The 565659-nt window shown below is 40.6% G+C and overlaps 11 protein-coding genes across 20 annotated transcripts; 7 read left to right on the top strand and 4 right to left on the bottom strand.

The window, feature by feature from the left end:
* The first annotated feature begins 23675 nt into the window (after positions 1 to 23675).
* Positions 23676 to 111747, top strand: PRKAR2B (protein kinase cAMP-dependent type II regulatory subunit beta). Of its 2 annotated transcripts, none has more exons than XM_061989056.1 (11): positions 23676 to 24340; positions 55653 to 55688; positions 88989 to 89041; positions 90168 to 90251; positions 102691 to 102797; positions 104916 to 105069; positions 106334 to 106435; positions 106994 to 107068; positions 107803 to 107868; positions 108024 to 108162; positions 109618 to 111747. In XM_061989056.1, exons 1-11 carry the CDS (start codon positions 23971 to 23973, stop codon positions 109749 to 109751), a joined length of 1320 nt encoding a protein of 439 aa, XP_061845040.1. In that variant the 5' UTR covers positions 23676 to 23970; the 3' UTR covers positions 109752 to 111747. The 2 variants fall into 2 exon arrangements, with proteins under 2 accessions (XP_061845040.1, XP_061845033.1); XM_061989049.1 differs by having other exon boundaries at positions 23676 to 24388.
* Positions 111748 to 120404: 8657 nt separating this feature from the next.
* Positions 120405 to 138396, top strand: HBP1 (HMG-box transcription factor 1). Of its 2 annotated transcripts, none has more exons than XM_062018838.1 (11): positions 120405 to 120484; positions 124332 to 124524; positions 125612 to 125846; positions 126723 to 126855; positions 127641 to 127752; positions 127877 to 127989; positions 128338 to 128494; positions 129042 to 129186; positions 131443 to 131778; positions 135479 to 135620; positions 137256 to 138396. In XM_062018838.1, exons 1-11 carry the CDS (start codon positions 120470 to 120472, stop codon positions 137271 to 137273), a joined length of 1599 nt encoding a protein of 532 aa, XP_061874822.1. In that variant the 5' UTR covers positions 120405 to 120469; the 3' UTR covers positions 137274 to 138396. The 2 variants fall into 2 exon arrangements, with proteins under 2 accessions (XP_061874822.1, XP_061874829.1); XM_062018845.1 differs by having other exon boundaries at positions 120458 to 120484; positions 124336 to 124524.
* Positions 137567 to 345596, bottom strand: COG5 (component of oligomeric golgi complex 5). Of its 2 annotated transcripts, XM_062018827.1 has the most exons (22): positions 329481 to 329571; positions 328497 to 328636; positions 327446 to 327503; positions 325295 to 325349; positions 325125 to 325194; positions 319812 to 319932; positions 252317 to 252447; positions 207336 to 207501; positions 206153 to 206265; positions 205981 to 206058; positions 191701 to 191782; positions 185708 to 185912; positions 184409 to 184570; positions 182050 to 182149; positions 163495 to 163605; positions 162092 to 162154; positions 161241 to 161344; positions 159674 to 159911; positions 150246 to 150322; positions 149625 to 149751; positions 148987 to 149066; positions 137567 to 139207 (listed from the first exon to the last, which is right to left on the bottom strand). In XM_062018827.1, the coding sequence occupies exons 1-22, from the start codon at positions 329545 to 329547 to the stop codon at positions 139093 to 139095; spliced, it is 2463 nt and encodes an 820-aa protein (XP_061874811.1). In that variant the 5' UTR covers positions 329548 to 329571; the 3' UTR covers positions 137567 to 139092. The 2 variants fall into 2 exon arrangements, with proteins under 2 accessions (XP_061874811.1, XP_061874815.1); XM_062018831.1 differs by lacking the exons at positions 328497 to 328636; positions 329481 to 329571 and adding an exon at positions 345410 to 345596.
* GPR22 (G protein-coupled receptor 22) lies at positions 298679 to 300001 on the top strand. The gene has a single exon (XM_010198356.2). It carries the CDS (start codon positions 298700 to 298702, stop codon positions 299999 to 300001), a length of 1302 nt encoding a protein of 433 aa, XP_010196658.2. The 5' UTR covers positions 298679 to 298699.
* Positions 329605 to 367476, top strand: DUS4L (dihydrouridine synthase 4 like). 3 transcript variants are annotated; one of them, XM_062018868.1, is made up of 13 exons: positions 329844 to 330181; positions 330305 to 330439; positions 331601 to 331722; positions 335580 to 335697; positions 337086 to 337208; positions 338023 to 338262; positions 346387 to 346479; positions 349923 to 350023; positions 352473 to 352623; positions 355520 to 355655; positions 358345 to 358456; positions 365777 to 365877; positions 367233 to 367476. In XM_062018868.1, the coding sequence occupies exons 2-13, from the start codon at positions 330330 to 330332 to the stop codon at positions 367269 to 367271; spliced, it is 1446 nt and encodes a 481-aa protein (XP_061874852.1). In that variant the 5' UTR covers positions 329844 to 330181; positions 330305 to 330329; the 3' UTR covers positions 367272 to 367476. The 3 variants fall into 3 exon arrangements, with proteins under 3 accessions (XP_061874845.1, XP_061874837.1, XP_061874852.1); XM_062018861.1 differs by lacking the exons at positions 329844 to 330181; positions 346387 to 346479; positions 349923 to 350023; ... (3 more) ...; positions 365777 to 365877; positions 367233 to 367476 and adding exons at positions 329605 to 329681; positions 339805 to 341054 and having other exon boundaries at positions 338023 to 338249; XM_062018853.1 differs by lacking the exons at positions 346387 to 346479; positions 349923 to 350023; positions 352473 to 352623; ... (2 more) ...; positions 365777 to 365877; positions 367233 to 367476 and adding an exon at positions 339805 to 341054 and having other exon boundaries at positions 329776 to 330181; positions 338023 to 338249.
* A 7236-nt stretch (positions 367477 to 374712) lies between these two features.
* SLC26A4 (solute carrier family 26 member 4) lies at positions 374713 to 397948 on the top strand. The gene is made up of 20 exons (XM_061989017.1): positions 374713 to 374867; positions 375180 to 375319; positions 377680 to 377790; positions 379373 to 379563; positions 379956 to 380120; positions 382391 to 382543; positions 382657 to 382739; positions 383699 to 383846; positions 386431 to 386544; positions 387323 to 387400; positions 387604 to 387699; positions 388961 to 389067; positions 389975 to 390044; positions 390367 to 390459; positions 390560 to 390655; positions 392475 to 392705; positions 394123 to 394177; positions 394492 to 394637; positions 395823 to 395906; positions 397498 to 397948. The coding sequence occupies exons 1-20, from the start codon at positions 374713 to 374715 to the stop codon at positions 397519 to 397521; spliced, it is 2340 nt and encodes a 779-aa protein (XP_061845001.1). The 3' UTR covers positions 397522 to 397948.
* Positions 397949 to 400743: 2795 nt separating this feature from the next.
* On the top strand, positions 400744 to 407022 carry CBLL1 (Cbl proto-oncogene like 1). Of its 5 annotated transcripts, none has more exons than XM_062018811.1 (8): positions 401120 to 401374; positions 401477 to 401582; positions 401682 to 401838; positions 403185 to 403352; positions 403681 to 403781; positions 404017 to 404100; positions 404902 to 404975; positions 405550 to 407022. In XM_062018811.1, exons 4-8 carry the CDS (start codon positions 403313 to 403315, stop codon positions 406589 to 406591), a joined length of 1341 nt encoding a protein of 446 aa, XP_061874795.1. In that variant the 5' UTR covers positions 401120 to 401374; positions 401477 to 401582; positions 401682 to 401838; positions 403185 to 403312; the 3' UTR covers positions 406592 to 407022. The 5 variants fall into 5 exon arrangements, with proteins under 5 accessions (XP_061874791.1, XP_061874784.1, XP_061874795.1 ...); XM_062018815.1 differs by having other exon boundaries at positions 401460 to 401582; XM_062018807.1 differs by lacking the exons at positions 401120 to 401374; positions 401477 to 401582; positions 401682 to 401838 and adding an exon at positions 400744 to 400811 and having other exon boundaries at positions 403684 to 403781.
* Positions 407023 to 415245: 8223 nt separating this feature from the next.
* On the bottom strand, positions 415246 to 429437 carry SLC26A3 (solute carrier family 26 member 3). Its single transcript, XM_010196876.2, has 19 exons — positions 429307 to 429437; positions 428370 to 428509; positions 428151 to 428261; positions 427903 to 428060; positions 426873 to 427037; positions 425335 to 425487; positions 424468 to 424550; positions 423274 to 423421; positions 423051 to 423164; positions 422864 to 422941; positions 422349 to 422444; positions 421267 to 421373; positions 420948 to 421017; positions 420767 to 420859; positions 418946 to 419041; positions 418102 to 418335; positions 416793 to 416847; positions 416156 to 416301; positions 415246 to 415386 (listed from the first exon to the last, which is right to left on the bottom strand). The coding sequence occupies exons 1-19, from the start codon at positions 429435 to 429437 to the stop codon at positions 415246 to 415248; spliced, it is 2319 nt and encodes a 772-aa protein (XP_010195178.2).
* Positions 429438 to 457596: 28159 nt separating this feature from the next.
* DLD (dihydrolipoamide dehydrogenase) lies at positions 457597 to 471628 on the top strand. The gene is made up of 14 exons (XM_062018792.1): positions 457597 to 457696; positions 458694 to 458769; positions 459519 to 459598; positions 461149 to 461217; positions 463588 to 463657; positions 464017 to 464117; positions 464449 to 464592; positions 464757 to 464858; positions 465779 to 465969; positions 467783 to 467953; positions 468362 to 468551; positions 468936 to 469073; positions 470417 to 470506; positions 470614 to 471628. The coding sequence occupies exons 1-14, from the start codon at positions 457658 to 457660 to the stop codon at positions 470677 to 470679; spliced, it is 1527 nt and encodes a 508-aa protein (XP_061874776.1). The 5' UTR covers positions 457597 to 457657; the 3' UTR covers positions 470680 to 471628.
* Positions 471629 to 473725: 2097 nt separating this feature from the next.
* LAMB1 (laminin subunit beta 1) lies at positions 473726 to 517180 on the bottom strand. Its single transcript, XM_062018777.1, has 33 exons — positions 517033 to 517180; positions 516717 to 516886; positions 513991 to 514126; positions 511817 to 511890; positions 509798 to 509986; positions 509628 to 509691; positions 507951 to 508153; positions 506545 to 506665; positions 506208 to 506396; positions 505661 to 505840; positions 505140 to 505252; positions 504113 to 504192; positions 501527 to 501662; positions 499431 to 499589; positions 498572 to 498699; positions 498024 to 498147; positions 497325 to 497529; positions 497022 to 497165; positions 496695 to 496926; positions 496072 to 496235; positions 495368 to 495592; positions 494380 to 494597; positions 494196 to 494292; positions 485098 to 485467; positions 483296 to 483480; positions 481870 to 482111; positions 479721 to 479924; positions 479196 to 479340; positions 478002 to 478209; positions 477662 to 477803; positions 476762 to 476938; positions 474888 to 475047; positions 473726 to 474039 (listed from the first exon to the last, which is right to left on the bottom strand). Exons 1-33 carry the CDS (start codon positions 517067 to 517069, stop codon positions 473903 to 473905), a joined length of 5358 nt encoding a protein of 1785 aa, XP_061874761.1. The 5' UTR covers positions 517070 to 517180; the 3' UTR covers positions 473726 to 473902.
* A 4261-nt stretch (positions 517181 to 521441) lies between these two features.
* On the bottom strand, positions 521442 to 564883 carry LAMB4 (laminin subunit beta 4). Its single transcript, XM_061989005.1, has 34 exons — positions 564850 to 564883; positions 563487 to 563644; positions 559722 to 559857; positions 558140 to 558213; positions 557301 to 557489; positions 556663 to 556726; positions 555891 to 556105; positions 554969 to 555089; positions 553388 to 553576; positions 552142 to 552321; positions 551280 to 551389; positions 550722 to 550801; positions 549546 to 549696; positions 548513 to 548644; positions 547568 to 547753; positions 546292 to 546413; positions 545417 to 545537; positions 544281 to 544458; positions 542814 to 542957; positions 541796 to 542027; positions 540070 to 540227; positions 538323 to 538547; positions 537034 to 537254; positions 535078 to 535174; positions 534348 to 534723; positions 533530 to 533690; positions 530275 to 530480; positions 529216 to 529419; positions 527635 to 527779; positions 525180 to 525387; positions 524479 to 524617; positions 524051 to 524227; positions 522953 to 523106; positions 521442 to 521581 (listed from the first exon to the last, which is right to left on the bottom strand). The coding sequence occupies exons 1-34, from the start codon at positions 564881 to 564883 to the stop codon at positions 521442 to 521444; spliced, it is 5427 nt and encodes a 1808-aa protein (XP_061844989.1).
* Between the last annotated feature and the right edge of the window lie 776 nt (positions 564884 to 565659).

Here is a 565659-nt window from a genome sequence, read left to right as displayed (position 1 = left end):
CCTACTCAGAGGGATCGGTTTAGTATTAACAGCTCCCTATGATGTCAGATAGCTTAAATTTTAATAGCCTGTACTATTAGAATTGCAATTATTGTAATTGTAAAATGTGACTAGAATATTGCCACTTTCTCAGAGGGCTTTATTCAGTCCTGGTTTGTGCTAGGAAGAAAAACCTGAAGATTTTAATAAGCTCCTAGTTTAAAAAAGCAAACAAATCTACCGCTAAATTTAACTCCAGCATGGGGAAATAAATGGGAAATTGAAGGGAAATGCCACTCTGCTTCATGAAGCCCGTGCTCAGAAAAAGGTCTGCAAGAGATCTGCACCTGGAGAACAGTTTAGCCCTGCACTAAACTCAACAGCTGAGGATTTTTGTCAGCAGCTGATGATGTGATAGATTGAACTGTGTATGGTGTTGATTACACCTGGAACACCTCTGTGCTGAGCTTGTGAGCACCTTTTCGTTGCTCTCATTCTCCGCAAAGCCTATGGTTGGGCTGCCAGGGCAGCACTAAGTTGCCTTCTCTCTTCCTTCCAGCACCCCCTCTGCACTGGGTGATTGTCAACCTGACTTCTGGGAGATCAAAAGTAGCTGCCAACTCTCCTTTTTAACCTACAGAACAAGCTATTAGACAGCTTACTGACACTTTATTTATAAATAGCTGTGCCTTCATACAGATAATTGTGTGTTGGCTTTCATGTGCCTCTGGAAACCTCCACCTGCGACTGACTTTGTTTTCTGGCAAGGCCTGACAGAGATGTGGTTTGAGGCAGTCCAGCTTCAAGGGGGAATGGAATTGCTTCAGGTGAGGAGGTGGGCACGAGTACAGGTGCTAGTACAGGACACAACCATCACAAGGCAAGGCCTGGGAAGCTGGAACTTTAGCAGAACCACCACTGCCGGAGCAGGAAGCCCAGCCACAGTTTCCTGAGCTTGGGCCTGATGTCTTCCAGTGTGTAAACAACCCAGCCATTGAGAACAGCAGCTTAATAAGGCCTATAGAACAGAAACTTACATTAGTCACTACCCACATTTTTCACAGGCTCTGACACAGTGTGCAGAGGGAGAAGATCACTAAATTTTCTGAGTAGGCCTCAATTTCCATTCTTGTCTCCTGCTAGCCTTATTTGTTCAAAACTATTTTTAAGGGCTGCTTTTTTTTTATGATGTTCTTGGTAGTCTAAATTCAACGTTACTACTGCAGCAGGAGATTCTTAGAGTAGGTGCCTCAGACTCAGCTGTGACTTGACATATACTTGGACTCCAGCAAACTCACCAAGCAGTGAGTGTGTCCCCAGGGCTCCAGCCTCCTCATATTCCAGGACAAGGAGAGAAGTTGAAAGGCAGCTAAGGTGTACAGTGTGATTGTATTTAGATCTTCATTGAATACATTGGTTCCACTTGGTAGACATATTTAATCTGTCATTAGCAGAATCTTTAGCCTTACTTAACACCTGTTTAGCAGTCTTTCCTCTAAAACGTGACCAGTGATACAGAAATGCATATATGAACAACAGGAAAATATCAATAGAAATTACAGCTCTTCTAGAGTATCTTCCATGAGAAATCTTTTTTACTGTCCATTAGCAGCATTCTGCAACTCCACGTGAGTAGTCCCAAGGACTATGTAGATTACAGACACTGTGCTGATGGCTTGCTAAGGCAGTTTGTGCAAAGTAGTCTTGGAAATAAGACATTAGTAAAATTGAAATCTGGAATGCTGCTACCAAACTGTATCTGCAGGGCCTGGTGGGCCCTTGTGAGTGTCCAAGTAACACTGAAGGATCTGAAAAACACTGATGTGCTCTCCTGAGTCTTCAAATTGCAACTTACACAATGTATGTTGGAAATAACACGCCAGAAATTGTCTGTTCTCCTGGACAGAAGTCTGCAGGGAGAGGCTCTTGGCACACTCACCCCACTCCACCTTTTGGAGGCAGAATTGGCCAGAAAAAGCACTAAGGCATTTTTAAAGTCTGTTGCACGTTTACAGAAAATGAGATTCATGCTGGAGAAGAGAAAGCAGTTTGCCTGCAGTTAGGCTGTTAATAGTAGCAACTAAACAAAGGTACAAATGACATAACCATCAGCAGGGTGTTAGAATGGAGGCAGTGGTGACGGGTCTCAGTAGGACAGAGAGAGATGGTCAGAAGGACATGGCTTTTCCTGGCTTTGTGAGCATCAATGCATCTCTTACACCGAGAGGAGGGAGGCTGGTGTCCTACCTGTTGATAAGGAGCAAGTGGGCACTTGACAGGAAAAATCTTTCCCTTCCTACCCTTGGCATTGAGGAGGTTGTCATTTCAGAGGGTGCACGGCAGCACTTGACATGGCAAGAGCCCTCCACAGCCTGGGGGAGGTAAGCAGGCAGCGTTTAGGAAAAGATGTACCATTTCTCAGGTGATCTCCTGGGGGTGCAAAAGAAGAGGCTGTCACTTTGGAAACAGCAGCAGCACGGTGCCAGAAACACATGCCAGTTAATTTTAGCTAACAAAAGAGACCTGTGCATGGCAGAAGTTCTATATTGAGTAAGTGCAAGCACATCCCACGCTTCAGTGCAATCGCTCTGCTGTTCAGCGTTAGGAGTCACAGTTTGCAAGGGCCGGTCGTGCTCTGGAAGCTGGAACATCAGTGGTCAGAGTTAACCACCCATCCATTTATTAAGTGCCTGAAGAAACAAATGGAAAATAATAATCTGTAGATAGCAGCATTTCTTGAAAAGACAAACATTGAGTAGATATACAAAGAAAGGTCAAATCTAATGTCATGAAAAATAACCAGGCAAGATCCCTGAAAGGAGAAAGAAAACAGAAATGTTAGTGGCCCATAGTTCAGAGCAGTTTTAAGGCTATAGCTCAGACTTTGTGGCAAATCCTCCTTTGCCTATATTCATAGGCCATCTTCCTTTATCAAGCATAATTATTCTCTAAAAGACTGTGAGGGCTGTGGCTGTTTAATAACCCAAGAAATCTGCTGCCACAGTGCAGTTCCATGATAAAGAGTTCATTAATAATTCGAGATACAGCCAGAGCTGAATTTTGCTCAGAATATTTACTGTTAAATTACCTGAGATGGAAAAAATAAAAACCAAGCTATTTCCCCACATCAACCAGCAAGTGTCTGGGATTGGCCAGAACCTCATCACATGGGAAGTTATTTCCCATCATGGTGGAAATGCATTTTCCTCTGAAGCATTTGGAGCAGCCCCTGTCAGAGACAGGACACCAGCCCAGACAGGCCCCAGCTCTGATGCAGAATGGCAGCTCCTCCGCTCAGCTGTCAAGTGTCTGTGCACAGAAGAGTCTGAGATAAACAGGTCTCCTCAGGAAATGCTCTCCCTCCAGACAAAGTTGTCCTTCACTTTGACGTTCACACCACCATCCCTGTTTTACAAACCTGCTTCTTTCCCACAGAATATGACATGTTTTGCAAACCTTATAAATCACTTATTTCACCTGCCTGGAGATGAAAATACCCAGACATCTCAGCAACTTTAAAGCTTTAAAACTTAAAACACTGTGGGCAGGGCCCTTTCTATTCAGGGTGGTACCTCCTGCAAAGGCAGGCAATTATCCTTCATACCACTGCAGACCAAGTGTTTTAGGGAGAAGCTAATTAGCTAAACATGTTTATTTTTCAGAGGACCATCCTTGAGAATCTGCCATTGCAACCACACACCAAAGCGTGGGTGAAGGGTGGCTTCTAACAAGACCAGAGACTTGAAGATCCCATCGAGACTGATACCAGCTTCGTGAAAACAGGTGGCCTTTGGGTGCAGCTGCATCTTTACTAGGGCAGCAGCGACCCAGCAGTAGCAGCAGCCCTGGCAAAAACAAGTGTAGAAGTCAGGGTGTAAGTACCAAGATAAGCTGCATGTTCTGGGGCTTTGAGGCAAGGCTAAGCATGTTGCACTGAAGGCCAGACCAAAACCACTTGATGGCAGATTCTGCCCCGACTCAGCTTTTCTGCAGGAGGCCAGGCAGCCCCCTGACCCTCTGCCTGAGGAGGGGCCAGCCAGCCCTGCTCACCGCCCTCAAGAGCTCTGAGTGTGGCCAGAACCACTCGCGGGGTTTAGGCCTCAGGAAATGAGGGACAGGAACCAAAAGGGCACTTTCTCGGGATTCTCACAACTGCTGTGCACAACTGGAGTTTGTTAACTCCGTGTTAATTAAGCATCCCTCTCAAAAATTCAAGGAATGCATCTCTTGGAAGACTTTTTCCTACAGTCTCATTTATTCCCACTATTCTCCTTATTCTCCCCCTGCTTTTTTCTGTAAATGCTAACATGAGCTCTTCAGAAATTATCATGGGCTTAAAAATCCTTATTTATCCTTTTGTAAAAGCTTGTTTAGTTTACCCTGTCCTCTGGAGTTCTGTATTCCCACAGGCCATCTAAACACAGACAACAACGTACAGCATTAGGATTTCAAAACAAAAGCAAGAGGACTGTTTTCACAGTATTGTTAGCACCAGGAGAAAGAAAACAACTATCTTCAAGGGGGCTGAAACACAAGACCCTCACTCCAAATTGGAGACTAAAAAACCCAAGCCCTAACTTGTGCAGTATATTTTTGAGTGTTGACTTTTTAAACTCCCTTCTCTCCCTCTGTCCCTGTGTACACGCAATCGTCTTGTTCTGAAAAGCCAGCCGTGGGTGCCCACATTAACATACACCTCTTCATGGCTGCGCTGATGGTGTCTCCTCTAACTCTCTCCATCACCCCTTCAAGAAGCTGACCACCATTCCTTCCCTCCTCTCTCTAAATTCTCTGTTGGACTCCTTTCCCTCAGGGCCCTATGTTCCTTTTCTACACCAGGCCTACAAAGTGCATCTGCAAAAGGAACAATGAACGTCCAAGAAAAATAAAGCATTCTTCTTCTACTGCATGTTTCCACTTAAGATTTACGTGAGCTGCAGAGATCTGTTTGTGGAGAAATATTGTTATTACATCAGCCACACGTAAGTGCTGGGAAAATCCCAACCTATGCAGAGTGGTCTTTGGTTAATTCCAAACTTACCCTCACAGCACTGGCAAGATCAGGACTATTCAGTGAGAATAAATACAGCATATGAAGTACAAACTTACCTTTTTTTTTTTTAATTGGTAGGTAAAGCCATTCACCCATAATGTGAATGGTTATTCCCTGCTGCTGCTCAGGACCTTTGCCCAAATTCCTCAGTTCTTGTTGCTGTTGCTTGGACCTCAAAATCTAAAGCGGAAATAGAAGCAAAAGAACCAAGTATCAAATATGCAGGTAACTAGAGATGCTGTCAACACTTGCAGTAGGAGAAACTTGCTAAAAATTCTCCTGACTCTGAATCCCTTTAGAAAAGGAATTTAACAGTAAAAGAAAGCAGGAAAATCTGTGCATATATCCTTCAAGGTGCAAAGCAGTGGACAACCAAGCTTTCCCTGGTTTAATGCTCTGTATTCACCCTTCTCACTTATCAATGGGGTTGAGGTGGAAAAGGAACCTTCTAATGAATACAGATTTGATTGGAAAAGTGGAGTTAGTGCAACCACAACAGAAGCACAGCCCATCTCTGGGATGACCAAGACTTAAAAAAGCAATCATGTGGGGCCACCACAGCCTGGTTACCCCATCTGCTATCATGAATGCGTCCTATCCAAAGCTGTGATCAATGTAGCTAGTGGCATCAGCAGCTGCACCTGCTGAGAAGCAAGTTAGCTCCTTAAAGTACTCCTTGTAAAGCAATATGTCAGAGAATGTCCTTTAGTACTTCATCTTCACAGGGGATAGGTCAATAAAAAAGATACACTGAAGAGTCTTCATCATAATTGCAGTATCCTAATTATAACAGCATCAAAGGTAAAGCACAAGAAATACCTATTAGTGTTAATGCAAGATGAAGAGAGTATAAGCTGAAACTGGATTACAGGAAGGCAATTAAAACCATCATTTTATCAAAAAGATGCAGAAGCCATAGTACAGATGGTAACAACCTGCCAGGATTTGTTTAAATACAGTATGATCACATTGAGGCCTTCCAAAAGCTCAAAGGTTACCACAACCCTTGAAACACAATTTAAACACCACTAGAAGTACACAACTCGCTGGCACCAGTGAGACCAACACTGTTACAGGGAGAAGCTCCAAGACTGCAGGTGAGGGCAGAAACATCCATATAGCAATGTTTCCCTGCAAACAGGGAAAAGCAGTATCTGTAGATGTCAGAAATTTCACAAATGCACAGAAGGAATGATTTGAAAGACATGAAATTATGGCTTGAAAACATACAGGAGTCCATAAGAGAAAAATACCATGAAAAAAACCCCAACATATGGATAAAACCAAAGAGGTGATTCCCCCAAACTGCTCAATGCCTGCCAGAAAAGAAGATAAAATGAGACAATGGATCTTTTTAGGACAATCAGTCATTTAGGAAATCTGATTAACTTACAGAACGGCCAAGTATTCTTGGCTACTGAAGACTTTTGGAAGGAAGAAACAAAGTCAGCTCTAGAGTATTGACTGCAGAAACAGTGCTTAGTCATTGCAACTGAAATACCTCAATGGCTGTAGAAGAGGTACCCAGGAGACCTCTCAGAGTGGCACATGTGGGCAAAGAGGGGCTGTGCACTTCCCCAGCAAGACTCATAAAAATAGTGCTTCTGTCATTCAAAACACCAAACCCAGACCTCAGGGAGTTTGACAGCAATGCCCAATGCAGCTGGCAGAGCACAGCGGGAGCTGGCGGCTGCTCCTCTCAACTCAGAGGAAACCATTACCTGCTGGTAGTTGATTACTATGGTAATTTTTTAAACTCAGTCAAACGTGGGAGCTGACAATGCAGCAAATCAGACTGTGACAGATCCCTTCAAAGCTTCCAGGCTGTGAGGGGAGAGGTGTGCAACGCAAGAAGCTTCAGTCTTCATTTTCACCTCTATGTATCGCATTTAGTCTCTACAAATTACTGGGAGCAAGATGTTTCTTGTTAATTTGCTGTTTACTTTTTCCTAAAATCTACTGTTTCCAAAGCCTTTTACTGAGCTAAAGTGACCGTCTGGAGTAGAATGAGTGAGTGTAAGAATCTCAGTGTTAGTACCAAGCCCAGCGGAAGAATTCAGCCCCTGCACACAGGCTGTACTGGCATCACTCATGCCCTGGCTGCCTGACCGAGAAAACAACCTGCAAAAAGCTTTTCTAGCACTTTTACCAACACCTAACGTTAGCACAGTGACTTGTTGAACTGAGTATGAGTAAGTGCAAGAAATAAAAGGAAGGTGCTATCTGCCACTAGTCTCAAAATTTCTTGCTGGAGTCTGCTTCAGTCCAAATGACAGCAAGCCCCTGACAGCTGAGAGCTCCAGCTCCCTTGCTGGAGCCTAGTTTCTTGACCGTTTTTCCCAAATAAAAGCATCTTTTCCTTAATGCTGACCAAAAATTCTGTAAGGAAAACATCAGAACTGTTCCTATAAAAGTAGGGGTGTGCATTATCTTACCCTTTTGTTCCTACCCTCCAGCAACTAGTTTGTGGCTTGTGTTTTTCTTAATGCTACTTTGTTAACAGAAAAAGAGCTCTGTTGGAAGATGCAAACACCTTCCTGGAAGCTAAGTAGACTAGAGATGGTTCAAGACTTTGAGAATGTTGGTACCCATGAGTCACGATGTGACAATGTTTGCTAGATAATGAATTTATTCAAGCAATAGTTGACATGAACATCTGATGGAATTGACAGATCTGTACAGGATGGATGTTTCAGACACACACAACCCTCTCTCCACATTATTCTTGGCCCAATGGACAGAAAACTGAGAAAGATACAAAAATAGTCAATCAGCTACTTATAAAAGCAAACAAAGGTTGCCAAGACTTTCCCTTAGTTTACTGAATTGCTGAAAAAAAGCAAAAGCTGTGAGTTATTTCTAATGCCAAGAGTTATTAATCAACATTTGTTCACAGGAAGATGAGCTAGAAATTGAACTGTGGTAAAAAGTGTCAAATTGCTTAAAAGTTCCACAAGAAATGTCAGTTATGTGATAAGAAACCCAAGAAGATGATCCGTCCTCATGGTAATTTTTATGATTTTTATGCACACAGAAGGGACATACAGGGAGAGGGGAAACTCTTTGCTCTTCTTTGTGCAACATGCCAACAGCAATACGGAAATAGCAGATGAAGAGAAAATACATGCAACATTAGCAAGCCCTGGGAACGCCCTGCTTAGCATATGGGAGAGAAATCTCCACAGCCAACCCAAGCACATGTTTTAGCTGTAGCTCCAAGAGCCAAAAGCAACACTTGCTTCAGATGGAGGAGATTTAAATGACCAAGCAAAGGATTATGGTACATTTTGACAATGTTTTTAAGAATACCTCCAAAATTCCTTTGCTTATGAGAACGAATGGCAAGAAATAAACAAACATGCTTACGGCTTTTTTTAAGCAGCAAAGAGGAAGAGCTCTCTGTAATCTTTTTTTCATATGCCTTGAGCTGAGTTGTTGTGTGCAGAGCATGTATTTGAAAGGTGTTGTTAATAAAAAGCCTGTTTAGTTTAGGTCATTCCATACAGGTCTCCATTCCTTCCCTAAATAAAGCCAATAAAATCATGTTTACATTGGGATATTTGCCCTTTTTTTCTCAAGAGGTAATTTCTTTCACACTGTTACTAACACTGCTATAAACACAAAGCTTAAGTATACAGTAAATTTCCAGTTACATGGGATCACACAGTTGAAAATGTATCTCAACATCTTAGCAGATAACCAAGACCCTCATTCCCATAGGCATGGCCTTCTGGGAGAAGGAACTTTGGATGCTCTTGTTGAATAGTGGATGTCCCTGTGGCCAATTTGGGTGGAACTAAGATAGATAAGAAATAAGAAAACCCCATGGTATTGCTCTACTTCTGTGAGAGATTCCTGATGTTACAGTGTCACAGGAGGAAAGAACAGAGGAGGGGAAATTCCCACAGTGAGCATCAGGGCCTATATTGCCTTCAATCTCAGGAGCTTTTGAATGGTACGTAGGCCACGTGCCCATTGCAGATGACAAGCAAGGAAGGTTTTGATGAGAACTATTACTGCTGCTCTCTGGATCTCTGCGCTTGGCACATACGTGCTTCAGGCAGCCAGGACAGTACCAAGCTGGCAGAAAGGGAGGCAGCTGCAGCCAGGGTTCAACAAAAGAAGGAGAGCAAATTTTGAGTACTCAGCTGTATATCAAAAAGGTCAGCTTTGTAAGAATCCCACCACTGCCAAATCACAGCAAATGAGCTCTAGTGCAAGCTGCAACACCACAGGCCTGGACTTGAGAGCAGAATGTACTGTACTCACAGGAAGTAGGAACAAGATTCAGAGCTGGAAATTCAAAGCCCACTTCAACCAAGTCTTCTTCAGCTGTTGGAAAACTGCCCTTCCAAATCTCTCATTGCATCATCACGACAATTTCCCCCAGCTTGTTGGCTAAACAGTACCAAGCACTAAATATAGGCCTCTTTGGCATGCCAGCAAGAGCTTGCCAAACATGAAGGAGAGCAATTTGTCCTTCCTGAGAAGACACATGCCACCATCAGGCAGATGGTACCAAGCCAGAAATGATTTGCCCCAGAATGGCAAACAGCCTACTACTGGCCTCAGCCCAGTGTGTTCCCACATGGCCATGTTACCATTCTCAATGTGGAGCAAAATCAGGCCATTTCAAGGAAGTCAGAGGTTTTTTTCAGGTAAGAGTCACTCTTGTAAGAGATCTCACTGAAGTGCAAAGTTAAAAAGTAATGTCATCATTTAGAATACCAGAGAGCAATCTAGTGAATCTTCACATCATGTTTTAAGGTCCTAAACCCACAAAATGAGACTGCTCCAGCTCCAGCTCCTTTTAATACGTGAGTTGATGTGTACTAAGGTCTGTGACAAACAGATTGTCACAGCTGTCAGAGTGGGTCACAGAGAAATGAGCTGCATTTGAGAGGGAAATGGCTTATCCTTTAAACAACAGGCCTGCAAATAAACAATTAACTGTGGAAGAGCTATTTAATATAATAGATGGGTTTACTTTGCTCAGAAAATGAGTTAGTCCTGGGAAAATAATTTCTTTAAATCCCACAGCTTTTTTTATGAATGTGAACATCTTTCTGATGGATTATATCCTTGTAAACTCAGACTGGTCCAGTTTTCAGTAGCTTAGTCATCAACAAGGTCTAAGAACAGAATTTAAACCAATACCAAAAATATTACATTTACATCCCTCAGGACCCCCGATCTTTCCCCCAAGAAAATGGATCAGGTTTAGTCTCAAGCTAGAAATGTGTAGGTGTTTCCAAAAATACTTCTAAGAAACAAAATAGTAGACTGTGGTTCAGTAGTGAAAGCTGGTCAGGCACAAAGGTCCATAGGCACACATCTGCTTACAAGATCGTGACCTGGAACAGCAGAGGAAAACTTGTCTCTGTGGGGGAACGTGTTAAGCAAAGAGCTTTGCACTGGAGAATTTTTTCATTTCCAACCTACAGCTAGAGAGTGTCTGCCACTACCAACAGATAAGCAGTGGGTTAGGAAGTCAGTTAATTATTCATGAGATCATCATCATTCAGAGGGAAAATCAGAATTGTCACAAAAGGAGCAAAGAGCAATAGGAGCAGCAATTCAAATGTTTAGACACCCTTCTGCAGGCCAAGAACTACTAGTTGCAATGTGCATTAGCTGTCACATTTTGAAGGATTCAGATACCTTCCTCTAGGGTAAATGCCTTTTGCTGTGAATGGCTCTGAAACTTGCCAGGTGTAGCAGAGTCCTCATGCAGGGTCCGGTCACACTACCCGGGCTGTCCCCAACTCCTGGAAGCAGGGTGCTGCCTCTTCCAGCAAGCAAAATGAAGATCAGCACAGCAATCCTTAGAACTGGAGAAGGTGGTGTTCCAGGTAGAAAAGGGATGGAGAAAAGAAGCTTTATGGGTTTAGGGGATTTTTTTTTACCTCTTTCACTTGGAGTAGTGAAAGGAGAGAGTTCTGTGGCCTGTTTCAATATTCTTTAATCACTGTTGGGCTGTGAGTAATGTTCCCCTTTAAAATCTCCCTGACACACTAGCTGAGTGCTCTTTGTCTGGAAAACATCTATTAGACACTCACCTTTATCTTGAGAGTCAGACAGTCAGTATTGTGGTGTCAGGAAGTGTTCATTCTCTCTGTTTTTTTTAATGTCCAAGCTGGATTGCTTGGAATAAAAGTAGCTTTTTCTGTCCTACTGTGTTGGGAAATAAAGACATTTCTGTCATATAATATTTTTTTTCAAGGATAAGGTCATCTTACTGTGCCAAGGAAACTCTTTTTAAGGGCACAGAATGAAGCAATTTTAAAAATGCACTGATTTTTATTTACGTTAATACATAGTTTTCAAGCTTTCTGTCTAGCCCAAGGCATTGTTAATATTGACATGAATAGATCCTTGGCATCCAAACAGGCCTGTAATCACTGCAGCTCATCTATATTAAATTTTTTGACTCCCAAAAAACCCCTCTCAATTGTTAAGACATTGCTGCAGTGATGTCTCCTCACTTAGCAGGAGGTTCTCGTCTGCTTTCAAAACAGATTTCCTGTGGGTCAGACATCCCACATTGGTACACTCCTGCTTGTCCTGTTTCATCAGAGAGTGAATAATCTTTTCCATATTTGAGTTATTACCATTTTAGTGGAGGAGTTTAGCTTCATTTTGTAATCTCTCCTCAGTAATTCCTGCTCACCCAGTGGTCCCATTCAATTTCCATTTGAGCAAGAACTTGCAAGATCAGGACCTTTCACCCTCAGCACTGCCCTTTGTTAGAGTGCAACTATTTTTATTCTCCAGCTTCTAGGCACAGAACTGTTGACATCTAAACTGAGGAATGCCAATGGTTGAGACACAAACAGAAAATAAAACCCCTCGACTAAATTATGTTGAATTTGTTCAAGACCTTGTACTTTTAAGCAAGGATTTGTTTACACAATGGAGTAAAAGATCTGTTTTAAAAGTAAAAACATGTTTAAAATTAAACATTGTTTAATGCCTTACTGAGCAGTGGATATTTTTAAATAGTAAATATTTTGGTAGAAGATATTTCAAAATAAATTCTAGCATTTATTAGTCTGTCTCCAAGAAAATACGCTCTTCCACAGGCACTTCAAAGAACTCTTCCTACATTTCCATAAGTTTAGAAGCAGAAATTAAATCTTTCCAGGGACAAAATCCATACCTGCTCCCTGAAACCACTTGGACAGATGCTAATCTGTACTCATCTATAGTGAAAGTACAGAGGCTAGTCACTAGTGATGGCTGCAGGGCCACCCTGTCCTGGGTACATCCATGTTAATGGCCTGGATGGTGGGACGGAGTCACCCTCATCAAGTTTGCAGCAGATGCCCAATCAGGAGAAGCAGCTGATACACCAAGTGGCTGTGCTGCCATTCAGTGGGGCCTCGACAGGATGAAGACTCTCCAGTGCTTGTATTGGGGCACACAAGTATGAGAGAGAGATGGAGATACCACAGTGGTCACTACCACTGATTAAGGGCTTGTTGCATCTAGCATGCAAGGAGAGGCCAAGGGAGCTGGGTATGCTCAGCCTGCAGCTGGGGACAGACTACTCAGCAGTGCTCAGTAACAGGGCAAGAGGCAACAGGCAGGACCTGAATCTAGACCATCTCCAGAGGTCCCTGCCAGCCTCAGCTGCTCTGTGATTCTGTGGTTTTTCTCTGTACTTTAAAGGCACTGTTCTTATAAGCCACTGTTCTCATCTCTTTTTCATCTCTAATTAAGTTACCATTTCACATAATGAGTTTGGTAGGACCTGACCTCAACAGGTTCTATAGCAAGCAACAGCTTTCAAGCAACATCAGTGAGCTGTGTATCTGTTCTGCACACGATGCACTGAAATGCTGACAGGACATGAAAGGTTTTCACTGCTTGTAAAATGTAGCCATCATCAAAGCCTGCTGTTTTCTCTGCATGCAAATTGATTTCACTACGACACAGCCAACACTGGGTCCACACTACCCTCTCTCATTCTGGAGTGTTGAGCCATTTCTGTGGCACAAAGAAGCATGCCCAGCTCAGTACCAGAGCTTCTCCTCACACAGGGAGTGCTGCCTGGGGAGGCAGAAGCCTGCAGTGCTGCACTCCCCTTGCTTGCCAGTTGTCCCTGGGAGCATCTCCACTGCACAAAGTTCACTGCTTTTACTTTGGCCATCAGACCATCAAAATCTCAGTTGCTAAAAGAACCACAGATTTACTTGGCAAGTGGGCGTTAAAGCCCAGGACATGATTAGTTTCAGCTCTCCAGGATGGCCCCCTGTCAGGATACAATGCCTTCGAGTCCCAGGAGAGCCAGTGCCCTGCTGTCTACCTGCCTTGGCCTGTCCTACATCCTCATTCCTTTCCTCTTGTTTTGCCATTCAGCTGGGCCAATGTCAAGCAGGAACAGTGCTGCCCACACTAGATACATAACAACAGAGATGCAGGTGGAGAAAAGGTCTGTAAGAACTTGGCCCTTTCTTCTCAACTGTTCTAGTACTCCCTTCCCTCTGCTTTTGTGTTGAAAGGGTAAGAGGGGCAAGAAAATGGTAGAGACTCAGAGAGAGCTGTTTCACTTCTGGAAGTACACACCAAATCTGCAGATGTGCCTGATCTGGAACTTCCCAGGACATCTGAGGAGACCAGTGCAATCCCTGACCATGTTTCTTCCCTCCAACCCCAGATGCAGTCATGACTGATCTTCTCCATGTATCTTAACCCATGCAAAATCAATTCCATGGGAAGGACTATAAAACTAGGTTAGCAATTCTGGATTAAGAAGAAGATCCCAGCCTTGTGAGTACCACATTGGAAGCTGGCCAAGGCAGCAGTATGGCACTGATCACACACTGAGAATCTCTCTGTACTCTCCATAGTCACTATCCTATTCTACAATAAGGATAAGACCAGTTGGATCTTGCTGCCAGCTCCCACGGTACAATCTAGCTGGTTAATATTAGTTAAAAAAGGATATCCACTGCTGACATCTTCCTCATATTGCAGTCTTTCCAGTAACACCTTGACATCTTTGAGAGGGATAAAAACCTGAGGACTTTGAAAAATGACTGGTCCTGCCAGGGCTATGGTTGGTCAAGGGGAATTTCTCACCCAAAGATCCTCACACTTCTGTGCCTGCATTCCTGCAGCATTCCTTCTTCATCACCAAAAAAAGAACATCAAAACAAGCATGTAATTATGGCAGACCACCAGAGAGATGCTCCATGAGTGATTCCTAACTTTCAGATTGACTGTTTTGGGGCACTTTCACTCCTCTTTCTTACAGAGAAGGCAAACAGGCTATGTTTTGAAGTCCCTGCTAGTGTTTCCACCTCCATGGCCTGTCCCAGGACCCTTTAGGGTGGGGCTACCAGAAGAGGTTTGGCTCTTTCAAACACATACACTTAGGAGAAGAGGATGTGTTTTGAGCAGCACACAGATCCATACAGACTTTGGAAGCTGTGCTGTCTGCACAGACCCATTTGAGCTCAGAAGTCCTAAGATGCCTTAGCTGATTGTCCATGACAGTCTATACAAACTGAGTGAAAAAAGACCTGTTCTGTTCTCAGAGCCAAGTGCTTTACTAGGCACCATCCTTTGGGGTGTTCAGAGTCCAAAACTTAGAAATATCTGACAGTCCAGAGATGTTACCAGGGATGACCCTACAGCCCTTGCAGCTATTGATGATACTGGTTTTTTCCTTTTGTTTCCTTTCTTTTTGTCTTGGTTTCAGAGGAAGGAAGCATTCTGCAGTGCATGCCTAATGTACATTTTTCTTAGTCAACTGACTTGGTTACTTTGAAGGCTGCCTGGAAGGACAGCAATGGACATATCCTTAGCAGAAGTTCTTGTTTTTTCAGGGAAAGATACTTCTGGTTCAATGAATTTTGTGGAAGGACCTGGCCTGGGAGGCTCCTTGTGACATTGCCAGTTTGAGAGGCTCCACTTTCAACCTATTTCATGGAGATAAACTATTTATCTTCCTTCCTTCATGAGTTATATGACTTTGGAAGACAATGAGGTTGTCAGATCTTGAGAGAGCTACATTTTGCCTGGTGTCTGTGTGAGTTAAAAGGCCTAGACAATGGGATCAGTTGAGGGGATTTCCTAAGGAAAAAGTGTGTGTCACTTGCAACCTTGCCATCTTGCTTCCTGGCTCATTGCCACAGCAATGGACTGCAGTTTTGAGGTATAGTCATTAACTAAGACCCAAGGAGAACCTTCTTGCTTTCCCACATCTCAGTAGCCCATCTGCCTTGTCAGCTGCTACCAAACCCATCTGCTTCTGATCCAACTCTCTACAGGACAAGGGAACTGTGGCATCACCTGGATGGCAGAAGGATGACGGAGAAATCCGCAGTGCAAGGGGAGTACCCTTACCCTGGGTCCTTGCCATACGAGATGTTGTGAGGGGAAGGGTATAACTCTCTCTGTAAGCATTCAGGCCAAACATCCGGGAATAAGCTCACATATGAGCTCCCAGGCATAAACCAAAGCAGATAGAAGTGGTAGGAAGGATTACTGACCTAAATATGTGGCCTCAAGACCATTTTTTCCCTTTCCCTATTTGTTTGAAGTCTTTGGTGGATAATGCTGTGAGATAAGGGTACAGTATTAATGCAGGGCATCATGGTGAAGGTTCTGTGGTGCATGTACTGCAGCTGAGCGAGGGCTGGGGCAAGTATTCAAATATCTTTTGCACAGCACACTGCAAGGTAGTTTAGGAGAGGTCTTCTCCAGTGTTGTCCCATTTATATGCAGGCTGGGCATGTCTGAGGCACTTTGTAGAGGACTATATTGGAACTGGAACTGTGTCTGAACACAAGAGACCTCGAATAGGTCTGATAGTAATGTATCAGAAATAGTGTGGCCAGCAGGGCCAGGGCAGTGATTGTCCCCCTGTACTCAGCACTGGTGAGGCTGCACCTCAAATACTGTGTTCAATTCTGGGCCCCACACTGCAAGAAGGACATTGAGGTGCTGGAGCGTGTCCAGAGATGGTGAAAGGTCTAGGGAACAGGTCTCTACAGCTACCTGAAGGGGAATTATAGTGAGGTGGGAGTTGACCTCTTCTTCCTAGTAATGAATGATAAGACACAAAGAAATGGGCTCGGGTTGCAGCAGGGGAGGTTTAGACTGGACATCAGGAAGAACTTTTAAGAACTTTTAAGGGTTAATAAACATTGGAAGGGGCTGCCCAAGGAGGTGGTGGTTAATATCCCTAGAGATATTCAAAAGATGCATAGATGAGGTGCTGAGGGATATGGTTTAGTTTAGTGTTGGGCCTGGCAGTGTGAGGTGAGTGGCTGGACTCAATCACCTTAAAAAGTCTTTTTCAATCATAATGACTCTATGATTCCCTGATCTGACAGGATGGTTTGCATGGATGTAAAGATGTTGTCAAATTGATTTTAACATAAAAACTGATTTTATCACACAAATTAAAGTAAATGAGAGAAAAAAATACCATCAAGTGAAAGTGGTCTTAGGGAAGAAAGTTATGCTTACTTGGAAAGCACCATGCAAATCTGAGTAGATATGTTGACTAAGAGCCATATCCTTATTTAGGTAAGTTGTCCTGTTGGGGCAGGTTCCACAGTCAAATCTGCTCTCTTGTGCAACAGACGTGTTATCAGCTTGAACCTTTCCACAGCTTCTTATGCAACTGTTACATTGTAAATCAGTCTTAAGCCTGATGTGCTCTGGCTAGCCCCAGCTCATGGGTGGTTCCTATGGATTAATCTGCTATGAATTTGGGCAGTCTCCAAATTGTCCTGCAATGTAGGCCCAGAGAGAGGGATTTCAGCAAAACATCACCATCTCCCCAACCACTGCTGGACTCCGTTACACTTAGCAGAATCTGAACAAAGCAAAGATTCTGCCTCATCGGCTTCAGACACAGCTATGTGCACACAGCCTTTAGGTAGAGCAAGCATCAATAAGGGCAGACCCTGAAAAAGGAAGAACTCACTGTTACTGACAATGTGGGATACCTTCAGTAACTTACACAGCCACTCCACTGCAGCTCCATGTATGTAACTTGCCCTGGGCAAAGGGGTTCAGCATAAGCAAGGATTACCTACCTGATAAAGCATGAAAAAGTGCTCTTGCAAAAGTACTTGAATCTGTAAAAAGCTCTGTTGGAAACAGAGAGCACTGGGAGATCACATTCTGGCAACTGCACAAAGTGTGTGCATTTCCCATAGAATTGAGCAAAAATAGATTGTGCCAAAAACAACGATAAAAATCTCATGGGAATGCATGTCTGGCACTGTTTGTATTCCACTCCTGGGGCTAAAGTTGGGATACTGAAAGGGTGGTGAAATTATGAATTTTACTTGAAAAACAGTAAATACTCCTGTTTCTTATAAAAGTATATAAAAAAAAGTCACTTATTTTCTTCAACGATCCACAAGCCTACGTTAAAGAGCTGGTCCTAACTCACTGCAAGGCAACTAAGTTAGGATACTCACATTGCATTTGTAGAGTGATTAATATGATGGTGTATTTAGGTTCTGCCAAAATAGAAACAGTAATGTCATGTACAGACATGTATGTATGTGCAAATATTTATTTACACAGGCACACACATATACTCGTGTGAGAGAGTACAGCATAAAGATGGTCGTTCTGTTCCAGGATCTCCAAAGGTCATTACATTTAGATTCTTTTTTAATCAAATGCACATTTAGGAGTTCTTATAAACAAACCATCCTGAGACAAACTGGAGACTTGGCACTCCAGTGCACAGCTCTGAAGCATCCACATTTGTCCTTTAGGGTCTGCTGGTTTGAATTAAGGTTCTTCTCTCAAATGTAGCTCTTCCAACTACAGGCACACGTCTTTCTTCACAGACTAGGTGATATCTGAACCTCTCATGTCTGATGATGACTATCATACAGACTGTCATACAGAGTGTGTACCTACCCAAAACAAGCTGCCTGTAGGTGCACAGAGACACTCAAACTGAGAAAGAAACTCATCAGAATGGTGTTTTTATTCACTAATGCGATTCTTGGTGTCCACGAGGACAAAAGTCTGCAGGAACATTACCACCGCATTAAGCTTCAAACCCAGCAAAATATTTCAGCTGGTGCTTGTATCTCCTCTTTAACCAATACTTATGCCAAGAATAAATACTGATTTCTTCAAGAAAATAATGAGTAACATTTAAATCTATCTGAAAAAAACACAACCCAATGCACCCAACCCAAAAACCTGGCAGTTAACATCCCCTGAAAAAGCTGTCTCTTCCCTAAAAGAAGACACCACTTACAACCATAGACTCCACAGCTCTGAGCCTCTCTTGGAAATTAGCTCCCAAGAAACCTAAGATAATTCTCATAATAAATTTGTTTGGAGGAACACTGGCAATTAATTAACAATGCAAGGCATGGAATTGCAGGGTTGTTCTCCATCCCATACATATTTCTACTCCTTTGCTCCCTATTTCTGCCACACAACAGATGGTCTGAAGATTTCAGACCTTGGCTCAGGACTAGTAGAGGAGAATAGGGTTTGCAGGGAGAAAGTTCATTTTTAGAAATCATCAGATTTCCCAATTCCATCAATGAAAATGAAAAGCAAAACTACTCATTCACCATAATTATTTTGCATGGAAACCACACCACAGTGGTGATTTTTTTGTAAAGCACATTTGTGATTTTCTCACTATTACTTCACATTTCATAAGATCTAAGAACTACCGCATCTTTGGGGATATTTGTGTGTTCCCCTAGAGACATGAAAGACTGACTTCCCAAGAGAAGCTGTTGAGCCATTTCTGACAAGCAAAACCAATACTATTCTTTACCTCAAAGGGGCTGGAAGGAACTGCTACACTTTCTAGACTGATATCCTTCATCACTTGTATCATTCAGTATAAGCCTCTTCTCCTGAGTGTAATAACAACTGCTTAGGTAAAGGCTGTGAACTCTCAGAGTCTTTTCACCTCCAGGCATTTATTTCAGCTTATGAATAATTATTGTGTCTCTCTTCTGTACATGCTCTGTATTTTCCATATTCTTGTGAACATCTGGATACCAAAACAGTAGGCCATACACTTTCATTGGTCTCGGGAGTGCTTTACAAAGAGAAGATCCTCCATTTCTATTTTGATCTCCCTCTTGAGACAACCAAGAACCTCATTAGCCTCTTTCACTACAGAATTACACTGGGAATTCAAATGGAGCCGTTTCACCATTTGATTCCTAAACCCTTGTAGAAGAACTGCTTTCCAAGGTAAAGCCCTCCCATTCTGTAGAAATGTCTTGTACTCTCCCTTCCAAAGTCAAAGACTTGATATGTAAAGAAAGACTTTATTTAAATGTTCAAAATATCCATATCACTCCATGCTCCCCTGAGCTGACATCACCATTCTGACTGGGTCTTCTGGCATCTGGAAATTACATCAGGAACGTTCATACTTGCTCCCAAGTGACTGCAGGAGGTGTTGAATAGAAGCAGCTTACTGTCAGTCCCTGGGGAACTTCTCCATCTGATCATGATTTTTTTCTTGTCAACGACTTGTAAAGGAGTCTCTGTTAGCCATTTAACAGGTTGTGTTGACAGTGTACAGTGCCATTTTTATAAACAGAGTAGGACATTGTATGAAATAAGATCCTGAAAATAGCCAGTCTACTACATATTTACTGTCATTTTAACTCATTACTTTTAAAATGAGAAGGTTTCGTTTAAATGGCAAATTCAGCACTCACTACATTAACTTTAAAAATCCTACTCAATTTTTTCTGAAATTACAGGTGACTGTGTGTGCCCCAATTGAGGCACACAAAGAGAGCTGATTTTCTAAGGGAGAGTATCCAGTAGTTTCTGAATATCAAGGACCGCAAACAACAGATTTCAATGGAAATCTGCAGCTGTTCATTCCCTGAGTAATAACAGTTGTATTCAGTGTACATTGCGAAGTATGTTGTGAAGTACATTGTTACTTCCAGGAGAGTCCAGTTTTAGGTTAACAATAACTATGGTGTGTGTGAAAAAGTAAGGGTCTGGAGGTCAGAAGGTGTGGTGCTCTGCAATTCTTCTGACTATTATCTCATTAGATTAAGCTGTTTGAAGACTTGGGTTCATGACCATCATAAGCCAACCTAAATTTGAATTGCTGATGAAAGGATAGTCTGATACTACTCCTCCTGGGCCATGATTTTTGCTCTCTTCCCACTGTCAGCACGATTCATCATGTCAGCCCTGTCAGGCGTTTAATTTCACTGACTGCACTGCCTTACAAGCACTAAAAGGTGATAGAAGGGAGAGGAAAGTAACATTTGTTCAAGGGTTAGCAGGGTGCCATTTTGGTGAAACTCCTCCAACCTTTTATCAGGTAAAATTGATTGTGAATTGCTACTGAAAATAGCAGAGGCTATTTAATTTGCAACTAGAGTTTAATTTTTGCTTCGCTGCTACTCTGTTTCCTGAGGTGGATTCCTTCCAGACCAAAATTTCAACTTTGTCTTTCTGCTTGCTCAGGGCAATCTCTCATTGGCATAAATAAGAATTTTCTTTGAGTATGTAAATAGCTACTTGGTTCTTGCCATTCTAGATGACATTAAGCAAGGGAAGAGTTGTGTTTTGAACCCATAGAAGAACAAACACGGGCAGAGAAAAGTGTATAAGACAGAGGGAGAATCAAGTAAAGGAAGAGTGATGAGAATGTAATTGAATTTGATTCATGAATTACAGGCACTATGTTCTCACACTGATGATAGAACCGAACATCATTTCCGTGGAATAGATTTGGGTTTGGTAATGGATTTGGTAAAATAAGAATAGTAACATATCTTTCTAATGAGAAGAATAGAAAAGCAAGAAACTATGAATCTGCACAGCTGCAAGATTTGTTATTGTTGAAAAAAAATCTATGGCTGAATGACTGCCATCAGAAAGAGCTAGTAAGGAAATTGCGTGAGTAAGATTTGCCTAGTAGGCCAGCATGAGCTGAGAAAAGAGAAAAGGTCAATAATGTGACATTTTGAAGGTTTTTTGGAAACTCAGAAATGGGTATGTGATAAGTCCTATGAACTGTGGTGGTTCAAAACTTACAAAACAGCTACTGCTTGATTGAGAGCCATTGAGGAAAAATATTGCCACTTAGCTAAAGAGATTTTAAAGTACCTATACCATATGAATAGGTTTGCAGGTTGCTTCTCAGCAGCAGCTTTTAATCACAGAATCGTTATGGTTAGGAAAAGACGTTTAAGATCATCTAGACCAACCACTAACTTAATACTGCCAGGCCCAATACTAAACTAAACCATATCCCTCAGCACCTCATCTGCACATCTTTTGAATATCTCTGGGGATCTCCATCACCTTCCTGGGCAGCCCATTCCAATGCTTAATAACCCTCTTGGTAAAAAAGTTATTGCCAATGTCCAATCTAAACCTCCCCTGGTGCAACTTGAGCCCATTTCCTTGTGTCTTATCATTCATTACTGGGGAGAAGAGATAAATGCCCAACTCCCTACATCTACCTTTCATGTAGTTGGAGAGAGCGATCATGTCTCCTCTTAGCCTTCTCCAGGCTAAACATCCCTAGATCCCTCAGCCGCTCCTCTTAAGACCTGTCCTCTAGACCCTTCACCAGCTTTGTTGCCTGTCTCTGGACACACTCCAGCACCTCAGTGTCCTTCTTGTAGTGAGGGGCCCAAAACTGAATACAGCACTTGAGGTGCAGCCTCACCAGTGCCGAGTACAGGGTGACAATCGCCTCATTGGTCCTGCTGATCACACTATTTCTGATACAAGTCAGGATGCCATTGGCCTTTTTGGACACCTGGGCACACTGCTGGCTCATGCTGAGAGAGCTCTTGATTAACACTCCCCGGCCCTTTTCTGCAAGACACCTCTCAAGCCACTCTGCCCCAAGCCTGTATCATTGCACAGAGTTGTTGTGGTCCAAGTGCAGGACCCAGCACTTGGCCTTGTTGAACCTCATGCAATTGGACTCAGCTCATCACTCCAGCCTGTCAAGGTCCCTCTGAAGAGCCGTCCTGCTCTCAAGCTCTACACACCCAGCCAGCTTGGTGTTATCCGTAAATTTACTGAGGGTGCACTCAATCCCCTCATCCAGATCATTGATAAAGATGTTAAAACAGGCCCCAGCACTGAGTCCTCGGGAACACCACTGGTGACTGACCACCAACTGGGTTTAACTCCATTCACTACGACTCTCTGGGCCCAGCCATCCAGTCAGTTTTCCACCAGTTTTCTATCACAGTAGGTCGTCCTAAGCCATGGGTTGCCAGTTTCTCCAGAAGGATGCTGTGGGGGACTGTGTCAAAGGCCTTACTGAATTCCAGGAAGACCACATCCACAGCTTCCATGCAGCATGCAAAGTGTGTCTGCATTTAAAATTTCAAAGCCAGGACATAAGATTCAAGACAAATCAAAACTCTTTAAAAAAAGACCTAAAATGTAGAGAGTAGCATCTCCCACATCCAAATGTCATCCTTTTCTTATTACTCAGCAATAGGTATAGGGGTAGTTCTATGTATTCTCCAGTACAACATGAGCTCTCATTGACAGCCACCACTGGAAGCTGCTAGCTTGCCAACTAAGGAGAGAGACTATAGATGACAAGATCAGGGTCTCTTCTTTCTGGGCTAGCTGTGCAGCTGGTCCAAGCAGATGATAATAATAGTCTGTCTTGCTTCCAAGAATTTGTTTGATGCACAGAAATATATCTCAGATATTTCTGCAACCTCCAAAAGTTGGCCAAATGTTCAGAGGTGATTATGAATCAGGGGCGATGCAGTTTTCATGCATTCCAAACATCTCACTTTCAAGAAGCATTTAGCAGAGCCTCATGAAAAACATGGCACCCGTAACTGCTATTTACTTAAAACATTAAAGCTTCCTGGTGATGACAAGCAGCACATACTTACACTGTGCTAAGTAGTCTCTGCAGCATGACTTGGAAGAGCATCTGTGCTGAGCATTGGCACTCGGCAACGTTTAAATTGGACTTTTTCCCCTCCCTCCCTTTTTTTTTTAAACGATTGGTTCTTTCGCCAGACCTTAGACAACCAGCTGACAAACAGGGTGTGTTTTCTGGCACCACATCACCCCTCTCATCCTAAATAAACAACAGATAGCATACCTATGTATATGAATGATGTGGAGAACGTCTTTAAGGCGTGAAATAGCACAGTGGTAACACTACATCCACTGTCGTCCTTCATGGAGCGGCGCTTTGTCCGCCCACGAGGAATCCCCGCCGATCACCAGCGCGGGCGCCGGGATCCTCCACGGGCGAAGGCACCCAAAACCTGGGTGCTCAGAGGCGGCGGCCCGGCGGGGCAGCGCACGGCAGGGAGGCAGCCGTGAGGACAGCCCGGCGGGAGACCTTGGCGGGGCTGCCGGCGGCCCGGCCAGCTGCGACGGCTACCTGCGCGCCCGTCCCGCCGGGCGTCCGCGGCAGGGCAGCGCCGGGCAGGGCAGCGCAGGGCAGGGCAGTGCATGGCAGGGCAGGGCAGGGCAGCGCCGGGCAGGCACGTCGCCCTCCCCCCCTTGTCTCCCCTCCTCGCTCCGGCGGCGCGGGCGTGCTGCGGGCCGCAGTCCCCGGCGGGAGGTTGTCATGGTTTCCCGGGTCACATGTGTGCGAGGCTTCCCCCGGCGCGGGGGGAGGAGGCGGCGGGGGCGGGGAAGCTTCAGTCACGGACGGGGCTGCCGCCGCCGCGCCAAGTGTGGGGCGAAACGGAGCGAGAGGCTGCGGCGGCCGAGGCTGCCAGCTAGCCGCTTCCCCCCGCCCACTCCCACCTGCGCCGCCGCCCGCCCCTTTCTCGTTACCCACGGGCGATCCGCCGGGCGCGCCTCGTCCCCCCGGGCTGCGGACCCCCGGCCCCGGCCGCCGCCCGACAGCTCTCTCCCCTCCTCCTCCTCCGCTCCCCTTCCCCTCTCCGCCCCCCTTCTAACCAGGCTGCGCCCCCCCGGCCGGCCCCGGCATGAGCATCTCCATCCCGGCGGGGCTGACGGAGCTGCTGCAGGGCTTCACGGTGGAGGTGCTGCGGAGCCAGCCTGGGGACCTGCTGGAGTTCGCTCTCCAGTACTTCGGGCGCCTGAAGGAGGAGGCGGCGGCGGCCAAGGCGGCGGCAGCGGCGGAGAAAGGGGCGAGCGGCCGCAAGGCAGGCACCCCCGCGCCCGGCCATGACAGGGGCGGCCAGCCGCCGCGCCGGGTTCCCCTCGACGCCCGCGGGGTCAACTTCGCCGAGGAGCCCATGCAAACCGACTCCGAGAGCGGCGAGGATGAAGAGCAGTTCCCGGGTAAGGGCCCCCCGCCTCGCCCGGCTCTGGAGGGAAGGAGCGACGCGTCCGGTAAGGACAGGCACGGCGGAGGCGGCTCCCTCAGCTACCCGGGCTCAGGTGGGCAGCTGGGGAGGGGAAGGAGGGAAGGGGAGGGGAGAGGGCTGCCGCTTCACCGGCTTCACGGCTGCGTGAAGGGCGGCCCGCGGGTGGCGGGGGGGAGGCGTGGGCTGCGCACAGGCCGCGGCCCCAGCCCCGGCCGGCGCGGGTTGTGCACGGGAGACCGTGGGGCCGGCGAGCGGCGGGGCGCGGGGGCCGTGCGGAACACGTTGGCCTCGGCTGTGTGCGAGTGGGAAACGGCTGCCTCCGGGGCTGCGGCGTGGGCAGCTCCCGCGTTGGCGCCGAGCAGTGGAACCCACGGGAGGTTTCCCGTCTCCCGCGGCAAACTTTAGCCCCCAGGGCTTACCTCTTTTGTTCAGCACTGCTGGATGCTGGGCACTGAGGTGTCGCCAGCGTCTGCTGCCGTATGGCTTACAGTGTATAGGCCTGTACTGTTCCTAACAGAAGATCCATAGATTTCCTCTTTACAAGAGCACAAAAGAGCAAATCTGCATGTTATAATTAGTCCAACGGTACGTCTATGTTAGGAGACACCTCTTGTGGGCATGTTACTGTGATTCTGCACTTGATTAAGCATTTTATGTAGATGGTCTTGTATGTATTTCAAAAAGTAGAGCACAATTTTAAACATAATTTCTTCCTGAGAGCCAGGGTGAAATTTTCTACCTGCTAGAAGGGCCAAGGGAGCAAGTGTAGCTGTGAAGACAGCAAAGAACTATGCAGTATCTTTGTGTTTGAGGGTAACACGTATCTGCATGCAGCTAATGACACCTTATCTTTGTGTGGCTGGCAGGCTTATGCAGAGACGATATCAATCCATTAGCTGGTCTGATCAATTGGACAAGTAGTTGCTGTCTCTGATGGATGTGTAGCGCTTGGTCTTTGTGTTGTGAGCAGGCTACACCAAGGGTCGGTCAGCACAGTTAGATGCTCAAAGGTCAGTCAGTAAGGTTAGATGGAGAGGCAAAAGTGTCCAAGCATCTTTATCGTTAGCTTATTCCTTTGAGAACAGCTTGAAATTGAAGTGTATCTCATCAGATCATTGAAGCATTCATCCTTTCAGGTCATGCTGGAGGTACATTTGCTTAGCAGAGTACAAAAAGCCAGCTGTTTGCTGGATGTGTTTCAGCACGGTTTTAAAAATAATGTCTTGGGTGCATTTTATCAGGAAAAAAATCAGATGTATAAGAACTGGGTAAGTTTTCTGAATGCTTTATGCTACACTGTAAGACAGTCGCCATTCTTTTCATCTGTTCTTTGCAGCTATACCACGTGTATTTCATCAGAATTTGAATGTCAGTCAGGTTCTGCAGATCTCTGTAGTCATTTTGAACTCTTAACATTGATTATATGAGATTAGTAAAAACCCAGAAATTTGCCATTTGTGAAAAGTGAAATGATAATGCAGGAACAGAATTCTTACCTTAATTCCCTAACACTAGATATGGTTTTAAAACATGAATTACTGTAACATTAAACAGCCTCATTGGTGAATGGAGAAATGGAATGCTGTAGAGAGAGAAGTGCTGAAATGTAGCTTGATTTGTTAGCATGTTTGTATAACAAATGTAAAACTTTACAAGGTGTTTTAAGAAGCGTTCTTAGCTTTGCTAATGCGTACCTGTGATCAAGGTTCTCTTGGTACTCTTTTTTTATTGTGATTGCAAAGCAGGAAAGCTATTATCATCAATATTTTCATTAAGGGACATGGTAGAGTGACTTAGTTTAACTAATTGATTTGACAAAAATCATATTTTTAAGCCTGATATGTTTTGAAAGTTTTATTGTATTATGGCTTGTAATTTCTAGCAGTTGGAGTAATTACCAATTAAAAGTAATGAAACTGGAAATAATTGTGAAAACAAAAAGAAGGGGGATAGTAAGTTATAGTAAATGATTACTAATGGTATGCTTGTGTATGTGTGCACTGTGCAGGAGTGTATATTTAAAATTCAAATTTTACCTCTGCCTTGAATATGTGTTCTTTTAAGGTAACATAACAATACATCCACTCAGCCTTTTGTTAACAACTGGAGGCAGAAAGGCTTGTATTCAAATCGTTGCTTAATGGGTTTAAATACCAATTTAAAGAGTGTTACTTTTTTGCTTTTGCTTCTCTAAGTAGCAGTTTTTGAACTTGAGGGGATTTCTTTTTCTTTCATTTTTCTTTCTTTTGCATTTATGAATAATCAAACTGCTTCTGTAGAGTCCGTTTGTCTTGTTTGTATACTGCTGTCATACAGGAGACAAAAACATTTGGAAAGTTCATAAGCAAATGTAAAATAAAAACCTCTGGGAAGGCACACAGACCTGGTTGGTGGTGGTATCTTTTCTTTGTTAAAGCAGCACACTTAAGTGTCAAGCTGACAGTATTCCTTAATTCAAACAGGACGTTGTTGAGGTTGAGAGTTCCTTGTAAATACTACTGTCTGCAACCTCTCTCCCCCTGCATCCCCCACTACATGTTTCTAAATACCTAAAAACATTGCAGTTGAACTCCATCAGTATTACTTTGTCCTTGAAATGCATTACCCTGTTTCATTATGATGAGCTGAGGCATAAGCAGTGTTTAAATGAAAAAAAACCCAAACCCTTGTTTTCAGAATTAAGAGTCATATGTGAACCATGAATTAAATTCTATTCAGGTCCTTTGCATTACGTCAATTGCAAAAATCAAATAAAGGTAGAAAGAGTTACTTTATCTGGAGGGAGAACTTTGTCATATTGGTGTCATAGTTCTGAATTGGCATCTGGAGTTAAGGTGACCTTTGAAATGATGTTCTCTAGGTTCGGTGCATTTAGATTATCCTCTTCTGAACACACTGCTTAATTTGGGAATGATTTTTAGGCCTTCTAGTTTGGCTAATTGGGGTTTTTAAAAAAATTATTTAGATATGAAGTTGTCCTATGTGGGTGTATTAGCGTTAATCACAACTAATGCCTAGTAATACTAATAACAATTACTAAACTGAATAGGACATATACATGGAAATGAGCCTCTATTTAGCAAATTCTTCTTACTTTTTGGAGGTTCAAAGTTCATAGTAAACTTATTATACTATGTCTGCAAAAATTGAAAAGATTCATAAAGTTAATTATTTACAAATGACTACACTTTTCTCCTTACTGACATGTCAGTGTGCAACTTATTTTGAAGGAGAATAACCCGTGTAATTTATAAAAACCGTTTAAAAATATTTGCCATAGCAAAAAATATGGATTTTTTTTCTAGCCTTAACATGTATTAGAACAGATATTTTTAGAGGTAAGATCAGTGTTCATTAAACTCTGAAATTACAACGCGGTATTTGGTGCAATTTAGCTTCTATTTACTTTGTTTTGCTTTGTTTTGGTGGGTTTTTTTCTCAATGATATATTTTAACAGGAAAATACTACAGCTGTCCCTCTCCTCCCCCGTGTGCTTCTGTTGGTGTGTTGGTTGCTTTGAGTTCCATCCTTGAAAACTTGAGCTAGAAAATGAATGTATATATCCCAACTTACCCAGTCTCATATGCTCAAATAATACAGGATCACTGCTTAGGTAAAACACGCATCTTCTAGCTTACAGTGTCAATGTTGAAGGCCTGTCTTTATTTTAGTTCTTGTATTCAGTCTGAATTGCTTTACATACATGCTGTCCATAGAAATTTTGAAATAATAGGTAAACTATAGGAACCAGAGAATCAGAGCAAACTTTGCACACAACCATATCTGTGGCAGCCTGGTGATGATAAATGGTGCTGGTGACTGACCTTACGGTTTTCTTCCTGAAATGAAGCAAAACCCAGAAAGCAGTGAATGGTTTATAACCTTCTTGTGATGATAATGGGGAGGTTAGAGGAGTGGAAGAGATGAATAAGAGCAAGGGGGCAATATAAAAAATATATGTAGGCTGTAGCAGCATATGATTAAGTCAGGGACCGCAGAGGAAAACATGTATATTAAAATCTAGGTTATGATGGATGGTGACTGAAAGCACTGCTATTTCATGTGTGCTTAGCTGACTTTAGGAATCAAGTATTAATAATTTCTACACTCAGATGAAATATGAGTGTATTATTGCTATTAAAAGAAATAATTCAGAATAATAGAGCTTTCTGAAATAATGGTTTCCAGTGTTTTTTGGCAGGAGCAAACAAAAATATTTTCTTTCTGCTAACAGTTATTTCAGAAAGTAAATCTGAGCAAGTTGGCAGTTTAGTCTTTTCCTTTTTTTTTTTCCCCTGCACTCATTCAGCTGACATCTAGAAAGAAATAATACATTATTTGTGTGGTTATAAGGACAAAGCTCCTCAAACCCAGGCTGGAGCAGCCTTACTGTGGATGCAGTTTAGAAAAGAGAAGTTTCCAGTTCCAGGCAAGGTCCCTTGAGAGCACATGGATGTGGGGCTGTTGGTGCACTCCTTGGCAAGGCTTTGGGCTGTATCTGCTTGCACTTTTCTGAATGGTGTCTGCTGTGGTCTGGGATGGATGTCTGGGAAGAAGACAAGTTCTGAAAAGAATTTTGGCCATGTGGATGAGTACCTTGCTGGTTTGGCAGGGCCTTGGTGGGCAGGGGATGGCTGCTGGCCGCTCCTACCTAGTAGTATATGCAGTCACAAACCCAAAAAGCTTTCAGTTCCTCCTGTAGATCTTCAGAACAATAAAGCTTTTTGAAATAATTGTTTCCAATATTTTTGACAGGTGTGAACTGAAATGTGTTCTTTCTCCAAAGTTATTTCAGAAGGCAAATCTGAGCAAGTTTGCATGTCCCCTTCTCAGACATGCACATATTTGTGTTTGTAGATGAAATGCATACTTTTGCTATAACTACTTTTTTTTTAAAGCATATTTGCATTTAGAATTTAGTTGAAATGATTGTAGCCTCCACACAAACGTGTGTATGTATCCTTTGTCAAAACAAAAGCATGTGTGAGTGAAAGTGTCTCTACTGGCTATTGTTTTGTTCAAGTTTGTGTCTGTGCATTTAAGAGAATCAGAATAACATTCCAAAGATCTAAGGACAGAAAAGTGTAACTACACCAAAACCATTTGAATTTATCTACAGCTCCTTTTCCTCTAAATATACAACTTGAAACTGATTTTTGGCTGACTGCTCAGCTCAGAAAAGTGAACAACATCAATTCAGCAAGTATAGGAAGACTTAAAATTTTGTTGGCATAAGTTTGCATTATGAATGATAAGGTATAAACAGTGTCAGTACTAACACTTGCACATCACCACTCTGTTTCTTGCACGTATTATGTCTGTTTTAAGGGAAAACTGGCTTCCTCAAGAATGCTCTAGGAGTTTTGTGTCATCTGTTGACTAATTCATTTTTCCAAAGGAACTTTACATTTTTTTTGTTCCCTGTGTTTACTCCTGTTTATGCATTTATGTGAATGGAAAAACAATTTAATCTTTTATAGTGAACAGAATAAAAAGGTATCCATGGACGCTGAGAAAGTGCCTAGTTTTAGGATATGTTCCTACTGAAGGTATAAAACCCAACATAATGGTGTTTACAACCTGCACAGAGGTGCTTCATACACCTGTTAGTCAGTTAAGCTTGGTTTAATATGTATATATCTCAGGGCTTATCCCCAATCTCTTATGCAAAAGTATTGCATTCTGTTCTCTAGTGAGAACTCTCAGTCTGAGGGAAATCTACCTTAAATAGTCAAATCTCTGTGGACTTATTGGCCTTAGCTGCTCCTGGAAATCTGGAACATATGGTGTGGAAATCACACATTTAGGTCACGAGGTACAGATTAATCAAGGTACAGGCTGCTGCCCTGGTTCTGGTTTTCAGGTATCAGAGATGACTCTAGATTGGGAAATTTTCATTTGTTGGGACAGTGCTGAAAGAAACAAGAAGGCAAGGTGAAAGGCAGGACAAAGACGCAGAAAGGGAGTCAGCGTGTGATAAGGAAAATGCAAAGGTAAAAGCAAGAGGAAGGAGGAGGGAGAGAACCAAAGTAAGGGAAGGAGGTAAAAGAATATAGCACATGTGAGAGAGAGCGAACATACATTACATTCTCTGCTTTTCTCTACCCAGATATAGCCCTGCTCTCCTCATGTATACACACCAAATTTATATCCTTATTTTTCTATTGAAATTCTTTTTGGCTTATAAATGTATTTCATAGAGTCATAGAGTGGTAGGGGTTGGAAGGGACCTTTAGAGATCATCTAGTCCAATCTCCCTGCTCAAGCAGGTTCACCTAGATCAGGTCACATAGGAACATGTTCAGGTGGGTCTTGAAGGCCTCCAAGGAAGGAGACTCCACAACCCCTCTGGGCAGCCTGTGCCAGGGCTCCGTCACCCTCACGGTGAAATAGTTTTTTCTTATGTTTAAGTGGAACTTTTTTTGTTCTATCTTCATCCCATTACGCCTTGTCCTGTTGCTAGCTACTATAGAAAAAAGGGATGTCCCAACCTCCTGACACCCACCCTTTAGATATTGGTAAATGTTAATAAGATCTCCCTCCAATCTTCTCTTCTCCAGACTAAACAGCCTTTCCTCTTATGAAAGATGTTCCAGTCCCCTGATCATCTTGGTGGCCCTGCGTGGACTCTCTTCAGAAGTTCTCTGTCCCTCTTGAGATTAAATACCCACTTAAACTAAAACCAGTGCTAATGATTTATATGAATGTGAGGTTGGTCATCTAATGCTAAGAAATCTTTTAAATATTTTGATATGGTCATATGTCATCGTACCATGTCTGGATACTCGTAACACTTATATGCTAATGAGAGCATAGTCTTCAACTTGTAATTTTCATAGCTAATCTGGATTGTTCTCAGACGATTTCTGTTTTGAAACATGACAGTAGTGGTCATCATCAAGAAGGTCAATAGGCACCTGGATACAGCTGCAGTCTTCATAGAGAGTTATGATGGTTTTGGTGTAGATGTAAAGATGATCTGTTGAATAGTACATAAAAAACACTTTGTGAAATGTCCTTCTTTAATGCTTAATAAAAATCACAGCACTTATTTCACCAGCTGTTTCTGTCATGGGAATACCTTCAAATCATCTTGTAGAAAAACAGTTCTCACTCCAGGTTTGAGCTTCAAATGAGTGTAATTATGGAGAAGTTCTGTGCTTTAGAAAGGTGAGTGTTTTTTAAAAAGATAATGAAGGAGGGAGAAGGCTTTGAGAAAAAGAGCCATTTAAAATGGCTCAGTATTCTCTGATGCCGGGTTAGGTCTTGATGTACATGAATTGGAAGAAAAAGAGGTGATCTTACTAGGGGTGGTACATATATCACATAGTCTTTTTTATACTGTAAGTTGTTATATGGATGTGGGTGCATAAAGATTAAGTCCACATGTGCATGAGTTACTATGTGATAGTTAAAAACAAATATGCACTTCTATAAGTTCCATAAACATCCTTCAATTATGGTATTGTTTGAAAGCAGTCTTATGAGAATTCTTAATGAGGATTCTTTTCCTTTTCTGTGGGACAGTAGATGAGGACACAGATAACTCTAGATAGCTTTATATGGAGATTTTATACTGAAAACCTCTGTCATTTCAGGGGACACTTTCAGGTTAACTCTTTCACTTACTAGATAGGAATGGTTAACTGTTTATTTCATGAAACTGAACAGGATGTTCTTACTGTGAATTTCCATTGTGACAAGTAGTTGCAAACTTTGTTTTTCAATTAATATCTTTCTTCATAGAATGCATTTTTGTTCTGTAGATAAGTTTAGCCATAGTACTAAACAAGATGTTGAAAAGTGTGAAGTTCGAATTTGACAGACCTTTGTTTTCTCTTCATTTTTTACTCTGACTGGTGTTTTTACACTTTTCCTTGAATAAAAGCTTAATTTCTGTTTTTTCTTTAAAAATTCAAAGAGAACTATTTCAATTGTTTGTGCATTTGGTGATAAAAATGGCAGAAGCACTCGGACAGAATTTCTATTTGCAGTCTCTAGGCAGCATAATACCTGAACCCAGATTTAAATTGATACAGCAAGTAACCTAGAAGACATACAATTTTGAGATTACATAAAAAAATGTTAATCAAATGTCCAGTGTCTCATTCAGCATTATGAAATGATACCATGTCACACAAAAAAGTGTGAGATCTGAAATGAATGAGAGTGTAGACAGGCAAGGGTGTCTGAAGTGCATGAGAGTAAAACGCAGGTTGTAGGCACAAGATATCCACAGAGTGAACTCAAGGAGTACCTGCCATACTTTCCATAAAAGGCACCCTTCCAGCATTGCTGCTCAGAAGAGTAATTTACGGTCCACAGATAAAATGAGGAAATGATAAGGAATGAAACAATCAAAAAAAAAATCCCAATTTTAATTCAGTCAGCCTTGCTGTACTGTACTATGACACTCTGGGTAATGGAAGGTAGAGTGGTTAAAACCATGCTGTAACAACATAAAGTGTTTTTTAACTTGTAAGTATGTCTCTTCAATTGCTCTGCTTAATGATATTAATATTGAGAAAAAATCATCAGAGCAAGAATTTGAAGCTGAGAGCTTGAGCAGGTAAAAGCTGATAATGAGAATAGCTTTCTTACGTATACTGTTCCAGTTATTTGACTAAAGTTGTTTTTGTAAAGCTGGGCTAAAAGGGCCAATTAGTAAATATTACAAAGATTTCCTTAATGGAGGGACTAGAAAATTGCTGTATAAAATAGATTTTGAAGGAGGGGAAGTAACATGATCTTTCCTGCTTAGAGTTGTTCCAGATACCATCCTGCTTGTATAAAGGTCTTTATAGCATCATCAACCCCTGCTGAATCCCTGTGATGCAGATGTAAAATGTGTTTTTATAAATAGTGATGGTCTCTCATAGAATAATTTTTTTAGCTGACATGTCTATTGTAAAACACACCAGACAGGAAGAAAAGAAATCCATGCTCAACACTGGAAAAAAACATTCCTTGCAAAGCCTCAGTATAGACCATAAATAAAAGATGTACAGAATCCTTGGTGTTGGGATGAATACAAGCTGGAACCTCTTGTAAGCATTCAGATTTGCTAGCCTGAGAGTACAGGCTGAAAAGTTTGCTGTGTTTTCCCATTTTGATTGTAATGGTAAATTTGTCATGCTAGTGTGTAAAATAAAATCCATTGGCAAGAGTCATAAGGCATTTGCAACTGTTGAAGGGTACACATTAAGTTGAACTCAAGCGACCTAAACTCCATGACAGCCTTGTTGTGATCTTTATTTGGATGACACCATAAATGAGTATATATTGTGGCTACACTGATCCAGTCCTTCTGATTTGTTTCCCATTACTTCCTCCACTGATCCCTTTTGGATCTTCTCTCTGAAGCTGTAACACTTCTTTTCACTGATGCTTAAATAACTCCATTGTTAGGCCAGTAACTGCCTTTTGTAAAAAGTGCAGAATAATGTCACAAGTTCTTAAAATAGATGTTGATCAAGAATTGGTTTTAAGTTTCATTTTTTAGGTTTTTGCAAATGAAAGTCGACAAACTAATAAGTGTTTTTAAATGTTAATAATGGTTAAGAGCTTTATTGACAAAAGCTTTATCTAATGGAGAGCTGTGGTTGTCCTGAGATTTCTTGCTCTCTTCCAAAACAATGTTTGTGATACACAGTCAGAAACAATTAAGATGTGCACTACAGATATATATTAAAATTTTCTTAAGGCTTTGAACACAATGTTTTCTACTGTTCTAATAAAACTGATTTTTTTATCACAAGTGAGTTTTAAAAAAAAATGTGTTCTCAGTAATAGACACTATTAAACATTAGAGGGACAGAATTTTTATGTTGGTTTTTGTTTTTTTTTTTTTTCCCCAGTTATGCTTAATTTCTACTGAAACAGAGGACTTAGGATCTGGTACATTTTTAGATCTGCTTCTTCATGAGTCTTTTTAGTACGGGACTCAGCCATCATTTTCTCTTTAGTTCTGGGTGTTGTGGGTTTTTTTCCCCATTTTTAATGCGTAGTGTTTTTCCAGTCATTTCCTTTAATAACTTTGAGTTACGTTCAGGCATCTTTCTCTAAAAGCCATCTTTTAGCTGATATTTACCTGTCTCTCTTGGTTTTTAATAGGTACTCAAAACATGAGAAACTCTGATCTAGCCTTTGCCACTACATTATTTAAGTGCAGAGTTCTATGATTCTATGATTTCTGAGGTAATTTAAATATAAAGATCACAGCCTTCCTTCTTTCCTTCCTGTTATTTCCATCTACAGGAAATATTATTCAATGGCTAATGCATGTATAAAAAAAAATGGTCTGAAAGAAGACAGATGATTGTTTATTCTTAGATGCTACTAACTTAAATTCTTGGTGAAAATTTATCTGCAGTATTTATCTACATGTCTCCCATGCTAATCTGACAGTTTTGTCCTTGTACTGGAATGTAGGTGCTGCTGGCAGTTGGGGTGGGAGTAGATGTAGATTCATTTCCATTATCCACCATACAAAAAAACCCCTAATTTGTTTTTCTGGTTTTCCTGTCTTAGGAACCATAATAAAATGGAGTTGTCGTTTTAAGTGTGCCTTCATTTGCTGTCTATCTGGAATATATTGTCATAAGAACATGGCCAGTCTGTAATTATTTCAAATTGTGGCCTCAAAAAATTGAAAAAAGAAGAAAAACAATGTGATGCTTTCTCTACATGCATCCCTCAAATACTTGCATTCAGCCCAGATACAGGTTTTGATTGTATAAGAATCTTGGGAAGTCTTGGGATCTTGGGAAGTTTCAAAGAACAGTATGAGCTTGTGAGAGTAAGGTGTGCTTTCCAGGCAACCATGGAGGCATTTGCTTTCTTCTCTGCCTTTGTTTCTGTGGAGTTTTGGGAGTGTAGCACAGCCTCTAGAGTAAAGTTCCTTAATGTGAACTTCTGTAAATACTGCTAGAAAGAACTGACTTTCATGTGACTGCCAAATGGATGTTATTGATCCATTTCCACTAGAAAGGTTTTCCTGGGGAGAGTGCATGGAAAACAAGAGTAAAGCTGGGTTGAAACTTACTTCTTCCATCTCTGATTTTTTTTTTTTTTCCCCCTAAAAGATGTTTCTTATTCACTGGATTTAAAAAACAACAACCACCCAAAACAAACCAAAGCAAAAAATGGTAGTAAGAGACAGTAAAAGACAGTAGTAACAGCATTTCTGGTTTTCATCTTTTGTTGCTAAGAGTATACCAATTGTTTTGTTGTTCTTCTTTTGCTTTTTGCAATATGTGCAATTAAGAAGGTTACTTGACCTGCTATTTAAACGGAAACCCAATCAGTGGCTAACATCCATTTCCCTTGTTTTGAGAGAAAGGCTTATTTTCAGTTCAGCTTGACAGTAATGGAAGATAAATCACAGAAATGTGTGCGATCACACTTCTCAGTTGAAAGGAGGCAGCTTGATATTTACAATTCTATCATGACACTCAGTCTTCATAGCTGTAACACCAAATAATGGAAGACAATCTGGGAGTGAGTTGAAGTAAGGTGCATGTTTAGGCCTTTCAGAAGAAGCGGCAAGTTCTCTTGGATCCAGATCATTGTTTTGACCTTGGTATTAGCCTGTACCTTATTGCATACTTACTGGAACGTACTTTTTATGTTAGAAAAATGTTTTTATGCCTATCTCTGGAAGAATTCTGCCACTATAGCATCTGAATCCTTGACAGAATCAAAACAAAGTATGCCAATGAGCTTCAAGAAGAAATGTCCATAGATCTTACAGGTCTTTTAGCACTTCTCCTTAATAAAGCAGTACGTTTGTCACATCCACTGGCTCAGAGGTGACAAACCCAGGATCCCTGTCTTGGTAGCTGGTCTATGGTCACTCCTCTCGTGTGTGAGTAGTCCAGGTGGGCTGTGGTAGAACCTGGGCACCAGCAGGACCTTGTGCCACTGGAATGGGGAAATTAAACAGTTGAGCAAAATGTTGGTTTTGGTTTTGTTTGTTTTTTCTTCTCACATGCTTAGAGTTTCCTGTACTTTCTAAGATGTGTTTTACTTCTGAGGAATGAATTCTCACTTGTGGCTGTGGTAGAAATTGGTGCATATCAATCGGTTGTCTTGCCTTCAACATCTATTACAAGTTCCTCTTCAATGGAAGTTCTGGTTTTTTTTGAAGCTTTGATGTTTTATTTGCTGAAGCTGTTATGCGGTTGCCCGTGAAGAGCTAATAAAACTGACTAGACAACACAGAACATAGGTTTATGAAGGCAGCAGGTCCTGTTTAACAAACCCGATCTTCTATGACAGGGTGACTTGTCATCCAACAAGCATTGGATGAAGGAAAGGCTATGGATGTTGCCTGCCATGACTTTAGTAAGGCATTTGACACTGTTTCCCACAGCGTTCTCTTAGAGAAATTGTCCTTCTTGGCTTGGATGGGCATACATTTTCCTGGGTGAAAGACTGGTTAGATGGCCAGGTCCAAAGAGTTGTTGTCAATGGTGTTAAATCCAGTTGGTGACTGGTCGTGAGTGGTGTACCCCAGGGCTCAATACTGGGGGCACTCCTGTTTAACATCTTTATTAATGATCTGGATGAGGGGATAGAGTGCACCCATAGTAAGTTTGCAGAGGGCACCAAACTGGGTGGAAATGTCAATCTATTTGAGGATAGGGAAGCTTTACAGAGGGATCTAGATAGGCTATGTAGAAGGCCCATGCCATGAGTTTCAATCGGGCCAAGTTCTGGGTCCTACACTTGGGCCACAACAACAACCCCCAGCAGTGCTACAGGCTTGGGGAGGAGTGGCTGGAAAGCTGCCAGGCAGAGAGAGACCTGGGAGTGATGATTGACAGCAGCTGAACATGAGCCAACAGAGTGCCCAGGTGGCCAAGAAGGCCAATGGCATCCTGGCCTGGATCAGGAACAGTGCTGTCAGCTGGAGGAGGGAGGTGATCATTTCCCTGTACTTGGCTTTGGTGAGGTCTCACCTTGAATACTGTGTCCAGTTTTGGGCCCCTCTCTACAAGAAGGACACTGAAGTGCTGGAGAGGATACAGAGGTGGGCTATCAAGGATTTGGAACATGTCTTATATGAGGAACGGCTGAGGGATCTGGGGCTGTTGAGACTGGAGAAAAGAAGGCTCAGGGGAGACCTTATCACTCTCTACAACTACCTGAAGGGAAGTTGTAGCGAGGCGAGGGTCGGTCTGTTCTCCCTAGTGACAAGCAATAGAAATGGAGGAAAAGAGGAAAGACAAAAGAGGAAATGGCCTCAAGTTGCACCAGGGGAGGTTCAGGCTGGGTATGAGGAGGAATTTCTTTCCTGCAAGGGTTGTCAGGCATTGGAACGGGCTGCCCAGGGAGGTGCTGGAGTCCCCGTCCCTGGAGGTGTTTAAGAGATGGGTGGATGTTGCACTTAGGGAAATGGTCTAGTGGCTGAAAGAACCAGCTGATGTACAATACAGAGTGTGTATCATACTCTTGCAATATTTAGTTTTATTCAGGAAGGGCATTAATACAGGTACCTTACAGTGTTCATATTAGGACAGCACCCAAGTTCCTGCTTCAGAGCCATCTAGTACTGATGTTCTGAGCTGTCTAGTACTGATTAGCTGCCTACCAGGCCAAATGAAGCAGACCAACACTGCATTTATGTGACCTTTCCTTGCTAGATACTAATTTGGTATCTAATTTTCCCAAATTAGTAGGAATATCTTTCCTTTGAGGCTTTTTTTATTGTTAAATTGAATTGCAATTGTTCAGCAAGTTCAGGAGCCAATAACAACAAGGAGATGGTTAATGTAGCAGTGTAAACTTTTATATGAACCAAGACAAAAGAAATCAAGCAAGAAGCAGTTTTCTCGAGGTGGTTGTTACTGACAGCAATTAATAGCAACAGGGCATGCAATAGTCTTTATTAATTGGATTTTTTTTTAGGAATTGGTATATCACTTGCAAAATGAAATTACTCTTGCTTTTTTTTCCCCCAGTATTTGAATGGTTTCTGTTGAATTTAATTAAAAATTATCAGGTCAGGTTCTGTGGAAGCACATTCTTTCTTCCTAAATAGTAAGGATTGAACATAATTGTTGTTACACTTATGGCGGTTATGTGTTACTTGAGCTAACACTTGGAAAGTAATAGGAGTCTGGTTATTGCCAAAAAGTATTTCTTTGTGATTTTTTTTTTGTTTTGTTTTCTTTTGGAAAATGTACAAAGGTCAGAATATAAACACATGCACTAGTTTAAAAATGTAAAGGCAAAGCCAAGAAGATTTGCACATTCATTCCGGAAACACTACTTTATATTAACTTCTGGCTAGGAACTGACATTGTTTAACTTGTGTTCTGCGTTCCACGACAAAACAGTTTATTGAGCTGAAGAACTAACCTTTTTTTTAGGTGAAGGGATTAATTTAGGTTTCCTCTCAATGTTAGAGTTTTTGTGGAGTACATCTTAGGTAGTAAAGTTTGTTTCCATTATAAAACTAACCTTATACTTTTTCTTGCACAAACTATATATTAGAGATTCAATAGTTATAATGTTTTCTAAAGATGTCTCATGTTATTAATGTTTGGCATTGGTTTCTGTGTTCATAAAGTGAGGAATAGAATGCGTAAAACTGATTGTACTTTAGAAAGTGAAAGAAGATTGAAGTTTTGTAGTCTGTAATTGGAAAGTCACACAAATTCCAGTTAGATTGTGAGATGAAACTCACCACTGGATATAAAACTGTCACTTTTTTCTGTTTGTAATGAAAGGTCATTTAATCATAGGTCTTAGTCCTTAAAAACAGAGCCTATCTCTGTGGACATTTGAACATCCAGACCACTAGGTCAGAGTCAGGTGTCTTACCTGCTTTTTTGCATGGTTGCTTGCATGTTGACCTGGCTTCAAGACAAGAACTTTCAGAGGAGACTGTACCTTGGTGCATGAGAATAGGGGTGGACAAGCTTAATGTCCATAAATCTATGGGACCTGATGGGGATGTACCCACAAGTGCTGAGGGAGCTGGCTGGTGTTATTGCTAAGCCACTCTCCATCATTTTTGAATGATTGTGGAGGACAAGTGAGGTGCCTGAGAACTGGAGGAAGGCCAATGTCACTCCAGTCTTCAAAAAAGGCAAGACAGTGGACCCAGGAAACTACAGGCGGGTCAACCTCACCTCTAACCCTGGAAAGGTGATGGAACAACTCAGCCTCAATGCCACTTCAAAACACGTGAAGGAAAAGACAGTTATCAGAGGGACTCAACCCAGGGGAAATCCTGCTTGACCAACCCGATAGCCTTCTATGAGAGTATAACTGGCTGACTAGATGAGGGGAGAGCAGTGGATGTCACCTACCTTGACTTCAGCAAGATTTTTCACACTATCTCCCATTCTGCTCCCCTTCTACTCTGCCCTATTGAGGCCTTATCTGGAGTCCTGTGTCCAGTTTTGGGCTCCCCAGCTCAAGAGGGACAGAGAACTTCTGGAGAGAGTCCAGTGCAGGGCCACCAACATGATCAGGGGACTGGAGCATCTTCCTTAGGAGGAAAGGCTGTGGGATCTGAGACTGTTAAGCCTTGAGGAGACTGAGGGGGGAACCTCAATAATACTTAAAAGTATTTAAAAGGTGTCTGTCAAGAGGGTGAGGCATCCCTTTTTTCTGTAGTGTCCAGTGATAGGACAAGGGGTAATGGACAAAAGCTGGAATAAAAAAAAGTTCCACTTAAATTTAAGGAAAAACTTCTTTACTGTTCAGATGAGGGAGCCCTGGCACAGGCTGCTCAGGGAGGATGTAGAGTCTCCTTCTCTGGAGGTTTTCAAAACCCTCTTGGACATGTTCCTCTGTGACTTATCTAGATGTTTTTGTCGGGAGGCTGGATTAGATGATCTTTAGAGGTCCTTTGTAACCCCTACCCTTCTATGATTTGGTGTGATTTTGTGATTCAGTGATTCTTGCTCTTTCAATGTGGCATGGCCTGAGGAATAGGACATTTTTTCTGACGTTGTATGTCGGTAGTCTGATATGTAACGTGTCAAGCAGACTCATCCCTTAGGGTTTTTTCCTCCCTTTTTGATGCAGTCTTGAGCTTTCCTTTTTTTTTCCTGCTGTAAAAGGAGTAAAATTTCTTGAAAGGCAGTGAAGGTTGTAGGTTGACACAAGACAGGACAAGTATCACTTCAGCAGACAGAGTAGAGTTTCTGCTGTCTTCCCAGAGCAGAGTCTTAGCAAGACTCCAGATCTCCTGCTGCATCTGTTCGTATAGCTTTGTTCTGGCTCTCTATGCTTCTCTGTTCAGTGCCCAAATCTCAAATTATCTGTCCAGCTAGGTAAGCAGGCAGCACAAAAAAATGTGTATCAGACTTCTTGGATGGGTCTAGAGGGAAGGGATATTTGGGTCATGACCACACATGTTCTGCTGTATTTGATTTTTACTGTATTTCAGGTAATGATGTAATTATGAATGTAACTTTGCTAGGAAATCCAAACTCGAAGCACAGTAGTTCTTGGGCTTTTTTTTTTTTTTTCTAAAAAAAAAAAGCCTTCTGGTGGAAGACCACTATTTTATGCCAAGAGCTATTACATTGCCTGTTGACTAATCAGCCCGTTGGAGAGTTTTGTTATCAAGACTCATGGAAAGTTGGCGCTGGGTAGGAATCTCACAGATAGTTATGGAAGTCAGGGGAGCCTTCTCTAGCTCTGCTAGCCAGGAGCAGAACAAATGAGAGTGAAAGTGACTGTGATGCCGAAGGTTACTTATAACAGATGCAACTTTTTAAATGCTTCCCAAACTGTTGAGCAAAATGGAGTAGCACTGAAAAATCCACTGCTCACCATTGCATGTGATCCACAAGTAATGGAGTTGGAAGACATTACAGAGTCACAGAATGGTAGAGGTTGGAAGGGACCTCTAGAGATCATCTAGTCCAACTCCCCTGCAGAAGCAGGTTCACCTAGATCAGGTCACATAGGAACATGTTCAGGTGGGTCTTGAAGGCCTCCAAGAAAGGAGACTCCATAACCCCTCTGGGCAGCCTGTGCCAGGGCTCCCTCACCTGAACAGTGAAACAGTTTTTTCTTACATTCAAGTGGAACTTTTTGTGTTCTTCTTTTTGTGACCCCTTGTCCTGTTGCTAGCTACAATAGAAAACAAGGATGCCCCAACCTCCTGACACCTACCATTTAGATATCTGTAAATGTTAATAAGTTCTCAAGATCTTATTATGTCAATAAGACATAGTGGCATTTATCCTCATCAGAAAGGTCAGACAGTGTGGATTGGATGAGTGGACAGTAAGGTGGATTGAGAGCTTCATGACTGAAGACAGATCTTTGTGCTTTGTCCACCCCTTTTTGGGGGGTGTTTTTCAGGTGCTACCAGTAATCAGTAAACCACTAAAAAGTTAAGTATCACGCTTAGACAACAGAAGGTACTGAAGTAAATTGGTATCTGCATCTTCCTTTTACACCCCTAACCTCTCTTGCATAAGTAGATAGGATCTGGACAAAAAAGACATATCCTATTACCCTTCTCTAAGGTCTGTCCACACTGTGGGATCTCTCTGAACGCTTCATTCTCTTGAGAAATGAGTTATTTAGTCTCAAAGGCTTCATAATCAAGGCACAGGTACTGACTTGGTAAGAGGCAGTTTGAGAATAAAGACTAGATTTATAAAGGGGATACAAGTTGACAATATTTGGTGTCATTATGCACAAATTTTACCTTTGGGGCACAAAAATCTCCACACCAAGTTAGGCAAAAGAGTGCTCTATTCATTCTCTACATGTTGTCTGGACTATAATCCTGGAATGTTCTGGAGAAGTTCTGAATTGTTACCATGGAAGAGAAAACCAGTTTGAGATGAGTGCAGGACTGGAAAAAGAACCTAAATAAAGACATACCATATATATACTATGTTATTTTCTGTTGTTTGTGTCTTGGCACTGAGACAGTAACATAGAGCAAGCTTGAGTTTATGTTTGGTCATGGTCATACAAATGCTGGCACAGTTCTGTTGAGACTGAGTACAAGACAGAAACTGTGCTCTGCTGTGTATTATGCTGTTGATAAATATTATGTAGGTGCAACAATTCTGCATGCCTACATTTGTGAGGAGAGGGATAGCTGACAATGGGGTATCATGTTCCAAACATGAGAGTTAGCCATTCAAGGGAGAATTTCAGAATCAGGATGGTGATGATCATGGAGATGAGGTTCATCTTCTGTTTGCCCTTTGCTTGTTCAGTAGTTAGCCCTCATGAGGCAATGGGTGCAAGGGAGAATGCTGCCTGTCATTTGGAAAGTGGTTGTTCTTAATTGTCACTGTTCTTTACCTGTTGAATTCAGCAAATGACAGCCAGCTGTGCATTTTGGGAGATGTCATTTGTAAGATCCTCGGTTGATATCTTTCTGGGTAGCAGAAACATTATATAATGGACTTCGTTTGCATAAGTTTCTGCAGCTCTTCTGGCATTGTTGACAGGATGATGCGTCTATGCAGTGCTCATGTGGTTATCAACATGGAGAACAATAATCTGTTTTATTGCAAGCCATGGGAGCTCATTGTTGATAGATTTTTGCCGTTATGTGCAGACCTTCAGTTTGTCTGGCAGATTTCAAGATGGCTTCAGTAGCACTGGTGCCATGTCGACAGGCCAGTGTGTAGCTAACTCAAGATTAAGCCTGTGAAGATTTGTGGAGTCACTTATGTATTACTGTCACAAGGGATTCTTTGGTTGCCTTCTCTATCCTCTTCCTTGTCTCATAAAGCCATTCATGAAGGTCAACTGTGGATGTGGATAGTGGTTTTGACTGTCTGAAAGTGAGGTAAAGACTTGTATTATTAATGGTGAATCTGTATCTCACCTTTTCCCTGGAGTTATGTTTGCATGTTGTCTTGCATGTTTGCAAGAGTAAATGAGAGCAAGTATTGCAAGGTACCTAAGGCCCTGTGTTGAAGTGAGTGTAGTGACCAGCACCAGCTGTGCTTCATTCACTTGACCCTGAGAAATGGAAAGGCCAAATCATAGAAGGTACTTTGACTAACAGCTTCACCATAGGCCCTGACAGCTGCTTGCAGTAATTTAGCATTGCACATACATGGGAAGGGAAGTAATTTCTTTTTCCTTTTCTCTCCTCCTCCCTCTCCCTCTCCTATCTTTGGCTCAACCTCACAAATCTCAACATTGTAGTTTTTGGTAGCCTAGGCTTACGTGTTGCTGGTGTTATCCAGGCTTACAGCCTAAGATCATGGTGATTTACTAGACACAGAAAAATAAAACCTCAAACTATTCAAAACCCATTCTCAGAGACTACACTGACCTGTAAGGCATGAACTTGCAGAAGGTGTCAGCCACCAAGTGAAGTGACTCCAGTGGATGTGTTCCTAGCTGGAGGGAGGAAACAGGGCCTTTTTCATTTTGTTATTGTTTCAGTAGCTGTCGTTCTTGGCTGCCAGACAATAGACAGTTTATCTAATAGTGGGAAGTATATTATTTGTAGGCTGTTAAACCAATGAAACATGTGACCAGAAAATGGGTGATGTGCTCTGCCTGTGGACTGTGTTAGATGTTTTATCAGTCAGCATGCTGGAGTCAGGAAGCACCATCCTGTTTGACAGTAGTGTAGTTATGAAGCTGCTTCTGTGTGGCAGGAGTGAGGATGGAATAATGCTCAAGTGCTTCTCTTTTTGACCGTCACTGTTCTAATTAGATACTTATATATATTTGGGGTTTTTTTAAATTTTTTCTTTTTCTGAAACAGTCTCAATGCCAGTTTTTCTCGTCATATTAAGGCAATTACGCTTTTTTTTTCCCTTCAGAGTCTCTGTACACTCTGATGAGGTACACCTCTCAGCCTTTCTCCAAAACCAAGTGGGAAAATATGTTTCGCCTCATGATCTGAAAGCTAACAAAATTGTCTATTTTAGTTCGACTAGCTGAGAATTAATTATCATGGATGCAGGAGAAACTCCTGTTAAGTACGTAATGTTCTTAAAATATGCAAACTTTAAAATACACTTCAAAATCTTAAATTTCACCAAGCAATGAATGAACAGGCAGTACAAATTGCAGATTGTACGTGTTCATCTATTCCTTCATCAAGGTGCTTTCTACCACACCTTTCTGCCAAGGTAGTCCTAGGAAGCAGGCAGAGACTTTGTATAAAATCTTAACTTCAGAAAGTTGGAATGGTGTTTGCCCGTGTGGGATTTGTTGTAATAACCTAATGGCAAAGTGACAAGAACATGAATAATAGTAGGAAAGCCTGAGTCTTAAAAGGTTTGAGGCTTTGGGCTAAACATGGGTAGTGTGAACGTGTATGGGAGAAAGCAGTTATGTTCACAGTTGTTAAACCATATAAGATACATGAGATAATTATAAACTCTACACAAAGGTGTACTCCCTCGGAGAAGAATACTGACAGCCATGACATCTTCTCCAACCCACTGCCATCAGTGAGATTGCAACATTGTTCCTTTGTAAAAAATATATCTTGCGGGTACTGTCAGGAGACAAGAGATGTAGGCCAAAATTTTGTAAAGAAGAGAGCCTAAAGGACTGTTATGTAATGGTTAAAGATAAGGAACTCAGGAGGATAGGTCACTCTTGTAAAATCTGGGGTGGTCTAGTTTGCAGTTTGACAGAAGTATTGATTCAAGGACGAGTACAGATTATTCTTTGTCATATGAGGTGGTGATCCTGAAGCCTAATGTCATATAAAATGTCGATTTGATAGTTGTACAGATGAGCAGCACCAGCCAACTGATTTGGGCATTGCTGGTAAAGCTTTAGCAGAATGACCAGTTTTTCTCCTGATCTGATAGGGAACATGCATGCATTAGTAAATAGGCTTCAGGCAGCAAAATTAGACAGCAGAAAAAAACATGAAATTGGATCTAAATGCCTATGCTGCAGTGTTAGAAAGCAAATAACCATAATGTTCTTAAAATAGCTTATGAAATTTCAAGTGGAAAGAAGCCATTTACAGATGATAAGAAGATAAAAGCATTACTGACGTTTTGTATCAGATGGGGTTTACTAGCAGTTGTAAACTACGCTATGGCTATATTAGAATATTTATTGGAGATGGTAAGAAATTGCTTACCAAAGAGGAATGTTCCTACAGGTGATGTTGGAGTATAGTGATCATGTTAGAAAAACAAACTAAAAAACTCCCTCCTACTTTGCTAGACAGAAATAGGCAATTTGGTAAATGGTACAAAATGGAGAGAAAGAAAAATGGGATCTATAGGTGGTGACCAAGTTAAAGCAACACTGCAGGTCTTGGCTTTTGTCTGTGTGGGAAGGCTTGAGGCTTTGTAGTCCCAGGAAGGCTGACCTCCCTCATACATGTATTCTGTTGGTATTTTTAGTCTCAATTTCATATTCCCTTTTTGATTTAAAAATATATTTTTAATAGATTCAAAATGGTGGGTAGAAACCTTTTCATATAGACACCACTCATTTTCATCAGATGTATGGAGTAACCTGAGGTTATGGCAGGACCTCTGCAGGACGAGAGGTGAATCTCTTCAGCTTGTGCCTAGACAAATTCTAGCACAAATTTGTTGCAGCCTGTAGTATTAACTGAGGATTAGAAATATGGCTGGGAATGATTTGCATTTGGGGTTTTTTTTGTCCCTCTTATCTAGATGACGTTACTTTTAGTGAGATAATGCCTAAGTGTAGTGGTGACAATCAATGATGAATTTCAAAGGGGAAACATGCTCAATGTGGTGTGCAGCAGTGTCTAACAATGCACATTTGTGTTACAAAAACTCAGTGCAGCAATGTCTTCACTTAACACTTATGTTCTAACATTAATCTGAAAAAGTGATAGATTTAAAAATAAAGTTTAAAAAACTCCAGATTTTGTATGAGCTACTTGGGTGGGCAAAGTCAATATTGTCTCTAAGAGCAGTGTATCATATCCATTAACGGGCTGTGATGGCCCATTTCACTGTGTTGGGTCACTGCTCTAACACATCAGACAGGAATCTTATCTTTTTCTTTTCAATGTTAGTTAGTATGTACGGGATCAATTAGCCATAAGAGCTAAAATCTCTTAACGGATCAAGTGAGGAAGATTACTTTGACTCTCTTTCAAGATTTGTGTTATGGCAGGTTAAATAGCCAGCCAACTTGTGGCATAATGACTGGCTATATGTACACATCAAAACGTGACCATGATAGTGTACTGCTCCATGGTAGCTTTTTAAAAACAAATATATTTAACATCAATGCTAGTTACAACCTGGAAATAGTGTAAAAATCCTGAAAGAATATTTTAGATTCCATGTTTGTTTTCAGGGACCTAATTTATACACTGCTGTTTTCCTGATACTGTAGTGATACATTGAACGTAGAGTTTCCATCTTCAGCACAGCAAAATCTAAGGTATTTATCCACATATGCATGTTTTTGGATAATGACATCTTAATAATCAATGAATTAATTTGCCAAAAATTTTACTGAGCTTTTTTGATGTGAATGATCAAATCAAGCTTTTGGGGTTTTGAAGAAATAATGTGTGTCTTGTTACTGTACAGTCATCAGAGAGAGGTGAGGTGGGAGATCTTGCTGTTTGGTTTTAGTGTGAAGTCGCAACTTGTGTGTATCACCTGGGAGATTCATGTTAGTATGTGGAACGAAATAATAAAAGAAGAGCAGCTTACTTCCTGGCTGGTGTTGGCAACTTTTTTTTTTTCAAGGATAGTTTATGTGTTTGTAAGAATAAGTTACTGGAATTCTTCATTATGGCTTCCTTTGAGGGTTATCCTAAAAGACCACAGAATTCTGTGCAGCTCTTGGAAGTGTGTGATGTTGAGTTCGAAAAGGGGCAATCCTCGTGTACTATCACGCAACTCCAGAGGAGCTCCAGAGCCAAATCACAAGGAGCACAAAGCAATTAACTGGTCTGGTTTTCAAGTGATTGTAAGTGTCAGACTTTCCCAGCTTTCTTGAAAAACTGATTTTCCAAACAGAAAAAAAGGAAAAGTTAATCTGTAGAGCCAATAAAAATCTCAACATTTGGCTGTAACTGTAGTTTATTTTGTTGCATATTATAAAAATAGGGATAGCAGGATATTCTGGTTTCTGTATATTTTTATTCTTTTACAGATGTGTTGATGTCTTTAGAAACAGGAATAGTTATATATATATTTGTTGTGGTACAGAGGGTTTTGTAATCTGTAGATGTAATTTTGAATTTCAAAAATAATTTTAGAGCATCCCATCTGATGTAGCTATTTTCTGTCCCCAGCATCTCCTTTCCTTGCAACAGCCAAATTATTCTCTCTCGCTTTTTCTCCCAGTAGCACATAAATACTATGGTAGTTAGTACTGCCACCGTACCATTGTTTCTTCCTCATCCTGGGCTTTCTCAGTCAATGGAACTCTGTCAAAGTGTGCATTCACTCCATGCCTCACTGCCTGCATTCTGCCTGTGTATATATGAGAGTGTGTACATGGCTGCATTCTGCCTCCCCAGGTACATACAGCTGTGACTCCTTAGGGAGCACTCTTCCTAAGAACACATACTTGCAACCCTTCCAGCAACGCACTCTTTTTTTGGATGGAGCCAGATACCTCTCTCTGCAGATCCTACACTTTGAGGTGCTGTGGGTTTTCCTTACTAAGGAAGATTAGTGTTTTGGAGTTGACTTTAGGTTCTCATGAGATGTTAAGGTTTGTTTATTGGAAAATTTGGTGGCAGCGTTGCTGTCTGAACTTTTGGGATCTTTGTCCAAGTGTTACAGGATGCACCAGTGTGGCCATAATTTACCCTTTCTCCTTGTGTAAAGGCCCAGCCCATGTACTGGTCCTGAATTTTGGTTTTGATAAAAAGTTGAGTTTTGAGACTGACTTGTTTGGTGAGTGAAACAATAAAATATCTTGCATATTTCATCATTAAAACATTACTGTTGCTGCTAAATGTCTAGAAATTGAAGCATACTAGCTTTCTAAATAAGCTATGCTCAGTCTAACTGCTGTATTGCAAGGGCTGTTTGTTTGTTTTCTGAATAATAGTTGTTTATTCCCTGGGCACATCCCCTCTCCTCATTCCTCAGTCATCACAGCTTTTCACAGAAAAAAGACAAGATCTGTTCTCCATAGACCTGACAACTCTCTCCTTTGTCAGTCATTTCTTCAAAGTGTCAATGAATGTACCAATCAAAGTCTGGTAACTAGAAGGAAGTTCTTCAGAGTGAAGTGAACCATTTCTAAAGTTATTCCAACTGTAACAAATTTTTAAAGGAAATAGAGGTCTATATTGCACAGTTTTGTTACATAAGTTACGTAATTTCATTTAACTTTACTAGCTTGATTCCTTGATTTTATCATCTTCCTAAATCTGTGTTCTAGTACTATTTAATATTTGCAGATTCTAAGCAAGATAACACCATGTACCTTGACCTTGGGTATGATACTGACTGTAAATACAATCAGCTGTTAACCATTCACAAGTAAATTACCTGTTGTGGACAGTCTGTGCCATTGTGGTTGCGGATTATCTGTGCCACTGCTGCCCGTGCTGGTAGTGCTGCACAAGCATAGCTGAGTTGCTTTGAGAGCCAGCTCCAGCACAGCCCTATAGCTGCCCCTGTCAGAGGGCAACTTGAGTGCCTCCATGATATACCTTCAGAACTCAGCACAGAGGCATCAGGCTGGAGTTAGTTTTGGGAAGGTGGTTTTGTCAGCCTGGGCTTGGCACCAGCTGTGCTGAACCTCCCAGCAGTGCTGGGAGAGGTGGGCATGCTGCTGCTGTGCCAGATGAGGGTGAGGGCGCACAAGGTGGTGGCAGTGCTAGTGCTTCTCCTGCTCTCCTTGAGATTTTGTGGGGCCTAACCAGTGTGAAGGTACATAACATCATTGTATTATATCTGTCTCAACCTGTGAGTGCTCTGAAATAATCTTTCTACCTGGCATAACCCTGAACTAAAGTGAAAGTTTCCTGTGATGGACAGAAATTAGAGGGGCTCCAAATTATTGCTGCTATTATTATTCATGATGTTCCTGTCTGTCATTGTCCAGGATAATGGGGAGTTAACAGTATTTCATCCACTTGGGACATAAAGATATAAGTCTAAGCATGTATTTTAGAGAGGCATTCATTTAAACTTGATTTTTTGCTTGTTCAGATTAGTTCAGTCTAATTAATAATCTGTTTATGAAAGAAGGCAAGTGAATGTTGACCTCTGAGAAGTAGGTGAGCTTGGAACTGAAAAGGTGGAGTCCATAACGCCTGTGATGCTGGATTGAGAGACCAAAGCCAATTGTATGAGGTTCAACAAGGCTGAGCGCCAGGTCCTGTACTTGGGCCACAGAAACCCCATGCGACACTACAGGCTTGGGGATGTGTGACTGGAGAGTTGTCACAAAGAAAAGGACATAGGGGTGTTAATTGACAAACAGCTGAATAGGAGCCAGCACAGTGTGCCCATGAAGGCCAATGGCATCCTGGCTTGTGTCAGAAATAGTTTAATCAGCCAGACCAGGGCAGTGACTGTCTGTCTGCACTAGGTGCTGGTGAGGCTGCATCTCAAATACTGTGTTCAGTTCTGGCCCCTTCACTACAAGAAGGACATGTTGGTGCTGGAAACTGTCCAGAGATGGGTAACAAAGTTGGTGAAGGTTCTGGAGAAAAGTCTTATCAGGAGCAACTGAGGGAGCTGGGGATGTTTAGCTTTGAGAAGAGGAGGCTGAGAGGAGACATGATCACTCTCTACAGCTACTTGAAATGGAGCTGAAACAAGGTGGGGATCGATCTCTCCAGTAATGAATGATAGCACATGAGGAAATGGGCTCAAGATGTGCCAGAGGAGATTTAGATTGGAGACTAGGAAGAACTTTTTTGCTGAGAGGGTTATTAAGCATTGGAACAGGCTGCCCAGGAAGGTGATGGAGTCACCATCCCTAGAGATATTCAAAAGATGCAGAGATGAGGTGCTGAAGGAACATGGTTTAGTTTAATGATGGGCTTATCAGTGTGAGGTTATTGGTTGGACTTGATCTTAAAGTTTTTTTCCAACTGTAATGAATCTATGATGCTCATTGCTTGAAACTTGGCCTGATATATGATTGAAAAAAATACATAAACCAGGAATAACTCATCTGAAGTCACTAAAGTTAAACTGTATAAAATCATGTGGTGTAATGAGAACAGGTTCTTAATCTCTTGTTGAAATCTGGGCTATGTTTAACCCATTGATCTCAGTGAGGTCCTTGACAGTTCTATCCTATTGAGGGTATTTGTCTGACTTCAGTTTCATAACCACATTTGAGGCATTTGCGTCTTCCATGCAAGCATGACACACTGTGGTGCAGATATACCTTAAAGGGTAGACACAGATATGTTAGTAGTATTCCTAGGTGGACATGCTTCTGCAGGGGTATTGGACTAGATGATCTCTAGAGATCTCTTCCAACCTCTACCAGTCTATGATTCCTGCTTTGTAAACAGAGATGTTTTTCTGGGCACTGTGAGCTGGCAAATTCTAGGGCTTTAGACATGTAATGACTGAATTAATTAGTGTTTGGTTGATTGGGGGTTTTTTTTTGTTTTTTTTTTTTTTTAAGAGAGTTTAGCCATTTGCCCTATGAAGAAATGACAGTGGCTAATTGAAAGTGAGACTTCTGGAAAGTGTCCCGATTTTTCCTAATACGGAAGATTAACCACTAATCTCCTGCCAACCCTTGTCACTCATCGCAGACATTTTGACTTTGTGTATTTTGGTCTAAAAGAACATTGCCTTGAATTGCCATCAATGTGACCTGAGCAGTCTCCTGATGGTCTCTGTCCATCGGAGTGGCTGCAGGTTGCTGTATGTGCTCAGCCTGGTTCTGGCACACGTGGGGTCCCACACTCTGCAACACAGCCCAGGGCTGTGTATTTGTCTTGGTTTGCAGGTCTGCAGAAGGCACCAGTTTACTGGTCTGGTTGTCAGAGTGTGCTTGATTACCTCCTTAGAAGTCCCAGTAAGCAGAGCCTCTTGTTAAATCTCAGACAGTCCCTGACTTCTTAGGAAGGCTGCGTATATAACGTCTGTGACATGTACCGCTTCTTATATTAGTGGCACAAGAATCTCTGACGTTTTGGAAGCAGACTTGACTTTGAGACTTAAATTTGTACCTTACAATAAAGGACAGCTAAAGCTGTCAGAACAAGTTAGAGGATGCCCAGCTATGGATCCTTAGTATTACCTTCTTAGCCTTGGTGCTCTGCAAACAAACCCATAGACTCGCATTTCCACCTCTGCTTACAAAATTATGCAGCTTTTATGGTCTATTTCCAGATGACTTTTTAATGCTCATAAAGAACAGTATGAGAGATAAAGTATAGTGGGGAAAGGAGCAATGGTAAGTTGTTGAACAATGGAAAACTTTTTAATCCACGTTTCCTGTAGTTTGCTGTTGTTTTTACACCCTATATTCTTGATCAATATATACATTAAAACACTTCTACCTCTTTTGATCATTTAATGGTTATTTCTATTTGTTTATTTGATCTGTATTGACAAAATACTTTAAAAACTCTACTTTTGTACAGTCCTCTGAGCAAGGATTTGCAAACATGAATTTTCAGTCACCAGCAGGTAACATTTTAGATGGTGGAATTCTCTTTTGTGTAACGTTACCAACAAAACAATTGTAGGATGTCACATAAGAATTGATGACTCACATGGTCTCAAATGTAAATTTAATCGAAACCTCTTCAGGATACAGACCGTTGTAATGTCTCTTCCCTCCACCCCCCTCCCCCTTTATTTATTTTCCCCTATGTAATTTTGTAATAGATTTTGTTTGAGACAAACTAGAACATGAAGAGTCATGCTTTAATATTATAGTGATACAGTCCACTTGAACAAGGTCATCTGCACACATCAGTACCTTACTCAGTTGTGGTGCAATACTCTTCCTCTTACTCTAGAAAAAGATCAAATGTCACTTGACATGTTCTGAATGTGTCTACTGCCAGTTTACCCTTTACTATGAAAAAATCCTGGATTTTGCAATGACCAGCTTTTGCAATCCATGTGTTTTGCTCCTTTTACATTTTGGACAAGTCTGGGAGGGGTGGGTGTGTGTGTAGCTGTAAGTTACTGTAAGCAGGTCTTCTTCTAGCAAGTTGTTTTTACTGGATCATCCTGAGCAACCAAACCTCTGTACAATGTCACTATAAACTTTAAGATAACGTGTGCTTTTGCTATAGGGTTAACTTCAATAGCCACATAGATATTGCCTCAAACCCATTCCCCTCCTGAGTTTACTCTCGTGTGTGGAGTTGTGAACTTATGTGTGTCAGCAGTGTTGCGCGGGGGATGTTGTCAGGAATGGGGTAGTCCTCTGAGAAGGCTACCTGGGATTCTGATGGTAGGGAGCAGTCCCTGGGCAGCCTACAGAGCCCACCAGCTGCTTGCAGGCACAGCTGGGAGGAGAGTGGGGGTGTTGGTGAGCAGCTGCAGCAGTGGGTGGGATGCACAGAACCCATGCACTGCTTCTTGTGCATAGGGCTTGAACTCATAGGTGCGAGTGCAATGTCCCTGTGGCCTGTGAGCAGGATTTCAAAGCAGCCCTCATAGTTTAGACTGTTGGTGTGATACTCTGAGTGCCACTTTCACTTGAACCCTGTGAATCAGGAGAGTCATTTCAGTCCAAACTGAAGAGTCAGCCTACCCCAGAACTCACTAAGGACAGTGGCTAATAAAAGATATCCAGGGAAGATGATAAGCACAGACAGAGCAAGTAGTATGTCTTCCCTGGAATTGCCTTGCTGCTCCTGATAGTCTGTGGCTCCAGGAGGAGTGTTTAATATCCTTCATTGAATATTTCTGCCATTGATTTGTCCATTTGTTTCTGAGCCAAGACTTTCACCTCTGGATGTGTTTGAAAGAGATTTTTTTAATTTTTTTTTTTTTTTTAATGGCCTCAGCAAAATGCTTCTTAGACTTTCTTTTGCCCACCTTACAATGTTTATCTTGCCAACCATTTGGTTGATAATGCATCTGCTTTGTAACGAAAGTACCAGCTAGGTTTCTGTAAGGCTGATTCTATGAGACCTTCTAGTAAGCTAATGCCTTCATCCTGGGCACCAAAAGTACACTGCATTTTCTATAAGAGAAATAGAGTAGTACAGCTTGCTCCATAGCAAAGAACCATAGCTGCTGCTTCTGAATCTCCCTGTAACACATTTGGATGACCTTCACAAAATCCCAGTCTGGGGAGGAAGGATTTTGCCTGGTTGCAGCTCAAACAGTGATTATTGACATAAGCTCAAAAATAGTTGCTTATCAAGGTTCTGACATTTCTTGCAATGTTTTTTCCTTTTTGTTCCCTAACAGTAAATAATTTTTAAAGTTTATTACAAAATAGATTAAGCTCCTTGTAGCCAAATAAAAGAGTGAATTTAGAAGTACACAGCTGGAACTAGATGGAAAATGACTTCTCTTTGATAGTCCAGGTAACTTGTATCAGAGAGAAGTAGTCTCTGAATTATGTTAGTTTCATATTAGATATTGATTTTTAATGTTGTTTAATTGTTTGTGTTGGTAAAATGTGCAGAGGTAGCTGTCTGGAGGAGTTAAGTCTTTTTATCTTCAGATAATGTACAGAACTGACAGGCAAAGCCAAATACCCTCCCTGAGTCTGGGGAAGCCTTTAGAATCAGAGCAGAGCACTATTTTATGGAGTTTTTTTGTTAAAAAAAGTCAGATTCTGATTTATATTTTTAAATGAGCACATCTGCTGAGAGTTGCTGTTAATTTACACATTGGAGGTAGCAGCTCAGCTGTCTGATGGGGACAGTCATGACTAGCGTTCTGAAATTAATTTCTCCTGTAACCCTAGTGAAAAAATGAACAGTTTTGAGGAGCGAAACAGCTCCTTTTATTACAAAACAGTAGTTCAATAAAATATGGCGTCTGCTCTGATAAAAATGTGCCTAAATGTCTGGTCTTTCAAAAGGAAAAAAATGCTGGGAAGAATTAGAATTCACGTTTAAAATAACTTTGCTGGTTTTGTTACTATCTTGTTTATTTATATGTATGTTTAGGAGCTGGGGTAGCTTGTTCACCAGAGCTTTTCTTGCTCATCACTAGCACTATGAACCACTGCAGCCGAGTTTCCCAGTGTATTTCTTGCCACTTGGACCTGTCATTGCTGTATGCACTTGCACAAACCATCTACAACTGTGGTTTATAAATTGTAGCTTTGCTCTCTTTTGGTTTTTGTTTTGTTTTTTTTTTTTTTTCCTCCCCAAAGTAATAAAAAGTCACTTTGTGTCTCAAGCTATCACTGTCTCTCTTGTTTTCTCAGCATTTTTTAAAATCTTGACTTAGATGTTCAAGAAATGACATACAATCCCCAGGTAAAATTAAGTGGGGTAAAAAGTTTAATTTTTTTCATTTTTCAATTCTATGTAAACATTAAAAGCAATTTTTAAGGTTGAATGTTAATAAGCACTGTAGGGGCATACATTTTTTATGAGGCCGCTGCCCATGTTTTAAATTAGGTCATTCAGATTTTCTTCTTAGTGTTTATTCCAGCACTTAATGTATCACATGAAAGTAGAGTTCAAGACCAGTGTTTTACACTAATTAGAAGCAGACTGAAGGTTGCATTTGGAAGGCAAAACAGAAAACTGTATTTATCTATTTTATCTCTAGTAGCTCTTGAAGGAAACTAGTAAACCTGGAAATGAAATAGAGGCATAACTGTGTGCTCTAACATGTGTGTTGCAATCTCTCCCAGTTGGAAACAAAACAGGAGTCTGATTCCAAATGTTTGCAATATGCAGTTGGAGATTTCCCAAGGTGGCACTATAAGTCATTTGCACTGCAAAACTGGATTTTGGGAGGGGATTGGCATGATTGTTGACTTACCCAAGCAGTTCTAAAGGTTAGTCAAAGCAAAAGTTGATCTTTCAGATGGGATTGCAGAATAGTCTTCTTTTTCTATAGGAGCATCTTTGGTGCCAGATTTCTAGTAGGTACATTTTGTAGAAATAAAATTACATTTATTTTATGTCTTGTGGTTTGTTTGTTTTTTTTTTAATCCATATATCTGCTTCATTATTTGCAAGATGCCAATTTTTGTGCGGATCTAAGTGTCTCAGTCAGTGATGAACAACAATGAGTAACAGTAACTCTTAAGAAGCTGAAAATAGTCCTGAAAGTTTACTGGTTACTATCTACCCTGTCTCTTGCAAAGCTGTTTTAAAGTTTAAGTGTGTAGCAGGTTTCTATAAAGATACAAAAATAGTGGTCAACAGGTATTTATGGTTGTAGCACCTTGAATAGAGTGCATCATTGTTATGTTTAAAGTAGCTTAGATTATTCCAAAAAGAATCTAACCAAACTGTGTTTTCTTTCAGCTCCAGCAATAAACCGATTCACCAGACGGGCATCAGGTAAGTTGGATGAAGTTGCATGTTTTATTGGTCTACATAACAGTGGAAACGTAACACTGACAGTGATTGTGATGTAAAATATAATGTGCTCTTTGTCAGGTTTCTTTAAAGATGACTGACTTAGGTTAACCTTAAATTTGTTACCTGTTTTACTGAAAAATGTACCCAAGGTTTCAGGTCACAGAACTTGCATGAAGCCTTCTTGTTGCTGTGGAATTTATGAAAAACCTGAGCTTTTATTTTTTTCCCTTTAAAGCAAATAATTTTAGTCCTAACAGTATGTCGTGGTACACAGTACTGAGCTTTGAAAGCAAGAACTGAATGTAATCTGATGCAGGGCTGTCTCACTTCACAAACTGCCTGGAATAGCAATTTGGCGATCATCTATGCATGCAAAAATCTACCACCGTGCTAGAAATCTGTGTTTTTCAAAACTGAGCTGATTTGTGTATGTAGTGTGTTGCTCTGCTGTGCTGAGCTGGCAGATGGGGTCCTAGAAGCAGCGTTGCTGTGGTGGTGGTGGGGGGGGATGTTGTGTGCCTGCATACCTTGGTGATGACTTCTTTAATCTAACTTAATTAATTCTGGCTCAAAGGACCACTTACCTTATTCCATTACAGGTAACAGATCCCTCCAAATTACGTATGATTAAAAATTAATTACAAATTAATTTATTCTTGGCTCCTCCTTATTGTTCCACTGCATTGTAGCTTTTAGGCTTAATTTTTGAAGACTTTTTCTCCTAAAGTATGAGGTCCAGAACCTAAGTTTTACTTGTTTGAAATACTATGAATCTGAAAGTGGGGTGTAAGAGCCACCTCTAAATGTAATGAGATTCATGATTGACTCGTAACAGTCAGCAGAGCAGGAGATGTGAGCTGTTTCTAGGCATTTTAGTATGCTAAGTTTAAAATATAACTCTAAAACATTTTGTGTTTTCAACTGCAGATCATTTTTTAGTAAATGCAATGAAGTTTGTATTCCATAATGCAGTAAGTCTGTCCAGACTTGTAATTTTGCTAGTGATGACCTCAGTCAGATAATTTCTTGTCAACATAACAATATTAGTGGAGATCCTGGGGGTTTCTGTATAGAAAAATGGAGTTTTGCATTTGCAGGATTGGTGCATAGCATATGTGGCACAAAGTAAGAAAATGTAATGAATTCCAAATATTCTCATATTTTAAGTAATGATAATACTTCATGAGGTACCGTAGCATGAAGTGAAAGGAATGATTCATTAACTAGCTCTCAGTAACAGTGAGCAGGGCTTTATGCAAATTACATTGGGTGTTTTAAGGAAACTTTTACTGTGACTGATTGATAGCTGACTTTAATGAATGCAGTCTTTATAACAGATGTGTGATAAGTTTTGAATTTCAATAGAAGATTTTGATTGTTTGAGAAGCTAATACTTGTTCAGGAAAAAAGTCAGTTATTTTTAATGTTCTTTAAAAGGAAATGGAAAACATGTTAGAAGCTTGATTTTTTTGCACAATTAATGGGGAAATAATTTGTGTGGGCAATTAATATTTCATGTGTTTTGGTCTGGTTGTGGAGACATAACCCAGAGTTATGTTAGGTAGTGTAATATATGGTACGGTCCAGATGTAAATTATGTGAATACATTTCAAGCTGGAACAAGATAATGCTGCAGTCTTACTGTGTGTACTGTTTTATTAGGTTTCTGGCAGCTTTAATAGTCAAAATAATTATTTTCCAAACAAGAAGGCCCATGAAGGGTGATAGTTCATACTTCCTAAATACTAAATGACTACTGGAGAGGTATAGTACATTTAGGAAACCTGACTGATAAAATAAAAAAATGAGAATACAGATTATGTTGATAATACAAATATTTTACAGGAATGTTTGCAGTCCTAACTGTATTTTTACATTTTTGGGGTTTTTTTTAAATTAAGCAATTGTTTGGGTTCATTAAGGTAGTCGAGGGACCTTGCAAGTGGCAAAGCCAGATATTAGTTTTGTGCTTGGTAGCTTAATAGCATTCTGTATTTGCAGTTGAATCTATTATTTAGGAAATGAGAGGCTGTCCAAATGAAATGTGGGTGTGTTTTCTCAAATATGGATTTATCTTCATTTTAGGCTGTTTAGCTAAGAGCTATTTAAAATTTTGCAGTGTGCAAGATTGTTCGTTCTTGAGTGGTTTTGAAAATATGCTTCTGACAAACATTACTCCAAGTGAATTCAAAGAGTTACTACACCACATGATTCATGTTGCATTTGATCTAGTGATACTGTAGGCTGATTCTGAGAGTGATTTTAGGGTTCCTATATTTGTCTCTCCTCTGCCCATAGGCTATCTTAGCTTCCCTTGCATAGACCTTGGAATTGTGCTGCCTCAGGGTGCATTGATTTAAGGAAAAGAGAAATGCAGGGTTTTTCAGTGTATTGATTTTCATTTGGTCTCCAACTGACCTGTGCTGTGGCTCTGAAAGAAGTGTATCTGAGAGTTAGTAACGGCTGCCTTTAGCCAGTGGTGGGATGGAGAAAGCTCTGAACTACTGTCATCAGAGGTAAAGCATCCAATGATATCTGCAGCAAAGGCTCCTAGACTCTTCTGGTAACAGCTGTTTCTTGAGCTCTTGCAATGATAAGCAGGATGAAGGCAGAAATTTCTTTGCAAAGAACAATAATTTTCTACAGTGGATATCTTGATTTTGATGGTTCTTTGGATAATGCCTAGTATTTTACTTGTTGGCATAAGATACAGTTATTTTTCCTAACTGAACTAGAAATTAAGCAGCCAGAGTTTAATTGCTGAAAACAATGTAGTGAGGCATTTATTATTTAACAGCTGTTCCTGTCAACATGCTGTGAATGTATTAATATACTGTCATTGGTATGTAGAAGAGAAATGCGTAAGTAAGCTAGGAGCCATTAATTGTACTTGAATATCAATTCTTAAAATGTATTGAGCTCCCTAATTTCGTATCTCTTCTGTGTGGTTATGGTTCTGTATATATGCAATGTGTGCTCTATATGTGAAATACACACACACTGTAGTGCTGATGACGTAGCTACTTATGGGCTAGTTAAGAATGCACTCCATTGTTCTAGGCTATGCACAAAGAATAATAGATATCATAGACTTAAATTAAAAAGTCTAGCAAGAAAAGGAGAGATTAAAAACACTTTATAAAGTTAGTATGAACAATGAGACAGCTGTAAGTAGTTAATCCTTAATTTTTTCTTTAAAATCTAGTGGGACTGAGATGAAGAGAAAGGAGGAAAACTGTTGAGGCAATCAATAGACTTGGATGAGAAGAAAAGGGGTCATGGAGGTAGAAGCAGCATGAAGTGGAAGAGAAAGCTGTATGTTCAGGAGGCGAAAAATGAATGGAAATTCCCGATCAAGCTGAGATAGCCAAGAGGTGCGTCTTCCAAGTACAGATAGATACTTTCTTGCTATGGATAGGATTAGTTTTCACTTATTCAAGTGTGAGATGCCTAGAGATGGAAAGCTAATATAGTTCTATCTGTTAGCAGAAGCATTGGGTTTCTGCTTTTCAGCATCTTGAGATAGATAAACAAGTAAATTACCTCATTAAATTCTGGCAGGAGTTTAGAATAATGCAACGAAATCAGCATGGGTTTGCTACAAAATGAGCTTAAATTTATACTTGATAGATACCATTTGTGGAGGCTGTTTATACCCATTTACCAGTATTATCTACAAATGTATAATATTTTCTTAATTAAGAAATAGATAACAATCTATGAAGTCACTTCAGTTGTGTATCTGCTTAAGCTTCTGAAAGCATGAAGAGAACTTAATTGAGGTTGCTGTGAGATAGCCTTCTTAAGCGAAGAAGAACTGGTAGGTAGGCTTCAGGGTGTCTGAGGCTTCTCTTATTAACAAAAGAGATCTTCCTCTCCCCTAAACGATATCTGACTTCAAAGTCCGACTTTTGTCCAGTGGAAAGAAAATAAATGAAGTTTTAAACATTATCCTTCTAATGAAATGGGAAAGAGAAGTAGTTTTACCTATTTGCTAGCTTCTCCACAAAGCTCTAACTAAAGCTAATTTAAACATAGTCAACAGGCAGAGTACATCAGCACTGAAGCTCTAGGGAGAAACTGGTTTAGGTATATCTGGAATAAACTTGCTATCAAGGAGATACCAACATCCATGCTAGAAAAGCTGAAAGTTTCTGCCTCCTTTGCTTCCTTCCGTTCTTTCCACAATAGTGGTAAGGGCCTCTCCAAAGAAGAGAGAGAAACACATTTTAAGTAAATTGATGCCTATGTGATACACGTGCTACACCAGCTATCAACTTTAAGTGAAGGAGAATCTCACATGACTGTAGAGCAGATCTCTGTGCAACATTTTTAAAAGGTTTAATACTTTTTTTTCCTTAAATTTAAAGTTATTATAGGTATTTTTTTGCCTTTACACACATGGGTAAGAACTGTCCCTTGTAACCGTATGACTGATTCCCTGAAAAAGAAAGGCAGAGAAAGAAGGAAACTGTTTTTATGCCCTGTGGAAAAGATGTGGTTTTTTAATATTGGCAGGCATTCTAATTCAAATTGGTTTTGTATGTATGTTTAGGTATGTGGTAAATGCTGATAAAGATGGGGCTGCATTTAGCTGCCTCTTCCCCACCCCCCCCTTTACAGAAGTACAGAAGTTTCTCTAAGAATCAAAACTCATTTTACAAAACCTTACAGATTTTAGACTTAAAAATGTCAACAGTTTGAAGAGGAAAGAGGAGATGCGACCTCTTTGTTCCTAAATGCATGAGTTGCCCAAAAGCCATTATAATGGAATGCTCTTTGTTTTTATTGCAATACTACATACACACGATGAAACACCTCACAAACTAGCCGGTGAGTACTTTACAGCATTGCTATGACATCATTGGTGGGTTGCTTGTCAGACCACCTAGCCCTGTGAGTGCACAGCTGGGAGCAGGGCAGTGCCATGACACCAGAGCCTGGGCACACATATGCAGACCTTGTCACATGCAGGTCACATCACAAGGCTGTCCTGACAGCATGCCCAGCCTGCAGCCCTTCATGCCCTCAGCTTGCACCCTCCTCAGCTCTCCCTGTCTGGTGTACAGGGTTCATACCTCTGCCTGTCATTATGATCAATGGCTGCATTTTGGCTTGTGTTCGGATAGAAAGAGGAAGGTTCCACGCAGCCCTCATAAAAGGGAAAATTTGAGAGCAAGTTTGCCAGAATGATTTTACCTATTCTTGATCTCATTCTTTATCTTTGTGTAAGGTGCCATTAGGAGAAAAGGGACAAGATAAAAGTTTTGGCTGTCACTGTTCTGAACAGATGTGTGGACTGTGGATTAGTCATGCCCACAGTAGCATTTTACACATACCACTGCTAGTTTTTAGTTTAATGATTTCTACAGAAAATGGGACTACCTGCTTGAGAAATACTGAGGAATTTTACTGACTTCAGACCTTGGGAGTCCTGTTAGTGAAAGAATGGCTAATTGCTTTCTGAAATGATAAATATGGAAGAACATAGGTGATATTACATTCAATTGTTAAATGTAAACTCGCATTTAGGAAGAGCAATTCCATACTGTTAGCCAAGAGTAGTATATGCCCTTAGGAACAGTATTTCATTTGTAATTTCAATCAGCTTGAATTCTATGAAGATTTTCTAAGAGATTTGCAGTCACTTTCTTATGGCTTGTTAAAAATTGTCAGAGAAATGCAGCTGGCTGAAATGAAGTGCTGTTCCCTTTAATCAGAAAGGCAGAAGCTGGAGTTCTACCAAAAATAGTGGTGAGGAATGAGGTAGTTTTAAACTGCCCTTTGTAATGCTCAGGCAGGAAGCTGTGTCCTTGTAGGAGCATATCAAGTCACAGGGACAGAGGGAAGAATAATTAACAACTTTATTGATAAACCAGTAATTCCAATGTACTTCTTCAAGCAGAGTTACTGGTTCTGCTTGTCCTGCATGATGAATAACCCCCAAACCGAATTCAAATGACTTTGGATTCATCTTTGTTCTTTACGGGCATGTGGTCAAGTCATAAATTAAAATGCCCAGTTCTTTGTTGTTTTGGGCTTTTTTTTTTTTCATAAACAGGGATATAGTCAGCTAGATACAGTGGTATCTAATGCTAAAACTTAGTTAAGCACTAAGAGTTTTCCCAAGAGTATCCTCTGATATCAGGCACCACAAGAGCCAACAGGACTTGCCTCTGGACTGAGCTTAGGCTGCTGGATCACATTATGGGCATGGTGCACTGTGCAGTAGGTACCATATGGCCTTTGGATCAGGGAGAATGATGTACTTCAGTCTGATCCTGCTGAAAGCACTGCCCTACAACACTTTTGGGTTTGTGGAAAGTTAGTAATAGAAGCTATTACCCACTCAATCCATAACTAAGTGATCCAGCTTCCTTTCTTTAGTTTTTCTTGCATAGCTTACTTGCTGTGCATTTCCCAAGTTCTGTTGTAAATGAGGCAGTCAAGACAAACAAGAGTTTATTTGACCATGTCTACTCTCCTCTTACATTTTCTGGGAATTTGAGAAAAGTTTCTGTAGAAACATGGTGCAATAACATCGGCTTAGGGATGCTAGAGAGCATGCACATTTCCTTTCCAGTGCTAGCCACTGTTTTTGTTCAGAATGTCTAATAAAATAACATCATGACCTTAAACTTGGAGTACTTGTTCCTGACTTCTTGTTACCTTGTCATTTGTTGCTTTTGATGCAGGTCTGAAGAAGAGCTTGTGTACTCTGAAGCTCATCTGCTTCCTTCCTGGTTCAATTTTAACTGTTCGAGTAAAAGATTCTGACTGTGAAACTTCTTTAGATTGTGCTGCGTCTATACCGTAGCTCTTCTATACTACAGTGGGTGGGTGGACAGCAGTATACTTACTCAAAAGAAACAAAAATTTGGACTATCTGTGTATTACTTCTGGAACTTTTTAAGTGATTCCCTTCCAACAGTCATTTGTTCTTTTATTAAACCTCCAAAAATCTGAAATGCAACAGGTTGTGTCTAAGTGTTACCTTGTCCAGACCATGAGCAGAGGTTGAGCTTTTACAAAGCCCATTTCTGGAGCTGAGTTACAGAAATACACTAACTGTTGCAAATTAACGTCCTGCCAGATTTTAGTGTGACTGCATTTAAACTGTTTTGTCATAACACTTTAAGCTTAATCAAAGAAGATGAGATTTAATAGTTGCATACTGTAAGGCAAAGTCTGAGGTGTTAGAGGAAGGGAGGAAAGAAGGGAAGGGAGGGGCAATGGTAGGAATAAATACACGAGTCTTGTGCTGTGCTGCTGTAGGTTACTATAGAGAGAGGCTGTTAATACTTGTCACAAGGAGATAACAGGGAGAGAAGGAAATAAATGAATAGTGCTTGGCCTAATTTTTACACACACAAATATTTAGGCTATACTTTGAGGGAAACTCTCTAACTAAACATTTAGTGTAGCAATAGACTAAACTAGTCAGGAATGTTGTATTATCTCAGAAATGTTAAGGAAAGGTGAGATGTTTTTCTGCAGGGACAGAGGTGTAATTCATACCACAGCAGTGCACAGGGATGATTTAGATGATTTGTTGAGGTTTCATCTGTATTTCTCTGTGGTGTCCTGCATTTTGTAAACTAAAGTGTACAGAGTAATTATTTTTTAAATTGTTGAAACTAGATTGCAACCTCTCTAGGGAGTTATAAATGTGTTTTGAGTGTGCAAATTACTGCATATACCCCTTTATGGGAAATTGGGATTTTTTTTTTCCTGCTGTTTTCGTATTTATTCTGCATATAGTTTTGTATCAATAGAATTAATCACTGTAATTTTTTTTTATCTATTTGGGATGATCTTGTTTCAGGTATATGAAACATAAACCAGAGGTTAGTGTTGAAATATGAATCAAATTTGTCTTAGTGGGCTGTTGCTCAGTCAGTTTAAACATTTTGTGTATCCTAGCAAGCTGTGAAGCCATAAACAGGAGGAAACTCACTATGCAAACAGGAGATCTTCTTGCTGTGTAACTGAGTAGTAGTGAATAAATTCCAGAGAAAACAAATTTTTTCAGATAAAACAGACTTTCTATCAAAAGAAATATAGAGATGAAGCCAAATGTTCACACTAATAACAATAAATATGGCTGTTATTTATCTGCAAGCACTGTGAGGGTGACAGAGCACTGGAACAGGCTGCCCAGATGGGTTGTTGAGTCTCCTTCTCTGGAGACATTGAAAACACACTTAGACAAGTTCCTGTGTGACCTACTTTAGGTGGTCCTGCTCTGGCAGGGGGGTTGGACTGGATGATCCTTCGAGGTCCCTTCCAGCCTTTGAGATTCTATGATTATTGAATACACATACTAAGATTTATTAATCGATACTCTCAGATTGCAGTGAGTGATATATAGTTTGTATAGAATACAGATGATTCTCTGCTATATTTTAATTTATCTTCATTTTATAGTGTCTGTCTTGTTTCTAGTTAACATTTAACATATAACAAATTCTTCCTATGTCTGACAACCTATAGGTCGTACTGCATTTTCTGTTTTGACCTGCTTCCAAGTTTGCATTCACTGTTGGTAATCTCAGTAGTCCAAACAGCATCTCAAAAGCTAAACATCATCAGAGAAGCTAATAATCTTCCAGTGCTTTTATCAGAGTGCTCATAACTCATGATTTTGAAGGAAACAAAGTAATTGCTTGTTTTTAAATGAGTATATACATTATTGAAAGAAGTAGGAAGGATTTAAAAAAATACTTTTGGAGCAGATGGATCCTGATGGTCGTTTCATAAATCAGATTTTTTTCTTCTCTGAAATATTTCAATATCTGTGTCTGTGATAAGCTCAACTTCAGTTGCTGTGCTATTTTGTTCTTCAATGTTTGTGTTCAGATTAGGGAGGTGTGCTACCTTCATTACAGGTGATAGAGCATGAGTCTATAGGCTATAGTATCTGCTTACTAGTTCTCCAGAACAATTTAATTCCATCTGTGATTTCATGTGGTTTCACTTTCATGCTAGAGAAGATTTGTTCTGCAGGATGAGATGAGTAAGAGAAGGCCTGTTTTACATAATGAGTAGTTAAAAATGGAGTAACTATTTATGCAACATTTTGTCCAGCAAGTTTTCTTGTAGAACACCATAATACAAATGGCTTGGCCTTTGACCTTTAAGTTTGGCTTAATGTTTGGCGAGTACTGCTTCTTTTAAATGCTGTGAAGTTAAAGAAAGAGGAAAACTATATATTTAAATGTCTTTGCTAGCTACCGTTTTGCTTAAAACACCAGATGCCATTTATGCACATTGTATAGAGTGAATGGCAGCCTGATGTTTTGGCTTCCTAAAGGCTCCATGTCAGTTCCATATGTTTTGTAGGAAGCACGATGCCCTGAGCTGCAGGTTGTACTTTCTCAGTTGTTTAAACAAAACATCCTTTGTCAAAGCAGAAGCCCAAGGCTCTCTTGCCATCAAATGCTCTCTGTTTCCTGCACCCACCCCACTGCTGCCACATAATCCTGTTCCACAGCATCTTTGCTTTATGTGTATTTATTGTGTATCTGCTTCTCCAATGTCTAGTTTGGAGGATATAGACAAATTCAAAGCATGGGTGGAAATATAGACAGGAAAGATAGCATCTCTGAAATCGGTATTTATTTTCCTCTTGCTGAGTCCTACAAGTACTCCTAAAGCCATTTGTACTTCTATGTTGGACATACATATAGATTTACCAGCCAAGCAAAGTGGTACATCCCAGTAATAGTTTTGTTGCTGACTTAAAATATTAGCTTTCTTTAACATTAGGCAATGTCCTTTTCTTACTTCAGATCTTGCTTTCTCTTCTCGATAAAGTTAAGTGTCCTCTCTTAAAAATTAATTGAAGACCTAATTTTAATATCTAGTGTGTCTATATGCTCTTTGAAATGGGGTTGCTTAGAACTGTGCCACACAAGGCATTATTGTTGTTGTTATTACAATATATGGTGTTTTAACAGTTGCTGATCCTAACTCATCTCTTTATGCAGTGGATTTATTTGGTTTACTATTGTGTACAGAAACTAATGGAATTGGTTGTGTGACTGTTGCATACAGACAGTTGGGGTAGAGCAAATCATGAATAGCTAGTTTCTGTACTGCACATAGTTGTGTTTTAGCAGCATGAAATGACCATGCAGCGTTGCAAGGCATATTGTAGTAAGGGACCAAAGACATCCTTCTGCATGCACTATTTTTACTCCTACGTCTGCCTCATTGGGATATGTCAAAGCCTAGTGTCAAAGCTTCTGTCAGCCTCTGAAAACATCTTTCATGCTGAACATCAGCTACATGCTGCAGCACAACTGGGAGTTTATACCCTTTTAAAATTCTTGTGCATGGATTCTAGTAAGTGATGAGTGCATCTCTAAGGAACAATGCCTGCTTACCAGCCTTCATATTTCCTGTTATCACAGCATGTGTTTTGGAAATACAGCTTTAAAGTGGAGCAGAATTGTAGCAAAAGTGTACTGTGTGAGCTGGGGACTTTAAACACTGAAAGGGGGACATACTAAACAAGAATTACTGTCTGCTCACTCATATTCTTGCCAGTGAGCAACAGGAAGAGACATATTTCTTCTTTTTCTTCTGTTAGCATTAGTTTGGGAACTATTTTCGCACCTATTCTGAGTGGATCTACATTAGTCTATACCTCCTTTTTTCTTCGTTTATTTGTCTATCCCATCATAATGATATATGTTGTCATTCTGCAAAGATAGTCATGCAGGACAGTTTTTTCAGGCATTTTCTTTACTGAAAAGGTAGACATGAATCCTATGCTTCATTTTAAAAGAACTGCCTAATTTATGCCAGCCATTTGGGAATGCATTCCAGGGGAACATCAGCCACTACCATTTTGAAGGTTAGACTCTAATAGACTAAGTCAAAGAAACAGCCACCATCAGACAAAAATGTGCATGTATTCGTATAAAAAACAGCCAAAATGGCTCCCTATATAAGGCTTACCTGCTGTTCTGTAGGAATTTTAGGCATATCACAAAGAGTCAATCACACTTTCTCATGGTCAGTATGTAGGAATGCTTCAGATGCAAGGCAACAAAAAAAGAAGAAAAATACTTAAGATGTGTGAAATAATTACACTGAAAAAGATGATATCCTAATCTAAAAGGTCCTCTTGAGGTATGCTCCTGGGATCGGTTTGTTGGTGAGTAATTACAGAGGAGAATCTAAGTTGTCATCATGGCTCAGAAGTAGCCAACGACACTGATATGTCATTGCATGTTGGCACAGAATGTACATTTTGCTAATTAAATTTCTTCCTTGCACAAGTCAAACCATGTAGGAAAGGCAAATACAGAGTGCCCTATCCATCTTGATAAGCTCCATATGTATGGGGCTCATTAAACCAACCCAGTTGGATTCTTTCATATGCCATACAAGAAACTGGTCTGCTGCAGGCTTGATGAAAGGGATATGGTACAACTGTCATGGATCAGCTCAAGAAATGCAATCCACATGTAAAAGGATGGTGTGGAAAACTACTAAAAGAGCTGCTGGGGAACAGTGGTCAGGCAGCTGTCACAGCAGCAAAACAGAGACAGAGACACAGTGTGGCAGTAGTTGATACACCAGGATAGTAAGGGTCCAGGAGAGGAGAGCAGGAAGCTCGCTCTTGGTAGGAGTCAAGAAGAAAGAGTTAAGTAGGGTTTCAAATCCTTTGTGGCACACCTACCACTGACTGGCGAGCAGCAGTGCTTGCTGGTAGAGAGAGATCCTCATTTCCTGCACTCTGTACCTTCCTGTCTCAGCAGAGAACCTGGTCTCAAAGGACAGGAAGGTTAAAACACGTGGCCACATAAAAGCTGCTCTGCATAAAGGAGACAAAGGCTGTGTGCTATTAGAGAGGTTTGTTGCAATTTTACAGGGAGTGTTAACTGTGTGCATTGCTATGGTAATACTCTGCTTGCTGGTGCAGTTGTGCAGCTTGCGGTGTCCTAACTCTGGATGCCAGTTGCTTAAAACCTCCTGAACACCACTTTACTGTAGAATGCTCAAGAAACTGTGTAGATGTAAAGTTGAAAGTAATGGGAATAAATTCATTATTGTAAGATGATCTGGCCCCCACAAAGCTGCAGTATTGCTGTCACCTGACATAGAACAAAATTCTGTCCTGACAAATTTACAGGAGAAGCAGTAATTGAATTCACAAGTGCATTTAGCTGGTCATGACACACTGGAGATCGTAAGGAAATGTACATGGACCTGTATCCTAGATTACTGGGAATTACAGCTCAGACTCTTGCAATGTTTCCGAGAAGCAGTGTCAATAGTGCCTTGAATAAAAAGTTAGAAATGAAATAATCTGTGTAATTGTACTCTAGACCGTTGTGAATTATGTGCCTGGAAGGAACTGCAAAAGTGGCCTCTAAGGGACAAGAAAATAAAAATACTCTTTTTTTTTTATTATTATTAGATTTGCAGAATAGGGGCCTCCTGCCCTTCTAGTGTAACGAGAATGCATGGAACAGAGAGGTCTTAGTCTGGGTTGATGATCAGCCCATGGCAGTCTCAATATACACCAGTGTGTCAGTGGATGGAGGATAGTATATGAAGTAGAGACAAAACTAATGCATATGCGCACGCTCAGACATGTGTGCTCATGCACACGCATTGCTATATGGCTGCTTCTTTTCTGTGTAATAGTATGTCATACAGATTTTGTGGCCATTTATGCACACATACAGTCATGGCACACAACCTTCTATTTTATGTTTTATATTTTCTAGCTTTTTAAGTTGGGTGAATCTAGTGGAATATTTAAAGCATGTAACTATTAGTATAGAGAGATGCTTTAGGTGGAAAGTGAGACAATGTGGCTTGAATGAGTGGACAGTGAGGTGGATCGAGAGCTGGCTGAATGACAGAGCCCAGAGGGTGGTGATCAATGGCACAGAGTCGAGTTGGAGGCCTGTGGCCAGTGGAGTTCCACAGGGATTGGTTTTGGGGCCAGTCTTGTTCAACATCTTCAACAACCGGGATGAGGGGACAGAGTGTACTCTCAGCAAGTTGGCTGATGACACCAAACTGAGAGGACTGGCTGATTCTCCAGAAGGCTGTGCTGCCATTCAGCAGGATCTCAACCGGCCTGAGAGTTGGGCAGAGAGGAACCTCATGAGGTTCAACAAGGACAAGTGCAGAGTCCTGCATCTAAGAAGGAACAACCTCATGCACCAGTACAGGCTGGGGGTCGAACTGCTGAAGAGCAGCTCTGCAGAGAGAGACCTGGGAGTCCTGATTGATAATAAGCTAAACATGATCCAGCAATGTGCCCTCATGGCCAAGAAGGCCAATGGCATCCTGGGATGCATCAAGACGAGTGTGGTCAAGGGAGGTTCTCCTACCCCTCTACTGTGCCCTGGTGAGGCCTCATCTGGAGTCCTGTGTCCAGTTCTGGGCTCCCTAGCTCTAGAGGGACAGAGAACTTCTGCAGAGTCCAGCACAGGGTCACCAAGATGATCAGGGGACTAGAACATCTTTCATATGAGGAAAGGATATGGGAACTGGGGCTGGAGAAGAGGAGACTGAGAGAAGATCTTATTAACATTTATAAATATCTAAAGGATGGGTGTCAGGAGATTGAGACATCCCTTTTTTCCATAGTAGCCAGCAACAGGACAAGGGGTAATGGGATGAAGCTGGAACACAAAAAGTTCCACTTAAGTATAAGAAAAACCTATTTCACTGTGAGGGTGAGGAAGCCCTGGCACAGGCTGCCCAGAGGGGTTGTGGAGTCTCCTTCCTTGGAGGTCTTCAAGACCCGCCTGGACATGTTCCTATGCGACCTGATCTAGGTGAACCTGCTTGAGCAGGGAGATTGGACTAGATGATCTCTAAGCGTCCCTTCCAACCCTTACCATTCTGTGGTTCTATGAGGTTCAAATGTTTTTATTAAGCAGCTCTTCAGGTAACTGAACTAGTTTAACTGTCATTACTAAAAAGTGCCAATGATACCCATAATTCTGACATGTAAATTTCTGGCAGGTAATTTTTAGAATGTAGTACTTTGTGGTTCATCTCTGACTGTAATGTAACTCTTGTTTGCAGTTTGAGTGAAGTTCTCTCAAGACTGAAGGAGAATCAGTTTCAATGTTATGTGATTTTAGTTAAATCACTAGATATATGAAAAAATAGCTTTAAAAATTATAGTTAAAAGCTCAGCATTAAAGTTGAATTTTTAAGTGGAAAGAACTCTTTTTCTGTCATGAACTTATTAAGCCTATGTATTCAGGACTAGACCTTATATTTTAAAAGTGTGAAGTATTTGCCACCAATTTGACTGAGAATGAAGGTGCTCAGTTGGATGGGGATTGACGTGGAAAGTGGTTGTATTGTGCAAGAGAGGAAGCAAATTTCAGAGGCATTTCTGTTCAGTTCACACTTTTCATGCAGAGCTCCTTAATCAGAACAACACGACTGATGGATCATTTTCAAAGGCATTATTTGTATGAGCAATTGGAATTGTGTCTATTTATAGGCTGGTTGCAATCACATCTGACTACTGGGTTTCTTGGCGCATTTAGCATACAAGTGGTACCAGCAGGAGCTCTGCATTTACATCCCTATGTTGCCATTTTTAATGAATACTCCTTTTTAGTGAAACTTCTCCATTTTGCTTCCTTGCATTGGTTTCATGACTGCAAAGTTAAAGCTACTACTGTCCTTCCTTTTGAAGATAAAATCAACACATTTTAATGATTAGGTTATGAAATTGCACATTGATGCAAGTGGGTAGATCATACGTAAGTGGTTTAACAGAAGGAAATATTGTAACCCTGGGCTGGCTGGATTAATGGAAGCTCTTTGTTCCTAGCCATGTGGGATACGCATTCTCACTTCTTTCTCTATGAAAGAAATGTTTAGAATCAGAACTTTGGGAGTTTTTAAGCTATGGTTTTATTTTGTATTCCACACAAAGGAAACTGGGAGTGACATGGCTGCTTGTTCATATTGTCCTCCTTTTTTTTTGTTTTTGGTGGAGGATCATGTCTGATACAAACTTACAATTCTCTTTTTCAGTTGAATTGTTGATTCTTTAGTTGATACAGCCACAAAACACGTTTGGGGAACTGTATGCTGTTTCCCTTTACCTCTGATATAGATATTGGAGTATATAAGTTATACTTTTAGTTTCTTATTGCAGGCAACAAAAATAGTGACCAGAAAACTGTCATTTTTTAGCTTTTTGAGGGTTCTTTTTACTTTCAAGTCCTTCAATCTTTGCTTCCTTAAGAAATCAAATTTTATTCATGCTCTCTTTTGTGCTTATCACAATGTATAATTACTGTGAGGAACATAACAGATAGAAACAAGAGGCTGTGACTGTAATCCATTCAACAGTGGTCCCCTGCCTTCTAAAAACTGTATGAAACATAAACTTTTGTGCCCTGCCCTTATGGCCATTAAACTTGGACATTTGTTCTTCATGATGGAGAACAGAAGACTGAGAGTTGTTGGGTAGGACCTGGGTGAGGGAGTACCCTAAACCGTGTGGTCCTGTCTTCTCTCAGGACTTGAAGCACCCGTTATGCCTTTTCTTTCTATTATATTCTTGCAGATATAAGGAATGGCTGGGGACTACGGGGGACAGATGCACCAGTATGAGGGAATGGAGGCTCTGTATGTGGTGTATCTGCCATTCTCTGGATCCCACAGGCTACTCATGCTGTATGTACAGTGCTTTTACGTGATGTCTCTAATTCTTCTATAGACCTATAGTTATTACCTGGCTTCATCCTTACAGGTGTATTATGTTAATATTTAACTTCAGAAAGGCCTAAAATATTCTGAAGGCCATGCCCACTGAAAACAGTGGTAATAGGTAACTGAGTGTTTTCACTGAGTTTTGACTGATTTCTTTTTTTATTTAGAATTTTCAAAGGTCTCTGTAGTATGCTGATGAGTTATGAATGAGTTTATATGATCTGGAAGGTCTTAAAATTCCTTTTCATTACCAGCTCACTGAAGTTTTTTTTTCTTCCCTCTTGTATTGTGTCTTTTATAAGTCATTAGATTTTCACTGGTGACAGCATAATAGCAAACACATTATTCTGAACTGTTCTCAAGAAGAAATAACAGAAAATATGAAAGGCCTTTTTCTTACTGTGTGTAACAGTAGGAATTCATACCTATTTTAAATAGTTTTGTTATCATCAATAAATAATTGTGTCTTTCTGTGTGTGATACTCTAAGTGAACATTGACAGTGTCAGTATACGTGCTCCTCCTCACTGCAGATCACAGAATCACAGAATGGTAGGGGTTGGAAGGGACCTCTAAAGATCATCTAGTCCAACCTCCCTGCTCAAGCAGGTCCACCTAGACCAGGCCACTCAGGAATGTGTCCAGGTGAGTTTGAAAACCTCCAGAGGAGACTCCACACCCTCCCTGAGCAGCCTGTGCCAGGGCTCTGTCATCCTTACAGTAGAGAAGTTTTTCTTTAAGTTGAACTTTTTGTGATCCAGTTTTTGTCCATTACCCCCTGTCCTATCACTGGACACCACAGAAAAAAAATATTTCCCCATACTCTTGACATACACCTTTTAAATACTTGTAAGTATTAATGAGGTTCCCCCCTCAGTCTCCCCTTCTCCACGCTGAACAGTTCCAGATCCCGTAGCTTTTTCTCATATGAAAGATGTTCCAGTCCCCTGACCATCTTGGTGGCCCTGCACTGGACTCTCTGCAGAAGTTCTCTGTCCCTCTAGAGCTGAGGAGCCCAGAACTGGACACAGGACTCCAGATGAGGCCTCACCAGGGCAGAGTAGAGGGGTAGGAGAACCTCCCTTGACCTGCTGGCCGCACTCTTCTTGATGCATCCCAGGATGCCATTGGCCTTCTTGGCCATGAGGGCACATTGCTGGATCATGTTCAGTTTAGCATCAAACAGAACTCCCAGGTCTCTCTCTGCAGAGCTGCTCTTCAGCAGTTTGACCCCCAGCCTGTACTGGTGCATGGGGTTGTTCCTTCTTAGATGCAGGACTCTGCACTTGTCCTTGTTGAACCTCATGAGGTTCCTCTGCCCAACTCTCAAGCCAACTGAGATCCCGCTGAATGGCAGCACAGCCTTCTGGGGAATCAGCCAGTCCTCCCAGTTTGGTGTCATCAGCCAACTTGCTGAGGGTACACTCTGTTCTCTCATCCCGGTTGTTGATGAAGATGTTGAACAAGACTGGCCCCAGAATCAATCCCTGTGGAACTCCACTGGCCACAGGCCTCCAACTCGATTCTGTGCCATTGATCACCACCCTCTGGGCTCTGTCATTCAGCCAGCTCTCGATCCACCTCACTGTCCACTCATTCAAGCCACACTGTCTGAGCTTTCTGATGAGGATGTTGTGGGAGACAGTATCAAAAGCCTTGCTGAAGTCAAGGTAGATGACATCCACTGCTCTCCCCTCATGTAGCCAGACAGTTATATTGTCATAGAAGGCTATCAGATTGGTCAGGCAGGATTTCCCTGACCTCACTACAGATCAAATCACTGTTTTCCCTTGGCTATAGATACTCAATACCTGTCCCTCCCTCATCCTTGGCGGGATAAGTGATCCATAACATGCCCAGGGACAAGTCTACTCCTCCAGCCACACTGCAGAGATGAACCACTCTCTGCTTAGGCAGATTGTCTTCCGCATGGTGGATTATTCTGTTGTTCTGTGGTATTATTATGATGGATTATTCTGTATCCTACTCTTTCTGTTCAGAGAGATAATGTCTTTATAATTTAGATCTATTGCTGTGAGGCTTGAGAGGTTTGAATTCCATCTTTGATCCACGTGTGAAGTATTTTTATTACTTATGAAATGGTACATTCCTTATAAGTGCTGTATTTGCTGTTCTTCTAAATTTAACAAGTGAAGGGATTGGACACCTGTATTGCATAGGTCCGGAGCTGAGAAAAACACAAAGGCCACGTCTGGTTCTGGTGTCTGATACTCTTGGCCTTTACAGGGAGCAACAAAACTCTGTGCACCCCTGGGACCAAGTTGATTCGGACACCTGTCCTGAGATGGCTCCCAAGGAGATACCTGTCTCTTTCTCCAGATTTGTTGTGATAAAGGCAAGACCAGTGGGGCCTGTGGAGTTACCACAGAGTCTTGGGACATAGATGCAGCTTGTGTGTAGACACTGATTCTGTAGCACTGGCTTACCAAATATACACCGAGACATGAAGTATACAGCAACATTCTTATGTTCAACAACTGTGTGGTTTAGAGCTCTGTCAGATCCTCTGGCACTAACAAGGGATATCTTTGTATAATTCAACCAGCCACTAGTATTAGATGCCTCAGTTCAGCTGCATAATTGCAAAGTAGATAGACATATGTATCACATTTCAAGATGTGGACTCAGCTTTTATCTCCCTTACATTCTCTTGAGACTCTGGCTGGATATTAACCATCTCAAGCTGGAGAGGATGATGTTTAATGTATTCCAGTGGCCAGTGTTCTTGTCAGGTTATGTTCGGGGGAGTGGAAGGTTAGCTTAAGATTTCTATAATTAAAACATATGGAGACCTCAAGAGTATTTTGCATCAGTTGTCTGCACTTCTGGTGTTGATCCCCAGTGACAAGGTCATTCTGAAATCGGTCAACTTTCTTAGCAGAAATGCTGTCTTTGCCATTTTATTGCCTGTAGAATTGCTGAGGAAACGTCGTATATTTATTAATGTGGACTTTTGTGCTCTGACACAGTTTGTTCATTCCTGGTGATGTTAAATGCCTGTCTGGAAAAAAAATAGCACGTGTTTTTCATCATTGTGATTCTGGCTTGCGATGTATCAGATTGTTTGTTCTGAATGCTGGCAGCTTATGAAGATCTTCTGTTGTCTTTATTCAGCTTTCTCTGACCAACAGGACTCCTTGCTGAAGCATAAATTGCTTCCAGAATATCTCTTTGAGGTGTGTAGATATGGCCTCAAGGTTCATGTCAGCTGATGTTTTCACTAGAACATTGTGATTTCACAGTTCTGGCCTGTATAGAAACATACAGACATTTGTTAAGAATCTGTCACATGATGTCTCCTCCTTTTTTTTTTCAGTCATCAGGACAATGTCCTGGTTTCCTTCAAAAATTTATAGGCTGTAATTTGGTATGTTGAACTCTTTCTTCTTTTGCTTCATTCTGTGTTTTTATCAGACCGAGGAGCCTCAGGTGAGGCCTCAGATAGTTAAAGTCAATATCTGCAAAATAATAATTTCAAATGAACTACACAGAAGCAGAAACTTCTTTACTATAAAACAGTAGTGAACTTTGGTCCCTCTAATCTATTAGGAGTGTTGGGACATAAATACCAATAATTTGCTCAGGGCTACAATCGATGGCAATTTTGTGTTTTATGGATTTGGCTGTCTGCAGTTCCTGCAGTCTTTAGCAGCACGCTGAAGGTAGATGCCGCTCATGTTAAGCGTTTGGATTTTTTTTTCCCCACATTTTGATGATAATTTTCTGTATATCCCATTATTTATTAGACTTTTCACTTTCTCCATATTATCAATTTCTCTTTGTGCATCTGGTTCTCTAGATCAGCATTTTAAAGTAAAATCTCTTGTCTTCACAGACTATAATGTTCACTTGACCAGTTGTTGACTTCGGAGCAATAAGTTCTAGTTTATACTAATGGTGAATCAATTGTTTACCTTCTGGTTAGTTGCTCAGCATCAATGTCTCCCGTGACAAGCAGTGTGCTGAACTTCGCACTAGATTTCACACTATTTCACACTAGATTTTACTTCCAGTTCTGGTTTCGTTATAGTCTTCTTTGATAAATCTACACAGCAAACTCATCACTATTCTTCAGGTTCTGCAACACTTTCCTTGTGACAGGACCAGGCTAACATCTGTAAGGGAGCGTCTCTGGTTTTTATATCCATCTTCAAGAACAATGACATCAGATGTGTTCCATACTGAGTGATGATAGGAAAGCAGGAAATCTCTAGGCCACTCTCAAGCTCAAAGGAGACCAGTTTTTGGATCAGACCAGGTTGCTGAGAGTTCCTGAAAGCCTCCAAGATCTGAGAGAGATGACGTAACCTCTCTGAGCAACCAGCTCCACCACCTAACTGGCCTCATTAAGTTTTCCTTATATCCAGTCTGAGACTTTCTCGTTTCAGCTCATGGCTTTGCCTATCATATACCCACCTCGGACTAGTGACCTCTCCATAGGTACTGCCAGGCTGCTGTCAGGTCCCCCAAAGCTGTTCCTTCTCGAGGCCGAGCAAACGTAGCACTCAGCTTCTGCTTGCAGGGCAAGTGCTTGACCATCCTAGTTACTGTCTGCTGATCTCATTCCAATTTATCAATGTCTTTCCTGTACTTTGAGGTCCCAGTACTATAGATGAATGAGTGAACCCAGTATTCTAGATGTAGTGTAATGAGTGTGGAGTAGAAGGGGATGTTTGCTCTTCCTGTTCATACAGCCCAGGAGTCAGTTGGCCCTCCTTGCTGCTGCGGCACTGCTGGCTTGTGGTCAGCAGCTGCTTACCAAGAACTCCAGGGTTGTTCTAGGGGAGCAACTCCTTGAGGATGGAGTGCCCAGCCTGTGCTGTTACAGGGTTGAGGATAAGGAAAAGAGGTGTTTGGGTGCATGGGCCTCTGATGTGGGTAGTCGAAGATGAAAAGCATTCACCAGATTTGAATGATCTATCCACTGGCTTGTGTGTACTGTGCAACTTTGAGAGCTTCAACTGGTTGTAACTTTACCTTTGTTTTACAGATCAGCACATTGAAAGACCCCTGAGAATGTAAAAATCCAGGCTTGATATATAAGTGGTTACACTAAATGTAGCACCTACAAGTTAATTTGTTACAGTGTTCCAAGCCTGACAGTGTTTGTTTTTAATGCTTCTAGCTTTTAATTTATATTGTTTATTATTTCTTTAGAATGAGAATAGTTTAATATCTTAGGAGTGGGTACCTCAGTCACAAAATCATAGACTCAGTTGTAGAATGGTTGGGGTTGGAAGAGATCTTAAAGATCACCTAGTTCCATCCTCTTTGCCATGAGCAGGGACACCTTCCACTAGACCAGAAGCCCCATCCAACCTGGCCTCAAACACTTCCAGGGATGGGGCATCCACAGCCTCTCTGGGCAACCTGTGCCAGTGTCTCACCACCCTCATAGTCAAGAATTTCTTCATAATGATCTGGTTCATTCAACTAGAGTGTTTTTGTTATCTCCCAGCTGTGCTGCTGTCGTGGTAACTTTTACGCTAAATGGTTATTTAATCGTTAAATCTGAAATTCCTAGAAATGTCAAGGGAACTGTGTACAAATTAAATCAATAAGTTCTTTAGTGCTGTTGCTTTAAACACAGCTTTCTCTGTGGCCTTGATTATTTCCTCTAAGTTTAAAGTTAAAAAATAAACTTTAATCTAAAGTCTCTAAAAGAACGTTCTCTTAAAAATTACTTTTTTGACTGAACAAGCTAGGTGCCACTCTGTCTTACTTTAAATATTCATTTATTCTGCTTTGATACTTTACAGGTGTTGCTGTAGGTACTTCTTTTTCTAGGAGAAAAAGACTGAACTGTAAACCTGAATTCTAGCACCTTGCAAAGCAAGGTGTTAGTTCTTTGTTTACTTGACTGTAATCCTTTGAGCTTTTCTGAAAAGTAGTTGCCTGGAATACACGATTTTCTAGGATAAATAATTATTCCTAGGATAAATTTAAGTAAATGGAAGGTTTCTGTCTCAGGTGCTGATCTTCCCACCCACCCTCCAAATTTAAAGAAATTGTAGTTTACAGAGAGAGTGTGTATAACCTTCTCTTCTCACAGAAAGGAGAAATAGAAATAAAAATCTTTCCTCCCTTCCATTCAGTAAGAATAACTCACGTGTATGTTATTTCCCTGAAAGTATGGGTCTGTTTTGTGTGTAGCTGACCAAGCAGAAACAGAGTTAGAAGTATGAATTTTCTGTTTCATTTGCAAAATGACAAGTCTACTTTTATTCTGAGGCTTTCTGGTGTGGATTCAGCTGTTGAGAAATTTGCTGTGTTACCACTCGTGACCTTTCTCCTGTTGCTTGATTGTTTCATTTTCTGATGAAGCAGTGTGAGGTGGTGGTTGTGCAAGGAAATGCAAGAGCCAGTCCCAGTGGAGATCTGGCATTTTAAGACAAGAAACTATGAGTTGAGGTTTGTGAAAATTAAGAACTCTGCAGAAAATGGAGAATATTGGAACAGAGAGAGGAATATAGGAGCAAAATATTTGTGGAGATGAGGTCTACTTTTTCCAAGATACAGTGATGTAATTATTAGAGATTTGTTGCAGAAGTATGGAGGCCATTCACACATGGATCGCTTTGGTCCCTTCTTCATTAAATGGAAAGAGGACAGTCTTTCTTGGCTGGTTGCAGGTGGATGAGCGTGCTTTTTGTCAATCACAGCAATGTCAATCATTTGGGTATAGAGTAGATTGGGAAGTCCAAAACAACTGTCTTGGCAGTCTGGTACTGTTTGAGCTGTCATTTCCAGGTGTACATCTCTTGCATACATTATGTCAGTTTTCCTGAATTAATCTTTAGCCAGCTTCTCTTCAAGTGCAATGTGATTTTGAGTAGGTACTGAGAAAACAGAGTTAAGTAGTGGTGACCAACATAAGTGTCATACAACCTGGAATGTCCTACATATGTTAATGACACCTCATCCAGCCTTTCTGCATCTTCTTGTAATAGTACGAAACAACACTGTAGATACCTGCAAGATCCACAGATTAAAAAGGAAATAAAACTGGTTTTATAGTATGGAGGAAAACACTAGATTCACATCAGTTTGTGTGTTCATGTGTTTAGTCTCTTAAATACAGTAGTATTTAGTTCATAACGGTACCAAATGTGTATGTGTAGGAGGAGTGAAGGGTGTTTAGAAAGCTGGGAAATAAAGATGTGGCTATTTTCAGTCAAAGTACACTGTATATACCTTTGGCTATGGACTTTCTGAGAAATATTAGTTCCAGTTGGTGACAGCTCATTATCTAAATGAGTGAAGGTTTGGGGCTTTTTCCCCCCTTTTGGAAAAAGATTAAGTAGTTCTGTGAGACCTTGGTGTTTTCTTTCTGGGTGGTAAGTGGTCACACAGTTATGGGCAACTTCTGTTATTAGGGAATAAAAGTATGTTAATCTGTATTCTCAGGATGATTACAGTCTTAGTCCTTGGAACGATAATGTTTGTAGTCCATTTTTTGGCTTATTACATTTGCCTGCACCATTACAGATGTAGGTGAGCACGTAGGGATCGCTATGTTGGGTGCTTGCTTTCTTACTTTAGTATGTAGTATCAGTGTTATTTCATAACAATGGCTTGTATTTTGACTATGAAAAAGTAAACCAACATATATTATTTTATAGTTATGACTCGTCTTTTAACTTCCTTTGGCTATCTGAAGAGAATCCGGTCAGCAGAAAAAATAGTTTTTCTGGAATTGTTGAGAAACCAGATGTTCAAAATCAAACTTTTCAAAACTTGGCAGAAATATTTTCCGTAATGTTTTTTGTCTGTTTGTCTTCATGTTTTATCTGGAACCTGTTTAGCAAATTAGTTTATCATATTTCTTATATAGAGGATTATGTGAGCATGATTTACCCATTTGACCAAAGCCAGCATACCTAACGTCAGCATGCTTAAATTCCAGGAGAAGAGCTCCCTTAGCTTATTACTGTGTTTCAATTAGCCTAATAGCCTGGACCCAGGAGAAATGAAGAGCATCTCATTACACAGAGTATTTTGTGTTGTAGAATGTAGGGCACTTCTGGAAAATGGGGAAGGATGCGTTTGAGCTTCCTTCCTTTTCTCTCATAGCTGTGAAAAGCAGAAGTAAATTTGCTATAGCAACCGTGCTTTTCAAAGGATGATTGCCTCTTTCTTAGGTGCCTATCCTCAGCTTGCTATTTTGAATCTCATATGGATACAGGGTTTTCTGTGAAGCCAGTTAAGATTGGATTTTGCACTCCTTTCATTGCCCGACCCAAATCTACTGTGTACGTGGGAACACTGATTTTGACATATCTCTGAGCAACTCTTGTAATTATGACTTAATTAGATGTAATTCCAAAGGTTCCTAGGAGTATTGTAGATCTAGTGTTATCTATACCTTCCTCACTTTGCTGGATGATCAGTCATACTGCTATTGGCAGATTTTTCACCTTGTCTTGGTCACATCAGTCCACTGGCAGGACACTGAAGAGCAGCTTGTAAGATGGAGGTTGCAATCAGTTCATCATTGTCTCTGCTGTTCCTTTCTCACACTCTATACTGTGAAGTCCCTGCCACAGGAGACTGCTCCACAAACTTCTCCAAAGTGGGTCCTTCCTATTGGCTACAGTTCTTCACAAGTTGCTGCAGTGTGGGTCCTTCCCACATGTTCTTTCTACGTCCTTCAGGAACAGAATGCTCCAGCATGGGCTTCTCTTTCCATGGGTCTACAGGTCTTGCCAGGATTCTGCTCTAGCATGAGATTGACGCAGAGTCACAGCCTCCTTTGGGCATCTGCCTGCTGTGTCACTGATGGACTCAGCCTTGGCCAGAAGTGGGTCCCTCTTTGGAGCCGGCTGGCGTTGGCTCAATCAGACATGAGGGAAGCTTCTACCAGCTTCTGACAGAAGCCACCCCTGTAGCACTCCTGCTGCTAAAACCTTGCCATGCAAAAACTGATACACTTTTTCTTTCTACCCACCCTGTCCTATGTCTGGCTGCTGCTTATATCTCACCTTCAATGTCTTCTCCTAAGTCCAAAATTTGAGTAATTCCTTTACTAGCATTTTTTTCTACTTATATTTTGCTCCTATTTTCTTTTTTTTTCTTTGTTGTGTAGTAGCTTCATGTTTTGCTCTGCTAGGTTTGTAAATTCAGTGGTATCTTTCTTCACACCTTTCATATTTACCTAATCATTAAAAATAATTAATTTTAAGAAATAAGCCCCAAATACACATTTCATTTAACAACCAAAACTAATGCCTTCTTTCCAGATATTTTGTAAGACTGAGGGCAAGACATGAATGGAAAAAACAGAGGAGAGATTAAGAGAGATTAATTGGGTAATGCATTGATGTCAATGTCTATTTATTTTTCTTCTTTAAGGTATTCAATATATATAATTTTGTCATGAAGTTTGAATATTTTGGCTATTGGCTATTTAGTTTTTAAGGAAGTGGCTAAGTGTGCTATTAACCCATTTAGTGTGTCTTCAGATGCATTAGAACTCATCTAATAAGTTTATTGTTGAAGTTTGTATAGTTTAGTAAAAATCATCAGCAAGTATTTTGTCATTTTTGTCTCTATTATATGAAACCGTATGACATGTACAGTATAAATTACGAACACTTTCAGATTAGACAAAATTCATTTTGGGTGAAAACAAGCTGCTATTGTGGTTGACTGCATTGTGGACAGTTTCCTTAAGCTGTACTGCTATGTTACTAGTTTAAAAATGCAGTTATGGACATATCAGGATGCAGGCTCTGGTGATAAAGAGCTGTAGCTTCAATTTTTCAAATGTCTGTAGCAAATCAGGTTTCAAAGCTGGTTAGTATTTGAAATGTATTTAGAATCCTGAAAAATATTTTTTACATAAAATAATATTAGATTTGATCCTATAAAGCAGATTAAAGTAGATAAAAAGATTAGGTTGCACTGTTCAGAATATGTTTTCTTAATAACTACCATTTATATGTGCTCACTTTCTATGTAAGGCATGAGTATTCTAGAGGGAAAATAATGTGCACTCTCTGAGGTCCTGATGCGGACTTTTCAGTGAGAAAAAAATCCATAGTTGATGGCCATGGAATACTGAACATGGGAGGAAGGTCTGTGTGCAGGTCTGTTTTTATCGTAATAGTATTAGCAAACGTAAAGTTGAAATGTATGCAAAGAGCTCAGTGTCTGCTTAGACTTTGTCAAATATTTATGCATATTTCAGATATGTCCCAAATAACACACTGTAGCATTCTGAACTGCTTATACTTGTATGAGTAGGAACAGAAGGTTATAAAAGTCAACAGCAGACTACAGTATGTTGCTACATGTGATGCTACTCTGTCTCTTATATTAGGAAAGCTTATAGACTAAGTAGTATAGTACATACCATATTCTGGAAAAATCATCTGGTGGAAGTGCATCTTACTTTTGTAATCTTTTATTGTTAAATAACTACTGCAGTGTTCTGGGCACTGTAATGTGTGTTTGTGCTGTTTTTTACTAGCCAGACTGATAAGTCATACACTTCCTGAGAAGCAAAACAAAACTATCTTCTACCATCACCCAAAAGCCTGGTGTTTTTTTTAGCTCCATCTTGACTAGTTAGACAATTATGGAAAGAATTGAAATAGAAAGAGGACTAAGTACTATGACATTCCTCAGGGAAAGTCCATTAAAGCCTCTTTCTGGTTCCCTATTTAAAAATAGACAAGTTTTTTCAACTGCTTGTGGTGAAGTTCAGATATACTTTTCCTGGGGAAAAGCCTATTTAGTGATTGAAATCCCTTTGATTTCAGGGAGGAGTGTACATCTTTGACCTAGTGGTGGCTGTACTAGCTGTGCTGCAGAGTGCTTTGGACTCAGGGGTGCAGGAAGGTGCTTCAATCTAAGTGTTGCCATTTTTACTGTTGTATACCAAGTAATACTAAGGACCTTGTGCAAAGGGACCTGCACATGAATAACTCTATTGAGATAAAGTTATACAAAACTGTCTTGTGTGGGCCAATATGCTTCTTCAAATGAGCTTTTATATATAAATATATATTGTTCAGTACAATCTGGACAAAATCTCTGCTTCAATCTGAGGATTAGTGAAAAATGAATAACCCATGTGGACTTTGCAACAGAGAATCCTTGGGAAGTTCTATGGCTCAGTGTTAGCATAGACCTTACCCAAGGTGTGAGATGATACATGTTATATTAGGCACTTGGTGCTATTTAGATATACTGGAGGAAATATCTTCAAGTTTGACTAATTAGAAATAGCATTGGTAGCAGATGTACAAGAGAAAATACTGTAGAAAAGGTGATTGTGTGAGTGATTACATGCAAACATGTAGTGCAGGCTGAGCAAGGTATTCCAAATCTGCCAAAAGGTTTTCCTGTTTTTACTACTGAGCTATGTAGCAGAGCACAAACCCACTGTTTCGTATTTGTTCGGAATTATCAGGCGGTCTTTGGAGAATTTTAGTCTGTATGATGAAAGCAAAAGTAGTAACTGTCCATGAAAGGCTGATCTTGAAACAGACTGTCTTGGTAATGCTTCCAAGGCTTCGATTCATTCACTCTCTGCCTAATGAACTGAAAGCCACCTTCCTGATAACTAAGAGGAAGCAAACTGCCTGGATTTATCCAGCTTTGAATTTTTAGGCTCGCATCCTGCGTGCTTAGTGACTTGTGTCAGGTCGTAGACTACTCAAAAGTCGTTACACCGTAAATCTGGAAGATTGGAGAGGAATCTCTTTGGGGTTTTTTTGTTTGTGTATGAGGAAATCTCAAGAATATTCATGTGTCTGATTGCCACACCTTTTTTCAGAGCATGTATCCTTATGTTCCAATTTGGATAGCATTTGTAATCTAAATGTTCTGTGTCTAAAGTAGTGGTAACATAGATTTGCAAGGTATCAGGCATTCTGTGTATTAATTCCCCTAATTGAGCCTTGATACATTTTGAGTTTAGTGACTGTATCAGGTGTAGGCGTTTCACAGATGCCTTCTTTTTGACAGTGTCGTGGGAAATGATAACCCCAGTGATCATGCTTTATTCGAAATCAGCTTGTATTTAAAGTAAACTTACCTCCTTGAAATATTTTCAGGGTTTTGCACAAATAGTGGATGTCAGCAGCAGAGCCAGTTGATGTTGCCTTATTATATCATATGTAGAATCACATAAATTTCATCTCATCTTAATTGCATACTCAGAAGAGAAAGCTGATCTCCTTTCTGTGCGTTGTTCTTCAGTCCTTATGTTTGTTTACAGCTCTTCAATCTCATCTTTTATGTGTTCCAATCAAAACCAGGTCTAGAAATAATCTGAGACTTGATGAGCAATTACTTCTTGTTGCTGCCATCATACAGGGTTACTTGTGTTTAAATAAAAACAAATTATGAAATTGGGATTTTTGGGGTGCATGACTCTCTTGCTAGTTCCTCTTGCATTGGTAGGAACTGGTGAGATGTTAAAAAATGGGTTTCTGTGTCAGAAACTTTGGAGATCTGGTAGTATTTGGGGTCTAGTTTGGAACTACTCTCTGTCGTTCAAGGAGTTTCTGTGCATCATGCTTCTAATTTGTGTCTAGTAGATGAAGAGAAGTGTGTCCTGACAAAATGGGAAAAAAATCTCACTCTGTCATTAAGTCACCTCAGCAATTTTCATATGGCTAAACCAGGGAAGTGACATACTTGCTGTATGATGGAATGGGCATAGCTGTCATAGTTAGAGATGCTTGTAGGGATGGACAGCATGCTGTCGTAGCTACAGTGGCTGGAGGTGATCTGTTTTCATGCTCCAGCCTGACAGCCATGCTGGCAAAACTGCAAGCTTCATTTGTGATGAATGGAACACAGCTCTTTTTCTCTTGTAAAATTCTTTACAATATCTTTTATGACTAGGAGATTCTGTGCTTCAGACCTGCTGTGTTTTAAGTGTAATATGGTATTTTATGCTTACATATCAGTTTTCATTCATTTCATTATTGATAGCTTGTTATTTCCTGATACATCAAGGGAAGGAATAACTAGAGCATGACTAATATTTTTTGTGATGTTAGAATTACTAACTGCATGGTTATTCTAATTTTAGAATTCATTCATATCTAAAATGAATGTATTTCTGATTTTGAATATTAAACATATTTACTAGCTGAACACCAGAAAATGCACTTTACTTGAGGTGATGAGTTAGAAATTTTGAAAGCTTACCTCTTCTTGCTGATGAAGCAAACCATCTGGAGTTGTGTGTAGCTTTCAGTGCGTACGTATAATGTGCCGCCTTTTGACAGTTCACATTTTTCCTACAAATAGTTTGGTTTTATGTATTTGGGCTTATTTATGTCCATCTTGGGCATATATGCAAAACATAACCCTCAGATGGAAAACCAAAATAAAAATAGTTTAACTTAGTTGAGCTTAGCAGCCAATGGAGAAACATGTACAGTGTTTGTATCTATTTTTTTAATGCCAAAATTATGCATGGGATGAAATAGGTCCCTAAGGATGGCATGGGGACTGCTTTTTGAGCAACAATGTGAGTATTGCATACAGCAGTGACAGATAGTAAAATGTGTCAGGGCATTTGAGCATGATAAAGTCACCATGTAGTGTGTACCATCCAGAATGGGGAATGAGCTCAAGAGGCAGAAAAGTAAAACACTGAATTTTGAGTCTTGCAGCCACCATCAGTGGAATGGTTCAGAATAATTAACGTCTGTGATATCAGTCAAGCCTTAGACAAATGACATGGGGAGCACAGACCATCTCTCTGGAATATCCAAAATTAATAAAGTAGGTGTGCTATTGCATGAGCAGCCTGTCATCGTCATCAGATGATGAATTTCTTTGTTTTCCATGAAATAAGGACTAAAAGGAGAAGTGGGGGAACCATTCTTGCAGCTTGTTATGACTAACAAGACTCATCTCAAGAGAAGTAGGATTTATCTCAGTCAATTAGTCACATTTTTAATTAACCTCATCTTAGTCTGGAAGTGTAATACAGGTCAGATGAATCACTTTGTAAATGTGCTGGTTTCTGTCCATTAACTGTAATTGGAATCCAGATGACTTCTGCAGTTGTGAGTGTCTACATAAGAGGCATCTCATTTAGTTCAGATGTTTTATGTCATTGGGATTCTCATGTGCCAAACCCATGTGTTCATGTCCTGAAACTGTGTACTGTAGTAACTTCAGAGACCAGACAGAAGTAAAATGTATCAAGTTTTTCCATAAGACGGGTATGGGTACGCACTTATGAATTAATATGTTACTAGACTATAAAGTCTGTAAGACAGGCTACTGAAATAAGCAATGAAGGAAAGGAAATACAGAAACACAAAGCCACAACACTGGTAAAATGTTTAAGTTGTGACCCAAATGAGAGATGCATCCTTGAATATGGCAAAATGATAAGGCAAAATAAGTTCTTCATGCAGAAGAGTTTCTCATCACAGATTATAAGAATAATTTTAAAATTTGGCCCGGGGGCACTAGCCAGGAGACACCACAGATCTTAAATATATTGTCTGTAGTCAGTGATAATGAAGAAATATTTAATGAAAACACCTGCTGATGACTGTTAGTGAGACTGACTGAAATGGGCTTCTAGCAGAGAAGAGTGAAGTTACAGCAAAGACACTAGGTGACACAAAAGACCTCAGGAACATACTCTCTTTTTGGACTGACCTTGCTTCCGACTATGTGAAATGAACAGATGAGATGACTCATGATGGGAACGAATGAGGCTCAATTCAGTTTCTTTTGCATGGTCTGGAAGACTCTTAAATATTTAGCCAGACTCTCTGAGAACTGTCAATTCTGGGATAACAACATCAAAGCTACTCAATTCCTGATTTGTATAATTTTTTTTCCAGTAGAGGTTTTATTGGAGGTAAAGTCAGGATGTAACTGTACCTCAGGTTGAGGTGTTACTGCTACACCCAGCAGCACATTGTACTGTAATACAGATTTGTTGACACATTTATGGACACATACATGCACTAAGGCACAGAGACTGATGACAACTGAAAAAAAAGTAGTGATTTACATTATGATGGGTTATGGTGCTTATTTGGCATGTTTATTTCAGACAAGATTGAAATAACTGCAGTACCATAAACCAGTCAGCAGGAACGTGTTGTTTATATGGAAGTGAAAATATTACACTTGTTCAACAGATTGCAGACTTCCTTTTGTGGACATATGTAATTATTTGGGACCAAATCCAGTTCCTAGTAAATTTGGTACAAATCTTTCAGTCATTTCCAGAGGACTTGTACCAAATTTCTTTAAGTTTTTGAAGATGCCAAGTTTTATAAAGTGGACATTTTAGTGCTTACTAGGTGCCTATTATAGTGAGGACCAAGACTTCCTTTGGGACTCTGCATAGGATGTGCAATGATACACTTCATGATCCAATCATATTAATTGGATGGGGTAGTGAGGAGGTTACAGGGTCTACCTGGTCACTGCTACAGAAGGTGTTTGTGTAATAATGTAGGAAATAGAGAGGATAAACTAGAGGAGCTAGAATCTTAATTTGTGAGTGACTGAACACAGCATAAACAGGGTGGTAGGACAGAGAGGAGGAAGAGGTGGTGTTGTCTGGGTTCAGGCACTTGTGCTGTGACACAGCTGTAGGGGGAGCTGGACAAGGGTCATGCAGGCATTGCACAGACAACCACACAGATCAAGTAGGAAGGGATTTTTGTTGTCAAAGTACAGGGGATGGTGATAATGGGAGATTGTAACTAATTAGTCATCTGTTGGAAACCAATAAAGGAGAATATCAGCTGCCCAACATGTTTTGTAATGCACTTAAAACCAAATTTTTGAGATGATGGGAAAAGCCTTCTATTGTTTTTTATACCAACTTTAAGGGAGACACTGTTCAAGAATAGGGAGGTAAAAAAAAAGGCAGTTTGAGTGAAAATTACCCTGGGATTACAGAGCTCACAGATTTCATGAAAGGAAAGAGTCTGGAAAAAAGAAGTTGAAAGAATTGGTTGTTCCTCAAAGAAAAAAAGAGAAAGAAAAAATGCAAATAGAGACAGAAGAAAGACAAACAGTAAAATTAAAGTTTGTTTTATAAGCCTTTATTTAAATCAAGCACAAGAAGAAACCATGTAGAAAATTAAAACCAGTCTGCATTATTCAGGACAAATGGAAAAGAGTAGCAAGAAATGGGGGAGGACAGAAATCAAAGCTGAGGTCAAAAATGTGAACAAGAAAAGACTGTGTACAAGAAAGAACATGAGGAGTAACATAAATTATTCTGGAAGTATATTTCTGCTAAGAGCATGTTCCAGGAAAATGTTCCTCTACTGCTAAAAAGAAGCATGCCAGTCTTCGGTAGTGGTATTAAGAATATAGAGAAAACTGAGCCTAGAATAGAGAAAGAACAAATCAGAGAGTATTTAGTGCATTAGGTGTTCCCAGATTAGCAATGCCTGAGACACCCTATGCTTGGAGACTGGCAGAATTGGCTAATCGGTCTCAGTCAGCCCTGTTAGCAGTTACCATTGAGAACCTGAAGAAGAGAAACAAAAGACTGGGGGGAAAAAACCCAAAACAGAACAGAAAAATAGATAAACTGATCTTTAAAAAGGGTAGGGAAGCTACTGAGGGAAGAGACTTGTCACAGATTTAAAGATCATTTTGGTTCCTAGAGAAATTGCAGACAAATATTCAAACAGAATACAACAACAAACAACAATCAGCATGGATCTGTTGGAACTATCTTATACCCTATAATGAGAGAGTAAAACTTGAATAAAAGGAGCAGATATCCTATATTTTTATTTTAAGAAACTTCTGGATGCTGTCTCACAAGACTGCCCTATAAACAAGTTAAGGAATATCAAGCAGTGTCGTTAATATAAGTTACATGGGACCCAGCTGCAAAACTGGTTGGATAAGGTAATCACCAAGCAACTGCTACTGTTTCAGTGCCAGGTGTTCATTCCACAAGAGTTATTTTACTTACTTGTCTGTTTTTTCAGTAATAATCTGGATTATGTGTTAGACTATGCTTACTAAATTTACCAAAGAATAGGATTAGAAATGAAGATTATCATGGCACATTGGCAAAATGGCTTGAGGAGATAGGTAGTATTTAATAGGTGTAAATGCATGGTGGTAGACTCGGTCATAACAGCTGTGTACAAGACAGATAGTTAAACAGTGTGGTTTAAAAACTATGCATTTTCAAATCACCTTGAACTTCCAAAGATGAAGGGATTGATGTGATCTCTGCATCCAGTATTATAACAAGAAACAATTAGTTTCGATATCACAAAAAAAAAAAAAAAATGATGGTGAGATTAAGATCTCTTGGAAGAGGTTAGGTGAGAAATTTATTTTAGAGGTCTTTTAAAACACAGAACACCTATCCAAAAATGATACAAGTGTAACTTTGTTTCACCAGCAGTGGGAAATGACCTACTATGGACTGTGGTTCTGAGTCAAATGCATTACATTGCTCCAGAGTATTACTGTGCCACACAATGTATTTTATGTTCTGTACATCTTGTGCAATATTATCGTACTTTGAATTGAAATGATACTTTTTTTTTTATTCTAGTATGTGCAGAAGCTTACAATCCTGATGAGGAAGAGGATGATGCAGAATCCAGGGTATTTTATGCTTTGAGTCAAATACTTTCAGTTCTCAGGCAATAAATTTAGGAAGAAAATGTAACTGATTATATGTTATGTAACCAGCATTATCATTCCTTTCCAAAAGCATCCTTATTATAACATACTTTACTAATCTTTGGGGTTTTCATGTTAAAAGAACATTTAAAAATCCTCTGTAATAGTCACTCATGTAGGACCTGATGTATTGCTCTAAATTACCTGACCTTTGATACATGGTCTGTTAAGGAAGCATTTTTGCTCAATTATGTTTTCCCAGAGAGCATCCGCTCCTAAAAGTATTTATCAGATACCCTCATAATGTTGCAGTAGTTTTCTCTTAAGTATTTTTCATAAGACAGAAGTGGGTAAATTATAAAACCAATAAGATTTTCAAATGTACAATGCAATAGCTATGAACCGTATCTATTTGTTTTACTTATGTCACTCTCATAAAGACATTTACTTAGCTTTTAATATGAAATAGTATGACTTCGAAGACAAGTTTCAATGTTTGTATTCTATTTAGTTTCGAGCTTGTAAAACTGTCAGAAAGTTATGGTGTCACAGCTTTGAATGCTAGCACATCTTTTAAGTATGAGTTAAATGAACAGCTAGATCGATATTCACATTAACTAGGCATCAGTAATTTAGTAAGTCTCTGGCTCATTCAGATAATGCCAAGTGTCTTGTTTATGAAACTTCTGATTTAAATGTAAACCATACTATTTCACAAAATATTGTTTGTGAAGTAGTCATGGTAAACAGCTGAATGTAACAGTGGTGCTTTGTATCAAGCATGCGTGCTCCAAAAATGGTTGGATAGTAGTAATGTTTGTGCAGAAATAGTTGAGATAAAGGTATCCATAATGGCTTACAGCAAGGAACTGTATGCTACAAATGTGAAGGTCTTACTAGCTTAAATACAGCAATGCTTAATCTGCTAACACTATGGTGATGTAATGTTATCACTGTTTATTCAAATCCTGAAGGTTTAGAAATGAAAGTGTTATGAAGCATGGCCAAAATATTGTGTAAAATGCTTAGCGAACTTAGCTCAGTCCTTCAAGCTAGTGCTGCTATATGGTAACCACTTTAAAGGCTTTTTTTCTGTTATATCCCTCAGATTATTCACCCTAAAACAGATGATCAAAGGAACAGACTGCAGGAGGCATGCAAAGACATTCTTCTATTTAAGAACCTAGATCCGGTAAGAGATTCTTTGTAATGAACAACGTTTAACAGTGCTGCTAAGAAGTAATCCTCTTGAACTTTTGAACAGAAGTTTACAAATTTGACTTTTGTAACCTCATATGTGTGCTTTCTTGACCATTTTATAAACCCCAGAAGTGTCATTTTTAGAACTGATACATCATCCTTCTGTTCACCACACCTTCTTATTTTATATCTTCTTGCTGCACATTGGTGTATATAAATGTATGAGTTAGCTGGAATGTTTAAGTTGTTTCTACTAGTTACCATTTATCATCCAAGTATGTTGAGTGCTCCATCAAAACCTAGTATTACCCCCAAAGCCTACAGTTTAGTTATACATGTAATTGAACAAGCAAGTTATGAAATAGTGGGAAAGAGAAAGGCAGTAGTGAGGTGTTCACATTATTCTTGCACTTAATACAGATACCATACATATCACTTTCTTCTGTGCAGGTAATACCCTTCTATTGCCTAGAAAAACAAATATAGGCTCTTAAGAAAGCTTAAATGGAGCGAATGAGTGATCTAGATCAGACAAAGGTGATAATGCTACAAAAAAGCACAGGGTTGTTGAAGGGAAGAGGTGAGTGTATCAATTAAGACATGCATACTGAGGTTGAGATGACTCACAGCACACCAAGTGCTTTCTCAAGATAATTGATTCAGTGGTGTCAGGGGAGAGAGCATGGGGGAAAAGGAAATAATTATGTAGAGTTTAAAGCGTGAGAACAAAAAGTTATACATTTGATTCAAGACAGAGTTACTGGAAAGACCAATCTGCAGCTCTTCTGGAAGACAGGTTCCTTTACAGAGGATGCAGATTAATTTGTGCTGCAGGATTCCAACTCCTGCTTCTGCCTGCACAAAGGCTGACCCCTGACCTTGGATACCTATTTCCAGAGAGGCCTTGAGGAGCAGTGAACCACAGACCCCAGCTTTGCAGAACCCTGCAGTTAGAACTATAGGAGGAAATCAGAATCTCTATGTAGGTGCTAAATTGTGTGCATTCTTGAGACACTGTGGATCTTGACACAAATACTTTTCCAACTCCCTCCCTCATACTGTCTATTTAATGAGTACTTACCTGGCAGGGTAGACACCATGATCAGGCAGGTGGTTTTCCCAGGGTCATCCCCTGCACTATAATTTGTGACCTGATCTAGGTTGACCTGCTTCTACGGGGCGGGTTGGACTAGATGATCTCTAAAGGTCCCTTCCAACCCCTACCATTCTATGATTCTATGATACTTAGCTCTTCCACTATGCTAGTTCAAGTTACCTAAACATTCACTCCTTCCACTCCTGAATCATTTTTCTGCATAACTTCAGGGATACAAAGTGGTTTGTGGGCATGTCCTCTGGATGTGAAATTGCTTTACTATGTGTATTCCTTATTGTTGTGTCCTGGCTTCCACTTGACTCGAACATCGTTACCTTAGCCTGCCAATAGCATTTTGACAGATCCTTCTTGGTTAGTCTCTGAGCTTTTCTCTCTTAAGAGCCCTGTGACCCAATAGGTTATTGTGCACTTCTAAAATCTGCCATGATATTAACTCTGATTCTGGCTTTACACAGTTTCTTGGTAGCATCTGCTTATAGTATCACTCCTCTAGATGAGATCTGCTTTCCCCTCCAGTGAGAACTAAATTTTCTGCCTTCTGTCTCATTAATATTTACAAATACCTAAATGGTGGATGTCAGGAGGTTGAGACATCCCTTTTTTCTGTTATATCTAGTGACAGGACAAGGGCTAACGGGATGAAGCTGGAACACAAAGTTCCATTCAAACATAAGGAAAAGCTATTTTACTGTAAGGGTGAGGGAGCCCTGGCACAGACTGCCCAGGGAGGGTGTGGAGTGTCCTTCTCTGGAGGTTTCCAAACCCACCTGGACGTGTTCCTGTGTGACCTGATCTAGATGAACCTACTTGAGCAGGGGGTTGGGCTAGATGATCTCTAAAGGTCCTTTCCAACCCCTACCATTCTATGATTCTAAGTTGCCATCAGCTACTTAGTATGAAGGACAGGGCTTTATTGGCTTTGTGTCAGCCATTTTGTAATATTGTATAGGCACAGAGCATCAAACTGTTCCAGTTTTTAGTTCTACTTGATGACTGTTACAAGGAATATTAAGGGATTACTTCCCCAGTTTGTGGTAGACTTCTCAGGATGGTGCTGGTGTCTTGATACTGTATCCACTTGATGTTATTTGCTTATGGATCAGTTATTTGTATTTGCTAATAGTTCCCACAGTCTGTTCCAGGTGTTCAGCAGAAGACGTCTTAGCTGAGTCCTCTCCTTGTGAAGCTCTGCAATCCTAAGCCTTGAAATCCCTTCCTGGCACCTCCCAAGTCTTCTTTACTCCCCTTTGCTCAGATTGTCCAGTAGATTAAAAACACTTCATTCTGCTTCAAATCCTTCACAGACAGCATTCTGGAATTGAATAATTCTTGTGACATAGTTTTTCATTATAATAACTTTATGCATAAAAGGCATTGGAAAACTACTGAGCTCTGAAGACAGCAAGGGTATTAAAATGTAGCCTTCTTCAGTCTGGCTTGCTCCTTCTGTGGAGCCAAGATCTGTAGTCCCCCCGGGACTTCTCCCACTCCTCCTTTTTGTTCTGCTGCTAGGCAGTGACTCAAAAGCTGTGCCGCTGTAGTTGCAGCAATTTAAATGTTGCTATCCCAGCTCTCTTCCTCACTTCTGCTTCTCCACCCTGCAGCACAAGTGCACATGATTCCAGCTACTTCAGTTTGCTCTCTGGTGTATTAGCAAAAAAAAAAGTCCTTCATCTTGGAGAGAGGTATCTTCAGCTGCTATAGTTAAATTCTCTAGAACAAAAGTCAGGATGTCTATTGATACATCTCACACTCCTACTGTTATTTTTTTCTTGCCCTGAACTTCAGTCTCTTCCTGCTGCAGTTCTGTGTATGAAAAACATTGTTTCAGAGGTCAGTGAGTTACAGGGGAAGAGTGCTTAAAATCTTTTCACTGATGGCCTTTTACCAAGGTGTCAAACACTATTCCTAGGTAGGACACCACTCTGAAATACAGTATAACAACGTGTCTTACAGCATGAACTGCATTTAGTACATGACACTAAATGGAGTTCATGTTTTCTTAAAACTTTATCCTACTCTAACACACTGTGTTTTCATTTGAATGGAAGGATAAGATAAGGATATCATTAAAGCAGAAGGAGTTGCAGTAGATAGGAGGTGACTTACAGTACCACTCAGCATTTTAGACTTCATCTGAAAAGACAAGAGCCTTCACATAAAAGTAAACAGCAGAACCATTTGAATATTAGACTAAATGAGAGAAAGGAGAAAAAGACTTTGAGACAACTTAGGACCCTCTAAACACACACACCATTGAGCCTGCAGTTACTTGATAGCAGTGTTTGAATCTCAGGTAAACTTATGGAGAAGTACTTACAAATTTCAATATTTCACATATTGGCTCTGACTGAAAATACAGCATAGTAAAAAGGAACACCAGCTCTCTCCAGTATAAAGGAACACAGTTCCCTGAGCAGCATTCTATGTTTAAAGGCCAACTCTTATAAATTCCTTATTTCTTGAATTTTCTTGAAGCTTTAACTTTGTGAATTGATAAAGATGTGACTGGTCAACTAATGTCAGTTCAGCAAGGCACTCCTGAGCTTAACTCCCTTAAATTAAAAAGTACTTTCAAAAAATTGATATGCTAGCATTCTTTTCACCTTTCTGGAGACTTAATGACTTCCCATCTGATTGCTGTCACTCAGTGTCAGTTTTAGCTACTGTGTAACAGCATTTAAAAAAATTACTTGAAGAGAAGAATATGGATTGAACATGCACGTGCCACAAGATGAGGGAGAGAGGTTTTTGTCTGCTTTTTAGAGAACCAGATCAGGAAAGAATCAAGAGAAATTCCACAATCAGTACCGTGTGGATGATTGAATTTGAGCAGAGAAAAGTACATTTAGATGTTAGGTTTCTTCTCCCCACACTATTGGTCTAACATAGGTTAGATTAACTCATTCCTTTTCTAAAGCACCTCTTCCTGTTGTTCTTCCCAGAAAACCTCTCCCTGTTAGACCACAGTATTGTTTGTTGTTCTCGATGGCCTGTCATGCCATTGCCAGAAACCCTAATGTTACTTTTGTTCTCCAAGGATTGCCACGGTGTGCCAGTCTGCTTGTTCTCCATGTGCACACAAAGCATATTACTTTCTCCTTCGTGCTCCAGATGCTGGAAGTTACTGGCAGTGGAATCAGAAACTGTATGCCCTCTTTCCCCTTCACTTTCACTTTGTGTAAGCAACAAAGAGAAAACAAGATGATGACCAGATGCCTTTGGCCATTACTAAGGATAAGCCCCAAGCCTCTGTTACTGGAATTTATCTCTGTTCATTCAGCCCAAGGACTGTTTTATCACTTGGAGGAGTAGCAGCAGCAGTAGTGGCCAACCCAGCCTTCTACACTTCCTTTTTGCAATGCAATTCAGAGAAATTATTCTTTTGGTTTCATGTTTTAGAGGAGACTTAAAAGGAGCTGATTAACAACAGATTCTTTGGTTTGACTGTTATGGCCCATAGGCCAGCAGTTAAAAAAGATGAGTAACAGGGTGGCTCAAGAGACTGGTATTACCAAAGTTGTGAAGCACCTTTAAGCTTTGAATCCTTTCTTTTGCACAAATTCACAAGCAGCATTAGATAATTTCTCCTCTTTCAGGGAAATTGTATTTCGGAGAGCTTTGTCCTGCTAATACTTGTAGAGAATATTTCAAATAGGCTTTGACCCTTTTCTGAAGGGTAATAAATTATACATATTCTTCACAAACATGCAAGAGCAATTTCTGGGCATATTGCCGCCTGTGTACCTGGGGAGTTGTTATAAGAGAGCACAAATATTGAATAATCAATTAGAATTGATTAACTCAAAGGAAGATGAAAGAAAGCATATGCAACTATTTTATGGATGGTGGACTCTTAAGGCCGAAGCATTCCTTGAAAAGTGCTGCTAAGAGAAGTTTCTCATAATTAATACTCCTATGTTCTTAAAAATTTGAGTGAAGAATTGGGACTACAGATGCTGCAGCAACTAATGGGAATACATTTGTGTATATATGCATCTAGAATGCCTGAACGTGCTAACGCTGCCTTCTTAGATGGCACAAAACTCTTTTCAAACTAATGGGTTCCCAAAGAAATAGAACAGTATTTAATCCTCTGGTTTTTTTCCTAAGCCAAAATGAATACTTACATCAGATGTAGCAAATAGGAATTCTGTCCACCTTGCCTATTGTATCAGAAATAGTGTGGCCAGCAGCACTAGGGAAGTGATTGTTCCCCTATACTCAGCACTGATGAGGCTGCAGCTCGAGTGCTGTGTTCAGTTTTGCACCTTTTGCTATAAGAGGGACATTGAGGTGTTGGAGCACATCCAGAGATTGTCAACAAAGCTGGGGAAGGAACTGGAGAACAAGTCTGATGACGACTGGCTGAAGGAACTGTTTAGTCTGGAGAAAGGGAAGCTAAGGAGGAGACCTTATAGCTCTCTTCAACTCTGTGAAAGGAGGTTGGGGTGAGGTGGGAGTCGGTCTCTTCTCCCAAGTAATGAACAACAGCAGAAGATTAGGAAAAATATCTTCACCAAAAAGGTTGCCAAGCATTGGAACAGGCTGCCCAAGGAAATGAAGTCACCGCCCCTGAAGGTATTTAAAAGACATGTAGGTGTGAGGCTGAGTGACATGGTGGTGGATGTGGCAGTCCTGGGTTAATGGTTGGACCTGATAATCTTAAAGGCCTCTTCCAACCTAGATTATTCTATGAATCTATAACCAGTTATTAAAGATGTTCTGCAAAAGAACTTTCCAATATTGAGGTACTTTAATTTTTGAAGGATTTTTGGAAACTATATGCAACTGAATTATTTCTGATCTTTTTTAGCAAACTGCATGATATTTGTGAGGCAGAATGGTAACTCTGTGGAGAAAGGTTAAGGTATTCTCTCAAGGAAAATATTATGCTTGATAATATTGATTATACATCAAGATACTAATGAGATTCTCTGATACTGAACAAATAAATATCATTTGATTAGTTTATGAGTGGATATTACACAAGGGAGCTAAACATTTTTAATTCAATCAATAGTGCTGCTAACATTTATATCAGAATTCCAGGGGAGGTATGTGTACGTGGTTTTGTTCTGAAAAACAAAAGCAGAGAGCTGTAGACATGAATTCTGTAATTTACTCTTCCTCTCCAAGGTACTGACTTGTTGATTAAAAACTCCTTTTCTTCCCATGTTTTCCCTGACTATGTTTTGCTAAGTTTTTCTCCACTTTATTCCTGCTGGCATTCTCTTTGCTTCATTACCTTCTTAATATAATGCTGAGCATTAATTGGTTGATATTTCATATTGCTCAAAATGAAGATAAGGTGGCAAACCGAATGCCATTTTAACTTGAGCTCATTTTAGTAACATTGGAGGAGCAAAGAGTAGAATGGTTTATGAACTCAGGGACAACAGAACAACTGTGGATTCACTTTGTTCATATGATGGTCTTATGGTTGTGTCTCAGAACATTATCATTTTTACAAGTCATATGAGAGAGGCAAGTCTTGTTACTTCTATTGTGCTGAAGTGCAAGGCAATCTCCTCTGCCTCCTTAAATTCTGCTGAATGCCATTGATCTAAAAGGGAATTACCAGGGTGCACTCCAGCAGCACACTCATCCTTCTCTTAGGGAACTCCCAAAGCATATGTAATCCAAACATACCATCCAATACTTTTGGGATTTACTTAATAGTTGGAGTTTACTAGTTCCTATCAAATGTCAGATTCATAAGGTCTCCATTTGCTGTCTGAAGCCACTTCATTTTAACTGTAGAAGTGTAGCTGTGCCTTCTGTCCCCTGAATACCTTACCTTAAATAGTGGTGAAGGATACTTCTCAGAAGCTGCTTTTTACATTTGTCATTGTCTTGATTTCTGTTGAAAATCATGCCTGGCTTCTTATTTTATCTACAGTGACTTCATTGATTCAGAGTGGGTTGCATGTTTTCAAACAACAAATATTTGTATCAGCGATTTAAACGTTGATGCTTATTGGAAGCCCCAATGTTTTTGTGGCAGAGTTTAGTATGGAGAACTTTGTTCTGTTTCCTATATAAAATATCTTGCAGTAAATTAATAAATTCATATTTAGAAGACACATACCCGACACAACACTAGCAAATCATTTAGTAGCCTGGCAGTTCAGAGTCAGTGGCATTTGGGAAGGATATGTCATGGTCTGCCAGCTCTTCTGAGTGAATCAAAAGCTGTCTTACAGGGACATACAAATGACTATATTTTTAATCTATGTGAAAGATATGCTAACTAAAATAGAGTTTTAATTATACTCAATGTCCATTATCTTACTGATTCTTTTTTCCCCAAGCAGTTGTCCTGAGGTGGAATTGACATGTTTGTTTTGTTGACTTGCAAGAAATTGAGGCTAACACACAGTGTTCAAATAATGCAGCATGTATCTGGAGAACAGTACTTTGTGTGATACAAAGTCCAGATTAGGACAATTGTGAGTGATTATTTGCAGTTTTTTCATTTGACCTGGCAAGAAGGATGGAATCAGACACTGTTCCAGGGGAGTGTTCTTGGTAAACCAGTTATCATCCCTGTCTGGGGCTTTGTTCTTCCAAATCTCTGTCCTGTCTTTTGTAACTGATTGTAAACATGCATAAAATTTTGTACACTACAGATATGAAACAGCAATATGTCAGACTTGCACACATTTTACTTATGCACGGGTATCACCCATGGCCAAGATTCACAGAGGTACCTGGTATCTGAGTTTCACTTTAAGAACAGTAAAATGCTCACTAACTTCTAAGAGAATGATTCATAAAACCTCTGCTCAGATGTGCTGTTCATACAGACCATGATAACTACCAGAGGTATATTTTGACATTGAAGTTCTGCTTCTGTGCTAGAGGTTCACATGGCTACCTACCATGGGATAAGGAGGAAGAAAGGACAACTACTTTTTGACACAATGTTTTGAATACTTAGCACATGAAGACTGTCAGGCTCCTTAGTAAAATGTTGACAAAGAGCATCTGTGTAACTGCTGTTGAGGGGAGTTCCCAGGAGCACAGTGAAGAGGACAAAGTAGCAGAGACTTGGCAGTTGACATAGTTTGTGCAGATGGAAGTTTGTAGGGAAACTGGAAACTACACCAGACAATGTGGGACTGAAGTTGGTGCAATGACAGTGATGATGGGCCCCAGGGAGTGCTCCCCAGCACCAGCTGGACCAGCCAATCATGGCATATCTAGAGGTTTCAACTCCAGAGGTAGGATGTGAGGATCTTGGTCTCAGGTTGCTGGGAGTGGCAAGTGTCTCTCCTGAAGGCTGGGGGCAATGGTGGCTTCACCTGTGGGAGATGTGCTGTGGTCAAAATGCTGTGCTACCAGGTGAAGGCACTGCAGAAGGACATGAGAAGGGTTGTGTGGGATCGGGTGGGATGAACAGGAGCTTGATGTAATTTTTCAAGGATCCACTGAAGAGACAAGAGTGCCTTTCTACAGCAGATGGAGGCACCATTCTGTTGATCAGACTTGCTCTCAAGTGATGCCGTGTGAAGATAAGACACAACATGCACAAACTGAAATACAAAAAAAGTTAAGAAAAGCCTTTTTTTTACTATGAGGGTGGTCAAATGCTGGAACAGATTGTCCAGAAAGGCTGTGGAAAGGATTTACATGTTTTGTGACTAAGGAGCTATGACTACCTGATAACTGCTTTTTACTGATTATTAGTCATAGTCACATGCTCTTCACATTAAATATTTCCTTAGTTCAGTATTTTGAAGGCTTTAATTACAGGGAAAAATGTAATTTGATTGACTAGAAATACTGATTTTGTTTGTCAGGGAATTGAGAAAGATGCCCAAAGGCCAAGTTTGACTGACTGCAGTAATTATTTTGAATTTTTCCATTCCTGTCAACTTTTCTCAGTTCAGTAATTAGTAACAACAAACTAGATCAGAGGACATTCTCTGTCCCTAAGGCTATGCAGTGCAGTATGACATACATATGTGTAGCTAAACTGTCTTGCACCTTCCTCTACTCCTAACCCCACTAAAACAAGCAACTAACCAGGGTAGTTTTACCTCTACTGGGAAGAAGACCTGGCTCAAGCATTCCTCCAAGCCATGACCAGAGTTTGGCAGGACAAGTTAAAATTTGTACTAGCTCTCCTGACAACTGTACCAAGATCAAACCACCCCAGACTGAACCATGTCAGTGTTTGAGTCTATTCTGAGTCCTACTGAGTTTGTACTTTATAAATTGTACTTCATAGTCTCTGATTCTGGCTGATCTGAATATACAAAAGAACATTTCTGGCACAGTTCAAGTTGTTGGAAAACTAAGATCATGGTCTAAGTAAGAGAGGGAAGAAATCCACATCATCTCTGTTTTAGGCGATGTGAGAGGATACCTCATGCTGACTCATGCTGATAAGGGAGATAATGCCCTTCTGCAGTTAAATCCACACTTGAAAGCAAGGGTGATTGGGACAGTCAATGGTGACTGCAACTGTGACATGTTTTTTCACTTCTCTAGTAGGTTACTCTGTCGCTGAATTCCAAATGTTAGACTTTTTCAGAGAAATACAGTTAACTACATTTACTCTAAAGTAAATACAGAAAGAAAATCCTGATATATTCATTTTATTTGTATTGTGAATATGTCAGAGAATCTGATTTCCCATTCAGCCTCCTAAACTTTAAGGAGATTAAAATATTTTCCCTATCACAAAGGATGGTGATCAAAGTGTGTTTTCATGGCAATGTGGTCCCTATAATTGTCTCAAAAATATTCCTTTTTTGAAGCATTTACATGCTTCACAGTTTAAAATGGAAAAAAGAATCCGTAACATGTATTAATCAGAGTATGTCAATAAACATTATGCAAACAATAAAATTTAAAATCACTTAAACTTTAGTTTGGGTTCCTTGTAATTTCAGACTACATTAAGAAAAATAGAAGCTTTATTATATTTGAAAATACTTTATTAGGATAATAAAATGTTAGCAGATTTGCCAACACTGATATAAAAACTCTCTTCCTGTTTTCATTTTGTATGTATTTTTAAAGCCAGAACTGCTTTAAGGCAGAGAAGCTTTCAGACTGCACCATTTAAAAAAAATACCAGAATGAATTTTCTGTGTGATAACAGATCACTGTTTCTGAAATTACCCATCTTTATCCTTTCAAAGTAACTATGGAGGATGCCAGTAAATTGAGCTTCAGTCTGGCAGAGAATCAAGAGGATTCACACAGAGCAAGCTGGGCAAGCAAGTTTTGTAATTCTCACAGTAAAAGCAAAAAACACATGGTTTGGTGATTGCAGTCTGCTCTACTATAATTTTGCATAGAGAATTTTGGGAAAGTGACCAGTTGTCTTTAAGTGAGCTGCAGTTTGTTTAGAAAGTTAAAATACATGTGCAGTACTTCAGAAGATAATAGCTCTTAAATATACTAAATACTTCCCAGTCTTGTAAACATTTTTAGAAGGGAATTGTATTTATAAAATTCTACCCTGTTCTCAGAAAGTCACAGAGGTACCCACCAGAAGAGTTGTGTTTTGGTGAGCTTGATTTATGAGATAGAAAATGTTCTAACCTGAGGTCTGAGATGAAGCACACTGAATAAAGAGTATACATACAGTGTGGAGCATTCTTCATGTTCTTACTTGACTTCAAACAGCAGCTGAGGATTGCTGTTTGGGAAGCTGTTTTGCCAATTGAGATGTAAAGCAAGGAGAAGGGAATGGACTTTTTCAAATACTTTATATGTATAACTAACATTAGGTCAGTTTTAGATATTCTGTAGGAGTTCCTTTTCCTTTACATAGGGAGAACTGAAAAGACTGGAGTAATATTACCTATTAATCATGAAAGTTTGTAAAAGGCAACTCCTGTACCTGATTTTCAGCCTCTTCCAATGGCACAGTCACACACTTTTCTTGTTGTCCAAAATTGACTATAACTCATTTGCTGATAGTAAAATGATCCTTCCTTTGCAAATACAGACCTGTCTATACTAAAAAGGGTACTAAACAGAGATATAGTTAAAGGATTCCTTCCTGGCCTGGGGAGGCTGCATGATGTGTGACTGTGTTTTACCATGATCAGTTGTACAGAGGATGGATGCTGCCATTCTGTTGTTTTTTGGGCCCACACACAATGAACTCCGAAATAAAATTGTATTTAACTTCCATTTTTTAAAATGACTTGGATAACATGGCACTGCTGATATGTTTAAAAGCTTTGAGTAAGTGAAGAAATTCAACAGTGTAAGGATTCACTCCATCTAATCTTAGCTGTCTAAAAATTGTCAACTGTGAGTTATGGTCTCTATCATCAGAGGAAAGAAAGAGGAATCTCTATGGAATGATTCTGGGCTATCTAGTGTGGTTATCTTTGCCCATGGGCTGCAGAAGAGCTCTAGAGGGCTGGCTTAGGCTGATCTTTGAACCACTGTAAAAATATGTGGGGATCTAATTCAACAGGCTTTTCTTTACTGTGGTTTTCTCTACAACCTACTTGTTCCAGTATGATACATACTTTGTAAGTTTTGAAAAGTATAGGATAATTTTGTGTTTGTTGTCAGAATTTTAGGCATGTTGCTAGATAAACTGAAAATAGAATTGAAATGATTGAGATATCTATTTAGGATAATAATCCCCAATGAGCTGTTTGGGTTTTTTAGATGTGACTAGTTCAGTTTTAGTAGATTTACACAAAACAAGACAAATGGTATAATGAATGATTTGGTTTTTTTACTAGACGGTCATAATTCAGGTGATGACATTTTATTAGTCCGTTAACATTTATCTCCGAACCATTCATATTCTATTCAAAGTATCAAAATAGTTTCATAGTCATATGTGAATTCCTACTTCCCAATGAGTCCAGAATTTATTCCTCAACCAAAGTACTGCAAACCCTTATAGTTACATCTATCCCACCATTGAGCAGGCACTGCATAAGATCTAGGTTTTCAAAATACTTTACAGTCATTTTGAAATGGGTAAGTGTATTGTTTGCAATAAGGGATACAGTGTTTTATTTTTACTGGGTAATGTTATGCAGTTGTAAAGGGTGAAATTCTATCCTTGGATGCTCATGAGCAATTTATATTGCAGACAGGATCTATGTTACCATTGTCAGGGACAAGAAGGAAAGCTGGACAAAAGCTAACACTGAATACTAAATGAAACTGTCTTTCTGATTGACCTAAGCGTTTCTGTAATGTGCATGTTTTCCATCCATGAATATTTTTATCTGCATTTTGGGAGACTGGACAGTTAGTTAGTCTGAAAATTTTAAAAGCAGATGATAATATCTTGTCTTTGTGTTGTTCTTTTAAACAGGAGCAGATGTCTCAGGTCTTAGACGCGATGTTTGAAAAGCTGGTTGAAGGAGGGGAACACGTCATTGATCAAGGGGATGATGGTGACAACTTCTACGTCATTGATAGGTGAATTGCTGTGCCTTATTATAGCAAAAAGTATTATGCCAATGTCCACTGGAAAAAACGTGTTTCTCTACATAATTGTATTTTACCCTTACACGTGTTTGCATGGGAGAAAGGAGAAAAGAATGCTCGCCAACGAGTACAGCTCGCTCTGAGCCATGGAGAGTGGTTTCTGAAAGGAGGCAGATTTGTCATATGAAAATATGTCCCTGTCCTCTTTATGTACTGCTAGGTCTCAAAGGCTGATTGGTTTTTTTTCTGGTTTGGCTTTTTGGATGGAAAGAGATCTATCACAAAAGACAATGGGAAAAGTTTTACAGCTCACTATTTGAAACCTTACTGCTTTCCAGTACTATCTGTAGAGTTTCTTTTTCACGTGACTATTACTAGACCTTGAGTAACTAAGTCATTACTCTTCATTTGGAGATCTGTACCAGAAAAGGCAGGTAACTAAGTAAAATCCTAGATATTAATTATTGTTTAATCTAGTGAGTTAGGAGGAGGGTTTACTTTGGTATCCTTTAGTAGCTGACACTGTCAACTGTCCTAAAACACCTTTTCTGGTTTGTACCTTTTGTTTAAGGTTAGCACACTGATTTCTGAGAGTGCTTGAAAGGAATATTATGCTAGAACTCAAATGCAGAGGTTCTTGGTCAGTATAGAGTAGTATAATCAGCTTATCAAAACAGTTGACTATTTCGCTGTATTTAGCATTGGTGCAGCCTCATTGTGAGTGCTGTGTGGTAGTTCTGCACACCACAATTTAAGAAGGATATTAAGTTACTTGAGTGTTTCCAGAGGAAGGCAACAAATCTGGTGAAAGAGCTGGAAGGAATGTCCTATGAGGAGCAACTAAGGACTTCAGGCTTGTTTGTTTTGAAGGGGCAACCTCATTGCTCTCCATGTCTCCCTAAGAGTAGGAAATGAGAGTGAGAGGTGCTGAGCTCTTCTTTCTGGGATCCAGTGATAGGACACATGGAAATGGTTCAAGGCTGCCTCAGAGAAGGCTTAAACTGGACATTAGAAAGTATTTGTTTACCAAAAAGTTTGTCAAACACTGGAACAGGCTTCCTAGAGAGGTGGCTGATGCCCCGAGCCTGTCGGTGTTTAAAAAGCATTTAGGCAATGCTTTTAATATTGTTTTAACCTTTGGTCTGCCCTGAAGTGGTCAGGCTAGATGATTGCTGCAGGCCCCTTCCAACTGAAGTATTCAATCAGAAGATTATTAGAAGTGTGTCAGGACTCTTTTCTGAAGAGTCAGTGTTTTTCAGCTTTGTGAGGTTACAGTTTCTCTCTTATCCAAAAAGCTTCAGAGACTTCATAGTATTTAGTCAGCCTTGAAGTTTTTAGGTGCAGTGAATTACCTCTTCAGTCCCTTACTGATGAAATAATTCTGCAGATTTTTGCATTACATTCACATGATTTATCAACATGTACCATCCAAATGTTAAGTGCTGAACAAAATGATAGCTCAGCATCAATGGGGATGGCTAAGTCATGTTTTACAAGATACCAGAATTTACTGCATTCCCAAAGTAAAAAAAAAAAAAAAATCACTAATTGAATTATGGGGAGAAGAAATCCACAATATGTTAGATACATATCTTTATTTCATATCTTATGTTTCTTTTCATATACAGTCCTTGTTTCCCGTATCTCCTCTATGTATTGCATTTTAAATTAGTACTGTAAAATATTTAAAATGTTAAGAAACTTGTGTTGCTATCTCAGTATTCCTATGGTGGCAGTTTTTGCACATTTGTTACCTTTGTTTGAAGTGTGTTTAAAACAAAAATCAGAAACAGATATTAAGTTGGATCTTAATTTGTATTAAGTTCTGGTAAATCCATAGAATCAATAGATCATTGTTCATCAGTCTCATCTTTAAACTGAGTTAATGTAAAAACTAATAACCCTATCCTTCCCTTCAAAAAGAAACTACTTCTTTTATTTACAGAAGTGAATGAGATGTCTTTTAGAAGTTTAATGCTATTTAAGCAAAGAAATGGATATTTCAAATGCTTTCTCTTTGGAATTCATGGTACAAAAATATAGTGAGAAGTTGCTTAGGAAAGACCAGGACTGGAGTGTGCTCACTGTTTTTATATGTTCTATTAACAGAGGTACATATGATATTTATGTAAAATGCGATGGTGTTGGGAGGTGTGTTGGAACCTATGATAACCGAGGAAGTTTTGGTGAGTTGGCCTTAATGTACAATACACCCAGAGCAGCTACAATTATAGCTACTTCTCCTGGTGCCATCTGGGGTTTGGTAAGTGAAATGCTTTTAAAAAGATAAACAATACTTAAAATAAATAATATTAATTGCACTGCAATGCTGTATCAGCATAAAAAACCCCCATAATTTCAGAAAGTTTGATTTTAAAATACTGAGGACTCCCAACACAATATTCTTCCCAGAATCTTCAGAAGCAAACTTCAGGCTTAAGAAAACACTGAGTTTTAAAAAAGCATTTTGTTTTATTCTGTTTTAATGATAATTTCCTAAACTGCAAACCACCTGACAATTACTTGGACACATACATAAAATGTTTTCCCACATCTTGACAGGAAATGCCTTTGGTCCCAGAGTAAATTTCAAATATGAAGTTATTTATCAGAGTTACACTATGTAGATTTTGGACAACAGTAATAGAATTTACCAAAGGAGTAAAAATGGCATAGGCATCTTCTTCAAAGCATATATAACAATCTAATGACTGATCCCAAGATAACAGTTTCTTCTTGAAAATGTTTTTTCACCAACTTAAACCATAGGAGTTTTGGGACCATGGCCAAGTATAGGATGCTATAAGAATGGCTTTAAACTGGACTGTATTGTATTGGCCAGCAAGTCCCACCTGTAGCAGTGAAGACTTGCAAAGCATTCCATCTCTGTCACCAGGATAAAGTCCTATGAAGTTAAGAGAAGAAAACAGCACACGTAGTTTTTCCATCTGTCTGCTTCACTTGAATTGCCAGATACTAAGGAATGTCCAGTTGACTGTTCAGGGCAGCAATGAGTCTTGGTCTGCTAAAACAATACAAAGCTGACTGTGGCCTACAACCCAGATCTGTGTCTTGTTTTGTTTGTATAATAATATAAGAACCTCTTTGAGTACCTATCGATATGTATGAAACCTCAGGATAATGAATACATATTTTTAATTAAATATTACATATAGAGGAGTTATTTAATATCTTAAACTACCCACTCAGCATTCACTGCGTAGCCAACCTGTTTAACGCAAGCTGTCTACTTTCTATGTGTAAACTCTGTATGTATTCTCTGCCGAAGCGCAGAGAAGCTTTTCACCACGCGAGTGAGAGCAGGAGCTGAACTTTTTAGAAGCTCTTGACTGACCTCTAGAGGAATCTTTCTCAACTGACTGTGTGGGGAGACTACCCAGCCAGTTGAAGGCTACATTGAGTGACTAAAATTGAGTCATTTAAATGTATTCAGCCATTTCTGAAGTATCTTCTACCTCACATGTATCTTCAGTGAATAAGCTCTCTTTCTCTCTTTGTGTTTACAGGACAGGGTAACGTTCCGAAGAATCATTGTAAAAAATAATGCCAAAAAGAGAAGAATGTATGAAAACTTTATTGAGTCATTGCCATTCCTTAAATCTTTAGAAGTAAGTTTTCTGTTGCATTATTTTAATGGCTGTATCAGAGATACCTGATAAGATTCTGCTTTTTCAGATTTTAAATTTGGAATTTAGATTTTCTCCCGAATAAGATCTTGTCTGCTTTTGAAGAAACACCATATGTTTGATATTTCTAAGCTTCCAGGACAAAGAACTGTTTTTAATATAGGGTTTTTTTTTTACACCTTTGTCTTCATTTTCTTAAGCTTAATTTTACTATATGTTAGCCAATAAAAGTAAACAGTGACTTAGGTGATTTCAAAAGATTTTCCTTTAACAGATACATTTTTTCATGCTTGCTTTTCTAAAAATAACTTTTGAAGACTTGGGATATATAAACTTACAACAATGGAAGCTCTATCAAAACATCTAAGCTGTTAAGCTGTTAACACTATTCATCAGTTCTTTCTTTTTTAATGATTATCTAAACAAGAAAATAAAGATACACTCTTCTGTGCAAAGATTCTTGAGAAGAAATATGAAAGGGCTTTCTAAATACCATAATGTTAACCAAATAATTCTTCCTTTTTCTCTTTTTAAATGGAGGTATCTGAGCGTTTAAAAGTGGTCGATGTGATTGGCACCAAAGTGTACAAAGATGGAGAACAAATCATTGCTCAGGTACAGTTTATTTCTAGTTTCAATGTTTCAAAGATGGAGAACAAATCATTGCTCAGGTACAGTTTATTTCTAGTTTCAATATTTCTTTTGCAATAGGTAACAATTACCATATCTATAGACATGTTTTTTCCTCAGATGAAACAAAAACAATGACACATCTAAGAGAGGCGATTATTTTGTTTCAGAAGCTAAATTTTCACTTAGGGTACTCTGAAAAACATCTCTCTGTTGAAATGAAGAGTCAACATTTTTAGTACACTTAGAAATTCTAACTATATAAAAGAACAATTGCATCCAATAAGGAGCACTAAAGACTCATGTTGGTTTTATTGTTAAAATATGATAAGCTTTTGAAGAAGGATACAGAGGTAACTCTTCAGAGTAGGCTACTGAGATTGTCTGGCCTTAAAATAATTACTGAATATCAGAGAGCTCTGTAAGGGAAATAATTTGGAAGGAATACAAAGGCAGAGAAACAGGAGTATCTTCTTTTCCCTACTTTTTGTATAAAGCTCAGCCAGCTATGTCATTTCATGAAGAGGCCTTGCTGTCAGTTCTGTATAGATATTTTGGTTATTATGTGCCTATAATATGATTTCCACATTAAAAGTGATTTTTTTTTTTTGCAACAGAAGATGAGCTTCAAGGCTCTTGTTGCAAATACTTTAATGTTGCCATGAAACTGAAAAGGACGTTTCACATTTCTTTTAGTCACTTCATTTTCACTTCTGCAGGGTGACTTGGCTGATTCTTTCTTCATTGTGGAGTCTGGAGAAGTGAGGATTATAATGACAAGAAAGGTAAACATCCCTAAACCACAGAAATATTCTTTTTTAAAACCTTGTTTACATTCTGAGTGTTAAAAAGTAATGCCTTTGTTTCTGATTTTGCTCATGCAATCCTGAGTTCAGCAGATCTCTCTCTTCTTCTCTTTTTTTTTTACCTGATATTTCAGGGTAAAGAAGATGTAGAAGAGAACGGAGCAGTTGAAATAGCTCGATGCTCGAGAGGACAGTATTTTGGAGAACTTGCTCTTGTAACTAACAAACCGCGAGCTGCTTCTGCATTTGCTCTTGGCACTGTCAAGTGTTTAGGTATTGTTAATATTTTATATCTAAAAAAAGGATGCATAATCTGTCTCCCTCTAGAATATAAGATTTAGTTACATTTAGCCAAGTAAGACTGTAGATCACAGTAAGTCATCTATTACTGCAAATTCCTATTATTTATCTGCAAAAACTGTTTGCAACTGAGAACTGGTATTAATCACAATTTCTCCAATGTTTTCCTGATTGTATGGAGGTAAAAATTGTTTCAGGACAGTATAGAGAGTATCGTTGTAAACCATTTATAGCTATTAGATAAATGTCTAACGTTCCGCAGAAAGGGGAAGTATTTCTTTCCTCAGTAAACTTGACACTCATCACACAAATAACTGTGGTAAAAATCCTGTCAGGTTTTACCACTGTAACTTAAGCTTTAACAAATTGTTTGTCTTCACCAGCTGTTAGTTTGATCATTCTGTCACACAGGGATGCCTCAGGGACATGAAAAGCAAAGACCGTAGGAGTCAAGCTCATGGACACCCCATCGCATCCTCTGCTTCCTGTGGTCTGATGTTTAGCTCCTAAATATTTGTATCTAGTTATGGGAAAACTGTAAATTGCAGAGACAGATGAGGCATTCCTGAATGACAGTTTCATTACCAGGCCAGTAAGCAAAGTTTCTCACTTTCTTATAAAGCTATTATTTTTTTTAAATCCTCATCTCCAAACGCACCCAGATGATCAGACAATAAAGATCAAAAAGGATAGAGAGGAAAGAATAAGGAGCGATCAGGAAAAGCCTCATTACACAGTATGGGACGGTCACTATGGTCTCTGGCACTTCCCAAATACCAAAGATCTTTAACTTTTCTCAGGAGCCAGAAGACAACAGGCCACCATGTTGGAACCTCGTTGAAGTGTGAAGTTTCTTTCCTAGCCTACTGGCTGGAATTATAGAGGATAATATTATGTGAATAAGTAAAGAAAATATTCTGGTCAGCTACACATTGACACTACATGTGAATTACTGTCTCCAGTTTTTTGTACATTTACTGGGAAATAAGTATCTATAACAACTTCCATGGTGGGTAGAAGCAGGTAAAAATAGCAAGGAAATATGCTAAGTTAGACCCCAAATACAGCCAACAAATGGAGGTTTTTTGAGATCTCAAGGGTCTTTAAAAAACTCCATTCTGTGGAGGAATTGAGACCCCTTCGTGCTGCTTCAGCAGCTCCTGAGTGATGTAGATCTTAGTATGAAAATATTTTAAACTAAGAAACACAACAAATTCTGAATTTATTGATGAAGTTTCGAGATAGCAATGTGTTGGTTGACCTTGGTTTTGCTGCAGTAGGTGGTTCTCTTTTGTGCAAAGTATATGCCTCAGTAGTATCTTTCCTGTCATTTAAAGTTTTATATTGCAGTGGCATAAACACCAAGATTGATGTCTGCAACTGACCAGCATATGATATTCTTTCTCTTTCTCTCCCCTTTTATCTTAGTTATGGATGTGCAGGCATTTGAAAGGCTTTTGGGACCTTGTATGGAAATTCTGAAAAGAAACATTGCAAACTATGAGGAGCAGCTAGTTGCTCTGTTTGGATCAAACATGGACATTGCCGATCCCAGTGCATGAACTAAACATTGGAGCGACAAGATCTGTTATGAGAATATAGCACAGTAGTGGTTAGTCCACTGAGAAATTGTCTCTCTTCCTATAGATGCCAAGCATTTTCTGTGATTTTAAGAGTGGGGTTGGGGGGTATTTTTTTGACTTATTACAGTGGAAGTACTAATAAACAAACCAGGAATTTAATAAATTGTGGGCTTGATTTTTTTAAAGTGCTTAGCATTGCTGGTCTTGTCTGCCATTAAGACGATCCATAGTAGCACAGCACCTTTCAAAATCAAGTCCTTTAACAAAGCATTTCCTTAAAGAGTAGATGTCAGAAGGCCCTCATATGATGAACTTCTTAAATGAGCTTCTGTTCTTCAAAAAGGTTACAACTTTTCTGGAAAGACTGTTAGTTTGAATGTGATATGTTGAAAGTATTAGTGCACACAAAGTGTTTATATGTATTAATACAGAAGATATACAGTAGATATTACTTTCTATTACAGTTGTCATGATTTTATGTTGCATTTATCACAGATGTAGTGAATCACAAGACTAATCGTAAGATAAAGCATGACAATGCATTTTGTGTAATGCTCATGACCCGAAATCTGATTTTTAACATTTTGTAATTTGTTTTAAAGTCCTCTTTGTTTAATATGTCATGTTTCAGCACGACATTGTAATATCTTATGCAATTTAGAGGACTCGTATATTTTTGCAATAAACTGCATTTTTTATTAGTTACATGTATTCTGTACAGTCTAGAGTGAGGACAGCTGACAAAGTAACCTTAATGCTTTACAAGCAAAGGCATAGGTCATTGTCGTGTTCTGCCCAGTCATATATAACCTATATTGTTTTCCTTCTCCCTTGTTTTATATTTATGCATTTTGTCTTCTCCCTCTATGCTTGTTCTGTAGTTATTTTTTTTTTAGATCTCACCTTTTTTATCTGTTAAATCTTTTACCTATTTCAAATTAAATGATCTCCCTGTACCTCTCTTTTTGCAGTCTAATCCTGGGTGTCAAAGACCAGATTCAATTAGTGAAGTGATTGATATCAAAGCTTGTTCTTGACAAATCCTTAGGAGGAAGTAAAAAAAACCCAATAATAATTGAAAAAGATAATACTGCAAAAGCTCTGCACACATCTGCAAAGTGTGTTGTTGTTAAAGCTAACGTGTCCTGCATTCAAAAACCTGTAGGTCATCATCAAATAGTATCTGTTTAGCCATTAATGCATGGGACACCGGCTAAGACCGAGGAGAGAGAATATCATTTTAATTAAGAGCACAGGGCTCATTGCTTACAAGGGTCTGTGACTGGAAATTTCAGGCACAGTCCAATTTCAGTACTGCTTACTGACCTGTTGGTTGATATACATGGAAAGCTAGTGCAGAGAGTGACGACTGGCAGTAACTCTGCCAAAGTGATACTACAAAATGATGGGAAGGCTGCTTGTGCCCTGTTTCAGTCACTTGAATTACAACATCTTTCCTTCTTAGGTTATGACTTTTCTAATGCCATATATTTGTGTATGTTGCTGTAATTCTTATCCTATAGTTAGTGATACATTCTGACAATTTATATAATCATACCTGTCTATGAAATTATGATTATATGATAATATATAATTTATATCATACAGTATGATATAAATTATAAGTCAGTTTCCTGACAAAATACAACCTGAGCAAAATTTACAAATCTCATGGGTTTTTTTTACCTAGAAACCTGGAAATGAATAATTGCACATATGATAATTTGCCTTTGAACTTCTGATTTATGGAAAAAGAGAAGCCTGTTATACTAGAAGGAAAAATCAGGTAACCAAAAGCTACATTCCTGTCATTCTGTATGCTCAGTCTCTGAAAGCTACCTATATTTTGCACTAGCTTGATGTGATTAAGAAAAATGCTAGAAATCACTTGTACGGCAGTAAACTGCAATCAAGGCCATTAATGCCAGTCACGATATTTTCAATATTGTTGGTTATATTTAAAGTTTCCTTACAATAAACAACACTTTTATATATAAAAATCTATGTTTATAGATATTGTTGTGTTTTAATTCCATTGCCATAAAGTTACGAATGACCTCATTGATAAAAGCATTCCTAGTTCTTAACACTTCCATCTCAGAATAGATGAGGTGTTGGTGTGGTAATTGTCATGGCTACTTTGTATTTGATAATTTTCTTGTAGTTTACAGCTGGGCTGCAGAGTGACAAATTTAAGTTAGACAGAGATTTGGATTTTCTGAGTCCCAAACAGCTTCATGTTGTAGCAGTTTTATTGTGTAGATGTTGAGGACTGGATGTTTTCTGGAATTTTCTTTGTTGGTGAATTCAGGGGGAGTTTAACCAACAGTAATAAATTCTCACTTTGTAAGTTTTGTCCAAATAATTATATCCTTCATCAGTCAGCACCTGGGATTTCTCCTGGATCTGTTCACATGTACACTTCAAACATTCCAGTCTTCATGTTGTAAATGTGGCAAGTGTTGCCCCTAAGGAGGAAATCATACCAAGTCACTGATTTTTAATGGCCTTTCAAAAAAAAGGTAGGTAGTTCTAGCAGTTTTTAAACAGTACTGGGTCATGTTTACCTTACGAGATTACCTGAGTCGATACCCATATTACCTGATGCTTCTGTGTTACTAAGGACTTTTTTATCATACTTGTTGGTAGCCAGGTCCCTAAAGGAATGAGACTTTGACAATTACTTTGCACATGTGTTAGTTTCTCTCATCTCTTCCCAGACTCACCAGAGATTGATAATTCTGCAGATGATTTAAATGCATTTGACAGATGGCTAAGTTCTAAAGGTGGGGGGAAGCTTCAATGAGTTTGCTGAAAATATGCCCTGCTGGGTGAAGAGAGAAAAGCCTGAAAGAAATCCTGTAAAGAAAAAGGCTGTGGGCTTACATGTTACTAAGCAAATGTTTACAAATGCCTTAACCACGGAAAAAAATTCAGCCACAGCCCTCAGTCAGTCACAAGACACAAAGCCTGAGGAGAGCAAGTTTCCTTGCTCCGAGTGCTGATGACATCACTTTTTAAATGTCATTTGTGCTTCATGAGATTTCATTCAAGGTCATCTGGAATAAGCACTCTGAAATAATTGTCTTCTGGATCTCCTGTTTGAGGTCCAGAAGTGACTGATTGTGTCAGTTTTGGGGCTGAAGAGCACTGTGAAACTATCTAACAGCCTCAACCACTGTCAGTCTGTCATCTTCCCTCATGTTGTCTTCTGTATTCAGTAAAAACTATTCTGGTCCTTGCTGGAATGGTGGTTGTGGTTGTTGGTTTTGGTTTGGTTGAAGTGTTTGGTGCTTTAAGCTTTCTCCAAGGTGACTCTGAGATAGTTATATCACAATTTGTGTCATTTTGCAGTTTATGACACACTTTCCATGGCAAGTGTTATTGTTTTTCAGTGTCAAGATGTGCAAAATCTGTATTTGCTCATCATCTTTCACAGACCTGACACATCAAACCCTAGTGGACTTTTTTAAGATGCTTACTGCATCTGGTAGCTTTGGCTGAACAAAGTGCTTTGCTGAAAGTCAGTTTGCCATAGAATGGACATTTTTCCATACTCTTACTGAAGTTTTTTATGTTAACTCAAAGCTTTTTTTCATCCACTCATACATATATGTGATAGTTATAGGTATGTACTTTGGGGGAGTTTCTAAGATGCTTTGCCATGTCTGTAGTTCTCAAGTATTCCTGTAGTTTTCTCTGGGAGGAATTGGCTCTTTGTATGCTGAGTGCATACAGATCTGTGCTGTTGACTGTCTTACAAAATTTAGGGTCATTTTAAAGTCATTCTGAGCGTTGTAGTTTCTTCAGATATATACCGAGGCTGTTTCCAGGTTATTAATCTACTTTTTGGCTCAGAAAGATGCTCAAGAAGCTGGAACTCTCACTTCATGGACCAAAGGAAAGCTGAATAATCTTGATAGGATATGAAAAGCCTAAAGAAAATTACATTTTAACATTGTCTCTTCTTTCACCCCAGTTCTCCCTTTCCTTCTAAATTGTCTTTATTGTGACAGCCACAGAAAAAGCCAGTGGCAGGAGAGTGATGCAAGGCAAGCTGAGTGACTGGCTGGGCCCGTGCTGGGAGGCAGCAATCTGGTTGACTGGGCAGTGACTCATTTCCTCATCCCCTTTGGCACATCCCCATCCCTTCTCTGATGGCAAATCAAGCTGAGCTGGAGTGCAGTAATGGCATTGTTGTGACTGTGTGCACACTCGGGGTAGGGTTGTATTGCCTAGGTTGTTAGGACCGGTAGAGACATATGTATGTACGGGGGAATAGAGAGGAGGAAAAAGCCAAACTGTCACATAAAAGGAATTGTGCCTAGTCAAAACCGTGTGGAAAACTGACACTAAGTTATACTAGGCAATTGTGACAGTATCTGCTGATTCAGCCGTTTTTTATTGCAGTAAATCAAATTAGGAAGGCCTAAAAATCATACCATGGTATGAGTACATTGTCCTTTTCAAAGGTATTGAATTATTTCAGCTGAGCAGTCATGAAGTTTTGTGTGAAGGTAACACTCTCTGCAGCTCTCCCTGTGCCGACTAATTTCCAGACAGCCAAGGGAGCCTCTGGGACCTCGTCCCCCACATCTCTGAAGATACTGGAAACTCAGTTGTGAGAAATATCTTGTTTGGAAAAAGATACACAACTGACCACCAATCTTTAACTTCTTTTTCATTTGTTGCTTTGTCCTTTTGGAGTCAGGTAGTGTCACTGTTTTAAGCAAAGTTAGCTTTGCTGTACCTTTAGCTTTTCACACAATCATAGAATCTCAAGGGCTGGAAGGGACCTCAAAAGGTCTTCTAGTCCAACTCCCCTGCCAGAGCAGGACCACCTAGAGTAGGTCACACAGGAACTCGTCCAGGTGGGCTTTGAATGTCTCCAGAGAAGGAGACTCAACAACCCATCTGAGCAGCCTGTTCCAGTGCTCCCTCACCCTCACAGTGAAGAACTTCTTCCTTGTGTTCCTTTGGGACATAATGAGCTTGTACTCATTGCCCCTTGTCCTATCAATGAACATCTTTGAGAACAGCCTGGCTCCATCCTCCTGACACCTACCCTTTACATATTTGTAAAGATTAATGACATCCCCTCTCTTCCTCAAGCTAAAGAGTCCCAGCTCCTCAGCCTTTCATCATAAGGGAGATGCTCCACTCCATCATCTTTGTGGCCCTGCACTGACTTTCTCCAGCAGCTCCCTGTCGTTCTTGAACTGAGGGCACCAGAACTGGACACAAAATTCCAGATATGGTCTCACAAGGGCAGAATAGAAGGGGAGGAGAACCTCTCTTGACCTACTGCCCACACCCCAGTATGCCATTGGCGTTCTTGGCCACAAGGGCACATTGCTGGCTCATACTCATCCTGCTGCCCACCAAGACCCCCTCTAAGAGTTCATTCCCCAACCTGTACTGGTACATGGGGTTATTCTTTCCCAGATGCAAGACTCTACACTTGCCCTTGTTGAATTTCATTAGATTTCTCCCTGCTCAACACTCCAGCCTGACAGGTCTCCTTGAATGACAACACAGCCTTCTGGTGTGTCAGCCACTTCCCCCTGTTTAGTATCATCAGCAAACTTGCTGACAGTGCCCTTTGTTCCCTCATCAAGGTCATTAATGAATATATTGACCAGTACCGATCCCAGCTCAGACCCCTGAGGGACTCCACTAGACACAGGCCTCCAACTAGACCCTGCCCCATTGATCACAACTCTCTGCCATTTTTCCCTTCAGCCAGTTAACAACCCACCTCACTATCTGATCATCCAGCCTACACTCTCTTTTTTTTTTGCTGTGAGGGTGCTGTGGGAGATGGTGTCAAATGCTTTAGTGAAATCAAGACAATCCACATCCACTGCACTACCACCATTTATCCACCTGGTTACATCTTCATAAAGGGCTATCAGGTTGGTTAAACATGACTTCCACTTGGTAAAGCCATGTTGGCTGCTCCTAATGACCTTCTTGGCCTTTAAATGCTTGGAGACAGCATCCGGGATAAGTTGTTCCATCACCTTTCCAGGGATGGACGTGAGGCTGACTGGTCTGTAGTTACCTGGCTCCACCTTCTTGCCCTTTTTGAAGACTGGAGTGACATTTGCTCTCCTCCAGTCCTCAGGCACCCCTCCTGTTCTCCACAACTTACTGAAGATGATGGAGAGTGGTTTAGCAATGACTTCCACCAGCTCCCTCAGCAGCCGTGAGTGGATCCCATGGGGGCCCATGGATTTATGTACATCCAGATTGCTCAATTGATCCTTAACCCAGCCTCACCAACCAAACAAAACTCCTCCTTTAACCTGTCTTCCTCTGGAGTCTGGGGCTACTGAGGACAGACTTCAGCAGTATAGTCAGAGGCAAAGAAAGCATTCAGTAACTCTGACTTCTCTGTATCCTCTGTCACCAGGGCACCCGTCTCATTCAACAGTGGGCCTACATTGCCTCTGGCATTAGCTTTATCTGCAGTGTACTTGAAGAAATCCTTGTTGTCCTTGACCTCCCTTGCAAGGGACAACTCTATCGAGGCTTTAGCTTTCCTAATTGCTTCCCTACATCCTCTGACAACAGCCTTATATTCATCTCAAATGGCCATCCCATCCTTCCATGATCTGTACTCTCCTTCCCCTTGAGTTTGCCCAACAGTTCCCTGTTTAGCCATGCGGGTCTCCTGGCTCCCTTTCTTGATTTCCTACTCACTGGGATGCTCTGATCCTGAGCCTGGAAAAAGTGATCTTTGAATAGAGATCAACTATCTTGGGCCCCTTTATCCTCTAGTACCCTATCTCCTGGGATGTCCCCTAGCAATTGCTTGAAAAGGCCAAAGCTTGCCCTGCTAAAGTCCAGGGTTGTGATCCTGCTTGGTATTCTGTTCCTACTGCACAAGGTCCTGAAATCCACCGTCTCGTGGTCACTGCAGCCAAGGCTGACCCCAGCCTTCACTGTTTCAACAAGACCCTGCTTGCTTGTGAGTACAAGATCCAGTAGTGCTCCTCTCGTGCTTAGCACATCCACCATTTGCATCAAGAAGTTATTGATGCACTGCAGGAACCTCCTGGACTGTACGTGTCTAGCTGTGTGACCCAGCAGATGTCTGGGTAGTTGAATTCCTCATGAGAACCAGGGCCTGTGATTTTGAAGCTGCTCCTAGCTGCCTGTAGAAGGCCTCATCGACTTCCTCAGCCTCATCAGGTTTTTGCTGCATCTGTTTTTTATGTCAATCACAGGAAATTTTATGTGCTCAATACTATTTGCTAGTGCTAAGATGTCGAATGACCAACATTCATACTGTTTGTCAGTATTCAGCTGGTAATTTTAAGAGATGAATAGCTAGGATGCAAATTTATCCGTATCTTGATTTGGTTTTGTGTAATCTCTCCTGCTTATTATGTGCTTCTTGGTAGCCATCTGTAATGTGAGGAGAACTCACAACTAACGCTTCCCAAACCCCCACCTTGTTTTCTACCTCTTACAACAGCAGAAGCAACTGAATCAGCAAAGCTACTGACAGTCCCTGCGTTACACAGTATTGATTCATCCCCTGAGCACCCATTCATTTGGGCATGGAGTAAGGTGAGGTAGGGTGTGTGAAGGGGGAGTAATGATCTAATTAGAGACTAGGCATACAGGGCAAGGAATATGGCATTGACAGAATCTTGGTTTTGAAACGTAGAAGATATATATTTGACTTCAACCAAGGGGGTTAGTGAGTAAGCTTTGATAACAGGTTTTTGTGTCCTGCTGCCATCTATCTCCCCGGACTAATTTTGTCTTACATCCTCAGTGAGTAAATGTTGATTTACTGTATGCAAAGGAGAAAATGTAGACTTGGAAATAAGAAAGCTGTTACATGTCTGCTTGTTAGATTCAAAAAACAATTCAGACACTCCCTTTTACAAGATGATAATCTCAGTCCTATGTAGGATTCATATTTTTGTGCTTTCTGAGTATGTCATAGATCTAAGTGTGATATTGAGGCTCTAATTCAGCAGTGGTATTCACTTGTCTAGACCTGTATCTGGACCCGGTGGATCTCAGAAGACTGGGATTCATGTAAGTTTTTTGTAGAGAACTTTGAATCTTCAAATAGATTAAATATTTAGTTTGGGAAAAATGCTTTTTAGTTTGGATTTTTTTAAAAAAAGTACATAGTGGGGGGGACAGATGCTCCATTAAAAGGCACAAACCTGTAGAACAACCTGTAGAATTTGATGGGGCTTAAGGATTTTTGTATCTTCTGCAGCTGCTTGATCTGGCCTCTGCACTCTTCACCTTCCACATTGTGGCAGATGGAGCTTTCGAAAGGGTAAACTGTGCGTTTCACCTTGCGAGCGACTGTACCACGAGCAGAGCGGCCTGTTTGCAGAATGGAGCCATCTGCATACACAGGTCTTCTGCCAAGCCTTGATCTGGAAATGCAGGGTCCACAGTAAAATTCATTAAAAACCTCAAGAAGCTTGGGTTTCTCTCCAAAGAGCCTAAAGGCTCTTTAGATGTGTAAGGAAGATCAAAGGAGAAAAGGGAAGTGGGGGAAGAAACACAGCGTTAATTTTATTATGGAGCGGTGTAAAACAGAGCCTTCACGATTTATTGGTTTTCAGTTTATTAAAAGAAGTATTTTAGCGAGGATGCCATGAAAGCTTTCTTACATAACAATGTATCAGTTATTTAGGATTTAGGAATTCTAAATACAGGGAAAATCTGAACTTGTGGAATGTATGGATACACAGTTGATATTTTAATAAGCTGTCACTTAATGGTTGAATCTCAATATTTGTATTTTACACAGAGGCATTTTTTAAATAACTCCTATGTTTTCAGACTGGGAGAATGATCTGTGAAGGGTTGACTTGTTATGTGATTAAGCACAGAAGAATTTTAGTTAAATTCAATGGCAACGGTTTTTCTCCTCTTTTAAATTTTAAGCTAAACTTGCATATACAGATATAAAAAGGTTAATGATTTCAGTTAACACTGCAGAAGATACTGCATGTGTTTGGCAGTAATGCCTCTCTTCAAACAGTGTCTACGGTGGCAGTGACTTTACTAACAGGAAAAATGTTACTTCCTGGAAAAGAGTAATTTTAAACTGCTGAGCCAAAGACATCTGTGTGTTTTGATGGAAAGTACCATTTTTGGGGTGTGTGGCTTAACTTTTTTCCAAGTGCATTTCCCTTGTAGACCCGTGGAACCAATAAAACTAGCGTACCCTCTAGTGGCCACTAGCAGTGTATTTCATAGGATTCAAAGCTTGCAGAGAACGCGAGACACGGAACCATTTCTGTTTGAATTGTAATAGTTAACTTTTTTTGTTAATTGTTTTTCATGTTTTCTTGCACAAGTATGTGAGCGTGCCTGAAAGTCAGAACTGTTGTAGAGGCCAAGTCACAACAAAAGCTCTGGCACGAGATTTAGGACACGTTCACACAACTGGGGCGATTTTGAAAGTGGGATAAGGAAGAAATGCTTTTCTGGGAAGAATACCAACAGTTGCAAAACCTTGAAACTCCACAGGAGTTGCTAACAGCCGCGTGGTTATGTCTGAATTGTCCGTGTATTTGCTTGGTAGGGGACCGTGCATAGTCATGTGTATTACGAGGGTGGTTTGTCCTTAGGAGGCGAGGAGTCCCTTCTCTCTCTGCAGTCTCGCAGAGCTGCTGTGCAAATCCTGTGTTAGCTGTAGTCTCATTTCTCCGTCAGTAAACAGCAGTAACAACGAACTAAACCAGGTTCTTAGTGTGGCAATAAAGAAGTACAGGAAGGTCTGGGAGGCAGTAGGGGACTGATAAACCCCAATGGACTTAAAGAAACCTACTTCGCTTAACAGAGCTTCCCCCCCCCCCGCCCCGTCTTTTTAATGAAAGGAAAGCGAGGGCAGAGGCAGGAGCGGAGCCCAGGCGCCGCTGCTGACTCACTCTCTGACCTTTAGTAACTTCCTTTCACCTCTGCTCGCCCCGGCCTTTATTTGGCGAACGCGAGCGGGGCCGGTTTCGTAACCGCGCTGAGGAGCGCTAATGGTGGTAAATCACGACAGCCACCGGGCGCCCCCGGTACGGGCGCTCCCCGGCCGGGGCCCCAGTCGCCCTTTCCCGGCCGAGGCCGCCAGCTGCCGCGGGGACCGCCGCCATCGCGGGGCTCGAGTCTCGCACGGCACGGCTCGGCCCGGCGGAGCCGCGGGAGCCAGCGGGACCCTCCCACCGCCGGACCACGGGGAGACCGTGCCTCCAGGCCCCCCCATCCCCCGCGGCAGCAGCCGGGCAGGCCGCTGCGGGGGTTCGCTGCGGCGGGGCGGCGCGGGTACACGTGTCCCTACGGCTCTTGTTTACTATCAGCCGAGCGCCGCGCGGGGCATCCTGGGGGCTGTCGTCTTACGACGCCCGACCCGACCGGCAGGGGCGGCGGCGAAGACTACAGCTCCCAGAGTGCCCCGCCGGAAGCCTGCGGCGGCGTTAGCCAATCGGAGCGCCGTGCGGGGGTGATTGATGCGCTGTACCGCGCAATCCGCTGGGCCAGAGAGTCAAAACACGGCCGCCTCCCGGGCGGGCTCCTGACGGGCAGGGCAGGCAGCCAATAGGCAGCAGCCGCTGGGTGAGCTACGCCGGCCTCGGCTACTCGTCGCCCGAGCGGCGCCGGGCGCGGGCGGGACTCCGCTCTGGGGAGGAGGCGGGGGGGGGAGCCGGGGGAATTCGGTAATGGCGACGGGTTTGGTAAGTGCTACAAAGTTTGGAGCTGCCGCTCTTGGGGGACTGCGGGGCCTCGGCGTGGGGCGGGCGGCATCTGCCGGGCCGGGGGGGAGCGGCGACGGCCGCGGGCCGAGCCGAGGCGGTCGTTGGGTCTTGGCTTGCGGTGGCGATGGGCTCCCGGACGTTGTTTACTGAGCGCTTTCTCTCCCCGTCTCGGCGGAGCCGCCACCCTCCCGCACCGCCGGGCTGGAGCTCAGGCCGCGGGGGCGCCGCAGCCGGGCCGCCACAGCGGGAAAACAAGCGCAGCGGAGCGGGTGTTGCCCCCGTTGTGCGCGGGGAGCGGCCGCCCGCCGCGGTCCCTCAGAGCGGGGGCGCTCTGCCGCGGGCACCGGGCGCGGGGCGGGGGAGGAGGCCGGGGCGGGAGCCGCGGGGGCGCGCGGCGCACAGCTGAGCCGCCCCGTGCTGGGGGGAGCGGCGGGGCGGGGGCGCGGGGCTGGGAGGGGGCGGCGGGCGGCCCGGCCGGGCTGTTACGCAGTTGTGAATGAATGGGGCCTTGCGCGCATGCGCGCTGCCGGCAGCAGGGTATAAACAAGGGCAGCGGCCAGGCGGCGTCACGTGACGGGGGGGGGGCCCAGAACGCGGGGTCCCCCCGCCCCGGGGGTCTCCCACCGCCGCGCGGGGCTGCGCCGCACCACGGCCCCTGGCGCCATCAGCGCCGCGCTCGGCCTGCCGCGCGCCTCTCAAAGGCGCTGCCCGCGCGGCCTCCCCTTCGCGGGAGCTGCGGCCGTGTCAGGCTGAAAGGCCGTCGGTGCAAAAACATCGTGAATCACGTTGCAGGCTCCTCCTCCGAGGCGTCTGCCTTCTTTCTCAGGCGCAGCTGAGTCGGGGAGGGGGAGTGGGGATCCTCGATCAAAGCAGCTGTGCCAGTAAAAGTCCCTGCCCTGGATCCAGTCCTGCCAGTACAGTGTGTTTTGCTTGGAGAAGCTCGTCTCCGTATTGAAGTCAGTCTTGTGCGTTGCTGGAGGCGCAGACCTTGCCTGTGACTTGGGAGGCAGGTTGGGGGAAGGCAGGCAAATACCAGAAGGAAAACCACGAGAAGCACTTCTTCCACCCAGGCATTCCCACACTTTGTAGTTCGGGTGGCTGCTGCCCAATTCCTGCCAAACCCCTTCTCAGCCATGGTCTTTATTGGCTTTTGTCCCAGGTTTAATTTGTCCCCCTAAAAGTAAGGCGCGGTTTCATCAGTGTGCTGCCATTTGGTTTAGTGTGACAAGTAGACTTACTTCAAAGCATGAATTCTTCAATAAATTCATTCATCTTCTAAAGAAAATGTCAATAATTACAGCTCTGTGAAGCATCTAGTTCTAGAAAACATCTGTCAAAACAAGTTTTGAACATGAAGCCGAGTTTAAAAAAACCCAAACTTTACTAGCTAATTAATGACCTTTGCCCTTAATGTTCCATAACATTGTAAGGCTGAGGGCAAAAGGAGCTTGTGACATCCAAAGCAGGCTTTAGTCAAGTAGAATAATAAAAAAAAAAGTAAAGTTGAGCACTTTTGGGTTGTTAGAGGAGTTTTTGGCTTTTACACATGGGTGGCTTTGGTTTAGGGAAATTCTTGTGGCTTGGAAGAACAGTTCGTTTCTCAAACAAATACCTTTCTTGTCAGACTAGCGTGTTATATCTGTGTGTAAGTTATCTCTGACCTTCAGTACACTGGGATACCAGGACAGGTACTTTCAAATCTTCATAGCTGGCAGGAAACAAGGGGAAGGTAATGTTCTCAAAATAACTTAACTTGTTCATTTTGGCAGGAAAGTGGGAAAGGGAGAGAGAAAAGAAGTAAGAGGAAAAAAAGAAAGCAGAAGGAGGGAAAGAGAGGACTTAGACAAGCCAGAAAAAAAGCCAAAGGAGTGGCTTTTCAGAGTTGATGACTGGAAGATAATCATCAAGGTCCTGACCTGTACTATGGCAGTCTGATTTCTCTCTTCAGAAGTGACTGAGCTTTCTGCTCACGTGGTGCTCTGTAATTTTACTGTTCCTCCTGGGTGACAGGGGTAATTTGCATTGAAGATACTTCTTAGAGATGAAGTGCACATGCTGTTGTTAGTTTATTTGATGATATATTCTCATTTATCTTACTTTCCTTATCCAGCTCCTTAAAGTCAGAATTAAAACTGTTTTGGCTTTTGGAGCGGTGCCACTTGAGTAGAATCAAACAGCTTTGAAAGTTTGGAATGCGAGTTTATGTAAGTTTTTTGCGTGTCTAGTAGGGCCAGTATATAATTCAAAAGGTGGTGTCTGAACTGTGTCATGTACAGGACAGGCTGCAAAATGAATGGAACAAATTCCTAGAATGAGTGAAATTATAGAATGTTAATGGTCACTGTGCACACCGTGTCTCTTGACTGTTTATTGAAATAAAGGTGAGGTGTTTCATGGTTGTTATCAGATGGCTTTTTATGGATTACAGTCAGGGAACTTTGAGGATGATAGGCTCGCTGTTTCGCAGGAAAATATGAGGCTATTCTTAGCTGTTGTTTGTATTTCTCTGATGTACATGGTAGCTCACGTAGGGGACAAGCATGTAGTGCACTTAGCAGATTTTCTGTCCTGCTAAGCTGCGTTTTCTGCTCTTTTGTCAGGGACTCGTGATTATTTTTTTCAATAACACTTCATTAAAGCACAAGGTAATCATGTTATGGTAGCTTTAATTCATCATCATCTGAGAAAAACAGTAGATAACCAAATTACTAAAGACCGGATAACTGTGTTTTCCAGCTTTTAGAGGCAGTGGTTGTGTAGAATAGTCACACAGTTCCCTGACTGCTGAAGATCATTGAAAATATTTTTTTGTGGTATAAATGTTACAGTACTGGGATTTGGGGAAATGAAACTGCAGTAAAAACTACTAATAGAGGCGGTTTCTTCTTCCTACATACAGCACAGTTAAGGATTTTAGCAGTCAAATTTCTTTGGGACTATAGCTGGAAGTGAGATAGCAAGGGAAGTGAGGGCAATGAAAAAGGCTTCTACAGGTGGTGAAAGGGTGAAGAGGGAAAACGTGGGCTTAACACTAAATAGCATAGAAGACCTAATATCAAAAGAGTGAGAACATGGTCTGTGATCTGGTCTTGATTTGGAAGGCCTGTTTTCAGGTTCCTCCAGGCCCTGGGCACAGCCACACAGGTCTGACAGAGCAGGGTACTTGGGCTGTGGTAGAGGAAGAGCAAGTGAGAAGCAGGCCAGTTCTGTGTCACTGAGGGCATGGAGTTGAGGGTGGGAGGTCTCCTAGTGACTGGGAGAAAGAATGTGTCAGATGTAGTTTTGAGGAGGATGATGTTAGAAAACTACAGGCTAGTCAGCCTGACCATGGCCTTCAGATAGACTGGGGGGCAGATCCTCCTGACAGCCATGACCTGGCTCTTACAAGGCAAGAAGGTGACTGGGAATAGCAAGGACAAATTCACCAGAGGCAAATCTTGTCCGACCCGTCTGATTGCCTTCTGGGCTGCGTGGCTCAGGGTACCAAGTGAGTGCTGTTTACCTTGGCTTCAGTGGTGGCTGAGGAGATGACCCCAGACTCTGGAAGGCACAGACTGTGGCAGGGGATGTTCACACTATGCATCGAGAGCACCTTCTTTACTGTGAGAGTGCTCACTGGAACAGGGTCCCCAGAAGTGTCCGCAAACCTCCATCTCTCCAGATCCTTGATACTGAAGTCTCATCTGACTTCAGTGTTGGCCTTGCTTTCTGCAGGGATTGTACCAGATCATCTCTAGAGGTCTTGTTCAAGATAAAGGATTCTGGTAATGAAGTAGCTTGTAAACAGTTTATATATATACAACTTTTAACCTCTGTCTCTTTAAAGTCAGATACTTTGGCACATCCTAACATGGTGTGGGAAGTGAAGACAAATCAAATGCCTAATGCAGTTCAGAAACTCCTTCTGGTAGTGGACAAGAGAACTTCAGGGATGAATGAGTCACTGGAGTTGCTGAAGTGTAATGAAAACCTGCCCTCTTCTCCTGGATACGCATCCTGTGACGAACACATGGAACTTGGTAAATCACATGACTTTTTCAGAAGCAGCCAAATTCTGAAGTTTGTTGTCATTTTCCTATAGTGAAATCACTGTAAGCTGTCTGAATGAGATTACTGATTTTTAACTGAGGTAGGGCAGGAAATACGACAGTGAATTGTGACATCTGAAGGTATTAGTTTGCAGTCACTTTTCCCTTTAACCCATTTCCAGTTTTAACACAGTGGCCTGTTGACTTGAAAGTGTTCTCGAACTCAGAGTTACAAATTTCTGCTCTTACTCTCCAGAGCCAAAAAAACTCCAAACAGGAAGCTCGAGAGCTCATCCTAAAGGGAAGCTATGCTGCTTTGGAGATTCTGGGCCAGAGAAACATTTAACTTCATTTTTTTTGTATATTGGAGTAAAAGAGCCTGTACATTAGACAGCATTTATCTAATCAATGAAATAGTAATGCATTTAATTGAAGTCATGGAGTGATTTAGAGTAATGGTACTCAGTTAAACAAGAACATGTAACACAAGATTTTGTTAACAAGCTGAGCTGTCCCCTGCTGTTCCATAGAACATACGAAACGTGTAGATCATTGATAGGAATTCCCCTCTACCAGGCTGCATACTCAGCTTTCACAACTGCTGAGTTACTTAATTCCAGCTCCCTGGTGGAAACATGGAAAACTTTTCCCTTGTCCAGCCGCTGATGTTGATAATTTTTAGGGTCACGCCTACTAGAAGAGATTGAGTTGCCTTTTGTTGAATGTTTCAGTATTTTAGCAAAGCATGTTGCTACTTTTGCATAATACCGCAGTACACTTCTGTGTAAACTAATCAGACCAGTAAAATCTTTAAATCTAGAACTACATTTTTATCTAGTTACTTCCTATTTTTCTTAAATTGCTTGTATGAATCTATAATAGACTAGAGATGTGATTATTTCAATGTCCCGTTTGTCAGTATTATGAACAGGGTTTGTGGGATGTTTGTGATTGTGATAGGAGAAAATCAAATCAGTTACTTCATTGTGGTTCCTTTTTGATTTTTACTTGCAAGATTTGGTGTCAGCTAGAATTCATCAATGTGTATAATTATGTGAATTTGTGCGTTTGTCCATAGACGATCTTCCTGAACTACAGGCTGTGCAGACAGATTCCACCCCACCTGCACTTTTTCAGCTTGGTGCTGATGTTTCACATCAGGAATGTTCAAGGCCTTCATGGAACCAACGTACCTCAAACAGCAGTTCAGAAAGTGCTTATTCCTGTGAGGATGGGGTGAACTGGTTGACAGAGTTAGCAAATATAGCCACAAGTCCTCAGAGTCCTTTGATGCAGTGCTCTTTTTATAACAGGTACTGACACTCCTTTCAATTTTGAACTCCCAAGTTTCTTACTGTTATGTCTCCAGAAACATTTCCTTGGCTCTTCACACCCTCTGACTTTGAACTGGAGCCCTGTTTTTGTGCAATAACCTTATTCTTCGGGGAAGATTGTGCAGGACTTCTTTCAGGGCCTGTTGCAAAAGCTGATTGCCAGCCATTAGTGAGGTAGGATGGTATAAGGACTTTGCCTAACCACAGAAGGCTCAGAAATTACCTGCCTTTACCTCATACGAAGCAGCAGATGATAAGATTAATTTGTTACATTAAATTCTTAATACTTCATCGTGCACTGACTTTAGGGATTTTTTTTTTTTTCAAAAGAGCTAATTGGAAATCTACTGCAATGTGTTTTTTACTGATACTGGCTTGGGTTTGTGATCTTTACATTCTGCAAGGCTATGAGAAAGTGTGGGATCTTAGAAATTCCTGGACTTCACCTTTTTATTGGACGGCTTTGGTCTTAGGTTTATAATAAGAAAACTGAATGCAATATTGTTAACAGTAATGCAGTCAGCATTTAATCATGAGGACAGAGCAGGTGTCTTTGTGCACTCTGAGAATGGGGTAGTCACTTCAAGGTAATTGTAAAACCTGGAGCATTGTGATAGGGAGATGCCGATGTGGAGGCAGTGCTGTCATTTGGGTGGTCTACAGGAGCTCTGCAGGAGTTACACTAAATAATCCCTTTGCCTGAGCTCGCACCCTTTAATCATTCCATTTCAGTATTGCTGCGTGGATAGTTTATTTGGTATTCACACAAACAGAAACACTGGTTAATTGAAAGCATTTTAGAGTAAGTCTTGTCTTAACCAGATTATTTTTTTAAATACATTTTTCTACTTGTAGATCATCTCCTGTTCACATAATAGCTACAAGCAAAAGTTTACATTCCTATGCACGTCCTCCACCAGGATCCTCAAAGAATGATCCTGACTTCTCCAAGAATGATTTGGATGAAGCACCAGTCAGACATGAAAGAGTGAGTTGTTCTAAAGCATTTCTAAAATAAATGAAGATGTATAAGTAATGGATTAAGCTTTTTGAAAAGAGGAACTAGTTAAAAACACCATCTGTTGAGTTCTAGTACCAGTTCTGTTTGATTTTCTGTTACTTTGCTTTTTACCAAACACTGTAGGCTTGTAGTGCTGCACCATAGGGTCCACGTTTCTGTGAAGAGATCACATTCTAGGAAAGCTTTGCTTCTTTTGTAATTCATTCTATGGGAAGCTCACAAAAATTGTATTAACTTTTTTTTGCTGTCTTGAAAAGGAAATAAGGAACCATCTCCTTTAAATGCACAAAACCTGTCAGTCCGGCTTCTCCCTTTCCTGTGAATTAATTTGTGTTGACGCTTGTCTCTTGCAGACACTTGATTTTTTTCCCAGTGAATTATCTAGAACCAACTTGGCCCTACAGCTTTCCAGTGATTTGACCATAGAGTAATGTGTGCTTTGAGTGGTGCTGTGTTGACCAAGGAATGATAGCTTGTAAAATGCTTGTGCCTGAGCATATTCCACAGGTGCAAAGTGAATCTCAGAGAATGAAACCCAAAAATTTCAGGCACGTTTCGGGCAAAGGAAATGAAAATACTCCACTCATGTTTACAGCATTCCTTGAATCTTTGTTTTCAGTTACATTCCTATTGGTATTTAAGGCAAGATGCTGACACGGATGCACATTAGAGAATGTGCCCAGAGACACAGAAGACCAGTCCTAAAGTCTTCCACAATAAAATATCAACACCATTTTGCTTTTTTTTAATAGGCAAATAGTGAATCAGAATCTGGCATTTTCTGCATGTCATCCCTTTCAGATGATGATGATTTAGGATGGTGCCATTCCTGGCCATCGACTGTTTGGCATTGTTTTCTAAAAGGTAAAATAACATATGTTTTTGAATAAGTATTTGTTTTGTCTTGTCTCTCTGTTTTGTGTTGTTTTGTAACAGACTTTTGTCCATAAAAGTAATCTCTTTTTTTTTCTTGAAAAAAATCTCTTAGGCTCTCGTTTGTGCTTTCATAAAGGACAAAATAAAGAATGGCAGGATGTTGAAGATTTTGCAAGATCTGAAAGCTGTGGAAAAGAGGAAAATCTCCCAGAGAGTCCTTACAAGGTAGCTGTTAGTTCTAATATAATTTCAGTACCTGTAGCAAATACTTACTTCCTTATGTTATCCTTGTGCCTTTAATTACTGTCTCGGGAAGACAGGTTTATACTAAACTTGTCTAGAGCTGATCACTCTACTATGTGAGTATCTTGCTGGAAAGCAAATGAAGTGAATTCATGTAGGTATGGTTTGAATGTTAACATCATCTTTATTCGTTTCCAGCGAGAGCACTTAAGAGTGTTGGTATTTTTTACTACAACGTGAGGTGATGAACCTGTGTGTACATAGGTTCATAGTATACACTGGCATTTGCTGCTCCAGGGGAACAAGTTTGATCTGTGTGTTTGTTCACAGGGCTATGGTTCCGATGGCTTGAAGTTGATTTCTCACGAAGAAAGCGTTTCCTTTGGTGAGTCAGTGCTGAAGCTGACTTTTGATCCTGGCACAGTGGAAGATGGCTTGCTTACAGTAGAATGCAGACTCGATCACCCTTTTTATGTTAAAAATAAAGGTATGAAATACAACAAGTACACTTGATTGTATATTAAAATATTCTAGGAAAGTGGTTGCAGATTTTATTGGTGTCCCATGTTGCTAAAAAATGGATAAAAGTGGTGCTGTAGAATCAATCTGTTATCTTAGAATTGGAACAACCCAAACTGTAAACCTATAAGCCTACAGAAATACTGCATATCTCTTAAGGAAAGATTTGGACAAGTATATAAATGGAGCTCAGGAAAGCAGAAAAATTGGGGGGAAGAACGGAAAACTGTAAATAAGGGAGACTTTTCTCAACTTAGTAAACTGGAACTGAATGATAAAAGTGTCCAGGCTTTGATTACTTTTTTTGCTAGAGTGAGATTTTATTTGAGATAAAAATAAACTATTTGCAGCCAAGAATTCCCCAATAAAAGTGTTTCTGAGTTTTCTTCTGTGTGAAAGAAACTACATCGGAACATTTTTATCAAATGGTGTCATTTAGAGATGTAGGATTGATCCAGTTAAGAACTAGAGAGATTGTCTGGCCGTTTGTCTAATTTAACTCTTTACCACTTCAGGTTGGTCATCTTTTTATCCAAGCTTGACTGTGGTACAGCATGGCATTCCATGCTGTGAAATGCATCTTGGAGATCTGTGTCTACCTCCTGGACACCCTGATGCCATTAACTTTGATGATTCAGGTGTTTTTGATACATTTAAAAGGTAATTTTTGGATACAGTGGCCTCAGTGGTTTCTTATATTTAATGAGTAGGCACTTTAAGTCTATAAGAACTTGAAGCATTGATGTAGAGCAAAGAGAGAATACTTTTGGTAATAAAAGATAAATAAGAGGGAAAAATGAAGACTGAGTGTGCTCTGCCAAAACTGTGAAGTAATATTGTGGAGGATTGAAATAACTTTTCAGTCCCTTTAATGATAGTTTAAACCAGATTAGATAAAGCAGTAAAAATACAAATATGATTTGTACAAATCTTGAGGGAGAGCGGGTTATGTTTGAAAAACCTCCTAGAGTTTTCCCACAGCACTATATGTGCCTTGCGCTTCATATGCGTCTGAATTCTGAGTAGTGTCTTAGCAACAAATGTATGTGCTGTGGATTTAGAATACAGTACTTTCATAATTAGTTCTTACTGGTTTTTTGTATTTTGCTGTTTGTGATTCTTTTCTGATATATCAAACCTCCAAAGTTTGATCAGCTTTGAGGTTTGCTTTCCTTTGAGGAAGAGGTTTAACCGAATAAACTTCAGAGGGTCCTGTCCAACATAAATTCTTCTAAGATTGTAGAACCTTAGAGTCTTCTCTCCTAGGATGTTAGCTCCTTTTTAGCACCTCTGTTTAGTCCACTTGCTTTTTGGGTTTTTACAGTACATAAAAATACGTTTTAAATGCTGTTTGCAGTTCAGGCCCCAGGAAGGAGCTCTTGTATGATTTCAGTCTGGTGTAGAGAGTCTTTTGGTCCTTTGCTCACTTGCTGTCTGCGTTTTTGTCTTCTTGCTAACTCCTGTTCTGAACTGCATATGTAGAGAGCTGTTAGAATAATAATATTTACGTCTCACTGAAGAAAGTGGACTTTTGTGGCTCCTTGCTCATCCTGCAGCCCAGCTGAATACTGCCTGGACACTTGAAATTCCTTGTATCTCCTTCTGGGCAGAAGGGAGCAAGTCGCTGAGAAAGGAGTGTGCAGCAGCAGCTGTTAACAGGACAGAGGAATTAAAAACAAATCGTGTTGCTGTGTTATGGGAAGGAGATTAGGAATAGGAGGGGAGCTGGACTGTTTGTAGAACAGAGAGCTCCTTTCTGATTGTCTCGTGAACTTGCCTGCGAGGTTGTCAGCATTATCCCTTCTTTGTTGCTTTGTACTTTTCTGAGTCATTTGGAGGCAGCTCTTGGCTGCACCCTTGCTTTGGTCCTGTACCACAGAAAGGACCTGCCTTTGCAGATGGGGCCTGGACTTCCACTTGCAGCGTTTCCTTCCCAGTAGTTCTGCTTAGTTTTTTGGGGGGGGAAATAAAAGGCTCTTCAAGGCCCTTATTTTTGCCGTAAGTTGCACAACTATATCCCTGTTGCACAGGGAGTGTAGAATTACATGCATTTCGTGGGTTTTTTTGCAGTGGCAACTTAGCATTTTAGATTTATGATTGAGTGGCACCTTTTTACTAGTGTGTTTTCCTCATGTTTCATCCTAAAGGCAGTATGGCCTGTGATTCCCAGGCCAATCTGCTCGCACCTGGAGATGACAACTAATAGTCTGTGGAATTGAACTTCTTCTCTAGTGGTTAGAGGTTAATTGTAGTTGTTAATTAGCAAAAAAATTACAACAGTTTCAGGTATTTGGAGGTTCAGATTGTTGAAATACCTTGAAATGTCGGTGAATCTCTCATTCTTGTCACTAGAGGGCAGACGTTTGTCAGCTTTGAATCAAATAGTGTGCACCGTCGTGGGTCTTTGAACAATTCTGTGGAAGGTTTGTCCGTATTTAACTGCCTAGAGAAGTTATTTGTACGATAGTGTATAGAATTTATTTTAATACAGTGGTTTCATATTTGGAATAGTTGCAAGTGGATTCAACATTTACCTTTTCCATGTCAGTTAACTGCTTTCAGTACCCACCATTCACTGATCAAATTTGAGCTATGGTAAAGACAGAAGCAGACAGAAACTTGTTTCAAAAGAGGATGAAATTTGAAGAGAATATGACTAATTGATAGATAGCTGGGGAGTTGACAGTACACAGCAGATGTTGTACAGTTGTAGTCCACCAACTCTCATCTGCCCGAGTTCTGGGGGGGTTTGGGGTTTCATTTTTCACGCTGACCTCTGCATCAAGCCAAATTTTTATGTTGCATGAGACAGACCAGAGTACTAGAAATGTAGTACTGATGAAGAGTGAGAGCAGCTCTGTGGGGGTTTTAGATGAGAAGGACTCGGTGGCTTTACGCTGTGTGTTTTTGTTGTAGTTACGACTTCACGCCGCTGGATTCCTCCGCAGTGTATGTGCTGAGCAGCATGGCTCGCCAGCGCCGCGCCTCCCTCTCCTGCGCTGCCTCCAACAATCAGCACACTGAGAGATCAGAATGCAGCAGTAACAGCTGCTCTGCTGCCTCTGCTGCCTCGTCACAGCTCCCCTCCAATCCTTTGTACAGCAAGGCTGGCAAAAGCCACAGCTCAGGGACTGCAAGTACTGTGAGTGCCACTTCTCCAAACAAGTGCAAAAGACCAATGAATGCCTTCATGCTTTTTGCCAAAAAATACAGAGTTGAATATACTCAGATGTATCCAGGGAAAGACAACAGGTAATGGTGTGAAATTGTAGTTTTGTTGTTATTGGTGATCTCACAGAGTATCTGTGGCCCACCTTTACGTTTCAGTGGGCTAAATTTTGTGTTTGAAGCCAAATGTGTGTATACTGTTTTAAAAATAGGCTCCAAAAGGCCCTGACACAAAGCTTAATTCATGGATGGACTTTCAGTGTTTACGGTACTCTGTGAATTGGATACAAACCATTTTTGGCAAACTTGTCTTCTGAGAAAGCATTTGAGCAAAGCAACTGACATATGTATATATGTGCACAGGCAGAATCACAAACACACAACAGTCTTTGTTTACACTGATGAGAAATGTAGAAGTACCAGGCTCTGCTCGGGTGTTGTGGTAGAAAAAGGGAATTTCTGATCCTTCTAATGAAGTCTTGACGCAATTTTGCAAGTTCTTCAGTGAAGTTAATATCCTGTAGTCACAGTCTGTGTATCACATTGAATAACAGAGTGCTGATTGGGAGGATATCTGAAAGATCTTGGTCTAAACACTACATTGCCAAATTTTGCTTGTCTGAAAGGCATTGAGCAATCAGCCGAAACTTGCAAGAGAGTCTTATGACTCGCTCTTTGGAGAGAGCTCTTTGTTAGTTTGTTCTTCTCATCTTATCTATGTGCATGTTCATGTTGAAACATTTTTTATAAAGTCCCCTGTTACATGTGTTTTAAATAATATTTTGGGCTAATTTTGCATACATGAATATAAACTAAACCACATGAACGTGCACCCTGCTTTCTAACTGGGTTTTTTATGTGTATAACACAAAAAATACTGCTGTAGAAATTGCATTGTCACATAAAAATTCTAGCAGTCAGTGTAGGAAAAACTAAAGGTGATGGGCCTTTGAGGGGGTTTAGCTATCTTAAAATGTTCTAGCAAGGAGGTTGAGCAATAAGATCCTACCATGCAAATAACCCATCTTTAAATCCCAGCTAGCCTGGTGTGTCCTGACAACGATGTTCTGCAGTATTTATAGTCATTTCAGTAAAGCAGATCTGCTGCCTTCTAATTCCTTGCCGCTATCAATGAGAAGTGGAACAGAATGTCAGCTAGGAAAGTTGATGATGGTTATGTATTTAATTTAAAATGCTAATTTCAAATGGATGCAGTGAACTGGAGCTGCAGCTGGGTGGATGTGAAAATAAGTGGAATATTCCATTGAGGGGATTTACCTTGAAGGCAAGTGATGACAAGTTAGCAGTAGCTTCCGAGGGCACTGCTCCCCATCCCACCTAGAGGGCAGCACCATCGGATGTAGTGCCTGCCATCCATAAAAGGGAGTACAGATGGAATCATAAGGGTAGGACTAATTGATTATACAGGCAATCACCTACTGCTGCTTAAGTTTTGCTGGAGCGTTTATTAATTTTGCTATTCAGAGGCAACTGGCATATTTTTTAAATGTAACCATGTGTTAAGTTCAGATTACTGAGCAGATCTTCTGGTTGGTTACAGGTATCACCCCTTTCTGTACACCAGAGGTCTTACATTTACTACAGTTACTTTTATTTTTCTTATGCATGTAAGGACAGAACTTGAGGCGTTCTGAGTTAGTCTGAGACAAAGTAGTTTAAGCCATGTCAACAAGATAGGGAGTTGTAAACATTCAAAACACAAGTTGACATTCACTTGATACTTAAAAGCACTGTGGACTGTAAGACTGTACTTGAGAAACTGGTCATAGGGTAGCACTTTATCTCCTAGGTGTTCTCACTGTAACTGTAGTTGGACTTGATTGTGCATTGAAAAACACCTGAATAATTTAAGTGGCATACATTCTAAAGATGAAGAAAATAACATTTGTTCATGCTGAGCACCATTACTGAGTGAACTTGAGGCATTCTAAACTCTTGCTTGATCATTTCTTTTGAGTGAGCTGCAGTACAAGGGATTACACCCTGTACGTTGGTCAGTTGCAAAAATGTTGTCAGGTGTCTTGGCAGCATTTTAAGAGGGCGAAGGCAGTGCACAGAGCACTGCAGAGTTCTGGTGAGGGGAAGGGCCCCTAAGGCAGTGGTGCAGTAGCATGAGTTTTTTCTTGTTTCTGGTCAGGAGAATGAGTTCTGTGAGCGAACCTCTGAGACTGAAAACAGGTATATGCGGGTATTAACAGGGATGTGTTTCCTTGGAGAAATGCCGCTTTTGTCTCTGCATTAGATTTCCCAGGCTTTTTGGAACATAAAAGGTCTGTACTCTCTTTCAGTGCCTCGCTGCAGTTTTTCCTCTGGAGGTACAAAATGCATATTTTTGCATTTGAAATACAAAAATGTCATAGTGCATTTTTATTTGGAAACGCAACAGCTTTTTCAGCAAACCTGCTCTCTCTGGGTCACCGTGTTCTTCCCTGAGGGCACGAGTGACCCAGTACAAACTGATGGCCAAAACTAGACAGGTTTTGGGTGCTGCCGACTTTGCCTCTGCATACTGCCAAAGCATGAAAAATCTGCTAATTAAACTGCAGTGTGTTTAGTTCTGAAAGCAGACTAAAGATGTGGTTCTTCATTTGGCTGGAACCCAGGGCTGCCCTTGCCAGGGCCAGGCCATGCAGCTGGAGCCGGTGTGGTGGTGGTGTTGCACTGGCGCGTTCCCTGGGGCTGAGGCCCACATGGCCTGGCAGGGTTCAGATCCGTTCTCCTGGTGTGGTGCAGAAAAGCCTTTGGGATTGCTGTGTATGGAACGCTGGGGAAATGGCTGGTGATGCTCTGCTGCTCTTGGTGCTGTTAGGAAGTCTGTGAATAACTCTGCTGCCAGCAAGGAACTTGTTAATACGGTAAAGCAGAGTACTCAGTTGATCCATCTTTACTTAAAACTGGTCACAGAACTTTCACCACTGTCGTCTGAGGCCAGAGTGTACCTGTTTGGCAGTTTAGTAATTGTCCTTGATAAAAGGGCTGTTGGTCAGAGATTTTCGTTCAGTTAAAGGATGGAATTAAGGCTTTAATGGAACATTGATCCAACATTTGGGATTTGCAGTTAGGTGATATGGCATGATAACATGGGTAAATACTGTCCAAAAGTCATCGAGATTAAAAGGAGCAGGCAAAGCAACTTATTCGGCTTCTGGAAATGGTGATAGGTGCCTTAAGAACAAACGGTCCCTTTTCCCGAGGAACGGGAACTTACCAGGGCCTTCCTCCCACTCATGTTCTCCCCAGCATGGATTAAAAAGTGGAGGAAGCTATGTATATCTATTGAGCAGACACGAGGGGTTGCGGGTAATCAAATACTTGTTTGGCTGAGGTCATATTCAGATCGTTGCCCTAATTATTAGAGAACATATTTTCAGCAAATCTGTCATACGATCCTCTAGCACGAAAGTAGAGCAAAGCAAATGTGAGTTACCATTTGGTGGTGGTTTTTTTAACATCCCGATGTTGCTGGTTTGTGCGAGTTGCTGCAGATCCAAATGTGCACCCTTGGAAATGTTAGAATGTGCGTTGACCCGTGCTCAGCTAACACACAAGCCTCGGCTGTTTAACTGTTCAGAGAAGTATAAGAAGAGAATCGGGAACGGGATTGTTAAACAAGTCTTTTTTAGAGATACAGTTGATTATTTTCCTGTGTGTATTATTTCCACATTTAACTTCTGGTGTCTTTAAAGTGCTGAGATAAAAGAGAAAAAAACAAGGTTGTTTCTTACTCCCGTGTCCCGACTTACCATAAACATTTCTTTTGCAGAGCCATCAGTGTGATTCTCGGTGACAGGTGGAAGAAGATGAAGAATGAGGAGAGGCGGATGTACACGCTGGAAGCCAAGGCCTTGGCGGAGGAGCAGAAGCGGCTGAATCCTGACTGTTGGAAACGAAAACGAACTAATTCTGTACGTTTGTGCCTTGGTCATGGGGCAGTGAAGTGTGTTCGTGTGGTAGCTACAGCGGGTTTTGTTCAGGATAAACTCTGCCGTCCAAGTCTGTCTTGGGAGCCCAGACCTTTGTTTGACTCCCTTGCATGGTGGGACCTGCTTTTGGACAGTGGGCAGGAGAGTGGTGAGGAGAGGGTCTGTCTCTTGAATGGCTTAGGACAGTTCCTGAACTCTGCTGGACAGAACAAGAGCATGTCTGGGAAATGCAGAGCAGGGGCCTCTCGCCTTTTGTTTGAGCTGAGCTTACAGGTTGCACCTAAATTGCATTTATCTGTTCCCCTCGCAAACACTTAAAACTTTCACAAAATCCTTTGCTGTTGTGATTCAGTCAGTCTCCTTTTTCTCCAGTAAATGCTTTTTCTTTACCATTTTCTACCCTTTTTACTCCCAATTTATATGAAGTTATTGAGGGAGCAAATGATTATGTTTTCCATTACTCCCTTTCATTTGTACTCTGTTTTAATTGTAAAATAAATAGATAATCTCTGTAGGGAAATAAATTGTTTTCCACATTGTAGAAAGCCATCAATGTAGGAGTCTGCAGCAATGTATCAGTAGATGGTGCACATATTAAGTAAGATAAGGGCTTTCAAACTTACACAACGTATAAAGAGAATGTCAAAAAAAGGAGATTGTGCCAAGCTGCATGTTCAGCTAGAAGAGTTTGGAAGGAAAGATCCACTGAGGTGCACAGAGTGCCAGGGTCCTTTCATCAGACATTTTGTGCCTGGGTAGGAGCATCAAGTTCTGGACTTCACAGCTTCAAGATCTCATCCTCAAATTCCCCGTTTTCCTTTCATGTGTAAATGAGGCTACTTTCTCAAGAGCATATGCAAGTGTTGCCTTAGGACTGAATAAGAAGTGCCTCACATGAAGTTGCTTCTTATTGCTGTCTGTACTTGGTGCTGAGTTTCCAGTCCCTCGTTGCAGAAGGCTTCACCACATCCCAGCTGCTAGGAACAAGCTGTTTTTCTGTTCACTGTGTTCTGTTTTAATCAACAGTGACAGCTTCTGTTAAGATTTCCTTGTGGGTTTAGTTACAAAATAGTATTTATTTGTTCTGGTTTTACACTACTGCAGTCTTGGGCACTGGATGCTGGGTTCAAGTTCACTTCACACGTGCACCTGTGAGCTTCAAGGCACTCAGGGCAGGCAGGTAGCATGTAACTGAGAGGGACAGACATGGGCTGCCCTTGGGTAAGAAGGATGGCTTTCTTACCCCACCTCCTAGTAGGTTTTTCCTTGACCTTACGGTTTTCAGGCCAAGAGGAGGAGATCTGTCAAACCTGCTGTCTCAGTGTTGCCGCAGGAAATCCCTCTTTTCATTGTTTTATTTCCACAAACTAAGGATTTTGTTTGCACGTTGGTTACCTTACCAATTAGTGATGGTGGACTCCAGGCTGTGACAAAGAAATCTTCTTGGTCTTCTGAAGACTGGGGGATAAAGTCACCTATTTTGACCTTCTGCCTTCTTCCAAATAACTGGCCAATGCTTGTGACTTCCACAACTCATGTTTGCTCGCTTTAAGATGCTGTCTGGTTCCCCTTTGCTCAGGACCTGCTCACCTGGTTTTTCCTCTTCTCTTTTCCCAGGGCTCACAGCAGCATTAAGCCAGCATTTTCCTGTTAACTCTGTATTCACAAACTGGCTGTCGCTTGATGGCAAGAAGACGCAAGATCGAGGTCTTACTACGTGTCGTGACTTACTGCGACCATCCAATACTGGCACCATCGGGTCGGGAATGATCTAATACGAGTGCAGATTTGCTTTTTACAGTAGAACATTAAGTAAGCTAAAACTATCAACATTTTAAACCAAATTGCCTTATTTTTCTTCCAAACTTCATATATGTATCAGGTAATATAGGCTTGAAAATGGATATCCTGTGGTGCTAAAGTACTTTAGAAAGAGGCGAAGGAGACGTGTATAAATGTTTATTTTTAAAAGAAAATGTACAAAAAGGGGAATTTTCAAATACGTAACAGCTGTTTCTATACATTGATTCTTATTGCTGATTAATACGTATTGCACAACCATATTCTTAGTTACGATTCTAGGGCCTGGGATTTTCTGAGCTGGCAGAAGGGGTGTCCCGGCCTGCGGCCTCCCCGCCTGGGCAGCGGTGCCTGGGGAGGCGGCGCAGCGCTGCCGAGTGAGCGTGGGGCTGGAGCCGCCCCAGAGCTGCAGCTGCCCCGGGCTGCTGTGTGGCAGGGGGCTGGCAGCAGCAGTGAGGAGGGTGTTTGCGCACCCGCCGCCACCAGCGAGAGCTGTTACTCCCTCTGGAAAAAAATGACCCAGGACAGGATGAAATCAATGAGTAGCGTTATCTCAAGAAAAATGGTGCTGTTGATACCATCACCATCATAGTTTTAACTGTGTTTTGTCTTTGCCACATATTCTACCATATTTTATTTGCCATAAGACATCTTCATGGTGGGGGCAAACTTTGCACTTAACTATACGTGCAACACTTGCACTTTACTTTTGTTTTTCCCTCCGACTGTCTAAGCTTAGAGCAGCTGCGTTAGGATTACCATTGCTTCTGCTGTGAACTTTACCATCCTGCCTTTCCATGTACTAAACAGCTGTGTGTATCTCCTCTTCTTTTTTTTTTTGTTTTTTAAGAATCACAACTGTAAATTTCAGTTTATGACACGTCCTACATGATGTTGCCCCTAAGATTTTTGCACACTATATTCTTGTATATTATTTCAAATAAATTCATCAAAATCCGGTGTCGCGTGTTTTCTGAAGCGGAGACGACTGATCCCTCAGGCAGCCCTGCAGCCACCAGCACGTACTGCAGGGAGGTCTTCCATCACCCCATCCAAAGTGTACTGTGGTGCTCTGCCATTAGCAGGCCGCTGGAGAGTGTCAAATACTGAATTCAGGAGTGGAGAGTTAAGGTTCTTTATTACAGTTTAAGCCAAAAGAGAGTTGAAATCAATATAAACTACTTCAAGTGCAACGGAGAATCATTTGTAAGTACTTATGGTTTTTTCCGTGTGTTAAAATTAGTGACTTTTAGATGGAAAGTGATGACTGTAGCATTTCAAGAGTACAGTTTTCTGAATAAGGCTGAAATGTTTAAAACTGTACTTGTAAGAAAAGAGCTACTTCCTTATTTAAGATATTCAGGAATTACACTGTAATGTTTGACTATGCTCTAATTTTATACCTCTCTAAATTAAAAAGCAATGCTAAAGAGTGATTCACATAAAAATGGTATCATTTCCTTACATTTGTGTATAAACAAGTTCCTCCAATGCAAAGGTAAAGCAAGAAGGCAGAAGTGTCACAGATGAAGTAGGTAAACATGGTTCATTGCAAGGGGAATAATGCACATCACCTGTAAGAACATCTGTGGCACCAGCCACCCCTGACCCTGTTCCTGTCCGTTCCCTGTGGTGAGAGAGTCGTCGAGTCCATTCACTGCAGGGTCGCCATGGCTTTCTGCAGCAGCTGAAGCATGATGGGGTAGACTGGTGCAAACTCCTTTCCCTCTCTCGTTCTCACGGATTGAACGTAGGCTTCCAGTGCACCACTGAGAAAAATAAAAAGAGGCTTTAAAAGCAATGAAATTGCAGCAAACAGGTCAGGAACTGCAGCTGAAAGTAATCGGCCTCCCTACCACAGGCTCCTCCTTGGATGATGCCACGTGTCTCTGTGGAAGGAAGTGGGCAAGAAAGGCCTTGCAAAGCTCTGTGTAACTGTCTAATGATCTTCCTCTCCTTTCTTGTGTGTTTTGAGAAGCGAACAAGTTAACATTTAAATCAGCAGCAGCATGTTGCAGATGGCTTGAAATGACAGCTCTGACGCACAGATTCTGCTCAGGGCTTTACTGGTAACCTTCAGAAATGAAAAGAGGAGACTCCAGCGGCTGCAGAGGCCAAGTGCGACCTGCAGCATGGGCCCTGGTGAGCACCTGCCCTGGCTTTGGGTGCTGTCCTGGCTGAGGCCTCAGACCTGAGCCCAGCTTTGGGGCAGAGCTACACACACACATGGTGTATCTCTGTCTTTCTTTGTACATCTTTGCTGTGTTTTTTTCTCACACAGATATCTCGTAGGCTGTCACACATGGAAGAAGCTTGTGAGTTATACATACGTTCCAAAGCTAAAGGGGGCAACTGTGTCTTTCCTGTAGGTAATTTAACTTGCTTCACGAGGCAGGGCCACCTTTGGGCCAACAGTTCTAGTCACTAGTACTGCTGAATGACAGCTGTGAAACAAGAATGATGAGCAGCTCAGAGCCTGACTTCTTTAAGTAGGACAAGTTTGTTTTCCCATACTGAAATGTGGCCTCTAATTTAATTTATTTTTCCTTTCCTTTTCTCTGTTTCTTCATGCACAGAGAGATCAGGGGCTCTAAGGCAGGGCTGCTGACCCACAGGTGCCTGCTGGCAGCTGGAGGGGATTGGCAATAAGATGGCATTTAATTAGGCAAAAGGCTTAAGGAAAGCAGAAACACTGACGAGTGAGACTGCCCATGTGTCACACAAACACAGTCCCCTCGTGGAGTAAGGTGCTGAGCAAGGAGAAGCCAAGATCCCCCTGTGATGCTGCCAAGCCCACTGGCTCTGGCACACCAGAAGCGGGGCAGTAGGAAGAAGCTGTGCCCTAACACGCCTCATTGCCGGCGAGTGAAGCAGTTGCTGAACCAACACAGGCTCTCAACTGTCTCAATGAAAATAAACGCAGCCGTGCCAGAGCAGTGCTGGGAACCTCCAGCACGGGTCACTTCACAAAGGGAAGCTGCTCCTGAGGCCAAGAGCCTGCACTCACAGTACGGGAGAGAGTAGAGCCTGAGTGTTGGGTTGGGAGAAGCTGGTGACAGCGATGACAGCCCGTCCCTACAGCTGGTCCTGAGGCTGCACTTGCTCCTGCCAGCACCTAACAGCCTCAAAGGCAGGCATTGAGCTGTAGGTCTCACTGCCAGAGGGCAACAGGACCTGCTGGCTGGCTGCATGTAGCGCACAGGTGCATGCACACACACATACACACAGATGTGCAGAGTCCTTGGCCTGTCAGCAGTGGAGTCTGATGAGGGAGAGAGAAGCCTGCACCTGCAACCAAGAAAGCCCTGGCAGCTTTCCTTCTGAGCACAGGATGGGAATGAACCAGGAGAGGGACAGCCCCCGACATCTCTAGGCAGGGCAGATGGGCTTCAGACTCCCTCTTGCTGAAGCCCAGGGAACATTTTTCTGAGACTGGGGTGACGCAAAAGGAGGATGGAGTGGATCACTGGAGAGTTGAGAGGCTTCAGAAGAGCAAAGTGACTGAGCACAGAAACACTCCCTTGTGTTGGCCTGCATGCACTTGAGAGCTCTTCATTTTTGATAACAAGTTACACATGAGTTACTGCTGAGGGGTCCACGCCAGGTACCGACGCACTCTGAAGAGTCACTTGGCATTTTTTGCACTTCAGCAAACAGGAAAAGATCAGTAAGCCCCCCATTACAGCCACAAAGTCAGGGAAAGAATATCTAGCCAAAATAAAGCTGAATTTTTGCACCTGCTCATCTCCCTGAAAACCTTCAGTCTCCCCATGGTCTCTGGGGAGCAGCACAGGATCTACAGGGAAAGAAGCAACAACTAAACAACTACTTGCTGCAGCCACAAAGTGCTTTGGGTGCTGCTTGGTGTGTTCCCAGCAGAGGCCATCAGCACAACGGACTGCAGGGAGCTCAGGCACTTGCACAAGTTTTAAATCTCAAAATTGAAAGAGGTGCTGAGACTGGGGGAAAGGGACAGCTGGTCAGTACTTTTTTGATAAACTGGCCTCTTGTGGCAACGAGGGGCAGAGTATGTGATGACTAGACTGAGGTGCAGGTGGGAGATGCAGGCAGGGGAGGCTCAATAACCCCATCAAGATGAGGGGAGAAGCTTCAGAAGAGTCAAGTGTGTCCCACATTTCTACTCAGGTCAGCACTCAAGTGCTCTGGTCAGCAGTAATCATTAAACATGGTTAGATATCAATTACCTTCTACAAATAGTCTCTTGTACTAAAAAGACAGTTGAGAAATTCCTATGTCAATTTTCTTACTGTAACTGTCATTCACCTTGCTGAATCTCTCTCCTTCTACTCACCAGTGTCCCTGTCTTTTCTCTATACACTCCCAAAGTTTGTTGGGCCCAAATAGTTTTTAGAAGTCATCAAAAGCTGAAAATAGAGAACATATTGACCTGCTTAACTTAGAAAGCTCTGACACCTCTTGGTGAAGTTGTGAGTTGGCATCATTATCCAGATGGTAACACTGCTGTCCCTTTCTGACTTTTATCTCCTTGCTTGAAAAAGCCCTTGAAAAAGATGACAGAGATAACCAGATCCCTTCAGATGAAAGAAAGAAGCTCTGCCTGAAAAGCAGTGCCCGAAACCACTCAACATCAGCCCTTCATAATCTTTAGCCAGACTGTTATTCCCATCAGATCAAACAAGAGGGAATAAGATTTAGGTTATGCTAAATGCCAAACACCACTATAAGAGTCCTGCTGTTACACCTTCCAGCAGCTTTTATCTTTTGTCTTCTCTCCTGCCTAAAAATGTTCTAACTGGCAATACCAACACTCTGTCAATGGCAGCCACTGTCCTCTTACAACAAAAAAAGCAGCTAAAAGGAACTTGGTGAATTGTCTGGTGGCCTCAGAACTGTCCAGACTCTTCTTCCCAGCAGAGACCAATAGCCAACAGCAGTTGATCTCTGTCAGCTCTGTTCTGCTGTGTCTGCTGTGACCATGACTTTGCGTTGTTTCACAGACAGTCAAACTTCATCAATACGACCAACCCAGCAGCACCTTAACTCACTCTCTTTTCCACTCAAAAGACAACCAATACTTACTACTCCATCAACATTGTAAGGTGCATCCTCAGGCATTTTTCAAAAACAGACTTTGTACCGCTTTAAACAATGAAAATAAAAGCTTTCTCAATACTCTAAATACATTCACTATTCTCCCACGCCCCGTGCTTGCACCTCCAATAAAAATATTTCAGTCCTCTAAAGCTCAATGTTAAAATGCAATTCATAGTCAATAACCTTAACTGAAACTCTACAACAAAATCTTGGCTCTTCCCAGACAGGAAGAGTTTTGCTAACAAACAGAGCCATTCAACAAAGGCAGGGTGAGCACCCACTTCTCCCCAGACCTATTTGTGTCAGGCTCTCTTGACTTGTCAGCCTTCACCTTGTGAAGGTTGTTCTGCAAATGTCCCATCTCCTAGTGGTGGAGATTTCAGTGTAACCCTGAGGGAACAACTGATGGGAACTGCAGTGCCAAGGGAGCCAAGAAGTCACAGAAAAGCACCACTGAGCAAAGGATGTGAGCACCTCCAGAGCAGAACTGGCCCGGAGAGCTACCTGCTTTATGCACCCATCAAGTCAGAGCAGCTGCCTGCCTCCCACATGGGCAGGGGTGAGAAAACAGCTGGAAGAGCCTCACACTGAGACAGAGGACGAAAAGCTGCTGCAGCTGCTAAAGGCTGAGAGCTAAGAGGCAGCTGTGGTCACCAGGAGCTCCATACCCTACCTGGTGACCATGGAACAGATCATAAGCACAATGAAGCTCTTATCAGTCCAGGGAACTCTCCTCTGCACTGCTGCCCAGGACTCATGTCTAACCTATTAGGAAGAGAACTCCTGGTAACCAGGGGTCCAGGCAGTAAAGTGGCACAAATCAAGAATCCAGGGACAAAGAATCACAGAATGGTAGGGGTTGCAAGGTTCTGGAAAGCACCATAAAGTAGATGTGACTTCAGAAGTCCATTTGTGACGGAGTTTTGTTTCTCTGAAGACAATCACTAAGTCTTCAGGGCAGGATTTTGGGGCTGTGACACAAAAATAGGGAGAGTGCAGGAAGGTGCCGATGGCAAAGGCAGACGGTGGTTGCTGCTGCTGCTGTGGGCACATCCCAGCTCAGGCTGCCCAATCCAGGTGACTCGCTATGATATGCTCCACTGAAACTGCTGAGATGCCTATGTTGAGTGCACCTCTCTTGGGAAGATAAATGCATTGGCTTTCTAGAATTGTTAATGCTTGAAATGCAGATTTTATGACAACATTTTTGTAAACTTGCCTGGTCCTAACACAACCCAGCTTTCGCAAGCTACACTGGCGGTATGCAATTCAATTCAGACGCACCGGTTTCCCAATGAAAGCTTGTCTTCAAAAGAAGTAGCTTGCTCCTGTAGAGGACACTGTAAAAACACTGCTGCATAAGTAGCAATGGAAAAACAAACAGTGTCGAGGGTGAAGACAGTATCATCAAGTCTCCAGCACAGAAGAGATCACAGCTGTTGTCATATAAAAAAGATGTAATTTATAGTTCTATTACCGATGTTTAAGAAAATGGAAGAAACCCTGTTTATGTAATACACAAAACATGCTCTTGAAGGGATTAGACTAAATAATGCCCTAAATTCAGCATCTTCCAGTCTAATAAAGGACATAAAATGTGTTCAGCAATCTGTTTCTGTTTTAAAAGACAAGCTATGGTATACATTACAAATATATTTGTAAAAGAGAGCTATGGAAAGAGGGTTGGTGGGATGTTCTGCATATATTAATGCTTCATTAAAAATGCCATATGAAGTAAGGAAAAAAAATTCTAAGTTTAAGATGCCCTCCCACATAAGGAAAAGGATTTTAAAGCACTTATTAAATTACTTCATCTGCTTGAGCAAAAACATGAGCTTTCTTGGAAATCAGGACAAGCTGATTACATAAGACACACATAGTTCTTCTTAAAAATGTTATTTCAACCAATGAAGATTTACATCCACAGTCAAAGGGGGAAAAAGTGTATGATTTGGGCTGTGGTTCTTAAAGGGATCTTAATGCATACACTTTAGAATGACTCTAACTAATTAGTGAATTTCATATGGAACTGTGAATACAAGCACTGCCCTCCTGGGCCCTGACTCGGTGGGCTGGAGTACGATTGAATGGCCGCCTTGGAAGAGCCCGTTCTGTGCAGCAGTGGGATAGGTCCCAGGCAGCACCCACACACCGTCCTTCAGCATTTTGCTCAAAGTCTGTTTGGTCTCAGAACAAAGAGGAAAAAGGAAAATGTGCTGTTTAAGAGCACATCTGTTTGACACCAGATTTATTTAATCAAGTGGAATCCAAGTTACTGTAAAACCAAACAGTGAAATCTCCAACAGCATCATCTGTACAACAACAGGTTAGAGACATCTCTGGTTTATCCCAGATTGAGCATTTAAGGGCTGAAGTGCTGACAGACCTGTGTAAGGACTGGGAGGGTGTCAGGCATGCTGAGCCTGCTGGCCCCGCAGCCCTCCTCCCACTCAGCCCACCTGACCCCTGGCTCTTCTCTGCTCAGCCTGCCGGCCACGTGGCACTGAGGCACAGCCTGGGCTTCCACAGTGGTCCCCAAGCTGGCCTTTGTTCCTGCTCCCTGGCAGGTTTAGTGGTCAGAGCCACTCTGGCTCAGGTCGTCAGCTTGCCATGAAAACGAGCCCATCACTGGACCCAGCTTTCCACTCTCCTCCACCAATCTTGAATAAGGGAAGTTTACCCACATTCTATGGGTAAAGGTAAGAATGTGGCACTTGAGTGGATGGCCTGTCCTTTGAGCTGGCTCAAATCCTGACGTGTCTAACAGGGCTTCTTCTAGGGAAGTAAGGTTGAGTTTTCAAACTTAATTTACAAAGGAGTGCTCTGGCCACTTAAGGAAGGCGCTCCTTCGAACACAATCCCTACTCTGCCCACCGAGGAGCCTGCAGCAGGGTCATCTCACCTGACTTTAAATGCCTGCAGGGCAGCTGTCTGCCTGAGAGAGCTCCAGCATCCCAGCCTATGCTCCCTTCACTGAGCAGAGAAAATGGAGCTTTCAGGACACAGCGCGACTGACCTATTTTAGGTACCTGCTTCAGGAGGAGATGAATCAGCCCCAGCAGCGCCTGTTTCTCTCTGTTGACTACAAAGGCAGTCTGGCTAATATACCTCTGGCCAGGTAAATCCCACCCTTCATGCTGAATACAGACAGAAAGAAAAGCACAAAAATGCTGGGAATGCTGCTAATTCATAACATTAACACCACGCTGCATATGAAGCATTTCAGACCTACAGAGCGGAAGAAGCACTGCAATTAGCTTTAATACAAAGCCGTAAGGATCCTGATAGGACAAGTAAATTAATATCTAAGCAGCAGGTCCCTACAGTAATTGCACAGTCATTACAAAGGGAAGTTGCAGAAAATTACCATCTGCAAGGCTACAGCAAATGTAAAGATAATTTTTTGATGCAGGCCAGTGCAGGGATCAAAACATCCAGGGTTCAATTAGCCCAGCTGAACAATTACAGGTGGCAAAAGCTTCTCCAACATCAAGACTCCAGATAAATGAGCAAGATGCCTGTAATTCAACTTAGGTTCATATGAGACAAATGAAAAGAAGGCTCAGAATCCAGTAGAGGATTAAAGAAAATAGGAGTGAAACATGGTCATGCTGGTGACTGATGTGTGCTTGCTTGCCTTATGGATGGACAACCGGCCAGTTCAGAAATGACTATGGCTGAACATGAGCCAGCAGAGTGCCCAGGTGGCCAAGAAGGCCAATGGCATCCTGGCCTGGATCAGGAACAGTGCTGTCAGCTGGAGGAGGGAGGTGATCATTCCCCTGTACTTGGCTTTGGTGAGGTCTCACCTCAAATACTGTGTCCAGTTTTGGGCCCCTCTCTACAAGAATGACATCGAGGTGCTGGAGAGGATCCAGAGGCGGGCTGCCAAGCTAGGAAAGGATTTGGAGCATGTCTCATATGAGGAACAGCTGAGGGATCTGGGGCTGTTAAGCTTGGAGAAAAGAAGGCTCAGGGAGACCTTATCACTCTCTACAAGTACCTGAAAGGAAGTTGTAGCACGTCGAGGGTTGGTCTGTGCTCCCCAGTGACAAGCAATAGAACAAGAGAAAACGGCCTGAAGTTGCACCAGGGGAGGTTCAGGCTGGATCTGAGGAGGAATTTCTTTCCTGCAAGGGTTGTCAGGCATTGGAATGGGCTGCCCAGGGAGGAGCTGGAGTCACCGTCCCTGGACATGTTTAAGAGATGGGTTGATAGGGCTGGACTCTTAAAGGTGTCTTCCAGCTGAAATGATTCCATGATTTTATGACTCTATAACCAGCACAAGGAGGTAGTGAAAAGGAGAATGCTTAGAGCAGTGGGTACAGTGGTGGCAGTGCCTGGGCAGGAGCAGCAGCACATGGCTCGCTGCTTGGCCGGGCCAGGCCCTGCTCTGTGCCCCAGGCCAGTGGTGCTGCATGAGCTGCTGCCCAAGCTCCCGGGAGCCTCTGCTTGACAGACTCCGCTCAGGTGCCCGTGAGCAAAGGGCCTGGGGGTGAATTGAGAAGCAGCTGAGCATGGGCAGTGACAAACAGCCTTTCTCTGATGTACTAGGAGTAGGTAAGAGCCACTGGAGGGCCAAGAGAGGCTATTTTGGTGGGGGCAGATCTTCTAAGCAGCCCTGGCCATGCCCTGGGACGAAGGATGGCCCAGCAGTGTCCGAGCACTCCACCAGCGCCAAGCAGGAAGACCACAGTCTCACTGTAAGATCTCCAAGTGACAGCCTTGCCAAGTGATAACCTTGCAGCAGCACGTTCTTAAGACTACAAAGGTAAAATATTTTAATAGTGATATCTCATGCAAAATTAATAAAGGATTCAATGAAAGGATTGAAGTGAAAAGCTTAAGCATTCCAGCTATGCTACCTGATTTAATGGATGACACTCTCTTTGCCTAAAAGCCTTGTCCCAAGGCTTGTCCCTTAATGCCTCCATGGTCAGAGTAATTTATCAGTGTCTGAAGACAACCACCAGCAAGCCCATTAACTGAATCAGTCTGGATGGAATTTAATTTCACACAAAGACAAAAATGTGTTGTAGTTTAAGGATGGCATTTTCAGATCTGTGTAAAAGGACTGGTGAAAACAAAATCCCATCAGTTCTCGAGTGATTTGCATTCTTGGCTTTCCCTAACATACCTGAAATTCAACATTGTCAGTTTTGCCAGTACTATATCAGGACAGAAATCACAATCAAAATGCTCCTAAGTTACATAAACAGCTGTTATCAGCCTTGTCTCTTCCAGATGAAATGATTCTGTGATTCTATGTACCCTTATCACTTCCCCTGTATGTCAAGATGTCATGGCTTGAGATTCAACCAAACCTAATTTTGCAGACAAACAGGAAAAGCAATATGTATGACTCTCAAAAATCACTCTTTGATACACTTATGAAGAGGCACAGATTGCATTTTAATATTTTGGAAATAGGTCTTATTAACATCCCCTGGCAATCAGCTAGTATTTCCTTAGTTGCTCTGAGCCCTACACTGGACTGTGTGCTGCTCTCAGCTTCAAGAACTGTAAATATTTATAGCAGATGCCTCTTGGCTGCTTTAAAAAAGCATGGACAGAAAGCGGTTGATGTTCTCATGCACAACCACTGCTGGCTGGAACTTAAAAGTCAGCTTTTTTCAATTCCAGCAAAAGCTGGCAGCATCCACACACAGAAGTTCAAGGACAGAGTCGGCTGCAGGCGCAGATGGAGCCCAGCACAGCTAAGTGTGACAACCTTCCCCGTGTCACTGGAGTGGGTCAGGACAGGACAGTGGGTCAGGTGGCTGGGAGAGTTGGGGCATGGGGAGCCAACTGGTCATCTGAGCCTTGAATCCTGAGGATCCTCAGGATGGTTCTGTTGTGTTCATACAACACATCTGTTCTCTCCACCATTCTTTTAAAATCAGCTTGTTTTGAAAAAACTTTTCCTACCATTTTAAGATGCAAACCAGTATTTAGCTATGTTAGTCATGCACCCTAGGAAGATCTTAAAAATCAGACGTAGTTATCACTTCCTAAAGATCCCAGGCTGACTTCTGGAAGAATAACATCACAGGGGTGTAACAAGGCTCTTCAATTTAAAAATTCCTATCTACATTTTCATTGCTTAAGCTTCCAAAGCTTCTCTTTTCTGATACAGGGCTACAGCCCTGACTTTTCAACTGTTGAGAGAGACAGTTTTGCTAAAACATGGTGTTAATTTAAACCACTATTGTGTATATTTTCCTTCTTTTGCAAGAAGATTATGTGCTCTCTGCAAAGGCACTGGAGGGTTTGGGTATGGGGGGTGGTGAGGAGGGCTCAGTTTATATATTCTCCCGTTTCTCAGCTCATCCCATGAGTGGAGAGAGGATAATGCTATTTATGAAACAGCTCTTATAGCACGATTTTCTACTTTTCAAGACCAGTCCTGGTGTGCAGGTCAGTTACTGCTCCCTTATCATAAATGTAGAGAAGAAAGAAGTATGATTTTTACCGTATGAGAGCAAGCCTGTCTTTTTCAGATGGATGATCATCGAGCCACTGGGAGTAGCGGGCAATGGACCACTCAGCCCTCTGATACAGAGAAACACAAACACAAATTACACATAAATACGAAAAAGGAAACACACCAAATTCAGAATCACAGATGACGACTCTCAATACTGCAGTGATGCAGAATGAATCTTAATACAGCAGTGATGCAGAATGAATTAAAGAATCAGATATAATTACGATAAATAGCCCAATAGGTTACTTGAGAGCTCAGAAGTGTTCTCCTACATTAACTCTTTGCCCAGTTCTGACAGGGGTTTGCATCTAGATTTCCTGCACCTTACATGAGTGGGATCCAAGTAATTTGCAGTCTGGGATAAGACCTGGAATTTCTTCTATGAGCTGACAGAGTATTAAATAATTGAAAGTCTATTTAAAATCAGGTTATCATCTTCCTCTTGTTAATTAATCAAAATCTGAAGTCAATGACTGTGACACTTTTGCTGTGATAAAACCAAAAGCCAGTAAATCATGTAAAGTATGAGCTTGAATACTTTTTAACTAAAATACCTAGGACAAAGTACAATGTTCATTCCTCCTTAGGGCACCTCGAAAGGAAAGACAGGTTGATCTTATTACCTGGAAGGGTGATTTTAACTCTGGTGGTGCTCTCGTAAATAAGAACTGAAGAATAATGCTGAATGGAATAACCTCTCCCAGAGCTGGGCTACTGGCAATATGCTCACTGGTCTGGAACAGCAGCGGTCTGGAAAATGTAGCAATATATTTGTGAAAGGAAGAAAAAGCTTATTTTCTGCATTAGAAAAACGTCTACGTGTTGGTAATATTGTGTTAGGATAGAAGCATCTATTTTTTGTCTACTAGCCTGCATCTTAGCTTTTCAACACAGATTCAGCTTGAAAAAATTTACAGAAGTTGGCTATTGTAATTAAATGATACAGGGCTGTAAATTTGATATTTCAGTGAAAACACTTGAGGTAACTATAGAACTCACTGTCATACAGAAGTTACACTGAAAGCAACACACAAAAAAAGTACAATTTGGCCAACATTTGCATGACAAAGATCGTTAAATCATAGTTATACTCTGCATAAAATTTAAAAGAACTTTAATCTATTTCTAATTTGCAGGTGGGTGTTGCCAAGAAAGCTCTCAGTTCAATCAGAACTAACAGAAGGGAACAAATCAGTCTTGAAATGCAGTTTGGCCAATTCCTACTTCCTGTGATGGTAACTCACCTGAATGACCTCAGCTGTCTGTAAGATCTTCCCAGGTCAGAGACCCGCCGACAGAGCGGTGCTACTGCTAACTCCATCTGTAAAAACAACCATTTTCATTTCAATCAGATTGGCTCAAAATACAAAACTTGGTATCAAAATAGCCTGCCTTTAAGCAGTAACTCAAACTTGCAGACCTTTTTGGTCTGACTTTTTGCTAGTGGTTCAATTTGAGACACAAACTCATCCTTTCCTTTCGTAACACATCACCCAGGCCAAGACTCTTGCCTTACTCTTGGTGAGATCGGAAGCATCCCGTGACAAAAGACAGTGACAGTCTCTGAGTAAGAGCAGAAGGGCTTTCCTGAGCTTTCTGAGACTGAAGCTTTGTTTCTCACAGCAGGTTTATTTTGTTGGTGATGAGTTTCCTGATGAAGCAACTATCTGTGCACAGCCCAGGAATCATGCAAATCTAGGGAGGTCTCCACAAATAACTACTAAAGCAGTAAAAATACATATGCATTTCAGCTGGGCACTCCCTCCTTTGGCAAAAGACAAGGATAAAGTGAATCCTTTCTGAACACTTGGCCCCAAATTTTAGATCACAGAACCTATGCAGGTTAGAAAGAAGGCAGCTAGGACTGCCACAGGGTCATACGGAATCATAGGCAAAAAAGCACCAGTAAGAGCATTATTTTCACACTTATTTTCATACTGCCGAGTTACAGCAGACATCTTTAAACACAAACCATCTTTAACCACTTTGGTTTTTAAGCACTGAAGGTCACCTGCCTTTTTGAACAAAAGCCAGAGAAAGAACACTTTCACTTCCCGATGTCAGACCAAACACAAACATTACATGGCAAAATTTCAGCTCATTTGCACATCAATACGCACCACCACTCAAAAAACTCCCATAGGTAACTTCAGGCAGATATGGATGAAGACTTTACTTTTTGCAGTGCTGAAGTGTCAGCTGACAGAGAGATGCAAGCTGTATTCTCCATGTATGGGGTTTTTTAAATCCTCAACTTGAAAGACTATTCAGACTTTGATTTCCACATAATGCACAATTAAACTGTTTCAAAGGATGAGAGCCAAAATAAGTAACAAGATCACAAACACCATGCAATGAGATTCCCATATAAGTAACACTGATGAATGAGTTTCAAAGTGCTTGTGATAAGACACTATTTACAGTGAAGTCTTTAATACTATTATTCTTTCCAGCTGTAGAATTTCTTCAGACAGAGGTGGCTGCTGGGCCTTCAGCTTCACCAAGAGCACATCGCTATGCTGGGCTTCCAGCATAAACAAAGAAGATGGTGAAGTGAACTATGATGCCATAGTCATCTCAAAATAGAAGAAACCAAATGAGCTGTTAATGCAAATCAAGGCCATCTACTTCTACTTCAGGCAGCCATCTGAAGAAGTAGGGCAGAAGCCATCTCACCTACTTTGCAACATCTCCAGGTTCTGTTCATACTCAGTGGAGAGAAAGAGCCACTGCTGGAGTGTGATGCATCTTTCCCCAAGGCAGACATCTAAAATAGGTCAGGTGGGTCATGTTGTAGGAGTTTGACACCTACTTGACAGTCAGACAGAGCTGGAAAAGCCAGCGGGCCTAGCCCAGGCACCTGTGTTTCCTCTCGAGACAAGGAGAGGAGGGCACCTCCAAAAGGCAATGGGCAGAGCCCCCTCAGAGCCAGCACACAGGCAAGGCAATGCTGCTCCTCAGCCCAGCGACCTTGGAGTGCATGCCCCACATCAGGCACTTCTAAGCCATCTGAGATCTGAATCTTATATTAAGTAGAAATCCACAGAAGAAGAAAGTGAATAAAAATCCAGGAAGCAAAACTAAGGATCTTTGTCTTCAGCTTTCAGATGAACAACTGCTCCAGCCCTGGGTAACAGCCCAGCTCCCTCCTGCCTGCAGCCCTTCTGGCCCCCAAATCTACTCTAGGCTATGAACTGGCCCCTTCTGTAGAGCTGGGTGGGATCTCTGCCCTGCTCCTCCATAACCCTCGCAGCCTGGGGGCCTGGGCATCTCTCCTCCACGCAAGGCCAAGGAGTGCCTGCTGAGCAAGCTGAAGAGCATGGAGAGCCATCCTGCGGTTCCTGATGGGCAAGCCATCTGCCAGCCAGGGCAAAAGGCATCCCCAGGTGAAGCCAAAGCCCCCACACCAGAGGAGGAGCTTTGGGCTGCCATGCCCTGCACCAAATTCACCGGCACAGGGATGTGAGGTTGCTTGCACATTCCCAGGACAGACGGTTTGTCCCCGAGGATCTCTGCAGGGAGCTACTCCAACTCCAAACAGCGATGAAGCTTAGAGCAAGTTCAGCATGTTGTTCCCCCAGATCCCCTGGAACACTTCTGAGCACACTGGGCCAAAAAAGGCCAGTCTGATGCACTGAACTAAGAGCAAGTAGCCATAAAGAAGAGCTAACTAAGCAGGCTTTTCTGAATCATGATACAAGAACCTGACAGACTCTGAAAAACAAATAAGAGCAAGACCCTGATTTGCCCAGAGCTTCTTTTCAGGCAACAGTGTTGGGTAGGGACAGCTGGAAGTAACTGATACCCTGCAGGAGCTGGTGTGCTAGCTCTGCTGGGGGCCATGGGCTTGTAGCTGTCAAGAACTAAAGAGAATTCTTTTAGGTGTTTAGAGAACCTGATAACAGGCAACAGACTGCCAGTCTGACTTGTGGAAACAGAGATGCATGGATCAAACTGTACTCATGAGGGGAAAGAAATCCCAGTGTGGCAAAATATGATTTTGTTTAATAAGTTTTAAATGATTGTTTCACTCCTGAAACATAACATGATGTAACGAGATGTAAGTGAAACTTTCTACAGCTTAGCCAATTCTTTATTAAAGCAAATTTAAATGATATCCTCTCAAACATATTTGTCAGCTTTCACAAATGAACACTTTTAGTCTTAAGTACTAAGGAATAGAATTTACTTTGGAAAATTCTATTACTTCATCTTCAACCTTTATTCACTGTAGGAAATTATTAGTATTGCTAGAACTAGATTGATTTAATGGCAGCAGATGGTTGATTCGTGAAGTGCTGGCTGCCAAAGAAAAAAAAATTGCTTTTAAGCTTTGCAGCATACTATACCATCTCAAATTGACTCATGAAGAGTGGGAATGAGTGAAAACTAATGTGGTAAAAATGTACATCAACCACAGAAACTTTTTTTCTTTGATTTACAACACTATTCTGCTGTGTTATAACCCAGCCTCTCCAACAAACTCTACTCTGCATAATAACTAAGACTGTTTTCTTCACTTGAATCTTATTTGTCTGAGCTCAATGATGTGGTGAGATGCTACAGCATCTTTCTGCTGCTGTTACATTCATTTCTGCAGGCCCACTGAGGGGTTTTGTGTCTCCACTGAGCACTGTGCCAGCCAGCACCGCTGGCCTGGGAGCAAGTGCTGGGGAGGAATCATTCAGCTGCAACAGCTGCTGTTTTGAAGGTGCTGAAACTGGGCAGAGGGCTGAGCATACATCACTTCATGGTTTTGCTACCTGTCATCACCTGAAGCTGCATCAACTGTTGATTCATGCAGCATGTTTATACTGTAGCAGCTTTTGCTATGATATACAGCTACAGTTTCCAAGGCATTTTGGTGAGCTTTTACAGGTCGGGTGATGCTTCTGGCTGTCTGCAAGCCAGTATTTGTATCGTGTGTACAAGGCCCTTCATACAGCCATGTCCCATAGACTTTACAGATGAAATGGCAAGCAGAATATTTTGTTTATTTTCCAAATTTCTCTCCCAGAAACGCAAAATTGAAAATTCAGGTATCCAAGTTAAATTCAGTGACAAATCAGTTGTCTGCACAGTAATTTGCAGCCACAGAGGCTTGATCAACCCATGTGAGTTTACCATGAACACGGGATCCAAGAGAAGCAGTAGAAAGTGCACGTGCTGGTCAAAAAGGAAGGGGCAGCTAGAACAGAAGGTGGCCTAATGACTTTGCCTTGTTTCTTCTAACTTTGTACAAAACCCATTGCTCTTCCATGATTTATTCATGTTATTTTGCCGTGCTTCGCAGAACACGGTGGCGGGCTCCTGACCAACGTATGCTGCTTCTCAATGATTCTTGCTCTCCAAGCCCAAAAAGGATATATTATCTTTTCTTCTCATATGACCCTGCCATAGCCCATGGCGAGGTGGTCGATTATCTGTTGAACTATTCACTGGCTAGCCATATTGTAAAAAATGCATCACATGGCTGGCTTCTCTAATTGGATTATGTTCAGCAACCCAAGGGTGAAGTGAGTAGGTAATCCAGATACAGATAATGCATATATATAGAAGAGCACTTTGAAAAACCCCATAGTGGAGTTATTGTTTAGTGCCTATTGTGGTTCTTTCAAGATCTCTCATTACTAAACAGCTGTTTTTTCAGCTGGAAAATCTTAACATTAATTTTTTAGCAATTACATTTCCTTCTGGCCAAGATGAATTCCAAGGTTTTAAATGTTAACTCAAAATGCTTTTTTTTCCCAGCCATTCACCGGGAGAGAATGCTTTAACAAGCAAGGGAGCAGAAGAGCTCTGAACTATTATATGAAAGGAGCTGGCCTCGAAGGGACATGGAATTTGATTTCTCCCCCATGCAGTAATTCCAAAACGGCTGATGTTTAAGAAAATCCTTCAGCTGGATTGCCTCCAAAAGAACACACATCAGAAAAGGATTTCTTCCTTCCAGTATAATATTTAGCATTAAACACTACATGCATTTTAGCTTTAGTAGTTTCTGTCCTTGTGACTACAACCATGATGCTTGTCTCACCTCTCCACAAGAAACTAGGAAGGAAATTTTTTAGGAAAAAACATTTTAAAAGCATTTTTACACTTGTTTTTACATGCTTGATCAAAAGAGCAAATCTGTTTGCATTTTTAAAAACCCAAATATTCTTGCTTTTTTAATGTCACATGTTGAATCAGGAAACCAGATTCTAGCCATAGGCTAACCAGCAGATAAAAACATTTCCTCTGCACTAGAATTTAGCATTGACAACATCTACAGTAAAAACATTTTTCTAGGAATATTCAACAAACCAAACCATTTTGTAGTACTTGACTGATACAGACTCGAAGAGATGGTGGCAGTGCTAACTATGCTCCATCAAAACTGTTTGAACACAGTACTGAACAATGCCAAAAAAACAGCTATAAATCACTCCTACATAAGAAATATAAGGTTTATATAGAACAGTATTAACTCAAACAGGACCTATAAAAATAGTTCACTTGACACAGTTGAAAATAATCAGTCATGACATGAGATGGGTTTCTTGGTATAGGCAGTCTCCTGCCTTGTATGTCGCTCTAAACATCCACCTGTACTGTGAAAAGAAGGGAAATCATGTCATGCCTTCATGTCATGAGGCATAAAGATTACTTAATCATAGAATCATAGAATCATAGAATTATATCTTTGCAATTTCTAGACTAGCTTATTTGAATGCAGTTGTGTTTTATATTTGCTATTAATAAAGAGCTGTTTTCCTATATCAGCTTACAATGTGTATATAGCAGATGACTAATTTCGATGTCAAATATTAATGTAAATCCCTTCTTTCTTCGAAATAAATTTATCAGCTTATTGTGCTTCCATTTCATTCTTTGCTGCATTGTCCATAACTTTCACTGGGCTTTAGGAAGGGCTGAACTACAAGTCATCAACTCCAGAGTGTGCCTAAGCATGAGTGCTGTAACAACTCTGAATATCAAACAAGTTAAAAGGTCCTCTGGAGAAGAACTGGTACTCCCAAGAAACGTAAATGTTGAAAAACCGCCAGGACTTGCTGGCTTGCTTGCCTCCAGGGGAACATTTTGTTCAGGCCAACTAGTATCGACTTAAAAAGGGAAATTTGGAATCACATAGGTGAATACTGAATTACAGCCACCTTAAAATATAAACCCAAATGAAAACAAAATGATCTAGGAATTTATAGGAGTGAACTGAAAAGTAATCTTGTGCAATTGCCTGCATAAAAACTGAGGGCACAAAAAGAAGTGAATTCAGCCTGTAGACTGGAAATATTTCAAACGACGAGAGTCCCAAGGAACAGCACAGTGTGTGATAATAACCTTGCAGCACTGCAGACATTTCCTAGGGCTTATAATGTTTCTGTAAGCACTGATCTTTATGAAATCATATTAATAACGTTCAGATGTATTTCAAGCCTCTCATACCTCTGGTTTACAGCTGCCATGCTAGCACGTATCTAGTCTTACTGCTGAAATATCTGCAACGCACAAGGCGGCAAAATGCAATACTGACACTGGAAACACCATAAGACAGAATTCAACAGAATTTCAGCACTAGTTCCTAACTGTATAAGTAGCTGAGCCTTACTCAAGAAAATTGGCTGTTTTGCACCTCATTGAACCCAGTTCTGAGTGAAAAGAACTCCATGCCTCAGTTTTCCCAATTCTGTGCAGACACCTGTTGTTTTGAGGCAACTTAAGCAGTAGAACACATTTCCAATGGAAAAAAACCTTCAAATCTGACTCTTGGCCAGAGCTGTTCTGCTGAGTATAAGGCAGCTGTAAGTCTAACTCTGAGTGTCCTGAAAGAAACCACCATAAGCACATGAGAGACCCAAAACCTGATGCAACTCAAGGCTATTTGACTTACTGCATGTGTGTTTATAACAGGACCTCAAATTAACCAAAGCTTCAGGACAAACTTCTGCCCAGGTCTTTTGTGTGCAAGTAACCCCAGAACACCAAAAAGGGTTTTAGATCTCAAAAGACAGTTTTAATCAGGAACATGTAACTCTTTTTGCATCTAGAAAATTCATAATGACTCTACAAGGCAGAGCACAAGTGAAAACAGTTTATAAACAAACTTCCTCCTACAGACACAGTGACTTTCCAGGCAGGTCCTTTCCCTTGGGTTTGGCTTTAGTCCAACAATGCAGTGCCTTTCTGGGAATAAAAAATATCCTGCATGCAGCATTTATGGCCATTTGGAAAAGTTTATCCTTCCCATCAAGCCAGCAGTCCAGCTAAACGCCTGCTCCCTGCTCTCCTCAGCCCAAAGCAGCAGCAACCTCTCTTCTCTTTAGAGGAATCAAGTATTTTTCTCAACAAAGCCATGTGCCATGGGAACAGGAACATGGAACCAAATCACCTCCTGCTCAGAATTATAGCCACGTTTTGGCAAACTTGCCCAGGACTCCTGGACGGGTCACAGACACTACAACCTCCCCAGCACGGTTACCAGGATCTGGCATCATAGGCACAAGCCCAAAACCCAAGGCAAGGTTTTTTGAAGGGACAGACACACCCCAGAAAACATGGATATAAGGCAGCAGAGATGCTCGAAGGCAGGATGAGTGTTGAGGTGGCTGTATGGTGCTGGTTGGACCCAGATAGTTCTTGTCTTAAGGTGATATTTAAACAAGCCAAAAATATGGTGCAATGTGAAGATGAGAAAAACAGAAGGCAGCCCCCAGATGCAACAACAGTTGAAGGCAAGAGAGAAGAATGAATTCAAAACGTTTTTGTGTTAGGTTTTTTTTTCCATGGTACTAAAGAAGAGAAATCAGAACATTTATCTTCACATGGTTGTCTATTCAGGAGTTATACTCAGCCCAGTGGGACAGAACATGCAAATCCCCCTACCCTCTAACGAAGAAATCCCTTCATTTTTCACTTAAAAGGCAGCCCATGACAGAATGAGAAAATAAAGTGTTTAAAAAAGATAAACAAGTGGTATTTTTAGTATTACCATAATAGGTGCTTAGATCAGATGCTCTTTCCTGTAGAGTAAGGTGAAGATATTTCCCAGATTTATATGGCTTACTTTACCGGTGCAGCATCTATTACAAAAGTTATCTATATTGCTTCCAGAGGAGGAGTCAAACATCATTTTTTACCTTCAGTTTTATGCTAGTTGTCTTCAAAATAGAGAAGAGAACAGAATCTTCTCACTGAAAGCAACTAAAAACTTCCCCTTAACTTCTGTGGTTAAAGGCTGATTTGGTACTTTTGAATGACAAATAACAAAACCTCTACTCAGGTGCATGTAGCTCACAGGCAAACGACACAAAGCAGCCACAAGCTGGAGCAGAGATGGCAGTCATTCCTCTCTGCCTGCCTTCCACTCCTACCTAGTTCCCTGCCAGCCAAAAGCAGCACTTGGTATGCAAGAAGCTAGTGCTAAGTCCCTGTTCCAGTTGCATAATAGTAACTGGGTCCCACAGACCAACTGTCCTGGTTTCAGCTGGGACAGAGTTCATTTTCTTCTTAGTAGCTGGTACAGTGCTGTGTTTTGGATTTAGAATAATGTTGATAACACAGAGATGTTTTAAGATGTTGCCAAGTAGTGTTTGTACTAAGTCAAAGATTTTTTAGCTTCTTGAGCCCTGCCAGTGAGGAGGCTGGTGAGGGGCACAGCTGGGACAGCTGACCCCAACTGGCCGAAGGGATATCCCACACCACAGGATGTCATGCTCAGGGGAGGGATCGTCGCACAGGGACTGGCTGTGCGTTAGTCAGTGAATGGTGAGCACTTGCACTGTGCATCACAAGGTTTTATTTCATTCTATTGTTATCTGACTATTATTATTATTGTTATTATATTTCCATTATTAAACTGTTCTTATCTCTACTCTGGAGTGTTACTTGTCTCCTCCTCCCCACCTCACTGCCAGGGGCAGGAGTGAGTGAGCAGCTGTGTGGTGCTTTGTTGCTGGTTGGGGTTAAAACACAACACCAATTTAGTGGATGACTCTATTTTTTGGCAAGTTAATCACAGGGTTACCACTGAAAAATCAAATCCAAATATAGCAGATAACGCAAAAAGGTGGCAGATATTAACCTGGCAATTTCTTCTGTGTTTTAGTTCAGCGTAAGAGCTAGGTAAAACTAAGAGGTAGGTAAATCTATCAGGTCAGACTCCACAAGAAAACTGCCCTTCTGTTACCAAAAAGGCAGCTCTCCACGGGATATTGGTATTTTCTTTAGCTTGTCTCCTACACTGCAAGGCAGCTGAGTTAGCAAGTAACCACTGTGGGCACTGTGATACATGAAGCGATTCAGAAAGCAACACACTATTCCATGAGAAGAGAGAGAAAGAATGAAGTGAATGAATAGCAGTAAATGACGGACGTACCGAAGAGGTCAGTCAAGTGGGATAAAATGTCAAGATGCAGCTGAACCTAAATGCAACAGTCATTTGATAGGAAGCTGTCAGACCTCCCTGAATGTGCCTCACAGTGACTAGGGATCTTCAACTACTTAGTGGATGCATTTCTCAGGATACAGTATCTCATCAGAGGGGATGTTTAGAAGTGCAATGCATCCATCTCTACAACTGCTTGCTCATACTTTGATGGGGACAAAGGTATCGGCATTTTTCACTGAACACAGTGAAGAAGCAGCAAAAGGCAGGAATCAGTATGAAGGGTACCTGTGCAAAATCTGCCGCCAGCCGCATCTTCCCACCTTCACCAAGGGGCCTTATTAGACTGGCATTGCGAATGAAAAGTTCAATTGCTCTTTGAGCCATGGCTTCAGTATTATCAAAGACAAAGTCAAAACACTCAAAATGTCTGAAGTAGTCGCTCATGACTCTTGCTATAAAACCCTGTAGTTCTTTCATGTACAGAGAACAAGGGACATCTGGTTTTCCCGAGATGGATAATGATCTGGGAAAAAAAAAAAAAGAAAAGAAATGAGGACAGCTAAATTCATTTTTAAAACACAACCAAAAACTATTGGATCAGTTTTTACTTTTTCCAACCCCACAAAGTCATGGCATGAATTGTAGAGGCTCATTTCTACTCAGAATAAAGAGCATGTAGCACACTGAAATTGCAGTCAAAAAATATCTATCAGCGATTCCCATTCTAACAAGATACAAGAAATCACCCCACTCACACCCAACTTGCATTGCCTTTGCCTAGACCTCAAATCCAACCCCTAAATATAAATGTCCCATTTGTTGTCTTGAATGTCTAACAGTGGATCAGAAAATACAAGCACATGTCCCAGGGTTACTAGTTTAGCTCATCCCAAACCCATTCTCTGTATAGAACTAGTTTCATAGCTTCCTCCAAAACCAGGATTATAAAGTCCACCTAATTACCACAGAAGCAGCACAGGAGCTACAGAACACAGAAATCAATCACTTTTCTCTTTCTTTGAATCATCCAGGCAAAAGAGCTTTTCTAAACTCAGGAACCTGAGCATACAGGCTACCTAACAAAACTTAGCCTCTGGCTGGAATTGGATTATCAACCCAGACAGGTCTCTTGCTAGTAAGAAAGATGGAGAGGGTAAAATATTGTTTAAAAAAAATCTAAAAGAAATTTTACAACACCCCTGAAAATATACTATTTTCAGTGAATTTCCAAGACAAAAACCAGGACATCTGATGATGATATAAGCAATGTCAGAACAGAGATAGCGACCAAAATAACATTCAGGAAGGAAGTCTCAATTATTGGTAGGATCCAAGGTCTTTGCAGATAAAGAATACTGGAAATTTCAATTAAAATGCTATGGGAAAACAGTACAATACACTAAATCTGAGCTTTCAATAAAAAAGATTTTTTAATCACTTCATAGTCAATAATACTTCAGAAAAAATCAGTGTAATTTCGAACCAGAGGTTATATGCTTCATTTTGAGAAACAGGAATGTTAATAGTTCTGAAGACTGTCCACAAAAAATAAATTTTGAAAGCAAAAGGGTTTTTTTACACACAAAAAAATGGCCTCTGCTTAGCTTTATTTTTTTACCTAAAATTAATTTTACTCAACAGATATTAAAAAAGGAAGAAGACAGGTGCTATCTGATTTCATTGTTTCAATAGATAAGTGTAATTCTGTTTTCTGTGTTCACTGACCATAAAGCATCGCCTTCCCCTCAACAGACAAGCGCTCTTGCTCCAAGGACACTGTGGCAATAACAATTATGCATATGCAGGACATCTTACTAAAGCAGTGGTGAATTAAAAAAATATTTCTAGTTACCCAGAAAAATCTTCCTGGTGCATAGTGATGATAATAGCTTCTACTGAATCTCCTACAGAGTTCAGTAACGGTTGAATAGCACTACCCATTAGATCATGGACTGCCTAAAATAGAAAAAGGCAGAAGTAAGGAAACAGAAACTAAAACCGTTTGCATTTTGACACCTCAAAAATACTTTGACAAACCGTTAATTTCAACAGTGCTTTTTACTATTCTGCATTAGCAACATCTAAATAGAAGGACAAAAACCTAAGAGAGATGATTTTTACCAGCACAGAACAGAAAGAAGGCTGTTTACTATGTGAAGCCTTCTTTCAAGAAGGTGCACAACAATCTGGCATTCCTGGTTTGTAAATGTACGTGTTTTGGTGCACACATTTCATTCTGCTGCACACTACCCTCCCCAGATCAGCACACGGCAGGATGGACGTGGAGAGCTGTCATCCATGGAGGGCTGCATGGCCAGCCACATCACTCCCCAGAAAAGCACCAGGAAGCATACGAATCATCATTTTATGTGTGTGGCAGGAGGATAAGGGGGTGATGAAGGATCCAGCTATTGCTGTGTAAATGCTGCAGAGAAAGACATTTATTTTCGCAGTCAGGTGACATCTGGGTTCCGGCCATTACGAGAATATTCTTGAATACAAATGCTACTCAAGCAGTGATTTGGCACCTGCAGCATATATGTAGCTGCAGATACAACAAAATATAAGTTTCAGAGTATTTGCATAGCTTTGACTAACATATAATGACACAAAATCATACCTGGGAAAACAAGTGCCCATTTCAAGTGTAACAAACAAAGCAAAGCTCAGCCCTAACCCTGCAACATTTGCTCATTCAATTACCTTTAAGGCATTTGTGATTGTTTGCTCAGCGGCTGCTGGAAACGAGCTCTGATTGGTAACAACCTAAAAAGTTTAAAGGAGTTGTTAACAGAAGACAGCCAACAAACAACTAAAATCCACAATGTTTAATTTGATTTTAAAACATACTCAGTTATCCTCAGTAATGAGTGCTTTACATAGGCACAGCAAATTACCAATTGTGTTTTGTATGGACAGAACTTCTAATGTACCAGTGTCAGTCCTTCACTCTCAAATTTCCTACAGACTTCGCTTCTGCCTTGTCAGAATCAGAATAAAAATAAGCAATGTGTTCTCCCACTTCTAAGTATAGAATGTATGGAGAACTATACAAGCTGCTCTATGGTAAATATTTGAAGGAATGGCTGGTTTATGTTGCATTATGATTACTATAATATTACATGTGAAATAGCTGTTTATGTACAGTTACAATGATACTGCAATTGAAAATCAAGGAATGATCTTAAGGAATATTCTACCAATTTTCTTACAGTTATGAACATGCTATACAATAGTATTTTTAAGCCAGATAAGTACTGAAGTTAAAGACTGAATCATATCAGATCTCTCTCCAACACTAAGGCACATGAGGTTCATTACTAACTACATTAGAGAAAGCAGACTTGAAAGTTGATCTACCATCTGTTTGCAAAATTCAAGCAAATTTTATAGGCTTTTTAGCATTTTTTAACATTCTTTAAACATATCCACAGTCAGAAGTACTCATGATCTTTTATTTTTTAATCAGGCTAGGATTTAAGCATGATTAACTACAACTACCTCTGTATCTGTTTGTTTTAATTTATGGACGTTGTGTAACCATTGGCATCACTAAGCCAGTAAATTAAAATTATTCACAACTGCACTTAGTCCTGAAAACATTTCCAGGCCAGACTTTGGTCATAGCAACAATGTAGGGAGATATTTGTGGTGTGTTGCTTTTCTTGATTTCACTCTTTCCTTCTCTTTTTCAGTTTGGCCACAATCATGGAAAGCAGTGAAGGTCAGATATAGACACGAGCTCTCATGCTGACCAATACAAAGACAGAGCTTAGTTGATAACAAAATCCAGAAAGGGTTCAATTATTTAGGTTCACAAAACAACAGTAATGAGATGTGATTATTCTCTATAAACACATCTTTCCCTCCTCTTCAATATTGACAATTTGTCACATATCGGTGCTTACAAGGGCCAACCAAGTCTCAAAGTTGTACAAATGTATAGCAAGGTGCAACTCTTAACCCAAAATTGGGCTGTGTTTGCCAGAATTTACATCAGCTAATGAGAGAATATGCACAGAATAAAGCAAAGAAATTATCATTATGCCTGGAATTATCATAGAATTGTTGAGGCTGGAAGAAGGGGAATGCCAAAGGAAGCCTACCTTCAGAACCGACTGATGCAGTTTGTACAGCGAATTAACTACAGCCACGTTCCTCCTCTGCCCGTCTGTCAGTGGTCCAATCACCTGACTGGCATCTCCTTGAGTAGATAGCTGCAATGATGGCAGGAATTATTCAAACAGCACCAAATCTTGAAACAGTGCATCGCTACTAAACAATAGATAATGGAACTTAGACCACAGCAGAAAGTCATAGGTCTTTCATCTTAATTCATGATACTCATCTCCAGATAACTGAACAACTGGAACAGGAACTGTGAGAGACTGTTGTCTCAGCTCCCAAACCACAGCATTCAGATCCAGATCTCTTGGGGATACCTAGACTCTGTGTAACTTCAACTTTGTAATCTAAAAGTCAGGTGAAGTCACCCACCCAAGGATGCAGTGAAAAGTAGCAGCAGTGGAACTGAAAAGAGTATGCTTTTCTCTATACCCTCAGTCCTTACTTCTGGCAACCATTCAAGTCCCTCTTTAGAGAACCCAGCTCTTCAAATAGATGGCTTACAGTTTTGTACATATTAGTGGCTTGTAAATGAACAGAAAAATAGAACTACAAGGATCAAAACTGCTAGTCCTGTCATTAAAAAAAGAGTTCTGTCTGCTAATCTTTCAGCAACCATTTAAAAATATTTCTTTATATTTAAGCACACATTTACCACAGAAATAACAGTTCCAGGATGATACATAAACAGCAATTTACTACAGAACAGTCCCACAAGAACCACATAGAATCACAGAATAGTAGGAGTTGGGTGAGATCATACAGTCCAATCCCTCTGCCAAAGCAGGTTTGCCTAGATCAGGTCACACAGAACGTGTCCAGGTGGGTTTTGAAAACCTCCAGACAAGGAGACTCCACACCCTCCCTGGGCAGTCTGTGCCAGGGCAGCGTGTGCCAGGGCTCCCTCACAGTGAAAATGGTTGTAAGGACACCACAGCACATGCTTATAATTTAAAATAAAATTTACTGTAAGTGGGAAACAAATGGAAATTTTCTTGTGCACTGAAGGCTGCAGAAATACAAAGAACTGACAAAAGACTATGTGAATGCTAGAAGTACATCTAAATATTACAGCAAGAATTGCTATTAACAGAACTTTATTTTTTAATTTATAATTTACTTTATAATTATTTTACTAGTTATCTATATTTTTTACATATATATTTCTATAGAGAGATATATATAGTTATCTATAGTTCAGGATAAAAAATCATCCTCCAGGAAACTCCTAAAGATGCCTAGTTCCAAAAGTCTCTCAGTAAAAATATATTTGTTCAATATAATTGAACAAATCATCAAGAGACCTTTCTTTAAACATAGTTGTAGATCCTACAGAAAGCTCATAAACTAAAACTGAATATACAGTAAAAATTGTTTAAGAACAAAAGGAACAAACAAAATATGAGAATTTTTAAGTTAGGGGAAACGGTGAATAGTTTACTAATGAAAGACTATTCCTGTACTTCCCATAGCTTCCACTCAGCATAAACACACATAGTATGCAAGCAAAGTTATCTAGTATTTGCCATCACTGCTAATAATGAATTTTTAGACAAGTTCTTGCAAGCACACAAGAACTCAAACTTATTCACAACAGTTCATTTCCCCTTCTGGAAATTTAGGGATTATTGCAGGATAATTAGGTTTCTGAGGCCTCTGCAGAGGGAATTTTTTTCCCAATGTATTTTCAATTATTTGATGTTAGAATGCATTTTTAGACTAGCTGTCAAATGTAGCTTCTTAGCATCTTCCTGCCTTCCTGATAAGAACAGCCATGTGAGCTACATACATCTGTTTCCTTCCTGACATTTCTATTCGACAAACCCGACTGGTTTCAAGAGTTCTGCTTCTCATGCTTATAGCTTCACAGCTGAACAACAAAACAGCTGTTGCAGAGAAACATCGTATGCCCAGCTGACCTCCCTCTCAGACCCCAATCACCTTTTTTCTCACATCTCTGTACAGACTACTCAATTGGGTTTTTGAACATTTATAACTATCAAAGATAAAACACACTAGTAAGTACAATTTTACATCCTAGACACTTAAATTTCAGTTCCTCACAGTCTATGGTAGAAGTTTTGAACTTTTTTTTCCTTGGATATTATAAATTCATTAGACTGTCTCTTCTGCTGGTGAAAACACAACTGATAAGTAAAACCAGTAATAAGGGTAAACATAACTCCTCTGCAGCAACAAGTAACTGTTCTTGCAGTCAGTAACGGTGCACGACAGCTTCACAGGCCAAACCTTAGTATGCCTTAAAAGCAATTGGTCATTCGAAAATTGTTTACCACATTAAATTCCTTTAAATATATTAATTTGAACTTTGTTAGCTGGATATGTTGATCTCTCGTGTACCTTAAAATAAAATCACCGGTCTAAAACAAAGAGGCCTGAAAAACTCAACTCTTGTTGTAACTAGCAGTAGGAATTGAGTAGCTCAAGGTTTCCTACAACTGCTTCTCCTGAAGGTGTGTCATGGAAATATCTGGTAAGTGAGCCCTACCATCATGGGAATGCCTGGCACCTACATGGTGCCTTGGATTGAATTCTCAACACCCCTAATATCCACTGTACAATCATGCATTCAAGTAGGAAAACGTCATCATTTTGTGTCCCCAGTTCTAACAAACCCTGCTTATGACTCATTTACTTTAGACACAAGTCAGCTCTCTATTTTCCATCATACCAGGTTTTATCAATGATTCACATTCATCACTCATATAGCAAGTATTTTTGAAATTCTGTGCTGGACAGAGTTTATGCATTTAAGACCAGTGGTAATGGAACTGTTATCTGCCCAGTGGAGATTACATAGTGTAAACAGGTTAAGTCAAGTAAGCATGAAGCCTAGCCACATACGCACTGCTGAATGACACAGTATAAGGGCCTTCTTTTCATGAGGGAACCAGAGACAAAATCTGATGCCTTTGTAATCAGTTACATTTAACCAGAAATGCAGAAGACTAGGAGGGTAAATTTATGCTAAGCAGAGGTAGGGAGGACAGAAAGGGTGACTTCATCACAAATCAGAGTCTATTTTGGGAAAGAAGTAACTAAAAGACAAAGCATAGCTTAAGGACCAGATCCCATCTCCAGGGAATCATCAGTCACCCTGGGAGTTGTCTGGCTTGAGCCTGCTAGCTGAAAAGAAAACAGAGGAAAAGAAACCATGCTGAAGCCAGACTTGAATGAGCAGAACAACAATGACTGCAACTGCTCCACTTTTATGTATGTCTTTAAGTACAGCAATTGATCTCTTACACTCTTCACTTTCATTGGGTAAATTGTTTCTGCTTTTACCTGAAAGCCTGTCTACTATTTACAGCAATTTCATGGGCACGAACAAAGCACAAACATCCTATTTCCCAGCAAGTGGCAATTCTACAAAGGATGGCACGTCAGAATGGGCTGCCTTTGCCAACATAAGCTACGCCAGAAACATGAGACATATGTGAGGAAGATAGGAGTGAGACAGAGAAGTTTACCACCAGCAAATATTAGCCCAGGATTTTTGTGGTACCCTCAAGAATGTGAATGTGAGCTTCTATCCCATGCAACATTTCAAGAAAACTCAAAAGAGCAGCTGTTAAGCTAAAATGAGACAGAAATACCGTAGGTACTGCCTTTCTGATATGTATAATGAGGACATTCTCTAAGGCAAGACACTGCAAGTTGCAAGTTCAACCCAGCAGCTGACTAGCTGGAGGAAACTGCCTAGAAGCCTTTTTTTTTTTTAAAAAAAAAAGGTAATTCAACAGAATCTGAGGACTAAGTAGTAGATTGGGTAGTTTATAGTGTTGAAACAAGTACTTGTAGAAGCTGGTAATACAAAAAAAATATGTCATGAAGAGGAACAAGCTGACTGAAGGCATCTGATTTGCTTCACAGAATCACAGAATCTTAAGGGTTGGAAGGGACCTCAAAAGATTATTCAGTCCAACCTCCCTGCCAGAGCAGGACCACCTAGAGTAGGTCACACAGGAACTCACCCAGGTGGGTTTGAATGTCTCCAGAGGAGACTTAACAACTCATCTGGGCAGCCTGTTCCAGTATCCCCCATCTTCGGCCTGACATGGTTGAGAAACTGTTAGCCATGACTAGCACTGTGTTTTCACCAAAATCTGAGGTCCTTCTGGAACACAGTTTCTTTTAGTTTGTATCCTTCAATACACTAACACGGTTACAATTGCTTCTCCTGCTGGGACTGCAGGTGCCTCCTATTGGGTCAGTTAAGTTGCACAATTGAGAAAATTTCACTTGACCACGTGCAGGAAATCACAAAGTAGAAAAGCAAGCCCTTCTACTGAGTAATTCACCTGGCTTATTTTAGAGATTGTGCTTTAGGGAGAGAGTAAATGCAACCTGTATGCACCTATTATCCTCCATCAACTCAAAAGGGAATCTAAAGCAGTACTGCAGATACATACAGGGAGCTATAACGCCTGAAGTAATGTCTGATGAATTATGACCTTGTGAACATATTTGCACTCCTTTGCATAGACCTGCTTTGGAAATATATCTTGGAAATAACTAGATCAAGTGTTCTGGATTTTACACTTTTTTATGTTTAATACCTAAGAGCAGACATGTAATTTGACAGCACGGATTTGATCTCACATGTTGAGACATGTGCTATGATAAGATTGCTTTAAGTTTAAATTCTTGTTTTCACCGTCAAGCAATGAATGTAGAATTTAGATTAGGTTGTGAATCAAATCATCAGTTCTCCCTTGGGTTATAAAAAAATGCAAACTGGGTTTGTCTTTTTCTTGGAGGAAAGCTCAGACTATTCATACATCTTTTCCTATAATTTGGTTAATGTTTCAAAGTGACTAACTTCCCCTCTTCTGACAGGTGGCAGCTCAGAAGAGACACTGATTTGTGAGCTGGTTTGCTACCATTCCCTTCACAGACTAAACATTTTGTGAAAAAGCTCAGTTTCACACTAAATAACTAAGATCTTGTGTGCATCCTTATTGACAGTTTTGGAAAACTCCATTTATTTGATTTCTTTACTCTAAAACAGCCTCAGTAAACCCACTCTCTAAAGATCAGGAAACAGCATAATTTTGGAGGAGTATGGAGAAGATCTTAAATCAAAATACAACAAAAGTAGTGCCTCTCAAAAATGCATTTGATCCAACTCTAGGATCACGAGACTAATGTGTTTTGATAGCACAAATTGAACTCCAATTGTCAAGCTGACATTTTCAAGGATAAATACATTCCTAATAGAGGCAGCTGATGTGGCCATACCTCTGGCAGAAAGCAAACAATCCATCTGGTACTTGGCATCCTGCCTGATCATAACAACTTACTATAAAGCACAGAATCCATTTACAGAGTTTCTGAGTCAATAGGGCTTGGCCCTGGGATTTTTCCCATAAGTTACAAATAATTGGGATGATTTACTACTAGGTTTAATGTTTTCCATATAGCAGAAGGAGGCTTTTACAATCTCTTTCCATCTAAGAAGCACAAAAGTTTACTAGAATCAGTTTGTTACTTTTTAAAAAAATATGACATGGTATAGCAGAAAAATACACAACCACCTGAACTCCACTAGCTACGCCACCTAATATATTAGCTACTTGTAGGACAATTTGCAAAAAGAAGAGACATCATTTAGAGGCCCAAAGTGTAGAATTTTAATGAATGTGTCAGGACAAATGAGGTCATTGACTGATGAGGATAAATTAAAATGAATGTTCTGCATTAAAAAAAACCCAAACAACTAACATTTTATAATAAATAAATGATAAATAAGACTTTATGTTATTGAAATTGCTTCTAATTTTTCAAAGAAGAAATATTTCAAGACATGAATAAAGGAATTCATGTGAGTTGAGGCAATAACTTAAAATGTACATAAAATCATCAATATTGCACCCTCAGGACACTCTTGTAGCTCCTAGAATATGTGTGGGTTTGTTGTCTGGGGTTTTTTTTTAGTTTCCTCAGAAAAAATTAAAATTTTATATTCTAGGAGACAGAAAAGCAGGTCTGTGGTGAAGGCATTAAAAATCTTACAGAAAACACAATCACTATCTTGGGGAAAAAAAAATTGAAGGGATTGTTAAGTCCTAGACCAAGAAAAAAGACTGAATATCATGCTCTTATTGTTCATGCTACCACAGCAATCACTGAACTGTTCCTCAGGGAGTATTTCTGGGTTTTGGGATGTTTTTTTAATTCCTTAATATTTTTAAAAGCTGAATAAACTGAAGGAATACAGCAAGTGGTTTTTAACAGAAAAGACAGGATTTATCTCTAAGTCTGAATCATTTGAGAAGAAAAGCACTGTACAAAAAGTGAGTTCATGGTCCTTAAATAATGAGATGTTTTAGAACAATTCCACTATCAGAAAGCACGTAAAACCTTTTAAGGAATCTCAGGCAATCCTAAACCTGAAGCTCTCAGAAACGTTTCTCAGCTTCTGAAAATTATGTCCCTTGTCTTTGACATTTTTTGAGACCTGGGTTTCTCGAGCTAGCCCAAGTCTGAGGAGGATTTCAAGGACAATGTGTGTTGATCCTGAAACCTCTGACTGTAACTATTTATTGAATTCCTCATGCTTGCCAAATTAATGACTAAACAATTAATCATATTTCACATGCCATCCCAACAGCTTTTGGTCCAAGTCACCCACTGGGAATGCACCTCCAGAGGTGAAGAGCAGACATCTGTCCCCAAGACAGTGAGCCAGGTACAATATGACAGGGTGATATTCACCTACACATAAAGAAACATAATCAATTTACCTGATTGACATCTGCCTTTTTTGGTATTAAGTCCAGGTGTTAATTCAGATTAGAATACTTGTTCTCTGCAGAAGATTATAAATGAGCTTTATGTTGTCCAACTCTAATCAGAGTTGTTCGATAATTGCAAAATTTAACACCTTTTACCGTATCAACATACATTTAACCAAATACATTTCTGAATTGCAGAATTTTGTATGAAATAACTTAAAACACGCTATTATAAAATGCTGTAAGGACTGTGTAATCTTGCTCTTTTTCTACCTGTTAGCAAAATTACATGCTAGATATAGAGAAGTCTTTTAACCACTTTGCCAGAAGATAAAATACAGAACACGGCACCCTCAAAATCAGTCTTTTATGCTTGGTTGTTTTTTTTCTGGAGTTTAGCCAGTATCTCTTTAAAAAAAATAAAAATCACACATTTGTTATGTGAGTCACGATCTAAACAGCAAAAGACAACATGAGAATGAAGAAAATGTTTCATGAATTTATTTTTTAGTGCAACTTTCTCCTTTAGATTTCAATTTCTATAAGTTTAAATGTTTTTTAAAATGATTTATCTGCTAGACATTTCTCAGTATCCTCTGACCAACATAAGTAGCTTCCTTTAACTCTTCTGATCTTTCCATTGAATAAATAAATAAATTATGAAACCTTAGTTGACTTCTGTTTCTTTTAAAATCAGATCTACTGCCATCTTTAGCTTTTATTACTGTACAGTGAAATAGTAATTATTCTGAAATTATTTTAATATATAATAGCCTCCCACATATTCTATTTAAATGTCTATTAATGAATTCCTTTAATGTGCCAAATATTGAATTCATATTTTTGGGTTCTCCCATTTAAATAGCATAGATATAAGTTTTTCAATGACAGTAACACCATGTTTTCAAGGTGCTGGTATAATAGAATTAATTCATGTATCTCAGAAAGAACTGGGGAAAATACAACCTTTCACATTACTTACACCACTGTAACTGACCTGTTATTTACAGAAAACCTTTCCTGAAGTGTCACTTCAGTATTATTTTTGACAATTTGTGAGCTTATTACGTTTCAAACTTCCATCCAAAGTTCACAATATTCGACATTTAGACAGGAGGACTAGATATGTTTCCCTGGAACTGTCAGACAAATCTCATTGTTGGAATATGTCCTGAATAGTGATTCACCCGCAAATGAAAGCTCACAATTCAATATAACACAATCTAACACGAGACATGGATTAATTCTAATAAGATCACATAATAAAACAGGCAATCAGAAGTTCAGTTTATGTCATTACAATGAGAACTCATCATGGTTTTCAATTGAAAAGCATCACAGGTCTCATAAATTTGCTGGAGTTTAAATCTGGTGCCAAAATTTCAGTGCATGAACAGTATTTTCCCTTCACTGGAAGCATCTGATTCCAGGATATCGTAGAATGGTAGGGGATGGAAGGGACCTTTAGAGATCATCTAGTCCAACTCCCATGGAGAAGCAGGTCAACATAGATCAGGTCACATAGGAACATGTCCAGGTGGGTCTTGAAGACCTCCAAGGAAGGAGACTCCACAACCCCTCTGGGCAGCCTGTTCCATTGCTCCATCACCCTCACTTTTCTTTCTCCCTCTCCACTCTATTCTTCCTTACATTGCTGAATTATTCAGCTAGTTAAATTTAGCTATGGCAGATAAGAGTAAGGGTGGACAAAAAGACAACAGTGAGGATACCCCAAACCACACACTTATGTCAGTAAACATCCTAACGGAGATGCAGCTCACATCCATTTTCTTGCCACTGTAGCATATTTCAACTGGGGAACTTGTATAAACTAAATTAGCAAAACAATAGTTTTTGTTAGTATAAGGTACATTTCTTTTTAGGAATGCATATGACTAAAGTCAACCCAACAAATGCATTCCTCTATAAATGAGGTCTTAGTTTTTTTCATTTCCCTAAGAAGAACCCAGAATTAAAGCCTTCCTAGATGAAAATCCTTGTAAGACCTTATCAATATTTTTCCCTGCCACTAGGCAGACAGGGCACAATGAATGAAGAACTTGCCTAGTTCGGCCTCTCTTTGCCTTTTCCTATCAACCAATAAGTACAGACCGAAAGGTTATGAAAAATCTTCTATCCCCGTGAATACTCGAGAAAACTAAGATCCAATCCTTATCCTCCAGCTGTTTTATCATTACAATACCTAAATTTTTAAGCCCATCTTCCTTTGTATTTCTGCTTTTCTTTACAATTTCCTTGATTGAGACAAGATATTCCGTATAATGGTCTCTAGGTCAGTTATAATACACTTAACCTTTGAGATTCTGGACAAAAACATGCCATTCCTATCACTTATCATCTAAATAACCCATTGAAAGCAGCTTATTTAACTCTTCACTCTCCTGATCATGCATGACGGACACTTTTTCTTCTACAAATGACATTATGAAAATTCCTTGCAAAGACGCTGTCTCTTTCTCAGCTCACAGCTTAGGCTGAATTAATTGTTGTTCTTCTATTCCACCTGGTGTTCTCACATTTTATTTCCTCATTCTCTTTACTGCAATAAAGTTTACAAACCAAGGAAGAGCATTAATAAGTTCGAGATTGCTTTTAAACACTAAAAACATAAAACAAAATCAGAGCATGTTAATTGTAATCTCAGGAAGAGAGATCCTGGAAGATCGTGAAGCTATGGCATGATAGAATTATGCTTTCAAAATTACAACAGCAAAAACAAAGAGCAGATTATTTTCTATTTACTGTCATATCAGATGCACCATAAACCAACAAAGAAATAAATCTTGAAAAAAAAATCAGGACTCATCTGTCAGAATATCACAAATAGTTACAATGATGGGATGGATGTACGGAAAGTTGAGATTTGTTTTAAACCTCAGTAGATACAAACTGGTTTTAAAACATAATCAAAGGGAAGGATCAGCTTTTGTGCAAAAAATCTGAAAAGCAAAACTGAATTTTCTAGAGTGGTGTGAGAAGGATTTGTTCTGTTTCCTTACAGTCTGCCTCTTAAACTCAAAAAAATCTCCCAAATAATCTACTCTAATGCATTCTAAATGGCTAGGTAGTGAACCAGAGATATTTAACAGGGAGATACTAATTAAGAATCTCCACTCAAAGTGGAAAATCGAAAAGATCATTACAGGTAACTGAAAAAGATTAAGCCACCTGAGCAGCATTAAAGAACACAACAGTAGCTGAGGATGTAAGTAAAGCAGAATTTGGAATTTCGCCCCTGCAATCACAAGTTCAAATAGAAACTGGATTGAAGGATGATGAAAGATAAATTGTCTCAGTTTCAGTGCTAGTGAAAATTGGGCATTTATTAAAATCTTCATATATGATGTGTACCACTGACCGACAATCTTATCTGAAGCCTCAGGAAGGAGGTGTGATTGAAAAGGTCCAAGAGAAGATAAATTCTTTAAGAATGATTCCTATAGAGTAGAGATAGCACAATGGCAGGATATACTGAGACACACAAGTTCTGTGGGCAATACTAAAAATAATTTAAGAACAACCGCAGCAGAGCTGACTTTCCATTATATATATATATATATATATATTTTGATGCTAATCTTATGTAATGCATTTGGTGCTGATCAGCATTACAAAGATCAGTGCTCTAAAAATATCTGAACATGACATGCTCCTCAGCCTGTATCTCCATCCATTACATCCACTAAAAATAGAATACTGAATTGCAGAATGGATTGGTTGCACTGGCATCTTAAAAGGAGTCATCTGAGTTGCCTCAAAGAAATATTTGGCTACTTGAATAAAGTGTGTAACTCCTGAAAAGTGTTAGTACCCATAGTTTTTCTTGCACTTATCCAGCAGTATTTGGAGTTGACAACTAGCCACAATGCCACAGACAACTGTGCTCTTTTTAAGGACTAAAACTCTAGTAGAAACACCAAATGCTATCTCAAAATAAGTCAAGTACAGCTGACAAGCATTACAAACAGAAAAACATATTTAGGAAAGCGAATCTTTTGAAGCTCTGGCAATCTAAGAAAATCTTAAGACCAAAAGCAATGTTGCTATAGAAGAAATCAGCATCTCCTAACTTTTGCTTTGGAGATTTATTTACATCAGAAATAAGAAAGTACAAATTCCAGATGCAAGTAAAAAATACTTCAATCTGTCAGCATTTTAAGCTTCCTTTTGAACAGATTCTGCATGTCGCTCTCATTCAGTCTCATTCACATATTGGCTACACATATAGCAGTAAATTAAACAGTACCAGTTCCTGGATCTAGCACGTGACCATCTGCACTGCTAAACTGTTAGGACAGTCATTAGCAAGTTTTTGGCCTGGGCCAAGAACTAGTCTCCCAGAAAATCTCATTTACGACTTGGAGAGGCAATATTGCAGAGGTTGTCCCCCAAAGGGTGCTGTCAGGCAGCCCTGTGCTCTGGGGCTGAAGAGCCCTGAGCGGCATGAGACAGGCTGTCCTGTGCAGCAGGCCGCAGGGCCCATGAGAGCTCCCTGGCACCTTCCGCTGACTAGCACAGACTTCACTGCTAGTCCTATCTTGGAGGCTGACGCAGTTCACAGCCAGGATGGCAAATCAAGTCCTGAGTGTCAGTCATAAACCTTTAATGACCTTGTACTTTCAGCTGAGAGAGGCAGACATTAACATAAACACCAGGGTGACAGTGTGGAGCAATTTAATACACAGCTTGTCTGCAGCAAAAGCAGACACGTTTTGCTGAACCTTGAAGCGAGGCCAACACTAATCAGAACAAGCCTCGATGATACAAATTTGCCTTCAAACAGATGAGACCAAGCTAATTTATTTACTTCCATTTACTGTTCTGAGGACAGTTATATGTTTTTCTTTCTACATCCATACTCTGTTTCAAAAGCAAATCCAGGCCATTTGGGAACAAGCACTGAGTGATCAGGATATGCCAGCGTTTTTAACACGGAGGCAACAGTAATTGTTACATTGTTCTACTTCTTATGCTCTTTTTTGGTATTTTCTTTTTTAAACAATAATGCACTAAAAACATCTGTCATCAAGAACGTGTTACTCATCATCATGACAGATAATAATACTTCACAACAACAGAGTCCTAGTTACACTGTTTAGTACCAGTTAACTGAAAAGTAGATCTCAGTAAACCCTCAGAAAAATGAAAGTACAGAAATACTGTATATTAGTTTGAATCAAAGGATTTTTATGTCAGTCACTTTACATTTAAACATTAATCCAATTAAATATTCCAAATTGGTTTATGTCTGAATTGCTTTGAAAAGCACTATAAGGCTAAACCAAAGCTTTTCACTCCCAAGAACTTTCTTGTACTTGGTTGAGTACCTGCGTATTACTGCTCATATTACTCTTCTAGTACTCTGCAACTGCTGTATATTCTGAAACTATGTATAACATTACATAACTCAAATATTTACTTTGGTAAATGTAAATAAATCTCAATATACTACTGAAATCCAGGATAGTGAAAAAGAGGCTACCTACTACCTCTATCACAGATCTCAGGTGACGCCAGGTGACTTTGCCATCAACACAATCCAGAATCCAAAAACTTCATTCAACAAAGAAAATCCATACAAATTTCTTTGTGTTACAAGCCTACAGTGGTCTGTTGCTTTTGAGATCAGAATAGCAAGCTCTCCCCCAACTTGCCTTTTGCTGTGTCCAATACCAGAAGTCTTCAATATATGAATCAGTGTCCTGCCTTTTGAGGATATGGGATAACTATTTGAACCTTGGTCCAGGGACTCTAATTTTTGAGGTGTGTCTTCTCTTTAACCTTTAATCTCAAAATTCACTTCTATTACTGGATCTTTAGCATTTTTACTTTGAAATGTATTAAATACACCAATTGAGACCTTATGTTTTCTTCAGAAAATTGGAGAAGAATTCTGCCAAATGCCAGTAGGGGTTGTACTCTCTGTACAACGCTTAAAAACTCCAAGTGGCTTATACTAGACAATTCTGACAGTCAGAAAAATCCCACAACCATTGACCAGTGTAAAATCCTGATGAGAAGTCAAGTCCCTACCATGAGCTGTAGGCAAAGGACAGATTGGTAGCTCCCTCAGAGCACTGCCCACAGCCTGTATTTTGGGCCTCCACCTCATTGTATGTATGACACAAGTCCAACCACATTTAGTTAAGGGAATAAAAAAATGATTCAAATTTTCTATTTCCTTCCTCTCTCATTACACCCACTCTCCTTCTCCATCTTCTGAGTGCTTCCTCTTTATGACTGCTTACAAGACTGACAGTAGGAAAGATCTCCGTTATATCATCTGCCTGCAGCCTCTTGTCTGTTGGAAAGATCCCTTTTTTTAGACAAACTTTTCTGAAACATATTACCACATAAAATATAATATTCCATATTTAGGAACCTCTCCAATTATAGGCAATCACAGTTTCCACTGATTTTAGCCTTATCTACCCTAACCTTAGGATAAATCTGCCTAATGTAACATGGCCATGCAGATTCTCGCTTTGCCTGTATTTCAAGCGTACATGAACTTGCTCTGCTTGTGCTCCAATTTGAATGAGAAATTGCTGCTCAGCAAAGTGTCAAGGCTGAGTTGATCACCCTGGCTTGGAGTGGAGCTAAAATATGCCCCTCCATCTGGGAGAACAGAAGATTAAATTTGTGTTTACCCTAACATATCTACAAACAAAAGTGGTTTTTAAGATGGTTTGATCCACCAGAAATTGACAGCATAATGACCCCCACCTGCTCTGCAAAGCAAGTGGGTAACCTGATTTTTACAATCCTGCCTCTGCAAATTACTCTTTGCTTGTTCATTGGCCAAAAGATACCAGACCACTTTGTCTCTGACAGTGATGCCTTATGGTGGGAGGAGGCAGCAAGACACAGCCTCCACAAGACAAGACAGGAAGGATTGCTGTGGGACTCTGACTGCAATTAATAAAGATAGTCTGTCAGAATTACTGTAACTCTAGGGAGGAAACTAGTAGAGGTCTCCAGGTTCAAAAAGTAAGAGGATCACATCTTCTCTAAACAACTGCATTTTCATGTTCGTAGCACAACACATTTCACTTATGTGCACTTGGTGGGTGTGTTAGTGTATTTCAATACACCCACATGCCAAGCTGAACAGAAATAGCACAAAAGTAAGAGAACATACAGTACTAACATTTCTACTCACAATATATGAGATAACTGAAATCATCACTCTAAAAGCAGAAAGAATGCAACAAAACCCCCACCATAAATAATATTTAAAGTTGTCCTGTTCTGTGAAGGGTAATATGTGACTAGATGACCAAATATGCCTCTTCCATTTTCAATATGAGGACAACGGATCTTGCAATTTATATTTCTGCTTGTTGGCAAAAGCACACATCTTCTAAACTTTCAGAGCTTTTTAACTCTCAATGTTTCATGACTTCTCTCCACAAGACATGCAGTTCTAAATATCAGTAAGAGGAACAGCTCTATCAACAGACAAACCACGACATAGTGATTGTAAAGTTGCAATAAAGAGATTTTAAAAGATGAAAGAAATCACAATGTTTCAAGTATGTTTAAAATCCAGTTCAGCAAATGACAAATACAGTTTTGTTTCATTTCTAATCAACAAGTGACTACGATTTTCATTTTTATACAAATAAACAAGAAATCTGACTTAAAGTAGCATATGAACAAAACCAAATACAAATTTAAAAGACTTTTGCAATCAATCAGGCACCTTTTCAAAAATTGGACAGCCTAAATCTGTTCACTTCTTATTGTGGAAGATTACAGCAAAGTATTACCCTAGAGTGGTGGTCTTCCAAGTCGGGTATGTGCACCACAGGGGCTGTGCAAGACAGTCCATCAAGGTGCACGAAGAAAATATCAGGACTTCAATATTACATGGACGTAATTTATAAATACACATATAATAGGCATGCATTCTTAGAAAGTTTTTACTGAGAGGGATGCATGACCAAAAGTTGAGAGACCACGATCCTTGAGGATCTGGACATGCAATTACCATTGCCATGTCAAAAGTATCTTAATGAAGATTTTGGTGAGATGTAAGCTCTCTGCTCAACTATCAGTTACATGAATGGGTAAAAGTTTCTCCAAGAGGCAGATTTGTGACCTCCTATCTTTTGTCAAGCAACATAGATTCTCAAAAAAATGCCACATTACTCATCTTTTTCTTTGTGTTCAGGAAATGCAACTTCCTGGCTTCTCATTAATCTTTTCCTACCAGTGTACTTATTATCAGTATTTGATGAAAGAGTAAATTTTCCTTATGTGGCCAGTTAAACAAGACCACAATGTTATATCTGTCAATCAAGACAAATAAGGTATTCGCAAATGAGAATGGATGATCCAAAACTCTTAAATCAAAGAGAAAAGTTAGCGCTCTTTTTTCACTTGGGCTACCTCACTTGTATGAAAAAAGGGGCTTTCTCAGTAAACAGATATTATGCTAAAAAGTAAACAATAGATTACAATGTACAAATGTAATTTCGCTCTTATCCAGAAAACAATGATCAGACTTGTTAACCTGTCTTCCAATCTAAAATGAGAAAGATGTAGAAATGGTGAATGATGGAAATCTCGCGGTGTCTGTAATCATTATGAAGATGTTTGGGCTGTGTGACTTAGGAAAAATATGAATAAGAAGGGACAAAATGATAATGGCATTGAGAAAATAGACCTAACACCCTTCCTTAGGTGAGGGAGCACTGGAACAGGTTGCCTAGAGAGGTTGTAGAGTCTCCTTCTCTGGAGGTTTTCAAAACTCACCTGGATGTATTCCTGTGCAACTTGATTGAGGTGAACCTGCTTTAGCAGGGGGGTTGGACTAGATGATCTCTAGAGGTCTCTGCTAACTCCTACCATTCTGTGATTCTGTGATCACCTAACACAGGATGGGTAGCAAAGTTGAAAAGTAATACTCTTAAATTAACAGAAATATTTTTTAAAAAAATCTGGGGCAATGTATAATTACATGTTCAAACTCTGTGTAATAACAACAGCTGCAATTACACTGAGAGAAATTAGGAGAATAATTCTGACTGCTCATGGCATCCAACTACCACATCGAGCATCAGGAAGGGCTTTGCTTAAGATTAACCCAACAGTGGAATGTATCTACCTCCTGCTAACAGAGGGTTATTTATATCTTCTCTTAAATAATTTGAACTGGTTAATAAAAGAATAGGTCTGAGGCACAGCAACAGCTAGTTCTTGGTATGTAAAAAGCTGAAACCCAAAAGCCATCAGTGTACAAAGTCACAAGTGACACAAACATTTTGGATTCACAGAGGAATCCAAAGAGGACATTTTTTCTTATTTGCTTTTGCTTTAACACTCTATGTACAGATTACTAGCTGCTGCTTTTACTCAAAGGTAAAATCTTTGAGTCTTTAATAGCTTTTTTCTTGTTATTTGTCATATCTCAAGCTACCTGGAGAAACAACGATGAAATCTTACTGAACTGCAATTTCTTTTTTGGGAAATTGAAAAAAAAAACCAAAACCTTTGACTTTAGAATGTCTGAACATTTTTAGGACCGCACATTTCACTTTTTCACTATTTAAATCCACATACAATGTTACAATAACATTAAAAAAATGTTTCTAATGACTTTCAAAACCCTCCAACCCCCCCTACTCCAATCCTCCTTCACCGAGAATTCTGAGATTCTTTTTTCTACTTTTAATTTGGAAGAGAACTCAATTGTGAATTCCTCCAGGAAATTAAATTTCCATCTTTAGCCTGGCAATACCATAGCTATCAGAAATTAAGCATCTGAGCGGAAATGTTACATGCTCACCCTCCTTAGCTTTAGAAAACTATCGTTGGAGGCTAGATTGAGAGATTGAATGAAGATTGCATTCTTGGCTACACCACTAAAACATAATGAAACAGCGCTGTCTGACATAGCTACTGCTCTACACATGGTGCACATTTCAGGCTCAATCTGTCTGCCCAAAAATAGGTACAAAAAGTTCAGATATTCTACATTATATCCACAGGGCTAGCAAGCATGGGAAAGGACAAGTGGGAGAGCCATGCTCTTCTGAAGAGGCAGCTGGACGCTAGGCATGACATTTTAGCACTTTAAAGATGGCACTACACACCTATGCCTTGGAAATTGCAGGGAACCCTTTCAGCTTTCAATTTTATAACATGTGTCTCAGTAAGGAAAAAAAAAAACCAACTTAAAGATACAGCTCTACAATATACAGTTCATAGAATCATTTGAGGGGTATTCTTGAAGGATACTTATGTTAATTCTGCCAGTTTGACTCAACTTGTCAGTTTTTTTAAGTTTAGGGTCTCATTTCCAGTGTCAAATTCAAAAAGTTCAAGGGCTCAGACTTCCTTTTTACTCCTACATTCTTTTAGTGTAAGGTCAGCTAATATAAAGCCACAAATCATGTTCTTGTCAGCTTATTTCTACATGCCCTTCTTTTCAGGGTTTCTTAAGAATTTGCCAGCTGGCTGATCACGAATCAATGTATGCTTACAAACAAGCCACTGGCCAGATTCAGACTCTAACGGAGATGATGAGCACAACAGCCCCTGACGCTTTCAGTTACAGCTGATATGTCTTTTTTTTTTCCAGTTGAATGCCACTATTTGACACTACTCTCCATGACAAATAGAGATACAATTGTAATATTTTTTCCTCGTGGTGACTCTCATGACCTACTAAAAAATCCTGATTTCTTACATGAGCAAATTTCATGCTGAAATCATGAAGCCATGACTCGATGTCTTTAAAGGAAGACACACCTCAGGCACTATGCTCTAAATATACAGTAAAATAATGTAAATACTTTTTTATTTTAAGTATTCTTTACGGCCTTAATGACTTCTTCACCTACATATACTAGTTTGCAAACATCCAATAAAATTCAACAGACATCATAAACAAAGTATGTGTATTGAATCTAAACTCTTTTAAAGCTATCCAGACACAGAAGATGTCTAAAAGGCAAACAGAATCCTTATCAACTTCATTGCTGCAATGCTTTGTAGCCAACAGAAAATCGCTACCAAGTATCTCTTTAAATGAACCATATAGTAAATGAATGTCACCAGAGTCTGCTTTAAGAATTAATGCCATTTAAGTGAAAATCTTGTTTGCAAATACAAGTAGTTAGTCATTTCTTGTGGGTCTGCATATTGCAAAAATTAATTTTCATCTCTTTGGAAGAAAAGCATTAAAATTTCAGCAACAGACTTCACAAGAAAATTATTGATCTTAAAAACTGTTTTTTCATACGACAATGACATTCACTGTACTGCCCCTTGGCTTTTAGGGGATCCTTACTCTAGTCAGTTTAACACTAGGTAACAGTGCATGACAAACGACAGGAAGCATTGGACAAAAGCAAACAAATCAAGGATCAGTCAGTGAAGAAATATATTTGGATATTCCAGATTTTAATACCATAAAGACAATGCATCATGCAAACTGACTGAATAGCAAATGTTAGTAAATATGAAACTGAATTAATTTGTCTTAATTTTACTTAAAGATAACTACAATTTTAGGGTTTTTTAAGTTAAAATGGCAAATTCCATTCACAGCTATACAGACAAATTTTGCTGCTACCAATAGACTGAGTTTAAATGAAGGCAGACTTAACCGAAAATGTTCCCAAATACAATGGAAAGCCAATTTGAAGTTTCTATCTAGATTGCTTTACTGTCATGTTGTAAATCTTAAAAAAAACCAGAACAGTGTAATAGAAAAACATAAGGTTTTAGAAATCTAAAATTACTTACAAGCTGCTCAGACTTCGCACCATAGAGCTGAACGGTCTTTGCCACATTTTTTGCTACAGCTAAACTCAGGTCTGGATCAACAGCAGCCACGTTTAGTTCACTGGAAGCAAAGATTACAAACCTTAATTAACAACTGAATAGTGCTGCATTTAATTGATAAAGAGTTAACTTTGAACACGTAGTTACGTGACATGTCAATTCAGAGAGTAACACATACAACCAAGTCTTTCTAAGCACAGTAATTCAGTTTACAATTTTAACAAGTCCTTTGGGAATTTTATGTGCGGCGTTCCTATTCTAGTAAAAATGAGAAAAGTTTAGGAATGACACTTCAGTATGAAATCACTATTAGTAAGCCATTCAAAAATATTGACTGCAATTAACTACATTCAAGCTTTGGCAGCAGCCTTCAAATATTACAGGTGAATACACAGTCATTCAACTCTGGAATTACATGAGCTGTGCAGAAATACCCAGGGGATGCTTTAGCTTGACACAACTAATAAGCTGTGTTTTAGGCAATCCTTCATAGTAACAGAGGCCCCATAGGAATGACAGGGAACAAATGGAAGAAGGAAAAGATTTCTAAATCATTTCCAATATTTCTTGTTCATGGAACACCTTCCCCCCCCCGCCCCGATCTCCATTGGCTGGGGTTGGATTCACGAATGCTCTACAGAAAACAGTTAAGCACAGAAACTATAATGTTGCTGGTGATCAGGTTAACCTGTCCCAAGAACTGGAGAAACACTAGGCACTCTGACATAGGAATAACCTTCTCCAAGAATTTTGCAGGGCCCCAAACATCATTAGCTAAAGGTTACTTTGGAAAACTCAGCCAAAATTTCATACTTTTCATGTAATTTTCCTTTCTCAGCAAGGAGCAAAATAATATCAATAAACAAACCAATAGGCACAGATTCTGAACACCTGCAACTCCCAGTCACAACTACACTGACAAATATTTAGTATTACACATGCTCACACTCACTATATACTGTGAACACTGCCTATTACAGACTGTAATACACAAAGTAATCCTTACCAAAACAGTATGAAAGAAAATACACCATTGGTAATTTAAGCATCTCATTTTACAAATTCTGCTTAGAATAGCAGCCTTTATCTATTAGCTTGCTGTTTCACTGTAACTGAATATTTACATCAGGTATTATCACTTGCAGCCAAGGAACTATCATCTTGCTTTTGACACAGAATAATTAAGATTAATCAGACAAGTGTTAAATAATAAGAATATAATAATAACAATAATAACTAATAAGTTTAATAATAAGATTAATCAGATAAGTGTTGAAGGTCAGGTTGGATGGAGCAACTTGGTCTAGTGGAAGGTGTCCCTGTCCATGGCAGGGGGCTTGGAACTAGATGACCTTTAAAGTCCCTTCCAATACAAGTATTTAAAAGGTGTATGTCAATAAGATGGGGCAATACTTTTTCTGTAGTGTCCAGTGACAGGACAAAGCATAATAGACAAAAGCTGGAACACAAAGTGTTCCACTTAAACTAAGGAAAAACTTATTTACTGTAAGGGTGAAGGAGCCCTGGCACAGGGAGGGTGTGGAGTCTCCTTCTTTGGAAGTTTTCAAAACCCACCTGGACACGTTCCTGTGTGACCTGATCTAGGTAGACCTGCTTTGGCAGAGGGTTGGACTATATGATTTCTAGAAGTCCCTTCCAACTCCTAACAGTCTGTGATTCTATGTAAGTGTGAATTTTCTCTTCTTGATGTTTTATAAGCTTAAACAGTAAAACTTTTATTGAAATGTGCTATTCCATAAAATAAAACCACAGGAAATAAATAATAAAAAAGAAAATTTGTCATAAATTCTAAATAATAACAATAAAGAGGTGATTATCTCACTGTAATCACCTCATTGCTCTCTACAGCTTCCTGAGGAGGGGCCACGGAGAGGGAATTACTGAGCTCTTCTCCCTGGGATCCAGTGAAAGAACATGTTGGAATGGTTCAAAGCTGCATCAGGGAAGGCTCAGACTGGACTCTCAGAAGCATTTCTTTGCTGAGAGGATGGTCAAACACTGAAACTGACTTCCTAGAGATGCTGACAATGCCCCAAGCCTGTCAGTGCTTAAGAGGCATTTGGATAATGCTCTTAATAAGATGCTATAACTTTTGGTGAGCCCTGAAGTGGTAGGCAGTTGGACTAGATGATGGCTGTGCTGTTCCGTTCCGGTACATTCCAAATCTGACTTAATTTTTACAGTAACCAGTTTTACAACTAAACCTTATCCTGCTAAGGAAGTCTCATTTCTAAAATTAGAACTTCTGGAAATAAAGCACATTAAATATTGCATTTTGCAATGCATTGCATGTGCATACCTGGCTATAGTTTTAATGATGCTGTCAAGCTCATCAGAAGAAGGAGGATTCCGACCACCAGGAGGGAAAACAAGATTAATGGGGTCAAAAAGTCGAGATAAGGATTTTGACAAATATGCAGCTTCATATTGTTGCAGTGAATCTTTCAAGGCCTTTTCTGGACTGTGGATATAAGACAAAATTACTACATTTTCAATTAAAATGTACAATAGCATTGAACTTTTCCAGATCATATAAACTTCACAGTATTGTATCTGCTTTTTTCTTTCTGTTCTTTAAACACATGCACTTGAAAAGATCTTAATAGTGTGTAATACTTTGCTTTCACTTGAACCACGTAACTAGTCAGGGAGCCATTCTGTGTAGTTCAATATGGTTCATAGCACTTTCTGTAAGACCTTCACAGAATCCGTAATTCAAGGTTCTTGGGACATACAGTGCTAAAAATATCTGTAAAATACCAGCAAGATAGTAAAGGATATTTAATATCTTTTAATAATGGCATATTTAATTAGCAGGTTGTAATCAATGGTTTTTTTAAAGTATCTCCTCATATATGTACGCATATAGAGAGCTTCAAATAGAAAGCCTCTTCTTCAATTTACTGTTAATAAGCTTCAGTCTTTTGTGTTCCTATTTGTGAAAATGAGTAAACAGTAGTTCTCTCAAACATTTTGCCTCATTGTCAGAAGTCTGGTGAACTTTTTACCTTGCTTCCATTGAAGTCAATGATAAATCCCACACTCACTGTTGTGGAACATATTTCAGCCAATATGAATCTCACATAAACTATTCATTTTATCTGACATAAGTCTAGAAGTCCTAATAGACTAGATGAGCCTGTTTCAGTTTGATCTTTCTCACATCTACCACCACTTAGATCATGTTTGTTCTACAACATATAAACATAAAAGCTGTGAATCATAACAAACTGAGCATTTGTCACACTCCAGTGACTGCAGTATCATTAAGAGAAAGCTGCTGCTGTAATCGCAACACATACAAAACTGAATTTTCATAATGCTGCCTTTTTTCACCCAAAGACACAAAAAGATAAAATTTGTCCCAAAACCAGGAACTTTGTGAAATATGAGACAATCCAGTGCTGTTATTTATATAATCCTACCGTCCTGAAATAGCATTAAAACAATAATTAAAACAGGGAAAAAAACCTCTTTAAAATTTTCCTGATCTGACCATTTGAACTTCTTAAGCTCTTTGTAAGTTCTTAAAAATATTCTGTTATCTTTCTGAGTGCAAAGTTGTATATTTTATAGCCTTAGAGTTCGTAACACATACTCATAATCTTGGGTTTTTTGCATGAATATGTCCTGTGTATCTTCTTCCATTTGTTGTAGTTCAGGAAAGAGATCAGCAGTCCCATTTGTGTTAAAATTCCTCTGAATATTTTGGCTATATTGTTGCAGACGCTTCCACAAGTCATTATAAAGCCTCAGTAATTTAGGGTATTCTCCTTCAAAAGCTTGTTTCAAAAACATAGAGGCTGCAAAACAAAGTCATAAGAAAAACACATGTCTGAGTTCAAACTATTTTTTCATTTTTTTAAACAACCTGTGACCTTACATTTATATAAATCAATAAAATACCTTTCTATCCTATCATTATTATTATCACTGTATTATTAATGTAGTATAATTAATTTCAAGTCAGCATGAGCTATCACATCAAATGCAGTTGACAAAGATATCAGCATAAAATCCACAACTGGAAGACTGGACATGGAAAACTTATTTTGTACACTAAAGATACTAATCACGGTTGTGAAACATTTGGTATCAAACTTCATCATTACTATTATCATTTATTTAAAACAAAAGTGTGATTAGAACTCTCTAAATCTAGCGATTTTCTAACAAGAGTTTGATGGGGGAAAAGTGTGGGGCTGTGCAACTTTCAAGATACCTGTTTAAAACAAAGATAATTTCTATGAGACAAAATGCAAATGCTTTTACACATACTTCTTAAAACACGATACCTAAAATGGAATTCCTAAGCTTGTCAAACAAAGAATGACAAAGTCAGCAGAAAAACCAGCACTATATTCAGTCTTGAAAGGCTTGCCACAAGTAACAGGAAATGAAACAAATGTGCAACTCTTCTAGCAACTGACGTTAATCTTGATCTAACATCACTCATACTTATGGATTTCCCATTACATTAGGAGATTAATATCGTTCCATTCATTCATGGCATTTTGGATTCCAGACATCTGCCCCATTTCACCCATCCCACCCTTTCAACTTAAATGTGTTCTATTTTTGAACACTGGAGGATTCACATTTATTATCAAACACAGAGTTATTTTAGGTCACAAAACTATGCTTATAAGACAGTCTCAACTTCTCAAAAGTAGATCATGATCTATTACCAAACTCAGTGAACTGCCACAAATTCCTATTTTTACACTATTTTTCTGATATTCACAGAATCACAGAATGGACAGGGTTAGAAGAGACCTCTAGAGATCATCCAGCTCAATCTCCTGCTAAAGCAGGTTCATCTCAACCAGGTCACACAGAAACATGTCCATGCAGGTTTGGAAACCTCCAGAGAAGACTCCACACCCTCCCTGGGCAGCCTGTGCCAGGGCTCCATTACATTCAAGCGGAACTTCCTGTGTTCCAGCTTGTGAGTTACCCCTTGTCCTGTCACTGGGCACTACAGAAAAAAGTCATCCCATCCTCTCAAACCCCGCCCTGTAGGTATTTAGAAGCATTGATAAGGTTCCTCCTCGGTCTTCTCCCCAGGCTAAAGAGCCCCAGGTCTCACAGCCTTTCCTTTTCAGACAGAGTAGCTCTCTGCTGGACTCTTTCCACAAGTTCCCTCTCTTTCTTAAACCGGAGAGCCCAGAACTGGGAACAGTACTCCAAAGTGTGGCCTTACTAGGGCAGAGTAGAGGTCAAGGTAGATGACATCCACTGCTCTCCCCTCATCTAGCCAGCCAGTCATGCCATCACAGAAGACTATTAGGTTGGTCAAACAGGATTTCCCCTTGTTGAATATATGTTGGCTTCCCCCGATAACCTTCTTTTCCTTCAGGTGTTTAGAGATGACATCCAGGATGAGTTGTTCCATCATCTTTCCAGGGATAGAGATGAGGCTGACTGGCCTGTAATTTCCCAGGTGCTCTTTCTTGCCCTTTTGAAAACTGGAGTGACATTGGCCTTCTTCCAGTTATCAGGCACTTCACCTGTACTCCATGATCATCCAAAAATGATGGAGAGTTATGATGATGAGCCAACATCCTCAGCACCCATGGGTGGATTCCATCAGGAATCATAAATTTGTGAGTGTCCAGCTTGCCTAGTAGATCCCTAAACCAATCCTCCTCCTCAACCAAGCAAACGTCATCTTCTCTCCAGACTTTCTCTCTGTCCTCCAGGAACTGGGTTTCCCAAGGGATGGCCTTAGCAGTAAAGACTGAAGCAAAGAAGGCATTCAGTAACTCTGCCTTTTCTGTATCCTCTGTCACCAGGGCACCTACCTCATTCAGCAGCAGGCTCACATTCTCCCTAGTCTTCCTTTTGCTACTGATATACTCAAAGCCCTTCTTGTTGTCCTTTACATCCCTTGCCAAATTTAATTACGAGAAGGTGTTGGCCTTCCTTGTTACATCCCTGCACACTCTAACAACATTCCTTCCCAAGTGACCAACCCCTTTTTCCACATTCTAGACTTCCTTCTTCTATTTGAGTTGTTCCAGAAGCTCCTTGTTCATCCATACAAGCTTCTTACCTCTTTTACCTGATATTTTTACTCATAGGGATATAGTAATCTTGAGCTTGGATGAAGTGGCACTTGAAGATTACCCAGCTTTCTTGATGTCATGGTTTAGCAAGGAGCAGCTTCTGCTTAGTAACAGGGGGCAGGGCTGCAGAGCAGACTCAGTAAAGAGTTCTTGGACTTTCCCCCAGCTCTTGGGTTCAGACCCACCTCCGGCCAGGCTGGGCCAATCTGGCACCTCTGTCATCACTATTTAGGGACACGAATTTGAAGGCTTGGGAGGAGGTGTAAGAGTGATACAAGATGGAGGCGACCACACGGACCCCACAGTCAGAGAAGAAGGAAGGAAGGAGAAGCATCAGATCAGAGACTCCTCTTCAGCCAGTGGTGAGAATGCAGGCTGTACACCTGCAATCCATGGAGGGTAATGGCAGGACTGAGAGCCACCAGCAGCTCTGGGTGAATGCGCCCAGACGGGCGTTAGACTGTGTGAGGAGGTGGACATGGTGCAGGCCATGCTGGAGAGCCTGTGGGCCGCAGAGCAGACCCTCACGAGAGGCAGAGAGGAGCTGCAGCCTTTGGGATGAACAGACATTGGAAGCACCTGTGCAGGGCTGCTGTGTGTGTGAGGTACCCCACGGAGGAGCAGGAAGGACTGGTGCGAAGCCCACCTGCCCTGAGGAGAGACAAACGACAGAAGCCATCAGGAATAGACTGACTGAAACTCCCATTCCCTGCCCCTCTGAGTCGTTTGAGGGGAGGAGAAAAAGACACCAGGATCAGGGCTCTGAGCCTGGGAAGAGGGGAGAGGTTGGGAGAAGGTGGTCTTAAAGGGCTGGTTATACTCTTCATCATTGTATCAATCTGCGTTTTTTTCTGTTTGTTATGTTTTGGGGTGTTATGTTTTAGTTGGTAGTAAATTATTTTCTGTTTTCTTCCCCAAGCCAAGTAGCCTGGTCTGTTTTGTCCTGGACCAGCAATTAAGCCCTCCCTGCCCTTTAGGAATTCTCAGGTCCGTGGTACTTGAGTCTAATCACAGTCTTTTGTCCCTTGATGGGCCTAAACTGACACTTGAGCATCTCTACCTTGTAGAGGTATAGCCTATGGATAGCCTATGGATACCTCCAAGGAGGTCTTCGAAGAGGCCAAAGTTAGCTCTCCTGAAATCCAGGGTCACAATCCTGTTTGCTGCCCTGCTTCTTCCATGAAGGATCCTGAATTCTATCCTCTCATGATCACTGCAGCCAAGGCTGCCACTAACCTTCACATCCCCAACTAGACCTTCTTTATTTGTTAGTACAAGGTCCAGTAGAACATTCCTCCCTGTTGGGTCTGCAACCACGTGTCAGGAAGTTGTCATCAATGAACTGCAGGAACCTGGTCTGTACATGCTCTACTGTGTGAAGTTGCCAGCAAATATCATGAGTGGTTGAAGTCCTCCATGAGAACAAGGATCTGTGATCTTGAGGCTGCTTTCAGCTGTCTGTAGAAGGCCTCATCGACTTCCTGGTCAGGAGTCCTTGTATTAAGCTCCCAAAGTGGTATCACCCACATTAGCCACCCCTTAATGCTTAGTTTCAACCTCCTCTTCGTTCCCACCTAGACAGAGCTCAATACATTCCAGTTGCTCTCTCACATAATTAGCAATTCCCTCAATGCCCAAGAGCAACTGCCTTGCCAGCCTGTGTTTTCCAAAATTCTAGAATATTCAGAATATTAAAACATTATTTTCTAAAGTGCTACAATATTCTAAGATTTCTGAAATACTGTCTAGTCTTCTTCTGATCTACATGATCCAGAGGTGTGTGATCAATGTCAGTGGAATCAAATACTTAGAATTTATATGTTAAAACTGAACATTCTCATACAGATGCATCACTTAAATGAAAAAGTGTACTCCCTGTACATACTGTTTCCCCAAAACTCAGCTGTAGCAAAGTAAAAACATCAATCATGGTCCAAAATTCCAACTGCTCCTTCTAAACATTTATATAAAAAACATGATTAAAAACCATAAGTAATAAAATATCCTTGAATAGCTGTCACACAAAGCATTGCTGACAAAATGTAAGAGTTCCCTTACTTCTCAAGTATCGATTGATTCCATTAACTGATACCACAATTCTACAATTTTAAAAACAACTGTGGAAAATTGTAGCACATGTTTGGTTTGAACATAGGAGAGTCTGGGTATGTACACACTGCTGTTAAAGTATTGTGTAAGGCAAACAGTAAAATTAATATGTTTTAACACAAGATGAATACATTTTCTTTTGGGATCACCTGGTTACTTAGCAACCACTGAAGATGAATAAATCAGCTAGTCCCTCAAAATTGTATGGCTGCTAATAAAGCCCAAAAGAATCAAATTTTGAACGGCCCATGCAATCACAGAATCTCAAGGGTTGGAAGGGACCTTGAAAGATCATGTACTCCAACACCCCTACCAGAGCAGGACCACCCAGAGCAGGTCACACAGGAACTCACCCAGGTGGGTTTTGAAAGTCTCCAGAGCAGGACACTCAACAACCCATCTGGGCAGTCCAGGAAGACCAGTCACACACTGTTGTGTTATAATTCTTTCTTTAGGTTTATTGCCGTGAAGACAGATTGGAAACTGGAGATGTAAATCTTTGCCTGCAACCCTAGCTGCCACCTCCTCACTCCATCCAAAGGCCAACCACCATGCTAAAGATCCAAAATCCCAGCTGTGAGACAGCCCTGTGGCTCTGTAGATGCAGCTCAGGCTGTTCTGGGCATTGCACAGTCATCAGGAGGAGCCACGAGACATCTGATCACAAAGATAAATGCAAATCTTATGCATTTTATTTGTCTTTGCAAAAGATATATATAGCTTTATACACTGTATATAAATGTGAAAGATATATTTACGAAAGCACCAAATTCACCAATGATCCAATTGCATGCTGCACCATGTGTACTGGTAATAGTACTGTCTTATCTTTATACATGATTCTTATTCAATATTCCTTGATTGTACTTGCTATTTATGTATTACATCTGTACAGAATATGGTGTATAGTCAGAACACCAGTCATCTATATATAGACAAGGTACCATTTTGAAGAAACTCAACCCCTATTTATAAAGGTATCCATAGATGGCTAAAATCAGATTTTTACAACTAATCAGTGTTTAACAGTTTAAGACTGTAAGAACTGCTCTTCAAAATTCTATTACTATTTTTTACTTTGGCCAACCCAATAACTTTAGAAAGTGAATGGCTTTGCCAAGTTTGGAAGTATAATGCACCATTCCAAACATTTTTACCTCCATACACGATTGGAAAATCACGTTTTTGTTATTAGATAACGACTATTTAATAAAACAGAAAATATTTCTTTTTGAAAATTCAACCATAGTCTAGGAGGATTACCCTGTTGGGTTTTAAAACCCAGAATTCACAGACCTTGCATTGAGTGAAACATGCTATAGCTATAGTAGATGAGATAATCAACAAAAGGCTTATTGAAATGAGAGACTTGAACTACAGAAGACATTACAAATCATTCATACTAAATACTTACAGTCTGTTGCTGACTGAAATTGAGAGGAAAGTGTCTGTGTTACTGCAGTCCAAAATTTATACAAAATATCAGATTGGCCATCCTGAGAGCGAGAGACAAAAGAAAGACAGGTTTCAAAACATACTCTTTTTAAGTAATCTAGAACAATGCAAATGTTTGCAGCCAAGGCTGTTCTAGGTCACTGAGAATAAAAAATATGTAAACAAAGTCTGAGACGTTTTCTTCAAGTTTAAAGCTGAAAAAATATTGGAGAAAAGAAAAAGAAAAGCTTCAGTCTTCTGCGAAGTGGAGTAACTTCCTTAAGCCAGAGCGCAACGCTCACAGCTCTCTAGAGGAAAAAGTGTAGACCGAAGCATTACACCTCAGAAGCCATGTTAGAAAACCTCTTTGCAGTGACCACCTCATTATGTGGAGGTTCTCATCCTGGCTACGCTCCAGCAATTAGTTACTGCCATTACAACACACTAGCACACATTGAGCATGGACAAAAACTACTGCCTGCTGCTCTGCTTGACACAGAACACTGTCTTGTTTCTAAAACATAAACTACATGAAAATACAATGAACCTCATAGCTGACTCTTCACTGCCTTGTGTCAACAAAGTTTGCTGTCAGAAGTGGAAATGAGGTGGCATATCCTTGCAAAAAGGACAAGACATGGCAGCTTTTTCCTTGCTCTCCCAACATCTTGCACTTATGCTCAGGCATTAAAGCATGATTTTGTTTTCTCTCCTTCGCTTTCTTCCTGTCTGTGTGTTTGAGGTAGAAAAAATACTGCAAGAGATGACGATGGGTATCCTGTCCTGCCCACTGTTGAGGTACTTGGAAGGCTGCCCAGTGCTTTTATGGGAAGAGGAAGCTCGCTCTGGACAGAATGGCATGGTATACTTGTAGTGTATCGTCTCTATCATGTAACAACCAATTTGACCAAATCACTACATAATCAGCAAAAAGTGCTCAAAATTAAAAAGTGAAACAGCCAGCAGTGATGACAAATGCCTGCAATTCTAAGGATCTGTTTCTACCCTGACTCACTCTGAAACATCCAAGGTTTTAAATCAAAGCACAATATCCACAGCTAAAGACGGGTTTAAGCAGAGGGCTCAACACTGAAATGGTTGCTGAAGAAGGCTGTGTTTTCGCAGCTTTCCTCTTAGGACTCAGTGAGTTTACTATGAGAAAAAAATGAAACAAAAAACCCAAACCCAAGAAATTCCAAACAATCCTAGTTCTTGTTAATACTACAAGCTTTTTTAAAGTGACAGTTCAACTCCTGCAATGCCTAGCACCACAAAAAGATTAGCTATCAAATGCGAAAGTCCCAACTACTCCAAATCCAATTACTACTTAAGATAACAAAGGGAGAAAGACTGCATGCTATTCACTTTCATTGGCAACAACACGCAAAGCAAGGAAGGTTTAGAATGTCATCCATTAACAGGGTACCACTGCATCACACTTGAAGATCTGGTCATCTGCACATCTGAAAGAGTGCAAGTTCAAGCTTAAGTTTCAGTTCCAAAACTATCATCCTGAAGAATTTACAAAAAACCTGAAAATCAGTCAAAGGTACACTGAGATATCAAAAGTAAACCAATCAAACAAACAAAAAAATGCTGCCCATGGAGGGTGTGGAGTCTCCTTCCTTGGAGGTCTTCAAGACCTGCCTGGACATGTTCCTATGTGACATGATCTAGGTGAACCTGCTTCTGCAGGGGGGTTGGACTAGATGATCTCTAAAAGTCCCTTCCAACCCCTACCATTCTATGATTCTATGCTTTCACAAATTCTGAGATTAGATGACCCTACGCTTATCTCTAAAGATACTGCAAGAAAGATGAAAATTATGGGTCGTGTTAAGAATTGAGAAAGAACATCTTTTATGCTGTTGTACTAATACTTTTAAAATGTATAAGACTTAACAGAGAATACTAAAATAATCTAGGAGGATGGAATCTCATTTTTTACTGCTTGAGGACACTGGTGGATTTAGAAACTGAAGTAACTTATAGCTATGTTTCTATTTTCTGTAAAATTGTACTTGATCTTCATAAATGGGCAAAGTAAAATTACAATGTCAGACAATGATTCAGCAAGTGCCCTGTAAAAAATATTTTTGAGGTTTTTTGTCAGTTTATTATTATAGCATAACCATGAAATTACATAGTTTTAATTTCATAGTTTCATGTTTGAAACATAAAAATTACTATAAAACAAACAGCCTTTCACATCAACTATAGAGTAAATTAATTAGCTTTCATACTTTCTATCCTGATCTGGAACAATGTTTGTCTGTTTAGCATGGTAACTCAATTCAATGTGTAAATAATCTAACAGAGGTGGAAAAATATTTAGAGAGCACTTTCAAACAACTTTTTTTACGTTACTGTAATCACCATCTACACCTCTGTCACAGTCTAAGTAGAAAATACAATGATTAACAGGGTCTTGAAAACAAACTTGAATGTAGTCTCTCCACATCAACATTTCTATCTTAACTGCCAGATTCCACATGGTGACAAAGAGCAGTAACATACATGTGATGATAGTTAACTTTTTTTGAAAATATAAAACTTGTATGTGTCTGTATATATACATATGTAATATAAAGTCAGACATATATCCATATGTACTCATGCACACATTTGCATAGTAGCCAGAGCTGTACCAATTAAGTCTCTGCCCAGTAGCTTGTGTCTTCTGACCTGGGCAAATAGCGTTCATTAAGTGCATCAGAATTATGTAGTGAAAAAGGCCCTCACATCCTGGGTAACCGACTGTATTATATAAGAAAGGGGAAAAAGCTACATAGCAAATTCAAATAACTTTTTGTGCTGATTGACTACTCAGTCAAGAATGTTTAGGGGAAAAAAGGAACCAAGTTAAAAACGCCACCTACAGAGTCAATACTGGTTGATTCTATAATGTATGATACACTATTTCATTTTATGCAGTGTTGAGGATGCAATCAGTCCGGAGGTGAAATGTAACTGCTGATTAATAGCTCACAGAAGACCATGTAAAGAGTTTATGGCAGGAACTAGAGAATACTGTTGCCTACATACACACCAGGGAGTATTTAAGTGGGTGGACTGTAGCTACCAAAACTGGAATACAGCAAGGCATCAGCATTAGATACTCCTCCTGGACTAAAAAAATGCCATATGCAACCATGAGTGCACAGAACCGTTTTTTTATTTATTTTGGTTAAAAGTGCAATTTCTTTTGCTTACACATTAACTCAATATCTATTTTTTAAGTACTTTTAAATATCTCACTGTTTTTTAAATAAAGCATTCTAATGGAGGTTCCACCTGTGCCTGCAGATCAAAATGGAAATTACAATTTAACTATTTAAAATACAATGTGCTATTCCATTTGACAATAATCAATACTAGAAAATGACATCAAATAGGGTAGCAAAAGGAGTGTTTTCCTCCAGCTTAGCAGGAAATTAAAGGAATGTCTCTCCTTGCACTGGACACCTTCTTCAAGGACTTAAGAAGACAGATAGGATGAAGGTGGAAAAGGAAAGGGCAGTACTGCTTGCCTAAAACATGCACAGCAAATCTACTTGCTCATCCTATTTTAATGGAAAGTTTGTAAGCCTTCCCCTATGCTTCTTATAGCACTGTGAGCAACACCCCACAGTATCAGAAAGTAACTGCTCTTTTGGGCCTTTCACTTTCATAAAATGTCATCTAGCTAAAATTGCATTCCTGTCACCTTCCCATCTGCAGAGTGTAAGGAAGGAATTTGTCCTCCTCTACACTAACACTAAATACCCTCACTGGTAAACAAAGTATGGGAGCATTGTGTACATCCACACTAGCAATTCAAGTGTAGAAGGGATTCTTTTTGGTGCAAATCTGTCTTCTGTCTACACGTGTTGTTTTGCAGAATACACTGAAGTGTGCCAGCAGACTAACTTCTACTATTCAAGGAACACACTCCCTCATCATTAGCTTAAAAAGAACAATTTCTGCAATTAAATAGCTTTTTGCAGCATATCATCATATTTTTGTAACGAATCCCACAAGGATGTATTAATATTTTTATCAATTAATACTCTGAGACTTTAAATTGGGAATTTTCCATTTCTCTTGCTTCTGAAAATGAAACAAAATTGAGAGATGTTAAACTACTTACACCCCCTCCAAAATAAAAATGCTTGCTTTGAAATCTAGTCACAAGCAGATTAACATCTTGTGATACAATCCCTTGTAGCAGGAGCAGCTGACAAGATGAGTAATGAACTGCATCCGATTATCTTTTCAGCTCTGTGGCAATCATTTTGCAACAGCTTCCTATTCCATAACCAACAACACTGGAAAAAGGTCACCATTCTATCTATCTTCCCCCCATCAGTGTATGTGTTTAGTAATGCAGAGAACATGTAAACTTTTAGAAGTTAAGAAGTCCGGTACTCTTTACTTGGATCAAAGCTGTTTCAGGTGCACACTGCCTATATAGAAATTCTACATAAAACATCCATACATCATATGAAGTCCCTCAGAAGGAAATTACTACACTTCAGCATCTAATAGAATGCTACATACTCTTTTCCTGCAATATGTTCCTTCTTCAACAAAAGAACCTTAACTGTAACTGATGGTATCTAAAAATCAGGACAGGCAAGATTCAGGTTGACATATATATATTTTTGCCATCATGGAAAACAACAGAACTAAATTTACAAATATTAATTGTGATCAACTGTAGGACTATAATAGCAAAACATATTTTCTCCCAAAAGTAGACCCAGCATTTTTTACCTGATGGTACTATCTTCGCAGCTTTACTTTGATCTCACGGAAGAAAAAATCTTCACACAAGCCATACCCTGCACCACTATAAAATGGTTGGAAGCTCAAGTTCAGCCACAGAGCTTGGCTATTTTTTCACAGAAATCTGCTATGAAAATGCTCCTATACCTAAACTACACTTAGATAAACTAATAATCTATCAACACAAACTGAGAATCAAAAATACTGTTGCTGCTGTTCCCGTGCCCTATGACCACTCTGTTCCCCAGAATTGATACAGGTGAGCAGACACTCAGACAATTTAGCAGCAACTCCTTGGGCAGTGCAAGACAGCTTAGATCTGTCTTCCTCTTGTCAATTCTTTGCTTTCAGAAATGAACTGAACAACTGTTCAGTAACATAAACTAGGGCAACTCTCTGCTGTCCTGACCTGCTGGCCAGCTGGCCAGACCAGAGGAATAGAAAGATGCTTTTGAAAGACATATGGACTATAAGCACTTAGCTGCTTTTGAAAAGGTTAGTCCTAGTACAGTAAAACAGAAAATACCACAACAAACAGATTCCAGTCTGGCCTATCCACTATAAATTTATCCTTTTTAATAGTTTAAAAAATTGGTAGTCAGTCACATATACTTTTCACGCAGGAATTAGTTGCTCATGGAAATTACACACATAAATCAGACATAATATGTCCAGCAGGCTAGACCACAAACAGCAATGAATTTTCTCAACAGTAGGGCTCACTTTATAGTGTACATGAACTGGACAAAAATAATTAGTGTAAGCCATAATTCAACAAAGTTTACCCTTATTAGAATAACAGATGCAGGCAGTCTGCTTGACTTCTACGGTATACTTTGTTCATGTGAAATTAAAAATATGTTTAAGTGCTTTGCTGAATCTGGGCCACAATCAACACTCAGCAAAAAAAATGTGTTGACCTTGTGTAATTATTTAGTTTCAACTGTTACTATAAAGTTACTCTTGTCAGTACTCTGCAGAGACATAATATTGTGCAATTTCCCCACAAAAGAGGCAGTTTTAGATAAAAGTATTAAGAATGTGTGATATTATTGCATAATGGCAGCGCCAGGTGACATTTGGACAGTGCTAGTTCATCCTGCTCTCTGTCCCAGATCAAGAAAGCAAAGTTGAACACAGCCTTGTGCATTTCAGGTGAACACAGACTAGCAAACTGTATTTCAAGATAAAGTTCTCTTTGGTAAATCTTTCTGATGTAAACTAATAAAATTGAGTCTTTCCCCAACAACACAAATTTAGTAAATGCAAAAACTTAAGATTCTAATGGCAAAAGTTTAAGGCTTTTGCTAGTCTAGGACATAAAAGGTCTACATTTAGTAGATGGCAAACTGAAAGCAGTCAAATGGCCTTTTAGGCAGAGGTTTTAAGCTGTGAGTCAACAGAATCACAGAATGGTTGAAGTTGGGAAGGGACCTCTGGAGGTCATCCGGTCCAACCTCCTGCTTAAGCAGGGCCACCTACACTACGTAGGCCAGGACTGTGTCCAGGTGGGTTTTAAATACCTCCAAGGACTAAGACTCCACAGCCTCCCTGAGCCACCTGTGCTAGTGTTTGGTCACCCTCACAGTGAAATGTTTCCTGATGTTCAGAGGGAACCTCCTGTGTTTCAATTTGTGCCCACTGCCACTGGTCCTATCACTTGGCACCACTGAGAAGAGGCTGGCTCCAGCATCCTTGCATCCTCCCTTTGGATATTATATATATTGATGAAATGCTGCAGAGCATTCTCCAGCCTGAACAGTCTCAGCTCTCTCAGTCTTTCCTCACAGTCTCTTCACTTTTGTTGGAATCTCTCCAGTGTGTCCACATATCTGCTGTACTGAGGAGCGCAGAACTGAATGCATCATTCCATATGTGGCCTCACGATTGGTGAATAGAGAGAAGGGTCACCTCCTCAATCCCCTGGCAATACTTTGCCTAATTCAGCTCAGAATACTATTAATCTTCTTTGCCACAAGGGCATGTTATTGGCTTATGTTCAACTTGGTGGCCACCAAGGCCCCCGGGTCCTTTTCTGCCAAGTTGGTTTCCATCTGGGCTGACCGCAGGATGTACTAGTGCCTGTGGCTCTTCCTCTCCAGGTGCAGGACCTTGCACTTGTTGAAGTTTATGAGGTTTCTGTCAACCCATTACTCAAGGCTGTTGAGGTCTCTCTGGACAGCAGTACAAGCCTCTGGAGCATCAGCCACTCCTCCTAGTGTTGTGATATTAGCAAACTTGGTGAGGGTACTTATCCAGATCATCAATGAAGGTGTTAAATAGGACTGGACTCTCATATTGGCTCCTGGGGTACATTACTAGTTACCAGTTAGACTTCATGCTACTGATCACCACACTCTGGGCCTGGCCATTCAGCAGCTCATTCATGAGCAGCCCTATGTTCATAAAAAGCTGAATTTCAGCACGTTGAAAAGAGAGCTGTTATAGCACACAGTGCAACTGCAAGAGACTGCAGATTCAATCATCTTTTATGCAATGACTGGTGGTAAGGAAAGGATATAGATCAGGAATCTTTTATTGTCATGGAATGCATAGGGGAAAAAAACCTCATTTATACTTACATATTAAAAAATTTGCTTTTCAGCAGTCTTTACATCTTTAGTGCACTGTATTATAGTATGTATGCAGACTTGTTAGCAGTGTGAAGCAACATTATTACTCAGCGGTATAGATTTTAAATTTAGATTAATGTTTCCTGTTTGCAAGGTTACGAGATTATCTTTGATGGAAAAAGCTATAGACTGAAAATCAATGTGCTAAACTCATTCCTACATACTCACATGAAAGTGACTTGATTACACAGTTCAAAAAGTATAACTCATTTTCACTAATATCTACTAGAAAGTAAATAAACCACTGAACAAGAGTGCGCTGAGTACCAGTACTGTAAGATCAAAGGTATCTAAAGATCTGTATTAACTATACAGCAAGTCTAATGGTGCAACCTGGAAAACTGATTTAAAGTCTCCTTGAACATAAAACCAAAACAGTTTATCTCATTTAAAAAAAAAAACCACCAAAATACTAATTAACTTTGCTATTACTGAAATGAAATCTCTTCAGCTCTGTTCTTAACATAACTATATAGTATCTGACATTCCATCTAAATTCAAGGAATGAGAATTAAAGTACCCCTCTTATCCAGTATTAGATGAGAATGGAAGAAGATGCTGAAAAGACATATATTTATTTTTACAAATGTCTCTATTTCCTGCACACTGTAAATTTAGAACTTAATGAGCATAATTTCCCATCTGTGAATTATATTTGTGTGTGTCTAAAATAGCTATTCTAACATTCAAATAATAAATGTGACCCACTGATTCTAAACTGGCTCTCACTTCATGACAATCACTTCTAACTTATTTTTCCCTGTAGAAATTTTGATAGTTAGAGTAGAATGTGAAAAACATCTTTATTGTGAAGCCTCTTTGAAATGTAAAACAATATAGTGAATATTACCATGCAGCTAGTTGCTGCAGGCTCCTGAAATCAGGCTTTGCATACTAATACATACAGTGTTTTCTATCTGTAATCAAAGGCTCCGCCATAAAGGAACACAGGACTTGCGAATGTTGCTCTAAAAACAGAAGACGCTTAAAGGACTGCCTAAATATTTTCTCCACCAGTAAAGCCACAATGCAAATGATTTAACAGTTTTGAACAGCGAGATCTTATGGGACAGAAATAAGGAAATCTATTTGCACTATTTCTATAGCAACATAATTGCCAAATTTGACTGAGCAAAAAGCCATCTTCCTCAGTAGTGCAATTATCAGCAAAGAAATAGACAAATTCTGAATGTGTTTTCAACAAACCTTTTCTATCTTCTCAAACTAACCAAGATTAAATTCCTTAAAAGAACGGTACATTTTAATTCCTAATGCCTATGTCATACATTGCAGGCGAAGAGATGTCAATAAATGGCACCACAATTTTAAAAATGACCTTGATTTTTTTGTTTTACTGCAGGGCATAGAATTTCATTACACTGACTTGATCAGTTTATATCCAAGCCATAATAGTTTCTAGACTTCCAGCAGTAGTGCAACCTTTCAAAAAAGTCTCTTTATGCAGCTGACAAAAGAAACAGAATCTGGGTTTTTTTAAACATATAACCACCTTAACTAGAAAATAAAGTTAAGACTGTGTGTTTTCCCTATTAGAATATTAGAATGCTTAAGTGATTCCTCAGAAAAACTAATTTGTAAGGAACAAAAACACTTAGATCTTAAACAGCCTGTATCTTCAAACCTACTTAAAACATTAATTAATCCTCTCATACTCCTGCAAGATATGCATCAACTGGAAGTAAATGATCTTAGTGTTTCCAAAAGCCAGTAACCACCCAAGGGATCTGACAGTTTTCTTCTATCTACAGAACCGATTTAGTATGTACAGCAGCAATTCAAGCTACACTTTCACCTTGACTGCTGCATACTCCATCCAAGGATGCAGGGGTGGTTCATTACCACGTTCACTCAGCCAGTAGCTGTTCAGGTAAGACTGACAAAAACCATGATAAAAGGCGGCACTTCTGGTAAATGCTTTTCTTTTCAATTAGCAAGCTGACTGAAAACCAACTGACTTCAGAATTTTCAGTCATCACTGAACCACAATTTGCACAAACCCCACCAAACCAGAAGTGAAAAAGAACAAAGGTCATTATAACCTACTAAACCATGCAACCACCACACCATCCCTTTTATTTATGGCTGCATATTTCTGTCAGGGAAACAGAATTAAAGTTCTAGAGAAAATGCAGCGTCATTAGAAAACCATTGCAGAGGTCCTGAACCTCTCATTTGAATTAGAACCAAATTACTTTTGCAATGGCTATCTGGACACACTGATTCATCCAAAACTGGAATTGGAACTTTTAACTAGTAGAATCTTTATGTTTTTTTTAAGAGAGGCCTCTAAAGTCTTGCAACTGAATTCAGCAGGACAATTGTCGGTTTGAAATAGAGCACCTTCAGTATTTTGGGAATCAAAGCCCTGATCATTCACCTGTTTTTAAATCTCCACAAAGTGCCTTGCTATTACTTAAATAATAATAAGAAACCATATGAAATGATGTGCAAGTAATCCAGTTCTGCTTCTACAAAAAAATACGGATAAATAAATCATATACTTGTAATAATAGGTGAAAACTAAATTATTTTCTGAACTCACATAAGGCAGCAATTAGATTATTTCTCATTTTTTTCCACTGGGGATTATTTTTTAATTGGGTCAAATGAACATGAAATTTTTAGTTTCAATGTGAATAATTTTAAAGTAGCAACATTTTTTAACAAAATGGGTGGGGAAGAGAAACAAAGGTTAAACGTACCTGCACTTTGGGCAACAGACATTTATATTTTCCACTTTCTTTCTTTATCTTATGTAATGATGAGGACATTTCCTTCTGTGTATCGTTAACACCTCATATTGCCAGTGTTGACAACTCAGGAAAATAGCCTGCTTACTCACCAAACATTCATCAGTAACAGCAATGATAAGAGCCCTCCACAATGTTCATAATAACACTCCTTACAACCCTTGGCTCACTCTTTTACCCAGAGGCTTACATAAATGATAGGGTTTGTGGTGTGCCTTAGCAGCTAACAGGCAGGAATGACATCAGAATATCAAGGGTAACCAAGGGCAGGTCTGCTCTCTAACAGAGAGCCCCTTTCTGTTCCCAGCTCACCCTCTCTATTGACCACTCCAAACCTCTCCTGCAATATGATTTGCTGCTTTTAAGGCTGCTTCTCAATTTGCAGAACTGTTCCTTGATGCCTATGTAGGAGTGAAAGACCCAAAATAGATGAAGACTGGAGATCATTTTCAACTCTTTTACAAGGGGCTTAGAGCAATCCTTATCTCTAATTAGGAAGGTGGCTGTCACAGAAAGGTATGTTCTCCTTCCACTTACACTGAAGTCAATTGTAGTTTAGGTATTACAACAGCTGAGACAGGATTAGTCATTATACACTAAAAGAGAAGGGCAATAAAGCAGAACAAACTGGAGTAATCTATTAGCTCTCTGAAGCTGACTTAAGCAATTGAAAAAGTGATAAAAATAACCCATTATCAGTTGAACAAAAAATATCAACTTTAAATTATTTAAATCTTTTTTGCATTTTTTTTTAACAACCCTACCTTTCAAAAATGTATAAAATAAAATCTCTATTCTTTTCCCCCAAAACTAGAAGTCAGAACTGAATGCATCCTGAATTCTTTTAGCCTTGCCTTTGAACTAAATTCTAGTCATTAAAAGTCCTTCTTCTTAGATAAAGCCACAAAAAAGTTCATTCAGTCTTAAAAGAAATTTATTTCCCCTTTAAATATCTCTTCAATTTTTTTAAAAATGAAATCTGTAATTTTAACATGTACAGGTTAACAATGAATCTATAGTCCATTACTAGTATGAAATGTAACCATTTTACAGTGTACTATGAGTGCATTCTTTCTTTTAAAAAAATGCGTTCATTTAATACAGTAACAAAGGAAAAATAAAAAAATCTAGATCTGCAAAGGGAATGAGTGGAAAATAGTTCAGTGGAAAAAAGCTGGAACACAAAATTAATTGCATTTAAACACAAGGAAAAACTATTTCACTGTAAGTGTGAGGGAGCCCTGGCACAGGCTGCCCAGGGAGGGTGTGGAGTCTGCCTCTCAGGAGATTTTCAACAGCTATCTGGACATGTTCCTGTGTGACCTGTTTAGGTGGACCTGCTTTAGCAGGGGGTTGGACAAGATGATCTCTAAAGGTCCCTTCCAACCCTACCGTTCTGTGATTCTGCCATGATATCCATGTAAGCCTGGGTATGTCCCTTAACTCTTGGCCATGGTGGGAAAATTCTGTAAGAGAAACTGTAGTGTAGAAAAGATGCAAGTATTGTCATTGCCCTCCTGTTGAACTCCAGTATTGATTACAAGTTCTGTGCCTCAGTTTCTCCATTTGTTTTGTGTTCTTTTTTTTTTTTTTACACTGACAGGTTTTGTGTATCCTTTAATTAATTAGTTATTGTTTTTAAAACTACATTTTGTGATATAATATTATACAACACTACTAAATGTTATTACGGTAACAGGTAATTAGAAGGTTAGAAAGCACATTTTTGAGATCATAAGACAAAACTAGAAAAAATGCAGGCTGTGCTCTCTGTGAAGAGAAAGACACAAAAAGTTCCTAATGGAAAAAAAGGAATGATTGAAAAAAAAAAGTCAAGTAGCTTCCTTGCTATTAAAGGACTCGTGCTTTAAAAAGGCTGGGTCTCCTCCTTCTCCTCTGCTTCCTAGGATGATACTTGTACTGCAGTAATCAAAATAAGGAAGCAGATGGACAGGCAAAGTGGTACTGCAGCTGCTGCAGAAGATGACTACAATAATAATGTTGACATCAGTAACAGTAATTAGCACACAGACTGTAGAGTGGATGATTCGTTTTCCCATCTTCTGGCGTGGGCATGCTGCCCCAGAGAACGGGTATAATGTTAGTACCTTTAGTTTGGTTTGTTCATTTGCTCCGTTTATTAATGACATTGAATACAATAAAGAAAATCCAACTTCTCTCTCTCTCCAGAACACTTGCTGAGGAAGGCATGCTGGTTCATTTTGCATTAATAATAGATGGAACCTTCATTAGTAAATGGCAAAAGACCCATTTCTTGCTTATATCTATTTTCAATGTACACAATTCATGCTCTCTCATACAGCCATCTGTACATAAACTTGAATTTCAAAAGCATGTAGCACTTGTCTGATTTTGTCTAAACAACAGCTCTACTGCTCAGTGTGACTTCACCCATCTGCAAGCTAGTGCCATATCTTTTTCGAGGAATGCTAGAACAAATGGTACAATTGTGAGAAGGGCCAAGAAAAACACTGTACTACACTGAACCATCGCAGGTGAGAAGAAAGTAACATATCCATGCTAGCAACAGTACCATGTCATGATGTGAGAATTGTGGTAGCATCAGACAAGGATGCACCACTGCTCCTTGGATGCCTCACTGAGAGTGGCAACTGTCTGTCTTGGTGTTAACACTACACTAAAACACCTGTTGAAGAGCAAACTAATGAGTTTTTCCATTTTCTCTGCATTTAGATTAATTTTCCCTGTTCATTTTTTTCTCCAGGATGATAAAAGATTTCCTTGGCTTGTCTCTCTTATCATCTCTACTACCAGAAGAACTCCTGTCCTGTTTTCAAGTGTTGTTTTACAAAAGGGAAGACTGAAAGTGAGAAGCACAGGTTCAGGGTGGGAGCTACCTCATGAACACTGAAAGCTCATTTATCTGAGCTCCCTTTCCATCCAAACTCTTCCTAAGTCTTACAGACTTCCTCCTTCTACCTAGGTTTTTATGTTTCTCCTTAAACACGCTGATCTATTATGTGATCTGTGATGTGGAGTCTCCTTCCTTGGAGGTCTTCAAGACCCACCTGGACATGTTCCTATGCGACCTGATTTAGGTGAACCTGTTTCTGCAGAGGGTTTGGACTAGATGATCTCTAAAGGTCCCTTCCAACCCCTACCAGTCTATGATTCTATGATCTACTGAAGGGCTCCAACCAGGCAGCAATAACTATTTTTTGCCAGATCAAACTCCTTAACGGAGAAAGTATACTAGAAGAGTATAAACTTCTTGAGATGTTTTGTGGGTTTTTTTTTTACAACACAGAAAGAAAAGCCTGAAGTGCCTCATAAAACAGTGACGCTCTGTGCAATATCTTTTGGAGATGAGCTTAACAGATAAACTTCAATACTGTATTTAACCTTCATTATTTGCTTTCACTGTTCAAAAGGCCATATTTGCATATGAAGAGTTTCCCCAACATATTGCAAAAATTAAATCCATGTAAATTAAAATCTGGCCATATACTTGTGAAAAGAGATGTCTGGATGAACACATCTTTTGGTTTTGTTTCTTCTCATCTACTAAGGTAGATGAGCTAGCTTCAGTTATTCTGTTCGTAACACTGAAGGAGAGCATTAATCAAGTTACTCCAAATATGAATACAGAACAATGCAATTGAATGGAAAATAATAGATGTTCAAAAGAATAGCTATGATCATTTTTGAAGGAAGAAATTGCCAAGAAGTAGAGAAACAGATGGCTGGAAGTGTTATATGAAGACACATTCTCTTGTGCACACAAACAGACTTAATTAATTACTCAAATCACATGGTATTTTATGGAATGATATTAATGATCAGCAATAAAAACTGACAGTGGTGCCTTATCAGCTGCCTTTAAAAAAAACCCAAGAAATTATTATAAAAAGAACATGTTTACACCCTACAGATGTAACACACAGCCCATAAATATAGCTTTCAATGTTAGTTTAACTTTCAACACTATCCCATTAATTTAATTACAAAATTTTAATGGAACTATAAAACTGTAAAAAAAAAGCATTCACTCATCACATTTTCCTTAACAGAACCACTGAAACACATCCAGCTAAATTAAAACCTTACCTTAACTATTTCTTCTATGAAGCAGACATGGGACACAGGATCTCTTTTCTTTGTCAATACTTTCTGCAAATGCTGCACCTGTAAGAAGGAATTTATTGAGAGGAAAAGTGACATCTAATATCTTATATGCAAAATTGTTTGACTAGACAAACAAGAATTAGCTGCTGAGTACCTGTCTGCAAGCAGCACAGATCTGATCCATGAGCTTCTCCATGTTTGTCCAAAGGGCTGCTCGAAAAGCTGCTGTGTTCCCAGGCGTTGGCATAGCAGCTCTACCAGGGCCACCTAAATTTTTTTAAAAAACACAGAGCAGTAGATTCCAACTTTCACATGTGAAAATTAAAATATTAGAAATATAGTTCTCTGTGTGCTCTGACATAAAAGTTCAGGATTTTTACATCAAAGCAGTCCAAAATAGCTTCAAAACAGAACACTGTGAATGGCCTCAGCTGTCTCAACTGAGAAGTCAACTAAACTCTGAAGTTTAGTGGGGATACTTCAGTGTTCATCACTATTACCTGCTTAAACAATTCAGACCTCCACAGAAACACCAACATAACGCCAATGGGCACTGTTGCAGGATGTAATAGCAAAGTGAAGTGGCAGAGATAGTAGCAGTGAAAAATACAGGTATTGGTTACCAGCTCAGGCGGTGAAAAATACAGGTATTGGTTACCAGCTCAGGACTTAAACACATGGGTGAACTGCTAAAAAAAGTGATTTTCCAGCTGAAGGTCATGTGGATTCTAAATCATCATTTTCCTTGAGAGGGGCTGCATTTCTTTATTATGCTAGAGATAATGGCTTTGGATCCCTAACTCATAGCAAAAAAAAAATGTTTAAAAGTTTTAAATGTTCATATTGCCAACGTTGAAATTTTCCTGAGCTAATACATAGGAACTAAACGGTTTAACAGTACAACATATTGAATACACTGCTTTGGAACTATTTTGATCTGACAAAAGCATCACAAGGTAGTTTCAGGCTTGTTCCACTGCTTGCAAATAATTTCTACCTGTGATCCTCCTCAACACCAAGAAAACAGAATTTACATTCATTTTTCCATGACAAACTGCTAAGAAAATGCTGCAAAGTTGTAAACTACTGGGGACAATTCTCTGGGAAGTCAGGAAAAAGAAGGAATAAAGTAAAATTTATGAGCCCAATAACAATACAGACTCAGCTTCGTATTAGATGATTTCTGAGACATACATACTCCCACCCTCTACTGGTTCAAGCAAGCAGGGAAACGTCTCTATAAAAAGCTTGTATGTGACAGTTTCTTTTATTTGACAACATACTGTATTCTGTCAAAAAAAAATTGGTTGAGGTTCTCTGTAAAACAAGTATCATACCTCTTGCAACAGTCTGAGATGGTTGGGTCAGTACTTTGATATCCAAAGCATTTCTTATGTTCTCCTCTAGGACTGTGCAGTATCCATCCACCACATTAGCAATGGTATCCTTCAAAGTGCCAAGGTTATGGAAAACCTGAAGAGCAGTTCCCACTTGAGTAGGATTCTAGAGAAAGAAGATTTAAAGAAAATAATTATTATCTTTAACTAGTACTATAGCATTTTTAAATCCATGGTGAAGTATTTTACTGGGCAAGTTCATCTTTAAGTTCAGCCTGCTAAATTAATTTTGTTTAACGTTAAATAATCGGCACCCTTACTGCGTAGCAGAGAACAGAAGATAATGGAGAGAACTGATTTTCTTTGATTGTTTAGCAATCCTTTGCTTAGATTTCTTTGGCACTATCCTCTGAGAAAGAAGAACAGGAAAAAAGGAACTGGAAGCACTGCTGGCAATAACTAACCTGTAGAGGGTTACCAGTGATTGATCCAATAATTCCAAGGTTAGTTACAGCACAGCTATTTTCAGCTATGGCGTAGCTAGAAGTACTGCTTTAACATGCCGTATCTGTGACAGTACTGTCATTTAAGTGCCAAAGAGTTAATTAAATGCAATATAGGCTTAAAAAATAATAACCAAGAGTAAGCAGAGGCAAGCTGGTCAAGCCCCGACTACTGATCACTGCAGAATTAAAGCTTGTATTTCTACATTTCTATTTCTAACACTGACAATAACTTCACCTGCCTAACAGCAGAATTAAGAGTGTAAAGCAGCATAGTGATCATTTCCAAAGCCTGCAAAAAACCCCAATCAAACAAACAAACAAAAAACCCCAACAAAAAAAGCTCAAGTGTCTCTGTATTGTTCAGAGATTTTCCAAAATACAGGAGAATGAAAACTATTCTGAACCTGTTCAGGTCCATTGTTTAAGAGACCTTTGATTAAGATTAAATCTGATGATAATTCTCCTGAGCAACACAAAACACTGGCATGAGTGCTATTTAGCAAGAAAAAAGCCTCCAATTATTGCCTTTGGAAATTGAGTAATGTCATCCGTACACAGCTTTTTATATTTAGCATTCACAGGCAATTAGTGGAGGGGGTGATCAATTGATCATACACACATTTGAGATGCACTCTTTTGACATTTTTCTTAGTGACTTCTACCAACAGTGAAGAACACCATCTGGAAGAAACCTTGGCACCCAGACTGGACGAAAGTATCTGAGATGGACGTCCTACTAGAAACCTTCTAGTGGGCATCCCACTAGAAGTCCCAGTTGGACACTCCTCTGGCAGCAAGATCTGATGCCTTTGCACTCTTCCTGCTGGTGAGTTTGCTTTGAAAGACATTGCAAGGGTCTGCTGCAAGACCAATGAAACTGTGCTTCAGCTTCCCCAGGTCACAATTTTTTTCAGCCAGACACTTCTGAGTCAAAGAAAGAGGGTATGATCATCTACCATTCCAGTGTGGGAAACTTGCACTGATATCACATCAGTAAAGCTGTGAGGCAGCTGCTGTGCTGAGGATTCACTTGCTGGTATATCCCCATCTACTTCAACAGATTTTCTGATCCATTGATGAACACTACATTCTCCTCAAATCTAATCTTTCGGAGGTCACAGCACTACAACTACACATTCATGTCACTCTTTCTAGGGTTTCTGCAAAGATCAGAAATGTAGCTGAAGTAAAAAGCTACATCCCACCTCCTTCCCAAACTCCAATGAGGAATTTCCAGGTTTAGTGGAAAGCAAAGGAATATTAGGCATGTATTATGGTTTTTAGACCTTATACTAACTGTACCAGTTTCTTTTTCCAAACAGTGTGGGAGTTAATGAGCATTCCCATCATAGTATTATGGGTCTAGGATATGTAGGTTTAGTTTTTTGACAACTGGGCATGCTGCAAAATTTCTAAGCATCCTGTGGGTGTGCTTATGGAGGTGGGAAAGTAGGCCATAAAGACTAGAAGATTAATGGGATGTCAGAAAATGAAGAGTAGCATAATGCAAGGAGGGAATCTGGGGACAGAATGAACAAGAGAAAGAAAATATAAATGGGAAGAGGATGAGGAATAGAATGAAAAGAAGCTGGAAGGAAGAAAGTATGAAACTGAAAGGAAGGAGGGCAAAGATAGGAAAGACTCACCTCATCTATCTGTCTTTCCTGTTGAAATTGTTGTAATTCTTATAGAATACTCACAGAATTATAGAATCAGGCAGAAAGTCAGTAATATAACATTGATATCTCACTACCATAGCCAAAGCAAACAACCAGGTTTCAGTCAGACTCTAATGTTCACAAATTAACCAACAAAAAATCTAATAGCATCAGAAGGTGAGCAGGGCACTATCCAGCCTTGAAGAATCAATGGTCAGATTCTGCAATAAACAGGCAATTTAGGTATAAATAATTTCAGGCAAAAGATGAATTTCAGTGCTCCCACATCATAGTTTGGCATACAAACTCTGCAGCTACAAGTCAAGAAAGATAGAAAAATGTGCAACAACAGAGCCTGAGCAACATTTCAAAAGAACTGGTTTTACACAAAAGTTGTCAAAAATTGGTTATGAAGTTAAGGAATAATCAAAACATATCATTATGGAAACTTGTTATTCAAAGTATCTTCCAAATGTACTACCAAAGTTAAAATCAGAACAGAACAAAGATTATGCAGGTCGCCTATTTTTATTTGCTTTAAGCTGTGGACATGGTCATTGACAGAGTTTCTAGCTCATGCATTCATCTTGTATAACAGAATTAGAGAAATATGAAAACCCAGACAATGTACAATACAGTATCTTTTTCGTTTGTTTCATATATAGTATTTTTTTCTCTCCTCAAAAAACAGTTTGTTGTTTATATGTCCTAGACAGGCTATGTAAAGTCCACTGTTGATTTATCACTAATCCTAAAAGAACTGCATTTTTATGCAAAGTTAGTTGCTATGTTTAGACAACATATTAAAAAGAAAAAAATAAAGTATCTCCTATTATTTCCACATATTGTTATGTGGAAAGAAAATGTTGGAAAGCAGGAAGAAAACAAACAAATTGTACTTTCAGACTTAAACAAACACCTCAAAATTAGACTGTTCATCATTAATACTCATCAGATAAAAAATTTGAGAATCAGTACTGCAAAATTTGTCACTACCAACAGACTTTATTTATAAGCATTTACCCCTAATATTTTCCTTCTATTTGAGAAAGATTAAACGTTTCTGAGATTCGGAAGATAGGCACAATTTTTATCAAATAGAATGCATGCACGCAAAGTGGGAAAAAAATGACTACAGAGGTGATTTGCAATGGAAAATGGAATCACATCAGAGAATAATATTCAGAACAGCTATCCAATTGCAGTAATAAGGAAAATAATGTAACTACTTTTCAGATGGAATTTGATGACTTTATTAGCAGTATTTTATAATCAACTTGTCTGCCACTGAAGACAACTACACTTGGCAATTTGTGAATGTTCTCCTTAGAATCTCTGTCCGTAAGATCCCATGTACCCCTTTAAATGTCTTACTCTGTAAACGAAGGCTCAGAAGTGGTAGTTAATAACAAGCACAAAGTAAGTCAGTTTTACTATGTAAAAATCTTTGGGAAGTTAGAGTAAGAGTAAGACACAATTCTGCTTCTCACAAGATTGTTAGAAGAAAATACTCTTTTACACAAAAAATTAGCATCCTAAAACTATTTGTACATATGCCATAAACTTTAAGAGACAATCAAGAGACAATCAAGACAGTAGGGGACAAATAAAAATAGCATAGCATTTAGTAAAATATTAGCAGTACAGTATACTCTAATGTGTATAAAAACAGCCATACACAAGTGAAATAAAACCATAGCCCCAGAAACTGTAGGCTTAAAATACTACCTACACAAAGATTAACTACAGTGATCTTCAGATTGCAAAAACTATGATGAAACAGGGAGCTAAGGTAAGATGGAGTTAAGTCCATTGATAATACCCTTTTTCATTCAAAGCACTTCTCCATCTGGCATGTCACAATATAATACGTTACAGGTATAAGGGAACTAAATCATACAAATTTAGGAGCTTAGGAAATCTCAGTGAATCATCAGCTCAACATATGAATAAATAAAAAACCAAAAACCAGAAAACCCTGAACTAGCTCAAAAGCAAGTTCTACCATGAAAGCAACCCTCACAAATATTTAAAAACATTGAAGTTCTTCAGCATCCATCAAAGAATACACGAAACAGGTTGGCCAGAAGGGTGATACTAGCCACTAATGGAATAATGGCATGGAGGTTTCAGTTTAGTAAAACATAAAGATACTCATTCAGCAGCAACTATGAAGACATTAGGCCAATGGCATCCTGGGATGCATCAAGAAGAGTGCGGCCAGCAGATTGAGGCAGGTTCTTCTCCCCCTCTACTCTGCCCTGGTGAGGCCTCATCTGGAGTCCTGTGTCCAGTTCTGAGCTCCTCAGCTCAAGAGGGACAGAGAACTGCTGGAAAGAGGCCAGCACAGGGCCACCAAGATAATCAGGGGAATGGAACATCTTCCATATGAGGAAAGGCTGTGGGAACAGGGGCTGTTTAGACTAGAGAAGAGGAGACCATGGGGGGATCTTATTAATATTTACAAATATCTAAATGTTGGATATCAGCAGGTTGGGACATCCCTTTTTTCTATTGTATCTAGCAACAGGACAAGGGGTAATGGGATAAAGCTGGAACACAAAAAGTTCCACTTAAATATAAGAAAAAACTGTTTCACTGTGAGGGTGAGGGAGCCCTGGCACAGGCTGCCCAGAGGGGTTGTGAAGTCTCCTTCCTTGGAGGTCTTCAAGACCCACATGGACATGTTCCTATGCAACCTGATCTAGGTTGACCTGCTTCTCCATGGGAGTTGGACTAGATGATCTCTAAAGGTCCCTTCCAACCCCTACCATTCTATGATTCTACGATTTTATATTAATACCAAACACATTTGCTCATTTTCTCTACCACTGAGAAATGTTCATTTTACTAACATAATTTTGGATTAATTTTATTCCATTTTGTTTGGTTCTGTAGATCACCACAGACAAGAAGAAAAATAAGCCACATGCAGTCATTAAGCATGAATGTTTTTTTCACAATAACATCACTTGGTTGTTTTTAAGATTAGGCAACTAGACTCAATAACCCAGAAGGTCCTCTCCAGTCCACTCTGACATTTACAGTCATTCTGCAGAAACATGTTTGGTGACTTCCTTCCCCATAAAGATAATAATCCTGTGAAGACTAAAAAGAAATGTCTTTAGTCTTAAATAAATATATATTACATTTCTGATTTTAAAATACCTCCTAGGATGGAACCGAGTCATTTTTTTTTCCTGTCATCGGATATCCCTGCAACTATTTTATAATGTCTAGCATTGTAGTCTTTTATTTTATGGTTGCCACTATGTTGTCAGAACAATCTTCTACAAGCATAGCTAAATGAAGAGCAATATTCTTTTTCATCATTAGAAATGCAGGTTGGATAAGCAAGTCTGCTTCTCACAAGAGAATGTGGTGATGACACTGAGCTAATTTGGGGATAGGAAGATTCCTAGCATAAGGCTGAAACAAAAATAAACCTAGATGACAGGCGAAATTAATTGGCTCAAGTGCTACAAAAGCAGCTTCCAAGCTCATACTCTGCCTTCTCAGGGTATGGGATTGACCATGTGGACTTTTCTTCCCCAATCAGTGCTGTCTTAGAGAAGTTCACATCATATGTCCTTATGACCCCATGTTGAAGAGTCTTCACCTGTCTATCAACTTTCTTCTCAAATGAAGGTGTGAATACTTAAGGTCAATACTACCTGTGACAACTACAACTACTGCCATAAAGGAACAGTGTTACAAATCTAATTGATTGATAACTGTCATGTAGTTAAATTTCATTAATGCCTGCAGCACATGATCAGAACATTTTTCTGAAGAAATGTTCTTTCACGTGACAGTTTACAGCATCACATATGGAGAAGTCAAACTTGGACTTGTCTTTCACTTAGAAATGATGTTGCATAGCTACTAATGTACACAACAATATTTCTGGTTTTCTTACCAAAATTAGATCAGTGACTCTGACTGAAAATCTTTATTATTCTGCAGGAATGGATGACCACTGCCCAGGAAAAGATGTGGCAGGAACACAACAGAAACTTTTCACTATATACATATTATTCAACAACTGTGATTTCAGTGTGCTGCCACATCCTTACCTCTTATATGGTAAAAAGTTTACTATGTTATGGTCCATATACAAGCACTAAAATCATCTCATGGTCCAAAAAGAATTATGTTTGTTGTTTAGCTGAAGGAAGATCCATAATTACTAATCAGCCCAGGTATCCCTTCAACAGAATGGTCTGATAATGTGCAAGAAAGAAATAATATGAATGACATTTAGAACAAAACCAGAATGTTCCCTAGCCATCAAGAAATAATCAGTATTACCCTAGAATAGAGGACACATTGAAATAACCATGTAAACCAACATGTATTCTCTGACAGACAATACAAAAGGTTATTGTAGTCCTTCCAGAGAAAATACAAAAACGGTTTCCAGAACTATCGGAGTATCTCTAACTCCCATTTAGTAGTAAATCATTTCATTTTATAACAGATTTACTCTTTTGGAAACAATTTCAGTTACTTTTCCATGTTTACTTCACATAGCTCATTTTGTTTGTATGAGATAGCAGTTGCAATTTCCAACACAGTAAAACTTTACAAGGTCAGTTAAATAATCCAAAAAAAGTCTCCCTTGTTAGGTTGAAAATCCCCAGTTAAATCTTTATCTGCAATATTTACTCCTTCGCCCCTCTTGTTGCCACTACAACAAGCTGCCTCCTTCAAATAATTTTCCAATAAATAACATTACTACCCCTAATGACAAGTACTACTACTTGAATAAAAGGTGAAGAAGGGTTTGTAAGCACTTGCAGCTACCAATTACAAGTAGTTCTTAGTCATCTCTTACAGATAACAAAAGTGAAAAAAGTGAGAAGTTACTCCAGGAAAAGTTGCAGTTTGATTTAAAATGCTCAAGAGCTCAAGCACATAAGCAGTGAAAGAAGTTTGGCCACCTCAGCCAAAGTCAAGGCAAAATGACCTATTGAGAAGAACTAATGATTTACTACTAAGAACTATTGGAATTCTTGCTTTGCAGTATCACTCAGCTATTTTAATTGCAGGAAAAAATAACAAAAAATTAAAAGTAGAAATTAAATGCCAGTGAAATTCAGCTGCACTCTAAAAACTGTACTGTATTTCATTTCCAAAAGTCCATGCCTTCAAAAAATTAATTGGTATATCACAACTCCTAAAAATGAACCTACTTAAGGAAGCATGTCTCTATGTTCATTATCACCCCATCTGTCTTTTATTCTGTTCATCTTTAAAATCTGAGCAAATACACAAAAAGGTCAAATTGACAAAGTAAAGCAAGAGAATACTGACTTCCTTCTAATGATTTTCTAGTTCTTCCTGTTCTGACCTTTGCAGTGTTGGGAGAAGTGAGAGGTTAAGATGTTACAATTTTCTACAGAGGTAATACTAACATAACATGTTGTCTAGACTCTAGAAAAGCACACTTTAAGCCTTAGGAGGCAAGAATCCCACAGCTAAACATTTAAATTTGGTTAGGTTATAATACCTACATTCTGTCAGCCCATGCTTGGAATACACAACTTCTTTTGGTAGAAAGGAAAGGAAAATAGCCATAAAGCAGAGCCATAAAGAGCCATAAACCTCACCAAGTCCTCAAACTAGGTCATACTTTTGTTTCAAAGAACAATAAGTAAATAACAAGAAGCATGGCACTACAAAGGTTGAGAGGGGAAAAAAAAGAAACAGCAGCAATAAAATACTAGAAAGCAAAGAAACAAGATTTTTCAACACAGTTAAATAGCTTGCCAAAACACTTATTCTCTATAATAGTGTAATCAAAGCAACAGATGGCTAAGAGCTAATGGAACAGAAAGGCATGAGGAACTGTTGTAAAGAATTATCTCATGACACATCAAGCAATATTCCAAAGTTTACCAAGCCTTAGGCTATCAGTGTGACAGTAATTTCAAATAAAAGTATCTGTCACCTCTGAGGACGGATCAACTAGATCAACTCGCCAATAACAATCACAAATTTTATCCTACAATGCTGTATTTGACTGTAGAAAGAGTGTAAATTCAGAGTAGGAATCATACAAAATCATAAAACCTATCAGGCAACAAGGGAATGGGGGCATCTGAGGCAGATCAAGTTTCTTAAAGTGCTTCTCAACTCTTCCAGAATTTGACCAATCTCAAAAGCCATCAATAATGAACTAGTTGGCCAGTAAATCTGAGGGTGTGGCTTCTCTATGAAAAACACAGCTAGCATGTTCTGATGAAGGTCAGAGAGAAGAGGGCAAGGTTGTAGCACCCTTCTTGTGCAACCTTGATTTGCGTCTGCTGACTCAAGTCCCATTACTGAAGCACAGAAGTATAAGGAATCAAAACTTCATTACTAATTCTGATGTTTTTACAGCAGCTTGTGACCAGATATTTTTTCCCACCTCAAAGTATCATCATATGTACCTGTTCACTCTGTTAACTGGTTGAACAAAGCCATTACAAAACAAAAATGTCAGATTTTGCATCTAACTCAGTCTTAACAATTAAAATTAGGAATTAGCTACTCAAGAGTTAGATTTTTTTTTTCTCCGTTTCAAGAAAGTATCCTTTAAATGGCTTGTTCTGAACAATTTAAATATCTACCAAAAGCCATCTGGGTTTTCTTGTTCTCTTGCTAGTCTTTGCAAAAAGATGATAATTACCTATGCAAGTGACAACATCTCATTTCTGGAATTTGTGCACATATTGTCAACAGCTCTGAAGTGCCCTCAAATATTTTAAAGAAATAAACTTTTAAAAGTTAATTTAAACTCTTTTCAGTTATTATTTTCATATTCAACTACGGACAGGTCTCCATCAATGACAAATTTGCTGCTGGATCATATTTCTGGTTGATAATAAACTAACCATGAGCCAGCAATGTGCCTCGTGGCCAAGAAGGCCAATGGCATCCTGGGATGCATCAAGAAGAGTGTGGCCAGCAGGTTGAGGGAGGTTCTTCTCCACCTCTACTCTGCCCTGGTGAGGCCTCATCTGGAGTCCTGTGTCCAGTTCTGGGCTCCTCAGCTCAAGAGGGACAGAGAACTGCTGGAGAGAGTCCAGCACAGGGCCACCAAGATGATCAGGGGAATGGAACATCTTCCTTATGAGGAAAGGCTGCGGGAACTGGGGCTATTTCGTGTGGAGAAGAGGAGACTGAGGGGGGATCTCATTAATATTTATAAGTATATAAATGGTGGACGTCAGGAGGTTGGGCCATCCCTTTTTTCTGTTGTATCTAGTGACAGGACAAGGGGTAATGGGATGAAGGTGGAATACAAAAAGTTCCATTTAAATATAAGTAAAAACTATCTCACTGTTCAGGTGAGGGAGCCCTAGCACAGGTTGCCCAGGGAGGGTGTGGAGTCTCCTTCTCTGGAAGTCTTCAAAATCTGCCTGGACGTGTTTCTTTGTAACCTGATCTAGGTGGACCTGCTTTGGCAAGGGGATTGGACTAGACAATCTCTATAGGTCTCTTTTAACCCCTACCATTCTGTCATTCTATGATTCTCTGATTATAATTTTTTTTCTTCTTAATACAACATTTTAATTCTTTGTATCATCCACCCACAGAAAACTTCATGTCTGCACATAAGTTGGTGAAGAATCAAAGAATCACAAAGTAGTGTAGGTTGGCAGGGACTGCTGTGGACCACCTAATCCACTTTTCTGCTCCAAGGAGTATCTACCAGAACAGGCTGCTCAGAGCCTTGCAAGGCTGAGATCTGCTACTTCGAGTGAGCTGGAAGACATCCTTCTTCTGCTCCATTTTCCCTTCCCAGTTCTGCTTACAGTTACAGGAAAATGTAACAATGGACTCAAACAGCCATCTTCTTTGAGTTTCACTGAGACCAGATTGAAAGAATGTGTCTGAATACACACATAACACCTCTTCAGTGATGGCCAGGTCACCCATCCCCTTACAGCAATACCAGTCTTCCAAGCCCTCTTGTAAGTTTGTCTACTGGGAGAAACATGACAAAACTGACCTCTTTCTCTTACAGACGTTAAAGAAATGTATTCTCAGTTTCTAGTCTTTTAAAAAATAAATGAGTAGACTCTCCAAAAACAGATGAGAAACATGTATCACACAAAAACTTTACTATGAAAGAAAAAATCTCAAGTCATCTAGAGAATCGGAAATACTGTGTTTTGCCTGCAGTTAGTGCATGCATCTGGGATCCAGCTATGCTACTGAAAAAAGTCATTCCCCACCCCTCACTTCAATTATCTGCCAGCAGTGCATTTTTAAACCTTCACACAAGGAGGAACTTACTGGGGGTGATACCTGCAGAAGGAAAGAAGGGAGACAAAAGAGTTAAGTGCATAACTTGTTCCACAGAGAGGACATTATTCACCAGGTAGGAACTGCAGAATTTTGATGCAAGACTTCGCCTTTCTAATGCAACATACTGTTCAGTTCTGTATGCCATTTCAAGCTAACCTAAAGCTTTAAATCTTTTCTTACTGTAAGAACACTTACAAATATAAGATAATTAGAATTTTACATGTCATTGAGAAGCAGATCAAGAACATGATGAAACACTCATTTTTCAGAGAAAATTAAGACAAAGAGCAGATTTTTAACCTGAAAAAAGGCAAAATGAATTACATTATCTTATTTAGATGAGTATCATGGCTAGTCGATCATATTTTTCTCTCTGCTCTATGCAGATGTGGCTTATTAATGCTTTATATGCTTTTCTTGGATCACCTAATTACGTTATTTCAGAACCTGTTAACAATCAACAGTCAACAGTACAAACCACAAATAAAATTACAGTCTGGGAGAGGCATTTAACAATAACATACTATCTTATCTGGAGAGAACCTCAGTGTAGTCTTAGTTTTGAAAGGAGACAGATACACAAAAGTACTAATTAAAAAGACTGGGATGGATTATACAGACACCCAGTCAAAGCTAGGGTTAGGCTCTGCTCCATTGCATCCCTGGAATCCGACCAGAATTTCATACATGCTGTTTACCTTTAAGTATTTAAACCAAATCATTTTAACCAATTTGGTGTAAAACACTCCAATGGACGAGGACTTTGGAAGAAGATTACTTTATTTCAGTTTTCATTAAGCTCATTCTATAGTAAAAGAGACATGTAATTAAAGGATTGCAATGTCTGAAAGAGAGAAATGCCTATGGTTCTTATTGCAATCTTACCTCAACTATTTTTAATGAGATCTAATCTTAGTCTGCCTTTCTTGATCTGTATCAAGGCAAACACTAATTCTTTATTTCACAGCCTCACCTTATCAATCTCCCATTCCATTCCTTGTTCCAGCCCTTCCGTACCCTTGTTCTCGTGACAGTTCCTGCCATTCATATTTTTCTCTTCAGAGCCACCTTCAACTCCTAAACTTAGTTTCCAGTTTCTGTATTGACATATACTGTCCTCAGTCTTCTCTATTCTCCCCCTACAGTATATTTTATTTACAAAGCCTTTCACAGTTGAGCTGTTCATCACAGTGGTCTGCGCCTCTCTGCATATAAATGGATAATTCAATGATCATATTTGCATTCATTATCTTAAAAGCATTAAGAATCAGATACCTTCTTGCCCTTATAGGTATTACCTGGTCTTAGTGCAGTTTCAGTTTTGCAATGTGGTCAGAGCTGTCCAAGACATAACGGTTGACATGTTTCCAATGCAGAGAAACCACCTAAACAGATGGACAACCAGAGCACAGAAGCAGACTATGCAGCAGTCTCTCATTTAAAATAATTTCTGTCTGCAAGAAAGCTGAACTCAATGTTATTAAACATTCCTGTGTTTTCATGATGGATATTCCATGAGGAATAATTTTTTAGTGATCACAAATGACATTTACTAATTGGTATGAAACCAAACTGTTTCATATTTCAAAATTGCTTGTCTCAATGGGAAGATCTGACACACAAGGTGGCTTCTGATAGCTTTCTAAGGTGTTATGACTTTTTTTTTCCCTCTCACAATGCACAGCTGCTAATTCCTTAGAATTTATTTAGTATCTAACACTTTTAGACCAGTAAAGCTAACCATATTCTTAAAAAAGCATTATGGAGTTCTAAATTAATATATATTTAACACACCATCTACAATGGAAAATCATGTTTTAATGTTTTGTTTTGTTGCAACTGGCCAAATTAATCAAGATGAATTTTCAAAGAAAAGGACCAGGAGTCAATTTAAAAATTGTCCATCCAATTCTCACATAAAATTGTCACTAAACAGAATACAAAGATTTTGGCAAAAAGCTAAGTGATGATTCATAGTAGAGTGAAGGGATATAAAACATTAATGACTTCTCAGTTTTCACCTATTACTTTACCATAAAAGTCAGTTATATAAAAATATTGTTCAGATCAGACATATTTTCAGGAATACCCATTTATAGAAACTATTTATAAACCACTTTCTTGCACTATCAGAAAAACAGGAACAGAAATTATGGAATTAGCAGGGCCACAGAATAATAAATCCTTCCAAATAAACACCAGAAAGTGCAGGCTATTTGTTGTGCTACACTGAAAAATGCAGTAAAGTACTTGCAAATACTCCATTATCCAGTCACAGATTTTTGGTCTAATTCTGCATTTATGAGTCACAAACACCTACAGGAAAAAAAAAGAAGAAGAAAGAAAAAACCCAGACACATAATCTGCCAATCCACTTTGATTAACCATTTACACAGGCTAGAAACAGTGAAGAATGTTACTTTTACTAAAATACTGTGTCGCAGTTGGACATCAATTGCATTAAGCTTCCTGAATTAACTCTGTATAGGGCAAGTGCACAATGGCAAACTGATATAAATCCTTCTATACCACATCTGAAAGTATATAGTCTTGACAATCCCATAATCTGTTTCTAATTCAGTACACATATTTTAATAAATGTATAGACTCACCAAAATCTGAAAGACTGGGATCTCACAGGACAAAAGAGCCTATCACCATGTCTGTTATTTTCAAGAGTTTATAACTCAGTAGTAAAAAAAATTAAGTCAAAATATGAAAATAAAACCTGTTAAATATGAAAGACTCTATTTTCCTATGTTTGCACAGTATAAATCTACTAGTATAGAATGACAACTTCACCAATAAGCCTTTTTATTCTTTTTTTTTCTTTATAATCCTTTCAGAAAAGCAGTATTTTTTTAATTAAAAAAACCCCAAAAACAACAAGCCAGTCTCCTTTGTATATTCTCTGTTTACTACATACTGCTTTCCCATACTTCTAGTAGCAATGAACACGACCAACAAACATTACAAAGCATGCCCAGGAACATCAGTGACTGCAGGGAGATGAAACAATTCGGTACATTAATTCATCACATATTTTCAGAATATCCCCCAGGTAGTGCCTCTGGACACTATTTTCATGATTAATCACTGGCATTACAAACATTTATTTTTACTCAAAAACGTTCACATTCATACACATGTAGATGTATTAACACTACTGTGCATCAGTATAGTGCTGAAACTGCTTGCACATTTCAAAAAGCACTGTGCATGTAACAGGATGCCAAAGTGAATCTTTCAGTCACAACATTACTAACAGGATCATATTAATGTCATTTTTTACTTTCTGTGTGCTTTACTAGTAACAACAAAATGCATTTGATGGTGTTTTCTTTAGCAAGGGCACAGAGAACAAATATCAAGTGACTTGGGATCTAATACACTCACATCATGCTTCGCATCTTTCATCTGGAAAATATGGACAATCACTCACAACAGAAACATATGTTAAAGGTATATTTATTTAATTGTTGCATCACCTGTAACTTCTTTTCAGCTTTGTGAATAACTCCTTCCAAGATGGGAAATGTCTATCCATGTTTTCTTTAACGGAAAACAAAGCCATAGTTGGAAACATTTGCAAGCTAGATTTTATAGCAAATGCATCTAATCAACCATAAAGGACAATATTGCTAGCAGAGCATTATAACACAGTTTTAGGCCCCAGATAGTAAATCCATTGCAGGATATCTAATTCCAAGGGTAAGACCAGAAATGCATTTTCCCCCAGTGAAAAACCTTCGAGATCCCTTCCAACCCTCAAGATTCTGTGATTCTCCTCAATATTTCTCTATACACTTCCTTCAACTCTGCCTCTAGAGGAGACATTAGAATCTGACAAATGCTTTGACTTTTTAAACAGCTGAAGATTCGCTTTCATTTAAAACTGTTGTCGTGACAGGTTTCCATAGTACTTCCCTGCAGCAATCACTGCTTCTGTCTTCTCTATTTCTATTTTTAAAAATAACTTTGAATAGCAAAAAAAGGAGAAAAAAAAGTGTAACTACATTGCCTCTGCATTACAGCCAGAGCAGCAGCAGAAAGGAAGCAATACTGAAAGATGCTGTTTGCCGTCTCTTCATTCTGCAGGTTTAAGTCACCAGAGTATGGGCAAGCTTATTTTTAAAATCAGTTTCAACCACATGAATTCTTGGGTAAGGACTTATACCAGCACAGTTGATGAACAGTCTGTGAAAGAGCGGTCCTTTCAATGGCTTAAGTCTGCTTTTAAGTTAGGGAGAGAATAAACAAACTCTTGACTCGAGTTCAGACTTGGCAGCAAGTCACCGAGGCCTAAATTCCCAACTACGCTGCCCACATTGGACTAATGTAATTCTTCCCTTTGATCCATGATTTTCACATCCCTTGGGTCTATATCATCTTTTCTAAGTAGATCCAACTTCTAAGCACAAATGAGTTGTCTTGTCTGCATGAGGAAATTATAAGTTTGTAAAGATCACCTGGTGAGATACCTTAGTGCAGCCACAGCAGTGTGCAATCACCCCAGCCCTGCCTGATGCTCAAGGGCAGGTCACTCCCTCCTAAAGGAAACACAGGGAAAAGTACTTCAGACTTAGGATGACCCTGGCCTGCCTTCCCACTCCCTGAAGAAGTGCTTTTAACACTTCTTCACCTGCACCTTCACTTTTTTCATCACTTGTGTAGTTAAACAAGCAGTCACCCATGCCCAGAAGGAAGCCCCAGGCACTTATTCTCAGGAAAGGTAGCAGATGGTGAATCCCAGCAAAACCACTCCTAGAAGAGCTGCAAACACGTGCCAAGGTCCAGTTTTTATACACTGATATTCTCTGCTGCAAATTTCATTCTCAAGTGTTTAATCCACTGAGTGCAGAACCTAGATGACTAAAATGGCATTGCAAACCTGACCCTTGTAGCTCCCTACACTCCCCACTGCCACAACCCTTTCTGTGTGTAGCAAGACCTAGGAGCATTATAAATCTGATACATGATATATCTCTCTCTCTCTCTGGGCCTCTGTTCTTTAGCTGCAAACCAAGGATGCTGGTACTTGACCTCTGTCACAAAGGTGTTGCAGGGATAACAGCAACAGAAGCTGTGAGGAATTCTGGTAACACACACTATAGACCTATTTAATGTGGAGGGACAGATACTTGGGTAAACACCAGTCCCTCAGCTCAAAAAAGAAAATACAGAGTACCAGAGAATAGCAATAACATTTTTGCTACGCACACCTGGAAACAAAACTTGGTAGAGGGAATTTCTAGAAGATGCATTAAGTTTTCTCAGTCTTGGTAGTTGCTTTCCGTCTGCTTGAAACTTGGGTAATATACATGATCAAAAGAGCTGTTTACAGATTTATCATGAACACAAAGAACTAATCTGATTAAATGTTTTAACTTAGTACTATCTCTGAATGAACTGATCCATTAAAACATATGCAAGCACTGAATAACAACACATGACAGTTGAGCATGTTTTCTGAAACATGCTCATATTTTTCTAGTTATATACCAGTAAATCAAGCTACATGGACCGATAAAAAGTGAAGATATTAAAAGATACATACAACAACGCAGAAGATCTTTTTTAGATACTACTTGAGTTAATAAGACTTCATTTGATGTTAGACACTTTTGAGAAAAAGTTAGTATTTTTCTCTTTTACATGATCCATACAAAATTTAGTACCTCTAACTACAAAACTATATGTAAAAAAGTAGTCTTAGTTTTCTGGCCAGCCAGTTATCCTGAATAGACTTCAAAATGTCATTTAAATCATGGATTATTGCCAAAATATCTGATGACTGAAATCCACTGAATTCTTATTTTATTAATAGAAAACTAAAGGAATTCCCAGAAACAGATCTTCACTATGTAATACTGTCCTTTACCTGTAGTTAAGTGGATCAATTGTATGTCACACACGTTTTTAATATTGCTGTCACATGCTAAACAACCTCAAAAACATACAACTCCAGTTTCAACATAATGACACTATTACCAGTGGAGAAACAGTACAACTGACAGAAGGTAGAGATTTGGGAAACTGACAATTGAAGGTAATCATCTAAGGTATCCTTCAGCTTATTAACATAGTATGATACTGTGTTACTTCAAGTGTTAAATTCTGCAGCGCAAAGACGTTTTCACATATAAATTTACTTTGTGGCTCACAGCTAAATTTCTGCAGCTTCAACCTGCAGAAGAAGCGTCCATCTTCATTGACTTCCAGTATTTTCAAGAAACAATCTCTGATATAGAAACTGAAAACCTAGCAGTTTATATGTGTTAACTACCTTACACAAAAATATTCTATTAAGGTGCACTTAAATTCTTAAGATGTGAGCTACAGTCTTCTGATTCTTTACATGACTCTATTATCTCTAGATCTGCACACAAGCTTTTCAATAGAATCTTATATTAAGAGAGTGAGTGGGTGTGATGAGTACAGCACAAATATTTTGAGAGAAATTCCTGACTGGATTCCTTCAAATTATTCATAGTATCTTAGAAGAACACTACCCCTCAAAAGGCCAACGGAGTTTCTCTTTGATTATTCCTAACAATGTGTGTGCAGAGCATTCCTTAAGACTTGCAGAGTTCTTGCAAACCACAAACATATGCAATGTATTTCAACCTTAGAAAACAGCAACTGGTGGTTTAAACATACAGATTTACAAATGTTTCTGAAGGGCTAGCATTATTGAAACATATTTTCACTTGGGGAAAAAAAATTATTCAAACTTGGATCTCTAAAGCACTGAACAATGGAGTGCCCTTTTCTCAGACACCATTCTCTGCTTCCAAGAGCATCAATTTTTCTCTGCTCTACTTACACACTATGTAAGATCTGTTTCATCAGTTTGACTAGCAATTATTTTAACCTTTTTGTTTTCTTAATTTAAAACCTGACATGCTTTTTCTTCAGCAAATTTTTAAGTAGTTGTTCTTAAAATTTTATTCATCTTCTATCTAACAAAAATGTTATCTTGATTTCTCCTGTGGCTTGCTTATCACAGCCAGCCACTCATGTCTTTTCAGGTAAGAAGGCTCCAGGTAACAGTTACTTTAAAAAGTCATCATTCAGAGTCTGACAATGATCCCCTCTTTTTTCACCTTCAAAGCACGCTGCTGGCCTACATACATGAGAGAGCAAACTGCTACTATTGAATGTCCTTGCACTCACATCAAGTAGTGTGTCAACAAATTCACAAACTTACTAGTGTGTGAAATACAGTATTGAGTTGTCAACAAGGTGATTTACTTTGTTTACAGTAGCAAGTATTTTCCATTAGTGAAACTTCAAAACCATTAAAAATGTGAGTGCCATGTCAATGTAAATAATACAGCAACTGCAGGGGTGTTCAACCTTTCTGACCTGGTCGGTGGGCCACTTGCCTTTGTGCAGGCGCAGGAAAGGCCATGTTCCCTACTCTATGAGAAGATTACAACACATATGTCAGTAGTGTTGTGTCAGAGACATGACACTTGCTGGATAATCAGCCCTCACATACATTCATATGAGCTATCTCCTATGTATGCATCCACTGCCATCAGGGTGTGGACAATCTGTTCAGGTGTCAGTTCCAGGACACCATGTCACGTGACTCTTCCAAAAAGCTACTAAATTTACCAAACAGATTGGAAAGATCTTCATAAGTAGTTAGAATTTATTCTCCATTAAATCAACTGTATCTACAGCTAAAAATACAAATGTCTAGCAGAGATTTACCCAAACTGTTATTCAGAAGTCTAGATTTCACTGCTCCCTGCTAGACTATCTCTCAGGACAGTTCACATCCTTCTTGATATGTTGAATTCACTACTTAAAACTCACACAGCTGAGTAGAGCACAAGCATTGCTTCATGAGTACAGCAAAGGGATTACATCATGTTTAACAATCTATACTTTTGTTTGTACATCCAAGTACAAAATTTTCCTCCTTTATATCTGCTTGACATGGCTGACATTCAGTCTGTAATCCACTATAACCTCAAAATCCTCCTCTGCAGGTCTGCTATCCACACAGCTGTTTTACTGTATATCCATGCTTTTCTTTTCTTTTTCTTCAAGTACTACCTTAAACTTGTTTCTTTTTAGTAGCATTCTATTTTTTCAAATAAATTTCTCAAGATCATTCCAAATTCTAACTCTGTCCTTACAAGACCTCTTAATCCTTCTTAGACAGGTGCAGTCTGTAAATTTAATAGGCATATTCTGTATTTCATCATCCAGTTCATTAATGCAAGCACTGAATAGTGCTAGCCCTAGGGCAAATCCTTGCAGAAACACACTTGATACATCTTCCATTTTAGAAGGGAATCAACACCGACTGCATTGATCTTGTAGAAGTTTCATCTAGATTATCCTTCCTCAGTCTGAATTTGAAAACACAACGGGTAAAAGTATTGCAGATAAAACATCAGACTCCACCTTTCACACCTCCATTCACTAAATCAATCACTCTTCAAAACTAAGCTGGTTTGACAGGATTTGGTCTTCAGAAATCTGTGCTGATCATGAAGTAGGTTCAGCACAGGCATGGTTACCAAGCATGTCTGGGACACTAAGAAAGTGTGTGTGTGTCTGTGTTCATACGTGCAACATAATTAAAAAGTCTTGGCATAGTAACATACTGGGGAAACACTAGAGGCCATCATGAAAGACACTAGCATGAGGAAGCAGCTACCATCATCACAGTCTGTCATGCAGTGAGTTCTCAGAAGCAGATATAAGACTGGGTCAACTGTCTTGAGGAATCTCATGTGGCTCACAGACTAAAGGTTGATCGCCACTACAGTACATCATCCTTAGCACATATATCAGCTGCTTAAAATCTGTAACCCAAAGAAGTACATTGAGGTGGAATACTCTGTGGAAGGAGACTGTTTTCTTCTGATCGTGTCATGATATTATCAGAGAAATATTTCCCTTTTCCAGAAGAGAACAAGTTACATTTCCACTTCCAGTATCCAATGTCGTCTTTGAAATCCAAACTAGACAGCCCCTAAAACTTGGCCTTTGAAGGGTTAAATGTGGTAGCTGAAAAATTCTAGAAACAAAGGTTATATTCCTGAACTATCAGCCAGTACCCTGTCTTTTTCCCGCATTACATATTCCCGTGACACATTAATATTTTCAATGATACCCAATATATTTTACCAAAGCTGTAAGAAGGAAAATAAAAATTCAGTCAATACACTTAGGAGGCTAAAAGATTTCTTTTTTAACTCTGAAAGACAGTTGATTCCAGAAATATAAAATATGAACATAGCAACATGACCAGGAATGCTAAGGGAAGTATTTAAAACATTTGTTACCCTCCAAGAGGTGCTCCAAAATTAAGGCTGCTACACTAATGCCTGATTATCCTAACATCTAACACTGGAACACAAAAAGTTCAATTTAAATATAAGAAAAAACTATTTCACTGTGAGGGTGACAAAGCCCTAGCACAGGCTGCCCAGAGGGGTTGTGGAGTCTCCTTCCTTGGAGGTCTTCAAGACCCACCTGGACGTGTTCCTGTGTGACCTGATCTAGGTGACCCTGCTTCTGCAGGGGGGTTGGACTAGATGATCTCTGAAAGTCCCTTCCAACCCTACCATTCTATCCATTCTATGATTCTATGATTTATTTGCTTACATTCCCCAGTAGCACGACTGTTTACTTGTAAGGAAACACTCCACTAGCTGTCTCATCAGTATGTGTAGATTTGTACTTCTGTCACCCATCATCTAATACCCAATATTGATGGCAATGAGTGTTATAACCCTCAGTTTTCAGTTTTTCATCGCTGACTGCTTTAATTATCTCAGTTATTCTGAGGAAGATGATTTGCACAGTGAATATGCAGAAGAGTGAAAGAATGCCCACAGTAATAAAGGAAAATTGGCCAATCAATCTCATGTAGGAAGCAGCTGAGCTCTTTCTTTCACAGTGATACTCTGGTCAGAAACATCAGCTGCTGCTAAGTTGATACCTCCTCCAGCTGACAACCCTGAAAACCCTCCACAATCCTATGTATCTGAAGTACCCACATGCAACTGCACCTTGTTACATGGACTCTAACAGGGAAAGTTGCTTTGCTACCTGTGGAAACACCAGCATTGCATTTTCCAGGAGTACATCCTCAGTGGATAGTGGCTATGTCTGTATTACAATGATCTTATATTACAACGACTTCCCATTACTTATGGCAAGAAACAAAAAATGAACATTTTCTGCTTTAAAAAAAAAGGCAACACCTAATAGATAGATTAATGGGTGGGTTAGTTAATATTTTTTTCTTTTTTTTTAATTTCTTTAAATCAAATTGCATCTGCTCTACAAAAATGTCCTTTAGCTCTTGGAGATTATATGCACAGTTACAGGAATTCTTGAATCATATATGTCACACTCCCCTTTCACCTTAAAATCTCCAGTAACTCACAATTCACAGTCTTTCTTAAACAAAAATGTTTTACAGCAATACATGTTTCCATTAATAAGGGTGGAGACACTCTTAATTTGAAGGAGAAAAGGTGGAAGTCATATGATTATATTGCAAAATTGGAGCAGGTAGGCACAAATGCTACATTATTCAACATTAATTCTGTGAAGACTATAGGATACTTCAGCAATATGGTGTGACAGAGCTTATTACTTTCAGAGAATTAATTTTAGTCATTCCTAACAATGTCTGTACCTGGGCCTTGAATATAGTATAGGAATCTAAACAGATTTCTGCTCTCCACTTGCCTCTTCAAAAAATTTTGTCCAAACATTTTCTAAGAAAGTTATACAGGATTTAAAACACTGTCTACAACATAGTATTTAAATGTCTTTAAGTTCAACAGAATTTGTCCTCCACTAGACAAAACTAGTTGCTATCAAATTCAACTACAGTTTATGACAAGAAACTTCCTCCTCTGGTATAATGCAAAAAGAAAAAAACATACATTTCCCAGAAGTTTTGGGGTTTTCTTCCCCCTCTTCAATACACAGCAAATGTGTCAAACACACTGTCTTCCCAAGGTGTTTAGAGGAAGGAAACCCTGGGCATACACATGACCATTCATTTCTGTGCCTCTAATAGCTTATCTTTGATTCAGATGAATCAGAAATAAGCTAAAAATATTGGTTATCATGGAAAAAAAAACCCCATAATCGAGTCTTTCATGTTTTAGCATTTCAGAGTAAGAGCTTGAAATAGTATTCCACCCACACTCAAAAATTGAAGATATGCAAAAATTCCCACGTGCAACTTTATTATCTATTATTGAAGTGGGAGAATTACAACATTGGCAAAATTTTGCCATTTTTGGTAATAAAGTAGGAAAGCAAATGAATTGGCTTCAGTCCTTAATCTTCTCGTGAACAGCTGGGAAGGAGGAGGCAAACAACAGCATCGCAAAAGCTAAACTGAAAAAGATGAGCTATGGATTCAGAAAAGGTAAAAAGAGTGCACAACTCTCTTTGGCTTGATATAAAAAGGGCAAAACAAAAGAAAAATAAATGTTTGTGTACTAATTCTGATGACATATTGCTGCTCATTATGAGGCTGGATTAAGACAAATAATGTATAACCTTACCATAAAATTAAATAAGAGCCATGCTCTTTAACCCTTAGAAATCAAAACTGGCCCTTTTTTACACTGAAAAGTCTAACAGACTATATAACCATAGGCTATATTCAGCTACACCTTCAACTATTTTTGACACCTTCCTTGCCTTCTCAGATCTTATTAACATTTACAAATATCCAAAGGGTGGGTGTCAGGAGGTTGGGGCATCCCTTTTTTCTATAGCATCCAGCAACAGGACAAGGGGTAATGGGATGAAGCTGAAACACAAAAAGTTCTACTTAAATATAAGAAAAAACTATTTCACTGTGAGGGTGAGGGAGCCCTGGCACAGGCTGCTCAGAGGGGTTGTGGAGTCTCCTTCCTTGGAGGTCTTCAAGACCCACCTGGACATGTTCTTATGTGACCTGATTTAGGTGGACCTGCTTCTGCAGGAGTGTGGACTAGATGATCTCTAAAGGTCCCTTCCAACCCCTACCATTCTATGAGTCTATGATTCTATGATTCTCTCTCTCCTAGATTGTTTTTACTAATAGTCAACTAACCAGATAATAAAACTTCTGATTATTCCAGATAAAATTAAAAGTAAGTGGAAAGATGAGATTACTTTTTAAACTCCTTAGTTTTTCTTTACTTTCCAAGGAACATTTATTGAACAGGTAATAGATTCTAATGACACTATGAAATAGTTCTGACGATACTGTAAAAAGCATGTTTCCTGACAAAGTCTGCAGGGTGGGAAGTAGTAAAATGAGAAAAAGAGTAACATGGTTATAGTGAATCTTCTTAGACTTCTTATACGTATATTTGTGAAACCATGTACTTCACAAATCTTCTGCAGCTTTTGACAGAACAACCAGGTCTGGTTTGCTTTCCACATCCTCATACCATGTGTAGGTCTGTGATAGAGCACCAATTAAATCCATTTTCAAACTTAGGATACCCTGTCTGTAGCATATCAGAAAGAATATTCTTCTCCAACTCACAACTGGATTCACAAATTCTTACCAAATGTTGATAGATGCCCAAGGGAAAAGAATCGGGTAAATATTCCTCTCCAAGAAGAAAAGAATGTTCTAATGGCTGGCAAATTATTTCTTGGACAGGACATATTTCTCAAAGATCAATAATGTTAATATCTGTAGGATTTCACCTTACTCTTTCGTCAGATTCCTTGCAATGGCCTATTTCACCCCGCCAATTCCCTGACATATACATATCTGCATCATAGTCCTGGCCATGACACATCTCTTGAGAATAAAGTGCTCTAGCTGAAATAAAGTCAAGTTGCAGAGGTCAGATAAAGTGATTTAATGGTCTCTCCTGACTTGGATCTATTTCACTGTCATATAATAAACTGAATTGAATTGAATTGTTCTATCAGTACTTATTATTGGAAGTGCAAATCAAACAATTTCAAAGATGACCTATGAGTATTTCTCTAAGCTTGGATCTAGCCAAATAATAATAATACAGTAGTCAGAGTATGTTCTAGTTTTATCACACTATTATTTTTGGTAGAATTATATTTGGGAAGCTTTACACAAAAGCTGCCAGTGGCTGAACCAACTTAAACCAGCCCATTTAATAGCATGGTTAACTACAGCTCAGTAAAAGGTTTGCTATAAAGCAGTGCTTTTGCAGTTAACTCTTTCGTGGTTTTTGACAGTGGAAATATGTGAGATATTCACAGACTCCTAACAGTCATTACAAGAAATAATAAACATTTTATTAGGAATTCTGACTCCATCATCAGTTGGTCCCATATCAGAACAACTGAGACAAGTTTGGACTATATTTAAAATGCAAGAGATTTACCAAAAAGCAGTTAACAACAATTACTTAAAACCAAAAGACAATCTAAAGCATGGAATACATTCAGTCAACAGACTGTGAGAGGGTCAAGACTGGGAAGACTGTTCTACAAGCCACATAAAACATAAAAAATACATGAACTGTAGAGTCATAACAGCTTTTTACCACTCCACAGAAAGATATCTGATAATATCTTATTCTATGCAGAAATACACAGGTAGCTTAAAGACAAAAAAACAACTACATACAGTCTAACTTTGCAAGCTGTAAAAAGATTAATAAGCAGATAATGGCTTTTGTTACACACAGAATCATAGAAACATTTGGGTTGAAAAAGAACTTTTAAGATCGAGTCCAATCATCTCCCCTGAGACTACACTCCTCTAATCTCTGGCTTACTGAAGTCAGTAACACACTATAAATATGCTATCATCTGTAAACACTCACAGCTTTCTAGTTGTCCCAGGTATACTTCTGATCCTCCTCATGAATGCTAGATCTAGATTTTGATTTACAAAAGACATTTCTCCTACAGTCTTCTATCACTTAAGTCTGGAGAAAAAAAAACTTACATCTTTTGCATACTCAGGAAAGTCACAGTAATAATGCTTCTGTTTGCAATAAAATAATGACATGTTTGTTTGCTTCTACTGGACAGTTTTATATATGTTCATTCTTTACTTATCTGATCCTTAGTGTCTTTTGACACATTGATACTAATATTATGTTCTAGACTATCAACTCATTTATCATCTATCTGAACAAAAATTACTGATTATAGTAATTTAGGTTTCTTTTCTTATCTGAATTCAATCCTGGTTCATGATCCTCTTCCCTTGGGATCTGTTAGCAAAATGTACAAAGCAGTTGGCCTTTGTGTTCACTTAAAAAGGAGTAATACAGAAAAAGGGGGGGAAAAAGCTTTCTTTTTAAAAAGCACACCATTTTAGAATTACATACTACAATTTCTTTTTTTTTTTTTTATTTTTGGCAAACTATGACAAGGATTCCTATGACCTGATGTCAGCCAAAAAAAGTCCTCCACTTGCCTTACTGACTTGCCCTGTTTCTCTAGGGAGAACCTTGCTGAAGCCTTGTTTACTCTCCTTATTTGCTGACAAAAGGCAGCATTGGAGAAATTATGATTTCTTATTGATCATTTGAACTTTGCTGGTTGAACCATTACATCAGGGAAATGCTTGTGTCTGTCAACATAGAAAAATCTCAAGGACAACATAAATATTCTTTAACCTTCTATGGGATCAAAGGATGATTGGATAATGTAAGACAAAATCTTAAAATACATCACCTTCTCCTCCAGGACTAAGTGTTGCAGAGTCCTTGCATCCATTCTACATCAGCAATGAAAACTGAAGGAGTAACACTAATCCTGATCTGGTAAGGTAAACCATACTATACAAGGTATCAGCTTTCACCCTGCAGTGATTATAATGACTGAACAATACTTTTAGTAAAGGATCTTATTTTGGCTCAAGATCAGTGAAGTGGTGAGTTTCAGCAGTAGGTATTAAGGTGACCCTCCAAGGAGATGTAATTTAAACATGGATTTATACACCACAATATAGAATGTTTTTCATTAAGGAAAACTGAAAACAGTATTTTCAGTGCTCAGTCTTGTTTCTAATATATGTTTTAGGTCTTAACATTACACTTCATAGAATAATAGAATGGTGTACATTGGAAGGGACCTTAAAGATCATCTAGTTCCAATCCCCCTGCCATGGGCAGGGACACCTTCCACTAGACCAGGTTGCTCAAAGTTCCATCTAATCTGGCCTTGAACATTTACAGGGATGGAGTACCCACAGTCTCTCTGGGCAACCTGTGCCAGTGCCTCATCACCCTCACAGTGAAGTATTTCTTCCCAATACCTAATCTAAATCTCCCTTCCTATAGTTTGAAGCCACTATCCCTTTTTGTAATGTCCTATCACTATATGCCCTTGAAAAAAAGTCCCTCTCTGGCTTTCTTGCAAGCTCCTTTTAGGTATTGGAAGGCAGCTCTAAGGTCTCCCCAGAACCCTCTCTTCTCCAGGCTGAAAAACCCCAACTCAGCCTTCTTCATAGGAGAGGTGCTCCAGTCCTTCGATCATCTTCATTTAAGAGAGCTCAAGAGGGTGCAAAACTCCACTAGACCTTAAGCCAAAACAATCTGTAATTTGCATTTGTTCTTAGTCAGATCCATTCTCTTATATGGCTACAGACAAAAGGAATATGTATTTTCCTCCTCTTCATCCAATGTCAGATAGCCCATCGTAACAAAAACAATCATCAGACTGTATATTTAGCATATAGATTCTCAACTCTTGTAGAAGTTTCTGACTTCACAGTTTCAAATGGTTGGATTTAAGCTAGTTGAACCCTAGGATGGCCCTAAAAATATTCTCACAGTTTCTCACAACACCTCTGAACTTTGTGTAATTGTCCTGACATCTAATACGATATCCCATTTACAAAATATCTAGATCAAGGACTTGTATCTTTCTAGGGGGATAAATACTTGTTTGCATCATATGCAAGACAAAGGGCATCAGGTTGTTCAGGTGTATCTATGGGTTCAGGTGATTTTTTGCTTGCCTTTTCAGGAAGAGAGATAAAACATTTTGTAATAAAGGTCACAACCAGTGACCTGTAACATATAGACCCAAATCGGCAGGATCGGGTTCCATCCAATTCCTAAAAGGGAAACATTTGGACTAATAATAGCTATTTCCTGTGATAAAAGTCCTTTGGATAAACAGTGTGACATCACTTCTGTCACAGAGAAGCACACAAGTGAAGTTAACTTGCAGCAGTCAGCAACTGAGGATGAATTTTATATATATGCAGAAGTTAAAGTGCATTTTAATGATAATTTCTCATGAGAACAAATTTGGTAAGAAGTCATCTGAGAACTCAAGATTTTTCTGTTGATCTGGGCCTATTATAACAATTATTTATGAAAGGGATCTTACTGAACTAAGCACTGGGTAACTGCTATTAAATTCCTAAGCCTGAAGAATATAACAAAACTACTTCACTACTCAGTTAAGCTGTAATCTCTGCACACTTAAGCTAAAAGCCATCTTTCACTGACCTCTGGATGCCAGCCAAGTCTTGGCATTATGGGCATACTAAAGCATGCCAAAAAATATTCTTTTTAAAACAATGCAATTGCTAAAATTAATCAATTGTACAAGAAGTTGGTAAAGCAAAAATAACTCACCTCCTGATAAAAATCCATCATTTCTCTCCAATCTAGTTAGTTGTCGTATAAGCATGCTGTCATAGAATCAATCGTTTTGGCAGGAAGACACAGATCTTCCTACCTTTTCTGAGATACAGAGATTTGTAAGATTTTAAATGGAATTGCTGCCCATAAATGACATACTCTATATTATAAACAACTTCATAGGTACTAATGTTAATATTTAACAAATCAATTTTTTCACTATTAAGTAGTGAATTTTTGAAGAAATATCTCACAGAAGTTGCTTATTATTCTGAAAGACAACTATATATAAGACTTCTCTAGAAAACTGGAAAACCTAAAGGATTCCACTTTCTCTTCTCTGTATCAGTCACTGTTTTACATGCTTACTCATATTTTACTCGTCCACTTATTTGCCTTTTAAATGAAACCATCTCAATATTTTACATTTTTACTTTTGAGACAGTTTTTTTTAACATTCCTAAACTTTCCTGTGCTCTTTTCTGAAATTATTCTAAATCTTATTATTGAGATGGAGTGAGTACAGTTTAAAGTATTCTGAATGTGGCCATATTCCTAATTTACATAATTATATTACTATCATCTGTATCCTTCTATTCTGTTTTTTAGATGTATTTACCTCAACATATTTTTCAATAAAAAACAAAAGGAAAAAAGGAAATGAGCTTCTCAGCAACACTTTTACTGTTTTAAACTGTTCCCTTGACCGGTAGGACCAGTGATTCTCCTTTTTGTGTCAGCTGTGTGCTTATGAAAAGCTTCAAGGATGTGCTGACACTTATCATACCTTTAGATAAATTGCTGTTAAAAACTTTAAACTTCATTATTTCTAGCGCATTTCTTCCTGTAACAGGCACAAACTATATAGGGATAAACGTTTTCTCTAAAAATACGAAGTTTCAATTAGCAGGAAAACTGTTTTCTAAAATAGTTTAACGGTCACAGCTGTAAGTAGAGATACATTTTGCTGTCATGAGCTCCATAAATAAACTATTTTGGTGCAAAGATTTCAACCTTAAAGATTCAAACTCCCAAGAAAACCCATCAGTTGGTTATCCCCCTTTATGTAGAGACTATGAATAAGGACCCATTCACAAATTCTGACCTGCATGATTAGACAGAAAAAGCAGAAAAAGAAGTAAATGTCACCTGAACAATTTAGGGTGCAAACATCTAATAAGATGAGAATTGTCACATCACAATTGCCCACTCAATCCATTACCCAACCTTCAAATTGGTTACTTCCAGAAAACAAAACCAGAAAAGCTATAATGAGTCATGTCTACATCCCACAAGCTAATGTGAAGCTCTTCTAGAATGCATACACTTCCACACCCAATGGATGGTCAGTTATTGTCTTCAACTACATGAATTTTTAAAAAAAGTTTCACAGTAGATGACACTAATTCCATTTCATCATCTCATCTGGCTGTCGGAAAAGCAAACACAGTAGCCCGAAGTAACGTCTGTTTCCACTTCTTAACTGAATGCGCCCAGCTAAGTATAGAAGCAAAGAAGAGAATGAGTAGAACAATATGTTTATAAGCAAGCAAGTGATCCAGGCTTTTCAGGAACACTTTATTACATGAAAATTCTGCAATACATTTACAGTTGATGCACAATTCACTTTAGAAAATGTACATCATTGTCAAAAAATTGCATTCTCTAATCCATCTGATTTACAGAAGTTGTATATACATCGGTATTCATTCTGATCTTAAAATAACCGTCAGCAGTGGAGGCTGAAGAAGGAGAGCTCACTGATTCATTGCAAAATAGATTAAGGACTACTATTGTTCTCCATGAATGACATAGGTTGTAAATGTTTTCATTATCCAAGTTATGGTACTGTGAGAACACATTTTACATTTAGTGATTGCAAGTTTATTAATTACAGTATGCTCCAGTAATTATGTCCAGAAGTACCTTAATTACCAACCTACTTGATCAAATTCCTAGAAACTTGAGTTGAAATCCAAACAAGACATTAAGGAGTTTAAAGCTCTCGTGTAACACAGTCATTAATTAGAAGTATTCTGAAATTAGCATTTTGCATTTCTGTTCTTCAAAACTGGGCCATCAAACAGCACAGTAACATTATATAGCCATAGTGCTACAAAGTAATAACTTATTTACATTTGACTGAACAGTTAAATTACCTTTTGATATGCACAAAGAAATCTTAATATGGTGCTAAATAATAGCCAAGATGACTTTGTCAGAAACAACTCATGCCAAACAGAAGTAATTTATTTCTGTGACAGAGTAACATAGCTTTCATGGCAGATGGAATACATTTTGATTTGAAAGAAGGCTGACACTATATTAAAAGACTTTCTCTTACACAACTCCAGAACACATTGTCTAGCTTGAACTACCATTAGACAGAGTGTCCAGTGGAGTCCCTCAAGGGTCAGTGCTGGGACTGGCACTGTTCAATACACTTATTAATGATCTTGATGAGGAAACAGAGGGCACTGTTAGCAAGTTTGCTGATGATACTAAACTGGGGGGAGTGGCTGACACACCAGAAGGCTGTGCTGCCATTCAAGGACACCTGGACAGGCTGGAGAGCTGGGCAGGGAGAAATCTAATGAAATTCAACAAAGGCAAGAGTAGAGTTTTGCATCTGTGAAAGAATAACTCCATGTACCAGTAATGTCTGGGGGATGAATTCCTAGAGAGTAGCATATGGGAAAGGGACCTGGGGGTGCTGGTGGGCAGCAGGATGAGCATGTGCCAGCAATGTGCCCTCACGGCCAAGAAGGTCAATGGCATGGGTCAATTAGAAGGGCTGTGGTTAGCAGGTTGAGAGAGATTCTCCTCCCCCTCTACTCTGCCCTTGTGAGATCACATCTGGAATATTGTGTCCAGTTCTCGGCCCCATGGTTCAGAGAGAAAGCTGCTGGAGAGAGTTCAGTGCAGGGCCACAAAGATGATGAAGGGAGTGGAGCATCTCCCTTATGGTGAAAGGCTGAGGGAGCTGGGGCTCTTTAGCTTGGAGAAGAGGAGACTAAGGGGTGACCTCATTAATATGTATTAAATATGTAAAGGGTGAGTGTCAGGAGGATGGAGCCAAGCTGTTCTTAATGATGTCCAAGGGGCAATGGGTATATGCTGGAACATAAGAGCTTCCAAAGAAATACAAGGAATAACTTGTGCATTGTGAGGGTGACGAGGCACTGGAACAGGCTGCCCAGATGGGTTGTGGAGTCTCATTCTCTGGAGACATTCAAAACCCACCTGGATGAGTTCCTGTGTGACCTACTCTGGCAGGGGGGTTGGACTAGATGATCTTTTGAGGTCTCTTCCAGCCCTTGAGATTCTATGATAAAAATATTGTGGGATAACCCTGCTCAAAGTGTATTTATATATTTCAGTAGAACTGAAAGGGTATGACACTTGAACACCTGTGTCTCTCATTGTCTGTCCTAAATCTGTTATTATTCAACAATCTCACTTATAGACCTGAAAACAGTAGAAGCGGTGACAGAATTATTCAAATTTTCAGATGACTATAAGCCATGGTGGCACACAACTTCTACAGGTGGACAGCTTTTGGATTCACAAAGCAAAGATGCTGTAGTCTGTACAAATGAAAACGTATTAAGGCATATAGAATATGAATTCCACTCACAATCAACATGAGGTCTCTCTGGTTTAGGAGCATATATTTAAACAAACCCCACAGCTCTGTCTTTAATTGAAGACATTAATACAGTGCTTGTATTGCTAGCCTGTAACTTTATCCCAACTTGGGGTAAAAAACCACCTACCTCTCAAAATCTTTACGAAAGAGATGTGCTATTTGGCATCAGTGAACAACTTGGTCTAATGTACCAGATGAGGACAATAAGTAGAAAATTAATGTTAATTTAGCCCCCCACCGAGAGACTCACAAATGTAGAAGTGAACACTAAAAAACATTAAGACAAATAATATCGGTTGCTTGATCTTGCCCACGATCTACAGAGCGGCAATATGAATGGCTACTGCTTAGTGGTCAGGTTCTTTACTGACCCGTGCGCTGCATAAAATTACATCAACTTTACGACAAAGGCCTACAATATGGAAGGAAATAGAAAATGGATTCTGAATTCTAAACTGAAACAGAAACTAGCTTTTCCAGATCTCTTCTGCATAATCAGAGCCAAGGTAAAAAACTTCCACATGTATAAAAGACTCAAAGCGACTGTTGACAGAGAATCTTAACTAAAATGGCTTTAGAAAAACTATTGCAATTACAATTCACTTTCTCATGCATTCTTTAAATTTAGCTGTTATCCCCCTACTATTTTCACTGTTTGAATGGCACATAAACTGTGAAGTTCACTACCATGAAGTATAAATAATTTGTTACAGAAAACAAAGACGCAAATATCCCTTACAGAAATTGAAATGCATAATAGTATTATGTGTGAAAAACATGACTGTTTTACCTGGGGCACACTGTGTTTACTAGTACAATTTTCAAGAAAAAAAAGGGAATTAATCACTTGTTCATAAAAATTGCAACAGAAATAGTCTTTACAGAAGTTTAGTGTGCAAGAGAAATTATACCTAGGCATAGCTATTTATCAGGATGTAGTATGAAGTTCCCCTCCACCATATAGAACTACCAAGGCACAATGTTTGAGGTCCTTCCCATGTGGGGAAAAAGACTTAACTTGTAGACTAAAGAACAAATCTAAGATCTAATTTTTAGTTAAAGTTAAAAGCGTAATTTTTTTTAAAGTTATCATTTGTTTTAGAACTTGGATTAAAAAAATCCCTGAGGTAAAAGCTATGCTAAAACTTACCTTCACTGAAGATAAAATCCCAAAGACACTCCGTAAAATTGTCATTTTAAAAAAACTGTATAATTCTCTATTCTAAACAGAGTAGAGAATTTAAAGTGTAACTATAGATCTGACTACAAATGAATTTGCATTTTAAAATAATATGCATGAGATCAATTTTCAGATGTTCACAGGCCAGGATATTATTTCAATGATTCATTTTGGTTTTGCAGCGGTTTTGCTGTGTCAACCACCTCAAATCACAGACTATTTCATGGCTATACAATTTATTTTAAAATTTAAGACTGGTCAGTCCAGTAAAAGCTAGCTAGCTATCAAATCCCCTGATTTAGAATGTAATTTGCAGCTCATAATAGTTATTATTCTTCACACCTTACAGTTCACCATCTAATGAATGTAAATCTGTGTCCAGCGCTACACAGGTTAGACTGCATGAGCACAAGTTTTTTTAGCTCACTGTGTAAGTCTCTGAATTCATTAATTTTATGACTCCTTTACAACCCTCACTGAAACAACATAAACTCAACCCGGTGATGCTTTCCCATTGTGCCGTCAAAGACTGTCAGAGAGTGTCTATGAAGAATGATACTTGACCCTAAGGAGAAAAATATCCTAGATCATGAGGTAGGTGGAGTTTAATTCTAAGATGTGATGGAAGTGCTGATGTCTGTTAAAATAAGAGGCAATTTTCCAAACGCAGAGAAGAATGGTCTGTAGCAACAGAGCAATTGAAGAAGTCTTCAGTATGTAGAAAGGTTGCTTTTATTTATTAGTAGAGGACTTTGAAACTAGAGATTCCCAGTTAGCATTTTAAAAGAGGATAAAACAAGAGTCAAGTAGAAAGAAAGACATAATTAAAAGGCCACAGAAATTAACTTCTCTTTGGGTAGAAAAAAAATCTGCAGCAAAAGGAGCTGAGTAATGTTAATGTCATATGAGAAGTTTCCATTGGGTGATACGTAGGTGCTTCAGGAAGGTGGTTTTCAATATGAAAAACCCAACAACAATAACAGATAAATACCAACCTAGATCTGGATTCAGGTAAATCATTCACCTAACACTAATAAGAAAGAATAAGATGACTCAGGCTTTCCCCAAAGAAGTGAGTTTTTAAATCCCAGTAATTGCAATGATGGCAACATCAGGAAGTAATTGCCAAGTCTTCTACAATATTGACCAAGTACTTCAAGGCAACTAAATTTATTTAGACAAGAATCAGTAGTGTAGGAGAACACATGCACCTTCTCACACTTGTCTCTGGTAACTCCTACTCCAGCACACATTCCTCCCCAAACATATATACATTTTAGCTTTGCTCACATACAGTGCTGAAAGGGGGAAGACTGAGTGTAGTTCATCTTCCATCTTCCCTTCTTCCCCACTCCTGGAAGGAAAGTTGCATAAAAATAAGCACCATCTGACTCTGGAGAGGGAATACATATCAACACCCAATAACCACTGTTACATGTATGCCTCATGATCAAAGAGTGCACAAAGCAAAAATCAACACACTGCCCATCTAGCTTGCAGTGTGGGTACAAGCTTCCAGGGTCGTGTTCCTTAAGACTAACAAAAGCAGCAACAGCAGAACACATTTCAGCATTTTTCAGCAACCAGACTACAAGGGATATATTTTGGCGATAACTAATTCTGTCTAGATTAAATAAAACACTATCATGGCCATCTTTGCTGCTACATTATCTCTGTTACACTGTAGAGATATTCCCCAATATGTGGGCTTCTAAAACATGCTCAGGTATTTCCAAATAGTCCTGTTTTCCCAACAGTATTCACTGAGGAACCGATTGCTCCCTGATGTGTTATAAAACCTTTAACTCTGGAAAGCATACCCTACATGGGGCAAAACTACATCTCCAAAAATTCATCTGGCGAACCTGCAAAAACCTTGCACGTTTGAGTCACAGAATCATTACAGTTGGAAAAAAACTGTAAGATCATTTATTGTACATAAAAACATACTACACTTTGTTAAAGAGCTTATAAAAGACTTGGTACCAAAATCCTTCAAAGACAATTTAATGAAAATTTGAGGAATTTTATCATGTGATAAAACTGGGCCAAGTTAAAAAGGTAAGATACAAATTTAATTTTATCAGTTTAATAAAATATCACAAATGTACAAATTATTACAAAACCTGGAATATTGAGTGGCAAACCCAAAGTCTCCCTTTTTTTGCTGTTTTTTATAACATAAAGCTGCATTTTATATTTCTTGAGGCTATAATTTTAAATTCAAGCTAACAAACATAAAGTGGCACCTTGTCAGAAGAAAAACAATAAAGGAAAAAATGACAGTTTAGATAGCGACAGATTCTCTGGGGAAGGCGTCAAAAGAGGTCATAGCACAAAAATATTTGTGGAAAATCAGACACAGTTTTCAGTTAATAAAAGCTTAATGACTTCAAGGACTCAACTACTTTCAGTTAAATATGTACAGCTGACCTACCTGCAGTAATATTGTTTACATAAGTTAATTATACCTCTTCACAAAGAATTCTAAGATATATGGAAAAGGCAACAATTCTCAATTAGAGTTTGAGTTGAAACCATTACTAAACACTTGCATTACCATTTCCATCACCATAATATTACATGAATTATTGAAGACTGATCAAATATAAATGTGTCTATCCAAGCAGGTTTGTCCTTAAAATGTAGTCTCCAGCTTCCTGCTATTTTCAATATTTGCTTAAAATCAGTGCTTTTTAGCCTCTGCCTCATATCAACTAATTATGAATTCCTCACACCATGGCATACTACCTGCCATGGAGGGAAGGGAAAAGGAAAAACTGTTTCATGCTTCATTTGCTATTGACAACATCTCACTGTCTATTTGCAGTTTGATGAAAACTGCTCTGTGGAACATGTGTCCAGCAGACATACAATTAATAGCCAAGAGCACTAACAAATGATCAACAAGAAACATTACTCTCTTAGCCAAGGCACCCAAACCCCTGAGCCAACACCTCCTCCAGCAGTGTGCTGGGGATGCTAATGGCAAGGGAGGAAGCAGTGTCTGGTTCTGCTATGCTTGCCTGAGCCATTGGATGATCTGCAGGAGCATTTCAGACACAAATATGGGGCTTTCAGATGGCAGGTGGTGTGTTTAGATGGGGTTACAGTTTGGAAATCAATAGGGATATGACACCAAGGTGGCCATTGTGAGGGGATTTCTTAATTTGGATGCTTTTGAAGGCACTGTGAGGCCCAAGGAATTAGAAATATAATGGTATCCAGCTGAAGGATGGAAGAAGGTAGGATGGAGATATGTCCAAATCCTTAACACATACATGCCTAGGTACTGCAACATAAGCTGCTTTCATTGCAATCACTCCAGTGGAGGTAGTCAGGCAATCCATATCTGGGAAGAAATTACTGTTTCATTTCTCAGTTCTGTGCTTTAATATGATTGGAAAAAAAAGGAAAAAAAATCCAAAGCACAGGAAAAAGTTCTCTAATTTGCGCCTAATTAAATTTGAAGGTTTTGTTGAAACCATAACCTAAATCATAGCTCCTAATATGCTGTGACAAAATATCTCCCAATACTACCTGCTCATAAAAAGGAAAACCTGTGCCCTTTTTTTACTAATAAATATTTCATAACTTCAGTATCTGGTGCATAATAATCTTTCAACTTTATAAGGACCAAACCTGACCCTGAATATTGCAGAAATGTATCAGAAGCAGATGTGAAGTCAAATACAGGTGAGGGCCCCACATAGCTGCATGGCCAGGTGCCCATCCCAGAGCTGGGAAGGTAAACCCCTATCTAGTGTTACTAATTGGGAAAGGCAGATGACAAAAGGTGAGGGGCTCTTTGGTACCTAATAATAAGCTAGTCCCTGATCCTCAACTCCCACAACCAGAAACTTCCTGATGGATGTAAATTAAAGAAATAAGATTTTCATGAATTTTGCAATGCTTCCATTAGTTTAACTGCAATATATTTCAAAAGATAAACAAGTACAGTTGCACATAAGTGTGTGAGGAAATAGAAGCATCCATACGTCTTTAAAAAAAAAAATTATTACTTTATGGCAGGGGGAGCATTTTCATGAAGGAAGGCCTGTTAAAAATGCCAGAGTTGTCCAACTGTTACAGCACAGAAACTTGCAAAGCCGAATACTTTGTTAAGAATCTTCCTGTTTCCTTGTCATTTAGAAGTTCTCTGTATTCCCACCTATAAAATGAGGTTTGCTAATATCTGCCTAAACCACCTAATACACAGTTTGTGAGGCATTTTTTGAAACATACTACAAAAGTGCTAATCAGAACCACTAATAAAAGAGGATCAGTATTAAGAAAGTAACGTGACACCGAGTCCTTTGCACATTTACAACAGTAAATTATATTGATATACTGAAAGGGAAAATACTAGATATTACTTTTATTTGAAACTCCTTCTATTTTCAAAATGTTGCTGTTAAACTTGCCCATATGTCCTAAAAACTACAGCTCCCACCAGTCTTCTATATTAATGGTAGCTGAAAATAACCTTAGAATACGGAAAAACACTGAAAAAGTTCCTATTTGAACTACATTAACACAGTGTCACTCCATTCATAGACCAAAAATTTGTTGCAGTGAGGAGAAACTGTCACAAGTTGTCTTGATAGTGCTTTCTTGTTTTGCTGCTCTTTTTTTTACTTCTGTACGATCCTAATTCCCATATACAAACTGTTTTAAAGGTCAAATACCTTAAATGCCGGAGTTATGACAAATAAAAAGGGCTCAAGTACTAAACAGTCAGTCACACACTATCATTTCTACCTCCACTGACAATGCTTCAGGTTACAGACACTCAGATTCCTAATGAATTGTTAATAAGGCCTCATATTTTCCCTCTACATCAATATTGGAGTTGCATATCCATTCATCTCAAAAAATGTTATCTTTTAAATCTCGTAAATGCTTTTACACTCAGAGCATATCTTCTCTAATTTAGCAACATGACAGGTTGAGAAAGAGATGTCAAACATCTAACAAGTACTACTACAGTTAGCGTGTTTCCTTGCATTATCATTTTGCCACAGTCACCTATATTACACACTTTATATTCCTCTAAAGCTCTGCTGATCTTTTCTTCCTGGCTACATGAAGTCTTCTTGCGTTGTACAAATGGTTCTAATGAGAAAATATATCTATAGCGTAACACAGTGAGATGAAATAATGCCTGGAAATGAAATTTAGAGATGATCAACAACACAGATTTTTTTTTTTTGTAAAACATTTAAGGAGTCATTAACACACAGGAAAAATTAATGGTTTCTCTTTTCCTATGCATTTGGAAACACTTTTTGCACTTGTATACTAAATCAGACAGCGAACACCTAAAGATTTATACACACAAAAACACCTTAGAGTATTTTTTAATTGTTATTGTTGTTACTATTGCTACTAAAAACATTTTAATATATGATATGCCAATATTCTACCTTTCTTTTTTATGCACGTTTTTTGCCCTTACATACAGATACTGCAAGTTGCAACATAAAAGTGAACTATATTGAAGCCAGACTTTCATTTTAGCTATTCCAAGATTCAAAACATTCTATCATCTGTTCCTATGGAAACTGAAAGGATATTCTAGGTTATATCAGTATCAGCCGATTATGTTGCAGAGAAATCTGTGGTTTATTTTAATCCATAGTTCAGAGGTATAAATTCATGCTTAGTGTTTAGCTTGGTGATTTTGAATTACTGAACCATGGTTAACACTTCAGTCCCATTAGATCATACTTTAAGATACAAAGAATTCTTTTTAGATTACAATAGTAAAGGGAAAATTTCATAAGGTTTGCTTAATCCCCATAAAGTTTATAATTCAGATGTAGGATATAACTCACACATACTTAGAAGACACACTTTCGTTGTTAGATGAGCCATATGTTGCTAAATCGTATCTTAACGGAATAATTTGAGGAAGAAATAATTTAGATTTATTGAAAACTTCTTCAGTAGTGCCATGCACCAGATGGACAGACGAAGGAATATGATTTAGCAAGTTAACCAGATCACAAAACCCATAACCATTAATACTGAAGATTAAAAATAAAACTGAACAATGAACATAAGTATGTTTCTATGTCAAAGAAATTTAAAGGTTAGGATAGAGTAAAACTTGTAAAGATACATAAACACATACAATGAAAATTCACTACATGCATACAGAACTATTGTAAAAGAGGAGGATTTTAATTAAGCAGACTCAAATGTCATTGTGATCCTTTACAATGAAAGCCAATACACCATCCATAACATATTGAAATAGTCTCTTGTTTACATTAGAATTGCAAAAAAAATTTAAATGGGTGGCTAACACAAATTTAAATAAAAAGCTTTGGATCTCATTCTCTGTCTTCACTAAGCAAAACCAGATGATTTAAAGTTAACTATAGCTACCACCTTCACCCTATGCCAAAAGTAGTAAGCAGGTTCAAATTCTCCTTTTTATAGATAATGCTTCAGACTTCTTACTCTAGATTCAACTAATTGACTTCAAACTTCAAATCAAAAATACCTTCCATTTCTATATCATATTGTAGTCAATCACTTCATTCTGAAATAACTGTCTCAGTCTAGTTTCCATCAGGATCTCCTCTAGGGAATCAAGACTGTGAAATAATAAGGAAACATAACATCTACTGCCTCAAGTGTACTATATTGGTTAAATTTTTGTCAGTGATGAGGTTAAATTCCAACTTACAGCTTCCTGAGTAGATATAAATGCCAGGGGGGAAATAAAAAAGGAAAGAAAACAGCAATCATGATTCTTTGACTTACAAAACATGTATACACATACACTCTGGGTAGCATTTGAACTCTGGTTTGTCCAGATCGTTTATGAGGGTAACCAACAGTGTGTGGATAAAAAGATAACTGGTTCTGTGCCAAATTGGAGGGTTCTTTTCCCCTATCTTTCTACTCTCCATAACAGCAATCAATTCCATTGACATTCTGAAGTATGTAAGGGCTTATATTATTTTAAAAATATGACAAAATATGACAGCTAATATGTAAAAGCATTAAAGGGCAGGCAAAGACATCTGGAAATTAATTTTTTCCTTTGACTACTGCAGTACATCCGTGTGGGCAATGTAATACCTCTTAAGTTAAATGAGCTAAAGATAAACTTTAAGAGGCTCACCACACAACTGGGGCACACAAAGTGATGTTCTCCTATGACATTAGACTTTGTTCTACAGTCAAGCACATTTCCATGACATTGACAACTTTGTACAGTATATTTGTACAATTCCACAGCCCATTTCACTTTATAGAATCATAGAATGGTAGGGGTTGGAAGGGACCTTTAGAAATCATCTAGTTCAACCCCCCTGCAGAAGCAGGGTCACCTAGATCAGGTCGCATAGGAACATGTCCAGGCAGGTCTTGAAGACCCCCAAGGAAGGAGACTCCACAACCCCTCTGGGCAGCCTGTGCCAGGGCTCCCTCACCCTCACAGTGAAATAGTTTTTTCTCATGTTTAAGTGGAACTTTTTGTGTTCCAGCTTCATCCCATTACCCCTTGTCCTGTTGCTAGCTACTATAGAAAAAAGGGATGTCCCAACCTCCCAACACCCACCATTTAGATATTTGTAAATGTTAATAAGATCTCCCCTCAATCTCCTCTTCTCCAGACTAAACAGCCCCAGTTCCTGCAGCCTTTCCTCATATGAAAGATGTTCCAGTCCCCTGATCATCTTCGTGGCCCTGCGCTGGACTCTCTCCAGAATTTCTCTGTCCCTCTTGAGCTGAGGAGCTCAGAATTGGACACAATACTCCAGACGAGGCCTCACCAGGGCAGAAACTAGCTTGTGCTTGCAAAAACTAGCAAGCACACTTTGATTTAAATCAAAGTGTTAAAATATCATAAACTAATCCATAACAAAAGGGTGTTTCAGACAAACATACACTCTTACTAAAGTATGCAAGATTGAAAATGAAAAACTCAATATTGCAGGACCTTGCCCAGACAGTAGCACTGCCAAAGCCAGCCTCACCTTTGACACTCACAGTAAGAAGTAACTCTAGAATGCAATATTATTATCTTTTTCTAAGTTTCATCAAAAAAAGAGAAAATCGCTTGGCAATCATTATCTGAATATATCAAACACTTCCAAGTACACTTGCACAACTGGAAAATGTAGCTACAGGATCATAAAGACCATGTATTGTTTGAGATCGCCAACAACAGATTAAACACTGCCTCATGAAGGATTTAAGAATAATTTCACCAATCTTGCTGTAGCACTGCCAGTTTTACTCTACAAGCACTCATCTCCATGGATCCTGAAATTAAATAAATTATGCAACCTCTTGATGATCATGTCTAGAAAAATAGTCTATTATGCGCAAACTTTCCACCTCAATCCCTTGGGGATAACAAAGATGACCTATTGTTAGAGATATCTGACACAAGATGAAATTCTGGTGTATAAAAGATTTCAGATTAATTACACCAGTTTTGCCATGACACTGTAAGATGTACTACAGAAGCATCCAGTTTAGAAACCCAGAACTGAGATAAATTGATCAACTTCTTGATAATCACCTCCAGATATCTGATTAATTATGCTTATACTTCATCCTCACATCACTTTTCTCAGGTGCTAAACAGCACTAGTCAAGAACAATTATGCATATAGTTAATAATTTTTGGCATGAAAAACCAAAATGCTGTACTTGTCTCAGAAATGTCAACTTAAGAGGAAAAGTCTATGAAAAAGAATAGAAATGCTAAACTGCAACAGCAACAGGGAGTGAGAATGTGAAAACATCTCCACAGACACCAAGGTCAGTGGAGAAGGAGGGGAAGGACGCTTAGGCCCTGGAAGAAAGATTTCCCTGTGATCTGTGGTGAAGACCATGGTGAGGCAGCTGTGCCCCTGCAGCCCATGGAGGCCACGGGGGAGCAGAGACCCACTCTCAGCCTGTGGAGGAGCCCACATCAGAGTGGGTGGATGCCTGAAGGAGGCTGTGACTCTGTAAGAAGTTCATCCTGGAGCAAGTTCCTGGCAGGACTTGGAAGTCTGTGGGGAGAGAGGAGCCCACACCAGAGCAGATTTGCTGTCAGGATTTATGATCCCGTGAGGGACTCAGGCTGGAGCAGTCAGTACCTGAAGGACTGTTCTCCTGGTGGATGACCCATGTTGGGGCAGGGTGTGAGGAGCTGCCCCACGTGGCAGGCCCCATGCCAGAGCAGTTCGTGAGGAACTGCAGCCCATGGGAAGGATTCACATTGGAGAAAATCACGAAGGACTATCTCCCGTGGGAGGGACCCCACACTGTAGTAGTCAGAAGCGTGAGGAGGCCTCCCCCTGAGAAGAAGCATCGGCAAAATCCATCTGTAATGAACCAACCGTAATCCCCATCCCCTGCACCACTAGGGGGGAAGGAAGGAGAGTCCTAGGAAGAAGGAGGGATGGGGAGAGGTGTTTTAAGATTCAGTTTTATTTCTCATCTCCCTGCTCTGTTCTGGTTGTTCATTAATAAATCAAACCATTTCTCCCCAAGTTTGCCCGTGACGCTAATTGCTGAGTGATCTCCCTGTTCTTATGTTGACTCACAAACCTCTTGTTATATTTCTCTCTCCCCTGTCCAGTTTAGGAGGGGGAGTGACAGAATGACCTGGTGGGCATCTGGAACCCAGACAGGGCTAAACCACCACAATACAAATCTAGCATATGAACATCTTGCCGAAGTAGAGTTTAAGTTGTATTTCTGTTGAGGGCTTTTTCTCCTTTTTCTTCTGTGAGGTTCTAATTAGTAAAGCTCTTCATTTTGGTAAACAACCAACTATATTAAGAAAAACACAGACACAATTTTACATTTCTTGAGACAAAGGATTGTTATTAAGCCTACACTTGTTTTTTTCTTTCTCTAACATGGTCAGAAAACTTGCAGAGAAAGTTTTCTTCTTTTTTAAGGATAGCAGCCACAAAACTGTCTTGCAAAATTGTTCTATCTGGAATTGAGCTATGGTAACCTTACAAATTTCTCTTGTTCCAAGTAATTTCTTATTATTCAGATCTGGTTTACGCAATATATTGCCATTGAGTAAAGTGCTGAAGTCATGTCAAAAAGAAATCTAGACTCTTCTGCCTAGAGTTTATCCTGTGAGCAAAAGAAATCTTGGGGATGTAAAGCAAAAACATTGCTGTCTCTTCCTTTAGAACAGTGACTTTAACAAAGTTTTTTATGTGTCTCTGTTAAAGCAGCCTCTCCTGCATTCTATCCTATATTTACGTGCTTACAGCATGAAGGAAAGCTTCCAGGGGGTTTAGGGCTAAGCAGCAAGGAAGGAGTTTGAATTCATTTTTCTTGATACTGTTCTGTGGGTCACAAAAGAGCATCAATCTGTGCCACAAACACGAGGAGCACATAGCAAAGCCTACATGACACTTGTAACCCTTGCTTGATCAGGTACTCCTTTTGTCAACAAGACCAAAGAAAGCCTACTTTTTCTAAAAGGATTAGGAAGACATACATGGTTGGCAGCTCTATGAAAATGTATTAAATCTAGATACACTGACACTTCTGGTTTATACCCAGATGCCAGCTTTAAAGACACCACCAAGAACACCAGTGGAAACCTTCACTTCTGAAGTCACCAATGGCTAATTCCACACTTCCAAAGGAAGAGGGAAAGACAGATTTCATTTCTTCTGAGAAACACCTAAATTCTACAGTGATGGACATGTAATAAAAACGTGAATTACAACGCAGAGAAAAAGATAATGTATCACTTAGACATAAGGATCTGCTTTCACGTGCTACTGCTGGTGGGTTTTGGGAGGAATCTGAGCACAGCTCATTTGCATGTAACATACATCATTAAATAAATAAACAAAATTTTAAAAATTGTTTCTTACCTAAACCAAAGAGATACATCAAAATGTTGAAAGAGGAAATTTAAACTTTTTAGCTCTGTTCCTTTTGTCAGAGTGACTTCCAGCAGCATCTCTGAAAAAAAAGCTGAATTCTAGAGAAGACATTCAACAAATTCTAATGACTTCTGCATAAAAGGAGATACTTATAGTTTGGGGGGTTTATGTATTTCTACTTCCTGCTTCTTTTACAGGTGAACACTGAAATATTCTAAAATGGAGAGGTAAGACTGTCTTCTTAAGGTATTGCTGACAAGCGCTAGATGAAATACAGAGGTAGAGCACGCTGTTATGTAGGCAACTGATCTTATGTATTATTTACACAGCAGAGCAAAACAAAGAGAAAAACTAAAATTGCAATTGTAAATATAAATATCAAATAACTGAAAAAACCATCTGAATAAATACAGATGTCCTGTTCTCAAAGGTATAAGCTTGGCTACCAGAATAGATACTAGCAGGAAGACAGCCCATCCAAGGAATTTTGTAGTACAAAACACAGAAGAAAAGATGAAGATCCCATGTCCTCTTATGGGAAATCTCAGGGCTTGGAAGGTACAAATGTAAATCAGCTTGTCAATAAAACACTTAGCAACAACAGTAAGAATAAAAGACATACTCTCTCCTAGTCGTATCTCAAATTCTAGATTTCTTGGGCAATGCCTGCGTGCATATTTGCCAAAGCATACTATTTTTCCAATATTAAGACTGCAAATCATATTGAACAAACCTATGAGGCACAACCCAGTACCTCTTCATGAAAACATCCCCTCTTCTGATATGACTAAGCACTAATAATGTTCTTCCAAACAATCTTCCATTTGCTGGAAACAGGCCTCTGGCTAAAGCACAACAGGCATATACTTCAATAATCTCTTGATTACCTGGATATAGCCTGGAACACCTAATAAATCTGTCTATTTTCAAGTGGAGTGGGATTGATTTCCCCAGGGTTTCTTTGTCAGTTCCATTTTAGTACTTAATATGAAGAGAAAATTATCAGAGAAGGTCAAATCTGACATGAAAAACTAGGAGGAGTACACACTGATGAAGACTTTTGCTACATTTAAAATAAATGCCCACTTGCTTTTTCTTAGACTCTGTCTTCATTCAGTCTTTATTTAATATCATATACGCTTTATTGCTTGTAACAAGACCAATCACAGCTTGGCAACATGCTCAAATAGTCAGGAGTTTCAACATTGGAACAGCAATCAAGTGAAAACTGGGGTGTTTTTTCCTACCATTTTGCTATTAGTAAGTAGCCAAAGGTATTTTCCACAATCATGACTTCTTACTGCAGAAAATTACTTGAAATGAGAGGTCTAAGTAAAAGTTTGATAATTTTAATCCTCAATTATTGAACCAAGGCAATTTAATGACGAGATTTCCCATTCTGTGTATGTTTTCATGTCAATCTTCAATAGTATAAACAAATGCTACATCGACTTAAATGTAAATTTAATCATCGATAACAAACAGCATAAAAATGTTGTCTTCTAATCCTTTTTGTTCTCTAATTTAAAGCTCAAATTTGATAGGAACTTGTACGAGTTTTTCCTCTTACTGTAGTAACGGATTTAAAATATTTTTTTTACAAATGCTAAAAAATAGAGATAAAAGAATGTGAATTTTTAAAAAGGCAAGAACATAGCACTAAAGATACTACAAATAGTTAAGTAATAGATGTAGTTAGGTTATTAAAATGTAGATAATTACATTTCATTTGGATTAATGTAATTATGCATATTCATTTTTATATTCCCTACAGTGGATATTTACCTCAAAGTTTTAAATGCCCTTTAAAGTTTTAATAGGAAATCTTTCAAATCATTTCAACACTTACTGCAGAGTTCAAATGTGGAGATCTTACAGTTTGAAGAAACTGTATTTTTCAAATTTCTCTATAGAGCTTGGCCATATAGTATGCTGTGCTTAATATAATCAAGCTTTTATTACAGAGTTTAAACTCTTCGTATCTGCACCCACTTTCTCCCAAATTTCAGGATTAGATCCTGCAAAATTTCATTTTTGCAAGTACTGTACAAGGCCAATTTTGACAATTTCTTTGGTCATTCTCATGCATGACAACTTCTCATGTAAAACTTTTTTCATGTTTAATTTCCATTAGACAGTGCTGCACAAAACAAAGGAAATCAAGCTCAGAATGCTTTTACACTTCACTTTGGAAAGGAAGAAGAAAGTGTTTTACCTGAGTTTCCACACCTTGCTCAAGCAACCTTTTAGCCTGATTTTCCACCTCAAGCCGAGCTCTTGCAATAAAAAGCAGGTCATTCTCAATTACTTCTATTCCAGAGAGATCTATCCCTTGAGAAAGGTAATCTATAAAAGCAACGAAACACTGATAAGCATGACGTAGAATAATGGAATACTTCAAACATGCTGAAACATTTAGATTTTACCCTTTGTTCCAAGGGACAGTTTTGCATACAGCACTTGGCAATAGAGTGTGTCAAAGTAACATACTATACCAGAAAAACTGTAAATTAAAAGATTACTCCAGAAAACCTGGACATTGAATTTACTTTACTTCACTCTCAGCCACTGCTGAAGAAGTGCACAGTGTGACTTCTGGAAACTCCAGAATCTCAGTCACAGGGCAGGAAAAGGGGTAAAAAGTAACTTCCTTGTCCCAAAGGACTAATGAGATAATTAAACTTTTCTAATCAGATGTTTGAATAAACACAGTTTGCTCTAAGATCTGAAACTCTAGATCTATTACATATTAATAGATTTAAATTATAATTCATATATTTAAATTGCACTTCTAAACATTTGATATCAAACACAGAAGAATGGCAAGAAAACTTTTTTTTCCATTTTTAATCACAGAAACATCACAAAATTTATCATCATTGTGGAAACCACACTCAGTAAGGCATCTACAGATTATAATACCAGTGATCACCGTCATCCTCCTGGTTCATATTGTATCTCAGGTGTGATTTAAACTGAGTTTTTGTTACCGGTTATGTGCATTTGGCCAAATCACTTCATCATTCACTAATAGCTGCTTAGTAATGAGAGCACTCCAGCAAGCAGACAACCAACAGTTAGTCTCCCTTTATCAAAGGAGGTTTGAATCTGTAATAACCTTTCTCCCAGGCACATTCACTTTCTTTTAAAGGGCTTGACATTGTAATGCCTGCTTCTTTGGACTATTTAGGCTTTCCACATGAAACAATTTGAGATATAAAACACAACTCAGGGTGTAAAAAACTGAGGTTTTCACACTCCCTACAATCCGCAATCTCTACATTCCCTCCTCTTTGCTCATAGTATGATCTTGCACTCCAGAACCAACCTACTAGTGACCTGTCTTTAAAAAAAGGGCCAGAGGATGTCTCTTCCTAGATGTCTTTGATTTCTTAGTGTCGCTCACTTGGGATGCAAGAACTGTAGATTCAAGTTCCTTCAGGCTAATAAACTCAGATTGAGCTAGGACTCAAATCATTCAAATATTATGAAATTACACCCATAACTGTTGCACATTTTCGCAAATCAAACTGACTATGGCCACTGCTCTGAAATCCATGTACCTGGAATACGGAAAGCACAATCTGAGAAAATCTACTGCTTTAGGCTCCTCCAAGTACAGACGCACTTCTCCACTTAAAACTCTGAATTGCAACAGAAATTAGGTCGGAATTGGATGATTAAATTAATAAGATGAACAGTTCTGAACATGCCTGAGTGCCTTAGATTAGGTCTGCAGAGAAATGCAAGAGCAGTCTAGGAAGGTATTTAGTGAACCTGAGGAAACTTTGAAGTTAAATAATGCTCTTTTTCTTCCTTTTTTATCTTTCTAGATTCAAATTATCCCAATTCCCCACATCCAGGTAGCCTAGCTTTATGCTACTGCTTATCTCCAAGGTAATGCAGGACTACTGTCATTTACACTTTCAGCATCTTGCTCAATCAAGCAGGTCATCCATTACTCCTTTAAAAGAACCAATAAAACTAACAAAATAACGGCAAAGACGTTTCAGCCAGTGTCAGGTACTTCCTTCATAAACAATGTTCCAATGTTTCCATTTATAACCAGTCCACTGTACGTTCCTAATAAAGTTATCTTCCTTTTAGGTCCTCCCAGTAAGTTTATCAAGGCAGAGATTTAAATTCCAATTAAGCTAACTGAACTTTTTCATCTTTCCTAATTAACCTTTCACTTTAGTAGTCAGTTATTTTTGTTTATTCACAATAAAGTAATCTAAACCTCAGATTAATTTTAGCAACCACACGTTCACAACTCAACACAAAATTCCAAGTGAGTCACTTGACGGCTAAGCAGAGAACATCCTGATACCTGCATGTGAAAAGGACTGCCTAAGAAACTGAAACAACATTTTCAAGAAATACCGCATAAAGTTCAGTAAGTCTTAAAGGAAAGCACCTCTCTTAACAGCACAGTATGTCAAACCGGTTTTAGTCTAGTGAGAATAGGCCTGCAAATGCTTTAGTCTGTATGCATTTGTTAAAAAACGGATCAGAGAAGTCAAAGGACAGCTGAGCCACAGGACAGTAAACCTCATGCTGCACAGGCTATTAATGAAGCCTTATACACAGGCATGCTTACAAAGCTGCTTTTGCTCAGGACTTCAGAAGCCACAATTCTCCATTACTTTCCTGCAACTGACTGTGTGACCAAGCTGCATATCTACAGGTGGCTTTACAGATGAACCTATTAAAACTCCCACTAACTCAATTACTAACCTCAATAAGTGTCTTGAATGTAAAGACTAGTTTTCAGACCCCTTCCTCTCAGCTGCACAGAACAAAAATAAACATGCAAAGAACTATGCACAGATGAAGTTCTACTGCCATAGTCTGAAGTAGCTTCTTGGCAACATGAGATTAAAAAAGGTGCAAATGTCACCAAAGACAAATACAAGACAAAAACTGCTGTGGAGTTCACTTATGCCATAATATCATGTTCCATAGCTCCAGGATGCTTAACCAAAAAAAAAATACAGTTCTGATCTCTTAAATTCACAGAAAAATCAGTGGAAGATAACTAAAAAAATACACTGTTTCTCCCTGATGTATTCTATCTGAAAATCTAAATTAAGTCATTTCAAGTGCTAAAAAACTAATCCTTCTGATGGTTTAAATAAAGGAACAGAAAGACCATGCTGCTTTGGCTTCTCCAAATACCTCCATCTGTGCCTCAGACTGGCACATATCTTCTGTTTAACTGCCAAAATCTGCAGCTTTGTTCCAAATTTCCAGCAATCCTAACAAAATACTTTGAGATAATGCATTTCAGTAGGAGTTCAAAACAGAGGGCCTTTCTGCAGGTTCAGTGGCTTGACATCCTGCTATGGATGCTCTCAGTTGCTATTCTATCCAGTAGGGAAGCCCTAGCAATCATATTATACCATTTTCAGAAGAAAAGCAGCTTTCATAAGGACAGCCGGTCTGCAGCAGAAACACCTGCAAGTGCTTTCCTGCCACTCCTATGTGAGAGCAGAAGCTGCAACACGGGCAGGATATGTGCCTTTTGGTAGTTTTTATCGTCTAAGCAGATGAGATAACATTAGAAATCACAATACCTGTGAATTCTCAAGAGTGCTGCTGCCATCCCAGGCACCATGATGAAATGGAGCAGAAAGGTGGTTAACACAAGGGTAGCCAGATCATAATCAGCACATTTAGGATCCAGTTTATGTAGAACATAGCAGAGGAACTCACACAATCCAACCAGCCAATTTCAGTTACTAAAGAAACCATGTCATATGATGTACAACAAAGATACGTACTACCAGTTATTAACTCAGAGACCAGCAAATGTAGGAGTTTGCTTCAGGCACTTGTGCAATCATTATTGACAGTCAGTCAATACCACTATGGTCATGATCAGAGCTGAGGGTGACATGGGCTGCAAGGTACTTGTGTCTTCTCAGGAATTAGGCAGATCCAATGGCTCATATCTCAGTTAGCAAAGACTCTAAGGACTGAGGTCAAGCATAAAATCTACCTTGTTTCTTCTGCTATAACCTTAAAGCACTAGAGTGAAATCAATCCATTAACTATAATAGATTTAGTGAGTATAGTATTTATAACTGCCACCTCTATCTTAACATGATTTAAAAGCAGATATGTAACATTTTGTTAACTTTCAGAAGACTTGTGGTTTAAACAGATCAGGACCTAAATATCTGTAACACCATGTGTCAGGGCTGGATGCAGACACAACAGGCATTACATGGCACACAGCTGGCTGCCCCAGTCACTGCTCAGTGAAGCCAGGGAGGAAATTAGAGGAAGGAGTTGTAGTCCTATAGTCATTCTTATACCTTTCATCCCTCTGATAATTCCACCTCTTTATACAGGTTCATAAAAATAAAGGCAAATCCTTAACACTCCCATAGGGCATTGTTATTGTTTCCTTTCTATCAAACATTATTAAGCTTGGAAAGCACAGCTGGAAATGGCTTTTTATGGACTTAAAATACAGACTGTCTGCTGAAACCTCTTTTTGAACAAAAATATTATATGCCAAGGCAGAATACACTGAGCCCTAGGAATCAGTGACATTTATAATCTACTTCAGCCTAACAAAGGGTTAGAACTTTGTATTTCCTATAGAAAAAAAAAAAATTATCACTATACAAATTTTCTTGATTTACTAAACCTGAACAGTTTTTCTAATCTACTGGCTGAGATGCTGCTTAAAAATGCAGGGTTTTAAACCAGTATTTCCCAGATAGTTATGTAAGAGGAGTTTAATAGAGATAAATCCGATATGCACATAGTACATTAGGTGGAAAAACAATACTTTGAGAAACACGGTTAGCTAAGTGACTCAACAACACAGAATCTTTGTATTATGTGATTTCATTTTTTGATCTCAAACATTGCTGTGTGATAATATATAACAAAGACAGGAAAAAAATCTGAATTAAAACTTTCTATAACTATTAAAATATGTTTTGGAAAAAAGGTAGCTACAAAGCTACCATCTCTATGAGCTCCACAAAAGCTGTATTATGCTCTTTATTTAGACTGAATTGATTTTCGGCTTTGGCTAGAAGCGAGAGAATCTACAGAAGCCTATCGAGGACAATCAGGTGCATTAACAAAAAGGAAACGAGGACAGACAGTAATAAACCAATTTGACAAGACTGCGTCACTCAAGAGGCTACTTGAGCCCAAAGAGAAATCCTTCTGAACTCTGAGAAGTAACCTCAGTGACGCCAATAAAGAGGGGGAAAGAAGGAAAGCAGAAGAGCCAAACTGAGTTCCCTAGGAGCAGCACCTAAGATCAGCATTATCCTCCCAATGCCTAAGTATCAAGAATCCAATGACAAATTATGAGGTGTTTCACGGGGGAAGAGGGCGGGGCGGGGGAGGAGCAGAATTACAGAAAATTACTTCATTCCCAAATTCTACATCAAATCATAAAATAATACATTTTTGTTTCTCTGAAGAAGGTTTGGAGCTTATTTCTTTCGCACATGTAATTTGTTTTATTTTGCTTCTGCAGTGTTATTTGAAATAAATGTTGGTGTTGCCTGTACTCTAATGTTGTTCTTTTTCCATAATGAAGAAAAATTATCATTTTGGAAGAAACTACTAATTTAAATTCCAAAAAGTCAACAGATCCAAATGATACTGTCCTGGTTTCAGCTGGGAGAGAGTTAGTTTTCTTCCTGAGAGCTGGTAGAATGCTGTATTTTGGAATTAGTTTGAGATTAATATTGATAACACATGGCCATTTTAGTTGTTGCTAAATAGCACTTATTCAAAATCAAGGATTTTTCAGTTTCCCATGCTCTGTAAGTTAGCAAGTGCACAAGAAACTGGGAGGGAGCATGGCCAGGAGAGCAGAGTCAAACTAGCCAAAGGATGTCAAGCTCACTATATAGTTGGGAAGGAGCTGGTGAATGACTGCTTGGGCATTGGTCAGCCACTGGTGCACTGGGCATCACTTGTATTTCTCGAGGCTTACTTCTCTCTCTTTTTGTTATCTTCTTTTCTTCATTATTGTTATATTTTATTTCAGTTTTCAAACTGCTCTTATCTCAACACACACAATTTATTTTCTTCCTTTCAGGTTCTCCTCCCCATTCCACCAAGGCAGGGTGGAGAGGGATGAGTGAGTGTCTGTGTGGTGCTTTGTTGATGGTTGGGGTTAAACCATGACAAATACCTTAGAGTTCTGGTGGGATTAAAGTTTGTAAAAGATGAGGTGCTACCACTACATGATTTATTAAGAAATACTGTAGAAGACTGCTACAGCACAAACAGTACAATGCATACAGCACAGCATTCATACTGAAAATGTCTGTAGAGGTAACTTAAGCATCAGAATAAATTGGTTGGAACTGTCCATTAAAAATAGCGTATTAAAAATTAAGAATGTCAAGATAGAGTAAAACTGCAATGTTATTATTACTTTAAGTTGATCTAAGCACAGGTTGTCCTGAACAGAATGCTCTCTAATTTCTACCGCTATGCCCTGAACCTGCTTCTCTGTTCCTTCACTCCAACCCTCCAGGTTTTAGAACTCATGAGAGTTTTTCCTGTTGAATTAATTTTCATCTAAAAGCACTCTCTCATCTGACTCACCATGCAGACACAGAGCAGCAATGGGAGAGGGTAAGAAGCCACAGGTAGGGTAGAACTTCCTCTCCTGGTGCAAGTTCACGTGTGCACTTGTAGATGTTCATGAAACTGAATTTCAACAGCTATTCGCAATATTTATTTTTGTTACTGCACAGACATTGTACAAGCAGATCATTTTTTTCTATGAGAGAGAAGTATTCAATAGTAACAATCAATTTCAGTTTTGAAAGGGGTTATTAAATGTTCAGTCTTTGGACCTACAGTAGTGCTTAGATACAAGCACAAAACAAATGAGTGGATTGATTTGTTAGAACTGCTGAAGACCCATTTGATTTTTTTTCCATTTGCTTCTAAAGTATCTCAAAGTAAGTTACTAATTCAAATGGACCACAAATCTAATCCAGCACTGAAACTTCTATGGTCCTACTGGAAATGTTAGTTACAACTCTAGCAGCTGAAAAGGAAGGATAAGGTTCTATTTGTTTCACTTACATCTGAACCTACAACCTAGGATGCTGCTGGGCCGGATTATGTCAATTTGTTTTTTATCAATATAGGTAATACACAACTAAAATCAATCTTAGAACAGAGCCTGAGATATCAATACCTCCTCAGAAAACTGATACCCTTTGGTCAAAGCAACCTAACATTTAACATAACATCTTTATTCTCTAAGTAGAACAAGCAAACACCCGAACTTAAATAACAACAATCTGCTTCTTCAAGGCACCTAAATTTTCCATGCAGTTGATGCATAGAGCAGGTGAGGAATTGCAAGAGCAGGCACATTTGTAAATCTTGAAACTAGAAGCTAATGCTTGCAAAAAGAACCTTTCCTCATGTTGTTTTAATCGCACATTCTCTGCATAGGCTGAAATGATTGTCCCTCACTCTGCATTCAGTACCTGCTTATGCTAGGCTTATATTAAGCCTTTAAATCAAGTGAAAGAGATTTCACTACAGTTACTCTGAAACAGTATCTTAGAGCCATCTTATACAACATGAGTCCTTCAGAAAAGGATGTGTATTCCTACAAATAGACTGAATAGACTATGGTGACTATTACAGTGTTCAAAATAAGAATTTAATTGCTGTACACCAAGTGTCATATACAATATGCCACATATTTTAGATAAACTGTACAAAATTACTAATTTTTAATCTGAAATGATTGATTTGGAAAAAAAAAACCCCAAACCCAGAACATTCTGCAGATGTTACAAATTCACTGTGAAAGAGGAAGAAAAAATGTTTGACTAAAATACCAATTACTTACAAAACTCCTGCTATTTTCCTTCTTTTTCCTACAGGACAAGATGCCTCAAACTTTTCCTCAGTGCAACAACCAAAAATAAAATATCTTTCTGCCACTAGAATGCCATGGAAATTGATCTTTATTTTACCAATTTCTACCATTTAAAAAATTAACTACTTGTATGCATAATACATGAGGTGTTGGGTTTTAGCTGTTTGAGCAACATTAAGTGAGGCAAAACTGTCCTGCTGGAGCCAGAAACTGAGAGGGGCCCATGGCACCGTATTTCTGTTTGCTTTCTCAGACAGTGTGTTAACACACTCTCACTGCTTAAGTCCAGAAAAGGAAACAGAATATATCAGACAACCAGGTAAAGTTACTGATAGATGTCCCTAGTGAAGGGAGCCATCAAAAATAAAACCAAAACAAAATACTTCTTGGTTTTTTGAATCAACCACATGCTAGGACTGGCTTAGTTTTAGAGAAATTAGGTCAACAGTACCAAAACCAAACCGATGGAAAGCAAAACTTGAACCACTAATGTACTGCAAAATAGATCTATCATCGACAGTGCATTATCAACGAATCACAGAATGGTTTAGGTCAGAAACAGACTTTAAACATCATCTAACCCAACCCTCCTGCAATAAGCAGGGACATCTTTCACTATATCACTTCTAATGATGAGGCATTATCTTACCAATTAAAGCTTTACTTCAGAAGAAAACTGAGAATTCAACGCTTCAAAATTAGCAATTGGGAAGGTATGAAAGAACTGAACTTTTTCTAGCATGTTAAAAGAAAGAGAAACTTTAGCTGTACAGTCAGACTGCAATAAAGAGGAATGGGTTGTTGCACTGTACCTCGGATCAGATTTGTTTCCTCTAATTGACTGTTGCCGTTTTTTTTAAAGAATGTGGCTTGTGTTGAAATACTTCGTAGTGCTTTAATAATGGAAGAATCATAGAATCACAGAATGGTAGGGGTTGAAAGGAACCTTTAGAGATCATCCAGTCCAACCCCCTGCCAAAGCAGGTCCACCTAGATCAAGTCACACAGGAACGCGTCCAGGCAGATTTTGAAGACCTCAAAAGAAGGAATAATAATAGTCTATGATCAATCTTATCTACTGAGGAAACTTGCTGTTTCTCTCCAGACTGTGTGCATAAAACTCAAAAACCACACCCAACGTTGATAACAATACTGGAGGAGTAGTGAGGAAGACTGACTAGCTATTTTTAACATTATGTTAAAGGTGCATTTAAATTGTCTTGACAGAAGAGTTAATTCCTAATGCTCTCTGGGCTGGAAATCAGATGCCAGGCAGGATCTCAAATTGATGGAAATGAGTTTGACATCTATTTTTATCATTATCACTGACTTAACAATGAGCACCATATTTTGGAGATATTCCTGTGAAATGCCATGATTCAGAAAATAGCTTAACACACCAAGACAAACATTACTTAGGTCTAATCACAAGTTATACCACACTACTCCCACATTCACTTAGGCCTAAAGCAAGAGTTTTTGAACTCCTTTAAGGTTCCCCCACCCACACACCATTAGATCTCCCCCAGCCCTCCCCCTCACCCTTGAATACTCACTCACAACTGTACTTAACCACGACCTAGTAAATCTGCTACTTTCTTTTTTGCCAAGTGTCTCCTCAACTGCCCGGACTGCCATGCTCAAAGGGGAGTGAGCAGTAACTCCACATCCAGCTGGTGGTTCGTCAGCCCCAAAGCTAATATCACCATCAGTAAACTGAGTGGTAGGACAAAATTAACCCTCTGGGAGTTTATGAGTGACGTAACAGCAAAATGAGGGAAGGGCTCAGTACCATGGAGGGTTGGGCTGCCATTCTGAAGAATGTCAACAATCTCGAGAAAGAGACAGACAGAAACATTGTGAAGTTCAATAAAAGCAAATTAAGCCCTGTTCACCTGAGATGGCATGTCCTGGTGCACTTGAAGAGGTTGAGTGTTCATTGGCTAGAAAGAAACTTTTCAGAAAAGGACCCAGTAGACAGTAAGTTAATTACAAACCAGCAGTATATGCACATGGCAGAGGCAGTCCATTCTGTACTGGAATGGGTGCAGCCAATAGGTTGAAGGGTGATTATTCTTATTATTTGGCACTTGTAAGGTCACTGTACTCCGTGTCCCCAGAAGAAGAAAGACATTGCAAATTGGAGTCCAACCTGGAACTACCAGGACAGGGGACTGAAGTATATGAGTATGAGGAGAGGCTGAGAGAACTGTGTATGTTAACCTAGAACAGCGATGATTAAGAAGAGATCTAACTTCTGTCTTCTGCTACCTAACAAGTGGTCAGGAGAAGACAGATTCAGATCTTTCTCAGAGGTGCACACAGTTAGGACAAGAGGCAAAAGACACAAGTCACAGCACAGAAAATTCTGAGTAGACACCTGGGAAAATATATTTGTGGTGCTGTACACCTTAACCATGAAGGACATTAATCTGAAAGAACACACACATCATATTTAGTATAAATACAATTAGAAAATCGTGAAACATTAAGATCTAGAACTTTAAAAATCAACCTAAGCTTCTTACGCCTTCCCTCAAAACAGCCGATTTAAGAAACTTGCTCAAGAGCTCCCCAAACACTTTTAGTAAATAAAACTGCATTTTTTTTCTAAATTCTCTGTGATAAGGTATGTAATAAACACTATAACATTCATGCCGTTCTTCATCAGCATTTGGATGGAGCTGAAACCAACTCCACCCTTAATATTCTATTTGACATATGGCCCAGAAATCAGAAAACGGTAAAAAGAAAATTTCTCGCACCAATATCCATAAATTACAATAGGTCCATAATATGAAGTAAATGGTATAATAATGAAAACAAACCCAGTATTTATATCATTTACAAAGTCCAGATTAAATTCTGATAATTAACACGTTCTTCATTAAAGATAATAGGGAAAAAATATTTCTCCGTAATAAGTTCATTAAAATTTAATTCAAACACTGCACAGATAAGGAACTGCTCTTCAGATGTACAGAGACTTTTGAAATCAAATTTATTGCAGCAATAAAGCAATAGTACCTCTACAAATCAATAGTTCTCTTGGGCTTTCTTTGGAGCCAAGTAAAAATAAAAGAATGTTGTCAGTAAAGATGTAGTTGTCCTATTTCTGTTTTGAACTGAATTCATAGCACCACAGATGCAAAGCAATGTGTAGAGCATATGTGAAAAAGATGGAAACAGAAAGAGCGACAGAAAAGTATAATATGGAGCAGGAGAAAGATGAAGCCCAAGTGAGAGATTACTGAAGAAATGAACTTATAGGTTGAAAAAGATGAGAACTATAGTATGCTCAAAAATAAAATACAGAAAAATATGAAGGAATGTAACTTATGAGAGGATACAAATACAATTCAGTTCATACAGTCTGGTCTTATTAATCTATAAGAGTAACTCACTGCCATCCTCTGCTTCACACCTTGACAATTTCCTCCCCATCCCCACCTCAGCCCATAGCTTTGCGCTGCTTGCTCATTACCAATGTCAACAGTGCTTCTGCCCAAACATCAGAAACAAAGTGGTGAATAAAGGTTATTTTAATAAATTTCAAGCAGACATTAACCAGGGTATTTACTGTCAGGAAAATATTTCTTAAAATCCCCACAGGTGAACAATAAATAGTTCTCCTTGAAGTGAAGCATCACATCACTCCATAAAATGAAGTAGGATAAAAAGAAATGTACTCTCATATCTGCAAGAGGTAATTGCATTGAAAATACATTGCAACTGCATCATAAACCTGTGTAAAGGAATTATGCTGTTCCAACTGTACTACTGGAATGGCTGAAGAAAACCATCTCTCTCCCAAACAAAGACAAGGACTCATCTAAATGAGGGTATATGACTTTGGCTCTCTCTTATTTACCTAAGTTAGCATTATAACTAAAGCCATGAAAACAAGTAAAATAGTTACGAGCTGAGAGATGTAAAAGATAACCTAAATCTACATGTTGGCCTGAAAATACCAGTATTTTTGACAGCTTTTAAATATTATTAATATATCATTCAATAGCTACACAGAATTTCTCAATATAGAGCATTATGTAAAGGTATGATGATTCAGTTTCCGTCAGTGCCGTGCCATGTTGCGATAGACACATGCAGTGATAAAAGAAAATGAAGGAAAAAGGATGATGTGTTTCAAAAACCTTGGTAAAAAATAACTTCTTTCAAACATCCCACCATTTGCTGAGACAGCAAAGATGGCTGACTTCACTGAATCAGTGCCCTCAAAGGAGGGCAGACGAGATGTTGGTTCATTTGTGTGTTTTAATTCATGACGTTAATGGCTAACGACCTGATTCCTGAATATTTTTACATCTGGATAAAAGTATACATGGACAGCCACAGACTTAAGGCATACAAATCTTCAATTACCTTACTGAGTTAATAATTTCTGGCTGAACTTGATTTTTCATTTCAGTGAGATTAGATGCTACTTTTTTCTTTAGCTTTTCTCATTATTTTTGCACTAAAACATGCATCCAAAAATGTCAGCTTGTACATAAGAGAACATGGATCATTTCTAACACATGCTGTAAATGCCAATATATCCTTTATAGTGCTACACTGCAGTAAAATCAATTTTTAAAAAATATACTAAAAAAAAAATCATGTTGTTATCTCAATCCCTGGTTTACTACTTTTTTCTTTAATAAATATATAAGCTGCAAATATTTATTTCATATTCTTCTCTCCTTTTGGATCTCTTCCATCTCTTTTCAATACTCACCATGCAGCCCTTTAATACTCACATCCTTAGAAAAAGACTGTAAAAGCAGAACTGCATTTTCTTTAGTATCAGTTTTGCTAACTGCCTCAGTACTTAAGAATATATGTATTTTTTATTTTTAATGCATATTTAATTCCTCCCACTTCTTCTTTGTACCATCAACAACTTCCTGAAATTAGCCACAGATATACTTAATTTTATCATCTTTAGAGTCAACAGATGTTGCATAGCCTATAAATCACACAGGTTTTGTGTACCTCCAATACTTTGTGGGAGAACAAAGTGAACCTTGTGTCATCCACAGTGCCTCTGTAGATGGACATAACTGCAAAATTTTAAAACATCATGTAATGTATTGTATCTCTGACAGTAAAGCCTGTCAGAGATCAGTCTATAGCTGATTTAGAGATCAGCCTATAGCAGAAATCTACCAAGTCTGCTAGAATTCTCACCAATTCTTCTAGCAAGAACAAAATACTAAAGTACTAAAAAGATGGGCATGAAAAGAATGTTGTTTGAAAGTCAAACTGAACATAACAGTGTTTAGATTCCAAATACTTGCATTTGAAGTTAGCCCCAAAGATGCCTGTCTATTGACCTTTTAAATACAGGAAAGTATTTACCTGTGACAAAGATTGACCACAGTTAGCTCACCTTTACACAGCTGTCATACCACACCTTTTCTGCTACCTGTCAAAGTTCAACAACCTAAAAGAATAGTATGATAGTAGTAGTAGTCTGGGATCTTTCATGCACACTATGATTTTTTTCCAAGAAAAATATATTGTTAAAATTGGGAAGCACATACATGTATGAAGGCTCAGAATTACCATGGATTAAGACTTCATTAAAATGTACTTATCTTCTCAATATGATTAAACATTGAAGTAAATAGAAACAGAAGCCATAGGTTTTTCTTCTATTATTTTGAAACAGATAAAAACAAAAAGCTAAATCTTCTCAAATATGATACTGATTACATGTTTGAGTTCTGCTATCATCAATGTCATACAGACACAAAACTAAAAATTAGTATCTTTGGTGACAAAGTTCAAAATAATGAGCTAAATGCTGAAAATATCAAGGTTTTTTGTTTTAAAAGATTGCATATCCAGGAAAGCAAACAATAAGTTCATGCAAGTATTTCAGTTTTTAAAAGGCATAAATTGTTAACAGATTGGTGATAACATTTAATTTAGTGGATAATTGTTATTAAATAAATAATGTATATATTTACTTTGTAGAATTACCTAATTATCTGAGCCAATTATTATTACCTACATCTGTCAGCCAATTATATCTAATCACTGACACAAAAGTTGAACAGACAAAAAAATGTGCTGCTTGAAGGATAAAAGATGTTTAGTAATTTAACATATAAAAATAAAATTGAGAAAACATACAGACTCATTGTGTACTCATATGATTCTATAATAATTTTTATTATAGTTCCTCTAATTCTAAACAATATTTAGTCTTACAACAGATTTTTCTCACAAAGCATAATTTGTGGAATAATTCATTGCTGATAGTTGTGATTCATCTCAAGAACTGCAAAGAAACAGATTCTAAAATTCACATTGCCATTGTTTTTCTAAAATAAACATCTTTTGCTTCGGAGGGAAAAAAATCAAAAATTCAGGGGAAACCAAATTTCTCAATAGCATATACTGAACTCTCATATAGGAACCCAATTCTGAAGTAAACAAATTATTACACTGTATCGTAATTAAGATTTACATTTTCCCAAAATCCTAAAAGTGCACTTTGCCCAGCAAAACCTAAGTAATCAAAAAGTGAAAAACTAGCAGAAAGTTAAATGAAGCTTATCAAGGATCTTCAAAATTAATGATACTGATACATTCATGACCATATATCATTGAAACGCTGGAAATCAAATGGCAGTGCAGAGTCTTGAGTGGAAATATGTCAACATTTGTGATTCTAGCACGTAAAACTCATTACTGTCAAAACTATCTCATGGGAGATCTTTGCTCAGAAAGCAGCGCATAATCTCTAGAACTGTATAAAATAATTGTCAACAGATCTTAAGAGACTAGCTGTTGAACTAGCTCTGGTCTCAGCTATTAGCATCCGCGACTTGACTTCACCCTCAGATTAGCCATGTTCCTCTTCCAACATGGGGTACTGAGTCCAAAGTATGGACAATTTGTAAAGCAGAAGCTCCAAGGAGCAACAATTTATGGTCTAGCAATATTATAAGCAACAATACTGTTACATTTGATAATCCTAAATTCCTGTTTCTTTTCTGTTAACCATAAAATCTCTCCTTGAACCCATGGAAACATTTAGCAATCACTGCTTTCCATGACAACTGCACACAGAGCAGCAGCGTTGTGCTGTGAACCTGTCACCCAACAGTTTCATTTAATACCTTTTAGTTCATAATGTCTCTTTTCTTTTTCCATCATATTCACAATTTTATATTCCTCCATCATATTTCCTCCTCAGTCATTTAAAATTCTTTATGAGGAGTGGCCACTGACTGCTGACCAGTCCCTCCACCCTTGTCCTACCACAGGAGTATTTGCTGTCTATTTCTTCATTGGATAATCCTGAGGGTAGCAAGTCACGGGTTTATCAAATGCTATGTGACTACTACTCTGACACAAGAATATTGACAGAGTTAGTCACAGTTGGCAGGCAGGCTTATCAATCCCACCAGTGCCAGTGCAGTGTTGAGACTGACCTTGACCCCTCTAGGCTTTTAGTGACTCTTCACGCCATGCAAGGAAAGAAGTAATAATTTCTACCAAGAAAAACAACAAAAGACGCTTTTAAATAAAACTGTCAATTCACTTGATTTTATGACTTTCTTTGCTGTTTTATAACTATGTGAAATGGACATTTCTTTTCGCAAAAATATAGAGGAAAGGATTGCAGCATGAAGATTTGTAGAAATATATCAACTCAGACACTTTGGGTACAGTTTAAAATTACTTTTTGTCTGTTAGAACTTAAAAAAAAAAGGAAGGTTGGGAAAAAATACAAAAGAAAAAAATCAGAAATAGACAATAAGGGAAATGTTTAAAGTCTCAAATTCAGAATCACATCACACAGACACACATGAGGCCTCTCAGTTGTCTGACTGGAGATGGCCAGAAAGTAAAGAGCAATCATAGATGCTCTAGGATATTGGCTCCCCTGACCACCTTTCAATAAAGCAGCCAGAGCCAGTGTCAATTTGAAGGTCTGACTGACTTCCCAAGAGAAGCACCTATGCTGAGTAAATACTCAACTTCGGCAGTGCCCTTCAGAAAAGAAAGAAAGCTTTGCATTTTGGTTTTGAAGGCATTGGTGTACTTACCAGATTGCTGAAATGGTGAGAAAGTGGCAAACAGAAAGTATCTGAAAGTCTAACTACTCCAAAATACAAAAGCAAAACACAGTGGCACATGGAGGGTCAACAGTGGCCAAATATTCCCAGTACAAAAAGTTCTTTTCCAAGGCTTAAAAGCCTGAAATTCTGACACATTCCAGCTACTAAACATCTTAAATGAATGCGGCTGTCTTGATATTTGCATCAGAGCAGACACCTGCACAATGGCAGTCTGGACATTTCTGCAGAGCAAGGGGCAGGTGACAGGCATTGCAGATGAAGACAGTCTAGGTACACAGTACCCTGGCTGCAGCTTACAGCAAGAGTCCTCCCACTCTGCAAACTCTGTTTCATTACTACTTTATATTTCTCGCTGTTTTCTGATCCAATTTAAGTCATTGAAAGTAATTAAAAAGGCAGGATTAGCTGATTGCATTTCAGGAGACATTACACAGATCGTATTTGTAAATAAAATGGCTTACTAAGACTGACTGAAGTAGAGAAATCTGGCAGAGGCTTGTGTTAACAGTGCCCTCAGACAGACAGACAGCCCTTGGCCCTGCCCGTGACAGCCAGCACAGCCACCTGTTGTCTGTTGGAATCGTTGTGGCAGGCTGCTGGGACAGCACTGATGGACCTCAGCTCCTTCTCTCTCCAAGAGTAAGGAATTACTAAAGTGCAAGTATAAAAATCCCTGAGTTTCCATTGGTTTTACACAAAAGAACTAAGAATGAAAACTGTAGCCTCTGCAAGGCACTGCCTCTTTTTGATTTTTTTAATCCACGTTTGAATGCTGTTATAAATGAGAATTCAAAACTAAATCCACATTGCTTTGTGAGATACTTCAGTAACTGTTTGGAAGCAGCTATCACTTCCTATTTAAAGGAAAATATTTTAATTTTGTTGTATTATATGATGAATAATGTAGAGGGGAAAACCGTGTAAGGCCTATTCAATTCTAAATTACACATCTCTTCTGATTTCTGTTTTGCTACGGTTTTAGATTTGTCATGAATCAGATTAAACCTGGACTTCAAAACATCAAACCTTCCCAGAAAGCAACAATGGCAAGTTTCATCTGACTCTTCCTAAGACCCATTTTCATCCACAAAGTTAATTATGCTTGGTCTGACTTTGGCAAGCAGCATTAAGGATCAAGGCAAATTGCTGGAGTGAGTGAAAGAAGACAGGTCTTCAAAGGCATTCTAGGTATGACAGAGCACTCCTTAGGAGCATCAGGCTTCAATAATAAAATTTTGTATTTGATAGCAGGAAATAGGAAAATAATTTCATTGGCTCATTTAGAGAATGCCAGTTTTCCATCTTCTCATGAACAATCACAAGAAGTAGTGGCTTGTAAAAAGAAAAAAAAAAAAAAAGGAGGGATGGGTGTGTATGTATTTACAAATAATCACTCAGAGGTCACATGCCACAGCAAATGACAGAAGAGTTTTGTATGAGGTCTGTTGCACAAGTAAGATAAGTTGAACACAACTCCAATTTCAAAAATAAAATGAGACAAAATAAGTTAAATTGAGTTATCAAAGGCCCCACAGCAACCAAGAAGAGGGATATCTGTCTGGGCTCACTGAGGGAACCATGTTAAGTTAATAAAATGCAAAAACCATCCTAAGTATGTTTCAAAGAGGAGAAAAAACAGCAAATAAAACAAATATTCCTTGGTCTGATACAGCAGAACATTTCAGAATACTTCTACCCATGTTTCAGACCTTTGAGGACCTATATTTTGGGACTCAAAGGACTACTTCTATATGTGTTCTTCATTCTACCTGTAGTCTCCAAATAAACACTCGTGTTTCTGTCAGTCTCAGCCCTATTTGCTTCCTGTCCCAAGAAAAGCTGAAAAATCTGGTGTAAAGAGGAAGCAGTAGATGGGGAGACTGAGAGAGGGACCTAAGCACTGCTTCTTTCCCTGAAAAATGACAGAGAAGGTAAACATTATTAGCATTAATATCAAAGAGTTAAAAAAATGAGTTAGCTCTCAAGAAGCCATGGAATGGTTCTAACTTTTTTCAAACAATTTTAGCATGTATGTTTTACTCTGTTTGCTATTTCTGAACTTCTAGAGAATGCTTGCTTTGCATTCCCAAGATTTTCAGAAGTCCTGAGAAGTAAAAGAGATCTATAAAGTTCAGATTCTCCAATATCATCTTGACAGTAGCATCTAAGAAACTGGAAATTTATACATAGAAAAATAGGATAGGATAGGATAGGATAGGATAGGATAGGATAGAAACATAGAATAGAATAGAATAGAATAGAATAGAATAGAATAGAATAGAATAGAATAGAATAGAATAGAATAGAATAGTTTGGAAAAAACCTTAACATCATCAATGCCCTAAGCATCTAATCTAAATGTCTTTTAAATATCTTTCTCCAGGCTAAACAATCCCAGTTCCCTCAGCTGCTTCTCATCACGGGTGCTCCAGGCCCGTGTCTAGACATGTTTCAGCACCTCAGTGGCTTTCTTGTAGTGAGGGGCACAAAACTGAACACAGTACTTAAGGTGCAGCCTCACGAGTGCTGAGTACAGGGGTATAATCACTTCCCTGGTCCTGCTGGTCACACTATTTCTGATACAGGCCAGGATGCCATTGGCTTTCTTGCCCACCTGGGCACACTGCTGGCTCATGTTTAGTCAGCTGTTGAGCAACACTCCCAGGTCCTTTTCCTCTGGTCAGTTTTCCAGCCACACATCCAGTTTTGCATGGTGTTGTTGTGGCCCAAGTGCAGGACCCAGCACTTCGTCTTGTTAAACCTCATATAACTGGCCTCAGTCCACCGCTCTAGCCTGTCTAGGTCCTCCAAGGAGTTTTCTTGCCTTCAAGCAGATCAACTCTCCCACTCAAATTGGTGCCACCTGCAAAGTTACAGAGAGTGCACTCGATCCCTTGCCTAGATCCTTGATAAAGATTTTAAACAGAACAGGCCCCAACACTGAATCCCGTGGAACACCACTGGTGACCAGCTGCCAATTGGATTTAACTCCATTCCTCACACTCTCTGGGCCCCACCATTCAGCTAGTTTTCCACCCAACAAAGAGTACATCCATCTAAGCCATGGGCAGCCAGTTTTTCCAGGCGAATACTGTAGGTGTCAAAGGCTTTACTAAAGTCCAGAAAGACAACATCCACAGCCTGCCCCTCATCCAAAAAGAGTACATTGTCATAGAAGTAGAACAGGTCAGTCAAGCTGGACCTGCCATTCATAAGGCCATGCTGACTGGGCCTGGACCTGTAGTTGTCCTGTATGTGACTCATGATGTCACTCAAGAAAATCTGCTCTATAACCTTCCCTGGCACTGAGATCAGGCTGATGGGCCTGCAGTTCCCTAGATCCTCCTTCCAACCCTTCTTGTATGTGGGTATTACCTTTGCTAGCTTCTAGCCAACTGGCATCTCCCTGGTTAGCCAGGACTGCTGGTAAACGATAGAAAGTGGTTTGGTGAGCACTTGTGCTAGCTCCCTTCCTATGCTCAGTAGCACAAGAAGTTCAGTCCTACATTGCTACAAGCTAGTAATGTAGTGGTGGAGTACTGCCTTAACCTTTCCCTTTCTCAGAGAACACGTAGCAGCTCGGCCAGATCTTCAAAGGAATTTTCTGAAAAAAACGGTCACAATGTGAGAAGTGTGTGCCTGATAACAAAGGAAGCTGTGGTATCCCTACTTGAAAGTGATATGCTTTATGGAGAAAGGTTAAGAAGCTGTTTTTCAGCTAGACTTCTCTCACTGCCTCCCCCTTGAAAATGATCACTTTGCTGGCTCCCTTCCAGTCAGAGAGAGGAATCAAACGATTCACCAGTAAGAACTGCATGGTGAGCCTACAGGCATAGGTAAGATAGAAAGCATCTTAATGGGGAAAAAAAGCTGCAGGCCAGGGGTTTCTCTTATATAAGGGAAACCATACTGGAGACACTGTATGGGCTTGACAATTACTGGACACTGCAGGTATAATAAGTTACAGGATTCTCCCATTTCTTTTCCCACAGTGTGGACAAGAAAAAAGATCCTCAAATCTACATACAGAATTCCAGCAAATCACAAATTCAAAAAACTTCCAAACTTCCCTTGTTAGATGGATTTTGCTTTCCAAATGTGTTTAGAAATTGATAGCTACCTGACTCATCTCTACCACAGAAGAGTTATTTCATGGTGTATTATTAGTCACCTGTTATCATCAGTGTCCTTTGAACCTGTTTTGAGACTACAGAGTACAACATAAATCTGCCACAGCTTTTTGGGACTTTCTGCCAAGTACTTGCTCATACTCTGCAAAATTATACAGACTATTAACCTTCCATAAATTTTAAGAGGCTGGGTCTACCCAAAGAACATGCCAAGGGCAGACCTTTGCAGTTCATAATAGCAGTAACTAGGACCAAAACAGATAAGGAAGAACCATTAAAACCTCCCTCTGATTTCAGGCACAGCACTGCTGTGAAACTGCTCTACAAGGAAATGAACTGAAAGAAAGTCCATGAAAAACAAAGGGTGCTGTGACACCTTAATAACTCTACAAAATGTCTCTTGGAAGGATAGTCATAAACTGTATGTCTCTGCCTCATTATATCTGAGCACTTACGGTAAAGCAAAAATACAATTCATTTTTTATTCAGAAATAAATTTGCCAGACAATCCTAAATATTTTCAGTATGAAACAGCATATCAACCCTGACAAACATTTTCTTTATCTTCAGCACAAGGTTCCTGGAAGACTGAAAATTAGTTATCATAAGATTATATTGAGTCAAATATTAATGTAAATATTTCTAAGAACTCTTAGCTTCTAGTTTCAATTTAATTATTTTATAGACTTGCTTAATATGTTATTGCTTAATATGCTTAAAATGTTTTGACTAGTTCAGTCAATGTTGAACAAAGAAAAAAAGAGTGCAAACGACTTAAGAAAACTGTTCTTCATCTGGAAACAGTTTTCCAACACACACTGATAGGTTTTCTGCCCATCTGTTAAACCAGTATCATCAAATTGTTTTGAGGACAAAAAAGGGGGATAGAAAAATAGACTTACAGTATTCACTGTGACTCATCCAGTATTTTTCACTAGCTTTGCTTACTAAGTGTAACACAGTTTATTCTATGTTCTATTCTTTACTAAGAGTTATATTAAACCCAGCTCTGAATTACAAGCTTCTCCTAGTGCAGCATATCATGGTGACAAAGTGAAAGGTCCATAGTATTTCCATATGAGCAAAAAGCCCAAGTGTACAAAAGGGCTTTTGCAAGTGTAATTTATGCCATTTCAAAAGCTAACACAGGCTGCACTATTAAGAATGTATTTGCACCACTACACGTACGCTGAAAGAATTATCTGGAAGAGACACACCAGCAAGACTCTTCTAGTGTAGATCTGACCTAAGCCACTCAGGCACCTCAGCACTGAGAGAGTACAACATTGAAGTATCCAGCAACAGGGTTCCCTCCATAAGAGAAATCTGTTTTGATTTCCAGCTAGCCCCTCAAGCATGCACAGCCAGGCAGAGAGCAAGCTGAGAATTAAGAACGATGCTGTCACACAGCAGTGAATGGGCTGCTGCTCAGCAAAAAACTATTCTAAGCAGATTGATTTTCAGCACTGTGCACACTGCGATTAACATCTTCAGCTGTAAATTAGTATCTCCTCAGTTTGGGGAGTAAAAGTTTTAAAAATGAAATACAACAAAAACAAACTACTGGACAACACCTGACATTTTGAAAGAGAGATACCGAGGCAGTGCAACTTTCTCAAATAGGTCAGATCATTTAACCTGAGACACTTGGCTACAGACAGTTACCTGGCTTTGTAGATGAGCTATTTTTATCTTAATGGCATCTAACAGTACAGATATCCAGTAAATGAACCCAGTATGTTAAAAGCAATGTCACAGCAAGTGAAAATAATTCAAATCCGATTCAAACTACTCCATTTAATGATTGCATAGGTCTCATAAAATGAAAGTACATTAAATAAGCAGAAAAGATCGATGTGGCCAAGAGGCACCTGCATATTGATCAAGGAATAAAACAAAAGAGAATTATATTTAATGCTTCATCCTAATCCACTGTTTCTGCTCACACAGCAGGGCTGATCTCCATGATTCCCTTACACCCCAACCCAACAACTATCCAAACTGCCACTCTTTTACTCTTCTCCCATTCCGTAAGTTTTTAAAATAGCGTTAACACTTACATGAGATGTACTATACTTCTACTGGTTTATAAAATTAAGACATAACTATGAATTCAAAAACTAACAATAGATGCTTGGTGGATAGGTAAAGAATGGAATTGTAAGTCAGCTTCTGACAGGGGATATTTTGTGCTGCAAAAGAAGCTAATGAAGAATTATGTAAGAGTTTCAAAAATATGTGACAAGGAAAATTACAATAAAAATTAGAGGTGTTCAGAAATTGTATCAAAATTTCTTCAACATACAATATACACAAAAGACTTTCAGCTCAAAGATGAAAATGGTTGGAAAGATTAAGGAGTTTGTAGATATTGGGGTGAAATACACTCTAGAAAAGAAGACAATGAAGATCAATCCATTCTTTTTCAAGGAAAAGCTGCTTTGCCATTGACCCTATCATTGCAGTTGCTTGGCGTTTGAGGTTTGTTTTCATTTTATCTTTTACTTGATTTTTTTTCTTGAATTGTATTAAGAGGTCTAAAGATTTCAATAGTGATAATACATTTAAGCTTTATCAGACTTGTAATCTTATTTTAAAAAATCAAATTAGCTTACTGCCTTTTATTAAACTCCATTTGTAGTTGAAGAAATTAAGTGGCAAAAGGTGACAAAATGATCCTGTAAGCTTTGTTAACAAAATGATTGTGTTCAGTGCTTCTCTAAGAGTCTATGCAAAATTAATTACTTAATTTTCTCATCCACATTCAAATAAAAGTGTTTAAAACCATAACATATCCACAGCAATCTCAATTACAGCATGTGGATCACCCCACACCTATGTTCACTGTCAAAAGAATGCTACCTCAACAAAGCAAAAATTATTTTCAAGACTGCTGATTTGAATTATGATTGTCTCTTTTATTTGTTATGTCCCATATGTCAAAAATTATTCTCTGGAAGGCAAATGTTAAACTGACCCAGGTTATGAATCATCTCATTTAGCCTTTCTGAGTTGTGCCATAAGGTCAGCTTTCCCCTCCTCTTCTGGAATTTATTGAAATTATTGAGTAATCTGAGACCTCCAAGGAGAAGAACAACAGTAATGATTCAGACACCTATTTGTAAACAAACTACCCATACTATAGATTTTAAGAAAGCGAAGATACTGAGATCTGATACCAGACTCAAATCTCTTGTGATTTCATTTCCACATCAGTTTATGCTACCAATCTGATTTGCAGTCGTCGTGGCTCCCTCTCTTCCGCATGTCCCAGCCACGTCGTCTCCTCCCACTCCTCTGTACCCACACAAGCATTCTGCTGAAAATGACCCCATTATTTTTCAGCCAGATCAGTCCCTTGCATCAGTGCCCTGCTCCTCTGGACATGCATGTATTAGCACCTAGGCAAGCAACAAGTGCGTGTGTGTGACAGGGATGCAAGGAGAAAAGTATCACAGGCGAACAATTTCTATCAGTTAACCAGGCATAGAAGCCAATCTTTAATCCACTGTGTGCACGAAGCTCCCCATTAAAGCAATAAAATACAGAACTCAATAAAGTTTTGGTTCATCCATTTTACTCAGCAATTATTATATCTATTCTAATTTCCATTTACTCAATAGCTAATTAACATATGCCTAAAACAAAAGTAAGCTAATACAGAAATTACCTGTGGCAGAAGTACCGAAGTGCACATTCTTTAGAGAATTTAGAGAGTTAAGCAAAGTAACAAGCCTAGGAAGATAAAGTGGCAGATTACCTGGTATTGAAACAAATACCCTGAGTAAGGGTAAATGCTGTGTGGGAAAAATGAATGAGCTTTTAAAGGCTAATTAGTTAAATTTAGATTATTCAAATCATGTTATTATCAATCTTTTTAAAATTTTCAATCACTGCCCTTCATGAAAGTAGTTTGAGTGGATCCTATGTATATTCATAGTAATATACATACCTAATTCACCTATTTGCTTGTGTTCTGGGGGAAGAGGGATCTATTACTTGGCAAAGGAGGGGGACAATGCTATACTGTCTTATAAACCAGTAAAGATCAGAAGTCACCGACCTCTGGAACACTCCCTGTCTGTGGCAATGATGCTCTGCCCACTCTGTGGAAGGTGAGCAAAGTCCTCACCTGTCTGTGTCCAGTCCTACAAAAAGAAGGCATGGTAGCTTAATTCATCCCTGTAGCTGTACAAGTTATTAAATGATCCACATACGCAGGTCTCATCAGGATTAATGAAATGGAATCAAGTTGGAGGCCTATGGCCAGTAGACTTCCACAAGGATTGCTTCTGGGGCCAGTCTTGTTCAACATCTTCATCAACGACTTGGATGAGGGGACAGAGCGTACCCTCAGCAAGTCCCTGATGGCACCAAACTGGGAGGACTGGCTGATTCCCGAGAAGGCTGTGCTGCCATTCAGTGGGATCTCGATCGGCTTGAGAGTTGGGCAGAGAGGAACCTCATGAGGTTCAACAAGCACAGGGCCAGCAAGATGATCAGGGGACTGAAGCATCTTACTTATGAGGAAAGGCTGTGGGAACTGGGGCTGTTTAGTCTGAAGAAAAGGAGACTGAGGGGGGAACCTCATTAATAATTACAAATATCTAAATGGTGGACGTCAGGAGGTTGGGGCATCACTTTTTTTCTATTTTATCTAGTGATAGGGCAATGGAAATGACAGGGTAATGGGATGAAGCTGGAACACAGAAAGTTCCACTTAAATATAAGGAAAAAGTACTTTACTGTGAGGATGAGGGAGCACTGGCACAGGCTGCCCAGGGAGGGTGTGGAGTCTCCTTCTCTGGAGGTTTTCAAAACCTGCCTGGATGTGTTCCTGTGCAACCCGATCTAGGTGGACCTGCTTTGGTAGGGGGTTGGACTAGATGATCTCTAAAGGTCCCTTCTAACCCCGACCATTCTATGATTCTATGATTAGGTCTCCTACGTAGGTCTAACTGTTCTTAAGAAGCTACTGAATACATGTACTTTGATTCAAAATATTGATTCAATACATTTTAGCACATTGGTTGAAGAACAAAAACAAAATCCAGCAACATCCTCTTCCCCAGGCAGCTTTTTTTAAAAATATGTATCATTTCAATTCCAGGTTTCTCTAAGAAGATAAAAGCCTTTGCAAATCACAAAGGGCTACGTTTTAGAATGTGAACACTATAGATAAGCACTCTGGTGAAACAATTATTTTTTAATTCTATAAAAATACATTATTCAACTGAAGAGGAATCCACACTCCAATTACATGTAAGTAACACAGCTGACTTACCTTTCACACTGGTATCTTATCATAAGGGCAGGAGGGGAGGGAGTGAGACTTAAGAACAGATCAGGAGTAACACCTCTGGCCATGAAGGTGAGTAGAAAGGCAAGAAAGCAAAATAAATATCAGGAGACAGCAGAAAGGATAAGAAGAACATCAGGTCAATAGCAAGCACCACCACCAAGAAACTGAATATAAAACTTCAAAAATTACAGTATGCGCCCATTACGGAATAATTTTAATGAACTTGCAAAGACAGTATTTAGACTAATTTAACCAAGGCAAACTAAATGAAATCTCTCCAAAATAAAATATGCTATACAGATGGAAGTCTAGTACTGTGGGTTTTACCTCTGGGAGTTGCAGCCTGCACAAGATTCTATTCTTTCATTACAAATCTGTTGTGTGGGGGGCAGAGGAGGAGTAACTGTGTTACAGGAATAAAAAGAATAGCACAATTGTTGTAAGAACATCTAGTTTTCTCTTTCTATCCATCACAATACATCTTCAACTTCACATCTCTTTTTCCTCATTATCTTACCCTATACCATGTCAGTAAAGGATATTTTAATGCTGGAGGGAAGCACTCTGTAAAGAAAAGCTTCTGAACAAGACATCGTTAATTCATTAGTGATGATCATTAAACAGTGTTCATTTTAAGAGAACACAGCAACAAAGACAGCTGATCAAGCTCCATCAGGAGAGAGAGGAGGACTGGCGGGAACAGCAGCTGTGCTCTAGCTCAGATTGGATGCGTGTTGGCAGAACTGTGAAATAAAGCCTGAGACATATTGTGCCTTTATCAATCCTTCTTCCCCAATAAAAGACATCCAAGGAATTTAATGCTTATGTTTTGCTTTCATAGGCTATTTTACTTAGGAGAGTTTGTATACAACTAAATTTATAAAAGTTCAAGATGCATTTATTTAGATATGCTGTTCTTTCAAATGGCACCATTTAACACATACACTAATATAGCCTCATTCATCTGAGTATCTCAAAGTGCTTCATAAACACCAATTGAACAGATGCCCTGAATCTGAAAAACATTACTGCCTGAAAATTTTCTGTTATGAGATTTTGCTACAATAGGATGCTTTATGGTAAAGAAGAAAAGATCAGTGCAAGAGCAAAAGCATAAACTAATCATTTAACAGAATTTTCTGTGTATCCATTTTAATAATATATTTCTCACCTGAGACTCTGACCAAGTATGTAAGAGTCAAGTTCTTCCCTTGGCAAGAAAAAACCTAAAAGGTAAGTTAAAAAACCCCAGCAGTTTCTCAAAAGACAATTTAAAAAAAAAATATGAGGCATATATCAAAACCTAAAATTCTGACAAATAGAGACATATATCTGAGACACAGATGCAAAATAATCATTCTTCTTTTCAATGAAATGTGAAAATCAACATTTAGGATTACATGATACAGAAATTTATGCCCATTTTGTATACCAGTCAAATTAAAAAGACTTGTTTTATTTTATTGACCCTCTCATCTCTAGGCATAGAACACTAAAAAGAGAAGAAAAAAATGAAGAAAGGATGGAGAAAATGTGTAGGAAGATCTCAAAGTACACAAATACAGTGTTGTTCTTTGTGTTCCCATGTAGAAAGTCAAAAAGTAGGTCACCTGTTACGTATTAGATACAGTGATATAAACTCCTTTGACTACCTATCTTTTTGAGTATAAGATTACATAACACATGGTGCAACTACTTCAACCTGTTTTAAATAAGTAACACTTCAGAATTTGTGAATTTGATGAGCCAAAACTTTCACAGCTCAGACTTTGAAACCTGAAACTGGGGCTAGAAACAGACGCTCAAGCTTGGAAACTTCAGGAGTTCAATGACTTGTTATTTTCTGAGCAAGAATCAGAGAACTTCTGCAGGAATGGAATTACCGTGCTCGTGCCTTCTCAAGTGGGATATCTTATCCAGGGAAACTGAGCAGCATAACTATTTTCCTTCTACAGGTATATATATCAGTTCATTTTTCCATCTACCTTCTTTCTGCATCAACCTCATAACCCTGATTTCTATGCTGCTACAGCACAGTAGACTATTACTTTATAAATAAATCTTCAGATCAGAAAGAAAGAAGAAAAAGTGTCAAGGCAGGTGAAAGGGCTGCAGCGTAATGTTCCAAGGCAGAATTGCCTTTTCTTTGTGCTCCGTCTGTCTCTATACAAACTGCGAATTTATTTAATTCATCCACAAAATGAAGGGAAAAAGCATTTGTCCAACTAGAAATATAGTTATAATAAACATGCAGTAGAAAATGTAAGATATCTTTGCCTATTAGCTCTGAGACTAAAAATAAAACTTCTCCAGACTTAAAATGCTCTAATTGGTTCAAAATCCAGTCTGACTGAGAAACAGATCATTCTACACATAACTCAATGCATATCTGTTATAACTGGAAGTGTGGCATAACAGTATGATACAGATTTTAAATATATATATATATATATATATAAAACCCTACCCTCCATAGACATGATTTATTCACAAGTTTTATACTCACCAATAAGAACTATCTGTAATACTTAGCATTTTACTAGAAAGCCAACATTGTGCTATACACTTTACCAGAGATAGTTATGTTTGCTTTGGTAATAGAGACAGGAGCAGTATTTGTTATAGTCACAATGGCAGAATTATAAGTTTGACTCTTACATTACCATGCTCAATTATGAAAGCAATTTTTTGATAATAAGCACAAGCTTAAGGCAGACAGCAGTGAATTCATTCCAATAATTATGGGTACTAGTGCAGCAATTTAGATTTTTTGATGTATCAAAGATGATATCTATATTATGAACAAAAAGGAGAACATGAATTCAACACCATTTCTTTGCTCAGGTTGAACATGAGTTCAAGTAACAAAAGTCTAAAAAGAACTATAGAAAATAGACTGGTTTTTTTCCAGATAAATTTAAACCAATGCACAACTACACAGAATGGTTTACACTCCAAGGTTTTCTTCTTCAAGTATCAATTAAGCACCCCTCTGTAGGCAATGAGGAAGGGACGTCTACCATTCAAACCAGTTAATATTTAATAAATAATGAAAGAGAAACTTTATGTGAGTTTCATGCAGTGTTAATTTTTTCAAACTGCCTTTGAGTAGTGGAAATTTCTTTCTGGATGCAATTTCTTCCACAAAAGTGATGGGGTACCTTGGAGACTTGTATATTTTATTATTTTTAAGGGAGAACTACTTAATAGTACTTTATAGGACATTCCATTAAAAATCTTTTCTTGAAATTGCAGTATTTGAGTCTACCCAAATCCTGGCTTTCACAGTAAATTTTCTAGCGGTCTTTAACGCTATCGATATTTACACGGTCAATCACGCTCATCTTTTAAACAGCTAAGGATAGGAAAGCACCACATTCAGATGCAATTGCTACAGCACTTTCTCGTGATAGTTTAAAAAGCATATTGATGCATGAAGCTTGAAAGTGAAATCATTTTCCCTACTGCTTTCATTCGTCATGCAAGGTTGACGTTTATAAAATTGCTCAAAACCAATAGAGTGTATTTTTTAACAACTTTTAGTAGATAGCACTTGCCTACTGTTCCCATCTTTAGATCTCACAATTGAACACCAAGTAACTTGTCCAAGTAACAAGTTTACATTCAAATCAAAGTTAAAACCCAAGTCCTGTGAACAGCATTATAACAGAAGTATCATTCTTCATCTCTTAATTAATGCTGCCTTGGGATTTTGCCCAATGCTTCATCCATTCCCAGATAATTAATTAAATTTTTTTTCCCAGGTCTTTTTTGCTTGGACTTACTTCTACTTGAGTATAATAAACTTAACTGGAGAATTCTGAAGTCTCCCAAAATGGAAAAGGTGAAGAAAAGAACTTTCTTATAACTTCAACTACATAATTTTTTAAAACTTCAAGAGCTGGTTGGTTACATGAGGAAAATCCCAAATCATGACAGTCCTCCTCTATTTGAAAGCTTCAGATGAAAAATATAAGAGAAACAGGAGTATTTTTCCTTCATTTGTACAAAAATCTAAATTTCGGCAGAGATTGATTCTAATACTGTAAATAAATGTGTGTGTGTCTTTCCTCCTTTCCAATACTCACATAATGATCTTTTTTCTCCTACCTTGAAGCAGATGAAATGGCAAAAGAAAAACTTTGTTACAGGGAGAGAGAGAAAAAATGAATTACATTGTGAAAATAAATAAAATCAGGATCAATGTCCATTCAAACCATGGCTTGAACTGATTTTTCCATGGTCATTTCAGTAGGCTCATCCTTGGAGAAAAGCTCATTTTGCAAAGTCTGAAAGCACATTATCTCAAATTCAGCATTCTTTCTTGATATCTTTTTGGAAGAGTGATCCCACTTGGGAGAAAGTATTACTGGATATTTTAACAAACTGGAGCAGGAAAGTGTCTTTTGGTTCCCTTCTCTGGTTCACTGCATTAAGGTGAGTAATAATACAAACTCATCAATGGGCAAGAACGGGGAAAACAAAAATTGGAACACTGATGTAGCTCTCGTGCTGTCAATCTCATGTATGCTAGCCAGAAGGTTTTCAGTTTCTTTTAGCATCAGCTACCACCAGTCAAGACAGCCCATTTTTCTACGTCTTTTGACACTCTGATGGGTGTACAGCTCTTCCAGTTCAGACAGGGCCTTTGCTCACCTCAAAAATGCTCTACTATCTTCCTCCCACATCTCATGTCTGCAGAGACTGCATTTGGACATAAGGTCCTTAAAGAAACATTTTATGTTGTGTTCACCAGTTTAAAAAGTACTCAACAACGAAAATGCTGAAATTCCTAAAACCTGCTGCAGAATCCAAAGTTATCAGAATCTATTCCAAAATAGAGCAAACAGAACTTCTTGCAGATTTTTAAATTATTTTAATGGATTCTTTTTCTTTGTTGATATTTGTCTAACAGTAGGATACAATACTTTCTTTTTTTGAGCTTACTATTTATTTCCCTAAATTTATCATGAAATCTCCCTTAACAAAACTATATGGGAATGTCATCAGAAAAGGATTCTCATGAGCACAGAAAAAGATTTAGTCATTCATTCTTGGATGCTGGAAGACCAGGATCAAGATTTCTGTGAAGCAATTAGAAGCATGAAACAAGTAGTTTATAGTTTGTAATTACTTGTAATGTCAACCCTGACAGAAAAATCTGAAGGACATATGCTAATTCCTGTCAAGTGGGCATTTAAGAGATTTAACAAAGCAGTTGAAGATAAACAATTCCCTGCTGTCAGAAAAACTTTGTAACTGCATTTCTGTTCCAGTCTGCAAAGATATTACAAAGTTTTAGTCATAATTAAAGACCTGGAGAGGGAAAAAAAAGTGTCGGACAGCAATTTCTCAGGCTACAGAAAGGCCACAGCATTAGACCAAGTGATTAAATAACAACTGTTTCTACAGAAACAATTATACTGTTTCTGTTGGCAGAAAGGGTGTAATTCACACCACTTCTAGAGAATTAAAGTCAATTTTATAAAAATGAAATATTTTTAATATACACATATGTATACATATACACATCCATACAGAATACAACTATGGTTTATGTGTCTTAGCTATAGGCATTATAACTACTTTGTACTCATTGTTCAGCTGAACAAGACAGACTCACAGTGAGCACTGCTTGTCAGTAGCAGTGACGACAGCAGAGTTTTGAGTTGAACAACCACAGACTTCTACCAGAGAAATTCAGTGTGCCTTGCTCCAGCTGAGTCAGCAGCCCAAGCCCCTAGGTTTGGTAGAGGATCTGGAACAATGCCGAGAAGGACAACTGAATAGCTAAGAGTTGAGTACCAAAATGAAAACTATTTGGATATTATTTTGTTCTCCCAGAAACAGCATAACACAATTTTCTGCTTAAAAGTATTATTCAAATACCAAAACAAAGAAATAAATTACTAACTTGGGAAGGAAGGGTTGGAAGTCTGAAAGGCAGATGAAGAAAAAGATACATTTTTCCATTCAGAGGGTAAAACAGTAGCTGCCTTGCTGTTCTCCTGAGCCTCAGTCAAAGAACAGGTTGGCCCAATAAGTGATATGTTTAGTGTCTGACTGCTGTGATCTCTATCAAGCACTTGCTACATAATAATAATCAATGCAGATTAGAAGCTATACGTTAATTCGCGAATATGTAGTATTTGTCAAAAGAGAAATCAACATCTTATATTATTTTCCAGATGCTAGAATTACTTAAAAACAATAAATAAAAGCCCAAGCTATAAAATTCAGCTAAAACCACATTTATTCCTAACTCTTACTATTATTCCACTGTGTCAGTAACCAACAATGCTATCCAGAGTAGAATACTGCTGCCAATTTTACAAGCAAGTAATAAAAATAGGTTTTGCCAGAATTAAAACTGCATTTCTTTCCATTTATTTATTCATTCAACAGAGGCATTAGCCAAGACTCTGCACAAGAACAGAATATTAAATTATATCAGCTGGATGTGATTCTAAAAAGAATTTTAAAAATAAAAAGATTAGTGATTTGGTGAATTCATTTCTTCAGCATCTACAACTAGCAGCTCTCAGCAATCTTAAAACATACTTAGAAAATATAGACTCTTTCAGGCAAGCACAGAAACAGAAAATAAACTCTGCATCGTAATCACAGATTTAAACAAAGATTTAAAATTACAGATTAGCAATTTTATGTGGACTCTCTACAGTCCATAGTTCTCTCTGCAGCTGCTGAGCTACGGAATTTTCAGGATCAATCACATTTCCATTCTCATTTCTTTGTGCTGTGGATGTGCAAACCTACTCAAAGCAACTTTGTGCCCAGTTGATCACAGGATGCTATCCAGCCATACATGCCATACATGGCAGTCATATCCAAAGGAATTATTACCACTGTGGCACCAAAGTGAAAAAATATTGATATTGCTGAAGATTTTTTTTAAAAAATCCAAATCCTTAAAGTAAGGATTATAAATCAAAGTATTAGCAGTTTGCTACAAAAGCAACCATGAAACTCAACATTCAGCATTCTCTGTCCACTTATAGCGAAAGACCACTAAGAAAATAAGGAAAGCCTATAAAATAATTCTGAAGAGTAGCTCAGTCACACTAGTAATAATTCTCACAATTTCCCTGTCCTTGCAACTGATTCCTTTAGTTCTCATAAAAAATTCATCCAACCAACTCCATGCCTGGCTCATCCTAAATAGGCGTTATCTTTTCATCTTCATCCTGCCACGTCACACACACAGACGTAAGATACAGGTTATATTGGGAAGGATACCAGAGGAGAAAAGCACCAAAATACCAAACTAACAAACAAATAATAAGTTTTTCTAATAAGACACAACCCAAAATGCTGTACATAAAAGCAAAATATAAATTCTTTTTCTATACTTACATTGATTCGTTTAACTGTCAGGTCCTCTATAATAATAGGTTTTGTTTACCAAATAACTTTACACTTAACTTCCTAGCCAACATTAGAAGCAATGTTTCCTAGATGTCAAAATCCAGGTGAAATACTCTCCAAAAGTGGTTCTATATTTTTGTCCTGTGTTTAAGAATGTTCTGTGTGCGTTGCAAGACCTGTTTCCTTAGAGATGTTTGGGTCTTTTGTATAATTTTGAAAAGTTGGATGATGAAGTAGAGTGTTCTATGGTGTTTTATCAATATATCTTTTTAAATCTCATTAATTATTTGCATGTTCTGAGGGTTTGTTTTGCTCCTCCCATTCCAATGCAGTTGAGGTCTTAGAGCAATTTAGACAGAAGTAAGGTTAGTGCAAGAAATAATTTATGTTCTGACTTCGCCAATACATTACTTTAGGAAAAAAGGAATGTCCTGAGAGGAAGACTGAGGTACATGAATTATTTTTCCAATCAAATCTCAATTTGCTCATTATTACTCCAAAGCATTGCCTTGGCTTAACTTTCTTTGTCAAGACTAGTTAGACGAAAACAAATCTGTGCTTAAAGACCTGCAAAGTGAATAAATGAAGAAAACTTATATAGTCTCATTTTTTTTCAAAAAAGAAATTGGTTTTGTTTTGTAGATACTGGACAGATTCATGACAGACTTTCCAAATCTGCCCTAGGCTTCTAGCATGTAGACAAACTGTTTTTTTACAAAACAGAATGATATGAAATTATGAAGCAGATACAGGATGCTCAGGAACTGTGGTCAAAGACATAGGCATATAAAATCCTCAGTAGAATTTTTAATACACACGATCTCTAATTGTACATATAAATCTACTCTAAAGAGTACTGAATGCAAACTAAAATTTCTGTGACTGACTTAAACCTTTACTGCCCCAAAGTACACTGTAATAGCTACTTTGCCTACAGGTTTCAATTTTACCCAAAGCAGCTTTTATACTTTCACAAACTGTATCAACTACTTACTATCATCATAGGTATTAACTACTTGCTATGATCAATGTATGCATTTAACTGACAATCTAAAAAGCCATATGGTCCTTACATACAGATGACTGGAAAATTCTTGTTGAAGTATTCTGCCTCGGACTGAAGTATGTATTGATTATTGTGATAATGCTGGCTTAAAGGTTTTGGGAGTGGAAGTGTTAAAGAGGTTATTATCAAGAACCCAGTAAAGAGGTAGACACCTATAATTTTTTTTATGGTGGTGAACAAAATAAGATTCTGAAGAATATATGAAAAAATTGCAGGGAAAAAAAAAGTTACCTTGAGGGGAACAGGAAGGGCTGGCTGAGGTTTTCTTTGTCCTTCAAGAGCAAGACAGTAGAAAAGCTATTACATCATAAAACAACTGTAAAGAAAAACATTTCCAACTTAATCACCATTAGGCTTAAAATAGTAATTACTTTCAAGGGGCAGGCTCTTCCTTCCACTCTTTCCTCACATTAAAACTTATTTGTTTGATTAATAAGAGAAATAATGCTCTGCTCCATATTCATCTGTTTGTCTGTGGGAGTCATTTCTCACTGGGAATTGTATCTACTGTGGAAAGAACGAGGACTGGAAAAGATCTCAACTTGTATCAGAACTGCAATTTCTCTTTTAGAAAGACAGCATAGTAACAGGCAGAGTCAGTGTGTAATAACTCAATTGGTTTTCTTGTTGATAGGTTGTAGGGTTGTAGCAGTTGCTATATTCTGTCTTCCACATTTCCTCCAGGAGTTCCAAACCATAGGTATCAATTTGCAGACTTGCTTGCCTACTTAGTAATATTGAAGCTCTCATTTTCAAAGGTACAAGAAATAATGCAAAGAATATTTTTTCTCTTTCCTACTCCAACTACACTTTACAGCTCCTGTCACTGTAATTCATTCTACCTATATGTTTTAATTAAGTGGATCATCATTGAAGGCTGCTGAAGTTTTTTTCTTCATAAACATGTATTTTTTCATCATCCTTTGGTGTAACAAAATGTCTCCACCAAGCACTTTCAATTTCTCAAGATTTTTTTAGTAAAATAAAACCTAGGTTTCAAGCCTAATGACTGCAAAGCCACTTCCAGGCAGCAACCATATACGCAGAAAAACAGTATTCCATTCCTCTGTCATACCACTGACACCATTCCTCTCAGTCTTCCCCCAAAAAACAGCAATGGAAGCATTTACAAATGAAGGCTCTGGTTTGCTTCAGTACTACAATAAGCGATCCCAAATACAATAATTACACAGTGAGGTTGAAAATATTTTAGGAAACAGAAAAAAACCTGAAACTACAGTTTAGGAACAAAAATCCTTGATATTTGAAAGTTTCATAGATAAAATTAGTTCTGGGTATGCATGCATATCCATGCATTTTAAACGTAGTTTAGGTATTTATTTTAGGCTCTAGAGCTATAATATGTATGTTTAAAAAAACAACCCAGAAAATATCAAGGGTATCATACTTATATTTAATTTATCCTCTTAAGAAAATGAGAAAGATTTTTCATCCATCAATTAAAAAAAAAATTAAACTATCTTACAGATAAACTATCTTACAGATACAAATTGTGGAAACTACTGCACTCAAACACAGAGGAGGAAAGAAGATAATCTGAAGATGATAACACAAATCTAAATTTAGATCAACATGCACATCAATCAAATATTCTTTTTAGCAAAGTAAGTGGCGAAGCCAACACATTGCACTAGCTTAGCTCAATTTCCTTACTATCTTGCATTTATCATTATAGCTTATTACTTTTAAACTCCTCTCACATGTCTTTTTATGGCACTATATAAACAAATTTTTTATCAGTTTCCCTGAACAACCTTGTAAAAATAATAACTCAAGAACTAAGGTGACAAAGGGGGGAGGGCAGAGTACTCTATCATGTAAAAAAAAATCAGACAAGAAAATACATAGTACTGCATATCATTTTTCAGATTTTGAGAATTTAATGGGAGACTTTTGTGAATAAATTCCTTTATTTGAACTGAACGCAGGAGCCTTACAGAAGGTTTTCACCAGTTATAGAAGTAATTCACAACTAGAGGAGAAATCCACTGTCCATAGAGCTTATTCTGTTGTCTGAAGAAGACAAAACATGCTCCTGTCATTGCAGTTCTATGGAAACATGCAGAGTTACTGTGTGTGGTCACTGAACTTTGAAAGGTAGTAAGCCTACCAGATCCTTCTCACATGCTTTATGTAGTGCCTCCAAAACAACTTGACCAAGGGGCTAACTAAGCAAGACTGCAATGTATAAACTCACCCTAGTAATAACCCTTCCACTGTGGGTGGTCTTAACAAAATTAAGGGGACACAGTTTATGTTGTGATATCTGTTCATGTTGTGCTCACTCTTTACTCACAGGGCAATTAAGATCATATGACTTTTGTCTCTTAATTTCAGCTAGAAGAATGCTTGCTAATAGGCACACCACATGAACACTTTGTCTTAATTAAGAGAAAATTGTATTGCCTTCTTATTTTTAAAAAGAAACAAAATCTGTCCAAGATCTCTGTCAAATAAACTGCTCTAGAGAAAATCTTCCTATTTTTTTGTTTTATTTTAAATTAGCAGTTCTACTTAAAGGACACTACACTGGGAAGACATGTAACAGAATGCCTCCGTCAGGGTATTATAACAGGGTAGCTAGTGCTTCTCCTGCCACTGCCCATCCCACATACTTTGTCAGGCATGGCTTCCACAGTATCAAGGGTATCTGATGAAGAATCCTGAATCAGATTCTGAAGTTTAAACCCTGCATGTTAAGTTCAGCTACCTCTGAATACAATTCACTGTAATAAGCCAGGCAGAAAGCTTACTGAAATGTTTATATTGATGCCATTCTGGGATGCAACTAGCACAGTGCAGTCATGAGACAGGACTTGGAGATGCTAAGCAACGCAGCAACCCAGGCAGCTGGGAATAACATCGAAAACTTCATCAAAATATACCAGATCTTGGAAGAAAGTAAGGTAAGCAACCACTTGGGCCTATCAGTCTACAGATACAGAGCCAGCACACTTGAGCTACCGTGCTAAACTCATTTCCAACTTAGGAAATCAACATTCTTTGAGGCACACTTTTACAAGCTTAAGTAATGTAAGTAGGTGGCTTTTTTCCTTTGTATGTTTAAAGAAATACAGATGTCAGAACTCCAAAAGCCTTTCTATAATAATGAAAACCTTCACTAAAATTTAGTAGAAATTGCCAACTTGGAACTAAGAATATTTATAAAAGTGGAAACCTCTCAAATTCTTATAGTACTCAAAGTACTATTTTAATGAAGGAAAAGCTCAATTCAGAGCAATACTGTAATTTTCAAAAAAAATTTAAAAGTTTATCTTGACATTTATAGTGATTATTTACATTTTTCCCAATAGCTGCTACACGATACAGAACCACTCGTTGTGAATGTTTGTACTAGAGGACAAATCACTTACATGGGGAAAAGCTGGAGTTAGACTGAAGTTACTCACATTGCTACTAAATTTACTAGCCATACTTCTCTCTTAAGGGTAACTGACATTTCTTGGGGTTTTTATTCCTTTACTAAAATGCTTAAATAATCATGCAACAATGCACCAGGACCACGATTTAGCTCCATCACTAAACCAAGTTTACTGTTATGATATGAAAAGGATATCTCTATATATGAATGATAAACAGTACTGGTTTTATAAGTCGTCTTTGGTATCATCTCCTTGTGCAAAAGTAAAATAAGACTTAGTTTCACTATTAATGGCTAAAGGGCAGTCTGAACTTAAATGTTTCCTCACAGGAGCTTTCAGTGCTGAAAAAGTCAATGGTTGAAGTAACATGGAACATGACTGAACATATAACCTATGTCTAACAACTACACAAAACCAAACGAATCTTCTAAGATGTTTTTATTTTATAGCATAAGTAGGTAACTTTTTCGTACTCAAGCTGCTATGCTAACAGTAACTCCATATCTTGAAAATGAATTTTCATTACATATAAAACTATAAACAAATACAAAATACATATAGGAATATATATATGGTTTGTATGCATTTGATCTATATTTCAAAATATTTGTCTTTATGAAGGTGCATATCTTTGCAAATACAAGAGGAAATACAATGAAACGATAAATAATCAAGTCGGAAAATACATTTTTTCATATATATCTACGAAAGTAATTCTAAAATGGAGAAGCTGAGATCAACAACATGCCAAGAGTAGGAATGTTTTCTGGAAAAAATGAAAGTTAGAAATGCAAAAAACCCCACAAAACCCAACCTAAATAAGTCATTATAAAATTAACAAAACAAAGCAAACGGTATGGCAATCAACAATCAGGGTGACATAAAATAAACATTAAGGACAGGCCACTGAATGGAAAATTAATTTTGTGAATGTCAGTCTTTACTATGGAAAATGAATAACAGTCTCAGAACTGTTCTCAATAGATTAAAGAAACGAGAATAAATTACTTGTATCAAAAGAAAGACTTCATTACCATTAGAGTAAAAATGGTACCTTATGTACAAATTGTAGCAGAGTTTTTGTCACCTATTTAGCACTCTTAAACAATAATAAAACCCTTTGCAACTAGGGTTTCTATACTGGGCAAGAGTGAGATTTACACCTTTTCAACTTAAAAAGCAAGCTGCAGCATGATCCAGGCCAGCAAACCCTAATTGGGTGAAACAGAATACCTTGACAAACCCGGCATGACAAGGGCACACCAGTCCAACTCCCGAACACAAACTGCTATTATCCATTGCCCATTTTATCTTGGTACTATAAAAGTTACTGGATTTCCCACAACATTCTAATAAAAAGTTCTTTGCAACAAACTATTGAGGAAACTGAGATGCAATGAGGTAAGAAACACACTTTAGGTATGGATCACAAGCTGCTAGAACAAATAAAAACAATAAACTATCCAGAAGAGCTACACTGAAGTTGGGCATCACACTCCCCAGCACAGGTTAGTGCAAGACAGAGGAGTATCTATCCAGCTGGAATTGTGCAGGCGCACCACGTAAATAATGCTGGAAAATAATACCTGGACAAGGTGTCCCAAGTCACAAAATATTCATTTTCAAAAGCAACTTAAGCTTTGAAGAGATTATGTATCACTGAAAAATTTCTACAAGTTAGGAGAATCAATGACATTTTTAGACCCAGCAGCAGATAAATTCTAAATAGCCACTAAATGAGCAGCAAATCAAACTGCTCAAATTCAAACTAAGGAACAAGACGTGCAGCCCAAAGAAAGAAACATAAAGCATTGCTGAAGCATTCAAGGGAGATAATTGTAGAAACTGAAAAACAAATAATGCAGAGAACAAGAGAAGCAAGCAGACATAGTTTCCCAGATGCCAATAAAGATCTTCATTAATGTGTCATTAATGTGACACCTGGATGTTAAGATAGTCTGTGATAGGGTCATGTAAAGTTAAATCCTATAGCACATTGAAGCAATGCTAAAGCTCAAAAATCAAGGACTCTTGAGAAAAAATATCAGAACTGAGTATTACATTTGGCCCTCCTAGACCCTGTGAACCTAAGGAGTCTTTTTAACAATGTAAGCTTCTTTAAAAAACTGCAGTGCAAGAAGCTGCATTCAGGGACATCTTATCAGATCACCTTGAGATCTACAAATAACCTACTACTGTTTTGGAATGCAGTAACAGTCAATGCTAGGACATGACTTCCTGTGTGTAGAAAGTAAGATAGTAGATAAGAGATGGAAGAAGATCAAAAACTACACTACAGATTTGGAAAGTGTTTGGACTGGCTCTCAGCAAAGCAGAAAGATATACTCTAACAGACAGTTATGACTCCTGAATTCAATTTAAAAGTACTACAGGGGTGTATGCTATGACAATTGCAATTATCTCTACCCCTGTGCACCCAGCATCTGTCTACATGCACATGCCTCTGTGCCCTTCAGCTCCGTTCTGCTTGAAGCTCCTACCTCTCTGCATTGATTTTCTCCCAATGTCAGACCCAGCAGCCTCAACCCTTCACAGCTCTACTCGCTGTCACATTCTGGGTCTCCCTCTCCTTTTGTGTTGCCATTCTCAGTCCTAAGATAAAGACCCATCTCTTGATTTTAGACACCTGCTGTTCCTTAATATTAATATTAATATTAATATCCTTCTCATTGTTTTTGTACCCCACTTTTCGCTCCCCTCACACCAAAATACCAGTCAAATTCTCTCTTCCATTCTATCCTGATACAGAAACAGGTATAACAACAGCATATTTTTCAGGCTATGCTTGGTGTCTGCAAATGGTTCTTTTTGCCCACTCTTCCCTATCTACCCTTTGAGGATGATGTCATATGTTCACACCATCTTAACTAGCATCTGCACAGCAATGGCTTGTAAGCATGTCTATCCATCCACCTACTCTCGATTGCCTCCATATGGTACTGCTTCTTCTGCCGATTTTGTCTCCAGAAAACTTAAGCTTGATATATTCACAACTCAGCTCCTTATCATTCTTCTCAAACACTTTTTGCAGATAAAACTTTTGCCATAACTGCCTCCTGTAACACAGGAAGTCTTTTATGACCCCTTTGCCTGCGCTTGAACCACATATCCATACTAAATCCAAAATCTTGTTACAATTCTCCCCTGTGTATACATATTTCTTTTTCTAACAGCACAGCTCATCCAATATTTCCATCTTTGTTCAGGCACACACTGAAGAATTAGACAGGGAGATGGAAATTCATCTGTTTAAATTTAGACAGGCTTCCCTACTTATCCTAAGTCATACTGAAAGTGAAGCAAGTAAATCTCTTTAATATATTAGTATTTATGCCTTCATTTCAGAAACTCTCTTTATCACATCACTCTTAAGAGTTATGCTGGTATCAAGCTCTTGGGAGGCAAACAATCTAGAGACAGCTCAATGAGCTCAATAAGTTGCTACTCAGCATAGCCAGCTGGTTCCTACTGATCTTTGTTCTGTTTCTGCAATTTTTATTATAGGTATTTTCTGACTGTAAAGGGGTATAGAATGGGAAGCAAGCTAGATGGATATGTAGCCATTTTAAAAAATAAATTAGGTATGCTGTCGTGTAAACATTACATATTGGATGGCTATTGGAGAGAAAAAATGTTGATATCCAAGTTACACAATTGCATTTTATAATTGCATTAACAACTTAAAAACATAGGACTCCATCAAAACTTGACCAAAACTGACATCTTAATACAGCTGCTACTGTAAGAACCATGCTTTACTATTTAGTACTTTATCCCACTTTAAAAAAAAAAAATCCTCTTTAAATCAAGGAAAAAAAAAAACAATGAAAAAATTCCCACACCCCACACTTACTTAAGATTAAAAACTACCAGCACAATGTTTTCTACTCAGTCTCTAAATTACTAGCTTCAGCAAACTGATTTTTAAAAAATACTCTTTTGGGTTGTATACTGAATTTATTTCAAAGTTTTCTTTTAGTATTAGTATTACTTAAAATGGATTTTGTACTACACTTCTCATTATGTTGTTGTGGACATTGTTTATACTGATAGAACAGATTCACCAATAAGTTACAAAGCAAAAAAGTGAAAATGAAGATAGCCCCTGCCCCCTGCAAAGTGATGGTCAAGAACATCATGCAAGACATCCTTACAAAAACTTGTGAAGTGTCTAGCAAAATCCATGTGGAACATCCAAATATTTTTTTAGAAGTTAACATTTCAAAAGAATTAACAACCTACACTACTATATATACATTGTATGTGGTGATGGATCATAAAAATCATTGTTTTCTGATTCATTCATTAAACTGAATTATCAGTCCATTTTAAGGGCCTGAAAAACCTCTGTGAATCCTAATAGAAATTTTCCTAATATACATGCGGGTCCCAACTTGTCCTGAATATAATTTATTCAAGACAAGACCTAAATGTTCACTTGCATACAGACGTATCAGGTGAAATTCAGCACAGCTCAAAGAGGCAGTTTTATTTCATAGATGTTCTTAGGATAAAAAAAACCAACAAAACACAAATGGAAAGTAGGTAAATTCAAATATAGATTGTTAGAAGCTTTTTAAGTAATAAACGTTTAATCCTCCTTTTTTCCCAGTGTCATGTGGTTTCCAGTGTACACAAAGTAAAGAGTGAAAAGGTAAAAATAAAACTGGCATACCCTTAATATATTCCAGAATTCATAAATCATTTGTAAATTTAGTCCTTTTATAAAAGAATCCTTATATAAATCGGGGGGAGGGAAGGCATCAATCCCATATATGAAGCACAATTTAAGCTCAGCATCACTGACCAATCAAAATTAGTGAATGCACTGCATCTCTCTGCAGTGAGGAGAAGCGACAAGGTAGGCTGTCATTCTGCAAAAGCTGCCCATCGCAAGCTTTCCTCTCAGAAGCACTGCTTTTCTTTTTTAGAAAGCTCGAATCTCAGTGGTGTCTCTGGAGACAAGAAGCCTTCAGTATGTTAAATTACTTTCATTATGTATTTTCAGATGCTTATTGATTCTACAGTAGGACGAGTGGGAGACTGCAGCAGCCTGTAAACCAGAACTAAAGCAGTTGTATACATTAGCAGTATGCTGAAACAATGGCACAGTACAGGCACAAATTTTCATTAAGGTCATTTTTTGAAGATATGCTTATTACCCTCTTTCCCTTCTACTCTGCTAACAAGTGAACAAAATGAATCCCTCCAACCTGGAACTGCTTCACCTGCATCGAGAATTTATCAAATCTTTAGTGGAGGTAAGATCTGTTCCTTATTATGGTATGCAGAATAAGCCACATTTAACAAAAAAAAAAAAAAAAAAGGAGAAAAAAGGGAAGAGATCAGATGCAACTTACATTGAGTGCAAGTATCTTGTTATATTTGAGACCAGGATATACTCAAATGCTATTTCCTTAACCCCATTTAAAAACACAATTGTAGAAAAATGTTATTTTGTATGAAAGTCTTGTAGAATATTAAGAACCTGTTTCGTTCGAACAACATAAGGACAGTACAGTTTAAGCTAATACAGTACCGGGGGAAAAAAAAGCACAGAATTCAACCAGGAATATTTTTTTCTTCCCTCAGCAGTATTTCCTAATAATGCCAGTTAAATATGTTACAGATTTATTCAGTTACTATTTGAAGGATCAGATAGTCTGTAATTATTATATACTTACTGTTTTATGAAGGTTGGTTAAAGTGACTATCTCTGATTGCCCAAGAAATCCCCCTTTTTTGTTGTTTTTTTTTAAACTTATTTCTCCCGTTACCTTGCACCTTCAAGCTCTTTGTTAAAAACACAGATTTGCTAAACATTTATTTCAAGCAAGGAAATTGTAAGTGTGCTAATTAAACAAAATCATATTTCCTACAAAGCTCATTGACTCTGCTCAATTTATCATTAGAAAATAGGATAGTTGTACATATATACTACCTACTCACAAAAGCTATAAAACTATATTTTCTAGCTCTAGTCACAGACACTCTACAGCCAACAGTTACTGCTTCTACTCAGGGGTTTTTGTAACCTGCACTACTTGGAGAACAAGAAACTTGTCTGAAAAACTAAATTCATGTAAGTAGGCAGAAGACAGACAAGATTTTACTAGGAAATAGTGAACACACTAACTCATTTTCTATGTAATCTATAAGATTCAATTTAGAGATCTTTAATTCATGCAGTAAGTGATATTAGAAAATATATTATTCTTGCATTAGTTTATTTTGAAATTATAATCCCTACTTTTAACCTTTTTTTTCCTCCCCTTCACAAGGGCATGCAGCACCTAATTCAGTTTTACAACTGACAATATGAAGAATACAGTTGACCGGGTATCTTTCTAGCTGTATGACCTACAAGCAGCAGGAAGCATCACTAAAATGTATTCTTAAAACATAAAGGAATTAGAAACAAAACATGGAACATACTTGTATTACCATTTACGTGCATGACACTTCAACAGTATACATGGAAGACTAACACATCTGCTCAGTTTTTCATTAAAAGAAGAGTGAAATGATTGACTCTTAAAATGGTGAGCATTTCTTAAAGAGGGATTTATAATTTAAAACCAGAATTGTGGAAACTACTGATGCATGAAGAAACAATGAAACATGAATTCCAAAAAGGAGAATATGCATACTTCACCAGCAAGCTGAATAAGGGTTTAAACAAGCTTTTTCTATACTATTCATTAAATAACTTATTTGTCATAATGACTAATGGATATTTTTCCCTCAATTTTATGGTCTGTTATGTATTCTCCTTAAATGAAAATAAACCAAATTAGGTAACTCATGGCTACTCTCAAAGCACATGAACTGGATTTTATGATGTATAGCAACTTCTCTGACTAAGCCATCACTCAAAAGTAATGAGCAGGAATATTACAGAAAGAAATATGCAACCATAAACTAAAGGATATCTACATACACTCTGAAATCAGAATTTTTTTTTAAAATATGGAAAATAAAAACACGCTGCTACAAAATGCAACAGGGGAAAGAAATTAACATCACTTAAAAGAAGGTTTATTTGTTATTGCTGGCTTGAAACTCAGAACAGACATGCAGAATACACACTGGTCTGTAGAAGTATCTCAGGCAATTAAGACGTCCCCATGTTTAATCAGAATTTTTTGCTGATGAAATGCTGGAACAAAAAAAAAGAAAAAAAAAACTGCAAGGAATGAAATAGGAGCCCAGCTACCACTTGGTTTCCAGGTTACAGTGCATGTCAAATATCTATCAGTGACACCATGTATCAATTTATGACAAGCTGCTCCAATGATCTGAAAGGCCCTTGAGGCACAGAGAACAGGTAGGTCAGCAGTTGCATGCACCCCACCTCTGCTCAGCATTTGCAAGGGAACAGGCACATCCAGAAAGACAATGCATTGGCTAAATTAGCTCCCTGCCTTGACAAATCTGTTTTTATTTAACTGAAATGTAATTAAGGCAACAAGGAGGTGATGCTTAATCTTTTCATAAGACCTAGTACATCTAAAGTTTTCAGTTTTCAAAAAAAAACCAATCAGTTGGCATAATGTTAGAGTTAAGACTGTCATTTGTTTTACAGATATGCTTTTGATTTCCTCCTGGCTTTTGCTAATACAAGAATTCCATTTATCCACTCGGAATGATTTCTTGAAATCCATTCACAGCCAGGACAGAAGGAAATCGCATTCCTGAGGCTTAATATAAATCTAATAGAAGTTGCCCAAATTAGAAATGAAACAAAGCCTCTGAAATATTTCTTGTTTCATTTCACACCTGAGACTAATACGTTCTAATTTACATCTTTTCTATTTGAAGCACATGTGAAATAACTGTTGAAGCATACCACGAATTTTCATCATACAATTTGCAATTAATACTATTGTGCAACTGAGGCTTTTCAGAGCTGTAGATGAAATCCATTTGCATATTGTATCCCAAGCGTGTTTAATTCATACTTTCATTTAAAAAGCGGTCATTTTTTGTTAACCTTAATGCTATCCATTTTTAATGTACTCAGAATGGAACAAAGGTCTGAATTAAAATTTATTTTTATGCCAAGTACATCTCTTCTTAACTTTAAAGCTACCTAAAAAAGATCCAATCCTCAAGTATCATAACAAGAAACTGAATAACCCGTTTTATTTATTCATTTCATTAAAAACTGACTGATAATATAAATAATACAAACATCAGGTATTACCTGCACATGCTACATTTAAAACTACCAGCATGTGTAAAACAAAGGAGACGAGCCACAAAATAATATACCTCCTAGATGTAAAAAAGGCTACTTTTTTCAAACTTCATTTATTTCTAAAATAAACATGCTGCACATATAAATCTGTTGGATTTCACTGCAGACTGTATTTAAAAAAGAAACAAAACTCCCAAAATCAAACCTTAAACTATGAAAGAGATAATTTTCTTTTTAAGTATTAAAATTATTCCCTTAAACCTATTCTGGAAGAAAATTAAATTCTCTGACATTCCATGTAGTCATTGATTTATTAAAAAAATTAAATATTCAAATCAGAAAAAGAAAATGTAATATTTTTAAAATAAACTCCATTCCCTCAAGATCACATAAGTTTTGCATTTGAAATGATATATACTTATATAACATTGTTGTAGTGGTAAGTTTCATACATGTAAAAGCACAGAAGACAAAAGTGAACAGAAGTCTTCAGGCTCTGTAAAAATTTGCTGAATTACAGAAGTTCAGTTTCGGCCCATAACACTACTGCAAACTCTTCATAAGAAAGAGCCTTCTAAATTGCCATAAATAATTTAAATGTCCTTTTTATGATACATAAGCAACAGTGCTCCATTTCCTTTTTCCACAAGAGCCTTTTAAAAATGATCTTGAGTACTAATTTGTTAATACTTAACAACATTCTTCTAAAATAACCCTCAAACAGTACAAAGGCGATGCACAAGTATAGTTTATTCAACAAATGGGCCTTTTGTAAGAACCACATCCCTATAAATAAAGCCTTGTCTCCCTAAGTGGAAGCTTTCCACTTTTTTTTCTTTCTTTTTTTTTTTTTTTTTTTAAACAAGTCCTGCTTTCCTTTAAAAAGGAAAGACCTTATTGTAGATCCTCTGGCTTTTGAGTCTATGCCAACTAAAGCTCTGCACATACAGTAAATCAAGTGTTTGATAAGAATAGATGCTTTTCCTCCCTTGTCCTTCCCTAGCATTTATCTACAGTAAGTGTTAAAAATGAAATCAAATAGTTCCATATTTTATTTCACCTTTCAGGAGAAAAAACAACTGCAACAAAAGAATGTATTTCTCCCCCCTTCTGGAAGTCAACATGAAGTCTGAATCTAACATTACAGTTCGAGATGCCATTGACGACATCGACACCAACATGTACCGGCCACTGTCATACCCATTAAGCTTTCAAGTTTCTCTCACTGGATTTTTGATGTTAGAAATTGTTTTGGGACTTGGCAGCAATCTCACCGTACTGGTACTTTACTGTATGAAATCCAACTTAATCAATTCTGTCAGTAACATAATTACAATGAACCTTCATGTACTTGATGTAATAATTTGTGTGGGATGTATTCCTCTAACTATAGTTATCCTTCTGCTTTCACTGGAGAGTAACACCGCTCTCATCTGCTGCTTCCACGAGGCTTGTGTATCTTTTGCAAGCGTTTCAACTGCAATCAACGTCTTTGCTATCACTCTGGACAGATACGACATCTCCGTAAAACCTGCCAATCGAATTCTGACCATGGGAAGGGCTGTGATATTAATGACATCAATATGGATAATTTCACTTTTTTCCTTCCTGATTCCTTTCATTGAAGTCAACTTTTTCAGTCTTCGAAGTGCAAGTACTTGGGAGAATAAGACACTTTTGTGCGTGAGCACAAACGAGTACCACACTGAGCTAGGAATGTACTACCACCTCCTCGTTCAGATTCCAATCTTTTTCTTCACAGTTGTAGTAATGCTAATTACATACACCAAAATACTCCAGGCTCTAAACATTCGGATTGGTACAAGATTTACAACGGGACAAAAGAAAAAAGCTAGAAAGAAAAAAACTATTTCTTTGACCACTCAGCATGAGACCACAGACATGTCCCACAGCAGCGGAGGAAGAAACGTCGTCTTTGGCGTAAGGACTTCTGTGTCTGTCATAATTGCTCTACGCCGAGCTGTAAAACGGCATCGGGAGCGACGAGAACGGCAAAAGAGAGTCTTCAGAATGTCCCTCTTGATTATCTCAACATTCCTTCTCTGCTGGACACCCATCTCTGTTTTAAACACCACCATCTTATGTTTGGGCCCAAGTGACCTTTTGGTAAAGTTGCGATTATGTTTTCTAGTAATGGCATATGGAACAACTATATTTCACCCTCTACTTTATGCATTCACAAGGCAAAAGTTTCAGAAAGTTCTGAAAAGTAAGATGAAAAAGCGAGTTGTTTCAATAGTGGAAGCAGATCCCATGCCAAATAACGCTGTAATACACAACTCATGGATAGAGCCTAAAAGGAACAAAAAGATTACCTTCGAAGACAATGAAGTAAGGCAGAAATGTTTAGTACCTCAGGTTGTCACTGACTAGATTTCAGTATTCACCAAAACACATCAAGTGGGACATTTGAACAAATTGTAGAAAAATACTGCCAAATGAGAAAAACTTTTTTTTAATTAATGGTGAGACTGTAAATTTTCAATATATATGTTAAATAGAGTAGGTCTTGTATATTCAATTCCTTCATTATGTAAGATATATGTTGCATGGCTGTTTGTTAGCGTAACACCATGTGTATATTTGTCAAAAATATTCAAGTCCTCTTTTTTAGAAAATAAATAGCCTTAAAGAAGTGCAAACTTTTAAAAATATTTGTATGGCTCAGTTTCTCTGTAAATAGAATTTTTAAACAGAAATTCTACTCGGGAATACTTTTCTAAAGCATAAATTCAACATTTTTCATGATATAGCATTTTAAAATTTTATTCATAAACAGAGTGCATCAGAGATATTCTGAATGCTATACAGCTACAATTTGGGACACACTTTGACCTCGTATTTAGACAGCTACTTATTTCAAATTTCTCCAGTATGCAATTATCATGCACATGTAGACACAGCCATTTATGTGATGCTCTTCAATTAATGGTTTAGAATCAGCTGAATTTGATGGTGAGGGGGGAAGAAATTCACATTGGTCCAAAATTTGACAGTAGTGTTAAGAAAAGCAAAAAGCCTTGTGTATACCATCTTAGATCCCCAGTTTCTACATAGAAAATACACAATTTTGAATAATTACACAGGAGGGGTGAAGGGGGTAAGGGGGAAATGATAGGCGAAGTGAAGGCAAAAACCACAAAGAAGTTTTAGGGCTTGATGCTAAAGGGCCATTCCTGCGCAAAGGCTTAGATTTTCACACTGAAAGGGTTTAGCTACACCTTGTGTGACATGAGGGCCTTTTATACAGAGACTTTTCATTAATATCATCTATCTATATAGATAGATATGGCTATCAAGTACCAAAGTAGAAGTTAATTTTCTTGCTCTTAATAACTTTTATATTATTTTAACTTGACCTCTCCTTTGATGATGTTCAGTTCTAGCTGTGCCACTGCTCTGTCACAAAACAATCACTAATACTGCCAGCTACCCTATTTTTGAGAAGAGGGATCTTTAGCATTAATGGCATAATATGATTTCACTGATTACTTATCTTCCAATAAAGCACTCTTAAATCAATTAAAAATACTATTCATTTATTGAAAAAGAAGAAAAAAAACCCCATAATGACCACAACTCATGAATAAGCTTACATAATTTCTTTATCTAAAATAAGCATTTAAGAAAGGCTTTCAGACTTGAAAGGTTTCCTGACAACATGACTTCACTTTTTAAAATTAAATAAATCCTCAGGAACTACACGTTTAGTGCTAAAAGCTCATTCATTAGAAAGTCAGATTCAATGAAGCAGTACTTCATAAAAAAGAGAAAATGCAGCCTAGGAATTAGTCAGAAAGATTAAGTTAGGTTTTAAAGGCTATGTCGATCACAGTCATTGATTGCCTTTAAGAATTTAAGCAAGTTCATTTTTACATTTACTACTCTTCATCTTTCATTAAATAAAGAAAAAAAAAAGGGACATATGCTGGTCTACACTTTCAGGTTTGCAGAAGAAAATTCTGCTTAGAGCAAGGGGTAACAATTAAGAATATCTGCAATCCTATATACACGCAGAAGCCATTATAAAACAGAATCATACATGATCTGTACCACAAAGGTGACAGATTTAACACAAACAAGACAAAATAAAGAGCAACTAGCAAAGGAACACTGTATATCCTACAGATACAGAAGAAGATTTTAGGAGGGATATGAAGGTGTGCCGTGGGTGCTTGACAGACAGAATAAAATAGAACACAAATAGGCAGCATCGCCAGAGAAAAAAGGGCAAATATATGCCATAGTATTGTACAATAAGAAGCCCACTACATTCTTAAAAATGATCTCACCACAGTGAGTCATTAGTTCAATTACATTTCACACCACTCAGCCTGAGGCAAGCAGAATTGTAAAGGACTCTAAAAATATTAATTCCAGCAAATGTGTCTCAGAAACACAAGTAGCCACCACTGGTTTCCACACATTCTCAATCCCTTAAGTATTAACTGGTATCTGACGATTTTGTCTTTTAACTTCAGATGCACCTCCATTCAATTTCATATTGTAAAATGAAGTTAGCCCACACTAAAAGTACAAAAAAGGTGAATACAGTGTCGGTATCTATCAGAATATTGAAGAAGCACACCTTAACACACTAGTACATCACAAAGAAGTGAAACAGAAATGTAAATACATCACAAATATCTACTTTAAAGTTGTCAACAATTTTTACATATTACAAGGCACTGCTACATAGTCAGAAGTTCTGTTTACTTCGTAGTGCCAAGGGAATAGGAATCACTTCAGTGACTTCTACATGTATGAGATTAAAAATCTGTTTCTGGATACATATTAAATCAATACACCTCTCTTTCTTCATTGTTACATAAATACATACACATATATAATATGGAATTATTATACATCTATACACATCAAAAGTGGAGTTCAACATTAGCATCTCTTCTATATTTATATGGAGGCATTCTTGGTAAGAACATCTCTGAAATGGCCAGACAGGCACTATGCTCCACCATGTATATACTTAAGTGTCTCCTCTTTCTCACCACCACGATTTTTATGTTTGTTTTTTTAATTGATACATTCAACAAGCAATATGATTTACACAGGCACAAGGAAGATTTTTTTCTGCTGTGTTAATGGTTACATGTATCATATTGCAATGCACGTGATAGTTCTTTTTCAAGATCAATGTGTGTGCTAGTCATCGTAATTTTTTGATAGCTGAATATTTTAGACATATGTTTGCTTCTTCTGAAGAAAGTGTTTTAGTTCCCAACTGCCATTAAATTTCTTTGAAAGGACAGAATACAGCATTCTTTACCACAGTTTCCATGTAGTATTAAAAAATCCAGAATACACTAATTTATTCTTCCCTTCTCCATTATTCAAACAAAATACCTCCAACACATACCTAAGGAAAATGAGCTTCTGTCTTAAAACCTTCCAGCTCTGTAACAGCCAAATTCCACTCCCACTTCACACATTCTACTGTAATATCACTGAATTTATTTGTCTTTCACCAACAGGAAAGAAGAATCTGACCCTGTAATTACATTCTCTTTTTTCTAGTTTATAGAACAATCCAAGTTTATAGTGCAATCCAAGAAGCAAAATTAAACTCAGAGTTTGGGATTTGTTTTGCTGGTGAGGTAAGGGTGGCAATCAGAATAAAAAAAGAAAACAAAAAATAATTGACTAACAGGGAAATCAAAATTGACTCATACCCAATAAATATTAAAAAAAAGAAGGATGTGAAGTATGTGGAGAGTATAAGGCAAGAGGAAAGTGTAGAAAGTGGAAGAAATTGCTGTAAGGTAGCTGTAACCATCAGGACCATGGAAAGGTGGAGGGCAACACGCACCTGCTATGGAAAGGATGCTAATCTGACTTTTCAGATTACAATAAAAAAAAATACAGGAAGGACTTATATTTTAATCATCAAGTGTGATATGTGGTTTATCCAAAATTGCTAGGAGGATAGGGGAGAATGACATGAGTAGCAACTCCAGAAAAGGCTTCTTATTTTAAAAATTACACGGAGAATAAAAACTAATCGAGAGTGTGCACTATTCCACTACTCTTTTCCTAGAGATAAACTACATATTTTATCAAGTAAAAAGTACACACAGAGTACACACATTCCCAGAGCAGACCTGAAAGAAAATGTTATTAGATGTCTGTTCGCAGTGATACATTTTTTTAATGTTATAAATTTTCCCTCAAATCAGTATTGGTCAGATAATTTCAGTTTGTTTCGATGCTTTGAGTATGTTTCACTACCATAGTATGTTTTCAATTACTGCTTCTTTATCTCAATTATTTTGTAGAGTAAAAAAGTTGAAGGAGAAATAACATCTTTATGTTCTTTGCTAAAATTACATTTCAGTAATTATTATAAATTGAGTCAGATTGCAAGAAGCCTCTTCCTGGGTATTTACTTTATAGATCTCTGTATCAGCTGTTTCCCTGTTTTACAAAGAAATTCGCACACAATGAAAAGAAATTCAATTGAAATGAAAAACCAGAAGATTCACAGTGAAAGTTCTGTGGCAGTTACTGAACCTGAAATTATTAAAACATTTGTTTTTATAGCTTGAATTACCTATATCCTTTGAATATAAGCATCTCTATGTCCTTATTCTGATTCCTGACATTGCGCAGCCAGGCAAGCAGGCGGGCAGGCTGACGGCACAAGGCTGTTGGCAAACAGCACGCCTTCGTTTCCTTTCCAAGCTGGGCTTTGGAAACATACTTTTGGTTTCTGTTACCCTGCTAGGATATCTAACTTCCTACCTTATCTTGCTACAGTTCAACTTGATACAATATCTGATAAACAAATCAATGTCACTGCTGAAACAACATTATTGCTGTAAAATCTGTCATTCTGGCTATGTCAGACTGTTATTAACAAAGCAATATTAGCACAGCCTTACTTTAAACTGTACTAGGATCTCTCTCAATCTGTTGTGAGATTTTATTTCAAATTAAACTCAATTAGGGACAGGACTGGAGGAGGGGCTGGGGAGCAGGGGCACACAATAACTGATGACAACCTATTGCTACTCTGCACCATGGTTTTCTTCCAAATCTTATTTCAAAATATTTTTCATAAATCCCTGTCACAAATAAACAGGGAAGGTTGAAGTAGGGGAAAAAAAAAAAAAAAAGACAGCTTTCCACATGAGTAAACTACTACAAATGTCAGTAGATACTCTGTGCACAAGGTTGCATTTACCAGAGTGCTGAAAAGATGCGTAAGGAAAAAGAAATCGGAAAAGGAATACTATTTGCCATGTATGTATCCTCACAAAACAAGGACTGGTGGTGTAAAACACCTTAACAATAATGAGGAAGATCTATTATTCCTTACAGCTCTAATAGCTGGTGAGACCTATGTATGAATGAGGACAACATGAAAAGAATTTGTGGGCAAAGCAAAGTTTTTTAAAAAGTTCTGTGGTTTCGTAACAAGAGTGGCTTCCACAGATGGAACACCCTGAAGCAACTCTCACGGAAAACTAATGTTTTCTGTTTTGCCAAAATACTACATACCTACATGTACCTGGAATACAATATGGTTAAATATGAAGATTTATCATACGTATTTGTTGCTACTGCAGTTAGTAAGGCACTTCACGAGAGATTTTTTTCCAGGTACAACAGACTTTCTAGAAGTATGTTTGAATGTAATAGAAACAAGAGTGTTTCTTGAATTAGAAATTCATCTCTGAATAGTTACCAAGCAAACATAAAATCATAAGAAATTTCCAAATTGAGTGAATAATTTCATGTTCTATGTTTAAAGCAGAACAAACATTTAAATTTAATAACTTTGTATGAGAATATATGCCCATGAATATAAAAGGGAGCTACACAGTTCATTTGCAAACATAGATATCAAAATACAGTACAAAAACGTGCACATGAAGACAAGTTAAAGATATCTTTAAAAATATTAATGTATTCAGAAGCTTCTGACAAATCTTGTCTTGATTGTACAGCTTACAGTACATGTTCCAGAATCACTTTAAAGTAGAATGGTATCGGGAAACTTGATGCTGTCACTGAGATTTTGTCCCAATTCTTTTTTGGTCAAAAATCTGAAATTTTTACCACCTCTTTAGTTTGCAAGTTAAGTTAGCTAAAAATTGAGGAGGGGAAATCTTTGGAATTGTAGACAATCTGCCATAGAAAACAGTACGTTCTCAAAATAATAGGATGTTCCTTCTTCTAACGACGTTAGGTCTGCATATCTTTTTCTGACACGAAAACAGGTACGAGACCATGCTGTTCTTCAGCTGAAGAGGGTGTACCTTTATGATAACAAAGTCAGTAATCAAATTTGGTGTCTGTGAGCAATGGAAAGTTGGACCTGAATGGTAAAGAAATAAAAAGACTGGACTGCTTTACTTTTTAATTTGTAACTGAGAAAAACCCATCAAATTCTTGATGAAACTAACACTTGAAAATCATGTACATGAGCTGGGAAACAAAGAGGAAAAACTACTCCTGTGAAAATAGCCTACTTTAAAAGCTGTTTCCTTTGCACAAGAATTAAATCTGATTTTACGCTACTCGTTACTTTGTATTACTTACAGCAACACCTTCGCTGACCTTTAAGGCAAGGCAGAAATGACAGGAATACTGGCTCCCATCTAGGACCTGAACAAAGATTAGAATTCAGTCTCCTTTCCATAGATATTTGGTTAGATAATTTTTAACCTGATCTGGCTCACACTTTAATTGAGATGAACAGGATAAAATTGGTTATTATGTTTAAGATTTGAACAACCAGCATTTACTTGAGGAATTACAATAAAATTGCACACATAATCTCATTTTTCAATTATTTCATACTTCTGAATTTGCCAGGCCTCATTTTCCAGTCCTTAGCTCTAGTCATTTCTTCCTCTGCTAGTCAAAGAGCCCTTCCATGACCTTTTATTTTCTCCCCATGAGCACACCTCTACAGTCTCAATCTTCAAGAAAAATAGCCTGGTTAACCTCCTACTGTGACATTTTTAATTGCATTTATTCGCAGGTATCCACAAATCTATGCTTTTATCTGCACAGCACAATTCCCTATACCAATTGCAGAAGTACAGATTTGCCTGTCATAGCTGCATAAATACTAGAACAGAAACAACATTGGTAAAGCGATCCCAGCACGGATGCAGTCCAATTCCGTTACTTCACAGAAGTTTAGTCCCGTATTTTTATAATCATAGAAACAGAGAAAATACTTTTTTTTTTTTTTTAAAGGAAGTGATGTGGACGTGTTGAGCATCCAAGGTGCTTTACCCATTTACAGCTGCTTCTCAGTAGACTGTCTTAATCTGAGGTGTACACCTACAGAAAACTACCGCTACCTTAGTTATCTCTGTTCCTTTCTTCCAACTCCCTTAGCAATAAAATTATCAACTAAGAATGTAGTACAACTGTGAGGTGAGAAGATGGTTTATTTAAATACTTATTTAAGGGAATAATACCTAAAGGGAGATTGTCATCTAAAATGTAGATTATGCACATAAATCTATAATGCATTATATGATTTCTTTAATTAACTATGTAACCAAAACACCCACATTTTTGACAACATATATTGTCCATCAAAATATAATTGACTATCATTAATTCAGCTTTACAGCTCTGAATTCTTCTTTGAAATGAATTCAACTTCTTTACTATTTTTCTTTAGCAGCTTTGTGTCTGACTGACTTTGATTTCAAAATAAATACTGTTTCTCCTTATGAGTGTTGGAATAACACAAGCTGGACTTTCCCCTTCCACATTCAGTAAGGAGTTACAAAGTAATGGCTCTGGGAAGTTAGTACATTTGTATAACACTTTCCTTAGCTATTGTTGGATTACAAGATATCCTTACTTTAAGTAAGAACAAATTAACCTGTCTTCAAAAATAAAGCAAGACTAATTACTGAACTATTCTCTATCTTTATGAACAATCTGGAAACCTGTATATTAACAAGATTATTTCATGGTATATATCCTTCTGGTTCCTGCTTGCCATGGATTTTTCTGCAATATTTTAAATGTATCATATTTATACTCTAGACTTGTAATGCATTTTGCTGTGTTTACACAGTTTTCCAATTATAGTTGTTGTCTTTGCTGTGACACTACACTAGAACAGGCCTTTTGCCAGAATACACTCTTTCTTGATTGCCAAAAAGCCAGTATTTCACCATCTCATACAGTTCTCTCGGTAAGCTTTTGACTTTCAAGTTTGTTTAAAAACATTTGCCCAAAGTACTGAACAGAAGATGCTCTACACTGGAAAATTAACCCTTTCAAAAAGGAAATATTAAACACTGTGTCCATTCTCAGTTTGCCCTATGCATCATAATTTGCTCCTCTGGCAATAAGTGGCTTCCAAATCCCATAAGTTTATTTCTTATAATAAAAATCCAGAATAATGTTTCTCCTTTATGATAACTCCTATGTTAGATACTGGTGATCTTTTACCTCTGGCCAGGGGACAAACAGTCTAAGTTCTCAACACCATTCTTCCACATACCTCAGAGACATGCTTAGACAGCAATGCTTCCATTTTTCTGGTTTAATTCAGCGGGTTGTGATAGTAACATCTTGTGGAATTTGTTAGCTGGCTCTCTGATCTATATGCACTTAAAGATACTGCAACTGTAACTACTCATTCTGTTGCCTCCCACAAAATTTTCAAAACATGATTTGCTACCACCATTATTTGATATTCTAGTTGTATTAAAACATTATGACTACCCAGTGGCAGAATACTTTGTCTCACAACTCAAAGATGCTCTAAGATCTGTACTAGTTACCTAATCATAACTGTTTCAAAGTAATTTTAAAAAAATATTGAAACTCTCTAAAGTTGTATTTATCTCATATTTGGCTAAATACAAGCATTCACAAGATCATCTGTGTTACTAATTCTTCAAAATCCTTTCATATCTCCACTCTTATGATACACTCTAGCTAACAAACATGGAAATACTTACTGTTCAAACACTTTAAATGATCAAGGGGTAAAGTAAAAACAAGATCCAAACACCCTTACCATTCTTCTAGGGGGGAACAAATATTCCTTAACAGCAAAACAGAAACAGGTTTGGTATAATTCCTCTGCTCTCTAGGGGTACTTTGAGAAAAGAGCAGAAAGGGAATTCTGTAAGCAGAGAAACAGAATAGAATGTAAGTATAGTTTTCAGATTTTAGAGTCACACATTTAAATTCACTACTTGCAAAGCAAACAAAAACTGGGAAAAAAAACTTCCCTGTAAGATCTGGCCTTTACATTTAAGCTCATTAATAAGATAAAATAGCATAACTACCAAGACCTTCAACAACTTCCCTCTTCCATCAGTCCTGTTCTTCATTTTAAACCAGTTACTCTTTCAAAATTCCCAAGCCTCTCTGTTCCAGCCTTACCCACGTGGGACTACAAACTCCAGATATATCATCAGGCCCTCAAGGCCCTAGATTATCCGATACATTACCAAAGCAGATGGAAAATACTGTTATTTCAATGTTTTTAAGAAATAATAAGTACTAGCTTAATCTCAAATACAGAACTGAATGTGCTACCAGGGTAAACATGATCCATGCCTCTCACATGAGACAGTACACAAGAGAGTTTAAAAGTGTATTAACTTAGCAGTTGTGTGACTGTGCAGCTACGTTGCTGGCCTGACAATAACTCCTCTCCTAGCAGAAAACATTTTCTGATACTCTCTCGCATCCACCCTCCCCTTCCTTATCTCTTGTCCACTATCATTTCTTTCCCACTGGGATCCTCTAAACTGCTAGAAGCAAATAAATCAAGAGCTGTCAGGCCCCAGACTTTGACAATAATAATCATAGTTTATATTAATAATGAAATTCAGAGTAACAGATGACCAAGAGAATGACAGAGCACTGTACTCCAGAAATATAAGGAACAAAATGTGTGGACATCTGTAACTGGGAGCAAGAAAGAGCGAAAGACAGAAAACAGTCTTTGAAGGGTCTACAATCAGGATAAAAACTGTTAGAAATACTGCATATGCAACTTGAACACACTGTAATTAATTTCTGACACAGCCTGTTTAATAGGATATCGATAACACACCTCTCAGGAACAGGATAGACTTCACGATAAAAAGTGGAGTACTAAATCCATCTGATATACAGTCCTCTGACAAGGTCTACATACTTCAGACTAAAATTACCAAACCCTTAGTAGCACAGCCAAATCAAATTTTTGAGCAGGTATAGCTAAAAGACTAATCTCATCAGAAACAGAAATCAGTTTAATGCTAACATGAAAAAATAGTTTCATAATTCACTCAATACGGCAAATCTGAAATTTGTTTATGGTCATTTAAAGGAAACTAGACATCAGGAAAACTTACCATTACAGTTATATCTAGATTAATTTTCTAGAACTGTATGTATAAAGAAAATTTAATTTCCAGATATGAGAATAGTTATGACTTTGGTAAATAGTGACACAACAATGTAACTATAATGAAGCTACATTAACAGAAACAAAACTTTTGAAAACATGAGGAAATGTAAATTCAAGTCCTACTAATTTAAAGGTCATGTTGAAAAACAAAATTCCAAAAGGATTTTTTTCTTGTATCAATTCAAACTTAGTTTTTTCTCCCATGTGCCTGTCGTTATTTCGTATCTTCTATTAAAAAATGGTTAGAAAAGGAATGCATGCCAGAGATTAAGTAAAACATTCCAACTATTGACTTTAAATGCTTTGTCTAACACATAAGGTTTCTAAGTTAGAAATTTTAATCACAGTAAAATAAAATCTGATTGTAAATATGTATGTTCTGCCTGCCTCACTCAAAGAGGATAAAGACGTCTTATGCAGTTAGGCTCTTACTAACGAAAAACTGTATTAAATTTTACAAGTTGTTTTGTTACATGCACATTTAATTCAGTATCTTACAGTGAATAGTTCAAATTACTTATTGCATACTATCAAGATTTTTATTTCTTTAAAAGACAACAAGAAATAAATTCATATCCACAGAAGCTCCTTAACTCTGTATAAAAGGTAAAGATGGAATAAAATGGCTTAGAATAAGATTGTTGTATGCATAATTAAAACAGAGAAAGAAATAAGTGGGTGGTACAGCAATTACAGAAGAGCAAAAGGACTAGCTTCTACATTCATTGCACAAAATATTTGGTTGTACATCATAATTCATGAAATAACACAACAGCAGAAGCTTTAGTAGTTCTTCCTTTTACATTAATTTACAATAAATTAAGTACTGACCTTGGCAACCTGAAGCCAGGAATAATACTCAGAAAATAACAAGATCTTCTTAGTAACCAAGAGGACAGAATAAACTATCCATAGCTTTCATGATACTCTTTTCCTCAAGATGACAGATCAACTGATAAAACCAGAATCTTTTTAAACACTGTAAATTCAAGCATTACATGCTTTTTCTTTATCAATGTATAAAACAAAAGCAATTGTCTCTGTTGTACGGTTCTATGAACATTACCCCATTAAAAATAAAGAATAATTCTATTGCAATATATGTGACTGCCATAGAACGAGCAGTTTATCCATGAGAAATGAAGTTTTATTTATTATATATTATGCAATTATTTTGTGATTAAATGACTATTAATCACATACAGTTAATCACAATGTAACTAGAGCAACAGGCCATTGTTTTCAGTTTTTACAAAGCAGTTCAGACAGTGGATTCTACGTGTAATGCACATGTCTCACTGGCTTCATTGTTGTAGGGGCTTCACATTATCTTAAAAATTTTCATACATACGAATTTGGAAAAAAACATGCTTTTCTATAAAAACCAGCTCTCAATTTCCAAACAGTTCAAGAATCCTTGTTTTAAAGCTACAAATATAAAGGCTGTTAAATTATTTGTAAATTTCTTTGACCTTCCCACCAAAAAGGGGTTTTTTTGGCCTGGAATACTACAAATTATACTCTGCACAACAACTTTTTGAGAAAGCTTCTATCCTATGCCAACACAGCCTCAGGAAAAACAAAACAAAACAAAAAATAACTCAACTGAAAGGAACAAAATGAAACTGAAGAACATGGAGATTACACTTAACTACTGAAAGGTATAGTATATTTTAGCCCAAACAGTTTGAGTGGAAGCCTGGCAGTATTACTGCTAACACCATCAGGGACAGGAAAAACAAAAAAGTCAAATAAAAAAAAAAAAAGTTTTAGCAAAATATTTGTACGTACTATGGATGCAAATGTACCACCTGAAGCAGTGGCCTTCAAAAATAATGCAGATGGCTCTAAGCCAGTAATAAAATTCAGTCATTCTCAGCAGGACTAATTACCACAGGCAAAGCATCATGCTAGCACGGCCATGTAATTTTATTCATCACATCAGTTCACTTAGCCCTACAGAACAGTGTATTGTGCTGCACAGACATATGCTATATTGTTTTGGAGGACACTAGGTCTTGAACAAGGCAGTAAATTGTAATGCATCTAAATCCTTAAGCAAAAATACCATGAAAGCAACTTTTCCCTGCAGATTGACATGAGCTGATTCTTAGGAGAAACTGTGCACAGTAATACAAACAATGACAAATCTGTCTGCTCTGTGTGCTAGTAGTGAAAGACCTCACTGACATGATAGTAACCACTTTAGCCCTCACTTTAATTGCAGTCAACACAAGATCTGGCTTGGCAATAGCACACTTCAATTTTTTGCTTGGAAGAGAAAAAAAAGATCATAAAAATGCAGCAGTTGACATAGTTTTGATAGAACAATATTCAACCTGACAGACAAATCCTACATTCAGCCAATCTGCAAGCACTTCAGAGTAAGTCTCTGTATTTCAGTCAGATCATTTATGCTGGTTTAATACCCAATTAAAAAGGCACACTGTGGAAAAAAACAGTTACAGGTAATTTCAACTTGCAATAGATACGGATGAGACAACTGGTATAAAACAAACAAGTATAAACACTTACTATTAAAATTACTTTAGTTTTTCAATGAATTCAAACTGTTCTTTCCTGAATACTGACCAGTAGCACTCAGATTTTTGATAAATACAAAACAATATTCATCATCGTTCCCAAATATTAAAAACTTACAGGAGTAAACAACATCTTTCTTAAAAACAACTGAGTCACTGAGAAATGGCTAGCTTGCCTTCTTTCCTCGCAAAAGAAAACAAATTAGATACACAACATTTACATCCACATAGTCAGTACAATCTTCCTTTTGCTGCTCACTGCATCCTTCTAAAGAATATTGACATAATAGGTTTTAAGGGTTGATTTTTGCAGCCGTTCAGTAACATGATGAACTCTCTGAAGTTAACTTGAATGTTAGTCACAACCAGAAGAGAAGTAATTGTGTCAGAGGGGTGAATTGAAGGTCTTTGAGGAGATTTATCTACTACTTCATCTGAAGGAGTGACAAGACAAGGCTGAACTAAAGTAATGGCACAAATTTTCCAGTCATACTGTCCTAATATTCCTGGAGGTATCTGGGCATAGAGCCCAACAAACCAACTTGTGGGAAGCAAGTTTTACATCAAGTAGTCCAATTTAAAAAAACAAAAAAAAACAACAAACAAAACTCACAAAATCAGACACATGTATCACCAAAAGAACCAGAACTAAAACTTCCCTATATTTTCTACTAACAGGGTTGAGAAGGGAGCATCTCTGAGAGAAACAGAGGACTCTTAGTTGGTCAGCTTCCTTAGGCCTCATGCTTCACTGCAAAACCTCCTCTATCTAAACTATTCCTGATACGTGCTTTGTCTAAACTATTTTTAAAAAAGCTTCAAATAATGACTTCACAGCTCCCTTGAAATTACTATCACTGGCAGAAACCTTTCCTAACATTTTAGATTTTCTTTGCTTCATTTCAGGCCCATTACTTACTGTTTCGATCACAGTGGATATGAACAGCCATTTACTCCCTCTCCATTTGAAAAACTTTTATTTATCTGAAGAATGTTACTCTGCCTCTCAGACTCCTTTTCCTCAAAGCTAAGTTCCCTCACCCACTGCCCATCCTCAAGACCTTCAGCATTACCACTGTACTAAGGACTTTATCTAATTAACCTAAATCTTCCTCGAATGAGGTTCTTGATACTCCAGATGAAGCATGAAAAAAAGATTTGTTTCAAGTGCCTGGCCCACAACACCCTTCGTTATAAAAATCAGTACAAATTTCATTGCCAACAATGTCATGCTGCTAGAAAACAAATGAACAAGTGGCTTGCACTCAATTCGTGAGGAACTATTAAGCCTCTCTGCAGAACTGTTATCCGTGCAGTCATTTCTCCTGTTCCTGCTGCTAACTACACCTATTTATTGCTAGGACTTTGCACTTGTCTGAAAGAGAAATTAAATCGGTTCAACCAAGACGTATCCCCAATTTGCTAAGAATATTCTTCATTCTAATCCTGTTTCCCAACATATTTTCCATTCTTCTCTGCTTGATTATTTCTTGTAAATTTAATAAGGATATACCACATTACATCACTCAAATCATTAATGAAAACACTAGCCAGCTGCAGAACACATTTCAACAAAATCCCACTTGATATATTACTGGACAACAGTGAACAACTGATGATGACTTTCAGAGCGCAGTTTTCTCAAAACTTCTACATTCATTGAACCACATTATCATCTGGATTACGATGCTGATCCTGCTGATGTGACATGGTGTCAAGAGTCATATATAAAGCAAACTACAAGACAATTCTGGATCTCTCCAGTCTTAAGATCCGTTATGTGGCCAACAAAGAATATATGGTTGGTTAAACTGGATTAATTCTTGACAAATCTACGTGGTCTGCTATTTAATAGCACTTTTTTATCCTAGACTCCTAAATATAGTTTATTTAGTTCATTATATAATATATAAGCTATATATATTATATATATAGTTTAGTTTATTTATACAAATAATAGTTCTAGAGTTCCTTTGCATAAGGAAATGAAGTTAGTTTGAATTGTCTAAATAGGATACAGTGAGTTCTACTTGCAACAAAACAAGTTCTTCTTTCTTCTGGAATCTCACTTCTTCCCCAAGGAATTACCAAAGATAACTACTAAGAACAATGAGATTACTCTGAAAAGCTGTTGAAATACGTTGGGATGAATATACATATTGTTTACATTTGTATTTATCCATATTTTTATACATACATACAAGAGAACACACTCTCTTTTCTATGGAATAGGTCCATGTTTTAATAGCAACAGAGAAAAAGAAAAGAAAAAACAGTCTTCTTAGGTTTAAAATATTTGGAAAGATTTTCCTCTATATAATGTCATCAGCATTTTCATGTCTTTCATAGTAACAGACTATGTGACATTACTATGACACATAACTACAAGAACAAAACAGGACAACAAACAGCAAATTTTCACAAATTTAATTCCCTCCCTCTATCAAGAATTATTTGCTGTATAAGTCAACTGTATCCTGGGCAGCATCAAAAGAAGCATGGCCAGCAGATCGAGGGAAGTGACTCTGATCCTCTGCTCCGCTCTCATGAGAACCCACCTGCAATACTGCATCCAGCTTTGGGGGGTATCAACACAAGAATGACACAGACCTGTTGGAACAAGTTCAGAGGAGGGCAACAAAGATGATCAGAGGGCTGGAGTAACTGTCCTATGAGGACAGGCTGAGAGATTTGGGGTTTTCCAGTCTGGAGAAGAGAAGGTTCCAAGAAGACCTTCTAGCAGCCTTCCAGTATCTAAAGGGGTCTGTGAGAAAGCTGGAGAGGGACTTTTCACAAGGCATGTAGCAACAGAACACGGGCTTCAAACTGAAAAGGGGAGATTTAAATATTATATATGAAGAAGTTCTTCACTATGAGGGTGGTGAGGCACTGGCACAGGTTGTCCAAAGAGGCTGTGGGTGCTCTAGCCCTGTAAGTGCTCAAAGCCAGGTTGGATGGCGCTTTGAGCAACCTGGTCTAGTGGAAGGTGTCCCTGCTCATGTTAGGCAGATTGGAACTAGATTCTCTTCCAACCCAAACCAGTCTATGATTACTTTGTGTTACTGTATGTGCAAACTGGGTGACAAGATGTAGTACTAAAGATAACTTCTGTCTTCACAATGGTGTTCCCTTCCAAGTAGGAACTCCTGAGTGCTACATGTAGTGGGAATACTAGAAAAGCACGCTGAAACAGAGAAACCTTAGTACTGGACAAGACAAGGTCCCACCAACGCAATTCCTATTAAGGCAGACAGATATCAGGTCATTTTCCTCCTCCTGTCTCCTCTAATTTTGAGTCTAACAGACATATGAGGTACAATTTGTTTAAATGATATCATGAACCATCTTGTTTACCCTAGAAAGGTGCTGAGTCCAATTTTTTTCTAGCGTCTCAAAGAGAATTTTTCACGCTCAAGATCACTGTCATCTTTGTGCAGACGTCACTAGCTCTGGAGTGCACTTCAGAACACAGAGCTACAACCACCTACATTATGCCAGCTATAAAGAGGCCTTCCAGGCACAAACAAGCAAATTCTTTCAAACTATATCTCACGCAGTATCGTGCATATCCTATCTAATTTCAGTTTTCTTTACAAGCATCATCAAAATTGAGCTTTATTTCTTTGAATTTTCCTTTAAGTCTTCTATTGTCATGCTAAGAATAAATAACAGCCACATGTAAGCTTTGCTCTTTCTTTATAAAGAGCGTAATACTAGAAATGTATAGTTTTCAAGTAAGGTCATAGTCCTGTCTTCTCCCATCCTCTTTTCTCATAAGTTACATGGAAAGCGGTATTGTCCTCGAGCAACTTCTATATTGAAAACACACAAAACTATATTTCAACAGACTCATTCCCCTTCATTTTATGGCTGCACAATTTAGTCACAGACTAACTTTAAGTTTACAAAAGAGCAAAACTATGGCTGCTGTGAGAGCCTGCCTACAAGTATTATAAGCTCACAAGGTCATTCAAGCAAATAAATTCACTTTCTGTGAAATAAATTATAATACAACCATCCAGAGAGATTAGGAGCTTACTACAATTAAAAGAAGTCTGGGCATTTATATGAATAATGATCATCTCAGTTACAGGTATTTAACGAGGAAAATATATAAACCTTTTGTTGTCCAAAGCTAGCTCTGTAACAAACAGATGGAACTAACAACCTGTCCACAGTTGAGCTAGCCATTTGCTGCACAGATAAGAATGTTTTCATTTTCATCCCATCAGTTACTGGCCACTATTACAGACAGCAATTTCTGCATACTCACTCATAAAAGGCAGTATATTTTTTAATACCTGCAGAATTTCTTTTGTGAAAGGAAACCATATACAATGCAGCAATTTCTTGTCACCTTCTATTGCTTAAACTTGCTTAAGCATGTTTCTTTTTCACTTTATAAAATATTCGTCTTACAATATCATCAAGAAGCATAGCCAGGGTATGTAATTCATTGCATTAGGCACTGTGTGACATCTGAATAAGCCACTTGTTTTACCTATCCATATGCTGACTTGATTGTTTAACATGAACAATCATCACTAGAGAAGCAGCTAATAGTTTAGTCAGTGGACTATCACAGCTCTGTTTCTACTTTGACAGTGAACCCCCAAAAAAGTGTTGGGAGGTAGAAGAGTTACAGAAGAAAGCTGGAGGGGGAGATGTGTGTGTGTACATATACATAATGTCTAAAATTTACACAGAGAATTAAGTCTTCCTTCTTATTGTGCCAAAAGCAAAATTAATTTCAAAGAACATGAAAGTCCAACACACAGGAATTTTAGATTTACTTTAGCTTTAAGTAGAGATTTCAGTGAAAATATTAGCAGATATTTTCAGAGTAGAACTCCTAACATCATCTACTAAAGCTGGAGATCTGTAGACCACTAGCAACAAAGTGTCCAATACAAAACCCTTCTCAGTGAAAGCTACTGTTTATTATAATTCCTCTGACCTGTATTTCTCTAATTGCAAGACTTTGTATTTTTATTATATCTTTTTCCATCACTGCAAAATAAACTTCAAGACAAGTAAGTGAAAGCTGTAAGTGAATTCACATAGATTTAGTGAGGAAATACATGCTGAATACATACACAGAAATGGGCACACGCACATTTGTGTCAGCCCAGAGTGTAACAGTAAAACTAAATGGCCACTTATCCGAACATTCTACCCAGGAAAACCTACAAGCAAAAAAACCTACAAACAATTATACCATAGAAAGTGCACAGCTTTCACAGTAACATCACAGTGCTGCTGATTTTAACACAGTAGAAATAATGTTGTACCAGACATACAATAAAAAAGTAAGGAATGATGGGAAAAAATTTCCATGACTGGAAGCGAAAAGGAATATTCAGAAATATCTGACTAAAACCATAAATTAATATTAATCTTGGCCATGATTTCCAATTCAAAAGCACAGTCCCATGGCATTGAGCTCCCTATCCAACATGAGGCTTTCACACCACTCACGTCTACTGCATATTTACTAAAATCAGATGTTGCAGTACTTCCCAAGCCTTCCCAAAGCTTTCAGATCTCACCATCAAATAGTCAGTGCCCAGAGTCTGTTCCCCATGCTTCCTATCCTACTGACACCATAAAGCACTACATCACATTTCCCATCTTTCTGAAGCACAGCATTTCTATAATCTCACTGCAAGCTGCCACAGCCTCACTGCTCTCCTGTCTCACACCACCAAAAGGTGAATGAGAGATGCAGATAGAGAGGTAAGAGAAGAAAGGAAGATATTGGGAAAAGGGGGAGGGAGAGAGAAATTATAGTAGACAAGGGATTTTACCTATCCATAAACCATTCATAATTAAGGATTAACTAAGGATTAAATTAAGAACCACGAGCCTTGTCTCTCCATTATGGACTGCAGGATGAAACTCAAAGGAGCTTCCTAAGGGAGTACATTTCACTTAATCTCTAACAGTAATAATTACACAGATTCTTCTAAGCTTCAGGAAAAGTATCTGAAAACAAAAAAACTTAAAAGATTGGGAGACTTTGACAAAAGTACAAGGGTTTTTTTTAAATAGTGACATGAAAAAGAGAGAAAAAGAGTAATACAGGTATTTTCTTTAAAAGAAACAAATCCTAAAAGCTAGACAAGATAAACATCTGAAATTTTACCATTAAATTGTACTTATTATTTGAATAGGCTCCAATATTCAGATTAATTTCACAAGATCTGTCATTCAGGTAGTTAAAAGACAGTGCAACTTCATATATCCTGAAGATGTGAAGGGAAAACAAAATGAACAAAAATTTAAAATTAGAAAGACTATTTTAACTTAGAATGCTACAATTGCTGCTTAAGTGCTTCAGTCAAGCTGACACACTAAATAAATATACAAACCTTCCATTTGCAACACAGAATCTGCTAATTATAAGACTAAGTCATTTTCTAATAATTTTTTGATTACACAATATAAAAAGAGCAGTAGTGACAAATATGCACAATAAACCTCAGGGTGATTGTGAGATTTTTATAGTTCAGCCCTCCCACAACCTATTTTTGGAAGTTGAAATTTGAATAACTTATTAAATCAAAGGAGAAACAGCTGGCAAGACACCATATACCACACCAACAACTCATCTGCAAACTCCTCTCCGCATCCTGCAGCCCAATGTGAAAATAACCAAACTAGCTCATGTACAGAAAATCTGTCAATGTAACATAAGCTTCACAAGAACCATTTCATCATTCTTCCTAGAAGCCAAGAAAATACATTGTAAATTAGTTACTACTGTGGCAGAATGCTTCCAGTATCTGAATTAGGTTAGATATCATACATAGCTTTAATGAAGGTCACGGGGCCAGTAATTTTCCTTTAAGACAGAAATTCAAACTATGCCTTGTTGTCATGCAATGTCTTCCAAAAGGTAAATATGTATCTGTTGCCTCTGAAGGTGTTTTATGCAAATATAAACCAGTACAAAATTAATTGCTTCACAAAAGAATTGTTGCCCAGAACAATACAAGTTATTATGACAGAATTTTCATGCTAATACCTATACCTATAGAAGTCAAACAAAAGACTTGGAAGTACTAATGAATTCTACCCATATCATTCCCCAGATCAAATCAGGAAGTAGATAGCAAGAACCATGGCAAAAAAGTTTTGGAGGTTTCTTTGTTTTTTTAAGTCAAACACTAGTATCAGTCATATGAGTGCAAGCTAAAAATGCCTCTAAAAGTAACTAAGGACTCACCAAGTTCATTGAGACTCTGGGCAGCTTTTGTTATCTCTCTGCTTCCTCCTTGCAGTTGTCCTTGAAGTCTCTTACTGAGATACAAGATGCGTATTATCCTCCGCAGCAAGTCACAAGCAGCCTGTGGAGAAATTGTACCATTAGGGGATCTGATATTATCAGCACATGATGATCATATAATATTAGGTCTCATATATTTAATATTTTAACCAAAAGAAAAAAAAAAAGATTGTGAATAAACCCAAGGAACTTTGGAACACTGCAATCTCTTTCTTCGGGATTTTTTTTGCATGATTTTATAAGACCAATACTTTCTAAATTTGGTAATTACATTTACAGGGCTAGTGAGATTATGCTGTCATTGAAAGTGAAAAAAGAAGGAAACTCAGGACCCTATGCAGAGATGTGCTATTTCTAAACAGAAGTGAGCTTTATTTTACATTGAGCATCTCTCCTCAATACTCCTCCCCTCTGTAAGCTTTAGTTAAGTTAAAATGTTGGTCTTGTCAATCAAATATTGAGTCAAAATAAGAAAAATGACAGCACTTACTTCAAAGGACAATAAACTTAACGGCTAACTTGTTATTACAGATATTGACTCATGGTAGGAATATATGTAAAAACTCATTTTCAGCAGAACTTTCATAAGGCCAGTCAACTTCCTTCAGCCAACTGTTAGTTCACATTCTTTCATAGGTTTATTAAAATACATGTCATTCTTGGCTAAAAATTAAGAAGATGGATGCATGTGTAAATTTTTAGGAAACATATTTGTGTATATTTATGTCATCACCAATTTAGAAAAAAAGGCATTGCTGACATCTGAATCAAACATAACAGTTTCATAATTTTTCACTCAACTAAGATCTTGAAACAGGTTTCCTTCTACATACGAAGTAGTAGAGATAGAGAAACAGTCTTATATCAAATATAGAGTTTCTCCAGGGCCGGACTGGGGCTAAGAGGTACGTGCTAGGGAGCAGCATCATTCTGGAGTGGGTAACATCTAAACTGGAATTCAGAAATGTGATTCAGGAGAAGGTAAAATGTATAGGGATTTTGGTACAGTTCAATATCTGCAATTAGATTAACAAGAGATATAAACAAGAACTTTGGAATGAGTAAGACTGTTGTGCTGAGGTATTCTCCCTTGTACTGAAGGTAAAGTCTCCTATAAAGTATTGACCTTATGGATATCAAATTTAAATTAAAATTACTTCAAAAATATTTAGTATCTGACAGATTATGAACTCCTTTTTTAGACTCATGTTAATGTAATAAAAACTAATGTTTAAGTGCACATATGAAAGCAGCCATGAGTCGTTTCAACCAATATTCAGTGGACTGCACAACTTCTCAGTCTCTTCCCTATGCTAGCACAAACAAATTCAGACAGAAACATTTATAGCTTATTTTTATTAAACATCTGAACAGAACAAAAAGACAAACTAGAAAAAGCCCCACTGAGGCAAATCATCAAAAGCACAATTGCTCTCTCTGCTTTTGTCTCTGTATGACAGTCTGAAGTGTAAGTTTCCTAAGCACTCTAAGACAATTTAACCACGATTTCTATTACCATCTAAGTGGGGCTTATCCTACTTCTAAAGATTAATGTGTTACTTTTAATTAATTCATCTCTAATTAGAAAAAGCTTGATCCGTGTATCACTTTCATATTTGTGAACGAAATTTCTGCAAGATGAATCAAAAATAGCTTTTTACATAGTGCAGTGTGTGCTTTGCCAAATAAGAGGGCATAGCATTACTACTTTGCTTTCAAATTTAATTACTCTCTAATCCAATTGCGTACCTCTGGCTAATGTTTTTCCCTAGCAATTCAACTTCAGTTATCTTCTGATCATCTTTTACTTCACATGCCAAAAGATTTTTTATTTTTCATTGACTTGTTGCTCATTATCTCCTATCTCCAGAAACAATCTTTTAAAATACTATCAAACTGAACTAATAGATAGGAAAAAATACAGTCAGAGACAAGAGCAAAAAGAAATTTTAACTTCTGTCCCTGTGAACTAGAAGGAGGTGAAAAATCGAAAGACATGAAGATGCACTGTTAATTTCACAGTGATTGCTACTGTATCGTGCCCTTGACAAAGATTCCAAGTATTTCCATCTACATGAGTTGTTCCACTTAATAAAACCCCCAGTCACTGTAAAAGAATATAATATACAAGGACCAGGTAATGCAAATTTAAAAATTTGTCTAGTAGGGGAGTTACTCACAGACACTAGATACTCTAACCTGGCCACCTGCATAACAGAAGACTGAACAAATTCGGGAAACATTCGGTTCCTGAGTTGATACAGTATGCTTTCCTAAAGGAGTTGCTTTCATTCAAGAAGGAATGAATTCTACTGCTCGAGCAAGAATGAATTTGGAGAAGGCCAATGGCCTGAGTTAGTCCCAGTAAAACTAAAAAGAAAACCCATTTTTTCTGGAGATATGTTAGTTATCTCCTGAAATTTAAAGCAAAATATCAACACTGACAGATATTATTGCTACAACTGAGCAATCAAAGTTTCTTACTTTTAATCTCAAGTTAATTTTTGAAAATTATTGAAAGAAGACTTAATTATAAAAGACCACTTGAAAACATGTCAGTGCACAGTGCATATAGGTAATTGCATAAATCTGCCAGATCATAATGTAATTGAATGTACATGCAACAGAAGCCTGAAGAAAGATGAAACAGTCCACTATCTTCAGACTACATTTACTATGTAGTTACATTAGCACAAGGATGAAATCTGCTATTGGTGAATATTTTAAAGGGAGAGTAACTTTAAAATACAGAATTAGCATTTTTTAAAAAGGCTTTAAAAATCTAACAGGCTGCCCAGATGGGTTGTGGAGTGTCCTTCTCTAGGGATGTTCAAAACCCACCTGGATGAGTTCCTGTGTAACCTACACTAGGTGGTCCTGCTCTGGCAGGGTGGTTGTACTAGATGATCCTTCAAGGTCCCTTCCAACCCTTGAGATTCTGTGATTGTGTGATTTGTCTATTTAAGGATTTTTAAACATCAAAATATCTGAAATCAAGACAACATGTAGAAACATCTGGTTAAATAGAGCTACACAGAAAACAACCCTCTGAAGGATAAACTGGCTACGTATTTCAGTTGTTAACTATTCTTATTTAGATTGTGATCTACTGTGGAAAGACTCAGAATAGGACAGTGTGATTTAAAGTAGGAAGTAAGCTTTGTGAGTCTGCTGCTCCCTTGGGATGCCATGAAGCTCTAAGAACAGAGCAAGACATAATATACACAAGCACACAGCAGAGTTTCAGGACTAGATTTGATGTCTGATAATGAATTTGCAGTGTGGATATTTATGAAAAAGTCAGACCATACTAAAAACAATTAAAGATGGCAAAATCCAGCTTTATGCAAGCCAAATATTCCTTCAGTTTGTGAGTAGTCCCACAGCAATAAATGGAGAAGCACTAAAATAATAACATCATAAGTACAAGAGGCGCTTAAACACCACACAGCTCAGCAAAACCTATCTGCCAACCCTAGCGACTTTGACAGAAGGCAACTTCTTTTATTAGTCCTCTACGTTTTTTTACTTACTATACCAACTGTACATCAGTTGATAAAATTAACAAGTTTTAAAGTGTCCCATCCCACAAGTCTTGCATTTGGGAGAAATTTCAGGCCATAAGCCCTGTCACCACTAGGAAGTGAATTGTTTGCTGTGCTGTTGCCCTTCCTTCCTGAACAAACAAGTCAGCCAGGTAAAGAGATACCAAAGCACTGCATCCTGAGGAGGCAGCAAGGCTGAGATATCAAAGGTCTATTGACTCAACTCTCCTTAAGGCCAGCTTCATTTCAAGTGTCCTGACCCTCAACCTCTCCCAGTAATGCAGTGCAACACAAAGAACTTGCTATGTATCTGCCAACACAAGAAGGGACAGCAGCTCTCATGCCAAGGATGGATTCTCACTGGCAGAGAGGCTGGAATCATTACTCATCTTTCAATACTGAGGTAAACAGATTTGGATGCTAGGAAGGGAAGCCTAGTAGGCTCCCCTTATCCTGTACCTCTTTTTTCTGACTTAAGAGACAAGAAAAACCAGATATTACAAATTCCCTGGCACACACTGACCTGGATGAACGGTGCTTTCACACCACAGGAAAATTCATGTAACCCTGCTACAGAAAAGAGCACTTAAGAAACATTTCCTAAGTACAGGGACTCATTATTCTCATACATCCTTCTACAGTTTGACTTTGTGTAAGGTCAAGGCAGAAGTTATCTTCATTTTTAGCCCCCAATTCCTGCAATACATGAGAGAATTTTAAAAAAATGCCCCTATCCTGCCACATGGAAGTCATGGAAATGTTATGCAGTGGCAAAACCGGTACCAGACAGAGTTGAAGAAAAACAGGAGAAGCAGCTGGACAAACTGGCTGAACAGTGTTAAGAGCTTCCTGATGAAATTCACTGCTACTGAAAGTTATGCAGAAAATAGTAGCTCAGCTGAGAGACTAGCACAGCTGCTCCATCAGCCCCCAGACCAGAAACTGCAGCTTCATCTATTCTACTGTGCACCCACAGATGGCAATATACTTGAGTGTACAGCTCAAATTTCAGCTACTAGAAGATAAGTTTTTAGCTCTGCGAAGCTACAGTAAACTTGCTAAGATAAAAAGTTCAAGAAATAACTCATTGAACACTTGTGGATTTGGTGTCGCTTTTAAAACCATAAACTGAACAGAATGTAGCTACATGACTTCTGAAGACAGAAGGAATAGTTTTCAATTATTATAAAATTAACAATGAAAGTGTTTGACCGTGGTCTTGCCATTGGTGTGATAAGCTCTCTCCCACCACCACCTTCTAACAGAGATCTACATTCTGCTGTAGACTCAAAAGACAGATACAACTACATACCTGGGCTTATGAATCTCCAGAACCACAATCAGTTCCATAAGTTGCATCTGGACTATTTTGAAAGAATTAACTCCCAAAGTCTTTATTAAACTGCAGCCAAGCATGCATTAACTTAGAGGAAAAAAGCATCTTCTACACAATGGTATCATAACATTAAATATCAAAATGACACCTAAATTAAGAAGAATTTAATTAATCTCTACTCAGATTCCTCCGTCTCTACAAAAACTCAGCAGAAAGATCAGCTTCCTACTTCATAATATGAAGAAGCTCATGAAAAGACACACAAATAGCAATTTTCATTAAGAAATACTGACAATGAACTACAGGCTACTGGAATATGAAAATCATGCTCAAAAAAAGGGGGTTTATAAAAACATTTTTAATTCAACTTACTTGAAGTTTTGCTAGCTGAGCTGTACGAGACACTATTTTGTTGTAGGGGTCAACAATTTTGACTCTAATTCTAAAAATAAGAAGATAAATTTATTTATAGCAGTATTAATAAATACCATGATAGAACAATTAAGAATTTATACTTTGTAATTGCATAATGAATGGCATACCTATCAACAGTACTTTGTAGAGCACCAATTCTAGTCTGCATCATTTGGAGAACACCTGCAAAATAAAGCAGATTTTTTACATGGAATACCTGTCAATTACAGAAAGAACTACTCTTCAAATCATAGTAACTACTGCATATACTACTTTGAACTGCTGTTCAAAGGCACCTAACCTGGTACAAACACCTGAACATTTAAAAATAGCATAACTTATTTAACACTATTTATTTAACATGGTGACTAGACAGTTTAGAGAAACCAACAAAGAGGACTGAGAAGATAACCAATTCCATTTTAAGGTTTTCTTCTTGTGCATAAGCATCTTTAGCAAAAAATAAGGTATCAATGTCATCGTGAGGTCATCTAATTTAGATTACAAACAGAGCAAACTACCCTAATCATGTTTGTTCCAGATTAGTTTGGCAAAGCAGCACAAAGAAAGCCCACAAGCATGCTTGTTCTTTTCTTGTTGAATTGCAAAGTAGTCAAGGGTAGCAGTCATTTTTGCAATATGGAATCAGCCTGCTGAGAATTTAATTAAGTTACACAAACCCAGGCCTATGAAATTAGAATGTTTGAGCACTCTCAAACATACTACATTTTTGTAAAGCCCTGTTTACAAGGATGTCATCGTCAAATCTGATGAAACTGCAACAGGATACAGTAAGAAACAAAAACTATTGCTAATAGCTCAGCTTGTCCTGTACTGGGACTATACTTCACATATTTTGTACAAGCCTGCAACTCCCATTTTCTCCATATTTCAGAATTATTAACTTTGTTCAGTGACAAGACTTCTCTGACATTTATACAGGGAATGGCAGACATGCAATTCTCACATATCAGAGGATGAAGATATGTGATATGGTGAAAAGTTAGCAAAATTGGCTGAATTTTCTACTCTAAACTGCAATAACGGGGTAAGGCCATTAACACAATGACTATGATTGTGACATTGCTGTAATGCATACACCAGTCCTTTTGCTAGAAGGCAGAATTTGAGTGGGTGAAAAGGCAATCTACAGTCTCCATTTGCTGAATAACATATGAGATAACACTACTTAGCCTATCTTGAGCTAACAGACAGCTCAAGGTATCTATTAAGCTACCCATAGACAAAAAAGAATATGTATACCAGACTGATGTACCATTTTAAAAGTGCACAGACTTAGAAAAGAAAGGACTCTAAAAGCTGGGTATATAAATATGAAACATTTCATGAGATTCACTTTCACACATCCAAATGGTTATGCATGTTGTGAAACAGCTCCATAATCTTAACTTGCTAACTTTCATGATAAACACACCAAGAGCTAAGTTTATCTAACTTCATAATTACAATTTCTATTGACATCCATCTTTTCTTTATGAGCCCTGACTCAGTATCTATTCTGCAGTGACCATATATCACACACACACACAAGCAGGCCATAGATCAGAAAGTTTTGCTAAACTTAAAACATGATCTTTGTGTGCACAGACTTTTGATTTTCCTCACTACCATAGGCTGAAGTTTCTACTGATGCCTCAAGTATCAAATACTTTTTAGGATCTCTGTGTGCCTCTCCTTCCTTTACACACAAGAAAAGGCCTCTTAAAAGGCACAACCCTAAGTAAATAGATACATTTTAACAAATGTGAGGTGAATTAGATTTTTTTTTACTTTTTTACCATGCCTTCCTTATAGAAATGTTTTTTAACTGAACAGTTGTTTTGAATAGTTGTTCATTCTTTCCTCAGTGTAGTTAAGATTACATGTTAAAGCACCATTGGTTACTATGCAACTCATGCATATGTAACATTCACAAACTCGGTACTTATGAAAAGAGGTATCAGCTAATGTTGCAACATAATTAGGTTTATTTAGAAAAATACATTAAAAGGTCAAACTAATCTGATTGCTCAAGTTGCTCAGAAATGATTTTCAAAACACATTTTCCTATGAAGTAGTTAAGCCAGAGAAATATCAGCCAAATCTTCTCCCTGGAGCTCCATCTACTGACATCAAAAATAGCTGCCACATGTTACTCCTCAGAAGGAAGACCTATAGCTTTAACACTAGAGACCAAAACTGGCAGAGAATAGCATTCCCTGTACAGATATCAAAAGTCCTTCTTCTGATGCAAGCAAGCATGATATAACAGTACTTACCTTCCAGGGATTCAATTCCAGTTGCTTGGGCCAACAGGTCTTCATGTCTTGCAACAACCTTAAAAAAAATAGTACAGATAAATCAACACAGAAAAAAAAATGCAGAAAGCAATATTAAGATACCATTATCATTTTTTCTTTAGGCAATAAAGTATCATCATCCCTATATTAGACAGACATGGAAAAAAACAGTCACACCTTAAAGATGAAAGGGTTTTCAGGATACATTTTCATTCAAAAACCAACAAGTTCAGAACAAGAGAGTTAGCACCTGCAGCTTATCTGACACCTTAATTAGAGCCAGCAGAGCAATCACATTTCAACACACCTTCATATGTATCAGTATTTGTAAATGTAAGTTTATTAATCACACAGTAATAATGTATACTCATATCTTACTTATTTTCTATTTATGACATGTTAGAAACTAGTTCCCAAAGAATTTACCAACTGGGGCAAGGGGAAGAGAAGCAGCATGTTCTGAAGCTACACACAAATGTGACGTGTTCTCATTGCAAGGTCCACTGTGAATTTCTGGTGTCTGGGTACATTTTTTTAAAAAAGCTTTACTACTTAAACTCAAAGCCTTTCTGAAGATGTGGAGGTGTGTTAACATAGGTTTTATTTCCTCAGCTAAATGTAAGCCTTAGAGTCAAGGCTACATCCCAGCAGAGGAGGAAAGGGTGCAAAGTTAAATCCTTCCCTATCTTTCCACAGTTGTGAGCCCAAAATACAGGCCAGTGTTTCTGAGAGCCAACACAATCATTTGGAAAGAGTCAGGGAAGATCCTTGCAAGGAAGAGTCAATCTCCATGTATACAGAGATGAGCTGCAGCAACTGAAGAAAAAAAACCCAATATATAGCTTTTTCATTAGGAGTATTAAGAGCAGACTTGACTTAATCATCAGACTAGTTTTGTTGCAAGTTGTACCTTTAGTTACTTCTTGCAGAGTACACTAGGCAACTGCAGAAGCAACAAGATCATAAACTTACTAGGCTTTTTACTAGTTTGTATCAACCAGTCCAGCATATAGGTACACTTTAAACTTACTTGTAAGTGAAGCTCCTTATCCAACTGACTAATACCTTGGGCAAGTTTTGCCAGTTGTTCAGCTATCACAGCCTGATGGATAGACTGTGAAGTGTAAGCTTTCACATCAAAGTCTTCTTTGAAGAAGTCAGAATAACATTCTGTAAAAGATTTAGATTTTTATCTTCATTCTTCAGAAGAGTTAAATATCTATGAACTTAAAGTATACAGTTCTCCAACCTTCAATTCTCCAACCGCAAGAGTGTATATTCTCTATACCACATAATACAAACATGAGACCAATTTGAGAAGAGACCACAATCAAGAGAAATGTTTGGAGCTAGTGACTGCATTGGGTTATTGTTTGGTTGGGTTTTTTTAAATGTTCTTTTATTCCCCACATCCTTTTCTTGGGTAGAATACACTAAAAAGTATCAACACCTTCAAACTTTACAGTGCAAACAGGGTGAGGCTGTTGAGGTTGTACCGTAATCACACACCAGCCACCCTCAGATCGCAGAGGATCACAGTGGCATGAGATGCGATTTCACGAAATCATCCCAGACTCCTACAACAGTATTAGTTTATAAAACACTAAATTAAGAAACTATGATTTTGGCTAGAACAAGACCCGAGTTTCCAGAGAGCTCATACTAATACTACCAAGCACCCTCGTCTCTCCGAGCACTTTTTTTTCCCCTCAGGAGCACGCGGCCCCTCGCAGGCCCGCGCCACGGCCACACCTCTGCCAGCGGCGGGGGCTCCTTCCCTGCGCCCGCCGACCCTCCGCCGCAGAAACGTGCCGTTACTTGACAGCAAGGGGCTTCACTGCCCTTTTCTCCCCGCGCTCCCACAGAACCCTCTGTTGTCTCAGGACCGCTCGCCGACGGCACCCCCGAGGTGGTCCCGCCGGCGGAGGCATAGCCAGGCACCGCCCCTCGCCCCGCCTGCCGCCCGCGCCAAGCCAGCGTCGCAGGGCCTCCCCCGCCCGCGGTCGGGTCTCACCGTCCGCCAGCAGCTCGGTGAGGGCCGGTGCCGCGGCCCCGCCGCCGCGCGCCCCCGCCTCCTCCATGCTGGCAGGTGCCGGCAGCGCGCGCGTCACTCCCGGGCGGCGGCGCGCGGCGATGATGGCGAAGGCGCGCGACGGAATGGGGCCGCCCCGCGAGCGGGAGGGAGGGCGGCGGAGAACGGGCGCTCGCGCACGTGGTGAGCGCGGGGCCGGGCCGGGCGGAAGGGCGCGAGCGGCGCGGCGGGCGGGATGGGAACGGGGGTGGGAGTGGGGATGAGGCAGCGGCGTGGCGCTCCGCGGGCCCGCGCCCCGCCACCCGGTAGGCACCAGCACACGGGAGTGAGCTCTGGACGGGGCGGTCGGGTCGTAGCCTCCGCTGTGCAGGGAGAGGCGGCCGGGAGCTGGGCCTGTAAGACAAGGACGAGGGACAGCGGGCCTACGCTGAAGCAGGGGCGGTTCTCGCCGGACGTGCGGAAAAATTTCCTCCATGAGGCTTTTGGGGAAGAGTCGGGGGCTGCCCCGAGCCCCAGGTCCGGCGTCGGAGCCGACCCTGCGCTGTGGGGCCGGGCCGCAGACCTCCTGGCCTGAACCATCTGTACTGCAAGGAGTGAAAACACAATGCCATTAGAACGCGGGTATGGCAGGTTACAGCGGGACAGCTGGTAGTGGCATAAGGCTTGTACCGGACACTGTGCAGGTGAGAGACTTCTTGTGAGATGCTTTACCAAAAAGCATGTCCGGTTGAGCCTCTAATGCTTTGGTGCGTGGCCCATGAGAAATAGCTGAATTACTTACAAACAAATGCTCTTTGTTTTTCCAGATGCTGAAACGATTGTTGGTAATACATGATTGGTGACCATATAGAAACTAAACAATGCCAACTAAAAGACCCCATGGATTTGTTTCATTCTGGGCAAGTTGTAAAAATATGTGCCCCTATGGTCCGCTATTCAAAGTAAGTAACTGTTGTATTGGTGCTGACAAAATGCCAGTCAGGACTCAATAGCCAATGTGACTGTTAAGCAGGTATTCTTTATTGCAGCACTGGGTGCACAGGGGATTTCTCCACCAAACATCCACACCCCAGACTCTAGATTTTCACCTTATATTTACATACATATTCATTACAGTTCCAAGAAAAGGTTGGGTTATACTAATTATTTCCAAGACCTCATTTATTCCGTCCTTGGTCCACCCAAGTTACACCTCCGTCATGCCTCTTCTGGTGGTCCCTGATGGTCTTTGAGGGTGAAGATCCGAGTGTTCCTCAACTATCAAGGGATAATGGGATGAAGCTGGAGCACAAAAAGTTCCATTTAAATGTAAGAAAAAACTATTTCACTGTGAGGGTGAGGGAGCACAGGCTGCCCAGGGAGGATGTGGAGTCTCCTTCCTTGGAGGTCTTCAAGACTCACCTGGACATGTTCCTATGCAACCTGATCTAGGTGAACCTGCTTCTGCAGGAGGGTTGGACTAGATGATCTCTACAGGTCCCTTCCAACCCCTACCATTCTATGATTCTATGGTCCTTTTCACTTCTCACTCTTGGGCCAGTTTCCAACCCACAAGTCCAGAGTCAACCGGTTCTAGTTCCCCTTGTGGTCCTTTGTTATTTCTTCATCATCATCATTCTGATTGGTCCCTAGTTTCTCAATGTAGGATTTTTTAGCAACAGAGTCTGCAAGCTTTATCAAAATCTGCAAGCTTATCAATTTAGAAAAGCCTAACTAAGTGGGTTTTAACAACTTTTACTTATCTGAAAACTTTGACTTATCTTCGTAATTTTACACAAATCATTCTTATTAATCATGGGGTTATCGATTTCTTGAGATCCCTTATGTGTCTAGTAATCAAACTTACCCATCTATTTTATGCATCTATTAATCAGTATCAACTATGTTTTCAGTGTGTTTTCTTTAGGAAGTTTATCTTTACTGTAAAAACAAGGATGATTCCTTTTTTGTCCTTTAATTATGGACATTAAAGATGGAGATAGACATAGAAATGTTTGATTATTATATTTGGACACCTGTATAGCACTGCATGTCAGAAGAGCAGCAATAGCTAATCAGGAACATTTCTTTACAATTATCTCTTAACCATAATGTGTCTGCAGGTTGTCTTTCAGAACCTTGGTTAGGAAGTACGGTTGTGATTTGTGTTACACACCAATGATAATAGCAGCTGATTTTGTGAGATCTGCAAAAGCCAGAGACAGCGAATTCACAACAAACAAAGGTATTTCTTTTAAAGAAATCATTGCCATATTAGAATGTCTTATGTGGTGATAAACCAAGTTGGCCAAGTGAATGGTGTCTTTCACGCAACATCCATAACAATATGGGGATACCTAATTGATTACAAAACCATACAAATATTCCAGGTGAGAGTAAGCACATTTCAGTTACAGCATGTAAAATGAAACAGTAGGAAATCGAGGCCTCCAAACTGATTTGGCTGTGTGTGAAGTAACCACATATAGCTGTCCAGAGACTCTGAACCCACACAGCTGCTCAGTCATTCTTCCTCTGCCTCCCCAGCAGCACAGGGTAGAGCAAGAACTTTAAAAAAACACTCTGATGGATCAAGATAAAGAAAGCTTAATAAATGAAGGAAAGACACAGAAAAAAATTAATGATGGAAAGACAATGACTTTCCACCTCATACCAGCAGGCCAATGCCCAGCCATACAACAGCCACCGTGCAACACAGTTTTCATGTCACAACACACTTCTTCCTCTACCACTCCAGTTTTATTGCTGACCTTGATGTTATATGGTATAGAATATTCTTTGGCCTAGCAATCCCAGCTGTGTCCACCCTCAGTTTCTTGCCCGCTTACTCCAGTCTATTTGCTGGGGGTGGGGAGAGGCAGAGTGAGAAAAAGTGTTGACACTGTGCAAGTACTGTGCAGTGACAGCCAAAACATTGGTGCATTATCAACACTGGTTTTGTCACAAAATCCAAAACACAGCACCACACAGACTGCTATAAATAAACTTCAGAATACATTTAAAAATTAACTCCACCCCAGAGTTTTTGTCTGAGGAAAAATTTCTGGTCTCTTAGCAAAAGTAAGTGGCTTGATTAATAGACTGGACATTGATATAGTGAAGTCCAGGACTGATAAAAGATGCAGGGTTTCTAATTAGCTGTAGTGGAAAGTTGAATGGGCTGTTGGTGGACTCCTTGTGATACGGAGAGGGTGATAAAAAGAAGCAAGAAGAGACCAAGAGGTTGATGAGGAGAGGCAAAGCTTCAGGCATGGTACAGAAACATAACCAGAACACGCAGAAAAAGAAGGAATGTAAGGAGTTATACAAAGTCCTGCCTGTGAAGCAAAAGAAAAACGTGGTATTGAAATATGTGGCAAGAGGTCACAATAATGATACAGATCTGCTGGCATGAAGTGACTGCAATGGAGGTGTAACAAGGAACACACAAGCATGGCCTGCAACTGCAGGAATGAAGGGTGCACTGTTAATGTACCAGGAAGATCGGCATGTAGGATCTGTGAAGTAAGATTTAATCTATTCAGTGTATGTATAATAGCAGGAGAAATACATTTCATTATTTTAGCACTGGCTCTTTACTATAGTGCGTTGTTCAAATAGAACAGAGCAGTTAAAGAGAAAAGTCACATTGGGAAACACAGGTAGACTCTGTTATTAATGGAATTCAACTTTAAAAAAGCATGAATAATTCTTTGTGTGTAAAAATAAATGAATGAGAACATAACTGACAATATACGTGGCTCAAAGCTCCACTAGCGTGCCCCTTTTGAATTTAGTTACACTTCTGATCTACACAACATCCTATGGCATTGTGATGGTTTAGCCCTGGCTGGGTGCCAGGTGCCTGCCAAGTTGTAATATTACTCCTTCTCCTAAACTAAACAAGGCAGACAAGAGGTTTGTGAGTGGAGATAAGGACAGAGAGAGCACTCAGCAATTAGCATCACAGGCAAAACAAACTTGGGGAGAAAAGGCTTTGATTTATTAATGAACAATCAGAGAGATGAGAAATAAAAGTGAAACTTAAAACACCTCCCCCCACCCCTGCCTTCTCCAGGACTCTCCTTCCCCTGCCCCCAGCAGTGCAGGGGATGAGGGATGGGAGTTGCAGTCAGTTCATTACAGATGGACTTTGCCACTGCTTCTTCTCGGGGAGGCCTCCTCACACTTCCCACTGCTACACTGTGGAGTCCTTCCCATGGGAGACCAATTTTTTAAGAACTACTTATTTGACATAAAAACAGGAAAATCTTCAGAAGGACGTGTCTTTTCAAAGCAAGTACACTTGCATTGTATATTTGTTGAATCATCTCTTTCCATCAGTGCTCAGATATCTTCTTTCTCTTAACTGCAGGAGTTGTTTATAGGGAAAGTGAGTGTTAAGACTGAGATATTTTTAGATGCCTTTAATGCAGTAGCTGTAAAAGAGAGCATGTTCCAAATGACCATCTGGTTCTCTGCAGGGGCTTAGTAACTCGCTAGCAGTTCAGCAGACCCAAGTTGAGAAGTACTGACACTTTGGTTTCCCACTAGAAAGCTGCTAAAGCTGCCTCTCTGTGTTCTCATTCCAATTCTGCATATTGGGTTGTGGATAAAACCCGGCCATATTGGCACAGAAGAGAAAAAAAGATGGGCAAAGATTGTGGGTTGTTTAGCCCCTTTCTGAAGGATTGGTTCTGTAAGCAAGTTTCCCACCTGGCAAGACAGATGTCCATGTCAGCGCAACAAAGGGGCAGCATGCAGACAAGAAGGGGCAGGCTAGGAGGGGAAGCATGAAAGATGCTGAAAAACAGACAGTACTTAGTTACATATATCATCTTTGTGAATGTACTGGTTGTGCCTGGGCCAGGTTTTTTCGTAGCAGGGGAGATACAGGGGTGGCTTCTTTAAACAAAGATCTGCCACAAGCTTCCTCTGTAGCTAATAGGGCTAATGCCAGTCAGTTCTAAGATGGACCCGCAGCTGACGCAGGCCTGGCCAATTAGTGACTGAGGTAACACCTCTGTGAATAATGGATTTGAGAAGGGGAAGTAGTTGCTGAGCAGTTGCTAAACTGCAGCAGCAACAGGGAGTGAGAATGTGAAAATATCTCTGCAGACACCAATGTCAGTGGAGAAGGAGAGGGAGGAGGGTGCTTAGGCCCTGAAAGAAAGATTCTCCTGTGACCTGTTATGAGGACCATGGTGAGGCAGCTGTGCCCCTGCAGTCCATGGAGGCCACCAGGGAGCAGAGATCCACTCCCATCCTGTGGAGGAGCCCATGCTGGAGTGGGTGGATGCCTGAAGGAGGCTGTGACTCCATGGGAAGCTCACCCTGGAGCAAGTTGCTGGCAGGACCTGAGAGCTCATAAGGAGAGAGGAGCCCATGCCAGAGCAGGTTTGCTGTCAGGATTTATGATCCTGTGAGGAATTCAGGCTGGAGTCATGAACTGACCATAACCCCCGTCTCCTGCACCGCTGGGGAGGGATGTGGGAAGAGGGAGGGGTAGGGGGAGGTGTTTTAAGATTCAGTTTTATTTCTCATCTCCCTGTTCTGGTTGTTCCTTTAATAAATCAAACCTTTTTCTCCTCAAGTTGAGTCTGTTTTGCCCATGATTCTCTCTAATTGCTGAGCGATCTGTCTCTCCTTATCTTGACTCACAAACGGCTGGTTATATTTTCTCTCTCTCTCTCCTGTCCAGTTGAGGAGCAGGAGTAATATTATGACTTGATGGACACCTGGCTAAACCACCACAGTGAAATGTAAACATCTGACCAATTCTAGTCAGAAAAAGTATATGTTGAGGCATCAACCTTCTAGAGCACATGTGTTTGTCTGAATTCCCACCTCTCTTGACAGACATGCTCATTTAGTAACTACTGGTCACCTACCTATATTTGTCACCTAGAGCTCACAGAATCACAAACTTATCAGACCTCTGTAGGTCACGTTATCCAGCCCCCCTGCTCAAGCAGGATGATCTACAGCTGGTTGCCTAGGACCATGGCCACACAGCTTCTTAACACACAGAAACCATTCAAGATTTAGAATTTATTTTCTGAGTGTTTTTTTAAATCTCTAAGTACCTTTTCATTGGAGTAGGTGATCATCCATTGATTGTTCAGTTTGCTGCTAAAGAAGCACAAGTTTTGTGTGATGCTGCCCGTATCGTCTGTCCTTTTGCAGATGGAATAGACCTAAACTGTGGCTGTCCTCAGAGGTAAAGTTTGAATATGCTGGGTAATTATAACGAAATAATTTGAGATGGAATTTTCACAGTAATTTGTCTTAACTTCAAAATAGACTTAAAGAGAGTAACAGCTTTTTAACCTGTCAGAAATGTCTATGTGGCAAGACACTGTTCTGAATGTTGAGATGCCCATCACCGTGGGTGACTGGGAAAACCACGTGTATTTGCCAGCTTGCCTCTTTTGATTTTTGAGATATTGAGTGTTGGCTGAGAAGTGAAATGTCCATTCCTCCTCAACAGCTGTTAATTATGCATTACCAGAAAGAGCTTGCTGCAAAAAATTTGGAGAGTGTTTCAAGAAATTAATTTCCAAAATATTGAGGCAAGTCCCTGATGTCTCCGAATTCTACAAGTGAAGGACAGTCTCTAAAATACATTTGTACAGATTATATTATTTAGGAAGTGCCGAGAATAATTTCTTCCACCTTTTATTAGGTTTATTAGTACAGTGACTTAGTGGTCTACTTACTTAAATAAGGCATAAGTCGACTCTTGTCGACTGGTTCAACTGAGAACCATTTGTTCTATGCTTGTCAGGCAGTCATTTTCTATGAGTGAAAACATCAAAAATAAATACAAGAAAGCAAAAGATAATACTGTGCAAGTACTTTTTGTCTATTCTAATTAGGTTACCTTGACTTAAAAATACAATATTTGAGAAAAGTCCTTGCTGGAGAGATCTGGGACTTCAGAATGGAAGTGTATCTTTTATTTCTAAGCTAACTATGGTTAGGTATGCCAAACTGTAAATTCCTTTTAGGCCAAAAATACATGCTGCCAATTGAAATAATTGTTTCTTGTGCATTCTGATTTCAGAACAGCAAAACTTTGTTCACTTAGTCTGCCTTTATAAGAAAAATAGTTTAAGAAAAAAAAACCTGCTGCTGTTAAGTGGAGGCAAAGGTTATTTTCTGCCAGTTCTGCAGTTGGCAAAGAACAGAATGTTACTGAAATCATATCCTTACTTGCACTTCAAAAACATTCCTTTTCAATCCAAAGCCATTTTCTGTTTAGAAGACATCCATGACCCAATGATCCAATGGAAAGCATCATCAAACTATTTTTTTATGTATAAGGTAAACCATTATCGATTACACGTTAATTTATCTTCCTTGTGAGTCTATTTGGTGCACAGAATATGGAACTGGAGATGATTAGTAACTTGTCCAAAGTTCTAACAGCACAAAGGAGACTGAACTAGGATGTAAAACCTGCTGTCAAACTGCAAACAAATCATTGATCTACAGCCAGTTCTACCTCTGTTTACTCAACCACACATTATGAAGGTCATAGGGAAAGAAGCTGATGTATTTGACTGAAATTGATCTGCACTTACAAATGTTCCTTTTCTTTCAAAGATGGGCAATGGCAGAAGGTTATGGTGCTTGCTTAATAAATAAACCAGAGCTTGTTCGCGATATGGTGAGACATGTACGGAATCAGATCGACAACCCCAGATTTTCAGTATCTATTAAAATAAGGTATGTCCAACAAGGGCTGTTTGTGGTACATGGAAGAATACTTTCAATTTTTTTTAATAAACTTGTTAGTGTAATAGTTAACACTTTAATATATGTCATTCTGTTAATGTAATAGTACATTATTATAATTTCCTTATGTGTGAAGACTGGGATTTTTTTGACCCCAGAAGGTGAATGAATATCTGGGGCAAGTAGCTGCAAACTTAGTAGAACTAATACAGCCCTTGAGTCCTTACCCAGATAACATACTGGATATTAGGGTTTTCTTGCAATCCAAGTAATATGAAAGTACAAGGTAAGAGGTTTAGGGCCCTGTAAAAAAAAGAGCAATACATAGTCTTTATCATCACAAAGACTTACTTAAAGAACTGTAGGAGGCCAGAGCCACTTCACCCACTGCTTGTCCACACAGCCCAGGTGGCACTTGCATATTTGTCAGTTAAGTTTCAACTCAGTTTGCTATCCTTCAGGAAAGGGCAAATATTATAAATCTTGTTTTGGGATTTTTTTTTTTTGTTCACAAAATATGGAAAAAATAATGATCTTCATTCGAGAATCTTTTGGGCACCCTTGCTCAATCTCTCTAAAATGTACCATATCTGTTTCAGAGATGTGATACGATTGGAAAACACTACATGGTTTCCATACATTAAGCTCATATGTCTTTACTAAAAAAAATCTATCTTCCAGCAGTAATATTTTTGTTATTTATACTGTTATTTCTACAAATCTGTGGTAGCTCCCTCTTGGAGGAGGGCTTCTAATACAGTTCAGGTAACTTATTATCTAACATTTTAATTCCTTGGAATTCTAGGATCCATGACGACTTAAAAAGAACTGTTGACCTGTGTCAAAAAGCAGAAGCAAGTGGCGTTTCATGGATTACAGTACATGGGAGAAGTGTGGAAGAAAGACATCAGCCTGTACATTATGATGCAATTAAAATAATTAAACAAAGCATGTCTATACCTATTGTGGCTAATGGAGACATTAAAACTTTAAAGGATGCTGAAAATGTTCATCACTTGACAGGAGCAGATGGTAAGATTAAACATACTGTCTTTTCTAAGTAAACCTGCAAATCAGATTTCAGAGTATTTATTTTTGCTGTAAGTAGGCCATGATTTTAGTGCTTTTCACTCTTTGAGGAGACAAATGAAAGAGGATGTTTTGGATGTCTTATAAACTCATAAACAGAATCACTTGTAATCATCAAAGCACTAGAGCACTGTTATTCAAAGCCACACATAATGATTTCCAGGGGCAATTACAAAAGCTCTTTGCTTAATTACGCTGTCTCATCACTCTAGTAGTGGAATTTAGGGGGACCTTCAGATATTCATTTTGTTTCTTTATGGAGCTAATCATGTTTTAAAGCACTATAAGCTTCCACTAGAAAATCTCTACTTCCTGCATATGGGAGCACATTTCTTGCTCTAAGAATATGACAGAAAGGGGAAATAGCTGTTTAGCAAGATACTTAACAGTTAAGATGGCTAGCTTCAAGGACACAGTGAGGCATTGCACTCTTCTATGTGTATGTATTTACCTTGTCTTACACTTCAGTGGTAAAATTTGGGGATTTTTTTGCAGGATTGCCCTGCAGTTATTTAGTCACAATAGATTCCTGCAACTCTATATGGTTTCAAGATATTATGGAAATTCAGTATGTTTTGAAGAGGTGAGCTGTATCTACATGCTTTGTATCTTACAGCCAGAGAACAGTGGCTGGAGTCATAAAAGCTCATGTGACAAGTTTCTTTTGGTTTAATCAGTGTTTAATTCTAACAACAAAAACTAGCTGACCCACACTGCCATGCTGCTACAGGGACTTTACCCCAAACACAAAATAGGAATTAAATACATAACAGAAGAGAATGTTCTCATAATCCAGCCAATCTTCAATAAAAAAATATAAAACTTTTTTTTTCTGTCATATAATAGCAAAAGAAATTTTTCATTTTGATCACCCTATTTTTTAATAATAGATAAAGTGTGATAGATTATTTATTGACAGTGCAGGAAAACAGAATCCTGTAAGTGCAGTAAAATTACAATGGAACAGTTTTTCTGACAATTTGGGACTACAGTTGCAAATACACTGTCTTGTTTAGAAAGATTGACTGCACATCAGGAGCCCTGACAGTAAGGTAATCAAGACATTGAGCTCTTACTGGAAGAAGGATTCTAGGCCAGTGGATCAGCTATTGCACTTCAAATAACTAAATTTAGGATGTTTTCACTCTTTTTCTGTCGTAGTTTTGCGTTAAAAAAAAAGCAGGCTTGTATGTGTGTAGCAAATAAAACCAAAACACTGTTAAACTGCAGTTTCCTTCTGTGTTCTGTGTCAAAAGTTCTGGAATGATACATCATCAAGTGGAATGTGTTGACAGGTGGTGCAGGTACTCTGAAGTTTGGATTGTGAATTGGATTTCTCTGGTACTTACACTGATAAAATACTACCCTGTTGTTTTCCCTTTACTTGCCTGTGGGATTTGTGTAGTTGTCATGAGGAGTGCTATACAAAATCTACAGGAAGATTTCACGTTGCATTTAAACTATAATGAAACTTACTGCATTATTTTCTAATTTGAAGGTATAATGGTGGCTAGAGGACTCCTAGCAAATCCGGCTATGTTTGCAGGATACGAAGAGACACCTTTGAAGTGCATCCAGGACTGGGTTGACATCGCTCTTGAGCATGGAACTCCTTTTACATGTTTTCACCACCACTTAATGTACATGATGGAACGGATAACTTCCAAACAAGAAAAAAAAGTTTTTAATGTTTTATCAAGTACTTCAGCAGTACTAGATTATCTGAAGGACCATTATGGCGTGTGATAGCTGCAAGTATTTTACTTCTGTATAAACTTGTATTTTGCTATTGCCAATACATTGTTAAAGTTTTTATTGGGTTCCTACTTATTAGTCACAGTCATATGTTGCATAAGTATTTTCAACATGGCGTAACATTATGATCAGGGTGATACTTTATAGTTTTTAGTAATTTTATGTCAGCGTTTTTCACTCTAGAATATAATCCAAATTCCACAAATGTGGAATTCTGTTTACAGTATACTACACACACAGGATTATTTTAAGACTCCAGTAATTTATTTTTTCAAGAGACAGTTGCTTACAGCAATATGTTTGCAAAACTAGCATCTTTCTTACGTAAAACCTCCAAAAATCATAAATAATACCAAGAATTTCAGACCAAAAGAATACAAAGGGAGCAATTATAGAAGTTTTTGCTTTAACGGGCATAAGCTGTACTTCTAAATTTGAGTGGGTTTTTCAAGCCTAAAGACCCAGCATGGTATCCTCTTCTAAATTAGATGTTCCTTTTGCAGACTAAAACTTTCTAAACTTAATAACTAACTCAGAAAAATCCACACTTCCGGTAGTGAAAGAAACCAGGAATAGATAAAGGAAACAATTAAATGAAGAGATAGTTTAAATTTAGCTGAATTTAAAAGGCAAGACTTGAAAGTTCAATTTGACTAAACACAGTTTTGTTTATCTACTGTATAATAATTATAGAAAAGATTAAATCCAGATTGTCTACCAAAACAGAACTTTATAGGTCAAAGAAAAGCTGGCAGGTTTTCTTATTGAGGCTCTTGCACTCCTTTCTGCCTGCTGGCATGTTGCTTATCAAAGCATGACAACCACTTGGCTTTGAGTCTTTGTATAGGAGGGAAATAGTGAGAATTAGAACAAGATAATAACATTACACACCAGCTGCATTTGTTCTGTAAAGGAAATTTCATAAATCTGTGCAGTGCAATTATTTGTAATCAAATAATTTGTTTGCTTTATATGTTTATGCAGAAGTTCATACCAGGAATTGCTTAGTTTTCTGACTCTGATAATTCTGTGAATAGACAAGTGAATAGTTTTAAATTTTCTAAATAAATTATTTGGTTTTGTATACAACTGTGATTTTACTTTTTTTATTTTTACACTGTAAACTGTGACAACCAGGAGGAGGAGAGATTGCTTTTGATGCTGCTTCCCCAATCTTTTTAATGGTTTAGATATCAAAATTCTCACATTTTCTTAATGCAGTGGCCTAAAATACTTGATAATTTTGCACAGCAAAAATGTCTGATTTAGGCATACAAACAAAAGATTGCAAGGCATCACCAGTCATTGAGTCTAGTTCCCTATTTAAGTTGTCAAAGTTGCATAACTCTTGTGATATGTCACCTTCCTGATGTGTTAACAAATGGAAAACTACAGATATGCTTTGCTGTCCTAGGGTAGCTGAGACAATCTCTACAACCTTTTTCTCCATGCTTTGAAACAATGATTTTTTTTTTCACTTTCCTGGATTATAATGTTTTCTTGACGTTATATGAGCACAATAATTTATAGCATTGCAGGTAAATGCCCAGCAATGTCTTTTGAAGTTAGTATTTCTTTTTCTAATGCTTCCCTTTCCCTCAACTAGTGCTCATCATGTAATTTATGGGCTCACGGTTTTACAGCAAAAGTTTCCCAGCTGCACAACAGTGTATTTTGTACCAATGACTTTCCAATCTGAAGTTCATGCAGCTATAGTGCAGTTCTCAGTTCTGACAATACCTCCAGTGTTCTGCTTTAGAATTAAATTATAGACATATACAACTGAATTGTAGAGGAAATGGATTCTTGAAAATATTAACCAAGCCCCATGTTAGCATTTTCTTAAGATTTTTATGAAAGGGTAAGCAACTATTATTTGCTGTGAACTGTCCCATTAGCCCCAAAGAGCAGAGAAGACAAATCATAGAATTGTAGAATGGTAGGGTTGGAAGGGACCTTTAGACATAATCTGGTCCAACCCCCCTGAACAAGTAGGGTCATCTAGATCGGCTCACATAGAAATGTATCCAGATGGATCTTGAAAACCTCCAGAGGAGACTCCACACCCTCCGTGGGCAGCCTGTGCCAGGGCTCTCTCATCCTCACAGTTAAATAATTTTTTCTTATGTTTAAATGGAACTTTTTGTGTTCCACCTTCATCCCATTACTCCTTGTACTGTTGCTAGATGCAATAGAAAAAAGGGATGCCCCAACCTCCTGACACCCACAATTTAGGTATTTGTAAGTATTAATGAGATCCCCCCCTCACAAGGTTGTTTATTATAATCAAATTACACAAATGCAGGGCTGGTTGGTTGGAGACGGAGTGGGAGTGTGTTATAGTGAAGAAATGTCATTTTAGTGGATTTGAAATACGTTGACCTTGAACTGAATACTTGATGATTTTGAGGCTGGCAGATGTTGTGCCTGTGTGAGATCAACCAGAGATTTCTGCCTCAAGTACAAGACTTAGGTTGCTGTTAATATCACTAATAATTAAGGAGTGCTTGATGTGGCCACTTATGTATCATAAAAGTCATAAAGTCTATTACCCCTTTTGAGGGTGAAATGAATTGTGTGCCTTCTTTCCTTGTGAATTTTGCATGCATCTGAACACATTTCAATGTGGTCATGTACAATACACTACAAAGCTGTAGTCTTAAAGCCATACTCTGAACAGACATACTGCTCAAATCCACATAAATTTCTAATGATGGGAGTTAATTATTTGTCTCCCAGTGTTATTTCAGAATATGGTCAAATTTCTCATTATCAGTCATTTGAATATGGGACAATTCTAATCTGCAGTTTAAAGCCACTAGATGTACTCCTTCCCTGTATATGTAACCTGTAACATCACCAGGTACTCAGTCTCTATTTCCGAATTTTCTAGTTTTTAAAAGTTACTCTGCAAGTAACACACAAAGCTTCCTTGCCTCCTAGAACTGATCCAGCTCTTTATGTTAAATCACCCTGCACAGTTATGCTGTGTTCTCATAATATCTGTTATTTCTTAGAACTTTTACCCTGCTGCAATAACTCTCTCTCAGGCAGCCTCTACAATCCCATTTTCTCTATTGCCTATTGTTAAATTGTTTTTTAGATCTCTTCTCTGGTTGATGGTTCAGCAAACAAAGTGCATGATGATGTCATACATGCCAAGCTAGAATGGAACAAGTTTAAACTTTATCTTTGCCTACCTCTCAGCAGAGAATTAGTTGGCTTTCTGTCCTCTGAGCAGCTGCGAATACACAGACATTTCATATTTCTGCTTCTGAACACTGTGTCACCTTACTGGTGGGAGAGGAAGGTACTTCTTTTAACTAATGTTTTCAGGTTTGTGATTTTTTTGTCTCCTAAAGCAGCCCACCATTACACAAATTGTATTGCATCACATGCTGCGGTTCACTCCAAGACAGACAGCGTTAGATCAACAATTCATACTTGATCAACTTCAGTTAGAATACCTTCTAGGAGCAACAGAGTGCACTCAACAGGAGAAGGGAAGTCACTCAGTGGGCAAAGGACCAAAGGACAAAGATATAGACCAAAAAAAGCGCCAATTACTTGGACTTTCAAATTTCTTTTGAAGAGCAGCAGGTTTCTTTCTGTTCCTCAGATCTCATTCCAGGTTGGTGGGGAAAACGCATTGTTTGCAGTGGAAGTACACAACAAGTCACTACAGAGTGAGCCTTTCTGAGATCTTACAAAACCCCAAAAGTGAAAAAGCAGACTCAGAGTCTCTGGAAGCCACATGCAAATACAGTTCTATCAGTAAGAGGCCCAGAGGGCAGCTGAGAGGGCAGCTTACAGTGCTAGTAAGAGGTGAGTAAGCATCTCAAAAATGGAAACTCCTCTGGAATTAAAGGAGAGAAAATCTTTAATAACATTTTAACAGCTTCAATAAAGTATAATAGCTATATGCCAATTGCTAAAATGTAATAACAAGGACATATTTAGAGGTTATGTTTTGTCTATGCTTCTGATTGAGTATGCTATGAAAATATGTTAGAAATATTTCTTAAAACCCGGGCTATTTCCACTGTGTAGAATGGATTGAAATGGCTGGTTGTATAGCTTTCCAGTGTTTGCTGCATATAAACAGTTATTGGGGATGTAACCTTTCATCCAGACACTGCTTGGCAGCAGGTTAACATGTTAACACACTGGCTCCATAGCCAGGCCACAGACCTGGGAAATTTTAAGTGTAAACAAGTTCAGATTGTGGACAGCTGCAAACAACCCTGCTTGCAAACAACTCTGCTCAAAACTGCCTACCAGGAACTTCCTACCCAGAGTCAGCTCCAACAGATTAGAGTAACAAAGAACTATTCACAGAACTTAATCTGTCTCACTTTGATGAAAATTAATTGGGATGGAATTCACAAGAAGGCTAGTGATGCCTAGCTAGACAAGGTAACCTCTGCCACCAAACACCACCTCAGGATCTGCTGGGACTCCTGACAAGTCATTGAGCTGTTGTCCTGGCCTGAGCTAATTGAACTCCTGGGTATGAAATTGCTTGACGTGACAGGCAACAGTATGAGAAGCTGGTAAAAGCTGCACACAGCGCTGGAGATTGCTGGATTTCACTGGTGGTTAAGGAGGAGTTTGGTGAAAAACAACTGAACTATACAGATAATGGAGAGTAGTTTTAAGGGGCCTTTCAGGACTAGGAAATTGCAGCGCCAAGTGACCAATAACCTTATCAGTAGCTCAAAAAACACCATATAAGGCCAAGACTGCCAAAATAACAGTATCTGAAATACTGGATGTGGGTGTGGGTACAGAAAACCTAGGAAAAGGTTAGGGAAGGTTATGGAGGGGCAAGGAACGGGTTTTGCAAGGGTGGCAAAAGACATGGTTGATAAATGGGAAAATGTATAAAAAGCACTGCACAGGACAGTAGGATAGAATAAGGTTTTCTGAAGGAATATTGTTTTATTTATAAGGTCCTAACAGGCCAGGATGACAGTGCTTGTTGCTTGACTTGCAAGATTTGTTGCTTGTCTTTTTTGTGGTATCTTTTTGAATACTGGGCCTATTTTCCCTGAGAAAACAGATTTATAGAACCTTAATATCTTAAGGTACTGTAACTTATGGGGAGAGGGATATGGACAGAGAGATATGGTATTTTAATTGAACTTCAGAAACTAATGAGCACTACAGAGTGCAGTGTTCAATTCCTTGATCAAATAAGCTTTAGTCATGGAGCAGTGGGATGATCACAGTAAGATACCACAGCAAAATGCTTAAAACTATTTCCTAAATGTGAAAAAGATACTAATTTTTACTTTTTTCAATGTGTAGATCCCTACTTCCCAACAGAGGTGTAAATTCGCGCCTACCGTCAGGCCCCGCTTTCCAGTTGCCCCACACAAATCCCTCAGCGGCCGTTATTGCATATCTCTCCCCGGGCTCTCTTCCAGAAGCCGAGGCAGGGTCCAAGGATGGTCTCTGGTAACCAGACAGGTCGACGGGCAACTTCCAGCTCCACCGGGGTGGGACCTCAGGGAGCCCTTCCTCCCGGGCCCGGCCGCACCTTTCCCCAGCTGGAACGGCGGCCAACGGCGGCCGCCGGCGCCCCGCCCCCGGGTCCCCGCCCTGCCCCCACGGCTGTCGTGCACGCAGGCCCGGCCCGGCCCGGCCCACATTTTCCGAGCCAGGAGGTGGTCGTCGTGTTCTTTGCACGCTCCGTCTGCCGCGCCTGAACACCGGAGGGAAGGACCAGCTTGTTCTCTCCCGACCCCGTCCCGATCGCCTGGACGAGGCCTCGCTCCCCGCCCCTTCGCGAGCCACTCGCCGCCATCAGGCTCCGCTGGGCGCCGGCGCCAAGGAGGTTGCAAAGGCCGGTCGGCCGTGAAGGGGGACGGGGCCGGGATGGGCTAGGGGCGGCCCTGGCTCCCCCGGGTGTTCAAGGGGGAGGGATGGCGGTGGGAAGCGCTTAAGGACGGGAGCCGGCGCGGCGGGAGGGAGACGTCGGCCTGCGGCGAAGGCGGGGCTGCGGCCGGCGGGCTCTGCCCTGTCCTGCACGCCGAGCCGGGCACAGGGGCTGTGGTGGTGAGAGACCCTGTCCACACCTGCCTTCCTCGGCGGGCGAGTCCGCCCCAGGGGCTGGTGCGGGAAAGGAAGTCAGTAGAGCGGAACACACGCCCCTACGGAGCTGCTGTAAAGTTACTTAGAAATATTTCCCGTTGAAACTCGGTGGCCCGACGGAGGCAGCCTGGGCCCGTGGGGCAGCGGGAGCCGCCGTGGCAGAGGTGCCCGCAGCTGGGGCGTCGCGGGCCCGCTTGAGCCGCTCCTTCCTCCGCAGGCCCGCCGCCACGATGACGTTCCAGTGGACGGCAGTTGCCACCTTTCTCTACGGTGAAATAGCAGTAATTCTCCTGCTCTGCCTGCCGTTTATTTCTCCTCTGAGGTAGGACATTCCCAGCTCGGTCTTCTTGCTGGTTTGGTTTTCATTTTTGTTTATAAACTGCGAGGTCTGCATCTTTAAGCTAACACTGAACTAAGCTGAAGGAATACTGTTCGGGACTTGGGTGACAGGAGTTTCAAGAATCGTAAGCCTCTTGTAAGGATCTTTGTTTGCTTTACACACACTGCTGATTCATCCAAGGAGCAGTTCAGCTTCCCAGAATGAGCCTCGTTGCTTTGCTTCACCAAGTGGGATGTCGTCAAGGGATTTTGTAGTAGCCAGTATGCAGGAGGGCATCTGGCTTCCCCTGCTATGAGCTCAGTGAGAGGCAATCCGGCCTTTTCGGGAGTTGTTCGTCAAGTTTGTGAGGAGCAGCTCTGCACCTTTTGGTATGCACTAGGCATTGTGGGTACTGAAGAGATAAGAGACATCAGATATTCAAAGCTAACCACGACATTGTGTGTAAGGGCTGTAAGAAGTCTGTTTGGTTAGTTGATTGATTGTTTTTAAAAATGCAGAGTTCAGCTTGATGAAGAAGGTTCAGGACTACTAAAATAAAGGGCTCTATAAATTTTTATATAGATTAACAGAATAATAACACTTCTGAAACACAACACAAACATTAAGAAAACTAATTCTTTGTAGAATAAATGGCATCTAGTTAAAGGAAAGAAACCAAATTTGTTAATTACTTTTATTGTATGCGGAGATCTGGCTTACAACCGTATCTTGTTCCCTGCAAGTAGCTCTTCAAATTTCACTATGTTAAGGAGCAAGACCTTACAGTGTGGAGAGTCTGAATTTAACTATATAAACCCGTGGGAGACTCTTCAAAATGGTCCACAGCCAATATCAACAATTGTTTACTCAACTTCAGAAGTTGAAACTGTTCTAAAATCTAATATAACCTCTGATTTTTACAACCTGACTTGTGAGGAGTTAATAATTTCAACATAGATTATTGAGTTCTCTTATTTTTGTTGTTTTCTAATCAAGAGTGAAACTGTGTAAGAAGGGAGAAGTATTATGGGAGTCATAATTATCAGATTATTAATGGCTTATGTGAGGAAACTAGCTGCAAGAATTTCTGCAGGCTGATGACACACGCACAGTACATTGGGAGTATTGAAATAGGTTCACTTACGACATAAACAGGGCTTGAATCCAGTCTTTGTGGCTGAAAAGCAAATTCATAACCTGCAGTGTTTCCAAAACTTATTCAAACATTAAGCACAGTGTTTTTACAAAGGCCACAAAGGATAGGACATCTATTTCTTTCAGCAGTTGTTTCTGAAAGAGTGAAAGAGCTTGATCCTTTGTAACCTATTCAATTATCTTGCTAACAAAGCTGGTCCAGGAAGCTCAGGGGGTTAAAGATTGAATGTAGCTGCTCTGATACTACCAGAGGGCAGCAATTCTGCCTTGAGCATCTTGGTGTTCTGAGAGCTGGTTCTGTCAGAGCAGTAAAGCATAAATGTACAGACATCAAACTGGTCTTTTTAAAAGTATTGATTTATTCAGTCATCAGTTCCCAAACAGACCGTTTATCTCTTTTGTGCCTCCATATTTTTTTCATATGATAAACTCCTTTTCGAATTTGCTAACAAGATTTTAAGTTTCTAGGGAACAAGTAAATTGACAATATAGACATACAAGTACGCAAAAAGAACTGTACTGCCAAGTGCAGAACATCTATAGTGGTGGTTGGTATTATCATTTGGAAGTAGTGTATTTATGCAGCTTCTGTCACCAAAAGAAAGTGGAGCATTAATAAATGTGAATTTCCATACTTACTTGTTGAGGAAAAATAAGCTCGAAAATATAATGTAGGAAGACTTTGGAGTGCAGAGGTCTTAGCAGGATAGTTGGGCTAAGGTCAAACCTCAGAGAATCACTTCTAAAATGGATATCAGTATGAAATGTGGAGAATTGCAGTTTAAATAATTGGCAAGTCGTTTTTGACTTTCAACTTGATTTCATTTAAATTAAGCTTTTTAGTTGATAATAGACTGTAGTGAAGAATTCAGACTATACTAAAAGATTTAAATGAGGTTTTTGCACATATAATGCTTGAACATTTTAATTCTTTCTTGTGCAAAACCAGAAGGAACCATTGGAGACAATGCTACAGTCTAATTTCAATTAGGTTCATAGTAGGTTGAGGACTGCTTTGTTAAATGACAGATTTTAATAGTCTCTGGAAAATGTAAATACTCCTAAAGAAAGTGTGAAATTTTACTCAATACAATGAGATGGTGACTAGCAGGCCTATGTTACACCCATAATGGCATAACTAGATATTATTTCATTTTTGCAGTAGCACTCGTCCTAACCTGCAGCAAGAACAAGCAGCTGCTCTGTTGTTGTTTCTTGTGGGTGTCAGTTAACTTGAGCAGTCAGACAGTCTTCAGTTGTGCTGCAAATGTGAATTCTTACAGAGCCCTCCTGCAGTAATATTGAATAGGAAACTGATTATTTAAACAAACAAAAATAGTCTTCACCACCCTTATACATCTGAAGTTGCCTTTTTAATCAACAAACTTAGGCTTTTGAAAAAGGTTTTAATGCTCAGTAAAACATAAACACAAGACTTGTTCTTTTGCTGTTGTTCACAAGTTAGAATGTGGTAACATTTCTTGCACTCTAGTTATGAAGACTCATCAATGTAAAAGAGAAGCCTTCTGCAGAAGGATGGTAGAGATGATCATAATTTATTGAAAGTTTTTATGTTATTTGATAACAAATAGTATAAGTGGGTAAAAATAAAAATGATTGAATGGATTTGACAATCTTTACCTCATCCCCAAGTTTATTGTAGTCAGGACCAAACACAAAGTGTGCTAGCTGAAGTAAAAGCTTAAATAAAACATACCTGGAACACACCTGCCATCATGGAAGTTTTCCGATTGAACCAACTGGTTTTGGCTGTATTGACAAGAAAAAAAAAAAAAAAAGAGAAGCAAGCTGGATTTATGTCAGGGGGTTGGGACATCCCTTTTTTTCTATTACAGCTGGCAACAGGACAAGGGGTAATGAGATGAAGCTGGAACACAAAAAGTTCCACTTAAATATAAGAAGAAACTATTTTACTGTGAGGGTGACAAAGCCCTGGCACAGGCTGCCCAGAGGGGTTGTGGAGTCTCCTTCCTTGGAGGTGTTCAACACCCGCCTGGACATGTTCCTATGTGACCTGATCTAGATGGACTGGCTTCTGCAGGGGAGTTGGACTAGATGATCTCTACAGGTCCCTTCCAACCCCTACCATTCCATTCCATTCTATTCTATTTCTGGAAAAGTTATGTATACCTAAATTGCATTGCAATTAAAGCAGCTGTTTAGAGACCTTGCAGAAGCCTTGTATCAATAAAAAGGCTCTCTTGTGTGTCATTGTTATGCTTTTCTTTTAGTGTTTAATTACTCTTGAATAACACAATGCTATTTTACAGATGGCAGAAGATTTTTACAATTCCTGTATGGAGCAAAATAGCAGTTTTTTGGAACAAGATGTTCCTTACAATAATAGTTTTACTGATCGTCTTGTTTCTTGGTAAGTGTTAAATAATTTCTTAACAGATGCAGGGGGAAAAGCCTGGTAAATGGAGTTGGTGGCATTAGATTAATTGGGAAGATTCAAGCCTAAAATAAGTCAGCTACATTGTTTAAAAGTTCTGCAGTAGAATGAGAGAGGGCTTGTGCTGCATCTGTGTTGGGAATCCAAATGCAGAAGTAATAGAGTAGTGAATGAGGAGGAAAAACGGAGCTTGGTAAACGATGCTGCGTTGGTTTCACTTTCTCACCCAAGTAAAGGAACTTGCAGTATTTGAAAGCAGGATGTGGCTGGTCTGGGCAGTGTGCGGTAGATGGCACTCTTGGTCGCTGTTGAAAGAGAAGACAAGAATGCAGTGGGCTATTTGAGTACTTCTGCTCAGCACAGATACAAAACAGCTGTTGGCTACACTTGTTATGAGTACATCCTAAGGTCTATGCAGTAGGCATAAAACTGTAGTGAAACTGGAGCCTGAATGATGACCATATGCCTGACTGATTTCATGTAATGTCTGTCCTAACTGCTTTGTGTGATGTCTCCTGTATTTCAGTGATGGAAATACAGATTTCCTATGTTCCAAAGACAGAAGTAGTTTTTCCAGGACAGAAGTGTTTCCAACATCTTGCAGTGAAAATACTAATTCCAAGCTACTTTAAATACCAAGAAAAAAGTGTGGTTTTATGGTCTACTGAGAGAAATATATGGATGTGCTGCATATATAAGAAAGTCAAACTGGACTGCAATACTATATTCCCAATAATAAAATACTGGAAATGCAAATAAACTCTTTTTTTTTCTTTAATTTTTGTTGGTCTTTAGTAGTAGTATTTGAAGCACATCCATCAGTAAGATTAAGATTGCTTCAGTAAGATTAAGCTTAATCTTCCTAAGATTGAGAGCTGATGGATTTAATTTACTCTTTTGAACTCTGATTGAAAATTTTGACCAAAGTTTTGAGTTTCTGGTGATCATGGATTTTGCAGAAAGACAGATTTGGGCTAAAGTAAAGCAGTGATGAGATGCTTGCCTTATAGCATGAGATGATAGTTCACTGCAGAACTAGAATCTTGCTGTGGCACAGGAACATGGAATTTTGTTTAACCTTAGTCTTTGTTGCATTCTCTTAAAGTTTCACTTATAATTCTTTTTTTCTTTCTAAGCAGTTTATGAATATAAAAGAGAGAGTCATAGGGGATGTTATTCACACGTGCTTTTCTTTGCTTTTATGTGCTTAGCTACATGCAGCAGTGTTTTAATAACATGTGGCCAAAATATTCTGCAAGAACTGATGATGTGTCATGAAATACATATTTTTGTTGGTGTGTAGGAGGAGATTGTATTGGACTTAAGTATGTATGATAACCTGAAGTTTGCAGATGGTAAACTGGGCCAGGTTTTGTTTTTATGTGGATGTAAGTCCTATTTAACTATTTCGTATTTTGAAAAGTGTTGGCAGTATCTTGACACTTCAGCAGAGGAGTATGTGGTAAATGAAAGGGATGTGGAGCTGTTTAGCCTAGAGAAGACTGAGAGGGGATCTCGCTAACACAAGGATCTTAAAGGTGTATGTGAAGAGGATGGAGTTGCACTTTTTTTCTGTTTTCACCAGATACAGGACAAAGGGTAATGGACATAAGTTGGAACACAAAAAGTTCCACTTAAACACAAGGAAAGACTTCTTTATTGTAAGGATGAGGGAGCCCTGGCACAGGCTGCCCAGGGAGGGTGTGGAGTCTCATTCTCTGGAGGTTTTCAAAACACGCCTGTACATGTTTCTGTGCAACTTGACCTACGTGGACCTGCTTTGGCAGAGTGATTGGACTAGGTGATCTCTAGAGATCCCTTCTGACTTCTGCCATTTTGTGACTGATACGAAAGGAAGCTGAGAGATGGATAAAAAGCAAATGAAAGAAAGATGAGGTGCTGCTTACCCTATCAATTCTGTTTCTGTTCAACATTATTACTACAGTCTTCCTATTTTCATGGGTGTTCTGTCATTAATAAAATACTTATCTAACAAACTCCATAAGAGGCAAATACTACAGAAGGCATCTCTTCTTTTTCCCTTCTCTTTCTGTTTTTTCACTGTTTGTCTGCTAGCTGGATTTTAATTCAGTTTTCAGCAGTGACGTTGTCTCTAGAGTCTCCGGTAACATTTGTAGAGTGTGTTCCTTTGGTCTGATCCCTGGTGGCTGGGTGCAAATGTTGGAAATGTTTGTTCAAGCCTCCTTTGGGCAGTGGTTCCACATGTCCCTGGAAATGTTATATTGCTTCAGTGTTTTATCAAGGCCTGTCTTTAAAACGTATGGAGAACATGATATGGATAATGTAAGCTATTTGTCCTGTTTGCTGCGCAGAAAGTCTAAATACATGTTTTTAGTGCTGTGTCTGGTTTGTCATATGTGCATACTCAAAGATATGAATAAGAACAAACTGTTTTTGTTTGCAGATGCTTTTAGAGAAGTCAAAAAGTATTCATCTGTTCACATGACTGAAAAGGCTGTAAATGTCAATGCCAATACTTTTGATCATATTCAGATGAAACTCTTCCGATCACAAAGAAACCTCTATCTCTCGGGCTTTTCTTTATTCCTTTGGCTGTAAGTATAACTTTTTTCTGATTTCTGCATAGCTCGTTTATTCAGGAACTGTTGCACAAAGTGAGGCAAGTTTTTATAAAAAAGATTGTAAGACCAATTTTAAGAGACTAAAAAATAGTTGTGTGAGCAGATTGGCTAGGAGGCAAGTCAAATCAGGCAAAATAATACCTTGCAAATGCTTGAAGATTGGAAGGATATGTGAGCAACACATGAAAAGAAACATCTTGAATGTTTGAGAAAACATGTATTTTTCAGGAGAAATTTCTTCAGGGAATACTGATTTCCTTCCTTAAACTTACGTCCTATGTTTTGTTTGTTTTGAACACGGGAAACTGAAATAAAAAACCTTCGAAAACTACTGTTAAAATAATCTTAATATGTTGCAAGAAGATATTGTTGCATCCTGTTGTGCTAAGAAGGAAACCTGAGTCTGACTTGAACTGCTTCATCTGAAGCTCAAAGCTAGGATCTGCAGGATAACATTCCAGCTTCCAATGAGAGTTTCAGATACTTCATATCATGCACTTTGTGGCAACTGGCCAACTGTGATATTATGATCTTAAGTGTGATATGTCTTTGAAGATGTTTAAATACAGCTAATAAAACAGGGTAATGGAAAGGACAGTTTTTAATACTGCCCAGCAGTAGCAGTCAAGACTACCCTTGAATCTTCACAGTAGCCACAACAACCTGCAGATCTTCCTAGCTGGGCAAGGAGCACGTGAGTTAATTGGACATGGATTGTGTGAATGAATGGAAACAGATATGTTGGTCAGATGACTTCGTCTTTGATCATTTTTATGATGACACTGGGCAAAGAATGCTGGCCCCATTCCTTCAGGGAGCTACTTGACATTACCTAGGCATGCAGGAGAAACATAGAACAAGGAAATGCCTGGAATCAGAGACTTCAGACAAATTTCATCACTTTGGAGTGATGTATGGCCATTTTAAGTGACCATTGAGAACCATTGTACATAAGGAAATGTCAAGGAAGAATCTATACAGAACCAGAACAGTAAAACTTTGGAGAAAAAAGGTGACTATGGCTTTGCGTAATAGTGGTAGGAATTCATCATGTTCTTTGTCTTCCCTCAGAAAGGTTAAGTAAATATATACAAATATGTTTGTGGTCTCTGCTCCAAGAGAGGAATAGCTGGTTTGTGTCCTACACTAAAGTTGGAAGCTGGTCACCCAGAATCCTGCTCCCATTCAGCTTTTAAAGACAAAAACTTTAGCAGGTTTTGCTCTTGAAGAGGTTTGCTTAAGGCTTTTTTGGGACTACTGGCCTCTCACAAGGATTTAGAAGAAATAAGCACTTCTACAGAGTGGCTAGATCAAAGGACTTTTCTGAGTTATTTTGCTTATTCATTAAGCAGATGTAATGCCTGTCAGAGATGGGGAGAAAAAGTCTTCCTTGGGTTGCCTTATACTAACTTCTGCTGCCGTCACCCAACTAGGTTAAGACCACATGTAGATGTGAATGGGTACTTGGATGCCTCTGGTTTATTTTTGGGGGAGGGGTCAGTTTTGGTTCATTTTAGTACATCATCCAATAGGAGAATTCCAGAAGAATGGTAGATGGAGATTGGCAAAATGGAGGAGGCTGGAAGCTTGTCACTTCTGTCAACACAACAAAAGCTCTTCTCTGTCAGTGATTTGACAATCAGAAAGCTCTGGGTACAGGTGGAGAAAATGCCTTCCTATCAGTGGATTTGGGGACAGCTGTGCCTTCACCCACCAACCATCTGCACTGGAAAGAGGAAGGTTGTCATTGCCAGTGACTGTCTCCCGGGTAGGAAGAGGCGCTCATCCGCTAATCTGACTTGATGTTATGTGAGATATGGAGAGCCTGCCAAGCCTTGTCCGGCCCTAGAGAGGAACCAGACAGGGATATGAGAAGGGCTGAAAACAAAAGGAAAGCTGAAGGAAACATAGGCCCACTACTCAGTGGGCAAAGGACCAAATGACAAAGATATGAAAAAAAAAAAAAGAATTTCATTAGCAACCTTGCATTACACTGTTTCTTAGGGTAAGATCTGCTCTTTGGCCTCCCAGATTTCTGAGCCCCCTGGAGGGAGAGGGGAGCTTACCTCAAGAGCCGAAATGTCTATTAATACACTTTCAGTTACGAAAAAGCTAATTACTTGGACTTTCAAATTTCCTTTGAAGAGCAGCTGCATAGTTATATTACAGGAGTTAATTTATTTGTGATGTTTTGGACTTTCCTTGATTTAGCAACATACTGCTTTGAAAGACTCCAAGATGAAAAATTAAAGTAGTGTTGCAAAGAGGCAATCACTGGATCAAGTCAAGGGAGGTATTTGCAAAGCTCCAATTTGAGGTGCCATGTGAGTGCTGACATTCACAAGCATTTTATTTTATACAGTATTGATGGAGTACTTTGAAGATTAATATGCTCACATGGCTAACTTTTTATTCTTGTAAGACATTTGTGAAGTTGTAGGCTTGGGTTTTTTTTGCATTGTACATGTGACCATAATGTGTTGCTTGAGTCATGTATTCAGTGATCCATCCTATTTAAAACAGTAGGTTATGTAGAAGTATTTTAGCCTTTAAGCAAGCAAATCTCTGACTCCTTAGTGGCTGTGAGTTTTGGAGAGGAGAGAGGTTCTGCATCAGGAAAAAAATCAGATTTTTTTTTATTTTTTGATGAATGAAAATCTCATTTTCTTATTTTACTATTATTTGTCATCAGTGAGCCTGGATGTTTCCCTCTAGATGCTTAAACAGTCTTCTTGTGGTTTTGTTTTCACACATAATGCAGAGAGAAAAAAAGATTTGTTTTGTTTTCTGTTTGGTTGTTGGTTTTGGTTTTTGTTTTTTTTTATTTGCACTGTGAGTTACTGTGCTGTTCACTGTGTTTCTTCACCAGTGTATTGAGACGTACTGTTACCCTTCTTACTCAGTTGGCAAAAGGGATGGCATCTCATGCAGCTCTGGAAGCACAAGTAAACGATGCTACTGAAGCAGCCAAAAAATACATGGCCGAGAATGAAAGGCTGCAGGAGGTATCTTTGAACTTTTTTAGTTATTTTCTTATACAGCAAGTTATTAAAATACTCTGAGGATGGTTTGCTACTGAATAACGTTTGTTCATTTTTGTTTTCTGGAAGAAAAAGGGGAGAACAATGTCCTTGCAATATGCAATTCAGAATACTGAATAAAAATTCTAGTGGCATTTTAAGAAGGGAAACCGAAGTAATACGGGTTAATAACATTCTGTCTTTCCAGTACAAATTTCTTCAAAATAGTAATATATTCTTAAACTATCTCACTGAATTTAATCATAGCAAAGTAGAGGGAGATGCTAGTTTTATTCTTTTTAGCCTAAACAGTTGTCTGTTTAGGTCAGAGCTATAGCAGTCCAGTATGCAAACGCCTACAATATAGCTGTTCTCATGCTCACTGTTTCTTCTAAATAGTATTTGCTCCAATATTGAAATATCTTTTCTATCTTATAAAATTGGCCTTTCCTATTTATTGTATTTTGTATTCTTTCATCTACTTTTTTGGTCAGTCAGCCCATTTCCTAATACCTTCATTTCTAAGTAAGGCACTGCTGTTTAGTAATAATGAGGATATTGCCAAAAATTTCTTAGTTACAAGAATCACCAATGGGCCAAAGATGTTATTTTTATGAGAAGGCAGAAAATTAAGCTGTTGTTTGTCTGTTGTGGTTCAGTATACACTTGTATGCAGGAAAAGAAGTCAGCAAAGATAATAAAGATAAATAAATTAAATATTTTCTCATAATTGGTTCCTTTGACTTTTGGTGGAAGAGGTTGCTGGAGTAAGCTGTAGTACAGATATGCATGCCTCAGTCTGGCACATTGTGAAAACAAAATTCATTGCAGATGTGTACAGGTTTCCTTCCAGTTTTTCTGGAGCAGTGTCTATGGTTACCAGCACTGTGTTTATTTTTTTAAAATAAATCTTCAAAGAGAACAGACTCTGGACAAAAAGTACCAGAAGGGATGCAAAAGATCCAGTTGTTTGAGAGATGTTGTAAAACAAGATTCACTAGAGTGTGTGTTAGGTATTTCCCAAGTATGAAATAATTAAAAAACGGGGTTTTGGTGTTTTGTCAAAATGATCCAGACTCTCTCCCTCAGCTGTGGAATTTGTCTCTGCTGCATACTGGTACTCTTTTTTTTTTTTTTTTTTTTTTTTTTTTTCTCCTCTCTATCCTATTGGGATTTGGCCAAAAGTCCTCTTTTTGTTCTGTTTTCACATTCTCTTAGCAACACATTCTTGTAGCTGTTTGTAAGTGATAGCCAGAAACTGGAAGCTGTATTCCTGTCTGTTTCTATTTGTATGTTTGATTGCATGGTTTGCAAAAAGAGTGGTAGTGGGATCTCCATTGTGTTGCAGATGCAAAGTGTTCAGAATTGTTTTATTTTAACTTTACGGAGATACTATGACTTAGGTTATTCTGTGGCTTGACCTCTGCGTTTGTGTTCATTTACAAACATGCTTCATTCTGCCATCAGAGAGGGGCAAGAACAGTTGCATATAGGGCACTGGCTGTAAGTTACATACACACTGTAAGTTACATACACACTGTAAGTTACATACACACTGTAAGTCAGTACTCTAAGTGTGCTAGGGCTGCACTGTCTCCTGGTCAGATATTCCAGAGAGCACAGAACTTGAGGTAAAAGTTTATAGAAGTAGCTATTTGTGTATTAATAGAAAGAGGTGAGCACAAAGTAAAGGAGACACATCACAAATGGGTTATGGTTTTATTACCAGCAATCAAATGCAATCTCTATTCTTTGGTGAAAGAGCCTCTGGGAAACTTTTTTCAGCTCTTCTCTTTGGATTGTTTATCAATCTGGGTAAACAGTTATTTTCTTTCTCAAAGTAATCTTTCCCCTTTGCTTCCACCTGTGCCCAGTAAGTTCTGATATCCCTAGTTCACCTAAAAGCTGTTCATCTGAGTTGTTCTACTTTTGGTTTTCCCATTAAATGTTTACCACTTCTTTTGCCATATTCTTAACAGAGATGATGCTTCATTGGATAATAGAGACTATTAAAAAAAAAGATCTAATTATAGGATCTAATCTTTAACGTATGATACTTTGTCATCAAGAGCCTTGATGTTAAGAGCATGGTTGGTATAGTAGTGCCAACATTTTCAGAGTATACTGCTCTTGTGTCTAGTACTTATAGGGCTCTTCCTGAGTCCTTTCCTAGTTTTTTCTTGAATTTCAGTGGAAATCTTATCTCGATATTAAGGTAATTCTACAGATTGAAGAAGTAGCTGCAAGACTACAAGGAGACATTTGTGATGTGCTACATGATTTAAGACAGAGTAAATTATTCGAACAAATTGCACTTAAACGTGGCAGTGTTCTGTTACTTGCAGTCCCAGTGTTTGGCTTCTGGAAAAGCCATTTATAGGCTAAATGGAAGTTGGGGGCATCAAATGCAGAGACACAAAAGTACTCTTACACCAGAGATAATGCCATACTGTTATAGATTTGCTGTTACTTCAACTTAAAGCATTGAGCTTTAAAAAAAAAAAATTGTGAATGTGTGTTTGTTTTTTCTAAATGACTGAGTATCTACTCGCATCATGTTGGTATTTGATAAAACCTGTCCCTTTGCAAGCTCGGGGCTGACATTCTCTGGTTGTTTGGCATTAATGTCAGGCTAACAAACAAAATTAATTGTAACAACTGTGATTTCTAATAGGCCTTGAGTGAAAAAGGAAGCAGTAAAAAGACAGAATCGGCAGAAGCAAGTGATGAAAAGGTCAAGAAGGAAGTTGAACATTTGAAAGAAGAGCTACAGAAGACATCAAGAGGTAAGTATTGGTTAGGACTTCCTTACGATTAAGAAAAAGATGATTTCAACACTGGATGCAAAAAATTTATTCTAGGTGTGGCATTAATTAACTTCCTCAGTTTATGGAAATCTTGGCTTGGGGTTTTTTCACATTTGATTAGAAACTGGAAAAACACGATGTTGCCATCTTCATATTTTAGTAAATTAATTGTGAATATGGGTATAGTGTAATTTGATCACCTTAGTTAAATGGTAATAAATAAACCATTTCAATTTGTTACTAAGGTGGTGGTGACTTGTTTTCATCAATAATATGACCAGGATATGGAATCAACTGCAGGTTGCATATGGACATCAGATTGATCTTTCATGTCATACATATCAGCCACTCTCCCTGTATAAAATGGCGAAGTACATGGTTGAGGTTTTCTCTGCGAAGTAGGTTTTCGGTCCAATAGAAGAAAAGTCCTGGAGTAGTATTCTAAATTTATATGTCTCTGTGGCAGAGATGTCAGCATTTTCTAAAACCTTACATTTTTTTGGACTACAGGGAACCATGCTTTGTGATTTGTAACACAATACTGGTGTTGGCAGTTTCAGTGTTTAAGATTTAGGTTGGCAAAACTGCTTTCTTGGCAACCCACATTGAGTTAGAAGCAGATTTTACCTGTTTGGTTCTGCTTTACTGGCATCTGTCAAGGGGTGTGATGCTTATGAACACCTACTCCTCTGAAGTTAGTGTTTTCGAGATAACACTGCCTGTGACCTTGTAAGCATTAATCAGATGTTCAGACTGTAACAAAATGGATTGTCCTGCTACCAGATAACATGTTGTCATCAAAACATAGCCCTGCTTTCGTGTTGCATGGCACTGCTACAAAGCTGTAAGAATAACAACAAATACTTCATGAATCATTTGTCATTGTCCACTGGGAAGACAAAGAGCTGTAGAACAGTTGTTTTCTGCTGGGCTTGAAGCAACAAGAATCTTTAAATGGAGAATCTCATTAGTTCACATTCTCAGGCAGGTTTGATTTTTGGTTTTTCCCTCTCCTGCTGTTTTCTTAAAGGGGGAAAACTGCCTTTGAAGTGACAAGACCAATTAAAAACTTAAATGCCTGTGTTTTATCTAAATTAACTGGTGGTATGTAACGCTAATATAATGTAAGCTTTTCAGTCAGGAATGCTAGAGAAGTCTAAGGGATAAATAGATTTACCACATGCTGCTTCAACTGCATTCTCCCTGTAGGCTCCTGTCCATCCAAAAAATGTATAAATTAAGGCATGCTTGAGTCTTTTGTTAGGAGAAAGTGGGGGAGAGGGTCGTTTTAAGGAATGAATAGGAAAATATTTACATACCTTCCTCTGATGCCATCTTATTGCCAAAACAAAAAAACTCATGACTATGTCAATTACCATCATCAGCTAGATGGTGTTAATGTATGCCTATCTTATTTCTTGTAAGTTTTCTTATGCATTATTTTGAGCAAACTGAGTGATAGAAAGCTTGAAGTACATGATAATAGCCACAGCTTTAGAGATTTCATGTGAATCAAATTTGCTGTTCCCTTTTGGAACTTTTGCAACTGAGCAAGTGAATGCTGAGTTGTGTGCTCACTAGGTGTGAGCAATGTATTACCCAAAATATATGACGAGTCATATATAAGTCTAATATATGACACTTTGGGGAGGATAGGAAAGGAGTGGAATCTAGGGAGGTGTCCAGTAATGAAACAAGGCAAAAATGGTATAAAAAAAGAAAACTTTACTGTTTTGGTTTTTGTGGTTTGTTTGCTTTTCAATTGTAGTTACAATAAGAGTCATAAATTTGCATTTTATTGTTCTTTGTTTGGAGTTTGGCTTTTTTTTGTTGTTTGAGTGAAAAAACAAGTATAATCTTTTTCACAGAGCAGTTTCAAATACCCATTGCTCTGATCTGGTACACTTGTTAGGCTACTTAAGTGTGGTGATAAATTACTTTATAGAAGGGCATATGTTGAACAGTAGATCTGCCCCATAGTGTGGCACCCAGGAGGAGGCCTAAATATAAGTGTATTTCACGTTTAAATAACACAGTTTAGAATCAGATTACTGCTATGACTTCAGAAGAGATCCATATTTTCTGTAAGATTTCGGTAGAGTCTTTTTAGCTTCTAGCAGAGAAAATACTGTATGACTCCTATTTCTGAACTGCTGACTGGAATTATAATATAGACAATGATTATGGAAGACTTTCAGGAGACTCATCTTCAGCTTTCTGCCTTTTAAAGGAAATACAGTCTACCTTTTTTTCTTTTTTGTCCCCTTAACTGTAAGTAAAATACTAAGTTAAGAAGGCATTTTGCTACCTATTATTCTCTGGGCAGGTGAGGAGGAGGAGGAGGAAGGAAAATACAGAGAGACTGAATAGTGAAATTACTAAAATCTGAGGAAAGGTTGGAAACGAGTGACGAAGTTTTCAGCCAGATTTGTTCTCTTTTCAGACTTGACTTTCTTCTTCCCTTTTACCATGTTTTGTTTTATCATGGAAGTGAAGGAAAGGAGACTAGTTCCACATAGCGGGGGTTTTATAGGCACCCAGCCGTGGGCCTAGCACTTTCAGAGCCTAAGTCCATTTTTAGCATACCTGGACATGTAATAACATGAATGTTTAGAAACCTTCTGAGATGCTATTTTATTGGTACATTTGTATATTATGAAAAAGTCTCACTGATACCTAGAAGTAAATATGTGTCCTCCTAGGAGCACCCAGTGCAGGTGTGTGAATGGTTTTCCTGATACACATTAGACATATTTATAACAAAATGTTGATTTGGATAATTAAAAGCTCTCAGTATGGCTGCTGGCCTCAGACCTATAGGATGCTATGATACTGTCTCATTCTGATTAGTTTTGAAAATTGTTCAAAAAGCTACAAAAACCTAAACTATCTCCACTTGGACATGAGGTCAGAGTCTGAGAGAGGTTTCATAAAGTAGCAGTCCTTGGTTTGGAGCAGGAATGGGACTTTCGGTGTGTTAACTTTCTTTTCTCACTTGCAGATCCCACACTGTGGAAATGCTGATGTGTATAATGTTCATTTTTTGTTATGGGACCTTTTAGACACGAGGGAGATTTCTGCAGTACTGTACTACTTTACTTTCTATCTCAGGTCGTTTTTTTGTGGCACTGATGTAGTGTATGGTAAATGCTACAGCTTCCTTTACACAACAGAAATTTATACAGGATGACTAGCATTGATCAAGTCTTGCAGCAGAGCACACTGGTGGCAGACTCCTGTCCATCTCGTTGACTCCTCACTCTTCTAATACTATTTCATGGCAAGTCACATGACCTAAAACTTCTGCCTGGATCTAATGTAGCATGACAGATGTTGCGGTACCAGCACTTGGGTGCAGTTATTGAGTTGCAACCTGTTAGTACCTCTGAACAGAGTCTGTAGTGCTACATTGAGATGAAACCCAAAGGCCATTTCTTTGTCTCTGCTGTTAGGATTTCACTTTGTGAAGTGTGTAGTGACTCACTGAAGTCATTTAGGCACTGTTTATATATTGTTGCCGTAGGCATACAGAGGAGCAGGAGGAGATTTTGATGGTGCTTCCATGCATCCTTTAATGAGGTTTGTTTTGAGTACAGAATGTGTCACGAGTGCTTTTTGTTTCATGGCTGCATAGTGTTGTAGGAGACAGTAAGAACGACAATTCATGTGGAGGACTAGTTTTGAGATAGCTTCTAATTGTTGATTATTCCAGAAAATACACATGTACAGTTGTATAATGCTGACTTAAATCCTAAGATTTTTAGGTGTTAGACATAAGCAATACAGACATTGGGAATACATGACACAGAGCTGTTGCTCCCAGCGGGAGTTCATCTTGGCCTTTTGTCTTGCCAGGCAAGCTAATACCATGTATGAAAAATATATTTATGTTGAGCTCCACTGAAACACTCCAATTTTTAAAAACAAACGTGCACACACCCCTCCTCTGAACTCCTAAACTATCAGCTTTCCTTTGTAAGCTGGGAATAGGAAGTACAAGTGAGAAGAATTGGCCATGGTCCCATTATTTAGCCAATACCAGAGAAGTTTAGAAGCAAAGTCCCTGTTACTTACCCTTACTTTTTAACTCGGATCTGAATCTTTTTAACTCGGATCTGAATCTGAGTGAGAGCACAATGTCACATGCAACAAGAGTTGATATTCATACTTGTTGATTAGAAGGGCTGGAACTGCATGCAGCAAAGCACGATTTTGTTAGACAAGGCTGTTTACGCCCTCTGAAGATCCTGCAACATCTCTTTTGTGACAAAATTTCATTTGAAGTTGCTAAAGGTCCTTTGAGCAAATCTGTGTGTAATTTTTTGGCCCTACCTTTTCTTTTTAAACTTTATTTTACCATTGCATCTTAAGAGAATTCAGAATTAGTTTGGAATTAGTTGACCAGAGTTGTGTTCCCAGCTTCACAGCCTATTGGCAAATCTCTTGTCAGTGCCTAAATTCTTAAATGTGAATAGCTTTTTCTCAACTTGAAGCCTCTTATAAGAGAGAGATCTTTCTTAGTCTTAAACTAGCCCAAATCATTTGGGGTTTAGGCTTGTATTGTGAGTAATGCTAATTTAAGTTCCAGATCGTTTCCTTAGTAGCAAGCACTGTAAGTCAAGTGATTTAGTCAGACCAGAACTAGTAGTTGTATAGGGAAATGCTCAAACAATTGTTGGTTGCTTTTGTTACTGTTTGGTTTTGTGTAACTGTTCAGCTTCTCTGTCCTTCTTGAAATCAGAATAGAAATGCTACAGCTACTGGGCTGTGGCAACCTCTTCGGAGCAATTTTATTTCTAATTCTTCTTTGACTTGGAGAAATCTGAAGTAAACTATCTATTCTGGAACAGGATGCAGAGAATATGGTAAGGGAAGGACAAGTTCTCAACTTCTCCTGAACTGGACATGTTACATTAGTTTATGGAGCTCCAGTCACACATGAAGTATAAAGGAATAAAGTTGTCCATAAATGCCATTGATATACTGCCCTAAGAATATTTTGGGTTTTCTTCAAAGGGAAAGAATGAAAAAGGGTAGCCCACCTCTCTCGATACTGAGGCTGGATTTGAGTTTTGGGACCTACTATTTTTCTTATTAGTTGGATTAACACAGACGCAGCATTCTCACCTCCTGATTGCTCATACATTTACTTGGTAGGAACAACCAGCTGTTGCATTTTCCTTGCTGTCAGTCCAGCTGTGCTGTCTGTGAGGCAAAGTAACAGGCCAGATGGAAGCCAGAAATAACAACAGACTGTATTGTACACACAAAGGATCTTCTGTTTTCTGATGGATCAGTGTTCATATGATACAATCTTTATGACAAACAATATACCTGTACGATTGGCTTGGCTGCTCTGCAGTGCTCATGCAATGGCAAAGCAGCTGAGCAGTGATGTATGGACAGTCTCCTTTGCTTGACAAGAAGACATCCAGAGAAAGTGGCACACAGGAGTTAAAAATTGTCAAAGGTGTGGCTTCAACAAAAATGAGTCTGAGTTTGGTTGGGATCTTGGGTTTGGATTTCTTTTGTTGTGTGGTTCGGTTGTGTTTTTTTATCCCTAGCCAACACAGGTGCAAAGGACAGTCTGTTCTTTGCTTTTTAGTCTTCTAGGGTTAGATGAAGTATTCCCATCATACATCTGTTTTGCTCAAAACATTGAAACAATGAAGTGGCTTGTTTAGTTTCTTGGTTCACAGATACTTTTAGGTGTTTTGTTCATGTTTTAAAGATACAGTAGTTTTTAGGTGCAGCTAAAGTACTGTGGTGCTGCTTGTAAACAGCTAAACAATATTAGAGCAAGAACATTGAGTTACGTTACTTTTTACTGTAACTATGTACAAGAACATTTAAACAGAGGCAAAATTTAGCTTTCTAATTAGCAGATTCATGAGGAGGTGAAATGGCATATGCACGGGTTTTGTCTACAACTTAAAATTCAGAAGCTTATCAAATTGTCACAAGCTTATTTTAGAGTGATTGCCAAATTTCATTATTGAGTATTTTAAAGAGTAGCAAGATCAGAGAGAGAGTAAGCGCAATGGGGTTCAATTTGTCAGATGTTTTGGTATTGGAATTGTCATGTTTCCTACACCTTATATTGCCGTTGTCAAGAATGCGTTAAAGAATCAGGCATATTTGTGTAAGTATGGAAATGAAAGAAAGAACGTAAAGAGATGGTGTGAATTTTTGACCATGTTGGAACGGAGACATAAGTGTAATTAGTTCAATACACCAGATTTTCAGGCTACGTAACGGTCCTACTACTGGAAAACTGCTTGCAGACTTTTAAAATCAGAATGATTTTGAATCTATACATTCAAATTAATTAAAAATAGCAGAGATGCTATGGGAGTGAGTCTTGTTTTTTGCATATGGTCAAGTCTTTTGTCTGAATGTTTCAGGAACTGGTGCCAAAAGAGAAACATGGTTCAGAACAGAGTGCATGTAGCTAGATGCTTTAACAGAAGAGCACATCTAGCTCTGCAGAGTTGTAGCACTTCTGTAAGAGCCTATTCTCAGGAGACGAAGTATCTTGGAGGGCTCCGGAAAAGAACAGTCTTTTGGGTTTGGGGTTGTAGAGTTTTGCTTTTCTTGAACTATCCTCTGCAATGCAACAGAAACTGTAGTCATCACTAGCTTTTCACCTCTGTCAACAGTTTATTGGTCATAGAATCATAGAATGGTAGGGTTGGAAGGGACCTTTAGAGATCACCTAGTCCAACTCCCCTGCAGAAGCAGGTTCACCTAGATCAGGTCACATAGAAACATGTCCAGGCAGGTCTTGAAGACCTCCAAGGAAGGAGACTCTACAGCCCCCCTGGGCAGCCTGTGCCACTGCTCACAGTGAAATAGTTTTATCTTATATTTAAGTGGAACTTTTTGTGTTCCAACTTCTTCCCATTACCCCTTGTCCTGTTGCTAGCTACTATAGAAAAAAGGGATGTCCCAACCTCCTGACACCCACCCTTTAGATATTTATAAATGTTAATAAGATCACCCCTCAGTGATCTCAGTCTCCTCTTCTCTAGACTAAACAGCCCCAGTCGATCTTGCCCTTTCCTTTCTTACAGCCCTTTCCTGTTCCTTATGGTGTTCTTCCTGAACACAAGTCAGTTTCTTCCCCTTGCTGTTATGCATGTCTCTTCTCCTGTCCATCTGTGATGCTCTGTTTTAAATTAAAGCTTTTTTCAGAGTAAGGACTGTCTAGTGCAGTTAGAGCCCTAATACGTAATTAGGGCTCTGAGGAACTTCAGGAACGCAAGTAATAATTAAAAGACTAATTCTGATATTTTATAGCTCTCCAGAAGGCAAATAATGAAGTGACTGCAATTAAAAAGCAGTCTGAAGGCCTTAGAAGAGAATATGATCTTCTGATGAAAGAATATGAACGGCTTCAGGTAGGTGGTTGTGGATTGCTATATGAGCATACTGTGTTGAAATTGAAACAGCAAAATTCTGATTGTTGGGTATCTGTTATGCAAGAGAATTTACCAAAATCTTCAGTATAGCATAAAGTTGCAATGGGCAGCACCCCTTAAACTTATCCAAATAGTAGAATTTTGTTAGCCTTGTCTGTCTTCCACTTGAAGTGACAAAGCTCAGGTCATTGTTAGACTTGGTTTTGCTGTCACCTAGGAAATTAAGATTCAGATTGTTTTGCACGTGATGGTCAAACTGCAATCTTGGGAGAAAATTATAGTAGTGTATGTGTGTGGTATATACATAATTTACAAGAGTAACTTTGTTTTGTTTGCTCTTGAAACATGCTTTTGCAATACTGCCTTATAAATGTTGCAATAGTCTTGATATGCAGGAACAACAGAAAAAAAACCCAACGCAAAAAACCCAAACAAAGTGGCTAAAAACAGCTACTATAAAAGTTCAAACTGAAGTATAAAATTAGAAAAAAAAAACAACAACATAGCAAGCAAAAACTGAATTGGCAGTTTAATTGGGTTTGCATATGTGCAAGGCTATAATAATCACATGCAGTCGTCATTGCTGGTAGAACTGGGATCCCTGCCTGTCCCTTAAGTTGTTTGATAGGTGTTCGTATGTTCCATGCCTGGCATCTCAGAGTTCAGCCAAAATTCAATAAAGAAGAGTGGTTTACAAAGAATGGTCTTTGGGAGAAAATAAATGCTGTTAAAATTCTGGTAACCTGCTTTTAAAGAAGAGCTCTTTGTTGGTCCTGCATTAATAAAATAATTTTTATAAAGGCAAATCTGATTATAATCTTTTTCCTGTGCTCTGTGAAGCCACTTGCTGGTTCTCAGCCTTACCCTATACTCTTAGAGACATTGCTCTGTGTTGGTGTTGAGACCACCATGCGTGTCCTATCTTTGTTGTGCTTCCCTGTGTAACGAGCCGTAGTAGTCCTGCTGCATTTCTAACAGTCTTGTGGTCTAGAACACACATCCGTTCCCTTTTCTGTGTTTACCTCTGAATGGAAAGAACAGAAGGTACTGAGCACACAGAAGACGCAGCTCCTAAGGATAAATCGATAGCAGAAAATGTTTTCTGCTGAGTTTGCCACAGAGTTCAGGTGTAATGTGAACAGGGAGCATACACGGGCTGCATGGTGGTTACTGTACAAGGAGAAGAAACACACGTTACATGGGGTAGTATTATTGATGGGACTACAGCTTCAAAGGGTGTATAGTGAACAAGCCAGGTGTGTCTGCAAGGGGGTGAAATGTGTCGATGGCTTCTTGCCAAGCATAAAATGTTGTTTTTAATCTTTCACTTTCAGGGCAGTTTAAATGAAGCAGAAGACAAAAAAGAGCTATAGGTGATGATGAACGGCATCGGTACAGTTGCTTCAATGTGAAAACCCTTGTGCTGTTTCGGCTCCTCATGCATACCTGAAACAAAACCTGGATTTTTCAGAAAAGCACATGCATTGCAGGTCACTATTTGGATTCCTCTAATCTGTCTTGGTTGACAAAATATTCTGCTTTGCAAATAAAATATTAAGTGGCTTACCTGATTTACCATGGAGTTTGTTACTGCTCTTGTGAGGAGAAACATGAAAATCTTTCAATTCTATCTGGAGGAACGCGACTGTTCTCCAAGCTTTTGCCTTCCAGAATGGTAACAGATCATGCACCATTTGCTTGCAGCATTTGAGCGAGGTTGTATATCACACTGTATCATAAAAACACTGTTACAAAAAACTCCTGTGCAGGACTTCCTTGCAGTCTTCAAAAAAATCGGTTACCAGTAGGTTGAAGAAGGCTGAAAGCTTTTTTTTATCAGCCATCCACTTCAGTGGAAAACTAAATGCTAATCAAAGGTAAAGAAAAAAGGAAAATGGCATTTTTAAATCCACCACACAAGCTTGTGACTTAAACTTAGCCACATGGATGAGTCTATATTAACAGGTTATATTTTGCATGCCTCTGGTTTATTGTTCTTAATATATTTGGGTTATTTCAAGTTTCTATAACCAAAGTTTGGGATTGGTTGGTATTAACGTTCTGAATTTTTACACTGTTTACATCCGTTTATTCTGTATGTGCCACCCAACTTCTTTTGCCTTGCTAAGTAAAAATTCTTTTTAAATGTAGATAGTTGGGTTTGTTTTGTTTTGTTTTCATGGATACGATACCTCGAATAAATGTGCACTGTTTTGCATAAGCCCTTTTGGGCATTCAGAAAGTTGTTTTGAGTTTCTTTTTTGTTAGTTACTTCCAGTTTATATTTGAAAGTTGGTTATGTTTGCTATATTAAAGAGATTAAGTGCATGAGTTTCTGGGTTTATTCATGTACGTCTCTCCCAGTATACTATCTCATCACAGCTAATGCACAAAGAACAAAATACATATTCCTAACTCAGTGATATTTAACCTTTCCTGGAAATACAGCCATCACAGGGGTAGTTTTGATTGCTCTGGAAAGAGGATTTGCTTAGGTTAGTATTTAAGTATAAACTATATTAACATAGCATATTAAATAGGAATGCATTGTTTTTAAAAATACTATCCTTGATGAAATCGTACAGAATGTGTTCTCAGAGATCCTGTGACAGTGGAGATTTGTTTATTCATATCAAAACTTCCAGGAAAAGCTACAGATTTTAATACCTACATACACACAGGTTTTAGTGATGCAGATGAATGCATTTTTTTTTTCCCCAGCCTCTTTCTGGAATATTTTAAATTATGGGGGAATGTTATCTCCAGTCTGATCTAAAGACGAGTGTTGGAAGCCTTAGCGGTATAACAGCAAGCACTGTTTTTATACCAACTAAAAAGTCACTTGGTTTTGGGGCTTTGTTATTGGTTGTTTGGGTTTTTTTTTTTTTTAATCTAAAACCCAGGACAAAAGCAAATATTACTTGTTATTCACCATTGTTGTCTACTTATTAAATTTAAAGCATCTTTTCCTATAATAGAAGTAAATAACTAAGTAGATAATTAGCAGCTTACAATGAAAGATGTCATGCACTGGGCTCTTCATCCCTAAAAATTTATCTCAGTAGAAACAACATGCAACAAAAAATGGGTTGTTGTGAATGCACCAATAGTATCAATACTCCTCTGAGGGAAGGAAATCTGACCCTTTTACAGTAATCTTTGCTGCAGAGCATGACAGGAGTGCAGAGTGCACTGCAATAGGCATTTGACATGTGGAACTCACACTGCCCTCTGCTATTCCCTAAGTCACTTCAGACTAGTAGTTTCCTCCTGGCTGGTTGGAAGCTGGGGACCCACTTGTTGAGAGGTCAAAGAGACAATGGCATGAAACAGAACAAAAACTTTGTGTATTGGACCACAGAGAATATTTCCTTTGTTAAAAATTGGAGATTGCTGAGAAGACTTTCTACTTTGTCTCCAGTCATTTCTTCTGCCATGTCCATTATTTGTGTCACTTACTGGATTTCCCTGTCACGGAGTAGAATATGACTCAATTTTTCTTCACGTCTGTTGCTGATGGCATTTGACTGAATTGTGTTGTCCTGTGCTCAGCATTTTGAAGTCCCAGATTTGTTTAACTAAAAATATTATTGTGTTACTCAGATGGAAAATGTTTTGTAGCATCTCCTTCGGGGAAGTGTGTCCTTGGAAATAATACAGGGGTTTTTTTGTGAAGTTAGAAGTCTAAATAATATATCTGGAAATTCAGTAGGTAGCAAGTCTTTCAGAATATTTTTCATTTGCATTGTTTTGCAGTACTTTGTATGTGTTCAGAGCCTGCAGGAGCCTGGGTTGATCAACTTTAAGTATGATTTTCTCATCAGTAGTTTTTTAAGTTACGGTAGATATCTACAGAGGAAAAGAGTGAATCAAAACTTCAGGTTTTTAACTCCTTTCAGGCTCTTTGGTCAGATTTTGGTCATATATACCTGTTCTATAATAAAGAGATGAAAAAATAAGTTGAATCTCCACTAATATGGCATCAAAATTACTTCCTGTACTCATGTTTCACAGTTGATTTAATTCTGAGTATGTCTTTAGAAGTAACGATGTAGGGCTCTTTATACTGTAAGTAATGTCAGAATAATTGTCTGGTTGTTTTGGAGCTTTTTATCCCTCTTTACAAAAGTAGGAATGTGCATTTTCAGGACTTCAGTGGGGAAGCATAGGAGAGAGTATTCTAAAAATATTTGCACAGGTTTAACTGATAGCAGCTTTCAAAATGAAAACACATCTTAAGTTTTATGTATTTTTTCATAAACTGTCTTTCTGCTGAGTCAAGAAAGCAGTGAGGTCGTGGTGGGTGCATGAGAACTGACCTGAATATTAATAGACTGAAGTGCATGCTTCGGACTTCCCTTAAAAGAAAGTACCTTTAGCTGGGCAGGATGGGTTTTTTTCTTTCTTTCTATTTTTGTGAAAAACATTAGATAATATGTCTTCTTCAACACAAATGATTTACATCTTTTCTGAAGATGTCCTCTTTTGTTAGCACTGACAGTATTTGCTGCCACAGCTGTCCTAACTTACACAGCCTCCCTGAAAGGACAAGCCAGGAAAGCAGTGTCCTAAAGGATGAAAGCTCTGTTTCTGACTCAGCACCGAAAAAAACATTTAAGTTGGGTCTTCCAAATGTGAAGTTATTGTAGAAATATTACATGACTGCCTCAGTTCTCAAGTGTTCTTTGAAATGCCAAATTTAATTTGTAAGCTCTTTGGGACAGAAACATTAATTTTGATTTGGCCTTGGTGCAGTAGCAACTGTAATCTAGGCCCCAGTGCCACCAGCTACACATCATTTTACAGAGTCCCAGAATGGCAGGGATGGGAAAGGATCTCTAGAACTCATCCAGATCGTCTAACGCCATTGCTAAAGCAGGTTCACCTCAGCCAGGTCACACAGGAACATGTCCAGCTGGGTTTCGAAACCTCCAGAGAAGGAGACTCTCTGGGCAGCCTGTGCCAGTGCTCTCTCACCTTTACAGTAAATTAAGTTTTTCCTTGTATTTAAATGGAACTTTGTGTTCCAAATTATATCCATTATCCCTAGTCTTGTCACTGGGGACTACAGAAAAAGTCACACCCCATCCTCTTGACATACGCCCTTCAGGTACTTGTAACTGTTGATGGGTCCCCCCCTCAGTGTTCTCTTTTCTAGACTACACAGCCCCAAGTCCCACACCCTTTCCTCATAAGAAAGATGCTCCAGGTGAAATCAAGTTGGAAAATCAGCTCTCAGTTTCAGCTTCCCAGTCCTCCAATACTCTCTGCTGAATGTGGCAGCATATTTTACTTGTGTAACATCTAAAAGCAGTTCTGGATCTGAGCATCTTCAGGAATCGTGGAATATTTTATTTTCTATGACAGAGTAATACTTGTGTTTTGAGACAATGTACATAGCATGTTGGGACAGGCATTTCAAGGTTTATTTGTGAGGAAAACTAGAGAGTCCCTCTAGTCCATCACTCTGAAATACAGTTGTGGTTCATAGAAAATTCCTGTCTGCCTTCAAAGGATGTCGCTGTTCCATCTCTGGCTTTGGGAGAGCAGACTGTGGAGGGGAGCAGGCTGCCTTCCTACAGCCTGGGTCTAGCTATGCTACAGGATTCCCTTCTGAATTCTCCTGAGGTGGTCTCACTCTTCACCAACACCACCAAGTCTGGGATGTTCAGATTCCCAAACACAGCTGCATGCAGCAGGGTTGGGCAAGTGGGAGCCCACCCACTGTGTTCAGTGAGTAGAAGGAGTTAGATACTAGCACTTGCATGTCTGTTAGAAGTGAGGAGATACCAAAACCAGCTACCACGGAAAATGAAAATGGGAAGTAGCTCTTAAAACTCACTTGTCTGGAAATGGGACACCAGTTGTAGTGTGATTAAAGCATGTCTGCAAGTCTTACAGCTTTCCTTTATTGTGCTGCCTGAGCTCAGACTATCTGCACAATCTGATTGGATTTACCCGTTTGAGTGAGAATCTTGTTTTGTGAAGTAGCTCACCTAGAAAGTGAGACCATGTTTTATACGTCATTTAGCATGAGTTCTGTATCCATATTCCTTTAACTATGGCAGAAGAAGCTAGGTTGACTGGGAAGGTGCTAGACTACTCCTTTCCCTTTAACACATGGTACAGAAAAGAGAAAATTATGAGGAAGGAAGAGGGGCTGTTATTCTTGGCCAGTAAGGACAAAATCTTAGGCTTTGGTTCTCCAGACATGACCTTAGGCATTTAGAGTTAAGGACTTGGGAACAGAGCATGCAGTGATTTGGAAGCAGGAATTTGGAAGCAGGCTGTGTATCCAACCTAGGTTGTTTATCTCACACCAAATACAAAATGAACTGACTAAGAAATAGTAGTAAATAATACAATGAACAAAAGGATTTATTTAGATTTTAAGCTAGAAAAATGAAAGCTAAAGTTGAAAAAGGAAAGGAAGAGCCTTCTGCCTTGAAGGGTTAGTGTTCCAGGGGAAGGGAATGGTGCATAAGACAGCGTCCTGAGTGGGGCCAGCACCTTCACAGTTGGGAAACTCATTGTTTCTGATCTCACACAAGTCTGTCTCTTTGTATGGCATCCTTTCTGAGCTAAGGCTTGCCTCCTTTATCCTCTTCCTCAAATCATTTTCTTTTCAAATTCTGGTAAGTGCGATATGTTACTCAGAGCTTTTTTCTTGAAACCTCTTGTCCTCAAACGTGTACTTCTGTCCTACCACTGTGCATGACCCTGCAGAGTTCAAATCTGTAGATCGTGTCTTGATGCTCCAGTATCTCATCCCCTGAGATGCTGAACCCTGCAGTTCCATTCAGGCAGATGCACACTGCAGGAAAAAGATTTGCAAGGAGCATGAGTTACAATCAATTAAGATTCTTCTGACTCTGGTCTTCCGGTGTTGATTGCCATGTTCAGTGTGACTTTTTTTTCCTTCTTGGTATCACCTACTTCTCTTCTAAAATCCTAGTTATGTAACAGGATGAGTGTAGTTCTATTGGTATTCTAGGAGGTCCTGAAAGTTGAGGTTATGTTGTAAGTGTAGAGCATCTATGTTGGGTTCCTGGAAATGTTTTTGCTATGATTCTTTGTTTTAATGATTAACCTAGAAGCCATTATACCTTCTGGGGTCATTCCTCTGTCTTTGTATTAATTTTAGAACCTAAGATGTTACCACAACAGCTTTCCAAAGTTAGATTTCAAAACTACTTTTCATGCTACTGCGTTTTTATCAGAAATGGATTCTAACTCAATACATTGTTCAACTTTGATGCCAGTTCAGTTTTCTGTATGTTCTTTACTGAATCAAGCTACACTTCTGCTTTCCAACACTGATTCCATTTCCCCATAGCAATGTCTGCTGGCAAAAAAAATCTAAAGGCTTCCCCACTCTGGAGGGAGTAATGTATATGTAAGACCACTTTCCTTAAAACACTAAGTTGTACCGTGAGACATTAACTCTCAGCCTATACTCACTCCAGTGCCCTGCTTACGAGCTTCTACAAAACTTGGGGACTCGGTTTAGGAAGCTGGCACTTTCCCTGCCTGATAAAACCATTGCCCAGCTTTCAGCATTACAGCCGTTTAGCTAGACATTTCTTACAATCCAGCAGCAGAGAAAGCCTGTTGCACAATTAGAAAGGCTGAACTGTGTTAAGCTGCAAAGTGTAGTTCCAGCAAGTAACTTCTTTCCAGTTTAGCAGTGTTGGCTTCACCATAACTGAAGTTAGGGCTGAACACTGAAACCAATGCCATGCCTGAGTAGTTCATTGAACAAAGATTTTGCTTGATGCTGTACCCTCGGTGTGTGCCCTCAGCACCTCTTTTGTACTAGTTGCAACATTGTCACCGATTCTGATTTTGAAAAGTTTCCCCAGGGAGAGGAGAACATAAGCTTTGCTTGGCTCCTGCAAGATCTTTGCTAGGTTGTCCTCCAAAGGTAACATGGAAGAGCTGCAATGTAGCCTGCAGTACTCAGCATGCAGGGTTGCTTTTTACAGCAGGGCAGCCAGCGAGTTAACTCCCTCGGACTCCCCTAGGGCAAACTAGGAGGTACATCCGCGAGCCACCTTCTGACATCTCAGGTGCGATACAAAGAGCCCGTGGACTCTAAATCACTTCTTCCATCCCGCTGAGGCGGCTGGGTGAGCCCAGGCACGGTTTGGCGAGTAGATGCAATTTGCGAGCTAGCTGTTTGACAGGCGGCCATGGGGCAGGTGGCTGCTCAGGGCAGCTGGTGCCCGGTAACGAGGCCGTCCTGCAGCCGGCGGGGCCCGTGTGCGTGCAGATTGCCCCGCGCCACACGCCGGGGAGTGATTCCCCCCAGGACGGCGCTGATGCCGCGCTATCCCCGGGCGGCTGCCTGCCGGGCGGCCGCTTTGAAATGTAGCCTCCCGCCCCGAGGGGACGGGCGGGGTGGAGGCAGGGGCACGGCGGCCGCCGCCGGGGCTGGGAGGGTCAAGGCCGGCTGGGAAGCGCCGGCCCCGGGCAGGGCCCGCGAGGGGGCCACGGGGGCCGGAGGGGGAGGGCGGACGGGGGCGTCGCCCGGGCCGGCCCGGAGCCGGGTCTCTCTGTTTCGCCGTAAATAAAGCGGCCGGCCGTATAAATGCCGCTGCGGCGGGGCCGGCTCGCCCTGCTCCACGGCGGAGAGCGGGCGCGGGCGGAGCCGGCGGCGGGCGGGACGGCGGCGGGGTCCGCGGCGGAGCCGGCGCTTCAGGACGCGGACAGCTCTGCGCGGCGGGGCGCGGGCGGGCGGCGGGGCGCGGGCCGCGGGCCGCCAGGGGGTGCCGGCGCGGGCGCGGCGCCGCGCCCGCCGCCTCAGGCGGGGCCATGGCCACGGGCGAGCACGCGGCGGAGCCGCTGCCGGAGCTCGGGCACTACGTGATCGCGCGGCCCATCTACAGCGCGGCCGCCTTCCAGGAGGAGAACGAGCGGCGCCCGCCGCCGCCGCCGCCGCTCCGCGAGCGCGCGCAGGCGGCCTGCAGGTGCGTGTGCGCGCGCCGCGGGGGCTCCGTCCGGCGGCGAGGGGGGGCGGCGGGTCGGGTCCGGTCGCGTCGGCTCCGCCCGCCCGGGGACGCCGAGCCACCCTCAGGTCCCGAGGAGCGTGGGCGCAGTTGCCCGTAGGGGGCTGCTTTCGGGAGACGGCCGTTTTGACGCCAATACGTACCCCGTCCCTGTCCGGCAGACACGACCGCGCCGGTCTCTGCCTCTTAACGTTGTGCTTCTGTCAGCTCGGGGCAGCGGGGGCTTTCCAGATGCAGCCCCGAGGGGTATGTTCATCACTTGTTTTCCCGCAGATGTTCAAGAAAGAGGGCCTTTCAGATTGCCAAGACCTTCCTGCCCATCCTGGACTGGCTGCCCAACTACCGGGTGCGAGAGTGGCTGATCAGCGACATCATCTCGGGGGTCAGCACCGGCCTCGTCGCCACCCTGCAAGGTAAAGCCGGGAGGACCTTCCTATGAGGGAGACGGCTGAGTACAGGGCTGATACGGAGATGGAATTACAAATCTGAGACTTGTTATTTAATACTAGATATTAGGTATTATTTTTCAGTAAATAATTGATGGGTGTAATTTATTCCTTTTTTTCTCTGCTTGGCTGGAAGATTGAAATTTCTTTTTGCTACACGCAGTGAGGATGTGTTTAACTTTTTCTTCAAGACTTTTACTCTGTTCATTTTGATATTTAACATTTTAATTACACTGCAATACGTCAGATAGATGATGTGGTCTTTTTTTGTCTTTCATTGTTACCTGAGCCTATAGATCTCTAGCTGCCTACAGAAATCTAGTTATTGCCCCAAAATAATACAAACTTGATATCTACCGTGTCTTAAAATTTGGACCATAAGGTTGTTCAGGTATCTGCAGAAAGGAGATGATGGCATATTCACATTAAAAAAAAATATAAACTTGATGGATACTTACAGTACTCGGCTTTTCAGATTAAGTTTTCTTTATTTCCTTATTACATTTGTTAGGAAAGCATTCAGTAGACGAACAAACAGAAAAGTGGCAGAAATAAACAGAAATTTACTAAAATAAGCTAGTAAAGGGCAGAGTCGTTGTGTCTGAGGCAGCTGATAAGGTCCAATTTCAAAGACTAGACTAGGACAAGACTAGCTATAACCTGACACAACACAGCACATTGATTTCTTTCATCTCAATAGTGTTCTTACACTACTTTCACAGTTTTTCAGGACTGGGAGAAGCTAAGCTACCTGTGTCAACTCCACATTTTCCTTCAGTTGAAATTATTTGCACAGGGGGGCAAAGATTCTAATTGGGAACAAAGCAAGCCGTTTACACGTTCCTAATGAGCCAGAAATACTCCCTACTACCTATTCCCTTGGAGCATGCTGGAGAGGCACAGACTGGCAGAAAAAAACCCCAACATTACCAACTTCTGCACCAGGCAGAGGGTGGCCTGAGGAGTATGTCCACAGCTCTGCAGAGAGTCTGTGCCAGAGCTGGGAGATCTCTGATGAAGGTAGTGCCACAGTTACAGGATTCCCCTGCCTGTTTAAAATGGACTGGGGTAGATAGGCTTTTTGTGTGACTTGTAACAGCTATTGTGCTCTAACTGTAACTCCTTCATTTATTTTCTACATTTGGGACAGATTTTGTTATAATTAGGTTCCACTTGTAAAACTGATTTCTGAAATATGCTGTTTGGTGTCCTACCTATGCATTAGAAAAAAACCCCTAACTCAAATTAGTACAAATCTAAATCTAACTGTAATTTTAAATAATAATTATGTGAAATTCTAACTCATGAAATATGGCAAAAGTTGGCCAAAATATTTGCCAAAAAAGAAGGCTATAGGATCTTGAAATCCCTGCAGTCCCTAACTCCCAGTGACTGTGTGTGTTGCCTGCAGTCCTCTCACCGCTCACAGTAGTATTGCCAGGACTTTTTGAGCTCTGATAGGCTTTTATGGTGTCTTTGAAGGAGGATGCTCCACCCTGCTGTAGGAGCTGACTGGGATCTGGTATTGAAGGCAACTCCTTCATTTTTTTTTCTCTTTTTTTTTTCATTGGTGGATTTGATGCCTTGAGCAGGCACAGAAAGAAAGACAATGATAAAGATCAAAACCCTCAAATTTGTGTGATTTGGGTTGTAACTTTAGAAGCTGATACAGAATTAAAAAGTGATCTGATTTTTAGAAGGGCTGAACATACTGAAGCATATTGGTAGTGCAATAATTCAGAATCTGTGCTTGAAATTTCTATCTATAACTAGAACACTTCACCTATCCCTCCTTTGTCTTGGAGGGAAGACCAGTCATTCTTGCAACAGTGTTTTCCCACTTAAACTTATATCTCATAGAATTATAGAATCATGGAATGGTAGGGATTGGAAAGGGCCTTTAGAGATCATCCACTCCAACCCTCCTGCCAAAGCAGGTCCACCTAGATCAGGTCACACAGGAATGCATCCAGGTGGGTCTCAAAGACCTCCAGAGGAGACTCCACTCCCTCCCTGGGCAGCCTGTGCCAGGGCTCCCTCACCTGAACAGTGAAATATTTTTTTCTTGTCTGAACCTATGGTATTTTTGCTACCTCTACAAATATAAGAACATTTTTTGGTGCTTCCTCATCCAACTACCAGTTTGGGATATAAAATCATTTAGAGCCATTGTTATTCACATATGTGCCTGCAGCTGATTTACAGACAAAACACATTCTAAATTGTATGTGGACAAAAGTAGAAAGTATTTCTGAAAGTCTGTTCTAGACAAGGCAGTAGCTTGTTTGAGATTTTAAGTCTGGCGTTTTGTTGTTCTGTCATTTCAGGTTTGGCATATGCTTTGCTGGTTGCAGTTCCTGTTGGATATGGTCTCTATTCTGCCTTTTTTCCCATCCTGACATACTTTTTCCTGGGAACATCAAAGCACATCTCAGTTGGTAACTGCATGCGTTCAAGTTACAGTGAATTGTCTATTGCAAAATGTCTGTCCTTACTGGGAACATTCATATTTCATACAGGATAACTACCTTCTGTAACAAATTGGTTGTGCTGAATATTAATATTGGTGGGGTTGGGGGACTTAAGGCTTATTTCTTTTCTGTACAGGCAATTGTGCATAATAACCAACTTCAGTTGTGCCCATGCATGCCTTTTGCTTGCATTTACACTGAAGTTTAAATCCTGTCTTTGGCTACACTCTATGCAAGAAATTACAAGATCAAGGCCTCAGTAGGCAGTACAAACAGACGTTTTGTCTATCACCTAAAGCTCAAGATGGCTAAAACAGAGCTCTTTTAGTCTTCTCTACAAGTCTTCCTTGCTGCATCCTTTTTTGATCACTGTGGACAGTGTCATCTTCTTGCCTGTCGTGGAGACCCAGAACCTATGTGTCTACTCCAGCCTCGCTCTAGGTCCTCACATCAAGGCTATGGGTAAACCTTCTTGATTCTTTCTGAATACCTTCTTTAAAATATGGGGTTTGTTTCCTGTCAGTTCTCACATTTAAAACTTGTGTTACAGCTTGATCACTGAAGTTTCTTTTTCTTCATTCTAACAAAATGCAGCTTTTCCTTGTTCATATCTGCTAAGAATAGATTGTTTTCCCCTCCCAAAGCTTTGGCATGATATTCCAATTTTTCATCAGCTTTTATCTCTGCTGCATCAAATACTTCTGTCTGCTCTCTCCACTTTGTTAGCCTCTTCTGATCATATCTATCAACTCACATTTGCTGTCCAGGTCTCAGTTGTCACCTCTACTTGTGCTGACTTTCCTGTTTTCTACATTATCAAACGCTCCTCTCTATGCTTTCTCTGATACTCTTATTAATGAATTAGCCTCTAAGTTATCTGAAAAAATAACTTATTCTTTAAGACATTTTGTGACATTTTCCTTTTCTGCATGATTTTAGTAAATAATTGCAACAAATGCCATTACTTTCAGATCGTGTGTTGTGGACACAATAATCACTTACTCTCTCTGTATCTTGCCCATAGTGTAGTTTCAGTCATCTTTAGCCAATGTCATACCACACTACTGTCCCAAAAGACGTGGTCTTTCCCCTTGGTGCATATTCCTGCCACCACCATGGTCTTGGGGGTCCTGACCACACAGCTATGTGACAGTCTAGGTTAGCTGAAAACTGAACATGACTGAAAAAAACCATTAAAGATAAGTAAAGGTTTCTTTCAGCTGGATCAGTGATCTGTTTTGTCTGGTTGTGGTGCTGCTACAAGGGAGGTGGTTGAAACCTGTTTGGCCTTTTGGCCTTGATGCAGCCCTGAAAGGGCTTAAGCAAAGCATGAAACTGCACCTGTGTGTAGAACAAAAGTTATTTAAGGAAGGAATTATATCTTTGTGTCATGCCTGCAGTGCCTGTTGCTCCTGGCACTCTAATGATATTAATGTACCCCAGTTAAAATATTAAATGGATTTTTTGATGCAGAGTTTGCTTCTCTAGTCTGATAAATGCTTCTTTTCCAAGTATATTAAACTTTGGTGTGTTCTATTTGTCATTACAGGTCCATTCCCTGTAGTCAGCTTGATGGTGGGATCTGTTGTATTGAGCATGGCCCCTGATGATAATTTTCTCATAGATGGCAGTAATGCTACAGGGATTAATGGTACTGAGACACTGATAGACACTGAAGCCAGAGATGCACAGAGAGTGCTGATTGCTAGTAGCCTCACATTTCTGGTTGGAATTTTACAGGTAAAAGAGTTGGCTTGAAGACACAAGGTTGATATTGCTTTAGTTTTAATGGGAAAACACAGGGCATGGAAATACCTACTAGGGCAGTGAGACATTTTTCTGTAGTAAAACACAAAAATGAAAGAAAGTCATCTCAAACTCTGAAAAGCTTTAGGGGGATATTCTCATCCCAGGCAGAGTCGGCATGACGGGGGGCACAGACAACACAAGAGTGGCGCAGTGATTGCAGAGCGAGAGACCTGCATGAAACTAAATGCTAATAATTTATATCCTGGAGCATCCTTTCACACACTGCTTTAAGTCTTCTTATTTCCACAAAGCATAAGAAATCAACAAATAAAAGTGTGCCTTCTTGTTGTTTAGCAAGCTGTTATTCTTCGTGATTTTTCCAGGTAATATTTGGAGTCCTTCAGATCGGTTTCATTGTGAGGTACCTTGCAGACCCACTAGTTGGGGGATTCACAACTGCTGCTGCTTTTCAAGTGTTTGTGTCACAATTGAAAATAGTCCTAAATGTTTCAACTAAAAACTATAACGGTGTCCTTTCCATAATCTATGTAAGTATGTGCTTCTTGTCTCTTTTGGGTTTATGCCAATATTTTTATATGATTGTTTATTTCTGTTGCATACAGGAATGGTTCAGATATATGGTGGTAAGTATAGGGCATTCATTTAGTTATCACTGTCATGAAGATCTGCAGCTTTTCATTTATAGCTGTGGGGCTCTAAGTAGCTGCTTTCAGGTTCCCCAGACAGAAAGTCTAATGTCCATCTGGAAGTCTTTTTCAGCAGAGCAGTTTTTAATGTAAAATTTAAATGTAATTATTGAGCAAAACAGTTCTTCTCCAGGTTGTACTTCTGGAGACTACTTTCTCTCCCACTCCTTGCTTTCTGGCTTATTGTAAAGGATGTTTCATCGTTTCTTAACACTGTCAGGCCATCTTCCAAAGCTGACTGGTCCCAAAGCTGTGTACGCTTACACCAGCGGGTCATTCTGGTAAAGGGCATCGTTCTCCATTCCACACTGTAGCCATACTTGTGATACTGTGGATTCCCACCCTGCAGCCAGGTACCTCCTGGTTAGCGAAGGTGAGGCCAAATGTTGCTGTCACAACTCCATCTATTGATCTTTGAGAAAATGATCAAATGGAGAAAAGTCTTTGCTGATTAGAGAAATACAAATTCCCAGAGGTCTCATATTACAGAATAGTCTCCTTCCTCGGGAAAATTATTGAGGGTTTTGTCACTGGCTTCAGCATGAAACTATTCAGGTTCAAAGTATTTTAGGTCTTCCATAGCACTTCACACAACAGATAGAATAACAGATTTCTCAAAGAGGCTCTTCTAAACAAAACCAAACAAGCAAAAAAGTGTTTACAGCTTTTAGATGCCAGTTAGACAACCAGATTAGCAAAAATACATTAAGCATGTAGATTAGCAATAATGGGATGAATACAACTACAAACCACAAAGTAAAATGTAGCAAAAAATTCTGGTGGAGTATTTGAAAAAAAAAAAAGCATTATGTTATGGGCCTTTTTTGAAGTAAGGAAAAGTCATTCTCTCAGAACAAGAAAATTAGATGAGTACATTTAGTAGAAAGTATTTTCAAAAAGGTATTGCATGGTTCTTCCAGCCCCTCCGAGCCTGAGTGGAGTGCTGACTTTTTAGGTTAAAGCTCAAAGCTTCTGTGTTCTCACAGGTGAGCCAAGTCAATGTGTTTGCAGGTGTGTGTAGCGCAAAGAAATTGTGATTTCTGGTGTGCTGAACCAGTGACTTGCTGTGTCAGCTTCAGCAAGTTTTGGACTTGCTTCAGAAGTGCTGTTTAACAAACTGCATCACTAAGCATCCAACATTAGCAGAATCCACTAAAAAGAATGGTAGTAATAGTACTGCTGCTGCAACACTCCCCTTGCCTTTAAAGTGATATCTCAGTATTCGAGGAGCTAACCAGGATGGAAGAAGCCTGTTTCTAACCCCTTTTCTACCAGATTGTTCTGTAAAAGCTGCCTCACTATGTGTGGAATTCTTCAATTTTCTTGGAGACTAGGGAAGTGAGAATTACCCTGATGTCTGGGAGGAGCATAGAGGAGTCTTTGTAGATTTTCTGTAGTCAGCCCTTCATGTTTTTTCTGTACACCTGTTTGCAATAAAAAAGTAGAACCAAGCAAGGGCATAGCAAAGGGGGAGAAGGGAGCTGTCTATTGCAGCCCAGTTGTGAGAGTCCCTCAGCCCGGGACTGAGCTCTGCTGGGAGGATTCATGTACCGTAAGGGGACTTTAGTGACTGCTTTTTTCAAGTGTTGGATTCTCCACAGCTTAGCAGGACACACATGTTCAGATTCATTCTCTGTCAACAGTGGAAATGGGAAACATGTAATCCACAGACCACATGTACTGGGCATGTAGTAAACCAGAGTTTTGCCCATCAGCCAGCTAGCCGTGTTTTGAATAAGAAAATTAAGATCTCCCTCACTATTCAAAGTGAAGACACTATACATCTTCCTCTCCTTGCTCCAAGAACAGGCAGGAACACAGCTAGAGGTTCAGCTTTTCTTACCTAGTATCGATTTCCTAAAAATTGTGAAGCAGCAGCCTTCTGTGTGGGCCTTTCTTGCAGCTATGCTTTTTCAGTTAAATTCACCATTACATTCATTCACTGAGTCCATAGCTCCTTGACACTATGTTCTCCTCAGACTCCTCCTGTCCCCAACATAGAAGTAACTCATCCTCCTCCAAACCCCCATGCATCTGGATCTTCTCATGAGTATTTTTACACCTCTCAAGTGGACGTGGCCATGTTTTACCTTGTAATTTTTGTTTTTCAGACTCTTATAGAAATATTTGAGAGAATTGGTACCACTAACATCGCAGATCTTGTTGCTGGGCTCCTCACCATTTTTGTCTGCATGGTAGTTAAAGAAATAAACGATCGGTTCAAACACAAGATACCTATACCCATACCAATAGAAGTTATTGTGGTAAGCAAGGGAGCGTAACAAAAACTGATAACAGATGAAATAGATGGGGCTAGCTACAGGAAGGCAAGAATCTTTTTTTGAATCTTAAAAACTCTTGTCTTATTTTATTACAGACAATAGTAGCCACTGGCATTTCTTATGCTGTTGACTTGGAAACAAAATACAATGCAGGCATTGTTAAAAGCATTCCAAGAGGGTGAGTGCCTTTGTTTTTGGGGAAATAGGTATTATTTTAATTGGCTAACAGTGGTAAGAGCAAAGACATAAAAGAGATATTGAGAGCTGTAACCTGAGTTTAGAACTCAAAGCTGGAGATTTCCGGAGTTGTGACTTCTGGCTCTGTCAATTACATCACCTAAATATGTTGCCTGACTTTCCTGCGTAGGTAAAATGAGCTTAGGAATCTCTACCTGATTCACAACATTCACCTGAGAATTAATTGCTTTGTGCTTATGCAGTGAATATATTACTATGGAAAATGTTTTGTTGTTTTTTTTTTTTAATTAAAGGATTTTTAATCAAGGAATTCTGCACAGTTTTAGTTTTTGTAGATCTGACTTTTCCCACTGTGGTTTATATTCTTGTTGCTTCTGTTATCCCAATCAGTCTTGTCACTTCCATAGCCATAGGAGCAAGGATGTTGAGGATTACACTGGTAGAGGCTTTCACTTGAAAGATTCAGAGCACTTCACAGTAGTATCCTTCACATTCCATTTGGTATTTAGGGCTTGATTAATTAAAATTTTTGGAAACACAGTAGGGGGTAAAATGATTTTGAGATCTTCTGAAGAAGTATGTTAACAATAGTCGGAAGTGTCATTAACATATTTATGTAATTCATCATTCTATTCAATACATCCTTTATTCAATGCTTCAAAAAATGTACTTTTTCACTTTGCTATCATAAGGCCAAATCTCAGTCATGAGAACAATGGCAGCTTTGTTGCTGACTAATAGCATCAGGATTTGGGCTATGGTGAGCTAGATAAGCGTGTTCTGTATGTCAATGGGCTGTTTCCACCTTTTTATTAACTTGAAACATTACACTTCATATTATAAGCAACCTGTATGCCTCCGCCTCAAACTCCTTGACAACTCTACTAAAACCAGAATTCGATCAAACTTGATGACACTAACATATTTTCTAAATGCTAGATTTTTGCCTCCCAAACCTCCGGACGTCAGCCTGTTTTCCCAGATGATAGCAGCCTCCTTTTCCATTGCTATTGTTGCTTATGCTATTGCTGTATCTGTGGGGAAAGTGTATGCAACGAAGTATGACTATGCTATTGATGGAAACCAGGTATGTATAACCAACATTGTTTATAAACAGCAAATGCAAGTTCTGTTTCATATTGACCTCTGATACCGAAAGAAAGAAACGTCATTCACACACATTGGTCTTGCTCTGGCAGGGGGGTTGGACTGGATGGTCTTTCAAGGTCCCTTCTAACCCTTAAGATTCTGTGATTCAGACTACAGCTGAAGTCTAACAGGAGAAATTCTGTCAACTATTGAAAAATAGTAGCTGAAATGGCCACATATTACCCGTCAGATTTTCCACACAGAGATGAGACAGATGTGCTCAGTCTTCACTATGAGGTTTTCATACTCATTAATTCCTTCTGTATTGCTGTGACTGCAGTAGCTCTGAAAAGGTAATTAAAGCTAAGCACTGTATAGGGGAATTTTTTGGTGATGTTGAGTTGCCATGGCCAGCTTTAAGAACCTGCTTTTCATCTCCGCTCATAAGGCATACTTTGAGGTGTGTTGCTGGGGAAGGAGTAGGCAATGTCAAGCTAAGAATTTGCTCTAGGCAGCTTTATTTAGGCTTAGTCTACATGCAGGATTTGTATCAGTTGAATTTTCAGTTAAGGCATGATTTCTTTCACACAGAATAAATTATTGGACTCCTCAGCATGACACCAGTTACGTCAATATAAATATACTTGGAATTGTATAGCTGAGTCCTGCAGCTTCACAAAAGTAAATGCCTACCAGCATATGACGTACTTGAATAACTGAATGCACCAAATGGCTGAATTGGTTAGACCATTGGTTTCTAAAGGCAGCTTGCTAGAATGTTGCATGAGCTATACATTGACAAGCTCTTAGAGGATTCCTGCAGTTGTTCAGTATCTTCACCAGGGGTCACATGGCTTGCCCATGAGCACAATAGAAAAATGTCAGAAAGCTTCCTTGTCCTGCATCTGTGCTAATTTTGAATTCTGTCCTTTGAACATAAGAAAAAATGCACTCACTGCCATAAACAGATAACCTGAGTATTTTGCTCAGTGAGTCATAGAATCATAGAGTCATAGAATGATTTGGGTTGGAAAGGACCTTAAAGATCATCTAGTTCCAATCCCTTTGCTGTGGACAGGAGTAATTTATTTTAGTACCAACAGATTACATAAAGTTTGATTTTGGAGATGCTGTTGTGCAATATATAACAAAATTACACATCTGATCACACTGGTCACTTTACCATATGCAAAGTTTGTACCTGGAAATACTTTGATTTAAAGTTGCCTAAAATGCATTGACCTTTGTTTAATAAATCTGAATGAATAATACATATTCCTCAAAATGTTGTTTATGCTGGGTTTTTTTGTTGACTCTGCTGTTCCACCAGCACTGATGCTTTTCAAAGATGCTAATTAAACATTGTAATAGTAGAATTACTGTTTATGAAGGCAAAGTGCCTTTCTGTCAGTTCTATGCTATGATTTTTACACGTAGCAAAGGCTAAATGTGACCATGAATGATGGGCAAATAGTTTACTTGAACTGGAGAAGTTAAAATAAGATCATAAAAGCAGATAGTAAAATGATTTTGCAGGTCAATACTATAATCTGCCAGTGTTTATTTTGTCTTCATAGACTGATAAATTAGTAAGACCTAAGGAACTATACTTCCAACGTTTTCTTGCAGAGTACAGCTGTTACACAGGAACAGGGGTGACTCGTGTACCTCTGTCCTGTTAAAGAACATGACTTCAAAATCCTGCTCTTGTAGCTGGAGCTTAATGAAAAGCCTACAGAAATTTCCATTCTGGAGAAAAGAATGGAGAGAGTAAAAATCAAATCTTAAATTATAGTTTTTAGAATTTGCAGTGAGTGAGAAGCTCCCGTGGCTGTGCCAGCTTGGGGAAAACAATGTTTCTGTCAATTATATGGAGTTGTGGGCAGCTCCCAAATGCCTCATTTCCCAGCAGAGGAATGGCCCAGATCCCAGGACATAAAGCTTCCAGGGTCCTTGTCACTTGAGCAGAACAACCAGCATCAGAAGACGCCAGCATCTGTGACCCTGGGGCAAATCTATGAGAATGCTGCCGGCGACTCAGCATGAGTTCAGTGGGGTGTTTAGAATGAAAAACTGGCTCAGCAAACTAGAAGTTTTCAGTGAAACTGTGTTTTATTGCAAAGTTCCTGATTAGTTCTACTAATAATACAATGCTTTGCATTAATTAAAGCCCTGTCCAAACTCAGCCTGTTGTACTGATTACTTGCTTAGCTGATGATACTTGGGAGTTAAATTTATACTAGTCCCGCTTCTTGATGCAATTCCACCAGTATAATTTTTAGAAATGTTAGATTTTATAACAGGGATGGAAATAAATAAACTTTAAATGTTGTTATACTAAAATGAGTTATTTCCATAGCAGGCAGAGTATACCAACTTAATCCTGTTGCCTTCCAAACACAGGTAGTTACACTGGCACAAGAGGAACTTGTGTAAATGCTAAATGGCTATGACTAATCCATACTCTTCTCAATATTGTTATGCTGCCTACTTCATAAACTGCTGTAGAATCTGTTGTCATTCTGTATTGCAAAATTGTCTCCAGGTATCTGTGTTCACAGCATCACCCCATTATCTTTCAGGAATTCATTGCCTTTGGGATCAGCAATATTTTTTCAGGTGCCTTTTCTTGTTTTGTTGCAACTACTGCCCTTTCAAGGACTGCAGTCCAAGAAAGTACTGGTGGAAAGACTCAGGTAACGACCTCTTCTTACTAGTACTGTACACAGGGAAATTTAAGTTTGTATAGGACACAGCTTTCACAATGGGATGAAAAGAGTCCTAAAATGATTGTGTTGCTGGTGTGTGGAAAGCCACAGGTATCTTAGCAGGCAGCTTGTGCTCTGGTAGTGAATCATTTTGTAGCTCTGCCAGAAGAGGGCAATCAAGTTTTATGTAGCAATGTGTTGCATTAAGGGTCAGAAATCCTTCAAGCCTAATTCCCCAGAATTTAATTCCCAGTTAAGGGACTGATTTTGTCACAGTAGGAATTCAGGATGAGAGAGGAATCCTCTCACAGCTGTCTGAGATATTTAAGTTCCCATGTGTTGGCCTGAGCTGCCCTGCCATTCATCACCTGCCCACATGCCATCTTTCCCATGTTGGGTAAGCTACCCTGATTTACAGTACTACAACTATGCATGTTTTAGCACTAGAGAACTACAGGTTATCCAGCAGCCCCTTTTCAGGCTGACACACAAACTCAACTCCTTCCATCTATCTATGCAACATAACTCCTCCAAGAGCTACTGCCTTGCAGTTGTTTACACTACCTGCTTAATTGAATTCCTTTTGTGTTAGCTGAAGTGTATAATGATTGCCCACGTGTGCCTAAATACAATGGCATTTTGGCAGGTCTCCTTGTTCCTAAAGAAATGTAATGTACAACTACTCCTACATTTTCCTTTGTAATCCTAGAAGCATAAGATAGGGTCTTAATGAGCTCATTTCCTATAAACCCTCTGTTCTCTGCAGGTTGCTGGTATAATCTCAGCTGGGATTGTTTTGATCGCCATTGTTGCCCTGGGGAAATTGCTAGAGCCTTTACAAAAGGTACTGTCCTTGTCCTCTGCAGCACAGCCACCAACACCAGTCAGATCCAAATGCTCAGCTTCGATGGGCGGGATTAATAGCCCTGTTTAAACTACGGGGACTGCAACCACACAAAGCTTTGGTTTATGGTGTTTAATGGTGAGCACTATCTTAGTATGCATCTTTGCTTCTGAATAACACTTTTTCATCATTTTTCTTCATAGTCTGTGTTGGCAGCTGTAGTCATAGCTAACTTGAAAGGGATGTTCATGCAAGTGTTTGATGTTCCTAGACTATGGAGACAAAATAAAGTGGATGCTGTAAGTATCTTTTTTTTTCCCTCCTGAATGCTTTTGTCTGGTGTTCTTTTTCTGTTTTAATTTCTCTGAACTACCACACAAACAGAATTTTGCAGAGTTAAAACCAGGAAACTTTTATGTGTGTCCTCAAAATGCAAGTGCTGTGAGGTCAGTTAAAAAATCCTTGGTTTAGAGTTTTAGATAGTATTCTGCTTATCTTCTTTATACCCCACAGTAAGAGTGCCAGTTAGGTTATTCCTGTGCAGTGATGACTCCTTCATGGCAATTACCATAACTTATAGCAATCTAGTGTTGAGATGGCTTGAAAATCAGAATAAAGATGACCTGTTACCACCTTTACCATTTTGCTTTTATTTTTTTGCACAGTTTAAATGTATCAGAAAAGCTGCCCTTTTCTTAATCCATGTATGTATAGTTATGTTGTTACCCCAATCGCATTCTGTTTGCCTGGGTAATCTCAGATAGTCCTCAGAAAATATGTTTTCCTGTAGTAGCAAGACTAATCTAAGCTAGAATGTGGACTCATCTGGCATGCTAAGAAATATGTGAACAGGCTTTCCTTACAAAGCACTATAACCATATCTCTTATTCCATCATTTACCAGTTCTTTTTGTAGGTAAAAGATCCCACTGACTTCAATAAGAAGTGTGGGCACTCAGCTTTTTGAAAGATTGGGTCCACTGGATGTTCTGCCTGGGCAGTGAGGTAGGGAGGAACTGAGGAGCCCACTTCAACTGTTCTGCCTGAATATTCAGTGGAGACTTTTGAGAGTGATTAACTCTGTTAATGTGAAATACCTCTCTTTGCAACAGTTCTGATTCTTAGATATCACTGAAGAGCCCTCTTCCCTCTCTGTATGTCTGCAGGTGGGGCGTCTTACAGTATTTTACATCTTGGGAAAATGTTTTTTCCACTTTCTAAAGAAAGATTAACAAAGACTGCCACCATCAGAAAGAAGAAAATGCAATGGTTAGCTGCATCTCCGTGAATTTCGCCAGAGTAACTGGATCCTTGAAAAATGTTGTTAGGTTAAAAAACAAACCTTACTCCTAAAAAGCTAACTATGCCTAATAAGATAGTGATAGATAGAAACATCTTGGAGAAAGAGGAAGACCTTTTTATGGATGTCAGCTAATTGCCAGTGTGCTATGATTATCTCCAAAGTTAAATTCTTCTGCTCCTCCAGTCTAGTGATTCTTTAGCGTGATCAGGAGTTGTATGTTATAGTTAAGAGACATCACATTTGTTATTTCCTCTCCAGATGATCTGGGTTTTCACATGTGTAGCATCCATCATTCTGGGACTTGATTTGGGATTGCTTGCTGGCCTTTTGTTTGGACTGCTGACAGTTGTGCTGAGAATTCAGTTGTAAGTAACGCAAGATTAGAATTAATTACTAGCTTTATGCCATGAAAAAGGAAGACAATATAGTGAAAAGCAAGATGATTTGTGGCAGAATTTCTGCTTGGGTTTAAAAAAAATAAATGGAAAAAAATCTCTTCTTTAGAACAAAATCCTCTTTGTGTGCTGACATTTAAATACATTGATTAAAAGACAAGCGCCATTATTTTATCAGTATTTATTCTATATCATGTTAGAGACTCTGGTGGTACTTATTTATGCACCCACATAGATGAGTTCTGGAAAGGGATAGGAACATTCAAGATCAAATAAAAAGATGTATGAATGGCTTCTGTAATTAACTGATCATTTTAGTAACTCTTAGCATGGAACACTACAACAGTAGTACTTGTCAGAGACTGAGTGTATGCTCAGAAGAGGAAGAGAAAGCATAAGAAGAAGACAATTTTTTTTGTTTGTGCCTGATTTGTGTTTGCTCAAGAATGTATAGTAGTGGAATGGTGAGAAAATGTGGCTTTACAGAGTCTTATTTGGCCATCTTGTTATTTTCCATTGATCTTTTCTCTGAAAATGCAACATAACTCCTTTCCTTGAGGATGGAGTCCAGACTAATCTGCTGTTAAAACATTTTTCTGATTTGCAGAACAAACGGAACAATTACTCATTCGGCTGCACGTAAAAATGGTGCAGCAAGCAGGCTGAGACCAAAGTATCTTGTCTTTAAAAAAGTACAAATCAGAAGGACCCTTGCACAGTGACACAAAACAGATCCAATGCTTTTGCAGTGAGGCTGTTAGTTTGGCAGAGAGAGCAGACTACAAGAGTCTGTGACAGTTTGTGTGCAGCAATCCCTTCAATTCTGTGAATACCTGAGTAAGATGTTTACCTTTACTTGCCTTTTTGTTTTTGACAGTCCTTCATGGGGTGGCTTAGGCAACATTCCTGGCACAGACATCTACAAGAAGGTCAAGGACTACAAAAATGTAAGTCATTGCTGAGTTGATCCCCATCAGTCTACAAGCCAGTGTAGGATGAAGTTGTGCCTTGCGTATTGTGGACAACTTGAATTTGGAGTGCTTGAAGGTACAAGTTTCAGCATTAAATTACTCGTCTTGCTCCAGAGACTGGTCCATATTGCATGCTGGGGCTGTAAGGTTCTACAAACTGAATCACCTCCATTATCACCAAAGACACACCATTTTTTTGTGAATTAGACATGTAGTCAAAGTGTTGAAACAGTTCAACTGCTTCTTATTAGCCAAAATGGGGTTGTTGCTGCTTAATCTTTTTATTCTTTGGCAACAGGTTATAGAACCAGAAGGTGTGAAGATTCTCAAGTTTTCAAGTCCAATTTTTTATGCTAACATTGATGGGCTGAAAAGCAGCCTCAAATCCACAGTAAGTGATATGTGATGGTTTTGGATGCTTCTTACATCTTTGGCATTTCCTCAGAATCACATCTAGGTAAAGGTAAATAATTTTGATCCTTTTTCTATAGGTGGGATTTGATGCAGTCAAAGTATATAATAAGAGACTCAAAGCACTGAGGAAGATCCAAAAGTTAATCAAGAAGGGGAAATTGAAAGCTACTAAGGTAAACTTCTAAGCTACTAAGGTGTTCTTTTTCTGTTCTATTCTTTCTCAAAGGATTACTGTTAGAGCTTATTACTTTAGCCTTAATTATGAGTTCCTTTGTACTCATCTTTATTTTAAAGATGGAAAAGTGTGACTTATTGCTATGGTAGGAAGTCTAAAGCCTGCAGGAGACTTAGCAAAGCAGTACATCTGTCACCAAAGACGTCATAGATTCAGGCAGCTGCAACAGTCATAGTGCTGACAGAAGTGCAAGCAAGAGATTCCCTAATCTTACCTCTACCCTTCACCACCTCAGATGCAGTAATACTGCTGTCTCTTTCATGTGTACATGCTTCCTATGCATAGGTAAGCTGTATCTGTTGGTTGGCAGACACAGCCTTCCTCTTTAAAGAAAGTGGCATACGTCCCTCTGAGTATGGAATGTACATTTCAATAATTAAATGCTTAGAGGAATGGACAGGTACATGCAACCTATTAAATCTCCAGAACTGGAAGTCAGAAGTGGCTTTGCTGTTGTCCTTGCTCTCAGTGCAGGATGCCGTATTTCCTGTATACATTACAATTTATGATGGAGTCAAATGCTCAGTTATGTGACATTCCAGCTTTTGAGCCATTTTACCATGTTGTCATGTACAGTAAATCTAATTCAAAGCTGAAAATACTAGTCTTAAATATCTCCTAGAAATAAAGCTATTGAGAGAGGAAATAGCACCGAGGTATTTTTTTTCTGAATAGTGGCCTGTCTGCAAGAAGTTGCTCTTTTAGCCAAGAAAAAAACAGGAAAGGAAACACACTGCACAAAGGGGGTGATAATTACGTGCTCTATCTTGTTTGTCCTTGAGTTCTCATATGCAGTATTGTCACTGGACACTAAGTGGACAGACAGGTTCTTTACAGGATCCTTGGCAGAATGATGACAGCACTAAATTGAAGTTACAATTAAGGCCTTGAATTTACAATTAAAGCTTTCTTTTTCTTAACAGGATTTTATGATTAGTATAGCACAGTATTTCTGATTAGCATGGCACAGGGTTTCTACACACAGAATCAATGTAGTACAATTTATAAGCAGTGTAATACAGAATTTATAATACAACTTACAGCTTCTAATCACCTAAACCCTAACTTATGGTTTCTAATCACCTGGACCCTCTACAGATTAGATCAGGCCTTAATACACAGTGTGAGGTATCAGTATAACAATCATAATCTAGACTAAAAAAAGCAAGTCACTCACCCAGTCCTCAGAGGAAGCTGCTGACAGTGAAGGTGTCCCTGGACACCAATAGGTCACAGGTCTCACTGTCCAGCAGCAGTTCCAGTCCAAATTCCCCAAATTAGTCCAAATTAGATCTTGAAACTGCTTGATTTTATGGACAGTGCTCTGTGCCTTACTATGCTTCCCTGTTCTGTGATGGGATTATCAACACCACCTAGTTGGCCATGTGCCTGTGGCCTTCAAGACTGGCAAGGAAGGGAATAATCAGCCTAGCACCCAGGAATCTTGAAGCTGGTAGGGAGGGGAAGAAGAAATCTGTGTGGATTGTGTACTTAGTTCATAGGACCTTCGAGGCCTGAGGTTGAGGGGTAAGGGAGTGAATATCTGCCTTGCTTTGTCACAGAGAATGGCTGCTTGCTTTACAAAATGGCATTAGGTATTCTAGCTGCATACTAGGGGTTGGGAGCAAGGAGTTTTGGTCACAAGTATTGGTCTGGTTCATTCCTGAAACAGAGGGTATCACAGGGAAGTATTTGCTGTAATACCAAAACTTTCTCTATGATTAAATGCTCTATGACATATATTTTCTGTCCATTAGAATGGCATCATCAGTGAGCCTGGTATTAGTAATGAAGCATTTGAGACTGATGGGGAACCTGAAGAAAATGACGATATTCAGGTTCCAACGAAAGAAGTAGAGATCCAGGTGGACTGGAATTCAGAGCTCCCAGTCAAAGTAAACATCCCCAAGGTGCCCATCCACAGTCTGATTTTTGATTTTGGAGCAGTAACCTTCTTGGATATCGTAGCCGTCAGATCGATAAAAACGGTAAGGGTGTTTTTTCTGGTGTCCCATGAGAATGAATCCAGTCTGTAGTATGGAAATCAAGAGCTGTTACCTGAAGTTTTTAAAAGCCTGTTGTTGAAAAATATCTTTAAAACTTATACAGCAATATGTAGAATATTGGGATGTGCATGCTTAAGGTGGAAAAAGCTAAACAAATGCATTAAAAGAACAACATGAAGGTTGTATGGTTGTGTACTGTAAAATTAGAACTGCAAAATGGGGTCCCTTCGTATGCATATGTTATGAAATGTATTAGTTATATTTTTTCTTTCCACATGCCTCCTGCTTTAATCTGCTCACTCCACACAAAGGTAGTGACAACTTCATCTTACCATGACTTCAGTCTTTAGCCACAAGATTGATTTATTTATTCTGTATCATTTAAATTAGGAAGGAAGGAGGAATAATTCATTTCCTTATAGTGCTTTCTGTGGCTAATATCAGAGCACTCCATCAGTGCTCACTAATTCATCTTCAGATGTCACACTGCATAATAAAGAGATAAAATTCTTGGAGAGGGAAATGAGGTGAAGAGACCAAGGCTAAGTATTTCCGTTATATTCTGGTGCCTGGTTACAAGTCTGTAGGACCAGATTGTCCAGTCTTTAGTCTTTTATGATACTTTGGATGTTGATGTTGCTGCTTTCACTAATTTCATTTTACAGTTGGGACTGCTTAGCCTATGTGTCTTAGATTAACAAGACTCTAGTTTACTAATCACTGAACAGAAGTGGATGGAATTAGCAATTACCTCTGAAAATACTATTCAGAGAGAGTTGCCTGCCACCAAGGAGCCAGGGGTAGAATCCATTTTCCCATCTTTTGTCTCAAGTACAAGAGTGCCATGTGCTTTGCTTCAGCCTTCTGCCTAGTTTTGGTTCAGTTCTGGCTTCTAACACGAGAGAGATGTGGCGAGCACAAGCACAACTCTTTCCATTTGCAGTTTTTTCATCCAAGAACAGCTCCATCTTGTGCACTGCATGAAGGGAAAATCTGTGTAAAGAAATGTGTGTGTGTCAATGAAAGTCTGAATCATATCACACATACATGGGGAGAAATAAAGCTTGCTCAGGCCCACGTGGTTCTCACCTGAAGACACATAGTTATTGATGCTACGAGGACAGAATGAGAACCTGAATAGGCAGCAAGGTATGTGTGTGTAAAATTGATAGTTCTGCTTACACAGTTGAAGGTAGGCCACTTCAGGTACTTAACTACTGGATCTTTGAGTATAGTAAAGTATAGCAGTTCCTTATTTATGATGAATAAACATACAATTTGAAGACATTTGGGAACATATGAAGTCTGTGTGTGTACCTATACATTACAAATATAGACATGGATATGTATTTTCTCCTTACAGACTGTATTTATTTATGTCTTTATTGCATTTTTTTAGATAATTAGAGAGTTTGAGAGAATTGATGTGAGAGTATACTTTGCTTCATATCAAGGTAAACATCCAGATATTTCTACTACCACTCATGCAAAGAATAAAACCCAGATGAGAAGGGGTGAGAAGGGATTTTTATCAGTGTTCTGATAAAAATGGGGATTGTCACTCTGACAAACATGGTGGGCTGCTGTGGGGGACAAAGATCGGTGAGGTTTAAATGAAATATGCCAAGTAAAAGTCAAGACAAAGCGGTGATTGATTCACTGGTTTGGCTGAACATTTGATTTCTGATAGTTGCAATCACATCTTTTGGCATTTATTTCTTAAATTGCTTCAAACTCTATTAAGCTGTTGTGATTTTCTTTGATTCAGATAACCTTATATCTCAACTGGAGAGGAGTGCTTTCTTTGATGATATTGCCAGAAAAGACATATTCTTCTTGACTGTCCATGACGCTGTGCTCTACATAAAGAATCAAATGGCATACAGTGGCAACCAGGATCCCATCCTTGAGAAAGTAAGGATGTCCAACAGTACATTTCTCTTCCTTCATCATAGAATCATTTAGGTTGGAAAGGACCTTCCTAGCATTCATTCTTGCATTTTCTATTGCAGCATGGCACATTTGAAAGCTAGACATAGAGCAGTATTACAAAGAAAGTGAGAGTCTAGTAAATTAGGCAGCTTCTGTAATACATGGGTATTTTGCTAGGTCAAAGGACCGGTCTATTGACCCCAGGATGTTGTTAGTGAAAAGAACACAAGAAGCAGGATGTATGGAGAACACTTCATCCTAAGGCACATTTTCTTGTTTCTAACAATGGGCAGCTGGAGGTTGCATTTGGACCATTATATGTAATTGTTGCAGATGGCATTTTCTTCAATATATGTCATACTCCTTTTGGAACCTCCTTACACACTTCAGCTTGACATCATCCTGTGGTGAGGGGTTCAGCCATTTCAAATGTGTTACATGACAAATATTTCCTACACCTGCTGGACTTCTAGATTGATAGCTTCAATGAATAATCATTCCCTGCTCCCTTTTCCAGCACTACTAATAATTTCACATAGTTCTGGTCAAAGCTAAGGAATCCCATCCTGCTTGGTTTGAGTGTGCATGGAAGCTGTTCCACACTAGTGTTCATTCCCACTGCCCTTCTCTCTGCATTTCCTAGTTGTATTCTGGGGTTTTTTTTGAGATAACTAGAATACTCTAATGTTTAAAGATGTGGGCCCATTAGTGAAATGAGCTTATAATTTTCTTGTCTCTTCACAATTCCTTCCCTAGCAATTGCTATTACAGTATTTTGAATAAAAAGTAATTTAAATTAATATTACTGTTAAATAACTAGGATGAAGACACTTTAAAAATAATTTCCCCTTACTACTCAGGATCTAAAAGTTTTGTCCTGGTTTTTAGTAGATACCAACATTTTGACAAAGCCATACAGCAGTTTAGAAGTCAATTCTGCTTTTATTGTTGTTACAAAACATTAGCTAGTCGTATAAGGAGAGACATGATCAAAAAGCTTTCCAACACATCAGCTTCTCTCATCTTAACTAAAGCAACAGTTGTGTTGAGGAACAGTAAACCACACTCCTGTGAGTTGTGGAAGTTACATTAAGGTACTTCAGAGTAATAAATCAACTTTAATGATATTGCATAACTTATCATGTTTCTTAATTTTTTTCTACCAAGATTTCACTCATGCAGGAGTCTAAAGAACCCCTAGAATTCACAGAAAGAAGCCATCCTGATGATGAACTTGATGTTCAGGAAGAGGTATGCACTTTAGAATTGAACGTATCTATTGCTTACAGAAAACTGCTAGCTTTATTCCTTTCCCTGTAGCATTAAGTCACACTGTAAAAGTATGATGGATGAACTGAGGCTTCCACAGTTTCCTTCTCTATAAATAAACCAGTTCCTTGGGCACTGGCATGTCAGTGCTTAGTGGAAGAAGGCAAGGTCTTCTTGAGATATAGTAGTTTGTATGTGCCCAAGCATCTCCTGATCTCTGTTGCTTTAGGACTAGTTTTGCCTTTAATAGGATTGAGTTATGAGGCTAGGAGAAGACTTGATAAAGCTTGATGCACCTGAGTCCAAAATTATACTCAACTTGCCCCATTTATTCCTCCTTTTAACACAGCAGACATCTTCTTGTACAATCGAAACGTTGTACGGGAAGCTGCAGCAAAGCAGTGTACTGAACATATCACACAAGTCTGCTAAAGCAATACCATGGTATTTTGTATTTACAGAATACTGCCAGAAAAGAAACTAGCACTTACTGCTTAAATAACAGTACAGCATGCAGGTGACTTATTTAGAAAACAGGAGACTGGGCTAAATGCCTTTTTATTGCCTGAAATCAATGAAACTAGTGGTGCATCAATATTTTGGAAGTATTGTAAGAGTCTGTGAACGGAAAGGCACGATTGTTATGTGTCCCTTCTATTGTGGTCCTAGTCAGAACTCTGTTCTTAATTCCCTGTCTAAAATGAGGTAGTGCCCTGCACTTGGCCTCTCTGCTCCAGCTGCACGAAGTCTGTGACTCTTCTCTCTGTCACGCTCAAGCAAAACACTGCAGCGAGGTTGCTGTGAGTGTGGGACGTAGTAGTCCTTGAAGGGAAGTCAGTAAGAGGAGGTTGTGGCTGGGTAGAGGTTCTTAGCATCACCCTGCATTGTAGTTTCTACCACAGCATGAAGTCCCATAGGAAGTGGTAAGGCCAGCAGGGAAGCTAGACAGGTGAGAGGAGGAACTGAGACCCTAAGCAAAAGCCTCTCAGACTTCATCAGGGCTTGGTAAGTAGGTTTTTCAACTCCTGGTTGGTATGAAAGCTGCAGGAGACAGATATATTTTATGTTTATCACTAATAGGAGGAGATGCACTTTCCACTCTTCTAAGTCACAGTGGAGAAAGGAACAAAGCCATTAAAACACCATGATTCTGTTAAGAGAAGCATTTGAGAATGGCAGGCCAAAAAGAGTTGCATTCTGATTTATATTCACAGGATTTCTATTTATGTTATTGCCATGAAATAGGAAAAGAAACCAGATACGAAACTACCAATCTCAGGTCAAAAAGTGTTCTCAGAGGTTTCTGTCCCCCACATTTATAGTCATATTTTGAAGGTGAGAGCTAGTAACCTTCAGACCTGCCGCCTCCTGACTGAATTGTGTCATGCAGGCAAGTCAGATGGATGCTGTCTCAGAACAGTTCCTTTCTCTGTACTTTCACTGGGGCCAGGTTGAACTCGGTAGTTTTTAGTTAACACAAACACACACACAAACATTTTATTTTTCCAAGTGGTGTGTACTCAGAACTAACCATGGTCTGTTTTTCCCCACCCTTTGAAAACCACTTCTCTAGGCTATGCGCAGACTTGCTTCATGAGGACGGACTGCTGGCACTGTCTTACCTGTGAACTCACAGTTGTATTTATGCACCAGTACTATATATGCATTTTCTACAATGAAACTAATCTTTGCACTTGAAGAAAACCCTGATTCTTTGTCTGAATGATATGGATCTCTAGAAATCTCCAAATTTTAGCTAACATTGTCCTGGAAATACTCTGGACCTTGATTCAGCAAGCACTTTCTCATATGATAGACTGAATAAAAAGAAGAAACCGAAGACAGTTACAAAAGATGTACTCAGTTAGGGACTAGTCAGGCAAAAGGGGCATTACACTGTTTTATCAGTGCATACAGGACAAAAAGCTGCTCCCAGAGGAGCTGAAGAGCAAAAAACTTGTGGATAACAAGCCTTTTGTTCTAGATTTGTGCCACACCTATTGCAAGGGCAGTTCTAGCTGGCCAAGGCTTGGCAATTCTAGAACATTCGTGTGAGTATCTGTGCTCTCAGGGCTTGAAAAATGCCCAGAAAATGGCACCTAACTACTACCAAATTGTAAACAAGGCAAGTTTCAGTAGAAAAGACCCCTGGATATGGGTTCGTTAGTTCTGTCTTAATCCCATTGTAGCAAATCACGCAGTGCTGTTAATGATTGTCCCTAAAACAAACTATACACAGAAGATTCTTTTGGCTAGGTTACATATATTTCATCAAGAAGCAGAACGTGACATAAATTAGATTAACCAAAAGTACCTAATGGAATCTGTAGAACAGGCTGTTACTGAGTGCAAGAAAGTCAGAATGTGACCTAGTATAGAGGTTTGAGTTTGTGGGGTTTTTTAAAATGGAATATAGGAGTTTATTTAGTTTAATGAATAGTTCTATTTTTATATAGCATCATTTTTCTCTTAATATTCTACATTAAGCTGCTGCTGTTCTTTTACATCTCACAGTCTGTAATGCACAAGTGCAATAATTCACAAGAGATAAAGTATTTTACCTGGAAAACTTCTAATTCTTACTTTAAGACTATAAAAAATAGATATGCAGGAAATCAGTGGTTTTGCTTTTCATGAAGTAGAAAGGTGTTTGGATGGAAACCAGACTGTTACCTTAAATTTTTAGCACGTTGTTGTTGTTGTTTATTTTAAATGGAAAGAACCCCTGCATGGTGAAGGAACAGATTAGTAACAGAAGTGTAAGATACATGCAGATATCAAAACCCATGGGGTAATTAGCTTCACATTTGATTACATCATTTTCCTATATGGCACTGCACAGAGAAGACTGTTGCTGCAAGTAACGTTAGGGGAAAATCTCAGGTGAAAAGCTAAGCACTATTATGTCCCAAGGACCCGGGTGCACTCTCCAAGAGAGGAGACTCCACAACCCATCTGGGCAGCCTGTTCCAGTGCTCTCTCACCCTCACAGTGAAGAAATTCTTCCTTATGTTTCTTTGGAATCAGCTTGTACCCATTGCCTCTTGTCCTGTAAGTGGGCATTGAGAAGAGCCTGGCTCCATCCTTCTGACACCCACCCTTTTCAGATGGAATTGTGACAAAATATGATGCAAAGCACTTACTCTTGGCCTGCAGAGATCTCCCAGCCATGGTTCTTTCTATCTGTTTTTAATTAAACTGGCACAAATTATTCAACCATTTTTCTGAAAACCAGCATTTCACACACAGCTTCCCATTACCTAGAATGGTAAGAGGGAACATGCCAAAGGCACTCAAATACCCTTTTTAGTGGGTTGGGGCAATGTGCTGCTTAGTTTTCTATCTATGTATCCATCAAAAAGGATACCAAAATAATGGATTTTGGAACGAAGCTAAAATTCTCTACGTTTTTGTACCACGTCAAACATGATGCAATGCGACATGCTTCTCTTTTTCCAGCAGAATGAGGAAGTGCTGCCTTTGTATGCCTTTAGGGTATTACTGCTCTGTCTTTGCATGTCATGTATTAAATTGGGAGATATATTCTAAGTTTTTTACCCTTTTAAAAAGTTGCATTTTAAAAGCAGTTGTATCCATTTACTACAAAATAAACTTGTGCATACTGAAAATGTGCTCCATCTGTCTGCATGTTTGTTTTCTTTTAAATTCTTCTCTTTGTGAGTTATTATTACAGGGAAATAAATCATATTATGCAAGGACCAGTGTCAGGCTCCCCTTGGGTCTACCTTTTGAGGAACAACAAAGCCCAAAGGGAAAACCTGTTCTGTTTTGTGGGGATAAGACAAATGTTAGGCTTAAATAGCAGCTTTTAAATGTAAGGATAATGAGAAACATTGTAGGGACCTAAGATCCCAAGCCTGGAGACACTTAGTAAGAGTCACTGATCCGAAGTACGTGGAGTAGAGCTGCCCCTATCTTAGGATTGTGGAAGGACTGCTTGAGGCCACTTCTCACCATACAGCCTGTGATGTCATTGTATTTGACCTTCTTTGTTGCCTTCTGTGCTACAGAAGCACTCTATAAAGTCAGTATCCCACTAAAGTATTTTTTTATACTGTGTTTACAGAAATGACACAAAGGAGTCGCATGAGGTAGAGACCTCTATTGCTGCAGTGCTTAGGGGGCACTGTCCAATGCGTCATTGTCCCTTCTATGGTCACAGTTACCGGCAATCTGCTTAAGTTTTGTTGCTAAAACTTAAGCAGCTGCGAGCCCAACGTGGTTTCTCGTCTGTCCAGTGTCTCAGAAGCCTGTACCGTGTAACCCGCGGCTCCCCGAGCCGGCGGGGGGGAACTTGTCACGGCTGCTCATCACAACGAGTCCTTCCATTTTTAATTCTATCCTCCAAGCAGCGTCCCAGTCCCACTGCCTCTTCCCTGCCACGGCTCCAGGCCCGGCACGGCCCCGTCCACCCGGCAGCCAGCAAGCGTGGATTCCCCTCAGGGCGGCTGGAGTCGGTTCCCAGCGCCGCAGGTGCCTCCGGAGCCCGAGGCGGGTCCCCGCCGCCATGACCCCGCGCAGGCACCGCCGGGCCTGCAGCGCGCACGCGCAGTACCGCCCGGCAGCAGCCCGCCAGCCGCCGTGCCGGCAGCCTCCGCAGCGCGCCCGCTCCCTCCTCCGCGGCCGCATCGCACAGCCCCTCGGGACCACTGCGGCGTGCCGCTCCGTTCAGCCGAGGCCCTGCGCCATGCCCCGACCGTGCCAGGGCAGCGCGGCCGCTCCGCGAGGCGCAGCGAGCGCGGGACTGCCAACGCCACCGCGCTGCACGCCTTTTCACGCCCTCCCCGGCCGTGTCCCGCCCACTTCCGCTTCCGGCCGCGCCCTTCCGCTCCCACAGTGCCCCGCGCCAAATCATGGACCACAATGGTGAGGAGGGGAGAGGGCGGGAGACCCGTTTGTCTGCGGCCCCATCGCGGCCCCCTCCGCGCTGCCGGGCGGGGAGCGGCCGCCCGCGGGGCTGCGCCAGGGGAGCCGCGGGATACGGCCCAGCGTCCGTAGCGCCGGCGGAACCCGGGTTCGCGGGGGTTTGGCCGCGGCCCGCGCGGCGGGGCCTGGTCCGTGCCCTCAGCGCCCGGCTACCCCCCGGCCGCCGCGCGCCCTCCCACGGCCGTGCCCGGCCCGCGCCTTGAGCGGCTCCCAGCCGCCTGCCCCGCGGGCCGCTCTGCTCCTGGAGCCCGCGCTGCTCGCCCGGGGCCGGCAGCGGAGTGCCGAGAGGGCCGCGGTAGCGAAGCCGTGCGTGCGGGCCCCGTCGGCCTGCAGCAGGTGGCTGCAGCCTGTAGCGTTTCGGAGGTGACGGCGACGCGCCTGTTTGCCCGTTGCGTTTCTCGAGATCGGTGCCGATAGCGTGTTTTCTGGTTCGATGTGTTTTCCGTGCTCGGGAGAGGGAACTTTCTCGTGTGCTGAAATTCGGTGGCTTTGATACTTTGATGGTTAGTGCGCTGGTGTAGTTTAATGAATAGATGAGTGGACGTGGGTTTTTGTTAGCGTTTTGGCAGGCGTTTTTCTTCTCCATAGCAAATGTTACATTACAGGTGTATATGGATAAAGTCCTGTATTGGAGCTGTATTTATGAATTTAAGAAGAACTCGGAAATGGAAAAATAAATGAAGAAAAGTTTATTCGGTTGACAGATCAGGAGTATGTATCATCTCCAATCAGAGCTCTTCTAAGTATTCTTAACGATTTTGATATGTTTTTCAAGTTTTGGTCTTAATCCTCCTACTTCTGCTTACACAGAATTAATTATCCTCCTGTGAAATGTGAATGACTAATGAACTTTCTGGTTTGGAGCAGTTGAGCAGTTAACTCATGCAAACGTTACTCACTTGCAAAGATGTGTGGAAGAAAAGCACCAGAGCTTAATTGTTTTCTATTCAGTGAATAATACCTAAAGGTTTGTCTTTAAAATTTGTTTTAGTTATCCCTATTTGGAAATGGCTTGAGACTATCTCTGATCTGTGATGTTGTGGTTTTGTGCTCTGATGCTGTAGTCTTAGCAGCTTCTGGGGAAGCCTGAGGTTGAAGTTGTGTGTTTTCTGGGTTATATGTTTAGGCAAGAGGACAGACCAAACTAAAGCAACAAATGAATATGAGTAAAACCAGGCTTCACTGTCTGTACATTTTTGCATGTTGCCTTTTAGAGTGGAAATTATCAGCCCCAGTGCTAAGAGGAATAAATACATTTGCTCTCTCGGAAGAAGTTAAGGGCTCTTGATTTTGAGGTAAAGTGACTGTTGGGGCACAGTCCCAATTTGAAACTTTGTTGTAGTTCCTAGTTTTGGTGGTAGATACTGAACAACTTAGAGCAATCTCTTTTTTGCTCTTATTTTTTTCTGCCTGTACTGGTCATGTTCTGTGGAGTGATTATAGGCTTTTGTCTTTAGTGAGGTAGTACAGAGTTACGGAATTGGGGCCCTAGTTTCAGTGTCTGGATGCTGCTGTGCTGTAGTCTTTCAGGGCCTCAGCCATCCCTGAAGGACTGCGGTGCTGGGGACTGGCAGGGTTCACACTGGAACAGCTTCTGGTGCACCCCTTCAAGGGTGGCCACACCCTGCTTTCAAATGCCTGTCAAAATTGCATTTTCAATGAAAATGAAAGTGAGCAGTGTGTATTCATGAAGGGCATAACTTGATCTTTATATAAATCAGTTGTTATGCAGGGGTTTAAGAGAGACTCTGAGGGAGCTGAGAATTATATCACCTTTATTGGTGTTGCTTGTTGCAATACCCAGTTTAGAATTCTCTCTTGGAGCCTGTATTTACTGACTTGTGTATCAGACTTATTCTTGATTGTTTTGCACTGGTACTCAAATTTCAATCTGGTTAAGAGAATTCTGTGTATAATGGGGAACAATAACTTTAAGTTTAGCAAGGATACTGCTACGTACTCTTGAAGTGCTCACCAGGGCAGAGTAGAGAGGGAGAAGAACTTCCCTTGACCTGCTGTCCACATTCTTCTTCATGTATCCCAGGATGCCATTGGCCTTCTTGGCCACGAGGGCACATTGCTGGCTCAGTTTTCTACAATCACAGTTGCTCCCAGAATGGTTCTATAACTTGACTTATAGAAAAAATAATATGCGAAGATACTTATTTTCTAGTGATTGAACTTCAGTGTTCTCTATGAGTCTTAAAAAAGCTTTAAAAAGAATCTGTCTTAAAACTCTTCCATGAATATTTATCTTCTTTAGAAGCTATTAGATAACCTTGGATAATGTAGACTTTTTTATTTCCTTCATAGACAATGATTTGCAAGGAACAAATAGTTCAGGATCATTGGGTGGTCTCGATGTTCGTAGAAGAATCCCTATAAAGCTTATCTCAAAACAGACCAATAAAACCAAACCTGCACCTCGAACTCCAAGAAATATGAACAGGATGCCTTCAAAGACACAAACTGGTGATGAAGGTAAATTAATATAAATACTAGCCCTGTAGGAGGGAAGCATGTTGTTCTGCAGCATTGTTCAAGACTTTATTCAGCCTTGGAGAAGTAGAGTCCAAGGTTCTATACAAGAGCAAAACAAGTTTCAAACGTATGGGTGCTGCTGCAATATAGGAATGGAACAGTACACCTTTCCAAACCAGGCTGTCTCACTGTTTTCACAGTATCTTTCTGTGGAGTGGGCCCAGCAGACTGGAAGTGCTGTGGCACACACACTCTGAATAGCAGCCAGTGTCAATTAGGAGAGCTTTGTTGTTGGCTCCTGTCTTTCTTCTCTTTCTTCTTTCCACAGAAGAATTTGATTATAACAAAGAGGAGCGGTACGAATGCAAAGGAGGTGAAATGTTTGGCAATCAAAGGAGATTCCCTGGACCCATCTTTTGGGACTATAAGGTAAAGTTGTGAGTCTTTGTGAATCATACCAAACTGTAGGCAGTTCTGATAAATACCTTCTTAAATAAAAGTGCTTTCATTCCTTTTGACTGACTGAAAGTACATCTCTGCTTTCTCACGTGGTGCCCATACTTCTCAGCTGATTCGGAAATAATGGACCTATCAATGGTAATTAAAATGAGAAGATTTAGTGACATTGAGTTTTGTTTTCCCACCCCTTTCTCTATCCTAACAGATAAACTTGCTGGGAGAGAAGGATGATACACCCGTTCACTTCTGTGATAAGTGCGGACTGCCCATCAAAATGTATGGACGCATGGTGAGTGAAATCTCTGGAAAATGCAGCCGTGGTTTCCCTTTAGGTAAAATTAGGTTTTACTGTGTCTGTGTGAGGCCTCTAGAGGTTACTGATTTCAGCAGACCTCCAAATAAACAGCAGAAGAATATCAGGATGGAACTGGGGGCCTTAATTTCTGAAGTGCTTTTATTCCATCTATCTGTCTGGTTTCACTTTACCCTCTGATTTAATAAAGTAAGCTTGAAAATGTTGAACAAAAACACAGCACAATCACCAACAAAAATACCCTTCAGTGGGTTTTGACCTTACACTGCTTGGCTTCAAAAATAAGCTCTTTAACTCAGTTGAAGACTTGCAATGAAGTTAGAAAATACTACTCACTTTTATGTCCCTTTAAAGTTAGTATAACAAAATCCCTGAGACTGATTTAGCTTTTTGAGCTTGGTGTGACGGGCTTCAGGATCTGACTTAATGACGGCTAATGCTTTTAAAACTCTCCTTCTTTGCCAGCAATACAAATGTAGTTAGATTGCATATGTAGCTTCTCTGAATGTTCAGTGTTGGTGTTATTGCAGGACTCAAGCTTTTGCCTATATGTTTTAGCCAACACTTAAAATCCCAAACTTAATACAAACTGTTTTAGAAAGCTTCTATGCAAAGCTAGGGAAAACTGCTAACTACCAGTATGCCTCTTCACCTCACAGGTAACTTAGTTGCTTTCATTATTACAAGTTGTGTGCTGTGGAGAGGAACTGTATTCTGTAAAATGACATCAGTAGTTGCATAGAATGTGTTAACAGAGCTTTTTTTTTTTGTCTCTAGATCCCTTGCAAGCATGTTTTCTGCTATGACTGTGCTATACTACATGAAAAAAAGGGAGACAAGATGTGTCCAGGGTAAGTTACCTCAAGATTTGTTATGAAAGGAAATATACAAAAGTAATTTAAATTATCTTATTTCAGATACTGTATTAACATGGCTCTTGTTTATGTACATTGAGCAGAGGCAGCAGAGTACTCTCTACTACACAGCTTGATTTAGTTTCATGTCCTGTATTTTGGGGTGGTAAGAGATTGTATTTATTGTTGAAGTATTTGGGTAGATAACCTGTTATTGCTCTAATGTGCAAAGGAGTGAAGACAGTCTAATTTACATAGTGAGAGTGACTCTTGCTGAGTCTTAATACACAGAAGGAAATTGTGAGAGAGAGTGATACTGTTTATATATTTCCAACACACTGAAATTCCACCTCGTGAAATTTTTGTGTTCTCATGTAGTTGTGTTTGGAGACTTGAAAAATAGATACATTTCAGAATTGGTGAAACCTTTTTTTCATTGTTACAGTGGGGGAAAAAATTGGCAGTTCTGACTTGGGTAATTACTGTAAACTGGTTGACTTTCAACAACAACAAAAAAAGGCAGGTTAAGCTCTCTGTGATGACAATAAACCGATGCTCTCTTCTGATTTAGCTGTAACGAGCCTGTGCAGCGCATCGAGCAGTGCGTCCGAGGGTCTCTCTTCATGTGTAGCATTGTGCAAGGGTGCAAGAGAACTTACCTGTCCCAGAGGGACTTACAAGCTCACATCAACCACCGCCACATGAGAGCCGGAAAGCCCATTACTCGCCCTCCAATCGAACCTGTACATCCTCCTATTGCCCCACCGCCCGCCGAAATCCCTGAGCGTTTCATAATGCCCCCTGAGAAACACCACATGAGCCACATTCCACCAAAGCAGCACATCATGATGCCCCCGCCTCCTCTGCAGCACGTACCCCACGAGCACTACAACCAGCCGCACGAGGACATCCGCGCGCCGCCGGCAGAGATGGCCATGGCCCCGCCGCCTCCGCGGCCCGTCGCCCAGGACACCTTCCGCATTTCAACCCGGAAACACAGCAACTTGATAACTGTCCCTATTCAGGATGATTCGAGTTCGGGTGCTCGAGAACCACCCCCACCGGCCCCCGCGCCTGCTCACCATCATCCCGAATACCAGGGGCAACCGGTGGTATCGCACCCTCATCATATTATGCCTCCGCAGCAACATTATGCACCGCCCCCCCCACCACCTCCACCAATAAGCCATCCGCTGCAGCATCCTCCCCAGGCAGCAGGTACTCCTCACATGGTGTATAGCCAAGCTCCTCCACCACCAATGACCTCTGCTCCTCCTCCAATAACCCCACCACCTGGACATATCATTGCCCAGATGCCACCATATATGAATCATCCTCCTCCGGGACCTCCCCCTCCTCAGCATGGAGGTCCCCCTGTAAATGTCAGTGCGCCCCCTCCCCATCACTATAATCCTAACTCTTTGCCACAGTTCAGTGAAGATCAAGGAACTCTCAGTCCCCCTTTCACACAGCCCGGGGGAATGAGTCCAGGGATCTGGCCAGCTCCGAGGGGCCCGCCTCCACCTCCGAGGATGCAGGGGCCTCCTGCTCAGGCCCCCCTTCCCGGACCACACCACCCTGATCAAGCCAGATACAGACCCTATTACCAATGATACGAGCAGTCCTATGACTAGAGTGTGCTATCAAGAGGATAAACCTGTATACAAGAGCCTTTTAATTGTTTGGGGCTTATTTTGTTGTGGGTTGGGTTTTTTTTTAAGTACTATCATTTTGACTGTAAGACCCTGGGGGGATTGAATCTTAAATGATTTTTAAGCCTTGGCCGTAGGACTCTTGACTGCAAATATTCTGTAGCGCTAAAATAAGTGGCTTAGTAGACCACGGTTGCATTTTAACAGAACTTCTGTCTCTAGTGTGGCTAAATTGTCCTAAGATGAACACTTGTAATATTATTTCCTGGAGAAAATGAACACGTGTTGTACCATTCTGAATATTGTTTTTGTTAAATCCAGTGTTTAGTTTTACTTGTGATACCTTTTTGTTAACCTGTGTACAATAATTAAATTGAAACATGGTTGTAAAAGTGGTGGGTTTTTATATGAAGTGAATGCATCATTCTGGGACACTGTTTTGACACTAATACTTCCCAAAGGGACAGCGTAATGAAATACTAAGGAAACTTCACTATTTCTCCTACTAGTGGTTACCATGATTTATAATGAATTCAGGTGGTGGGGAGTGATGGCACTAGAAATCAGACATGCAGAATACTGCATTTCAACTTTTTGTGTCTTCTTTGTTTCCTTAAACTTATGCAGCAAGATAAATTCATCAGAAATACAGCTTTGGGCATGACACGAAACCATGTCATAATGTCTTGTGGGGTTTGCTGGGTGTTTTGGGGCTTGGGTAGTTTTTTTGTTTTGAAGCTAGTTTTGATTCAGAAGGTTCTGTTTATGTGTACACTACTCACTGGAGTTGAATTCAAACTGTTGTGTTTACCTCTGCCTACTTTTGTGTGGAAGTGACCGTGAATTGGCTTACTGTGTCTGTGAGCAGCAGGTTCTTTTAGGTAGGGGAGCTGTGTTTGCCTCTTGTCACTTTATATGATATGTATGGTAGGAAAACTTCCCATTTGGACAACCTGAAAGAAGCATTCTGAAATCCCCTGTGTAGATACAAAGAAATAAAAAGCTACGCCTCCTTTATCTGTTTCAGTTTTGTGATACAGAGTTAATTGAACAGACAGCAGTTAGGTGTTTCGGTTTGCTTTTTCTGAAGAATGGCAATATAAGCAGGCCCAAAATTATTGTTTTATAAACATCCTTTTAAAGAGAAATGTAATCAATATCAAATGAGAATGTTCTTTTTTTAGTGCAGCCATTGGTAGTGCTGGACAAGAATAGGACAGTGCTGCCTGTTATTTTGAGTGCTCATCTTTACATTCATAAGCAATGTTAGTGCTGAACCTTTGCTTTTTGCACAATGTCACATTTCTAGCAGTGGTGCTTTTAGGTGAAGTCCTTTGGGTTGTTTTTTTCCTAAGGTTTGTAATTTCCTGCTGTTTCCAAATAATCTGAACTGTCTAGAAGCCTCGGTGTTAACATGTATTTTGTGAACCTTTATTCCTGCCTTATAAGTGCTAAATTTATGAGCAAGCTTTGGCAGCGTGACATTCCAGATTTTGTAGTTTTATGTATAAACTGCATATTTTTCATTAGCAGAGCAAAGACTGTTGAGATTAACCCTCAGTCCTTGACTGCTGTTGATTTCCTTCAGACCACAGACAAATCATTTAGACTACCTTTCAAATAGATACTGCTTTAGAGGTGTGCAAATAAAGTCTGAGGTAAGTTCTGGGGTATACAAATGGCCAGTAAGCCTCAACAGGTTAAAAGTCTGCTTAGCTGTAATACACTTCTTTCCAATAACTCTTTGATTTGCTCTCCCTGATAAATAGGTCATTTAAAATAAAACTGGGGAAGAAAAAGTGGCTGATATGTGACACTGCGTTATGGTATAGGGTTGAAAGTTTGCTGTTTTGGTGTGTGTGAAGGCAAAAGTGACTGCAAACACTATTTTGATTTATTAAACAGGTGAAGAACTTTTGAAGACCCCCTTTTGTCACTGTTAAATGGCTTCGGTAGGAAGTAGGCTTAGGCAGGTTCATATTACAGCATATAGCTTCGTCTAGGGGGTAATCTGTATGTCTGAGTAATACTCTGTTGCTCTGCAAAGCCAAACAGGTGGGCCATACCTGTTTCAAGCAGCTGCTGATGGTTCTGGGTCCCAGCTGCCTTCTGTTTCAGCTGGGGGTTTGGGAGGACACCACCCAACGGGCATTTGTGGAGGGAGGGAGATGCACCAATCTCTCTGAGTGCACTCTGTTACGGAAACTAAGGCATTCTAACATCAGTTATTACCCCTCAATTGCAGGTGAGGAGGAAATAAGGCAACTCTTTCTGTTCTGCTTGTTTTCAGAAGTCAAATCAGATTGCATGCTTCTGTTACATATTATCTAGTCTGCTGTAAGGTGAAGGGTTCAAACAGGATGATTCTGGGTACAAAGCTATTGAAGTTATTGATAAAGTGCTTTTCGGAGAATGCTGAGTCAGATTATTAGGAGAAAACAGCAACTTTTGCTCTATGAAAAAGCAAAAGAGAGATCTTTGTCACTGTGGAGTGCCATTTTTTTCTCTTTATGTTTGAGGCAAAGGTGACATGTCATAGGGTCAATGACATACTGCCTCCAAAATCAGTGGGATCCCTTGAATTGTTTAGTAACTGTGTATCAAAAGCCTTTGTGATAGAGAACTTGAGTCGTTCCTAAATCCATTTTTTGCTTATTAAGTCTCAAGCATACCGCTGTAATTACGGGGAATGGTGATCCTTCGTATCTACACAGTTAAAAATGTCCACATTGGCTGAAACTTTCCTAACAGTCTTTTATATTTATTTGTGAGCTTTTGGATGTGTTTTGGGGTTGTTGGGTTTTTTCTTGGTTGACTGGGGTTTTTGTCAAAATCATTTTAGTATAAAGTTCAGAAATTGGTATCTTGTGTTTAATTGTATGAGTAACAGTCTTAGAAATGGTGAGATGTACTTGTGAGTCCTTTGGTTTCCTACTCACATCTTCCTGTAAAGACAAACATTTGAATTAATTATGTTTATTTTGAACAAGTCTGTCTGTGGCAATGATCTCTCTGCTGAGGCCTTGACAAGCAGATCTCAAGTTTTGAAGAGAACTGACAACATTTGCATTTATCAGCCGTTGTTGGTTCCTCTAATAATCTCACATAAGGGCATGAAAAGGAGTTTGATGGTGGCTTGTGCCCATCGTGGAATGGACGAAAGGACACCAGCAGATGGCCTGAAAACATCCATGGTTTAGATCCTTGTCTCCTTGCACTTATCTGCAGTTCCATGTCTGATTTTGCTTAAAGGATTGCCTGCAGCCATGCATGCTTTACAGCAAGCAGGCTTATTGTGTGAACGTGCACTTTGTTTGGTGGGGTTTTTCTCCCAATACTTCTAATGTAAAGGATTGGTTATGTAGGTGTCTTCAAGGATATTTTTCGTGCCTTTAAAAAAACAAAGATGCTAATTATTTTTAAATGATCTGATCCAAGAGAACTAGAAAACCTTGCTAGATGGACTTTTCACTTTTTTTTTTCACTTACTGCTCTCAAAGGATTGACAAATTCAGTTCATTAAAAAATAAAGTGGAGGTAACTCGTATTCATTCCATGTTAAAATATTCATTCCATATTCACCTCTTGTATTATGTGAAGTCAAAAGCCCTTCTGTAGGTCTAGTCTGAACACACCTCTCTGTTCTTAAAATGTTTTCTGCTCTGCAAAACTTGTCTGACCGGGTGTTGTTTCTCTCTGTGTTGCTGTGCTGCTGACATGCTTCACTTCAGGACAGTGCTGTCACACCTGGGAAGCTGAAGCAGCGCAGTGAGCTGCAGTTGCAATGTAATATTGAATGTATGGGGGATAGGTTGGAACTTTTCCTGTTCACAGGTATGACAGGGCAGCAGAGACATTTGCAAGGTTTGTGTTCATACATTTCTAAAGGAAATGCCAGTATTATAGAAGTTGTATTTCTCCTGTTTTTTATTTCATGGTGTTAGAAACAATTGTTAGCAATTATTAAATCATCTTTATATAGTAGTGATGCCTTCATGACTGTGAGGCTCTTCACTGTGTCACGTTCACACTAATGGTTTATGCTGACTGCTTGTTAGCTGCTTTTGTTTGGGCACTGGGAGTGAGAATAATGAAGTTTAAAGCTACTTTTAGAGAGGAGTATTTTTTTTCTTAAACTGAAGCCTGACAGCAAATCCAATGTGGTTCTGAAGTGCAGTATGCAGTATTCCACCAGACTGAGTTGCCTTTGCTAGGAATATCTGCTTAGGTCTGTATATGTGCACATGAGCACAGGGCTGGAAAGAGCAGTCAGTCCAGATTCCACCGGTATCATGTGGTATCATGATTTCATAAATATATTAAGCCTCATCTGAAAGTTTTTTTAGGTTTTTTGCTCTTCTTATTCTAATTGAAAACGGTGTTCCAGAATCTCACCATTGTAAAAAGCAGGAACTATCTTCTGTCATCTGCCTTATCATAGAACCATAGAAGGGTTAGAAGGTAGGGTTAGAAGTGACCTTTAGAGATCATCCAGTCCAACCTCCTGCAGAAGCAGGTTCACCTAGATCAGGTTACATAGGAACATGTCTGGGTGGGTCTTGAAGACCTCCAAGGAAGAAGACTCCACACCCTCCCTGGGCAGCCTATGCCCGGGCTCCATCACCCTCACAGTGAAATAGTTTTTTCTTGTGTTTAAATGGAACTTTTTGTGTTGCAGCTTCATCCCATTACCCCTTGTCCTGTTGCTAGATAATTATGTTTCTGTTTGACCAAGTTTTAGCCTTTTAAAATCTTTCTCATTAAGTTATCTGTTTTTTTAACCTTAAATAGCCCTTCCTCTCTCTTAAGTTAAATTGCTGATGTAACTACATGTCTTTTCAGTAGTCCTTAGATGTAGGCTTTCCATTCCACAAAGATCCTCATAGCAATTCTCCTCATTAATTGCAGTTTTATTTAATCTTTCTTGAACTGGAAGGCTCAGTCCTGAAGTTGAGTGTTTAGAATGAAATCTCCCCTTTGCAATGCACAGTAGCACTAATATCTTCCTCGTTTTGATGGAAAAATATGTTTTGACGTAATCTATGTTGTTCTGAAAGGCAATTTGGTGACATGCAGGTTGTACCCATTTTTCAGGTACTGTTGTGCTGGTTGTGTGCATGTGACACATACTTGACTGTCGTGGTTTTGCCCAGCCAGAAATGAGACATCACGACAGTCTCTTGCTCACTGCCTCCCATCTATCCCCACCCACATTAGGATGGTGGAGGGCTCAGTGAGATGGGAGGAAAAAAAGATACCCAAGGATGTTGTGGATTGAGACAAGGGCAGGGAGAGCTCACTGCCCATTATAGTTCAACAGACTCGACTGCTCAACTTAGGAAAGTGAGGAAAGTTTGTTCTACTATCTACAAAGAACAGAACAAAAATAAAAGACAGGGCAGAATAATGAGAAAAATACAACCAGCACCTTAAGATCTCCCTCCCCCATCCCTCCTTTCTTCCTGGGCCCAGCTCAGTGCTCCCGGTATCTCAATGGCTTGGGGATGTAGGGAATGTGGGTTGTGGTCAGTCTCTCACAGATGGGCTCTGCCGCTTCTCTCTTCTCAGAGGAGGACAACTCTTCACATTCTTCAGCTCCAATACAGGGTCCCCTCCCATGAGACATAGTCCTTAACAAACTTCTCTGGTGCGGGTTCTTCCCAACAGCTATGGCTTCTGCAAATATGGGGTCCCTCACACAGGACATGGCCTCCTCTGGGCATAGTCACTGCCCTAGTGCAGGGTCTTTTACAAACTGCCAGCGAATCTCAGCTTCACCAGTCTTCTTCACAGGATACAGGGGAGTCTCTGCTCCAGCACACCTCCTCCTCATCCATCACTGACCTTGGGGTCCGTATGGTAACTTCTCTCTCCTCCAACTCCTTGCACCACCAATGAGAAAAGAAGGAAGGACAGAGCAAGAAGAAGCCTCCTCTTTCGGCTGCTTCTTAAAAAGTGATCATGGAGGCACTCAATTGGCTCAGCCCCAGAAGTGAGTCTGACTCAGAGCTGGGGAGAATTTTGAGCAACTTCTTACAGAAGTTATCTTTACAGCCCCTTCCCCATTACTAGAAGCAGCTCCACACAAATCCATGACATTGACTTAGCCAAGTCTGCTGTGGCCTGCTCAGGAGAGCAGTGGGATAGTACAACTGCCCACTAGCTGGAGTCTGCAGAAAGCAGCCTGTAACATCTCACCGCAATTGCCACTGTTACATGCTGCGATTGCCACCAAAGGCCACATCTCTCTCACACACCATTTGGGGTGCACAATCACTCACCTCAGAGCCGATTTGTTACTCAGTTGCAAATGTGTGTGTTTTCTGAATGCTGAACTTCTCTTACCTCAATCTTAAAGCTCATCTCCTCTTTCTTTATCCAGAACCTTCTCTTGTTAATATTTCCAGCTTGGTTTATGGAGGGAGGGATTTTTGTTTGGGAAAAGAAAAAAAGTATCTAATAGATTAGTGTTCCCTCCATTCAGGTGTTTCTGTTTCAAAGCTCCTAGTTGTCACCTTCTCTTTAACATAATCTGCCTTTGTCTTTCAGTGACTTTAGTCATCCATGTTCTCCATTGGCATTAAAAAATGCCCATGTGGCACAGGAGGGTTTGCTCAGGTCCAGAGAGGCAATACCTGTGGCATTTCCCTTTGGAAACTCAGTTTTCTAAACAAAGGTACCAGTGGAACATGGCATAGGCATACGTACCTTTTATAAAAGAGAGTGGCACTCCTCCCCTTCACACTTATTTCTGCCTGGTTTTCCTTCAGATTTTGTTTTGAATTCCTGCATACTATGGAGATAAAAGTCATGGCTCTTGTTTACCCAGAGCTCTTTCTCCTTCCCTTCAGCCCTTCTTCACTACAAGCGGTTCTGGTCACCCCAGCTTGAATGAAAGTCAAAGTAGGCTTGAAGGCTAAAAACTCATGATTTCAAACTGATATTTCTTTCAGGCTCTGGGAATGGTTCCATTTTCCTCTAGACTCTGAAGATTTTTAAGCCTCAATCACTTGCTATGCTAAGTTAAAAAGTTATGTCACTTTGGGGGTTTGAGGGTGGGGAGGGATGACACAGGTGTTTCCCTAAAGGTATGATATAGTTCACCTGTAAGAGACTTTCAGCAGGAGCTAGTGGATGGTAGTTGTGCAGAGCAGGTTCTGCAGTCTGAGTTCTGCAGACTGGAGTATGCATCCATGCAAGAAATATGGAGAGCTCAGCTTGCCTGTCTGCAGCTCTGTATCCATAGCTCCTCCCGAGCTGAGGTCTGGAGCCTGTGCCTCTGCTCACTGAGAGACACATGCCAGGGCTGATTGATTATGAGCTCCCTCAATGGTGTACTGACAAATGAGATCTTATTAACATTTACAAATATCTAAAGGGTGGGTGTCAGGAGGTTGGGACATCCCTTTTTTCTGTAGTAGCTAGCAACAGGACAAGGGGTAATGGGATGAAGCTGGAACACAAAAAGTTCCACTTAAACATAAGAAAAACCTATTTCACTGTGAGGGTGAGGGAGCCCTGGCACAGGCTGCCCAGAGGGGTTGTGGAGTCTCCTTCCTTGGAGGTCTTCAAGACCCATGTGGATGAATTCCTATGTGACCTGATCTAGGTGACCCTGCTTCTGCAGGGGGGTTGGACTAGATGATCTCTAAAGGTCCCTTCCAACCCCTACCATAATATGAAATGCAGCAAGCAATGTGGAGTTGCCAAAATCATTCTTTAATAGTTCACTATAAAGTTCACAAGTTCACTATCCTCTCTTGTACTCTTTACACCAGCCCAAAACAAACCAATGAGTTGTGTTTAGACCTGAAAATGCTGTGACTTTCCTGAATGATCTGCACATCTTACAGTAGATCCATTAGTCACTATGTACACTATGCTCACAGCAGAGAGCTGAAAACAAGTTTAATGATTCAGTTTAGTAGGTATCTTACAAACTGTCCAGAAAACTTTATACAAGTTATATACAAGCTGAAGATAAAATATCACTCCTAACTATGAGTCTGTGTTATAAATGACAAGATTTCAAATATTTATATATTCTCCAGTAACTGTACAGGTTGTCTACAAACTGTCAGAATAATACAGATAAATCTATGTACAAGTATATGCAAAAAGAGTTAATGTTAGCAGCTTCTTCAACTCGTTGGATAGGCTGTCAACACGGTATGAAATAAGAAAATCTATGTTATTTTAGCCTCTCTAGATGCACATAAATAAATTTAGAGAGAGAGAGAGACATCAAGACTAAGCAGCCCATTCCAGAACTTGGAACATAACCATATTTAGTAAATTCTCCTCAAGGTATTTAAAAGTATCCTTCTGTCTTCATGCTCATCACCGTGTCTGTGTTCATCTTCTGTAAGGGATGTTGTGTTGCTGAAGGGTATTATACTTAGAAGATCAAATCTAAAGTTTTGTTTCTGTTGAAATCTGTAGGAAATAAAAGGAAATGAGTGTCACTCTTTGCAAGGAATGGCTTGTGAGACAAACCCCATTCTTACTCTTGTAAGGCTTTGCCTTAAGTCAAATCCCTTCAATAAGCTCTCTGGATGCTTTCTGCCCTGGGGTGACACAGGAGCTTGGGGATGAAGATGCTTTTGTTATCTAACCTAGCAGTTCCCCTGAGCAGCTCTTGGGGCTGTTTCCTTCAGTTGGAGTGCTGCTACCTGAAACAAGAGCCTTACCGTGCCCTGCCGGCTGCGCAGTCCGTTGCTGATGGTGATGGCACCGTTGTTGCTGCTCCACCTCTCCTGCAATGACACAAGAAGTTGTGGGTTGGGAAATTGATTCCTGTTTGTTTATTTGTTTGGTTTTCCTTTTTCACATTGAAGAGGATCTTGTTTTTTAATCCTCTGGTACACACCTGGGAAGCTGACCTGGAAGGGAAGGAAAGAAGTTCTCCCTTGTGAGCCCTTTATGCCCCTTTCAAGTCTCCAGGTCAGTACAGAAGAGCTGAACCTCTTCAGCTAAGTGGAATTCGACAGTTTCCAGGTGAGTAGCGGTGGGTTCGGTACTTTTAAACAGGTTTAACATACTCAGGATCCTTTCTTGCTTCTGTTTTAAGAACACTCCCCGAAAGGCTGACACCGAGTTTGGCTGTACTAGTTTATCTGCACTAGTTTAGCACTCCTTTTGAAGGCCACGGTCCCGGAAGGCCTACATGCCAGCAGCATCAGGTGTGCCTTGCAAGAGCCGCCGCGGCCTATGCAGCAGTGCTGCGGTTGGATGGGCCAGGTTTCGCCTCGCACCACGCTCTTCCCAAGCAGCTGGCTTCAGGTCAGGTCCACAGCCAGGCCAGTCTCCAGTGGGAATTAATCACTCCTTTCACTGGTGGTTTGCGAAGCACCTGAACCAGGGGCCACTCACTCTCCAAGTTTATTGACCAGCGGAGTTTTAATGATTAACTTTTTGAATAAAGAGCTGGTATGGGGCATGTGGTTAACTATGCAGGGTGCTACTGGGTGCCTGGCAGGTATGTTAAGGTACTAAAGGAGCAAAAGATGATAACTGCAGTGTTACCTCTGTGAGCTTTAATTTGGGGGAGGTGGCTAAGTCCTTCTTCATCAGAATATGTAAAACTGCATCATGAATGGTGAGGAAAAGCATGGATGGCTTGATCTCCTCATCAAAAAATGCACAGCTCTCCAGTTTGTCCAGGAAGCCCTCTGTGGGGAGAAAAAACAAAGCACAAAGTGACCTGCAGGCCTTGAGAATGAAGGAATAATATATCCTGACCATGCCCACTTAGACACAGGAATTGCTGGTATGCTGTACTATTTTGTTAGAGAAGGTGAGTTCCTCTCCACTAATATAGAGAGGCTATAAATGCCCATCAGTACTGCCCTGCTAAATGCTGGGCAGAAGTGAGTCTGAGCCACCTTTCTTATCAAACACCTAAGGCAGGCTGCCAGGCAGGTCTGGCAGCCCAGAGCTGTGCAGCACAGTGGTGGCCGCAGCTGCAATGAGGTGTTGTGCCTGGTCCCAGCCTGCTGAGCACAGCAGGGAGCGGGGATGCCCCCTCTCCAATGCGTTTATTTGCTGTCCCAGACTGGAAGGTAAAACTGGGGTGATTCTCTGCAGCCATGCTCAGTGGTACACAGGGAAGGAGGTGGGACAAGGCATCTGTGGTGATTCTGATAGAAAGGCAAATACTCACCGTGTGCCCCTGCAATGTAAATGTCGATGTTGATCCGGACAAATTCTTTCAAAGTCTGTTAAACCAGAATGAGGCATCATTTAGATACTGCTGGTTTTGTTGGTAATAGACATTGTGATGATTAGCTACAGCAAAAATACTAACCACTTTAAGATATTTAAGATCTATGATAGTAAGCAGCTCTAAGGTCAAACTGCTGCATTTAGAGGCAGGATAGCCTTGTCACATGGTTACAGAGAGGGATGACTGACCCCTTTGAAAAAGGGCAGTATTAAATACATTTAACCCAGAGTGAAAAAGATGATCTTTCATAAATTCATAAATTTCATGTATTTCCTTTTTTACTTGCTTGACACATAAAGAAATGAAGACTCCAAAATCTTCTGTGGAGATTTTTATAACTGGGAATTTGAGCAGAACTACAGTTTGCACTTATGTGGCAGGTGTTTAGCTCCTAAAAACAGATTTAAACATGCTATATGGCTCTAGATAGTTAACTACTACTTGTTCTTCTTGCTTTGTTCAAATTCATCCAGGGAAGCAAAAGCAGGAGCAAAAATGAAACTCCAATGCTCCAACTCCCAGCCCAGTGTTTAAAACCCTATTTCATATGTACATTTCTGTAAAGCCTCTCAAAAATACCCTCTTTCAGTTTAAACCCATTGCCCCTTGTCCCATTGCTACAAGCCTTGGTAAAAAGTCTGTCTCCAGCTTTATTATAAGCCCCATTTAAGTATGGATAGGCCATAATAAAGTGTCTCTGTAGCATTCTCTTCTGTAGGCTAAACAACCCCACCTCCCTCAAGCCTCTTGTGATAGGAGAGGTATTCCATCTCTATGATCATTTTTGTGTCCTTCCTCTAGACCAGTTCAAACAGGCCCTAGAACTGGACACAGTACCCAAGCTAAGGTCTCACCAGAGAGGAGGGAGTTAATCTCCCTCGACCTGCTGGCTGACCTTCTTTCATGCAGCCCAGGCTACGACTGGCTTTCTGGGCTGTGAGCACACATTACCACTTCATGTCAAATTCTTTTTTGCCCACCAGTATGCTCAAGTCCTTCTCCACAGGACTGCTCTCAATCCCTTCATCCCCTAGCCTGTACTGATACTGGGGATTACTCCAACCCAGTGCAGGACCTGGCACTTGGCCTTGTGGAACCTCATGAGCTTCATGTTGTCCCACTCCTCAAGCCTGTCAAGGTCTCCCTGAGTGCCATCCCTTCCCTCAAGTGAATCCCTAGAGTGAATCCCTGCATTCTTATGTTTTTCTTTCATGTGATCACTGCTTGTCTTATGAGCTACAATTACCTTTTGGAGGACTCTCATGGCAGAGAAATCGAGGAAGGACACTGATGAGAAATCCAAAATGATGCTGTGGATGTCGACCCAGGGCACAGTGATGCCAGGGGGGAGCTCAGCACCCCAGTCGATCTGAATGGGTAAGTCTGTCATGTTGGTGGGCTGGTCCAGTTCCTCTATCCTATTGTTGTCTAATTCTTCATCTGACTCGTATATATAGTTAGCCATGCAAATCAAACCTTTCTGTGTTGACAGAGAAAAGTGTCATAGTTAATACTTGTTTTTAAGACCCAGCCAGGGCAGTAGTGCATCTTACACAAAGGTGAGAGTGGTGCCAATGCAAAGCTGATGTACCTATGAGACACCTGCACTTTACACTGGAAAAAGTTCTGTCTCTCCTTTGACTAAAGAAGTCTGGAAGTGTTGGCTTTTCTCTCAACAATCATGGAATCATCGTCATAATCAGATAACAATGGCTTTTCATTGTCCTCTGAAGTCAATTGTCAGATATGTTTTGGTTCAGTAATTTTGTAACAAGTCAATGAAAAGCATGTAGGATTTGGGCTGGGAGAAAACCAGCTTTATCCCACCATTAATGCAGCAGGAACGTTGCCTCTGTGGGATTTGATCCTGCTGGTTGATGCTAAACAGAGTTCTTGTGGACACATACAAGCTCTGCCCATGATAAAGCTGTAGGTCTCTAACTGTGACAGCCATTAAAAACCTTTTATGTCATGAAGGGGCAGCGTAGGGAATATCTAATTAGGATAGGAGGCTTTGAGGCACTTCTCTGCCACGTCAAGCCAAAGGAGCTGGTTGCTTAACACCCCCTGGGTGGATTTGCCTTACATACAGGAGTCACTTGCAGCTCTCCTTTCTTCAGCATCTTTCTGATCTTCCTCAGGGCTTTATTGCGTTTCCTCAGGACTCTCAGTGGGTTGAAACCAACCTGCAGAAACAACACTTTGAATACCTGAAAAAACACCCCCCTAGTGACACCAAGGGAAGGACACAGCATCTCGTGCAGCTTTTCTTTACAGTCATGATGAGCATGGTTTGGACTTGATGTTGCCTATCACTTTTCATCAATTCAGACAAGAGCTATTTTTTCTTAGGTGGAAAGGTATCTACAAGTATGACTACAAGCCAGGTAAGCCAATGTGTACCAGCATCAGGACACCAGCATTATAGCAGTGATGATGTACAAGTCAGTAACTCCATCAGGCTGGTACAGTTGGTCTAGCCCAAAGCATGTCCTACTCATCTTCACTATGAGATGTCTAGCTAGGCAACTGAAATTACAGAGCTTGCAGGTTGTATCTGCTCTGTGCCACCTGACTGCAGCATGGGTCATGTACACATTGTTTTGGTTCCTTGAAGAAGAAAACTAAAGTTGATCATGCTGGCTGCATATGTCCCTTGAATGTCTCAGCTGGTTTTAACAAAATTAGATGGCAGGTAAATTAGGCTACTAAAGGTTATGAAAATACTGAATTACTTCAAGTCTCTTTGTTTAGTCTCCAGTTTTTAGTTTGGAGAAGGCTGAAGGGGGGACATGATCACTCTCTGCAACAACCTGAAAGTAGGCTGTAGTGAGATGGGGATCAGTCTCTTCTGCCAAGGAATGAGTGATAGGACAAGAGGAAATGGCTTCAAGTTGCACCAGGGGAGGTTTAGATTGGATATTGGGAAGAACTTTTTCACTGAGAGAGCTGTTAGACACTGGCACAGGCTGCCCTGCGAGGTGAGGGAGTCACCGTCCCTGGAGATAATTTTAAGTGTAGATGAGGTGCTGCAGGAAATGGTTTAGTGATAGGTTTATGGTTTAGTGGCAGTGTGAGGTTTGTTGTTGGACTGGATGGTCTTAATGGTCTTTTCCAACCCAAACAATTCTGTGGTTCTGCCACATCTGTCTCAGTGGGTAGAGGAGAGAGGTATTTGTACTTTGTAAAGGGACTGGTGTGAGCATCTGCATTCACAATAGAAAACCTTTCAGGATTTTCCGAAGTGAAAGTCGAGCACATGGAGACCAAAACATGTCATATACCCTGGTTCCTCTGCCAGTTTCAGTTCCTCATGTGAAGAATTGCCTGCTCATTGCCAACACTCAGGCTAGCCACTGCTTATCAACTCCCTGCCAAGAGCAGCAGGAAGAGAAGGTTATGGGTGCAAGTCTGGGGTTTGCTGGCCTCTCTGGCACAGTGAGGGCTCAGGGGTCCAGGCTCTCCCATGCTAGTTACAGAAAGACTGTCTGTTTTCCCCTAGTTTGTCATGGGAGACATTAAGAGCTCTTTGATAACTGTGATTTCATTCAGCTTTTCTCCTGACTGTTGTGGTTATTTTCTTCAGGGCAAGAGGAGCAAAGTAGTGTCTATTGGGTGTAAATAAATGCCAGTCAAATAAAATAAGGTCCCTTTATATTCTCTATGTTTGTACTACTTTCTTCTAAAGGTCTTAGAATATGTATACACATTGTTATGGTATAAGTTCCACATGAGTCAGGCTGTGTACATACATGTGGGATTACAGTAATGCAACCATATTTGAATAATTCATGAAAAATTTCTCTTTCTAACCGTAGACTGAATGCACATATAGTAGTTATTGGGAAACTGTATTCACCTTCATGCACCAGGCAATTCATACGTTCAGAACAACAGCCTCAGACACTTACAGCAGTGATGAGTTTCTCCCTGAAGAATTCAATATTAGCGAAGAAGATAGGAGATGAGCATCTGAAAATCTTCACTCCCTCTGGCTCATAGATCTGTACAATGAAGCAAAAGCATCGGTAACAACATCTGCTCTGGAAACACAAACGTAGCAGGTAATAAAAGAAACACGACGTTTCTTACATCAGTGTAATCCTTCCTGTTTCTGTAGATATCACTTCTCCCAACATTAGCCAAAATGGTGCAGCTTGGACTGTAAACAAACATACAAACACAATTGCTTGTACCCCATACCAAAACCTGGCAGAAGGATCAGAGAAAGCAACCTCAGCTGAGGTTGTAGACTGAAGTGGGACCCACAGGGATTTACCCCTGTGAATTATTTTTCCATACATGGTTACTGGGACAGATGGAGGCATGGGGCTGTTAGCTTTCTTTGTATAAGGGGAGTTAATTTACAGCAGGAGACCCTGACATATCATTGCATCCAACAAGAACTCACAACTGGGAGCGGATGACCACAGTCAGCAGCTGGAACGCCACAGCAGTCGCAAGCCCAATATCCAGGCCCAGAAAAACGGCAGCTAAGAAAGTCGTCACCCATATAACCTGTAACGAGCAGGTGGATGACGGTAGTTAGGAGCACGTCAAAGACCTATGGGTTGTGAGCCCTGGGTGTGTGCAGCAACAGGTCTCAGATCTGGTCTGTCTGCCTTTGGTGAGGGCTTTCATGTTTCCTAGTTTTTTCCTTGTGAAAACAGGCCAGACTCTCAGACGAGCACCAGGGCGTGTTTCTAGAGGTGACGATTTCCATACAATAAAGGCTTAGAATAATAGAGGCTTGTATAGCCTGTAGGTAGGTCACTAAATGCTTAATAAAAATCCAGCAGAAAGGCAAGTAAATCAGGATCCTGCTAAAGCTGAGAGCTGTAGATGCACAGATGTAGGTACTGTAAGTGTACACAACTGATAAGCACAAATTACTAGATAATACTGAATATTTTTAACCACACATCTCAAAACATTTTCATGTGGTCAATAACTGTTTGGTGACTGGGAAAACTGAGACCTGGGATCATTCAGGAACACCAAGAACTGGCCAATGAGAAAGGCAAGAGCCTAAATTTTCTGAGTGTTAGAGGTAAGAACTCCTGCCCCCCAGCCACGAGCTTTACCCTTTGGAGTAAACCTTTCAAGCCATGGTTGCCACTTGTTTTTTGCTCTATGACTTCCATCGAATGTGCTGCATAAGGGTGAGAAAGTGAATGCATAGCCAATGCAGTAGGTCTATAGACGCTTTCTGTATCTGCCTTCTTTATTTGACTTTATCTAATGAACTGTATTTGAATAGATTTTGATGAAACTGATGAAAGTGAAGGTAGGGAAGTGAATTGATTCAAAACAGGAGGAACAACATGCAAAAGGGGAGCAAGAAGTGTACAAGCAAAAAAGGGCATACCACTAATGGGCTTTCCATTTACAGAAGGCAGGTAGAGAAAAAAAAGAACACCTGTAAGCAAATTTGCATAATAGACGATTTTTCAAGAGTGCTTCATTCCTGAATGCTTGTGGGACCCGACTTACACAATCATACTTGTCCTTTCTCCACAGGATGCCAACTTCCTTGAACTGCATGAGCATTCCTTTCAAGTTGCCGAGAGCCAAAGATGCAAGGACTGACTGTTAAAAAACCAAAAGTACATGTTGAATTTTAAAGCAAGCAAAGCAAATATCGAAAATTAAGACATAAAAGATCACACAAATAAGGCTGAAGTGCAGCTGAAAGGTCAGGGAGCTCCTCTCAGTGGAGCGCTGCTGCTGGAACCTCCCTAGCTGTGGTGCAGCATGGGTTTCTGACTTGAGGCTGCAAATCACACTTATTTTGGTACCTAAAAGCTGGTGCTGTGATGTTTGGTGTTTGGGCACTTGCACTGCTTTTGAAGGACAAGATGTCCTCTCTGTCATGATTTGGGAAGAAGAACCAAGCTTGACAAAACCCTGTTTGGCTCCCACTGAAGCCTACAAACAGCCCCAGTGACTTCTAGAGCAGCCCTGCCCTCAGCAAGCTGGAGGAAGCACCAGGTGAAACCAGGCAATACCTTCTGTAATGGTGCCAGGAGAAAACCAATGGCCACGATCACAATCAAGACGATGCCAGCTGAGATAATACCAGCAATCTGCATAAGAGAACAATTCCACCATGAGTAAGTGCCTGTAGGCATTATGGTCAGCTAGGAAAAAACAGAGCTTCCATGAAACGTGATCATGAGCTATTGTCTTCTCTACCTGTGTTTTGCCTCCTGTGCTCTCCTGCACACCTGACCTCGAAAGAGCGGTGCTGGAAGCAAATCCTTTGAATGATCCACCAAGTATATTACCCAGCCCAAAAGCAATTAGTTCCTGAAATAAAATCAAGAAAGACTGTTCTTAAAAGCTGGTTCAAGACAGTTATTCCCAAAGTAAAGCACTGCTAAAATGCAATGTGTTGATTTCTGTGTTATTTGCCTACCTGGTTGCCATCTATTGGGTAGTCATATTTGATGGAATACACTTTAGCCACAGAGAAGGCTACTGCAAATCCAACAATTGCAATGGAAATGCTGTCACCGACACACTTTTGGAGGATGCCTGCATCAGGTGCAACAGGCACTTGAAATCTGAAAGACAAAAAATTCTACTCATTAAGCATATGCTTAAGGAGACAAGTTGTCAAGCAAGAAAGCAAAGTGGTGGTCTAGCTCCTACTGAGTGAGCACTTCAGAGAGGTGTGACACAGAATTGCAAGTCTGAACCCTATAAAACTTTGGGGAATCCTTGATTGAGACAGGGATGCTGTTTATCCACGCTCAGCTCAGTTGGTGTCTTCCAGAAAAAAAGCGTTCCAGAAGCTTTTGCTTTACCATTTCCTCCTCCTTTCATCAGTATTTTGCAGATCCTAAGGAGAATTCTTATCTGGGGTTTTTTTTGTTATTGTTATTTTTCAGTGAACTGAAATCTGAGGAATAGAATCTCGTGAGCAGTAATCCTTGTTGTTCTGCAAACTTCATCCACTAACACCCCTGGGGCTACAAGAGACAATCAGAAGTGTCTTGGTGAGTAAATGGCTGCAGTCTGCTGCCCTATTAAAATCTTCCTCCCTCTTTTTACTTAATGTGTGCCTATTAATTCTTTATGCCACAATTCTGTCACAGCTGGATGTACTCTGTATATGGATGTACATCCTCTATAGATATGCTCCTAGAGGAGTAGATGTTGAGGCTTCTGGAGGATAATGGTGCCCAGGGAGTTGCTGGCAGCTGGCCACAGGACCAGGCAGGAGACCTGTGCTGTGTCCTGGCGGCTTCCCAGGGTTGCTGGTGGCTGTTAAACCATGTGTGTGCTTTGAGGGAAATGGAGGGCTTCAAGGATGAGTAGCTCAGTAAAAGGGACAAACATCAACCTCCTACTCAATAGCTGTCTTGGAAAACAAAGCACATAATTCTTTCACTTCACAGTGTATTCTTTGTCATGCAGGTCACGTTCTAGTGAGCAACTTTTATCTATTGAAAGTGTATCCTTGTATTGTTGAGAGCAAATGTTTGTTTACCTTCTGAAAGAAGATGAAGCAGATTATTTCAATCAGAAATGTAGCTGAACTAATTTAACACTGAAAAACCTGAGAGAACATTTTGCTCCACTGGTGAATTTTAAGTAAATCACTTACCCTTCTTCTAGTTGTCCGATGACAGCTACATTATATTTTTCTTCTAAGTTAACATAGTAGGAAATCAGTGCTGCTAAGACTGTCTGAAAGATAATAAATCCCATCTCTATTAGGTGCATTCAAACAAGAGTCTGAAGAAATTATTAAAAATTATTACCTTCCCTCTCCCACATGCCTTCCAGTCTCACTAGCATCAGAATTATGCCCCAAGTCTGCCCGTCTCTTTGCAGTTCAGATGCCACTCCTCAACCACCTTACAGGTATGGGTTAATGTCAACAAATCACACAGACTATATATCAGAATATCTCACTAACAACAGAGAACATCACATCCAATAAGCCAGGTGTTTTCTAACAAGATGCTGCAATATATCTGGGGGAAAACAAGCAATACTTGCATCATCCTCCAGGACTTTAGGAGGTTGTTTCCATGTGAGTCTTTTCCTACCCAGAATGAAACCTATATATAAATAAATATCTATATATAAACCCCTCTGCTGCTGGAGAACAGAATGGTCTTGTGCTTGGCCATGGATGACCAGGACTTCAGTGTCTGCTTGCACGTGTGGTACAGAGAAGCCTCAATTGGAGCACTGCAGCCAGATAGTGTCAAAGCCAACTTCATCGAAGAAAAAAAATCATAGTTTATAACATCTTACTGTATTCAGTTAAAAACTAAAGTAGAGCAAGTAAAGTACCTAATAGAGGTAAAACACCTCACAATAGCTGATGAACGCTGTCAATTTTTCCTCATAAATTGGCAATCCATTATTTAATGCGGAACAGGAGAAGAAATAGTTAAAACTCAGCTTCCCATGTCTGTATAATGATGGAGCAATTGCAAAATGAAAGAGAAGTGACGGTTACCACAAGGAGCTCAATAGGGATGGGAGCTGGTAACTTTGCTTTGTATCGATCGTTCATTTCTTTCACCACAAACACGATAAGCAAGACAATGAGGGATGTGACGAGGTCAGCGATGTTTGTGTCTGAGATCTGGCTGAAAACACTCTCCAGAGTCTGCAAAATCAGGAAGAAACATGTGCTTTAGAAACAGCAGTGCTCTGGCACAGTAGCGCTATCCCCTCCCAGAAGGGCCTGTATCTGAATTGCCCTAGGGATTAGGGTGGCTGGGATTTATTCCCTATGGCATGATGGGGCTGCAAGTCCCAATGAATGTGTGTTTGCATTGTTCAAACAACAAAACCAGCCATGAAAGACCCTTTCCACTGGCTCTTGGCCCTCCCCTCTCGTCCTCTCCGTGAGGGTGTTTCGCAGCAACACCTACACACACAACAGGAAATGTGAGCAGTAGACATTGTACGTGTGTCTCTCTTCACTTTTCCCTTCCCATCCTTCTTCCTCCTTTCTCATCCAACAGCTCTCACAGAGTCCTATCCAAATTAAATATATATAATATCAGTTCAGTAAAAATAAATAATTAAATGCTTGAGACAAATTTGAACACTTAAATATGTCAAGGCACAACAGAAAATACTATTTAATTTACCCAACATGTAAATTAAATCATCAATGTGTAGCTTGATGTTAATAAGTTTACTTGATGTAACAAGTTTAAAGATTGGTCATATGCTAATAATACACATTTCCTTTCTCGTGTTTCCTCCTGTTTGGTGTTTTTTTATGCTGAGTTCTGTTATTCACAGAATCACAGAATGGTAGCGGTTGGAAGGGTCCTTTAGGTCCTCTAGTCCAACCACCCTGAAGAAGCAGGTCCACCTAGATCAGGTCACACAGGAACACGTCCAGGCAGGTTTTGAAAACCTCCAGAGAAGGAGACTCCACACCCTCCCTTGGAAGCCTGTGCCAGGACTCCCTCATCCTTACAACAGAGAAATTTTTCCTTAAGTTTAAGCGGAACTTCTTGTCTTCCAACTTTTGTCCATTACTCCTTGTCCTGTCCCTGGACACCAGGGAAAAAAGTGTCACCCTGTCCTCTTGACATCCACCTTTTAAATACTTGTAAGTATTAACAAGGTCACCTCTCAGTCTCCTCTTCTCCAAGCTGAACAGTCTCAGATCCCGCAGCCTTTCCTCATATGAAAGATGCTCCAGTCCCCTGATCATCTTGGTGGCCCTGTGCTGGACTCTCTCCAGCACTTCCCTGTCCCTCTTGAGCTGAGGAGCCCAGAATTGGACACAGGACTCCAGATGAGGCCTCACCAGGGCAGAGTAGAGGGGGAGCAGAACCTCTCTTGACCCGCTGGCCACACTCTTCTTGATGCATCCCAGGATGCCATTTGCCTTCTTGGCCACGAGGGCATATTGCTGGCTCATGGTTAGTTTATTATCAACCAGACAGTTATTACTGCCTTGTGATATAGGGTTAGAAATACATCACAAGCTTCAATAGTATCATCAAATAGTGTACACTTAGCACTTACGTAGATGATGCCAAAAGGTGTGTTAAATCCAGGGACAGATAGTTGAAGCATGAACTTCAGCTGGGATACCAGAACGTGGACAGCTGCAGCCGTTGTGAAACCGCTGATTAACGATTGTGATAGATAAATAACAATGAATCCAAACTGGAGAATTCCCAGAAGCAACTGAAATGCAAAATTACCATATGTTAATGGGGCTAATTTGTGCTTTTATGCAATCTCTTCAACAAAGGCAACCATATTTAATGGCAGCAAAGATCCTAATCCCCTACATCCCCGGATTCAGGAGTATACTGTCATCAGACTTACACTAAAAGCTGTGATCTAGCACATGGGGGCGTAACACTAGTAAGAGTAATTGCTAGAGCAGATAAATCCTTTACTTATTATATTGTTTATTATAAATAAATCTCCTTAGTCTTATGGTTTTCAGTACCCATACTTTCACCTTGTACCAGTTTCATGAAGCACAAATGTATTAATATGTTAGGAAGAAGGGAACTGTAAGAATTCTGTATTAGGAAGTAAGGAGAAATTGGGATTTTTTTTTTAAAGACAAATCCAAATACTTTACTATTATGAGACAGAGCTTTTACTCCCCTTTGTCTGTCTGCATTATTCACATTTCTCTCAGAGATACTTTTTTCCTGCCCAACCAACCTCACTTTGCTGTAGGTGGGGTGTTCCTGTGTGGGCTGTAGGCTCAGATCTGTGCAAAAATGGAGATTTCACAGCACAGATCAGTGTCTGGTTACTGAAGAAGGGAGGTAGATGTCTCCTAATCAGTGAGCCTAAGTCAGTTATGTGGGAAGGGTAAGAGAATTATTTTGATGGCTACACCAGTGGAAACCAAAGAGGAAGGTCAGTCCACCATCCATCTATTTACCATTGCTGTCAAAGATATGAAAAAAATTAGCTAATTTATACTCCCTCTGCTGGCCTTACAGCTGTGCAGAGTAGATCTATCCCATACCTTCAGAGTACCCACACTTGCAAAGAGTTTGTGGAAACTGGGTCTATGTTTACTAACCTGAAAAACCCCAGAAAGGAAGGTTACAGTTGCAGCCACCATCACCCTTTCTTCATTTATCGCTGAGATATTCATGGAAGTGCCGTTTCCAGCAATGTCATCGGGAACTAGTCTGACAACAGTTGCTCCCACCATCAGGCTCAGAACAGGGAAGGGACCTGAGCAGCACAAGGTGATTGTTAGAGACCCAAAGGAGCAGCACATACTCCTTCACCAGTTAGGAGGGCAGTCAGTGGTCTGGAACTTACCCACTGAGATATGTCTGGATGTGCCAAAGATAAAATAAACCAGGTTAGGGAAAAATGCTGCATAGAGTCCATAACCAGGAGGCACATTCACCAGCAAAGCAAAAGCGAGACCTGTAAGGAGAGAGGCCCAGGGAAGGTGAGGTGTTACGAGCTGGAACCAGCAGTCCCTTTGCACCTGGCCAAGCAGGCTGTGCCAGAGCACATGTTTCCTAGAGGTACCTTGCAGGACAGCCACGAGCCCAGTGTTGAGGCCAGAAACAATGTCACTCAGGATCCACTCCTTGAAGCGGTATGCTGGCAGCCATGAGATAATGGGAAACAAACCCAAGGCAATTTTTTTCACCTTTTGTGGGGAGCAGCTGTAAAGACACAAGAAGACAGAGTTCTTTCAGTGAAAAACTCGGCTGAGTTGCAGCCTGTCTTCAGAGAGAAAACAAAGGGTTCGGGTTCAGACTGTCAGAGGTCAAAATCTCACCCAGACTCTGCCCTCATCAACCTGCTCTACCAGCTGTGCTTCAAGAAGGATACCATGGTCCCCAAAGATCTCTTTCAAACAAAATTTTTGTAGAATCTTAGAATCATAGAATGGTTTGGGTTGGAAGAGACCTTTGAATGTCATCTAGTCCAACCCTCCTGCCATGGGCAGACATATCTTCTATAAGATCAAGTTGCTCAGAACCTCATCCAAAATGACCTTGAATGTTTCCAGGGATGAGGCATCTGCCACCTCTCTGGGCAATCTATTCCAGTATTTCACCACCCTTATTGTGAAAAAATTCTTCCTTATATCTAGTCTGAATTTATCCTTTTTTGTTTAAAAATATTACCCTTTGTCCTTTTGTTACGGACCTTACTAAAAAGCCTGTCCCCATCTTCTTTATAAGATCCCTTTAAGACCAGAACAAGATCTCCCTAGAGCCTGTGCTGCCAAGCATCCAGGAAAAGAGATGCTGCTTGGGATAAAACTATAGGAAGACTTTTAAGGGTAAAATTCTTTAGGAAAACTGACATTGCATTCAGTTAATGAGTTTTTGTTTGGTTTGCTGGAATCTGAGGTAGAAGTTGTGAGGATGGAGTTTATGATATGCAAGAACAGCACTTTGGGCTGTTTCTTAAATCCATATTATAACCTATATATCTATGTATATATCCTTACCAAAAATACTGTTTCAGATGATCCCAAAAGGTTTTATGGTGTCTGTGCAATTTCTCATGCTCTTCATTAAACAAATTCTCTGAGTACACAGGTCTGGCTACAACATAGTGGTTTCCCACAGGTTCGACCATTTCTCCTGAAATGTCAGGCAAGGATGGTGATTTGTGTGTGCTTCTCTCTGGCCTTAGTCACTTAAAGACCTGAAATGAAGAATGGAGTTAATTTCTTATGTACTGTGGGGAGGGTAGCTGTAGCACAGATGACTGAACTCCAAATTAAGCCTTGCCACCTATGAAGATCAAAAGAGAGATGATTGAGACCCTCGCTTTGCTTTGCCAAGCGATCTCCTGCCCTCCTCCTCCTCCCACTGCAGGCCAGAGTTTCACTGGAGCATGAATTATTTCTTTCCAAAGATGCATCCACAAAGTAGACAAGAAGGATTTTCAGTTAATTTATCTCTGAGTCAGTTGTTTACAACCAAAAACTACCTCTCTCAAGGGAGATTAGTTTCTTAAAGAGCAAACAAACAGGTCCCAAGTGGTTTTTCTTTGTGGCACCAGTGTAAGGGCTGGGAGCTCTCTGCAGCCCACTGATACATGAGGAGAAAGGCAGAGTCAAGACTCAGCCTTCCTCTCTTGGACTCAGAGCTTTAAATAAACGCTTTAAATAAATCTTGGTGTACTTAGATTTGCAGGAAGAAGTTTTATGTAGTAAAGGTTTTAGAACTGCTCTATTTCCTAGTTTGCAGATCAGTCTTTTAGACTTCACATGGCAGAGAGGAATATTGATGAAAGTCCTGTTGAAGTTTTGTTCATTACATTGCAGGGCACAAGATGTACTATTTGTGCCCTTTGAAATATTCATAAGCTGTAAAAAGAAAATAAGTGGGTGGGTTACTCTTTCATTTCAGATTTTCTCTGGTGCTGCAGCTGCTGTAGCTTTTGTGAATATGTTAGCTGTCACTCCTGCCCCTTGCCCAGCCTTTGTTCTTTCCTCAGGCCATATTTAATGTCCAATATGCCTCTTTACAATTCTCTAAATCTCCTTTGGTTTGGTTTTGGGTCAATGACTTAAAGCTGCAGTAGGAGGCCTGGAGCCTCACTCCGAGGGTCTCATCAGGCTGAACCACGTGAACGTGAGAGTCCACTTTAAAAGCTAGTGCCACATGGCATTCCTCAAGTCAAGCTTATCCAAGCCAGACTGAGAACCTGAAATGATTTGTAAAGTGCCTTCAATTTGTCTCCTGGCAGGTAAACAAGACCATACAGTGTGGCACTTTGCTGCAGTTAGATGACTGTTGCTGCTAGTCACTTTTCTTGTCTGCTAAGCTTTTCTTGTCTCATTCCATCTTCCCCAGGCTCTTCTGGCAGCTATCAGCTATGGTGACTTCAGCCAGTATTGCCTTCCTCTTATTCGCTCTCATTTTCTTCCCATATATGTTTAGAAAGAGAGGATGCCCTATTCATAGGGAGGGTTTTTTCGACTGTTGGCACCATCACTTATTTTAGATGTTTCAAAGAAAATGGGCACATTGTGATTAATACCATCATAGTGGAGGCCAACATCATTTGCAAATCTCCCAAAAGAGAGATCCATACTCCATTAACCCACACTGCCTTTCCAAAGTGCTCCCATCATTAACTCATGGACTCTTTGTGGGACACAATCAGTTAGCACAATTCTTCTGATGACTTATGTGTCCACCTACATGCAAGGAACCAGAGCACGGACCAAGCTCACACTGCACAGCTATTGAGGGGTAGTAACTTTCACTCACTATTGACTGAGACTAGGTAGAACTAAAGCCCCAATGGGAGCATTCTGGTTCAGTTTTATGCTGTATAGCTTCTGATCTTGTTCTCACAGCCAGCAATTAATGGCATTACCATGTCTCACACGTAAAAAACTCCAACTCCACTGCTAATCCCCAACATTTGTAAACCTTTGGTAATGTGTATTTTGATGTGAGTCATTTTGTTAAGGGGGATATTTTTTCCTCTTTATTAATTTATCCTAAATATTGACTAAGCACACAAAAATCTGATAACAGAAACTGAATAATTAAATATTAACAATTTTCATCCCACTTATCAATCTGTGTACCCACATTCACAAACTCTACTTTTTCACAGTATAAACATTTGGAAAATAGAAACAAATGCCACAAAGGAAATTTTAACATTTTACGAGAAATACAACAAACACATCACTAGAAGAAATTAATTTATCCCATATCCAGACTGGCAAGTCAACTTTGTACCTGTTATGTCTTCCAGGAAGCTTTTCAGAAGAAACCACACCAAGATTTTATGCAAAAAGATATCCTTGACATTTTCAGAGGCAGTGTAAGTATCTTGTGCTGTGTTTCATTTCAGAACCTCTCTAAATACTGGAAGCACTTTAATAACTAACTTTGGTTAACTTTTACAAGAAAAGGAAGATTTCACAGTGGCCTTGACCATTGAGCCTATCCCTAGGAGGGATGATAAGAGCAATTTCTTAAAGTTCTCTGTGATATTGCTTAACTTTGGTGAACTATTTCTGATTGGTCTGCAAAGACTAATACAGGAAAACAGAGATGAATAAGAAAGACTGTCTGTTGCAATCCTGTGCTGTGCATCTGCCAGGTTTCTGTTGAGAGTGATGGCAGCTGGTGAGAGCTCAGATATGGCACCTTTCATATCTGAAAGAGTGTGAGTCAGTGGTAAGGAAGATAGGGCACAGGGCATGCCAGATATGAGCAAAGCATGCCACTCCACCTTCAAGGGATCTGAAATTGTATTTCCAGAAGCAATTATTGTATGCTCAGATTATTGCCAAAAATAGCCTCTGCAAGGATTTCCAAAGGGCAGCTGAGGAACTGACAGCTGTGGCATCTCATGGTAGACAGTGGAAAGGGGACGACTATATGTGCAGCTGAGTGTTGGGGCACAAATGTGGTGTAGGTGAATTGGACTGTCCTTCAGGTTACCTGAGTTATTTAAAACCACCCCAGGAGGCAGCTGAAATAATATTTTGATGCCTCAGGCTTCAATTTCAGTAGCAGGTGCCTGTGTTCAGGTGAGCAGTAGACCTTCAGTGCTGAGATGCTGAGGACACCATAGCATCACAGTTCTCTGATAAAAAACATACTTAGGGCTCTTTCCGTAGGTCATGCTCCCACAAACACCTTAATCTTCAGCTGCTGGTACCCATGATAACAGGAAAGTCCTGCAGTACAGCACTCCTTTGGACTGGATGCCAAGGCTTCCTTAGCCTTTGGAGGTTTGAAATCACCTGCCTCTGAAAAAAAAGAGCTTTTCTTATCTGGTGAATGTGCACAGTATGAGGGAAGGCACTTCGAGTACTCCAGAAGGACGGTCACACACATGGGTCCAAGAGGAGAAGAGCCTGATGGTTTGCACATATTTCAGTCAATGATTAAACCAAGCAATATTGGAGCAAGTAGGACCCCAATAAACTGTTCAATCAGGGTTTCTTTCCTGTGGATTCACGGAGACTCTTTATGGACCTCAGGTGTTTCTGAAAGTTGGAAATATATTTCCAATCAAGACCATAAGCTCCCCATGCCAATAAAGATCCCGGTCCACTTACTAAACTGTCAAGAGTATTTTCTCTGTGACAGCAAACTCCCAGTTTTGCTAAGTGCCATTAGGCTTAAGGGATTTGCTGCATTTTGTAAAACTGACACAGAGATTACTTTCACCGTTAAAATAACCAACGTTTTAAAAGATGTAGAACAGTTCAAATGCTGAAACTATTAAACGGCTTCTGGTCCCCCTCCTCAAAGTCCAGACATGGTGTGATCACTGAAGTGCTTTAAAACTACTGTGAAGTATTGAATTTACTCTTAGTTATTTATATTTGGGATACATCATGAGAAGCTGCAATGTAAAACAGTAGGACAGTATGACTAGGTCTAAATGCAGAAGGGACTCTAATGAAGTCAGCAGAGTCTAGACCTTGGCTTCATCCCATCCACTTGTGAGTGCTTTACTCTTGGATTATTTCCACCAATTTACTGAAGCAATAAGTGCCACATGGGGTGATAAAGGCAATAAATTCTTTGACCTTTCTGTTTGCAGCAGTGATGTTAAGAACTTGGTTTTCTCCTGATGGTGTAGAAAAAGTTTTGTTCACAAGAGTCATACAGGTGGCAGTTTGTCCCGTGCTGCATGCAGTCCACCTATGCAAAGCCCAGATGTCATTATACCACATGCTTAAAAATCAGCTGAGGTCCATAACTGACTGCGAAAGCATGGCCTTTTCTGCCAAGGCAGAACAGAAGAGGAGGAAATGAAAATTTCTCATTGCTCTGTCTCTCAGACCCAGAAACAGAGAGTTCCATAAATCAGCCACAGCCTGATCCCTTGCCAAGTCTTAAGTACCCTCATCTTCCTCTTGTTTTCATGGGAGCTCTTGAAAACCACTTGGTGAGTTGAGCTCTGAAGGGCTTCATGTGTGTTGCCTCATGCCCCAGCCAGGATGGAGAGGGAAGAACAAGTGACCTGTGAGAGATAAAGCAGTAACAAATTGTTTTTCACAGAGAAAGAAGAAAACCTTTCTGCCGGAGATACATTTTACTTGTCTTGTGAAGAGCTTCATGTCTTTCTTTATTGTTATATAAACATCAGTGTCGATAAGGGGGGATTAGCTGGCTGAGAATGCGGATAATAGTATCAGTCCTTAAGGATTTCTAGTGTTTCCCAATGTTTTCCTTCACCATGTCCTGTATGAAGCTCCTGTTCTCATGTGTAGCTTTCTGGCCACATCCTGTCTTTTGCTGTCTGGCCAGTCATCATGCTGACAGGCTCTGACTAAAACCTTCAAGCAAAATATTGCTCACAACACCATCTGCTGTGATATTTCTAGTGCAAAATACCCTAAAGTGTTCTTCCAACTCTCTCAAATATGACACTCTGCTTTACTTGGACATCTCAGTGGGTTTAAACCATATTTTGCTCAGAGCACTGTGTGGTAGTCAGTTTGGGCATGCACCCCTGGTATGTTCCTTCCTCCAAAGGGAACTGCAGCCTATGGATGGTATCCTCAGGAAAATCTGAACCTCCCACTGAGAACCTCCAAGAAAGAAAAGGAAAATAGGATGGCTCTGAAAGATTTCATGGAAAGCAGAGGTGTCAATTATGCTTACAGATTCAGCACACTGAAGTCAGAAAGAATAATGTTATTTCACTACCTTCTAGAAACCTGAGACACAAACAAAATCAGCTACTAGGTCAAATTCAGTGGTGATGGATAAAATGGAGGTCAGATTGAGTAAGTTTGGTTAAGAAGCAGGTGTCTGGCAGTCAATAAATGATTGGAAAGGATAGTGAGGGTAGGCAGGATGAGAAGGTCTGTTCCAATAACAACCATAATATTTATGGATTGCTCAGATTTATTGAGGCTTGCAGAAGAAGAGAGCATGAATATTGCTTAAAGACTCAGGGAAAAAAAAAAAACACCCTACTAAGATATGGGTCATTGAAGGTTATCACTCCTTTCTATAGAGCACATAATAAACAGGAACACCCAATGCTGTTATGGCAGTATATAGTGCAGAGGAACTGGAAATTTACAACAAAAGTATTGGTGCCATATGCACATCCCTCTCATATTTTACTCACACTTCTTTTATTACACTTATGTCTTTTCATTCCCTTTTATTATGAACTTCAGAGTTATTGTGACCTGAAACCAGTATTAGGTTAGTGGTTGGACTTGATGATCTTAAAGGCCTTTTCCAACCCTAACGATTCTGTGATTCTGTAGAAGTCAGCAACCTTGGATGGGATGATGGGTATTTATATGATGGCATTACACCATAAAGAACACAAAGAAAGATATCCTGCATGTTGCCTTTCAGAGCAGGGAGAGTTTTGTCATTCTCCTCTTCAACATTAAAAACCGGGCTTCATTTTTCAAGAAAAAAATGTCACATTTTAATCTGATGTTAATGTTATTTTCTGTCTTACAAACTTGCCGTATTTTGATGACTTCAAATGACAGCTGAATATAGCAACACGTTATTTGAGACTTGGCCAGCCTGGGAATCACAGTGATGGAAGGATTCACAATCACAGAACCCTGCAGAGCTTCTCCTGCCAGTGATGGGGGAGCAAGGGAATCTGTAGTTTCAAGCCTGGCGTGCTCTGTCCTGTGGCACAGATAACTGCCATGTCTGAATGGAATTAGGTTTAACACAGAGATAAATAAGTATTCAGATATGTGAAAACAAAGAAGAGGGGTAGATAGCCTTACTTGTGTTGTGCTAGGGTGGGAGTCTCAGCCTTGCCTCTCCACCCTGAGATCTTTCCTGCTGGCTCCAAGGACACCTGCACAAGAGATACTTTTGGGTCACCCATTTGCAAACAGTTTTCAGCCACGAGAGTGTAAAAACATCCTAGATTTTCTCAAGCTAAAGGAGAGGCACTGCAGTGCATCCTGTGCACCTCAGACATGCATATAGTGGCTACGGATCTCCCTCCTATAGGTATATCCTTGTAGTGGCCTAGAATCACTCACAGAGATGGGTTCTGTTCATGGTGCTGCAGATCATTTTATTCCAAAGCTTTCCCCTAATATATCCTTATCCCCTGGTCAGGCACAGTTTATGTTAATTGGGTAACAGTCTCAAAGCACATGCCTATGCTAACATAATGATTGGTCATTCTATACTTATCATGAGCCACTCTTGCTGCTTCTTTGGTATGCTCACATCCTGTTTTTATGCTTCAGTTCTTCTGCCTTATCACTTCTTTCTCAGAGCTGTTTATCTGTGTGCCTCAAAGGAAGAGCTTTGTCTCAAGGGTAAAGCTGCCTGCAGCCCAATCCTCTCCCACATATCCTGTCCCTAAGAAGCCATGGTGCTGGTGGCCTGTGGCTCTATGTCACAACCCTTTCCTGCTGAGATGGTGTAGGATATGTGAATACAGCAGAAACATGGTGCTGGTCCCAAGGAAACCTATAGTGTTCCCAAATCTCTGTGTTTCCTTAGGGGTCTTTCCTTCGTGGCAAGCAGAAGCAGATGGCAGAAGGAGGAACAGCTTACTCCTTTCTTGACTGGACTTGGTCAACAAGAGTCTGGGACATGTTGCACGTGTTGGATGGAATGTGACACTAGTGTCCGTGTCCAGCACTGCTGGGCCAGAAAAGGCCCATTTTCCTATTCCTCAGCACTGCTGGGGCAATTTGACTGTGATTCCATCAACAGGCCATGACTTCAGCCTGGTTTCTGCTTCCCCAGAGTCAATGATCCTAAAAGACCACAGCAGCAATCACCTGCATTTCAGTTATTAAGTCCCAAGACATCTCTGTTAAACATGAGCAAAGTCAAACTGGCATGAAAGTAAATCCAAAATCAATCAGTATTTTTAAATGGCCAAACACTGCCTGTTAGAAACAAGCAGCAGCTTCTGCTCCCATTTTCCTCTTTAAAGGCCAGCTGAGCACACTTTTAGTTACTCATCCATTTTGAACCAACGTTAAGGATACTATTAAAAACAATCTAGATAAATAAATGCACAGCAGATACTTCTATGTAGCTGGTGCAACATCTGAATATATTCAAGCATTATCAGAGCTAGCTTCTTGTAATCATTTATGTTTGTGCTCTAGGTCTCCCTGTGTAGTGTATCTTTGCAGATAGCAGTGCAATAAAGTACTCCATTATCTGCAGATACTTTAGACTGTGCCATTCCTTAAACTGTTTGAATTATGCTTGATGTTTCCTTCAGGTAACAGTTACACGGAAAACATATTTCCCAATATTTCATCAGGTGTCTTATCAGCTCTTGGGCTCCTATCAGCTTCAGCTTGTTTTGCAAGAACATGTGAAATGAAACAATCTAGGGTTTTGCTCACAGAGCAACATTGGTGTGTTCACCTAGCAGAGGGGTTCAACTAGAAGGTGGCTCCATGGCTCAACAGGTCTGTGGTCTACGTTCTCCACACTGTCACGAAGGGTTTGGTCCAGACATATTTAGGTGTGTACAGCCCCTCTCTTTATAATCGCTTGAAATTACAGCTAAATTTGGAAATTTTAACTTGAACTTACATTTATTACCAGCCTGCTCCTCCCCTGGAACTGCACAAAGCAGGAAGTCACGAGTCTTTTGTCTTTAGATCTTATGTCAGGGTAGTTTCAGATTATTTAAGGATCCTCGCTGTCTTGAATGCTTTGCTAATTGTTAGGAGAGAGACTTCCAGTTTCTTTATTGCAATGAACTGTCACTGGAATACTGTTTTTTTTAATTAATATTTACTGTTAACATACTGAACTTTTTCCATTTGTGGGCTCATAAACATTTCCATACAAGTCTCCCAAGTCTGTTTCATTGCCACGTGGCACAGAAAAGCCTACTTTTCTGACTTGTGTTACAGTCATCCTTGGAGGTAAAGTATTACATTCAAAGACCACATGCTGAAAATCAGTGGTTTGGATTGATTTTTTAGAATAGTGCTAGCAAACTTTCACTTCTTTAAACTTTGCTTCTCTGTGTCATACAGAAATGACATACTTTAAAAATATATTAAAATATAGCACACACTAAATAACTTGCTAAAAATGTTTTAAAATAACTGCTATCACAAATATGAGCAGGGTAAGTTGAAGGTAAAAATCAAGAGCTAAGTTAGCTGTAAGCAGAAATTAAACATCAATTTTACTCATCCCTCTCATTCTCAATTTACAAATAAGACCTTTCCCATGTTGTTAAAAAGCCTCACGGTATCCTTTGCTGCATTCACACCAAAAAATATCCTTCATATCTACTTGTTTGCAGACTGCCACAGGGAAAAGATAAAATATCTCTATGTTCATCAGCAGGTGGACAGGTCTGGTATATTGTCTGCTTGGGAGAAGGCAGGAGCAGGACAGTGGTAATTCAGCACCATGAGATCATACCAGCCATAGCATTCATTAACATTGCTTATTTGAGGAGGTTTACAAGAATGGTGGCTGACACATCCAGCCAAAAAAAAAGCCCCAAACACAGAAGGAGCATTTGAATTAATTTTCGTTTATCACTTGGTGAAACAAAGAGCAGGTAGCAAAGTCTGTATTCCTATGCTCACAGTCCCAGACCTACCATCTGCAGGACTCCTGGGCTCATTCACAGCATCTCTGAGTCAGCCGAGCCCTGACTCCCTAGTTTTTTTTCTTCCTCTGAACAACGCTTATAGCTGATACTTTGGCCTCTGTACAACAGGAAGCTTTGTAGTTCATGTGGCTTAGCTGTGACTTGTATGCAACCTATGATTTCAGCCTCTTTTGTTTTTTTCCAGGTTTTTTTTCAGTAAAAAAAGAAGCTTATTTGCTCTCTGTGACAAATCTGAAGGAAAGCTCAGCCACACAGGGCTGTAATCAGGCCCATAGCTGTCTTTGGATCCAAAAGCAGCTACTATTGCAGTTCTTATCTGCAACATTATTGACTAAAAAAAAACCAACCCAAAACCTGTACTTCCTCCATCTGGGATAAAATTATACAAGGCCACAAAGCCACAAATCCCAAAACCACATGTGCAAACCATTCTTCAACCAGCAGGCAGTAATAGCAACAGGAAAACCCTTTGGTCCAGGGATGGTGGCATCTTTTTTTGCAGAAACTTCTGTGGAACAGAACCCTTGTTGCATCATCCACTGCTGGAGCTGGTGCTCCCTTTTGCTCCTTGACAGACTTCTCTAGGTTGTAATTGTGACAGATCAAAGAAGCTAAAAGTATTGCATCTAATCTAATCAATTTAGGAACAAAGTCATCTTGGGAAATATGGTTGTCCTTTCTCAATAGCTGACATCATTCCTATGGAGTCACCAATGGGACTCGGAGTGCTGGGCTGCAAGTAAAAACACAAGTCTTTTGGGTGAAACCCTTCTTCACACTGAGTTTCATGCAAAAGCACCTGAAGATAAAGTAAGAAACCCTTCTGCCTGAAGGGCAGCACTGGGTTGGGAAAACAACCATAATCCTCAACACAAGTCCCTTAAAACCAAATATTCGGAAGGTAGTTAAGAGGGGGAGAGGAACTGGCCATATTTACTATTCAGTTATCAATATCTATGAAGTAGGGAATTTGAAGCAAACAGAAGGAGGATAAAATAGGAACAAGGCTCTCTCCTGAAGGGAGAGGAGGCAAATGTTCCTCAGGATAGGGACAATGGCACCCGGGAGCCTCCACATGCACATGTCACAGTTTAGCGAGGCACCACTTTTGTTTGGTAACAAGGGGAGGGGGCTGCAGTGCAGGCCCAGTAAAAAGTTCTCAGACTTTCCTCTGACTCTGAGGTTTGGACCCATATCCATCATTGCTGGGCCAATCTAGCACCTCTGCCATCAGTGTTTAAGGACAGGAATTTGAAATGCATGGAAGGAAACGGAAGAGAAGGGTGAGATGGAGGTAACAACATCAGGCTCAGGGTTCTGAGCCCAAAAAGAGAGAAGGGGTGGGGGGAAAGGTGATTTTAAAGAGCTGGTTGCACTTCCATCATTCACCATATTCTGTATTATTTTTTTTCTGCTGGATATTTCTGTTTGTTGTGTTTTAGTTTGAGACAGATTAAATTATGTTTTGTTTTCTTCCCCAAGCCAAGTAGCCTTGTCGGTTTTGTCCGGGACCATAAGTGGCAATTAAACCTTCCCTGTCCTTTGGGAGTTCCAAAGTCTGTGGTACTTAAGTCTAATTATGGTCTTTTGTTCCTGGATGGGTCTAAACCAGGACAGCACAACTGGATGATCATCTGGACTGGGCAAAGGGAAATGGAGAAAATGAGTCAGTTGGGTAGAGACCTGCAGCTAGAGGTCTGGAGAAGTGATCTTCCAAAGAGAAGTGAGAAAACACATCAGCCCTTATCAGACTCTCCTTCATATCTCAAAAATGTTTCTCCTCTTTCATTTCCCAAGACGTCTGCATGAGAAAGTGCTGATGCAGATAATGTGCTTGGAATGAGTGTGTTTGGGTTATCCAGTCTGGTTGTCAATGGAAATTAAATGCTTGCTTTTTATAACACCATAACCACGTGCATTTCTGAAACTTAAAGCTCAGTCCTGAAACAATATTATGAAGTGCTACAGAGTCTGAGCAAACTCCTCACTTATGTCCTTATTCCTTTCATCCATATCCCTTACAAATGTATTACTCATAACTTGCTTTTTAACATCTAAATATAGTAGTACCTTTTTATATGACAGTGGCTTCCATGAAAAATGCATCCAAATATCCATATTCTTTTCAGTAGCTGCCTTTAAGATAAAAAGTTAATTGCCTTTTGTCTACTGGCTGTATGATATAATATTTTCCAAGGACCACTGGAAAGACTTCTCTTCTTATGACTCAGCATAGGCCTAAAATAAAAGCCACGTGTCTAAGTACAGCTGATAAATGTGAGTTGGTTGCAGTCTGATGACACTATCAGTACAAGCCCTGATTAAATATCCTCTGTCTTGTGACGTGCTCATGGAAAATGAACCACACAAACACGTGTGAATTCCTTTGTCAATTGGTTGTTTTTCTAGCCAATATAGCCCTTTATTTACTGAACTATATATTCAGAGCCTGATTTAAACAGTACTGAAGAGTCAGATTGCGACTTGTTTTGGATTGGCAAGATTCACCATTAGGACAAGGTGAGCAGAGACTGTCACCTGAGCTAGGGGATGCAAGGTACACTGCAGCACTGGAGCTCTCATTAGTGTCAGCTCCTAATTAGTGATCACTTTGTGTGTGACACAGGATGTTCTACAGAGTGTAAAGTTGCTGCAGTTTGAGTTGGAAAGTCTGCATTGTCCAGACCAGCCTGGGTCTGATGGGCTCTGGGCCTGTCCACTGTGGGAAGAGAGAACTTCTTCTGTTGCTGGTGGCAAGTCCAATAAGCTTTCTCCTTCATCTCTTGGGTGTACAGTGAGGCTCTGCTAAAAGGTTACCTCCATGAGAACGTTTCTGCGGTTCTCACGTACTTTAAGATATTCCTAAAGTTTCTAGGACAATTTTTTTCTGCCTGTAGCCAAGTCTCAGCTACTTTTAAACAACTGGATTTGGTTTGTCCTTTCAATGACTGATGAAAACACAACTCTCCATAGTAAGACATACCAAAAAAATGATGGAAATTATCAAGGTGATGTAAAGGAGGAAGTCAGGGCAATTTTAGGAGGTCACAGGTTAAAATGCTGAGCTGCACACGGGTAAGAGGGGCAGCAGAAGTAACCTGGAAAGTCAGCTTGCTAAGAAGGCTGATACAAGGCAGGGAAATACAATTTAAGCTGTGAAGGGAGTTGAGTTGTGTTCATGAGGGGTTTCCTGTGCCTGCAACCTGGCATGTGCGTGAGAGGTGAGTACAGAGCCCAAACATGGCAACAGCCTCTGACATCTTCATGTGCAAAAAGGACACAGGGGGCCAGGGTCAAAGTGAGTGGTCTGACTGCTTTGCACCCCCAGCTGAGGCCTTGTACAAAGCTGCCAGCGTGCTCATGTGGTAGCATAACCCTCTTTCAAGGGTCCTTCACAGGGCTCATAAACCAGCCCCACCAAGGAGGAGCAGAAGCAGGAACACGTCCTCACTGCCCTGCTCCCAGGCCTTCCCCTCCTCCATCAACCCACAGGGGAGCACAAACAGCTGAGCACTAATTCTGGGCTGAAAAGAAACAATTCTGGTCTTGATAAGATTAAAAATAAAATTTCTTAAGGACAACAGATTATGTCTTATCTCATAAACTGCCTGCATGTTAGAAAATAAACTTTGTTGTGTGTACATGAGGCCATTGAAATCTAAGATTTTTCCAAATTGGTGCAACCCATTTGTGCTCAGCCTTGACTGCCTTGTGCACCACAGAGCCTTTCATTAATATTTAAACTCAGTCTTTTGACTCTTACCTCAGAAGCTGTGGAAAGACTTTGTGATTAAGCAGGGTTGTGCAAGCAAGAGAGCTCTAGTGGGTCTGGGCTGTTGAAAAGGCAGACTTTGTATGTATTCCTGCAGATCAGGAGCTTGTAAGGTGCCTGGGCTAGAAGTCACAGTGGATGGATCAGGCTTGTCCCAGAGAGCTGCAAGCAGTGCTTCTGGTGAGGCTGTCATACATGGCAGTTGATCTGCACAGTGTTCAGGGAGAATAAAGAGAGTCATATCAGCAAGGAGTCTGGTATGCAAGTAGGAACCCAGCACATATGCCATACCATGTCTGTAACCTATTTGTCTTTGTCATCATGATTAGGGAGCAGTGGGAATCGCATGGGTGGCCAGAAGAGAGCAACTTTGATGGAGCACTAAGATTACGGTTGTGGAAAAACATACATGCTGTCTTATGATCTCATGTGCCTTGTGCCCACAGAAAGCAAGAAAATCTTGGATATTGCTAATATTCTGAAGTCAGGATAGGGAGGATGAAACAGTATGATGTCCATGGCAGATGAGCAGGGTGCCAGCAAAATGCATAGAGAAAGTAAATGACGTATGCAAAGTAGTAGGTGGCTCCTTAAGGCACCAACACATTCGTGTCTTCTAAATCTTCAGCAGAAAAGATTGTGGGTGAATATCCCAGGTATCCTTCTCCTGACTGACACAACTGTGAAGATCTGGATTTTGTTAAAAACCAATCTGTAAAACTCTCTCCTCGTTTCTGAGACACCTACTTATCTATGTCTGCCTGTGCCAGACTCTTTATGTACATTTGTGAAAGCACAAATGAATATTAATGACAAATCATTAACCAATATTAACAACAATGCAAACACTAATATTAGACTGGCCTGATTGTATACAAAAATGATTTGAGGCTCTTGTGTCCACTAGAAACCCTTCTTTTAATATATATTGATATTTTATTATATTGACATTATATATATCTAACACAATACTTTGCTCTGACAGTCTGAAAATACAGCATTTGAAATGTCATTAAACTCTGGTATTCCTGACTATGATTTGAAAACTAGTCCAAAATATAATGCTTTCCCAACCATAATTTATTAACATAAACCTGTGCTGATAACCTTTACACCCTATCTGGCATAAAGTGTTTGTAAATATGCCTCTTATTTACTCACTCCCATTTTTGGGAAGATATTAGTTCAATTACAGGAATAATACCTTGATTAGAAGACTAATTAATGCTTGTTTAAGTGTAATTTTTATTACCACTCTCTCATTTCACAGTTAAACATTACCCGAGGTATCTCACTATTAATGTATTAATGATAAAATAGCCCTTGTCCTCTTTTAGGACTTTTTATTCAAGATTCTTGAATTGCTTTATGACTGTTAGCATGACTTTGTAAAAGCCTTCCAGAGTACATAAACACAAGGTATTTGCATTACTTAGAAGAAACCGAGGCATACAAAAATTACTTAATGCTGTAACAAAGGTTGTTTTATTGATAGATATTTTTGGAACTTCCTTTGCAAGGGCAACATCTCAGTGCAGCTTTTGTTACAGACAAATATTAGCTCATAGCAATCAATATTCTTCATTGTTCTGGAGTTAAAATAACCTTGACTGGGAGAAGCCTTCTGAGAGCCTGACCAGTCTGAATTGTTTCAAGGCAAAACCCACAATTTTTATGTTCCCTCTTAGCTGTGCTTCAAGTCAGTGGCAGGTCCTTGACTCTATTCTAGGTCTTAAGAATGCTGAATCAAAAACCACCGTCCTACAAATCTGCTCCCTCTTTCAGGCAGGGAAAAAGGCTGTGAAGAGCATAACGGGGATTTTGCTGGCAGAGCTATTGCTCTGTTCATGATCAGTGGGGCTGGATTCACAGAATCACAGAATAATAGGGGTTAGAAGAGATCTCTAGAGTTCATCCAGTCCAACCTCCTGCTAAAGCAGGTTCACTTAGATCAGGTCACACAGGAATGTGTCCAAGCAGCTTTGGAAGACCTCCAGAGAAGAAGACTCCACACCCTCTTTGGGCAGCCTGTGCCAGGGCTCCCTTACCCCTACAGGAAAGAAGACTTTCCTCATGCTCAAGTGGAAGTTCCTGTGTTCCAGCTTGTGTCCATTACCCCTTGCTGTGTCACTGGGCATTACAGTAAAAAAGTGCCACCCCATCCTCATGACACCTGCATTTATAAATGATGACAAGGTGTCCTCTCAGTATTCTCCAGGATAAACAGACCCAGGTCTTGCAGTCTTTCCTTGTAAGAAAGATGTTCCAGTCCCCTGATCATCTTGGTGGCCCTCCACTGGGCTCTGTCCAGAAGTTCCCTGTCTCTCTTGAACTGGAGAGCCCAGAACTGGACACAGGACTCTACCAGGGTAGAGTAGAGGGGGAGGAGAACTTCTCTTGACCTGCTGGCCACATTCTTCTTAACACATCGCAGGATGCCATTGGCCTTCTTGGCCACGAGGGCACATTGCTGGCTTGTGTTTACTTTATTATCAACCAGGATTTCCAGGTCTCTCTCTGTAGAGCTGCTCTTCAGTAGGTCAACCCTCAGCCTGTACTGGTGCGTGGGGTTGTTCCTCCCTGGGTGCAGTAATCTGCACTTGTCCCTCTTGAACCTCACAAGGTTCCTCTCTGCCCAACTCTCAAGCCAGTCAAGATCTTGCTGAATGGCAGCACAGCCTTCTGGGGAATCAGCCAGTCCTCCCAGTTTGGTGTCATCAGGGAACTTTCTGAGGGTACATTCTGACACCAATTGACATGGTTTTCCACCTCCTCTGCTACCAACCATCACAGAATCACCTCAGGAGTCTGAACTGATCTGCTCCATGACCAACTAACTTGTATAGAGCAGGCATCCATGTCCTTGTGTGGGTTGTTGTGCCTCAGCTACATGATCTGGGTGTTCAGGTCCTATTGTTCAAGTGCTGCCATCCACAAGGAGTTCCCGTCACATGTCTTCCTTAATTGCTTCCCAACAAAGTCTCTTTAATCCATTTTAGTTATTGATTAGACCACCTGTAAGAATTCCAGAATTGCAGTAACTGTAGTTGAGATAGTTTGGGAGGTCTGCGAACAGTGTTGTAGGTTTTTGTTATTAGTCTGTTAGATATTAATATGACTTTACTCTGCAAATATGTTGAGAACAAAGCTATACAAAAGGCACATGTACCTCTGTCCAAAGGACGCTCTGAGTGGGAGTTCCTGATTTCCTTAGCTCTCAAGATTAGAAACAAAAAAAAAAGTGTATGTGAAACTACAGAGAACCAAATTCAAAACCCATACAGGAAATTATTTTTCTCCATGTGCCCAACTCAAGGTGAAATTCCTGCCATGTGGTGTCATTGAGGCCAGAGATGCAATGGAAATTTAGCGAGCAAATATCGACCACTCCCCTATGCAGCTGCCATCCTCTGTGCTGAGGTGTGGGTCTTTTCCTCCAGGGTGAATACTGGCATGATTTCAGTTCAAAAGGTCCAGGCATTTCTAAGAATATGACTTAGGAAGACTGCATTAATTTTCTGCCAGCTTTTATGTGTGAAATGTTCACCTCCACTCACTGCCACTCCAATTTACCCAGCTTATTCCATGTAGTGGGCGTCAAGGCTGCAGACCTGCAAAGAGGAGACTAAGATGAAGCCTAATATTGGGTCTCCTTATTTCTTGTTACCACTTTTTAAAAGAGCCCATAAACAAGCATTAGTTCAAGAAAAATATTAAGATATTAAGAAATTTGGTGACTACTGGTCAAGACAGACACTGTGAGTCTGCTCAACAATTTTCCAAGTAAACCTACTAGATCTTCCCTTGGCATAGTCTGATCACAGTTTTACAGCATAAATCAGGTTGAAGGAGGAACAGCAAAGTAAAAGCTTTGAAATTACTCTCTACTACAAGGCTTGCCCCAACAGCACTGTAAATGGGCTTTGTGGTGGCAACGGAATGCACAGTCCATAGTCCCAGTCTTTTCCCAGTCCCAGTGCCTTTTGGAGTTTTCCAGTTCCATCAGCTCTTTCTGTAGGGAGAGAAGTTATTTTAGAATGAGGCAGGATAAATATACTGGAGCCATGGGCACGGGGAATGTGCTACAGTGCAGTTACTCTCACTTTACTTCTAAACACACTTACAGATAAGTCACCTCAGATGGCTGCTGCTGCAAGAGAAGTGGATGTAGTAATATAGCCAGTGAGCCACAAAGATATCTCTCTAGAACAAATGGATAGAGAAAATAAATGGATTTGAACTCATATTTTAGGGTTTTGTTGAGTCAATGTCTAAATATGCCCAAATTAGGAAGAGCATTAAAGAGAGTGAAAATCTCTGAAATAAAGATTCCTTAATCCTGTAGAAGGAGCAGATGTGGAGTCCTCATGGGTGCTGACACTGTACTTTAGATGACTGCTTAGTGACTTTGGGATGTTAGAACATTTGACATAGCAGGGCAACAGGGACAATTTTGCCCAGCAGCTGGCACAGAAGCATTACCTTTCTGGGTGCTTCTTTTTTTAATCTACTTGAAACCATCCTCAAAGATACACAGACATCCTCTCCTGACGAAACTGATCCTTGCTGAGCTTATCCAGCAAGCTATGTTCAAGGGTACGGTTGCAATTCATTCCCATCCACATAGACATACCCGACCCGGCTAAAACTGGTTCATTTACATGCTGATAACAGGAAACACTCCAGTCTGACATACCTGGTTGCATATAAACCCCCTTTTCTGCTCTGCAGCTGCTGGGTTCTTGTACTCAATATTTTTAGTGGCTCCCTGGCTCACTTCTGACTATGCATTAGCCTTTTTCCAGCACTGAAAAGCTGACTGCATGTCTATGAACCTGGATGCAGGGAGACTTCACTACTGAGGAAGTCACAAAGGTAGCACAGAAAGTCTGGTCTGTCCAGTTTTCTACACATCTGGGTACAGGAGTGTCAGCAGTAGAAGTACATTTGTGCTGCTATACTTTTCAGGATTAGGAAAAGGACCTAAACTCAAGCACATGGAGTGCTTTCCAGGACACAATTTAGAGTGAAAGACACAATGCCCAACATGTTGGTCTGAAGGAGGGCAAGCCAAGCTGCCAGAAGGAAGCATGGCCCTACTGTGGACAAGTGTGTGGGGTACCCCAGACTACACTCCCAGGGCCTTCCCTGCCACAGGGATGAGATCTGCCTCCTCCTCACTCCTGCCATCCCGGCACTGGATCTTTCAATGCCCTGAAAGCTGGAAACCATAAACATAGGAAAAAAAAACCCTTTTTTCAGGTAGTTGTTAGCCAGTCTCTATGTTAATGTGTTAGTAACAATGAGGCCTCGTGTTACAATGTAGAACAGAAGATCAAGTTCACATTTTTGGATTTAATGTTTATTAAGGCTGTCTGAGGAGGAAAAGCAATTATTATTAGTTGTTTTGTAAATCTCTAAAGTTGTCTGGTTTAGAAGAATTATATGTCTATTATCATTCTTTCCTCTTGTGACATCAGTATGAGTAACCTATCAGGATTATCATCTCTGCCATGTGTGCACTTTTTAAAAGTGGAGATTGCAAGCTAGTATATGTTTTTAAGCCTCTAAATTACTAATTCTCTTCCAATGCCACATCCAAACTTTCTACCACAGATTTACTTAATTGGAACACTTGCAGTTTCCTCATGCAGTCTTACGGGGAGCATCTGTATCAGTGTGCTGATTCAGAACACATGTCCACTTTTGTAGCAAATCTTTTTGTCATCTCCCCTTCCTCTGCTTTGAGTTGTGTGTTGGAGAAGTCTCAGATTGCATAAACCAGACTCCTGGGGATGGGAACTAATGGGAAGATTTGCTCCAGGGGTGCATTCAGGAGGAGCTGCAAAGGAGAGTTCAATAGAGCCAGGACATAGCTAATACAAAATAAACACTGAAATTTGGATTTCAAGTCCTCAGCATCAACTGCTTTGCTGTACAAATCTACTCCTGTTTGTACATATGTTGTGGTTTAAACTCACCCAGTAGCTAAGCTCCACTCAACTTCTTGGTCAGTCCTCATCCAGTGGGATGAGGGAGAGAACTGTAAAGATAAAAATGTGAAAACTTGTGGGTTGAGATAGACAGTTTAAAAGGGAAAGCAAAAGCCACACACATGCAAAGCAAACCAGGGAACCGATTCCCCACCTCCCATGGGCAGGCAGCTGTTCAGCCATGCCCAGAAAAGCCAGGCTCCAGCACATGTCACGGTTAGTTGAGAAAACAAATGCCATCACTCTGAATGTCCCCTCCTTGCCCCAGCTTTATATGCTGAGCATATAAAGCAATTTTTTTTCTATATACTTCTTTTTCTCCTCTTCCTTTTCTTATGTACAAGTAGTTTGAAGCAACTTTCAGCATCTTGTTGTTTTACTACTTGTAAAAGTACTTTGTTTCATTGCTGAAATACCAACCTTTGTGTTAGACCATTTGCATATGCTTCCAGAATGTCTGAATGTTATTTAACTTCTACTTTCTCTGTCCCAGGTGTCCTAACTATAAACACAATAACTATAAATAAAACTTTTCCTTATATACAACAGGTAAAGGTCCCCAGGTTGGCAGGACTTGGCGAAATTCATCCTGAAGTAGTTAAAGAGTCAGAGAAGTAGCCTCTGACCACCTTCAGAGACCTGGGAAAGGGCAGGATGTTGGAGTACTTCTGAGCACAAAAGGTTTTACCTTATTTTTAACTGAAGGAGTAAGGAGAACCAAGAGAATCAGAAACTACTTCAGCACTTTCACATAAATTTTAGCACCTTGAGGACAATAAAGAGATAAGTAATAGATGTTTTTCAAGAACAAATAGTTTCAAACTGATAACACATTCTCTTTGAAAGAGTAACCAGCCTAGGGTATATATAAAGTAGAAGCGAAACTTTCTAATGGTAATGATATTAGAGTTGAGGAATAGATAGCCAGCAACATTATCGAATCTCCTTGGAGCTCCTAAAGAGCTAGTTAGATAGCCTCAGGGATGGCTGGGCAGGTGCTGACAAGGGCACAGCATCCATGCTCCGGCTTGTGCCTGTTGTGTCTATCATCATACTTGTGCTGGGGAGTCAAAATTGGACATGGACCTTTAGATGGAGTCCCACAAGCACTGAATAGAGAGAAATACCTCAGTCTCTCAACCTGCTGGATAAATATTTGCTCATGCAGCCCAGGAGGCTGCCGACCTTCCTTGCTGCCAGGGCACATTGCTTGTCAGCCTGGTGCTCACCAGGACTGCCAGGCTCTTTTTTCCACTGCTTTCTCACCAGCTGGAACTCAGCCTGCACTGTAGCATGACATTAGTGCCACCCAGGTACACAACTTTGTTATAATGTAGTATATTAACAGACCAGCCCATGATATCACGAGCAAACAATAACGTTAATATAACTAATCTATATCAATTACAGTTCTTAAAGGGCAAACTGCAGATCAGCACAGTGCATGCACGTTGATTTTCACGTCAGTTGATTTTGCTGTGCTAGATCAGGATATTCTGCCATCCAGATACCGTGGAGTTCTTACAACTTTAATACTGCAGTGATCTTAAATGCAGGAAATATGCTCTGTTTATCATACAGTTATCACCAAGAAAGCTCAAAGCTGCGTGATAACATTATGCTTCAGGGAGACCTTTGACTTTTGTAAAGCCAAGATGATTTAACAATGGGAATTTATTACTTCAAAGATTTTCTGTCTGAACACAGAAAATGTCCCTGACTCCTGGTGCAAAAGTTCCTGTTGGCTGCAAAAGCCTCCTTGCTCAATGAATTTAAAGGACAGAGCACAAGAAAACTTATCCACTGGGTAGAAGTGTGCTATTTCCTTGATGTAATACATAGCTCTCGAAGGGCATCTGTGAGTTAGTTGCCTTGTTATTTAAGTTTTCTTTTTATTTTTGCTACCTTGTTTGCCAGAGCTTTTGGAATTAAGAAAAAAAGAGAAATGCTGCATAGTCACTGCATTTTTAATGGCCTTGTGTGGGGACAAAAGTGAGATTTTAGTTAACATGAAAACTTATGTGGAATATTTCCACTTCAGTTTAGATTTCCATCATTTTCAACAATAGGACCAATGTGCTTTACAGGTATTTAAGAAATACAAAATATTTGTACTTTTGGTTTTGTTTTTTTCTCAAAAATCTAGACATTTAACTGGAAACTTAAAACAAATGAAAGTGCCTGAGGTTTTTTAAATGGGAAAATTAACTGGCACTTTTTCATCAGCTATGATGTAAAAGTTTATTAAGTTTCAATGGGCAATGACAAATTGAGCACAACAAAGGAAAACCATCAGTAATACATAATCCTATCCTAATTACCATTGCAAAGACTTTGAACTATGAGCACTGCACAATTTTAACCTGCAGTGAATATCTTTTTCCTTTTGTGTAACCTACTAGAAATAACACAGACTTTTTCCTACATCCAAAGTGGACTTTTGTGTGACACATCAACCTTATCCACAATCTCTCTAGCTAGAAGGTCACAAATTTTCAGAACTGAGTCATATGCAGGGAACAGAATTTGACAAAATACATTGAGTTACTGATATGCAAAGCTATTCATTGCTATAGTGAAATAATTAATACCCAGGAGGCAGGCAGATGGGAGGAAATGGGAGGGAAGGACACCAAGCATAGAGCTCCCATTTTGTTTATGCTGCACAGACTTGATAAAGTTCAGCAAACTGATGACTAAAGTGACATTTGTCTCTGCTTCCTTTGAGGGACTGCTGTGTAGTTGTGTTCCTGGGACACCTAGGGCAGGACCCAGTTGAAGTGCTCAAGATGCCTAACTAGCAGCCAATTTCTCCATGCCTGGGGAGGCATTCTTTCATAAATGAGATGAGTTTTTTTCACACTAGCTTTGACTATGTCAAAGTTAGAGGTTTAACACAGATCACCTGGATCCCCTGTCTGTTCAGCAGACAGCAGTGCTACAGCCAACAATTAGAGACAGCCCTCTTCATATCCACCTTGCGACAGGAACAATAACTGTCTCAATTTGCCAGTCTTTCTGCATCTCCCATAGGAGGCCAGAAGACTGTCTCTCTGTTAGACCTGCTAAACCAGATATCTGACCTTGACAGCTGAAATGATATGAGCCAAGTCCTGCCTTGACTGCGTGTTTTACCTCTATTATTAAAGTAGAGGCAGGAATCCTTGAAAGCCCCAAGAACGATAGTGTTGGCCTTGGTGTGTGCATATAAGATAGGCAGATAGGACCTCCTTATTTTCAAAGGCATCTGCTGACCACTCAGTGAATTTGGGTACTTGCTTTAGGATGATGGCTTCACTAGGTGCCTAACATTTAAATGCAAAGAACAGCCACTCCCTCGGGTGAGGCAGCTGCATTACACCTCACTCACAAGCCAACTGCCTGAGGCAGGGTGCTGGGTGTTTAGCCATGATATGTGACAAGGCCTTAGGTATGTCATAGTTACGGCTTGGATTGATGTCCTTTTCTGTGGTCATCATGTGGTTTGAGAAAACCCAAATGGATCCTGCCACCAGATCCAGCTCTGTTGCCTCCATAGGATCTGGGCCTCCCATCTAACCTCTTTGGCTAGAAGATTTGTCACTTCAGCCTGTCTGAACCCCTGCTTGCCTACGTGTTCTCCTTCAGAACTCCAGCTAGCAGAGGAATGTCCTGAATGGTTAATTCTTCTGCAAGCATTTGGAAGCTGCAGATCTTTGTAAAATACTTACAGAATAGAGCACATACCAGGACTTCTGATATGCTTTTGAGGCACTTGTCCTGCCTCTTCAGTAAATTTGAGGTATGCTGCTGCTTTGCATCTGGCCTTGTCCCACTTGCCTTTCTGTTTCTTATTTATCCCATATTGCCCACATATTGGTGCAGAACCTCAAATAAAGGTCATGGACTTGCCATAATTTTCTCTCCACTTCTCTACTCCTCTTGCTTTAATGCCTGAGTCATACCAAACTTTTGTAAGCAGAGCAAAAATATGAGCAATTTGGAAAGCAATACAATACCCTGCTTTGGATGAGGCTGTAGAAAAAAAAATGGCACCTCTGTCTCTTTCTGGATATACCTTACCCTGCCACGTGCTCACTCTCAACAGAGAGCAGAGTTTACCAAAATGATTTACCAAAGATAGACGGAGTAATTTAAAAATGTGTCTTGTGAAATAAGGCTTGGCAAGGTAAAAGGCAGTGATGGTCACCACCCAGTCCTTGGATGTAGTGTGTTTGGTATTTCAGTTCTATTTTCCCAAGACAGAGCCAGTGTAATATTCTGTCTGGACTGATAATTTGATAGTCTTTATCTGTACAAATAAATGTGTGCACAGGCATATGTGCAAAAATGCCATTTACAACAGAAGAAAATATTCAATATTTGAAAGAAATATAACGCTCTAGGTTTTGATATGTACTTTATTCTAAGTGGTCCTGCTCTGGCAGGGGGGTTGGACTATGTGATCTTTCGAGGTCCCTTCCAACCCTTAAGGTTCTGTGATTCTCCGATTCCGTGAATCAAAACCAGCCTTGCAGGTTAGTCTACGCAGTCATGTCGCCCTCTGGTGAGTTCGGTAGGTGCCTGCAACTTTCTTCTAGCTCCAATGCAATTTGCTCTTGTTCTCAGAGCAGCTAACCAGAAGACTTAATGATGCGTTTTATTTTACTGACCCCGAATCACTGAATGGTTGAAGTTGGAAGCGATCTTTGGAGGTCATCTTGTTTAACTCTTTACTCAAGCAAGGTCTGGTTGACAAGGACTATCTGAATGGCTTTTGAGTATCTCCAAGGAAGAAGACTCTGCAACCTCTATGGGCAACCTGTGCCATTGTTCTGTCACCCTCACAGTGCAGAAATGTTTCCTGATGTTCAGAGGGAACCTTCTGTGTTTCAGTTTGTGCCCATTTCTTCTGGTCCCGTCACTAGGCACCACTGAGAAGAGCCTTGCTCCATTCTCCTTGCACCCTCCCTTCCTGTGTTTATACACATTGATGAGACCCTCCAGAGCCTTCTCTTCTCCTGGCTGAACAATCCCAGCTCTCTCAGCCTTCCCTCACAGGAGAGATGCTCCAGTCCTTTAATCATCATGTGGCCCTTCACTGGACTCTCTCCAGTATGTCCATGTCTCTCTTGCACTGGGGAGCCAGAACGGGATCCAGCGCTCCAGGTGTGGCCCAGTGCCGAGAAGAGGGAAAGGATCATCTCCTCAGTCTGCTGGCAATACTTTTCACAACGCAACCTGGGATCCTTAGGAGCCTGCTTTGCTGAAAGGGACATTTCATGCATACTAATGAATGCAATAAAAAGCAGGAGTGCACCCAAGTATTGTAACATCAGTGTTCACAAAAGGAGTGCCATAATCAAGGAAAGGTGAGGCAGTGTCACGCCAGCAGCAATAGAATGAAAACCACTCACGTTATCATGATTTACAACTATCATAGTTCTAAAAACCGTCCTCTGAGGATCAGATCTTTATGGTCTTTATTACTCAGAGATGTAAAACCTCAAGAAAATATTTAACAGCCTCCAAATTCCAGCGAAGTCCCCAAGAAGGTTCAGAAAGGCCAGGCCCAGCCATTAAGACCCCAAGTGACACAGTTAATGATTGAGGCTGTTCAGAGGTGTCTGGTAGGCCTGCAGCAAATGGGATGGAGGGATTCAGGCCTGTGATCCCCTGTTCCACTTTGCCTCCGCACTTCCCTCATCCAACAAGATGTGCTTTGATGCTCTCTACATTTCTCCAGATCCACTATCTCCCCTCACTACTCCTGAGTCCTGAAACAATTGATACACCAGCTCCCTTTTACTTGGTGGCCAGAGTAATAATCAGCATATTCTCCAATTTGAGAAAACTTCATGGTGCATCATGAATTGGTGTCTGAGCCCACTGACTGGAACACAGAAGGTGCAAAGAGATGCTGCAAATCTGCAGAGATTTCTCCATGGGTCTCTCTGGCAGCTCTGCTAGGGATTTGGCTTACCCTTCAGGGAGGTGTGGGGATGGGTAGCCATCTGCTCTGTCCCATCTTCTTCTTGCACCTGCTACCCAGATATTGCTGTCTTAGCCCAGAGCATGTCCTTCAGAGCCTCAAGTCATTTCTTGTCTCAGAAAATGGTCTTCTTCACCACTAACAGTAAGGATGTGCTCATGGCATTTGCATCTGTGTCTGAAATTTAATTTCCCAGAAATACTCATGTGCTGATGAGCTCTAACTGTGCAGAGGGAAGGGCTCCAGTAACCTGCAGCACAACAGGGCTGTGAAGCTCAGGAAAAGGCCACAGGCAATTAAAATATGTTAGCTCAGTACTTTCAGATAGGTACAGTTGCAGGATTTTTGCTTTTTACTCTGTCTGGTCTGCTCATTAGTGAGAATGGGAAGAAGTGAGGTGGCCACGATATTTCTGCTGCCACCGCTGAAGACTATGCATGTGTTAGGGCTCAGCCATACAGAGTTAGGGCTCCATCACATATAACAGTTTGCTATCACTCCAAATATCCCTCCATTCTCTCTTCTTCCCTCAGCTTTATATGCTGAACATGATGTCCTGTGGTGTGGGATATCCTCTGGTTCAGTTGGGGCAAGCTGTCCTGGCTGTGTCACCTCCCAACTCCTTGCGCTCTTCCAACCTCCTTGCTGGCAGGGTGAGAAGCAGAAAAGATCTCAACCCTGTGCAACTACTGCTCAGCAATAACCAAAACATCCCTGAGTTATCAACTCTGTTTCCAGCACAAATCCAAAACAGAGCTGAAACCAGCACAACGTAAAAAAATCAGGCACATCTGGTCTCCAGTGTTTCTGGAGATGTAATTAGAGAAATTCTTATGTAGAAAGACAGAAGAATTCTGCCACTGAATAGGGCCTTTCATTTTGAACCCAGGCACTGTCATGCAATGTTAGTGGGTGCCAGTGCCTTCATTAGCTAACACACTTTCAACAGATCTGACTATACTTTATTAGTGGATAAATTACTCTTCCCCTAGCTGGTGGTTCTAAATAACTTAAATCTGCTCAAATCAGAAAGACTGACATTTATGAATATTATGCTTGTTTTCAAAAGCATCTCCAAAATTTGTGCTCAGTGGCGTGCTGCTCTATATGGGAAATGACAGAGCACTGCCACCTGATGGAAATGTTGGTTTTATGCAAGAAATTAGAAAGTAAGTCTAGAAAACTGGAGAACTCTTTTACATAGAAAATATTTTCACTTTTGGGCATGACAGTCAATCAATGTTATGAACTACACTGCATTTTACTTATCTAAAGGCATGTTTTTAAATGTTTTTAGTATGAATTGAAGAGAGTATTACACAGGATTACAGAATATTCCATCAGGTAGAATTCAGTATAGAAGGAAAATGGTTTGAACCCGTTGCTGTTCCCCAAGAGGCAGTGAAGCATTTAGCTTTTCAAATACTGATGAGCTGAAGTGCAAATAACAGAGGAGCATGGGTTATGCATCCTTTTTTTTATACAGAACAAATAGTGTGGGAGAATATAAATAGTATTAAATTCAATTATAAAAATGTCTCAATATTCTAGTTTGAATTTTTCCTAATTAAATAAATTGAAAGCCATTATTCCAAGGCACTTGAAACTATTTCTAAAGTGAAATATCTTAGATTTTATATTTTTTACTAGTTAAAAACAGGATTTGTGTACATATCACTGTCATTTAGATGAGAGAGTTTTCATTCTGAAAAAATTTTGCTTTCTCCATCTGTTCTCAAAAGTTATTTTCATAGAATCACAGAATGTTAAGGGTTGGAAAGGATCTCTAAACATCATTCAGTTCAAACCCCTACTAAAGCAGGTTCACCTAGATCAGGTCACACAGGAACACATCTAGGCAGATTTAGAAACCTCCAGAGAAGGAGACTCCACAGCCCCCTTGGGCAGCCTGTGCCTGAGCTCCCTCACTCTCACAATAAAGAAGATTTTCCTTGTTTAAGTGGAACTTTCTGTGTTCCAGCCTGTGTCCATTATCTCTTGTCCTGTCACAGAGAAAAGTGCTGCCCCATCCTCCTGATATCCACCCATTAAGTACTTATAAGTGTTAACGAGGTCCCCCCTTCAGAGAGTTGTGATCAATGGGGCAGGGTCTAGTTGGAGGCCTGTATCTAGTGGAGTCCCTCAGGGGTCAGTGCTGGGACTGGTACTGTTCAGTATATTCATTAATGACCTTGATGAGGGAACAGAGGGCACTGTCAGCAAGTTTGCTGATGATACTAAACTGGGGGCAGTGGCTGACACACCAGAAGGCTGTGCTGCCATTCAGCAAGACTTGGACAGTTGGAGAGTTGGGCAGAAAAAAAATCTAATGAAATTCAACAAGGGCAAGTGTAGAGTCCTGCATCTGGGAAAGAATAACCCCATGTACCAGTACAGCTTGGGGAATGAACTCCTAGAGAGTAGTGCAGGGGAAAGGGACTTGGGGGTCATGGTGGACAGCAGGATGAGCATGAGCCAACAATGTGCCCTCGTGGCCAAGAAGGCCAATGGCATCCTGGGGTGGCTTAGAAGGGCTGTGGTTAGCAGGTCGAGAGAGGTTCTCCTCCCCCTCTACTCTACCCTGTGAGACCACATCTGGAATATTGTGTCAAGTTCTGGGCCCCCATGTTCAAGAAGGACAGAGAGCTGCTGGAGAGAGTTCAGTGCAAGGCCACAAAGGTGATTAAGGGAGTGAAGCATCTCCCTTGTGATGAAAGGCTGAGGGAGCTTGGGCTCTTGAGCTTGGAGGAGACTGAGGGGTGACCTCATTCATGTAAAGGGTGGGTGTCAGGAGGATGGAGCCAGGCTGTTCTCAGTGATGTCCAATGATAGGACAAGGGGCAATGGGTACAAGCTGCAACATAAGAGATTCCAAAGAAATACAAGGAAAAATTTCTTCACTGTGAGGGTGATGGAGCACTGGAACAGGCTGCCCAGATGGGTTGTGGAGTCTCTCCTCTGGAGACATTCAGAACCCACCTGGATGAATTCCTGTGTGACCTACTCTAGGTGGTCCTGCTCTGGCAGGAGGGTTGGACTAGATGATCTTTCAAGGTCTCTTCCAACCCTTAAGAATCCGTTATTCTGTGATTCTTAGTCCACTCCAGGCTGAACAGCCCCGGGTCCTGCAGCCTTTTTTCATAAGAAAGATGTTTCAGACCCTTGATAATCCTGACGCCCCTATTTTTCTTGGTAGCCCTATTTTGAATTTGATTCACCAGATGTGGGTTTGTCACATTCTTTGCCAGTCCTGAACACTCATTGTAGTGCCAGGTGAGGCTTCGAGCTGCCGCGGAGCCGCCCGGGGCGCGTCCCGCCTCTCTAAGTCTCATTGGCATATCTCCGTCCCGAGAGCCGCCGATGCTACCGCAGCGGCTTCCGCCGCCAGGGGGCCTCGTCGCCGGTCGCGCCGGTTTCTGCCGCCTCGCCCCGCCCCCGGCCCGGGCCGCTGCGCCTGCGCGAGTCCGCGGAGTCCTTGGAGCGGCGGCTGCGGGCGCGGGCCGGGGCGGCGGACATGCAGCGCTGGGGACGCGTCTCCTGCGCGCTCGCACGGGTATGGCGCCGCCGGGGAACGGTGTTTCCGCGGGGCAGACGGGCGGCGGGAGATGAGTCGAACCGAGCCGGGGAGCTCGGGCCTGGCCTGGCCTCGTGCCCCCCCCAACCCTCGCTGGGAGCGGGCGTGAGGGCAGGAGGAGCCGGAGCGGGCGCCGCGCGATGGCCTCTGGGCTTCCCTCCCTTCTCCGCTTTCGTAGGGAGAGGGGAGTAGCTTCTCGCCCGGCGCGGCTGAGGTGAGACGGTGCCCGCGGTGTCGCCTGGCCCCAGGAGGCCGGCGCGCCGCCCAGGCAGGCCGGCGCGGGGCCTCGGCCCTGCTGTCGGGGAAGCTGCTGGTGCCGCGCCTCCGAGAGCAGAGGAGGGTTGCCCGGTCCGCGGGAGGCAGCGGCTGGGGGCAGCGGCCGGGCGGAGCCGGCGGTGGGGGCGGGGACCTCTGGGGCCACGGAGGCCGGCAGCTGTCAGAGGCGCTTCCCGCGTTTTGGGCAGCACCGAGGGCGTCAGAACGACTTTCGGGAGATTCCTCTCCCCCAGTTACAGGAGGGTCGGCCCCGGAGATGCTGGTAGCAGCTGTGCAGTCCTGTTACAATTTACAAAAAATCTTGCCCTCCAGAACTGCCTCTGAGATGTTGCCTGTTCCCAGGAAGAGGCCAAAGGGGATGGTTAGGGAACAAGACTCGCCATCAGTGTGTCATTTATGCCCTTCAGAGGTTTGAGAGCCACATATGAAGGGTAGGAAGTTTGTGTAGTTGGAGGCAGCCTTAGGCAAGGCTGACATGAAAACAGGTGTGATGATCAGCTGAGGCTGCAGAGCAGGCAAATGACAGAGCGACTTCTGCCCCTTGTTCGGTCAGTGCCCTCCACAGCTGCTTCAGTCGTGGTGCTCCTGTTTTGCTTAACTGGTGACTGTAAATGTATGTCTGTCTGTGTCTGGTTGAATGCTTATTTTTCATCAAGGATAGACTTCAACTTGTAAAACTTGAGGGTTGTTTTCTTTCTAGAGGAGCAATTTCGATCGAATTCATCATGGGCTGCAGGGAATTTGTGCCGTGTCACAAAGGACCTATGCTGATCAAGGTAATTACAAAAAATCAAACTGTGAAATCAAACTCTGAAATCAGTCTTCGCAGTGACAGTGGAATCCAAGTCAGCCTACAGGTCTAGGTGAAAAGTAGTGGCATATTTGCCTTGTTTGATATCAAGCTAAAACTATAAACAGAAGTTGAGCTTTTATATAAAGAACAGTTGTGGTAATTAATATTCCAAAGGAGATTGTGGTTACAAGATGGGAGTTAGGTACAAAGTTCATAGTTTCTGCTGCATTCATAATCAATAGAGGTTGCATAGATATCCATTTCAGCCATAGTTTATCCTTTCTAATTGAATGTTCCCTGAATGCCATATGTTGGTAGCTTATCTTTTGCACAAAACATCAATAGAGCTCTGTTCAGAAAGTGTTACAATAAACCATCGAGACATCTTGGGTTAAGTTCTGAAAGGATTTATAGCAAGAGGAATGTGTGAGACAGAATTTGGCTTCTTCATTTAACATTCCATTGTTTTACCTGTAAAATGTAAGACTGGCTGTTTTCATTGCAGGGTGAATACCTCCATGCAGTCTTTCTCTTTGTCCACAAAGTTACCTTCAGCTGTGAGGTGTAACTTATCTAGACTCAGTTTCTTTTTGCCTCATTGTTAATAGCTATTTTACTTTGATAAAAAAATATGTTTTCAAACATGAATTATTTCCGAAATGATGAACTGATGTTCCTGCAGCAGAATTTCAACTGCCAAGACAAAAAGAACTCAAATGTGCTCTGTTTCAGTTGATGCCGACGTCACAGTTATTGGCTCTGGCCCTGGAGGGTATGTTGCTGCTATCAAAGCAGCTCAGCTTGGATTTAAGGTAAGATGAGACCTCTCTCAGATAGCAGAATATTCAACTGGATGAACTCGGAAGGTGTTTGCGTGGTACTGAAAAACTGAACTGCTTCTGTCACATCCTGGGCCACCAAATGCTGTTGACATGTAACCTTTCTTCACCTTGCTCACCCAGATTAGACAGAAGTTGAAGTGGAGATGTGAAGGTATTGCTGTCTGCAGCTTTGCTACTGCCAAGGCTGCTCAGGACAGTGTGCTTTTGATTGGAAGTGATAACTGAGGTGGGTTTTTACTCTTCTGGAAGAGAAGGTGGGAAAAGAATGCTAGGAAGGAGTTTTTCTCTCAGCAAAGAAAAGGGAAAAAAACCCCAAAATAAACATGACAAAAAGGTCACAGAAAGACTGCCCTGAAGAACAAACTGAGGGCCTCGTTGAATTTGGTGTAAAGTGGATGAGACAGAACCTCCCTATCAGGTAAAGGTAGGAGCAGTGTGGTGCTGTTTGATCCACAGTGCAGCTTTTAAAGCCCTTGAATCATTTTTCCGGCATTTGTGTGCTTCAAACGGGAGGAAGAGTAGATGTGAGGAATTCTGCTCTTCATGTCACCATCCCCTTTACTTAAGAGCAAAACCAGCAATTTAAAGGAATGATGAAAGGCTTTCAGCTGGATAGTCACTTCTCAGCAGATTGGAGCTCTTGGAGGATAAACCAAGGAATTATTATTTTGAATGTGTGTGCAGCTTGCAAAGGAGATGGCAATTCTTTAACTTCTGTAAAGAAGGTTTAGGATACTCTCTTCCCTCCCAAGTGATCTGGTTTTACTTGAAGTTTTGTCAGTTGCTTTTTTCCTTTGTGCACTTTGATGTTGATGTGTTGATGAGAAGGAGGTGAAATATGTAGGTGAAATATTTTTCTCTCGCTGTTGGCATTGACCTTATTTTTGCTTGGTTTTGCTTGACTTCATTTTTATGGGCATTGACACAGCTTAATACCAATGGATCTTGCAGATAGTCTGTTTAAAGAGGGAAGTGTTGTTTCTGTTTTGGGGGTTTTGTTCTGTTTTCATTTCTTCAAAAAAAGGATTACTTCATGCAACTGTAACCTGTGCTGGTTGATTTATCTGTTGTTTACTTGTGATTGCTTGTTTTTAAGAATCTTTTACATGATTTAAATGTTTTAATTTTTGCAGAGTTTATTTCTAGTTGTAAGGGGAACATCTTTCACGGAACAGTGTGTTGCAGTTAATTGAGACAACTTTGTGGATGTTAGACGTAGAAAAACGCACTTAAACTTGTATCAAAGTATGCGTGGTGCAGTGGGGAATGTAACCTTCTTCCAGTAGAGAATGTTGTTGCAAAGAAACTTTCTTTGGCTTCTAAGTTAGGGAAAAAAAATGAGAGAGGGAAAATCTGAGCCACAAAAATAAATCTAAGAATTAATGAGACCCTTGTAGCTGAAGAGTTACTAGATAAATGCCTGGTCTTCCTAATAAAATTTGATTTCTGAGATCTACTGTAAGGAAATGGTAGCATAGAACTGCTAAAAAGTTCTTCCTTCTCCTCTTCTTTTTCCTCAGACTGTCTGTGTAGAAAAAAATGAAACCTTAGGCGGAACTTGTTTGAATGTTGGATGTATTCCATCCAAGGTGAGTGTACATGGTTTGTTATGTTTTCATTAAAAACAACAAATATGTGCTTTCTTTTGAAAAATGAAATTGGAATCCAAATGAGCTGAGGATCCATATGAGTAACACAAAGGGATAACATTTTATTTGCTTAATAGAGCTTGCAAATGAAACATTTCTGTTTTGTGTGGTGTCCCAGATGAGAGAAAGAAAGTACATGAAAACCAGATACGTATAGACGTGTCTTCTTACTCTGAGCTTTTGTGTTGTAACCAGTAACGACTACTGCTTCAGATGATTGTATCTCTTGTAGTCTACCTTTCCTATTTCAGATGATTGTGTCTCTCATACTACGTGTTCTTGATCACCTCATATCAGTTTATCTGAAATGAACCTGTAGTTTTGTCCAAGGTAATGTTCTTAAGAAATGCTTAACTGTGTCACTAGAGGTTGAGCAAGTAAATCTAAGTTAGAGGGAGAGGGACACCCCTAAGAAATAGTGAACTCTAGTTTTGAGTGCACCATGCTCAGAAGAGAGCTGTCACTCCTTATTGGGTGTAGGAAGAGCCTAGTTGATTAGCTCTGAAAATAGTCACTAAGTGAAATGAACGTTTTCACCAGCTCCAAAAGATGGTCCAGAGGGTGGGCCAGGTAGCGCAGTGGGGGAGAGAAAAGGGAGAGTGCAAAGGGCATGCACTCTGAAAGGAAGGAGAAGAAAGAAGGAATTCTTAATATTTTGTCAATCAGTTGAAGTCATTGGAGCGTTAGGGCTTTGCAAGAGCAGATCTATTGCTCGATGAAAGGAGTCTGCCTTGTCGGCACTAGGCAGAGAAGGGAAGGCATTGGGAGTGCCAAGTTTGTAATGCTACAAGAACACCTAATATTCTTACCAAGATCCCTCCAAACTGAATTGCTGTTTCTAATGTGTTTGCTCAGAGATGTTCCATTAGCATGGCAGGAGAAATTACAATATGAATACAAAGTTTTTTAAGTGATGTATTGATTTTCATAAACGTTCTTATAATATTTGTAATGAAGTTTGGAATGTCTTAATATACTGAAGCAAAACAATGAGGTGTCAGGCACAGCGTTGCTTTGAAAGTTTGGAGCTCTGCTAGGATCTGTTTCACTAATCTTTGAATCTTTTTTTTTTTAATGTCAATGAACTTCTTAAGAAGTGGATCCATAGGCTGCATAGACTGGGGCAATAACAAATTAGTTAAATACTTTCCAAAAAGCCACCCAAAATAATACACTGGGCATGATTATTTTTTTTCCTTTTTGAATTGAAGAAGTCTGACATGGTAGCTGTGTCTTTAATGGTGTCTGTTACAGATTCAGGGTTGTGACACTTGTATGAAATGGACAAATGAATTTTAAAGAGAGAGCTAATAAGACTTATTTGTAAAAATGATGTTATCCTGACAGTATTGCTTTTTTTTCAAGCATGTATAAGGAAAGCAGGTGTCTCAATGTGCTTTGAATTTTTTACTGTACCTGCTTTAGATTTCAGTCTGCGCTGTTGTCCTTCTTGCAGAGACACTGATGGCTTCCTGTTTGGGATGGCTATGGTGAAAGCCATCACTTCTGTTACTAACTGGATGTATTGAGGAAAGTGGTTGATAGGGCTGGGACAAAGGCTGGACTCAATCTTAAAGGTCTCTTCCAGCTGAAATAATTCTGTGACTCTATATTGCTATTTCTAATCAAAATACAGCCATAGAGGTGCTGCATTTCAAGCTGCTGATTTGTAGACATCCTTATAAAAACTATTATCATTTTATCTTTGAATTCTGAGCGTCCAATGACCTGAGCTAGCAGTTCTAAGCCATCCAGCTTCAGCTCAACTAGCTATGCAGTTGCAGTAACTTCAGCACAGCAACTCAAATACAAAATTGAACTCTCCTATGTCTACACAGGCTAAAATTTCAACAGGGATTAAGAAGGGATTTTCAGTATAGATTTTCCTCATCCAGTTTGGTTGTATCCTCCATTTGTTGACAAGTGATCTTTTGTCTGAGGTAGTAAGGAAGTTCTTCTCTGAGTCAGAATTCTCTTTCTTTACTTAAAGTCTGTTTCTATTTTTTTCTTAATCTCCATGGAGTAATTTCCAATGTCTCTGGTGAAATGGACAAAAAGGATAGGTGTAAATTTTAACTGTGTCCTATTTTTGTGTTCAATTTCTAACTCCATAGAAGACTTCAGTAAAAGCTCCCGTGCACAATTTCTGTGTTTGAAATACACCTTTTTAGTTACACACATCTCAGACTTTTTGTTAGCAATAAGAATGTTTTGCAAATAACATCAAATGTTTTTTTCTTCATAGTATAGTAAATAACTAACTCAGTCATGAATATATGTCCCAATTCACATTTCTTGTGTGTGTTTTAGGCCTTGCTGAACAACTCCCATCTGTATCACTTGGCCCATGGAAAAGACTTTGCTAATAGAGGAATTGAAAGTGAGTGTTAAGAGCAACTAGTTAGTACCTGCTAACATAAATAGTTTCCATCAGCAAGTAAATTTAATCCTTCACATTTGACTAGTTTTCTGGTCAGAAAAGTTTTTAGACTTGTAAATAATATCCTTCATCTGTCAGTTGAAGGATTAGGGATCTGTGTCTGCCCCTTGAATCCTGAGTCATGGATAGATGATAAATCGTATCTGAAAAGTGTAACACTGCTTCTAACACAGCAGCCTTTAATATTTAGTAGGACCGTTCAAGACATCTTATTGCCCCAGGACTGTTAATTTTGTTCTGGTTGGCTCCTTTGCAGAAAAGAAGGACAGTGCTTGACAGGTGGCTCTTTTTAATCTTAGTTACAGGAATCCGTTTGAATCTTGAGAAGATGATGGAACAGAAGAGTGGTGCAGTGAAGGCCTTAACAGGTGGAATTGCTCATTTATTTAAACAAAACAAGGTTAGTTTGGATTATATATTGAGGTAGAGCCATGAATCATCTTCTAATCTGAATTTCTTGCTTTTTACATTTTCATATTCTTGCCATGCCAATTGGTAAGGGCAGAATTTGAATGCTTCTCTTCTAGGAAATGTTTTAAATGAACAGTTATTTCATTTTTAATCTACTTAAATAGTATGCTATTACTTTGTGGTTTGTACCAGGTGGTGATGCAAAGGTGGATGTTGGCAGCTTCTCTAAAGCAGTAGTGAGATTCAGATTCGTGTAGCGTAACTTACATAAATAATATGAATCTGATTTTTGTGTGTGTGTGTGTTCTCATTTATTGAAGGTTGTACATGTATCTGGATTTGGAAAAATAACTGGCAAAAATCAAGTCACTGCAACCAAAGAAGATGGCAGCACCCAAGTTATCAATACAAAGAACATACTGATAGCCACAGGCTCAGAAGTCGCTCCCTTCCCAGGAATTACTGTACGTGCTTGAAATCTTAATGGTACTTTTTTTCCATTGTGCTATAACCATGTGACTTAACATGTCATAATGCAATCATCTGATTGCAGTTCACCTTCTGGGTGTTTTGTGTAAAATGTAGAAAAGAATTGTAAACCTCCCTTTGTGAATTTCTTTGCCATTAGATTGATGAAGATAATATCGTGTCATCCACGGGTGCCCTGTCACTGAAAAGAGTTCCTGAAAAGATGGTTGTCATTGGTGCAGGAGTCATTGGTGTAGAACTGGTGAGAAGACAATTAGAACATTTGGTCTTGAATTTATAAAGAAACAAGAGTGTTATGTTTTGTGTTATCTTTGATAGTGTTGCTGTGATTTAACAGTTGTTTGTCTGAGTGAGTTGTAATGAAACAGTTCAGACTTCAGAGCCTACTCGCTCCCTTTTTTACCAGAAAAGCTGGGAGAAGTGTTTGTAGGATCAGTACTCCTGCAGCTGGTTAGCTAAGCAGAGCAATAAATGAGAAGGGAACATCCAGGGCCTGACAGGTGGTTTTTTTAGGGGAGTTAACTTTCAATGAGGTTTGTACCTGCTTTATGTATAAATGAGAGAACTTTTTTTAGCGGAAGGTCATTTTCAAGCAGTTAATCCCAAGAAATTTTTATATGGGGTGATTGTACCTGTTCTGTCTAACAACCAAAGGAGTGGAGTCTCAGTAGTTCATCTTGGTCTGAGTCCTTCTGTTGAAGCCAATGACAGTGGTTATGGTTACAAGTACATACAGAAGCAGCAGTGGCTCCATTTTATTGCATAACATTTCTTAGTGTAGTATTGTTTTAATTTAATTTGTAGCAGTGTTAGAACACCATAGGCAATTTCTTTTGGATTTTCTTATCTACAGTCAGATTGTTTGAATTTTTGGGGGGTTTTCCTATATCTCTAACCTACAACACAACTTTTCTTTAAAAGTTTGATTCTGTGGATTCAGTCATTTGAAGTTTTGGGTATGCAAACAAGCAGTCTTAAATCCATGTTTTGTGGAAAGGCTGGGGAGAGTTGGACTTGTTTTATTCTAAAACTAACACTCGTAAGAACATAATCAGTTTGCTGTTACATTTACCCTGCTTTTGAGAAGTTTCCAGTCTGTGTTAAATCTTAAATCTTAAGTTTGCTTTTCAAAACCTCTTTTTACCTATATTGTGACTGCAGGGTTCAGTTTGGCAGCGCCTGGGTGCAGATGTGACAGCTGTTGAATTTATGGGCCATGTTGGTGGAATGGGAATTGACATGGAGATCTCTAAAAACTTCCAACGTATTCTTCAGAAGCAGGGATTTAAGTTTAAACTGAACACTAAAGTTACTGGTGCTACCAAGAAACCAGATGGAAAAATCGATGTAGCGTAAGTGTTCAACATAAAACTAAAGGAATGCCACATATATTCTCCCTCCCAATCCATCAAACCTGTTTAAAAATACAGCCTGCTATTATTTTTTAAAGGGGAACAAATGGATTTAGGACAAAAAATTCTGTAGTGAAATTTCCTTTCTGTCTCTTATTGTAACTTACAGAGCTCATAAGTTTGGGTTTATTGAGTCCTAGATTGCTTATACAGAAGAGGTTCCATTGAGTTGAAGGCACACTAGGATAAAAACCAGTGTTGTTACAGTGAGATCAGTAAGAAAAACAAAACTGTAAGTCATTCTTTCAGAGAAGATCTCTGCTTCTGGTTAATTAATGTAATTATCTTGGTGGTTCATACAGTTGTATTCAAGCCACTAATTCTTGGCTGCTTACAAGAAGGATTATTTTGTCCATGCCTCCTCTTGTCTTAAAATAAGCGTTGGCAGAGAATTAATGGCTTTGGGCAGAAATAAGTGGAACTACCCAAGAGTGTCTTTTAATGGCCACACTCAAGCACTTTGAAGACTTAGAGATGAATAGCTCAGACAGAAACATACAAAGCAATTTTTCTGTATGAAAGCCCACCCATATACACTACTTATTTTTTTCTTGTTAACATATTCTCAGTGCAGAAACTGTAGTTTGAGTTTTGTTAAGCAACATTAAGTGTTTTCTTAAAAATAAGCTGAAGTGTTTTTTTTTTTTCACTGGAATCTTAATATTGTGACTCATATTTGCTGTTTCACTGTGCCTCAGGGTAATCTGTCCACCATTGTAAAGGGCCTAGGTTTAGGCTGCTTTACATACCAGCTAATGTAGGCTGGATCTCTCATGTAGTCTGTTTTCCACATTCAGGGTTTCATTTTGGTTCAGGAGTATGCTTTTGAAATATAGGTCCCAGTTATCCTCACTTACTGTGCTTTTATTCTTACACTCTCAGAGCACATGAACTGAACGTGTTCTGTGTGTGATTAAACACAAAGATGCACTTGAGGGATGCACCTGATGCAGGGCAGCTGCTAATGGTCTTGGGTTCTTGGGCCAGAAGAGCACTTGCTCAGACTACGTGGCCCTACTCTACTCCAAAGTAAATAAAGGTTGGATTTTGTAGTCAGCACCTACTACTTTGCCACACAGATTTGATCCTCTGGGGTATGCTACTTGTCGGTGGATACATACTCTGAATTTCTGTAGCTAAGAGCTGTTAACACAGTTACAGAATGGCAGGGGTTGGAAGAGGCCTCTAAGAGTTCATCCAGTCCAACCCCCTGCTAAAGCAGGAACACCTTAATTAGGTCACAGAGGAACACATCCAGGCAGCTTTGGAAGCCTCCAGAGAAGGAGCCTCCACACCCTCCCTGGGCAGCCTGTGCCTGGGCTCCCTCACCCTTTTTGAAAAAAAAAGTCTTTCCTTATGTTTAGGTGGAACTGCCTGTGTTTCAATGTCTGGACACTACAGAAAAGAAAGTGTCACCCCATCCTCTTGACACCTGTGCTTTAGGTATTTATAAATGATGATGTGCCCTCTCAGTCTTCTCCAGGCTCAACAACACCAGGCCTTGCAGCCTTTTCTCATAAGAAAGATATTCCAGTCCCTTGTTCATGATTAAATGCAATAAGAGTTATTGACTCTTCCTCCCTCTTCTCAACTCTTACAAGGAAGAGACATGGGGCAGGCTGAATGCACATGTTTTAGATGCCAGTGGATAGCCAGCCAGTAGGTCACCATCTGAGTCCTGTTAGTAACTAATCAGAGAAATACAATGCTGCAAGTTTACAGCTTCACATTTTTGCTGCTTCTTTGTCTGTAGTGTTGAAGCTGCTGCTGGTGGCAAGGCAGAAGTTATAACTTGCGATGTGCTCCTGGTTTGCATCGGTAGACGTCCTTTTACAAAAAATCTAGGTCTTGAAGAGATTGGAATTGAACTTGATAAGAGGGGGAGAATCCCTGTCAATAACAGATTCCAAACCAAAATTCCAAAGTAAGTAAGACTCCATGGTTTTGGGGTTTTTTTTAAGCAGAACTGGTGGTTTTGTTTTAAGTTTAACCTGCTGAAGCCCATTTTTTATTTGTAACTGCAGAATTAGCTTTCTTTTCTGAATGGAAAACTCAAGATTTCTGGTTTTCAGGAACTAAAGATTTTAAGTCAAAACTTGAAGTTTTGTAATTTAAAGTCACAGTATTTTATGTCACTAGTAGTTCTTCAGCTGTGATTTCCATTCTGTGGAAACTGCTCTTTTATACTTTGTGTTCTTTTGAAATGCTATATTTTAGTCTGTTTTGATTAGAATCATCAGTAACAGGTTTCAAATTGACCGTTATATGAAGTAGCCCAGGTGCACTAGGATGTTTTTAAACGGTGTCTCATTCTGTTTCATTGGTCTGATAGCATCTATGCTATTGGTGATGTAGTTGCTGGCCCGATGCTGGCCCACAAGGCTGAGGATGAAGGCATTCTCTGTGTAGAAGGAATGGCTGGAGGAGCAGTTCACATTGACTACAACTGCGTGCCCTCTGTGATATACACACACCCTGAAGTGGCCTGGGTTGGCAAGTCAGAGGAACAGCTCAAAGAAGAGGTATTTTTTTTTCTTCTTGGCCAAACCCCCTTTTACCCCCTTGGGCATGGTTTTATTGTCTAGTTGTTTGTCTAGCTGCAGTCTCCAGGGGAATCTCTGCATCTGATTTCATTGTTTCAGGTGTATGACTGAGTGGTTCCCTCCTGCATGACACTTTTCCAAGGATCATGGTTCTCTTTAGTGACTTCTGTTCTGTGAAGTTATTATTATTCATTTGCTAATGCATCTGTTTTTAATACCCCTTTTGATGGTTGTTCTTATTCATTGCTCTGCGCATCTTAACTGTCTTATTTTTATATTGCTTCTTCTCTTGTTCTGAGCAGATTGTCCGTGTGCTTCTGTTGTTCTTGGCCATTACCTCAGTAACACACACCTGTTTTGTAGGGTGTAGAGTACAAAATCGGGAAGTTCCCGTTTGCTGCAAACAGCAGAGCAAAGACAAACGCTGACACGGATGGTATGGTGAAGATACTTAGTCAGAAGTCTACAGACAGGATGTTGGGTGCCCACATTTTAGGCCCAGTAAGTATTGTAAATGGTGCTGCTCTCTTGGCCTTTTATTTAGGGTTGCTCAGTTGCAAAGTTATTGTCAAGTTAGGAGAAGTATGGCTTGCAAAAGGAAGGAACATCTGAGTCTACCGCAGACACTTTCATTTACTGCTCTGGGGTTAGTTGGCTTCTCTCACTGGTTACTTTTTTCTTTTTGAATACTGCCAAATAGTGGAAAGAACAGCAGAAATTATTCACTCAAGTTCTGGAAGCTGAGGGAGCTGAACAGACTGTGCCTTTTTCATTGTCGGTTTCTTTTTTCCCCCCTCTCTCTGAGCCTCAAATTTTAAGAAAGCTGGTGATCTTGTGCTGCAGTCACCGAATCTGGGGTCAGTAACTTACAGAACTTTGACTAAAAATCCTTTGTGAAGATGAGAAATCAGAAAATTCTACCTGAGAAAAGCATCATTTTCCCCGTCCCACACATTCCAAAGTTAAACCCTAATCTCTCTGGTTTTATTTCTTGGTTTTACATAATCTTCTTTAGGATAAAGATATATGTAGAAGCACTTCCAAGCATCTTTGTATGCTGCTTTCTTTAAGAGAAACACTAAAACTGCTCTCTGTTATCCCAAGAAGGGAATTTTAGTCCTGTGAATGGATATATCATCACCACTAGTGGATAGGCTTTTTCTTTCTGAATCTGATTCTCATTTCCTGATAGGAATATCCAATAAGGTGTTATGCTAGTTTTTTTTTCTCTCTGAGCCACTCATTTAACATGCCTTAAAGGAACCACAACTTAGGTTGGTCAGTGTGAGATGGAGTGACTTTCTTCACTGGAAAAGGGCAAGGGGAAAGTCTTATGTGAATGCTAAATATGTCACAGGAGATTACTCTGAGAGGTCAAAAAATGGTGCAATGTTCTGTGCGTGAATACACATAAATCTAAGAAATACAAATGAAGGTGCAGATGCAGTAACCTGCTTTTATTTATCTAGTTGCCTATTTAACTATCCAGGAGAACATTGAAGTTTTGGGGAGGTTTCAGCAGTGATCCACTGTAGTTTGAGAATGTGGGCACTATCTGGCTCTATCTTGTAGTGGAAAAAGGCCTAGATCTCACACAGCTCTTGGTAATGAGAGAACAAATACTCTCCTTACAAGTTACATTAAGGTTTATGCTACACTTGAGCAGTCACCAAATAGATGAAGTGCTTAGGACTTCCAGTAGAACACAGCTGAAGTGCCAGTTATAGTACAGATTATCTTTTTTTTTTAGCAATAGTTGCTGATTTACAAGCTGTCAGTGAATCAGGAGAACCTGGGCAACTGCATAAAGACTTGTGCTAACTACAAACGCTGTTAAATTACAGGGTGCTGGGGAAATGGTTAACGAAGCTGCCCTGGCTATGGAGTATGGAGCATCCTGTGAAGATGTAGCCAGAGTTTGCCATGCCCACCCAGTAAGTTTTCTTTCTAAAGGGACTGTCAAAAGCCAGGGGTACACAGATGTGCTGTGATTACATGTAAGGACTAATGACTTGTACCTTTCTGTGTTTGCTCTCTGCAGACAGTGTCAGAAGCCTTCAGGGAAGCAAACTTAGCAGCATCTTTTGGCAAAGCTATCAACTTCTGAAATGAAAGAGCAGATCTTTGTACGTGTATAGTACCTCTCTGGAAATGGACTCTGGGCCCTTATGGAAGACTCTGAGAATTTTAGGACTGAATTCAGTGAATCTCTTCATTTTAAACATTAAATATTTAAACAAGTAGAGTTTGGAACAAGTGGGATTATCCTTTCTCTGTAAATTAAATACTTAGAATGACATGTTTTATTTACATGAATGTTGCAGAAAAACCAGCCTAACAGAACTCTTCTCTTTTTCCAAACCAAACATTTCGCTGCATGGGATTATCAGGTGTGCTGGTCCAAACTCTGGCTGAGTGTCCAGCATACCTGGTGTTTTCTTATTTGAAGTAGTGGTAGATGAAACCCGTTGGGTGCAGGCACTTGTAATGCTGCTGGCACTTCAAATGCCACTGTCACTTCCGCACAAGTATGTGTTTCCTTCTGAAAGGATTAACTTTAGCATTTAACTTACTTCTTGCATACAGGTAACCAAAACTTGTTTTGATCTATTAGTATTAAGATGTTGGGAAAAGAGGGGCTCAATTGGATCAGTTAAATGGATCAATTAAAACTATGTTGACTGTTTAAAGAGAAAATTACTCTGTGTGTATGTGATTCTCTGCACGTGATGTTTTCATATTGAAACTCATCAGGGAAAAAAAAAATCAAGTGTTGATAGAGAAATGAAAGATGGAAGGTAAATTAAGCTTACTGCTAGTTAATCTTTTTTGGATTTGAAACTTCCATTGTCCAGCTCTCTTGAAATGGTACAACTGGGTAGTGAAGCAGCACGTGCTGTTAAGTACTATGGCTATGGCGTATGAGGGTTATTCTGCACCTTCCACAAGCAAGGGCTGCAGTGTCAGCTCTCCACACAGTTAAGACATGCTTTCGTCTGTTTTTCTATTTTGTGCTCTCTTCTGTAGCAAGAGAGCTTAATAAATATTTAACATGGCTGGAGGGTTGTCTTGGGTTTTGTTTGCTGATCAACCTTGTTCCTCCTTTTAAATTGTGGAATATGTGAAGAAACTCACAAACAAGGGGAACCTTTGGAAGATCCCCAGCATCTCTATGGCATGTGCTCAATTCCAGCTGCTCATTTTGGTTTTGTTTTGCAGGGTGCCATTTCTTTTTTGTTTGTTTGTCTTTTCTGCCTTGAAGAAGACTTTAGTATCTGCTGGTAGTGTGTGTCTTCTTTTTCATTATGCCAATGGAATGAGAAATGTGTGTTCAGAAGATGGTGCAAAAGCTACTTGGTTTGGTGTACAAAGTGGTTATATCCTTGTGCCTTTCTCTGGAGCTTCTTATTCAACGGTCAGTCTATCAGCCATATGAGTGATAGAAATCAGCAAATGAACAGTGATACTGTTCATCATTTTGGTTTGTTATTTTTAACTCTTGTAAAAATGCAGGTGGGGATAAACCATGACAGCTCATTAAGCTTGTCACCAGGATAGGTGTTAATGCCATTCATGGGTATGCTGGGTTATTGGGAATTAGTGTGGATCTGTTTTCAGATGTTAGTTGCAAGTTGAAGGGAAAGCAAAGGTGAGACAATAGCAAGAGAAGAAAAACGTGATTCCTTGAATAAATCTTGGTGTTTTGGAATCACTTCTGCCTGACGCAGGTAAACGCTCTTAAGTGTTAATCTTGTCCTTTGCAAGTTCTTCCTACAAGCCCTGCTCTTTCAGGAACAGCTTTGTGAGCCCACTCAGCTTTGTGTGCCACTCCCTTGTGGCACTCTTACTGCAGCTCAGCCTTGAGCCTCATCAGTTACAAATTCTTGCATCTCATTTTGTTCATGTTAAATGAAGTTTGGAAAGTCAGAGAAACTTTAATCAAGAATACAACTAAAATGATGCTGGAGGCTACTGTTGCCCAGACACTTGAAAATAAAATTCAAGGCCTTAAAATTCCTGTTATGTGTTGTTACTTCTGTCCCTGTCACACCTGTTCTAGTGAAGTGTACAGAGTTATTGTAAAGGATAAAGTAAGATGAGCTGCTGAGCCACCTGTGAGGGATCTGATGGTGGGTAAATCTGAACGTTGCAAAGTTTGCAAACTGTGTTTTTAACAGGTGCTGAGTGCTAGAACAGCACTGGAACAGTGGGTGATGCTGGTGCGCTGATCAATTCCTGTGATGGATTTTTTGCTGTAGCATTATAACCTGTGGAGCTTAAGGGTAATGATCTATTTAAACATACACTGCTCTTCAGTTTGCTTAGGTAGTGATGTATTCTGTCAGAGCTGTCCTGACTGACTTGCTGAAACTAGTCAAGGTTAAGTAAGGTGCAGATCAAAGTATATACCCAGAGGTATTCCTCAGGTGAGAGCAGTTGGGATGTGTAAGTGCATGTTGCAGTTCAGATGCTGATTTGTGTAGCTAATGAATGTGCCAGATCAATTTGTGCAGTCCCGTACAGCTGTCTGAAGATGCGCTGCTCTGCAGCCAACCTGGGGAGTAGGTAAGGTGAGCTGGATGGCACTGCTGCACTTTGGAAAAAGTCTGATTTGTGCTTTGTTAAGCACATGCTGTTCTTGGAGCCACCTGTGTGCAGCTCCTGGACTCACTCACTCAGTTTCTGCAGTTCCTTTTCCTGACAGGCTTGATCCTCCAAGCTTGCTTTATCACCTCAAATTTGGTGCTTGAAATGTAAACCGCATTAACCCCCTTAGTGCTGGCCTCTGTCTCCAGATATCAAGTGTCTTGTATCAGAGACATGAAACTAGTATTAAGACTAAAAGGGTATCAGATGATGCTTTTTGAGTGCTGGGGCACAGATGCTAGCTAACCACACAACAATGGCATTTCTTCATCCACTTGTAATTGTGATCTGAGTGAGCACCCAGATCACAATTACAAGTGGATAGTCAGTGTCATAGGATAAGTCAGTGTCACAGGAACTGTAGCCTTTATTTAGGATAACACAGCGGTGCTAAGATTTTATTAGATCTCTAACCAGCTTAAAAACAAGACTTGCTAAAGGATTAATTGATGTGCCATTCCAGCTTCTGAAAGCAGGGAGGAACTTAACGAGCCATACTAGGTACATACAGTGATACAAAAGTATGGTTTATTTTCAACATCAAAAAGTTATTTGTCTTTGGTTCTGTGACTTTCAAGTCAATATAAAACCTGTTTACTTTACCAGGTCTTAGTGTAATGTCAAAAAGAACTAGTGTAATACTTGTAAACTCCATCCTTAACACAAGCATTCCCTGCTCCTGTTTATAGGCAAGTGCTATAAACAGCAACCTTCTGGCTGATGGTCTGTAAGAGCGAGCGAACGGTCTCTTCCAGCTCCACCAACTGCTTGGCTTTGTCTTCCAGAACCTTTTGATTGTTTTCGTACGTACTTTCCAAGTCTGTCAGCAAAGGAAGGAGAAAAACAGCTTAATTAGGGTGTTTTAATGGAGGGAAGTGTAAATCATTATAGTTAAGGATAAACTACTACTCAAATTCATTTTTATTGCGGAAGAAAACCTTATTGGGGGAAAAAAAGCAAAAGCTGGAGTGGCACCTCTCGGTTTCCTTAACATTGGGACATAAAGCAACAAGGGAGGAAGTTTCCATAAGTGGAAATCCAAAAGCTTGCTTTGATTCATATTCAAAATTCTCTGCTCTGTGGTGGCTTTTACAGAACAGTGAAACTTTGGAGCTTGTTCTGGTTAAGACCATTCAGTGAGTCTTTGGAACAGTGCAGGAGCAGCTATGGGGAACAGTGAGCTCCTAGGCTGGCAAAGCCTAGAGGAAAATGTTGCCCCCTCCTGGTTCAATCAACTTTAATTGGCAATAATAAATGTTAAATTAATGTGTGAACTGGATCTGAGGTATCCTGATTTGGCTTTAAGTAGCTTTCTGGGGTGGAGTAGAGGGGGGAGGATTGTTTGAAGATAGGGAGGTCTCGCTTGGATGAGTTACTCCTCGTCCTAAACATAGTACTTGGGTTCCTTCCCTGCAGTGGTCCTTGGAGCAGGGGTAGGTGCCACACCACAACTCTGTGCTTCAGGTGTTTCAGCTTTCTTTGGCATGGTGGTTGGACTAGATGATCTCTAAAGGTCCCTTCCAACCCCAACTATTCTGTGATTCTATGAAAGCTGCTCAAACCTTGACAAAGAATTAATTCCCATGTTTTTCCTACTGCCACCAGGTTAGCAGCATGAAACTGTTTCATAGTCTAAGATGACAACTTCCCTCTGCAGAACAGCCTTACCTTTGAGCAGCTGGAGTTTGCTGTTTGCTTGAGCCAGCAAGGCTTTAGCTTCATCTTGCAACGTGCTGGCTTTCCTCCTGGCGTCCGCTGACTCTTCGGTCTTCTTGGCAATGAGATCTTCCACCGTTTTGTACTTGTCGTTCAGCTCCGTGTCGAGAACCTGCAGTTCCGGATGGAAGCACAAGATGGAGCTCAGTGACAAGGCTGAGTTGCCGCGGGAGTTGGTGTTTCCTCCCGGCCAAACCGACAGGCTGCACTCTCAGCTCATTTAAAAAAAGCAGAAATGGTCTTGCCTACTCAATATTCAACACTTCCAAGAGCTGGGGGAAGACTCATCGGTTGCCCTCTTGCTGATCCGTGGCTGCTTTACAGCTTCAGTACCAACACTTGGTAAGGCTTTATAGGATTCCATTGTACAGCTCTTGTCACTATAACGGTAGCCCCAGCTCCTACAACAGTGGGAAAGCTGCAAATGGTGAAGAATTTGGCTCTGCTGCTGCTTGACTGCTGGCATTTGAGGAGGAAATACCCTTGAAACCCTTTCAGCTGCGTAGTCTGTGTAGGTGAAGGTGCTGGAGATGGCAGGAGACTGGTTCCTCAGCTGTGCTTTTCTCTGTGAGGTTAAAAAGTCCTATCGCCCAACTGAATTCAACCCCTGAGCAAGTTAACGTGCAGCAGGGGTACTGGAAGCCTCTTGTGTTTATATGGCAGGCAGCTGAAATACTACTTAATGTTCAGAAAGAATTGATTTGATGGATAATTCATCTCTCCTGGCAGAAAAAAAAGTCTCTCTGGAGAGTGATGGGCTTAACTATACACAACAGATGGGAGCAGTGAAACTTCCTTTGGCAGATTTGTCAATGGTTTTGTTAATGAGCATTCTTTTGCTGTTAGTGTGGCAGACATTGGGAGCAACACCATATGGTCACAGAGCAAAATTTCTCTCTCTCACATGCAGAAATGACTCTGGCTTTATATTGAGCTAATGATTTTTCTTGTCACTTGACTGTACATGCCAAATTCCAGGTTGGTTGTCCTGGACCCTACCACTGGTGCAGCCACACCTTGAGTGCTGTGTTTGGTTTTAGGCCCTTCACTACAAGAAGGACACCAAGGAGCTCGAGTGTGTCCAGAGATGGACAATGAAGGAGAAGGGGCTGGAGCACAAGTCTGATGAGGAGCAGCTGAGAGAACCAAGGTTGTTTAGCCTGGAGAAAAGGAGACTGAGGGGAGATGTGATCACTCTCTACAACCACCTCAAGGGAGGTGGTAGCAAAGTGGGTGTTGGTCTCATCTCCCACATAATAAGCAATAGCATGAGAGGAAATAGCCTGAAGTTTATACTGGCTATTAGGAAAAAATATTCACCAAAAGAGTTGTCTAGTTTTGGAAGAGGCTGCCCAGCAAAGCGGTGGAGTCACTGTCCCTGGAGGTATTTAAAAGCTGTGTGAGGCTGAGGGACGTGGGTTAGTGGTGGACATGACAATGCTGGGTTAAGGGTAGGACTCAAAAGTCTCTTTCCAACCTGAACAATTCTGATTGTCACAGAATCATAAATACCCTATACAAGGGGGAAAAAAAATTCCAGTTTTCCTGTGGCAGATAATAAAGCAGAGGGACAGAAACAAATCTCTGGAAGGCTGACAGTGTGACAGCATGACAGGTTTCCTGCAGCTCTTTTAGAACCTGAAACCTTCTCAATACTTCTCTCTGTATCTGGTTCCAAAGTTAAAAGCATTTATCTTAATTAATTTACTAAAGTGCATCTTTTTTATCCCCAGTACCTGACCAATAAATGAAATGGACCACATGTATTCACTAGTGTTCCCTTAGCTAAACCTGGGGGTTTCTCTTTTCTTTCCCGAGCTTCTCACCTTTTTAACTTCTTCAGCATTTTGTTTTGCAGTAACAATCTTTTCTTCTATATTGTCCACATTCCTAGAGTTTGTAGCAGCCTTTTGCTTCAGGTCTTCAACACTCCTCTCCAGCTCAGACAGACGTAAGGAAGCATTGTTCAGTGTTTCTTCTGATGCTGCATTTTCAGATTCAATCTAACACAAAGAGAGCTGAGAGTTACATTCAGTGTCTTTTCAAAGTGCAATACTAAACGTTCTGCAGTGGCCCTGATCAACTAGCTCATGACCATAGAAGTGACAGAAAAAACAGTGGTGGAGTTGTCCTACAATTGGCCAGTTACAGTGAAAGAGCCTGCTGCTTGATGACAGGGTATGTATGGGGCTGCAAAAGCATTAAGGGATGTGGATAAGAAGTGCAAGAGATGCCAGGCAAAACTTCAGGTATTTAACTCCATCATCTAATATTGGACTTGTGAAGGTGGGTATCTGCTAAGCTGTCCAAGTTCCATGGGTATAGACAGCACATAGGGCTCAGGAGGGCTCCGAGATGAAGTCTAAGAATATATTCTCTGTCAAGACTGCAGCAACTACCCTTTTAATCCTGCTGTGGTGGTGGATGATACCTACAGCATGGCTACCCTAGTGCCCTGCTGGGGGCCTTCCAGGGAATCTTGGCTCCTTTAGCTTCAATGGTGCAGGATATGGTGTGAGAAAAGCTATTTGGGTTTGGTTTCTTAAGTGCAAATCCTGCCTTAGCATCTGCCATAGTAACTCAAAAGTTGATGTGAAGGCAGGAATGGTTTAGATTCATTTTAAGTACAGTCCCTGATTTGCAGTGCCCAAGAGCCTTCCCTAGACAGGCTTACACCACTTTCTGAGTTCTTCCTGTATCTTAAAAAATACTTATAAAGAACTCACCGAGGTTAGCAGGTCTTGAGTTCCTTTAATATCTTTGTCAGCTTGCTTGATGGCTTTTTCAGCTGCATTTTGAGCTTTTTCAGCTTCTTCCAGTGCTGCTTTCACCACATCTGCAGTGACTTTAACATCTGTAGCACCTTTGCTATGGAGCAAAACTATGTTAATGCTAAAAATGCATTTACTTTGGAACTGGAAAAAAGAACTAGTCAGACTCTGCAAAGGGCCATTTCTGTCCCTTGGTGAAGGAATGAGAGTCTACATCAGGTGAAAGTTAAAAACTGCATTTTCTGACACAGTGAAACAAGTTTCATTTAAGCCACTCCAGACCAGGGTTGCATACCTTGCTTTTTTAGCTTCCTCCAGTAGCATTTCTGCTCTGGCAATGTCTCCAGCGCTCTGCTGCAGAATGACCTCCACGTCAGAAAGGCTTTCTACACGCTCACGAATATCTTCTGTCAGGGCCTGCAGCTGCTGGGGGGTGCTTGGCATCTCCATGTTCAGCACTTCATTAGCCACTGCCTCAATGCTATCCAGGTCAGCACTGTCTTCTAGGAGGTCACAGAATCATAGGATTGTTTGGTTGGAAAAGACCCTTAACATCATCAAGCCTAACCACTAACCTAACATTGCCAAGCCTACTGAGCCATGTCCCTCAGCACCTCATCTACATGGCTTTTAAATACCTCCAGGGATGGTGACTCCCCACCCCCCACCTCCCCGGGCCAGTGTCTAACTGCCCTCTCAGTGAAAAAGTTCTTCCTAATACCCAATCTCAACCTTCCCTGAAACAACTTTCCTCTTTTCCATGGACACAAATGACAAAGATAAGAGCCTCCCTCTGCCAAGCCTCAGTGCTCAGACTCTCATCCAGCTGCTCCCCTAAGAAGGAAGACATCAGAAGACTTCCTCTGCCAAGCCCTATGGCAAATCAAGGTGTTAAAAGCACTTCCTGAGGGTGAAGCCTCCCCCCCACCCCCGGGGCAGTGCCCCAGCAGGCACCCAGGCCCTGCTGGCAGAGCTCTCATGGAAGCCATGTGAAGATCTCAGCACTTTGCCCCACCCCACTGAGGCTGGGGGGCACTTGAGTCTGCAGGAGAGGAAGCCAACAGCTGCACATAGGTTATTTGTGCTGCCACTATACTCAGCCTCGTGCAAATGGGGAAGGAGGGGGTTTGCCATGCTGCCCCTTGCTAGCAAATAAGGCTCTTATTTAACCTCTCCCTGCTTCCATAAACTCCCAGTTTCTGCCTTGTCTCCCCGTGAACAGTGCTTTGGCTTTCTAGCCAGAACTTATGAACACACTTGGCAATCTACAGCAGCCTCCTCTGAAATGAACAGGCCACAGTTTGCTTTCACATTCCTATTGTCATGGTTTTCTCTTGTTTCTAGATTTCATCATGCACACCAAGTCTGGCTAAAAGGGAGGCAGAGGGACACACAACTCTGGCATTGCCCCTTAGAGGATGATTCAGAGCTTAAGGTACGTTTTCACAAACCCAAGAATTAAACCACAATTTAAATGTAAGGTTTTTACGCATTAGGAAGTCTCTGATCTGTTTAATAAGGTTTCTCAGATCTTCATTGCTTCTGTCCACTTGTTCTTTCGTAGCATTGGTTTTGAGCAAAACTGCTTGTGCGTTTTGTTTTGCTTCATCGGCTCTCTGTTTCGCCTCAGAAACCTAAAGAGAGGAAAATGGAAGGCTTGATTGCACGTTTGCTTATGCTTTAAGGGCTGTTTGAAAACAAAAATGCAGCTGGAGTCAGAGGTAATAGTAATGAGAAATGCTTTTTCTCATAAAACTCACAGAACACTTTTAAAAGCTGGCCATGATCCATACCACCAATGTTAGTTTAAACAACTCTGGCTCATGTTTAGTTAACCATGAAGGTTCATTTCAGGCAGCTCCCTTTCCAAGGAGCTTTACAAGCACGATGCAGTTACGCAACCGAAGTATTCTGAAGCCAGCCAGGCACATACTTTGTCAGTTAGGGTCTAAACTTTTGTTACAACTGAAAGACAGATTTTTTGCAGTATCTCACAATTGATTTGGCACATTACCATTTTGGAGAGTTGCTCAACTTCTGCCAAGGCGCTGAGGATGTCTCTGTCAAAATCCATGGCTCTCTGCCAGGCGCTGTGAGCGACGGTGAGCAGCCCAGCGCAGCCTGGCCCTCCGCACTGCTGCTTCCCCTCCGCCGTCCGGCAGCCCAAGCCACCGCACTCGGACTCGGCACAGGAGGCTCCGGCAGGAGTGCCGCACGTCTGCAGGGACACACCACACCAGGGAAGCAGTCACAGCTTTGTCTCCCTTGCTGAGCTGCAAGGGGGATGGAGCAGGACTCTGCTCTACCCTGAGAGAAACACCCCATTGCTGCTGCCACAAGTACCACAGGCAGGGAAGCTGAAGCAGAGCTGGAGGTGGTTCCTGCAGCAGGTCCATACCCGCACCACTCATCTTGCTTCTGTTCCCCCCCACACCTTCCTGGCTTTAGCTGGGTTAGGAACAGCCAGCTCCCAGCTGCTGCAGTAGCTGGAGGTTGCAAGGGAAGCCATGCTGCACCTCCGTTGTCTCCTTTTCCTGCACCCCATCTTGCACAGGAAAGCTGCATTTACGCATTGCTTTCAAGCTACTCTTGTCTGCACACCTTTCGTTCAGAGTCAGGCTGCACTACTGTTGGAGGAAAAACTGACCCTCCCAACCAGCAAGTTTATAAGGAAGTGTTTTGTGCAGAGTAGTATCTTTTCCTTTGCTCTAATGCCCTACAAATGAAACACTAACAAGCTGAAATGCTCCAAGTGGAACAGGAGCCTTGTTTCCATCTTCCTCAAAAAGCTGTCACGTTTCCTTCCACCAAGTGTTTGCCCTGATTTCATCCTTCCAGTTTGTGAACTGTTGTCAAGGATGTGTTCCCACAGGAAATTTAAAGGTAGACTTTTTAAAAAACAAAAAGCAACACCATTTCAATCTGAGAATTATCCACTACTTGCTCAATGACTTAGCAGTGAACTGATTTGGGAGTTGTTTTAGACAGGGGAAAACTGGGAAATTCCCCATTCTAGTGAGTTTTTTTTCCCTTTCCACCCCCCACCTCCTTTTGCCAAATGATAGTCACTAACCTATGTACTTTGCAGCCAAAATAACCTCACTGGGAAAACTTAGGGGCTGTGCCAAGTTAGCTGCAGCTGTCTCCTGTGAAGTGTAAATGAGTCCCTCTTACCTGCTTGGCACGCAACCCAGCAGTAGCTAGAAAGCAAAAAGGTGGGTTTTTTGGTGTCCTGTGATTATACCTTTAAGCAACTCAACTGTGTTTATGGCCTTGATAAACATCTAGCCAGGATTTTCAGTCCTCAAAAACAGTTAGGCAGGAATGCAGGGGAAGGGAAACTAAACAAAAAGATGTCTCTTTTTTTCCTCTGGAGAAAAAAGAAGAGCTGACAGCAGTCATAAAGTGACAGGAGACAATTCAGCCTGTGAATTGTCTCATCCTGCCCAGGGGAGTTAATGAGCAGTCCCCTGCAGCCCCCTCTTCTTGCAGGATTGATCTCTGAATGCAGCTGGCCAACTTCAAAGGGAAACTGAGGGAACACCCAGCCTCTCCCAAGAAAAAGCTACCCTTGATCACATTTACAGATGAACAGGCAGCTTCAACAGAGAAAATGCCCTTTTGCCTCCAGCTCCTTGTAAGCTCTGCTTTGTCTCAAGGAGGAGGACAGGAGTAGGGTAATGTGGAGGCGGAGGGCAAAGCACTGCCTGGCTGGGCACTGTGCAGGCACAGCCTCTGCCCTGTGGAGCTGAAAAAAGGAAGAGAGGAGCTGACAGAAAGCAAGCACACAAACTGAGGACAGGCTTAAGAGGATAATTCTCAGTCCAGCAGACTGCATGAGGGAGCTCTGTCCACAGCAAAGGGCTTTGGGTTAAGAGGCGGGGTGATGAAAAGGTGGGTGCTCTGTCAGGACTGGAGAGGGTTAGGAGACAGACCAATGTGAAAAGCTGGTGCCTGAAAGCCAGTAGGTCTGAGAGCTCATTGATTAAACAGCTCTGTTGTGGTTCAGAAAACAGCCCATCATCCAAGAAAAGTGTGGTTTTTCCTCAAGGAAGCGTTTCCCACTCTCCAGCTCTAAACAGTTCCTCCCACCCGTCGCTTCTTCACAAAGCTCCACTTTATTTTTGCTAGAGGTCTTGTGCCAGCAGCTCTCAGCCACATACCTTCTCAGCCACTTCAGAGAGGTCCAGGCTCTGGAGCTTGCCTGCGAGCTCGTCCAGCAGGCGCGACTGCTCCTCCTGCGTCGCCTGGAACTGGGCCTCCCTCGCCGCCATTAAGCCTTCCACTTCCTGCCGCGTCCGGGCCGACAGCTCCACCGTGCTGTCGGGGTGAACAGTGGAGGCGTTGACCCTCTCCTCTGCCTCCTGGGACAGCTGGAAATACTTGGTGATGCTGTCCAAGGCCCCTGCGGAAATCAGATGGAGCTGCTCAGAAATGTGTGAAGTAATCCCAAGTAATTTATGTTCTGGAGGCTGCAGATGACACGCCAGGGTTAGCGATAGGAATATCAAGTTAAATGAATTGCTGGCCTCTGAGGCTGTGTTCAGCACTGCTGCAAGGACAACAGAATTTGGCCTGCTGTGAGAGAAATAACACAACAGTCCTTTTTTTTGCTTGGCTGACAGCATGCCAAGTTTGCTGGATTTTGAAGTTAAGCCTTTCTCTGACCCCAGTGACTGAGTTCTGCATGCCCCGCGGGCAACAGGGGATGCAGCCTTTTAAGTTTACAAGGCAACAGTCGCTTTTCTAGGGATTCACTTAAGGATTCTTATTGCTTGCCCAGGGATCTCTGTCTTATGGAGTCACTGCTTAGAACTGGACAGAGCTCCCCTAGGAAACAACTGCTCCATAAAGATGCTGATTTAGATTTGGACAATTCCTGGAAAGGCCTTGAGTGCGTGTGAGGGACCTTGCAGGGGTGGCCACACTCTGCACCTCACAGCTTTCCCCTGCAGAATGCCACAAGTTAGGGACTCCCCTGTTCTACATCCTACTTGCCTGTCTCTGCAAAATCCCACCTTCACTGGAAGCAAATCTCAGACTTCCTGCAGAGCAGGAAATAAAAAACACATTAAAGAAATCCTTTGTTTCAAGCTGAAACAAAGTCAGCTTTCAAAATTTCCAGATAATTTGGTGACATTCCTCTTTGTCCAGCAAATTTTGATTCTTGGCACATTTCGGGGTGCCAGTGGGCGTGCAAGGCTGGGCTGGCTCCAAAGAACTGGGCCCTTAGACCCAGGCAGTTTTTTCAACCAGAGACAGCAATTTAAGACTGGGAAGAGCAAGGGAGGTGTCCAGCTATATCTCAGAATCTGCTGCCCTTTCAGCTGTTGTGTCTCATGTAAAATGCATTAATCAAGAGAATTTTAAGACAGCTCTGTGCCCCAAGAACTTCAGTCAGCTTTACAGTGTGCAGAGGGAGAGACAGGGGCTGAGGGGGAAAATTCCTGCTGCATCAGCTCTGCTGAAGCCGTCCTCCTAGGAACTGTGTTTTATTACAAGTTAGATGATTAACCTGGTATTTAAAACCATACACCAATTAAATTTTTGGCTACCCCCATGCTTTCTCCCCCTCCCTGTGACACTTACCCCTCACATCAGAGATCTTGATGAACTCGAGCTGTTCTGCAAGTTCCTTCACAACCCGGTCTAGGCTTTTGGCATCTGTCTCTAGCGCGCTCAGGTCTGTGTCTGTGCTGTTGCTCTTCGCTGCTAAGGCGGACAGGTTTTCCTCTACGTCAGCTATCTTAACTGTAACATCTGCTGTGAGCTTTCTGCAAGAGAGGCACAGGACTCGAGATGAAGGGAAGGAAGGGCTGTAAGCCTCAGTGCTTCACTTCACTAGAGAGCAGTGGTTAGAGCCGTGCCACGCACGCTTCTCCCACGGCAGCACTCGTCCTCCCTCAGTGAAGCTCCAAGTGATGTGTAACAACATGCCCACCTAGAACACTGTTTTGTTTCCTTTATCACACAAGACTACTTTTTAATCTGCAGCACGTTTATAAACTCAAAACACCAAATTGCTCAGAAAACAGCTGCTTTGTGTAAGATTAATTGGTGGCAGATTCCAGAGGACTGGTGTAATGCTTTTGTATCATGGCAACTGCATAGGTCAGAGTTGACTACTATGATCCATACATAATTTGCTTCTCGTCCCACACAGCTACAAATGCAGTTTTGATTACTGCGAGCTCATGGGACAGATTTGAACTTCAGGAAGAGGGGGGGAAAGCCTTGGTTTTAATACAATGGATTCTTTTAACTCCTCTGCAAAGATCCGTCCTCACCCGCTGTTTCTCTGGGGCTATGAAGGAAAACCTCCCGCCCTCAGCATTCAGCGTGGCCTCAGTGAGCCACGGAAAAGGCTTTAGTTGTGGGATAACCCTAAAAGGAAAAGCAAGTGTATGTTACACGTCAGTGCTGCTGCAGAACAGAAGTGGGCATAGGAAGCTATTCCCATCCATGGTGATCCGGCCAAACCCAGTGTTTCCTCACTCTGCAAGTATCAGCCAGTAGTCAAGCTTTATGATCCATTTATAGCTCTCTCCATAGCACAACAGCCTGCTGTTTTCCAAGAGTCCTCCAAAGCCCAGTACTTCTTCGATACAGCCAGTGAGGAGCAAGAACAGATACACCTATATATAATGTTAGTGAAATGCATCTCCTCAGCTGCCCTGACTTCCCTTCAATACACACAGAGCTGAAATGAAGCAGTAACCCCCAGCTCTCCCTAGCTGGAGGGAGGGAGCTGCAGGGAACAAGCATATCACTAATTGAGACATTTGTGCTTTAATCCTCTCCCCTTTGCCTTGTGCAGTCTCCTTTACAATGCACAAGCAACTTCAAGTAGCTGCACAAAGGGCTAGAAAGCATCAGTAATCCTACATATGTTAAACTGCCTCATCTCCAAAAGCACAAACTAATCACCATCTTTTGTATGCTTAGCCCTGAAACAAAATATAGTGCTCCTACCCTGAGAAAAATGGAAACAATCCTTGTTATAAAGCTAGTGCTTCCCCCCACGCAGGCTCAGAAGGGAGTCCAAGGTTCCAACTCATCGGCTACTCACTGAAATCCCAGAATTTAATCTCTTCCATCTCCATTCTCCCATATAATAGCAGTTTGTCCTTTGCCTTGGGGGAGCACAAGGCAAGCCAGAGTGCTGTGCAGTGACAGCTGCCTGGGCAGTGGGAGCAGGATAACCTCTGCTCGGGGCATTCCACTGCACTGCTCCTGCCTTCCTGGGCTGGGTGCTGGCTGGCTGGGTGAGCACTGAGCTCAACCATCACCTTTCCTCATTCAGCTGCATCCCGAGCCTCAGCCCAGCCTGGGAACACCACACACAACAATCCCAGCTCCCTGGTCGCTCCTGCCCATGCAACTGTACTCACTCTGCTTCCTCAAAGAGATTCCCAATGTTCTTCAGGGGCTCAGCAGCTGGATTTTGAGCAATGATGGTTTTAATTTCACTGAGTTTCTCCTCCAGGGTGTTGAGTGTCTGCTGGTACGGCCCAGTGACTCCTGTGACTTTGAGGGCATTAGCCCTGTCCAGGAACTGCTGGGTCCTGTTAGCCAGCTCGCTGATGATCACATCCCAGAGGGCAAAGCACTGGTGGCACGGCACACAGTCGGGGAAGAAGCCCGAGTAGCCCCGGGAGCACTTGTCACAGCGTGGCCCTTCCACTCCCTCGTTGCAGATGCACTGCCCCGTGGCACGGTCACACTGCGGCGTCTGGATGCCACGAGGGTTGCAATCACATGCTGCAAGGAGAAAAAGGCACATGTGAAGCCTACAGGTAAGGGAAATGACAGCAAGGTTGTAAAGAAATCAGTTATAATGAAGTGAAATGAGTAGAGAAGTGGTCTGTGTTTGGATTACAAAACAGTAATTACGGATATGTCTGCTTGCACATGAGGAGAACCAGTACTGAGAGTAAAAGGGACACAGGCAGTAAAAGGGACACAGAGACATAACTCTAGGGGAGACCAGGATTAACACATCATCTCAGAAACAGGGACAATAATGGAGCAAGGAGCGACACTTCTTGCAATGTCTGGATGCCAGTTGGATAGTAACCCAAGATGAAGATCCCAATTTGACTCCTACAATGAAGAGTAAGTAGAGTAAGACTTTCCAGACAGGAAAAGAAATGGACAGGCACATAGCAAAGGGTTTAAGAATAAAACATGAGTTAAATAGGAAAAGTGAAAAAGGAACAATCATTTACTGTCTCTCCCACACAGAAGTAGGGATCAGCTGAGGAATCCAGCAGGTTGAAAACCAACCACCTTCCCTGCACCTCCCACAAACAGCACAGTAAAAGGAGTTAGTTGATTACATAGCACTTAGTTCTAAGTGGTGGAGCTCCTTTCCAGAGGACAATGTGGGTATTAAAAGCTGAGATGGCTTCAAAGAACATGACAAATTTATATAGTAACAGCTCTGGAGAGATCTTCTACGCAGAGGTACAAGGCCTGGCTCAGGATGCGCTCCTGTCACAGACGGTGGGAAAACATTCACAACACACACCAAGGAGCCTGGTGCTGAGCTGACATTTTGGGTATACAGAAGATGGGGGAAAAAAAATCAGGCAGTGCAAAGTAGAACAGAACAAAGAATGTGGGCATGGGCAGCCTTGTCTGAGGGAGAAGAGAGACATCTTCTCCATCATGGATACTAACAACCAAAAGTCTACATATTGTAACCCTGAAGTGAGAGTGAGGACAATTAACAGATTTATTTGCAAAAACCTAAAATCCACACTTGGAGCACTAACTCAGGAGCCAGTACTCACACCTTCCTGCAATGCACTGTCATCTTGATTTTATTTTTGTACCTGTGAACACCCACCTGTCTCTATATGCCAGTCAGGTAAGATGCAGGGGCTCCAAGCGGTTGCCAAATAGGAGTGATCAGGTTTGGGCAACACCCTTTTTCAACAAGCTTTTAGAATAAAGATGCACTTCTTTGGCACTAACCCACCATAAAGAGAAATGTCTCAACTTACAGACGCACAGTCATTCCTAAAAGCTGCTTTGTACACAATAATGCTACCAGAGAAGCGTTTCCATTCCAAGGGCTGCTGCTCAACCTCTCCTCTTCCTTAATTATGCAGGCAGGAGCAGCAATTACCAACCTGCAAAGCTTTTAATAAAGAGATAGCAGCAAAGAATTAAAAAAAAGAGGCCTTGAAAATATGAAGATCATCTATCTGCCATCCTAGCAGAGGACACCTGCAAGTCAAGCACACATTCCATGAGAAGGACTTCATTATCTGATAAAAGCCTTCACTTACACATCCATTTACCAAGCTGTGGTTTAAGGAGGTTAATGGCTTAAAAAGGCCCATAAATCAATTCATGCACCCCAAGCACATGCCCCCTTGAAAAAAAGGGCAAAACACAAAGCCCTTCTCAAGATTGTACATTGTTTGCCTCACTGCCAAAACACAGTGGTGGTCTTCAGTTCAAAACCTACACAAAGAGCCTCGGCAGAACAAATCACTCCTCAACAAAACCACTTTCTTGTACAATGTGAATATGATAGGCAAGAGACAAAAATAACTTCTGCTGCCTGCACAATTGAGCAAAACGGTCCTTTGTTCTTTGAATTATACCCGGACACAAGAGATTGTTTTTACTTTACATCGAAAAGTGCTCGAAGTAGTCAACTCGCCATGGAGTATGTTCCCTGCAGGCAAACGATCAAGTTCCTGTCTGAAGGTCAGTTAACCCTTCTGTCAACTAATAAGGCCCTCTGTATAATGATGAATTGTCCAAATTCCTCTGCACTGAAAGAGGCTAAATGACACGTGGTTTTTCTCAAGGATCCCGAGATCTGATCAAGTTACACTGAATACCTGCTGCTGGCAGATCAGGCTGCTATATTTACTTGAGGATTTAAAAAGCTTAAAGTGAAAAAAAAAATAAAGAGGGAATTACCACATTAGGAATTCTCCTCCTGAACACCTGCATGTTCAGGAAAGGCAGGTGACATGGCTCTAGTAGCCTTTAAGTGTCATTGGAGATTCCAAAATCTCTGCAGACAGAAAATGCTGGGGAAGGAGAGAGGAGAAGCAAAGTACTAACTTGTTTGCAAAGCGAAAACCCAAACTCCATGGCTGCTTGTTGGGAGATGATGAAGAGCAAAGAAATGACTTACTCCAAATGCAGCACAACAGTTGGAAGAACCATCACATTTATAGAACTCTATAAAACTTCCAAACTCAACTTTGTGGGATCCACGAGAAAATTGGATGAGGTAGCTCGAAACATTACTGAGGGTTATTGCCCCATTTTAGGATTCTCTAACAAGCCCAGAAGCAGGCAGTTCTGGCTCTGCATTCCCTAAACCTTGTGAATCCAACATCTATAAAATGCCTTTCCAAAGAGCTGCTTTCACACTTGCTCTTTCTTGTCTTCACAGTCTTCCCAAGTCATTAACCATGCAACAGGACCACACCAGCTTTCAAACCAAAAGGTAAAACTGAAGACAATTTTTCTCTCTGTTTTTAAGTAGAATCACATAGTTTGAAAGAAAACAAGACAAAGCCTCCCAGAAGTACTGGAATAAGAAGATTTCAGCTGAAACATTTTTTAAACTCTCACAAAAGCATCACTGCTCCTCTGACAGCTCCCACCTTGCAAGAAAACCATTCATCTCACAAATGATACGTGCATGCCAGTGCTTGGTTACACATGACCTTCTTTCTTAAAGTCTAGATGACCTTAGCCAAGCATGTCCACCTGAGATGATTGAAACTATCTCTCTTCCTCACTACAGTCAGCTTCTGAGTGCTTTTAGCAGAAACAGGGGCCCAATTTCTGGACACTGCATTAATAATGAAATTGAGCCAGCCAGAAACTCTCAGAAATTGCCCTCCAAGGTCATGTGGAACAAGACCTCCACCCTCTTGAAGTGTCTGAGTCTCATTACTCGTGCTCTCGCCACCAACACCTGGCTATTTTAAACTCCACCAAGGAGCATTTCCAAGGCCACTGCAGAGAGCATCTTCCTTTTACAGCATGATGGGGATCAAACCCTCCACTGACTTCAGCTGTGGCCAGTTCTCAAGATAAGGAAGGCAAGCTCAGGCCAAGACAATAAAAAGCCATGAACATTCTGGGCCACCAGGCAACCAGCTCAGTGCATAGGTTTCGCCTCTGCCTCATGCAATGCCTGCCTACCAAGAACCCTCTGGCTTCAGTCTCTGGGAGATTTCAGGGCATGACTTCATCCTGAAGTCAACAGCAGCCCAGTGACAGAATTTATGTGAAGGGCAAAGAGGACCTTCTGGCTGGCACAGATCGGAACAAGGTAGCACAGGGTTGGCAAATAGCTCGTGGAAGAATAACTGAGCTACACATCCATCATGATGGTGCACATCCATCAAAACTATTATCCCTGCCACAATGAACTGGGATGTGAGAACAGCAGAAGCCTTAATTCTTATCAGCTGCAAGAAACAGTGAACACCATGCCTGAACCACCCAGCACATCACGCCCAGCACTGGTTTTGGCCAGAGTACCCCAGTATCACTTCTGGCTACAGTGGAATTCTGGCTCCTCTAACACTTCATATTTCATGTCCATGAGAGTCAACTCCTCTGCAGTCCAGTGCTAATGATGCTCTCTGTTACAGCAGTTTTGCTTCTGATGTACTCAAACAGGCTGACTCAAACACAATGTTCAAGGTATTGATGGCTGTGGAGATTTCAGCTCCAACCAGCACACTCCTAAGTCCGATGTAACACTTACTACATCTCATTTTTTTCAAGAACAAGAAACACTGGTACATCTAGGGACACAGAAGTGTTTCAGATATTAGTCCATAGCTAGTGATGCCTTTATACTCCACTTAACATAAAATTTGTGGAACAGGGAAACACATGAAGCCCTGCAAGCTCATTTTAAATGCTTTGCGTGTGCTTATGTGACTAGAAATAGAGAAAAGTGGTTCATTTTGCACTGCAAAACCCAACAGATGTTGGGTTTACTGTGAGAGATGCCTCAGGTACCTTAACCAGATTCAGCTGGAAATGGCCTTCATGACAAATGGTTGATTACTCTCTCTTTATATAGAAAAGTTGGCCAAGATGAAGGGCTGCAAGTTAACACAGACGGTGTTACTTGCTTTGAAGATCAGTGTTAAGGATCAAATGTGTTCCTGGGTAAGCAGGACAGGACACTGTAGCACGTTCCCACAGAGTGAAGGGAAAGAAGTCTTTTGAAATCATTGGTCAAAAATTTGAGGGTTTTCAAAGGAGTACTTAATAAATTAAACAATAGGTTTCTGTTCTGAAATGTCACTTTGGAACTGGATGGATTGTTTCCCTTAATTGAGTATTTAATTCCATCAGACATTCTTCTGTGACATACTCAACTCAAGCAAAATCACTTTTCTTTGACAGGAACGTTTTCTAGCAAAATTCTTCAGTCGGGATCTCCTGATTAGTAACTTAGAGGAATATAAAATATTGTGGCTGCATCTGCTCACAAATGCACGTGCACGTATGTGAGTGCACAGACTATCCATGGGTAGCTTTGATACCACCATTTCTCTCTTTCTTTTAAAGATAAAAGTAATACTCATATGTGTTTACTGAACGCAGTCTTGTAGAAACCCAAGGAGAGAAATCCCAAAGTAGTAAATGACTACTTTGAGTAGTTTGCTTTAAGCTCACAAGGATCTAATAAGGCTTTTTCTTTTACTCTGACAGCTCTACTCCCTTTCCCTCTTATTTGCAATACTTAGGACACCATTTAAACCACTGTAATTTAATATGTGGCATATTTGCATAGAAGTTAAACTAAGGTGTATCAGAGCAGCTGAACAGACAAGATGATATAATGGATACCAAAAGGGCTGGATGACCAGTCGTGGTGTTTAACACCTTATTGCAGGATGCTGGGAACAAGCAAGTGTCATACACCACCCTACACAGAACAGAAATGGTTTAGGCAGAAATATTTCCCTTACTGCTCGAGATGGGGGACAGAGAACATCAGATGTTTAACTCCTCCGCAGCAGAAAAACAAAAGGTTTGTTAAAACACGATTTCCTGGCATCACTTCCCAGTGGCAGCGAGGCACTATGATGAGAAAACCATTCAGCAATTTGTAAGGCTGAACGTTTTGCAGAGCTGGCAAATTTCTTCTGAATAATCAGCTATTGATTCAAACTACCCTGTAAGCATATTGCCAACTCCTCAGTGTTAGGATTTTCAGTCCGAGAGTTAAGATCCCAGACGAGAATGTCTGGAGTTGTGCTGTATTTTAACATGCCAGCAGACCTTGCCAAAGAGCAATTTTCTGGAAGCAATAAATACACAATATTTTAACATCTCAGGTCAATTAAAATTATGAAAGTCAAAGTGAAAATTCTGTTTCCTTTATCACAGAATTTGCCTGACTTCCTTTACACGTTTACTAGAGAAGAAATATCTGCTAATCTTTCTCTCTGCACCATAAATACCTCCTGTAAAAGCAGCCTATGGGACCAGTTTAAGACACAGGTGTTAAATTAAGATTATGAAGCCTATTCTTCAGTGGCAGTGGAGTAGTTTTCAGAGAGCAGATGTTTTGGCACCACTTACAAAACAGACTAAAAACTGAGAAAAACAACTTTCTACCAATGTCTGCAAGAGTATTTGATAAAAACACAACTTTTTTCATCTTGATTCAATTAAATGCCACTTTTCACTGTAGGACTTGATGCTCAAGTCCAACTCAGAAAAATATTGACACAGGTATGCGTCCTGTAAAGGAGAGAGAGCAATACAACATAACTTTCAGTCTCATACAGTAACTTTTACTAACTGTGCTCTGTCCTGTTTTTTTCAATTTATTAAAACAATAATGATAGCAAAATTGTAACCTCCTTATAGGAAGCATGTAAGTTTCAGATATCTACTGTTCAAGGACATTGTTTGAGCTGCCTCTGAGGCTCCCCGGAGCCTGGATCCTTCCGACAGAAATGTGCTCTGCAAGCTGAAGTCAGTGCAGAGCTCAGCATGTTGAGTCCTGCACTTTGGCTGCCAGGCTTTGGAAAAGCTCCAGCAGGATCTCTGTGACACTCGAGTTTGATTAAATTAGCAATCCCATTATTTACTACCTTAGCAAAGGTTTTTCTGCAGATGCACATGTTCATGTACAGACTCATGCAGAGCTGCACAGAGCCCGTAGCTGAAGCAACAGACTCAAGAGTCCTGCAAAGGGGCTGGCACTGCTCACTGCACAGCTCCTGCTCACTGTAATCCTCATACAGACATGCACAAGGCCAAAACCCAGGTGCTGGGCTCTACACTATCCTCTACACCTCTCCTGCACTTGTTTCAGGCATTATGTTAAATTAAACGAATAACTGTTGTGGGTTCTTTTAAAGCATGGAGTAAGCTCCGAAGATCCAGTCCTACACACTCTCTGCAGAGAGTTAGAAGGGGGTTCTAGAGATCATCTAGTCCAACCCCCTGCCAAAGCAGGTTCACCTCCATCAGGGGACACAGGAACGTGTCCAGATGGGTTTGAAAACCTCCAGAGAAGGAGACTCCACACTTTCCCTGGGCAGCCTGTGCCAGGGCTCCCTCACGCTTACAGAAAAGAAGTTTTTTCTTGTGTTGAAGTGGAACTTTCTGTGTTCCAGCTTTTATCCATTACCCCTACTCCTGTTGCTACACACTACAGAAAAAAGTGTCACCCCACCCTCAGGCCCATCCAGACCAGTTTGTATTTTCTTCCTGAACATAGCACAAATTGTGGCCGTATTGGCTGACTGGGCAGCATGAGCGTGCTGCTGAGGGCAGGTGGCAAACGCCATGGCCAGGAGCTCATGTGTCTCCTGCAGCTGGAACCAATGTCTGTGAAAAATCCCCACCTCAGTTCCAGCCTCACCTTGGCCACAGGTCATATTTAAGCAGGGGCACTGCCCTACAATTCCTTGAGCGGCAGAGTTTCCCAGTTCACCTGCAAACTGCTTACTACCAAGAGCTGCTGCCTGCCCACACAGCAGCTGCACATCTGCCAGCCTCAACAGCATCCTTCCTGCTCCTTGGGATGGAATGAGGCTGGGAAGGACCGGAGACAGGGCAGGAGGCTCTGACCCCATCAAGCTGGGGAGGCCCAGCAGCACCACGGAGCTGGCAGGGGGATCACACCGTGGGCTGCCATGGCTCAGCCCAGAGCACTGTCTCTCCTCGCCTGACAGAGATCTCTTGTTTGGATGCAGTCCTGAAGGAAAATCTGCATTTTCACCAGAGTGAGTCTTCTGTGTCACTTGGGGGGCAGAAGGGGTGCTGGGTTGGAAAGAGAGCAGAGCTTGCATGGTAAAAACAAGGCTCTGAAGAATACCTCCTCTCTTTGCTTCAGAAACATTAAAAAGCAAGTTTTCACTTGCTCAAAAGGCAGCAGAAACTCCACAAGACCAGAAATGCTGGTATGCTGCAAAATCCTGCTAAGGTATGCAGATGGACTCCATCAATAAACCCTGATGGAGACAGCTGATATCAAGAGACAATCCCTGCCCTGGAGCCGGCAGGGTCAGCGCCTCTCACCACACCAGAACACACACAGCTTCCCCAAAGGCTGCCTCGCCCCGAGAAACCCAGTATGTACTCAGGAACTGGGACAATTCCCCAGCCCTTTCATCTGCTGCATTAACCAAGTAGCTATGACCTGCCTATCTGGTTAGATAATGGGCTCTAAGGTATCTCTATAGTAAGAGATTTATTAAAGACCACAGCAAGCACATTCCTCCCTGCAGGAAAGAATACCTTAATCTACTGCAAACCCTTCTGGCAAAGCCTCCTATTTGGACAGATCAAAGATACAAGTTTGTTCTGGTATGGACAGTGTTTGAAGTTTCTTTTGCAGATAATGAACTGACTTGTTTATAATGAGAGGACAGAGAGCATCCAGTTTTCTAAACAAGAGACTTCATGTGCTCTGTTTTGCAGCATGTAGCTATGGCTATACCTACTGCATGGTCTCTGCTCGCTCCTTTATTTTCATCTGAAATATGAGTCTTCTACTATTCAAAAACCTAATTTCTTCAGGCCTAGTCTCCCTCCCAAGACACAAGAGGAGACAGGGGTCTTCCAATATATACATCTGAAAGGCAAAGGAAACTGGTTTCCAGACCAATTCTAAAACCCAAACGCTTGCAATATGTTTTCTTACCATGGCAATCTAACGGCTAAAGAAGAACAATTTTCTAAACAGAGAGTTTTGTTTCTTCATGAGAGTCTGACATGAAATAAAATAAACCAGGCCAGTGCTCAGCTGAGCTTCTGCTGTGCCTCACCTCCCCAGAGGCACCAAAACCCCAGGGTCAGACCCCACCAAGCCCTCTGTCCGCATTTCCAGTGTAGGCACTGGCAGGGGTCACTGGAGGCGCTGCTCTAGGCAGCAGTATCCCAGCAGGCCAGGGACAGCACCAGCCACTGGGTCATTTCCAAAAGGAGCAGGTGGAGCAGACACCAGGGTCGGACTCACCTCGGCACTCCACGCTTGGGTCGCCCCAGAAGAGCTCCTGGCACTCCCTGCAGGTGCGGCCTCCGAAGCCTGGCATGCACTGGCACTGTCCTGTGAACTGCCAAAACACACCCCAATGGGAGCCACGGCCACCTCAGGCAGCGAGCCCCGCGGAGGCCGTGCTGCCACCCTGCGCTGCCCTCACCTCGTTGCAGGCCGGGCCCAGGGAGCGCGCGGGGTGGCAGCCGCAGGGCTCGCAGCCCGTGCCGCTGGCGAGCCGCCACGTGTTGGGGGCACAGCGGTCGCAGGTCTGCCCCACCACGCTGGGCAGGCACCGGCACTGCCCCGTGCCCGCCTCGCACCGGCAGCTCTCTGCGTCCTCACAGTCCTCCCGGACGGTGCCCAGGTAGTTGCAGACGCACTCTGTGAGGGAAGGAGTGGGAAGCCTCGCTGTTAGTCTGCCCTCTCGCTACCACGCCACCCAAAATACACTGGAACATTTAGTTTACTCTCCAAGTCCCCAGAGGTGCGTGCAGGTGCTGGCACGTCCCAATGCCTGTGGCCAGGCCTGGCTGACGCGACACCGAACGATGCTCGTTACTGTGCAAGTGCCTTCCCTCATGGCCCAGCCTGGCTGCCAAAGCCTGAGCCTGCCCATTTCCACTCAGACAGCTATGGCAGTTATGGCTAATGTTGTCTGGAGCAGCCTGATGGCGTGCCAAGCAGACCTGGACGCCACTTGCCCACCCAACAGACCTGTCTGCCCTGCCAGGCTGCACCTGGCACCAAAGGAGAGGAGGGTCTGCCTCCTCATCACTGAGTTCAGCTTCCCACCACAGTCCTCACTCCCACTGTCCAGCCACATCTGCAGTGACAATGGTGTAAACAAAAGCCAAACCCTCACCCTGCCACCCTCACCTCTAGAGGAGAGATAAACAGAGACAGCTAACAAGAGGGCAAGAAGGCATCATCCCACAAAAGCCTCATCCTTTGAGCACATGTAAATGCTGTCCCTGCTCTCTCTGTCAAATGCATAGGTGTCCCCTCCCATCCAGGAGCCCCGCTAGGCACACAACTCCAGCTGGAGGTAATGAGGCTTCCCTTGCACCCCACATGCTCCCAGGTGAAATAAGAGCTCAGGCAGCCACTGCCACCCATGAGGCAGCGGGTGGTGGCCGTGTCTCCCCACTCACTCCTGCAGTCCTGCTGCAGGGCACTGCCATAGTAGCCCTGTTTGCAGAGGTGGCAGTTCTCGCCCTCCGTGTGATACAGACACTTCACACACATCCCCGTCCTCTTGTCACAGGCCTCCGGGTCAGTGCTGTCGATGTTGTTGTTGCACTGGCAGGGCTGGCAGGCGCCACCAACCTCGTCGGGGCTCCCAAAGAAGCCAGACGCACATTCATCACATCGACTGCCTGTTTGAACAAACAGCCACAGTGGGAATTACCATCACGGCTCACTAGCACGCAGCCCCGTACGCAGAAAGACTGAGACAAGACAATAAAGACCATTAGTGGGGGGGGCATTAATTGGATCATGCTCAAAGCAACAGAGGCAGAGCTTGGTGAGACCGTGACAACATGGTGTAACATGGACGGAACCACTTGGGGCACCCAGGCTCAGTGCTGCAGCCCAGCTGCCAGCATGCCCATCCCCTCAGTTCCACTGCTGCCAACATCGGTCACCCGTCATCGTGCTGCCAGGAATGGGGCTCACGGCAGCGTCGGCATTACCTGCACACACTGCTCTGCCCTGGCACCAAGTGCTGCCAACCTCCAGCAGCAACACATTGATGCTGGTGATGTTGTCACATCCAACAATTCCAATTCATGTGAATGTACCCCTTCCCATCCGCAGGTTCGACCCAACCGGCCCCCCTTGATGCACCAAGTACCTATGTATCCCACGCTACAGACACACACGACTTGGAGCGTGATCGGATCCTGGTAACAGCCGCTGGCAAACTGGCGTCCGCTCTCGGGGCCGTCGGGGCAAGGGCAGGGACGGCAGTGGTCACCTGATCCCAGGACAGGGTCTCCATAGTAGCCAGCCTGGCACCTGCACAGTGGGGTACATGGCATGCAGGGGATCGCAGACAAACTGACTACTTGCTCTTACTTGACTGTAACTACGCTCAGGTTTTCAACCACTGTGAAGAACCAAAGGGCAGAAACACCCTTATTGGCTCTCCTGTGCACACACACTCAGAGCAGCTGCAGCCATAGAGGCAAATTGGTCTGGCTTAACGCCACTGTAAAAGCAGGAGGCCCATAGCAGACGCCTTTCAAGAGGCTTGCAAAGGTGAAAGTCTCTGAAGCCTTGGGTGCTCTCAGCTGCCTGGGTGGGCTCTGCTGGGAGGTGCAATGCTGAGGCAGGGAAGAGGGGGTCCTTGTTCCCTGTGGTCTACTTTCCTTGTGGCTTCACACTTTCCTGAGCCCCTAGCGCTCAAGAGGATGAGCTGCTGTACCCACTCTGCTGCAGGGAAGAAGGGTCAGACCAAAGGGACAAGTGCCACACCTCTCACAGTTGTGCCCAGCCGTGTGGTCCCGGCAGCCCAGGCACTCCCCGGTGTAGGGGCTGCAGTCGTCGGCGTGGCCGTTGCAGTGGCAGGGCTGGCAGGTGGGGAAGCCCCAGAAGCCGGGCAGGCAGCGGTCGCACTGCCGCCCGTACACACCGGGGAAGCAGTGGCACTGGCCTGTCTCTGCATCGCAGAAGGCGTTGTAAGAGCCTTGGACGTGGCACTCACATGCTGCAAAGAGAAGGAGAGAGGGGCTGCATTTCCACAACAAGCCCCAAACATGGGGTCCCAACCACAGACAGCCCAGACCCAGGAGTTTAACGTACGTCGGCATCCGCTCGGCCCAAACCCAAAGGTGCCAGGGGCACATCTGTCACACTGTCTTCCGACAACGTTGGGACGACACTGGCACTGTCCTCCACTGGGGTCACACACCGAACTCAGGGAGCCCTGAGGGTCACACTGGCATGCTGAGCAGAGAAAAGCATCGGGAGGAGTGAGCACCATGGCACAAGACAGGAAGCACCTGCCTTGTCCCATGCACATGTCTTCCGCGTGCAAACCGCTCCGCCTGCAAGCCCCATCCAGCTTCCAGGCAGAGTTGGCCCTACAAGTTGATTGTTACGTACATAAAGCGGTCTCATGTAACAGTGCAGAAATGCTGAAGATGATGTTCTTGCAGACGTCTGTCATGGGGGTCTTCACAACACTCCTGCTGTTTTCCAGGCAGCGGTATCTCTGGAACGTTTCCCAAGCGCTGTTCGTGACCACATCTTCACCTGAGCCTCCCACTGTGAATATGTCCAGCGACTTGCAGTACGGCATAAGAACAAGCTACAAAACAATTTTACAGTGACAAAGTGTCACTATTCATAAACAGCCTCCATAGAAATGGTGAAAATTCAGTATTATCCTGCTTCCTATATCCTCTTCTGACTAAAAGTGAGTGAATTTGAATGGGAAATGATGTCACTTCTCTAGTTTTTGGTGGAATAGTTCTGGTATCTACCAAATTCTTACCAAATCTACTAAAATCTATCCATTGAAAAGAAATGGATATCCATTCATGGCACACATTAGTCTCTCCAGAGAAAACTACAGGTGCAGTTCTATAAAATACAGTAAAAGCCTCAGTGGAAAAACAACCCATATACCCCGAGACAGAAGAAACCTACGCTGCCTTACACTGTCCAGTTGCAATCTGGCCTCAGCTGTAAGCAACAAACATTACTTTGGATTTACACAGATGCCTGCCAGAGGAGATGCAAACTTTCAGGCTTATAAATACACATGCAGCCCAGAGCATCTCTGAAATAACTTGTGCTCACAGAGTCAATGAGTGTGTATGGGCTCTCCGTCTCCGTATCCACCGAGGAGTACTGGGCCAGCTCTAGGCGGATGGTGTAGTTCAGCCCCTTCTCGAAGCAGACGGGCCGTGGGAGAACGACGTATCTGGATTAGAACAGGAAACAGTTCTTACTTCAAACGTCTCGCACTATAAAGTGCTTCAGGTGGCCCTATAAAGCAATCTAGATAACGGAAAGCAGCCAGGAGCAGGCAGAATAAAAGCTGTGAGGTGAAAGAGGCCGTTTGGAGGCCTCTGCAAGTCAGAACCGGAAAAAGCTTATCAGCAAGGTAAAGAAAGAGTGATGTTCACTCACAGGCTGTGCAAACACTCCCCCACCTCGCTTTACACAGTGAGCAAATCACAAAACGAGAATAAACTTAAAAGCTTTGAGTCCATAGACACAATGCTGACTATGCTTTTATAACCAATGGGAAATTAAAACTCATCCACTTTCATAGGGCCACGACAAACTGGAAACAACACTCTTTCAATGTTTTTTCAGCTTTTGGGCCATCCAGTTATACTGACCTGGAGCCAGGTGACAGTGAGACAACCTGGTTATCGTCATCAGGAACTGTATTGCCACACCGGCTGCCCGTGGGAATCTTGCCTGGACGCGAGACGTTGATCACAGCTTTCTCCCACTGATCTGGCAACTGAGACACAAAAAGGCTTGTCAGCATCAAGCAGTCCACGTGTCCCAAGCTCAGGCCAGGAAAAGCGTGTGCACTGTGCTTTGGGCAGGATGGGGTTGCAGCTCCAGCATCAAAGGGGCATCGACCTGCTGCAGGTTTGGGCTGAGACAAGGCCCGTGCCCCTGGGCATCCTCCAACACAGCCTCTCTCCCTCCCTCATCAAAAACATGCCTGCAGCGTGGCATCAGCAGGGGTGCTGGTGACCTCCTCTCCTCCCACCTCTGAATACTGTACTGTTCACTGCAGTCAGCTACTGACAATCTCTAGATAAAGAGATGGGGCCATAATCCTTTTTGTTCACAGGGTGAAAACCCTGTGAATTACTCAAGAGTCAAAACTGACTGCTTGCAAACACTTGGCTGAAGGCATTCAATATCCAAGACAGGCAATTTGCCTCCTAAGGCATGTGACAGCTTTTCCACCCACTAGAAGGCTGTCTGGCTGATGCCAAATTTGTATTCTAATCTGTCCTGATGGGACTTGTCACTTTTTAATTTCCTCATTAAACAGGTGATGAAAGGACACAACAATGAAAGAGACTGTAAAGCAAATAATGCTAGTAATAGTCAGCCTCTTCTTGGGTTTTCACACCTCTCAGTCATTCAACTGAGAGTCCTCATGACTCCTGGAAGCGCCTGGCTCCTGTCAGTTGTGCACTGGGACAGCAGCAATGCCCGTACTCAGACACTCACCTGCGGCTCATAGCGGACTAGAATGTCATACTCCATGGAGTAGGGGATGTTGTCGATGTAGAACTCCAGGTATGCTCCCTCAGGGACCCGTACAAACCCTGTGCCTGTCCACGACGGCGTGCGCTCGGGCGTGTACTGCCGCTCTATTACATTGACTCCCTACAAAGCCAGGGAACAGAGATTTTAACACTGACAGGTGAAATGTGTGGGCCCCAGAGCTGTGCATAAAGTGATGATTTCTGCTAATGCATCCCTTCTGAATCACAGCATCCATTGCTTGTGCTCCACTGAACAGAAATTCTCTTAAACCCATATGCATGCACACCGTTGCTCTTCCACTTAACAGCAAAAGCAAAACATCTAAAATAAAACAGTACTGCACAATTCTTCATCCATTTCTCTGTTATGGTGAGGAATTAAATGTAAATATATACTTGGGGCAGTAGGATTTACTGCAGTGGCACCTAACTGCTCCGTTAACCGCCCAAGTTGAGTGCTAATTACTTCCTGACTACACCGGGTGGCTCCGAACCAAACCACTGCTCAGGATAACATTTGAAAAGCAAACAAATCAACATGTGGTCACTCCTTTCAGCCTGAGGTGTCAGGTTTTTGTCTGCTATTCTTTTACATAAAGCAAAGAAAAGGAAAAAGGCAACAGAGAATGAAAACGTGTGGTGCTCAAATTTCCCGTCTCAAATATATCCACATCCACGAATAATTCCCTCCATAGAACAACATCCTGTGCATTCCTAAGGAAGCTGCTTCAGTAGAAGGGAATAAAATGTAACAAAATGTCTCTACGTACATATCACTCAGGATGTCCCCTCTTGTATTCCCACTCTTTCAGGAGAGCCTGCCTTTAAGTTATTACCCTTTGTCTTTGCCTAAAGGGTTGGAGCTCCCCTGAGAGAGCAGGAGGTGGGACATGGGCAAGGGCATGCAGCTACGGGGAACACAGGGGCTTGGGACCTCCTGAAAATCCCTGCAACTTGATGCCACTTCATTTTGTCTTCTACTCGACCTCTAACTGGGAATTTGGGGTTTTATTCTGCTACCAGGTTTGTGAAAAAGCTTTCCGATATTAGGAAGTTTTTAAATGGTTTGTTCTGAAGGTTTTGAAAGACAAACCAGTGGCACATTTCCTCACTCTACTTGTCAAGATGCATTTTCATGACAGGCTCCTCCATCCCTGAGCCTCAGTGAGGCCTTGGGTATCACTTCTCCAGTCAGGCAGATACAAATGCACCAAAATCCCTGTGCCAGCTCACATACTCTCCATTGAGGTTCAATGTCTGCTCTGCACTATCTTCTCTGTCTGCAGTTACCCACGAGCAAAAAATCCTCTGCCTTGGCTGTAACCGCAAAGTGGCTGCCTTTTGCCTACAATGAATAAATTAGGACCAAGTGTCCCAGTCACAGGCAGACAAGGATCTGGTGCTTTGTAGAAACCGTTTCCTCATTTCCCTTGCAGGGCGTTAAAATAATTGATGCAATCACCTAGCTGCTGTTAATGAACTGAAAGCAAGGCTGTGCAGTGCTGAATAGAAAGAGCTGGAAATTGGGCAAAACAAGTTAGAGGCAAACTCACTTACAAAAAACATTTTTTTGCACATCAACCATGGTTTTACTCATTAATGAAAGAAGTGATACTGATGCACAGAAACTGAAAGCATGGCATGTATTTAAATGAATGCTTGATTCCCTCCCAGCTTCATTGTCACCAGGGAGAAAAGCCAGTGTCAGTGTCTCACTGCTCTTGAGATAAGGGGGGGAAGAAGAAGTGGGTGCAATGTGTGTGTGCACAGTGGGATACAGAGAAGGATGCCGACAGGAAACTAACCGTTCAGTCTTGATCAAAGAAACAGGTTTACAATGGCAGTTTCCCTCCCCTCCTCAAGTTACTACATTATTTATGGATATTAAGATTGAAGAGCTACAGGTTGACATCTTTCTAATACAACTGAGTTTTGTGTTTTCCACATTTTAATTGCAAAACACTCAAGAGTATAAAACAGATGCTTCCAATACCCAAATTGTGAAATAGCTTTCCCACAGCTGTCCAGAGACACCAGCCCACTAAAACTGCTACTCACGGGACCCAAGCTGGCTTCCTCTGCCTCGTAGATGTAATGATCGAGTGAAATGAAGTAATAACCAGGCTCCACCTGGTTGCACTGACGTCCAAACATGTGGGGCCGGCATTCGCATTGGCCAGATTCACTCGAGCAGCTAAAACGGAAGAACAATGAATTTACAACACATCTTGGCCATGCTGAGGCAGTGCTAGAGCTGTCTTCCACTTTGACGGTTTGAGTGACACAAGAGGAGGCACTTCTGAACAGATCTGTTGTGAACGAGATGTTCTTAGGCTATGCAACTGGACCACGTGCACTGTTAAAACAGGAGCACGGTCCTGGGTGCAGCCTTGGCTCTGGGAGCAATCTTGGCTCCCAGCCTCAGGCTGGGAGCAAGCACAGGCAGTTTGCCTGTGGTTTCCTCCGTCTGGGTGGCGAGAGGATTTCATGCTACAGATGCAGATGGTTCTCTAGGGCTGGACAGCAGTCCTGGGAGAGCTCCACTTGATACCACAGACATAGCCAAGAGGCATGTCTGTCCTGCAAGCGGAGGGCAGTCTCCAGCTCCAGGCTCGCAGGCCACGCAAGCAGCATGTATGTTTGTATGGGCTCAGGCAGAGCAAGAACGTGCATGACCCTGCATGCCCTGGGACAGCAAGCTGCTACCCTGTGTTACATAGCACACAACAAGAGGCCACTAACCAGCAGCTACGTGTAGGGGAAAACCATACCTGACTGCTTTAAAGCAGGATAGACACAGATAAAGGCACGGGACAGATAGAGGGAATCCAGGTCTGTCCTGGGTGACTTCGTAACAAGTCGCTTTCTTTCCTCAAACTGCCTTTTGGCAGTTTTATTGTCCCCAGAGAGTCCATTTTGCATTATGGATAAAAAAAAAAGCCTTGGGAGGGTTGTATTTTTGCACACATCCAGTCACACTTTTCATAGGAAGGTTTTCTGGTCTACCCAAACACGTCCCTTTAAATCTGAGTGGAATTTAAAATCATTTTCTCAAGTGTAACTCTTCTGATTTCCATATAAAATCTCCAGGCTTCTCAAGCCTCCCATTCTGGGAGTAATTTTTAACTGAAACCATTTTTGAACATACAGACACCTTAAGACATCCACTTTGAGATGCCAGAAGTGCCCTTGCTGCCCTAGAAGAGGAGCTGCAAAGTTTCCCCTCTGGCGATAGCGATGACTCCACCACCTGGGTTACAGCACAGGGACGAATTTTGGGCGAGGTGAAACTGCTCCAGGTGCTGCATCCCACACACTGAATAGGAGCCAGGAGGCAGCAAGTCAGCAGATGTGGAGGAGAGAAGCCCCAGAGAAGGCAAAGCTCCTGCTTCCCATTGACATTTGAGAGCGAAGCCAGGAGTAAAAGCCGGACTGTGAGTCTCTCCTGTGGCTAGAGAAAAGTACAGCTGCTCCCTGCCCACCCCAGGACGCTGCATGTCTTGTAATGGCTGGTCTCAGTGCATGGGAAACAGGCTGAAAGGCCTTGCTGGGCCACAGCCGAGCCCTACCCCAAACGCTGGCAGCAGCTGTGCTGAAGGAGCTGTGCAGCGAAACCCATCTGTGTGCAGGGAGCAAGTACAGAGGAGTAAATAAGGACTAACAACCACAGCACTGTCTGCCATGGGATAATAATTCAGTCAGGAGAAGATGGGAGATGGCCTGCAGGACATTCCTTCCCAATCCCCACCACAGATGGAGAGTCTGTAGGCTGGGATGACCCACAGGAGTCACAGTGGGACTTGTCCTAAACACCCACAGTGTGCTCAAGCAGTTTCCAGTGGGAAACAGTTCATCCAACCCCTTGGGAAACTCCTGTGGCGTTAGACAGCAACAGGATGCTTCAGAGAGTTTGTGGAGGAGAGGGAGAAAAAAAAAGCATGAAGGAATATGCTGCTGTTGCAAAGCCTGAGGTCGGACGCTCACCTAATGCACAGAGAACTGCCCTGATGCAAGAAGCAGTCTGGCTACATAGCACTCTTCTGACCAGGCATTTAAGCCAGGACTTTCCATATTGTTACTGATGGAAGCATCTGCAAAACCTCTGCTTTTCTCTGAAAGATCTCCATCTCCCCAAAGGGCATTTCTAGGTCCACATCCCACCCCACACGGCACCACTGAGGCAGTGCTGCAGTACTGTGCAGCAAGTGCACCTTCGCCAACACCAGTGGGACAAAGGGCTGGTTTGGGAGTAAACCAAGAACCAGCATGATGGTCCAAGTTACCACCCAACTCTTGCTTTGATGCTGTGAGAGCAAAGATCTGATATCAACCATACCCCAGCTGACAGTCAAGGCAGAGGTCAACCCTTGGCTGGCTCGTACACCGGCTGACCAAGGGCTGGCTACACCAAAACTCCTTTTATATGTTCACCTGCACCTGTGCCACAGAGGCTGCTCAGCACAGAAAAGATATGGATGCCTCTATCATCCCTTGCTGCAATCAAGACATGCCAATTTCTGGAGCAGAAAGACAGTCACAAACATCCTCCTCCAGAGCATATTAAGCTCTCAATGTTGTGGCTGAAAAGGAAGCAAAACTCACTGTAGTGAATGATTAGAGAGGCGTAACCAGGCCAAGACTCACTTGTTGTTCAGCGCTCCTCCCTGGTCACAGTCGCACGGTCGACATCCATCCATGTCATTGCTTAGGCCCCAGTGCTCTGGCTGAGGGAAGGAAGCATCACCAGAGCTGTAACCCAGTGCTGACTTCACCCCATTTACCCTAAGGCACACTGTGAAATGCTCAGTATAAGCCACCTCAGCTTGCCTCTCACCTATGAATCTTGCTCCCCTGGGTCTACCCTGACAACCACCAACATAACCTCCCTTATTCACTCTCCTCCACCTTGCTGACCATCTCAAGGGTTTGAGAGAAAACACATCTTTCCACCTAGCTTTAAATGCAAGATTCACAAGGACTCAAGCTCAAAAACTCATTCCTACTGCACTGTTCACACCAGTTTGGGCTCCTGATCCATGAAGGGCTTGGAAAGTCACAGCCCACAGAGCCATGCATGGCGCAGTGAGGCTTTGTGCAAGGCACTGCCCTTGCTGGGCTACTACTCTGCAACTTTCTTATTGGACAGCCAGACTTGTTTAGCTTTTCCATGTAGTTCACTGTAGAACAGCTTGTCAGTGTTTATACAAACACAGTTATCTGACAGTGTGTTTCTACAACACTCCAGCACGCATAAACACTGTATAGAAATGTATGTGCATGCAATCACCTCTGCCTAAAATGATGGCCTGTATGGAAGGCCATTTTTTCTGTAACACTGCTTCTCTGACCATTCTGTCTTTCACCCCAGCAGCAGCTCCAGCAGAACTTCCCCAAATCCCTCATTTTCACAGAGCAATCACCACAGGTATCCTAATGTCTCACTTCTTATGGTTCCAAGAAATAACCTGGATGCTCGTCTGCCTTGCTGTGCCTGCCACGTCCTTGTAACACAGTGTGCTCCTGACAACCCAAGGTGCCTGCTCCAACCCAAATGCCAGGTGCCTGCTCACAGGCTCTCAGAGATGGCAGCCGGAATTGTGCTCCACACTTCCTGCACACCAGCTTCCCTCACACCAGCCTCTCCTCATTTCTTTTACAGTAAGTTACTTACCAGGCAGAGACTGCACTGCTTTCCTGTCACCAGGCGCTTACAATAGCAGTTTCCTGTCTCTGAATCACAAGGATTCCCCCCAGGGTGGGTACCCAGAGGATTACATGCACAAGCTGGATTGGGAGATACAAATATGCAGGTCAAACCACAGGACTGGAGTTTACATTTTTGTCTATAACCAACTTAAAATTTAACATAACATTTCCCCTAAAATCCCCAGGATGGAGATTAATTGCACACTTTGCCCACAACTCCTCCCTTTAAAACTTCCCTGGCTTAGATACTTAAAATGAAAAGCAAGTAAGGTTGCTGTTTCCACTGAATACACTACAAGGATCAGCTGGAGAAATGAGTTTTAAGGGCAGCTAGACTGCAAACTGCAGCAATACAGGAATGTTTTTCCTTTAGCCAAAACATGAAACAAAGGGAAAAAGTCCACTCCAAAAACCAACTTCTCTCAGCTCTGACAGCTCCTCAAAGAGCTTTTGAGCACATATAAAGGAACATATGTTTTTACTCACACTGACATCCCACTGGGTCATCAGCACTCAGGCCATAGAAACCTTCTTTGCAGAGGTCACATCGCTCCCCTTCCACAAACAACTTACAACGACACTGCCCGGCAATGAGGCCGGTGGAGAAATCAGTGTAGCGATCACAGATGCCACCGTTCTGGGAGCCAGCTGGGTCACAGTTGCAAGCTAAGGAGGAAGCATCACACATGCTTTACCAACTGCTACAAAAGAAAAGGTCAAATCTCACAGCAAATTATTTTAACTCAGCTGCTGTTTAAAGAGAGCATGTATCACTCCTGCAAGTATTAGACACGACATAGGTTGAACATGTAATGACCAGGTAAATCTCCAACTTCTCAGAGAGAAAACAAAACCCAGGTAGGCTCATTCAAGACCTCCAAGACAGTCCCCTTCCCTCAAGGCTCTTTTGGTTAGGAGCATGATACTGGCCAATAGAAGGCCAGCAATTCCTAAATTCTCCAGGGAGAGCCCTGGAGAGCCAGAGTCAGGGTGCGACAGCCATCCCCAGCCCGTGGAGCAGGGCCACACTTACGCTCACAGACGTCAGGGTCTCGCAGGTCCCTCTCTGGGTGCTGGAAGTAGAAGGGCTTGCACTGTTCACAGTTGCGCCCGATGGTGTTGTGCTGGCAGTCATCACACACTCCCCCACTGGTATTCCCCGTTGTCATGTACACAGCCATGTCAAAGTGGCACTGGCTGGAGTGGCCATTGCAGTTGCACTCTATGACACAGACAGAAAGCAAAGTAAGAGATGTGAGTCTGCAGGAAAGACACGTCGCAGACAACCAAAGGATGTGCAGGACCTTATCTTTTGTCACAAGTTCACAAGTAACAGCTCACACCAGGACTCCAATTTTACCCAAACTCACTTTTGCAGGCATTACTATTGCGGCCTTCAGCGGGTCGCCAGGGTAAGTCATGGTAGAAATCCAAACACTGTTCACAGTTTAACCCCTTGGTATTATGTCTGCACATGCAGTGACCATGGACCTGTCATGCAAAAAATAAAATAAAGACAAAACACTTGGTTGTAAAAGCAGAAGGGAAAAAAAAATCCATGCCCTAATTAACGTAAAGCATAGCTAGTATACGATGGATATACTTTTGGAGACTTTAATGCACATAACTGCACATAGGAAGACATAAGAGCCACAGAAGCATCCTTTACCTGCCAAGGTAAGAATGTCCTCGTAGAAATTTGTACTTCTTTCCTTACCAGAACTAATGCCTGAATAAAGGCTTTCAGACATGAAAAAGGAGGGCACAGTTCCACCTCAGTAGCCACAAAAGCCTATTAGACTTGCAAGTTAGCTGATTATTAGCTGCTAATTAACTGCAACCAGCTCTATCAGCGCCAGTCACTAGCCCAGTACCTTCTTTGTAGCCCTACCTTGGCTCTCAAAGCAAAGGTAACAGACACTTTGGAGAGGTTTTGTCCATCAACTCTAGACTTTGCCTTCAACACAGATAGAAAAAGCACTAAGTAGACCAGCAGTGATGGTGTGTGAGCTGCTGCCATAGATGACAGAGACTACGAGCACTGGAGCTGTGACTTTAAGGTCAAGGCCAGTGTTGCTGCTGCTCGTGTGGAGACAGTGGTGGGAAGCGCGAGGCAATGGAGCGTACCTGCTCACTGGCACCCTGCGGCCCCGGGACAGCCCACGCAACCCCCCATGCCTCCACATTTTCATCAAGTTAATAACTCACTCATTAACAGAGCTGCTATTACTGCTTGTCAGGCAAAAATCATGGCGAAAACCATAACCCAGAAGGGACACGGCACTTGTGCAGCAGCCTACAATGCAGGCAGCAGGACTTTCCTTCAGAGCCTGCTGTTAATTAGGGCTACAGCCTCCACTTCTCAGCTCATAACAATTGATATAAACACAGGTCATGTTTGATTCACAAAGGTGTTCTGTCCTTTGGTGCCTCCATTTTCTTCAACTTGAAGGTAACCAAGTTGACACACACACCTGCCTCTGGCCCCATACCGTTACACTCCCTTTCTGCATTCCTGCCTTTCGATTTCATCAGCACTTTAACATAACTAGAAAAAGAATGCTAAAATAATTTTCACTTGATCTGAGCTCTCTGGGCTTGATTAATACCAACAGTGACAGATTTGTTTGCTGAGGAGGGAGAGTTTTAACGGTTTTCGTGTTTGAAAATTAAAGGTAGAGAGTGGAGGGGCAGTGTCACCTTTAAATTTGTGTTTAAATCACTTAAAAGAGCCACAGGCAGGAACTGCTCTGTGCAGGAAAGTGTGACCATTTACCATTCCTTCCACCTCCTCGTTAAAGCCATCCACTGGCGCACACTCGCTGGCGTGTCCGTAGCAGAAACAGTTCCCGCGAACCACCATGTCGTAGATGGCATAGTAGTACTTCTCTCTGATCTCCATCCTGGAGTCCAAAAGATTATCTCCCAGCGTGTGCAACTTGATGAATTTGACTCTCAGATTTGTGATCTTCAGTAGGTCTGCAGGGGGCATCAAAGGAAAACTCTGTTTTGGAATCATTTACCAGGCACTGTATTCAATGAGGAAGCCGGGAGTGACTTCCCAAGCACACTTCCTATGGACAAACTAGATCACATTTCATTTCAGCACTTAACATACCACACATGACTTTATACTCCCAAAAGAAAAAAAAAACAAAGAAACCCACAGACATTATTTTACTACAGGTTAATCACTGTTTAAGTTAGTTTAAGCTTAACAAAAAACATTATTCCTTTTCATTGTAGTCATACAGAGCACACAGACAAGTATTAAAGGCACACACAACACTAACACCAAAAAGACACTGGTTCTTTGGGGCTTTAAAATGTAATGTGGGCAAGCATGTGCTATTAAAGGACTGCTCACAAGTGAAGCAGGAGATTTAAGAGCTACAAGCCTTTTGGAAAAAACTTAGTTGGAAACAAGATGTGAATAATTCTTTTTCTTGTACATCCAGCTTTCCCAGCAAATATAATTGGTTACATTTTGCTGGAAGAAGCAACACCCTGTCACTGACCAAATACAAAGGAGTTCTTGAGGGATAATCCATGGGAAGACAATATTGCAGTAATTAATTCAGTCTACATGTTCACTTTGATACTATGAACTGTGTGTAACTTCTTACAGCCTTGAAATGAGGCTTCAAAAGCACTTCAAGCACATGAAAGCAGACTTGTTTAAAAAAAAAATCCATTCAACTGAGACAGCAACTAGCAGACACTCTTCTAGCTCACATACTTTCTTCTGCTCCAGTTACCTTTACACTGAAGGACACAAACGGAAACTGAGAATGCATATTAAATTGGAGGTCAAGTTTTAAGTTCAAGCACTGCAGTTCCCTACTCGGGCCAAATGCCTCACGTGGTTTCTCTTTGAGCCCTGTTCAGCAACAGCTCTTTCTACCTTTGCCTTCCTGGATTGTCACAAATGGAGAGAAATGCTACGGTCATTTGTGTTTCACAACCACGTCCGTGTGTAGCCACACAGTGCTAGCAAGGCCAACTGTTATGAAGTCAGGGCTCAGATGTTCTAAGAAATAAACCACGGCCCCTTGATCTTCACTAGAAATGTAAAATCACAGAGGTACCTCTGTAGTTCTGTTTCTTTGCTTCCTGAATACTGTACCATGACAGATAGCATTCCAAGGTTTCTCTAGGCAACTGTGCTTATTTTGGGGAGAGGGGGTCTTTAATGAAAATGAATCCCTGATCCATCAAGCAAAGGACCAACTACAGTGATGCATTTAAGAGCAATCGCTTGAGTTGACAACAGTGATCGCTATTTCCCAGAATGTCACTGAATTGGGAAAAAGATGCCGTACCACAAATATATTCATGACTTCAAAGCTGCTATCAGGGCTAATGCATTACTGAATTTGTGATTTACTGGTTTTTGTAAGCAAACAAGTACAGCAATGTTTTCAAATGAGTCTCAAGGTAACTGCATACATACTTTGAATCCTCGAACTGTAAGGATCTTCAATTCGAAAAGCAGGATCTAAAACACGATATATTACCTGGAAGAAAAATTGTATAACAAAACATTCAGCTTTAAAAATAAGAGAATCTCCATCTGTATGAAAAAAATCTATACAATAACCATCTTGAAAAAACCCCTCTGACCTCTCCTTCCGTTGAAGGTTCGATGTCAGAGTATCGGGAATCACAAATGATATCATCCACCTTCTTCATAGGTCCAGTTGAAATCCCAGGAAATGAGCTCTCACAGTCATATGCAAAGTACCTATATACTTGCCACGTTTTCCCAAAATCAGACGACCTTTCTATCAACATTGCAGCAGGACGAAATGTCTAATAGCAAGAAAACCAAGAGAGATTTGATTTGGTTAATTATTACTTGCATTTACATCGGGCACTTTTAAGGGGGTACAATCCACATGTCTGGATTTTAATCTCTCTCCCTGCACTATTTCTAACATTCGGAAACACTGCAAGTATTTTTCTGCTGATATTCCACTTTCTGACCAGAAACAATACATATCCAATCAACTACTCATCTTTAAAAAGACAGCACTCCGTAGCCAAGCACTTAAACACACTCAGGATAAATAAGCAAACTTGTGAGGTTTTTTGATTTCAAATCCTTTCTCAAAACTGAGGCTTAAACCGGGGCTTTAGGGAGACAAAAGAATTTTTTCACTGCTTCCTTGTTGTACCTCCTTGTCTAATCTTCTGCAAAGGACCTAATTGGTCTCTTCTCCTGCCTTGGGGACTGAGAGGTCATGTTCAGTGCTTCCCCTTCAGCTCTGATGCTCGTAAGTTCTTGTTGAGCAGTTATCTCCAATGCTTAAAAAAGCCCTGTCATCATTCACCTCTCTGTCTGGCCACACTACCTTTTGCAGCATTTCTGCCGGCCAGTGTCAGCCATCCTCTGTGCTGCATCAAGAAAACCACCTTCTTTAAGGTGACTGAGAGGTTCAGCTTCATCCACTCTTGCTACATTTGACTCCCTGACTCCCCAGTGACCCTCCTTGCCGAGGCTGCATTCACTTCACACCAACCACCATCCCTCTCACCTGCATGTATATAACTGCATAGTGAGATATTTAAAAGATTTTTATCCCTCTGACCTAAAAATCTCACGTTCCAATTTACGTGCCACCTTTCAAAAAGCAGATATTAACACCTGGCTTGTACCTACCAAGAAAGGCCAATGGTCTCTTCATTAGTTTTGTGTATTCAGGAGGCCCTCCCAGGGCCAAGCACAAAAGCATTCCAGTCACAGCTGGAAAGAAATTTCTTTCTGCCTCCTGACTGAAAACATCACCCAACTTACAAACTGGTATCTCACCCAACAAAGATGTCTCAACCCAAAGGTAAGGCAGCTCAAGTGTCTAGTACACAAACAAAGTCAACAAATCATTAAAACTACCTTTCCCCCCAGTGACCCTCCTGAGAGCTGACTGAGCCCAGTGGCAGCAGGGCACAACGGCTGCAGCACCCGCATCGGGCCAGGGCGCAGCAGAAACAATCTCCTTCCAACTCAGACACCACCTCAAGGCACGGGGAGAAACCTAAGTGGACACCACAGGAAAGAGGAACTAGCTCTCCCAGAAAGCTGGCAGGTAAAAATGAAAATATTTGTCCACATGCAAAGAGCAGGGATTTAGCACTGCAGGAACTGCAGCCTCCGAAACCTCAGCTGAAGGTTGCCATTAGCACTTGCCTGCTGTTTCCTATGTACGGTACATTATCTGCCATTCCAAGACATCTGTTTGTGAAGAAACAAAGACACTCTGTGTACAGATGTTCCTTCTTCCTGAAAACCTTTCCTTTTGCCAAATGAAAACCAGTACCACGGCCAATTTTTTATGACAAAAAAATCCTTGCTACTATATGATGTAGCTAACGAGCTTCTAGAACACAACCAGCAGAGAGAAAACACCAACATAAACCCCAGTTTCAGTATCACTCCCTCTGCAGCCTCACTACAGTTCAAACACGACTCAAGCCACAAGTCACAGCTCAGCCTTCCTGCACGACTTCAGCAGGAGTTAATAGCAGCTCTAAAAAATCAGGTAAAACAGCACAAAGCCCAACTCCCAGATATCAAATACATGTGTATGAGACCCCTCATTTCCTCATGTTTTAGGGTTCAGGGTAAAGCTGTTGCTTTCTTACCTTGAAGGTCATAATGAGATGAGTGAAGTGAAACTCAGCCTCCAGGTTCAGCTGGATAGTTACATTCTCCAGACCTGCAGGGGCAGAGAAAAGAGGCCATGCAGCAAACAAGGACACCCACCAGCCTCTGCATCTAAACTTTTGCCAAAGCTTTTAGCTCCAGTGGCACTGAGATTCTTTGCCACATGGCTATGCTGTCAAAGAGGGATATGAGGGTTAATGCATTAGTGGGGTACAGGGGAGACATCAAGGATCTGCTGAAAAGCACACTGCACGTGGAATACCCCTGCACCAGACACGTTACACTCAGCCCACACCGCTGCTACTGTGAACTTGGCAAACATTACTAGGTGCAGGGTAAGGATGAGGACTGCTGTGAGCTGGATTCTGGCACCAGAGCACCCAGTGGCTGGTACAACTGGGGATGCTGAGCCCAGGCCTGTGTGGCAACCCCAGGCTGTGCTCACACACTGCAGTCCGTCTGGCAGCAGCAGAAGTGAAAGCTTCTGCAGCCCCAACGCCTAAATCTCATCAATGGCTGGTGAGGGCCATTTCCCACCTTTCTTCAATCAGTCTGGACTTTCCTGTCCATCCAGACCCAAGAACCCCTACAACCTGGTTTTGAAATATCCCTAAAGCGACCATCACAGCCTTACTTTGCAGTCATGAGGGCTAGGAAACCAGTCCAAACTCTGCTGTATGACTATGGCCAAGGACTCCACACAGAAGCGAAGGAAAACAGTTACAAATATTACTTTGTCTTGTGAAAAGACCTTTCAAAACAGCTGGATACTAACTACTCTGTAGTTAGAATTTAAAAAAATTCAAGATTACAGAGAGGAGAAAGAGTAAGAAATTAAACCAATAAACCAACAAAGTGCTTAAATTTTCAACCAGTTGCAATATTGTGTGAATGTGCAGGCAATGGTCTCTTCTGCTCTACGCCTAAAGAGAGAAAAACACAAATTGGACAGAAAGAATCATTTGTTTTTTATTGTTGAAGGACATTTTCATGACCTTATGAGCTAAGAACTTTTCTGTGTGAGTGCTGCCAAGCTTGTTCCAAAGAACATGAATTATTTGGAACGCTAGAAGAGAGCCGCTGGAGGCAAGCAGCTCGCTAGGCTGATCTAAATGGTTAAAAAGGATTTAATGAAAACCTTTCTTTACTGGGCAGTACAAATATTGCAAATATGACCATTTTAGTTTCATATGCAGTAAGACAGCTACTGCCAAAGCATTCGCAGGAAGCCCAGCCTGTCCAGCTGGCTTTAAGGCTTCAGGGTAGGACTGCTGTTTGAGAAACCTCGATGTCTTGTTTTGTCTATGAAGGCAGGCCAAAAGTATAACCATAAAAGTAATAAGGACAGATGAAGGATTAAAAAAAAAGAGAAAAGCCACCAAACTGACATGCAGTATTATTTTTTTTTCTCAACTATCTAGCTTGCTTCTGGTGTTCATTTTACTGTTTGGCATATGGATACAGGAACACAGGGAGTCCAGGAGGGAGAAGTCAGTTTGCAGGGGAAGAGTTATCCCTGGCTTTGCTCTCCCAGGATAGGGCAGAGAAATGGGAGGTGCAGGCTGGATGGCACTCCTCAGCTCTGGGCCCAAACCTCCTCCTTGGTACAGCCTAACAGGAAGCCCCGCACCCCTCAGCCTGGGAGGGAAGCACTGTGCCCAAACCTCCTCCCAGCACAGCTGCTCGGAACCCCCGAGGGAAGCCCTGCTGCCGCCATGCCTTGGCAGCACCACCCCAGCACTTCCAATCCTTGAAGGCTGCTGCTTCCTCTGGCCAAAACATGAGGGAGATCTGGAGCCAGTTCGGGAAACTTTTTAAGAAAGGATTCTTGCAAAGTAGTGGGATGGCTCTTTCCAACGCTCCCAGAAGGCTGCTGAGACTTCCTTACGGATTAAAGACTGCTCCAGGGCACACAAAAGCAGCCAGTTTTACTCAGTCTTCCTCAAACAGCATGATACTTCACAGGAACAGCACGATCCTTCACACAGCAGTAATCACCAAGCTAGAGGTAACAGCAAACCCGCAGGCACCCTTAAACAAAAAGGGGGTAAAAGCAGCTCCCAGTCCAAGCTAGAGGTAACAGCAAACCCGCAGGCACTCTTAAACAAAAGGGAGGAAAAGCAGCTCCTAGTCCTGAAAACAAGCCCCATACCATTTTCCGATTGCCACCAGAGCTTCAGGCGATTTGGAGCGAACGTGGTGACGACATTTTCAATGCGGTGGCTGTCAGGATTGAGAGTATCATGGAAGGGATCTTCAGAGTCACATATGAAACATTTTTTGTCCTCCTGAAACAACAAAATAATCAGTATTAACTGATTTTATCCGTGGGGCAATACTTGCTTCCTGCAGATAAGAGTATTTTCCATCCATATCACATTCCACTCATTTTGCCAGCAGGAGTCATCAAAGGTACTTTTTTTGTTGAAATGATAAGTGTATTTACCTTTATGCATTAATGCAAATTGCTAAATGGAAAAATATGTCAGGAATTCTATAAACTGCATATTTAAAAGTATGTTTTCTATTGAAATTGCTGAAAGAGAAGACATCTCCTCCAGTGCACATATTCTTCAGCAGAAGTCAGAATCAAAGGCAGCATCTACAGAAAAATCGCTGAATTGCTTCTGTACACTGTACATGTACAAAACTGCAACTTCAACAACTTGTGTGAAGTAACACTGGCTTTTTGGGAGCTAGCTTGGAGATGGATATTCTCTGCATTAGGGCTACCTCCAGTGAGGCTCAGTGCATGTCAAGAGGCCAGCGATTCAGTGACTGAGCCTTTTCAGTGCTGGGTTAATTCTGAATACAGCTTGTCAAGATCCTACCTAAATCTTGCTTCTTCACCTGTAATAGCAACCCCAAGCTATGCATAAAAACCCAGCTGGCAGGTTCTGCCCATAAAACAACCCAGTTCAGTGCAAGTCTGGCCCATGCTGCTTGGGAAAGGCAGAGGCTTCTTCACCGGGAGAGCACAAACCTATCAGTACTATTGCTGCTTTTGCATCATGCTGATGCCTAAACTCCTCACTTTCCAGTTTCACACAGAATCACAGAATCTCAAGGGTTGGAAGGGATCTCAAAAGATGATCTAGTCCAACCCTCCTGCCAGAGCAGGACCACCTAGAGTAGGTCACACAGGAACTCATCCAGGTGGGTTCTGAATGTCTCCAGAGAAGGAGACTCCACAACCCATCTGGGCAGCCTGTTCCAGTGCTCCCTCACCCTCACAGTGAAGACATTTTTCCTTGTATTTCTTTGGAACCTCTTATGCTCCAGCTTGTACCCATTGCCCCTTGTCCTATCATTGGACATCACTGAGAACAGCCTGGCTCCATCCTCCTGATACCCACCCTTTACCTATTTGTAAACATTACTGAGGTCACCCCCTCAGTCTCCTCTTCTCCAAGCTATCATTTTTTGCAAGGTAGGATGACAACAAAATGAAAAGGGAAGGTTCCTGCCCAAACCAACTCAGAGTTTGGCAGACTGGAGCGGGCAGAAGAGAGAGAAGAGCTCATGGCACTGCAGCAAGGGAGCCCCAGCACACCAGCAACTCATCACTGTCAAAAGCTGTAGAGGCATCTTTCCTCCAGCGGGTTTACAGAGACAAATGTGGTGCTTTATCAGCCAAGAATGTGAGAGCTGGCACGCCTGCACCACACAGGTTTTCCCTTTCACGGATTTCAGCCCCAGTAGCTCCTCCCAAGCCCTGCACTTCAGCCCCCACAGGTCTCCTCCAGCAGAGTGCACAGCAAGAACAGGGTCCCAGGGAAGATGTCCATCCTGCCCACTGCTGGCTTCTCTTCCCCAGCACCACCACCGCCACCTCATGCCATGACTCTTCTTTCTCTCACCAAAATTCAGTCCTAGAAGGCCCAACTCTACCAAGCGCTCGGTCTGGCCAAGCCCCACGCTATGAAGAGGATATTTGCCACCTTCCCATGATTTCTTCACCACCTTACGGTTCAGGATTCACCAGGGACACCCTGAGTGCAGACCTGGGGCCGCAAGGTCAGCAATAAGGCACACGTGAACTTCTGAAGTGATGCTTCTTATGTTTCAGCAGTTTTGAGACAAGAAAATGTAACAAAAGAGCTTTGTAATTTAGTTCGACCAGAGATGCTAACGTCATTAAAGCCAACTCTGACATACTCCAAAAACGTTCCAGCAACGCTAAACCCCATGTTAAATCAAGTATTAACTCTGGTAGGCAGAGCAGTACAGTACAACTAAAGGCGAAGGGGGAGGGATTTAGTAACTCGAGGCACAAGTGGGCCAAGCGCTACAGCCCCTCAGGCTGGGCTCCTCCTGCTTCCCGTGCTTTTCCTTCCAAGAGCCAGAATCCGGCCCTATTGTCTCGGCAGTAAATTCGGCCGGAGATTATCCCCTTAGTTTCAGTTCAACAGAGCTCCGTTTATAACCGATATTTCACTCTTCTCCATCATCCCATCCATCTCGGGGATTTTCAGTCTCGGGAGCTGCATCTGGCTTAAACAGCAACGAGCTTTGTGTTTTCCACCAGACGTGTGAGACACCCTATTACCATCCCTTCATTTGGAGCCCATGCAAATACAATTACATTACGGGAGCGACGGCCAAAGCATTACCAAAGTAATTGCCATTACTACAGACCACTCTCAGTCAGGAAGCCGTCTAGACGGCTCCGACTAAGTCTCAGAATAAAGTCTTAATTGAACTTGGGGCGGCACACCGTTCGCTTTGGTACGGCAGTGGGGGCCGGGAGCCGCGAGGGGTTCCCAGGACGCGCGCAGCCCTGCCGGGGCGCGGGGTCCCGCCCCGAGGCGCGACGCTGACACTGCGGCTCCCGCCCGCGCCTCCCGCCCACCGCAGCCCCCGGGCCGCGGCGCTCACCTGGAGGTGGCTGACGATGCAGTAGGGCTCGGGCTGGCGGAGGCCGCAGGTGGAGGAGGCGGAGAGGCGGGCAGCGCGGCCGATGAGCAGGTCGCCGGTGGCGGGGTAGCAGCTGCCCTCGGCGCAGCCGTAGCTGTACTCGGGTTCCTGCGCGGCCGCGGAGTACAGCGCTGCGCGGCCGCGGAGAGGGAAGAGAGAGGAGGGGAGAGAGAAGCGGGAGCGCGGTCAGGCCGGGAGCTCCGAGCCCCGGCGGGTGCTGCAGGGGCTCGCCCAGCCCGCCGTGCCCCGACGGCGGCCGGGCCGGGGCGGGAGTTACCGAGGCAGCAGCAGAGGTACAGCACGAGGCGGCCCATGGCGGCGGGCACCGACGGGACGGGACGCGATGCGACGGGACGCGGCTCTCCCTCCACGCCGCCGAAAGCTGCTGCTCCACGCAGGCGCTGCAGCTTCTCCGCGGCTCCCGGGGAGCGGCTCCGCGCCGCCGGCGCCCCCGGCCCTCCTCCTCCTCCGCCCCGCCGGGCTGGGCTGGGCCGTCCGGCCCCCCGCCCCATGGCTGGCCGGCCCCCGCCGCAGCGCCAGGTCCGGGGGGGAAGCAGAAAAGCGGGTGCCATCGAGGACGGGTAGCCCAGCGGGGGGACGGCCACTCCACTCCAAGCGGGGAGCACCGAAGGGAGGGCGGGGGGACTCCGGCCCCCTCCCCCGTACCCCAGGTTGTTCCTCGCCCGCCGCTCCTCAGCTTCGGGAGCGGGCTCTAGGCAGGATGCGCCAATTGAGGGTCACCCTTCGCTGCCCCTTGTCCGGGGAAGCCCTCTCCCTACCTCTCTGTGGGGAAATGATGCGGGAATGAATGGCGATTTTGCCCCAGTCCTGCCGTTTGCCGGAGGGGCTGGTGGAGCTGGGCGCCGGGAGGAGAGAGGGATGGTGTGTGGAACGTACCCACACAGCACGGCTTGAGACCCAGCAAAGGCCCAGGGGATCGGCATCCACCCTGCCCGGGCCTCAGTGGCCGCACATCATCTGGTGCTGGGGTGCCGTTCCTGGGGATGGTGGCCATGCCGCCGTACGTGGCTGAGGCTGGCCCTGGCATGGGCAGAGAGGTCCGTCAAGCCCGGGGAAGCTGCTGCCAGGCTGTTCCTCATTAGCTGGGATCATGTGGAGCTGCGAGGGGCAAAGAGCTGTGCTGGAGCAATCCCCCACGCTCCCAGCTTCCCACGTGAGTTGCACAGGCTCTGCCAGGGCTCACAGGGGCTTTGCTGGCCGGCAGCAGGGTGCCCTCAACACCCAGGGAAAGGGTTACTGCAAAATAAACGCCGAGGAGCAGGTCTGAAGGATGGATGTGCCTGAAGAGTGCAGCACCGGCTGGGTGCAGGCTGGGACAGATTGCTGGCTTTACGCACCCAAGCTTTCTTTGCACACGTGTAACGTGTAAACCTGTGTAAATCTTTACCAGGTACCCGTGTCCCGCAAGAACACTTTGCCCTCACTGTTTGCAGTGCCCGAGTGGAAACACACCGTAGCCTGTCCGTCCCAGCAAACCCTGCCGAGGTAGGTAAATATGTTCATTCTCATTTTACAGATGGATAAGCAGAAACAGAGAGATACCAAGTCACTTGCCCTAAAGGTTAAACACCAGGTCTGAAACATAACCCAGAACTCATGACTGAAGAACTTGTGGGGCTGTTTCATTAAAGATATCCAGGAAATTAAACCATTTTAAGCTGACAGGGCAGGTATTGCAATTCTAAACCTCTTCTGCAATACCATCTTCTAAATTCACAAAGCTAATTCATTTTCACAATCTTGTTGTATAAATCACCGCACAGCTTTGCTTTCAAGCTTCAGTACAGCAAACATTTTTGTCCCACTAGCAGAAAATGTTTGACTCTGCTGGGGTTAGAAACTCCTCCATTCCATGGCAGACGGGCAGCAGCCTCACTCCACGTGTGACTGTGCAAGGACGGTGTTTCATTGACATTGGAATTTTTTTATGTCCCATATTTTCCCAATTTTTATTGAAGTTTTCTGCATTTTCTTTCCTGTTTCATAGCTTTGTAGGAGTTCTACCCTCCCCTAAATCTTAAACAGGCTAAAGTTGCCCTCTGGAGCTACTTGCTGAGTTGAGGTGGGCACCACCCCCATAACCACAGTCACCTTTCAGAGGCAGCCAAAACCATCAGCATTCACTCTGTGGGTAAGTGGGTGCAGTGGACTTGTTGGTGTCTGTCTCTCTCTGCAGTGCTCGTGACTGATAGCGAGTGGGAGTATTTTGATTCTTCAAAAGGTAACAATTCGGTTTCATGTCCTGTCCTATCCTTGTGGTCGATGAAGCAGCTTTACAGTCCTGGGGTGTCTGTGTTTGTGCTGGCTTGAAAGTCTACTTAAGAACCAAAGCTCAGCACTTAACCTCAGTGGGACCCACTCGGTCACCCATTTTCTTGTAACACTGCAGTGGTTGAATGTCTAGCAAATACAGCCCATGAGGTCATTTTTGATCAAATGTGTCTTTGATTATATGTGGGTTTGGTTAATTGTTGTTTGCATTTTGATTAGTGCCATTGAAGTCCGAATGCTCTACAGGAAGATACTGATTTCAGTAGGTGTTTTATTTTCAAGAAGCGTTTTTCTGAAGCCATTGCTGCCCACAAGAAGGAGAAACAGAGGGAACTAAAACCAGGTATTTTTGATCCAGACACAGCATTTTCCTATAAATTAACTTTGCAAAAACGCTTTACAAGTTTTTGTGCCACTTCCAATGGGGAGTGCTGCACAACTGTAAACCTCAGAAGCTCTCACCGGATGGATCTGCTGGTCCCATCAGGTCTGCTGGCTTTGTGTGTCTGAGCATGCTTGGAGGGAGGCAGGGGAGCTTAGGCTCCACGCTGACTTTCTTCTTCCTGTTTCCGTTTTTCTCCCAGCGATTTCTGTTTCCCCCAAGGATAATCTCCCCCCCAGGCCTGTTTCAGTGCTGTATGTTTACAGACTTCTTATCCTTATGGCTTGTCAAAAGCCATGTGGCGACTCTCACAGCCAACAGTGGATTTTAGGAGGAAGTTCTCTTTCAACTTTCTGCTTGTGATTGCAGATTTTTAAAGCCATGAATGAAACAGTTTTGGTTTATGTGCAATTGGGAATTTCTTTCCAAGCACTCCAGTTTTCGTGTTTCAGGTGCAGTGCAGCAGGGCCACGTGGAAACCTGCAGCCCATACCTGCATTTGGGTGTCTGTTAGATTATATCAGTTATCATTTGATTCCATCATTTTCACAATAGAACCTATTACATGGACAACTGTGTTGCACATTGCCCCAGAGCACAGCTGGTTTCAGTCAGAGGAATATCTCTGAAATTTCATCTGTGCCAGCAATTCCCTCCCAAGCTCCTCACCCCACACGAATGCTACTTTAGCTCTCCTAAACATAAGAGTGATAGGGTTTATCTCCCTTGGATCAAGACAGTGTTTGCTTTCAGATAAGGAGGAGTAAATGCTAAGAGCCCTATATTCATGCAGAGCATTCCTCATTTTACAGATGCTGTCTTGGCTGCATTTGAGCTCTGGAGCAGTGCTTGGCTCCTCCCCCCAGCTGAATGAATTCCATGAGGGATGCTTGCTCTGGGACAGTCCAGCTGGGGATGACACGACTAGTTTTAACCAAGGAAGAGCCATCATTAGTCTGTTCAGCATCCTGAAACTCTATGTATAGCAAGGGTGGGATTTTGAAACTGAGCCATAGCTCCTTTCCACCGTTTTTAAACCCCAGCCTTTCTGTAGCATATGCTCAGCCCCAGACTCCTTCTTTATTTTTTTTTAAGTAATTATAAACTACTATTCTTTAGGATAATTCCTGTTGTTTATGGCTAACTGCTGAGAGAACCCAGACTTCTGTGACGTGCTTTGCATGGGAGAAGAGCTGGAGAAACTGTTTTTCAACATTTGTGGCCATTTAGACTCACTACTTAATCCTAAGAACTGGAGTTATTCTCCAGCTGTGGGCTGCATTAACGAAAAGTGTGGGAAACCCTTTATGAACATAGGAAAAATAGGCAATGCAGGTGGGGCATTGACAAAGAAATGATTTTGAAGTTGTTTTCGGCAGTAAGCGTCTGCGCACTGCCATCCAGTGGGCACTGGGGAATTGGCTCCCTGCTGCCCCCCTGTAAGGGCCCAGCTGCATGGAGGTGCTGCCCCTCGCTGTGCGCTTTCAGTGAACACAGGGGGACCCCCACATGGTCGGGGATTCCCCGTTGGCTCTGTCTCAGTGAAGAGATGAGGTGGAGGAGTGAGGGTACCCTGGTGGCAGCAGGGATGGCTGCAGACAGCCCCAGCCAAGCCCCAGGTGTGCAGGGTCATTACTGAAGGTTCAGCAGAAAGCAAAGGGTGTTGACAGCTTGTCTATGAAGCGGGAGCCTGCAGCTCCCAGAGTAACCCACCACTTGCATTTCCAAGCCCCTACTGCAAGAAGCCCAAGGCTGTGCACAGCAGTGTGTTACAGAGTTCCCTCAAAGACTACGTGCTGTTTATCACCTGGTTTATTAAAAGGTATTTTCTATTTCCATATAAACTCAACTGGACAAAAAAACCCCAAACAAAAGACCCAAGAAAAAATGACATTACACTGTACCAAAATACTATAGGCACCCCCTGGTATATTTCCCTCTGTGCCAGCAAGCTCAGGAGGTGGTAAGCACGGAGACTTCAGTTGTGTTTTACCTGATGGTGTGTTCAGACCCTAACTTTTGCATGTTGCATACTTGCTTTCCTGATCCATGATTTCATTTTTAATGGCTATCACTTGTTCCTCCAGTTGTCTCAGTTGCTCTGCCTTGTCTTGTTTGGTTTGATTCAGGTCCTGAAGCTTCTTCTCCAAATCTGGAAGAGTAGAGACATGCCATGATGCTTACATTTGTTGTCTAAGTAAAATCTAGGGATTAACAGTGTTTCTTTTTCTAGCAGTTTTAGAGGCAATAAAGAAGCAATAAACCCATTTCAAATGGGGAATGTTATATATGCAACTGGTGGGAAAAGTCTGGCTTCTGGATAGCAAAAGAAACATGACAGCCCTAAAGAAATCAGCATGTGTGTTTGTCCATCAGCTAGGATGGGGCAGGACGTGCAGCTCTTAAAGGGGTTGGTTTAAATGGAAAAAACTCAGAGGAACAGTGTGTCCACCAACATGTGTAAAGCCCAAGAAACTGGGACATAATGGGCTTTGGTCTCCCTCATTTACAGGAATGTTTTCTGCTGAGCCCTGGGAAGCTACACCAATGTCAACATATTGGTAATGAGTCAAAGCCTCATTATTCACTGCCTGTTCCCAGTGCACTTGTCATCCAGGGACTGGGATGCTCTTAATACTTCTCCTCCTCAAGGTGCTCAAAATATTTATTCAGATCCTGTTCTGAAGAAATTGCTGCTGGGACAGAGTTTCTGCCTCATTTTTGCTGAGGTTAACGTGATATTTTCAGACATTGACCCTGGCAGGATCCAAGGCTGAAATATTCCCATTGGGAACACTCAAACCTTCACTGCAAGCAGAATTAAGTTCCCTGTGTGCAATTACATGAGATATGCTCTTCTTTTTTGATGACCTCCTAAAGCCACCCAAGGGGCCGTGTGAGGAGCCTATATAGACGCAGCAGCCGTGGTCTCCACTGCCTATGAGCCTTCTGCCTCCCGGCCACGGCCCCACAGGCCCAGGGCACATTGCCTTCAGCCTCCACAAGCCAGTATTCATACCTGGTTTGTTCTGTCATTTGTCAGAGATAATGTCTGAAGGGGAACAAGTATGAGCTGATGAAAAACAGCTACCCTGCGGCTCTATAACACAAGCCATCACTCGGGTACCGTAAGAAAAGACACAGCACAGAGGAAAGAGTTAAGGTCCAAATGCCCAAAGCAAGTGCATAAATCAAGGCTTCCAGCTAAATCTGCAGCCAAGTTTTATGTGGATTTTGTACTTGTCCTGTTTTTAAACTGTCTGAATCAAGTCACTGCACGTCCCTGTGTGGACTCTTAAACTCTGCTTATAGCAAGCAATTTGGGTCACAAAAGGACAAAAGCCACATCAATTCAACTACTTTTCAACTATTTTTGTTGCTTCAAGCAGGCATTTTCACCAATTAAATTGTTTTACACCCTATTTCAGGTGAATCTGGTCTGTTAGTGTCTGTGGGCAAGCGCTTCAGTTCAATTCCTGACTGTCCCAATTTTCACCACTCCCTGTGGATGTGAGAACACCACCTGTTATTCTTTTAATTTTTTTTTCAGCTTCTCCAGCCAGCTTTTCTGCTTCTTCTTTCAGCTGCTTCACTTTTTCTAGTGTTACTGTCGGAGGTCCTTGGGCTTTTAGCTTTTCTTGAAGAACACTGTACTTTCTTTTAACATCAGCAAATTCCTGTAACAAAAGATTAATTAATCTGGCATGCCAAAGGAGATTTTTATCCATTTTACTAATGTCCTCTTTGAACCAAACCTTAAACATCTTATTTTCTTGAATCTTAAAAATAATCTGTAATGGGTGTACGTTGAACAATGCTTTGCAAAACCTGCTGGAAATCAATTGAAACAAACTGCCAGTGCAGCAGCCTAAAGGTATGTGAAGAAAATATGATTTAAGATTTTTAAAGCTTATGCTGTTTCACTTCTTTGGATCAGGCTTTTCTGTAAATTTCATTTTGCCATGAGGCTTAATTCATTGAATCATCTGTAGCAACATAGGGGGTTTTTACATTTTTTACTGTAGTAATATTTACTGGCTAATCTGCTCCCTGCTGATTTAAGTTGCTGTTGAGGCTGTAGTTTAGAAGTAGTTTAGTGACTAGGTTTCCTATAACCTGGAAGCTTGGCTGTGCTCTAAGATCGTGCTCTGGGTGCCTGGTTCACCTCACAATTTTAGTAGATTTCTAGCTGCATTCTCAAAAATTGGAGCTACTGAAGAGCACCCAGCCAACCAAAAACTCCCAAGTTAACTCCCACAGCAATTTTTCTGTAAAGGAGAATGGCACAGGATGAATGGCCTGGCTGCTGTCATCACTCATGTATTTTAATATCTGGGTTTGTGATTTGTTCTGTTGTGTTTACTCGTGCCCATGGTGACTATGAGTCTTATACACAGTGCAAGGAAAAATGTCACTGAGTAGCCAGAGAAATGTGTATGTTTCCTTTCATTCAAGCAAACACAAGTGTCATATGCCAGAAGCCTTACCTTCTGACATTTTACACAGGAAGACATAACCAGGTTTGAGGAGAGCAAGGTAACACAACTACACACCTGAATCAAAACCGCTATCAAGCGCAGAGGGAATGCTTTTTCCCTTACCACGTGACAGAAAGGCTTACATTATCGATGCTCTGGGCTCGCTTGTGTGCTGCCTCTGCCCCTGCTCTTGCCTTTGTAGCTTGGTTCTTGTTCATCACCATTTTTGCCTGCAATGTGGCCATTTCAGCTTCCATCTCAGACTGTTTGGCAGACAAGTCATTTAGTTCATCATTTGTCTTGTTCACTTGGTTCGCTGCCTAAAACAGAGCAATTGAACGCTGTGGTTTCTTATGCAGCATCCATCCAGCTTGCAGAACACGGTAATGAGGGAGATGAATGCCAAATGATGAAGAAGTGGAGACCCTTACACATTATGGAATCTGTGTCATATCTGCACCACATTCATGTTTTATTTATTTAAGTGTACATTAAGGAAACTTTGAAATTAAGTATCTTTTTCTAAAATGTACGTAGTAAATAAAAGTTGAAAAGTTTTACAGCAAGATACCTGTGAGATTTGTGTTCTGATGCCTTGTATCTCTTCATTTAACTTTATGAAGGTGGTTTTGGAGCGTCCTTGGGACTTCACAACATTTTTCAGTTTATTATTAACTTCATCCACAAGCAGAAGAGCTTTAGCTGCTTTGCTAAAATGGAAAAATAGAAGCTTGTGTAGTATCATGGTGTGGAGACCAAAGCACAAACCCATTTCAAATGCACCTGTGCTCACTTGCAGTGGTTAAAATTGTGGTTCCTAAGTTGGCAAACCAAAACATCAGCAAGGGACATGGTGTGGGAGCACATGAGCTGCTGTATTAAAGGTGAGGCTGAGTGCTGTCGGCTGCCTGCTGGTGCACTGCTAGCAAGGAGGACTCGGGTGAACGTATTTTCTCCCTCCCCAATTCTTTGTCACCCAGATGTAATGCTCCACTAGGTCCAGTGTGGAAGTAAGTAGCTGCTTTGGCCTCTTTGACTCAGCAGGCAGAGGAGCCAAGAGCTGGCGGGAGCTGCCTCCTTGCAGCACGTCAGCTCCCACAGCCTGACGGTCATGGCTCGCTCGTGCTGGAGAGGCCCTGTGGAAATGGCAAGCTGAAATCTGCTGTCATCTGAGCTTTCCCTCCAGTGTTACTGGGATGCTGCCTGGGGCATGGAGCATGCCATGCACAGTCCCACTGCAGCTGGACATGAGCAGGAGAATACCCTACTCACTTGGCTTCTTGTGCTTCCACCAGCAGCACCCGTGCTTCCTCCTTTTTCCTGCTTCTCTTCTTTGCATTCAGTTTGTACTTCTCACAGTGGCTCATAATGTTCCTGAATCTGCCCACCATGCCTGTGAGCTCTGGTGGAGTCAGGGGAAGGTTTATTTGCAGAACGTAATTTGCCACCTTCTCAATGTCTTCTAGAGGCACACTCTCATCTGCAACAGAAAAGGAGCTGAGGGGATCCTGAAGCAGCTCTTTCCTCCCAGCAAAATGTAAATGATCATTATGGCTGCCTACTCGCCCAGTTATATGAGAAAATGAAGCTGACAGGCACAGCAAGGGGGTAAAAGAAATATCTCCAACATTTTGTAATTTAATATTATGCTTCCAGGTACTGCTGTTAGTCTTGTCAGAACTGGCTAAGATGAGGATTTGAACCCACTTTGAACTGGGTTATTAAAATTCTGGTGTAGAACTGAGCCCGCGGAAGGTTTTAAATCGGGGCACAGCACAGCTAGATGTGTCAGAGCCCATTTCTCCCTTGGCCCCCAGATCAAAGAGGTGCTGAAGAGACTGGGGTGTGAATGGAGCTTTCCAAGCTGGCCAGTGGATGTAATCCCTTCCCTGGAGTCACCACAATATTGAGAAAGCAGTTCCTCCGCTGGTTAATGAGAAAAGCTAAGCTACAGAGGGAACTTGAGTCACACTCAGATGGGATGGGAAGTTACAGTAGAAGAAATGTATTTTGGCACGTCCCCTTTACAAAGGGGCTTGTCCTAGATCTTTGGTAAGAGGCACAGGCACACAGAATTAGAGTAGTCAATGCCTTGTGAACTCTCATCATCACTTTTGTTTTCTGCTCACTTCCCTTTATAGAGAAGACCTCAGGTGATAAAACAGTTGAAACATTAAAATGTTTGTTGCTAATGCTCCACAGTAACTCACCAAGAATTAAATAGAAGACATTTACTGTGCAAATAGTAATGCATAGTGTAACCAGCAGGACCAGGGCAGTGATTATCCCCTTGTACTTGGCACTGTTGAGGCCGCACCTCAAATACTGTGTCCAGCTCTGGGCCCCTCACTACAAGAAGGACATTGAGGTGCTGGAGCGTGTCCAGAGACAGGCAACAAAGCTGGTCTGGAGAACAAGTTTAATGAGGAGTGGCTGAGGGAGCTGGGGATGTTTGGTCTGGAGGAGACTGAGAGGAGAGATGATCACTCTACAACTGCCTGAAGGGGAGTTGTATTGAGGTGGGCATTGATCTCTCCAGTAACAAATACTAGAACACGACACATAGATGAGGTGCTGAGGGATACGGTTCAGTTTAGGGATAGGCTTGGCAGTGTGAGGTTACTGGTTGGACTTGATAATCTTAAAGGTCTTTTCCAACCATAACTATTCTATGGTTCCTGAGAGCTATTTTCTACAGAAATACATTAGTCTAAAATTACCATTCATGTTAGTGCAGAGTAAGGTTGCTGTAATACAGCTGTACACATCTCAGCTGTCACTGTTCTTAAACTTCCATTTACACAACAAAGCATAAATAATTGCTTTTATGATTATTAACAAATGCTGTATTGTCTACTAAGAAACCTAATGGAAGAGCCAAAGGTGGAATTTTCAGTTGATATCAAATAAAAATCTGAGAATCTTAAGGACTTAAACGGAGTTTTTCTTCCAATTCAATAAAATAGCTTAAATATTCCCAAACAACAAAGTCCTCTGTTCTCACTCCCAATTGGATGTAGAGGTATGGATGCCAAGGGACTGCCAACATGCAGTCCTTAGAAACTTATGAGATCAGCTACATCCAAGAGATAAAAAAGTTGTACCACATTGGAACTCCTTTGATGTGCATCTGGTAAAAAAAAATCTTAGGGCCTGTTTCTATAGATATTTTTTCTCCAGTTGTGAGGGTGGAAAAAGTTTTAGAGTAAATTTGTTTGCTTTGTTATTTTTTTTATGAGAGCTGTGAAGCTCTACCAGAATCCTTTGATTCCTCGAGTTACAGCTATACGGAGATGATGGAGCAGTATGTGTCCTAATTCCCACGCTCCCTACAGAGAGCCTCTATTTATGGGCCTGGAGGAAGGGGGTGGAATAACAATTTGAGGATGCATGGGACGTGCCTGGTCATTATATATTGTATGACATTACCTCAGTTGTCCTTTACTCAGATAAATCACGAACCAAGGGTGTCACTTGCATGCTTCAAATTAAGAAAGTTAATAGAAGATGACAATCAGAACAGAACAGATCTATTGGGAAATTAATACAAAGTACTGTCACCTGGCAGAAAGAAGCACTAGAAAACAGAGGGATTGAAAAAGATTGCACAGGTCAGGACGTAGGCAAAAAATTTCACATGTATACAGCTAGATCGTTTTTTGGCTGTTATGCTATTTTGTAATGGAAAATATATTAAAATGAGTCAAAAAGAACTTTGCATATTTACCAAGCAAGAAGTCTTTAACTTTTCGAATGAACTCCTTAGTGATCTCTCCATTAACTTCAATTTGATTCTTGGCCCTCTCCAGTTGCCCATGAAATTGTGAGCCTTTCCACTTGCTGTCTTCTGCCATTTTTCTAATGCTTTCAACCTGGAAATATTATTAGAAATACAAGTGCTGTTTTCTGGAGATTATCTACCATTGCTTGGCAAGCTGAGCTCTGACATAAAACTAATTTTGATCCAAGCCTCAGCTGGAATCCCTTGGTGCAGCTTTGGAATGCAGTAGGGAGACCCTTTTGGGCAACTCCAGAAGTTGCCACAGCATAGCCTTCACCTGGCTTCAGAAAAGCCTAAATGAAGCTTTTTTTTTTCTCTCTCTCTACAACCACTACTAAACCACAGCCCCTTCTGTTTCTAAAGAAGATGCTGCCTGTTGTTTTCTATTGTTATACTGTAGCAGGTCAGTGATCAGACTGGGTACAGAAAAGGCACCTCATTCACCCTTTCACATTGGACTTGCTGTTATACATACACTTAGAGGACACAAGTAAGGAAAGTAGAGTTTAAGGCTTGTCAGTAAAAGTTACATTTTGCCAGTTCTTTATAATTTAAATGAGAGCTTTAGATTAATCATTGCATTCCAAAAGTATTATGCTTTGCTGGGGTCTGTGCTTTGCCTGAAGGAAATGCACAAGTACCTCCTCTGTGGTCTGTGGAAGAGATTGGCTGTTTCTCCATGCAACAAACAAAATAGTGAGGCACTTACAGCACTCAGCACCTCCCAGATGCCTTTGCTGCTGCCCCTCTGTGTCCCAAGGCCCCAGGCATGTGCCCTCGATTGCTCATTTCTAAACCTGTTAGCTGTGCATTTCAAAAAGAGGATATAGATGCCCAGGCACCCTGCAGGGACAGGACAAAGCCACAGCTGAATGACATTTCTGTTGGAAAATGTGTTTTGGCTGTAACTGTAACAGGCATCACCTCTGACTCTTAATAAGAACAAACTGTCTTTACTGGTGTTTTGGGATTTGTCCTTTTTGTTTCCTTGGCACATGTTGCACTGGGCACACTTTGCTTGAGTTATTTTTCACTGCTACTGTGCAGTAAAGCCAACTACTCAATCCCATTCTGAGGGCAGAAAAGCTTAATCTTGAAATTCTTTGCAAAAATTATTAAATGGCAAACATAAGAGTAAGATAAAGCTGTAGAGCAGCAATCCCATTGCAACAATAAGCATGAGCCTTACTAAGGCTACTGACATGGTGCCATTTGATTCCTTCCCCATAAAAATACAGACAATACCAGCCTGATGCCACCAACTTCCACAGGCACAGGGCACTATGACCCATTAGATCTTGGCAGCTGTGAAGAAGAGGAAGATACAGCAAGAGCCACAGTCTCTTGGAGGGACTGGCACCTAATACTCCTGCTACCAAACCACGATAGGTGCATGATGTTGGGACAAGGCCCTTCACTATGTCACAGCTTTCTCTGTGCAGCAGGAGAGTTTTTGTAGATGTGTGACCTCCCAAATCTCACCCTCCATCCACTTCACTGAACAAATGCAGGTTTGATATACAGCACCTGATTCTCAGGTTCCCGTAGCTGAGTAGTCAAGTTGTTCAGCAACACAGCAGTCTCTTCAGCCTTCCTGTAGGCACCAGTGGAGCGAGGAAGAGCCGCGCTGCAGCTGGGGCCGGCGCAGTGCCTGGGTGCGGGGCTGTCCCGGCACAGCGCTGCCCCGCAGGCTCCGGCCACGCAGTCCGCAGCTCCTGCCACACCACACACCTGCAACAGGGAAGGTGCTCGAGTCAAGGCTCCTCTGGGGGCCTGAGATACACTCCTGAGGAAAGGAAGGTGTTGGACATTTTATGAGCATTGAACATTGATGGAATTTTCCCAAAGACGCGGTGGTCTGGTCTCTCCAAAGACGGGTGTTGCTGCCAGTTACAGGTTCCCCTCCCCTGCCTTGAAGGATGCCATGGCTTTGAGCATCCTTGCAGGAGCCATTTGTTGTGCTCCTTGTATGGCACCAAGACCCTCACTTCGCTCCTCCGTGGCAAAAGGGCTGAAACTGTCCCCTGGCCTTATCTAGTCCATGGGTCAACGGCTTGTCCTAAAGGATCCGGATCACCTCTCACACACCGTGGTACCATGTCCAGCCCTCCACATGGTTTGACACAGATGTGGAGACTGAAGGATGGATGATCTCTTGCAGGTCTGGCAGGGCTGGATGAAGTACTGTCAGGTATTCATTGCTGCCCTGCAGAAGGACAGAAATCTCTTCCTCTCCCATGGGTGACTCAAAGGATATGTGAGCACTCCCCATCCACTCCAGGGCAAAGTTGCTCTGCTTAGCTTAAGTTACTGATGGAGGAGGTTAGGGTTACTATTTCTGAATTTACACTGATATTCTCTTGAGACAACAGAGTGTTTAAACAGTTCCTTGTGCTGTTGTCTGCGCTGGGAGCAACGGCTTCCAGAAGGGTGGTAGTAACCACAGCTGTTCCTGATGTGACTGCATGTCTGTGCCAGGGGAGTGTCATTTATAAATCCATGTAAGCACTCTTTTATAATAAAACCTACTAACAGCATCAAAACAGAGATTTTCTTTAGCTCCTGCTCCAAATTCACAGTGCCTACCTTTTCATTCAAGTTTTGGATGTCGGGGCTCTTGATCATCTTGAGCTGCTCCAGCATGTTGCTTGCCTTCAAGGCCTGATGGTCCAACATGGTGAGCACATGGTTCCTGGTGTACTCTGAGTATCTTACAATAGGGGATGTCCCACTGGTCTTCTGTTCTGCTAGCAATGATACTTCAAAGTGTTTCCTGATGTTGCTGATGGCTTCTGTAGCAACAGAAACAGAGTTTAGTACTGACTATATTTTGGTTGCATTTAATTAATATATTTACTTGGATTCTGGACAAATGATGAGTGACAGGTGATTCAGTTTGCTGTCACTGCTGTTTGATTTGGGGCAGCAGGGAGAGACAGGAACTGTAATTTCTTCAGTCAAGCTTTTTAATCCTTTCCTCAGCCAGCTGCCAAACAGGAATAGTTATCGATACTCACAAAACCTGCTAAAACAGATGCAAATACAATGGATCCCATGTCATCCCACAGAGCCCACGGTGTATGAGAAGCCAATGGAAGAAAAGTATGAATTAGATCTCATTAATGACACAAACTGCTAACTCATCTGCATTTGTCAGTAGCTCAAGCATTGCTGTTGTTGATTTGATAAAGCTGCTGTCATTTCTGCTGCCCTGTCTGCTCAGCATAGCACACAAAAGTTAAACGGTCTGCTAAACTGAGCCCAAAATTTAGATTACAAACGGAAATTTGTGAGTTTTCTTTGGGTCTGGAAATCCAATTTCAAGGTTGATGCATTTATAAACAATACCAAAACACTTCCATGGTAAACTTGTAGGCCAGGCAAAAAATACTTTCCAGCAAGAATGTTTCTTGTTTTCTTAGTGTAAGCTTTCCCTTAGGCAGACTCAAAAAGGCTGAAGACTATTTCACCTTTTTTTCAGATGAATAGCCTGAGGAAAGGACTCAGGCCTTTTGCAAAACATAATTTTACACTGCTGCTGTTGAGGCTTCCCAGATATCCAGAGAACCCAAAGTTGTCCACAAATCCCCAGGCAGAAGTATGTGTAATGGGCCAGAACTGATGTGTGGGCAGTGAAAAAGCATTAGAGGTCATTGATTAACATCCTTCTTTGTGCCAGTAACCGACCCAGTTGATGTTAATGACAAGGCACTTGTCAAGTTGTGTGTGCTTTGAATCAAGCTCTAAAGCCCTTGCCTTGCTTTGATTGAAGCTGGACAATGTTTAGTTATCATGCAGAACCAGGGCTATTTGTTTCATCTTGTAACTTTTGGAAAAAACATACAGCTTAAAGTTTGCTCCTAGCACAAAATACCTGGCAAGAGGGTGCTCTATCTCCGTATCTAAGCCACAGACTGTTTTCTATGCAACAGTTCTATTGCTGGAATGCTTTACAGTGGTTCAGCTCTCCATGAAGTGGCCCAAATGCATTTTTCATGCTTGGTTTGTGATGGAGCTGTAGAGCTTCCAAGTTGCTTTATGTTAAACACAGCCTTTTAGCACAGGCTTGATTTACAGCATAGGAAGCTGTGCTTACTGCATCACCCTACCACAGTAGCTGTAAAGCCAAGGGCCAAGGCTGGAAAACCATAACTTAATGAGATCTCATAAACTGCAAACATTCTTTTAAGGATGATTGTGGCTGGTTTTTTCCAGTGAATTTAATTCATCATTAGATATTAATGTTTCCAGGTCAGCCATCAGAGTGTATGCCTCTGAGGAAGTTTCTGAATCCTCATCTTCTTCAGAGAGGTAGGTAGGAGCCTGTTCCCCACATGAGTCCAGGGCACAAGTACCAAATGTGTCCTAGATGGTGTTTGTGGCCATATTCTGCTCTGCCTCAGCACAAAAAAAAAAGAGAGGGGAAAAAGCAGATTGATCCACAAATAGATGTGCTGCTGATCCTGAAATCAAGGTGGTGTGACGGAGCCAGATATTCTCCTGGCTATCAGAGAAGCTCCTTATCTTAAGGGAAACGTTATTTCTACCCTGTTAGATGTTCAGTAGCAGGACTAACAAATATTTGTAGCCCTGACCAGAAATTCAGCCTAAATTCATGGTCTTCCCCTCCCCACACCCCCATGTGCTTTTTATAGTGTTTTTTTATATTTCCTGAGGCTGAAAGACGAAGTGGGTTTGGAACGTGACCAGGGAGCACCATGGATGCTTCAGCTGTGCATCCACTGACCTCCCTGGGGTTTATTGTTTCTTTGCCTTCCTGCCTTTCTCAGAGTCTACGCAAGACTCAGCTAAATTGTGCAGTGGAGCCTGGGAGAGCTGTGCTGGCTGCTCATGCAGGGCCCTGAGGGGAAGAGCCAGTCCTGGGGTCACTGTCAAGTACAACAGGGCAAGGGGGCCCTAAATCTTAATTAATCCCTCTTTTCCCCTTTTCCTTTCCCTTAGTTTTGTATTCTGTTGACTTTTCCTTCTTTTTTTTTCTCATCTTTTCTAGGACAATATTCTTCTTGCCTGAAAGAAACACAGACTGTAAATGGGAGTGCATTGCCTGTAGCTTAAGTCTTCTGTGGTGTGTACCTTATCTTGTGGAGGTTCACATATCTTGGCAGCCAGGTCTTTGGAGAGTATACTGCTGACAGCCTCCTGGGGATGATCTAGCATCTCTTCAAAATCCCCAGCTGATATATCCCCGTCTTTCTCCAGAAACCAGTCTGTGACATTGTCATTGCTGCTATCAGCCAGTCATGCAGATTACACTTAGCTCAAGCACAGACATTGTAACGTGTTCAAAATTGCCAAGGAACTCCATCCTGGCTTCACATTTTTTGATGATGGAGAGCTAGTTCCTTACCACATAGAGTCATATATTTTCCCATGGGAACACTAAAGAGTTGCACTATGACTCTTTGCTTTAATTAAACAAACCATTGCTGTACAACATTCTTTAAGTATTGCTAAGAGCAAGGAGACTCAGAAATAGGGGGAAAAAAATCCTTTGCTGTACTACTGCATGATCTGTGAGTCTGTGCTGTGAAACTGGGTGGCTTTCAAATCCTGATGTAAACATCAGGATTCATGAGACTTCTGACTGACATGACCCTGGCCCATGCATCTGAAATTCAGGATGCCAGAAATCATGGCATTTTAAGATAAAAGGGACTTTGGAAAGTCACTGTAAAATGTTGTTAGTATTTGTTTTTGTTCTACCATAGGAAGCTAAAATCTAGGAATCTTTGAAATGTTCTGTGGTTCAATGGTGAGAAAAACATTCTGAATTTTCCCAGCAAATGTTCACCTATTTCAATTAATTGCTGGCTGCCTTACCTTTGAGGTTCAAGTAATGAAAATTTTGATGCAGATTTATTTTCTGCTGTAGAAGGTCATACACTAGGTCAGCTTCTTCCCCAATGTCTTCTATGTTCTTGTTAAGGTCAGGAAACTCATATGGTGTACTGTGAAGGGGATCCATTTGTGCAACTCTCTGTCTGAAAGGAAAATAGCAGTTATGCAGAAGTCAGACTGGATTGCTCTTAAACTAGAACTGAGATACACATTGTTTTAGAGGAAAAGAGATACATTTTTAACTGAGCAGAAACATTGACTTGCAATGGCTTATATACAAAACCCTTAAGATGAAATGTTAAAATCCAGCATTCAATTATATGTCTGTGGAGGACAGATCATAGAATCACAGAATGGTTTGGGTTGGAAGGGATCTTTAAAGATCATCTAGTTCCAACCCTCTTGCCATAGGCAGGGACATCTTCCACTCTACTCTCGTCTAGGTTGATCCAAGCCGCATCCAACCTGGCCTTGAACACTTACAAGGACAGGGCAGCCACAAGCTCTCTGGGCAACCTGTTTCAGTACCTCACCACCCTCAAAGTGAAGGTCTTCTTCTTAATATCTAATCTAAATTTACCCTCTTTCAGTTTAAAGCCATTACCCCTTTTCCTATAAATATATATATATATCTATCTATATATATGGATTATTCACAGATCTATTGAAAGCAATGACTTAGGAGTCCAGCATCTGGGTGCTGATCAGAAGCAGGACTTGATGTGTAGGGATGGCTGGCAGAGTCTGGGGCAAGACTGCTTTCTCCACCAAGATTTTTTCAGGAGCAGCCATGCCCTTACTGAACATAGTTCTGAAAATCCTTGATGCCTGAGAGGGCTTCCAGTGAAACAACAGGATGTCTCAAAATGTTTTCAGTTTCAGAAATGGCATCTTCAAAGGCCTTGAAGCGCGTGTCACAGCTGGGCATTCGGCCTCCTTTTGCTTTGAGGTTTGCAGCAAACTTCATTAACCCCTGAGCAGTCTGAGCGAGGGTAGCAATTTCAGTGTCCCACTGATGAAAACAAAGATGACACTGGCGGCACAAGGGAAAGTCTTTCTGAAAGCCACGGCCGCACTGGTTGCAGAAGCGGCCGGTGACGCCGACGCGGCAGTTACAGGCGCCGGTGGCTCTGTCGCACGCGGGCTGGCTGGTTCCCTCCCGGTTGCACCCACACGCTGCAACAAAGGGACAGCAAGTTACAGCCACTTGTTCCTTTTCTGGGGGATTAATGCTTGCAAAAAGCACAATCATGCTTTTCTAGATGATAAAAGCAAAGCCGCGTTTGAGTTAGAGCAAAGTGGACTGTCTGGCTAATGGCTCTTCTTCATCCCTAACTTCCATGGTCCCATCATAACCGGAGAAAGCAGCATATACATAAATAACATCAACACTTTTCTCCATCTCATACACACAAATGTATGAAAGCCTGCTTCTCTAGCTGTATGTCCCATCTCCCCTGTGAATATTTACAGTAAATGTTTCCTTTGAGGCAGTTTTTAATCCAGTTGTCTCCACTTTGTAATACTTACAAATGCAGCGTATCTGGGGATTGCCAAAGTAATTCTCCTCACATTCATTGCAGTGTCTTCCACTGTAACCTAGCTTACATGGACACTGGCCTGTAAGCTGTAAAGACAGATAGGATTAAATCACTTTCTGCAGAGTCATGTGGTTGGATACACATTATTCACTGAGTTTATTTTTGTCCCTGTGACTTATGTCATATAGTGGCAATCCTTGCACACAGTCTTTGAAAACCATGGTTTATACAGTATTGGCTCACCTTTCCATCATCCTACTGAAAGCTGTGAAAACAAAATGGACTTTACCAATATGAAAGATTTTGTATATTCCACTCTACAGATGCTCTTTAAGAACTCATCCTCTAAGAGAACATTATTTCGCTTAGCAAAGCAGATTCATAGACTCATAGAATGGTAGGGGTTGGAAGGGACCTTTAGAGATCATCTAGTCCAACCCCCTGCAGAAGCAGGGTCACCTAGATCAGGCCGCATAGGAACATGTCCAGGCGGGTCTTGAAGACCTCCAAGGAAGAAGACTCCACAATCCTTCTGGGCAGCCTGTGCCAGGGCTCCCTCACCCTCACAGTAAAATAGTTTTTTCTTATGTTTAAGTGGAACTTTTTGTGTTCCAGCTTCATCCCATTACCCCTTGTCCTGTTGCTAGCTACTATAGAAAAAAGGGATGTCCCAACCTCCTGACACCCACTCTTTAGATATTTATAAATGTTAATAAGATCTTCTCTCAGTCTCCTCTTCTTCAGACTAAACAGCCCCAGTTCCTGCAGCCTTTCCTCGTATGAAAGATGTTCCAGTCCCCTGATCATCTTGGTGGCCCTGCACTGGACTCTCTCCAGCAGTTCTCTGTCCCTCTTGAGCTGAAGAGTCCAGAACTGGACACAGGACTCCAGATGGGGCCCCACCAGGGCAGAGTAGAGAGGGAGCAGAACCTCCCTTGACCTGCTGGCCACACTCTTCTTGATGCATTTGGCCTTCTTGGCCATGAGGGCACATTGCTGGCTCATGGTTAGCTTATTATCAATCAGGACTCCCAAATTATTAAGATTAATTTATTATTGTTTTTGGAGCAAAGTACTCAACATTTCAACTTTTAACTATGTGATATATTAACTGTATCTGCAAACCTCAAGGGTACATCACGCATATTGCTCTAGAAAGTTTATTTTGTTACTCTGTTGTTAAAAGTGCAGGGAATTAAATCTCTGATAACTAGTACATCTCAGAAAAATAACCCCAGTGGTAGTTCTTTGAGGTTAAGAGCTACATTTTCTAGGAAAAATAAAAAAATAAACTGGAACAAACAGAAAGCATATTGAAAGGAAAATGTGAAAACACATCAGCAAGAGCTTGGGATAAGTTCCCATTGCTCTGAAATCAATAGCAAAACTGCCGTTGGCTCCATGGGACTACAATTTCATCTCTCTACTGTGAAACACTGTTTTATTTTTTCCTACATTCTAGTAAAAAGTCCACAGGAATTAAAGACGAGAAAAGGTACTCTAACAGTCTGATAGACGAGGCACTATTAATGTAATGGCCACAGCTGTTACTTTATGAAAATAAACACTTAAATACTCCTAAGACTCCTGGTTTCAAGCCTAGACTCCTTCTTCCCTATACATATACTTATTAGGCATATGTTTTTTCATATGTGATATTTTCTTACAAAGTATTTCAAAGATCCACTTGAGAAAGAAACACACAGGCAAAGAGAAACTGGTTACAAGCAGAGGCACATTATCAGAACAGCAGGTTTGATATAATGATATGATAATATGACAGTATAGTGACTCAAAGTGTGATAGCCCCAACTGCAAACTTCCAAAGACTTTTTATTTTCAGGGAGCACCACAAAAAACAGTTCTTATTTATCATGAGGGTGCCCCACGTGCCATGCCAAAACACCACCACCCTGGTTCCTGGAAAGCAGAGATATTTTCTTGCCTGGTTGCACTTGTTGCTTTGGGAGTTTTTTGGATCACAGTCACACGTCTGACATCCTTTTCCACTAGCCAGGTCCCAGTAGCCAGAGGCACACTGGTCACAGGCCATGCCCACCACGTTGGGCAGGCAAGGACAAGCTCCCGTGGCCGGGTCACACAGACAGGTTGTGGCTTCCCCCGGGCACGTGGCAGAGGGGACACCTGCCAGATTGCACCTACACCCTGGGAAGAGAAGGACAAAAATACAGACAGTTGATGGACAATCAGAACTGTATCTAAAGCACATGCTGTAGGTTTACTTCTAGTAATCTCAAACACACTTTTAATCTCATACACTTTACCTCTCTTTCTATAACAGCTTATATATTCCTTCGAGCAAACTTACTGGGAACATTTTGTACTTGTAATATAGGCATAAAAATACAGGCGTAGTGAATTCTGAATCTTATTAGAATGAAATGTTAAATATGCTGGGTAAGGAGACACTGATTTACAGTAGGCACTATCCAGCGTGGGAAACCCCAGTAAGCCAAGTAAGATAAGAAGCTTTCCCTGTGAGGAGCCAAAAGTTCTTGCTTAACCATTTCTAACAGACACTTTCCAAGAATGAAGAAGGAATGGGCTTGAACTGTATTTTAGAGATCTGCAGAAAAAGAGTTTCTTGAAAATATCTATAACTGCCTGGCCTGTAGAAATTAGAAATCAGGCACACTTTTTAAACTAGTCTTTAAGAAACATTGGGAAGAAACTTCTGCCTTGCATTTTGTGACTCTCCTGCCTTTCTGTTAAAAGTGATGAGTTGACAGCAGTGCCCTCGTGGACTCTATTAAATTGCCTGAACAGTCTCATTCTAGCTACTCAATAAAAACAACTGGCAAGGCAGGGAACTCAGCAAGGGATCATCTGGTTAACTGAGCATTGCTTAGTTGGCATCAGCCAGCAGCATGGATAAACAATTGATTCCTTTGCTTTTGATTCCTTCCTGAATGGGTTGAATGCACACTTATTTTTATAACAGAGAGTATTGATTTCATTTCACAAATGAGTATTTCCTAGGAGGGATATTCAGTATGAGATTTAGTGGGACTCTGATGACAAAGAATATAACAGATGCTCTAGCAACAGTTATTTGTGTCAATGGATAGAAACACATTTGATATTCTCATATTTGGCTCCAGTGATCTGCTTTAGTTTTACTGTCCCTCCAAGGGCTAACCTCTCCCTGTAGCCTAATTTCTTTAAAACTTTTCTTGGTAGTAACACACAGTTGCAGGGCTGTTGCTTACTTACTTTGACAGTTTTGATCGAGGGCTGAGCCAAAATACCCTGGTTTGCAGAACTGGCAGTTTGCTCCATGGGTGTTGTGTAAACATTTGGTGCATTCCCCTGTGACTCTGTTACAGGACTCTGGGTCTGTCACGTCAATGTTGTTATTGCAGGGACATGGTGCACAGCTGAGCCCAGGGCTGCCTGGGGTTTTGTAGAACCCACTAGGACACTCATCACACTGATCTCCTGTTGTGGAGGAAGGTAAAAATATTTGCTGTCTGATGGGAATTAAGTGAAATATGTAACTCCCAGTAATACTGTTAAAAGATTGAGACTGTCTGTTTAAATGCACATTCCCAATGGAAAATATCCACCTGTTTGAAACTGTGGCCCTTGAATCCTACGATCAGTTTAAATTACATCTCCCACACTGGAATCTGATGGAAACACACTCTCCTCATCCCGAGTCATTTTTACCAAGGAAGGCCTTTCAGTAGGAGTAAATAGGTGCCCTCTCACAAAACACCTCCAAACATCTTTTTCCCAGCAAAGTCCTTTCAATGGCAGTAGTCAGGGTTGGCCAGATTTCATGGGAAGGTGTGGGGTGCCCTTTCCTGGAGTAACTCAGGGCCCAGCAGACCTGCCCTTCTTTCTGCAATACAGTGGAGGATCCCCAGGAGGTCACACAAATTCTGATATTCTCTGTCTTTGCTTGCTGGCATTGCACTTCAGCATGTCATCCCATTGTCTGCCCTGACTGGGGTGCAACTTCTCTGCATTTTTGGAGCCTTTATGGGCAGGCTAGGGTTGCTGCGACCTCATCCACCAGCTCACCCTCAAGGAAGGGCTGTGCTCCTTTGCCATGGTTGTCAGGACCAGAACCTTTCACAGTGTCTGGGGAAGTGAGCCTAGTGCCACAGAGGGGATCAAGAGCCTTGCTGGGAAGAAGTAGGAGGAAGAAAGTCCAGAACTGAGGATTGCAGTAGTTTGTGAGGACAGAATTTGCCTGGATAAGTACCAACATGGATCATTTTGGCCGTAGAGCAATTACTCAAGCAAAACTGCTCTTGACTTACAAAGGAACCTAGCCTAAGGAAAGACAACTGCACTGGTTTAGTTTTTGGCTCTGTTTCCCATTATGGGTTGTGTTCATCACTGAGATCTTTCTAATCCTCAGGGGGAAGGAACTATCTTCAATTTTCCCTGCAGAAATTCAAGCTAAGTCAACAGGATGTTAGGAAGCAAGGCATCAGTTTGCTACAAAAATATCTACATTTGAGAGAGCTGAGAATGGAAACCTCATTCCTAAAGTGACCATTTGAACAGAAAAGCACTCACTTTTGGGCATAACAGCAAAGCAAGATTCCTCTATATGAAGAAAGATTTTCTCTAGTTAGGAAATCTTATCAGCTCTTTTTGATGCCCTGTTCTTTCTGATTTGGGTTTCCAATGCTTATCTTTCAGATGTAATGAGCAACTGCAGTTCTGCCCACTACTCCCCACCAGGTAAATGTAGTGTTCCTGGAACAGAGGTTTCCAGAGTGCCATTAGATTGATGGCTTCACTGTATCCATGGGGGGAGAGTCCCTTTTCCAAAGATTAATGACACAGTTTCCATTTTACTCAGTCAGGACTTTCCTTTTCTTACCTATGTTATTACCATTACCTCACTTGTCATTTCTGAACAGAAGATGGGAGGAGGATGGTAATTTTTCTCTCTTACATGGATTTTAACAGAATGAAACCCAGCCCTTATTTTGCCTCATACCTGAATATCCCTGGAGACAATTGCAGACTAGCTGTGCAGACTGGGAGTCCTGGTAACAGGAACGTGCAAAATACCTATTGCTTGTAGGTGCCCCTGGGCACATGCACGGGCGGCAGGGTTCTCCACTCAGAGGGTTGCCGTAATAGCCATCCACACACCTGTCCAAGCAGTCAACAAAAGCAGCAGAAATTGTCAAGTACTGCTTTCAGTCCCTGCAGGCAAATCATTTTATATGTATGTATAATTAATTTAACATCCCAGGTCACTGTAATGCTATCTCCATTAATTGGTACAGATGTATCAAGTTTCAAAGGTGTTCCATAATGGAAAATCAGAGCTGCATTCCCAAAATCTGGAGCAAAAAGAAAAAAACTTCTGTTTTCTTTCCAGGGAATATTTCTGAAGACTCTCATCTGCTCTGGAACAATTTTAATCTAAGTGAAAACATATATGTATTACACATCACACACGTTCTGCATAGAGAGCTAAAAGCAGCCATGTAAAAATTGTGTATGTTCACCTGTCACCACGTATATTCATCTATTTCTATACACACATACAAAGAGTGGCTGGCAGGACAGCAGAAAATCCCATTACGAGAAAAAAAGAAACAGTTCACTCGGAGTATTTTAGATGCAGCATATGTAATGAAACCAGCCATGCTCTGTCTGACACGTCTGCAAACCCATGGTGAGGGCTGTTTTGGGGAGGTAGTGGCTGTGCTGTTACTCAAACAGGCTGTGGGGGCTCCTTGGGGGCTTAGCTGCTTCCCCCTCCCAACTGCTTCTATGCCCTGGCCCCCCAGGGCCCTGAAGCTGCAGTAAAGCAGCTGCTTCTGAAGCATCCTCAGTCTTTGATCTGCTTTACTATGGCAAAAGGGAGCACAATTCTCTAGATGTACACAAGCCAGGCTACAAGTCTTGGCTATTTAATTATCCTCACCCTGGGGTCTAGAGTTCCTGCAGAGGCACAGGCAGGGCAACAATATTTCAGTCTTCCATTTTCAATCTATTTGCCACGTACAAGCACAATAGCCAAAGGCTGTGTTGTGCTTTTCTGCACTGCAAGAAAAGCTCAATGGGGAAATCCTCCTAGAAGTGAATGACAAAGTACAAACCAGCCAACCTAAACTACAGCTGACAAATGTAATTCTGACATCTGTGTTGAACTCTGATATTGCTGCCAGTGTACAGAATAAAAAAAAAAAGAGGAGCACTGTTTTGAACACAGTTGGAAAACATGGGAAAAGTCATTTGCTGGTCATATGGAAGTAATATGAACCAGTAAACAGGACATGTTTATTTAAGCTCCTCAGAGATAATTGCAGGTACTGAATAAAACGAGTATTCATTTACTCTTGGTAAATCTGGTTGACCTCTTAGCAATTAGAAAGCTGGCAGGAGTCAGTGTACCTCATACACAGCACTGTGTGTTTCCAGCCACGTGGTGCCATGGCACCCATGTCTCAGATGCCATCCTGCAGGGAGCCTGCTGCAATGCCGGCAGTCGTCCCACAGGCATTACCTGCATCTTCTCACACGCATTTGCCAAACAAATATGTACCTGCCATTCAGCAGCTACTTCCAGTTTGATCCTGGGTTTAGGTATGTGTTTCCAGTTAAGGTCATTGATAACATTCATGAGGATGTAGGTGGGACTCCAGCTCCACACACGTTTCAGAGAGCACCGTTGTTGGTGAGCTTAGCAGGGCTGCCCATCAACTTACCTTTCGCAGCGGCTTCCAGCTGTAAACGCGCGGCAGTTCAGGCACTCTCCAGTGACGGGGTCACAGAGCTCCGCGTAGCCGTTACACAGGCAAGGGTGGCAGTGGGGAAATCCGAAATAGCCGGCCAGGCAGTGGCTGCAGCGGCGGCCGCCCACGTCCCGGCGGCAGGAGCACTGCCCCGTGCCCTGGTCGCACAGTGCGCTCAGCGAGCCCTGCGGGTGGCACTCGCAGGCTGGAAAACACAGAAGGCAAAGCTGTGTCTCCAGTGTCCCCCCACCCTGACACTGCTGGAGGGCAGGCAGTGCAAGCAGTGCCAATGGAGAGTTCATTATCTGGGGACATGGTTTTTTACATTGCTTGGCAGATCATAGACTCACAGAATCATTATGGCTGGAAAAGACCAACCACTAACCTCACTCTGCCAGGCCCATCACTAAACTAAACCATATCCTCAGCATCTCATCTATGTATCTTTTGAATATCTCCAGGCATGGTGACTCCACCACCTCCCTGGGCAGCCCATCCCAATGCTTAATAACCCTCTCAGGAAAAAAATTCATCCCAATGTCCAATCTAAACCTCCCCTGGTGCAACTTGAGCTCATTTCCTTGTGTCTTATCATTTGTTACTGGAGAGAGGAGATCAACCCCCACCTCACTACGACTCCTCTTCAGGTAGTTGTAGAGAATGATCAGATCTCCTCTGAGCCTACTCTTCTCCAGGCTAAACATTGTCATCTCCCTCAGCCACTCCTTATAAGACCTGTTATCTAGATCCTTCACCAGCTTTGTTGCCCATCTCTGGACTGGCTCCAGCACCTCAATGTCCTTGTAGTGAGGGGCCCACAACTAGACACAGTATTTGAGGTGTGGCCTCACCAGTGCTGAGTACAAGGGAACAATCGCTTCCTTGGTCCTGGATTAATCATGGTCCTGGATAATAATAATGGATTCAAAGCCCTGAGAAGTTGGGGCATGCATGAAGAGGCAGACACTGGTGCTGGCTGCCGAGTACTCACCATAGCAGCCGTGGGAGCCAAAGCCGTAGGTGCCCACAGAGCAGGTGTCACAGCAGCGTCCCACCACATTGGCTTTGCACTGACATTGTCCTCCCAGTGCACTGCAGCTGGTGCCCAGTGACCCTTGGGGATTGCACTTGCATGCTGCCAAGGGGAAGGAAAATCACACCAGGTTTGGTTATAAAGGAGTGTGACAGCTCTCACAAACTTCCACTTAAAAATAGGAGTAGAGCTTGATTGTTGTCATTGGGGGTTGATTAATCACTGATGGCCACGGTTTGGATTATTTCATGCATCAATGGTGATGATCAGGCACACCAGCACAAGTCTCAGTATTGGAGCTGTCACATTCAGGCACTGCCCTCAGTACATTTTTGGGATAGGACAGAGAGAGTGTAGCAAAATGTAGATCTTAAATGGAGTTATCCTGAAGAAGGGTTTGACATAAATCTATGTCTAGCTGCAGCACTGGACATAACCTGCAAGCAGTACATAGCCTGCATCTGTGTATTGTTTGCTGCTTTCTGGGCACCTTGGACTAACTTGTTGAGTGAAGTTGGTCTGCTAACTCATAGAAGATGTTTGTCCAGGATACTCAGATGCCAGCACTAGGAAGCCAGTGTCATGTTTCACTGGGAGAATCGCATCACTATGGGAACTGGGAAATGAGGAGTCAGCACAGCCTAGACTTAAATGAGGGGAGGTATGTGGCTACACAGCCCTGACCACATCACAGCAGGTGGGAGTCATCAGTCTTTCTAAAATAGTCCAAACCAAGAAGATGCTCTCAGGTCCATTGGAGGCAAGGTTTCCTGAAAGGAGCTGATCACCAAAGCTGTCCAGGAAAGTCCTTCCTGTTACCAGAAGTGCAGAGAAGCTCCCTTTCTCTGGGCCCAACAGCAGGGAATTCTGAGTTACCGAACCCAGCTGCCCTTTCCAGTGTGGGTCCAGGAGCCTGCCTGAGGCTTCAAACCTCACCTGTCACTGCCCTCTTGCTGGGACATTACCAAGCTTTTCTTGGTGAATCTCTTCCAGCACATCAGCTTGTGTGCCATGCCGCCTGGAGTCCTACCAGGGCATCCAGCTGGCCTGTAGCATCCAGCCTTAAAAACTCCTCTGTCATTTTAAAGCAGACAGAAAAGTTGGAAAATTACTGCTTTGGTCACATGGTGAAGCTGCATCTGATTGAAACGTTCTTCAGAAAACACATAAGCACTGCCATGATTGCTGTCACGCTGCTCCATGAAGATCATCAGATGTGATGGACTCTGAGAGCCACATCACCAAAAGGTGTTTGCAGCATACTCAGGGTTCAGCAGGACATATCCTGCGCATCCATACATATCACACGCTGATCGGCTTTGCCTGCCTACACAGCCTTGAGCTGAGAGCTCTCCTGTCAACATGTCCTACAAACTCAAGGGACAGTAACTGTCCAAAAGAGCTGCCTGTGCAGCTGCCTCTTACCGACGGCACCGTTGTGAATCCGGGCTGACATGCTCACGATGAGCCGCTCACATGCTTCAGGCAGGACGTGAGGTCCCACTTCGGATGCAATTTCAATACAGCGATACTTCCGGTACTCATCTAAATCCTTTTCACTGCACAAGTTCTCCACGGAGCTGATTCTGGGAATAAGTCCAAGCTTTGGCATTAAGAGGGAAAAGAAAATATTCTTGCTCAGATACACTGAAAACCAGAATTTCCCACATACTCTTACTGTGCTCTACTATGCAAGAACACAGACCTGGAGCACCACATTCCCAAATTTGCTATGGGGCTGCTCAGACATCTCAATTCACATTTGTTCTGAAGGTCCAGACATTCCCCAAGTTCTCCAAATAAAAGAGACTGTGAAAAAAAAAGTCAGGTTATAATAAGACTTTAGAAATGCATTCAGAACTGGTTTTGCCTCTAAGAGGTGCCAAGTTGATGACTGAAAAAGCCAAAACTGGCCAAAACTTTTGCTTGTATTACCAAGGTAGAGAAAAATCAGCTGAAGTCAAGTATGGCCAGCCTGTGTCAGGTTCAGTTCTACAAAAGTAATTAGAGGAATGGACTTAAAAATATTTTTCTCAAGAGAAGGACCCAAAACTTTCACTGACTTGGTGAAAACCTGAGAAATGTCTGGACCCAGTTCCCAGGAAAGTACAGACTAATTTTACTTTTCCAATGTCATCTTTAAGTATCTCCATGATTTTTAACTACACTCATCCAAATTATATATTTAAAAAAACCTAAGTGATGAAGAACTGCATGAATTTATATTCCAAACCAGATCATCTTGTCAGCATGTGTGGAGTATGCTCATAATAAACAAGCAACAGATAGAGAAATCTACTCTGACTATTAACATGTGCATCAAGTGTGACTTGATGAACTATTATGGTATTGCTCCATGAAAATTAAACCAGACACAATTCTGTCTTTCCACATAAAACCATGCAAACAGTGCCGACAGAGGTAAGAAGGATCACACCTTGCTGAATTTCCATTAAAACACACTATAAACAACTTAAAACTATTTTTAGTAGGTCTGTGTAAAAAAAAAAATCCCACTGGTACAAATACAGCCTCAAGGGAATTGTGACAGAACTACTCACTGAGTCAATCAAGATGAACGATTTCACCTTTGGATCAGAGGCAGAGGGTTGAGAAAAATACACATCCACCAAATATTCTGCTCCTGGCTCCAGGCACACTGGAGTTTGCAGAAATGCAATCCTGTTAGGCAGAAATAAAGCACAGTTATAGCCAGGAGTCGGGACAAGTTTAGAAGATGCTGTGAGCTCTCCCTCTCCTCTGTGCCTGCATCCTAATGTCTGCAGCCCTGAGCTAGCCCTGCTGCTGTGAGGAGCACAGCCAGCCCCACTGCTTGCAGGCTTTGGGAAAGCTGCGTGATTTCTGCCTGGATGATCTCACCTGGTGAGATTAAACTGAAAATGGCAGGTCTTACTACTACAAGCAAAGGAATTTGCAACTCACTGTATTTGTCTTTTCCTGTCCCTGTTTGATCAAGACTTTGGTTACATCCTCTTGGCTCCTTTCTATTCTTTTTACATAGGCTCAAGCTGAAAAGATGGTTTTGAAAACAGGCTAGGACAGTGACTTTCTCACAGAAGTCATAGAATGGAATGACAGAATCACAGAATGGTACGGGTTCGAAGGGACCTTTAGAGATCATCTAGTCCAACCACCCTGGTATTTTCTTTCTATACTGCAGCTGGATCTTTGTCAAAGCAACAACCAACCTCAGCAGGATCTCAGGCTGTCTCTTGGCTTGGGCAAATCTTTGCCAGGCTGAGATTTAGAGCACCGGACTCTTTCTTGGAGCCTACGTGGTACTATGGTATGACAGCAACAGCCACACATGTGTTTTTAATATTCCTATTTTCCCACACATTTACTGCTCTGAAATGCTTCAGCAAAAGATTTATACACAGAAAATTTACAGGCAAAAGGATGGGAATAATCAGACCTCTTTGTAGCTGGGAGAGGCAACACATGTGGCTCCTCTGAAAGGCCCTTGTTTTTGCAGCGTTGACTTGACACAACACCAGCAGGCTGGATGGCAATGCTTGCCAGCCAGTCTTCCGAGGACTATAAACAAAGGACAAAAATTACAGTCATTTTCCATATCTGAAAACCTATTTTCTCTTTGCCAGGGCTAACGAAAACCATCTGAATGATTGCAAACTGCAGTGACAAAACTGATTTTCTCTTTGTTCTTTACAGGACTAGAAAAATAACGTTATTTGTGAAAAATCTATTGTGTTTGCAATGGCTAATTGAAGAGCAGAGGCGGAAATGGGACCTCAGCTGGTGCAAATGCAAACAGCACTGTTAAAGTCATTGGGAGTTGTTTCCTTTCTTAGCACAGAGTTGTCCTTGACATATCCTTTTTATCTGCCTCCTCTCACATCACATAAAGAATAACAAATGTAAAAGACTTTGTAACAAAAGTCTTTAAAATTTAACTGCTTAATCCTCAGAAGGAACAAGCTATCTCAAACCAACCCACTGCAAAGTCGTTCTCAGGTTTTAAGACACTGGGAGTTTTGTTTGCCTCAGAATGACAGCTAGAAAACAAAATACAATAGACAGAAGGAGGATATTGAGTGGTGAGATTGTTCCAGGGAGCTGCAAAGAGAAAGAGGAAGTCATATGCAAATAAATATTGGTAACAATAAGATATTTGCCTGTGTGTTTGAAGGCATGGGTGCACACTTGGGTTTAACCAGGCTCTGGTTTACAGATTTCCCTAGACATGTCTTCAGCATTGAGAAATTTTGTCAAGTTAAAAATAAGATTTTGTCCATTTTCCTACAATTTTCACACATCTCAGAGCACAGATGTTTGCTGAATGTCTGCAAAAGCCCTGGATAAATATCTACTCAGATCACTCCTGCCTATGCACATTTTCCTGCCCAGAAAATTCCAGCTAGAAGTACAGGACGGCTATCTAAAAGGAGCTGCCTTTTGCATGTGTCTGATTTGTGAACAAAAGTCCAGTCCAAGCAAAGGTACCAAAAGAACTCCAGAAGATTAAACCTTGACTGATGCATAGAAAAGGAAGTGTTGATTTTTCAGATTTGAGTGGAGTGGGTGAAGGGGACCAGTGGAGGGAACATTACTTGGCTGGTAAGGACAAAAAGACAAACCATTTTCACTTCCAATATAAAGAGAGGGACAAGTTGGTGCAAAATAGATCCTGTCTCTATCGCATCACAAGACACACAAGACATCACAAGCACCTCAGGCTCATAACGAATCGTGATCTCGAAGTCCATGGCAAAGGGCACATTGTTGATGGCAAACCTCAGCCCGGCTCCGCTGGGAAGGCGGGTGAAGCCGGGACCCGTCCATGTGACAGACCGGCCGGCGCTGGGCTGCCTGAAAACCACCGCCACAGCCCAGTCCTCTCCAGGCGGCATCACACCCTGCAAAGACAGATTGGCCTTTTCAACAACACACACAGTCAAATTACCAAAACAAACCCAAACTCCTAAAGAAAAAAGGCAGTATTTTTGTCACGTTGATTGCTTGCTTCAGCCATTAGTCAGCATCATTTTATGAACCAACTCAAGACCAAAAATCAAAGACTTTTTCCCAAGTGCAGGATGTTTAGAGTCATGTATAAAGAAAAGTTTCCTATAGCTTTGCAACAGTGGCAGTGTCAGGAACCAGAACAATCCATCCATCTCTGTATATTTGGCATCTCCAAGCATTCACAATGCAAACCTTAAACAAATTAAGCTTGATTTCATACATGGCTGGACTTTTCATTATAAGCTGAGTAAATAAACACCAATAAGTACAATGGCAAAGCTGACAGCATTTAAATGCAGCAGGTAACATGTTAATGTCTTGGTAAACTTGTTGGAAAATGGAAAGTGTTGGAAATATCTTGCAAGCAAAACAAAATAAGATTTCACTTTTTATAGAGGCTCTTCTCTTCTAAACAATTCATTGAACCCTAGTCTACAATGGCACTGGACATAGCACAGCAAATCTGTCAGTGTGAATTACAAAGTGTTTGGTTCAACTGTGTACCTAAAAAAAATGCTTTCCTTTGTGTCAGGGTTGTTAACATCCAGGACTGTGAATCCCACGTGCTCAGACATTTCCTTGCCCTCTGTTGCAAAAGAAAGTTTTTGTATTTAGTGTAATCTTAAGTAATTATTCAAGTGCTAATTTACCTGTTCCAGCCCAGATTTTCTTACACTTCGTTTCTTGCTCCTGTTTAACACAATCTTTCCATTTTCAATCATGAACTCATAGCCTTGCTTTTGGAAGTAGGTATCACACCTTGGGAGAGTGCTTTGTTTAACCTGTTTAGTTATAAGAGAGAGACAGTACTGCCTCAACAATTTTGAGGAGTAGGTAAGCAGCTAAACAAAAATCCACATTCTTAAAGCAAGCTCTATTCTCTGATGGATGAAACTTAAACTATGGCCCAGCAGCTGCTGGAAACCCTTTTCCCCCACTCCCTTAAAATTAACTTGCACTTCCTCTCATAAGCTATGTCCCAGACATCTGTTTTCCATTCAATTATTGGGTTGTAGGATGATTACAGCTAAATATTTGTGGATGTGACCTGCAAATAAACATTCTTTTATTATTCTTTCTCTATAACTCTGGACAATCTATTGCAGAAATGTTAGTAAAAGCATAGGCAGTGGAAGGGCTGCATTCCAGACTTGTACTCTGCATGGGGAACAACAACCTCGATGTCGAGAGGGAACAAGAAAATGAAATATTAATTTTTCTAAAAACATTACAGATGGATGCCAAATTCTTGAGCAAATTGTGCTACAATCAGTGCCATTATACAAGGCAGTAAGAATGAGGCCAATAGAGCAGAGTGGAATTTGATTCTTTCCCTGTTGGAGATTCACAGAAATATCAGTTTGTGATAGCTGTTGGCAACTCAAACACTTTCTTCTAATTTACGTAACGAAATTAGTTTCTCTAATTCATGCTAGACCAGCCTGTACTCAAGGAGCAGAAAGGACAGCTTTGCAGGTCACACTACTCTGTAGCAACTGTCCCTTGGTAACAGCCACAGTTACAGGATAGCTATGTCCATGGAGAACAAGGGATTTGTTTTGAATCTTCCTGCTAAATAGCTACTCCATCTGCTTCCCGAGCAGGGCTTCCTCAGCCTCGGCTCCTGTGCCACCACCGCATGGATCTCCTCTCAGTACAACACAGAAAAAGCCAAATACGTACCAAGGGTGCAGAGCCAGAAAGGGGTTTTGCATGCTCAGCTTCATAAATGTAATAATCCAGGGGTAGAAAGAAGTAGCCTGGGGCTGGCTCGTTACACTGGCGGCTCACTACGTTGGGAAGACACTTGCACTGACCATCCTTGGGTGAGCACCTAGGGCAAGAGGTGGTAAAAGGAGGCATCAGAGCATGGCACAACCTGCTCCTCTCTGCCAGAGAGCAGCTTAGCTCCACTCTTGCTTGAGCTTTGCTTTGTCTCTCCCCTTGTTAGATGGCATCACCTCCCCTGTTAAATTTCTTCCTCCCACCCACTCCCTCTGTTTCTGATGCAGGATTCATTCAGTGCTTTTTCATTGCTTAGGACACATGACGTGTCTTTGTCTTTGCCCATTCCATTCCCGAAGCACAGATCCTTCTGCTGCCTTAGCAGGTTACCACCTATTCCCATACCCATTCCTTGTGTCTGTTTCTGTATCTATCACTATTCCAAAGCATCTGTCATCCACAATTTTGGAGGCAGGACAGGAGATCAGAAGAACTTTTAATTTGATGTGATATGATAATTTTCATATCTTTACACTCCTATTTAACACATCAGAGGAATACTGGCTTTGATTTACCTGTTCAAAAGGAACTGCTCTATGGCATTGCATTATGTGCTCCTACATCTGATGCCTAACAGCAGCAGTGAAGACCCCTACCCAACAGAATTCTGGAGAAATCTAGCTGAAACCAAGCTTGCTTCTAAAACTACATGGTTTGAATTGGAACCAGGACTCCAGAAAAAAATTAGGATAGTTACAGCTTTTAAAGTAGATGTAGGCAAAGAATTTAAAAGTCTCACCTCTAACTTCTAATTCCTATTAAACTTCTATTTCTAAACTAAATTTCTATTAAACCAGGCCTCTGGTTCTCTCAAGCCATGCAGTTTATATTTCATATTAAACAAATCTCGACTCAAGCTGATTCAAAGCTGGTTTCAAAGGAAAAAAGGAAATCCCCTTGTCACAAATAAATTTCCAAGATCACAACTCAACCTCAAACTGTTTGTATATGACAAAATTACATCTACAGTCTATTTTCCCATTGGTACTGAGAATCTATTAACCTAGACAGAAAATCTAGCTTAAGTGTTTATAAAAAGGAAAATGAAGGAAAAACTTGAAGAACATAACTTACAGGTTATTCTGGGACCCACCAATATCACAGTCACACGGAGAACAGCCATACAAGCTGTTGCCAAGTCCCCAGTACCCGACCTGGGATAAAAAGGAAATGAAAGATTATTTTACATTGAATATTTAAGTACATAAAGCACAACAGAACTGAATAGAATTCCAAAAATGAGCAATGCTCTGGAGCGCTCCTGTGCTGCTGCCTGTGCTTGGCCATGGGAGATTGCTTCTCTTATCAGAATGCATGGGTGCTCTGTTACTACAAGAGCAGTCAGATATTTACCCATTTGTGCAAGCAAGTTGCTCTGGAAACAGCAAAGATGGCCTGAGGACATGATTTTGCATTTCCTTTCCTTCCTGGAAGAGCTCCTCCTAGTACAATTTGAGTGCACAAATGTTTGCAAGCAGTAAAAAAGAAACAGATATGTCAATGCAAAATGAGAGCACACAGCCATAAAATTATTTTGAGTTTTGACTAGGTGTTTACTTTTCTGGCAATGAAAAGGTGGGAGATGGGAGAGGAGACTTCTAAGACCAATTGCAGAAGTTACTGAGTACATACATGGCATGTTTCACAGCGCTGGCCCGTGACAAACTGCTGGCAGAGGCACTGTCCCGTGGCAGGATCACAGACAGAGAAGGGCAGACTGCCAGAGGGATGGCAGTTGCAGGCTGCAGGGAGAGAAATGCACAGTTACCCCTGGAGGCCCCAGGGATGGCAACAGGACTGGTGTTTGCTTTAGCCGTGGCAGCAGCACGCCAGGATGGATGCTCCACAGCTGGACATGCCCTGGCACCCTGCAGCCCTCAGACTGACCTTGCCTGGCACTCATGGGAGTTGGTGGTGTGCCACACGCTGTATGCTGGCCTGCACTGCACAGTCCTTGCTCATTGCTGAGTATCACTGTAACCATCACACGTTCCACACGTTGCCTGGGTAGGCATGGGGTGTGCTTTGCAGAGAGCCTGTCTCACAGGAAGGGCTGGCTGGAAGCTCTCATGGCAAGGCAGCAGCTCCTGCCATCAAAACGCTGCACAGGGCAGTGCAGAGCCCAGCTATCCTGACAGCTTGACTGTGACTTTTCATTCATTCTTATGGTGATTGTTAAAAGATGTTAAAATAATTTTCACGTGTTTTAATCTTTTCAGTCTGAGACATGGCACCAGGAACATTAAATTGACATTAAATTACAGTAGGCAACTGGGTATATTGTGAAGCAAGTAGTGCATTAATGTGTGTATCTTGCATTCAACTACCTCTAACTGGACGTGTTCCTGTGTGACCTGATCTAAGTGGTCCTGCTTTAGCAGGGTGGTTGGACTAGATGATCTCTAAAAGTCCCTTCCAACCCCTACCATTTAAGAGATTCTATGATCTCTTAAAAGTGCTTGGCAAAGAAGAATAAAGGAGGTGTTTTACATACGCTGGCAGCCCAGAGGGTCACTGCCACTCAGCCCGTAGTAGTTGGCCCTGCACTTGTGGCAGTGACTGCCCTCCACATGCTCCTTGCAGGGACACCGTCCCGCCACCGTTCCCAGCGCAGGGTCCGTGCGGCTCTCGCAGGCGCCATTCTGCAGCGTCCCTGCTGGGTCACAGCTGCAGGCTACAGGCATGACAGGCAGGCAGACACATTAAAACAAGCACATTTAGATGTGAGCATGAAAATGCAATTACAGAGCTGCTGGTAGGCATAAATTCAGGCTTCACATCAAGACAGAGACTTTCATCCGTGCTCGCTGTGTTGGATGCCTTACAGTTGATGCCCAGCCTCTGTTAAAAACCACTATAAAACCCACTATGTGTCCAAGATCTGCTTTTTATCTGGAGGAGAGTGATAGTCTTCATTTGGGTAGAAACACACAGCACTCATTCACTGGCTACCCTCTCCAGAGTACCTGGAGAGCAGCAGGCCCCATACTTTTGGGGATGTTGTCATGACAGCTGTAGGGTTTCTGGAGTGCCACTCATGACCCACCTTCCCAGAGTTCATCTGAGTTAGACATGGCTGACTTATTTACTGGAAGCAATGCATACAGCATGGGACACTGCCTTCATGGTACATCCCAGTTTTCCCTAAGGCACTAAATCATTTTTCACAGTAGAGATGACATCTACCACACCACTCCCCTGGGCAATCACTCATTGGTTCCTTAAGGACTTTTCATGGAAACCAATTACTACAATTCAGTTATATTCAGAGCACTTATCCTATCTTATGTTAACACTGAATTTATCTCATCTTTCAGAGGAAAGGCTTTTATGCCTGAAAGACTATTTTTGTTACATATGGCAGGCATCTAGCAAAAGTTATTACTCCTCCCATCATTTTGCACCTCTTCTGTAATCCCTGACTACCACAGAGAAACAGCACTACCACTATTCATATTTATATTGATTGATTGATTGATAGATAGCCCTGCTGGACATCTAAGCTCAGTTTACTAGTCAGCTGGACCATGCAGCTCTGTTTACAACGCTGTTTCGAGGATCCTGTCAGGCAGCTACTTTATAACGCAGTTTGGATACTCCAGGTTGGGTAACATTTTTACAACCATGTGAACATTTAAGCATGAGGATACCATCGGGCTCTGAGCAAAGTTTCTGAGCAGAGAGAGCTAGAGCAACTCGTTTTGAGCCACTCTTACAGAAGCTAGACCAGCAAAACTTACGGAGGCACGCGTGAGGGTCTGAGATGACTTTGAGTGGATCCTGGTAAAAGAAAGGTTTGCAGCGGTCACAGTGTTGCCCCGTGGTGTTGTCCTGGCAGTCCTCACAAACACCACCGCTGGCCCCACCGCTGGCCTGGTACACAGCCATGTCAAAGTGGCATCTGCCAGAGTGGCCGTTGCAGTTACATCCTGAATGCAAAACAAACAGTGGGGTATTTCACACCATCATTCCCTTTATTGTGGTATTGCTGTATATTGTCAACATAGGGTTACTTGTCACTTGTACATTTTCATCATCCCATCAATATTATAGCTTCCAAGGCCTCATGCTTTACAGCTGGGGGGGAAACAAGCTCTTCCACCAACGACAGGATCCAGATTCTGCAAACAATGATGCTCACATTGCAAATTTCAGGTTTGCTGCTCTCAAGAAGTTTTGTTTGATTTATATCCACTAGGTAGGAATATAACGATAGTGAGACTTGAGGACTAACTGAAAAAAACCTGAAACACATGACTAGGTTCTCTAGGTGAACGTGCTTTAGCAGGTGGTTGGACTGGGTGTTCTCTAGATGTCCATTACAACCCCCACCATTCTGTGATCCTATGATTCTCTGACTATAGAAAACTATTAGAGAGAAGAGAGAGCAGACCAAAGACAAAGAGGACTAAATCTCTTGGCTACAAAAGCTAGCAGTCTGCATAGGAGGCAGTTGAGTCATTTAAAAGTCTTATCTTGGGTACATGTGCAGTCAAATAAGCTGCCAGCAAGAACATGACAGCAGGCTCCAGGCACCTGACTCAGGGCTGACATTACTTCAGCGGTGCCATTTCAGACTCTGCCAACCCCAGCTGCCAGACCAGGTGAGAAACTTCCAGTCCTGCCACAAGGAGACAACCCCTCTGCCTGCCACGTCCTTCCTCCAGGGAGCAGCAGCTGCACCAAGAAGGAGGCAACATCTCCCATAAAACACCCTGAGGGCACTCTGGGGTGTGTGGAGAGGGAGTAAGAGCTGCTGCTCTTTGCTATCCCACTTCTCTTCCAGCACCACAAAGTAAAGCAGTAAGGTAATCTCCTCCATCACATCCTCCTCTGTGGGGTAATTGGAGACTTACGACAGGATTTTCCCTACACCTGGAAAACTACCCATGCTGGTGAACGTGCCTGATATGGAACATGGAACATTGCTCCACTGAAGAAAATTCCAGATGAGTATTTGTTACAGCTCCTAATATATTATTCTTGTATGTTCAACATTATTCATCATCATGGAAATAAGTAATTTACCCCTGTCTAAATTCTTCTTTCATTTCCAAGAAAGGCCCTATGCAAACCAATTAATTCTCTTTTTTGCATTGGTTGCTTTTTCTTCTCTTTACTGTTTTTTTTTTCTCCTTATGAAAAGTAAATATGTGAAACAGCTTTCCTTCTTGCAGGGCAAGACAGCACCAATGGATACATGAATCCATGTTTTTCCAGATGAGGCATGGAAAAGTCTCCCTTTTCAGAAACCTGGCCACTCCTTTGTGCTATACCCAACCTCTCCAGCTACTAAAAAGACAAGAAAATGTTTGAGTTACGTTTGCAAGCATTAACTTGTGCCCCTTCAGCTGGCCTCCAGGGAGCATCATTGTAGAAGTCTTTACATCTTTCACAGGACAAACCTTCAGTGTTATGGTGGCAGATACATCTTCCATGGACCTGCAACATGGTGAGAACAGAGAGGAGTTTGTGAGGTGACATGAAAGGAGAGGAGATATCTGTTTGAAGCATACCAGCAAGACCAGGAACATTCAAAGCTCTTTGGCTCCCTCAGCTGACATAACTCTCACTTATTTGAGTAAAAGATCTGGAGAATATTTGAAAACTTTAACCAAATACTTTTAAAACCACTGAGTAACATTTAGGAAAAAAATACTCCTAGAGATATGAAAGGAGATTTCAACGCCTTAAATTCTATGATACTCTCCCTACACATCTCTATTGAGATAGATATTTACCAGGAGAAAGAAACTCTTGTTCCCAGAAGGAAAGAATACGCAATCATGTTTCTGATTTTTTTAACAATCTATTTTTCATGGGTTACTTTTGCATTATCACCAATTCTTTGCACCAATGCTTCTACTCCTGCCACAGAGCCCTTGAGCCCAGCTGGAGTATGGAATGCACCCAACAAGTGGCCATTCAAGTCTGCACACACCACAAGCTGCTTACTGCATTATATTTGCACCATTACAGCTCTGGTATTTTCCTGTGATTATCAACATGTCTTATCCCAGTTGCTTTTCACACATCACACTAGTGCCAACAGAGAGACAGACTCAGAGCAATCCAACGCAGGGTTTTAAAGGAAGAAGCTGTATTGAAACACTGCACAACACACAGTTGGAAACAGCCAATTCAAAGTCAAAGATTTTCCTTCCTCTCCCTCCCTCCATCTCTTCCTTCTCCCAAAACATCAGGTTGGGACTGTCCTTGTTGGAGACAGCATTAATGACTCACCATCCCAGACTGATGGAACACATCACCCCGTAGATTCTGCAGGGGCTCACACTGGCTGGCATGGCCATTGCAAAAGCAGCTGCCCCGCACTACCATCTCATAGACAGCATAGTAGTACTTCTCGAGGGGATCACCGTGCCTTCTTCCCAGTAAAGCATCCCCAAGGGTGTGAAGTTTAGTAAAATTTATCCTTAGGTTTGTCAACACAATGAGCTCTGGAAGGAAAGGAAAGAAATCAAGAGCCCCAGTTCACTTGAAAATGAACAGGATCAAATCTTCAGCTTCAGTAATTGAATCTTCAATCAATCAAGAATTCTGCCATACTGAACAAACAGTTAAAATGGTCTGATGTTATCCCAAAGCAGTAAACTATCCATTGCCAAGGCACAGACCCACTCCTGGCACACAACTGCACAAGTGTTAGCACTCTCCTTGGATGGGTCTGGTCAGGGCCAAATCATATTTTCCCAGTCAGTGCCTTTGTGGGTTCATGTGCAGCTCTGACACTGCTCCAAAAAAGCAGTGTGGATTGGGCCACTGGAGCACAAAAGGAAAGACAGTTTATCTACATGGATGAGCTCTGCAGAGCTGTACCATTTGCCCTCAGGGCTAGTGAGCAAGACTGGCTCATTTTATTTATTAATACAGATGTCTCTCTAAGATCTTAATTCTCAACATCATTGACTTATGCCAGCTGAGCTGTTGACTCTTTCAGTGTACAAAACAGCAACACCAGCAAAATATCTGTGGAGAAAAACTGTACTGTCCGTACCTTGAATATGTGGTACATATGGATTTTCTATTTCAAAGCTGGGATCCAAAGCTTTTAAAACAACCTGCAAAACAAATTAATACAGCTCTACAGATCACTGAAGCTATTATTTTTTGATATAAAGACAGTCTTTTGAGATCCATTAGTTACTAATGTCACTTTAGTGATCCCACAAAAAAAAAGAACAAAGCTGTGGCCCTGATTCAGCAAGTGCTCTCACCCTTTCAACCTGGCTGAGGTTGGCAAAAAGACTTTTTGGTGGACTATGGCTCAGGAGGAAGCAAAAGCAGTGCCCAGGAGCAAGGCAGAGATGGGATGAGCACCTATCAAGGGATCAAAGGACAGTCCCCTGCATTTAGCAGTAGAGGCTGATGGGGAGTGAAGGTCTCCTATGAGGTGGACTCCAATGTGAATTTGGAAACCAGGAAAGACCACTAAAAGGTTTTGTACAAATTGGTTTATGAATCCATTTGGATGTGAAACAGGGTAGAACACTGTGTTTGTCTTTCCGTCTCACTTGAGTAAAGTCAATAGTACCTCATGCTTCAGAACCTATGTAAGTGCATCTGATGGGCAGAGAGGAGAGACATTCAGCTCCAGAAAAATAGCTACTCATACAAGCAGACACTTGGCAGTACCTCGCCTTCAGTGGAGGGCTCGATGTCAGAATATCTTGAGTCGCAGATGACGTCTCCCACACTTTTTGCTGGACCAGAAGAGATGTTGGGAAAAGAAGCTGCACAGTCCTGTGCAAAATATCTAAACACTTTCCAGGTCTGACCAAAGTCAGTGGAACGCTCAACCAGCATTACTGCAGGGCGAAATGTCTGCAAGAATTGTTAGTTCAAGAATTCCTTAACCACTCATTGACAAGATATCTCAGGGGTTGTCTTATCAGCATTCCTGTCTAGGGGATGCCAACAGCTGCCAGGTAAAGGTCTGTGTTTTGGAGCTTGCAGACTTCCTACAGAGCTACTGTGCTGGTTTAACATGATTCTCTGAAAAAGCTATATTCTTCATTCAAACCATTCTCTAGCAAAAGGGAAGGGCAACCTCCCATAACTCTGATAACTTGCTAAGTAAGGAACTCTATGATAACAATGTAAGACTTTTGAAGGAAAAAAAATTGTAGCCATCTGGATCATAATGGGTAGGCATGAGAAGGACGAACTAAGTTTGAAATAACAACTGCAGTTCGGAGATGTTTTAGGGCTTAATTTAGCAACTTTTTTTTCAGCTTTAATTCTCAGATTTATAGAAAATAGGACCAGAAGGCCTGTGAAAAAGAAGCTATTCAGTCTACTCTCCTGCCCTAAGGGAGGATCAGCTATAACTTAACCATACTTGACAGGTGTTTATCTAACCTGTTCTTACAAACCTCTAAAGATAGAGCTTTCACTGCCTCTCTGAGCAATTTATTCCTGTGGTTAAGAAATTAGTGTATAACATTATATAAAAACTCTGTTAAAAGATGTACCTTAAAAGTCAGGATAAGATGGCTGAACTGGAATAAAGTTTCAAGGTCCAGTCTAATGCTGACCTGGTCAACGCCTGAAAAGAGAATGAAAATGAAAAGCACAATGGTTCATACTGGAGAGGTTACTAAGACAGCTTTCCCATGAGGAATTTAAAGATTCCTTTTCCAGCACAGCACCCAGGCTCTTTAGAGCAACCCCTGTGCACAGACCCCTGGGGCTGAGTCACTCTCTTGAGGGCAATGTGATGCAATGCGCTGCCCTTCCTGCACCAGCAATGCTGCGTGTCACCGAGACTGCAGGAGATGGTTAAAGGTGCTGTTTAGAGCATTTGGACTTTAAGTGATGGCAGCGTTCTGGGTTTATGCCTTGCTATATCCAGTCAGATTTTTTTAAAATCCATCAAATCATTTGCATTTGCTTACTTCTACAAAAATTTAAATCATTAAAATATGATTTTTCTTCAAGCTAAACAGATCTGTTAAACCCTTCTACAATGCCAGACCTGAAATTTGTCACATGCACAGCTATCACACCAGGCACCTTCTAACAATTACAACAAATATGGAAAATAACACACAATTCACATATTCTCTGTAGAGAGTTGCAGGAGTTCAGCTGATATCCTCATTGTTCACATTTGCATACAGCATTCCAGAGCTCCTACTGACCGGGCTGTGCATGAGACCTCATATCAGAACAAAGACGAGGACGGCAAGAAAAGATACTCTCACAGCTGGCCTAGAGCTCTATTGGCAGGAGTGTCCAAAACTGGTGACAGTTGATAAACTCCATGAAAAAACAAGGCTTATGAATTTTGCCAAAGGCTTATGAAAAAACAAGGCTTATTAATTACACCCAAAATAGGGGTAACACATTATCTTTTCTATGCCTTGCGACAGGACAAGTGGTAATAGTTTTAAAGTAAAAGAGGGTGGATTTAAACTCTATGAGAGGCAGAAATTTTTTACAATGAAGGTGGTGAAACATTGGAACAGGTTGCCCAGAGAAGTGGCAGATGTCCCTGGAAACATTCAAGGTTGGGTTGAACAAAGCCCTGAGCAATGTGATCTAGCTGAAGATGTCCCTGCTCACTGCAGGGGAGACTGGACTAGATGATCTTTCAAGGTCCCTTCCAACCCAAACTATTCTATGACTCTATGATATCAGTGAAATATTACTACAGAAAAGATTGTGACAAAACTAACATGTGGCAATAAGGGTGCTGATAGCCAGGCTTTATTTCATTATTTCCTAAATTAATTAGGTTTTTACATTGCAAACACTCTCTTTTTTTTGTAAATAGATATTTGTGTTTTACACACTCTGTCATTACACATCTGCCACAAATACATGGCCACTGTGTACAACACAGCACTACTGCACGTCCTCTGGCCACCTCTTGGAGATACTACACTTAAAATTTGTCTGTATATTGCTACACACAAACCACTCAGTAGTACCAAATCAAAGAATAAACGCAGTTTTGTTTCACCTCTTTATGAAGGCAACCTGGTGAATGCCAATTACCTAAATTAACCTCACAGCAACATTTTGCAGCAATATTTTCTCAGAGAAACTCACCATTTTCTGACTGCCACCACTTCTTTTTCCTGTCGGGCTCAAAAGTTGTGATGATATTTTCAACCATATGACTGTTGTGCTGTGTATAGGGATTATAGGGGTATCTGGAATCACAGAGAAAGCACTTCTGTTCAGCCTAGAAAACAAAACAACATAGTAAAAGATTAATTTGGTCTCTTTTCTAACGAGCTGACGGATGTACTGAAACCTGTCGTGTTGCAATAGGTGCCTGTGCTTTTAATCACTCAGGCTTTGATATATAAAGGACAAGCTCATGAAAATCATCTTAAACACAAAGCATAGACACAGTAAATGCTAGGCCTGGTTTGCCCCAGGTACTCTATAAAAAATACATTTTTTCAGTTATGTAGAAGCAATCTCAGTAAGAGTAAAGAAACACATTTGTCAAGGTGTTGATTCTGGGTTTAAGTGCCAGAGGGTTTGCTTTGCAAAAGTCTCTTAGAAGAAATGTATCCTTTTAAAGCTGAGCTTTTATTCATGTCTCATAAAGGCTGCAGAAATTTTAAGCCAGAGACAGCAACAAGGAGACAGAGGGGATACACAGGAGCACTGGATCTGAAGATACGAAGAAGCCTTGAGGAGAAATATTTACTAAATCATTTATACATTTTTTACTCTCTTTTTTTGCACATCATCTATCAGCTCAGAGAACCACACAAAAGCAGCAGGCAGATGCTGCTGTACAAATGGAAGGCAAGGCTGGATCCAGGCATAAGTAGGTGGTCTGGGCCGACACCACCATGCTGACCACTGCCAGTGCCTTCTTGTAGGCTCAGGGAAACTGGAAAAGCTTAAAAATAATGCAAAGGAGGAAAATTAGGATGCCAATAGGACAAAAGGGTCTCATGGGAAAATGTAACTAGCAAAAGAGAAAGGTGGCAACAATCAGCCAATATCTCAATGCTGAAGGAGACAGGCTTTTGTCTGCAAAGTGAGGGCAAAGAGCTCCTATTTAAGGTGGTTATAGGGGGAATAAGTGACAGATATAAGGAAAGGTGACAAGGTTAATGCTGGGAGATGACCCATGCTGAGCCCTGGGGACAAGCCCAAGCAGTGTGCCACCACAGCCCAGGGCCATGGAGAAGAGTACAGGAGGGTGGGCAGGGGCAGCTCTGTTACACAGACAGACTGTGAGACTTGGGCAGAGTTTGAGTGCAAGGTCTCAGGGATAAGACAAAGCCTTGGAAGGTGATGCCCAAGCTGTGTGCCTGGCTGGTAGGGATGTCAGCAGGGAAGAGAAGGGACAACACAGCACCCAAGAAGGTGCTGAAGGAGAAGGCATAGACTCAGTGCCCATGGCTGGGAGGCTGGCAGGGACGTTGCTGAAAACAGCAAATGCAGGTCAGTGACAGGAGCTGCACTGGCAAAGACCCAGAAGGGGATGGTGGAGAGGCACCCTGCCCACAACGCTCTGGATCTATGGAGAAGTATTAGGACTGGTTCACATGTCTTTGTGTCATGAAATCACCTGGGAAGGATTCACATTTAAATAAACAAAGAGAAAGAAATTTACTACAATTCATTTGAAATTTAAATTTTAAACTTTTTAATAAATATATAGAACATTCAGTCACTCTGCCCCACACTTGACAAGTGCACGAATGCACAGTTTAGATGATATGACAGAAATACAAAAAATACCCTGTCATCTCATTTCACAAAGCTCTGGTGAGGAGAGCTCAGGTTCACACCCACTCTCTGGTTTATATACATGCACACAATATGACACTCAGTCATCAACTCATGTTTCAGGTTGCTCCATACAAATATTTTTGTGCCCCAAAGGCCAAACATGTGCGTGCTCAGGTAAGGCAAGTCTGGCAGATCCCATTTGCCTCTGAAGTGTGCAGTTTTATACTCTCCTCAATACTGAGTCGTCTTCCTTTCAAAACACCTGTAAGTAGTAAATCCAACCATAGGGCTAACTACATTTAGAAACAATAAGACACATTAAAGACTGGAAATGATTTGCAATGCTTCTTTTCCAACACAAAGTAATTACACTCTATTATTTTTCAATCTGAATTTTCAGTAAGACATCCCAAGCAAGTCCTGGCTCTTGGCAGCTTGCCATGGTGACTAACACACACTTTTACAAGTAAGGTTTGCTCTCGTCATGACACCTGACACAGGTCGTCAGTAGGGGAACTGGGGGAGGAAGAACTTGGCTGTGCAAGATGCAGAGCTTCCTGGCCTGCCTCCAGCAAAGCATTCAAAATGTGCTGGTGAGGAAGGTAACTGAGTCAGATGGGACTCTGATATACTATAGGTGACTCATACATTTAAGGCAAGCTGATAGAGTAGAACACATTGCCAGAGCATAAGCCTCTATCTCTGAAGAGCTGCAAAGCACCAGAATTTGTAGATCAGAATTTGCAGTCACCAGGGGTCAAGCTACGTTGAAGCAGCTTTAAACCACAAGGATTACTGCAGAATAGCTGTTCCTCTTCATAAATCTGTATTTACACAATTCAAAGGGTAGGTACTGGCAAGTAAAAATATGAAATTTTTATTGCTCTTTGATCTCCTTTTCAAAAGTAAAAATAAAAGGCAATCATCCAGCTAATGGCCAGAAAGATGATGTATCTGAAACGGCTCTTTGTGCCTTTCTACCAAGCGCTGCCAAGGCTCGGGCTATTTGAGAAGAGGGAAGGGGTATTTACATTTTGCCAAAAACCATGGTTGCAGTATGTAACTTGGAGCAGTGCTTGGTGCCATCTCAGTATGTCAGAGCTTTAGACTGGCAATGTGTCGCACCATTTTGCCAGAAGGTCATAAACTGTAATTATTTAAAATTGTTTATAAATTAAGCTGTATTTTACTATCTTCCTCTTCAGACTAAGCTGATATGTAGTGAAAATATTTCTATTTGCAACAATTTATTAGCTCAGTAGGGCCAGGATGTGCAACGGGATTTCTCATTTCTGCCTGGTGCATCTGCTGCATGCCTACTGGTCCCCCCCACAGCTCACCTTGCTCTGCAGCCAGGGAGTGAGATGGATCCCTCTGATCATCCACATTTTGGGTTTGCCCACTCACCCACATAGCCAAAGACTGGACTACATCATTAGGTTTTACACTCTACCAGAGATGGCTTTTTGCTTTTAGCAACATTGGACGAATTCCAGATCAAAAGACATGAGAGGAGATGGTGTGATGCCCAGGAAATGGTGGAGTCACCATCCCTTCAGCCATTTAAAAGATGTGTAGATGAGGTGCTGAGAGACATGGTTCAGTGGTAGGCTTGGCAATGTTAGGTTAGTGGTTGGACTTGATGATCTTGAAATCTTTTCCATCTGAAATGATTCTGATTCTATGAATCTCTTAAGAGGCTGCCTCAGGTCTCAACACTGTCCTCCAATGAAGGTCCAACAAAGCAGTACCTATAGCCATAGGGCCACACTCCTCTTGCACTCAGGCACATGCAAGCTGTGGACTTCACCTCTAAGGCATGAGTGGGAAAAGGAGCTGCTGAGCAATGCTCCTTGAGAAATCCCTGTGCTTGTTTGCATCTCATGGGTGTTTGTCCCTGTAGAGAAGCTACACATCACTGTGGAAGCTGTTTGCTGCCAAACTCTCCATCTGTGCTGCAGTAAGGCAGACTTATGTCACACTGATGATGATTAGACAACTTCCACAGAAGCTTACTAGTCTGGTCAAATTCCTTTTACAGATGAGAATGTTGTTATTAATCACAATTTACAAAAAAAAAAGAAAGAAAGAAAGAAGAAAGGGCAAACCAACCTCTAGGTAGCCTATAATGCAGTACTTCTGAGGGCTGTTCATTCCACAAGTTGACGAAGCTGTTAATTGCTTGCTGCGACCCAGGAGGAGGTCCCCAACGGCTGGGTGGCAGGACCCAGCATCACAGTCAGTCTGTGCATGCTGGCCTCTTATCAGCACTGAGCACAAAAGAAGATCAAAGAAAGCTGAAATTGGTTTGTATACCCAGCAGTATTCTCCAGGCAAAATGAGCTAAAAACCAACAGTGGCAAAAAAAAAAAATTATTCTTTGCCTGTTCTCGTTTTGTCCTTAATAGCATCATTTAGTAGAATTTTGAAGAGTTTTGGTAGTTAACACCTGCTGGAAAATCATTATAACATGTACAGCCAGCTTATTACATATCTATGCTAAATCTTAATTTCTCAAAACATCATTGCACAGTAAAAAACGCCAATCTGCTATGAGGAATAATATACTCTGCTTCCTACCCTGGCATACTCATCACCGGCACTCCTGCAGCACACAGGCATTTCAATTGACTCTGTGAGTAAAGCCAAATTTGGATTAGTTCTGCTGATTTCTGTTGATTTCCAAGTGATAACGGTGGAACTGAGACCAAGATTGACCTCAGGGGTTTCTCAGGTTTTCTGATGATTTGCAATGAACCCCTGGTCCAGTCCCAGAACTTGTTGTTTAGACCCCATGGAACAGTCATCAGTAATTCAATAGAATAATTCTGATTTTTTTTTTTAAGTAGGACCTTTATTTATTTATTTATTTGGCCTGAAACAACTTTAAATATTTTCCCCATTATGTTAAGACTTCCCTTACAGGGCTTGTCCTTTCAAACAAGTTCTGTCCTGAAACCCTGAACAGGAATGGGTACCTTGGAGGCTTTATCTGTTCAGCTTTACTTGGCTCAACTTGTTATACCAGAATCAATACATGAAGATCCCATAGAACACTAGAAATAGTAACACAATTAGAACAGTAAAAAGACAGTATTTTATAGCCAGATTTCAGTCTCTGGCTCAGCATGTACTTCAGATGCGGAGTGATGCCTGACCCTTTAGGTGTAAAGCAACACATATGTGCTCTGCTTTATTTATGCAGATCCACAATCATTATTTGTTAGCAGTTATTGATTGCTTCTTTCAGGACCTGATTCAGACTCAATTACTACACCTATCTTTTCTTTGTACTTAAAAGGTTTCATACCACTCTTAGCTCCTAGACAGTTGAGAGGGGAACGTGGACTCACCGTCAAGCATGTCTTAATAGCACACTTAAAACAAGCAGTCTAACAAAATCTTAGAAACCTGTGTAAATCACATGATAATATCTCAACATTGGCCTCAGTTAAACTGTAATATCTGTACTTACTGAGGTGTAACAGGATGGCCAGTCCCAGCCTCATACCTCCCCGTGAAACTCAAACTGGTACCACTGCAAGAGAAGAACTGGTGGGTCACAGTGCTCTGCCTCATCAAGGCACTCCATGCACGTAGCCTTACTCAGAACCAGCTTTCAGTCAAGTATCACAGTAAAAATATAAATATTAAAATAAAACCCTGGCTTTCATTTTGTTCTAGGAAAAATTTCTCATGAAACTGGGATGAAAGCAGAGAGACACAAGAGCTTTTGGAGAAGAATGTGAAAACATACTCAGTGTGAAATAAAATCAGGATGTTATCAACAAAAATAATATTGCATTAAAATACAAGCTACTTAATCCTAACTAGATTCAGCATGGCTGTTTGCAGAGAACTAACTTCTTGTTCTTGTTTCTTTTTATTAACTTAAAACAAAGACCAAGGTCCTAATGAAGAGAGAGATCTGCTTGATGAATTTTCATAGAATCATTAAACGGTAGGGGTTAGAAGAGACCTCTAGAGATCATCTAGTCCAATTCCCCTGTTAAAGCAGATCCACCTAGAATTTTGGCAGAGACAAGATTATGATCCCATCTTAAACTGTGGTGAAGAAAAACAGGTAACGTTACCTGAGACTTTCAGACACAAAATCTCTACTGGAAAAAGATTAGTCATGGGTCTAAAAGACAAGGCAGCAAGTACAAGTCACCAAGTAGAGCTCCCATAACACAGCCTGCTCCCCCACAGCACCTTCCTCCTCCATCTCCATCTGTAGACACTAGTGGGGACAACATGCCTGATGCAACTCCAGCTGCCCAAA

This window comes from Colius striatus, chromosome 1 (genome assembly GCF_028858725.1).
Source record: "Colius striatus isolate bColStr4 chromosome 1, bColStr4.1.hap1, whole genome shotgun sequence".
Classification (NCBI taxonomy): domain Eukaryota; kingdom Metazoa; phylum Chordata; class Aves; order Coliiformes; family Coliidae; genus Colius; species Colius striatus.
Note: the sequence above shows the minus strand (reverse complement) of the source record. Positions and strands in the feature narration are given on the sequence as shown.

Coding starts and splice junctions, on each gene's coding strand:
- SLC26A4 (XM_061989017.1), top strand. CDS start 374,713: ATGGCCACGGGCGAGCACGCGGCGGAGCCGCTGCCGGAGCTCGGGCAC. Junction 386,545..387,322: donor GTACTGGTGGAAAGACTCAG/GTAACGACCTCT, acceptor TGTTCTCTGCAG/GTTGCTGGTATAATCTCAGC. Junction 387,401..387,603: donor TGCTAGAGCCTTTACAAAAG/GTACTGTCCTTG, acceptor TTTTCTTCATAG/TCTGTGTTGGCAGCTGTAGT.
- PRKAR2B (XM_061989049.1), top strand. CDS start 23,971: ATGAGCATCTCCATCCCGGCGGGGCTGACGGAGCTGCTGCAGGGCTTC. Junction 102,798..104,915: donor AACTTCTACGTCATTGATAG/GTGAATTGCTGT, acceptor TTCTATTAACAG/AGGTACATATGATATTTATG. Junction 105,070..106,333: donor CTGGTGCCATCTGGGGTTTG/GTAAGTGAAATG, acceptor TTGTGTTTACAG/GACAGGGTAACGTTCCGAAG.
- HBP1 (XM_062018838.1), top strand. Junction 126,856..127,640: donor CACCAGTCAGACATGAAAGA/GTGAGTTGTTCT, acceptor TTTTTTTAATAG/GCAAATAGTGAATCAGAATC. Junction 131,779..135,478: donor TATCCAGGGAAAGACAACAG/GTAATGGTGTGA, acceptor TTTCTTTTGCAG/AGCCATCAGTGTGATTCTCG.
- COG5 (XM_062018827.1), bottom strand. CDS start 329,547: ATGGAGGAGGCGGGGGCGCGCGGCGGCGGGGCCGCGGCACCGGCCCTC. Junction 319,933..325,124: donor CTCAGCTAGCAAAACTTCAA/GTAAGTTGAATT, acceptor ATTTCTCCACAG/GCTGCTTGTGACTTGCTGCG. Junction 184,571..185,707: donor CAAAAAACCCAAGATTATGA/GTATGTGTTACG, acceptor TTATATCCACAG/TCCAGAAAAGGCCTTGAAAG.
- LAMB4 (XM_061989005.1), bottom strand. CDS start 564,883: ATGAGGCTGGGACTGGCCATCCTGTTACACCTCA. Junction 548,645..549,545: donor TTTCTGGCTCTGCACCCTTG/GTACGTATTTGG, acceptor ATAACTAAACAG/GTTAAACAAAGCACTCTCCC. Junction 524,228..524,478: donor TCAGAACACAAATCTCACAG/GTATCTTGCTGT, acceptor GCTCTGTTTTAG/GCAGCGAACCAAGTGAACAA.
- CBLL1 (XM_062018800.1), top strand. Junction 403,782..404,016: donor CCATCTTTTGGGACTATAAG/GTAAAGTTGTGA, acceptor CTATCCTAACAG/ATAAACTTGCTGGGAGAGAA. Junction 404,976..405,549: donor GGAGACAAGATGTGTCCAGG/GTAAGTTACCTC, acceptor CTTCTGATTTAG/CTGTAACGAGCCTGTGCAGC.
- DUS4L (XM_062018868.1), top strand. CDS start 330,330: ATGATTGGTGACCATATAGAAACTAAACAATGCCAACTAAAAGACCCC. Junction 331,723..335,579: donor CGAATTCACAACAAACAAAG/GTATTTCTTTTA, acceptor TCATTGGAGTAG/GTGATCATCCATTGATTGTT. Junction 338,263..346,386: donor GCAGATGGTAAGATTAAACA/TACTGTCTTTTC, acceptor GCCCGCCGCCAC/GATGACGTTCCAGTGGACGG.
- GPR22 (XM_010198356.2), top strand. CDS start 298,700: ATGTATTTCTCCCCCCTTCTGGAAGTCAACATGAAGTCTGAATCTAAC.
- LAMB1 (XM_062018777.1), bottom strand. CDS start 517,069: ATGGGCCGCCTCGTGCTGTACCTCTGCTGCTGCCTCG. Junction 516,887..517,032: donor GTACCTCTGCTGCTGCCTCG/GTAACTCCCGCC, acceptor GCGGCCGCGCAG/CGCTGTACTCCGCGGCCGCG. Junction 474,040..474,887: donor CAAACTCCAGCTGCTCAAAG/GTAAGGCTGTTC, acceptor CTTTGCTGACAG/ACTTGGAAAGTACGTACGAA.
- SLC26A3 (XM_010196876.2), bottom strand. CDS start 429,437: ATGGTCGAACCTGTGGGAAACCACTATGTTGTAGCCAGACCTGTGTAC. Junction 421,374..422,348: donor GAAAGGACAAGTATGATTGT/GTAAGTCGGGTC, acceptor TGCTCGTTACAG/GTTATATGGGTGACGACTTT. Junction 420,860..420,947: donor ACAGGAAGGATTACACTGAT/GTAAGAAACGTC, acceptor TTCATTGTACAG/ATCTATGAGCCAGAGGGAGT.
- DLD (XM_062018792.1), top strand. CDS start 457,658: ATGCAGCGCTGGGGACGCGTCTCCTGCGCGCTCGCACGG. Junction 463,658..464,016: donor TGCTAATAGAGGAATTGAAA/GTGAGTGTTAAG, acceptor TTTTAATCTTAG/TTACAGGAATCCGTTTGAAT. Junction 464,593..464,756: donor CTCCCTTCCCAGGAATTACT/GTACGTGCTTGA, acceptor CTTTGCCATTAG/ATTGATGAAGATAATATCGT.